The sequence below is a fragment of the Castor canadensis genome, chromosome 11 (assembly GCF_047511655.1).
Source record: "Castor canadensis chromosome 11, mCasCan1.hap1v2, whole genome shotgun sequence".
Classification (NCBI taxonomy): domain Eukaryota; kingdom Metazoa; phylum Chordata; class Mammalia; order Rodentia; family Castoridae; genus Castor; species Castor canadensis.
Window position 1 is genome coordinate 15,678,103 of NC_133396.1, and position 550,547 is coordinate 16,228,649.

General features: G+C 42.5%; 6 protein-coding genes, 1 long non-coding RNA gene, 4 other non-coding genes and 2 pseudogenes across 31 annotated transcripts; 9 read left to right on the forward strand and 4 right to left on the reverse strand.

Moving 5' to 3' along the window:
• The first annotated feature begins 12,237 nt into the window (after positions 1-12,237).
• Trnar-ccg (transfer RNA arginine (anticodon CCG)) lies at positions 12,238-12,310 on the forward strand. Its single transcript has one exon. It is a non-coding gene; the product is annotated as a tRNA-Arg (tRNA).
• An 11,237-nt stretch (positions 12,311-23,547) lies between these two features.
• Positions 23,548-27,942, forward strand: C11H17orf58 (chromosome 11 C17orf58 homolog). 3 transcript variants are annotated; one of them, XM_074045475.1, is made up of 4 exons: positions 23,548-23,682; positions 25,655-26,176; positions 26,264-26,458; positions 27,001-27,942. In XM_074045475.1, the coding sequence occupies exons 1-4, from the start codon at positions 23,607-23,609 to the stop codon at positions 27,189-27,191; spliced, it is 984 nt and encodes a 327-aa protein (XP_073901576.1). In that variant the 5' UTR covers positions 23,548-23,606; the 3' UTR covers positions 27,192-27,942. The 3 variants fall into 3 exon arrangements, with proteins under 3 accessions (XP_073901576.1, XP_073901575.1, XP_073901577.1); XM_074045474.1 differs by having other exon boundaries at positions 26,267-26,458; XM_074045476.1 differs by having other exon boundaries at positions 26,267-26,458; positions 27,005-27,166.
• On the reverse strand, positions 27,466-146,342 carry Bptf (bromodomain PHD finger transcription factor). Of its 17 annotated transcripts, none has more exons than XM_074045459.1 (32): positions 145,715-146,342; positions 122,420-123,242; positions 111,865-112,088; positions 105,069-105,275; positions 104,354-104,542; positions 95,404-95,592; positions 90,988-91,175; positions 88,855-89,210; positions 88,281-88,412; positions 81,719-81,848; positions 81,216-81,354; positions 78,562-78,741; positions 75,023-77,321; positions 70,458-70,582; positions 69,736-69,864; positions 68,876-69,026; positions 68,533-68,575; positions 65,848-66,094; positions 65,331-65,492; positions 64,964-65,115; positions 63,971-64,079; positions 58,289-58,506; positions 57,290-57,512; positions 55,770-56,674; positions 54,492-54,574; positions 54,008-54,233; positions 46,963-47,297; positions 43,841-44,014; positions 42,928-43,120; positions 41,995-42,079; positions 37,399-37,585; positions 27,466-29,168 (listed from the first exon to the last, which is right to left on the reverse strand). In XM_074045459.1, the coding sequence occupies exons 1-32, from the start codon at positions 146,340-146,342 to the stop codon at positions 29,153-29,155; spliced, it is 9,447 nt and encodes a 3,148-aa protein (XP_073901560.1). In that variant the 3' UTR covers positions 27,466-29,152. The 17 variants fall into 17 exon arrangements, with proteins under 17 accessions (XP_073901560.1, XP_073901559.1, XP_073901568.1 ...); XM_074045458.1 differs by lacking the exon at positions 27,466-29,168 and adding an exon at positions 32,083-32,974 and having other exon boundaries at positions 95,404-95,589; XM_074045467.1 differs by lacking the exon at positions 27,466-29,168 and adding an exon at positions 32,083-32,974 and having other exon boundaries at positions 56,193-56,674.
• LOC141414209 (U2 spliceosomal RNA) lies at positions 51,804-51,993 on the forward strand. The gene has a single exon (XR_012439286.1). It is a non-coding gene; the product is annotated as a U2 spliceosomal RNA (small nuclear RNA).
• Positions 146,343-170,306: 23,964 nt separating the features above from the next.
• Positions 170,307-170,713, forward strand: LOC109684225 (cytochrome b-c1 complex subunit 10). Its single transcript, XM_020160497.2, has one exon. The coding sequence runs from the start codon at positions 170,367-170,369 to the stop codon at positions 170,535-170,537; it is 171 nt and encodes a 56-aa protein (XP_020016086.1). The 5' UTR covers positions 170,307-170,366; the 3' UTR covers positions 170,538-170,713.
• A 24,603-nt stretch (positions 170,714-195,316) lies between these two features.
• On the reverse strand, positions 195,317-195,580 carry LOC141413615 (retinal rod rhodopsin-sensitive cGMP 3',5'-cyclic phosphodiesterase subunit delta pseudogene; annotated as a pseudogene).
• A 5,833-nt stretch (positions 195,581-201,413) lies between these two features.
• On the reverse strand, positions 201,414-220,891 carry Nol11 (nucleolar protein 11). 3 transcript variants are annotated; one of them, XM_020186312.2, is made up of 18 exons: positions 220,701-220,890; positions 219,196-219,309; positions 219,017-219,073; positions 218,183-218,331; positions 216,734-216,791; positions 216,215-216,359; positions 213,944-214,132; positions 211,975-212,051; positions 210,783-210,906; positions 210,255-210,343; positions 209,592-209,666; positions 208,721-208,902; positions 208,103-208,228; positions 207,731-207,949; positions 207,269-207,347; positions 206,726-206,818; positions 202,057-202,164; positions 201,414-201,818 (listed from the first exon to the last, which is right to left on the reverse strand). In XM_020186312.2, the coding sequence occupies exons 1-18, from the start codon at positions 220,839-220,841 to the stop codon at positions 201,702-201,704; spliced, it is 2,142 nt and encodes a 713-aa protein (XP_020041901.1). In that variant the 5' UTR covers positions 220,842-220,890; the 3' UTR covers positions 201,414-201,701. The 3 variants fall into 3 exon arrangements, 2 of the variants coding, with proteins under 2 accessions (XP_020041901.1, XP_073901578.1); XM_074045477.1 differs by lacking the exon at positions 207,731-207,949 and having other exon boundaries at positions 207,269-207,374; positions 220,701-220,891; XR_012438498.1 differs by lacking the exons at positions 201,414-201,818; positions 202,057-202,164; positions 206,726-206,818 and having other exon boundaries at positions 207,269-207,374; positions 207,462-207,949; positions 220,701-220,891.
• Positions 216,944-217,054, forward strand: LOC141414335 (U6 spliceosomal RNA). Its single transcript, XR_012439394.1, has one exon. It is a non-coding gene; the product is annotated as a U6 spliceosomal RNA (small nuclear RNA).
• Positions 220,892-221,101: 210 nt separating the features above from the next.
• On the forward strand, positions 221,102-235,971 carry LOC141413698 (uncharacterized). The gene is made up of 4 exons (XR_012438499.1): positions 221,102-221,363; positions 221,754-221,779; positions 222,833-222,926; positions 235,743-235,971. It is a non-coding gene; the product is annotated as an uncharacterized lncRNA (long non-coding RNA).
• On the forward strand, positions 229,995-231,690 carry LOC141414038 (small ribosomal subunit protein eS25 pseudogene; annotated as a pseudogene).
• On the reverse strand, positions 234,463-479,997 carry Pitpnc1 (phosphatidylinositol transfer protein cytoplasmic 1). The gene is made up of 9 exons (XM_074045478.1): positions 478,934-479,997; positions 362,654-362,802; positions 348,091-348,179; positions 347,245-347,252; positions 328,583-328,654; positions 283,431-283,526; positions 256,830-256,985; positions 253,214-253,277; positions 234,463-239,260 (listed from the first exon to the last, which is right to left on the reverse strand). Exons 1-9 carry the CDS (start codon positions 478,979-478,981, stop codon positions 238,944-238,946), a joined length of 999 nt encoding a protein of 332 aa, XP_073901579.1. The 5' UTR covers positions 478,982-479,997; the 3' UTR covers positions 234,463-238,943.
• Positions 479,998-492,982: 12,985 nt separating this feature from the next.
• Psmd12 (proteasome 26S subunit, non-ATPase 12) lies at positions 492,983-516,574 on the forward strand. The gene is made up of 11 exons (XM_020180342.2): positions 492,983-493,187; positions 500,882-500,941; positions 501,023-501,151; positions 504,394-504,501; positions 505,798-505,902; positions 510,084-510,233; positions 510,321-510,455; positions 511,152-511,264; positions 512,048-512,222; positions 514,889-514,966; positions 515,995-516,574. Exons 1-11 carry the CDS (start codon positions 493,080-493,082, stop codon positions 516,202-516,204), a joined length of 1,371 nt encoding a protein of 456 aa, XP_020035931.1. The 5' UTR covers positions 492,983-493,079; the 3' UTR covers positions 516,205-516,574.
• Positions 502,510-502,645, forward strand: LOC141414543 (small nucleolar RNA SNORD94). The gene has a single exon (XR_012439559.1). It is a non-coding gene; the product is annotated as a small nucleolar RNA SNORD94 (small nucleolar RNA).
• Positions 516,575-550,547: the final 33,973 nt, after the last annotated feature.

Genomic DNA, 550,547 nt, shown 5'->3' on the forward strand with positions numbered 1-550,547 from the left:
CAGCTGTCCAGAGCCACCACTGCTTTTTGCAGTATCTTCTCTTCACCTTCAAAAAACTTTATCATTCTTGCTACATTTTTGTGTCATACCTGGATGCTTCTCACTCAGGATGAAAGTACCTAAAATTTTCTGACCAGAGTTTCCAGTGGCAACCCATCTTCCCGTGACAATCTCTTAAACTTGAATCCCTCAGATAGTATCAGGAGTTTTCTTTTGTTTTGAGACAGGGTCTTGCTATATAGTTCAGGGTGGTCTCAAACTCACAATCCTCCTGCCTCAGCCTCCTGAGTATTGGGATCTTCATCTTACCTGGAGCCCGTACATATACCATTTAGTAAGCCAAGAAATTCTTCAATTGTGTGTATGTTTCAGTTAAACCAACTTAACTTTTCTGTCCCAATTGAAAGCATCTAATATAATGTTCTATCATTTGCAACCAAGAGTTCTAACTAACACAGTTAGCTTGTGCTGCCATAAAAAATACCATGAGTTGAATGGTGGTAGCTCACGCCTGTAATTCTAGCTACTCAGGAGACAGAGATCAGGAGGATCATGGTTCAAAGCCAGCCCTGGCAAACTGTTCACAAGATCCTATCTCAAAAAAACTCATCACAGTGCTGGAGTTGCGGCTCAAGTGGTAGAGCTCCTGCTCCCACCAAGTGCAAGGCCCTGAGTTCAAACCCAGAATCACAAAAAAAAAAGCACTGTTGGGGTGGCTAAAGCAGCAAGAGTGCCTGCCTAGCAAGTGTGAGGACCTGAGTTCAAACCCCAGTGCCACCAAAAACAAAACAAAACAAAAAGCCCCACAGACTGTGGTTTAAACAACACAAATTAATTTTCTTCTGGTTCTGGAGACTAGAAGCCTGAGACCAGGTGCCAGAATGGCCAGTGTCTGGTGAGGGCTTTACCCTTGGGTTGCTCTTGTGTGAGGAAAGAGAGAGAGAGAGAGAGAGAGAGCGCACAATTATACCAAATGGAAGGTAAGAGCCGGGTGCTGGTGGCTCACACCTGTAATCCTAGCTACTCAGGAGGCAGAGATCAGAAGGATCAAGGTTCTAGGCCAGCCCTGAAAATAGTTCTTGAGACACTATCTCAATTAAACCCATCACAAAAAAAGGGCTGGAAGAGTGGCTCAATGTGTAGTTTGAACTGGAGTTCAAACTCCAATACTGCCAAAAAAAAAAAAAAAGAGGGTGAAATGTGAATTTTGGTGGACAATTAGCAATTCCTGCCTGAATTAGTCAGCTCTCATCATTGCTATGACGACACACATGAAAGAAGAACTTAAAGGAGGAGAGACTTGGCTCATAGTTTCGGAAATTTCAGTCCATAGTCCTTGATTGTGGGTTTCTGGGCCCTGGCTAGGCAGGACATCACGGCGGCAGAGGAGTTTCTTCAGCTCTGGGAGGACAACTCCTGAAATCTCCACAACCTCCTGTAAGAGAAAAGAGCACCACAGCTGGGGATCAACACACGAGCCTGTGGGGGACACTCATACTCAGCCACAACACTACCATACTAGCTTAAATCAGAAAGGACTTTGTTTGACAGACATTGCACGGTTCACAGAACTGAAAGACGGGGCAACAAGAAGAGAGAAACCCAAGGGTGTCAGCCTCAGCAGCAAGGGGTCCTTTCTCTCTTTGAGCTGCTGCTTTCTCTCAACTGAGTTCCAACTCCTTTCTTTCTTTGTGTATTTCCACTCAAGATTCAAACTTCTAAGGAAGAGGATTTGAGTGGATATTATGGACTAAATGTTTGTGCCCCTCCTCCCATTCGTAAGTTGAAGCCCTAACGACCAGTAAAATGGCATTTAGAGATGGGGCCTTCGGGAAATAATTAGGGTTAGATGAAGTCATAAGGGCTGGGCTCTCACAATGGGATGAGTGCCCTAACAAGTAGAAACACCAGAGAGCTTTTGCAAGCTCCTCCCACCCCTCTCTTGTGCTGAGGATTGAATTCAATAGACAGTGGGTCATCAAAGAAATAAGGGAGGAATCAGAAAATTCCTAGACTCGGATAAAAATGAAAACACAACATACTAGAACTTTTGGGACATAGCAAAGGCACTCCTAAGAGCAAAGCTTATAGCTATGAATGACTGATTACATTAAAAAATCAGAACGACCTCAAATAAAAAACCTAATGATGCACCTCAAACTCTTAGAAAAACAAGAACAAGCCAAACCTAAAAGCAGTATAGGAAATGAATAATAAAGACCAGGACAGAAAGAAAAAAAAAAAAAAAAATGAAGCACAGAATTGGTTCTTTGAAAAAATAAGCAATAGTAACAAAACCTAGAAAAAGATTAACAGAACCTTACCCAACCTAACCAAAAGAAAGAGGGAGAAGCCCAAATTAAAAAAAATTAGATAGCCAGGCTCTGGTGGCTCACACCTGTAATCCTAGCAACTCAGGAGGCAGAGATCAGGAGGATCATGGTTTGAAGCCAGCCCAGGCAAACAGTTCCGTGAGACCCTGTCTTCAAAAAACCTTCACAGAAATAGAGCTGGTGGAGTGGCTCAAAGTGAAGGCCCTGAGCTCAAGCTCCAGTACCGCAAAACAAAACAAAACAAAACAAAAAAACCGCTGACAGGATCATTAGGGAATATTTCAAAACTTATATTTCAATGAACTGGAAAATCTAGAAGAAATGGATAAATTTCTAGGTGTATATAACCTTCCAAAATTGAACCAAAAAGATATAAGCCACTTCAAACAGACCTATAACAAGCAATGAGATTGAAGAGTAGTAAAGAACCTCCCAAAAAAGCAAAGACCAAGACGAGATGGATTCACTACTGAATTCTACTAGACCTTTAAAGAACTAACACTGATGCTGCTCAAATGATTGAAATAGGAAGGAAGAAACATTACCACACCCATTCAATATTATCTCGGCATCAAAACCAGATAAGGACCCAACAGAAAAAGAAAATTATAGACTAATTGCCTCGATGAACATAGATGCAGAAATTCTCAACAAAATATTTGCAAACCAAATTCAACAACATATTAAAAAGATCAATGATCAAGATGATTTCATTGCAGGGATACAGAATGATTCCACATACATGAATCAATAAATATAATACAACACATAAATAGAATAAAGGATAAAAATCACATGATCATCTCAGTAGATACAGAAAAAGACTTTGACAAAATTCAACATCCCTTCGTGACAAAAGCCCTAAGAAACTAGGAGTAGAGTCAACATACCTTAACATGATAAAGACCATATGCAACAAAACTAATGGCTACCCTCATACTAAAACAGCAAAAACTGAAAATGTTTCCTTTAAAGTCAGGGACGAGACAATGGTGTCCACTCTATCCATTCTTACTCAACATAGTGTCTGAATTCTTAGCCAGAGCAATAAAGTAAAAGAAAGAAAGAAAAGGGATACAAATAGAAAGAGAAGAAGTCAATTATCCCTGTTTGCAGATGATATAATACTATACTTAAAAGACCCTAAAGTGCCACGCGCCCAGGCGCTCCTACCTATAATTCTAGCTACTTGGGATTGGGTGGATCATGGTTCAAAGCCAGCCCTGGCAAATAGTTCATGAGACTACAATCACCAAATGATCAGAGTTAAATGGACTGGAGGTGTGGCTCACGTGGTAGGGCACCTGCTTTGCAAGCATAAAGCCCTGAGTTCAAACCCAGTCCCACCCACCCAAACAACAACAAAAAGATTCTACCAAAAAATAAAAATAAAACAAAAAGAACCTCTTAGATTCGATAAACACTTTCAACAAAGTAGCAGGCTACAAATCAACATACAAAAATCAGTAGCTTTTCAATATACCAATTAACAAGCCGAGAAAGAGATCAGGAAAACAATCCCATTCATAATAGTCTCATAAAAAAACCTAGCAATAAACTTAAAAGATAAAAGACTTCTACAATGAAAAGTATAAAAAATTAAAGAAATTGAAGGAGACACTAAGAGATGGAAAGACATCCCATGTTCATGTATAGGCAGAATTAATATTGCGAAATGGCTATACTGCCAAAAGCAATCTATGATTCAATGCAATACCCATTAAAATCCTAATGTAATTCTTCATAGAAATTCATAATGGAAGCATAAAAGATCCTGAGTAACCAAAGCAATCCTGAGCAAAAAGAACAATGCTATAACAATACTTGACTTCAAATTATACTACAGAGCCATAGTAAGAAAAACAGGATGGTACTGGCATGAAAACAGATGCATAGAGCAATGAAATAAAATACCTAGGCATCAACCCACCCAGCTAGAGCCATGTGATTTTTGACAACAGAGTCAAAAGTATACACTGAAGGAAAGACAGTTTCTTCAATGTATGGTAGTGGGAAAACTGGATATCCACATGTAAGGAACTGAAACTAGACCCCCGTCTCTCCCCCTGTGCAGAAATCAAGTCAAACTGGATCAAAGACCTTAACGTAAGACTTGAAACTCTACAGGAAACTGCTACAGGAAAAACACTTGACAATACAAGCATAAGCAACTAGTTTCTTGACAGGACTCCAGTAGCTCAAGAAATAAGAGCAAAAATTGACAAATGGGAGTGCATCAAATTAAAAAGCTTCTGCGCAGCAAAGGAAACAATTGCCAAGAATCAGAAGACAGCCTACAGAATGGAAGAAAATCTTTGCCAGCAACTCATTGGATAAGAAATTAGTATCCAGAATATGGAAAGACCTTTAAAAAAATAAATACCAAAAAGACCAAATAATTCAATTAATAAATGCACAAATGAATTGAACAGACAGTTCTCAAAAGAAGTACAAGTGCTGGTGGGATGGTTCAAGTGGTAGAGCGCCTGCCTAGCAAGCACGAAGCCCTGAGTTCAAGCCCAGGTACCACACCAAGAAAAAGTACAAATGGCTAATAATTACATGAAGAAATGTCTAACATTCTTAGTCATAAAGAAATGTAAATCAAAATGACGTTGAGATTCCATTTCACTCCAGTCATGGCAATCATCAAGAAAACAAACAAGAGCCAGGCGCCAGTGGCTCACCCCTGTAATCCTAGCTATGTGGGAGGCAGAAATCAGGAGGATCTCAGTTTGAGACCAGCCCAGGCAAATAGTCTGAGAGGCCCTATCTCGAAAATACCCAACACAGAAAAGGGCTGTCGAAGTGGCTCAAGTGGTAGAGCACTAATAAGTGTGAGGCACTGAGTTCAAGCTCCAGTACCATAGGAGAAAAACAACAACAAAAACACGCTGCTGAGATGCAGGGGAACAGGAATCCTATATGTTGTGGTGGGAATGTAAATTAGCACAGCCGCTATGGAAATCAGGTTCCTCTGCATAGCCAAAGGAACACAAGTCAGCGTACCACAGAGACACCTGCCCACCCTTGTGTATTGCAGCACTACTCACAACAGCCAAGCGATGGAAACAGCCTAAGTGCCCATCAGCTCATGAATGGGTAAAGAAAATGGGTGTATATACCTGATGGATCAATGCTCAGCCATAAAGAAGAATGAAACCGTCATTTGCAGGAAAATGGCTGGAACTGGAGATCATCGTTTACCAAAATAAGCCAGGCTCAGAAACGACAAATATTGCATGTTTTCTCTCCTATGCAGAATCTAGACTTAAAAAATAAAATGGGGTTGGGGACATGGCTCAAGTGGTAGAGTGCCTGCCTGGCAAGCACAAGGCTCTGAGTTCAAACTCCAGTACTGCCAAAATAATAATAATAATAATGGGAAAAAATGAATGTAAAAGGGGAACTGTTTGGGGGGAGGCAGCAGGAAGGGGAAGGGTGAAAGGAGAGGGTTATAAGGGGGGTAAATATGGTCAAAATACATTATAAACATGTATGGAAGCATCAAAATAAATCCCATTGTATAATTACTACATGCTAATAAAATATTTTTCAAATGTCAAAAATGTTATTTAGGAGTTTTTGGTTCAGAGGCTGAGACGGAAGGAAAGGTGTGTTAGGGGAGTCCCTCACCAGTATTCTGGCACAGGAGGTGGCAGTCCAAGGACTGCATTAGTGCAAAATGGCCTAGTTATCACACACACCCCCACACACCCCTAGAGGAAGCTCTGCGGGCCGAGCAGCAGCAGCAGCAGCAGGGGAAACTGAGGTGGGCTCAGTGAGCATGTGCATGTCGCCATTAAGTTTTTGGTTTTTCAATGATTTTTCTCCCAAGGAACATTTTGCAATATCTAGCGACATTTTTGGATATGACTCCTTGAGAGGAAGGTGCCATTGGCATCCAGTGACCAGAGGCCAACAATGCTGCTTTATATCCTACAGACACCCAGGGCAGCAAGAAGGAATTGCTCAAACTGAGCTTATGAAACCCTGAATTAGCTAATGTGACGAAGGAAAATGACAAGTTCAAATTGAGAATTCTTGCTTCAAGTCACGGAACTAATGAAACGCAGGGCCCTTAAGTGACAGTGCTGGGAGACTTTACTGCTTGTACCTCTATGAAGTATGTTTCTGAAACCACAGTCAGACATGAATTCTGTGACTGGCAAAATGCACGGCCAGTGTTTCCCAACCTGCCAGAGCTGTGAGGTGACAGTCGTGGAATTGCTTCTCCATGTTGGCTTCCTCACCCTCTGAGTAAGGGCTACCATAGTAAGTAAGCAGGGCTAGAGAAAGCCCTGGCTGCTCCTTTCCCCACAAAAAGAGTAACTAGGAGCAAAACTGCATCCTTGGGGAAATGCAGACATTAGCGCCGGGTTTGGAACTCCTCAGTAAGTAAGTACCTTCCTCCTCGTGGGAAACAGCTCTTAAGTCCCTGCTGAACACCAAACAACCATGGAACAGGAGCTGCTCAGAGTGTGTTGGGGGCCATGTGACCCTCCAGCTCTGAGGCTGGGCAGGCACCACCAACACTCCATGGTCGGGCAGAAGCGGGACAGGAGGGACCTGGGCCAAGCAGGCTCAGGAGAGAGAAAAAATTTCCAGGAACAAGTGGTTGACCTTTGCAGTTACTGACTTTTTGTTTTTTTTTCTTAAATACTTTTATCATTTTTATATGTACTCACATGAATTGTTTGGGCCACCTCTTCCCTCCCTGCCAGTTACTGACTTCCTGGCCTTCATGGCCACTTGTGGCATCCAGTGCTGAGGTTACTGGGCAAGACAAAGGTCAGGCAGGAACTCTGCATGATTAGTAGACTGAACATGACTAGTGGATGGGGAGGTGGCCCTGAAGGACAGTAGAATAAACAGTGAAACTCCCTGCTGGGTAGAACCTGGAGCACCACACTTGTTCTGATAACACTTTTTTTTTTAAAGACAGAGAGCCTGAGGTGAGTTCTATGCTAAGTCCCAGACTTGGAAAACCAGTTCGGCTGGCTGGCTGGCAAGAGGGACATTAATTATTTATGTTACCTAGCAGATAGCCACTCTTCTGTTAAAAGGAGTAATTCCTGAGTTTCCTGTGGGAAGCACTCAAACCGGCCCATGCGATTGGGTGAGGTTGACTCCACCGCCCCCTTGTCTGCAGGAGGGACTCTAAATGGCTGTACACCAAGGAGGATAATCCGCCTCTATGGCACAGTGACTGATTCATGCAGAGCCAGTAACTCAATACCGGGATTCTTTTTTTTTTTTTTATTGGTGGGACTAGGGTTTGAACTCAGGACTTCGCACTTGCAAAGCAGGTGCTTTATAGCTTATGCCACTCCTCCAGTCCATTGTGCTCTGGTTATTTAGGAATCGGGGGGTCTTGCAAACTATTTGGCTGGGCTAGCCTTGAAAAAAGATCCTTCCGATCTCAGACGCTCAAGTCACTAGGATTACAGGCATGGGCCACTGACACCTGGGCAGACCTAGGAATTCTTAATTGGATTCAGACACACTCCCTTCACACTTGGAACCATGGGAATGTATTTAGAGCCTGGAGCCACTATAATTCTGCCTGGCTGAGAATGGGAGAACAGTTCAACAGAATAGAATAGAAGCTAGAGAGAAATCAGACTCTGATGTCACTTTTGATCCAGACATACCAGAAGGCAGACCTATATTTGGACTAAGTTTTATAACCTGGTAAATTTCCTCTTTCTTAAGCCAATTTTGGGTTATCTTTTCCGCCTCTTGCTAATGAAAGATGGTCTCAGTATTATATTGGCTCAACTTTTTTGGCTTTACAATAGTGCAAAAATCAAATGCATTAGGTAGGAACTGTATTTTGAAATTTGAATTTTAATCTTTTCCTGTATGTTAGTCAGCTTTCCATTACTGTAATAAATACCTAAGATAATAAACTTATAAGGGAGGAGGGCTTTTTTTTTTGGTGGCATTGGGGTTTGAACTCAGGAAATCATACTTGCCAGGCAGGCAGGTGCTTTTCTACTTGAGCCACTCCACCAGCCCTTTATTATGATGAATTTTTTCAAGATAGGGTCTCGAGAACTATTTGTCCAGGGCTGGCTTTGAACCTTGATCCTCCTGATCTCTGCTTCCAGAGTAGCTAAAATTACAGATGTGAGCCACTGGTCCCTGACCCAGGGAAGGCTTATTTTGACTATGGTTTCAGATCATGGTTGCTTGGATCCATTGCCTTTGGGCCTGTGATGAGGCAGCACCTCACAGCAGGAGCCAGGCTGAGGAAACTTCTCACTTCATAGTGGCCAGCAAATCACGAGAGAAAGGGGCAGGGTCCCACAATCCTCTCTGAGGGCATGCCCCCAGTGGCCTAACTTCTTCCCATTAGACTCTACTTCTTTAAGGTTCTACCAGCTCCAACAGCACCAAAGGCTGGGGCAAGACTTTACTATGTGGAAAGTTGGAAAAGACTGGAAAAGACTTTACTATGTGGATCATGGGGGAAGTTTTAGATCCAAACTACAGCAGCATCTGGGCTTTCACCATGCAGTGGTAGTGAGCTGCAGCTCCCAGTCAGTCACGGGATCACAAAGAACAGCTGATATTCTGTCATGTGTTGTGTTGCCAGTGTTCGAATAGTGTATTTTGTTTTCGTATTCCATCGTGACTTCAAAATGCCAGTCTCTGTGTGTACATGAGATATTCAACACCATATTATAATGTAGGCTTTGTTATTAGATGACTTCATCCAACTGTAAGCTAACGCAAGTGTTCTGATTAGTTGGTTAGTTAGTCAGTTTTTTTGAGACAGGGTCTTGCTACATAGCCCAGGCTGACCTGGAACTTACTATGTAGCCCAGGCTGGCCTTGACTTCATGATCCTCCTCCTTAGCCTCCCAAGTGCTGGGATTCATATGTGCACTACTGCACTCAGCTCCTACATGTTTAAGATAGACTAGGCTGAGCTATGATGTTCTGTAGCTTAGCTTTACTAAATTCATTTTCAACTTATATCTGAAACTTACAATGGGTTTGTCAGGGCATAATTCCATTACTAAGGAGCATCTCTATAGTCAGGCATTTGGAAGAGTAAAATAGGAGGATTGGGGAGGCAGTCTGTATGGACCTCTTGGGATGATTTCATGGGGTGTGGATATCTGAGTCATATGAAATGCATCTAAAGGCCTCCACTGTGGAATAGACTCGTAATATTTAGGTGACCATGATGATCTCCTTTGTGGATGTCCATCATCCTCCTTCCCCAGCCAGTCCAGGACTCGCTTAATGGGGTCATAAAATGGTTGTGGTGGCAGAGACCAAGGCTATAGACAAACGCAGCAACAGGCACTCCCTGCTGATGAGGCTTATCTGGCCATGTCTCCTGCAGGGCGCCCAACCAGCCCTGCTATTGCTATTGACTTCACACCTCGAAGGGAACATTCAATTACCTGGTGGTCAAGACACTAACATTGAACACTGAATCTGGATTGGATCATATTTACTTTCCAATGTGTCATTCTGCTGCCAGCACCACCAGCCATTCACTTTCTGCAAATCTTTTTTTTTTTTTTTTTTTTGGTGGTATTCCTCCAGCCCTATTTTGTGTTGGGTATTTTTGAGATAGGGTCTCTTTGAACTATTTTCTGGGGCTGGCTTCCAACTGCAATCCTCCTCATCTCTGCTTCCTGTAATTCCTGCAAGGATTATAAGTATGAATCACCAGCACCCAGCTCTGCAAATCTCTTGGATTCCCATTCAACATCGGTCCACCTAAGAAACTCACCACAGAGCAAAGCTATGAAATTGCAAATGAAAGCAATGAGCTATCCATGTACACCTATTAGAATAGCTAAACTCCCAAACACCAACACCACCAAGTGCATAAATGCAGTCCGGAGCAACAGCGATTCTCATTCTTGACTAGTGACAATGGATCAGGATCCTTGGTACTTATTCAAATGATGTGAAATATTTTATGTCTACCCCAAAATCTGCACACAAATATTTATAGCAGCTTAATTGCCAACCTTTATAGGCATTTTGAGATGTACTTCAATAGATGCACAGATAAATTGTAGTATATTCATACCAGGGAATACTCAATGATTTAAAAAACCAAACTACCAAGTGACAAAAGGACACAAAGGACACACACTTAAATGCAAGCCAAAGAAGGCAGTATGATAAGGCTACATTCTGAACTACAGTATATATGACATTCTAGAAAAGGTGAAACAATGGAGACAGTAAAAAGATTAATGGCTGCAAGGGATTCTGGGGGAAGGAGGGAGGAATGAATGGGTGAATACAGGACATTTATAAGGCAGTGAAACTATTTTGTATGATACTATAATGATAGCCACATGACATTGCACATTTGTCAAAACCCATGGAATGAGGGCTGAGGGCTGGCGCAAGTGGTACAGAGTGCTAGCCTAACAAGCAGGAGGACCTGACTTCCAATGCCTGTGCTGCAAAAAACAAACAAAACAAAAACCATGAAATGTCCAAAACAATAAACTCTAATGTAGATTATAGACTTTAACTAATGATAATGTGTCAGTGTCAGTTCAATTGTAACAAATGTATCACACTCAAGCAAGCCCTTAAGACATACAGGACACTGGTGGAGGTGAGAGGATATTTGAAACTGCTCAATTTTTCTGTAAACCTAAAACAGCTTAAAAAGAAAGTCTATTCATTAAGATAAATTGTTTTAATGTAAAATCTGAAAGCGTATCAACAAACTTTGCATATTCTGTTACATTAAAACCCACTACTCTATATTCTACTTGGATCTTTCAGACGTGTCAATCAATGAATGTCTTGATTTTTCAGGGAAAGCATTTTCCAGACACCACAAGGTTCATAGGCCACAGGTAACAAAGCAAGTGACTTATCATACACACAAAATTTGAAAGGTATATACAAAAAAACCCCCAATCAAACAAAAAACTTTTCTTGGTCTTTTGGCTAGATCTAGTGAAAGTTATACACAAAAATTTGGCTAACTCCCAGTGGTAGAATTAGTCACTCTGGATATATGTATTTGCAAAGAACAGATGTCACATGTCCAAGAAGAAAAGGAAATGGTGTATTTTTAAAAGCTGCAAATGCACCACCTTCACCTGCAGCAAGCAGACAGACGTTATTCGTGGAACCAGAATGTCTCTAAATTCTAATCCAAGATCTTGCTTTAGGATGAAAAAGTATGATTTCGTATTTAGGGATCCGTTGCACTCATGTTCCCCAAAATCCGGGGGAAAAAGAGGGGGGAACACGGATAGTGGCGAGTGGGGTATTGGGAGAGAAGCAGATTTGGTGGGAAAGCTTGTCACCCTGGAATCTGCCATAATCACAGCGCAAATCAAATTAATGTTTGTCGAGTAAACAGAGAGCAGGGAGGGCGGGGCTGAAGGTATAGGAAATTTAGAGGGGTGAGGGGAAGGGGACGCGGGAGGACCTGCGATCTGCGAGCTGTTGGAACCGTCCGGGGCACTGAGACCGATCCCTTAGTGAACTGTACCGGCAACTTTGAGAAAGACAGGCGCCCGGGCCCGCCCAGGCAAAGTGAATTCGAATTGGAGGGGAGCAATGAGCAGCCCAATGCTGAGAACCTTTCGAGAAGAAGCCAGCGGAAGGAGATCGCACACACGCGAGCGGCCATCAACACACTCAAGCAGCCTCTAGCAGCCGCAGCGCCCCCGGCGCCGACAGCCTAAGCAGCAGCTACGGACCTATGGCGCAGGCGCACTGCAGTTCGGGCTGCAGGCCGAGAGGGCAGCGCCGGACTGCGCATGCGCGCGAGTTACCGCCGCTGGAAGTAGCTTCCAGATCACAGGCTACCCTATACAAGACGGCGGAGCGCGGGGGCGGGGCCACGATGATGCCATCACGTAAGGAGAGGGTGTGAGAACGCGGATCCTGTGGTGACCCAGTGGCCTAATGGATAAGGCATCAGCCTCCGGAGCTGGGGATTGTGGGTTCGAGTCCCATCTGGGTCGCATGGGAATTAGTTTTGTCGGAGAGAAGTGTGATGACAGACAATTGGATTATTTCACATCTCTGCAAGGGATCTCGAGATAGATGTGTTACAAGTTAAAAGTGTTTTAAAACACTGTAAGAGTGCTTACAAATTAATGCCTAGGCAGAAGGGTAATGTACTCTTATAAAAAAAATTGCCCACAGCCTTATCGAGGTATAATAGATAAATTTTTAAAATGTATATATTTCAGGAGAATGTATTCTTCCTTGATTTATTTTTTCCTTCTCTATACTGATTTTTATTTATTTATGTACTTTTTTTACTTATTTATTTGTTTTTGCATTTCTGGGGACCAAATCCAGTGAGTATACTGATTTTTTTTTTTTTTTTTTTGGAAAAAGAAAAAAGCCTTAGGAAGTACAAACTAGCAGATGGACAAGCAGCTCTCTCCTTTTCTACTTGTTCAGCCTGAGCATCCCCACAGGCAGCCACACCTGCAAAACTATCTCCCTGTCACCCCAGGATGTGTGAGCAGACCCACTGTGTGACCTCCAGGTTTCTAGCACTAAGAAGAGTTTATACAAAAAGCAACTGTGCTGTTTGCTATAACCATAAGTATAATAAACATAATTTATGGTTCCTGCTCTCTGAGTGTGATGAGTAACGAGTTGTAATTAGAACAGCGGATTTTGTTGGGATTTGTCTGCATGTATGAGCTACAAATTAGTGAACGAAAAGAAACAGAGTTCTAATTTTTAAGACCAGTTCAACTGACAGGCAGGAAAAGTTTAACTCTTCTTGCAAACTTGTACAAAAGGGATGTCGGGTGAGTTAATGCCTACTCTGAAAACAGCTAGACACTAAAAGCCATGTGTAATTTGGATTTGAGTCTGAAACAGAATAAGGGTCAGTAGAGAAGTGTGAAGTAGAGAAGTGTGAAGTTTAACTAGTGATGTTAATTTCTTGGTCTTGTCAAATGGCCAGGCTAAGGTCAGACATTAAAGCAAGGAAAACTGGGCTACGGATGTAGACAATTCTCTGCATTATCTTTGCTACTTTTCTGGAAGTCTGAAATTATTCCCAAATTAACTAGTGTGTCAAAGCAACAATAACTAAACATCCAATGGAGAATTTTAACTGATCCCCCCACCCTTTAGAAGATTAGGAATGTAATGGTGAATTTTTAAACTGGAAAGCATTAACAAATTAAAAGGCCAGGGGAAAATTTCCAGCCATATTTCTGGCATTTTAGAGTTGGGAGTTGGCGGCCACAGCAGGTCTTTGTATGCAGTAGCTATCCAAAGAAATCTGAACCTCATTGTCTCTCTCCCCACCTGTCACCTGTAGATAGCATCTGGGGCAACAGACAGTGACACTACACTGTGTTCCTGGCCCCCCAAATGCATGCAAGATTGCTCTCGGATGTTGGAATGTGCAGAGATCAAGTACCTACGAATACTCCAGACTCAGACTACTCAGTGGGAAATCCGTATTTTTCTCTTCCCTCCACCTCACCCTCTCCTGGTTTCCTTCCCTCTCCTGTCTCAGAGGAAAAGGGATCCCTTCTCCATTTCCAGGCCCTCTGGCACTTAGTGTCACTGGAAAGATGGAAGGTGTTAATTGTGCCTCTTGCCTGTGTCCTCAGCTCACCCTTCTCCAGGCTTTTTCCCTGTGCGCCAAAGCATTCTGCAGTGTCTCCATTCCTGAAAAGCTCACCCCTCGTCCTGTGGCACCTCTGGTGAGAGTCCTGGGTATCCTCTCCCCCACGGCCAGGGTGCCTAAGGGCCTCTCCACATGGTTAGTGTGTTCTTGTTGTGCTGTTCCCCTTCCCCTGCTGCCTGGCACACTTCTCCCAACTGTGACCTCTTAATTGGCAAATTTAAGAAACACCTTTCAGTCAGTTGTCATTGTGCTTGATCAGCCCTGAAGTCTGAAATTCTTGACCAATTCTTCCTTCTTGAAGTACTCTCCTCCCCCAGGCTCCTTGGTTCTCCAAATAACTCCTTACTAGTCACCTTAACTTGTCCAAATAACTAGTCATCTTAACTAGTTCCCTCTTATTGACAACAATGGAAACTCACACCAGCCCAACCAGGGAAAACTCACTGGAAAGAAATGCGGGAAGGGCACCTACAAAGTAGATAGGGTGGCGGGGCTGAGGGCCAGGTTTGGAAACCAGCCAGAATCAAGGAAACTGGAAGCAGCGACTCTCAGAGCCACATGGTCACCACTGCCACAAGACAGGGCCAAGGGTCACTTACCTCAGAATCAGGGGACAGATTACAATTGGCCCAGCATGGACCAATTGAGTCATGGAGTCACAGAGGATTTGCCCTTCCACCAATTCTCTCTACAAAGAGGGAGCGTTAACTCTTTAAGAGGAAATTTGAGCCCTTCCAAGAGAGACATGGATGCTTGTTCTGTTTTTTTGTTAGTTTGTTTCTTTCTTTTTTTTTTGGTGGGATTGGGGTTTGAACTCAGGGCTTTGTGCTTGCAAAGCAGGCACTCTACTGCTTGAGTCATGCCTCCAGTCCATTTTGCTTTGCTTATTTTAGTGATAAGTGTCTTGTGAACTGTTTGCCTGGGCTGGCCTCAAGTTTCTATCCTCCCAATCTCAGCCTCCCAAGTAGCCAGGATTACAGGTGTGAGCCACCAGCCTGGCTGGATGCTTGCCATGTTAAATGTTTTTTCCTCTGCACAACATTTATACTTTTTGTTTTCAGTTTTCCATATGGTTATTCTATCACCACTGTTGATTTTAGGTGACACAGACTGTGAATCTTTACCAATCCACAGACTCTTACTCTATTTTGGTACATAAAGGGCTCCCTTTGACATTGTTAAGTAGGCAAGAGAGCATCAGACCTTGAAATAAAGTTAATAGCTTTTAACTAAGTAGTTGTACCAGATTTACTATAGCAAAGCTGAGAAGAAAAATGAAATTACTGAGATAAACTGTACAACACTTTAAAATATGGTTTAAAATCCACTTGAGGATTTGAACACACCCTACTACAGTAGACATGAATGGCCTGCTTTATCCTGATAGCTTTGCTTTCTTTGCGTTGGTGGTTCTCACCCAGGCCAGTTTTGCTCCCCAGGGGACATGTAGCCATGTCTGCACACATTTTTATTTGTCTCGACTGTGGGGGGGAGGGTGTGAGAGATGCTGCTGGAATCTAGTGGGCATGGCTTGGAGATGATGACTGACATCCTTTTTTAATTTTTTAACATTTGTGGTTATCAGATTATTGTTGCATTGGGTGTACATTGTGACATTCCCAGAAGCTCTTACAATGCATGGTAGTTGAATTCACCCCCTCCAGATGGCCAACTTCTCATGAAACACAAAATAGTCCTCATAGCAGAGACTGATCCAGTCCAAAATGTCAATAGTGCCCAGGTTAAGAAACTGCCTGCAAATCATGGCAAACGAGGACCACATGACTGTGTTATCAAATGTTTTGGGGTCCTCCTTTTTCCCCCAGCTTTATGATTTCTTGGTTTTCATGCAGGCTCAAGGGTAAAGTGAGGGAGTAAGTCAAAGGTCTTTCTTAATAGACATCAGGACGCCTGGGGAGAGCTGGGTCTAGGCCTGATTCTAGAACCCTAGCACGGACGAGAGGGACAGACTGGTGGTGGTGCGGAGATGAAGGCGTGGGAATATGCTGGAGTTCATTTGACAGCATCTGAACTGGACTGATGGATGATACCGTTAGCATGACGTGACTGTGGACCCAGATATGTGTAGAAAGCCACTTCCCTCCCTGGGGAGATTATTACAATCATCTCCTCAGGAAATGGAAGGGTATGGCAAAACTTATTTATCTGAAGTCGCTGTATACAATTATCCTTTTCATTTTAATTTGGTCAGATAAATATCAAGTATTTATTAGGGTCACGATTTCTGGGCTATGAGTTTAAATACAATTGTTACCCATGTGTAACATACATACAGAAAAGTTACTTGAACTACTGTTTACAAACTGAACATACTTGAGTAACCAGCACTCAGTTCACTGCAGAAGCCTCTCCTGGTCCCCTCTGGTCACTATCTCTCCTCCCAGGGGACCAGAGGCCTTCCTTCCAGCAGAATTCATTAGCCTGATCTGTTTTTGTATTTGATCATTTCGGAATTTTAATTTTATTTATTTATTGGTAGCTTTGGGATTTGAACTTGGGGCCTCGCACTTGCTAGGTAGGTGCTCTACCACTTGAGCCATTCGCCAATCCTTTTTTGTGTTGGGTATTTTCGAGATAGGGTCAGGGCTTGCTTTATCCTGATCGCTGTCCCTGAGCGAGTAGGATTATAGGCCTGAGTCCGGCATTAAAATGACAGTATAGGATGTCATTTTCTCTCCTACTCTTTTTGGAAATTCCATGGAAGCAACAAGGGGGTGAGAGTCAGACCAGGAACATCACCTCCAAGGAAAGTGGGAGACATCTAAAACTTCAACCGAGAGCAGAGCAACCCAAATCGGTAGCCATCCTCAGGGGCCCAGGACTGGAGAGGAGGCTCCTGGCTGCAGAGCTCAGGGCGGCCAACAGAGGGCGCTCCTCCAAGGTGAGGGTCGCACTCTGCAAGGCCAAACAACAGCCCCTTGTTTGTAAGGACAAGGCTGGGGTGTGTGGACAGCGCTTGTCCTCCCAGGGGCGGACCCGTGTTCTGAGTCTCGATTTGCCTCCCTTGCCTGCAGGGCTTCTGCCAAACACTGCCGTTCCTAGACTTAGGGAATGCAAGCATGCATGCGTCCAGGAACTGAGGCCAGTGTGAAGTCACAAATATTTATTGTTTCAAGCTGTTAAATGCAAGTATAATTCATTATGCAATAAGAGGTGACTACTACAGGGTGGAAAGTCTCTAATAAGTAATAAAGCACTAGAAGAAAAATTTGCTTTCCCTGCTAGAGATCTGGAGCTCAGTGGGTCCTAAGTTCCTAATGACCAAGGGAGAAAAGTGGAGACCAGGAACACCGCCATGGCTTTTTTTCCATTGGTAGCATGGCTCCTCACGCTGAATGATAGGCAAAGAAGGGGCAGACAATGGATCTTGGGCCGAATGTCCCCCGCCCCCAATATGTTGAAGTCCTAGCCCTCAAGGTGAAGGTGGGGCCTGTGAGAAGTGATCAAGGTTAGGTAAAATGGAGCCCTCAGGAAGGGATTAGTGTCTCTATAAAAAGAGACACACACCTTGTCATCCCAGCACTTGGGAGGCTGAGGCAGGAGGAGCACTAGTACCAGACCAGCCTGGACTACATACAGAGACCTGGTCTCAGCGGAAAAGGTGTACCAGTAACTATATCACCATTGCAGAATTGGATATGACAACTAAGCAAAAAGAAAAATGTCAGCTATAATCTTATTGCCTAAACGGGGCACTGGTGGTTCATACCTATAATCCTAGCTACTTAGGAGGCAGAGATCAGGGGATCAGGGTTCAAAGCCAGCCCAGGCAAAGAGACCCTATCTGAAAAAATGCCCAAACAAATAAAGGGTTGGCAAGTGACTCCAGTGGTAGAATGCCTACCTAGCAAGTGTGAGGCCCTGAGTTCAGATCCCAGTACTATTAAAAAAAAAAACTATTGTTTGGTGTATCAATTTCCAGACTTTTGCTATACATATATGTACATGTAGCTGTGTTGCATGATTTTTGTTTATAAATGTGGAATGATTACATACATGTATATCTTATTACATGGTTTTTAAATTTTTTAATATATAACAACATCTTTAATTTCAACAAATAAAGGATCCCATGATCATTTTTACTTTCGTTTTTTGAGACAGGATCTCATTATTTAGCCCAGGCTGGCCTTGTACTCCTGATCCTCCTGCCTCAGCATCCCCAGTGCTGGGATTACAGGCATGCACCACCCCACCCAGCTCTGTGATCACTTTTAATAACTGAATTCCTAGATACTGAATTGTTGAGTGGAAGGATGTCATTCCTGTATTTTTGCTATAGATCGCAGAGTTGGCCTCTGGATGTGTTTCACTGAGCAGCAGTCTTGATAGACATGTGACAATACACTGGGAATCATTACTACTTTAATCTTGCGGTTCTAAAAGTTTCTCTTTGCTTTACGTGGCATTTCTTTGAGTGCTGGTGACATTGCACATTTTTCATAGCTTTGCTGTCCATTTGTATTCCTTCTTTTCTAATGGCCTTTTCATATGGTTGGTCTGTATATGTTGAAAATACTTCCTCAGGGCATTTTAATTTTTAACTTTTTTTTTTGGCACAGGGTCTCTCTGTGTAACAACGGTTGGCCTCAAACTTGTGATCGTTTTTCTTTCCTTTCTTCCTTTTTTCTTTTTTTGTGGTGCTGGGGTTTGAACTCAGGGTTTACAACTTGAGCCATTCTGCCAGCCCTTGTTTGTGATTTTTTTTTTTTTTTTTTTGAGATAGGGTCTCACGAATTATTTGCCCAGGCTGGCTTTAAACCTCGATCCTGATCTCTGCCTACTGAGTAGCTAGGATTACAGGCGTGAGCCATCGGCGCCTGGCCTGAGGTGGGGTTTTTTTAAAGAAAAAATTTTCTAATTCCAAATTTTGGACCATTCTATGTAAATATGTGTCTTCGTCCTTCAGCCTCGGTGGGGATTGGTTCCAGGATCCCCTCAGATACCAAAACCTGCTGACACTCAAGTCCTTTATATAAAGTAGTGTGTTATTTGCATATCATCTACACACATTCTCCTGCATAGTTTAAATCAGTTCCTGTCCCTGGCAATACCTTACAATGTAAATTCCATGCAAATAGCTATTCCACTTACTGTACAGTTTAGGAAATGATAAATAACAGAAACAAAAAAGTCTAAGACCAGGTATGGTGGCTCAACCCTAGAATTCTACCTACTCAGGAGGCAGAGATCTGGAGGATCACAGTTTGAGGCCAGCCTGGACAAAAAAATTCATAGGACCCCATTTCAACCAATGGCAGACTGTGGTGACACATGCCAGTCATCCCAGCTTAGATAGGAAGAATAAATTAGAGGATGAAAGTTCAGGCCATCTGGGCCAGAAAGTGAGACCCTACCTCAAAAATAACCAAAGAAAAAAAGGCTCAAGTGGTAGCCTTTTGCCTAGCAAGTGCAAAGCCCTAAGTTCAACTCCCATCACTACTTGTACGGTGCTTTTTTTTTTTTTAGTGTTTTCTGTCAGTGGCTTGTTGAATTCACAGATGCAGAATCACAGAAGCTGTGGGTGTGGATAGAGGCTACATACATGAAGCCTCCCAGCAACCTTTATTTGGCACCGGCTTCCAGTTAGCCATGTTGTCTCCATAGTAGGAGCAGTCTTTAATGTCGCACTTGACATAAGGTATTGAATGTTATTCCCCCAGTAGTGTGTGAGTCACTTAAGTGATGAATTTATGATCAATAGTCCGGACTTCTCCCAGTGCCTGTGGGAGTTAACTTAGGGCTGTCTGCGAAAGTCTGGAGAACTTGGGGACACTCTGGTCCCAATCAGGATGATCCTGGCATAGAACTAGAATGTGATCGTAATTTACCTAATGGAAACCCACGCCACTGTGTTATACTTTCTCTGAGAAATGGTTGTAACTGATAATTGTTGCTTCTCAAACAGTGCCTGGCGCATAGGATGCTGGTACCCACTGGTATGTGTCAGTTACAGCACTAAGCACCCAGAGCCAGCACAGACCCCACTGGCAAAAGGACAGGGTTCATGACAGGAGGACCCTTATTCAGACCAACTGGCTACAAATCTGGCGGTGGGGTGGGAGGGTTCTCTTTTTGTAATTCTCTAGAATGATTTGAAGAACTCAGGACAATGCTATATTTATGCATATTAATGACTGCAGGGTATTTTTTTTGTTTCTTGTTTTTTTTCAGTGCTGGGGACAGTATTCAAAGTCTCGTGCAAGCTAGCTAGACACGCACTCTACCACTGAGCTACAGTGTTGCTGCAAAGATGCCATGAGGACTGACATGTGGAAGAGACACACAGGGCAGGCCTCACTCCAAGCCCCAAAGGCAGAGCTTTGCCACCTCCCTCTGTGGAGGGAGGCAGCCCACCTTCCTAGCACATCCATTGTAACCAGGGTCCTAGGTTGACCTGGGGATTCCAACATGTCAGGTCCGGCCACTTCCTGCAAAGAAAGCAAACAGAAGTGCTGGTGAAAAGACAGGAAAGGAAGAGAGAAAAGTAAGCAATTCAGCTCATGGGGGTACCGATAGGAGCGTCAGGTTTAAGTAGAGGAAGAATTGGGCGGGTGTGAGAGAGGTGCGTGATTAAGCAGTCTTGGTCAAACTCCAGTCTGGTTGATTATTATCTTAGTTCTGCTTCTGCAAGGTGCCCAAAAGTCCTTATTGCTTGAGGGGACAATCTGATTCCCCTTATTGCTCCTGCTTGGGAGGATTTATCAGGGAATGATCCTGGAATCCAGGTGACTGCAGGTTTAGGACAATGACAGGATTTTCAGACACCCCTTGTAGGGGGTCTGGAACCAGACATTGTAAAAACTGACAGTAAGATGCCTCACTTGCTGTTATCTCTTCAGCGTTGGAGGGGGTGAGATGGTGAGGTGTCACACACCACTCAGTGGTTCACATACCTATGTGCAGAGTTAAGTAGGAATCTGCCCCAAGTGCCAAAGACAGATGAAAAATGAAGGTGGATCCATTGAACTTCAAAGGTTTTTTGAAGGATTTTTGTTGTTTGTTTTGGCAGTACTGGGCTTTGAACTAAGGGCCTTGTGCTCACTAGGCAGGCACCCTACAACTTGAGCCATGCCCTCAGCCCCAGAGTCTAGAGTTTTTATTGAGGTTTTCTTAAGTAGGTGCGATGGATGAAATCACTGACCATGTGACTGAACCCAAACTCCAGCACCCTTCTCCACCCTAGAGATGGTTGGGCTGACTCCAAGTCCCAATCCTCGGACCATGCTATGGTGTTCAACCTTGTCCTCATCCTGAAGCTGTCATGGGGACCTCCAAGAGTCACCAAGGAAGCTCGTGAGGAACAAAGACATCTTTATCGCTTGGGAAATTCCAACACATAATACGTGCTCAATAAATATTTGCTAAGCACAAAGATACACTGGAAATACCAGAAATTACCAAGGTTGAGGAAAGCAGTTGGGCCCTTGGATCCTTCCACCTATTATGTGGGTGAAGCCACAGGGCTAGGACAAACCAATGGCATTAAACATTCCGATAAGGGGAGAAGCTCCCCGTGCTCTGGTTTCTGTTACCAAGCACCGTGGTGATCATTTGTCTTCACATGCGGCTTGTTTATAGAAAGAGAAGATAGCCAGGCCGAAACGAGTACGAGAGTCAATTTCTCCTTGTAAATGAGTCAGTTAGCCTGTTGGCTATGCAGTTCAGTCCCTTTGAACTGTGTGCGTCTTTCACCATCGGTGTGGTTTCTGAGCCTGTAAGCCAGACACTGCCTAAGACCCGGCTCTGGCAAGTTCTTCCAGCTGGTGCCACCCGGGGAGCCTCTGGAGCTTCCATATTTTAGGGTGTGTGCTTCAAGGCATTCACACCATTCCTGCCAGCAGAAGAGTTTCGGGAACACCCCACATTGGATCTGGGTGACCTGAATGTAATCTCAAGAAGGTATGTCTGAGGTGTGGCTGTAACCAAGAAAGCTTAAGCCTAATTCATTTTATTCCACTTGGCTTAAAGAAAGAGCATGTGAGCCTGGCGCTGGTGGCTCACTCCTGTAATCCTAGCTACTTAGAAGGCAAAGATCAGAGGGATGGAGGTTCAGAGCCAGCCTACGCAAAAGGTTCAAGAGCCCCTATCTTGGGAAAAAACCCTTCACAAAAAAGGGCTGGTGCACTGGCTCAAGGTGTAGGCCCTGAGTACTCTAAAGACAAAAACAAAAACGAAAAAGTGTAGGGAAGAATGCCTATGTGGCCATCTATAATCTGGGCCCCGGGAGTATGAAGGGAATAAGTGTTTATCTGATTCTGTTCACTTCATAACCCTACCCACTGGTACTATCCAGTACATAACCAATGTTTTTGTGTGCCTAGTCACTCCAAAAGAACTCAAACATGATGGAGTCCTGCCCCTCTCATACCCCATCGTTTTCCCTCTGACTTCCTAGGGTTTGTTGAGAACATGGTCCCCAGAATCTGCTCAGTCCACCAGCACTGCTATTTTCCAACCATAAGATATTAATTAGTTTAGCAGCTAGGTATGGTGGGGCATGACTGTAATCTCAGCCCTCAGGAGGCTGAGGCAAGAGTTCAAGGCCAACCTGGGCTACACAAGGAGACCCTGTTTCAAGAAAAAAAAAATGAGTGCAGCAAGACTTTGTTGTTTCCTTTAGCAACTGTGCCTCTGTTGGCTCACACGGCTTCAGACAAAGCTCCTGCTTTCATTTAGACTGACGCTGTGGACTGAGGTGAAAGTCACAGAGGTTGTGGGCTCAGTGGGGTGAACTTACTCTCCTTGGTGAGTGCTGCTTCTGTTCCATCCAAAGCAAAGGGCCCTTAGGCTCAGAGCCAACCAAAGGTGCTGCTCAAGGAGTCAGACATGAGCATTGAGTGAGCTTGCTTTTCTTAAGAGTAAAAAAGTCCAGGTGCTAAGCCATCCCCAGAGTCAGAAAGGTGTTTCGCTCATCTTTGTCATCTTTGTCCTCTGGTACCTAGCAGGTAAAAGCTACTCAGCATGCACCTGATGAATCCGGCGGACTGAATACCAATTTCAATGGAGAGAGGAGAGAGAAGAGAGGAGGAGGAGGAAAAGGAGAGGAAGGGAGAAGAGGAAGAAAAGGCTGAGGGCTTTCCCCCCTTCTGGTTCATATACAGTGTGGCAGTTTTACCAAACCTAGGAAGCGGTGACTGGTTTTTCCTAGGAATCGCCTCATACGTTCTGGAATGCACTGTCACCCGGTGGCTCTTCCCTTCCCCAAGCCCAAGCTGTATTAAGCACTAATTTTCTGTTTGTTGTCGGCTTCACCCAGAAAAAAGTTCCCATCACTCATTTTCCCCTAGCTTGTCCCTCACCGCCCCCTCCCCCATATTCTCTTCACTTGTCACTCCATCCCAGCCCGCAACCCTCCCAGGTTGAAGTTGAGGAAGCGAGGATGTCCTTGCCCCCGGGTCCCAGGACAGACCCTGGGGGGGCCATGTGCTCGCCCCCCTTAGGAGCGGGAGCGATCCCCGCGGCAGGCTCGGTTTTGTTGCAATGGTCTGTTCCGCCCGCGATGCCCGTTTCCCCAAAGGCTGCCCCTCATTAGCATGAACGGGGGTGTGGGTGTGGAGAAGGGGTGGGGGGAGAGCGCGCGAGCCAAAGCCCTGGCTCGGTTTGAGAGCCCGGGAACCCTGTCCACAAAAATGACAGCTAGAGCCCTATGGCTCCTCTGTCTGATCGTCGGATCATCCCCCGAGGCCCCAGTGGCGGAGAGAAAAGGTGAGGTCGCTCAAGTGCGAGCCCGGCCGGGGGAGAGCCGCGGGGACCCGGCGGGGACATGCGGAGAGGGAGCGATGGAGCGCGGGACGGGTACGGGTCAGCCCTGAAAGCGGGGAGACTCCGCGTCTGCGTGCGCCTCAGCAAGGAGCAAGATGGGTTCCCAAGGTCTGGTGTCTCCTGGATGCCTTTTCGGAAAGGAGCTAGCTCAGCCACTGAAATGATCCCGGGAGAGTCAGGCAGGCTGGAGGAAACTTTGCATGTTAAGTAGTTGCTCCATCCCAGAGGAGGGAACGTGTCAAAAGGGGTCGCAGCGCGCCTTTCGGGAGCCCAGGAGCGCGGGGACCGCCCGGCCCGCGCCCCGATCCCGCGGGTGGGCAGTGCGCCGAGGAGGGCTGGTGGAAGGTGACCCAGGCCAGAAGGGTCCCGACAGCTCGGGGGGCATCTCCCCCGTCTCCCCGCAGCCCTAGCACACCTGAGCCACGATCTGGTCTTGAGCCCCACGCACGCATTTCCCGCGTGAGGTGAAGTTAACGAGGTATCGAAGAAGTCAGGCACTTCTCTGCAGGATCGTGCTTTTGTTTTGCTGGTGTTTGGATGTTCTGTTCGCTTCCCGATCTGTGAAAAATAGCTTCCGCACCTCACAGGGCGATTTGCTTTGGGTTATTTTTCCACATGGACATTGGATGACTTCAGTGGCTTTTAACTCAAATATCGGACAATCTTTCCCATGACAGCAGATGGTGATATCAATGTGGAAGCAGTTGCGAGGTCAACAGTTGACAGCAATTGGATATCCCCCAGAACTTTATTCAGCTGTGTAGGGTACGCCCGCTTGACAGTGAGTCACAATCAATTGCTTTGCAAAAATATGGACTGTGCCCAGCCATTATCGCTGGGAGAAAGCTGATTTTAAAGGCGATTACCAATCTGGCAAGATAAATCGCTTTAAACGACGTGTTGCCAGAGCTGCAAATAGGCAGACCAAGAAATAAAGACCGGCTCGTAGTTCTTGTGCCTGATTGGAGGGCCCTGGAGAGGAAAGGGGAGGTGACATTGTGTAACCGGCATGGAAAGCTGCCCAGCTTCCAAGCTGGCTGAAGATTGTTCACTAACCTGTCTGCAGAGCTGGAGAAAAATCATTAATAATTATTTTTAAAAAATGTGTTTTCATGCCACGCTTAGATTTTTTTTTTCTCCACTAGTGGGGTGGTGGTGGAAGCAATGTGTGCTTTTATACTTAACCACGAGCCTTGGCCTCAGAGTCCAGCTTTAAAAACCCTTTCTAAGCTGCGGTTTACCAGTAAGTGGTGTCCAAGAAGCCAGATAAAAATTCACTCACAAATGTTCAATTCTGCAGAGACCAAGATGACAGTGTAAACACGGATGGGAAAACCAAACAGGTTTCGTTGTCAGGGGCGCTTAAACAATTAGGAGAACCTGTAACACGACACTCTTCCCCCTGGGGCTGGCTTCTTGGTACTTTTCTCGACAAACTGTAAATAGCAAAAAGGCGGAAGTTTATATATACATAGACACATATAGCTCTATGTATTGGAGGAGGGGCAAAAAGGAATTTGCTTTAACCAATGTTATCAGAAATGTTTAGTCCTAGAATAAATACAGGACTGTAATTTGAAAAGCTAGAGATGGGAAAAGGTTCCTGAACAAAATAAAACGCTCCCATTAGGCCTCTGATCCTCCATGCGGGGCGCAAAATTTCCTTAGTTGGCCCCATTCCTAGAGGGTGAGACCCTTACCTCCTCCTTCCTTTGGGGACTGGGAAATGTGTTCCTCCCCCAACCATCGGGGCGCCCCTAGTTTCTTTCCTGCAATCCCAGCTCTCCTGCCCCCCATCTCCCCTCCCCCTTCGCGCGGAGCCCTTTCTTCTTCACCCCCAGGGGCCTTCCCTCCCCTCCAGTCTCGCAGACACGTCCGCTCCTCCCCTCTAACGGCCTCTCCTTTCTTCCCGCAGCCTCCCCACCGCACAGCAGAAAGCCCGACCCCGGCGACGGCGCGAAGACACCCGCGCTCAGGGAGCCGCCGTTCCCCGAGGCCCCGCGCCGGCCGCGCGCAGCGGAAACTACCGCCGCCGCCCCCCGCGCCTGGCCCGACCTCCGGCGCCGGAAGCCCCAGCCGCCCGCTGAGAACCAGGCCGGCTTCCGGGAGGCCGCGCGCGCGCCCGCCGTGCCGCTGGGCCCGCGCCTCGCTCAGGCGGACAACCGCGCGTCGCCGCGCCGCGTGCTCGCGCCGGAGGTCTCCCTACGGCGCGCGCGCGCCCGGTCCGTGCGCTTCCCAGGCGCCCGGCCGTCCGCGCGCGCGCCCCCTGGCCCCGCCCACCCCAACCGGCCGCGCGCCGCCGCGCCGAACCTCGGACTCGAGCCCGCGCCGCCGCCGCCTCAGCCGCCGCCGCCGCCGCTGGGGGACGCCGAGCCCTGCGCGCGCGCCTGCAGCGCGGACCTGGACGAGCGCGAGTCGTACTGCGCGAGCGAGTTCGGTGAGCCTGACCTCATTTTCTTCTTAAGAGTGGCAGCGGGCAGGGAGAGATGAACGTAACGCTTTTCTCCAAAATGTGTTTTGAAAGCAGCAGTGAACGGAATCGTGCGAGATGTGGACGTGCTGGGCGCCGGGATCCGGCTGGTGACTCTGCTGGTGGACCGGGACGGGCTGTACAAGATGAACCGTCTGTACATCACTCCAGACGGGTTTTTCTTCCAAGTCCACATACTAGCCCTGGACTCCTCCAGTTGCAATAAGCCATGCTTAGAATTTAAACCTGGTACGACACTGACCTACACGACCCGTTCTTAGATGTATTTTATACTGCCATTTGTCACTTGGATGCCACAACCTGGCTTCCGTTGGTCACCCCAGCACCTTTGTGGGGGAGTAAAGAATAGAATTTAGGCGACAGGTGTCATTTCGGGCCCCGTGATTTGAGCCCACCCATCAAAAGTGAGATCAGCAGGATTTGGCTCTAGGCAGGCGACAAATGGCAAAACGCGTGCCAGAGGGATTGAATAAGGGATTCTGTCAGAAATGAGGAGAGAAAGCCTTATTTTGGGGGGTAGGGTGTAAGTCCGAAGGCCACTTCTTTCTAGAGATTTGCTGATACACAGGTTAGGACTCTGTTCTGTGATGTTGGCGTTTACAGGCTGGTCAGCTGGCTCTTACGGAAAGGTCCCTCGATTGTCTCCACGTGTTGCTGGTAGGTTGCGTTTCAACGTGAGCAAGATAATGGAGTCAGGCTGAGGCTTTCCTTAAAGGTCTTACATCTCCATCATTCCCTGGCATTCGAATGACTTTGGTTACTTTGTTCAGGCAGCAGGTACATTGTGATGGGCCACCTCTACCACAAGCGACGGCAGCTCCCTGCGGCGCTGCTCCAGGTCCTGAGAGGGCGCCTGCGTCCAGGAGACGGACTGCTCGGGAGAAGCAGCAGCTACGTGAAAAGGTTTAACCGCAGAAGGGACCGGCAGGTGCAAGGTGCAGTTCACAGCCAGTGCGTCTGAAGCACATCCTGGTGGCATTTATGGTTTACAAGAGACTTGCAATTCAGCTGCGGCGCAAAAGGTCTAGATGTGATGGGGTCTTCTACAATTGGGCCTACAGCGACTTTACGAACAAGGTGTATAGTTCCAACACTAATCTTGAAGTTGTCACTTTATGTACAATGGTAAGCGGCTGATTTCAGTAGCAAAGTTACTCAAATGTAATGTGCATAGACGCCTTCACACAGCTTAGGTAGCTGGTCTATCTGTTCAGTTAACAGATCACTGCTTCATGTTAAGTTTTCAAATTATTTTAATACTTTCTTCAGTAAAAATAGTTCACAAAAACATTTTTGAATTTAAATATACAACTTTGAATAGTTTGTATCATTCTTCAAGCCAAATTTATACTTAAACCATCACATTTTCTGTACAAAAAGAGTAGGCACACTAGTCTGCAGACATTTACAGATGAAATGTCGTTTAGATCAAACACTAGGGCCAGAGCCCTGGACAAGTATTAAATGTTTACATTTAGAGTACTAAAGGGCTTAATTCAAGCACAATTATTATTGAAAGCAAGTGTTCCTGATGTACCAAAATGTAATACAGTGTATTTTCATGCCTTTCTGCTCCTAATAACATGTTTTGTGCCAAACTGGCAGCTATTCCAGTGCTAAGTGTAGTCTGATGTATCTGATGTCATTTTTCTATTAAGACCAAGTTATCATGTTTGTGTTTGTAAAGCAGTAAATCTTGCCTTGAAATCAGATCTTGGATGCATCTGTTTTGTTTTGTTTTAGCCTCAGTGAGCCTCAAGTTTTGAGAAAAAGCTTACATTTTAAATGTTTTTCTGTTGGTTTGAAGATCTAGTCACTAGCTAAATACGATAATTTTACACTTGAGTCAACAGACATTACAGTTATTTTTTAAGATCAAGCTCTATTACAGTTAATTTGAAGTACTGTGAATACAGACACAAATAATGCATGAAGATTACAGCTCTGTGAAGATAGAGGAAGTTCACAGAGGGGAGAAAAGCAGACTATTTGGTCTGCAGGTGACATGCTCATGGAGTTCAGTGTGCATTTAGAACATGACGTGGTTCAAGGATGAGTAGGACTGGATGCTGGAGAGTGAACAGGAAAGCAAGGAGCGATACAAAATTGAGAGGTTCTGACTAGTATGTGGTAACACATTACTGGGGACTTGTAGATAATTTTCCAAAAGTGAATCGTCTGAATTTCTTAAAATTATTTTTAGCTGGGTGCCCTGGTGGCTCATGCCTCTAATTCTAGCTACTTGGGAGGCTGAGATCAGGAGGATAGGGTTCAAGGCTAGCCTGGCAGATAGTTCATGAGACTCCCATCTCCAAAATAACCAAAGCAAAATGGGCTGGAGGTGTGGCTCAAGTGGTAAAGTGCCTGCTCTGCAAGCATGAAGCCCTGAGTTCAAACCCAGTCCCACCAAAAAAAACAAAACAAAAAAAATGTAGAAACCAGAATTGCTTGGAAACCAAGTGCACTGGAACATGTTATTTTTTTTAAAGTTACTGGCAACAGAGCATACAGTTAGTGAAGAGCGTCTGAATGACGTTTAATGATAAAATTGACTCAGGCATAAAACAATGCCAGTTGCAAAAATCAAAGCTGATTTTTTAAATGTCAAAAGGCTATGTGGCAATTTGAATAACATGGTGGGAAAAACTAGACAATATGACCAAGTTCACATACTTGGTGGGATGGTCTGATGTTAAAGCCTCAAGAGAAGAGTTACAAATGAATCTGGTTTAAAAGAGTGAAAAAATCACTTTTATGGAAAGCTAAGGGCTAAGGTTTGGCTTAGACAATACTATTTATGAAAAGTAAAACAGAGAAAATGCCAGCACCTGGTGTTCGTGGTACGTGGAAGCCACTCAGTAAGTAAACCTCAGGACACACAGGACAGATTTTCAGAGACTGCCTGAATAAAAATGGAGGCCATCATCCAAGGCCAGATCTGCAAGGCAAGAAAAGGGAGGTTCACTGGGGGTAAGAGAAGTGGAGTGGGGGATGAGGAGGCAGTGAAAGGCAAACTGGTAATTCCAGGTTAGGCAGAAAAGGTCAAGAAGAATCTTCTTTTCAATGTTCAGTCAGGATCTAGGATACAATCTTTAATTTTATGGAAAATCTTAATGAGCAAATTCATTCTAGTTTCTAATCCTTTTGTCCTATTGCTAGGTTTTTCTTAGCACATGGGCTTGTGCTCCAAAGACTAAAGGCTCTTTGTGCCTACGTGCACACATAATAGTCCCTCATCAATAAAATACTCAGTTGCCTTCAAGAGTAATTCAATAGCATCTGTCCTTCAAATTAAGCTGTCACTTTAGAATTCAAGGGGAAAAAAGTACTTGTTTTTCCTTTGGTAGGAAAGGGTCTGTAAGACAAACTTTTTGTGTGTGTGGTATTAGCTTTTAAAAACTTTTTTTTTTAAAAGATGTCACTTGGCACTCTTCATATTTCTCCTAAAATCATTTTTAAGATTGACTAAGCACACATATATGCAAACACTTCTAAAAGACCGACTTGTCACTTACAACGTATAATCTCAACTTCAGGACATACTTGCAAATGCAACAAATAGTTTAAAGCAGGACTTTATCAGTTTTAAAATACAGCTTCTTTCTTTTGGAATTTGGTCCGAACTAGATAAAGTGGTGTGATTGGAGAAATGACTTTTTCAGCATCTCATTCTAAACACCTCCAAGTGCCTCAGACTATTTCAAATGATCAGAAACACTTCTCGGCTTGCTCCTTCCCCCCCAAGTACTTACTGGCTATTCCTCTGCCCATGAGAGACCACCAAGCTCTTGAAATTGCAACTGTGGGGGACAGGCCTCATCATGAGAACAGTAAATGCTGGGACAAGGTGTGGCTCTGTCCAACTCAGTCTGAATGTGTGCATAGATTTTTAAAAAGCCATTAGGCTGGCTAATCTCAGAAACCCAAAGCAACTGGGAGTTGGCCTAACAGAAACGGAAAAACTTTTCTCTGCAGACTGCAGAAGGTAGGTTACAAACAACACATCAGTGTCTCAACACTCCAGCACACTTGAGATATAAAAAGGTAATTGTTTCACTTTATAAAATATCTCCAAAAGTTCACAATTAAAAAAAAAAATCTATGGCAGGACGTTAAATACATATCCTGCAGAATGTGGGTAGGAGAAAAAAAGCCTTATCATTATGAAAATAATTTTCATGAAATGGTTTAAAGGACTGTGAACTTGGAGATGAAGCATTGCAAACGTTGAAAATACTTTGTCAGAGAAATCTGTTGATGCAAATTAAGTATATTTACAGGCTCAAAGACTAGGTAGAAACATTCTAACAGTATCGCTGATTATCCAAAGCCAAACAGCTTAGTAACTTATTGCACAGAAGCTTGTCAACGAATACTCATAGAAAAGCAGCTTTTGAAATAATGGTTTTCAAAAATCACTTCTGAAAGACGAAAGCTCTACAGTTGATAAAACTATAAAATGTCTTTATGTATTTATATGGTGATAGAAACTGCCAAAGTCTTGATACCATTAAACACACATGAAATTATATCTATCTGCCTGGTCTCAGGACTTCCATAAAATTTTATCTTTTTTGTATAATTTGGCAATGCCAACAACTTCATAAAATGTATCAACCAGCCAACCCACAACCAGTGTTTTGTAGAAACTGCACCAAATCCAATGTCAGAAACATTATTTTATTTTTCTAGGATGAAATGTCCTATTACGTACAAAAAGAACTGCTGTTTAGAATTTGCCACAATTTGTTAAAAACATAGCAATCTATTGCCTACAGGTAGGAAAGTTCTTGCTGCAACAAGTTTTAAATGATTAAGCCCATATATATTTATATATATATATATATGAATAAATAGTACAGAAATACTGTGACGTGATGAGATGCAGAATAAATTTATAATTCATTAAAATGTAGAATTCTTGCATCTGCACAGTGCATACAACATGTAACATTTTTTTAAAAACTAAAAGGACAAAATAACTTGTATTTAACTACGTCCCTCTTAAAATTTTAAGCAAAAACTTTGTTTCCATACTGAGCAATTAGTTTCTTTAGTTTGTAAGCATAGGTTTAAGTGACACCTTTATGTACAAAAGGAATGGGTTTCATTAGATTAAAATTAACCCAGAAGAACCTGTACACCTGAGCCTGTAATAAGAAAGAACTGGGAACTGCAGCAACATCTTTCTGTTAAGAAACTAAGGTCTGGGGAAGGTTTTGCATAGCAGGGCAACACTTAACAGAAGGAAACTTTTAATAAACAAAACTGGTAAATTCCAGGACTTGGTAGGCCAAAGCTAGTATGAATTAGTGCAAAGTCTAGGAAAATTTTTGCAAAGCTGCATAATCCAACGCTGGCTGATCTTAGAGAGGCTATTATTACAACACAGTAATACAATGTGTAAGGTTAGAACAGGGAAAGGAAAAACATGCAAACACACCTTCTACTACTGCTTCCATTCTTCCCATACTGCTTAGCTACTGTTCCTTATGTGGAGCGGACAGACAAACCCAACCAACAAACAAAGAACTACAGCGGACAAGGTCATCTGAAACACCCTCCAGACAACATAAGTAGCTGGCTGCAACTGCTAATTTGCCTAGTCAGACGAAGGCGATGTGTGTGGTGTCTATGTTTATCATGGGCTCCATCAAAGGATGCGACAGGATTAGCACCCTGGAGGTTTCCTCTGATGCGGTGACCATGGACTGGGCACTGTAGAGTAAGGACCGCTACTGTCCTGGACAAGCCCAGGTCTGCCTGGGGCCTTCTGCTCTCCTCTCCTTGGCAGCCCTCCCCGCCAACAAAGCTTACAGATCAGCATCAGCGCACATTCAAAGACACCTCCGTGTGGGAGAAAACTTATCTCCATTTATTTCGATTCATATACATCCATAGTTGAATTTTAATACAAAAAGAAAAAATTAGAATCTGACAAATGTTTACAAACAAGATACCTTCAAATAGATTTTGCTCATTTTAGCCTGGTGCAGAGTAAATGACAAACTGTACTGGTGTAGTCAAGGCATTAGTCTGGAGTCCAGGACCACTCAGCCCAACCTTTCTGCAAGCTTAATTGATATCTACCATGGACAATAAACTCATGTTGATTCCCAGTTGTGTGTGTGTGCACATGTGTACATAGCAGCTCCTTTCATAGAAAGAAAAGACATCTAGAGGTCGTCTTGTACTTTACCTACAGGAATCATGATAAGATACAGGATGGATTACAGGTAACCAGGGCTGGATTTTATAAGAAAAAATAATTAGCTGACAAACGAGGGCAGCGATAAAAAAGCGTCTTTTTTGCAACAATAAATAAATACAGTCAGAGTTTTCTGTGAGACTCTAAACCAGCTTCTTCACTGAAGAGCAGACGTGGCATTTCCATGGAGTTACACGTGACCCCATAGTATCTTTTTTTTTCTTGCTTTTTCTTTTTTCAATAAACAAAATTTTCCCGCTTCTGCCACAATAGTAAAACCATTTGATCTTGACAAGATAATGGTGCCGTTGACTTTGCTTTTCCCTTGTCCGTTGGACAAAATTGGCCAAGAATATAATTGGACTCTTATGACCAATAAAAACGAAGTTTAGGTCAAGTCTTGTCAGGATAACCTGACTAAAAACATCTGGCTCCTAATTTAAAATAGTTCAGACAACCAGATCCTTGCGTGTTTCATGTTAAGTTAACACGGGGAGCTCTAAGAAGCTGTAGACTGCAGCTTGTTGTTATGAGACCTACAGAACACAGAGAAGAGGGAACAATTAAGCACCCTTCATTTTTGAGAACAATGACGCTTTATGTGGACGCCAAGGTCTGTCAGTCTGGGGAAGCAGCCATGTTCTTTCACTCATCCTTGGCAAGCAAATATAAGAGAACAATTAAGGAATTTTTTAACTATACTAGTAAAAACTTTTTACTGTACACTAAACATGATAGCTCACTGGAAAAGCCAATGTTTTAAAATATATATATTTGTCTAATAAAAATTACAGTATCTTTTCCCAGTGGGACACCAGAGACACTTACAGAAGCATTACCATAGCAAAAGGTGGGTGTGTTTATTTACATTGATTTGGGAAACAGCAGGGAAAAATTATGTTAAAAGAAGAGAAGCAGTAATATTAAACTCACATTCTTCTATCAAAAGTAGAAAATCTTCCTTCTAGTTTCACAGTTTTATTCACAACGTTTTTTTAGTAAACAAAATTACTGTGCAGTTACCAGGATTGAGTCCAAGTACGCTGTGTTGCAACAGCAGATACATACAGAAGAAGTCCAAGAGTTTACAACTGTTCTGTCCAACATGGCTGCTAGAATCAAATTTTTGCCACTATACATCTTTTTTAACATTAAAAAATTATATTAACTAATCTCAACTTTTCTGAGAGGTTTTGAGTTAGGTAATCACGCAGTACAATAAAACAGAGACCCCAACATCCAGTTCTGATTCCAGTTAAAAATTCATACTAAAGATATCACAATCTGTAAGAAAAGAAAGAACATGGATGGTATAAATGATGAATTATAACAAAGAACAGAAATGAAAATCACGTGCAAACAATACTGGAGAGAATAAATTAAAAATGGGAAAATACGGTCAGGGAATAGGCCTAGTTCCACCCAGGCCACTGGAACTCCAGAAATAAATCAAGTTTCAATGGCTCCTTAAACTGGGGAATAACAGAAATTCCTTAAAACAGCAACAGTAAATTGCCCTTATGTACTTTTTTTTAGTCAGTACTGGGATCTGAATTCAGGGCCTTGCACTAGCTAGGCAGGTGTTCTACCACTTGAGCCACTCCTCCGGCCCTTTTTGCTTTAGTTATTTTCAGGTAGGGTCTCATTTTTTTTTTTGGTCCAGGTCAGCCTGGACAGCAGTCCTCTTATTTATGCTTCCCAGATAGCTGGGATTATAGATGTACATCACACCTGGCTTGTTGGTTGAGATGGGGTTTCACTAACTTCTTGCCTGGGCCAGCCTCCAACAGAGATTCTCCTAATCTCTGCCTCCCGAGTAGCTAAGATAACAAATATGAATCACAGGCTTGGTCCTTTGTGAAACTCTCATCATTGTAATTTATTTAAGCAGAACTGAGTACACTTCTCAATTCAGCTCCTAATTCTTCAATGAAAATAATGTAACTTTAGTACATAAAAAGCTACATAAAAAGTGACAAGGTGCCCTTGGTGGTGACAGGGATGCAGGTCAGCATGTGGAAAGCTCATCTCCACGACCAGAGAGAGAGAGAGAGAGAGAGAGAGAGAGAGAGAGAGAGAGAGAAGTTTCAATGGAGGAGTGGAGAGGAGAGAGGAGGAAGAGGGAGAGATAAAGAAAAAAAAAGAGAGAGAACACAAAGTGGCCCTAGAAACTACACTAAATGAATACACCAGGTATGAGCCAAAAAGCATGGTGGTGGTGGGGTGTAATAAGTTGTGCTCCTCTCCCCAGTCTTCACTCAACCTGAAGTCCAGGCCCCTGGGACCAACCACTCCCACCTTTCAGCATTTTGGGCAGTTCCATTTCTTACACTGCTATTTCTCGTTTTATCAACTTTGTTTAACCCTGCTACAGCAAGTGAAAACCAAGCTCACTTAACTATTTTGCCACTTTTTCACTCTCTGTGTCCAAGTTTTTTTCCTAGTACTTGAAACTATACCTTTCTGTGCTTTGTCTACAGGCTGATTCTAAGAGCTGTAGACCAATGCAGGGCTCACAGGGACCTTTTTCTCTGCAGCACCTAAGCTTTTGCTAGGCAGGCATATGTATCCCTAACATCCTTTGGCTTAACCAGTCTTAGGTTTTCCTGCTTCAAACTAATTATCACACATATTAACCCTTCTCCTTCTGCAGACACCTCTCCATTTGGAGTACTCCATCTGCACTCCATTTGGATGGCTTTCTGCACGGGTCTGCTGTTCAAATGTCACCCTTACTTCAGACAATTCTCGTTGCTTTCTGGCACTTCTTGTTTTCTGGACTCCAGGTCTTGCTTTCTTGATGTGCTTATCTTTGTTAAAGCACAATCTTCCAATGATTTGCCCTTTCCTTCCATGACTAAAAATGTATTTAATTCTGTTTCTACACTTGTTTGGCTGCATACAGATGCCTATGATGAGAATCATTTTTCCTCAAACTTTTGGATTTATTCCTCCTTAACCTGTAGCATTCCACATTGTAGTAGAAAAGACTATCAGTCTAATTCTTGTCATTTTATAGGTTGTCTGGTTTTGTTTTCTGAGACGGTCTCACTATGCAGACCAGGCTATCTGGAACTCATGTTCCTCCTGCCTCAGCCTCCCCAGTGCTGGGATGACAGGCATGCACCACTGTGTCCACTAAGTTGTCTGTTCTGTCTTCTGTAAAAAGGAGGGGTGGGTCTTTGTTCCATCTGTCCACCTAGGCTTATCAGGCTTACCAATTATTCTCCTCTCCTCCCTCCTACAAGAACACAAGCTCCACAGAAGAAAGGGCTTTATTCACTGTTAAATTCCCAGTCTGAGCACAAGGCAGGTTCTCAGTAACTATTGCTGAATGAATGAATTTGCTCTTAGATTTCAAGTACTGTGCCTCTCATTAGCTCAGGACATTTTTCTTACATTAGTCTTTTGCTAATTTCCTCTGCCATGTCTGTACTTTCTAGAATCCTTTTCTCTTGTTTTCCGTTATATTTAGGAATCTCCATGTATGAGCGTTCTCTGGGACTTTACTGGTCAGTATGTCGTCACCATCCTGAAAAGCGCTCTACAAGGATCCTGGGTTGCACCTGCCTGGCTTCATGAGTTGATCCTTCTCCACCTGCTTTCTATATTCCAGAGTCTAAATGTTGGGGATCGATGAAATCAGCTAACTGCTGAGGACATTTCAACATGCTCTTTTTACTACTATGAGTTTTATTCCTTTATTATTATAATTTTTCAGAGGATTCTGTCATACTAAGTTCTTTTTTTTGAGACAGAGTCTCACACTATGTAGTCCAGACTAGCCTCACACTTGCAACCTTCCTGTTTCAGTCTCCTGAAACACCCAGCTTGTCCTTTCCGTTTTAAGTTTGACAGCAAATGAGTTAACAGATAGGGTTTGATGTAAATGGGAAAGCTCTGGAGGTTTGGCAGTTTCTTGGTTCTCTGTCTGCTTTTCTTCCTTTCTTGCTTATAATTTTCAACTCCTTCACTTTAATTTTATGTAAAAGGACTCTAAAATATATTTCTTGGGAACCATCTACAGGAGAAGGAAGACAACACACCCCAAAGATTCTCCTCAAAGGGACATAACTAGGTAGAACATTGATTTTTGGGAGGAGGTGGTAGCCGGGATGGAACCCAGGGCCTGGAGCATACTAGACAAGTGCTCACCACTGAGCCACTGAGTCTTACTCTTGGTATGGAATCCCTCAGCAAACCCAACTAAGGCCTACCCAATCCAAATGTTTTGGGATGATGGAGTCTGTGGATTGGTGGGTGGGGTAGAGTGAGGCATGAGTCTCAAGGCTACAGAGTAGCGGCAATTAGCACGGGAAAGCAAAGCAGGCCTCTACCGGAAGAAGAAAGCCACGGGCTTAGAGGGGGATTAAAGTTCAAAAGCAAGGGCACGAAGGTCACAGTAAATGAATTTCATGCAAAGTTGCTCAAAGAACAAAAGACTGTGGACTTAAGCTTAGCTCTATATACAGCATGCATCTGGATACGTATCCAGAAAAATAGAATACTGGATGGTTTCAAAGATATAGCATACCTAAATCAAAGAGAAAGTGCTTAACGCTCTGCTTTTTGGTTCTTGCCTTAGACATGCCACTATATTTATAGCTCTCTGATCCTCCACAGGATGTCAACTCAAGGAGAGCAAGGGCTCTGACTGCTAGCACAGGTGCCTCAAGGCCCTCAACACAGCACCTTATATTTGGTGGGCATTCAATAAATGCTTTTGAATTAAAAAAAAAAAAAGAATTTTAACCACAATCACAGACAGACCCAGCAACTTCTCACTATTGAGCCTGTCTCAGGTAGTATGTTATAATGCTAGAGTCTTGATCTTTAGAAGAAAAACAGTTTTTATTTGAAGGTTCAAATTTGCCCGAAGTTGCACTGGCTGATTCCTTGGACAAGACATAAAGAGTTTGAGGAGGTGAATTAATTCAGAACACTGAACACATGTGCTTACCTGCTAGCCTTGAATCCTTTCAATTTCTGTACAAAGAATGATTCAAGAACTTCTGCACATTGGTAAAAAGGGGAGTCACTTGGATTGTAGTAACGACAGTTATCAAAAATTTTGGTCATATCTGCCACAAATTCGGTCAGCTTTTCATAATATCGTCTTTGTACTCTTTCTTCCATGGTGGCAAGGTCTTTAAAACATAAAACAGACAAAAAGGTTCTCAAAACTTTAAGGCTTTTTCAGTGTGACTATGGAATCCACATTTACTGCTCAAACAGTACTAGAGCCACGGGGCTCTACCACTGGACACTACTGTGCAACACTAGCAGTTCCGAATTTTGTCTTTATTGCGGTTCTGAAACATGAATCCTGGTTCCTAAGAAGATTCTTTTATTTCTAGTTAACTACACAAAATAGTTTCTCATTCAACTGCTTTGAGGCAGAGAAACCATGGCAATATGGTCTATGCACATCTATAATAAATTTCCACATGCAAACAATCAAGTGTAGTACATGCAGAGAGAGAAGGTGACAATCCAGACGATGAACAAAATCTTAGCACTAGTGGTTTTGATCCTTGTGTTAGACTTTAGTAGTCATTTGTTTTCTTTACTCATTTTTATTGTTACCTTACTTATATTTGTGGCATTCTAACTTACCATCCATGGTAGTAATGATATAAAGTTATCCACTACAAGTAAATGTAAGGGAAAATATTAGCTAATATGAATAAAGTACTCATATGAAATAGCACAGATAACATGCAGAAACAGATGGGTGTAATATAAAATATACAGATGACCGTCACCCCAATTTCCTGACACACAGCTTCTAAAATCCCTGCCATCTCCAGGGTGATGAGTGTGTTTTGAATGCTAATGAGATGCTTTATGGTTGGGGTTCCCTCCATGGTTTCAGGATGGGGTATCCCTTCAAAAACTAAGGCCTAGCTGGTGCTGATAGCTCCTGCCTGTACTCCTAGCTACTCAGGAGGCAGAGATCAGGAGGATCACAGTTCAAAGCCAGCCCTGGGCAAATAGTTTGAAAGACCCTATCTTGAAAACACTCATCACAAAAAAGGGCTGATGGGGTAGCTCAAGGGGGAGGCCCTGAGTTCAAACCTCATACGGAAAAACAAAACAACAACAGAAACAAAGACCAAGACCTGATTACAGGGTTGGAACTTTTAGCTCCACCTCCAGTCTCTGGGGAGGGGGCTGAAGGAGAAGTTGATTATGAATGGCCAGTGATGTAATAAATCATGTCTATGGGCTGAAGCCTCTATAAAAGCTGGAAGGATGGCTTCTAGGAGCTTCCAGGTAGCTGAATGCGCAAAGGTTCCTGGGGATGGTGTGTTCCTCCTCCAGACTCTGTCCTACCCATCTTTTCATCTGTATCCTTTGCAATATCCTTTGTAACAGATCAGTATCCTTAAGTGTTTCTGTGCTCTGTGAGTCGCTGTGCAGGTAAGGAGGTTAAAGGAGGTGTGAGGGGAGCCCTGACTCACAGTCTGAAATACCATATTCCTGAGGTAATCTCTTTTAGTTGGCCAATGTCAGAATTTTTAATTTCTGCTAATTTGGACAATGGGAGTATTTCTTTGTGCACGTCTTCAGTAACTATGCATTTCTTCTGTGTGAGTTTCGTATTCATGGACTTTGCCCATTTTCTCTCATACTGTTGTCTTTTTTATTTAAGGGCTATTTATATAGTAGGGACAATTGAAAGTTTATAGTGATTTGGGTTTTTTTTGGTATATGGTAGTTAGTGGTGGTAACTATTACATCTTACTCCACATCTCTGTGATGCCTGTATTTGTACACCAAACACAAATAAATAACTTATTATTATTTTTATTATTGTTGCAGTACTAGGGTTGGAACTTGGGGCCTGTTTTTTTTTTTTTTGGTGACACTCGGGCTTGAACTCCAGGCTTTGCAGGTGCTTTAATGCTTGAGCTACATCTTCAGTCCATTTTGCTCTGGTTGTTTTGGAGATAGGGGTCTTGTGAAATATTTGCCCAGGATGGCCTTGAACTGTGATCCTTAAAATCTCAGCCTTACAAGTAGCTAGGATTATAGCTGTGAGCCACTGCACCTGGTAGGGCCTCACTCTTGCTAGACAGGCATGCATCCATTTGAGCTATGCCCCCAGTCCTGTAATAAATACTTTAAGAAAATATTTCCCCTTAAAAAAGTGATAACTCCTGGTAGATTTTAAGAGTGCAGAGAAAAGGCTGCAGACATGTATGTGTGCACTGTTAGTAGAAACTGGTTCAGTTTACTGAAATATAATTTGACATTCTTTTTTTGCTTTAATTAAAAAATTAAAAAAAAAAATCTGAGACAGGGTCTGGCTATGTGTAGCTTAGACTGCCTGGAACTTGCTATGTAGCCTAGGCTGGCTTCAAACTCACAATCCTCCTGCCTCAGACTAACAAGTGTTAGAACCACAGCTGCGTGCTATGCCTGCCTTCAAGTGGGTTTACTTTTTTAAGCCTATAAAGGCTATGTGCCTTTTGACTCAGAAATTTTAATTTCAGGATGTTTTTCCAACTAAACAAACAAGTACAAGCCGATGCATTAACAGGAATATTGTTTTGTTTTGTCTGTACAAGCAAAAAACACACACAAACAAAAAACCCATTAATGGTTGTAAATAAATTATTTTATCTAATTAAACACAATGTTGTCTAATGTGTGATTCAATTCCCACAATTACAAAACAAAATAAAACGAACTACAGTATAGGTCTTTAACAATGCTGACATGAAAAGGGTGGTTTACAAAGCATGTTGTAAAACACGGTAATTCAAATATACCTATTTCTGTTTATGAAACAAAAGCTACAGCTGAAGCCAGGTGCCGGTGGCTCACACCTGTAACCCTAGGTACTCAGGAGGCAGAGATCAGGATGATCGAGGTTCAAAGCCAGCCCAGGCCAACAGTTCTAGAGACTCTATTTCGAAAAAAACCTTGACAAAAAGGGCTTATGGAGTGGCTCAAGGTGAAGGCCCCAGGGTCAAACCCCAGTACAGCAAAAAAAAAAAAAGAAAAAAAGCTACAGCTGATCTTGTTGATTCCTTCATAGCTTCAGAAAACTATTTTCCGTTTAGTCTGTATCATTCCTGACATTTCCTAAATGAGCCATACCCCAGCCCGCTGTACTCCTTTAACGTTCAACACCAGGTGCAGAGGTACACTACAGAGTATTTCAGTCAAGAACAGGTTTAAGGCACTGTGAGCACATCCAGTAAGCACGTCACCAAGTGATGGCACACATCTATGCTAGTCACACAATGGCAAAACTGCCAGTGGGGCAATTTTCAAAACGTATTGCAATCATCAAGCAATGCATGATTGTGCTTGATTTTGGAGTTTTTTTTTTTCCTTCAGTACTGGGGTTGGGACTCAGGGCCTCATGCTTGCTAAGCAGGCGCTCTATCACTTGAGCCACTCCACCAGTCTTGTTTTGTGTTGGATGTTTTTGAGATAGGGTCTCACAAACTATTTTCCCTCTTGATCGCTGCCTCCTGAGTAGCTAGGATTACAGGCTTGAGCCACCAATGCCTGGCTTGGAGATTTAAGTTGCCATCAAACATACACCTTTTACATTTAACACTTTGTCGGAACCTGGACACATGGCTCAAATGGTAGTGTGCTGGAGCGTGAGGCCTTGATCCAAACCCCAGTACCAACAAATGCAAAACAAAACAAAATAAACAAATCGAAACGCCCAAAGAAACAAAACAAAACCAAAATACTTTGCTGGCTTTTGGAACACAATTCTTTCATTGGCTGGAGGTAATACGTTGAGAGCTCTGGAAGCTTTTACCTGTGTTTTAATTTTTATAATTTCTTTCAGATGTATTATTTTAAAAATACCAATACTTATAGTAGTTCATCTTAATATGATCAGTTACAGCTGTTATTTACTATGGGTCCAATGAATTTGCTTTCCTTCAGGAAAAGATGAGGAAGAAGAGACAGGGAAGGATGAGAGTTGTTCACTGATGTCATTCATTCTTTTATATAGCTACATACTACTTCACCCATCTATCTGCTGACTTAGCTACTCCTCTATCAATGGCTATCTATTTCATTTCCACTGTCTTTGCAATTATAAACACTGTTGCCATGGTTATGTACTTGTGCCCATGTAAATCCTCAGGAATGAAATGGCTGAGTTCAAGGGCATAGACATTTAAACTCTAACAGGTACCCCCAATTTACCCCCCTAAAATCACTGTATCAATTTAGAATCCTACCACCCTTGTTCAAGATGTACCAATGTTAGCAGCATGCCAGTGGCTCACGCCTGTAATCCTAGCTGTTTGGGAGGCTGAGACTGGAAGGATCACAGTTCAAGACCACCCTGGGGGCAAATAATCCATGAGATACCATTTCCAAAATAACCTCAGCAAAATGGACTGGAGACATGGCTCAAGTGGCAGTGCACCTGCTTTGCAACTGCAAAGCCCTGAGTTCAAACCCCAGTGTCCCCCTCATGGCCCCCTAAAAAACAAATGTATCAATTTTATGAATTCAGAGTGTCTCCAGAGGCTTTTGGATAAACTCCACAGTGAACTCACGTACTTACCCATGGGCTCCTTAATAACACCGTAATAATCTGGAGCATCATTGGGATCTACTGGCTCAAGGAAAGGCCAAGCCATCTTATGCGCCTAGAAGAAAAGGTGAGCTCGTTACTGTCAGGCAGAAACCCTAATTCTATATTGGTTTCTCAGCTGAGTTACCTCACCAATGAACCCTTATGCTCCAAAGGTCAATTTTAAATATGAGATGAACTTTTTTGTACCAGATGATTTCTGTTCTAGTCAAAGGACTTCAGATGAAGGCTGGTCTGAGCCCTGCTGTGGGGGGTGGAGTACTAGCTTAGGATTCACGGAATCTACTCGGATCCTCTACGAAGCCCTGCCAGCTGAGTCCTGTTGGCACTGCATCACTTCTGAGGAGCTGGGGGTGGACAGGTTCCAAGTGTGGAGCAGTTACCACTGCTGGGTAATGAGGTGACAGAGATGTAATGTTAAACAATGTTCAAACACTTACTGAGACACTGATTCTCTTTCCAGTTCTTCCAGGTCTTCAGATTCTGATACAGCAGGAGAAAAGTTTCAACCTAGTGCTCTATGTCTTAAATAGCTTGCTAACATTCCCTAATTGTACAAACCACACCAAGCCTTTTTGCTGAGAGTAATTAGGCTTCCATCAAACTGTTTTCCAATCTATGATCATGATATAAACTTTCTTTAAAAGTAAAATTTAAGTTTAAAAAAGGTGAGTGACTTATTAAATAAGATTGTTAATCTACAACGCTTGAGGTGGCGTGTGGCTATGGTAAGCCTCCCGTCACTGGCACGTGAGGACTGCAGTTTGTCAAGCCTTCACTCCAAGAGCTGGGAGTCAGCAAAGAGCCACCTACTCAAAGATGGCAAGTGCAAACCGGAGAAATGTTTCCAAAGCGATGCAGGTAGTTTCATTTGCAAACACTGTGCTCAGAGAGGCTTCTCACCTGTAAGGAACGCAGCACCCTTTTCAAGCCCTCATAGTCCTTCTCAGTCAGTGGTGTGAGCACCGTCATGGCATCCTCTGTGGACTGGCACTGTGGACAGACGTACTCATCAATGAGCTCTGCCTCACTCTGCAAGATGCCCACGCAGCGCCCGTGGTACCAGTTCTGACACCGATCACAGCCAATATAAAATCTGGAAGATCCGAAATGGAAATGAGTCCAAAAAGGATGAGGTAACATTGATTATCATTTACTTTTAAAAATAATGAGACATGCAACTGAAATACTGCTAAAGTCTGGGATATGAAATAGTTTCAGTATTACGATTGTTTTAATATTCTTGAGGTTGACATTCCAATGTGTTCATTTAGTATTTTTGAAGTTAAGAACAAGAAGTAAAAGTTTTAAGAACACTGTAATACTGGAGAACCAGTTTGAAGAAAAATGTAAGACATTTAATTGATTTTAAAGCTCAAAACAAAGCCAAAAGTATTTCAACTAGACCGTATCAAATGGGAGTTCAAAATCCTACAAGCTAATAACAGAGTCTCAGAGCTTATACCCAAATTAGTGTCTTTCTAACCTACAATACAGCACCATTTCAAACACTGATAAAGTCCAAATAGGTCAGGCTATTTTAACCTCATTCATTTCCACATTACACATTGAAGAATCAAGTCTACCATTAAACCACATGTCCCCCAATGTGTCTCAAGCATTCAGTATGAAGCAACATAAATTTTGAAGGGGAGGTAAGAGGGAAAGAGAGAAAAAAAATTGGAAAGGAAATTGTAATGTAAGTGTATAATATATGCAGAAAGAAATCTTGCTTTTATTTTAAAATAAGTAAGTAACCCGTCAGAGCAATGTGGCTTCCTGAATTATTAAATATGATGCTCTTATCAGAACTCACTGTGACTCATCATAAGGTGTTCTGCAGATACAGTACAATTCCTCACTGCTGCCCTCTTGTGCCCGTTTACAATCATTACAGATGTACACATCCATTTTCTTAGCCTCCTTTTCTGTGATGCCAACACATTCTCCATGATACCAGTTAGTACAAAGATCACAGCCAATATAGAACCTAAAAGTATTCACAATGAAAATGACAATGTAATTGTCATTTTGAGCTGCAGGATACTTAAATCTGTCTTCTCTACTCTGATTCACTTTCTTACATGGTAATTTCTGCAAAGAGTCAGCTAAACATCCTGAATCCAACCATTCTACCAGTGGCAAACCCAGCATCTAACACTGTATTAAGGGTGGAAACATAAAGTCACTCACATTGATTTCAACAAGTATACTGGTATAGTGAAATATGGGTCTTTAAAAGCATACTGGGATTGAAAAGATAAACAACACACTGATGGTAGTGGCTTCCTCTTAATGAATGTGTATAAAACTTAACAGGCACGAAAACCAAAGCCAAAGAATCAAAGACTTACATCTGTCAAACCTATTCCACAGAAGCCATTTCAATAGGAGGGCTATTTCTTAGATAGGTTTGAAAATGTATCTGACAATTTAAATTTGAAAACAAAGCGAAGCGCAAACACCAAATTACACTACAAGGCACATGCAGGCCAGCCAGGTGTAGAGGACAAATGGTCAAAACATGATATGAAGAAGAAAACTAAGAAAAGTACATGTGGTAATCCAATTTCTACTAAGTTTTCTATGCTGATAAGCATTAAAATTTAATTAAAAGTCACCTCTCATAAAAGAGGATGACATGGGCCGGTTTTGCAGTCAATGCGTGTAATAATGGAAGAGTGCTAAGGAGTTCCGAAGAAGCTGCTTCCACCCAAAATGAAGGGTGCACAGTGGGGAGGACAATGGAGGAACAGCTTTCCAAAACCTCTAAAGATTCTACAGTATTCAGTGAAGGGAGGCTATACTACTGTGTAAAGGAGGCAACCTCAAGGTTTTTGTGATTGAGGAGTCCTAATGACAAAATTAAAAGTATCTCTAGAACAAACAGTGTCTGTAAAAGTGCTAACAGGCACTGTGTGGGAACACGACATCATCATAAGGAGAGTTAGTGCAACTCACAGGCCCCTGGACTGGCCTTGTTGCCACCACTAGCACCCTTCGTTCTACCAAGACGTTTCTGGTAAATTCACGTAGAGGAATGCAAGTTCCTTTAAGCTTCAAGCTGACTTGCCTCATGAATGTGAGGGAGTAATACCCGGCTATGTGGTCTATCCATTACCAGACACTTTTTATTTTGATCTATGACTCTCATGTGATGTGCTCTGCCACAGAAGGGGATCTTTTAAGCTGTTTTTGTATGTTGTCTCTTCATGGTGGCGAGTTATGGGTTCTGGAAGTAAGTTCGGAGCCTGAACTTGAATGTTTTCTTGGTCACTCTTTTTAGACTCCCAAACCAGGCTGGTTTGTAAGAGAGACTGCACTGCTATTAAAATATACCAACTCACTCCAACTAGAACAGGGAGTGAATGAGCCTGGGATGCTGAAATGTTAATAATGACAAACTGAAAAATATGAAATGTCCACAAACTAACAACATGTACATGTGTTCCTCATTTTATGCAACTTAGATACTCACAAGTATTGTGTGCAAAATGAATTTCTGTGATTTGAACACTTTAAAAAAATTGATGCCGAAGAAGCCTTATTATTTAAAGAAATTCCAAAAGCAAATCTTTTCACAAAGAAAAATAACTCAGGTTTTATTTCAGGAATCACTGTGTGTATTTTGCTTAAAGTGAGGCACACTGGTACTAGACTTCAGGAAAAATCAGCTCATAGAACTCCACTTTTTACCGTATGTATAATTACCAAGGAGATGAAACAATGGCATTTGCAAACTGATTATAATTTAGACAGCACCACCAGAGCAGTTCAATGTTGCCACTCACACAACATTAAAGAGATCACAATTTTATTTTATGCATTGACTAGGCACTCGTTTATGTAGCTACATTAAGCATTCCTAATTCCAATGATATTTACTTTTTTGAGACAGGGCCTTGATATATAGCTCAGTTTGTCCTCAAAATTCATGATCCCTCTGTATCTGCCTCCCCAGTACTGGGCATACAGGTGTGTGCTACTGTGTCTGGCTCTAAATATTTTTAAAAGCACATCAAATAAATTTTTGATACTGTAAAAAAAATTATTATGGTTAGTTGTGGCTTTGAAAAAGTTGGGATATAAGTAGATGTGGTGGCACACACCTACAATTCCAGTATTTGGGAGGCTAAGGCAGAAGGATCACAAGTTCAAGGTGAGCCTGGGCTACCGTAGTGAGATCCTGTCTCAAAAAAAAAAAAAAAGAAAAAAGCTGGCCTACATTTAATGTTCAGAATAGAGCTGGTTGAATGATGGTAATGACCAAAAACTAAGAGCTACATTTATGGAGTACTGTCTCTAAAATCTTGTTTCTATCACCAAGTACAAGTCACAACTGTCAAAAACAGCTTCCAGCTGCCTGCTTATTTGAGTCTCATACTTGAGGAAGGGTAAAAGGAACACTTTTTGTATTTTTCTGGCTTTTATCCCCAAAAAAGAAAGTGGAAACTTTGACAAAAAAAGTTGCAGTATTCCAGCCCCCAAAAGAAAATTGTTTAAAATAAAATAAACAAACAGAACCACTCAAATTTGATTATATGCAGATGGATTCTAGGTTTTGGAGATCCCAGAAAGGAGGCTGTCTGTTCACCACATGGACAGTAAGATACCTCCTTCTTCAGCCAGTGGTGCTGCTGGATTTGAAGTTCACCCACAGAGAACAGGATGGAGCAAGGAAGCAACAGAAAGCCTGTTTTTGACAGAAAAGAATATGACAAAGACGAACAAGACTGTGACCATGTGAAATAGCGTATTTTACTCTGCTAGTATCAAGGTTAAGAATGTCCGATTCGAGACGAGAGATGAAGCTTCATCACCCTTATGTCCGTTTATTTTCATTGACACTGTTATCAATGCACTCTCTTTCTTCACAACTGTCAATTTAACAGCTAAATTTTAAAGGAAATAAGTCAGAGCTCGAGAAGATCTACTCACTTAGATTCATCATAAGGTGTTTTACAGATACAGTAAAGCTTTGTGTCCTTCTTGGTTTCCTTTGAGGTAGTAGATATCATTTTCTTTTTCTTGGACTTTGAATCTTTTTCCTCTTCCCGCTTCCTCTTCTGGGAAGCACCAGGCAGCGGGGGTGTGGGGAGGCCTGCGGGCTGTGGAGTGGGTGCTGCTGGAGGTGAAGGCGGAGGGGCTGGAGGGGCTGGCGGTGCTGGCGTGGTCACTGCCACCGGGGGAGTGGGTGTTGCTACTGCACTGGCCTGCACCACCTGCGCCATTTCTTTCTCCTTCTTCATTTTCAGATCTCTCTTTAGCTCTTCCTGTTGTCAGTTAAAGACAATGCAAGGCGCGTCATTAGAATTGTGCAAATGTATGACCTGACCAGGGCACATTACATTCCCCACCACCCGAGCAGCTCCACAGTTCAGCCTGATGTGAGAGAGTTTTAGTAATTCCAAACAAGAGTTTTCCTACTCTCCTCAAGCTCAATTAAGATGGTAAGAAATAGGAAATGACTGTACAATAACTAGAATGCTGCTGGGTATCTCCAAAGAAGACTTGACAGGAAGATGAGCAAGGATCTAGAAAGAGCCTGTCCTGTCAGGTGTTGCTCAGGATGGGATTTCAAGTGTCCTCACCTACTTGCTGCTTTCTTTTGGGTTTTCGCAATCTTGTTCTTAAAAGGAGACTGTAAAGAACTGAATGTAAGACTTAATGTGGCCTGACCAGTACAAAACAGAAGGAGATGCAGATGTGCCTTATTAATTACACTCCTATGTGTAGAATTTAAGACTGCAAGGAGAGCTAGACAACAGAACACACTATTTTCTCAATAATACAGCTTTGTCCATAAATTAAAATACTTTTTCATGTGAAATATTTTTTAGACATACCTCTGCTATCTAGTTCTACAGCTAATTCTTGAATAATGATTAGAGCAAACTGTTATCTCACAGAAAAACCACTGTAACTGGCATCTATGAAGAAATGCACAAATACAGAGCTACAATAATTAAAAATACTTAAAATATCCCAAAACATGTTCTTATGTTTATTTGCCTTCCAAAAGATTATAGGCTTTCAAGACAGTAATGTAGATAACTCCTATTCCCTTTGAAGTTTTCTACAGAGGCCCAAGATGATTTTTTTTGCAAGAAAGAAAGGAAAAAAAGAAAACAAAGAAAGAAACAAACAAAGAAGCAAAGAAAGAAAGAGAAAGGTTGAATGAGGGTATGGCTCTAGTGGTAAAGCATCTGTCTAACAAGCACACGGGCCCTGAGATCAAACCCCAGTATTTGTCAAAAATAAATACATACATAAACAGATAAAAAGAAAACTGTCCCATTGAACTTAGAGCTACATTGAGTTGAAATTCTTCTTTTAAAAACTCCTATAATCCAGCACTATAGTGGCAGAGGCAGGAGGATTGAGAGTTTTTAAGGCAAAGTATGGGATACACTGTGAGACCCTGCCTCAAAGAAAAAAAAAAACAAAAGCTAAACATTTGAAGGCATTCTCATTCATTTAATGGAACAGTTGATAAAAGCAGAAAACAAAACACCAATTCTTGCAGAGCAGCTGGGGACTGAGGATATAGCTCAATGGTGGCACGCTCATGGCCATGGGTTCGATTGATAGCACCACAAAACAACCCAAAGTTCAAAAATCTCCAGCTGGTAGAGAATACAAATTATAGCTGGGTACGGTAGTTTACGCCAGTAACCCCCGTACTCAGGAAGCTGAGGCAGGATTGCGAGTCTCAGTCCAGCCTGGGCTACCTAGTGAGACCCTGCCTGAGTGGTGGAAGCAGCTGGTATGCAGCCCACTACTTCCGCTCTGAACCTCTCACTGCTACTGTAGTGTTTCACTTAAATTCTAGAGACAAAAGCTTCCTAGTAGCAAAATGGTAATAGATGCCAGAAGTAATAATTTAAATGAATTCCTGGACTTAGTTTTATAGGTTCTTTCTTTTCCTTTTTTGGCAGTACTGGGGTTTGAATTTAGGACTTTGTGCTTGCTAGACAGGGGTTCTACCACTTGGGCCATGCCTCCAGCCCTTTTTGCTTTTAGTTATTTTTCAGATAGGGTCTTATGCTAACTGTGCCCAGGCTGGCCTCAGACTGTGATCCTCCTTCCTCTGCCTCTTGGGTAACTGTAATTTCAGGCACATACCATTACTGCTAGGCTTGTCTGATAAGATAGGGTCTTCTTAACTTTTTTTTTTTGGCCTGGGCTGGCCTCAAACCATGATCCTCCTTGAGCTGGGGTTACAGGCATAAGCCCCCATGCCCAGCGAGTTTCACAGTTTCGAAAGCACAGGCATCAGACAGAGGTTTATGAAGGATCTGCCTGCAGCTAAGGTTAACCAACTCTGGAAAACAAAGGAAGAACTTGCCCTGCACCCTTTCACTTCTGCACAGTGCCCATCGCCATGCCACAAGTAACAATGGCATACTAGTAACAATGACATTAGTTCCTCAGGAAGCCGAAACACTGTCACAAAATTCTCCCCCATAAACCTCAATGGTACTGGCTGAGTGATCCTATTTTCTCTGTGTAGTGTCCAGATGATCTTGTAAGAAGATAAGCAGTGTGACTAATAGTCCTTGTCTATATGAAAAGGACAGACGGGACATATTCCATGGAAGACAGGAAACCTTTAGCTTCCTCTTCCTAATTCACTGATGTTAAGCCATCATGACATACATCGTGAGGAACAAACAGGTCAACATGGTGTTGTGGACGAATACTTTGATTCCCTCATAACCTTCAAGAATACATCAAAGCTGGGTATGGTGGGGTGTACTTGTAATCCCAGTACTCAAGAGTTGCACAGGAGTGTCTTGAGCTTGAGGACAGCCTGGGCTACACAGCAAGACTGTGTCTAAAAAAAAAAGAGCACACAAATGAAAACAAAATATAAGAACAAACTGAAAAGACTAGTCATGCCTGAGTAAGATGTAAACATTTCTCTGGAGTAGGGACACAAAACTGCATAAAGGCAGAGAGACGAGGAACTGGGAGCCAAACCACAGCACTAACAGTTCTGCACGGTAAAAGGCACTAAAACTGCTCTGTGCCAGCTGGGTGCCAGCCCAGAAGGCTTTCTGTTGGAAGTTGATGTGATGGGGTTGCACTAGGCTTCAAGAGAGGAGGCAAAAGCTCCTTTCATTCAAAATAAACCTGCAAATTCAAATGTCAAAAAATGAACAACATGGAGTGTGAAAGACAACCAACAAATCAATGACTGAACCTGAATTTACTCCTAATGAAATTTACTTGATAGAACAATTTCACAAAAACTTTATATGAAATAGTCAGAGTTAAATGAAGGTATAAATTCTATTAAAAAATGAACACTAAGTCAGGGTTGGTGGCACAAATCTGTAAATCCAGCACTCAGGAGGCTGGAGCAGATGGACAGTGAGTTAGTTCCAGGCCAGCCAGGACAACATAGTAAGACCCTGTCTTAACATGCACTCCCCCCAAAAAAACCAAAACAAAAAAACCAAGAGGGCTGAGCAAGAGGCTAGCAGTAGAGCACTGGCATGCCCAAGGCCTTGGCTTCGATCACCAGTACTGGGAAAAACCAAAAAAGCCCAAGAAATTTGAGAAATTATTTTCTCAAAACCAGAAGCATAAGGGGAAGGCAAAGGGATAAAGAGATGGCGCACAGGATTTTTATAGCAGTGTACCTATTCTGTATGGTATTTTAATAATAACTACGTGACATATATTAACACAAATTAACAAAGAAACTAAGAGTGATGCTTAGTAAACCACGGCTTTGGATAACAGCAATGCATCAATTGTAACAAAAGTGCCAAACTAATGTAAGCTATTAATAATAGGGAAACTGTGGGGTAGGTAGGAAGTATATGGAAATTGCCTTCTGCACAATTTTTCTGTATAAAACTACTCTAAAAAAATAAAACCTTATTTCTGTTAAAAAAAAAAAAAAAAACCAAAGACAGGCAGGAACAATGTAAGAAACGGAGGCTATAAAGAATTAGTCATGTGCTGGTGGAGAGGCTCAAGTGGTAGAGTACCTGCCTAGCAAGTGTGAGGCACTCAGTTCAAACCCCAGTGCTTCCCCCCAAATAAAAAATAAATAAAATAAAAGCTTAAGAATCAGTCATATATATGATCAACATCATTACATTTTATTTTTAAAACAAACCAGTACATATACATATAGATATTCAAAAGTTGTCCCTCACAGAAACATACCTTAGTAATAAATCAATTTTCCTACCTCAGAAGATTACTCTGTATCATGGGTTTAAGAATGGTTAACTTTGGGAGTAGAATTAAAGATTATTTTTATTTTTTGGTCAAGAAAATAGCTTTGAAGGACATTTCAATTTCATGACTAATTTATTTATATCTACAATATAGGATCACTCTGCAGAATGGGGAGCAGGATCAATAACTGCCAAGTATTTGGTTTTATTTTTTTGGCAGCACTAGGGTTTGAACTCAGGGCCTCACTCTTGCTAGGCAGGTGTGCTACCACTTTAACCACTCTACCAGCCCTTTTTTGTGATGGATTTTTTTGAGATAGGGTCTTGTGTACTATTTGCTGAGGCTGGTCTTGAACTGTGAACCTCCTGTTCTCTGCCTCCTGAGCAGCTAAGATTACAGGCATGAGCCACTGGCACCTGGTGAATGAATGAAAGGGAAACATCACACTGTGCAGTATGTGTGCGCGCGCGCACTATTCTGCAACATACATTTTTTTGTTTGAGCATTTATCACTGAAAAATTTCCCCCCAAAATTAAACAACAAACATCAACCCCACACTACTTCATTAAAACGGAAGTCCATTGTTCTTGGCCTTTTGGCCAAGATCAAGTGTAGTATCTGCTCTTACCAGTTTAACATCTGACAGAGCCTCTACATGAGGACAATGTATTACATGACTTTTTGGAGCAGGGAGGTGGAAGAGGAGCTTGCTCCGTCCTTACCACATATCCACCTGGCATTGCAGTACCTCCAGGAACAGTGCACCAATAAAAGTAAAATGGAAGTCCATTTTGTGGAGACTCCACCATGTGTTTAATCCAGTGGTTCTCACTGGGAATGGTGCTGACGCCATCTGGAGAGAGTCTGAGAATGTATGTGGTAGGGCAGGCCATTTCCTAGTCATTTTTAGGTTGTTAAAATGAGGAGGCTCCAGGCACTTGGTACCCTTGGCCGAAGATGCTAAACTTACTACACTACTAAAAACCAGCCTGGCCCAATGTGCTTCTGTTTAGATCACTGATTATCAACCTCTGCTTTGTGGACTTGAGACTGAGCAAATTTTTGTTCTTACCAACATTTTAATGAATGTCCTAGTTCAAATATCTTGCCTAATTGTTTTAGGTGAATTTGTAGAAGTGAAATTATGGACTGAATCATATCCACATTTTAGACATAAACTAACGAACTGTTCTCTAGGAACATATGATATCATCTCTAAAAAATGGTGTTTTCATTTCACTTCATTTCAACAGTCAGGCTAAATATCTTTTTATATATTTCTTGGGAACTAGCCTTTTTAAGTGTGAAAATTGTTTTACTATAGTGTTCATCTTTTTCTTATTGACTTAAGAGTGCTTTGAATTTTAGGAATTCTAATTTTGTCAAAAATATAAAGTCTATTTTCATTTTGTTACCTGTTTTTCAATATTGTCTTTTTTTTCCCCCAGTACTGGGCACTGAACCTCAACAAGCACTCTATCCTTTTCTTTGTATTTTGAGACAGGACCTCCCTAACTTTGCTCAGGCTGGCCTTGAACTCACACGCCCCTCACATCCACCGCCTGAGTAGCTGGGATTATAGGTACCTTCCATGTCCTGCTCAGTATTGTTTATATAGGTTTTTTTTCCTATCTAAATAAGCTTTCCTTTTTATGCCATCAAAACTAATCTTTTTCCTTTGTGGCCCTTTTGATCTTATAATACTTTATATAATAGTAGTGGTTTTCCCATTCCAAGATTACAAAAATGACAGTTCATGTTTTCTATTAGTATTTTTTGTGGTATTCTATTTTTGTATTTAAAATTTTGACCTGAACTGTATCTTAATTTAAGGTGGAAGGAAGTGTTGTGAATTTTTTGTTGCTACTGTAAATTGATTCTTTTAAGCTTTACACTTTGTCAATGATTGCAGTTTCAATATTTATATTGTAGCTGACAACCTTACTGAATTCTTTAATAAGTTTTAATAAAGTTTCTCTTGAGGTATTAAATAATAATCATGCCATACACAGTTAGCAACTTTGTCTTTCTTCTATTTTTTGTCTCTTTTCTTTTTCTTGGTCTAACTAATAACGTTGACTGCTGGCACAGTTGTCTCATTTCTGACTTGAGTAGGAAGATCGCTAGTGTTTCAGTTATATAATGTTGACTGATCAATATTTTCCTAATAATTCTCACCTCCTATAAATGTACAGGACACTTTATGGGATGTTTTAGATAGCTTCCCTTTCAAAAAGCTGTGCATGACAGCTCCTGTGCTGTGAAAGTGTAATAGGAGGGAGAAAAAATAAAAAGCCATGTCAATACACACAAACAGCTGTCTTCTTTAATTTTTTAATATATTACTCAAGAAGGCAGTAGCTTAGTAATGCCTATAGGATGTTACAAGGTAGGAAATACTTTATTTTTCATACTTCCTGATGAAACTTGGTCCCTGGTACTTTTGGCAAGATTATGTCCTAGATAATAAAAGCTATTCCTACAGAGTTAGTTCTAAAACATTTTAAGTGGATTAACCTTTCAGCGTGGTTAGTTTATAGAGTCCAATATGAAAGCATACTTAGACTGTCTTGTTTTAAGACATGCATACTTTTTACTCTAAGTACTTCATACAGACAAATGTAAACTCTTTAATACAGCTGACATTTTAGGCTTAATCAAAAATTCAACACAGAGACCCTGAGGTTCAAAGCCCAGCACCAAAAAAAAAAAAAAAAAGTCAAGGCAAATAATAACAATAGATGCTAAATACCTGGCAGAGGAGGAAAGGAAATACCCTCTTACCTGCACTTCGATTTGCAGGTCTTTGTCTAGGAGTGCCCTCTTTTTCAAGATTTCTGCTTTGAGTTGCTCTTTGTGTTTGAAAAGCAGAGCCGAGAGCTTAGTAGCATTTTGCTTGCTCCGTTTCTGTTCCACACTCTCTTCACGCTTCCGTTTTTTTGCTGCCTGTTTTTCTTCTTTATCTATCTTATCCAAAATGTACTTCATCACCTGGTTACAGACAATCATTCTAGAGAAAAATACACAACCTATGAAATGCTCGGTGTTTCATTCTGAAAGGCTTAAGACATGATTCTTCTATGTTTCCCTATAGGTGACAGGCAAACTTTCTGTGACTACAAAGCCTCAAAGAGTGACTCAAACCTGTTATGAGTGACTATTAGTGCCAGGTTAATAAACTTCAACCAAGATTTAAAAATGTAAATGTAGTCTGTTGCCTGTGCAGGCTACAGAGAAGAGTCTGCTACACGAGCCCTGTGCTCCCTACCTTTGATTGTCTTCTCGCTCAGCTGGAGTCATGGTCTTTTTCTGTTTTAAATGTTCTATTACAGCATTATGCTTCATCACCACCTTTAGGACAAAACAAATCCAAAAGTGCACACTTTATAATGTTTTATACAAGGCAGTACTCGGGTAACAGTAGAAATCAGAGCACACAGCTGTTTTCTGAAGAAACAGTAAGAATTTTATGTCATTAATATAATAAAATCAGCAGCTGCTAGATGGGCCTGGGTGCTTACCACGCACTGACAACTGGGTTAAGCTAAGCATTTGACATTACCTTATTTATTCTTTGTAGTACACTGCACCACAGAGATAATTTCACAAATAAATACTGAGACATACAGAAATTAGCCAACTTGTTTAAAATTAAATAAGCTATACAGCCAGAATTTTCACCTATTATATCCAAGGCCTTTAATACTATGCTCTTTTCTTAAGACGTTAAAGAGTTGCCCCCACCCTGCCTTATACAAAGACTAGGAAGACAGACAGAATTCTTGTAAGAATATTAACTCACATATATGAGCTCAGTTTATAATTATAGTAATTTTGTATGGCAGGAATGAGGATACAGCTCAGGGAGATAAGAGTTTCTTGAGTTGTAACAACTTGAAATCCACACTTTTACCTATGGCCTAGTGCTGAGGTGAGCACACTGAAGAGGGACATTTTCTCCAGTTATGCTATAGGATGTTGCATGTGTGATTTCATTTTAATACAATATTTCTAACTCATCCAAATTGCCTTACTTTACTAAGATGCTATTGCAAAATGTCCCTGCATTATGCTACTTTTTATGTAAGCTATGGAAAAGTATGTATTTAAAACATTCTTAGAAAGGTGTGGCTTAGAAATGCAAATGAACTTAGTCTATCTACAACTTGCTTTGTCTATATGAAAGAGAAGGAATGAAAACTGCAAATAACTTCAAATGAATTGTCATAGGCCTGAAGGGGCTGTAAGACTCAGCTAACACTTCTAGTTTTGTATTAAAGATACTTGAACTCAGAACTCCATTCTTCCCATCTTAGTTTTCCCAAAAGACAGGCAGTTTCTAATAAGCACTGACTCTTGTTAGCTGACAAAGAGTTTCAAACCATCATAGTTGTTCAATGTCTTTGGTCCATCCAGTGCTTCTTCTAAATTTAAACATCAGCAACTTTGTCTCATTTCGGAAACCTAACACAACCAAACACTAAGTCTATTGCACAGCCCAATAATTCGAGCTACTGAACATGCTGCTTTGACTTAATAACTTTACCTGTTTCTGAATGATTTCGCTTTGGTTAGAAGCTTGGAGGGTGTGTTCACGTTTAATTTCTATCTGTTGCTGTTTCTTCTTTTGCTGCTGATCCCTGAGTTGCTGAACCCTGTGCAACTGCTCTTGCACACTGGCTGCCTGCACTGTCACCACATTCTGAATCTGGTGAGTCTGCACAGCACTGCTTTGCTGAATTTGAATGGGTAACTGGAGTTTGATTTGCTGGGGCACACCACCTTGCTGAGCCTGTATCTGAGCCACAACCTGCGACTGGATCTGAGAGAGAACCTGGACTTGTTGTAGCTGAGGCACAGCAATGACTTGGGGCTGTGGCTGAATTTGTAGCTGAGGACGGGATGGGGATGAAACAGTAACTTGATTTAACGTTTGTCCTGATGAAAGAGTTTGAGTTGAAGACTGTACCTGGGGTTGTGACTGTGGCTGGCCTTGGGAAGGTATCTGAAGAGATGTGTGTGGCTGAATTGGAATCGGTTGTGAGGTTGTAGTCTGAATCTGGGACTGCTGTCCAGGAGACACTTGGGATGGAGTTGATGGACGTAATCGAGTCTGTGGTGGACTCTGGACACGAACAGGAGACTGTCCCTGGACAGTACTCTGAGGCTGACATTGTGCTGCAACTTGGGGTTTGGATGACTGTGCTTGGGTGGGCTGTGCTTCAGAAGGGATATGAGATGAAACGGCTGTCTGGGGCTGGGCTTCAGGCTGGGTCTGAACTTCAGGCTGCACTGGGGACTGGGGCTGGGGCTGGGGCTGTGCTGAAGGCTGAGCAGTCTGTGGCTGGGTTTCTGCAGGGCTCACACTTGATGACTGAGTTGGTGGCAGGGTTTTGGCTTGTTGCACCTGTGTCTGAGGTGATAATTTATTCTGTTTTTGTTCACCTGAACCTGTGAAAAGGAGAGACAAACAATATCTATTACTCTAGAACAAAAGAACAGAAGACATAAGCCTTTGAAATAGGTCACTTACACATGCTTGGGTTAGGACTTTTGTACATTGGAGAGCCAAGGTCCTGTTTTCTTACCGCCCTCTACATGCCTCTAACTCTCCAAAGGGCTGGCTTCCAAAGTAAGGTGCAGCCTGTGAAACCAGCAGGTGTTCTGAGCCAGACTATCTCAAGCCTCATTTTCCCTTAGGGTATGGTGGCATTTGGTGACAGGGGACTAATAATAAAGTGGTCTGGACCTGTAGCTCGTAGACTGAGCTGCATGGATTTACCCTTTCTGAAATCAGATCCCTGACACTCCATCAAGGCTTGGCAAGGAGTGAGTGTGAGCACAGTTGTCCATTATTTTACAGCCTTTCCCTACTTTTTTTGTATTTAATGGGGCGTGGTGACAGGGAGTCTGTAAGAATGAGACATAAAAGCACTGAGATGTCAACTGTAAACCTCACTGGCTTGAGGCACAGCCTCCTGAAGGTAAGTATTGTTCTCTGTTCTCTGTTAGCCTAGCAACAAGTGGTAATGACATTCAGCATTTTCAAAGAGTCCAAAGCCCTACCTGCTGTTGCAGTGGAAACAGTGGTGGTGGTGGTGCTGGCGGTCGTGGCTGTTGTTGTCAAGGGGGTAAAAAGGAATCGCTGCACAGTACCATTTGGCATCGCAGCTTGCATGAGCTGCTGTCCTGGGCCAGGGAGGATAGTCACCCCTTGAGGTATCAACTGCAACTGTCCAGTAGTTTGACCTTGTCCTTGAATTACTACTGTCAAACCTTGATTGCCACCCTGTGGAGAAAAAACACACAACATGTAAACAGTGTTCAGAGCACCAATCTGTAAACCATTTTTTATTAAATAATTTATATGTTGTAAAAATTTGTGCACACAATGGATATATATACATAAGTATATATGTAGTATATTTGAATATCTATGGAATGACAACTGAAGACTTTAGATAAGCTAAGATAAAGTTATTTGAATTGCTTATTAGAAAAAGCATGAGCAACTGGAGCTTTAGTTGAAGCTCTCCAAATGGGAAGCCAGGTATCTATCCACAAGTAACATCATTCCCTCAGATCCAAGTTCTCCAAACTATAAAATAAGGGCATTGGCCAGGTGCCGGTGGCTCATGCCTGTAATCCCAGCTACTCAGGAAGCAGAGATCAGGAGGATCGAGGTTCAAAGCCAGTCCAGGCAAAAAGTCTGAGACCCCCCTATCTCAAAAAAAAAAAAAAAAATCACAAAAAGGGCTGGTGGAGTGGGTTCAAGTGGTAGAGCACCTGCTTTGCAAGTGTGATGCCAAGAGTTCAAATCCCAGTGCCACCAAAAAAACCCCCCAAAACAAACAAACAAACGAAAACGATAAAGTTCTCCATCTGAAGACTATAGAGTTGGGATTTATTATATCTTGCCTGTATGAAGATTCTTCTTTGAGTCCACGAAGCAGCCATTTCTTAAAATACGTAACTTTGGAACTTATCAAAATAGGTACATGTGTTTGAACTTACAGCAAGACTAAATCAGATCATGTCTAAAGTTCAAGTGACGTTATTACTTACGTGGCCCTGTGTTAACTGAGTCAGTTGAGCCATGGTAAGCTTCACCTGTCCTTGTTGGGGGCGAGGGGGTTGTGGGGTTGAAGACTGTAGATTTGTCGTGGATGTTCCAGGAGTTAGGCCTTTGTGCCCAGGTGTGGAGGATGCTGTGCTTGGGGCAGAGATGGCAGTGGAAACAGGCTGCCCTCTGATGATCTGAGTCACCACTTGCTGAGGAGCACCTGCACAAATAGCAAAGCATCTGAATGGTCATATGCCCTTAGCAGCACTCCAAACTGAAATAACTCAACACTTCAGACGAACATATTCAGTTTTGCTTTCAGAAAAACTGTAATGGCCACAAGCCCAATTATGCATTCAAATACAGGCCAGAGTCAAAGGACTCGCCTAATGGCAGCTGAGTGAAAACTCAGCTCACTAACAACCAATATCCAGTCCCTACTGTCTGCAGTAGAGTGGAAATACAATATTCTTACTATGTATCTAAAGCCAAAATAAAGAGAATAGGTAAAATGTGCCACTTAGTAGGATGCTTTTTCTTAGAAATTCTTGTGAATTTTAATAAACCATCAAGGATTTCAACTCTCTGGAGCCAGCTGCATTTACAAATAAGCTTGTCTTCCAGCAGTGTGGGAGAAAGCATGGGGCAAGCCCACACAATCCTCAACACTAGGGCCAAGTGGTCCAAACAGGCCTTATGGTAACTTCACCAAGTGTCCACTGAATAGGTGAAGTTTAGCTGAAATGGCTCTGGAGTTTTCTAAAAATTTCTGTTTCGGGTGAACTAGAACAAAAGGGCAGGTGGATTGCCTCCTCCTGCCCCTGGCCAGGAGTAATTATTTGGTAGATAGTTTGACATTTATAGATTTATTTCTATTAATGAATAACATCACATTTCTTAAGTTTTACATTTACTTTTTTTCCTTCTATGAATATGCCTGTATTTCTTTGCTATTTATTTATTTATTCATTTATTTAGGTGGTACTGGGAATTGAACTCAGGGTCTTGTACAATCTAGGCAAGTGCTCTACCACTCAGCTACATCCCCAGCCCTGTTATGCACTTTTAAACAATACATTTTTTCCATCCTGCCTTTCATGTTTTATTTCTAAACCTATTGACGTTTTCTAATGTGTCAAATGGGCTAGTCTTTTGGGGCTGTAATTATTACTTGCATGGTTCTACATTCTTGCACTCTCTCACTATATATATTCACAAGCATGTTCCTGTAGTAAACACAGTGCAACACAGTTTATTCCTTACCCCAAACTACAAGCTAATTCTGCTAGCATAATCTGATTCAAAATGACATCTTCTTTGTCCTGCAGGAAATTCTCATATTTAATTAATTATTATTATTATTTTTCTTGGTGGTACTGGGATTGAACCCAGGGCCTCTTGCCTCCCCTTCCCCCCAACCCCAGTCCTTGCTTTTGTCTTTTAGACAGGGTCTCGGCTAACTTTGCCTAGGCTGGCTTCCGTCTCCACCTCCAAGGAGCAGGCATATATCACTACACCTGCCTCTTAAAGGGCTGTGGATAGTGCTTCATGCCGTAAGTCCAGCTACTCAGGAAGCGTAAGTAGGAGGATCATAGTTCCAGGCTAAAAAAATTTTTTTCTTTTGAGACCCATTCAGTAAAGTAACTAAAGCAAAAAGGCCTGGTGCCTGGCTCAAGTAGTAGAGTATGTTCCCACCAAGCACAAAGTCTAGAGGTTAAACTCCAAAATGAAGGGAAAAAAAAAGTTACATTTTAGGTGATTACCTGGTCCCAACACACTGCTATCATAAACATAGAGAAATAAAAGGACTGGTAGCAATTAATGGTGTATTAGTAATATTACAATAGACATCCAGATAGTCCAACAAAAACTCAAATTCAAGCTTCTAATCTCAGTACTACCAAGGCAGAGGCAAGAGGGGCTTGAGTTGAAATCCAGCCTGTGCTGGCTTTTTGAGACCCTGTCTCAAAAAACCAAGGGCTGGTATGTAGCTGGCTGGTGGAGTGTTTGCCTAGCATGTGCCATACCTTAAACACACTCACCATTCTCTCCCTCTCCCAGCCCTGTCATCCCTGGGCCTGGCCACATCACTGGTAATCTTGCTATCCCTTCAATGTAGCAAACCCATTTCCACCTTAGGCCTTTGCTGCTCCTTCTATGTGAAAGTCATTTCCCCAGATACTAGCATGGCTCATGTGACTATGCAGGTTCCACAGACTGTGATTTAAATTTCACCTTTCACTAAGTCAACATCCCCACAATCATTTCGAAACCTCAACTCTTCAAAATTTATACCCCCCTCCTATTGCTAAAGTATTTGTCATTAACATGTTATATGTAAATTTTACATACTATTATGTATAAGAATACACTCAAATTTTTATGTATATATATTTATTTATTTATTTTTAATCTGGTTATTATCTACTTTTCCCAATACACTGTCAATTTCACGAGGACGGTAATTTTGTCTGATCAGTTCACAACCTGTAGTCAGCTGAGCCTGGAACAGTGTCTGCACATTGGTAGTATTTACTGAATGAATAAATGCACATCTGGATTAGGGAATCAGACAAATCAAGTCTGAATCCCATCCAGCTTAACAGCTTGAGAAATGACTCAACATTCTGGGTTTTAGTTTCTCTATCTATAAAATGGAAACAATTTTTAGTACCTACTTGATATGATTAAAGTATATATGTGAAGAGTATGTACTGGGCACAGAGTAAATGATCAATCTATGAAAGGTATTATTACTGCTATACTATTGAGGACCAATTATTTGAAGACAGACTTTGGCGAAAGGACATTAAATGCGCACAGCACAGGTGGGTGCCGGGACTGACCATTTCACCATACAATCCCATTCTTGCAGGGTGTTTAAGACTTCAGGGGGCTGCAGAGTGGCTCAAGAGCACCTGTCTAGCAAGCATGAGGCCCTGATTTCAAACCCCAGTACTGCCAGAAAAAAAAAAGTTTCAGGGAAGAAAAGTGGCCGTAGCACCCCTCCAGTTCCTGGTGGAAGGTTGGAAGCTCTAGATTCATATGTGCGTATCACACAACAGACTGTAGCCACATAAAGCATTAGGAAGCAAAGGCTCAGTATATCCGCAGTACTATCAGTATTTATAGTTTATTTAGCCATTTACCACATTTTTTTTTTCCCTCCCGCCCTCCCTAACTCTCTCCCTCCCTTCCATCCTACCTTTGTGACACTGAACTTTGAACTCAGGACTTTTCACTTGCTGCTCAGTTTCTAAAAATCTTACTATTTAACATGTATAAATTTTATTTTCTTCTTTGTATTAGTCATCCTTTCTTTTAGTTACCTGTCTAACGGGCAGCTGTTAAGTTTTAAACCAGAATTCTAAATTTTATCAAATGTCTCTGCAGTATTAACTGAAATAATATCATCCTTTCTGTTGTAGGGTAAATACTGCTTAGACACAGAAGGTTTTTTTGTAAAAAACAAAACCAAACATCCCCCTCTCCCCCTCCCCCAACTATGCTGTTTCATATTGGAATTGTGTTCAGGGCTAGGGGATGGCTCAAGAGGTAGAGCACTTGCCTAGCAAGCACGAGGCCTTGAATTCAAACCCCAGTACCACCAAAACCAAAAAGAAACAACAGAACTGTGTTCGATCTTCAAAATAAATAAAAATATTTTATGAATCCTTCCTCCCGTGCACAGGGATTGTGTTTCATAATAAGGTAATTGTTTCCTAACCCTCTTGAAGAATTCTATCCATAAAACCATTAAGTATGGAGTTCCTTTGCATAGTAATACTCTTGACAAATTTCTAAACTTTTTCCTTGGATATGAGTACTAAGACTTTCAATTTTAAGAACAGTATTTAATTATGCTGTCATTCAAATAGAATTGGTTCCTAAGTACAGACAGCAAGAATTCTGGAAGCCTTACCATAAGGATACCTGTGCAGAATTCTTTAATCATTAAAAAAAAAGAAAAGAAAAAAAACTTTCTCATTCCTAATTCTATGAACTGGCACTTTTCTTCCATTCTGTAAGATTAGACTTAGAGCTGCCAGTCTTTATTGATGTCATTTTTGTTTTCTGATTGTTACTACTTGTGCCTTTACTTTCCTTCCTTCTGTTTTAAGACTTCCTTTATGTGTTTTTCTAATTTTGGATTAAAATGTAAGAGAATGTGGGTTTTTGACCAAAAGTTCACTATTGTATTTAAAGTGCCTAGGGTAGGTGCTCAGGTGAGTGTTGAATGGATTGAGTCTGCCTGAGCTCAGCTTTGGCTGCTGTTTCATAATTTGTTTGTAATTACATATATGATGCTTCTATAACTTTAAAGTTACTTAGAACATCTGGTTTTAAAATTCCCAAACAGTTATTATTCCCAAATGGTTATTAGTGTATCTTAATATTAATTTTTAACTTTAATACAAAGACTCAGGTGTATACACATTCTACTTTCTAAAATTTATTAAGGTTCTATCTGGCTTAATGACCATTTCCCCACCAAAGAGACAGAAATATTTAAATGAATATGTGCTCCTGAAGGCAGGAAAGCTGGCACGCAGTGATCTACTGATGGTCTCCTATGCCTCCTGTTATAGTCTCCTCGACTTCCATAGTTCTGATGACACTTTAATGACACCTATCTAATCCACAAGGATTCAAGATTACATCATTGCAGTTTTTATCTTCAAAACCACTATCAAAGGAAATTTGCCATCTTTTTTAAAAAACTTTTTGTAAACACTGAATTCTACTCTGTTCAATATTAGTAGGACTATCCTTGTTCATTCCCCTTTTCTTAGGAATTTATGACATTTGTTTTTCCCCATCTTGCATGTCTTTTTATTTTGTTTTTTTTGGTGGGACTGGGATTTAAATTCTTGTCTTCGCACTTGCAAAGCAGGTGCTCTATCGCTTGAGCCATACCTCCAGTCCATTTTGGTTTAGTTATTTTGTATATAGGGTCTTGAGAACTACTTGCCCAGGCTGACCTCAAACTGTGATCCTCCCAAGCAACTAGGATTATAGGCATAGCCGCTGGCACCCACCTCATCCTATCTTTTATTTTTCGTCTTTTGTAACCTTTCTGATAATTTGACTTTAGGTGTTTCTCATAAATGTACAGGAGTATTATCTGTTTGTTTGGTGTTTTTTTTTTCGGGGGGGGGGTGTGCGGCAGGGGAGGCAGTTCTGGGAATTAAACTCAGGGCTTTGAGCATGCTAGGCAAGAACTCTACCACTGACCTGTGTATCCAGTCATTTAACTTTTAATATGGTGGTTTCAACTTATTCACATTACTTGTAGGAAACGGAGGTCTGGCTTTGTCTTTGCAATTCTGTGTTGTTACCTGCCTTAACGTGTTCCTTAGTGGTTTTGTGGTTTCCTTGATTTTCTGTTTTTTTGTCATACTTTTAGCTCATTATCTTTACTTCAAAGATTTGCACCGATCTATTCTACTTATTAGAGGCTTCTTTTACATATTTGGTAAGTATACTTGAAGCTATATTTCTCTCATTGGCAAAAAACCGAAATATATCAGTGGATACATCCCACAGTGAATTAGAAATATGGTATGCTTTGAAGTACTAATTCAAATTGGTATTGTCTAACATGTAGGGTGCCAAATGCAGAATATTATAGATTTCCTAGACTGATTGTTCAGATGTAAAATCAATACTAGATGGATGAATACCTGGCTGTACCATCACAGGTGTTCGAATAATTGCCTTTCCTAATGTTGACTGTTGGAGTGGTGTTCTAATCACCGTCATACCAGGGCGGATCTGAGGCCCTGTGATTACCTATAAATGACACAAAGGACAATGAATTAAAATGTTTTCAGAATACTAAAGCATGATGGACTTAGAATACAAGATCTTTAAACATTCTATTTTGATTTAAAAATGTCTGCAGAAATGACAGAGGCTCTTGGACATTACATTTTAAATTATATTAAGCATCAGAATAAAGATGGGATTTTGAGACAATATTTAATTGAAGTCACGTAAAATCCCTTGCCATTAAAAAAAAAAAAAAAACCTACAGACTAAAAGGAAGAAACAAAAGATTCAGCAAGGCTCTGTGCTGTAACTACTGCTCACAGGAAAATGCTGGGTCCTATTTTCCTTAAACCCCATACCTGTAACCTAGAGAACGTAATAAAACCAAAGTTTTCTTTCATAGTTGTAAAAGGGAGATTACAGAGCATGTTACATCAGTTTTATGGTAGAGTGAGAATATATTAAAAACTGAAGAACTTTAAACCTTTTCCACAATACTAGGACCAAAGAAATGATGTATCTAACATGTACATGCATCAGGTGGTGTGGATGGTATTTCTCATTCTGTTTCTTAACTAGGCTGCACAGCAAGTTTCCTTGGGTGGTCCAGTGCTGACCACTGATTTATGTAACATTTTTTGTTTTTTTTAATAAAATACTGGAAAGTAATTATTTGTAAACTATACTAAAGTGCTATGAATGAAATGTTAAAAAACTAATACTTCATGTATTAACTTGCTGATCAGAAATACAACAAACATTTTTTTTCCCAATCAGTACTTTGTTACAGATGAAGTAAAAGCAAAGGAAAATTAGCTGGATTAATTTTAGAAAAGGCCATTCTAAATACTTCATCCTGCTGTGCTCAACACTCAGAAAGAAAATGAGAATAGAAATACTCTTACTTGTGATGTGCTGGTGGTTCCTCCAGAGGCTGAGGTATTAGGCCTAATTGTTACTGTTGCTGTCCTGGGCTGGAATGAAGTCAAGGTCTGCTGACTTGTACCCGTACTTGATGGAATGATACCCAGGACTTTCTGCTGTACCTGTACAACGCCTTAAAAAAAAAAAAAAATTCATTAACAACTATCCCTTTAAGGAAAAGCACAGAGTGTTGCTTGGTTTCTGAGGAGAAACTATGTGTGGCAGGGTTTCATAGTGGGCTACACAGAACGTGAGATCCGAGGACTGAAACCGTGAAAAGGAAATGAAAAATAATGGCGACAGTATGATTTGGCAAATGTGAATTAAAACTCTTCACATTTCCCTTACCTCCTTGTGTTGCTGGCACATTTACAGCGACAATCTTGCTGTTTGCAGGAAGTGGCAGTTTGGTTATTACTTTTCCTGCCATAGTGACTGGATTGCCTGTAATTTGGAACGTCTGACCTGTGCTGGCAATGGTTGTAGCAGATGTGGCAGCTGTGCTGGTGGCTAATGGGGTATAAGACATTTAATAAGCTTTACATTTAAAATAACCAGCAACGTAGTGACTTCTAGGAAGGGCACCAATGCATGAAATGTGGCTCACTTTGTATTTTTAATAAAAAACATTGCTCTCTACTCAAAGTGAACTATGTAGATGTTGAAGGTGGAATAAGGCGGGTGGGGCTTTGCGGATGTAGCATCACGAATATGATCTGTAGCAAACCACACAGTACAGCTTGGTGGCTCAACCAGGTGCAGAAGAAAAACAACTTTGTAAAGAAATGTTCATTGCAGCAGATAAAGGAATGAAAACGCTTCTCCCCAAATGAAAACAGTGTTTAATTATATCATGGATATGTACCTGAGTTTGACTGGCCTTGTTTAACCCATGTAGCGAAGGTTTGGTGGAAGTTCTTGTTTTGCTGGAATGTGACTGTAGCTGGAGACCCCACTTTTGTGGTTAGTACCATTTTAGTTCCAGGGGTAACTGAGCCACTTATGGGGGCCACCATAACTTTCTGAGCTGGAGAGAGAGTACTGGTTGTACTGTTTGTTGAGGAAGTAGTAGAAGCTGCAATGACTGTTGGCTTCTGCTGCTCCAGTCGTTTCTAGAAAAGTGAGGGAGAAAATGTGAACCAAAATAGTTCTAAATAAAAACAATTCCTTTCTTCAAGAAATTCAGATGCAATTGTTTTCACCTTAAGAGACGGCACTAAATTTCTAAGATATTTTACTTCTAAAGAAAAACTATGACAATATAAATTTACCTTCGACTTTTACTTCTTGATGTAGTATTTTCATGTCTCTGTATCACATACATTTCATTGTAAGTTGTTCATAACAAAAAAAGACAATAAAGTTTTGTGACCTGTATGGATATCCAAGCTCTCAAAATGAAAATGTAACAGAGGTGGGACAGGGCACCATGCTGCTCAGCAGGGAAGCCTAGAGCACAGAGCAACTGACAGGCCTCCCTTTTACTACAGTACGTCAATATTATTATTATCCAGGTTTCAAACCTGCAATCAAGCAAGTTGAAAAGTAGAAGACAATTTTTCTAGTCTTCTTATAGTGTTTAGTTCAAACATTTTTACAGAAAATACTTTAGACTACTTTATACAGAACGGTATAATGAGATCTTTAAAAATGTAAGGTTAAGTCATACATGGTGGTATACACCTGTAATTCCAGCACTCAGGAGGCAGAACTAGGAGGACCTCAAGTTTGAGACCAGTCTGGGCTACACAAAGAGACCATCCCTGTTTAAAACCCAAACAAAAAACCCACAAAAGGGTTAAAGATAATTTGTATAGCTTTTATTAGAGATTGCTGAAATATTCTAACAGCTCACCAGCTTATCAGCCATGGTCTAAGGAAACAGCATAAGCTTACTCCTATAAAAAGGATAGGTGGGATTTCTTGAAAACCTGGTGACAGATGCCTTCCCCTTGTCATCTTAATTAATGCTTCTGGTCACCCGAATAAAGTTGGTGGCACTGTGACTTTCAAAATGAGGATCCTCTTCTTAGGAGCAAGCTCAGCAGGGCTTTGCAACTAGCTATGGACAGAGTTACTTCTTAGCTGGAGCCTCTGATGGATATTGAGACCAAATTCATGTCACACACCTTCTGGCATTGCAACCATTATCTATGACGTCACATCCAACTTGTTTAGGTCTTTTTTTTATATACACACATCGTAGACCTAAATATAATGTGAGGTACTTCACATTATTTAGCCTGATTCCTCAGAAGAAAAGGAATTCAGTTTGGGGTATGTAGATGGAAGGAAGGAAGGAAGGAAAAAAGGAAGAAAGGAAGGAAGGAAGATGAGGAAACCAAATACCTATTTATTAGTCATTTGTGGGGGATATACTTTCAAAACTGAAGTGCTGGCTATTTGAAAATAAGCATTTTATAGACATTTTAAAATGTAACATGAAAGGTTACATTGAATAGATGTCAAAACACCCCACAAAATGAAAAATAAAACAACTAGCCAGCTGCTATATGAATAGATGCTTGTGATTTGGGATAAGTTTCCCATGACAGATAACATCATATACAGAAGCCCAAAATGCTATTTTCTCAAACTTAAAGATAAAGCTCTACCATAAGCTGAAACACACATAAGAATCTGAAAAAGTTTTATAAAACATAAGATTAAAGTAGGAGTTTGAAATAGTAACTTTGGTTTACCTCAGTAACTTTTGGATAGGTATCTCTATTTATGTTAATAATATTATAAATAAACATAGATGTACTTTATCCATATCCCCAAAGTTTGTATATTTAAGTTGGGTAAAAACTGATACTATCTTCTCAATAGAAATAAGCATCTATCTGGTGCCAGTGGTTCACATCTTTAATCTTAGTTCTCAGGAGGAAGAGGTCAGGAGGATCGCCATTAGAGGCCAATCCAGGCAAAAAGAAAGACCCTATCTCAAAAAATACCCACACAAAAAAGGGCTGTTGGAGTGGCTCAAGGGGTACAGCGCCTGCCTAGCAAGCATGAGGCCCTGAATTCAAACTCCAGTACCTCCAAGAAAAAAAGAACTAAGCATGTTCTCTTTGGCTCTCAAATATTTAGGCACAATACAGAACAGTACATTGTTTTACAGTATGAAAATCCAAGAAACCATCACTAGTAACTTCATGACCATCAATTACAACTAACTTTTAGGGAATTTTAGTATAATTTACTTTTTCATAGACTATGGACATTTTCCAATTATAATTTATATTATAATTCCAGATGGAATTATAAAGATAGCAAACAACACACGTTTTATTTTAATGGCCTCCAAATCTGCCCAATATTTACAAAACTGTACCTTTGTACACTGCACCACAGAGCTATTTTTTAGTCATGAAATAAAGACATAAATAAGGTGCACTAAAAAGCCCCCATGAATATCTGACTGCTATGCTTTCAGGTGCATGAATTTGGGGAAACAGATGTGCACTTGTTGGCAGGTGGGACTCTGGCTGGGCAATCACTGCTCCTCTGGAGCCTCGAAGTCCTCCGCCACCGGTTGTTCACTAACCTTAGCCTGTTGCTCGACGGCTTGTGCCTTTTCTTTCTCCACTCTGCAAGAAAAAAAGAGCACCTTATCAAATACTACACTATCAGACATCTGGCAGCCAATGTAATGAGATCCAACTGACTATCTAAAAAGAAGCATTTAAGATAAAATTAGAAACCAACAAATGGATAACACATTGAAAATTAGAAGCGGGACTTTAACAAACTCTACAGAGAGCACTTAAAATCCAAAGTTGGTGTAAAATTAGCTAGCATGTACTGAATAAACTATTCAAGTGATAATTCTTTAATTCTGAAGTGATAAAATCTTCAAACATCTGACCAGGTGTGAACTGCCTCCTTACCTCTCAGCAAAGGCTCTGATCTCCCAGAGTTCCAGTTCTTCTTCAGCTACCCAGGTTTCAATGATAACAGGGCCAGTTTGCTTGGGTGTTTCTGGTCTCTTTGGCCGAAGTGCACTTGATCGCAGGCCTTTCCTCTGAGGTGTAGGTGTTTCTTTGGAAAACAAATTAGGGTATTTTAAAGCAATATAACTTTTAAAATTAGAGTATTGTGGCATCTCCTTTCCTATCATGAGAAGCAGCGGTTGGCAAACTTTTTTTTTTGTTTTTCATTTTTGGAGACACAGTCCCTGTAAGTAGAGCAGGCTTAACTTTAACTCGTGATCCTCCTCCCTCAACTTCCAGAGTGAGTGCCTGAGATTGCAGGTGCGGACTACTGCACCAGGCAAATCTTTTCTTCCTAAAGGACCAGGTGGTATAAATACTTAAGACATACAGGCTATGTGCTATTTGACTTTGCCTTTGTATCATGATAGGGAGTCAAAGACAATGCAAAATTAAGTCTGGCTGTGTTCCAATCAAAGCTCACTTGAAAAAGTAGGCAGTGGGTCAAGGCTCATGGGATGTGGCTTACTGACCTTGCTATAAAAGGCTCATGGCCTTTACAGGACCTGGAAATACTGCAGGTTGTAGTGAGGAAAAAATTTTTTAAAAGTTGAATAAAGAATTCAGGAATAGGGCTAGCAGTGTGGCTAAAGTGATAGAGCACCTGCCTAGCAAGTACAAGGCCCCGACTTCAAGCCCCAGTACTAAAACTGACCCACCTCCCTGCAAGAAAAAAAAAGAAACAATTATCACCAAATTTCTACTTATGAAATATATAGCTAACAGGTCAATAACAAAAGAATAGAATATTTCCTTACCTTTTGGTGCTTCTGGAACTCCAATGGGGCAAATGATTTTCCTGATGCAGTATTCAGATCGAATGCCATAGGGACCAACATCTCGCCTCTTAATTATTTCTGTTGTTGTGATTTCAGTTTCCGATGTTTCTATGGGGATTTAATTCACATACTATTAATATCATCTGAAATATTTAGAGACTAAAAGGGTACAACAGCTGGTGTTTTAAAAAAGAGACGTATGGAATAGACTTTCAGAAACATTCAATTAATGACTACAGGATCACTGCTTGACTGCAACAATACTGAGTTTCTCAAGTCATCTTGTTTTGTTTTTTTTTAAACCAGGGTCTCACTAAGTTGCTCAAGTTGATCTTAAACCCCTGGGTCCAAGCAATCCTCCTGCTTCAGCTTCCTGAGTAGCTGAGAACAAAATTTCTGAACTGAACAAAAATGCTGTAGGGTATATCTTAGCTCCCGGTGGCAACACTCAGTCAAAATACTCAAAATCCTAGGAACACGCAGCAAGCTCAGGGCTCTGGGAGCCTCAGTTTAAATGACTTGTACTCTACAATACTAAGGCAGTTGAGACTGTCTCATGTACAGTGACTCACCTTCCAATCGGAACCTTCCCTGATCTCCAGGGTTTTATGGCATGTGTCAAGCTTATGCAAAGCTGTATTTTTATAAATAACAGAGATGCTTAATAAAGTGATTTTATCTTTTAAATTCACCTCCCTCACCTGTCCGTGTAGTCCCTCCTCCTGGTGGAGCCTTTGCTGCCATATCATCCCATCTCAAACTGGCCCACAGTAACCGTAACATCAGGCTCACTCCTGCTAAGGACTTTACAGTCTGAAGTCTATACCTGAAAGAACAATCCAAGTAAAACTATAAATAAATAAATAAAATATAATACATATGAATATACACACGTATTCTCTCTCTCCCTTCTTTCCATCTACTAAATTGAAGGATTTTGTTTCTTGTGCTCATTATGACCACAACATTTATAACACAGTTTTGTAAGACTCTGGCATTGTATGTTCCTTCAAAGAACTTTTTGTTCCTAGGCATAATTTGTATCTAACAATTTAGGGCCAATATTAATTTCAAATGCCATATAAATAGACAAAGTGAGCACGTTTCATTGTAAGGCATTCCAACAATTTATGAAGATTTTAATAAATCCAATTCTAAAATATCTACAAGAAAAAGTATGAATGAAAGAAAATAAAAATAATGGCTACTATCTGGGATTAAAGGAGTTTAAGAAAAAAATCATGACTGATTAAATTTTGCTGAAACAAACAAAAGCCCTGAAAATGTATACACTTTCTTAAAATGCAAAACAAAACTAAAACATTGCCAATCTAGGAAGACCTTTCCAAATGGAAGAAAACTTTGTATCCTAATAGTGGTTCTTCAAGACCTGAACTACTGAATGAAGAATACTAGTAACATTTTAACAATATTACTGTAGTTTGGGGCTCCCACAAAGAATAATAGAACATTACTAGAAAAAGGACAATACTACTATATTAGTTATGAATCAGAAGAAAAAAGAAGTCTCGTGTTCCTGGTTTTCCCTTAAGCATTGTGTGTGAAGCTATTAAATATTTTTTCTATTCTTTTAAAAAAAATGGGGTTGGGATGTGGCTCAAGTCATAGGGCACCTGCCTAGCAAGTGCTGAGTCAAACAAAAACAAAACAACTGAAAACCCCAACCTAACACACACACACACACACACACACACACACACACACACACACACCCCTTCAAAATGAATTCACCCAACTGCAATGAACACCATGCCCCAAAACAGAATTCACTGTATCACTGTAGTTCACACTAAAGCAGCCCTACGCTATCAATTCTCTATTAGGATCTTTGGACAATTAAATACCCTGCTGACATTTTCACTCTAAGTAAATGAATAAACTGACTGACTGAAGTTTACGGAAGCCTACAGAATGAACATCATTTCCTCCCTAACAGAGGTAGACAGTGCATTTGTGTTGGGCAAGGAGTGGTACTGGGGATTGAAGACAGCCTGGCAGCCTGGGAAGTACTCTACCACTTGAGGCAGTAAATCTTAAGACAACTTGGCCTTTGAAAGGCAGCACTTCCTACTATTAGTATTAAGACTTTTTAGAAAAGCAAGCAATGTGAGAAAGGCAAAGCTCCAGCTCAAAAGTGGTTGCAGCTTCGTAACTTTCTATCTCTACGTGTGGCACATTATTTTATTATGTTAGCAACCGTGAATCCTCAGACCTGGACAGAGCAATCAAAAATTACCAGGGATGTCCTAAGAGGGAAAACATCTGTCACTTTCAGACCACACTCTAAAATCACCAGGGAGTTCTGATCTCATGGAATAAAGCAAATGATGACTGATGCAGAAAGAAAAAAATATTCTTACTCTTCTCCCATTCACTCTCTACGGTCTAACAATAATTTCAAAGCATTGCTATTTTCAAATAGAAGTAATGCCAGGGAAGAAACACATCAAATAGATCATCAGCCTGCTCATTCACGCATTCAAAAATTAGTTGAGTGCCTTCTATGTGTCAGACTGTGTGAAGTCAGTGAGAACCTGTCTTTGTGTTTGAAGGAGCTAGCTTTAAGAGAGGAAAGTACAGGGAACATCTGATGGCTCAGGGATGGAGGTCAGAGGTTTGCCATAGTCTAAAAGGACAAGCTCTGGGTGTCAGGGTGGCTGACTAAAGGCAAGGGGCACACACACGCTAAGGAGGAAGTGCGCAAGAGAACATACTTCTTAGACCCCACTCAAGTTACAGTATGGAGTATGGAGGTGCTGACATGAGAGAAAAAAAGTAGAAAGCAAAATGTACTGTCCCAGGTTGAAGGCTTGAAGAAGCTTAAAGACTAGCTGCACATCAGGACCTCCACTACTGGGTGCTCCGTCAAGGGAAGTACTTTTCACAGACGTGACCTACAGGTGAGATACGCTTTCCTTTCTCCGCCCCTCCTTGTAGTAGTCAGCAAGTCCCTCAGCTCACTCAAAACATTCACAGGACAGATGGACATTTTACAAATCCTCTGGCAGCACTGTGGAGGATGACAATCAGTTCAAAGTGATGATGAAACGGTCAGGGCCTGGTGAAAAGGGCCCAAGGGAATGGACAGTGTGCAGGGTCGAAGGGCTTCAACTGTGTCTGTGAGACAACTTTTACTGTAGTGCTCAGCCTCAACATTAAATTAAATTAATAAAAATCATACATGCCGCTGGGCAAGCCTATAGGCCCAGCTACTAGGAGGCTGAGACAGGAGGTTCCAGGAGTTGGAGACCAGCCTGGGTAACATACTGACATCCCAAAATTAAAAAAAGAAAAAAAGAATACATGCACCTTTGGTATTCCTAGCTCCTATTCTAAGCAACAAACATATCCGATTCATGTTAGTATAAAAACGTTGGTTTTTATAGCAGTATTTTTTTTAATGTACTCTAAAAGCAAGAATAACTTCCATATTTATCCATGCCTCCATTAGACAGAGGGATTATATTAATCTTAACTTCAGCAATTTAAGATGTTAACATATAATTGACAGCAATTATCTATCAAAAATGTACAGGAGATATTTCCCTCCATTAAAAAATGATATTAACTAAACAGATACAAACTGTGCCACAGTGCATTATCAAAACATTGTAAGACAAGGCTTCCGATACCCAGCTGTGCAGAGAAGGGCCCTGAGCACCACGCCACATGATCAGGACTGGTGACTCATTCTCTCCAGAGTTCAGAGAGCAGTGCTTCGCAGCAGTGCCTACCTTCCACTTCAGAAGAGAAAGGAGTAGTAGGGCCAGCCTCCACAACTGCCAGGTCATTTAAATTAAAATATTTGTACACAGTAACTTTTCCAGTGGGAAAGAAGTTACCTGCAGGACAGTCAAGGATACATTTTGGGACCGCTCTCAAAGAAGAAAGCAGAAAAGTGCAGAGCAATCCTACAAATCCATGAACTGTAATGGAGAGTTCCTTGATTCCCTGCAGGATTCTGCAAATCCTTCATTGCAGGCCCTGCAGAGAAATTGTACTTTTCAGCTGTCTCTATTGAATGTGTAATGGAGTGATGATACTTTATTTCAAATCAAATGATGAGTAATAAAAAATCTTGGTCATACGAAACTATAATTGGCCATATTACTAAATTAATTCCTTTACAGAGAAAACTTATTTACATTCTTTTTTGGTCCTTCCTGATACTAGGTGATAGTAATATAAAAGACATCAAAAAGTGTGACTTTAACTTAAAGAAACTGGAAACAGTAAAAGACACAAAGAAAAGCAGTCTTAAGAAAAATGAGGTCTGCTCAGTAGCTTGTTGAAATAGTTTCAGGAATTTAGCAAAACCTAACTGCAACTAAGATTGAGCCCACTTTCTAGGCATGTTCTCCAAACTACGCTCTCATGTTTACGTTCCATCCTTCTCAATTACATGGGTGAAAAGATAGAAACAAAGACATGAAAAGGGAAAAGCAAGGACAAACATGTGAAATGTAACACGGCAGATCAAGTATTACACTGGGATTTGGGAAAACCAGGTGCTATTCCTAACTTTTCCCTTTGTAGCTGAGGCAAATTACTACCCACCTGTAAAAGAATTTCTAAGATCCCTTCCCAACATAAAACTACACAATTTTACACCTGTCAATACTATATTCCTAATGATTTGTCCCCAAACCTGCAGTGCCCAGAAAATTTTAAATTAGAACTGTTTCTGGGTTTTAAAAAGTTCCCAAGGAATCGTAGCATCTACCTTTATCACATAAGTAACAGAGAACTCCAAAGCACATGATTATCATGCAAATAGATTACACTAGATCTCCCCATGGTGAGCTTCATGAAATTTACAGGCATGCTTCCTTATGTCTCACATTTTTATGTCACCTGAAATAACATACAAACATTCCAGAAAGTTGGTGATAATTCAATTCTGTGCCTATCTTGTTCCCTGAACAAATAGAAATGACAATAACTTGTAAAGTTATACCACAAAAAAGTAGGTTTGACATGTTCCTTCAGTCTTGTCAAAGTTAAAATTGAATTCACTTTAAAGGATTTCCTTACCGTGTAAGTTCTTAAACCATCTTTTCTAAATAAACTTCAGTACCTATCAGCTGACCATGCTGGAAACTTCCTGCATCTTATTTCCTTTACTAACTTTGGCCATTAAATATATGCTTTCCTGTTTTACCTCTATTATCCCATTTTTTCGTGAAATATGAGATAATTCTTTTAAAACTTTCTCCTTCCCCAAAATACATTTCAAAGTACATACCTCCACGTGATACCAAATGTTGGTCTAGGAGAAGGATATGGCCATATATCCAAGGCAGGTTTTGCATTATAATTAAAATAAGGGACTTCTCGAATTCCTCCTTTTCTGGCCAACTTCTTCAAGTCATCGTTGGGCAAGACAAATATGCTTTTCTTGCTGCTCTTGGTAACGAACTTCCTATAGGACGGCAGTGCTGTACCTGAACGAGTCTTCTTCGGTCTTGAAAACTTCATCAGTTTCACTTTGTCTCTCGTGGAATACTCTTTGCTCACAGTCATAGATGTGACCAGTGTGCCTCCTGCAGTGGTCAGAGAGTCTGTCACTGTGGTGGTGACCACGGTTTTGCTCTGCTCCTTGACAGAGATGATGTCCACACTGCTGCCTGTGGAGGGTGTGGAGAGCTTTGTGACTGTTGTAGTGGTGGTCGTGACAGTGGATTTGGCACAATTTTCTGTGGAAGAGACCACAGTGTGCTTATCGCCTTTCGCTACCTTGATCACAGTTTTTGATTCTGTGGCAACCGTGGATGTCATTGTGGTGACTTCTGTGATGACTGTTTTTCTTTTGGACTCCCCATTGATGTTTTCAGCTTTGTTGGTGGTTAGACCATTTTCATCAGTAAAATCATTACTAAGGTTAGAATCCTCTCCAGAAGTAACAGGTGATGGGGTAACTTTCTTAACTTCTGGGGTTTCGATTTCCATATCTTCTACCTGATTAAATGAACTGCTTTCCGGACAAGAGGACAGAGATGTGGTCATCTCTGTACGGTCAGACTCTTTGGTTGAGGGCAGGGTCCTGAGGCCATCTTGGTAATTACCTTCAGCATCTGCAGAACTCAATAAACATGAATTTGTTTCTGAATTGCTTTTTTCACTAAAATCTTCCATGATAACATCACCATTCACAAATGGCTTTACAGCAGATTCTTTAACAGTCAATGACTTAATATTTTCAGGTGTTATTTTATTTATATTATTAACTCTGGGTTCAACATTACCACTTACTGCTACTTTACTTTCAGAGATTTCCTTCAAGCATTCACTTTTCAAATATATTTTAGTTTTATTATCTTTTCCATTTACCTGAAACGTACTTCTCTGTCCTTTCTTTTCAGACTCTCGATTTTCATTGTTCCTTTTGTCATTGACATTTTTCAGGCTTATTTGATCAATACATTTATTGACTGTTTTTTCCTCTAATTTGGGCTGTTGACATGGTTTTTTACCATTTGTTTCAGTTACCCAACCCTGTAGCTGGTCGTCACAGTTTCCAGTGGATTTAGAAATGAGCTCACATTTCATAGGCTCCAAATTTTCAATACCTTGTTCTGGAGTTATGAACTGTTCAGAAATATTTTCATTGCTATTCTGAACCATCATATCTTCTTCACTACTATCCTGAATAGACATAGTATCTGAACTATTTTCCAAAGTGCTATTACATTCAGAATCACATCCTAGTTTTCCATCAAAATCCACTGCTTTTGAGAGAGATGGGACATTTCTGTTGTTGGTACTTTTAGGTACTGACGTAAGTAAAGCATTTTTGGAAGAAATAATGTCATTATCCTCCTGTCTGAGTGGTTTTTTGTTCTTATACATCAAAGGACCAAAATTATCAGTATTGGCTGGTTTAGAGACATCAATGAAAAACTCTCTTCCTTTTGTTTTAGTCTTACCGAGTTCCTGGCCTTTACTGGCAGTTTCAGAGAGACTCGCATCCATGTCATTTTCAACAGAATTTTGTTTCTGATCATTTGTCCCTGGACTCTGAACAGAGACATCATCTACCATTTGATCTTTTGGATAAAGCTTGCTTGTGGCAAAACTAGAATCACTAACTGCAAGTTCTGAGGAATTATTATTTTGTGAGCATTCCTGAAGTGTGTCCTCACATTTATCATTATTTGCACTGGGGTTCTGTTCTTTAAGCAAGTCACTTTGACATTCTTCTTTTGCTTTTGTTGATACTGGTGACTCTGAGAGACTTTTCAAGGAACTTGTAGAAGACTTTCCTGTACCCTTAATTCCACCCTCCAACTTCATTTTTTCAAGGCGCTGTTTTTCTTCCAGTGTAAACTGTTTAATTCTCCTTTCAAGAAGCCCATCTAGTTTGGAAGATTTTGTTTTCTTTTTGTAACTAGTCCTTAGATGAAAACCCTCACTGACATTGACCACATCTACTTGAGAACTTTCCTGACAATTTACATGTGACTCCGTTTTCACACCGTCATCATCTATCTCCATTGGTTCCTCCTTGAAGGATTTATCGTCAGAATCTAACAGCTCTTTTACATCTGTGAAATAGACATTTTTATGAATGCAATTATTCTGAAATGAGAAATTGAGACTATTTTTACTTTTAAAAGTATCTGTTTTTCTTATTTTCACACTAGAACATAAAAAAGTTATATATTTTAAAGTTTCAGAAATATGATTAAAATAAGTCATGGACATAGGGTTAAACTTTATGAAAGGCTAAAAACACATATTTTCCAAATATTTAATTATTGTGATTTTTAGTATGTAAAAATGGAATGCCACAATGAAAAAATTTAGTATGTGAAAGGCTACTGCGTACAATACTGTCTTCACATAAGATTTTGTACAGCCTTTTACAGTTCTAAACAATCTTTAAAGCTGGGTGTGGTAGCTGGGTGTGGTTCTCCACCACCTTGGAGGCAGAAGCAGGAGGATCAAGTGGGAGGATCATGTGTGTGAGGCCATCCTGGGTTACATGGCAAGTTCAAGGCCAGTATGGGTCTACACAGTGAGACCCTGTATCAAAACAAAATGATCTTTAGGTGCATGCATTATTTAGCTTATATGGCTTAAAAAAAACCAAAACTTTTTTTCTTACAAAAGACAATGTAAGTTTCTCAAAAGGTTAAACATGAAGTTACAATATAATCTAAGAATTCTACTCCTAGGTCTATCTCTGAGGGGTGTTAACTTAGATCTTCAAAAAAACCTTATATCTGAATGGTTATATTACTCATAATAGCTAAGAAACAGGAAACAACCCAAATGTCCACTGACCAATGACTGGATGAACAAAATGTGGCCTACCAAGATAATGAAATATTATTTGACAATAATAAGGAGTAAGTACTAACATATGCTACAATATGGATGGGCCTTGAAAATACTGTGCCAGGTGAAAGAAGCCAGCAGCAAAGGACGACATATTGCCTAACTCCATTTAAATGAAGTGTTCAAAACAGGCAAATCCACAGAGACAGACTGGCAGACTGGGCGCATGTGGGCAGGAACTGGGAAGTGACTGCTCGTGAATATAAGGCTTTCCTTTGGGGTGATGAAAATGCTCTAAAACTGACTGTGATAATGGCTGAACACATGAAGTAGTATGAATAAACTACTACATTTCCACCTTGACTAGGGGAACTACCCAACACATGAATCATGTTTCTTAATAAAGCTGCTGCCCAAAGAGACAGTGCAGTACCTTCCTGTGGTGGGAACCCAGTCCAAGGCATTCCTATCACCCCGCTGCCCTCCACACTCGGCTCTCCTTACCTCGGTCCTTCTTCTCAGTCATCTTTGAGATAGCCATTTCACTTTGGTCTGCTCCCTTTGCAGCATCTGAATCTTTTACCTCGCCTTTTTCAGACTCAGACTCTGCTTTTATTTTTTTTGGACTTTGTGGACTTTTTCGTTTATCTGATTCATCCATATTTTCATCTGTAATGTTTTTGGCTAAAAGGAACCACATATGACAATTACATGTATTTCCAATACTAGAAATTTACCTTAATAAATCTAGCTTAGATATATTAGAAACTCAAGTATTTTCCAATAAGTAATTTCATTATCTCTCGTGAAAACTGAGGGCACGCATTTTCCTACAGGCAAGCTTCAAATGCTAATGGAATATCCATTCTCTAAGCTATAAGAATCCTGACACTTCAAACAGACAACTATGCAATGTTCGCTTGGGGTTTTTCCTGCCCGAAAGCTCTTTTAGGGCTGGGGGCGTAGTTAGGCGGTACAATGCTTGCCTTGCATGTGCCAAAGCCCTAGGTATGAACATCCCCAGCACTGCAAAAAAAAAAAAGTTTCTCAAATTGATTTCTCTTCACTCAACACATCTATGCTTCCATCTCAGGATCAGAATAGGTTAGCCATTATGACAGCATGACCAGTAGCCCTGACACTGTCAATTAGTGGTTACTGTTGCAGTCACTGTGATTCCTGCTTTGTAAATAACGTTAAGCTAAGTCCAGGGACCTGGACAATGCACTGCTGCTTTCCCCCCTGCCACTACCTTGGAGGCAAAGTTTGAAAAGACCAAACTGGTACCTGACTTTATATATGTATTTTAAAAGTATCTGAACAATGGAAAATCCTATACTATGGAAAGCAGATTGTAAAATAAATCTGCAAAAGCATAAATAATCTGTATACTGATCAGGAGGATTTTATTGCATAGGTCAAAAATCAGGTGAGACAATTAAACAAAGAGCTCTTTGTAATTCTAAGTGCTATGGGTGAATGGAGCAATGAAATGTTAATAAAAAATCTTATAATGATCTGTTGGAATTTATTATAATGGATATTTAATACAAATATAATTAGATAACAATAAAATTAAGCACTGACTATTGCTATTTCCCAAGTAGAAATATCATTGGCCATCTACTTGTCCAAGATGCTACTAGGCCCTCATAAATTCCATTGAGCCTTATAAAATATGTATTTTTCCTGCTTAAGATAAGGCAATGAAAACTTTCCTATGTTAACAGTTTCAGAAACCTGCCAGTCCAGGTTTCACCAGAACATTCAAAACAAGCTGAGGTAGTTCAGCTAGGTAAATACATGCTATTCCTCATGCACTGCATCTCATACAGGTTTCAGAGGAAACAACACAGGATAGTATGCATTAGCAAATCTTGCTGCATAGCAAACACAGATGCTGCTGAAAATAACATAACAAAAGAGAGACCACCTGGAAGATGGACTAAAGGGCTACAGAAGTCAGGAGAAATGGGTTCTGGTTAGGGTTCTATTATTCCCCCATCTGTGTGAACATTAGTATGTACTTAGTATCTCCGTGAAATAATTACTCATTTAACAGAAGTTTAAAAGTCCCTGGTCTCAGCTGGGAACTGGTGGCTCATACCCATAATCCTAGCTACTCAGGAGGCAGAGATCAGGAGGATCGTGGTTCAAAGCCAGCCTGGGCAAATAGTTTTTGAGACTGTATCTTGAAAAACCTTGTAATAAAAAAGGGCTTGTGGAGTGGCTCAAGGTGTAGATCCTGTATTCAAGCCTCAATATCGCAAAAAAGGAAAAAAAATCCCCGGTCTCTTAGAAGGGCCACCTCTAGAGTTCTGTGATTCTAAATACTACCATTTTTTAATCACTAATAAAAACTGAATAAATAGTTGTTACATGACAGTGTCAAAGAAGCCCGTACCACTTCTTTTCTGGGTTTATTATGTGCAATAATGCAGAAATTACCGAACATGTGACTCCTCAAAAAGTCAACTAGTATAAAATTTAACATTTTGAAAAACAGTAATGCCATTATTAGGTAGCAATGGCTTTCTTTTTTTAAACGAGTTTTTGCTATCATCTTTCATTAACTGAAATCCTAGGTATCAAACGCTTGTAAATAAAGGTATTTTTTAAACTTTAGAGTACAGTTAGTAAGCTACTATAGTTATTTTGGACATATTACTGAAAATTTTAGAAAAATGCTCTTATCTAAAATATGGATGGACTGGAGCATGCCATAATCCCAGCTACCCAGGAGGCAGAGCTCAGAAGAGTCTAGGTTTGAGGCCAGCCTGGGCAAAAAGTGAGAGATCCCAATCTTAACAAAAGAAGCCAGGGATGGTGGTATGTGCCTATGGTAGAGCTATGTGAGAGGCTTAAGTAGGAGAATGATGGTCTCAGCCTGACCCTGGGCAAAATGTAAGATCTTATACAAAAACAACTAAAGCAAAAAAGGGCTGGGGGAGTGGTTCAAGTGGCATAACACCTACCTAGCAAGTGTAAGGCCCTGAGTTCTAAACCTCTGTACCTCAAAAACAATAAAAAAAATTTAATGAAATATAATATATTCAATATACTATGAATTTCTAAGAAAATGACAGAAATCAGAAAGGTTCTGCAGAAAAATCATTATTACTACTATTACTACTAAAAATATTAATTCAGCTACTTACATCCTTCTAATGATTTTCTGTAATTCACATTAGTATTGCCTGGTAATTTAGGAACAAACCTATAAACATGAGTTTTACTAATCCAGCTCCAGCCACCATATCCTGTTACTCTGTACTCCTCTCCTTTTTGTTTCCAAACCTGGTGTAAAAGAAAACACACTAGTTAAACAACATGTTTATAAACAGTAAAGGTCAAGCAAATTAATCAAATTTACCAACTAATCTAATACTAGACATCAAATGTTTATGAAGGAACTTAGTACTTAGATGTGAAATGCAACAACATTTCATAGTGTTATATAACAATCACAACAAGTTGGTCTTGGACCCACCTATAGTCTACTAAAAGAAACCTTGTAAAATTACCACAAAGATGTACCTTATTGCAACTACATTAATTACAAGATCATGTTAAAAGTAAAACCAAATTAAGTATTGAAAACTGCAGAGTAAAAGTGTCAGAAATGGCTAACATGATTTAGAAAGATTATAGGCAAAGTTACCTGATGCTTAACTGGAAATGTGTATTTTACCCACGTGGCTTGCTGCATTGTTTCTTCCTCTTCTTGTTTTTTCTCCTTTTTTTTAACTTTCTCCTTTTCTTCTCTTTCAATTGACGTCATCCTATGTAACCTAAGAATACATGGATAGAAAAACTGAATTACATTTAGCTTAAAAATGAACAAAAAGATAAAAATGCAATACTGAAAATTAGGCACAAAAGCAAAGACTGCTTAGTTGTAACACCACAACCCAGACAATCCCAAATGACAAAAATAAGTAGTTGTAACATTCCATGACAGCTTTACAAAGTGGCAAAATCAACAAATGCTAGCCTTTCTGCATGTCTTCCCCGACAAAATACTTATGTTTTATTCCTGGAGCATTTTGTGCATATGACCAACATTTTATATGTCTTTACATAATCTGTTACACATTTATACAAAGGGTACTGATAATGCACACAATCACAATTTTTAATCAGTGAATAATTGTACTAGACTTTCCACATCAGAATCAAAGATCTCTTCTAAAAATTAAGAAATAGCTGGGCACGGAAACACTCACCTCTGTCCCAGCATTTGTGAAGCTGAAGCAGAAGGATCAGGGGTGTCAGGTCAGGCTGGGCTATGTAGGGAGTCTGTCTGAGAAACAACCAACCAACCAACTCTTGCCCTCCTCTCCTTCCCTGTGACTCTGGGACTCCAGTATATAGTCACCCTCAGGCTGAGAGTTCATATCTATTAAACGCACACACCTAAAACAGCAGTGTTCTCCATATGGCTCCTATAGTTCTAAACTGATGGGAGGAGGCAAAGCAGATGGGTTCTACTGGGAACTTATTTACTTACTTAAATAACATCCTTCAGCAATACTTTTGGTACTAGGGAGAAAATCAAGTTCTGGAGGCTCAACATAGTGGACAACCTGACAGACTCAGCCCCAGAGTAAAAAGTGACTACGCCAGGATGAAGTACTAATTCTCACAGAATTCTGGGCAGCTTTGCACACTTCTGAAAGGCCAGGAACAGAGCACCATATGGAAAATCCTAGTACGGTGACACTCTAGGAGCTCACAGTTTGGGCTCCTGGAATCTGTCCACAGGCAAACATGTCCTTCCTCATCACCAAATACAAAAGATTCACTTTCGCTGAGGCTGTAGTGTCAAAGCTCATCTATGATGTTATCTATCCCTGAGCAAAATTCTACTGTTCTCCTGCCACCAAGACATCCTTCTTGGAGAGGCAACACAGGGGAGCTTCACAGGAGTTCAGTGAGGAGTTCTACTCTGTTTGGTGAGTAGAAATATCCGTTACTGCTGGCAGCCTGGAGGCCCCAGAAAGGAAGCTCAATCAGGCTGGTACCATGCAGCCTCCAGCTAACACTCTATTCTGGTGGTGACAGATTTTCCTAGTCAACTGAAAACCTGGCCAGGAGAATGGCCTGAGTGTCAACTCCACCCCTAACCGTCATGCAGTGCTTAGGCTCTGTTGTGTTTCTTTTCTATTACACTAAGGATCCAACCCATGACACTGCATGTCTTTCATCTGAAAGTAGGGTGTATCCCTCTGAGCTCCTAGTGAGGGGATGGCTCAGACCAAAAGTTCTTGCACTTACATACTGACAGAGCATGAAGGGCACAATTCTGAGGAGCAATGTGGCATCAACTGCAAAGCCCACAAGCTGTCCCACACTGTCAACAGAGCTGAGAGATAACTGAACTTCCAACTGCTAGCCCAACTGAGAAGTAAAAACTGCTACTGTTCTTTAATTACGAGGGAAATAACCTCTTTTTATATCTACTGGCCTTTTATATTTATTTTTCTGCACAATGCCTGCTCAAATCCTTTGTTTGTATTGGACTATTATTCTTTTTCATTTATAAAAGGTCTCTATCAATTAAGGAAATTTTCCATTTGTGGTACAAATATTTTTCCTCAATTGGTCATGTCTTTTGATTTTGATTATAATATTATTTTCCACTCAGAATTTTAAATACATGTATCCACTTTTCTCCTCTAGGAGAAAACCTAGGCATCTAGGTTTTATATCTGTTTAAAAAGAAAGCATTACAATAAAAAATATAAATTAATTAATGCTTTCTTTTGAATTTTTTTTTTTTTGTTTTTAAAGTTGTGTTTTGCTTTTTTTAATCTGCATAAGTCTGAGTGTTTTGCTAAATAACAGATCCAGGTGACATTTTCCCCCAAACATGGCTTTTTCACTTTCTGATGTCTAATGTTCCAAATAAATTCCCACATGTTTAGGTCTATTTCTGGATTCTGTATTTTGTTCATTGTCCTGTTTTTTCTGTTGGACAAATTATTTTCAAAATGCTTCAAAATGTTCTAATGACTATTTTTTCTTTTTTTGAGACAGGATCTCACTATGTAGCCTAGGCTAGCCTCAAATTCCTCGTTTCCCTCTGTCTCCTGAGTACTGGGATTATAGGTGTGTACCATCGCACTGGGCTCTATTACTTATTTTTAATATCCATTTCCTTTTGTAACTATTCTTTCACATCAATTTCCCTAGATAAAATATTACTACCATTTTGGTTGCCTCCCATAGCCCTAGGAGGGCAAGTGCTATTCACAAGGTAGGTATCCTTTAAGTCTTTAGTTAAGTTTTAAAGATTGCTTTATATAGATCCTAAATGCTCCTTGTTAAATTTATTCCTACCTATTTGAAGGTGTTTTTATTTTTTCTTTGTGGGACTGGGGTTTGAACTCAGGGCTTCGCAAGTACAAAGTAGGTACTTCCAGCTCATTTTGCTCAGATTATTTTCGAGACTGGGGGGGGGGGTGTCTTATGAACTATTTGCCTGGGCTGGTCTCAAACCTTGATCCTCTGGATCTCAGCCTCCCAAGAAGCTAGGACTACAGGCGTGAGCCTCTAGCGTCCACTACTTGAAGGCTTTTGCTGTTGTTAGCATCTGTTCATCATAATTGTTAAAAATACATAAAACACAACCAAGTCAAGAAACTGAGCTTTCTCAATAACCAATACATCAGAGAAGCTTGTGTCCCACCTGTGGCAATTATTACTCGAGCTTTTATATAGTTCCCTTGTTTTTCCTTACAGTTTTACTACCTAGGTATGTATCCCGAATAGTAAAACATAGTAAAAAGCACAAAGCACACCTCTAATTTCAGTATTCAGGAGGCTGAGGTAGGAGGATCACAAGCTCAAGGCTAGCCTGGGCTGCACAGCAAGACCCTGTCTAAAAAAGCAAATACAGACAGACAACAACAAAACTACTGTAAGTGCATGAACAAAAGAGTGATATTGTCACTATTAAAGGTTTCCAGGAAAATATAAACTGATCTCTAGATCACAGCCTGGCTGTAGCTTCCAGGGAAGTTTATGACTATTGTTTGGTGACTCAGTGGACAAGGTCATGAGTACGCCAGGAAGATTGAGGGCTCGTCACAACCAGGGCGTCTGTCAGACTGCAGGTAACACAGGGCCACGACAGGCACGTGATTCAGAGTGGAATACTCATGGCCACCCATTTCAGTGCCCCCAATGGTTCAGCAGTGTAACCTAGGAGTGTTTTCACATGGTCCCTGGCCGTCCCACACAGGCTGCCATTTGTTCATTTGCACTGTTGCTTCTGCAGTTTTATTGCTGCTGTAGTCTCTGCGTTCCCCTGCCCTTGTGGGTTTAAAATTTTTAAAAAATCATTTTGGGAGCTGGGGATATGGCTCAGAGGTAGAGTGCTTGCCTAGTACAGGATGGCCCCAAAAAGGAAAAAATCCTTTGCCATAGTTTTGATGGAGAAATCTAGTGTGTTTATTCAATGTGTTACTTAGCAGAGTTCCCTCTGTAGTTCCTTCAAAACCAAAGCAAAAAGGATTGGTGGCTCAAGTGGTAGAGCACCTGCCTAGCAAACTTGAGGCCCTGGGTCCAAATCCCAGTACTGCAAAAGAAACCCAAAACAAAACAAAAACTTTCAAATTGTATCATAGTTCATGTATTTTTAGTGATAGAATTGATGTCATTTTATTGTAGACTTATGAGATTCAGTCTTGTTGACAACTGTTGCTCTGGCTTGTTTTTCACTGCTGTATAGCAGCCTGTAATAAAACTTCCAGGGCCATAAAGGAGATGTCTCCCACTATTTAACACTTGAGACACAACACCAATCTTTTTGTGCTTCAGGAATGTTTTCGGATATCATCTTGTGTTTTGCCCAGATCTGGCTTCACACTGTAGTCCTCCTACCTATGCCTTCTGTGTCTCTGGGAACACACGCATACATCACCATGCCTGGCTTGCTCTGCTGAGATGGAGTCTCACTAACTCTCTCCCCCAAGCCCCAGGCTGACCTCCTGAGTACTGTCTCCCAAGTAGCTGGGATTACTGGAGCGAGCCAGCACACCTGGCCAAAATTACCTCTTTATTACTGGTCTTTTCCATAGAATTTAAAAAATCATTTTGTCAAATTGTATAGAAAATCCTACTGTTTTTAATGCTATTGAAATTAATTTATACATTAACAGTAGAAAAACTGACATTTTCAAGATATACTCATTCTTCTTAAACATGAAGAACATGAGGTATTTTTCTTGTTTATTTATTTATTTATTTTTAGCAACACTGTGGTTTGACTCAGGGTATCATGCTTGCTAGGCAGTCACTCTTACCACTTGAGCCATTCCACCAGCCCTCTTATTTAAAAATATTGTTACTGTTAGATATTTATACTGTTCTTGAAGCTCTGTCATTAATTAGCACAATAAAGAAATTTTATGATCTATGGCCATACCATCCTAAACATGCCCAATCTCATCTGATCTCAGAAGAAATTTTACAAGTAAAACATTAGTTTGAATTTCTAGGTACTTTCTTAGGATCAAGTTTTAAAAGTTCCTAAAGTATTTAGTCACATTCTATGGCCAGAAGTGAAGTTCTATTATCAATTCCTAATTTTCTTGAATTCTGGTCCCTAGTTTTTAAAAAATTTAGTGTTCTATTTTATCTCACATCGACATATAAAAAAATTAGGGTTTTGGTGGTACTGGGATTTGAATTCAGGGCTTCACATTTGCTAGGCAGGCTCAAGTGGAGGCACTTAAGCTATGCCACCAGCAAAAAAATTATTTTGTATGTTTTGTCAGATACCATATTCATGGTAGAATCTTATAAATTTACATGTTGGGAAGACTAGTCATAGCAACAAACCAGGAAAGAAAACAATACCTGGATTAAAAAAAAATCTAAATTCCATCTTTCACAAGAATGTTTAATTTTTTTCTTAATTAATTTTTTTTATAGTACTGAGACTTGAATTCAGAGCCTTCACCTTGAGCCACTCCACCAGCCCTAATTTGTGGGGGTGGTGGGGGTGGAGAAAGGTTTTTTCGAGATAGCATCTCTCGAACTATTTGCCCCAGCTGGCTTCAAAACTTGATCCTTCTGATCTCTGCCTCCTGAGTAGGTAGGATTACAGGCATGAGCCACCAGTGCTGTAAATGTTTAATATTTAAAAACAAATGTACAAAAGGTGTGATTTAGCAATTTTGTTAATTATGGGAATTTTCTTTAGCAACATTTAGTTTAGCTTTATTTCTAGAGACACTGGTCTCTGTCTCTGGAGACATGTGGCTCCTTGGGTCCACAAACACAAGCATCAGGATGGTAGGTGACTAGGAGAATGTTGTGAAGAATGGTTTTGGGCAAGGCTGGAGGCAAAGTTAAGGAGTGACAGAAACACAGAGACCATCTATCTGTATCCCCTTCCCAGTACTTCTGACTCTCTCCTGTCTCCACCTTGATAAAAGAGAGCAAAGACAAGTACAGTGAAGTATGCCACCCATTTACACTCTCTCCTCTCCCATGGTGCAGTTCTGCAGCACCTTAGCTTAATCCTGTTCTTCAGCTGTAGGAAAATTAAGTCCACTCCATGTGAGGAGCCTCTGGTGATAGCAGCAATTATAATCAAAATAAGATGTGAAATAGACATAAATTGGTATTTCTTAAAGACATTTTTATTATGAACTAAAACATGGGAAAAGTAATGCAAACTATACATATGTATCTTAAAATTAATGGGTTATACTATTGATGTGAACTTTGTAGCAGAGCAAGGAACATAAAATAATTCTTACTTCTTTCTTTATATTCTTCAATAAACAAGTGTACATTTGTTTTGCAATAATACTTTTTGGTAGCTTGTCTTCTCTCTTTTTGAGACAGGATCTCATGTTGCCCAGACTGACATGGAGCTCTCAGTCCTCCTGGGTTTGGGGTTCTGGGGATTGAACCCAGGGCCTTGTGTATGCTAGGCAAGTATTCTACCTACCATTGAGGTATAATCCCTAGCCATTGTAATAACTTTTTAAAGACTAACTAATGTTTTGAAAAATATTTTTAATTTATATGCATTTGATCTCTTTTGATTTTCATTACAATTATGTATCATAAATAAGAATGGAGACCAAGAAGAGCAAATGAAGTTCTCACATGCCTCCGGAGCACATTTTACCTTTCATTATTAACCCACTAATATTTCAAAAGAGACCAACAGTCATTGTTCACAAGGCTCAGAATCCACTCACCTGGTATGTCCTAAAGACTCTCGCCATATTGGCAGCATCACAACTGGTTTGACTGCACACTCCAAGATAGCTAAAGCCAATGCAAATTCTCTTGGTTTGCTACACATCTGAACAGCCTTGATCCAATTTGCCCTACATTTCAGAAGAAAAGAAAGAAATCATTTCACTTGGCTGATCTTCCTTTAAGCACAATAGTTATAATTTATGATGACTTTATCTTGTGCATGAGAGAAAGGCTTGTCGGTGGCAGTATAAATATATAGCTACTGCAAGTTTCCAGTTCACAGAATCATAAGTTACAGATTTTACACATTGAATGGAATCCCAGAGATCACTTAGACCCCTCAACAACTTGACTTGTACAATGTTCTGGAAATTTGGCCTCTATCGTATTCTAGGGATCAAGACTTTGGTTCCTAAAAATGATCCAAATGCTAGTGCTGGCTCACAGTAACTCAGAAGTGCATGTATACAGCTCCTTTCTGCTGTCCAAATTAATTCACTGATAGCAATATTTTAATGTGCACAGCTACAATAATCATCCCATCAATAAATTAAACTTAGTTTACTTTACCTATGTGAAGCCCAATTGGGATGAAGGAAGGAAGAAGGGATGTTGCTTTCCAGCTGGGTGATGGTCAGTCTCAGAGTAGATATGGTGAGAACTTTGGAACCGTGGACAGAGCCGTTCCATCTGAACTCTCCTGCTGGAGTCAGGCAGAACTTATGCGCAAGATGCCTTCTCTTATCATGGTCTTCCCGGTGCTGGTGCTTATTCAAAGCAAACGAATTGGTGGAGTACTGATTGTGATAGACTCGATACTTCCCTTCTTGACCCAGCTTAAAATAATTGTTGATATTTCCTTTCATGACCACTTCCTTTTTGGTGCTTAGCCGTGAAATTTCTCCTTGAGAGTTAACTACCAGTACCTGACCAAGAAAATAAAAAGACTTCATTATTAATGTCAAGGATGCAAGATTTACCTGATAACTATCTTTCAATAATTGTAATCAATTGCTCAAAGCAATTTAAAATACATTTTATGACTGAACTGCTGAAGTTTAAGTTAAGTGAAAAGTGAAAGCTAGAGCTGGGTGTGGTGGACACTCCTGTAATCCCAGCTCTTGGGAAGCTAAGACAGGAGGATCACAAGTTTAAGGCCAACCTGGTCTACACAGCAAGACTGGGCCTTAAAAAAAAAAAAAAGTGAAAACTAATTATATACAATTATAATTAAATAAGTAGGTAGGTCTGCAAAGAGAATAAAAGTTCTAGTATTTGTTAAGTATCATATGTTAGAAACTACTGACTACTTTTATTAATCTCAAAGCATTCGCCTATCATAATCAAGTTTATAACATATACTTTAGGGATATAGGAGGGATAACCTTCCTAATATTTCTAAAATTAGCTTTCTTTTTCGCCTTTTATTATTCCAGCTTTAGCACAAGAGCCCGTGGATACTTTAGTGTTTTCAAAAAGCTAATCTCAACTCTTTAGTGGATTATGAAATCAATAGTGGATTTTATTCAACTTAAAATAATGAAATAAACTGGGCTCCAGTGGCTCACACGTGTAATTCTAGCTACTCAGAAGGCAGACATCAGGAGGACCGTGATTCAAAGCCAGCCCAGGCAAACAGTTCATGAGATCCTATCTTGAGAAAACACATCACAAAAAAGGGCTGAAGTAGCTCAAACGGCCAAATGTGTGCCTAGCAAGTATGAGTTCAAACCCTAGTACCATCATAAATAAACAAACAAATAAATAATAAAATATAATAGACTAGACTGTAAGAGAAGATATCAGTGCTTCTGACATAGTAAGGTAAATACTATTTCAGGAAGCTCTTGAATATGTGTAGTGGGTTGCTACAAAAAATTGTGTATTTTACTAAGGGTCACAGTCAAAAAGATGTTTAAAAGCTACTGCTTTAAAGTAACTACTTGATGTCAATTTTTGCTTAACTGCCTGCAAATAATTCTCAAATGTGGGAGACACAGTTTGGTTCCTCTTCTGTCCCCATGGCTAGGTGAGGGGCAGAAATACTGAGTCTTATTATTATTTTTTTTCCTTGGTGGCACTGGGGCTTGAACTCAGGGCCACATACTTGCTAGGCAGGTGCTCTACCGCTTGAGCCACTCCACAAGCCCTTTTTCTGTGATGGGTTTTTTCAAGATAGGGTCCTGCAAACTACTTGCCTAGGCTGGCTTTGAATTATGATCCTCCTCATCTCTAGGATTACTGGTGTGAGCCACCAGTGCTCAGCTAATACTGAGTATTAGCTTCAATCCCAGTGTCCATAATCAGAGCTGAATGCTGTGTGCCAATCTATGCCAGAGCTGCAGGTTCACCTGAAGTGGTCACAGTAAGTAACAGACAGCTCTCTGGTAGAGCTCATGAATAGCCTAACATTGCCATACGTGAAAAAGAAGGCTTTCTCTCTTTAGAATTGTATACGACAAGGACAATCATGTACTATCAGCCACTTACAGTCTTTCTATGCATGGACTAAAATCTGAGTGTGCAAATGCACTCAACATAATATGAGGTTAACACTTTTGCTCTTATTGCCCATTATACGCTTAGAAATGGAGAAAATATAATGCAAAGTAGGTCTATAAATTTCCTGCCCCTATTTTTAAGGCACAATAATTGTAATTATTCATCATGCACAGATTTTTGTTTTAAACAGAAAGAACATACCTCTTTGCCCTCCTTAAATAACTTATTGGCTTCATGGGCTGCAGCTGCCACCTGCTGGCTCTTCAGCTGGCTAAGTTTGCTATCTGGATTCCGCAGTCTGGTGATGATGCGAGTTGAGCCAGATGTTCCTCTTCCAGGTCCAGGAGACTCACTTATTTCCCCGTTAGACTTCTCCAATCTGAAATCACCTATTATCAAAGGAAAGAGTCACAAAGGAATCACTGACATTAAATAACCATAAAAATGTCTTATTTATCCAAAACTTGTATCAAGGATATATCTAAGATTCAGACAGTAAACAGATACGGTCCTTGAATAGACAAAGCAAATGTCATTAATTTTTAACTATTTTGCTTAAAAAAAAAAAAACCCTCAGAATTTTATTGTGAGTCATTTATTGTTCTACAGAAAACACAAACATGATAGGTTATTTTTCAAAACTCATCTAACTAGAAGACAAGAAAGACTGCTTGAAATTTACAGATAACAAAAGTAACTCAAAATGCACACTAAAATGTTGCCTTATGTATTCAATATGGATTCCTGTATATAGTTAATTTTTGAGAAATTTCCACTGAAATTCTGTTTAAGTACTTAACTGTTTTGAGCTTATAAACATTAAGTGCCAATGAATTTTTCTCTAGGAAAGCTAGGTAATTATAAGGTATTAATGGAAAAATCAACTAGTTTTTAGTAATAATGAAGATCTCTCAACATCTACCATAGTAACTTCCTGTTCAAAGTGAGAGAATGAATGGCCCAGAAGGAATTTCCACTTTGCATTTTCTTGAGTGTCACACACTAACCTTACCTCATCACTGTCTAACTTCTATTGGCCAGACAACTGAGCAAGATCTGAGTTTTCTTTTTACTTTAAAGCTTTAAAAAGTTAAAAGATGGTATTGGTAAATACAAGGAAGGAGAAGTCACTACATTACATACAAAGATAGGATTAAGGAAACTGCATTGTAGGGGAAAAAGTTGAAAATTTAGTAAACATTTTTCATTTAATCAGTTCCATAACCCTTCTCTTCTATGGGGAGCTGCTCTCCCTGACATATACATACTTGAGCCAATGATTCCGGCAGGGATGCAAACCTAAGCATCTTGCCCCTTTGGGGTGAACTACAGGACTTAGCTTGGCCAGACACTGCACACCACTACAAGGTTATGGTGACTGACCCAGGAACTGGTTGGGTGGCCCAGCCAGTCAGCATCCTACTCCATTTTTAAAAATCTGGAAATGATGACAGGATCTCTGCCTTTTCTGTTAGTGAGCAGGAAGTGTGTAAAGGGGTGGCTACCTCTATTCCCAAAACATGGAGAAAACAGTCATTTATAGGAAACAATAAGGAGGGGGGAGGAAAGAGGGAGGGAGAAGGGAAAACTGAAGGGAAGACCATGACAACCTCATTCAACTTCCTGGATCCAATAATGCACCTGAGGCTGTCACCAGTCCAACACTTTTGTACTAGCAAAATTCCCTTTTTGTTTTAAACAAGATGGATTTCTGTCAAAACAAGTAAGTCCTAAATGATCCAGGAGAGTATTTTAAGCTTTTTGACTCCAAAGTATGGCACTGACTAACTCAAGGGGGAGTGGGTACTGAGGATCTTGTCATGCCAGGCTGGCAAGCTGGTATCCTAATGTGTGGTAAAGCAGCTGGTCCAACCATTAGCCTTCTCTTGGGTCTCAGATCATGACACTACACAGGCGGAGTTTTAGGCCAAGGTACTGAACTACGGTGGGTAGTTCTTGGGACCATTTATAATATCCTCTAGTAAACACTTTATAGACAGTTTTTGATCTAGGTTGGGATTTCTGGAGAACAGAAAAGGAATGGCAAGTGCTTTTAAAAAGAAGCCCCTCAATGTATGGTTACCAATTAGTACTGTTCAAATTAACCCACTGCCACCTGCTAAGTTTAGTGCAAGTAAGAGGAGAAAATTCACACCCAGGGTAAGACCTGAAGTTCAGAAAAAGAGATCTAGGCTGAGTAGAGGCCCTTACTGAACCTTCTCTGCCCAAGAGCCATAGTCTTCCTATTATAAAGGAGTCAATCACCATGAGGCAGCCCAGTGGTACAGTACAGATCGATCTCCCACAGCTTCTATAGCTTATTATTTAATGATGCCAGAAGGCAGAAGCCTAGAGAGGCTGTATTCACATGAGGGTTAGGGCTACTGGCCTACCAAGTAGACAAGTTGATCTGAAAAGGGACTCTATTACCAGACAAGAACTCCAAACCTGCCAAACTGGGCATATGGCTGTCCAATCCTACAGCAATTCCCAGCAAAAGCAAGCAGGAACTAGGCTGCTGACACAGAATGGCCTCCAGAACGGGAATTTTTTCATGTCTCATCCATGGTTATTCTCCCAGATTTATCAAAGAATACCCTCACTCTCAGGATAAAGTGTGTTACAGGCAGTTAATTCACAATTGGCTCATGAGTTGTAAGATCAAGATAAGTCACATCCAGACCTGTGAAAGTTAATGCACAACACAAAGAAGTCCTAGATTCGGATCTAGACAGAATTATAATTACTGAATGGACTTGTGGGACAGAAGTTTTTGGAAGCTTCCAGTTATGGGTGAGATCTCTGCAGTATGTTAGGTAGGAGCATTTTTGTTCCCATGCATGGGAACAAGTGTGAATAAACACAAGTGTGCCAAGTACCAAAAGGTGGAACTGCAGATCTTTACTGTGCTCTATCTTTGCAGCCTCCCTCATTCTTTGGAAAACCATTCCTACCCCGTTCCAATCATATAATTTTGCTGGAGCCATCAATCATAATACCTTGCCTGCCCTGGCCACGGGAGTGGAAACAATATGATCCAAAATATGCCACTCCAATTCCTTCATCAATGACTTTTGATTTGGAGCAGGAGTAGGTAAGGGCTTTGCCTTTGGGTCACGGACCTTGGAGAGACATGAAAACAAATTGCTGGTGCCATCTTTCCTGTCACTTGGAAAAAGCCTGTCTGTGTTAGGAGAGAATGAAATTAGCACACACATATATGTAGATCCAAAAGGTGAGAGAGAAAGGGAGGAAGACAGAAAGAGTCGGTATACCTAGGAGTCCAGTTACGCCAGACAATGGCTCGGACTTCCCAATTACATAAGCTAATTAAATTTCCTCATCATTTTGCATGCAGGAAGCCCCAAGTTCAAACCCCCAGTACCACCAAAACAAATAAATAATGTTTTTTTTAATTCCTCATCATTTAAGCTAGTTGAAGCTGATTTGGTCCCTTGCAATTGAAAAGTCCTAAGTAAATACAGATCTCCCATCTCAAACCATATATAAAATCACACTCTGGATAGATCAAAAACAAAGTTATAAGTGTTATGGGAAATTGCTGTATAATACATATATATTCTTGGAATGGGGGTGGTCTTAATAAGGACAGAGAAACCCTAAACATAAGGAGTAATAAATTCAACCACATAAAAACACAAAAATTTTGGTATGATCAGACGGCAGAGAATAAAACCAAGTAACTACTATATAAATATGTAAAATCAAAGACTAATAACTATAATACATAAAAAGCATTCCTAAAACTCACTAAGGAAAAATCCCAAAACTCAATAGGAAAAAGCAAGCAAACACGTAAAAAGGCACTCAACACAGTAATAAGCAGGCATGTGTAATTGTTTTCATGAAACACTTTTTAACACTGACAAAAATTTAAGAGGACTGATGGTGTTGAATTTAGATGTGAAAATGAAGACACAGATAAGAATGTGAATTATCAGTATAATTCCCTTTTGATATACAAGTAAGCAGTGCAGGAGCCACCACTATTTTTTAAATGTATCTACCATTTCACTGGCAATTCCATTTACTGTATCCTATATTGTCAGAAATATTTGGACAAGAACATAAGATACATGTTGAGAAAGGCATCACCATTGGTCATAATCAAGTAGCATGCAGCAGTTAAAAAGAATTTTAACTTATTATATGAAGATTCCCTACATGTGTAACTGAGTGGGGAAAAAAAAACAAAACCACAATGCAGAACAATACATGCAGAATGATCCCATTTATGTAAAAAAATAAAATAAAATAAAACAATAATGAAAAAAAACCTTTGAAAACATACATGTATGAGTGAAACCACAGGGAGAAAGATGTAAAATGTTATGTTCAAACTGCAGCTGGTAATTAGATTACACTTGGGAGGAAGGTTATAAAAAGGATCTTCTACTTTTTCCCTCTGTGTGCTTTCATATTATTTTAAACAAAAACAGTGAGTTCAAGAGCTGTGTTAAAAAAAGGAAAAAGGGAAAAAAAAAAAAAGTAAAAAGAAAATCTAAATCTTCCCACCCTACCAAACATATAAAAAAATCGAAAATGTCAAAAAAAAAAAAAAAAAAGCTCTGTTTAATGGATGAAGTGCATTCTTACCTATCTCTTCTTGAACAGAGACAGGTGTATGGGGCTCTCTTTCTCCACTTTCAGGATCATCAGCTGCCTTAGCAGATTCACTCTGGGAAGAATTTAGTTCACTGCTGCTGTTACTGATTTCCAGATTAGGCTGGATGGAGGTAGTGGTAGCACTAGTGTTACTGCTGTCACATGTCTTGTTAGGGTCTTCTAGAAAAATAGAATAGCTGATTTTTAAATTGAAAACCACATAGAAAATTGTCAGCAATGGCATTTAATTGTCTTGGGATTTCATTAGAAAGCTTATCATGCATGAGTAATGAAATAGCCTGTGTGAAGAGAAACTGGTAAGCACCAATTTGTAAGGTTCCCAGTCTATTGACTCAGGCTCTCATCAACTCAGTCCAGTGCAAGACAGACAGAGATGCCCCAGGCCTGAAGGAAAACCAACTGACACAACTACTTCACAGAACTTAGGGGACAGCAGCTACTGCCTCCCTAACAACTAAAAATCTGAAGTTTATATACTTACTTTTCAAAATGCTTCAAGCAGCACTATTAGACAAAGAATTAAATGAAATAATTTTCCTCTACAGTTTTCTGCCTGAGCTCTCTGCCCCCAGGCAATGCATAACTGTGATTAACTTTTCTGGACACTCTTGATAGATCACTAAGTGTTGATAGATCACGAAGGTGGTCCTAAATGAACACCAAAACTAATATTAGTATGTACTAAAGCCTAAGTCTTTCTATGGCAGTTTAGAAATTATTGGTCTCTCTTTGTATTCACACTTGTCACTAGTAAGATACACTTTTTAAATCACCTGAAGTAAAAAGTGGTTGATGTCATGACTATCTCAAATGTGTAATAAGCTCCTAAATTTGTTTTTTGAGATTAAAAACCCAATAGCCTGATAGAGCGTGAAAAGACCTAGAAATAACCATAAAAGAAATGAAAGTTGCCTTTAAAACTTATGGGAGTATGTTCACTTAATTCAAGCTAAGAGAAATGCAAAATACAACTGTATGGAGAAACTACTGCTAAGCTATCAGACTGGCAGAAATTCAAGTCTCACAAAACACTCCAATAAAGACAGGCAGAGGGTTAGGAAATGCTGCCAGGCATTGCTGTTGATATGGAAAATGGTCCAAGGTGGACAAAAGGGAACTGGCTATATCTTGAAAAACTGCACCTGCATTTACTCTTAACCTAACAATCCCATGTTTAGAAATCTATCACAAAAGTCACTAGCAAAAATGCTAAATGACTTACTATGGAGCTGTTCAGGGAGGCGTTATGTACAGTGGAAACAACCAGAAACAAACAAAATGCTCACCAACAGGGCACTGGTTGTATAAAAGATAGTACATGCAATGAGCCACCACGTACAACAGCGAGGAGGAAGGGTAAGCACTCTAGTCACGAAATGACTTCAAAAGTGAAGTGTAGCTGGGCGCAGCTTAAGTGGTAGAGTGCCTGCCTGCCTAGCAGGTGCAAGGCCCAGAGTCCAAGCCCCAGCACTGCCAACGACAACAAGAAAGTTTAAATGTAAAAGGAAAGGTGCAGGCAGTTCTTATACTATGCTAACTTTCATGTCAGAAAGGAAGGGAAATACAAATTTGTAAATACACTTTTTTTTTTTTTTTTTTTTGGTGGTACAGGGTTTGAGCTCAATGCCCCAAGTGTTCTACCACTTGAGCCACGCCTCCAGCCCTTTTTGCTCAGAGCCAGCCTAGGACCTCCATCTTCCAACCTCAGCTGCTGGCTTCGCTGGGATTACAGGCATGAATCACCATGCTCAGCCCCAAATTTTGCCTTTTTTTTATGAAAAGCAAAAACAAAACAACAGTATGGCAGGAGGCCAGCCTAAGCTACACAGCAAGACTGTCTCAAAAACAAAAAACGAGGGCTGGTGGAGTGTCTCAAGTGGTAAAGCGCATACCTAGCAAGCATGAAGCCCTGAGTTCAAAACCCAGTGCCACCAAAATAAAAAAAAAAACAAGCCTAAAAACAACAGGGGGATATACACGAATTATAAAAATGGCTGGCCGTAAAAGAAAACTAGAGAATGAAGAGACAGAAGTGAAAATTCCTTACATATATCCAGCTAGACATAAATTATTAGGCTAACAGAATTAAGGAAGTTTTAACTATTTGCTTAAATACACCATAAAGAACATAACGCCTACCAAAATGTACACTTAAAATACATGAAGCCCAAGCACTATAGCCCTAAGACAAATGTGACAGGTCCTGGTATTTATATTATTTTCACTGCACATGACAGACTCTGTAATGAATAACAATAAGAAAATGTAGTTAACCCCCAAAGCAAACCAAAATTCTATAAAGATCTTCACTTTCAACTTTTGAACACAAGCCAACAAAGCCTATCCTAAAAGGCCAAATGTCTACTTAAAACACAGAACAAAATCCTGAGCAAAAATCTATAAAGTGAAAAAAATTAACTTTTTCACTTGAAGTTTGTAAAAGGGAGATTTTTGAAAAAAGGAAAAATAAGATTAAAAAAAAAAAACCCAACCAGAATGTATTATATAATTAAACTAAAAGCAAACACACAAGAAAAAAAAAAAAAACACTTAACTGTTGTACCTCTAAAAGTCTTCAGCTATCAACGCAACATGGTAACAATGTATGGGAAACTTCACTTTACCATTCAGTATCAAAAGCCACTGAACTTGCCTTCTAAATATCTAAAGCAAAGGACTTTTTAAAGATTTTCTTATCCCAACAAAGTAAGAACAGATTAAGTCAATAGACTTTTAGAGTTCAATTTTATAGATGTGACTTTTAGTATGTTCAAGAATACATTTTCAATCACTTACAAGTACTTATGGGGGCAGATGGAGTGGCTCAAGGGGTAGAGCACCCACCTAACAAGTATAAGACCCTGAGTTCAAAATCCCACTATGTGTTTTTTTGGTTTTTTTTTTAAGGTACTTACAGAAATGAAGACAGTTTTAGCTACTACTGATACTTTTCTAATTCAAGGCACTGAATCTAGAAGCATAATGTAAATAAAACAATTTGTGTGCAGTATACATCTAAGATAAATCCTGAGCAAGCTGGACATGGTGTTGCACTCAGGAGACTGAGGCAGGAAGATTGTGAGTTTGAGGCCAGCGTGGGCTTCATTGGAAGTTCCAGGCCAACCTGTGCTAATAATAATAATATTCATCATCACAATGGATCTGAGTTTGAGATGCTAGAAAGATAGGTACCCCCACCTTTAGAAATGAAAAAAAACCCAAACCATCTGGAACAAAAACTTTCTAATGGAAAATCCAGGATGAAGGTTTAATTCTGAAACTGAGCCCTCTGTGAACTAGAAACAAATTCCACTGAATGCTAAACAGTATACATACTTGCTCCATGGGCACTATCACTGTTCTCATGAACTAAAGAGAAACATCTGGAACTCAGACATGAGATCACAAACGTGAGGACTAGGTATAAAGAGGTTAGCTTTTTAAAATGATGTCTGCAAATCTTTCCCAATATACTGCCCAATTTTTCAGTTTGCTCTTCAATCTGATCCATATAAAATGTTTTAAATCACTGATAACACCCAATATTATGGTTACCATGAAATTGCTATCCATTTTTATGTTCTCCTACAGTTTTTCTAGGCTATAAATTTGTCATTTTTTTCCCTTGCATAATATCTTCTATCAAATTGCACAGAAATGATAGCACTCTCTAATGAGACTTTATTTCATGCTAAATCTGGAAATAAAATATATATGCTTATATATAAACACTAAGGTAAATGTTATTTCTAAATGGACTTAAAATTGTTGTATTATTAAAAAAAAAAAAAAATCTCTGGACCGGCCATATGGCCAAAGCAACAGAGGTAACTACCTAGCAAGCACAAAGCTCTGAGTTCAAATTCCAGCAGTGGAAAAAAAGTTCTGTTATGGATAACAAATCGAATACAAACCAAAAGAATGGTGGTATAGCTTGGAAATATTAAGATGAAGGAGAATTCCCAATGATAAAAACCTTAATTTAACCAAAAATATAAAAATTAGGATGCACTTAATATTAATAATATAATCTCAAACTGCACATAATGCAAAAACTGAAAAAAAAAATAAAAAGAGAAGGGCTGGGATATAGCTGAGTGGTAAAGCACTTGTCTAACAGGTGCAAGGGCCTGGGTTCAATCCCAAGGGAGTTAAGCAAACGAACAAAAAAATCCACCCCAGGAACTTCTGCTGTTAGTCAAGACGGCATACAAGGTTGGGATCTACTCTCCCATTTGTAATGGTCCCAAACTGGAAACCAGGTAAATGATGGTCAGCAAAGAATAAGGAAAAATAGTCATGATACATCTATATAAAGGAGTATCATACTGTGATTAAAAAATATGTTACTATCACAATATATGGGTGGCTCTCACTGATACATTATTGGAGTTAAAAATTTTTTAAAAATCAGACATTAAGCTAGGTGCCAGTGGCTCACACCTGTAATCTTTGCTACCCGGGAGGTAGAGATCAGGAGGATCGCAGTTTGAAGCCAGCATAGGCAAATAGTTCACAGGACCCTATAGCAAAAAAACCCTTCACAAAAAAAGGCTGGTGGCACGGCTCAAGGTGTAGGCCCCGAGCCCCCGAGCCTCACCCCCACAACATCAAAAAAAAAAAAAAAGACATCAAAGAATACATACTGTGTTTTTTGGGGGTAAGAAGGGGTAGTTTGTTTGTTTTCCCTAAGTAAAATCAACTGGCAGTGAAAGAACACAAAATGGTTATCACTTTTGTGTGTGCGGTGGTGATGGGAGGTAGGTGTACTAGTAGTTGACAAGTGGTATGATTTGGTTACCCATATGGTTATGTATGCACTTTGTTCACTAATATTTGTGCATTCTACTTCAATTAAAAAAACAAAAACAAAAACTCTTCAAGTGGGACACTGGTAGCTCACACGTATAATCCTAACTACTTGGGAGGCTAAGATGGAGAGGATCTCAGTTTAAGATCAGTCAGGGCAAATAGTTCTCAAGACCCTATCTCAAAAGTACCCAACACAAAAAAAGGGCTGGTGGAATAGCTCAAGTGGTAGAGCGCCTGCTTAGCAAGCTTGAGGCCCTGAGTTCGAATTCTAATCCCACCAAAATAAGTAAATAAAAATAAAGCTCACCAAAAAACTAAGTTCAATCTGACAGTATTATTTTCTTGATAAGCTTTAATCAATAAATTGAGTGTAGAAAAGAAAACCAAATGAGATGTTTCCTAGCATGGCTGCCACTTTTCTCCTGCCTAGAATAACTCTCCCATTGTAACAACTCATCTCTCGCACGGACTACGCGGGGTCAGTGGTGGTGAGGAGACACTGAAAGGAACAGTGCAGGACTCCTCGGTGTGTGCTGAGCCAATAAAGAGCAGAGAGACTGAAAGGCACTGAAGGCAGAGAGTCCTCTCTGAGAGTCCAACGCCGCCCCTAGGGTCTGTCTGCACCCATTAGAATGCAACGCCCCCAGGGGCTCACGCTGTACTTTTCTCATGGATGTATCCCCATTAGAATATTCTTTTTTTTTTTTAAATAGATGCCTGTGGATTTTTATTTTATTTTATTTTATTTTGGTGCTCTACTGCTTGAGCCATACCTCCAAACTCCCTAGAATATTCTTAAGTCAGAGACTTACTAGTTTATCTACTTTATAAAAACTCCAAATTTCTCTTTAAAAAATGGCAGGAGCAGCCTGGAGGCCTGGCTCAAATGGCAGAGAACCAGGCAGCAAGTACAAAACCCAAGTACAGCCAAAACAAACAAACAAAAACCTGGCAGGAGGGTTAAAGGGTGGTTGAGGCCCTGGGTTTGATAACCAGCACCAAAAAAAAAACAAAAACAAAAACAAAACACTGCTGTGACATCTACCACACAAGCATAGGAATGAATATTCAGAATTCTAGGGGTTTTTTTCAGTCTAGTCATGAAAAGGACTACGACCTGTGAAACGGTCAGGGCTTGGATTTAGTCTAGAGGCAGGATCTTCAGCCATACAGCATTCTCATCCCACTAATGACCTCAAATTCGTTCTGAAGACATCTGCTCACAATTGCTATCTGCTCCCATTACACTTTCCTTAAAATTTCTTATTCATGTTCTTATAAAACTATATTCTTCATGACATATACATGAAAATACTATTTGAATTACAAAGTCTAACACAAGAGTTCGCACAATCAGCTATGTTACTCAACACTGAGTGAATCAGTAAATGTGTTTCACTGACTTTATTATTCTTTTTCCACCATGCTTTCAATCTTCAGAAGAGCTGAGTGTGTATAGCACTAATAAAAATACCCACCATTTATTGGGCAATTAATGTGTCGGGCACAATCCCAAGTGTTTTTCATGTATTATTCATTTGGCATTCATTAAAAATCTAAGTCAGATACTAGAATAATAGTTTCTTCCTTAAACCATTCTAGTAACAAAACATACCTGGGTGTCAGTGGCTCACACCTGTAATCCTAGCTACTCAGGAGGCAGAGATCAGGAGGATCAAAGTTCAAAGCCAGCAGCAGCAAATACTTCATGAGAATCCTATCTTGAAAATACCCAACCCAAAACAGGGCTGGCAGAGTGACACAAGTGGTACAGTGTCTGCCTAGCAAGCCTGACATTTTGAGTTCAAACCCCACAACCATCAAAAAACAACAAGCAAAACAACAAAAAAAGCAAATCTAAGGATAATTATTCCCCCAGTTTGGTTTAGAAACAGGACAGCTCTGGGGGCAGGTAATTCATGCCTATAATCTAAGCTACTGGAGAAGCTGAGATTGGGTAAATAGTTCATGAGATCCTCCATTCTATAACCATAACCAAGGCAAAATGGACTGGAGATGTGACTCAAATAGTAGAGTACCTGCTTTGCAAGGCTGAAGCCATGAGTTCGAACACCAGTCCCACCAATAAATAAAATACAAACAAGACAGCTAAATCATACATAAACCACCAGAAGGTTTGAGATTTACATGAAGGACAAAGAATACTTTAAAAACTATTTGCTAAGACTATAATCATAATTCTAGTAAATGACACTTTTTTTTTTTTTCCTTTGGAGGCAGCACTGGGGTGTAAGTTCAGGGCCTTGTGCGCTTCCTAGGTAAATGCTTTACCCCTGGAGCCATGTCCCCACCCTGTTTTATTTTTCACATAGTGTCCTGAGCTTTTGCCCTGGGCTGGCCTCCTTCCTCTGCCTCCCAAGTAGTTGGTATTACAGACGTGAGTCACTATGTCCAGCCCAACTTTCAAACTCTTAACCCTGAATACATGAAAGTGAGAATAATATAATTGTTTTTCCATTATTCAGGGCCTAGAGATCTAATCATAAAATTTTAGAGTCAAATTACAGAACTCTATGAGTTCCTCTAAAAGACTCTGCAAGACTGTCATTGAAATAATCTTTGACAGGCATTTACTGAATTCCTTTAGTGAATAACAACTTCCTATTTCTGTTTTCTAAATAGCTCTAATTTTAAGAGAATTAATATTTAATCAAAATAATCTTCATTATGGTTTATACTTATATGACTTGAACCCTATATCTCAAAGAACAAATCTAGTAGTAGGAGTGGGTCAAATTGTAGAGGCCTGCCTAGCAAGCATGAGGCTCTGAGATCAAATCCCAGTACTGTCAAAACATTTTTTTTCAAGAACAAGTTTAATCCCTACACCCTCCTCAATTCAGCCCCTGAAACACTTCAGGAGAATTACATTTATTTCCATTTGCCAAGCTTACATTTTTCTCAGCTGAACAAATTTGTTTCTTTATTTGTTTTACCAGGTGACAGTTCTCAGATTTTCCTCTCTTAATGACTACTCTCTCATCAGTATAAAGCAGAGGGACTCTCTGCTGGTAGCTGTGATTCTTCCAGAGTCTGCACGTACAGCCCTACACACAGCCTGATTTTCTACGGCTGTTTTCAGCAACATTGCTGATAAGCACTCAAGTGAAAGCAGCCCACAACAGCAACTGCTGGTTGTCAAAAGCCTTTATGAAGAGGGGGCATGGCTCAGGTGGTAGAGAGCTTACCTAGCAAGCGTGAAACCCTGAGCTCAAACCCCAGCACCACCAAAAAAAAAAAAAAAAAGTTTTAAGTTCTAAAACAGGAACATGGAGGCCTTGAACAATGAAATGACATTAACTCAATGGCAGAAGTGAACCCAGAATGTAGGTCTTCCAAATACTAGTGCTTCCAACACATCAGATTCACATCCCAGCATAAGACATAGCAGTGAAAGTACTAAAAGTCTGAAAATAGGTGGTATTCTTAGACACAGAAAAGTATCTTTAAGAATTGCCTTCAACCATGACTTCGTTTTTTGAGAATTACCAATGTTTATTTTTTAAATTTTACTCCTCTCAAATTTTTGAAATATGTAAGTTCCTATAATAAAATACATTTCATTAAAAAAAAACAAAAAAGCCATAATCACATTCTTACTAAGATATAATTTACTTCAGTTATAATTTTAATTTTAAAAAGGCTAAAGTAACCTTGCGAAAATGTTTTGTGATGATGGACTCTGTCATAACATTATGATCAGACATGTGGAAACTACATAAGCACATGCAAACACAAAATTAACGTGTTAGTATATACAGAGCTGGCGGGGTCAAATCATTCAACACTGAGCCATTAATATGTAAGTAATTAAAAACAAATCTCTGCCACTATGGTGTAGTGACCAAAGATACAAGTAAGTCTATTATAGAAAAGCAGCTTAATGGAGTTTAAAAACATGAGGATTAGGATGCAAGGACATTTACCAAACTTCAAATGTTAGGTGACAATTTAGCGATCAGAGATGGCACCAGAAGCAAGCAGCATGAATGAACACATACTTTAAAGTTCTAGGTGACATTCAGCTTCTACTGCAAAGGGAAGGATTGCCCCCATTACAGAGGCATCGATACACTGCCCTCTGTACCTGACACATCCTGGGGGAGCTCGGATGCCACCTTCTTCTCTGCCATGTTGCTGCTATCATGGGTTTCTGAGAGACAACCCTCGGGGCTCCTCCCTTCACAGGGACTAGTCTCTTCTGAAGAAGCATTTGTTGTGTTGTCGCCAAGATTTGCTGACACAGAGTTACTTTTATCCCCAACTTCTGTTGGCTCTACAGCAAAATGCACAACAAAACTTTAAAGATATTCTTTAAAACTGCTTTTGGACAAATGGCCATATTCAACCAATTATCATTATGACTGATCACCAAAAAAACTGCTTTAACTTGATGGCCATTTTAAAGCAATTAGATTCTTGGATATTTTTGCAATAGGCAATCCAAAAATTAAAAGTATTTAATATATTAAGAATGTCTAATATAAGTATATTAATATAAGTATAAACATATTTTACAGTATATGTAAGTATATATTCTGGTAAAAAAAAATCTCGTAAAGAATGGCAACTTCTTAGGAAGTAAGAGTAGAGATCCAGGTATAGCATTACTACAAATCCATCAATTCATAAAACTCATTACAATGGTTATGAATGTTACAAGGGACAGAGTCTCCTAATCTCTTTAGAAATAGAGAATAGTTGTTTGCAATAGAACTTCATTTTCATTTTGCAAGTAAAACTGGGGACTTCACAAATAACACTGATGAAACATTTCTTTTTAACCCAAGTAATTCTTTTACCCTCGGCTTTTCCCTGCTCAGGACCATCATCTGGTGCTGTGTCCTCACTGTCCTTCTCAAGGGATTGGTCTTCCAACTCCTCTCTGTTTTTTTCAGCATCTTTAGAGTTGTTAGTCTCAATTTCATTCTTCTCTTTTTCTGTTTCTTCTAGGCTTTTATCATCATCAATGTCTCCTTTTTTGGCTCTTAAGGAATCCAAAATTTCTTCTATAATAAAAAACAAAAATTTTATTTATTTATTATTACTATTTTTCTTTTTTGGCAGTATTGGGGCTTGAACTCAGGGCCTCATGCTTGCTAGGCAAAGCTCTACCACTTGAATCACTCCAACAGCCCACAAATTAAAAATTTTTTATTAGCTGGGTGCCAGTGGCCCACGCCTGCAACCCTACTTGATTGGGAAGCTGAAATCTGGAGTCTCTTGGTTCAAGGCCAGTCAGGGCAAATAGTTCTTTGTGTGACCCATCTCCAAAATAACCAGAGCAAAATGGACTGGAGGTGTGACACAAGTAGTAGAGTGCCTTCTTTGCAAGCACGAAACCCTGAGTTCAAACCCCAGTCCCACCAAAAAAAAAAAAAAAAAGTATCTTTTTTTCCACATATAATCAAATATGAAAGTGTTACCAAATGCCACTTAAGAGTTTTAGTGTAAGTTATTAGAGAGAAAACAAATATTTTTAAATTAGAAACATGAAATAATAATCAAGATTATTATTTCTACAAACAGAATTTTGTTTGTAGAACTCAATCAATTTGAGGTGCCTTCATTTTTAGAAAAATGCATGCTAATTACAGGTTCAACTTTGTTTTTTAAAAAAGGGGAAGGAATGAGGATGAGTGTGGTGATCCATGCCTGTATGCCAACACTGGGGAGGCTGAGGCAAGAGGATTAAGTTAGGGGCCAGCCTGGGTTACATAGCACGACCCTGTCTCAACACAACCCCCCATTAAAAAAAAAAAAAAGTAAAATTAGTCTGTCTTTCTGTCTTTTGTAAGTTAGACTTGATGTAGATCATGTCTACATCCTCCCAAAAGTAGCTGGGATTAAGGCATGACACTGTCCCTGGTCTCTAGGTTTTGATTCTTGCTCTGTGCTGCTCAGACTGAGTTTGTGGGAGGTGGAAACAGGACAGTTCCAGTCCAAGGACGCCCTGGGCAAGAAGTTAGCAAGACCCTATCTCAAATAATAAACTGGCCATAGTGGTATATGCCTGTAACTCCAGCTATGTGGGAGGTATAGGTAAGAGAATAGGAGATCTGAGACCTGCCCAGGGCAAAAGCAAGACCCAATCTGAAAAAATAAATAAAAAAGCAAAAAGAGCTGGGGGGTGTGGCTCAAGTGGTAAGAATGCTTGTCTAGCAAGCCCAAAGCTCTGAGTTCAAACTCCAATACAGCCAAAAACATAAAACAAAAACCTAGAGACCTGGGACCCAATGCCAATCTGACTTGTACCTGCTTTATGACCCTGGACAAGTTTCCTAACCTCCCCAGGTCTCTATTTCCTCAAGGATAAAATGAGCAAACCGAGGCCATTTGAAAACAACTGCTGTCTTCCGTTCTGTAACCACTCTTTAAGTCACTCAACCCCTTCAACTTGGGCAGAGTGAGACTTTGGCAAGGTACAAACCACAGGGTTAATCTGTGGATTCTCATATACACATAGAGATTAACTATGTTAACTCTAGTCCTTGGGTTATACTTTTTCCCCCAAACAGGGTCTTGCTATGTTGCCCAAGCTCTCCTCAAATTCAAGATCCTCCTGCCCCAACTTCCTAAGTAGCTAAGGTTATAGGCATACAGCACACACCAGTTTCATTCTCAAACTGTTCAAGCTTTGGCCCAAGAGCTTTTTCAGAGTCCTGTGTCCTTGTCACGTCTCATTCAGCCATCATTCATTCAGCACTTCCTTACATTCTAGCATTACAAGATGCTCCAGGGTATCCGGACCCAGCCCTAGAATCTGCCATCCTTCCAGAGCCTTGGTTCTTTTACTGGCTGGAGGATGTTTAGAAGTCATGATGTGGGTGCTGGTGTGCTTGTGCTACTGGGATGCTGCTGCTTCTAGGCTCTTCAGCTTACATAGCTTGAAAACATACATCTGCATCCTAGCCCATACAAACAGTCACGTATGTCATTTCTATACCATCTGTGTGTAAGGGTAGGTATGTGGGGGTGTGTCCACCCACGTGTGATTGTCAGTATGTTGAGTCTTTGGTTCATTCTAGCATTGCCCCCTTGCTTATTTGTAACTTCTTTCTCTGGCACTGAGAAACTTGGCTCTATTATCTACACTATATCTGCATATTTGTTTAATCCTGGTACAAATGATAAAGTAGCTTTAGAACTGCCAAACTGTAACTTCATAGAGTACAATGTTGATGAGTAAGAAGAAACATTTGTAATGCCATGTGTAGCCATGGTTATTTCTTTTTCAATTTCGATTTCCTTATTTGCATTTCCTTCTTTTAAATGTTCTCTACCTTAATTTTGGCCAGTATTTCTTAAATTGTAGGTACTAGTCTGTTTCCCAGGATTAAAAAACCTTTAAGGGGGCTGATGTGTACAGCACAGTGGTGGAGTGCTTGCCCAGCACTCGACCTGCATGAGACCCTGTTTTCAATTCCCAGCACAAAAGAAAGGGAACAGAAAACGGAGAAGAAAAATTCAACTTCCCCAAACAGTTCAAACCTTGAGTTAAAGAACACCATTTGATATTATTTTGGGTATTACTTGGACTGGTTGGTCCTAAACTATCATAGTCAAGATCTGGTTTCCTGCAGAGTGCCGGTGACTCACACCTGTAATCCTAGCTACTCAGGAGGCAGAGATCAGGAGGGTCAAGGTTTGAAGCCAGCCCAGGCAAATAGTTCGCAAGAAAAAACCCATACGAAAAAAGGGCTGGTGGAGTGGCTCAAGATACAGGCCCAAGTACTGCAAAAAAATTTGGTTTTCCAAAGAAGGCAAATGGGGTACAGCAATAAACTGATGTTTTAATTGGTTATTGCTCTATGTGAATGTTCAATCTGTTGCCCAATACACTCCTTACAAAGCTGTGGAGAGGATAAAGGACTGCTGAAACACCTAGCTGAGCAACTGGTCCACAGCAGGTACTGAAAGAAATATTAAGTTTCCCTTTCTCTTCCCCATAAATTTTTAATTCTTACAAATATCTCCTAATCTATAACAATGAAAATGGGGGTGGGAAGGAAAAAAAGTATGTGTGTATGTGAGTATGCAAAAGTGAGAGAGAGAGAGAGAGACAGAAAGAGAGAGAGAGAGAGACAGAGAGACTGATTGAGAGAAACTGATTGATTTTAGGGATCCAGATCTCAGCATTTCCATCCAAGGTGCAGTTCACCTTATTTAAATGGCCTGCCGGAGGGCAGTTTCACAACACACAAGTTTTGGGTATTTAACTTTCTAGCAGTAGATTGCAACTGAATGCTCAAAGCTCTCTCTACTGTTCTTGATCACTACAAAAAGTTTAGCTAGTTTTTAAAAATACATTACAGCCGGGGGTGCCGGTGGCTCATACCCGTAATCCTAGCAACTCAGGAGGCAGAGATCAGGAGGATTAAGGTTCAAAGCCAGCCCATCCTGAAAAAAACCCATCACAAAAAAGGGCTGGTGGAGTGGATTAAGGTGTAGGCCCTGAGTTCAAGCCCCAATACAACAAAAAAGAAAAAAAAATTACATGTCACATTACACTGAAAATAGAATACACTCCCTGAAGAAAATCTGTAAAATATGAAGAAGAACCAAATTATAATTCTACTATGGTAACTGGTTATCTTGTAATGATAAAAGCTACTCTTCTTACCCAGCTGGTTATTTAGAAAAGAGAATTTAAGTACCTCAATAGTCCAGGTACTGTTTCAATTCTTCAATACATAGTACTCTATCACAATAATCCATATTAACATGATTCAATTCCTCTATATTGAACATTTTAGTTTTTTAAAAATTCTCCCAAATTAGACCATTAAACTTTTGACTATGCACTGTTTGGTTTTGTTCTTTATTTTGTTAGGATGACATTATATATTCCATTTTGTAAACAGATATACCCATTTTAGAAAACAATTCTAATTAAATATGCTTGTTTCTTAGGGACCTGAAAATGGTCTGTATTATCGTACACTAAAAGGTGAGGACACAGGAGATCAAAAAGAGGTTTGCTCCTTTCCATGCCACGATATGTGAAAAAAAAAATTAAAAGGGAAAGCAACCATTCTGAAATTAGTAACACTTTCTATGATCTGATGGGGGAGGGGAGCGATGAGAGAAGAATTACGTTAGTATAATTACTGACCTTCCCGAAGAATTCTGAAGAGACACATTTCTGATGAAAACTAATAGAGAAATACTTCCAACTACTACATATGAGTCACTGTAATCTGTGCTAAGTCTGCCTACTTCTGAAGACAAAGTGAATTTGTGTGCAACAGTACGGATATAGGACAACATGGCTAGCACTCTCCAAAAATGTGTATCAATTGAAGAACACTGATGGACTGTAGGTAAAAATGTTTGCATATAGCTGAGTATATTTATTAAATCTAATCCTATTTTTAAGCAAACAGAGAGTGAGGAGAATTAACAAGACTTTATGCACAGCAGATAATGTAGAGAGAACCTACAGAATCTTAACCTTGTTTTATTTATGTTAAAATTAAAAGACTAACAAAAAAACAGGTCATGATATAGGTTAAGCACCCACATAATTTAGCTATTGGGATAAGAAACATGCTAATAGCATTTGCCTCTGTTAAAAAAAAAGGTGCGATTAGGGTTATGAAAGAAACTCACTTTTCGCTGCATACTCTTTTATACTACTTTATTTATGTATTTATTTTTTTGGTATACTGGGATTTGAACTCAGGGACACCTGCTACCTACACAGGCACTCTACCTTTTCAGTCACTCCTCTATTCCTCTTCTGTGTTGGGTATTTTTTGAAATAGGGTCTCAAAGCTATTTGCCCAGGCTGGCTTCGAGCCCCGATCCTCCTGATCTCTGCCTCCCAAGTAGCTAGGATTATAAAAGTGAACCACTGGCGCCTGGCTCTTTTATACTACACTTTAAATCTTTAAGAAAGATCATATGCATTATTACTTTAAAAAAAAAAACCGGCACAGTAGCTCATACCTATAATCCTAGTTTCTCTAGAGGCAGAGAGTGGGAAGATGGAGGTAGAGACCAGTCCAGATATAAATGTGAGACGCTACTGGAAAAATACCAAAAAAAAAAACAGGGGTTGGAGGCCTGGCTCAAACGGTACCAAGCAGGCCTGATTTCAAATCCCAGAACCCCCTCTCCGAAAGTAAACAAAGGGTTGGAAGTGTAGCTCTGAGTTCAAACCCCAGTGGTGGCAAGGGGAAAAAAAAAAAAAAAAAAAATCAAAAATCAAAGAGTTGAGCAACAAAATAAGTAAGGTAGTAGTGAATTCTAACCTAAAGTATAAAATGAATATGCATGTATCTATCCTAACAGAAATAAATGACAGAATGAAGAGAGAACAGACAGATCTACATGTACATATTGCTCCCTGGAGGAAGGAGAATATAATTCCCTACCCCTATGTGCAGGTGACGTCTAAAGACTTGCTTCTACTAAACATGGTATCAAGGGGTGGAGAGGGTGGTGACTGCAGGTGAGGACCTGAGCAAATACTACTTCAACCAGGCGAGCAAGGTGAGCATCATCAGGTAAGTCATGGTGACAATATGCCCTTGACATGTGATGACAATGGCACTCCACCTAACATAGCCCCACAATAACTATCAGAGCAAATGAGAAAACGCCTATTGAGGACATTCTCCAAAATCATTGACCTGTACCCCTCAACTGCCATGGTCATCGGAAGCAAGGGCAGTCGGAGACACTGGCAGTCTAGATGACTAAATACAATGCGGTATACCTGGAGGAGACCAGGAGGCAAGAAAAGGACAGTGGGTAAAAAGTAAGGCATTCTGAATCAAGCATGAACTTTAGCTAAAGGTAAAATATTGAAGAATACATGGCAATCCTCTGCACTATCTTTGCAACTTTGTTTTTTCCTGGCAGTGCTGGGGATGGAACCTAGGGCTTCACGAATGTTACGCACTTTAAGTACTCCACCATGGAGCTATGCACCTAGCCCACCACAGCTTTCCTATAAATCTAAACTAGTCCAAAATTAGAGGTTTATTTTTTCAAAAAGAAAAGAAAGGCTGGACATTCAAGTGGTAGTGTGCCTGCCTAGCAAGCATGAAGCTGAGTTCAAACCCCAGTGCTACCAAAAAATAAATAAAAAACAAATTCAAAGAGAATATTACTTCTTAAAATTAAATAAGACTGGGGCTCAAAGTACACCTTATGGGTAAAACACGTGCCTAGCATGCATGAGGCTCTGGGTTCAATCTCCAACACTGTAACAAAAAAACGGGGAAGAGGGGTAGAGGAGATTGCCAAAGGTTTAATAAGATACTTAAATTAAAGAAACAAATGGACCAGGCACGGTGGCGCATGGCCACAGTTCCAGCACTTGAGAAATAAAGGCAGAAGGCACGAGTTCAACGCTTACCCTAGGCCACCATAGCAGGACACTGTTTAAAAAAAAAAAGAAAAAGAAAAAGAAAAGAAATGCATGCTGTAGAGAATAAAGACCAAAGCAAGAACTAAGACACTAAAATTTAATTTCTGTTAAGAGTAAACAAAGCTGTCTGGGGAAATGAAATTCGGACAATTAAAGTAAGACACCCGTAACTTGCACACTGTGTAGTGAGTGCGTATCTCAGAAGCGTTGTCCCTCACCGTTAGCAGCCGCCAGAAACGACTTGTTGCTGCCCCGGGCCTTATTGGTCAGGTCCTCCGTGATGGCCATGTGCCGGTGGATTTCTTCGCGCATTTCTTCTAGCACTTTGCAAAGTTCTGCTTCCCAGTAATCTTTGTCTAGACACTCTATTAATTCTGCAAGCTGGACCTTTGTGCTGTAGTACCAGATTTTCTTTTCATTTTCATTTTCTGTGTCTTCTTCTCTGTTGTAAAATGGGGGAGAGGGAATATGTTAGACACAACACTACTTATCTATATGACAATTTCATCTACTCAGTGAAAAGTTAAAATAAAGTCCAATGTACGAGCACACGAGATTCCCTTGAGTCATATTCAAACTCAACTTACTCTTAATTAATTTAAGCACTCTCTAATCATTTTGATTTCCAAGCGCACATATCTTAGGATAAAATAATTTAGGACTAGTAGTGGGATGAGAAGTATACCTAAAACACGACACACAGAAAGATGACTCCAAATTTCCAAGCCATAGGAGAGCACTTGGTGGAGGACAGGTCAGTCACACAGCAATCAGCTTTACATATCACCTATTTAACATCAGATGCATCAGAAAAGAGTTTGCTCTGCTCAGCACACAGGAGGCGGAGCACAGGCTCACATTCCAGTACACCTTACAAGGACTTACACACTTAAAAACACACACACACACACACACACACACACACACACAGTGTAAGTGCTGGTCCTGGAGGAGTTATCTCAATGAGGTGACAGTGTCTCATCTCTCATGTAAGGACCATCTCTAATCAGAGAGGAAGAACAGCTTCCTTTCCTGCCTACAATCTCCTGAGGTTCCAACTACCTTTAAGAGAGCTGAAGATTTCAACAGAAATAGCCACTGACTTAAAAAAAATAAGGCAGATTAGAGCCTAGGTCAAGACTTTAAGAAATACATCACATGGTATTTCCTTTCCCCCTCAACAGGAATTCAGGAGATGTGAGAGGTGCCTGATGAGAGAGTTTCCCCAACGGCAACGGCAAAGTGACAGAGCTGAAAGGACAGGGCTTTTAGGAAGTATCGGAATAGGAGTGTGGCTCAGGGGCCAGAGGTCCTACCAAGCATGTGGCTGGTGGAGTGGGGGGGCCTGGGTTCCATCCCCACCACCATTAAACAGAACAGATCTGCCTTTGAATGGGCTTAGTTCCTGGAGACATGTTGGCATGGACAGAACACAGCTCTCTCAGTTAGTCTCTGAGCCATTTTATTTCCATCACTTGTAAAATGGGGATCTAGTAGTACCTGCCCAGGGCCACTGTTAAGACTTGAAGGAATTGGGATAAAGCATCTATTACAGTGCCTGGGCACACCGTGGGTAATCAGTAAATATCAAATGCTATTATGACCATAAAGGGAATAAAAATTCAGAAGAATTCTAGGACTCAGTCCTTTAGGAATTCTGAAGAAAGAAGGGATATACTAAAGAACAGATCAATAAAAGGATGTAAAAATTACCAAAACCAAAAATATTTACACACAAACTCTTAAAATATTTTTAAATCTACTCTAGATCTTAGTCTCTAATGAGTATGTCTACCGAGTTCCTATGACTTAGTGATGACAGTGGTCTTCCTCCAATTTGCCACAAAGATGTCTTTTCATCCGAAACAATCAAACAAATCATAAAAAGCTCTTAAAACACAATGCCGTATCAAAAATCTAATTAAGTAACAATATCAAATCGGAAAGTACCGTGAGCTCTGGGCCTAAGAGTTACAAGACAGCCTGATTTCTACAATTTTAATCTTGAGGATTTCCCTTGTTGGAAATAGGCTGAGTTTTTAACTGCCTCACTTTTTCTTCATTTAGAATGACAGCCTTACATGTAATGGTATTTCAGTCAACGACGGACCACACAGATGACAACAACCCCCACAAGCACACTGCCAAGTGGCAGTCACAGTCATGTCGTAGTTTATTAAGCACACTCTATGATGCTCACATCAATGACAAACTTGCTTAATGACTCATTTCTTAAAACACACCCCCACCTTTAAGTGGTGTGCAGCTGAATCTACACACTTCAACAGAAGAAGAAAAACATTCTCCATAAAAACGTCTTGGGGGTAGAAAATGCAATTTATAAGATTTCATTATGAAAATGAGATGCTACGGGAACAAATTTAGCTAAATGTACATTCTGTCAATTTGTCAAGCAACTCATGGACTACTGACAGGGTCTCTAACAGATGACAGGTCAGGTCCATGCTGGCACCTGCCCAGTCTCCCATTCACAGCAGAAGCTCACTCCTTCAGGCATGGTCCGCTCTGCACTGAGGTGCTGTTAGTAAGTTTTTCCTCGCAGGGAGATGACTCAAAGCCCTAGTATTTCCACCAATTAGCCCGGCCTCTGCCTGCTAGCAGCACGTGCAACAGATGCAACACCTCCTCCGCACGAATCCTTCAGATCTTTCATGGCATCTGTAATTTCACTCTGCTTTTTCTTTTCAGGCCAAACACTCCAATACTTCAAGCATTTTCACACACATGCTTCCCGGCTTCATACCCCTGAAAAGTGCTGTTTGTCAATGTCGCTCTGAAAATGGGTACTAGCAGCTGTATTCTATTCTGCTCATCAAAGACAACATTCACAATGACTTAACTTTTTCTTCTTGAAGCAGCAATAGGATAAATTCAGGGTAGTAATGCTCTCAAAGAAAAGTTCTTTCTTTGCCCTTACGCTATACTTGGTCTTATTTACACAGTTTATATAATCAAAATGATTTGTCATGATTGTAAAAGTGACAACAGCAGCTTTCCTGCATAAATACACTGTGATTTGTGGATCTGTTTAGCTTTGGGATCACTGTGGGGTTTCCCCGACGCTGTTCCTACAAGGCCACCATCTTCCCTACACTCACTAGGCTGCCCTAAAAAAATGCTCCTCCCACGTGTTCCCCAGGAGCTCACATGGTGACAGATGAGGGCAGGATGGAAAGCAAGTGCTTAGCACAAGTGTAACCATGAGCAAACATGTATGTTCTATGTGTGCATTTACAGTTTGACTTCTACCTAGACTACAGATTAAGTCTGACTAATTTACCAAGCTAGATCATAAGTTTCAAAGTATGTAAATTTCTACTTTGTGTGTGTGTGTGTGTCTGTGTCTGTGTGTGGCAGCACTGGGGTTTGAACTCAGGGCCTACACCTTGAGCCACTCCACCAGCCCTATTTTTGGGATGGGTTTATTCAAGATAGGGTCCCAAAAACTATCTGCCCAGGGCTGGCTCTGAACCAAGATCCTCCTGATCTCTGCTTCCTAAAAGGTTAGGATTACAGGCGTGAGCTGCCAGCGCTTGGCAAATTTTACTTCTTTTGTTTTGTTTTTTGAGTCTCATTATGTAGCCCAAACTAACCTACAACTCCAGATCCCCCTGCTTCGGCTTGCTGAGTGCTGAGACTAAGAGTGTGTCACCACACCTGGCTAAGTTGCATTTCTAAACAAATCCACAGAAATGAAGAATAAGAAACACCATAAGCTGGGGATGTGGCTCAACTGGTAGAGCACCTGCCTAGCAAGTGCAGACCCTCAGTTCAAACCCCAGCACTGCCAAATAAAAGGGGAAAAAAAATCCCTCAATCTTGTTTAAAAAGGACAACAAAAAGAGACCCTGTAATTGGTTGGACCCAAAATTCAGGTCCACCTAAAATCTCAGGTGTGGCCCTATTTTTGCAGCTATAATTATTTACAAGTTTTGAAATGAAATCATGCCTGGTATCCTTGTAAGAGAGGAAACAGACACATAGAAGAGGGAGGCACAGATGGAGACAGAAGCTAGAAGAATACATCTGTCTACAAGCCAAAAAGCTCCAAGAACCACAAAAACGAGGAGCGGTGAACCTCCAAAAAAGAAGCTGGTGACATGTGATTCAGACTTCAGGCCTCCAGGACTTGAGACAGTGAGTTTCTGCTATCTTAAGCCACTCCTCCCCAGGAACCCCACACTTGGGTACCAGGAAGTAGAGAACAGCAGTGTCACATACATACAATGTGGAACTAGAACTGGGTAAAGGGAAGCCACGAGAAGAATGTGGAGAAAAAGCTCAGCCTGCCTGCCGAGGAGGTGGGTATGCTGGAATTCTGCTGCAGGAAGTACCAGAAGGTGGGAAAGGCAGAAAGGATTTTCCTTCCTACAGCCTGCAGGGGAAGCATGTCCCCACTAGCACCTGATTCTGACTTCTAATATGTTTCTGCAGGTCTAAGCCACCTAGTCTGTGGAATCTGTTAGAGTAGCTTAGGAACCTAACACTGCCAGCAATTTGGCAATTATAGGAGCAGAGGTCCAGTAGTAGCCCAGGTGGTGTCAAGAGCACACGTTCTGGAACCAAACCGTTTGGGTTCAACCCTGGTTTCATCCCTTACGATTTGTGTGACCTTGCAGAAGCTATTTAACCTCTCTATGCCTTCTCAGTCTGAAACCTGGGTGGCAGTTCTTGTATGAAAAAGAATTAAAATATGTAAAGTGCTTAAAATGCCAGAATCTAATGGATGCCAGGCGCACAGCTGCTGCCATTATATTCCTAACCTCAGTGACGTATGTGCTCTCTGCCTAAAGCCAAATCATTCTAGGTAGGACAGGTGTTTAAAGTACTTCAGGATATAAGGATGGAGGTTCTTATACCCTAAGAAATGGCATAAATTGGTTGAGACTTGAAGGATAAGAAAGTCAAGGGCCAGCAGCATGCTTTTTATTTATTGTTTTGAGTGGTGGGAAGGAAGAGAATTAAAAGAGCAAAGTTACGAGCTCCTGCTAAACTGTCTGCTAAGAGCAAATGAAAACAATGGAAAGGTTTTTTCAACTTAAGGGAAAAGGAAACCTCATCAAAATTGGTGTTTAAAAATCACCTAGCTACTGGATAGAGAAGAGAATCAGCAGGCGAGGGAAAAGAATGACCTACAGACCAGTTTGGAGATGGTACTGGCTTGTACTATAGAGAGAAACTAGGAGGCATTTAAACTGTATAATCAGTGCCCAGTGGGTGGTACACACCTGCAACCTCAGCATTCAAGAGGCGGAGACAGGAAGATCACAAGTTTGAGGCCAGTCTGGGCTACATAGTGAGACTCTGGAGGGGGGAAGGAGAGGAGAGAAAAGAGCTTTAACAAATATAGGACAAAATATCATTCCCAGGTTTCTAGTATGTGACCCCATATACTGAGACGAGAACACTGGATGAAGAGTAGGTAATGGGGGAAAAGTAAGTTGTTTTAAATGTGTTATCTTTGAAATGCTTGTGATTTGGACATGTCCAGGAGGCTGATGAATGTACAGAACTGGTGAGATGTGGGTAGAAAGCAGTAAAAGTCAAAAAGTATAATTTAGTTCATTTGGAAAAGAAAAAATATAAGCAAGGTGTGGTGGTACACACCTGTAATCCCAGCACTCTTGAGTACTCCAGAGGCAGAGACAGGAAGTCAGGGAATTTAAGACTAGCCTGGGCAACATAGTGGTAGGGAGGGAAGAAGGAAGGAAACAGAAGAAAGATTGGCCTGCTTACAAACCATACTAAAACTGACATCTAAATTGTTTACTGAATGTCTGTCTCACTCCCCAGATAGACTATAAATTCATGTATAAGGACCTTTCTTTGGTTTTATGCATCACTAACCTACACAAATAATGTCTTTTTTTTTTTTCTTTTTTGGTAGTACTGGGGTTTGAACTCAAGGCCTCATGCTAGCTAGGCAGGTGCTCTACCACTTGAGCCACTCCACCAGCCCCCTCAAATAATGGAAAAATTTCTACGAATAACTTAAAAGTGTTTTCTGACAGTCTCTGTTTTTGGCACCTCCCTCTTGAGCTACAGGGCCCTGAGATTCACCACTTGAAGTTTCAGAGCTTCCAGGGAAAGCATACACCAAACCTCTCCATGCTATAACTGCCTGTGTAACTTATCTGGCTTTAAAACTTTCACAAAAGTCCACATAGAACCTACCACAAGGGAACATCGACTCTGAAATTATTTTCAGTAAATGTTATATCTTTCAAATTTACTTAATTATCACTAACTATGCTTTAAATGTCCAATTTGATTTTAAGCAGAAAATACTCAAGTATCATAGCATGAAAAAAGATATCAGTCTGTGGTCATCTTTAAATTCTATGCATTTGATAATGTGCCAAAAATACCAATTTGAGTGACTATGATCAGTGTTGTTAAAGCAAACATTTAAATGTACCGTTTAATTGCCAAACAAAACTTAAATGAAGAATTTTATTGTTCAACATAGGAGAGTATTTGACCTCACCAATAATGAATCAAAAATTCATCCCCAGTGCTTAAATGGTAACTTAAGTTGTCTGAATCCTGTGATTGCAAAAGTGCTCACCTACTTAACTAAGTTCAAAGCAGTTCTTTACTTCCTTAAGTCATTTCAGTTGTTTCATCTGGATGTATCTGCTTCCTAAACGTCCCAGTATCAACACAGAGCAAAACTCAGAACACCACTTAATTTACTTTACATTCTCTAAAAGTGCCTTTATTTCAAAATGTAAACGCTCTGAGAAGTACTCAGTGCGCATATAACAAAAACCACCACCACACTTTCTCCCCCAGATCCCAGGCACAAATTTTAACAGGCTTGCAAGGTGGTCATTTGGAAGCTAGACTGCGGCATATATTCAGGTACTACAAATATTCTTACAAACAGCCCAAAAAATTTCAGATCCCACTTCCTAACAGCCATAGTACCTTGGATAAGTTCAAGGGTGAGTTATTTAATCTGAGTCAGTCTCTTCCATCTATAAAATGTAGGCAATATAACACGGCCATTATTGGGTGGATGTGGAGACGAATTTTTAAAATGCTTAGAGGACACTGTGAGGTGCACAGTGAATGCCCAATAAACATCATTTTGGGCCATTTTCATCACTAAATCATCACCTACCAGTTCTACTTCCAGGTCTCTAAAACTAAGGAAGGCCTAGACCACTGATTGCTGTGTAGTAAGTCTTAAAGATGTCAAGGCTTAGCTATACACTGTGTAGCCAAAAAAGAGCAGTGCAGAGAAAGACGCAGGTGGCTTTTATGACAATCAAAAGGGAGAAGGCACAGGACTGGGAAGAGAAGTTCAGGGATGGGAGAAGAGGAACATGGACTAAATCTCACTTCCTAATCTGTTCACAGCAACTCTAAACATTATGAGCTTCTTTCAGAAGAGCACCTGAGATGGAGTGAACAAGGTCTACAGAGAGAATAAGCACCAAGCTCTCTGACATGCAGCACAACTGAATTTTCATTACAATGACAGCACACAGCATTAAATGTCAACTAAAACTCAGCCAGGTACTGGGCATGGTAGTACATGCCTGTAATCCCAGCTACACTGAAGGTGGAGGTAAGAGGATCCCAGCCTGGGCTACAAAGCAAGACCCTGTCTGAAAAACATAAAGGAAGGGGAGGGAGAGAAGAATAGATCCAAACCAATAGATATATGATATTCTTTTAAATTTTTATATATTGTATTATTTCTTATACCAGTTTATGGATTAAGGTGACAGATCTAATTCTGCTCCCTTCGGAGATTGTCTTAAAACTATGCTAAAGAACACTGGGTATGGTGGCACACATCTATAATACCAACACTTGGAAGGCTGAGGCAGAAGGACTGAGTTCCAGGCTAGCCTGGGCTACAAAGCAAGACACTGTCTCAAAAACAAATGAATGAATGAACCAAAAATAAAAAATAAAAAATAAATCCCCTTGCAGGCAGTGCTGGGATTTGAACTCAGGCCCTTGCACTTACTAGACAGGAGCTCTACCACTTGAGCCATGGTACCAGTCCTCAACTATATATTTTTTTAAAAGAACTATTTTTAAAGACATAAACTCACAAGGATAGGGAAAAGAAGAGAGAACCAAAAAGGTTGAAAGCAGGAAAGCAGATGGACAAGGGATTACCACCAAAGATCAGAGCCAAGAAAGCCCAATCCCAAAGCAAGAGCAGCTGAGAAGCAACTCAATTTCCCAGTCCTGCGAAGACTACAGACGAGGAGGGGAGGACAGGAACCAGACAACTGTCTGTGGCTGTGTAAGGAGCAGATCCCTAGGGCCCCTCTCCCTCCAAGCCACTAAAGGACTAGTTTCCAGAGGAGGTAAAACTAAAGTGCTCTGGGCCAGAAGACACCATACTCAGGTGGGAACTAAGATACTGTTCAGACAACTGATGCTTTAAGTGACAGAGGAAATGCAGTATGCACAACAAACACAGCTCACTTCCACCACTCAGCCACCAGAATATCACCAGGCAGCCCTGCACGCGCCAAGCCGGACACTGGAAAAGGACTTTGGGCCCAGTTCTCCAAGAAAGAGCTAAAAATACAGACAATAGGGATTCCCCAAGAAAACACTATGAAAGTCACCCATGGTGAGACTACAAGTCTTACAGCTCCAATTAGCCACATATTCGCAATGTTAATCAGGAGCAGAAAATAAAGGATTAACAGACATCTGAAGATGGAAGAGAGAGACCAAAACAAACAGGAAGAAGCAATTTAGAAGAAATAGATTATGTAAGGGAAAAAAACCCCTACAATTAATATCCTTAGAAGCCAAGTGTGGTAGTGCACACCTGTAATTCCAGCACTCCGGGGTCTGAGGCAGGACTGACAGTCCCAGGTCAGGCTGGGCTACAAAGCAAGATACTGTCTAAGAAACAAAAACAAGGTTGGGCGTGGTGGCTTATGCCTGTAATCGCAACTACTTTTGGAGGATCGTGGTTAGAGGACAACCTAGGCAAAAAGTTCACAAGACACCCCTCTCCACATCTCAACCAATAAAAAGCTGGGTGAGGTAGCCTGTCATCCCAGCTACTCAGGAAGCTTAAATAGGAGGACTGCAATTCAGGATGGCCCTGGAATAAACGCTAGACCCTATCCCAAAAATAACTAAAACAAAAAGTGCTTGGGGGCGGGGAGGGGGGGGTGGCTATTGTTCACATAGGAGAGCCTCGCCTGCAAAGTGCAAGGCCCTGAGTTCAACACCCAGTATCAACAAAATAAATAAATAAAAATATGCTCAAAAAGGTAAGAGAAAAAATTACATCCGTGATATAGAAACAGTATTCTATTTATTCTATTTATTATCTTTTAAAAAAATGATTCAAAAACCAAACAATTCTAGAAAATAAAGATAAGGTAGCAGAAAACAGTAGCATTGGGAAAACAAGAGAAGAAAACTTAGAAAAACTGAGTGACACACATACAACCCAGTAAGGAAAAAAGACCAAGAAGAAAGCTAGAGGGAAAAAGATGAGAAAATCGGAAGGCCAAAACAGGAAGTCCAGCATTCGATAAAATAATAGCTCAAGACAAATTCGACAGGGAAAAGGAGAGGAAGAAGTCATCAGGAGAGTTCTGAGTCCAAGGTCACAACTTCCAGATTGAGAATGGCCACCAAGTGTTCAATGGATGAAAACAGACCACACAAGTGCCTATCATCATACACCTTTACAACACAGCAGGTGAGAAGATTCCATAAACTTTCAGCTGAGTCCAAACCACTCCTTTGAAATAAATAAAGAACCAGAAGCTGGGCATGGGGCTAGAGGTGTGGCTGAAGTGGTAGAGCACCTGCCTAACAAATACAAAACCTGAATTTAAAGCCCCATACCTCCAAAAGACAAAACAAAACAAATAAACAAACAAAAAACCCACAAGCTGGGCACAGAGTGGTGCATGCCTGTAATCCCGGAAGGTGAAGGCAGGAAGATCACACATTTGAGGCCAGTCAAGTTAGCGAGACCCTATCTCAAACACAAAATAATAAATGGAAGGGTTGGTGCTTAGCACAAATATCAGAGCACTTGCCTAGTATGAGCAAGGTTCTCAGTTCAAGTCTCAATATTGAAAAAGAAGAGTCAAATGGGTTCAGACACTGCACAGCAAGAGTGGTGACTTCCTTCTGCCCTCTATACCCTGCTCTGACATTTATGTCATCCTACCACACATTTGCTGTTTGACTTAATTCTGAGAACTGGAAGAAGGCTTTGAAAACCTGGGACACTGAAGATACAAAGCAGCCACGCCCCCTTCCAGGTTCCTATGGGGTGGCCAATATGGTGTCCACTTCAACCTGGCCTGATGATGCCCAGAAGTGCTTCGTGAAGCCCTGGGGACACTGAGGACAGACTCTGACCTGTGCCACCTCCTCCTGGGAGACTGGCTGTGACAAGTGCTGCAGCAAGTTCTGCTCTTGCTACTCCATTTTACAAACAGATATGGTAAAGCCAAAGGGCAAAACCCCATCACAAACCAAGGAAGGGCTGACTGACACCCAGTGGTGTTCTGCCTGGGAACATCCCCTTTTCTGCATTCTGTGAACTCTCTTCTTTCTTAACGTTTACAAAGGGGGTCAACAGACTTATTCCTGCAGGTTTGAAATTCACTTTACTACAACTCATCATTAGATTAAAAAACTTTATACCACACTGATGATACAGCTCTGTGACATCCACCATGAAGGAAAATGGTTTGGTTTTAAACACATCCAGAATTTATGACCAGGTTTACTTACATTATGAGTCTTCGATTCAAGAACCAGTATTTCCTCCGACTTCTGTCATAGCCAATGGGCTCATGTCGAATATATGGTTTATTCTTTTGGATCTCAGCAACACAGTCAGTCACTCCAGGCACCTTGTGTGCAACACAGACTTCACACTGCCATTCGTCCTCCGGCACCTCCTCTAGAGGTGGCTTCACACATTCCAAATGGTACACAGCTGAACACGTCTCACAACAAAGCAAGTCCCCAAGTTTGTGACAAACCCTGCAGTGGTCATCATACTGGATCACACCCTCAGACATCAGCTCCTCACGGGCGATATTCGTGGTGAGGAACTGATCAACTAGAAACTGCAGCACTTTGATTTTGTTCTCTACTGGTCCATAGGGATAGTCCTCTGCCTCCTGGTAGGGGAGAACGTGGTGGTACTCCTGGTCACTCTCGCAGTACACCCGCAGCACCTCAGGCCACGTCATCCCATCGATGAAATACAGAGTGGAGTTGACACTGTCTTTCAGGTCAGCTGGGCCGAAGGTGGTGTTGGATGTGTCCTCTTCCCGCAGCACAGCCTTTAAGAGCACGACGTGCATCTCCGCCATGAGCGTGCACTGCTCCTGGCTCACCAGGGCGGCACAGAAGTCCTCAAAGCGAAAAGGAGACAATCTTAAAACGGTGCCAAAGTTCCGCAGTACCTCATAGATGGCGATAACGTTCATTATATGCTCATTAGGCACCATTAAATCCTCAGAGGACTTGGGAAAGTCAAGGGGCGGGATGTCTTTTTCTTCTAATATTGGAGAACGAGGCCGATGTACTCTTGGTTTTCGCCTACCTGTAAAGAAAGAGATGATATCATCACAAACACATTACATCACTTACACAAATGTACACTTCTCCAGGTTTTCCTACCATTCTCAAATTAAAATAATACCAAGAACAGGAATTGGGGGTGTAGCTCAATGGCAGAGTGCCTGCCCAGGAAGCTCAAAGCCCTGAGTGCAATTCCCTGCATTATTAAAATAGTAACAATACCAAGAAGCAATGACTAGGCTCTGTTTTTTTAAGCCTATGGAAAACCTAAATTCAAAGTTTTTCCATTGGAAAAAAATTAAAGGTATAATCAGCTCTTTATTTTACATATGTATTTTTTTGGTGGGACTGAGGTTTGAACTCAGGGCCTCACACTTTATAATCAGCTCTTAATTAGAGGGATTTACTGGTTTATAGGTAACTACACTACAAATGACAGCATTATTTTTGAAAGATTTGACAAGAATATAAATAAGAAAAAACATCTACATATAAGATGACTTGGAGGGGGGAAGGTGCAGGAGGCCCACAGCTCTCCCACTGAGTCTGCTGGATGCTCTGGACACAACAGGAAGTTCCTGATGTGTAAACCCATTTTCTTCTGCCAGACGTACTTCCTGAGAAGAGTTACACAGTGAAGCACAGGCTCAAGACAGGGACAGAAGGGATATCAGAGCCGGTTGTCCTAGCAACTCAGGAGGCAGAGATCAGGAGGATCAAGGTACAAAGCCAGCCCATGCAAACAGTTCAAGAGACCCTATCTTGAAAAAACCCTTCACAAAAAAGGGCTGGTGGAGTGGCAAGGTGTAGGCCCTGAGTTCAAGCCTCAGTACTGCCAAAAAAAAAAAAAGGTATTAGGTGGAAGGAAAAAAAAAAGAGAGAGAAAGGTGGAAGGAAGAGATAAGGGGGAGGGGGGATTCCAATACTGAGGGGAAAACAAGTGTCTGGCCTAGGAAACAGACAAAAGACTATTTTTTACTCATCAGTCAAGCAACTTTTGGGCCCTTATTCCCCAGTTTATGAGCTGTGATGCCTAGGCATATATATGTATGTATACACATGAGACCTTAGTTTGTTGCATGTATACATATCGCACTTAATCCTCAAGTCTTTAGAGGTACTATAAGCAGCCCTGCTTTATAAATAAGAAAACTTGGCCACGAAGAGTAGCTCATGCCTGCAATCCTAGCTACTGAGTAGGAAGAGAAAAGAAGGATCACAGTTTGAGGCCAGTCCTGGCCAAAAGTTCAGGAGACCTCCTCATTTCAACTAATGGGTGAATATAGTGCCCTGTGCCTGTCAATTCGACTACACAGGAAGTATAAACAGGAGGAGTGTGGTCCAGGTCAGCTCTCACATAAAGCAAGACTCTATCACAAAGTAACTAAAGGCAAAAAGAGCTGGTGATGTGGTTCAAATGGCAGAACACTTGTGCAGTAAGCCTGGGGCCCCGAGTTCAACCCAGCACTACAATCAATCAATCAATAAATAGTAAATAAATAAATAAATCAGAAAGCTTGCTGAAAGTAACAAGTTATTCCTAACCTGCCATATTCTTATTGCTACTGCAATGTCTGATTTCTACTCTTCAGAAGTAACTTTAATGAGATCAATTCACATTAAACTCACTCTTCAGTACAACAATATGATAATAAAGAAATGCTAAAAACAAACCTTGTAACTAAGTTTCAGTAACTTTGTTAAGTTGCTGGCAACTTCTCACTGGTTCCCCCACACCCTCCTCCCTCCCTCTAGCCTTCCCCCATTATCTGCAAATTCAACTGGCATATGGTACCAGAGGAAAAACACGCTGAAGATAAAAGGTCAAGATCGTTCCACTCTTACAGTCCAACCCCAACATTCATCCACTGGAAAGCAGATTTTCCAAATAAGAGCACCCTCATTCCTTTTTGTGGGAAACGGTCTGCTCTCTAGACGATACACTCATCCACACAAGCTGAGACAAAGCAGGAAAGAAGAGAGAGGAAGACTGAGCCTACAAGAACCCCCGCCAATGAGAGCAAAAGAAAACAGCCAGCACAGGAGGGACAGCTGCTTAGAGAACAAGCGCCTGTACTCCTCCCAGACATCTATGCAGCATGTCTGTCAGAGTCCACACCTCCCAAGTCTGCTGGTTTTAAAGGTAAAGTAAGAAAGCCAGAAGACCTCTGTAACGTAGGTATTTTCTAGCTGGAAACCACGATGTGCGGACAACATGAGTACTTCTCACAGTTCTGATAAATTTTGAGAGAGTTCTAGTTTTTATAAGGCAATCTGGATAAAATCTTGATACATCTTCCTTTGACCCAGCAATTTTGCTCTCTGGAATTTATCCTAAAGATAAACTCACATTTAATGAAGTATAAAACTATTTAATTCAACATAGTTTATAAAAGTTGAAATTGCCAGGAGGACACTGTTGACTTACTTGGGAGGCTGAGATCAGGAGGATCACAGTTCAAGGTCAACCCAGGCAAACAGTTTGTGAGACCCCCCCCATCTCTAAAATAATCAGAGCAAAATGAGCTGATAGAGTGGCTCAAGTGGTAGAGCATCTGCTTTACAAATGTGAGGCCCTGAGTTCAAATCCCAGTCACACACACACATACAAAAAAACCATTTAACTACTGATGCATATTTAGGTTAAAAAGAAAAAAAAAAAGATTTCAACTTTTTTTTTTTTTTAATGGGACTGAGGTTTGAACTCAGGGCTTCACATTTGCCAAGCAGGTACTCTACCACTTGAGCCAAACCAGCAGCCCTTTATTGTGCTGGGTATTTTCAAGATAGGGTCTTGAAAACTTTGGGCTGGCTTTGAACCACGATCCTCTAATCTCTGCCTCCCAGTAGCTAGGATTATAGGTGTGAGTCACCGGCGCCTGGATCCTTAAAATGAATATTGCTGTAGCTGCATAAAGAATCAAATCTAGCAGTTGACAAACAGAAGGTAAAATTCTCATGTGCTAAAACAAAACAATCTTCTGGGGATGGAACTCAGGGCCTTGTGCATGTTACACAAACGCGCTACCATGAAACAACTTTAAGATACATTAACAGAGGAGACAGGCAGCTCTGGAACAATGCACGGAATGATGTCATCTGAGTAAACGGGAGGGGAGGAACGGAAGACGGGGACAGTGATCAAGTATATACATGTCTAAGAGGTCTTAGAAAAACCTTTTAATAGCACTTGCTCCAGGGGACAACTGGAGGACAGGAAGTGAAAAAAAAAAACACCGTTTTTAATCCTTCTATACTTTTAAAAGTATTCCATGCATTTTATTGTAATTTTTTTCAGTGGGACTTGGGTTTGAACTCAGGGCTTTGCATTTGCAAAGCAGATTCTACTGCTTGAACCACATTTCCACTCTTATTATAACATTTTAATAGAAAAAAATGTGCCTGTATCTGTGTACACATACAGTAATACTGATACTCATCAATAAAATGATGCTCTTACTAATAACTACCGATGGTCTTGTTTTAGTACAAATACAAGGTCATTATACCAAATTCAAAGACTCAGGTTTATAGAACTGAACATGGATTACAGTGTGTAAAGAGAGAGCTCATAAAATTAAACCGCTCAATTAAAGCAGCTCCCAACTGTCAATCATTAGTGCTAGCAAGTCATGTAATTCCAACTTTCAAAGAAATGTATTTATATCATTCAAGTATTATACGCATTACCATTTTCAACACTGACCTAATTATACTAATTTTCCTCTAATTTAAAAAAAAAAGAGGGCCGGGGCATAGCTCAACCCATGCAGCACTTGCCTAGCATGGGCAAGGCCCCTGGGTTCAATCTCCAGGTCATGGAAAAAAAGGATTAACCACCACCTCACTAGTTATCAGGAAAAGACAAGGTAAAACCACTCACTGGGGGATGAACAATTTAAAGTAGGAAAAAAACAAAACACTTGGGACAGATGCACAGCATGGGAGCACCAGTCATAAGCTGGCCTCACAACTCGAGGGCAATTCTAATAGCGAGTCAGGTGTTGTCTGCCTGTGACCAAAGTAGAAAATGTATTTCATATCTTAATCCAGTACACATACCCCGAAAACAAAGTTCTACAAAACACTGCTCTTAAACTCTTACTATATGCCTCAGACTAGTATCTGCTCTTCTGTTCTCTTTCTACTTTTAAAATATGCATGCTAGTTGCAACCCACAGTTTAAAAAAACTTCTAGAGAAATTCTCCTTGTGCATGTGCAAAACATCTAGTATTGTTTATAAAGCCAAAGGAAAAAACAAGCAAACTGAAAGCAATCAAAAGGTCCACCAACAAGGAAATGGTCAGAAAATTGTAGAACATTGATTTGGTACAATTTTAAAGAGTAGTCGAGTAATTTAGGGCTGGGTATTTCAACATGAACCAATCTTAAAAACAAAAACAAAGGCAGGGCACTGTGGCTCATGCCTGTAATCCCATCTACTTGGGAGGAGGATGATTGCAGTTCCAGGCCAGCCAGGGCAAAAAGTTAGCAAGACTTCATCCTAATAAGCTGAATGTGGTGGTGCACAACTGTGGTCCCAGCTACATAGTAGATGTAGGTAGGAGGATCACAGGCAAAAAAAAGAGAGAGACCTTATCTAAAATATAACCCAAGGCAAAAGAGACTGGGGGCATGGCTCAAATAACAAAGCACCTGCCTGGCAAGTACAGGTCCCTGAGATCAACCCCCAGTACTGCCAAAACAAAAAACAAACACAAAACCAAAAAAAAAAGGGCATGGTGTCTCACACCTGTAATCCCAGCACTTGGGAGGTGGACAAGGATCATGAATTTGAGGTGTGCCTGGGCTACACAGCAAGACTCTGTGAAGAAAGGAAGGAAGGAAGAATGGGAGGAGGAAGGGAGGGAAAGAAGGAAAGAGGCTGGGGGGGAAGGATGGAAGGAAGGAGGAAGGAAGGGAAGGAGGTAGGAAAAGACAAGGGGGGGAGGGAAGGAGAGAGGGAGGGGAGGAAGAAGAGAAAGAGGAAGGGAAGGACAGAGAGAGAGAAAGAAGGACCCATAGGGAGGGAGGAGGGAAGTAAGGTGGGAGGAAGGAAAGGAAGGATGGAAGGAGAGAGGGAGGAAAGGAAGAAGGAATTAGAAGAAATGTGTTTTCACTTCTCACTGTGTAAATTAACAGAGAGGACTACTGGGAGTAGTGGTCCCCCAACTTTGGAGTACCTCAGGATCACTGGAGGGCTGATTGTGTTTAAACTGGATTGAGGATGGGGGATCTAAGAATTTGCATTTCTAACAATTCCCGAATGATGCTAACTGTGCAGTTCGGGAGCCACACTCTGAGAACCAACTCTCTAGAAAACAAAGATTACTCCCTGAGATCCAGATGAGTAAAAATTAATATCCATTAGCTGAAATTCAAACCTTTCAACTACAAGTGTGATTAGCATGTTTGAGAGAAACAGACTCTCAGGCCCCACCACAGGCATACTAAATTAGGATCTGCATGGCCTCAAAACTTTCAGGTGATTCACACGCGCATTAAAGTTTGAAAAGCTGCCTTGAAACAGTCCTTCCTAAAACTGCTGTGGAAATGCTGCAAAATCATCTGTTACAAGTTCTCTCGAACACAACCCAAACTGACTGAACCCCAGGAGAAGCTAGCAATCTATTTTTACCCTTCTCCCCAGATAATTCCGATCGCAGCCAAGTTTGAAAAGTACTGCGGTAAAGCAATTGGACATTCCCATATGATGCAGAAGGCAGGGCTTTCGTGGAAACTCAAGCAAGGGACGTAAAAGCTTGCCTCAGGAGACATGATTAGTACAAGAACATGTAAAAGGAAGCTGAAGCTTAATCAAAGTCATCAACAAGCCGACCAAAAGAGAAGGAAGGAATGTGTCCTGCAAAAGACAGCCAAGCAGGAATGGGGATGTGCCTCAAGTGGTAGAGCGCTTGCCTAACAATCCTCAGCAAGAAAGGAGAGAGGCAGGCAGGAAGAGAGAGGGAGGGAGTGAGGAGAGGGAAAGAGGGGGAGAAGAGGGACAGAGGGGAGAAGAAAGGGAAGGGGAGTCTTGAATGACAAGGACTCTGGGCCAGCTAACAGGTTATTATCTTAATGGAAAAATGTGCTGCTATGTATAGATACCTGATTTTAAACAACTTGGCAAGCTGTAATCATAGCTACTTGGGAGGCTGAGATCAGGAGGATCATGGTTCAAGGCCAGCCCAGGCTAGTCTGTGAGGACCCCACCCCCACCCCCATCTCCAAAATAACCAGAGCAAAACGGACTGGAGGTGTGGTTCAAGCAGTAGCACTCCTGCTTTGTAATCTTGAAGCTCTGTCCCCTTTAAAAAAAAAAAAAAAAAAAAAAAAACCACAACCTGGCAATTATTGGGGCAAAACTTTTGTTTTGTATTCCCTGACATACTCCAGAGAGGCTCTTCGCAGAACTCTGGCTGAAATGATGGTCAGCAGTCATCGTGAGTTACCAGCTGAGGGGAGTTTCCAACATGCCTGAGTTTTTAAAATCTGTATGTTTAGTTTTTGGGTTTTTTTAATTAAAAAATTGCCTATATGTTTTAAACAGATATTGCCTTAACTTTGCTGAAGTTTTGAGAAATCTGTGACATTTTTCAAGGGCCTTCTCAAATGTCATCCATGGGTCTTGTGCTGGCCTCTGTGGCACTGTGCTCATGCTTTGCTCAGCTCTCCTGTATGGCCTGAACACATTTATATTACAATGCTCATGTGCCCTTGGCTCATTTGTTAACCCCATTAGAGCACAGATCATGACTTTACTATTGTAGCAAACTAAAAATGATTTGTTCAATTGGTGGAGGGTAGAGATCCAGGAGTCAAGGCACGCCAAGACCAGAACCTAGAAGCCACCACTGATTCTTCAGGTTGACACCTACATTTTTATTTTGTTAATTATAAAAGAAATGTTTACAGAATGTTTTCAGACCTCTGAACTTCATAAGACAATTCTAAATACAATACATGTTTCTAGAGGAGCAAAGTGTAGCATGTTCCCGTTTCTAATTGGATTTGAGAGAAAGAGGGACAACTCAGCATTGGTGAGGGGGGTGAGGGAAGTTCATTTCCAGCAGAAGATAATACCAGACCTAAGAAAATCTAACTCTTTAGCCTACCGTTACACATACATAAACCATGATTGACGTTAACAAAAATTACCTGTCATGCACTTAATAGTCATCTTTTATTTGGACTCCCATTCAAATAGAATGTCAGGAATAATATAAAAACATCAGCTAGCTATCAGAGTGCTTTCTAGTTGCTAGCAACTGCAGTACTAGGATTTGAATTCAGGGCTGCTAGACAGGTGCTCACACCCCCAGCCCTTTTCATGCTGGTTACTTTTGAGATAGGGTATCGCTTTATGCCCAGGTTGACCTGGACTACAATCCACCTGTTTGTGTTTCCTCATGCATTAGGAATGGCAGGCATGCACCTCTACACTCAGCCGCTGGTTAAGGGGGCAACTTTTTGCTCCAGCTGAACCACGATCAGCCTCCCAAGTGGCTAGGATTACAGGCATGAGCAGCACTGGGCTCTTTTAAATGCAGTATCACGTTTTACCCTCAGCTAACTCCACCCAGTGGGTACTATTATCACTGCCTTTCAAAGGTGCTTATGGAGGCTAAGTACCTTGTCCAAGGTCCACTAAGTTACAGCTAAAACACAAGCCTGCCTGCCTCCTAAACTCATGTTTTTAACTATCACATTAGCCTTCACCCTACTGATATCAGTGGCAGGGTTGGCAAATATGAAACCTAAACCAAAGTTGCAACAAGAGGTATCACTTCAAGTGCTTACTGCCTCCTGTGGCTAGCAGCCACCACACTGGACAATATACATCATCACAGTTGTACTAGACAGCCTTGATCTAGAGATACATCTAGAGACTACTGCACAGTAACTGGAGTTCAAATAACATGTTGCATTATGAAAATAAGGCTAAGATACATCCAGTACCCTCTCTCTTGTAAAATAGTGGTGAAATACCAAATATACTCTCACTGGATTTCCAATAAAATAAGAGTTTATGTCAAAACTGAGATAAGGATATAAGGATCAAAGTTAAAACACACACAGATGAACTGACTGGAAATAACCTACTCAGGTTCATCAGGCCAAGATGGAATGGAATGCCATTCAGCTTTAAAACACTAAGTGAGGGCTGGTTGCAGGGCAATGGTAGAACACATGCTCAGTATGTACAAAGCCATGGGTTCGATTCCCAGCATCAAAAAAGTGGAACAAAACCCCCAAATCAACAAGATCTATCAACAGGGATAAAAACAATTCACAAGTTTTTAAAAAATCAAGTTAAACAAGTATCAACAGACTATCCACTCAATTTTGAAACCTAAAGCACCTGCACACAAACATACATACTACAAGTATACAGGTAAGGCTGGGATGACACGCACCTACTGAAGGACAATTTTTACATCTGGAAAAGCAAAGAACAAGGGAAAAGAGATAGTAACTAAATCTGTAACATTTTCTTTTCTTTTCTTTTTTCTGTACTGGGGCTTGAACTCAGGGCCTACAGCTTGAGTCACTCCACCAGCCCCTTTTTGGGAAGGGGTGTTTTTTCAAGATAGGGTGTCTTGAAAAAAATAGTCTCTCAAACTATTTGCTTGGGCTGGCTTTGAATCTGGATCCTATTGATCTCCGAGTAGGATCCTCTGCCTCCTGAGTAGCTAGGATTACAGGTGCGAGCCATCAGCGCCCAGCTAACATTTTCTTTATCTTACAAAAAAAGATGGGAAGTCTCTAACTCCCATTTTCTGCATGGGAAGCAGGAAATGTTCCTCCTTTTCTTCTCCCATTTCTCCCCACTTCTAACCTGTCATACTAAATTGCCTTCCTAATAAACTTTATGATTACTTTCACTACAAAAAAGAAAAAAAAAAGATGATGGGTATCTGGAGCAAATATGCCAAAATCTCAACATTTATTAAATTTGGGTGATGGGAAAAGAGTATTATATTATTCTCAAGCTTTTCTAATTTATAATTATTTTAAGACGTTTTCTTAGAGTTGAAAATATAGCTGAAAAATTTACTTTCAGAAAATTACCACCAAATATAATAGTTCATCAACTATCAGCAAATACATTATATTCCATACAATCAAGAAAAAACTTCACTACAATAGAGAAACAAGGCAAAGGGGAATTCTGGCTTTGACAAAAGTTTAACAACTCAATTTCTTTTACTTGTTGAAAAATAAGAATCCCTTTTATTTACTTCTTTAGTTTCTTCCCCAACAAAGTATGGCCCTAGGATAGCTAGGTAAACATTTTAAGTAGTATCAATGAAGTTTAATTCATAAACATCTGATCCCAACACTATGATGATATAAAGATTCATTGTTTTTCACAGTAAGTAAAAAAGAAAGCACAAATCTACTTGTATTAACCCACTTTTTGTTACTGTAACAAAACGCCTGGAGCTGTGTCTTGAGTTCTTAAAACTTTGTATCTTATGTATTTATGAAGGAAAAAAGTTTATGCAGGACTTGGTGGTGGAACACACCTCTAATTCTGACTATTCTGGAAGTAAAGGTAGACTAGCTCAAGAACAGCCAGGCAAAAGTGGGAGACCCTTTCTGGAAAACTAAACTAACAGCAAAAGGACTGGGGGCATGATTAGCAAGCATGAGGAGGCCCTAAGTTCAATACCTAATACAGCCCCAAAAGAAAAAAAAGGTGACATAGCTCAGAGTTTTAGAGCTGAAAGTCCAAGATCAGGCAGTCCCTTAGTGATGTGGCCAGGTGGTGAGGGCCTAAGGACATCACTGCAGATGTACATGTGACAACAGGGAAGCCTATCACAAGACACGAGCCAGAAGCACGCCTCCAATGAGGTCCTAAATCTTAGATTCTACCACCTCTCTCATCGCACAATGGGGACCAAGCTCCAACACATGAATGTTTGGTGGACACACCTAAAGCATATCCAAATCCAAACCATAGCACCCTCATTCGTAACACCCAAAAGAGAAAAGAGGGGAAGTATCTTCAAATACTAGCTGATAAACAGGAACTGACACATTTAGAAAAGTCACCAATTGCAATTACCAATGTAGTAACTGACTCAGCCAAGGACCATTAACTGATGCTACAACTATTGGGAAAAGGTCATAGGCAATAAGATATTTTCAGTATATGATGCTACTTTCTAAGGGAAAAGGGCTGGGAGTATAGCACAGTGGCAGAGCACTTAACCAGCATGCACACTGCCCGGAGTTCTATTCTCAGCACCACCAAACAAACAAGCAAGAAAACAAAAAAACTACTCCAAAGGGGAAAGGTAGCAGGGCGCTGGTGGCTCATACCTGTAATCCTAGCTACTTAGGAGGCAAATAGTTTGTGAGCCCTTATCTTGAAAAATCCTTTCACATACACACAAAAAAAGGCCAATGGAGTGGCTCAATGTGTACGCCCCAAGTTCAAATCCCAGTACTGCAAAAAAAAGGGGGGGCATCTTTAAAAGGAGAAATGTGGCAGTTGCTATGTATACCAAGTTATCAAACTTACCATCATCAGAAATGGGGCAAGGTGCCCACGGGCCCCTGATGAGATGAGCTGAGAACACTGGCTCACTCACAGGGTATCCCTGCTGGAATTATCTACAGTGAACCCATACATGTGGAGAACAATCAGGGAATCCAAACAGTAAGACATTCAGTTAGCCAAACTGGCCTGGATAATTAAAAATGTCATTGTCATAAAGAGACCTCCCAACAAAGTGACAGAATGGCTTGAGATTGAAGGCGCTACAGAGGTGTCAACTAAACACAATCCACAGTTCCTGAGTGAATCCTGGAAGGGAAAATAGCGCAAAAGGCAGCTGGGGGACTCTGACAGGGAGCATCACATAATGTTAAATGTCGCAAAAACGCGGAATGGCTCAGATGAGTGTCATATCGGCAACCTACTATCAAACTGTTCAGTAAAAAGAACACTTGAAATGCAAAAGAGTACGCTCACAAGCAGGGTGAAAATGTTAAAAACCACTGAAGCCAGGAGGACACGCTGGGTGTTTGCTAGCCCAATTGTTCAGCTTTTCTATTTCAGTATTTGAATCTGAGAAGGTAAAAATGAAAAGTTCAGAAAAACTGTTCTAAAACTGCCTGGGGTTTTTTGGTTTGTTTTATTTTGGTAGGACTGGGGTTTGAACTAAGGGTTTGCAGTTGAGTTTAGTGGTACATGCCTATAATACCAGCTCTTGGGAGGCAAAACCAGGACAGAGAGTTCTAGACTAACCTGGACAACATAGTGAAACCCTAATCTAGGAAAGGAAAAAAAGCCTACAATTATAAACATCTGAGTAATCAAAGAAAATCCTTGTGACTTTGGCTTACTTAGGCCAGGGATCAGCAAACTATAGTCAGCCCAACACCTGTTTGTGTTTGGCCCATGGGAACTAAATAGGTAGGAAAATAATCAAAAGAATAACAATATTTAGTGACATGCAAATCAGCTGAACTCCATACTGCCCATAAAGTTTTACTGGAACAGCCATTCTTGCTCACTTACATGCTGTCTACGCTGCCTCTGTACAACAGCAGACTTGTAACAGGGAATGTGAGCCCCAAATAAATACTACCTGGCTCTTACAGAAAAGTCTCTAAACAAACAAGTAATGGGAGTATTACTGGCTCATCTCTTAATGGAACATCCTGCAGCAACAATCCCTCCCCACTCCTAGGCATCTACCTTGCAGAAAGCAGCACCAGCATAAATGACTCTGGCACATTTAGAACTGCACTGTTTGTAAAAGCAAAAAGGGACTGTAGTCTCAACATGCCTAGTTTTTTTTAAGGCAAATAATTAACAGTAGCAAATATAGTTACATATTAATACAGAAAATAAAGGGCACCTCACATCTTTACACTTGATAACCCTGTGACCATGTGAGCTTATAACCCCTGCTCAAAACCATCTCCACTGTTAGGCTTCTTCTGAGACAGAGCAGAATCGCCACGCAAGGTATTCAGACAATCAAGTGCAAGACAGCCAGAGGAAGAGGGCAATGTCTCAAGTTCACCGAGGACCTGTGACCTACGGTCTTTCACCTGGAAAATTCATTCAAAACTCAAATGTGTCTGAAATGACAGGAAAACCACATTTACATAATACTTTGGAAGCAGAACATGGTCATAGTCAAGGACCAGACTAAGTAACTAAGACTTCAAGTATGGGCTGTGTAGAACAGAGAAAACTGAACTGACAGGAGGAGCTAAGATCTTATTAGCTACTTTAAAGGTTGGACTATTGCTTCAAACAAGTCTCACCATAGCTGTGCAAGCATCAGAAAAGAAAAAGGACAAGAGAAATTCCACACCGATTAATATGTGTGCATTTCTAAGATACTTCTTAAGCTTCACAAATAGAATACACTATAAACAGACTCAAAGGAGGCAATGGGGACATACTGAAATCGAACAGGAAGCCATGTTTCTAGTAAATACAGACATCACACCTACTGTCGGTATGAATCACTTGCCAGGCCACCACCCAAGTGTGCGCACTACAGACACATCCATGAGTAGAGAGGAATCCAAACATTACCTATCTTAGCAAATTTCAAGATGTTCTATAGTGGCAACCTTTTAAAAACTTAAATCCCCAAATCATCCCACTAATAAAGGGGCACCTTTTCCTTGAAACAGTTAATTTGGCAGCAACACCTAAGAGGTTTTATATCCAGGCAAACCCAGACAACCTGGGCTACACTCGTACTTCACAATTCAGCTTGCATACTAACTTTTAAATTTTTACAACAAAGGAATTCTCTGAGTTACCAAATCAAATCTCTCAACCAAGTCTGAATTTTAATCTCTCCTACCCTCTTGTTCTGGATTACATGACTTCTAGCTTAAGTTTATACTATGGTAGATTTTTCTAACATTAAGTATTAACTGACTGCCTCTTCCCCTCTACCACAAATAACGACAAATAATGTACAGGCAGAGGGTGACTCCAAGTCTTATTGCAAGAAATACAGTATCATCACTGTGTGGTCGACAGTCTCAACAAGGCAAGACCGCAGCCAGGCTGCAGAGGTGACCCAGGCAGCAAGGACTAGGGGGAAGGCGAAAGCAGAGGAAAAGAAGTGCCAGGTAAATTCTCACTGGCCCAACAGTGGCAGGGCAGCTATCACAAGCACAGCCCCTGTCCAAGACAACTATCTGCAATGATATGAAATGACCCACATGCTGGACACTCGTAGGGTGCGACACAGAGCCACCAGTCATGTGTGCTTACTGAGCACATGCAATGTACCTAGTGCCGCTGAGGAACCGGAGGTTTAATTTTAAGTCATTTTAATTAATCAAATGGCTGGTTACATGGGCTAGTGGCTACCATCCTGAACAGCACAGAGGGAAAGGGTGAAAGGGATCCAGAGGCTTTCTTTGAATACGCTCAACAATTACCCTGAGCTTTCTACTGCATGCTACAAACTGAGCCAGGCACTAAAGAGAGGGACTGGATGAGACCCTCCTTGCCTAAAGTAGTTCAAATGAAGGCGGTGGCAGGTAATTAACAGTCCATCTCACAGTAAGTCTTAAAAAACTGACACAATGAAAAGGTGGCCAAATAATCAAGAGGATAAAACAATCCTTCCTAAAGTTTTAGGAACTTAGTAACAGCCTCAAATACATGAAGACTGATACAACTCCAAGAAGAAACCAGGCACACACGGCTATAATACCAGCCCTCCAGAGGCTGAAGCAGGAGGAGTTAGAGTTTGAAGCCAGCCTGGGCTACATAGTGAGTGAGACCCTGTCTCAAAAAAAAACAAAAGCAAATAAAAAAAACTCCTAGGAGAAACAAACAAATCCTTAACAATAATTGCGGACCTCAATATTCCCCTCTGTGTTAGAATAAGTATACAGAAAATCTTCAACATATAGAGGATCTTAAACTACCAACAAATCTGACCTAATTAATATTTATGGGATATTCCATCCAATAACAGCAGAATATGCCTCTTTTCAAGACATATAGGACATTCACCTAGACTGATAATATTTCAGAATGCAACACAAACCTCTAAGCCAGGTATGGAGGCACATGCCTGTAACTCCAGCACCAGGGAGGCTGAGGAAGAAGAATAGCAAGCTCAAGTTAAACCTGTGTTACACAGTAAGATCCTGTTTAAAAGAAAAAGAAAAACCTCTAGAAATGTTTTACAGGGCCAAGTATGGCAATATACCCCTGTAATCCCAGCTAATAGGAAAGCAGAGATGAGAGGATCATTGTCCAAAGCCAGTCCAGGCAAAAATGAGAAACACTACCTGAAAGCTAACTAAAGCAAAAAGGGCTGGGGGTATAACTCAAGTGGTAGAGCACTTGCCAGCAAGTGTGGGACTCTGAATGCAAGCCCAGTACTGCCCCCCCACCCCCACCTCCACCCCCCTGGCAGAAAAAAAGTTTTACAAAATTAAGGTCATAGGAAGGTCTGTGATGGTGAGCAAGAGCTCTACCAGTGAACCACATCCCCAGCCCTCTTGGAACTGAATGGAATCAAGTTAGGAATCAGCAACAGAGAACACCTAGGGATCCCCAAACACACCCCATAGTCACAAAGACTTTTTAAGACTTTTTTAAGAACACAAATCTGATCAATTGCTCCCCACTTAAAACCTCTCATGGCTGGCCCTCTGGGGTATAGCATATATTTGTCCCAGGGTCTAGACTCCTGCTCCCTTTGCCTGTCACTTTTGCTTTGTGCTTAGCTACACTAAGGACATCCTTTACTTGTTCCCTTTGGAACACGTTTGCTGATACATGATGCCTGCCCTGCTACGCAACAAGCTTCATCAGAGCAGGGGCCAGAGCTGATGCAGGCACTGCTACCTCTAAGAAAGCGCCAAGAACACAGCATGGGCTCAACAGGTAGTTTTTGAATAAATGAACAGATCAATGACAGAGCCAAACAAAATACAAATTCTAACAGAAATTTTGTGTGATGTGTTTGTGTGTGCACGCACAGTACTGGGGTTTGAACTCAGGGCCTACACCTTGAGCCACTCCACCAGTCTTATTTTTTGTGAAGGGATTTTTCAAGATAGGGTCTCATGAACTATTTGCCTGGGCTGGCTTCAAACCACGATCCTCCTGATCTCTGCCTACTCTCTGAGTAGCTGTGAACACATGCCCAGCTCTAACAAAACTTTTAACCCATAAAATGCAGAGATGGTTTTTAAACAATCAGTGCTAATGAAACTGGCTTTCATACACTGCTGACATTAATTTATTACATGTGTAATATATTATGATAATATATGAAAACCATAATGAAACATACCACTGTACACCTAAATAGAATCGGGAGGCATCTGCTTCCTGATTAGCTAGGATTACAGTTGTATACTGCTATACCTGGCATTTTAGAGGGTTTTGTTTTTGTTTTCCTTTTAAACAGGGTCTTGCGGTATGGTTCAAGTTGACATTGAACTTGCAATCCTCCTGCCTCGGCCTCCCTAGTGCTGGGGTTATAGGCGTGTACCTATAACCCCATACCTGGCTTAGAGCTCTCATATGTTGCTGGTGGGAATGCAATGTGATAAAACCATTTGGGCAAAGTTGGGCAATTTCTTACAAAACAATTAAAATACACTTAGCATACACCCAGCATTTCACAGGTCAGACATGAAGCACGTAGTCTGACAGCACTAGGCTTCTCCACAGAAAAACAAAATGCTGGAACACAACAAAGCAAATCCCTCAGGAGAAACTGACTTCTTAAGTTTGGGCCCCAATACCAGCCTGACTATCCGTCAGATCCTGGAGTTGAGTCTACTTCTCAGGCAGCCATTCTTAGGATGCAGCAGAGGCTGTGCTGAGGAAGGGAAACAAGCCAAGAGGAGGATGAGCACGGGAAAGGAGCAAAAGCAGCCCCAGCACCATACGGGGCAGCGACTGCACAGCACCAGTTCAGGCAACAGCAATAATGCCGAGGGCTGACAAAGGGAAATCTACAAGGAAAAAAAAACTTATTACCCGAGAGCTTGAGACATAACAAGCAGTAAGAGCACACGGTAGCCAGTGCCAGTGTCTCACACCTGTAAATCCTAGTTACTTGGAAGTCTTCGAATGGGAGGACTGCAGTTGAGGCCAACCTGGGCAAATAGTTTGAGAGAACCCACCTCCAAAGTAATCAGTGCAAAACAGACTAGAGGTCTGACTCAAGTGGTAGAGCACCTGCTTTGCAAGCACGAAGCCTTCATTTCAAACCCCAGTCCCAACAAAAACTAAAATTTTATAAGTACTGCTTAAAAATACCCAGCAACTTAGAAGATATCCAATAGATGTTAGTTATCACAGTTACTTTTTTTTTTTTTTGGTAGCACTAGGATTTGAACTTTGGGTGCCTTGGGCTTATTAGGCAAGCACAGTACCACTTGAGGCACACCCCTAGCCCTTTTTGCTTTATTTTTCAGATAGGGTCTCATTTTTTGCCTCCAGGAACTTGATCCTCCTACCTATTCCTTCCTTACAGTTGGGATTACAAGTGTGCACTACTGTGACTGGTTTGTTTAAGATGGGATCTCACTAACTTTTTGCCAGTCTGACCTCAAACTGTGATCTTCCTTGATCTCTGCCTCCTCCATAGCTGGGATTACAGATATGTACCACCATGCCTGGCTTGATTCTTCTTGTATGATTTTATATTTTTGTTGTTGTTCTTACCTTCAGTCTTTGAAGTGCACCGTGCATGTTGAAGTTTTTTTGCGTCTCTTTTTTTAGTTAAAAAATATTCTGGCCAGGCATAGTGATACAGACCTGTAATTCTAGCACTTTGAGAAGCTGAGGCAGGAGGATCATGAGTCTGAGGTCAGTCTGGGCTACACAGTGAGACCATGTCTCAAAAACAAATTAAAAAAAAAAAAAACCCTGCCTCCTAAGGTATCTCTCTTTAAAGAACCAAAAGCATGAAAAAAATTAGAATGAGGGTCACTGCTCAACTACTGCTAGATTATGCAGCTGAGATTACAATCTAAGCAAGTGTCAAAAGTGAAGAGCGTTAAGGCAGGCAAGCAAGAGAAATGTGGAGAACCTAGAGGTGAGGGGATCCCAGCCTGGCTGGGGGGGGAAGAGGGGAAAGGCACCTATGCAACCAGATCACCGCTCCCCATCACTAACCTCCAAGCCCTGACACATCCCCCCACCTGCAAGGATCTGCAGTCACAGGGAGGACAGTGGGATCTTGAGAAGTGAGGAAAGGAGGACCTAACAAGAGAAACCCGAGCTTCTGATCTTGACCTCCCCAACTTGCTGCAAGCATCTCAAGTCACAGCCCCATTTCCAAATATCCCTGTGAGCAAGCACCAGGAAAACAACATGCATGGACAGCCTGCAAACCTAGGACTGGCACTCACCGCTCACAGATCGTGAGAACTTCTCATTCCACGTGTAACCTCTCTGGGTACTAAGCAGAGATCCGATTCACTCATTTCCCTCATAATCTTGACTTCCCCAGTGCTACCAAACGCTGTGTTCTTACAGAGGCATATGTAATGCCTTACTCAGAATACACTTATGATGGGTCAAGACCAAAAAACTCCTGCACTGATACTCCATCCAGGGCTACAAAACCCATCCAGATCCTTTCTGCACCCATCTTCCTCCAATCCACCCTACAGAACGGGAGTCAGGCTAAACTTCCTAGCACACCACTGAGGTCATGTCCTACTGTCTCCAGGTCTTCTGAATGACCCCGTTCACCCCAAGTTAAGCAGCTATGAAACAGGTTTGAGGGCTTCACACTACCTCTCGTCTAACTCTCAGTTTGGGGAAGGGGCTATACCAGTGGCTTAACAGGATCTCTGAGAACTAGTGCGGTCCTATTTCCTGCTTATGTATGGTGCTGACCGGGAAACGGAATCCCTTAGGTTTTCCAGGAGCAAAAAATTCAGATCATCGATCTGACCCAATCCTTATTCCACAGATGGGAGGGAAACTGTGACTGCTATAGCCTGCTTCTTGAGGGAACTGCCCACTAGCACACATGGAGCTTTACAGGTTAGTTCCTGTTCAAAGACTCACTTGTGACTTAAGGCCCACACCTTACTATATCAGTGCCCGAGTTGGTGCTGCTCGATCCCTCTCTCCTGCCTCTGTCCTTACAATCCACAAGCTGGTGCAGGAAGCATCTGACCACACACACACACACACACACCAGGAAGCATCTGAACACACACACACACACACACACACACCCCAGTAGATATGAACTTGCTGGTGCAGGAAGCATCTGAACACACACACACACCAGGAAGCATCTGAACACACACACACACACACACACACCAGGAAGCATCTGAACAAACACACACACACACCCCAGTAGATATGAACTTGCTGGTGCAGGAAGCATCTGAAAACACACACACACACACACACACACACCCACCCCCCCCCCAGTAGATATGAACTTGCTGGTGCAGGAAGCATCTGAAAACACACACACACACACACACACACACACACACACACACACACACACACACCCCAGTAGATATGAACTTGCTGGTGCAGGAAGCATCTGAAAACACACACACACACACACACACACACACACACCCAGTAGATATGAACTTGCTGGTGCAGGAAGCATCTGAAAACACACACACACACACACACCCCCCCAGTAGATATGAACTTGCTGGTGCAGGAAGCATCTGAAAACACACACACACACACACACACACACACACACACCCAGTAGATATGAACTTGCTGGTGCAGGAAGCATCTGAAAACACACACACACACACACACACACACACACACGCAGGAAGCATCTGAAAACACACACACACACACACACACACACACACACACACACACACACACACACACACACCAGTAGATATGAACTTGCCTTCCTTTAAATCTCCACTGTACTTTGTTCCTCACTTGTTGCAATCAGAAATTATAGGTAGAATGAAAAGGTATTTGGGTAACAGTGGTGGGAATAAAACTGCCAAACCAGCAAGCAACTGTTTTGGAGGAATCTATGGTTCATGCTCTCTGCCACCGATCCCCACTGGCATAATTAATCCTCAGAAGACATAAGTCATTAAGTCTCCGGGAACAACACCAGAGTTTTTGTTTTCTGAAGTCATTAGAGGTTCCAAATTTCAAACTTCCAGGTACGTATTCTCAGAAGTCTCACAAGTTAAATGCAAGAATCATTCTGCTTCAATTCTAACTTGATTTTTAAAAATCAGATGCTTAATTTCAAAGTGTAGCTGAACTTTAATACTGCCAGGCATGGGAGCACACATACAGCTACCTGGTAGGCAGAGGCAGGAGGACTGCAAATTCAAGGTCTAGGCAACTTAGCAAGAGCCTGTCTCAAAAAAACCATGAATAAAAGCTGGTGGTGTATCTCAGTGCTTGCCCAGCATGTGAGAGGCCCTGGGTTCAATCCCCAGTACTGCAAAAGGGGTGGGGATACATGGCGGAGGACAAATTCTCTATCCTTTTCATTGTATTGGCAAAGTATGTCTATTGGGTGAAATAAAAATAAATTAATAAAATGCTCCTAGCTTAAGCAAACTGATAATTTCAATTTATTAACAAGTTGACATCCCTACAGTACTATGTGTCATGTAAACACTTTAGGTATCCATTTGAAATTTTTCTCCATAAAAGGAAGACAATTTCCAATAAATAAACTTTTAAAAGACCTATTACTTGAGCAATGTCAACCAATGGCTTTGCACCAACAGTTAACACTACCTACAAAGTACTCAACAGATAAACAAATGTACTTCTTATACTAGGAATTTAATGTTAGTACTTAAGTCAACAATCTAAACTACAAAACTAACCAAATTATTCTAAATTACCAATAAAGAAAATTCCTCTTTTAGCAATGACAGTGCACTAGGATTCAGATCTACCAATTCTGTTTGCAATGCTCTAGGGCTACTTTCGCCATCCATACACGCGCACATTTACCTGACAGCCTTCCTCCCAGAAGTACAGACAGTATGAATGATGAAAGTAGTACTCAGCATCGACAACCCAGGCTCGTTCTAGCTAGTATTCTAAAAGTTTAGAACACAAAATGTACCATCTATTTTACCATAATCTTGAGAAATAATGTGTTTCAAAAGGCAAAACCTCAGGGCTAGGGGTGTGGCTCCAGCAGTAGAGCACTTACCAAGCAAGTGCAAGGCCCTGAGTTCAAACCCCAGTACCAACAACAACAAAACGGAACACCTCCAAGTTAACTCCACACCCAACAAAGAAAGGAAAACACCTAGCAAGCAATATGAAGTATCTTATTAGAAACATTCCCCAGTCAAACTGTGTATCAAAATCTAACTAGACCAGCTTCTTGTCTCCTAAATTCCCAATATCTCAGTTATGGCACCCATTGCAGAACTCCCAAATCTTCATCTACTTCCAGTTCTCACCTCTTAGCAATAATTTATCCACCCAGTCTTTCATGAACACCTGCCATGTGCAAGCACAGTGTCAGAAGCCACAGTTAAGATCAACACATATACCTGAGGAGTTCATAAAGTTCACGGAAATATAGGACAAGTAGACACAAGGCAGGCTACAAGTGTCACTGGGAAAAAATGCCACCCAAATATAATAACATACAACTTTTGTTGTTGTTGTTTAAAAAGGAAGCCTAGACACAAATGTAACTTAATTCAGCATAAGCACAACCATCAGTCCTAAATATTATGGATCAGGCCTTCAAGCAGAAATTAAACTTAGCTGAACTGCCCTGCCAAAATACCTGAGTTCTAACTTGAAAAACTTCCTCTAGTGGTGTATGTAATTCAGTCTTCAGGTTTCAATTCCGGCCTTTGGTACAAAGAGGACATGTGATTTCTTAATGTAAACCTATTACTATAAGAGATGCACTAAAACTAAGTTGTGCAGTCCCAGCTGCACACAAGGCATAAGTACGCAACACTGGCTTCTCTCCCTTCCTTCTCCGTTCCTCGCCCAGAAGACACACAACTATTCTCACTGGCAGGCAAGGAGTTACCTTTTTTTCACCTGACGTGCGGACACTCTAAATGGGGGTTTGCATCTGGCTTAATACCCATATTTCTCCCGATAAGAATTTAAGCATTTATTCAAAAAAAATTGAAACATTTAAATTTAACCATTTTTATCCTAGCCTCTGAAAATGACATGACACACATTAATTGCTTTAAGATCCTATTTCCTCAAACTTTACTTTGGAAATGCTCTTAAAATTAGACTCTAATTTGGTTAATCCCAGTGAACAAAAACAAAAAGGCCTGACAGGTTGTGGATACAAGTTATGTTTTTTTTCACAATTTAGGAAACCACAGCTATGTATTTAATACAAAGCAGCAACTGTGTGTGGCTTTTTGTTTTTTAGACCGAACGCATCTCGGCACCAGCCTTGGGAAACTTTTTCTGTGAGAAAACAGGAGAGACGTCACCACGGAGATATTCACTACACATCTCGCGGGGGGGGGGGGGGCTCGTTCCTCCAAAACATAAGGAAAAGAAAGAGTACTGTCATAAACCCGATCTTGCGCCGTGCGTGCCTTCCAAAGTCCATCTCCAGCAATTACGTCTGGACGGTCGGTCACCAACCCATCTTCTGCAACAGGTGCCCCGAAACCGCGGTCCCCGGCGAAGCCCAGGCACCCGATCCAGTAGCACGCACGGCCCTGCCGCTGTGTAGTTTGATTTTGGATTTAACCAAAATGATTTTGAGACGGATGAATTGCCAATTTTTTTTCTTTCTTTTTTTTTTTTTTTTGCTTTTTGCTTTGCTTTTTAATCAGCCATTTGCCAGCAACTGTTGCATGCGCCCATGAGCCCGGGAGGACACAGGCGCACGCCCAGGACCAGACCCGGCTCCCCGCCACCCCGGTTTTCAACCGCACGACTAGGGGTGCGAAGGCAAGCGTGTGTTGCGAGCGTTTGGGTGCCACACTCTCTAAACCCTTAACTCCCTTTTAAGGAACAGCCAGATCATAATAAAAAAGAAATCCACACGAAACCACATTAAAAATGCAAGGGTTTGCCAAACAAGAGGCATCTTTCACCCCAAAAACACCACACCAAAACAAGGGGAGGAAAACGAACACAATGGATGAGTGCCAAAGTTTCCATCCTGCTTGGAGACACTGCACTGCCCCAAATTCTGTTAGACGACGGAGGTCCAAAAAAAAGAGAGAGAGAGAGAGAGAGGGCTTGGGTTGAGAAAGAGAGAGCGAGCGAGCGAATGGCCTGCAAAGTGCAACAATGCAATCTCCATTTTGAACAATGAGCCTCTTTCCTCTTGCAAACCGAGTTTTTTGCCACTGGACGTGCCGTCGCGGGTCCCCTTGGCTTGAGTGGGGGGCGGGGGGAGGCCGGACACACATGGGCTTGGGATGCACAGCACAGGGGAGCGAGCGAGAGAGCGAGCGAGGGGGAGGGGAGGAGGAGTGCGCGGCGGCCCGGCCGGGCCCGGCCGGGTGGGTACCTGGAGTGCTGCTGTAGGTGCTATGGCTCCTGAAGCTGCTTTCCGTGCAGTAGCTGGCGTCGTCGTCGTCGTCTTCCATCTCCTCCGGATAATCGGAGTCATCGTCGTCCTCCTCCATCTCATCTTCCTCGTCGTCCTCGGAATCCTGGGTCTCCTCGGCGTCGCCGTCCTCCTCCTCCTCCTCCGAGACCATGTCCTCCTCCTCCTCCTCCTCCTCCTCGCTCTCGTGGTCATCGTACACCACTTTGTTGACGGCCCTGCGGGCCGGGGTGGTCCGGGCCAGGTGGCCGCCCCCGCCCCCCGTCCTGCCGCCCCCGCCTCCTCGCCCCCCCCGGCCCGGGGCGCTGGTGCTGGGGGGGGCCGGCGGCGGCGGCGGCGGCGGCGGCGGCGGCTTCCTCCGGCTGCTGCTGCCCCCCCTGGGCGAGCTCAGCCGCGTCTTGGGCGCCACCTCAGCCTGGGCGGCGGCCCACCTGCCCCGGCTGCTGCCGCGGTGCCGCGAGCGCAGACCCCCGATGGGTCCGGACGTGGGCGGCGGCGGCGGCGGTGGTGGTGGCGGCGGGGCCGGGGCGCAGCGCTCCGCAGCGGGAGCCGCGGGCTGCTTGGGCGGCCTGCCCCGCCGGCCCCTCATGTCGGAGCCGCGGCGGGCGGGAGGGGGGAGGTGGAGGTGGAGGTGGAGGGCGGGGGGGGGGAGAAGGGAAAGCGGAGGGGGGAGGGGCGCGGGTGATAGTGGGGGGCGCCGGGCCGGGTGGGGTGGCCGGCGGGGCCGGGCGGGAGGGGCCCGGCCGGCGGAAGCGGGTGGAGGGAGAAAGCTCAGTCCGAATTGCTGGGGCCCCACTCCGGATCGCCTTCAGCCGCCATCTTGTTTCCTCCCTCTCGCTCGGTGACTGGGGGAACCGACAGCGGCCGCAGGCCGGGAGCGCGGTCACGTGAGCTGCGCCGCCGACGAGCCTGGGACGGAGCGAGGCAGCGCGGCGGCCGCTAGGGGGCGCGCGGGAGCGCCGCGTCGGGGGCAGGGAGCCGGGGGAGCCGGGGACGCCTGGGGATCCTCGGGGGTCGTCGGGGCTCAGCGAGGACGGATCGCCAGCGTTAGCAGTGCCGGGAGAGGGGCGAGCCACTCGCCGAACGCCCCCAGCCCGAAACCTCGGGGACGAAAGCCCCCGCTAGAGCTCGAACTCGGCGGGACCTCCTCCCCAGTGTCCGCGTCCCCGACTGAGACAGTAGGGCAGGGGAATCCCCAGGTATCATCCTCTTGGGGACACTGATGCAGAAAGAGCTGGAAGAGGGTGTCGCGGAGGAGGGCGACCGAGGTTACTAGGCAGCACCCGAGCAAAATTAGGTGTGAGGGGAGCGAGGAGGCGAGCCCCCAGAAATGCACAACCCCGAAGGCGTGGATCTAGAGTCCTGAAATTGATCCCAATGACAAGTGCTCCGGGACTGTGCCAGGAACCCCACTCGGGGCTGCCGGCCTCGTAAGGGAGGCCTCTGGGACTTGTTGCATGTCGTCCCCGCCCGGGAAACCTCCCATCAACTGCAGAGCGTGGCGACATTCGCGCTTCCCAGACCCTCGCCTTTTCCACAGTCCCGCTAGCAACTCCGCAGGAACGCGCCAGCCCTCCTCTGCCACGGGAAAGAGGGCATCCCGCCGAAACCTGATGATTACCGGGAATCATTGTAATTTCTTGTCCTCAGCCTAGCCCAGCGAGTGAAGCGTGGGGTGATGAATATTATATTCGGGCACACGCACATCCTAGACCCCAAGTCGGGGACTCAGCCCAGAGCGGTCAAGGTCAGCTCTGGGAATGAGAGAATTGTTTTAGGGTTGTTTAATTTGTTTCTTTTTTTGGTGTTTTTGTTTTTTCAGGCAGGGTTTTGATATGTAGCCCAGACCAGGCTGGTCTCGAACTCACGATCCTCCTGCCCCAGCACTAGGTGTGTTGGTATACACCTGTAATCCCAGCACTCCAGAGGCTGAAGTAGGACGATGGTGAATTCAAGGCCAGTACATAGTAAGACCCGGCCTCAAAAAAAAAAAAAAAAAAAAAGAGGGAGAGAGGTTAGTAAACATATTATTTGTTGAAATGTGACAACCAAAAAGTAATTTATACAAAAATAATTAATAGACTGTCCACCAAATGGCTTGTTACATTTTAGTTAGGAGAATTGAACATATATGAAATGGAAATTAGAAGCACTAATTGCTAAATTAATTTAGTCATTCAGTTGATCATCAGCAGTGGCAATCTTACATTATTACAGTAAAAAATAAGCAAGATGAAGCTGGTGGCTCACACCTGTAATCCTAACTACTTGTGAGGCTTAGATCATGAGGATCACCATTCAAGGCCATCCCAGGCAAATAGCTCATGAGACCCCATCTCCAAAATAAGTAGAGCAAAATGGACTGCAGGTGTAGCTCAAGCAGTAGAGAGCCTGCTTTGCAAGTGCAAAGTCCTGAGTTCAAACCTGAGTCCCACCAAAAAAACTGCCAAAAAAGAAAAGAAAAAGTGAGCAAATGAGGACCTTAGCAAGTAAGTGTCCTGTTTTGTTTGAAGGGGCAGCTCTGAGAATGCAGGCCTAAAATGATCAGACTTTCAAGGAACTGTGAAAATGTAGATTTCCTCTGCAATTTTTTTTCTTCTGAGATTTTTAAATGTTGGCAACTAAGGTCTTCTTGGGTTTTTTGTTCTGTTGATTTTGTTTTGGTGGTACTGAGGTTTAAACTCAGGGGCTTCTCACTTGCTAGGCAGGCGCTCTACACTACCTCAATTTTGGTCTTTTGAGACAGTGTCTTGCTATCTGTGAACAGCCCAGATTGACCTCAAACTCCCAATTCTTCCTTAGCCTCCTGAGTGCTGGAATTACAGACATGTGCCATCACACCTGGCTCTTTTTTTTTTTTTTTTTTTTTTGAGTAGGGGGACTGGGGGCTTCTCACAACATTGCCCAGTCTAGTTTCAAACTCCTGGGCTCAAATGATCCTCCCACCTCAGCCTCCTGAGGGCTAGCACTAGAGGCATATTCCCAGTGGGCATATTGCCCAGTGTATGTCACATTTTAAAAAACACTTCAGGTAGCCAGGTGCTGGTGGCTCACAACTGTAATACCAGTTACTCAGGAGGCAGAGGTAGGAGGATCACAGTTGGAAGCCAGCCTGGGCAGATAGTATGAGACCCTATCTCGAAAATAAACAACACAAAACAGGACTGACAGAGTGGCTCCAGTGATAGAGCACCTGCCTAGGAAGCATGAGGCCCTGAGTTCAAACTCCAGTACCTCCAAAAGAAAAGAAAAAAACTTCAGATTGATCAAAATGTATGCTTTACAGCAATAGCCCAGAGCCTACAAGTCTATGATCTGCATCCTACACTTTGTAAAGTACAGTGCTATGTACTGTAGGGAATACAAGATATTAAAAGTGTTCAGCCTTCAAATCTTACAATGTGCTAGTGGAGGAAGTCTATTTACCAAATTTTTAAAAATACAACATGTAGCACAAGAAGAGGTGCTTTTGTATTAGAGCTTTTAGTTGTAAACACCAGAAAAACTGACTCTGGCTCATTTAATCAGAAAAGGAACTCCTGAGAAGGATGGGGACATGTCCAGAATGGCTGGTTCTGAGTCTCAATGGAACCCAAGTGCTTAAGCTGCCTTCCATCAGCCTGAGAAGCTCAGTGTTCCACAGGCTGTGCCACTGTTCCGAGAAGCTAACCACTTCTGGTTGTTGGGGTACACTGGGAGGTTACTGAACGTAGTAAGACGGTCCTTCCACCATAAAGTTGTTTCCTCAGGCAGATGCCACAGTGTGTGGACACGGCATTATTAAGTTAGGGATTCAGTGAACCCATATGGGGTGATGCTGGAAAGAGAATGGCTAGTGGGAAAAGCAGATCTGAGTTCAGTATAAGACTCTTCCCATGAGGTTGCCGACTGTCTCCCTACCATTATAGAGTCCATCAGAATAATTCCTCTTAAAATAGACACGCATCAGTGGCAGTAGCCAGCTCAGCCCAGGATGGGCCCATCGTGGCCTCAGTCCTAGTGGCCACTTGGTGAGGCAAACGTGATAATGACTGCACTATGCAAACCAGACTTTGCTCATGACCTCGGTAGGCAGGCACTGGCTTGACTAGGAGGAGAGATTGACCTCCATCCACAGATGAACTGGTCCACTTGCTAATTAAAGCTTCCTTAGTAAGGAGGGTGTTCATATGGAAAACAAATGCTGTTGCTTTCTTTTGTTCTATTTTTTGTTGTTATCACAGCTCTTGATTCTGGTTAAGAGACTGAGTGGAGGGCATGATTAACATGCATGAGGCCTGGGTTCAATCCCCAACCCATAAATAAACTAATTAAAAAGGCTGGGACAGCCAGGCACTGGTGGCACAGGCCTGTGATCCTAGCTACTTAGGAGGCAGAGATCAGGAGGATCTCACTTCGAAGCCAGCCTAAGCAAATAGTTTTCGAGACCCTATCTTGAAAAATCCCTTCACAAAAAAAAACCTGGTGGAGTTGCTCCAAGGTATAGACTGAGTTCAAACCCCAGAACTGCAAAAAAAAAAAAAAAGTCTGGGGGTGTATGTGTCTAAGCCACAGGGGACACCAGACTTGACATGCCAACAGTCTATACCTCCTTCCCTCCTAATGGGACGAGTTCCTTAAACCTGGGAGGGGATTCACACTGGGTGCAACATGGCAGACAATGAGAAGTCAACGTGATATGATTTGGACTCAGGTGATGTATCACAGATCTATGGTTAAGGCTCAGAGAATCAGAGGCAGGAGCAGGTGTAGAAAGGAAGTGATTAACTCTGTGACCTTAGACAAGTCATTCAACTCTGAGCTCCAGTTTCCTCACAAATCAGTTAAGGGACCCAGGTTAGAATAGTAGTTTCTAACTCTGTTCGTGTTACAGCACCTAATGAAAATTAGAAAGCCTAGGGCAGGAGTCTGAAAAGGAAAAAAATGTGTCAATGCTGATTGGTTACCTTTGATTTTCTCCAACATTGTTCAAAAATTCTCTATCCTAAAAGTTTGGGGGTTTTTTGTTTTGTTTTTTTTGCGGTTCTGGAGTTTGAACTCAGGGCCTTTACCTTGAGCCACTCTACCAGCCCTTTTTTGTGATTTTTTTTTTTCAAGATAGGGTCTTGAGGAACTATTTGCCTGGGCTGGCTTTGAACTGTAATCCTCCTGATCTCTGCCTCCTGAGTAGCTAGGATTGCAGGCATGAGCCACTGGTGCCCAGCTTCCACAGTGATTCTTTAAATCACAAAAAAACTATTTACAATAGCAGGTGATTTAAAAAAAAAATAAACCTTTCAACTATCTTTTACAACCATTCAAATATTTACAACAGTAGAAATTATATTTAGTCCTCTATCTCTTCTTTCATTGACTAACATACTTACATTTCTTATCCAATATGAAAGTGTGCGAAGAGCCAGGTGTGCTGGCTCATGCTTGTAATCCCAGCACTTGGGAGGCTGAAGCAGGAGGATGGTGAGTTTGAAGCCAGCCTGGACTACATGGTAAGACCCTGTTGAGAGAGAGAGAGAAGAAGGAGGAGGAGGAAGAGGAGGAGGAGGAGGGCAAGAAGGGAGAAAGGGAGGAAGGAAGGAAGGAAGGAAGGAAGGAAGGAAGGAAGGAAAAGAGGTCCACTGCTAGCTGCTCTTGAGATATGCTAAATTAAATTTGGCTCATTGATGGAACCCTGAGGTAGAAATGTCCTAGAGATGGCTTCCGATGTGTTCTGAAGCTCTAGAAAGATTGGCCTGAAGGTATCATGTGGGAATTGTTGAGATGAAAATGGCAGCCAGGTGAGCTAATTAAACTATCACAGAAGACAGTGAAGAGAGAGAAATAGCACTGGTGTGGACACTAGGGGAACCTCCTACATTTTGGGAACTGGAAGAAGAGGAAGAGGAAGAGGCTGGGAAGGAGGCAAGTCAATGGTAGAGTGCTTGCTTAGCATGTGCAGGGCTCTGGTTCAGCACCCACCCAAACACAAATAAAAAAACAAAAGAAGATGAAGAATGGTTTCTGTGATGACAGAGAATGACGCTAGCTTTGGGACAATGCATGGACAAATTGGACTTAGGACAGGTTGTGGACACTCCATCTCCAGCTTGCAAACCTCAAACCCTCATGTCCTCCTATCTTTGGTCACTCCCTTTCGTGTATTTTGTGGACTCAGTCACTTCCTCCTCTTGGCTCAAATTATCTGCAGGCTTCCGACATAAGAAGGGGTCTCCTGGACCACCTAGTCCACACAACCAGTCCAGTAGCCACCCACTTTGCTGGCCCTTCCCCAATCAGCATCTCTTCCCCAGCCCTGTGCTCTGATTCTCTATTTCTCAAGCAAAGTTGGGTTCATTTTCTCACTTCCCTGGTACCAGCAGTAAAAGTTCCCTGACCTCAAACTCACCCTGCTTGCTTAGTCCTCTGGGCAGCCCACCAACCCCTGTTTTGGGAGGAATACAGCTTAGCTCGAGCTGAGAACAAACCCCACAGAACAGCTAAAACTTCTGCAGCTCTGGGACTACCCTGCCCAGTGAGGCACGGTGGCCACCAGAACCCAGTTAGAAGGACTTTCCCAGTTTTAACGCTGAAAGTCCTGCATCCCAAACTCTTCAGCCCTAAGCAAGCCAGGGATACCCTACTAGGGAGGTGTCCTTTGTGAGGCATGACCAGACAAGGTTTAGCAGAAGAAGTGATTGTGCCATCATGCACAGCTATTTTGTGAACACTTGGGGGCCTCCCAGGGCCTTTGCAGAGGTCTGTGGGAGCAGGTGGGGGCAATGAAGCAGTGAAATTTGGGTATAAGGTCAATGTGATCACATTTAAACCCACAAGCAGGTGAGGCCCTGGATCTTTGGGGGTATATATAGATAGCCAAGATCACACCAGATACATGTTTTCATCTGGTGCTTTTTGTATCTGGGACACTACCAAACAGTCTCACAATTTAGCAGTTATCTAACGCTTCATCAAGATATTTAGTACGTTTCAGAAATTTCCCTATTACAAATTCACCTTTGTGCTATTAAAAGAAAAGAAAACAAAAAACAACACTACTGGTTAGCAGAGTGGCTCAAGCAGTAAGTGCACCTGCCTAGCAAGCATGAGGCCCTGAGTTCAAACGTCAGTGCCACCAAAAAACAACACAAAACAAACAAAAAACCAAGCTACAGAGCCAGGTGGTGGTGGCTCACTCTTGTAAACCTAGCTGCTTCGGAGACTGAGAACAGAACAGGAGGATCACGGTTTGAGGCCAGCTCAGGCAAATAGTTCCAGAGACCCCTTATCTCCAAAATAATCAGCGCAAAATGGACTAGGAAAAAAAAAAAAAAACCACACTCCATAGTTACAAAGTTGGACGTGATGATTCATGTCTGTAATCCCAGCACTCGGGAGGCTGAAGCAGGAGACTCTCCAGTTCAAGGTCAGCCTAGACTACATAGCCAGACCCTGTCTCAAAAAAACCAAAAGAGTTTAGATGAGATCTTAATAGTCTTTATTTTTGAGTCTAGAATTGGGCCACACTTCTCCCATCAGCCAAGCACAGGACAGTGGTTTTAAAGCAACAGATACGGGCTGAAGAAAGTAGAAACGAAAAAGCAGGTTAGTCATTTTAAAGTTACTTCATTCTAAAGCATGGAAAGGGAGACAGAACAATAAAAAAAATAACTGATTAGTTCACAGTCAGGATGTATGCAGAGGGAACTTTCCCATCACAACCTTTGGAGCTGGGAAATTTAGCTTCTGTCTCTTTAATCCCAGTTTCTCCCAAAGACAAGTAAGCAGTTTAATTTCAGCTAGGTGATGTGGAGATTTAGCTGGAGTGACTGCATTTTGATTTTTAGCCTGGTCTGTTCAAAGGTTTAGTTCAAACCAATGGCCCCCTATACTTTTCATTTAACACCATTAAAAGTTTTGTCCTTTACTTAAGGTTTTTTCAGTAGTAATTTAAAAGTACCACTTACTGTGTGTACTGTATGGCAGAGATCTAGTACAGGTACTGGGTCATTTCATCTCACAATGACACTTTGGGATCAGTCTGATTTTCTCTGGGTGGAAATTGGAGCTCAGAGGTGATGTCATTTTCCCAAGGTCACATAGCTAGTGCATGATGGAGCCAGGATTTGAAATCAGCACCATCATACACCTTTCAGAAGATGTTGCTAAGCCAAGTGTAGTGGTGAATACTTGTAATCCCAGCACTCAGGATGCAGAGGCAGAAGAGTCATGAGTTCAAGGCCAGCCTGGGCTACTTGGTGAAACTGTCTCAAAAAAAAATTTTTTTTAACAAAACAAAATGAAAAAAAAATGTTAATAGTGAATTTTGATTAGCTTATAGTCACATCTCTTGTCTGGCTTTGTTCTACTGAGCCTCCCCAGAACCTTGCATGTGCAGCTTTTTATTTTTGGTTATGTGTGTTGACCAGATGGCTACTCGCACATCTCACCTGCACCTCTCCCACTGTGCTGGCTCTGTTTACACACCTGCCCAATTTCATCTTATTCACGGCCTTCCAGGACGGCCTGCATGGTGCAGGAGCCTCAAGAGAAATTTGTTGCTGAATTCACAAAAGAAGTCAGCGGGCTGAGGGCAGGGAAGGATCACCTCAGACTGAGGAGAGCAACCGTGTGTCAGGTAGGGTGGACAGTCTCGCAGACACTCAAGGAAGGTGGCATCCTCGAGTGTCATAGAGGACTTGAGCCAGGCAAGTCAGCCCTTCTGGACTTGGGAATGGGGACAGCAAGTATACAGGGTGACAGTGTCCTCAAATGCCTTTGTTACTCGCTTCACCAGCTCCACCAGTATTTATTGAGTGCCTGCTGTATGCGGGAAGGCATGCAGTGCTTCTTGGATAAGGTGGTGAGGGTAAACTTCTGTACAGAGTGAGCTCTGAGCTCCAACCTGAACATTTAAGAGGCAGTCTATATGAAAAACTGGGAAAGAGCATTCTAAACAGACTGGTCCAGCATGCTTGGGAAATGATAACGACGTTAAATGTGTTAGGCAACTGGATGATCTCTCTCTCTCTCTCTCTCGTTCTGGGGATCGAACACTGGACCTTGCATATGCTAAGTGGGTGCTCTACCATTGAGCTACATCCCCAGTCCACCTCATAGGGCCGTTATGAGGAAAAAATGAAAAAAGCACACAAAGAGCCTGGCATGGTGCCTGAAACCTAGTGAGCTCTTAATAAATGTTAGTGGTAATAATAATTGTTATGATCTTATCAGTATTTATAATTTTTTTTGTTTTTGGTGGGACTGGGGTTTGAACTCAGGGCTTCACACTTGCAAAGCAGACATTCTGCTGCTTGAACCACACCTCCAGTCCATTTTGCTCTGGTTACTTTGGAGATGAGTCTTTGCAAACTATTTCCCTGGAATGGTCTTGAACCGAGATCCTTCCAATCTCAGCTTCGCAAGTAGCTAGGACTACAGGCATGAGCCACAGGCACCCTGCTATTATTTTATGAATAAAACCCTGAGAATGCATGGAAGGAAACTTGATAGTCCAAGGTAAATACTCTGGAATCAGGTTTGGATTTACTCCCAAGGCTACCACATAATTTGCATAATTTTTTACATTTCTGAGATTTAGGGTTTTTTCAGTTATAAAATAAAGATAAAATAGAACTTATTAAAAAATAGAACTTACTGCTTTTCTCTTCTCCTTCCAGTACCTGGCAGTTCTGGAGCCTTGGATTACAATGCAGACGTGGCCAAGTTCAGGAACCATACCACGCAAAACCAGTTCCGAAAATGGCACAGAAATGTCATCAAGAAACCCCGATCACAAAGATATGAGTCTCTGGGGGGTAGACCCTAAGTTCCTGAGGGAGCACAGCAAGAAGGGCCTGAAGAAGATGGTGGCAAACAAGACCAAGGCCCTGAGAGACCGTGCCGAGGCTATCAGGGCCCCAGAAAGTCCAAAGATCCCAAAGGGTACCAACTGCACACTCGAACAACTCTCATTCATCACCCACCCCACACTTGGGAAGCATATTCCTAGCTACATGGCCAGGGGTCATAGATAAGCAAACAAATAAGTAAAAAGTTGAATGGGGAAAATTATTATAGAGATTTTTTTTTTCCTTTGGAGACAGTGTCTTGCTACGTAGCCCAAGCTGACCTCAAACTAGTGATCCTCCTGCCTCTGCCTCCCAATTGCTGAGACTATAGGCATGTACCACCACATCTGGCCTCTGAGGTCATCCTTAATAAGTACTTTTCTCTTTCAGCAACAAAGTTACTCTCGACTGATATTATCAACTTGTTTCCGGTCTTTATTGTAACATATAATAAAGATATAGATGCATAGATGTCTGTGTCTAAATATCTCTCCGGAGAAACAATACATAATTATTTTGTTTTCTTTCTTTCTTGAGACAGTCTTACTGTGTATCTCAGGCTGGCCTTGAGCATTCAATCTTCCTTCCTCAGTCCCTAGAGAGTTGGGATTACAGGCATGTACACCACCCTTTGCTTGTTTTTCTTTTTCTTTGTTAATCAGTATTGTTCCATTGTTCATTTTCATACATGAGTTCATATGCACCTTCCTTCACCCTTTCCTATGTCCACCCCCTCCAACTGATGCCAACCCCCAGACAGAACCTGTTTCACCTTCCCGTCCTCCATTTTTGAGAAAAGACATTTTTATTTGTTTAAGATAGCCATACAGGGAGTTTCCTGTGACAGTTCCATGGATATATGTATTATAATCCAAATTGCTTCATCCCCTTCATTTTTCTCCTTTCTACCTTAGTCTTCTGATGATGATTTCAACAGATTAAAATATTCTATATTCATTTCTTTTTGTGGTACTGGGGTTTGAACTCAGAGCCTTCACCTTGAGCCACTCCACCAGCTCTTTTTTGTGTTGGGATTTTTTCAAGATAAGGTCTCTCAAACTATTTGCTTCCAACCATGATCCTCTGATCTCTGCCTCCCAAGCATAGCTAGGATTACAGGCGTGAGCCACCAGCACCCAGCTCTATATTCATTCTTGTACAGAAAGCACATCAGCCATATTCACCTTCTTTACTTCCTTCTTTTACCCTCTCTCTCCCAAGAGTGCCCTCCCCTTAGTGTGACCTGTTTTGCTTTCTTGTCCTTTATTGTGTACGTGTCTGTTGTTCAGTGGGATTTTCCCTTGGTATTATGGCTGCACACACACTGTGCTTAAGCCAGTATAACCCCTCCACACTTCCTCACCCTCTCCCCACCTGTGCTGTGAATGGTTTCAGTGTTTCCTTGCATCTGGTTCCTGTGCAGATATGATGCATGTCTATGATTTCTGTCTTTCCTTCCTTTTCCTCCTCTCTCGCTCTCCTCTTAGTCCCACTCTGGGTCATGTTCTGAATATATTTTTATGTATACATAATATTGCTGCATTTGTGTCAGGTCTATATTTCACACATGAGGGAGAACATGTGGCTTCTGGCTAGCTTCACTTAAGATGATGTTCTCCAGTTCCATCCATTTATCTGCAAATGACAAAATTCCAGTCTTCTTCATGACTGAATAAAATTCCATTGTATACAAATACCACATTTTCTTTTTTTTTTTTCATTTTTCTTTTATTATTCATATGTGCATACAAGACTTGGGTCATTTCTCCCCACTGCCCCCACCCCCTCCCTTACCACCCACTCCGCCCCCTCCCTCTCCCCCCCCTCAATACCCAGCAGAGACTATTTTGCCCTTATTTCTAATTTTGTTGTAGAGAGAGTATAAGCAATAATAGGAAGGAACAAGGGGTTTTGCTGGTTGAGATAAGGATAGCTATACAGGGCATTGACTCACATTGATTTCCTGTGCGTGGGTGTTACCTTCTAGGTTAATTCTTTTTGATCTAACCTTTTCTCTAGTTCCTGTTCCCCTTTTCCTATTGGCCTCAGTTGCTTTAAGGTATCTGCTTTAGTTTCTCTGCGTTAAGGGCAACAAATGCTAGCTAGTTTTTTAGGTGTCTTACCTATCCTCACCCCTCCCTTGTGTGCTCTCGCTTTTATCATGTGCTCATAGTCCAATCCCCTTGTTGTGTTTGCCCTTGATCTAATGTCCACATATGAGGGAGAACATACGATTTTTGGTCTTTTGGGCCAGGCTAACCTCACTCAGAATGATGTTCTCCAATTCCATCCATTTACCAGCGAATGATAACATTTCGTTCTTCTTCATGGCTGCATAAAATTCCATTGTGTATAGATACCACATTTTCTTAATCCATTCGTCAGTGCTGGGGCATCTTGGCTGTTTCCATAACTTGGCTATTGTGAATAGTGCTGCAAAAAACGTGGGTGTGCAGGTGCCTCTGGAGTAACAGTCTTTTGGGTATATCCCCAAGAATGGTATTGCTGGATCAAATGGTAGATTGATGTCCAGCTTTTTAAGTAGCCTCCAAATTTTTTTCCAGAGTGGTTGTACTAGTCTACATTCCCACCAACAGTGTAAGAGGGTTCCTTTTTCCCCGCATCCTCGCCAACACCTGTTGGTGGTGTTGCTGATGATGGCTATTCTAACAGGGGTGAGGTGGAATCTTAGCGTGGTTTTAATTTGCATTTCCTTTATTGCTAGAGATGGTGAGCATTTTTTCATGTGTTTTCTGGCCATTTGAATTTCTTCTTTTAAGAAAGTTCTGTTTAGTTCACGTGCCCATTTCTTTATTGGTTCATTAGTTTTGGGAGAATTTAGTTTTTTAAGTTCCCTGTATATTCTGGTTATCAGTCCTTTGTCTGATGTATAGTTGGCAAATATTTTCTCCCACTCTGTGGGTGTTCTCTTCAGTTTAGAGACCATTTCTTTTGATGAGCAGAAGCTTTTTAGTTTTATGAGGTCCCACTTATCTATGCTATCTCTTAGTTGCTGTGCTGCTGGGGTTTCATTGAGAAAGTTCTTACCTATACCTACTAACTCCAGAGTATTTCCTACTCTTTCTTGTATCAACTTAAGAGTTTGGGGTCTGATATTAAGATCCTTGATCCATTTTGAGTTAATATTGGTATAGGGTGATATACATGGATCTAGTTTCAGTTTTTTGCAGACTGCTAACCAGTTTTCCCAGCAGTTTTTGTTGAAGAGGCTGCTATTTCTCCATCGTATATTTTTAGCTCCTTTGTCAAAGATAAGTTGCTTATAGTTGTGTGGCTTCATATCTGGGTCCTCTATTCTGTTCTATTGGTCTTCATGTCTGTTTTTGTGCCAGTACCATGCTGTTTTTATTGTTATTGCTTTGTAATATAGTTTGAAGTTAGGTATTGTGATACCTCCTGCATTGTTCTTTTGACTGAGTATTGCCTTGGCTATTCGTGGCCTCTTGTGTTTCCATATAAATTTAACAGTAGATTTTTCAATCTCTTTAATGAATGTCATTGGAATTTTGATGGGAATTGCATTAAACATGTAGATTACTTTAGGGAGTATCGACATTTTTACTATGTTGATTCTACCAATCCATGAGCATGGGAGATCTCTCCACTTTCTATAGTCTTCCTCAATCTCTTTCTTCAGAAGTGTATAGTTTTCCTTGTAGAGGTCTTTCACATCTTTTGTTAGGTTTACACCTAGGTATTTTATTTTTTTGAGGCTATTGTAAATGGAATTGTTTTGTTTTCATACATTCTTTTTCCGTTTGCTCATTGTTAGTGTATAGAGATGCTAATGATTTTTCTATGTTGATTTTATATCCTGCTACCTTGCTATAGCTATTGATGATGTCTAGAAGCTTCTGAGTAGAGTTTTTTGGGTCTTTAAGGTATAGGATCATGTCATCTGCAAATAGGGATATTTTGACAGTTTCTTTACCTATTTGTATTCCTTTTATTCCTTCTTCTTGCCTAATTGCTCTGGCTAGGAATTCCAGTACTATGTTGAATAGGAGTGGAGAAAGTGGGCATCCTTGTCTGGTTCCTGATTTTAGAGGGAATGGTTTCAGTTTTTCTCCGTTAAGTATAATGCTGGCTATAGGTTTGTCATATATAGCTTTTATAATGTTGAGGAACTTTCCTTCTATTCCTAGTTTTCTTAGAGCTTTTATCATGAAATGATGTTGGATCTTATCAAAGGCTTTTTCTGCATCTGTTGAGATGATCAAGACATTTTCTTGATCCATTTGTTGGCAGTGGGGCATCTTGGCTGTTTCCATAGCCTGGCTATTGTGAATAGTGCTGTAATAAACATGGGTGTGCAGGTGCCTTTATTATAACTTGACTGACATTCCTTCAGGTAGATCCCTAGGAGTGGTATTGCTAGATGATATGGCATTTCTGCTTTTAGTTTTTTTTTTTTCATTTTTCTTTTATTATTCATATGTGCATACAAGGCTTGGTTCATTTCTCCCCCCTGCTTTTAGTTTTTTGAGGAGCCTCCATACTGTTTTCCATGGTGGTTGTACTAATTTACGTTCCCCCCAGCAGTGTGTGAGGGTTCCTTTTCCTCTCATCCTCATTAACATTTGTTGTTGGTGGTGTTCTTAATGATAGCTATTCTAACAGGAGTGAGGTGAAATTGTAAGTGGTTTTGATTTGCATTTTCTTTATGGCCAGGGATGTTGAGCATTTCTTCATGTTTTTTGGCCATTTGGATTTCTTCCTTTGAAAAAGCTCTGCTCAGTTCATTTGCCCACTTCTTCATTGGGTCATTGATTTTGGGGGAGTTTAGTTTTTTGAGCTCCCTATATATTCTGGTGATTAATCCCTTGTCAAATGTACAGCTGGCAGAGATTTTCTTCCACTCTGTGGGTGTGTGCCACACCACCTTTCTTGTTTTTCTTCTTGATTTTTACACTTTAAGTTTCTTTTTTCTTTCATTTACTGGGACTACAGTTCTGTCCTCTTACCCCCATGGATTTTCTACCTCATTTGAACTTGACTTAGATCTCTGTTTAATCAAATCCTCAAGAACCAATTTATTACCATTAAAAATGATGAAGAAAAAGCGTCACTTTTATCATTATTAAAAATCCTCCCCCTTTTTTTTTTTTTGTGTGGTTCTGGGGTTTAAACTCAGGGCCTACACCTGATCTACTCCACCAGCCCTTTTTTATAATTTTTTTTCAAGGTATTTGGATATATCCTACTATTTGCCCAGGCTGGCTTTGCACTGTGATCCTCCTGATCTGTGCCTCCTGAGTAACTAGGATTACAGACATGAGCCACCAGAACCTGGCCAAAAAAAAAAAAAATCCCCTTTTTGTATAACACAATCACAAAGCAAAGAATGTTAGCATTTACCTAACCAGTAAAAGACGACACTTCAGGGTAAAATTTGAAAAACCCTCGGCAGCAGGCTTACCTGTTGATAAAAAATATCACAGCTAAAAGTATCTGTTAGACAATGGTTCTCGAGTTGCTGGGCACCCTTAAGAACCTTGAAAACTATACTGCCCAGAATCTCAAAAAGGAAATCAATTTCTTACCACATTCTGAGCGAGGGTAATGAAATGAATGAATAATAATAACTGAGCCAGAGAGGAAACAATCTGGGAAGAGACGTATGTGGCAAGCTAGCGCTGCTTTGCCTGAAAACGAAATCTTCTGTCTTGTATACTCTATTCACTGTGGTCTTTCTTCCTTCATTCTGGAGCTATCTGAAGCTTCTGGAGACACCTGTCTAGAAGACCTGCCAGCCTTCCGCCACATGGGTGTCATTTTTCTCAGCTCATCAGGACAGTTCTTCCTCTGTGCCTCTGATCCTCCCCATAGTAGGCATCCAATGCAAGAATTTGCAGCCCTGAGGCCCTGTGGTGGAAAAACAAATTTTGTTTAGAGAGGAACATTATACCATTTCTTTCTTTCTTTCGTATTGGGTTTCCATCATACTTGAGCTGCTTCTTTTTGTTTGTTCTATTTTGTTTTGTTTTATTTTTGACACAAGATCTCACAGGCTATCCTTGAACTTGAAATCCTCCTGCCTCAGCAACCCCAGTGCTGACATGCACCACTATGCCTGGCTTGAGCTGCTGTTTTTCCCTGGTAATGGACCAGCTAATGGAAAGTGAAGCAAGTCCAGACTTTCCAAAGCCCCACCTAGCCTTCCTAATGGGTCATTCCCACAGATCAATAGAGGGACAGATATTTTTATTTCCTGAGTGACTAAAACTGCCTTGAGTAATTTCAGCCACTTCAATTTTTAGCTTCTCACCTTCCCAAATGCCACTTTCTCAGCCAGGAAGCTGTAAAACCAACATTTTAGAAGATTCCAAATTTTATTAAACATCTATTTGCATTTCTCAAAAGTGAATGCATGTTAGATTGGTCAGAAAATGAATGACCTTTTTTTAAGGGGAAGGGAAGGTGAGAAATGAAACATGCTACACAGTTGCCAGCTGATGTAGACAGCATATAGAATTTTCTTTTTTCTTAAAATAAGTAAGAGGCTTGTGTGGGGGAGCTCCCTTCTCCTTGCCTGGGCTAGCATATCCTTGAATCAAGACTAGAAGGAATGGATCTGCTTTGCTCTGTGCTGGGAGCACACACACACACACACACACACACACACACACACACACACACACGGAGAAAGAAATCACCCTTCAGACCAGGTATGGTGGCCAAGGTTGACCTAATGTAAAGCAGTTATTACCCGGGACTATGTGTTCGACTGATTCTCCAACTTCTGGCATGTTAGAAAGGACCAGAACGCAGACTTTGAGACATGCCCCAGACTGTCTGCACAGACAGAATCCCTTGGCCAGAGCAGTGACCTAGAAATGAATAAACGGAAACCCTCGGACCACCTGTAGCTCTGCCACCTACCTGAACTCCCATGACGGGGGGCCTGATGTGACTGAGCGGGGAGCTGGCCGTACTGCAGGCCTTGGGGTGATGAAAGTGTTGGTGGCCTTTCCATCCAGCCCAGCTTGCAATCCTTTTACTAAAGATTTAGATTCATCTTTGCCCTAGAAACATCAGAGTGCGTTTTGATCAGGAGAGATTTTGAGCTGCGTCATGGGGGGGTTCTGTGGTAAGGCTGGGTTTGGAATGCTTAGGGTATTTTCTTCCCTCCCTCCCTCCTTCTTGCTCTAGGGTCTTGCTATGTAGCTTATGCTGACCTCAAACGAGAGATCCCCCTGCCTCTGCTTCCCAAAGTACTGGGATTTTATGTGCCACCAAGTCCAGTCTGGAATGTTTATGAAGAAATCAGAGTGTGGGATTTAAAGCCACCTTAGAGGCGTGGCTCAAGCAGTAGAGTACCTGCCTAGCAAGCAGGAGGCTCTGAGTTCAAACCCCAGTACCACCCTCCCCCAAAAAATAAATAAAATTAAACTCGGATCACTGTAGATCTGAGAGGATGGGAATGAAAACAGATTTCAAAATGAGTCTTGGACAGTTTGAGGACATGGCAGTGCTGTTGGGTGTGGGCAGTGTCCCTGCTGTCTTCCAGGGGCTGGCTGGTGAAAGTGTCTGGCCTACCTTTAAGCTGTGTGGCACCCTCTTCCACTGGGTGACATCCTTATTCATTTGCCAGACTGGCCTAACCTGGGCCCAGATCAGCAGCAGAGGTGCCACCTCCAGGCCAATTGCAGAAGTGTAGTTTTGTGAGTCCAATTAATGTTTTAGGCTCTGGTGCTCCTGGCAGTGCATCCTCGACACAGGGCAAAGGGTCTGTGCTCCTGGGCTGGGAAACACCATCCCCCAAGTGTTCTAGAATCAAGAGCTCCTTGGGGATTAAGAATCTGGGCGGAGCCAGGAGTGGTGGTGCATGCCAGTAGTCCAAGCACTTGGGAGGCTGAGGTAGGAGGATTCACGTTCGAGGCCAGTTTAGGCTCCACAGAAAGATGCTATCAACAAAACAAGACAAAAAAGTCATACCTGTAATTCCAGCTACTTGAGAGATGTAGGTAGGAGGATCAAGGTCCAAGGTCAGCCAGGGCAAAAAGCAGGAGATCCTCGGCCAGGCACGGGTGGCTTACGTCTGTAATCCTAGCTACTCAGGAGGCAGAGATCAGAAAGATCGAGGTTCAAAACCAGTATGGGCAAACAGTTCCAGAGATCTGATCTTGAAAAAGCCCATCACAAAAAAGGGCTGGTGGAGTGGCTCAAGGTGAAGGCCCTGAGTTCAAGCCAAAAAAAAAAAAAAGCAGGAGATACTATCTGAAAAATAACTGAATCAAAAAGGGCAGGAGGCATGGCTGAAGTGGTAGAGTGTGGCCCTGAGTTCAAACTCCAGTACTGCCCCAGAAATAAATAGACAAACAAAAGCAAACAAAAAAAGAATGTGGGTAGTCCACCCCCTATATTTTACTTGGTTTATCCCATATGACCTCAGAAGACAGATGTGATTTCTCTTCACATCAATTGTTCAGGGATGAACAACTACTTTTTCTTTCTTTTTCTTTTCTGTTGAGATGAGGTCTCCCTGTGTTGCCCAGGCTGTTCTCAAACTACTGGGCTCAAGCAATGTTCCTGTCTCAGTTTCCCAAGAGCTGGAACTACAGGTGTGCATCCTGTACCCTGCTATAACTCTTTATTTCTAACTTTTTCTTAGCCTCCCCCTAATCAGCTAGCCTCAAAACCAACCCTTCAAAACCAACCCTTCCTGCTGGTCTCAAGAAGTCCTCTGCTGCTAGACATCAGTGTCTCACACCTGTAATCTTAGCTATTTGGGAGGCAGAGATGAGGAGGATCACAGTTCAAGGCCAGCCTGGGAAAATAGTTTGTGAGACCCAGTCTCAAAAATACCCATTACAAAACAGAACTGTCCCGGGCCAGTGATTATCAAGGCGATTCTGATCTGAAAGAAAAAAAAAAAACACAGAACTGGTGGAGTGGCTCAAATGGTAACGCACCTGCCTAGGAAGCATGAGGCCCTGAGTTCAAGCCTCAGTACCGCTAAAAATGATGCAGAGTAATGAGTGAGAGATGAAATTTTAAGCAGGTGGGAAGAAGGTGAGGAAACAGACCCTGTAGATATCTGTGAGGAAGTATACTAAGCAGAGGGAGCTGTCAGGGCAGAGGCAGTGTGGAACTGGGTGAATGATTGGAGAAGTCAGAGGTAAGGATAGGAGTAAGACTAGATCCTGGAGAGCCTCAGTGGCCTTCTTTCTGTCTTATGCTCAGAGTAAGTGGGAGTCATGGGAGGTTTGTGAGCAAGGGAGTGATATGATATGACTTAGGCATTAATGGCACAATTCTGGATGCAGTGTTGAGACCAGTGAAGGAGAGAAAGGGCAGAAACAGACCAGGGAAGAAGCTATTGCTGAAAGATAATGGCCAGAATCCTGGACCCGGGGGCCAGCAGCAGAAGTAGCAAAATGGAGTCCAATTCTGGGTATATCTTGAAGACAGAGGTGACAGGATTTGCAGGCAGATAGATTCAGTGGGTATGTGAGAAAGAGACACGGAGGATAACTCCAAAGTTTTGACTTGAGCAACTGGAAGGAGAGTTGCCATCAGCTGAGGCAAGAAAAGTTAGGAACAGTTAGAGAAGAAGATCAGAGTTCAATTTTGGACTTGATAGGGTTGAGATACCTTTTAGAAAGTTAGGGATGCAGTGGAATATTCAAACCTGGAGTCCAACGGGCATGACCCAGGCAGAAAAATTAAGCTTGGGGCTAAGTGTGCCGATAATATTAAAACCCGAGAAACTGAATGAGATCCCAAATGACTAACTATAGATAGAGAAGAGGGTCATGGACCACACCCTAGCACCCTGCAACCTTCAGTGTTTGGGAGGTGAAAGCAAACCAGCAAAGGAACAGAGTGAGTCTCCAACAGGAGAGGAAGAAAATCAGAAAAGAACAGAATCTGGGAAGACACAGAACGAAAACATCAGGAGGAGAAAGGGGTTGAAACAGGATAGACAGTGGTATAGATGACATGAAAATCATAAAACAATTTAAAAATATTAGAAAAGAAGCCAGAGTCAGGAACTGAGGCTGCAAATCACTAGAGCAGCAAAAAATGGAATCAACCTTTCAAGAATGTACATGCCTACCGGCCAGGCATGGCAGTTCATTTCTGTAATCCCAGCTACTCTTGACATTGGGAGGACCATGGTTCAAGGCCAACCTAGGCAAAAAGTTAGCAAGACTCCATCTTAACCAACAATCCAGGGATGGTGGCATGCATCTGTGATCTCAGCTATGTAGGAGGATCCTGGTCCAAGGCCAGGCCAAGGCAAAAAATTGAGATCCTATCTAAAAAATAACTAAAGCACAAAATGACATGGTTCAAATGGTAGACTGACTGCCTTGCAAGTGTGAGGACCTGAGTTCAAATCCCAGGAAGAAGAAGAAGAAAGAAGGGAAGAAGAAGAGGAGAAGGAGGAGAAGGAAGAAGAAGGCATACGCTTATGTTCCTTCCATCACCCTCCCTTTCTTTAGACGTTAAATAAGATACAATTTCCTTATATGACTAATTTGGCCTGAGAATGGGTGATTCTTTGACCAGAAAGTAATGCCAAGGAAACAGATACCCATATCACAAGATCTATTATATCCATGTTTAGGTGATAGCATCAAAAATAGGAACTTAGCAAAATGATTAAAGGTTACCAGGTGATGTGATCACATAGCTAGGAAAAGTTTCAACCCAATTCCTCAGCCTGGTCTAGAGGGTATAAACACACCTGGGATGAAGACTGCCATTTTGAGCCTCTCAGTTCCCACTCATGAGTGCCAGGGGATGCTCTTTTCTTCATTTCTATTTCTCCCTAAATATTTGTTGGCTTTCTGCCTTGTGAGTTTCCTTTTTGTGTGTGACATGTCTTGAAATTCTTTTTGTTGTGAGTTTTAAGAGCCTGTAGATCCAGTGGGAATTGCAGAGTTGAATAGAAGAACCAGCCTCCCTTTTCCTTTGGGATTCCCCTTTCCCCTTTCCCTTCTTCAGTGGCAGGATCAACTATTTCAAATGCTGATAACAGGTCAAGTCAAATGAAGACTGAGATTCGTCAACTGGATTTAGCAATGTGGATATCATCCAGACAAACACAGTTTCAGAAGACTGGTGGGAGCACGAAGACTCATTACAGGGGAGACAAAGAGGGAAGATAAGCTGAAGACAGGGACATAGACCACTGTCTCAGGAATTTTGCTCTTAAGGGAAGCAGAGAAATGGAGTCAAGAGAGAGATGTCAAGATGAAAAAAATAGTGTGAAAACAATGTGGCTAAAGCAATTACTTTTCTCATTGCTGGGACAAAATGCCTGACATAAACAACTTAAAGGAGGAAGGATTTATTTACTTATTTATTTATTTTGCAGTACTGGGGCTTGAACTCAGGGCCTATACCTTGAGCCACTCTGCCAGACCTTTTTTTTTTTGTGATGGGTTTTGAGATAGAGTCTCATGAACTATTTGCCCAGGCTGGCTTCAAACCGTGATCCTCCTGATCTCTGCCTCCTGAGTGGCTAGGATTACAGGCGTGAGCCACCAGCCCCAGGCTGGAAAGATTTATTTTGGCTCATAGTTTCAGAGGATTCAGTTGCTTGGCCCTGCATTTGAGCAGAACATCAGGGAGGCAGCACCGTGTGGTGGAAGGGCTGTTCACCTCACTGTGGATAGGAAGGAAAGAGAATGGAGTAAAGGAAGAAGCTAGGGCAAGCTGTACCTCCCCAGTGACCTACCTTTCTCCACATAGGCCCTGCATCCTCCAATTCACCACCTCCCAACCATGTCATCATATTATAGCCATCAAGGGACGAATCTATTCATTACCTCAGAGCCCAAACGATCTAATCGTCTCTAGGAACTCCCTCACAGACACACCCAGAAGTGCTTTACTAATCTCCTTGGCACTTCTCAATCAGTCAAGTTGACAATCAAGATTAACTATCACGTAGCCTGCATTATTTTAAGAATTAGGATCCTAGTTACATAGTCAATCCTTCCAACTAGTACTGTCCTATAATGGCTAAATTATTTCCCCTTTGAGAAATATTCGTTTTCTCTGAATGATTCTGTCCAAAGTGAAGTTAGTTCCTAAATGTTCCCTGGTTAATTTTTATTTACTATTACTGATAGGACCTTTTTTCCCTCACTAATGCTCCATCTGTTTTTCTCAAATTTGCATAGATGTGGTTGACTCTTCTGATCTGAAATCTTGCTGAACCCATGGCTGAACTCAAGTAGTTTTTATGTCCAGGATATAAACATATTCAGTGACAATAGTGACATAGTGACTTCTTTGTTCCCAATTCTATTTTTTCTTTTTGTGGTGCTGGGGATTGAACCCAGGACCTTATGCCCAAGTGTTGTCCCACTGAGCTACCTTTCTTGGCTCCCCAGCTCTAATATAGTTTACTTTTCCTTCTCAGAGAGTCATCATGAGCATTCTAATATGCTAAGTACTAAATGAAAGTAAGTTGACTAAATGAAATTAAACAACATTAAACTAAGTCAGGGGATTTTTGGTCTTGCACTTGTAAAAATTTCATTATTTATACTTATTTGAAAATCCAAAGGTTATAGACAAAAATGAAGTGAAAAGTAAAATCTTTTGTCCTTATTATCTGTGTCTCTCCTGAAATGTAAAGGCTTTCTAGGGCTTCCTTCCAGAAAACCAAATAATTATGTATGTGAGGTACATGTGTTCACAAGCTCTTAACCATATATCTTTTTTCCCTGTTCATAGGGTAATGATTCTAAGGCTTCCCTGCTGAATGAGGATTCCAGGTGTGAACTGATTTTGTGGGGTGGGCTTCCTTTCTGGGAGGTAGGGAAAGGAGATGTTTTGGTACATGTAGCAAACCTTGAGCACTAAGACTGGATGTGTTAGTCAACTTTCCAGCACTATAACAAACACCTAAGACAATCAACTTATAAAGAGATAAGGTTGGGCTGGCAGAGTGGCTCGAGTGGTAAGAGCTCCTGCCTAGCAGTCGTGAGACCCTGAGTTCAAACCACAGTGCCACCAAAAAAAATGAGGGTGGGTGAAAGAGAGAGAGAGGGAGAAAGCAAGAGAGAGAAAGAGAGAAATAGAGAGAGAGAGAAGGCAGGTGGGCCTGAAGAACTTCTTGTCCCTTGGGAACAAATGCATCCTACAGGAAAACAGCTTTAGCAGACAAAAATGGCACAAGTCCCAATAACAGAGTGTAGGAGTTGGTGTGTCACTTGGTAAGAGTCTTCTAGAACCCAGCACCCCTGGTCTGAGCTATGTCAGTCCATAGGCTAAATATGAACAAATCTGGAAGAGCCATTCTCAGTACAAATGCTGTAAGACATGGGACCACAAGCAGTGCTGTTCCCTTTCAGTTTGTCCATGTGACACAGTATGTCAGTTAAGTCGGGAGAGTAGCCTTGTTCCCATTTCGATGTGGACATGCCACAGAAGACAACACAGCTTCAGCCCATGGACTTCGCTAGAGAACACCGGGGAACTTTACCCTCCTGTTTATCAAGGTGGGTGGCACCTGTCCGGGATGGTTACTTCTATGATTCAACTTGGCTGGACTACAGTAAAATACCTTGTTACTCAGCCAAACCAAGTCTAGGTGTTATGGTAAAGGTATTCTGTAGGCGTGATTAGCATCCACAATCAATCAAGTTTAAAGGTTATTCTGTACAATCTGGATGGGCCTTATTTCATCAGGTGAAAGGCTCTAAGATCAGATGAAGTTTTCCTGGAGGAAGAACTTTATCTATGAGGGTAGCATCAGTTCTTGTCCAGGAGTTTCCAGCCTGGGATGCCGCCAGGATTTCAGACTTAACCAGCCCTACAGTCCTATAAGCCAGTTCCTCTCAATACATCACTCAGGAAAACTCTCTGGGAAAGTTCAGACCTGTATAGGGGGAAATGACAGTGAGTGCCCAGAAGTGGCAACAGGGGTGTTCAGTGGAAATAGCAGTATCTATGTGATAGTGTCCTAACTGTGGGCATCAGGCCCAATGACAAAATGTGAATTCTTTGCAAAGACTGGTTACTGCTAAAGGCAGCCAGGACAGAAGAAAGAGCACATGCCTCTGGGGAGACATCAGAACTTGGCAGAGAGGTATACACCAGCCTTTGGGAACACCCAGATTTTGAAGTGTACAAACCAAACAATACAGTGCACCTATGTGATCCCTTGTAGAAGGACATTTAACAGGAAAACATGGTGCTTGGGCTCCAACAGGAAACAGATGGCACACTGTTAGAGAATGCAAGGATGGTTTGATAAATGGAGTATTTACTACAGGGGAGAGTCTAGTAGCCCTGGAGGCTGATAACACTTCAACTGTTACTTCCTCTGGGATGGAGGGACATGAGGAGGAAAAGGGTCTCAGAATCCAGAAGCAGAGATTGCTGTGTAGAGAAGCATGTCTGGCTCTTCAGTGGAGGGACAGCCAGACAATGGTGACCTCTTAGACAGGAAGCTGGGAGAATAAGTGACACTGATCTCTTCCCTGGATTCTTCCTTCTTCTACTCTTTCCCTGATCTCTTGCTGGGACTCACCCAAACCAGAAACTGGGGACACAGAGGCTGGGGGTCTGGCCCAGGATCCCACTCCCAGCACAGAGAGAGGGAGAGAAAAGAAGAAGGAGAAGGAGGAGGAGGAGGGAAAGGAGATAGAGAAGAAAGGAAGGAAGGAAGAGGGGAGGGAGAGAGGGAGAGAGGGAGACAGAGAAGGAGAGAGAGAGAAAGAAAGAAAGAAAGAAGAAATTAGGAAAGAAAAAGAGATGCGTGGTGCAGGACAGGGTGACCCTGAGGCTATCTGACGGCGATGCTGAGCAGGTTCCTGGGTCCGCGCTACCGGGAGCTGGTCAAGAACTGGGTCCCCACAGCCAGCATGTGGGGCACTGTGGGTGCTGTGGGGCTGGTGTGGGCCACTGACTGGCGGCTAATCCTGGACTGGGTGCCATACATCAACGGCAAGTTTAAGAAGGAGGATTAACTGGATATCTGTTGGTGCCATCTTCTCCCACCTCGGTGCCTGCTGCATCCAGAACAGCCCAAGCCTTGATGATGGATCCTGAGGAAATCCACAGTGCAGCTGGGGACCCTCATTGCTGAACAGCATTGATGTGTTGGTGTTCTAATGCATGTAGCATTAAATCCCTCTGCAATCTGCCTGGCAAAAAAAAAAAAAAAGGAAAGAAAAAGAAAGGAAGGAAGGATGGAAGGAGAGAGGGAGGGAGGAAAAGAGAGAAACAAAGAAAGAAATTAGGAAAGAAAGAAAAGAGGGAGGAAGAGAGAGAAAGAAAGAGAGGAGGAAGAGAAAGAGAAAAAGAAATTAAGAAAGAAAGAAAGAAAGAAAGAAGGAAGAAAGAAAGGAAGGAAGGAAGAAAGAAGGAAGAAAGAAAGGAAGGAATGAAGAGTTCCTGGAGCCTCGAGGAATAGAGAGTGGAGAACTATACAGTACCCTTTGGAGAGAAATTCTGTCTGGTCCACACAGGTTACATCCAAATATGGAACCTAAGTTCTCTCCTTTGGAGAAGTCAGGGAGTTGTTTTTGGTTTTGTGTTTTTGTGGTGCTGGGGTTGATCCCAGGGCTTCACGAATGTTAGCCAGGTGCTCTATCACTGAGGTACACCCAGTATCTTCCAATTCTGGAAGAGCAATTCAGTGCTTCCTGTACTCATGTTTTCTTTGTCTGGCCATCCTCAAGCAAGGGCAGTAGTGTTCTCTGAGGGAATGAGAACGTGAGGAGATGGTTTCTTTTTTCTTTGGCTGTCTTAGTAACTTAGGGGAAAAACGGCATTTTGTAGGTAGAAGCCAGGAATCTCAAATATGTTATAACACAAAGGATGAGTTCTAAAGAATGAAGGAGTCCCCTGTGCAAAATGCTGATAGCAGCCTGTGCAAAGCCCTGTTCTGTTGCCTGAGTCAAGTGAGGGCTAAGGATGGGCTCAACCAGAGGAGGGTGGCAGAGAGCTCTGGGGCCAGAACTAGGGCATCTGGAAGAAAGCTGGTTATGCTCAAGGGTTCAATCCTTGGGATGCTTATAGCTGCGTAGGCAGCTGAGAGAGGACAGTTTAGGGAGGTGCTGGGTCAGAGATCAGGGCGGGGCCAGGTACACACTGAACTAGCAGGGAAAACATCTATGGGTTTAGTAAACAAGACTTTAGAAGCCCAAAATCAGACTAGCAGATGTGTCAAGGACACCTATAAGCAGGGTGAGCCCATGGTTCCCAGGGGAAGCAGTGCAGAAGCTAGAACTCTATAGTTTTCTCTGCTAAGAAAAAAAAAAAAAAAGTCTGGGTGCTGCTGGCTCACACCTGTCATCTGAGCTACTGGGGAGGCAGAGATCAGGAGGATTACAGTTTGAAGCCAGCCCAGGCAAACAGTTTGTGAAACCCAATCTTGCAAAAAACCCTTCACAAAAAAGGGCTGGTGGAGTGGCTTAAGGTGTGTAGGCCTGAGTTCAAGACCAAGTACTGCAAAAAAAAAAAGGAAAATCCAGGTTAACCAGTGCCATGGTACCATCAAGAATGGGTAGTGTTTGGGCTGGGACAAGGCCCCAACAATTTTCAACTATACTGTCTTTCCTGATGTCCCAGGGGCACGGTGTCCCACTGCCAGATGGATTCAGGTCAGAGGAGTGTGAGAACCTGACAAGACATGCTGTGATGAGGAGGGTCAGGGGTTGGAGCAACCATTACAGTTCAAGAGGCTGCTGCTGTTCTAACTTGCCATCACCTGTGACTGTAACTGGGCAGGATGCAGTGCATGGGTGCCAGCAGCAGGGGGTGCCACTGGCCCATCAACTGGTGGGAGGTTCGCATCACAGAAAAAGATTGGTTTCCTATATGGACTTGGCTCTCCTTACACACAAGGCCCACATCTCTGAATTCATCCAACCATATATAGAAAAATGTTTGAAAAGAATGCATCTGAACTGAACATGTAGACTTTGTTTTGGTGTCATTATTCCCTAAAAAACAGAGTATAATTACATTGTTTTTTTCAGTTCTGGGGAATCATACCCAAGGCAAGTATTCTACAACCTAGAGCCCAGAGGCAGTGTAACGACTATTTATATAGTGTTTATATTGTATCAGGTATTCTAAGTAATCTGGGGGGGGATTAGAGTATATGGGGAGTGAGGCCCTGGGTTTGATTCTCAGAATGGCAAAAAAATGTATCTAGGAGTATGGCTGTGGGTGATATACAAATGCCATACCACTTTATATAAGGGTCTTGAGCATCCATGAATTTTGGCATCCAAAGGAGGCCTGGAACCAATCCCAGGCAGACACTGAGGGATGACTACATTGAGTACAAGAAACCATTGATCATAAGGTGCATCCCAATTTCAGAGATAACTGTGTACAAAAAATGAATGTCTTAGAACCAATGGAACACTCAGTTCTCCACTCCACTCTCTCAGTAACCCTAAGAAACGTAGATAGGTAGTATCTTAATTTTACCAATGGGAAAATAAAGCTCAATGAGATGGGCTGACTTTTCCCAAATGTAAGCTTTTGGTCCCACAGATGTTTTTTTTCTCCCAGATCTTTCTCTGGAGCGGGTGACGTGCCAAATTTGGGAGCAGCAAGTGAGTTGGAAGGGTTGGAAGCTAGCTCGCCCTGAAAGCTATCTGGGAAAGAGTTTAGTTGGGGTGGCTTTGGGGAGAGTAGTGGAGATTATGGGGGGATTGGAGCCTCCAAAGCCATTCATTTTGCTGCTGCCACTCAGTGCCATGAACAGAACAGGCGAGGCTTGTCTGGCTTGCCAGCTATGACCGGTCCTGGATGGGGACTTAATCCTTGCCTTCCCCTCTTGTGATACCTACTCTGTCCTGGTCCATGCCTGTAGGCTAGCCTCATCTTGTCTGACACCATTGGGCCCTTCAGCTTTTTTGGAACCAGGTCTGACACCTCTGAGTATCAGCTGAGGGTCTAAGAGGACTGCTTGTAGGCCAAGCATCCCTGCTAGTACCCTCTGCCTGGGTCACTGACACATGTCTCAAGAACACTGGTTGTCCTCCTCTGAGTAGCCTAACCCTGCTCAGAAGAAAGATGACAGCTCCAGGCTCCTGTCCTGACCCCACAAGTCAGGGAACCAAGCATTTGGAGCTAGAGTTACCTGAGAGAAAATGGAGGTCCGAGGGGGTGGGCCTCTCCACACAGATGTCTGTCCTTCCTGAAACAAAACCACAGGAAGCAGGAAGGCCACTCTCCTGCCTCACCCCTCCTCCCTGGAAGCAGGCCTTAACACCTAGCTGACCTTTCACCTTAAGGAAGTCATAGGCCTACTTACCTTCATCTTTTTCACAGAGGAACAAAATGCAAAGTCAGCAAGAAAAGGTTTGCCACCATCAGAGCAGCTGCATGACAGCCCAAAAAAATGGACAGACTTCCCTGTTTCATTGGACATTCATTTCTGTAGGCTTCTGTGTCACATAAGTTTACATTAAATACATCTGAATGCTTTTCTCTTGTTTGTCTGTCTTTTGTTGTAAGTCTTGGCCATGAACCTTGGGATAAGTGAGGAAAAGGTTTTACTTTTCACCTCTATAATTCTCTTACCCTGAGTATCCCATTGCCAGCTTCTTGTACCTGCATAAGTACTTACCTTCATCGGCAACCCCCAAATAAATAAATAATGAACAAATAAATAATAAATAAATAAAAAGTGGCAACACCTGGAGGTCCTTTCCCTCAGAGAGGAAAAATATGTTCTTAAGAGGAAAGTGATTCCATTTCAGCTGAAAGCCAGGGATTCCTCATGGAATATTCTATGACTCCTTGCAGCCTGAATGTACACACCCTACTTACTTCTTCATAAAGGTTTTTAGTATATACGTTCCCCGAAGGGTTTAAGTGAGTATAAAGGGGAAAAAAAGATAAAAATTAATGCACTATTTATAATGAAGTTTTATACATTCATAAAAATGAGATATTCAGAAATAAGCTGGTAATATGCTTTTTTTGTGTGTGTGATGGTACTGGGGATTGGACTCAGGGCCTTGTATTTGTTAGGCATACGCTCTACCACAGGAGCCACACCTGAAGTCCATTTTGCTCTGGTTATTTTTGAGATGGGGTCTTGCTTTATATCTGGGCTAGGTTGGACTGTGAGCCTCCTGCTTATGCTTCCCACATAGCTGTGATGACAGGCGTGCACCGCCATGTGTGTCATGCTTTTATTGGTTGAGATGGAGTCTCTTGGACTTTTTGTCTGTGCTGGCCTCAAACTGCGATCCTTCCCATCTCCACCTCTCTAGTAGCTAGGATTATAGGCTTGAGCCACCATGCTAGTCCCAGTAATAATCTTTTTTTTTTTTTGTGGGAAGGAACTGGAGTTTGAACTCATGGCTTTGTGCTTGCAAAGCAGGTGCCCTAATGTTTGGGTCACACATTTTTCTCTGGGTATTTTGGAGATGGGGGTGTCACAATCTATTTGCCCTGGTTGACCTCAAACCTTGATCCTCCTGATCTCAGCTTACCAAGCAGCACTTGGCCCCAGTAATACACTTAAAAATGATAAGTAAATCATTCCTAAGACTTGACTTCTAATCAATATTTTTATAGTCCCAAACGATCTCTGCTATGGGCAGGGCTAGTTAGCCATTTCCAGCTAGTTTCACAAGAACTAAAAAATGAGCTAGAAAAACCCTATATTTAGAAAGAATTTTGTATTGTTGAAAATATGTTTAGATGTGTGTCTGAGTTTGGGTATGTATGAATTTCTTCTTTAAATTGTTACAGAAATTAATTTTTAAGAGGGAAAGATTTATTTTAGCTCACAAGTTGGTTTCAGTTTATAGACCTTGACTCCACTGACGAAGGAGAACGTCATGGTGGTGGAAGTGTATGGAAGAGGAAGCTATTCACCTCATGGTGGCCAGGAAGCAGAGAAAGAGGAAGGAACAGGGACCAAGTACAATCTTCAAAGTCACACCCCAGTGACCTACTTCCTCCAACTAGGACTCACCTCCTAAAGTTTTCACCACCTCCTAAAAGAACCCCACCAGCCAGGGACAAAGCATTCAACAGAGGCACCCTATGGAACGTCTGGGGGACATTTCATAGTCAAACCATAGCATTTTGCCCCTGGCTTCCAAGACTCATGACCTCATCTTATAATCCAAAATGCAATTAGTCCATCTCCCAGAGTTCAACACTGTTCAAAAGTCTAAGTTCAAATTCTCCTCTAAGAATCAAGGCAAGTTATTAGCTGTGAGACCCTATAAAATCAGAGAGAAAGTTACATGTACTTCCAAGATACAGTGGCATGGAATAAACATCACCATCCAAAAAGGGAGGAATAGGAAAAAAGCAAAGAAGGATCAGACCAAAGCAAGATGGAAATCCTTCAGGGAAAGCACTAAATCCTGTAGCTTCATGTCCAGCATCTAGACATGCAGTGTTGTGACGTGAGCTCCAATAGCTTTGGGTAGGCCCACCCTACAGCCTTACTGTCTGTGGTCCATATGTCTTTCCTCTCAAGCTGGCTCCACTCATTGCCTGTGACTTTCCTTGACAGACGTTTTATATTCCTGAGACCTCCATTGCAGATCAGGCTTCACCCTCACAGCTTCATACAGCATCCTTTCAGAGGCTGCCTGCAGGGACTCCAGCCCTGTCACACATTGCCTGGCCTCTCAGGCTTTCTTTTGAAATCTGGGTGGAAGCCTCCATGACCCTGTAACTCTTGTATTTTGGGGGAGTGGTGTTGCATTTTGCATGCCTACAAAAGCATCATGTGGATGATACCAAGGTCTGCTTCCAGCTTAAACAATAGCTAGGCTCGCTTGGACCATGGCCACCTTGGCCTCTGAGTGCCTCTGTGACTGAGCATGAGGAAACAAACTCGCTAGGCAACCCTGTGCCAGCAGATGCCCTGGTGGCTCTCTCTTCTCAGGGGAAAGTCTTCAAAATGAGTTTACACATTTATATCCCTGAAGCTGCCATGGCAGGGGTCACTCTGATTCCTGAGATGGCAACATAACATCTTTCCAATTGTCCTTGCACTTGGATTCTTTTCAATGGTGCTGATCTGTTTAACAACCACACCTTCCTTGGTCCCAACTTTAAAGGTGATCCTTTTCTGATCAAACTGTATGTTTTTAAATTCTTCTGCTCTGCCTTTTGCTCCCAATTCTCATTGTAAATCTGGCTAAAAGCAGCCAGCAATAACCATGCCACAGCCTGAATGCTGGGCTGCCCTAACATTTCCTCCATCAAATTAATTAGTGTGTCACCTTTAAATTCAGCTTCATGAAAATTCTCAGGATAGAAACAAAATATAGACTTTTTTTTACAATGTAGCATGAGTGGCCTCTAGTTCCAATTCTAAATTCAGTACTTGTCTGAAGCACAGTCTTTACTGTCTGCATTTCTGTTGGCACTCTGGTCTTCTGAGTTCTCCCCAGAATCACCCATAAAACTGACCTTACAGTATTCTAGGGCTTCTCTCGTGTACAGATCCAAACTCTCCCAAACTCTCCCCACAAACCAATTCTGAGGGCTTAAAAACCACAAGATCAGGTTCGATCACAACAATGACCCTGTTCTCTGATACCAATTTTTTTGTATTAGTCAGACTTTGAGTTGTTGTGACAAAATACCTGCCATAAACAATACTGGGGAGAGGGAGATTTCTTGTACCTCATGGTGTTGGGGGTTTCAGGCCCTATATAGTCCTTGGCTCCACTGATTCTGGGTCTGTGGTCTCACCATCATGGTAGCAGGAGTCGGGGAGGAGGAGGAGGCTATTCACCTCATGACAGACAGGAAACAGCAAACAAATGAATTCCAAACACACAAATGGTAGAGAGACTGGTATAAGGAACACTGGTGTACCCACCCATAGACGTAACAATCATCAAAGTCATGGCCAACCATGTTTCATCTAAACTCCTACATTTTCCTTCCCACATTACTTTGAAGCAAATACTAGAAATTATATGCTTTCTTTCTTTCATATACTTTCTTATGTAAGCATTTTAAAAGATAAAACACGATAATTCCTTATTTTACCACACATCTAATCAGAAATCAATTTTTTTCATCCATGTCATACTCAAGGTTTGCTCTTTTACACTGTGACCCAGATAATATTTTCACATTGTACACAGTGGATATACTTTTTAAGTCCCTTTTAATGTGTAGAAATTTTCCTTTTCTCTCTAGCTACACTCTGGCTATCTTTGAAGGAGAAAATTTAAATTGCATTTTATTTATTTAGTAATATGGAAGACAGAACCCAGGGCCTTGCACATGCTAGGCAAGCACTCTACCATTGAGCCTCCTAAGCTGTATGGAAAAAACACTAAATAAAGCCAGTGTGGTGGTGCATGCCTGTAATCTCAGAAGTCAGAAGGCTGAGGCAGGAGGATTGAGAGTTCAAGGCCTGGGCTACATAGCAAGACCCAAAATAAATAAGTAAATAAACAAAATAAACACTAAGTAGCTCAGAATGTAGTTCAGTGATTGAGCACTTGCCTAGCATATGTGAGGCCTTAGTCTTAAGCCACAGCACCACACACACACAAAAAAAAACATAAAATTAAAATGATTCTGATATAGCGGCTTGCACCTGTAATCCCAGTTACTCAGAAGGCAGAGATCAGGATGATCGTGATTCGAAGCCAGCCTGGGCAAAGAGTTTGGGAGACCCTATCTTGAAAATACCCAACACAAAACAGGGCTGACAGACTGGCTCAAGTGGTAGAGCACCAGATTAGCAAGTGTGAGGCCCTAAGTTCAAACCCCAGTACTGCCAAAAGAAAATTTTGAGATTACATGGTGGTCTTGAAGGTAAAAGAGTACCAATAACTAGGTGTCAGTCATCCATACTGTCCTTGTCCCTTTTGATGTCAAACACTGATTAGTTTCTTCCTTCCTTCTTTCCTTTCTTTCTTTCTTGGTGAGAATGGGGTTTGAACTCAGGGCTTCATACTTGCAAAGCAGGCGCTCTACCACTTGAGCCACACCTCCATCCATTTTTGCTCTGGTTATTTTAGAGATGGAGTCTCGTGAACTATTTGATAGGGTTGACCTTGAACCTCAGTCCTCCCGATCTCAGCCTCCCAAGTAGCGAGGGTTTTAGGTGTGAGCCACCAGCACCTGGCAAAAGTGGTTATTTACAAGAGTGTAATCAACAAAAAGCTAGCATTCCTTCCTCACACTCAGGTACTCTGGTAGGCCTGTTTAAGACAGTTTTGTTGTTGGTGTTTTCTGGTACTGTGGATTGAACGAAGGGGCTTGCACTTGCTAAGCAGGTGCTCTGCTGCTTGAGCCACTCCATCAGCCCTTTTTGCCTTCTTTATTTTTGAGACAGGGTCTCACCTTCTGCCAACGCCAGCCTAGACCACTATTCTCCTCTCTGTGCTTCTCTGAGTAGCTGGGATGACTGGCCAGCCCCACCTTGCCCAGCCACTGGTTCATATGGGGGTCTTGAAACCTTTTTGCCCAGGCTGGCCTTGAACCGAAATCCTCCTGATCAGCTTCCAGAGTAGCTAGGATTATAGGAGTGAGCTACCATGCCTGGCATCAACCAGATGTTAAGTGTCCTAAACTTGGTAGTTAGTTACTTCTGTCAGTAATGACTGCTAAAAAGAAAAGCAGAATAACTGGGTTCATTTCATGTGGAAAGGCAGGGTACTCGGCTCCTGCAAGGGGAAGCACCCAGGACACAGGCAGAGAGTTCTGTGTAGACAAGAGCACAAACATAGGGTCTAATGGCCAGCTGTTCCCTGTGAAAGGCTTCTAGAAACATGAAACTTTAAAGACACCTGGTTGCCATAGCTGCATAGGCAAAGTAAGTGACAGAGACGATCCTCCATCCTTGTTGGCTTGTGAGGGAAAGAACTGGTTAGGGTCTGCTCTATCTCCATTAATGCCTTCATTTCCCATCATCCTTTGCAGGGGTGGGGTGGACAGCGCCTTAACAGAAGGGCTGTGGTCCAGGGAATTCGCCTGCAGTGTGGAAGGGAGAAGACTGTCTTGCCTTCTCTGTCCTCCTGGCCCTCCCTCGCCTGTCCTGGAGTCTTATCGGCGCACATCCAGTTGGGGAAAGCATGGCTTGGGAGAGAAGCAGAGGGCTTACTCGGCTGTCAGAGGTCAACTGGGTGTGGACTCAGGTCAGGACAACAGGGACACTGGCCCTGGGAATGGTGCCAGGCTGGATTATTTTTCTGGCTCTTGTGGGCCTTGATATACATTCCTTTCTCCCGTCTAAGCTGGAAATTCCACTGTACCAATGTCTGTGTGTGAGAGCATGTGTGTGGTATGAGGACCAAGGAGAGAAGCTGGAAGGACACAGGTTTGTGGCTTTTTGGGCTTTGAGATCCCAATCCTGAGCTCTTGGGCCTATAAACCTGGACATCCAGCAGCAAGAAGGGGCCCTCGTGCCCTTTTGGCCTATCCTAGGCCACCACGGGACGGTATAAACAGCACAATCACAATAGCTGGTTTATGACCAGAGCCAGTCTCTTGTCATGCATTATTTCAGGTAATTTGCACCGCAGTTCCCCAGGTAAGTCAGGACTGGAGGGAGGCAAAGAAAAGGAGGTTTAGTGAAGCTAGGCAGTTTCTTCAAATTGAGTGTAGCATGGCCTTAGCATGGTGGCTAATTCACTCTGACTTCAGGAGAGTCATTTGTCTTCTGGGAACCTCAGTTTCCCTATCTGCAAAGTGGAAATAATTTTAATACCTATCTGGAGAAATTAATTCAAAGAAAATATAAATAATACATGGAAAGTCAGTTGATGAACTAAAGCACTATCAGAACCAAAGTAAGAGTGGATGTACACACTCGCACATATAAAACCATCCTGCAGAATTGCAGCTGTCAACAACACAAGGCAGATCCTGGGAACACAGGACAGACTCCCTCCCACCCTCGCCAAGTTCACAATTTGGCAGGAGGTGAACAAGTAAAGAAGTAACAGGATTGTTGCTAGGAAGGAAGCAAAGAGCAGAGCAGAGACAGGATGGTCAGGAGAGGCCTATAAAGGTGGAAACCAAAAGGCCAGTGCTCTGGGAGCCGGAGCCATAGCTCCACTGAAGGCGCGGAGGTGAGCTCTGCGGGTTTGCCTAGAGCTGGTGGGGCAAGGAGGAATGAATGGGGGCGATGATACAGAGCTTCCAGGCTATAGTAAGGAATTTTAATTCTACTTTATGACTGGTAACAAGAAGCCACTAAAACCCACAAAAATTGTGGAAAAGTTTATAAAATATAAAAATTCATCATTTTAAGGTAAATGATCCAGTGATATTTTGTACAATCGCATGTCATACAACCACCATCCTCATCTGGTTTCAGAACATTTTCATCACCCCAAAAAGTAGCCCCAGTCCTTTTTTTAGGCAGTCACTCCCCATTCCTTCCCTGCCTTCTACCACTAACCCCTGACAATAACACACTTTCTGTCCCCAGCTTTGCCTCTTCTGAACTTTTCATACAAATGGGATCATACAATTCATGTACATAGCCTTTTGTGACTGACTTCTTTCATTCAGTGTCAAGTTTTCTAGATTGATCCACACTGTAGCAAGGGTCAATACAGAATCTCTGCCAGGCGCCGGTGCCTCTCACCTGTAATCCTAGCTACTCAGGAGGCAGCGATCAGAGGATCATGGTTAGAAGCCAGTCCAGGCAAATAGATGAAGAAACCCTATATCCAAAAAAAACCCCATCACACAAAAAAAGGGCTGGTGGAGTGGCTCAAGGTGAAGGCCCTGAGTTCAAACACCAGTGTACTGAAAACAAAACAAAACAAAAATCCCCAAACAACAATTTTCTTTTTTTTGCTGTACAATATGTTTTGAGAGAGGTATTACATTGTGGAATGTCTAAGTCAAGCTACTTATTGTGGATTTAGGAACTGAGGGTTGGTAAAAGAATTTACTGAGACGAAGGGCAGGAAAAAGCAAAGATTTATTAGGATGCCATTAAAAGGAGTGAAAATGGTGGGTGGTGAGGAAAAGGAGCAGGGTGCAGAGAGACAGGGTTGAGAGTAGGTTTTTTTCTTTTTTTTAAATTGAAGTTCTGGGGCTTAAACTCAGGGCCTTCACCTTCAGTCACTCCACCAGCCCTATTTTTGTGAAGGGTTTTTCGAGATAGGGTCTCTTGGAACTATTTGCCTGGGCTAGCTTCTAACCATGATCCTCCTGATCTCTGCCTCCTGAGTAGCTAGGATTATAGATGTGAGCCACCAGTGCCAGCCAGGTTTTGTACCTCTGGGCTAGGCTACTTTTGATTGGCTGTCTCCCTTTTTTGTGGACCTTACTGATTGGTTGTCTCTTCTGGGGATCATGGTTTGAATCTTGCAGCACAGAAACAGCTCTGCTATTTTGGCTTTTACTTTTGCTGTCCATGAGGCCCCTGCATTCCAGCTGGTTGGTATTTCTTCATCCACAATGTCTCCTTAAAATGGGGGTCTTCCCACAATTATTTTCCTTTTCATTTCCTTCTTTTTCTATTTATTTTATCTTCCTTCCTTCATTCTTTCCTTCTTCCTTCCTTCGTTCATTCCTTCCTTCCTTCCTTTCTACTTATTTATATAGAGACAAGGTCCTGTTGTAGTCCAGGCTGGCCTAGAACTTGGAATTCTCTTGCCCTGACTCTTGAAGGAATACAGATGTGGACTACTATGCCTGGCCAAAATCAATCTAACTGGCATAGGCATTACTTCATATTGTTACCAGGACAAGCATGGCAAAGCAGGTCCCCAGAGAGAGAGGTCCTCAACTTGGGTACCGGGTTTATGATGTCACAGAAAAGAATTTCAGGACATATTGAGGTAGAGACCACAAAAGTTTGCTAGAAAAGGAGAAGACAGTGTACACTCCAACAGGAGTTTGGGCACATGAAAAAGCCTGCTGAGGGTTTTGACATGAGGGATACTTATAGGAGCTAGAACAGAGCAGCAGGGTTATTTTAAACAGTTCTTTAACTAAGTGTTCCTTTGTCCCAGGTAACTGGTACAACCCAATCATTCTGAGACTGGAAGATTGGGATGGGGGCCCTTGGTGGAGAGGCTGAGAGGCCTTGAGATGAACAGAATGTAAGAGACCTTGAAACCCATGCAAGTTTGGGATTTGAGATAAACAGGTATGGGGGATGGGAAACCTTGAAACTGCTAAAGTCATGTGAACAGTACCTGAACTAGGGCATCTGGGCCTTGATTGGATGTCTGGCTGGTGCAGGATCTCAGGGCCATTTGAAGGAAAAGGAGCATACACAGTGCCCCTGCGATGTTCACGGGCTGGCACAGGCATATGTGTCCTGAATGGACCAATAGCACAGAGACACACCAGCTTCCCTTCAACCAGGAAATAAAACCCTCATAAAAACTCCTAGACACACCCAGCCCCAGTGGCTCATGCTTGTAATCCTAGCAGCTCACGCCTGTAATTCAAGCAACTCAGGAGACAGAGATCAGGAGGATCACGGTTTGAAGCCAGCCTGGGCAAATGGTTATACAAGACCCTATCTAAAAAACCCATCAGAAAAAAGGGCTGGTGGAGTGGCTCAAGGTGAAGGCACTGAGTTCAAGCCCCAGTACCCCCCCAACACAAAAAATAAATAAATAAAACTCCTAGACAAAGAGCCTGGAGGGCTTTCTTCTCTCCTTTCTTTTCCTTCCTGTTTAAATAAGACTCTGTTCATTTGCTCACCCCATTGCCCATGACCTTCATTCCTCTACCTCACAAGACAAAGTTCACAACAACCCCTACAGCCCATCTGAGGCCAGACTGCGATTCCTGATGCTTCAGGCTTCCCACACACAGGGCAGTCCAGAGGCAGTAAGGCTGAGAAGATGGTTAATTTGGGGTCCTCGTACCAGAGACTGACTTGCTCTTCTGAGACGTTGGTGACCGCCCTCCAGATGAAGGGTGGGAGCGGACCAGGTGTGCACGTGCAGTAATCACCTGAAGTGGGAGGGGGGCCTTTTTTATTCTTGTCATTGCTCAGTAAAGGAGCGTGAAGCTTAAGGAAAGGAAACTGCTGTTTGTGCACTTCTCACCCGGGCATACGTTAGTACAGTGTGTATTTCTGAATTCCTGGCTTCTGCTTCCTATGTCATGCTACCCATGTTAACACTGCCTCAATGCACTTACCTTCGTTTGGTGTGGAAGATTCAGAGGGGGCCCACATTTTAAAGGGACACGGCCAGCAGAAAAAATACCAAGGGTGGGTGGAATGCGGAAATGGAACAGATGGAAGGCAGAAGTAAAAGCCAAGCTCCAGAGCTCTTCCTGCATATGTGAAATTCAAACCATGCCAGGGAAGAGATAACCAATTAGCAAGGGCCACAAAAAGGGAGACAGCCAATCAAAAGTAGCCTAACTCAAGGTATAAAACCTATTCTCAAACCTGTCCCCAGGTGCTCTGCTCCTTTGCCTAGAAGCTGCCATTTTCTTTCCTTCTAAAGGCATCCTAATAAAACTTTGCTTTCTTTTACTCGCCCATCTTGATAAATTCTTTTTTCAACTTGCTGCTCTGAATTCCACAATAGTAGAATACTTAAAAATCTATGTTGTTAGAAAATTTTCAAGTGACAATGTATTGTCATTAGCTATAGTCATCATGATACACAATAGATCTTCGAACTTATTCCTGCTGTCCAGCTGAAATTTTGTGTCCTGTAACCAACATCTCCCCATTTATCTTCTTCCTCTCAGCCTCTGGTGACCACCATTCCACTTCCGCTTTTGTGCATTCAACTTTGTTTAGATGGTACGTGTAAGTGAGATCACGGGCACTTGTCTTTCTGTGACTGTTTTATTTCACTTAACATATTGTCTTCCACATTCATCTGTGCTGCTAAAAATGACAGGATTTCCTTCCTTTTTTAAAGGCTAAATGGTGCTCCATTGGGTCTACAGGCCACAAATTTTTATGCATTTCTCTGTTGATGGATACTCAGGTTGATTCCACATCTTGGCTGTTGTGAATATTGCTGTGAGCGGGGCAGTGGTTGTTTAATCTTTCTGTGCACATCTGCTTATAGGGGCTCAGGAGGAAGGAGATGCAAGATGTACCTGAATCTCACAACCAGGAGAACCTTCTCCTTCTTCTAAATGACCCTTTAGTGGGCAAGGGCACCCACTGGAGGGCTCTTAAGTTATATCCAGGGCACTGGAGCTGCCTGATGTCTTATTGTCCAAAGTTTCAGGGAAGGTGAGGGGGCCTGCATTTCCTCATCTTGGGGTCCTGGTTGGTCATGGTGCTTGAACAGCAAACAAAAGGCTTGCCATGAGCCAGGTGCTGAGCTGGGGACTTGGCACTCAGCAGGGTGCAAGAGCAGAAAAACTCCTGCCCCATGGAGCTGAAACGGACAGACAAAACCCAGCTTAGGACAGAAAGTGTAGAGCATGCCAGAGAGTGGACGGTTTTCACATGGGAAAGATCAATGAGGGACAGACACTAGGGAGTACCTTGATGGGAGTAGGAAGTAGGCTGCAATTTTTTTTTTTTTATGGTACTGGGGTTTGAACTCAGGGCCTACACCTTGAACCACTCCACCAGCCCTTTCTTTTGAAGGTTTTTTTCGAGATAGGGTCTCACGAAGTATTTGCCAGGGCTGGCTTCTATCCACGATCCTGATCTCTGCCTCCTGAGTAGCTAGGATTACAGGTGAGAATCACCAGTGCCTGGGTAGGCTGTAATTTCTTGAAGTAACATTGGTGCACGAACCCAAGAAGTTGAGTGAAGAAGGCATCCAGAAAGAAGAATGAGGAATTTAACTCAGGGTCAAGACTGGACAAGAAAGTATGAGCTGGGACTGGGGAAGGAGAGGACACCAGGCTTAGGGTTCAAAGAGAAAACTGCCTCCATTGGTCTTTCGTTTTTAGCAGGATCACTCCAGCTGCCCCATCCAGGCGAACAAGTTAGGAGGCATCTGCAGTGATTCAACAGAGAGGGAATTAGCGCTTGGGCCAGGGCTGTAGCGGAGCTGCCACCAGGACTTAGAACTAAAACAGGAATGCTTTTCAAATCAAACCCACAATGAGATATCCACTCCCACATCCCCCGCCTGCCTGTTAAAATGGCCGTTATTAAAGAAAATCCCCCAAACCAGAAAATGACAAGTGCCAGAAAGAATGTGGAGAAATTGGAACCCTGTCACTGCTGGTAGGAATGTGAAATGATGCCCTGCTGTGCAAACAGCTTGGGACTTGCAGGTCCTCAGAAGGTTAAACATAGCCCAGCACTGGTAGCTCACGCCTGTAATCCTAGCTACTCAGGAGCCAGAGATTAAGAGGATTACAGTTCAAAGCCAGCCCAGGCAAATATTTCATAAGACTCTATCTTGAAAAAACCCATCACTAAAAAAGGCTGGTGGAATAGCTCAAGGTGAAGGCCCTGAGTTCAAGGCCCAGTACCAAAAAAAAAAAAAAAAGTTAGACATAGAATTGCCACCTGGTCCAGTTTCCGGTTTGGACACCCATGTTCATAGCAGCACTGTACTATTCACGACAGTTAGAACATGGACACAGCCTGTGTGCCCATGGACTACCAAGTGACAAAATCATCCTTTCTTTCTTTCTTTCTTTGCAGTACTGGGGTTTGAACTCAGGGTCTCACACTTGCTAGGTAGGCGCTCTGACCGCTTGAGTCACTCCACCAGCTTTTTTGTTTGTTTGTTTGTTTTTACATCAGCCATTTTTTGTGATGAGTTTTTTCTAGATAGGGACTCTTGAACTATTTGCCCAGGTTAGCCTCAAATCGTGATCCTCCTGATCTCTGCCTCCTGAGTAGCTAAGATTACAGGCATGAGCTACTGGCACCCAACTTGTTTTTGCTTTTTTGAAACAGTGTCTCACTGTGCAGCCCAAGCTGGCCTCAGACCTGAGATCCTCCCCTCATCACTTCGTGAGTGCTGGGATTACAGTCGTGCATCGAAATGCCTGGCTTTATTTAAAGAGAAAGAAATCTGACACATGCTACACAACATGCATGAGTCTTGAGATTATGCTAAGTAAAATAAACCAGACAGACAGACAGACACACAACAATTACTGTATGGTTTCACTTACTTGAAGCATACAGAGGGGTCAATTTAAGGCACAGAAGGTAGAATGGTGGTTAGCAGGGAGGAGAAATAGGAAGTTATTTAATGGGTGGTTTTAGTTTCACAAGATGAAAAAGTTCTGGAGATTGGTTGCACAGCAGTGTAAAAATATTTCACACCACCGAGTTGTGCAATTAAAAATGGTTCAGATGGTAAATTTTTCTTTTTTTTTTTTTTGTGGTACTGGAGCTTGAACTCAGGGCCTTCACTTTGAGCTAGCTACTCCACCAGCCTTTTTTGTATTAGGTATTTTCAAGATAGGGTCTTGCAGAACTGTTTGCCCAGGCTGGTTTCAAACCACGATCCTCCTAATCTCTGCCTCCTTAGTAGCTAGGATTACTGAAGTGAGGCACTAGCGCCCAGCTCAGATGTTAAATTTTATGTTATGTCTATTTTGCCTCAATTTCTAAAAAGCAATGCTTTTGTCCATTACAAGATATAGTAGTTCAAAATTATTTGGAGTAGGTTGGGCAGTAAAAAAAAAAATTCCCAAAATACAAAATGATGAAAAGAAGCACTCTTTACCTCACGCCACCCTGGAGGAGATCCATTGTTGCTAATGTTTTGTGTGTCCTCCCAGCAATATTCTAAGTGCAAACATTTCCCCCTGGTGTTGAGTCGTAGCACGCCCGCTCATTTGCACCTGGCTTTTTGTTTTCATCTATGATAGTCTAGAGATTACACACGCTGAGCAGCCTCGCCTTTTTTCAAGCTGCTGGATGAATCCATGGCACCCATGGGCCACATTTATTTACCCAGCTTTCTCTTGGACCCTACTTGCAATATCCTTGCAATTCTGTGAGCACGTGTGCCAACATCAGTAAATTCCTAGTAACACATGGGCCAAAGGGTACCTGAGTTTTAAATTTCCACAGACATTGCCAAATTGGCTGCTAGTGAGGTTGAACCAATTTTTATTTATACCAAAAAATATAACGCATGCCTGATTGCTGATTGCTTTGCACATCTGTTCATAAAATTACAAATCAAGCCAGGTGCCAGTGGCTCATGCCTGTAATCCTAGCTATTTAGGAGGCTGAGATCAGGAGGATCAGAGTTTGAGGCCAGTCTGGGCAAATAGTTTGCAAAACCCCATCTCCAAAAATAACCAGAACAAAATGGATTGGAAGTGTGGCTCAAGCAGTAGAGCACCTGTTTTGCAAACTCGAAGCTCTGAGTTCAAACCCAAGTTCCACCAAAAAAAAAAAAAAATACAAATCAACACAAGACCACTTCTGGGAAGAGACACCTCTGTCTCTCTTCTAGCACTCTGACCATACTTGACTGTGGAGCCTGCTTGCTCAAGCCTGATGGATTTCACTCCTGGCTTTAATTTCTTGGACATAACATTACTTGAGGAAAGTGTTCCATCTGAGAAGAGCAACAATAACCCTCGGCACCCATGTCCCTCCACTCCTTCCACTGGGCTGTGGACCCCTCAATAGGTGGGGACTAAGAACGCCTCATTGCCAGGTGACAAGAAGGGCTCTGACTAAAATTCCGTTCCATCTGGATTCTTGGAGGAGCAGTGTTTTCAAGATGCCCTTCCTTTTGTAGAGTCTGCTGTTCACATTTCTGGAACTTCTCAGGAGTCCAGGCTGGTGCTGCCATACTGAGTCACCTCTTGCTGCCCCCAGGGCAGCATACCCTGCCCCTGGTTCTGTGACTCTGCCCATACCGTCTCCCTTCCTTTGAAAATGTCCTTCCCTCCTATGCCCACAATTCAAGTCCTACCCTACTTGTAAGGCAAAGCTCAAGTGCCACCTCCTCCAAAAAGCCTTTCATGATTCCTGGGAGGGAGGATGCCTCATGGCTCCCACAGGCCTGCCTGCCTGCCTGCCTGCCTTCCCTCCTTCCTTCCTTCTTTTTTCCTTCCTTCCTTCCTTCCCTCCCTCCTTCTCTCCCTCCCCTCCTCCCTCCTTCCCCTTCTTCCACCCTTGCTTTACTTCCTTCCTGTCCTTGCTCCTTCCTTCCTTTCTTCCGCACAATCTCACTCTATAGCCCAGGCTGACCTGAAACTGACTGATAAATACCTTTGGTGTGTGGTGCTAGGAAGGGAACCCCAGAGCCTCGTGCATGCTGGGGAAATCCCCTACCACGGAGCCACACACCTGCCACACACCCTTCCTCATCTTTTTAATCTTCACAGCAATCACAGAAGGCAGATAGCCTCACTTCGAAAAAAGAAAATGCAAGGGTTTGGGGCATGGCTCAAATGGTAGAGCACCTGCCTAGGAAGCATGCATCCCTGAGTTCAAACCCCAGTATTGGCAAAAAAAAAAAAAAAAGAAAGAAATTCAGACAATGCTAGTTGTTTAATTTGCAAGATCCAGTGCAAAATGAAAATATAGACTTCTTGTTCAAAAGCAGATTAAAAATTGCCATTAAATTTAGGAAATGTAGCCAGGTGCCACTGGCTCACACCTGTAATCCTAGCTACTCAGGAGGCAGAGATCAGAAGGATTTCAGGGCAAATAGTTCTCAAGACCCTATCTTGAAAAAATTCATCATCACACAAAGAAGAGCGGTAGAGTTGCTCAAGGTGTAGGCCCTGAGTTCAAACCCTGGTACTGCAAAAAAAAAAAAAAAAATTAGGATATGTATGCCAGTCTTGGCAAAAAGTTCAAGAGACCCCATTGGCTAGGTGCAGTGATACACCTGTCATTCCAGCTATCCCAGAAGGGTGAATACAAGAATTGAGGTCCAGGCAGGCCCAGACATAAAAGCAAAACCCTATCTCAAAAATAATCAAAACAAAACGGCCGACCATGTGGCTCAAGTGGTAGATCATGAACCTACCATTCACAAGGTGAGGTTACTAGGTGTTCAACCCCCAGCACCCTTTCTTTTTTAGTCTTCATCCTGTTGTGGTGTTTTTATTTGGTGCTCAGTGTTGTGTTCTCTGGGACATGGAAAACTTATGGGGCCCTGGCCTTACAGCATGAGAGACCCATAATCCACCAAACTGCCAGCTGCCAGGACCCCCTCCTGTCAACTGCTGAGCCAACACGCCCTGCTGTCTGCAGGCAGGAAAGTCAACACCCCCTTCTCACAGGCCTGACCCCCCAACCCATGATACATGGGGCAGCCCCTGAGTCATGACAACATCTGTACCCAGTTGTGCCTGATAGCACTGGAGCTCTGGCCCTGCCAGTCTGGCTGCCAGACCCTGCCCAATATGGGTGCCGGTACCTGACCCTGACCTTCCCTAGGGCCAGGTCTCTGCTGGAGGTGAACAGTGAGGTGCAATGGAGGTGTTCCTTGGTCAAAGTGCTGTGTGTAGTTGCTAGCCTAGTTTGGAGGGTGGCAGTTGTCATGGAACAAGGACAGTAAGGCTGGGTGGAGCCTGAGGCTCCAGAAGGTTGATGTCAGGGGTTTTGGGTCAGTAAAATAATTTACCAAGACAAGCAGGTAAGAGAAGGACGTTTAATAGGGCACTGATAAGAGAAGCAATAGGCAGCAGAACACAAGGAAGTGTTGCTACTGTGTCGATTTGCTTATTAATGCAAAGCAAAGTCAAAGCCACCTGGAGCAGGAGGGTGGGCCAACTCAAGAAGGAGCACTGCCCTGGGGGTCCCAAACCCTCAAGCATGCACTGGGGTTTGCAAAGATGGGGATGGTCAGTCCTGGAAAATGCTCAGAGAGGGTCACCAGCTCCTCCCACAATTCAGGTGTGTGGGGAGTTGGCCTTGCTTGGATGGTCAGACTAAGGCTATTATTTTCTCTGGGCTCAGGGACCCAAGAGCAAGACCCTGCCACTATGTTACCGTCAGCAATCCAGGAAGTGAGTCCTTGTCAGCATCCAAGCCATGGTTCTCAGCTATCAGGCTTCCCAACTTGCTGCCCCTCCCTACATCAGGTGAGCAGGAGGTCTAGGACCTGTCCTGGGGAGGTGGGATTGTGCATGAACTGAGACCCCATGTCCCCAACATATGCCCCATTGTCCCATTGGGTATGCTGTTATATACCTAATGTCAGTGTGTCAGCCTCTGTTTCTGACAAAAAGTCATGGAACTCATAATGGTTACGTCCATAAGAGCAAATGAAGCTCACGCTGACTGATTCAATGCCACGTGATTGTGAGATGTTTCTGACAAAGGTCCTGCTAAATAATAAAACTATCTTAGACTTTAAGCACTACCCTTTTTTGCAAGCTTCGTTAGTTTGTCTGAGTAAGCCTTTGCTTTCACTGCACACATATTTTTACTGTCATCAGTTGTAACATATATGAGCAGATCCCACTTCAGCTCATTCTGAATTGGTGTTTCCTCAGCTTTGTGAAAAACATCAGCCATAGATATCCCACACTGAGCCATTGGGGCCAAATCTTCAGTCACTTCAGCCTCAGCCATGACTTCTCAAGTACACTGAGCAGTACCAGTGGCATCTGTGTGTGGGCTCATCAACCCTCCCCCCAAAAAAAAGATCATTTGCTGGATGCAGGTGGCTCACACCTGTAATCCCAGCTACTCAGGAGGCAGAGATCAGGAGGATCAAGGATCAAAGCCAACCCAGACAAATAGTTTGTGAGATCCTAGCTCAAAAAAAACCATCACAAAAAAAGGGCTGGTGGAGTGACTCAAGGTGTAGGCCTTGAGTTCAAATCCTAGTACCAAAAAAAAAATTAAAAAAAAAATGTGTTCTCCAAAAGGCTCCTGTGTTGAAGGCTTGGTCCCCAGGTGGCGGGCCATGAAGACTCGTCCTCATTGGTGGGTTGATCTATTGATGGACTCAGAATCTGATGGTGGTGGGAGGTGGGGCCTGGTTGGAGGAAGAAGGTCAAGGGGGGGCATGCCTTGAAACTTTTAGTTACACAGACTCTTTAATAAATATCTATCTCAAGGGCTGGGTGCAATGCCTCATTCCTATAATCCCAGCTACTCAGGAGGTAGAGATCAAGAGGATCAAGGTTGGAGGCCAGTCAAGGCAAAAAGTTAGTGAGAATCCTTAACAAATAAGCCAGGTATGGTGGCACATGCCTGTCATCCCAGCTACTGTGGGAGGTAGAGGCAGAAAGATGATGGTCTGAAGCAGGCCCTGAACAAAAATTTGAGACCCTATCTGAAAAATAACTAAAACCAAAAAAGAGCTGGGGTAGCTCACGTGCCTATGCTAATGGTTCTTTTTTTTTTTTTGGTGGGGGATGGACAACTATACTAGGCCCAGAGGAAAGCATCAATTTGGACAACAGGTGTTTGACCAAAGGGCCTGTGTGGTCCTTGCCGAGGTCCTGGGCCAGGGAGGCTGGTTCAGAAAGAGGTGAGGGATCAAGGAGACAAGGCAGAGGAGCTCTTAGATGAAATACAAATATGGCACAGAGGACGTGCTCAACAAAAGAGAAAGAAAAGAACCTCTCAGAAAATATGTCTCATTGATCAAAAAGAGCCAAACACCGATGCTCTGAAAAGTTCCCTATGACCTTTTCTGCCAATCTACTTTTATTTATCCTTTCCTCTATAAGATTTTTGTTGCTGTGGGGTGGAGGACCTGAGGCCTCACTGAATGTTCGTTTCTTGCTCAGGCGTAGCTCTAGGTGCTCAGGAGATGTCTTTGAACTTTCCCTTCTCTTTGCTGAATGTCTCTGAAAACCAATTTCGGGTCTTGACAAAAATTTGTTTGATGCAGTCAGTGGCTGTTGGGATCTCGTCCTCTGGGGTGTTTCCAAAATCCTTTTTGAAGGTGCTGTAAAGATCTGGGCTACCTGGGCGTGGGGCCCGGCCTTCCAAAGCCATGCACAGGGCTACCACCAGGACTGGGAGCAACAGGAACAGTCTCATGGTGGCTGGAGGGGCACCCTGATCTATGAGTCAGTTGGGCCAAACAGATTAATCTACTTTATAAAGGAAAACTAAAGCACAATTAAGGAGAGAGACAGAGACAGAGAGAGAGATTTTGAAGCAAAGGTCACCACAAAATTTACCTGTCACAGAGACCTGAAAATTGATCCCTTGAACACTTTCAGAGCCATACTATCCTACTGCAAATGTGACCAAGCACTGACAAAGGAAATACAGAAGACCAAAAGACACTTCCATCTGTTCAAGACCACCAGTGGAAACTTGAAAGCTTGGCTAATACTGAGCACATACACACATACCTAGGCTAAAGCTTTATTTGTAAGTTAGGCACAGAAAGAGATCGACAACAAGTAGGAGTAAAATAGAACAATTTTGACAGATACTGCAATAAGAATTTACTTCAGGGCTGAGGGTGTGGCTCTAGTGGTAGAGCACTTGCCTAGCAAGTACAAGGTCCTGAGCTCAATCCCAGTACCACACACAAATTGTTTAAAAGTATGAATTGTTTATTTCTGAACATTTCCATGTACTATTTTGGTTTGCAGTTAACTTCAGGTAACTGAAAGTCTGGAACCAAACTGCAGATGGAGGTGGGAGAGGGAGTGCTTCTGCATCTGTACCCTTTTGTCTAACTTTCCATTGAACTGCTCTATTTGCATGTCTCTGTGAAAGAAGCAAGGTATAGTTGATCAAAGTGAAAACTTACGCCACAGCTAACTGAAGACTTCAGCTTCCTGATTTTCCTATGGGAATCATACATGAAACTGCTGAGAATGGTGCAAGTTTCATTTTGCAGTTTTACTCTGTGGCCTGTTATATGCTGCTGCTCTATCTAGCAATGAAATGGGAATGGCACGTGTGGTTGGTGCAAATAAACCCAAGAGCACTTTTCTTCAGAGGTATTGCACGCCACGTCCATTTTAACACAAAATCAAACAGTTGTACACTAGCCATACCTTACCTGCTGCTAATCAAATACACCAGAAGTAGATGCTATTCGTCCTGGGACGTGAGTATATTGGAATGACATATAATAAATTCGGCACGGAGAGCCCAACACTTACAAATTCATCAAAATTGAAAAGGAGCCTAGGACAGGAGGATCACTGGAGTCCATGAGTTTGTGACAAGCATGGATAACACTGAAAGCTTGTGTGAAACAAGAAACAAGAAAGAGGGGAAAGGGGGATAAAGGAGAATGATGGAGGGACTGAATTCAACTACGCTATAAGAACTTTTGTAAAGGTTACAATACAACAAATAATTAAAAAACAACAATAAATAAAAAATTAAAAAACTAAAAAGGAAAAAGTAGTCAAGGATAATTATTCCCAAATGAAATTAAATTTTAGACAAGAATTTCATTTTATTGATTAACAAGGATTATACCCATTTAGGAATTATCACCGTCTTTCACACAGGCCTCCCCCTGCTAGTGTTTGTGTCTCTGGGAAAGTAAATTAGTCAGTGCCTTGCAGGAGGGGAATGGTTCACCCCACCAAGCCACACATGAATTTTGACAATGTTCACCTCTCACAAAAATCCTCTCCTTCCTCAGGAGGGTTTTTATGGTTTCCTGCTCAAGAAATTGTCTGTGACCCCTAACCTGTTTGGCACAGAAACAACAAAAAGCTTTTCCTTGCCAACTCAAACCGTTGTTTTGTCCTTATACCTCTCTAGACTTTGGAACACGGCCTATATTTTTTAGATGAAACTGTCCATTGCAACCTTGATTCCATGCTTTATCTGGTCACCACCCAGGGTATTACTTGATGAAACTGTCTGCTATGTCTTATCACTTCCTGCTAATTTGTAAACCCATCTCACAAACAGAATCTATTAAATATTCTTAATACATATGTAGCAGTATGTAGATGGACCTACTTATTCTATTTGTTATCACAAGGTGTTTCTGTAAACCACATCCCAAGGAAGGGTTCCTCTGAAGCAGGTGTTCCATGGAAACTAAACAATAGCAAGGGGTTAACTTCTCAGACTGAATACCAAACTATGGATAACACCACCAACATAACCTAAGCGTAGCAGTGGTTAAGAGACAGCAGTGTCGGGTTGAGAATACTAACTCCAGAGCTAAACAGCCTGGGTTCAAGCCATGACACTGATTAGCTATGCGAACTTGGAATCTTATCTTACTATTTTTCTGTGCCTTAATTTCCTCAAGTCTTTTTTTCATGTTAAAGACTGTAGGGATATTTTAATTCATGTTTTAATTATATTTTGTAATAATATTGCAGTCTATTTCACAAGTTAAATGTATGAGAATGTATGAAATAGAAATGGTAGCTGGTCGCCAGTGGCTCACGCCTGTAATCCTAGCTACTCAGGAGACAGAGATCAGGAGAATTGTAGTTCAAAGCTAGCTCTGGGCAAATAGTTCCCAAGACTCTGTCTCAAAAAAACCCATCACAGAAAAAAAACGGCTGGTGGAGTGGCTCAAGGTGTAGGCCTAGAGTTCAAGCTCAGTACCACACACACAAAGAAGAAATGGTAGGAAAAAGCTAAACATGGGACATGGATCAGGAGCATGACTATTTCCGATTTGACCAGGGCCAAAGGAAGCCTGCAGGACCCAAGGAAGATGGGGCAGGTGACAGTTGCAGTATTGGCTTGAGGTATGGGCTGGTTCCTGTGTGTGTACCAGGAAGGAGCCGAGGCACATCCCCTGCCCTGGTCTCAGGTCGGGAGTTTAGACTGGTCAGTGGAAGATGGCACCTTAGGAGAATAAAACCATCTGCTTGCCTACATGGAGCTGGTCTCCAGTGGCCACAGCAGGTTCTGGAACCGAGTGGTGTCAAAAATCAAATGTGTGGAAGAACAAAGTAAACAGTCCCCGCCCCCCCCTCCACCTCTAAACCCTTCAAGCACTCACAAGTTCTTCTCTCAAACATAGAAAAGCTGCATTCTGGATGTGCTTACAAGAAGATCTCTGTTAAAAAGCTGTCTCTGTGAGGACATTCCCCATTAGGACGCTGGCTGGCATCATCTGGGACCCATGTGCTGCCTCTATTGGGCACGGCCGGGTATTTGTAGAGTTAGGGATCACAAAGACAAACTCGAAACTCATTCTTCTAGACATTGTCCCTTGAAGTAAACTTTTTGTTACAGTTGGAATTTTTCCACTTGCTCTGCTAAAGAAAAACTCATGGTGGATGCCACCACAGCTCTTCCACACTGGCCAGCGGAGCCTCGCAGATGGTACTCAGGACACAATTGCAGCCTGGCCTGGAGATCCCAGGGAGCAGCAGCAATGGCCAGACCCGGACCAGCCTCTCCCTCCCCTCAGCTCCTGCTGCTGATCCCTTCTCCCTCAATAGTGTCTTATTTTAAGGATGCTAAGTAGAGTCAACAGTATTAAATCAATTAATATTTGTACAGTATTTAGGCATGCCTTAAATAATCTAATTTATATTAGTTTATATTATATTATAATCATAAACAGCTAGTATACAAATGCACCAGAGCACCTGTTTTGCAAGCTAAAATATAGTAAGGGGAACATATGGGGGCTTGGTGGCACATGTCTACAAGCCCAGCACTTGGGAGACTGAGGGAGGACTGTGCTACATAGTCAGTTTGAGGACAGCTTGGGCTACATAATGAGATCCTATCTTCAGAAAAAGAGGGTTGGTGGAGTGCCTCAAGTGGTAGAGTGGCTGTCTAGCAAGAATGAGGTCCTGAGATCAAGCCCCAGTACCACCCAATACAAAAAACCATCCAATATGAAAAAGCACGATTCTAGTTACAGCAGTGTTCAGTAATTATCTTAATATGGAGCCTAAGATGAGTAAAATAATCTCAACAGACATTTACTTATAATCTCTTTAACAAGGGCTTACTGCTTTAGATAAAAAGACTCGGGGATAATTTAAAGTGATAACTAGCTTCTTCAAGAAGTTGCACAGAATTCTGAATTGTTGTTGTTGTTGTTGTTGTTGTTTGAACTCAAGATCCTCCTCTCTAAGTCTCCTGCGTTCTGGAATCGCAGGCGTGCATCGCCACCAAGTTCTGAATGCTTTCTTTGATGAAGAAATTTGTTCTTAGCAAATAGAAATATTCTAAATATTCCACCAAGTTAAGTTACACTTTCAGTAAATGTGTGCAGTCACATTTCAGCTTTGCTAGTACAAAGCTGTGGGAACTGGGTAAAACACTCAATGTTATGGCTTAGATCTTTTTTTTTCGGTACTGGGGTTTGATCTCAGGGGTTACACCTTGAGCCACCACCAGCCCTTTCTTATGATTTTTTTTGAGATAGGGTCTCGTGAACTATTTGCTGGCTTTGAACTGCAATCCTCCTGAATAGCTAGGATTACAGGCGTGAGCCACTGGCAACTGGCTATGGTTTAGATCTTAAAGGTCTCCCAAAAGCTCAAGTGTGGAAGGCTTGGTCCCCAGTTGATGGTACTGCTGTGAGGTGGTGGAAACTTCAGGAGATGGGCCACTGGGAGCATGCCCTTGAGGGGGATATTGGGACTAGGGCCCCTTGTCTCTTTTGGTTCCATCACATGCTCCCTGCCATGATGTGTGGCCTTGCCACAGGCCCAAAGCAATGGGGCCAAGGAAGCATGGCCTGAAACCTCTGAAAATATCAGAGGAAATGACTTGTTAGTCCTCCTTTTCAGTTATTTTGTCACAGAGTATTAACTAACACACTTAACATTTCAGAACAAATGATTGCCCAGGCCTTTCCAGTTTTAATTTTCTAAGTTTGAAACTTGGTTTTAAGAATCTAAATACAGCTCCAGTATGGGATGCACACCTATAATCTCAGCACTTGGAAGGCCGAGGCAGCAGAATCACGAGTTCGAGGGCAGCCTAAGCTTACATAAGGAGACAGTCTCAAAAAACAAAATGAAAAACACAGATTACTTATGAAGTACAATAGGAAAAGGTACCCTTAGCGTGGAGCAATTTGGTAAATAAACCCTACTCTAACTAAGTATGTGATTTTATATCACAAAGAATGGGACCATTCACATCACCTGCATTCAGATGCTGTCCTTCTTTAGTATTCTTGTCAAAAATGTCTAATGTGAACCTAATCATGTGGTGACAACTAGAAAAGTCCAAATTGAGGGCCATTCGGCCAAGTAACAGACCTACTAGGACAATTGCAGAACTATGAGTAAGGGCAGTAATCATTCTAGAGATAGTACTTAAGTAATTTTCTGAATTTGGTCATTGCATTGTAATCGTGTACAAGAATGTCCTTGTTTTGGAGGACTAAGTTGAAGTGTCTGGTGTCGGCAAATAACACTCAAGTGGTACATGAATAAAAGAAACTATAGCGGGAATGAGAAAGCAAACAAGGAAAAACATTACCAATAGGTAAGTTTGGGTAAAGGAATATAGGGGTTTTTTTGTCCTTGCAACTTTGTATTAAGCTGTTAAAGAGCTGGACCAGAGTCCATCTCTGCTTTATACTTCTACATATACAATCCAGAATGAACTTCATTAGAGTTACAGTCCGCATTTACAAGAAGGTGGCTAAGGAGACAAAAAGGAAATAAACACCTCATCTTGAGCAATAACTAGTGATAAACCATTAACCCACATTTCCTTCAGAAAACAGGCTGACTGCAAGAAATTATTTCCTAGATGGAGAAGTTCAGTTTGAAGATCTTATTATATAGACATAGTATATTTAAAATCAGAAAACAAATCTGAGATATAATTTGGTGTGATAAAATTAAGTTCAGCTGGGCGCCAGTGGCTCACTCCTGGAATCTTAGCTACTTGGGAAGCTGAAAATGGGAGGATTGTGGTTCTCAGCCATCTCCAAAATAACCAGAGCAAAATGGACTGGAGGTGTGGCTCAAGTGGTAGAGAGCCTACCTTGCAAGTATGAAGCCCTGAGTTCAAACTTGAGTTCCACAAAAAAAAAAAAAAAAAAAAAAAAAAAAACTACCACAATGAAACCCATTGTTTTGTACAATTCATATCAGCTAATAGAAGACACAGAAATCTGACAAAGCAAAATTTAAAACACATCAAAAAATAAGTCTAGAGGTAGATACACTGTCTATCTGTGAGCATGGATTTCCTTTCCAGAAAAAGCAATTCCTACGAACTCTTGGAATCATTACTCCACAGTTGGACAGAGATGATCTGGTATCAAATACCACTTGGTGCATACCGTGTATACCAGTGCTTCTGTGCTCAGTGTGGGAAAGATAAAGATGCAGTTCTTGCCTTGAAGAACTAGCCTTACCAGCCAGTCTCTGTGTGTCCTCATACAATCCTTATTTAAGGTTGAGATTCAGTAACTTAGATTGCAGGCCTAGAAATAATGAGCAACTAGTATTGAGGCAGTTAAAAATTTCAACTCAATCAAAATGGTGCTCATTCTGCAAGTCACAGTACAGTTCATGTTCTTGTCTATGGTAGTTACTCTACCCAATTCCTAAAAGCAGTGTACAAATCTGAAGTTTTAGTAATTTTGCTTCTGTAATATTTATTAACCAAATTGTTAAACTTTACCATAAGGCCTGATACAGAAGCTCTGGCCAAACAGTCAAAAGTTCCAGAGCACAGGGCATCACCCTCACTCTTCCTCAAAGGTCTCTCCTGGCTTTTTTTTCTGAAACAGGGTCTTGTTTTGAAGCCCCGGCTGGTCTTGAACTTCCAATCTTCTTGTTTGTGTCCTGAGTGCGTTGATTGTTAACAAGTTAATTGTCATTGCAGAAACCATCTGCAAGTTCAATTAAATCAGACATCATGAAGAACAAAATGTCAATCTGAAAGAATTTATAGATCAATGAAATTTCTCTCTTAATTATGGGTTGTTATAAGCTAAGAAAAAAATTTAAGAAGTACTAAGGATCCTGAATCCCAACCCTCATAAAATGGACTTCTGAATGAGAGGATCCACTCCTCCAAAGCTCAAAATTCTACGACGAAAAGTTTGGAACCACAACTTGGTAATGGTTGGATGTCTGTACCTACTTTTTTTGCAGTACTAGGGTTTAAACTTGGGGCTTCATGCATACTAGGGCAGACGCTCTACCACTTGAGCCACATCCCCAGTTAGTTATTTTTCAGTTGAGCCTCACATTTTTTTCCCTTGGCTGAACTGCAATTCTCCCACCTACGCCTCCTATATCCATCTTTTTTTTTGTGGTACTGGGTTCTCAGGGACTATACCTAGAGCCACTCCACCAGCCTTTTTTTTTTTTGAAAGGTTTTCTTGAGATAGGGTCTCTCGAACAATCTGCCTAATCTCTGCCTCCTGAGTAGCTAGGATTACAGGCGTGCACCACCAGCGCACAGCCATCTTATTTGTTGCGATAGGGGTCTCACTAACTTTTTTGCCCAGGCTGGGCTACAACTGTGATCCTCATGATCTCTTCCTCCCAAGTAGCTGGTATTATAGATATAAGCCACCACACCCAGCACTAGCAAATAATTCTTAAACTGTACAGCAAAAAAAAAAAAAAAGGTAGAAGTGGTAACTCATGAGAGGCAGAGATTGGGAAGAGGTCGAGGCCAGCACAGGCAAAAAGTTTTTGAGATCCCCTTCTCAACCAATGTCTAGGTGCAGTGGCGCACAGTGTCATCCTAGCTATTTGGGGAAGCACAATAGGACTGCTGTTCAGGATGGTCCAGGTATAAAGCAAGACCATATCTCAAAATCAATCAGCACAAAAAGGACTGGTGGAGCAAGTGGCTTAAGTGACAGAAGGTCAAGCAAGTACAAGGCCCAGTACCATCCAAAACCAAAAAAATAAAAACAAAAAAAGGAATTATAAGCAGGTATATATTGTGTCTCTCTCTTCTTTGTGTCAGGATCATACTATGTAGCACAGATTGGCTTTGAACTCTTAATCCTTGTGCCTCAACCTCCTGAATAGCTGAGATTACAGGTATGAGCTACCAAGCCCAGCAACTTTGGTATTTTTCTTTCAAGTCTGCAGTAAGAATGACAAAGGAAGACTGGATACAGTTGCTCTTATCTATAATCTCAGCTACTCACAGATGAAGATCAGGATTGCAGTTGAAAGACACTCCTGATAGTTAGCGAGACTCCATCTCAACCAATACATGCTGGCCAGTTTGGTGTGCCTGTCAAACTAGCTATTTGGTAAGTGTAAACAGAAGGATCAAGTTCAAGTTGGTCTGGCCGATGTTAGTGAGACCCCATCTCAATCAGTAAGCTGGCTGTGGTGGTGTGTGCTGTGACCCAAGCTACTTGGGAGACTGTAAGTATAAAGGTCCAAGGCTGGCCCTGAACAAAAAGATGTGAGACATTATCAGAAAAATAGCTGAAACAAAAAAGGGCAGGAGGTATGGCTGAAATGGCAGAGCACCTGCTCAGCAAGTGAGGCCCTGAGTTCAAATTCCCTAGCACCACATACATACCAAAAAACCCAGAGAAGGACCCGCTAGCTGTGACGGTCATGGCTGAAATTGATACTGAGCGTTTAACTTAAAATGAAGTCTTTCCCTAACACAAGTTAAACCAAGGAATCAGGAGTCTGTAAATCTGCACTCTAGAGTCACATCTGAATTTTTCGTGTCCTGATGTTTGTCCAAACACTTCAAACTAGTAAGTCTATGGTCAATCAACTGGTAAAACTATTTTCAGAAGAGGCTATTTTTACCATTTAGCAGTACATTTTTCTAACCCAATTGATCTTTTTTTTTTCTCGGACTGGGGTCTGAACTCAGGGTTTACACTTTGAGTCACTCTACCAGCCATTTTTTGTGATGGGTTTTTTCTGAAATAGAGTCTCTTGAACTATTTGCTCTGGCTGCCTTCGAACCGCAATCCTCCTCATCTCTGCCTCCTGAACACCTAAGTCACCAATGCCTGGCTTCCCAAATAATGCACAGCTTCAATGGTGGATTTTTACTTTTTATTTTTTGGTGGTACTGGGTTGAACTCAGGGCTTTGCATTTGCTAGGCAAGCACTCTATCACTTAAGCTACTCCTTCAGCCCTATTTTTTTTTTTTTTTAAAGAAAAACTTCAAAACACGTAAGAAATTACATTTTTATCAGTACACAAATAAGTTTACTTAAAATCAGCTCAGTCACATATTTTAAAAAGTTTCACAAGCTCTCTCCAGCAATGTCCACAACCTAGACTAGGTTCATGTGATCCTGCAGCCCCACCAGGTGCATCAGTACTCCGTGCTCCAGGTACTCAGTGACACCGTCCTCTTGGCAGGGAGAGACCGTCAAAACAAAACTTAACTTCCCGGATGAACAGGAAGATTCACATAAAAAGAGCTTCATAAAATATCACTGAAGAAAAACTGGTAGCATCAGAAGAGTTCCAGCACTTCAATTGAATATAAGCCTCTACTGTTCTTTTCTTGATTTAATTTCTGTAGCTCTCGAAAACTTACTTCAATCTTGTTGAGCTCAGAATAAACACATATCTAAAGAAAAAAAGTTTCAGAGTAACTTTTCCCATAATTTCTACACATAATGAATCTTCTATAATCACTTATGATTTTTCCATGAAATTTCTTGGGGTGTTGGGAATGAACCCAAGGCACCATGCAGATTAAGCACATGCTCCATGACTGAGCACATGTACAACCGAATTGCAAGAATAAACTGTAATTTACATGATAACTTGGGTACAAATACAATCAGTATATATTAATCACAAACCTGGGATTTCACAAACTTGTAAAGATTTATCAGTAGCCTTTTTGCTTCTGGTATCATTAAGACAACAGTAAAATTAGCATCGAGAAGTAGGCATATCCAATCCATAATCTAAAGATAAACAGAAAAAGATTATAAATTTAATTTTAGATTAATTCATGTATAAAGTCCATAATGATCTCAAACAGTTACAAAAATGTTAATTTTTTCCCCCTCATGGGACTGGAGTTTGAACTCAAGTCTTCGTACTTGCAAAGCAGTTGCTCTACTGCTTGAGTATACCTCCAGTCCAAGAAAAGTAAGTTTTATAGAAGTCTGAACATTTTAGTTTAGAGATGGAGGAATTTCTAAGACATTTATAAAAGGATTCTTTTCCACTTGTTTAATAAGCATAACCATATCTTTTTCATAGGATTAATCAGTACAGAGAGATATTTAAAGTCAAAGGAGTTAATACTGTTTTTTAAATTAAAAATTTTGCTTTGATAATTTCCTGCAGTTATAAGAAAAGAACCCACTTACCCTCTATTCTGAAAGATACATTATATCCCAAGGATACGGTTTGTGTACCATAGATTTGTGGAGGGAGAACTGATTCCTAGGAAACTCCCTGCACCAAAATAAATCCTGTATCTATCAAAGAATTAAGACACAAAGGGAACCCATGAACATGATGGAGAAAAACAGGATGACTGTTTTGTTAATCTCAGAGGGGAAGGGCTTTAAGCATGACATAAACCACAAAGGAAAAGCTTCATACATTTTAATAAAATAAAAATGAAAAGCCAAACACTGGTGGTTCATGTCTGTAATCCTAGCTACCCAGGAGTCCTAGCTACCCAGGAGTCTGAGATCAGGAAGATCGAGGTTCGAAACCAGCCTCAGGCTAGTTTTGTGAAACCCTATCTTGAAAAAGCTCATCACAAAAAAAGGCTGGTGGAATGGCTCAAGGTGTAGGCCCTGAGTTCAAACTCCAGTACTGCAAAAACAAACGTATTTATGTCAAATATTCTACTGAAAAGCATAAAAAGATAAATGACAGGAAAAAAAAAGGGGGGGGGGGCTAGGCATGGTGGCTCAATCTATAATCCCAGGTATTTGGGAAGTAGAGAATGGAGGATTAAGATTAAAGGTCAGCCCTGGCAAAAAGTTCAAGAAACCACATCTCAACCAATAAAAGCTGGACAGGGTGGCATGCATCTGTCATCCCACCTACTCAAGAAGCATAAAGAGGTGGATCACAATCCAGGCCACCCCAGGTATAAACATGAGATCCTATTAGAAAAATAACTAAAACAAAAAGGGTTGGGGTATGGCTCAGGTGGTAGAGCACCTGTCTGAAAGCTCAAGGCCCTGAGCTCAAATAAAAAGTCAGGAAAAAGAGTCAGAAAAGTCATTTTTGCAATAGAAAAATGGAATGAGACTTGGTGTCTGGCAAAATGAAATGTAAATAGGCAAGAAAATATGGTGCATTATCTTTCCCATTATCAAAGAAATACAAAGTAAACTACAGTAATGTTTGCTACCTGGTTAACTGGAGAAGAGTAAAAAGTTTGACAATACCAGGTCAAACTGGAATTTGAAAGGAATGTGAAAAATAAGACCTCAAACTTTGTGGTAGTAGTGGCAGTTGATACAACTTTGGAAAGGTAATGTGGCATTGTAAAAACTAAAAATGCATACTGCACCCTTTCATCCAGTAATTTCACTTGTGGGAATGTACCTGACAGCTGTTCCTGTAAATATACATGGATATCTGAATAAAAGATGCCACTGAAGGTTTGTTTACAATAGCAAAAAGCTGTGAACTTAAGTGTCTAAGTCCAGAGGTGTGCGGGGACAGGTCAAGATGTCTTCTACAACATGGTGCTTAAAGAAATGAACTGCAAAGAACAATGCTGGAGGCATCACGATACCTAACTTCAAACTATATTACAAAGCAATAGCAATAAAAACAGCATGGTACTGGCACAAAAACAGACATGAAGACCAGTGGAACAGAACAGAGGACCCAGATATGAAGCCACACAACTATAACCAACTTGTCTTTGACAAAGGAGCTAAAAATATACGATGGAGAAATAGCAGCCTCTTCAACAAAAACTGCTGGGAAAACTGGTTAGCAGTCTGCAAAAAACTGAAACTAGATCCATGTATATCACCCTATACCAATATTAACTCAAAATGGATCAAGGACCTTAATATCAGACCACAAACTCTAAAGTTTATACAGGAAAGAGTAGGAAATACTCTGGAGTTAGTAGGTATAGGCAAGAACTTTCTCAATGAAACCCCAGCAGCACAGCAACTAAGAGATAGCATAGATAAATGGGACCTCATAAAGCTAAAAAGCTTCGGTTCATCAAAAGAAATGGTCTCTAAACTGAAGAGAATACCCACAGAGTGGGAGAAAATATTTTCCAGCTACACATCAGACAAAGGACTGATAACCAGAATATATAGGGAATTTAAAAAACTAAATTCTCTCAAAACTAATGAACCAATAAAGAAATGGGCAAGTGATCTAAACAGAACTTTCTCAAAAGAAGAAATTCAAATGGCCAGAAAACACAGGAAAAAATGCTCACCATCTCTAGCAATAAAGGAAATGCAAATTAAAACCACATTAAGATTCCACCTCACCCCTGTTAGAATAGCCATCATTAGCAACACCACCAACAACAGGTGTTGGCGAGGATGCGGGGGAAAAAGGAACCCTCTTACACTATTGGTGGGAATGTAAACTAGTACAACCACTCTGGAAAAAAATTTGGAGGCTACTTAAAGAGTTAAACATTGATCTACCATTTGATCCAGCAATACTACTCTTGGGGATATACCCAAAAGACTGTGACACAGGTTACTCCAGAGGCACCTGCACACCCACGTTTTTTGCAGCACTATTCACAATAGCCAAGTTATGGAAACAGCCAAGATGCCCCAGCACTGACGAATGGATTAAGAAAATGTGGTATCTATAGACAATGGAACTTTATGCAGCCATGAAGAAGAATGAAATGTTATCATTCGCTGGTAAATGGATGGAATTGGAGAACATCATTCTGAGTGAGGTTAGCCTGGCCCAAAAGACCAAAAATCGTATGTTCTCCCTCATATGTGGACATTAGATCAAGGGCAAACACAACAAGGGGATTGGACTATAAGCACATGATAAAAGCGAGAGCACACAAGGGAGGGGTGAGGATAGGTAAGACACCTAAAAAATTAGCTAGCATTTGTTGCCCTCAACGCAGAGAAACTAAAGCAGATACCTTAAAAGCAACTGAGGCCAACAGGAAAAGGGGACCAGGAACTAGAGAAAAGGTGGGATCAAAAAGAATTAACCTAGAAGGTAACATACACGCACAGGAAATTAATGTGAGTCAACTCCCTGTATAGCTATCCTTATCTCAACCAGCAAAAACACTTGTTCCTTCCTATTATTGCTTATACTCTCTTCAACAAAATTAGAGATAAGGGCAAAATAGTTTCTGCTGGGTATTGAGGGGGTGGGGAGGAGAGGGAGGGGGCGGAGTGGGTGGTAAGGGAGGGTGTGGGGGCAGGGGGAAGAAATGACCCAAGTCTTGTATGAACATATGAATAATAAAACAATAAAATAAAATAAAATAAAATAACAGGCAAAAAAATAAACAAGGAAAAAAAAAAAAAAAAAAAAAGATGTGAACTGCAGGGAGCAGGTGGTAGCAGTGGACCCAAAAAAAAGAATCACACTATGATCTTATTTGTGTCAGAAAGACAAAGGCTACATTTGAATTTAGAAATATTCTTCCTAAACACAAAAGAGTATTTTAATATTGGTTATCTCTAAGACGGACCAGAAGAGCAGTGATACAAACTTTATTTATTTTTAGGATACTTTTGGTATTGCTGAAACTTTCAACTATGAATTAGTTTATTTAAAAAATGAAAAAGTCAAATTACATGTTTGAATCAATTAGGATAACATATTCCTAAACCACAATAAATTAATTTATAATATATTTCCTATTTCTCAAATAAAAAAAAATTTATTTTGGCTTTTTGAGACAGGGTCTTGCTATGTAGCCCAGGTTGGCCTTAAACTCACGATCCTCCTCTGCCTCGGCCTCCTAAATGCTGGGATTAAAGAAGTGAACCACCACACCCAGCTTCATTCTCTTATTCTTAAGAGATTATTAAACTGAGTGCTGATGGCTCACACCTGTAATCCTAGCTACTTGGGAGACTGAGATCGGGAGGATTGTTGTCTGAGGTCACCTCAGGCAAATCATTTGTGAGACTCCCCCCGACTCCAAAATAACCAGAACAAAATGGACTAGAGGTGTGGCTCAAAGAGGAACAGCACCTGCTTTGCAAGCATAAAGCCCGAAATTCAAAATCCCACCCCACCAAAAATTATATATATATATATATTACGGGAGACAACCTATTAGCAGCCCCTCTTGTCCTCTCCTAATAAGGCTAAGAATCAGGAATTTAAATTCTGCAATAGAGAATTACGAATTCTGTCTAAATTGAGAGACTCTCTCTGCCCCAACTCCAGGGTATGTGCATGACAAGGCTTCCACAACGTCTTCTCCTCATCTTGGAAGAGGCAAGGAGAAGTCAGTTACGAATCTGAGACGCTGACACTGCGTATGACCTTGTTGCACAGAGTGACAAGGTAGCTGACCTGACTCAGGGTTGGAGGACGTATTCCAGGAAGAGTCATGGCAGCATTCCCGCTACACTTCAGATATAAGAAATACAAGTACTGGAGAAACAGCTGGAAGGCAAAACAAAGAACAATTTATCATTTTGGAAGAAAGATTTTTCTCTACATGTAAATCTAGTAGAGATACTGGAAAGAATCTTAAGAGGCTGTTCAATTTAATCATGTATCAAACAAATATGCCAGATGTCAGGGGTCACAGGAATGAATAACATCACTGAGGAGCTCATCGAGTTTGGCAGGGGTGGGCAATAAGCTTATTCTGTCAGCAAAAATCAATAGGGAGAGACAACTCTTCTCTCAGCAATTCTTTTTAGTATCTACTTATGTATAACTTGACCTGGCCTTCAGACTTGGCATAAGGAACATGTTTTTTGGTCTGTGACCCAAAAATCATTCCACTCTCCTTAGCAGTGTTTATTCACAGCTGGTAGATGCTCTAACAGTTAGGAGATACATCTTAAGCCAGGAATAAAATTCTCCAGAAGTTGCAGGAACACTTACAGTGATATGCTTTGCGGGGATGTCCTTCAAGTGTGGCAGAAGGAACGCCTCACTGTATGCTGAATGAAGAATCGCATTTCTACTTGAGACTAAAGGAGAAATCTTACTGCAATACACAAAGACAATTCCCTTGCTAAATTACATAATAGCATTACTTATCTAGAAGAAATCTATCAGCAAACACTCTCCTAACCTTAGCAATCATCTGGAATACTTCACCAGTATAAGTAATACTACTTTTTAGAAGTGGTAGAGCTTCTACTTCAGTATGTCTTCTCCATTAAGAAAACAGGTTTAAGAAAATCACTGTAACATGGCATTGGGTATCATGCATTTTCAAGTAGAGACTGAAAGATATTTGAAAAAGAAAACCCTTAATTTATCTAAGTACTCCTTCGTTACTGGTGGCATGACTGCAGCCCTTGGAAAGATGGGGCAGGGACGCTACATTTCAAAGGATACAACAGAGCTGCTCTCTTGGGTGTCACAGGGCATGAGGTGGTCTTCGTTGCATCCTGAGGCTTTTCCTGATTACAGTTACTGCAGTTACTGTCTTTGGGATTAAAGCCATTTTGAAGAATTTCAGTTTTCTCTTCCATTTTCTCATCTTGTACAGTATCACTACAATCAAAAACTGACTCCATATTGATATTAATTTCTTGAAGACTGTCATCACCAATGCTATGATGTTAATTGAAAGCAAGAGGTTAATTCTTATCACTATTTGAACTATTGGAAGAAAATTCATTTTCTAAGCATTCAAAATGTTAGAATTCAAATAATGTAAGAGATTTAAAATGTAGTGAAAGAAAGTGGCCAAGAGTTCTAACTTACCTCAAGAAAATTTTTAAGCAAGAGCAGGTAACCAACTCAGGAATGTCAGGGAATTGCTGCAGACAGAGCTGTAACATCTGTACATCTGTTCGTTCTAAGGCAATCTCCATTAAGCCAGGGCACAAGCTAAGACAAAAACCAAACAATTTAGAATTTTCTTTTTCTTTCTTTTCCTTTTGTTTTGAGACAGGACCTTGCTATATATCTCAGGCTAGCCTAGAACTCACAACCCTCATGCCTCAGCCTCCTGAGGGCTAGGATACAGGCATACACCTTTATACCTTGCACAGAATCATTTTTACTCATTTATTTATTTTTGGTGGGACTGGAGTTTGAACTCAAAGCTTAATGCTTACAAAGCAGGCACTATATACTTGAGCCACACCTCCAGCCCATTTTACTCTGGTTATTTTGGAGATGGGATGTCTTGAAGTATTCGCCCCAGCTGGCCTCAAACTTCAATCCTCCAGATTTCAGTCTCCCAAGTGGGTAGGATTACAGGCCTAAGCCACTGTTGCCTGGCTTTCAGAATCATTTTTATGTTAAGAAAAATCTAAACTGCAAAAATCGAGATGGAAAGAGTTATACATAAAATGTTTGGTGTACATAAGCATCTACCTGTAGGAAAGCACATGCGTTTGGATGAGCTGCATCAGGCAGTTCCGGGGATAAAATGATGGTTCTGCTTTACATCTTTCCAGAAGTCCTGTTACTATGTCCCCAATTATTGTATGAAAGTCAGGGGTCCACTTAGCCAGAAATTTACGTAGTTCTACTTCAATGTGTTTCTCTGAATCTTTCTGAAAGGGCAAAAGTGAAGAATTCAATATAGCATATTTATAAATGTCACTCTGAACTTACAATCTCCCAGAACATTTTCTCAAATCATTAACAATAATCACGCATACCTGTGAAATGAATTGACACTGATTTGCCACACACACAAAAAAGTGCCAAAAGGGGGAAAAAAAATCCAAGGGTTTTGAAAACCAAATCTTTTTTCTTTTGGGTGGTATTGGGATTTGAACTCAAGGCCTCATGCTTGCCCAGGTTGGCTTCAAACCCGTGATCCTCCTGATCTCTCCTTCCTGAGTAGCTAGGATTATATGCATGAGCCACCAGAACCTGGCTCAGAAACCCAAACCTTTAGAAGGCTATAAAGACAGTCAGTGCAAAGTTCAACAGTTCAATGAGATACTGATGAGGCCAAGGCAAGAACAGCCATCTCACAAGATGAACAAGATAATAAGCTGCAAACAGGAGTTATAAACCAATTCTGACAAGCTAAAACTACAATACAGATGTAAAAATGGTCATTAAGAAAACTAGAGGGATTGGGGATTTAGCTCAGTGGAAGAGCACTTGCCTGGCAAGTGCAAGGCCCTGAGTTCGGTCCCCAGCACTAAAAAGAAAAATAGAAAGAAAAGTAGATGGCATTCCTTTTAACCATTTGAAATGATTCTTTATATTTCCAGTAATTTTGATTTACCTTGATGGTTGATAAAAGCTGTTCAGTTGCTGGACCTTCTGGCTGTAAACTTGTTTCAATTTTTTTCCTCCTTAACTGGAATTAAGTAAACTGATTAGGATCTCCAAACAATACAAAAGACCCATTAAGCATTTAGAAGAACAGGAAACTCTCCAAAGAGACTAATATACTAGTTGCAATTAAATACTTTTAAAAATAAATTTTGTCATAGGGAAAAGTAGTTTTATGTTAAATTTTAAGTATCTTAAAAATTTTGAGAGATTTCTGTTTGCTTTTGAAACAGGGTCTCACTACATAACACAGGCTGGCCTTGAACTTTCAATCCTCCAGCCCCTGCCTCCTGGTGCTGGAATTACAGGCATGTATCACCACACCCAGCTAAGGCTTTTTTTTTAAACACAAAAATAAAATCTCTATACTCAGGAAGATATTACTGCTAATTACAAATTGGACCTTCATACCATACACATCAATAAAAATTAACTAATAGACTACACATGCCAATTGTGGAGCAAGGTGTGAGGTTACTTGGGTTCAAGCCTCAAGTGATCTGTCATTAAGAGCAAAGTGTAAGAGTTGTATAGATGTGAATCATTAAAATAATTCAATCTTTTTCTGTTTTCAGCATTTTCCCAACATTTCTCTTTCAAGTACTAAACTTACAACTCTACTTGAATGCTCTGAGTTGTAGGATCTAAGTCCACATCCTTGAGATGTTTCCCAGTTCACAAAATGGGGCATGGTGGGAGTGTCTAAGAAAACACAAAATATACAATTAAAAAATAAATAAACTGCTCGTGGAGAATTCAAGAGAGGCTTTGAAGTCCATGTTATTCCACTGAGACCTAGCAACAGACAGGGCCAATGGTAAATGGGGGTGTGTGTGTGTGGGGGGGTGGGGTGTGTGTGTGTGGTAAATGGGGTGTGTGTGTGTGTGTGTGTGTGTGTGTGTGTGTGTGTAGAAGCAATACTGTCTGAAGAACACTGGCCTTGAAAGCTGGCTCCTCAGGGTGTGGCAGCACCTGCAATGTGGGCCATTCCCAAGGAAGGTGCCTAAGTCAAGGAAGTTTCAATAAACAGCAGCACATTTCAAAATTAATTAGAGGCTCTGTAAATAGGAGGCTGTATGAATCTAGACATGAAGCTGGGAGCTAGTAAAATGAATTAACAAAACAGTGCCTAAGTTTCTACCTTGATCTTGACTGTGCTTGAGTTTTCCTAGGGCACCTGCTAATGATGACACTTCACACTTGTATGGAATCACAGTTAGAAATTTTCCATGGAGCATAAACAAATTTTCCCCATAATACCAGAGCTGCCAAAAAAAAAAAAAAAAAAAAAAAGTCAACAAAATATTTCTCTTCTATGATCTGATTCAATAAAGCCTTACAACTTATTGCATAAGCTACGCATAACAATAAGCAAAGCAAATTAAAGCAACTTTCCGAGAGAATATCTTATGTACAACTTATTAACTGGGGTAGAGTCAAGCCTGGATGAAACATACTTTAAAGGATTTTTTGATTGGTTTGTTTGTTTTTTTGAGATGGGGTTTCACTACATAGCCCAGACTGTTCTGGAACTGTGTACATGGCCCAGGCTGGCTTTGAACTCAAAATTCCCTTGCCTCCGTAGTACTCGGGTTAAAGGCGTGCAACGCATCTGGATCCTAATGTTGTATCTTACAATTCCAGTAATTAGGCTGCAAAAATAACACAGGTACATGAACAAAAAGCTTAAGGGAACGAAGAAATAAAAAAACAAGTTTGTTTGTTGAATACCAGTGGGTCATGATCTAATCTTAGCTATTTGGAACGCTGAGATCAGGTGATCAAGGTTCAAGGTCAGCCAGGGCAAATGGTTTGCAAGAACCTATCTCCAAAATAACCAGAGCTGGTATGGAAGCACAATCCTCTGGATCTCAGTCTCCCACATAGCTACGATTACAGTTTGAGTAATTTAGTCTTTTGAAGGTGCTCAACATACAGAAACTATTAAAATGATAACCTAACTAAATATAATCTTTTAGGTAAAATAATTTTTAATAATATTCTCTCTTTCCTCAGAATATTTACCAGGTAAAACAATAAATAACTAAGGGCAATTTTATTTATTTATTTTTTGGTGACACTGTGGTTTGAACTCAGGGCCTCACGCTTGCTAGGCAGACACTTTTACCACTTGAGGCATTCCACCAGTCCAAACAATAAATAAATTTGGCCTTGTGTAGTGGTGCACATATGTAATCCCAGCATTCTGGAAGCTAAGGTAGGAAAGATTTTGAGTTCAAGCCAGTCTGGGCTTCATAGCCCTGTCTCAAAAAACCAAACCAAAACCAAAACCAAAACCAAATTTGGAAAAGTCCTTAAGTGGAAGAACTTACTTGACCACTGGTCCCATGTGATAACTCTTTTGAAGTCTGCAGTGTTTGAAATTTTGTGTTCCATATGGAGAGACATTCTATAAAATTAGACAAACACAGAAATGTCTTAATTGTAAATACGTGGTATCTTGGGGTAGGGGAAGGAGTCAGACGTACATACAGAAGTTCTGCTTTGTTAAGTATAAAAATGAGCAATGAACAGTGATGGGCAGAGGAACTCAAAGGAAGGCGAGCACACAGCAAGAAGTGGTCTGGAAAGTGAGACCTGAGGGGGAGATGCTAACAGCTGGATATGGATTTGCAATTAAAAAAAAAAGACAGCTATCCTGCACCAAGCAATATGAAGAGTAAATGCAATTCCTACCAAAATGCTACCAGGCTGGGGGTGCAGCTCAGCAGTCCAGTGCTTATCTGCCCTGTGTTCCATCGCCAGCACTGTCATCAAGAGTAACAGTGGGATGACTGTGATAAATTACATTATATGTACGTATGGGAAGTATCATGATGAGACCCCTCACTATGCACAACTTAATACATGCCAGTGAAAAAATCCCAATGGCCTTTTGGGCAGAAATGGGAACGTCATTTTAAAATTCATATAGATTTCCAAGGGGTTCAAACAGCCAAAACAATGCCGAGAAACAGTGAGTAGGGTGTGGGGGCTCATGTCTATAATCCCAGCACTTGGGAGGCTGAAGTAGGAGGACTGTGTGTTTCAGGCCAGCCAGGTCTACATAGCAAGACCCTGTCTCAAAAGAAACAGTTGAAGGATTCAACACTTCCTGATTTTTCTTTCCTTTTTGTGGTACTGGAGATTCAACAGAGGGCCTCTCCTTGCTAGACAAGTGCTGTACCACTTGAACCTTTTTGTTTTTGAGACTGGGGTCTTGCTGCTTCTGTCTGGTCTGGTCTCAAATTCTCAAATCCTACTGGCTATGCTTTTCTTGGTATTACCAAGGTGTCTACCATGCCAGGTCTTCTTTTGACAAGGGGTTGGCTAAGTAACCCAGGCTAGCCTCCAAAGTGCTGGGATTAGGACTGGAGATGTGGCTCAAATGGTACAGTGCCTGCTTTGCAAGTGCAAATTCCAGTCCATCAAACCAAAACACAAACAACCAAATGCTACAGATTGCTGGCATTTGCCACCATGTCTGGCTTCACACTTCCTGATTTTAAGATTCACTATAAAGTTACAGTAATCAAAACAGTATGTGGTACTGGCCCAATGGAACAGAACAGAATCATCTTTAGCCAAATGGCTTTTCAACAAAGGTGCCAGGACCATTCAAATGTTTCAGGGACAACTGAATAACCTCATACAAAGGAGTGAAGTTGGACTCTTTAGTTCATATCACATACAGAAATCAACTCAAGATGTATCAAGAAGGAGGGTGCTGGTGGCTCACACCTGTAATCCTAGCTACTCAGGAGGCAGAGAGCAGAAGGATTGAGGTTCAAAGCCAGGCCGGACAAACAGCTTGCGAGACCCTATCTCAAAAAAAAAAAAAAAAAAAACCATCACAAAAAAGGGCTGGTGGAGTGGCTTAAAGTGTAGGCCTGAGTTCAAGTCCCAGCACCATTAAAAAAAAAAAAAAAAAGATCAACAATCTATATGATGAAAGAACTAAATTCATAAAACTTGTAGAAGAAAACAAAGAGGTAAATTTTCATGACTTTGGATTTGGCCGTGGATTTGGCCATGAATTCCTAGATATGAAACCAAAGTCACAAGCAACAAAGAAAATAAAAAGATAAAACTGGCTTCATCAAAATTAAAACATGAGATAGCAAAGGATATTAGAAAAAAATACTTGGACATCTTATGTCTGATAGGGCTAATATCCATAATATAGAAAGACCTCTCACACATCAACAACAAAAAGACAAACAACCCAGTTAAAAAACAGACAAAGGAGGGCTGAATAAAATTTGAAGGACAGGTGCCATGGACTCTGAATTGGACTGTTACCCTTAGAAGCTGGAAGTGGAGGTCCCAGGACTGCTACGTGGTCTTGATCCAGGATGGCAAGTGCAACACCATTCCGAGCATTACCAGACACAACAGTCTTGAGCAACAGGGAACTAACTACCTTATGATCCTTTTCTGTGTCATTCAAATATATTGGGATTAAGGTTTCATATATACATCCATCGGAACCTGTTAGAAAAAAAGATTTGCTATTTAATAATGGGTAAAAGACAGTTCTGTATCTGTTATAGTTAAATGTATGTGGCTGCTTATCAGTTTTTACCAATCTGATAAATAATCCAATTGAAAAAAAACAACAATCACATCACTCTATACTTTCTCTTAACAAATATACTATAGGAGTGTGTGTGTGATAGCTGATCAAATAACATTATATCTATGTATGAAAATGTCACAATTCAACCCATTATTTTGTACAATTAATATACACTAATAAAAGTTTTTTAAGGTGATTTTTCTAACATGCCCTCTGGTCTCAAGTTTGGTCAGAGGGATATCAAGGTCACCAAGAAAAAGTATTTTCAAGTCTGACCGAGAACTCTAACATTAGGGGAAAAACAAATAAGCAAATAAAAAAACAAAAAATTTTTTAAATATTACAATCTTTTTTTTTTTCTTTCCCTGGTGGGACTGGGGTTTCAACTCAGGGCTTCTTTGGGCTTACAAAGCTGGTGATTGCAAAGCAGGTACTCTACTGCTTGAGCCACACATCCAGCCCATTTTACTCTGGTTATAAATGTCACAATAAGCAAGGCAAGTCAAGAAAAGGTAAAAGGATATATTCTTCTATTTTATCTTATTTATTTTTTGTGGGGTTAACTCAGGGCCTCACGCTTGCTAGGCAGGTGCTCTACCACTTGAGCCACTCCACTAGCACCAGATATATCCTTTAATAGAATTTATTTTTTTGGTGCTGGGGAGCAAACCCAAGGCTTGATCCCTGGTCGTCACTTAATCACCCTGAAAGCTGCAAGAAATTGCTTTTTCTTGTAGGTCAACTGGGTTTCAGCAATGTAGGTGGTCAGCTGTGCCACAAAGAGATCTTCAGTGTTTATTAGCCTAAACTATCAAGTGAATCCCGACAACCATAGTCTCTTTCTTTTTTTTTGTTTTTGAGACAGGATCTCACTACATATCCCAGGCTGGCCTAGAACCCGAGATCCTCCTGTCTCAGCCTCCTGACTGCTAGGATTACAGTAGTGTGTCACCACACCTTGCTAAGATAGCCTTTTTCTTTATAGCTTATTGCAGATGTGCATATTGAAAAACTTCATACAGATTTTAAATCGTTATAATGTTTCCTAAACAATACTTGTTTTCTCCTCGCTGACACTTTCAAAACAACTTCAAAAGAAGCAATAAAGGGCTGGAGGAAAGAGTATCACAAAGGCTTTTTCAGATTTTGCCCTTGGGGCATAGATCATCACACAGAGGCAGATTCCTAAGCATTAAAAAATCTGTAAGGATTAGAGCTGTAGCTCAGTGGTAGAGTGCTTGTTTAGTATGCACAAGGCCCTGGGTTTGACTCCAGCACTGCAAGAAAGCAAAATAAAACAGACAAAAAAAAAAAAAAAAAAAATCTGTAAAATCAAACAATCTATAGAAAGCCAGCTAGCATAGGACAAAGCTATTCTGTCAGTTTCTTTTTGTTCACCTATGTCTGTCATTGTTCAAAGAAGGGCACACCGAAATCTAATGGTTGGAAAAAGGAATAGAGGGACCATACAATGCCAAGCACAGATTTTTTTCTTTTAGTGCAGGGACTAAACCCAGTGCCTCGCACATGTTAGGCAAGAGCTCTAACTATGAACTACATCCCCAGCCCATGACTTTTTGAGATGGGGTCTCAATATGCAGTCCTCCTACCCCTGCCTCCCAAATATTGGGATTACAGACATGTGCCATCATACCTGGCCCAGATATCATATAGTCCACTAATTACACTATCAAACAGCCTGGACCTTGTCTTTAGGGTAAAAGGTGATTTTTCTTGATATTTATTGGTTATGGTAAATTTAAGACATAAAAGTTATAGAAACAATGCTTGAAAACTATGTTCTACCTGAAATACTTCACTAATCTAATATATGAGCAGATACAGCCAAGTGCAAAAAATAAAGGCATAAATGCTTGTAAGGAAGACTGAAAAGGGAAGGGCTGAGAGAAAACCGCAAAAGGTCTAAGATTCAAAACTACATCCAATTCTATAATATCCTATTTACAATCACAGGATGGTTAAAGAAAACTTACTTAATGACATCAAAGAGATGAAATTTCGATCCACATGTGCAGAAAAGTTTGGTGTAACAGATTTTTCTTCTTGTCCAAGTAAAAGTATATATTTGGTTAAGTTATGTGATTTGCACATTTGTACATAAGCAAAATAATTTCCATGCTGCAATAAAAGGGGAATTTTATTTTATAAATATTCACATTTCAACCAACTAAATTAAAATGCTAAAACTATCTAGCAAGCACAGGCCCTGAGTTCAAATCCCAGTACCACCAAAAACGAAACAAATGCTAAAACGAGAAGTAGTTGTTCCATTCTAATTACTACAGTAAGTTCTTAAAACCTCTTGTCCAATTAAACTTAAACTGTTACGAAAATATTTGTTCAATTTAGGCACAGAAATAATTATAACTAGACGTTTTACTGTTTAAAAAAGATAAAGAAAATAAATATTAAAATTCCATTTTAGTTGTGAAAATAATACTGGTGACTTTAAAATTTCACAAAGTAGGCTAGAAGTTGAAGATGTCACTTACTTTTTCAGTAATAAAAATTAAAACAGGATGCCTATATGCTAGGAAAAACTTTGTCCACCTTAAAAAGAAAAAGAAAAATTACAAAATGCAAAAAATCAGTTAAGATGAACACCCTATCTATCAAAACTTAAGAAAACATCTATTTTTATTTTGGAGCCAGAAACACATCAGAGAACACCTAATTAAGTGTTTCAAAATATATACTGCACTGTGCTCATTTTGGCAGCACATACACTAAAATCGAAACAACAGAGAAGAATAGCATGGCCCCTGTGCAAGGATGACTTTCAAATTCATGAAGCAAGGAGTCAGCTGGCATTTCTGTGTCCAATGCATCTCTGGATTAACGACAGGTTGTTGAACTTCTCAGACGATAACATGAACCATGTAGTGCCAAGAGGAAGGTGACAGTATTGAAGTGCTTCCCAAACTTAAGCTGCCCCCTCCCCCCTTTTCTTTAGAACTACTTTTGGGACTAGTGACCTGAGGAAAACATTCAGATCTCATCACCTTCTTCCCGCACCAGAGGGAACTAAAGAGGGATACTGAAGGACTCCTAACCAAGGCAGCATAGCCTTGGTCTGTAGCAAAGTGGCAATCAGAACCCTGAGATTTTCCCCAAACTGCTGCTCACATCTTAGAGAGGCATGCATCAGGTCAGTGTAAGACAAAATTGGTTGCTGTCCACTACATTGTTTATACTGAGTACAGTCTTTGCTTTGACTTTAAGAGATAGTCTTCCCCAGGGAAAAGGCTGAATTGGTAAGTCAGGGCAGTATGACAGAACCAAAAAAGAGTTTGGTCTTTTGGGATTATCCATTTCATCTTGAAATAGCTGACTACCTAGTTCCCTGTCATTTGAACTGGACTGTGATTATGGTTTTCTCAATCATCTATCAGCTTACTGAGTTATACCACTAGCTCTAGGTTACTTTTATTAAGTTTATAAACAAAGTTACTTTTTTTTTTTTTTTTTGGAGGGGATTGGGGTTTGAACTCAAGGCTTCATGCTTGCAAAGCAGACATTCTACCACCTGAACCACATCTCCAGTCCATTTTTGCTATGATTACTTTAGAGATGGGGTCTTGCAAACTATTTGCCTATCTGGCTTCAAATCCCAGTCTTCCCAATCTCAGCCTCACAAATAGCTAGCATTACAGGCATAAGCCATAAGAGCCTGGTCCAAAACTACTTTTGAACAAGGCAAAGTAGTTATAAAAAAAAAAAAAAAAAAGTGCATTTAAAAAAAATTTGTTATTTTTTTGAGACAGGAGGGTTTTGCCATGTAGCTCAAAGTATCCTAGAACACATTACATAGACCAAGCTGGCCTTGAACTCAGTGTTCCTTGCTCTGCCTCCTGACTAACAGATTATAGACATGCCTTGCTTTGGCCTGCACAGTGCATTTTCATTTGGGTAAAAATTCCCGTTCAAGTATTGGAACTTACTTAATCACTTCTCCATCAGAGATAACAGTTTCAATTGTCTGCTGCGGCTCTGCAAGCAAGGCCTCTAACCCACGCACAGCACCTTCCTTGAACAGCACCAATGGTTCTGTCCCTTGTATTGAGTGTATCTTATACACTTCAGCTGACAACTGGAAAAAATTAAAGTTATCTTAATTTTTATTTCAAAAACAATTTATGTGTAATATTTACGAACTTTTTTTTTTTTGTTGATTTTGGTTTGAACACAGAGCCTTACACTTGTTAGGCAGGTGCTCTATCACTTGAGCCATACACCAGCCCTTTCTGCTTTGGTTATTTTTAAGATAGAGTCTCATTTTATGTCCAGGCTGGTCTAGACCATGACCTCCCATTTATGCCTCCCACATAGCTGGGATAATAGGCATATGCCACCACACCCAGCTTTTTTTTTTTTTGCCTAAGATGGGGTGGCATTAACTTTTTGCCTGGGCTGGCCTTAGACAGTGATCCTCCCAATCAATGCCTTGTAGGGACTGGTTTACCTACGCTAAGTTAAGAGCACAGGAATTTCACTTGTTTTCATGAGACATAACCCTCCAAACATCAAACTCATGGAAGTAAGTAGAGTCGTTCACAATTTAAATCATCTGATGAGTAGCAGTCTACATTTTCTAACTTATTAACACATGCATTGAGCTATGTTACCAAGATATATTGTAAGACGACTAGAATGAAAAACTGCAACTTTAGGCTCCTTTTCCCAGAGGCATTAAGATAAACAACATATACTACATTATGAATGATTTCATTTCATCAATAAGCTAACTAAATACGTTAGGAAATTAAAAGACTTACTGTAGCTTTAAATACTTTATCCAGGTTTACATCTTCATTATTCCATATTCGCAAAACCTTAAATCAAAGCACACAAGTTAAAAAGAACTCTATTCTTTATATGTAATAAACACAAATAGTTAATATATCAACGTCTGACTGGGTTGTACATATTGAGATATGCAAGTTTTAAAACTCACCTTATTATCGTGTACAACAATGTACTCTCCAGTTTGAAAGTTGCATACAGCTGGACATGTTATAATTTGACCTTGTTTCACTGACCAGCTCCCCAATGGTTTCTGATCAGAAACCTAATAAAAGTAAGATGAACACAATATTCAAGAAGTCAGTTTTAGACATTAAAAGCAATTAGATTTACAATAAAAAAGGAAACCAAATCACAATACTTACACAAATTCCTAAAATAAAAAAAAAGCAATCATAAACAAATACTGGAGATTCCATTCACTTGAAGTACCTCATGTCAAACAGAAGAATGGTGGTTGCCAGGGGCTGGTTAGAACATAGTTACTTTTTTTTTTTTAAAGGTTTTCTGAGATAGGGTCCATCTTGGACCAGCTTGGAACATGCTGTGTACCCCAGGCTGACCTCAAATTGGAGATTCTCCTGCCTCAGCCTTCTAAGTGGAGAATTACTATGTAATAGGTACAGCATTTCAGTGTTAAGATGAAAATGAGCTCTAGAGGAGATGGCTGCACACCATTTCCCTACATGTATACTTGAAAATAGTAAAAATAGGAATTTTTATGTCTTTAACCACAATTAAAAAAATTCAAACTTTAAGTTTCTAAAATGAAAAAGTAGGTAAATTAAGAACATTTTGTTCTTAAGAAATGGATGCCACTGTGCATCTAGAACAGAGGCATGGAGAGAGGACAGCAGGGAGAGCTGAGATCACATCTATTCAGCCACTCTACTCCCGTGCAGTATCTGCAAATCTACTGCATGCCGAGCTGAAGACGGAGAGCCAGCAGAAAAGTCTAAACAAACACTCCAAGAAACTCTTGGCCATCTGTCCCCCAAACTTCCAGCTACATTTTTAATGACATGGAAAGCTATGTTCAACATCCCAGATCAAAACAATTGCTTTCTACACGACCACCCAAAACAAGGTTAAGTGTGCTGAGCCAGGAATGAGGCTGAAAACAGGGCAGGGCTGGGGATTTCCTGGGATTCGACTCTAGGATTCTGAGTGTGAACCAGAGAAGCCCACGACAAGTCACTCGAACTCAAGATTCTTACCAGCCACCAACAAATCTCCGCCTCTTCACCGCAAAATGAAAAAAAAAAAATGCCCCAAAGAAGAGAGATAAGGAGTACAGACACGGGGCTTACCCATGTTCCCAACCTGTCAATGTCATCCTTTGCTGCCAATCACCCTCCGCTCCACCCTTCTGTGAACAGGAGGGCGAAAGAGCCCCTAGGAGGGGACCTTAGCAAGGCCATCTCTGGGACATGCGAAAACACAGGTTCCCTTTCCTTTTCTAGGCTGTGCCGCCTGCAACTCGGAAAAATGCCTCTCCAGGAGACCAACGCAGCCAGATTCCAGACCTCGTTCGGCGTTCCCAACAAGTGAAGACGGGTCTTTGTTAGGGCTGCTCCCCAGATTTCTTTCCCAAGACATGAAAAACCCGTGCCTGCGGCTCCTCGCTCACACAGCCGGCGCGCCTATCGCCCTCACCTTATAGAGGACGACGGTCCTGCCGCTGTCCGTTACTAGAAACTGGTCTGTTTTGTCGCTCTGCTCCACACCTAGGAGTCCGTCAGGCCCGGCACCCAGGACGACGGTAGACAACGTGAATTCTTCCACCAAGGCTGCCATCTTGGGTAAACCTATGGATACCCACGCAGCCCTCCCGGCAGGCCTCGCGCTTTCTCTCGCGAGAACTTTAGAGCCGGGGGCCGGCACGCGCCAAAGGAAAAATCGGCTCGCGCAGGCTGCGACCCCTGGCGGACCGAAGCAGAGCGCGGAGCCGATCGAGGCTGAATGGGTGGAGCCTGGCTGGACTTTACGTCTAAACCCCGCCCCCTCCAAAAGCAAGTCTTCCCCTAAAGTCCCGGATGTTCCTCTGGCGAGGGGAAGTTTGCCTGGTTCTTCCGAGTTCGCTGCAGGCAGTTTATGGGAACAGAAACACGAGTTTAGAAAGTGGCCGGATATAAATAAACTACATTTAAAAGCTATTCTAAGTCTGGGCGCCGGTGTGGGCAAGAACAGCACTTGAGTATTCATCACTGGTTAGAGTCTTCAAAGGCAGCGGTACATTTTACCGTGTGCTGTGGATGTTCTGTTTGAAATGACCACGTGTATACGGTTCGGCTGCCCAGCTCTGAAGACAGTGGGAAGGTACTGCCTCTCGCATTCAATTCCCAGAATCAAATCATGTGATAAATACACGATGAGCGAGTGTAATTTTTTTTGGTGGTTCTGGGGTTTTAACTCAGGTCTTTACTGCTTGATCTACACCCCTAGTTCAAGCAACTCTTCACTGTATCACGGGTATTAAAGGAAGTCTGCTCATATTCAAAAGGGAAGATGCTGTCCATATGGATTTGTCATAGAAGGTTGATGAATGGGGATGGGTGCCAGTGCGTGAGTAGGGAAAGGCGTATTTCTAGACGGACTTTCTGCAAAAACTGGCTGGGAGATAAATGAATGCCATCAAATTTCATATGTTATGAAAATTGTGGTGGATCTTAAACAAGACCTAACATACTTTTATGCTTTTTTTTTTAGTCTCAGAATATCAAAACACGTCAAAAGTAAGTGTTCAGACCACAGTAAAGTATTGAATAATATTATCAGAATTCAGATGTCGCTGAAGATGGCTTCTCCATAGCAAAAATTGATGAGAGGAGAAGCTAAGTTCTTTTACTATTCTTTGGGGCACATCTTTCAACCTAATGTTAGTACTCTTCCAATGACCCCCAAACCCAGTGGCTGTATTGGAATTTTTATATTGGTCCCATCTCTCTCTCTCTCTCTCTCTCTCTCTCTCTCTCTCTCTCTATGTGTGTGTGTGGGGGGGGGGGGGTTGTGGTACTTGGGTTTGAACCCAAGGCTTTGTGCTTGCCAGGCAGGTGCTCTACTGCTTGAGTAATACCTCCAGCTCTATAGTGGTGAAATATTAGTAACATATAGTATACAATTTTAATAATTTTTTGAAACAGTGTTCAGGCTGGCCTAGAGCTCCCAGTCCTCCTGCCTCAGCTTCTTGAATGCTAGAATTTTAATGTGCACCGCCATGCCCAGTTATTTTAACCTTTTTTTTTTTTTTTTTTGCGGTACTGAGGCTTGAACTCAGGGCCTACATTTTGAGCCACTCTACCAGCCTTTTTTTTTTTTTATGTGAAGGGTTTTTTGGAGATTGGGTCTCTCGAACTATTTGCCTGGGTTGGCTTCGAACCACGATCCTCCTGATCTCTGCCTCCTGAGTCAGTAGGATTACAGGCGTGAGCCACTGGCGCCAGCCTAACCATTCCTAAGTGTGCAGTTCTATGGCATTAAGTATGTTTACATCATTTCTACAACTATCATCCCTTTCCAGAACATTTTTACCTTCCCAAACTGAACACATTAAACAATTACTTCCATTCTCTCTCCCCACCCCTGGAAACCACCATTCTGCTTTCTGTCTATGAATTTGAATCCTCTAAATACTTCATATAAGTAGAATCATTTAATATATGTTATTTTGTGACTGTCTTCTTTAATTTACTATGTCTTCAAGTTTCATCCACATTGTAGCAAATGTCAGAATTTCCTTCCTTCTTTTTTTGAAGTTTAACAGTTTACAAATTTCCTCCCTTTTAAAGATGAGATGATATTCCATGGTGTAGAGGATATACTACATTTTGCTTATCCATTCACCATCGGTGGCTACCTCTACCATGAGCATGGGATGTACAGGTATGTCCTTGAGAGCATTCTTTCAATTATTTTGTCTATCTTACTAGAAGTGGAATGACTAAGTCATTCAGAATTCCGTGGTAATTCTGTTTATATTTTCCAGGGCCCTCCATCCTGTTCTGTATAGCAGCTGTACCATTTTAAATTCCTACCAGCAGTGTATGGGGTTCTACCATCCCCACATTCTTGCTAACAGTTGCTATTTTCTTTTTCTATTATTTGTTTTTTTAATCACAGACATCTTAATGAATGTGTGTTTGGAATTTGAGGTCAAGCAAGCCCTTGTGAATTAACTGTGACAGGAGAGGTATGTGGGCGTGACAGAGGTTAGGCAGGGAGTCAAGAAGCTTGATGGTTGAGAACAATGCCGAGAATGTTGAAAACACCCACATCCTGGTCCATTAACATCAAGAGAACAACCTGTGATACACAGCTGCATCCTGTTAGCAGGGAGTGGAAAGTTGGCAGCCATGGTGCCTGATAGGTGATCCTTGGGCTAGTTAACATATCATTAGCATTGTGGTTAGACAAAATCATCACCTACCCATGTGCTATGACAATTCCAGTCCAATCATCCAGGGTAAAAAATTGCTTCACCTAACGGAGATGTTAATGGGACATAACCCCATTTCCAGAAAAACCCGCCTCCTCCCAAGAAATAATGACCCCTAATTCTACAGCTACCAATAAAAACTCAAAATTTAGGACCCCTGCGCATTTGTCATTCTCAAGCCTGCTGCTCTCCCGTCTCAAGAGTGTACTTTTAGACTGGGGTGTGCCTCAAGTGGTAGAGTGCCTGCCTAGCATGCAAGGTCCTAAGTTCAAACCCTAGTACCTCAAAAAAACTTTTTTTTTCAACCAGCTGGGCATGGTAAATTAAACCTATAGTTCTAGCTACTCAGGAGGTAGAGATCTGGAGGATTGTGGCTCAAGGCCAGCCCAGGCAAAAAGTTTGTGAGACCCTGTGTCAACTAAGGGCTGGGCTCAGTGGTGCATGTCTGTCATCCTGGCTACACCGGGAAGCACAAATAGGAGGATGAGGCCCAGGCTGGCCAGGCATAAAGAAAGATCTTACCTCAAAATAACCAATGCAAAAGGGTGGGGGCATGGCTCAAGTGGTAGAGCGCCTGCCTAGCAAGCATGAGGCCCTGGAATGAGTTTTAGCAGGAGGAGAATGAGGACTGAGGACTACAGCAGACTGTGGCACCATGAACCAATTTACCCTATGGGGTGTGACAAGCAGGGCAGGGAGGGAGCAGGCCAACAGCCTCTTGGTGGAATTGCTGCCTGAGAGAAAGGCCAAACAAAAACAACCCAGAAATAAAAGGAATGGCAACTTATGTTTATATACCTTTCCAACTGACAGTGTTTTCATGTAAAAAAATTATTTTTTTCTGGAATGAAATTAGATTCAGTTACAGTAAAATTAAATTTGTTATCTCTAAAAAAATAACTTCTTCCCTGAAGAACATCTAATTGTAACTATCAATGTTATTATAAATATTTACACACCTTAATAGTCCCCAGGTTATGAAAGAGCTAGGTCCCAAAAGGTAGTTTGAGAGTTGATTTTTGAATGCGGGCTGTGGGTAGCAGGGCGGTGCAGGAAAGCTGGTTTTCCCCTGGACCGATGAACCTGCCCAGTGCAGCTAGAGGAGATTAATGTGCCTGCTTCATTAGCATTGGAAACCACAGTGGCCATGGTTCAACAGGAAAACATTCTTAGAGTTCCAACTTGGGATGTCAGAAAAACATCTTTGCCTGCTAGAAAGTTAAAGAAGTGGAAGCTCCCAATGAAACCAGAGTTTTGGACCCAAGGCCCAAACTCCTGAGATTCCATATACCAGGTCCAGCCACCTGCCCCTAAATGCCAAATAAAGAGGCATGAGGCAGAGAAAGGAGTTTATTACATGGCTCAGGACATGCCATGGGAAGAGGCAGAGTAAGCACTCAGGTCATCTTCAGCCATCTTTAAGGTACAGACTTGAGCTATAGGTTTAAGTAGACAAAAGAACTGGGGGTAGGGAACAAAGGTGTGCATAGTTAAACAGTTCAGTCACAGGTGTGTTCTGGTTGACCATTATCTCAGTCCAAGTGTTCCCAGACCGGTTAGGAAGAAGATATTATCACTGTCATCACTTGAGGGAGCAGTATGATTCCCATGAGATGATTACTCCTGCTGCAGGGTGCAGCCTCATCATTATAGGTAATTGTCCTCATTTGGAGGGGTGGTCTGTCCTGCATATTCCACTGTTCCTGATGGGAAGTTTTAGTCCCTTGTCATAAAGATGTTGTCAGTTCTGTACTTTCTGGAATCCCAGGTGATTGTGAAATGACTGTAAAGAGAATGGCTCAGAGCAAAGACAGATACAAAATGGACACAAAGATGCCAAGCTTTTCCTGTTTTTAGTTAGTTTGTGGACTCAAGTAAGGAGTCAGTGCTTTTCAGAAAAAGCAACTTGAACTTGAGTGTCTCTTACACGCACCGACATCTCAGAGGATGCCTGCCACAGGGAAGAAAGCTTTTGGGGTGGAGTTTACAGTCTGTGTTAGAGACCCAGGGGAGGGCATTGTGGTGGCTGGGACCAGGGTTAAGGAGCCAGAATGTGTACAGGTCATTAGTAACCCAGATGTGTGCGTTGGAGACCACTTATCAGAGGAAGGGCAAGAAATAGAAACAGAAGAGAAGAATGCCATGTATACCATGTGAAATCTTAGAGGAGAAAATTTTAAAAATCAAAGGTGAGGATTTAAAAAATGCAGTTATTGTTTTGGTGCAAATTAGATTCACAAATCAGGAGACAAGAGCTCAGTTAGAAACCATAAATGTCCGTCAAGGGAAGAAGCGGCTGGTTTTTAGAGGAAGAGGAGACTATGGGATCAGGTGGAAAACATCTGTTTTGAACAATTTTCTTTTGCTACTCTCTTTTCTTTTCCTTTGGTGGTGTTGCAGTCCAAACTCAGGACCTTGTGCTTGCTAAGCAGGTGCTCTACCACTTGAGCCACCCCACCAGCCCTATTCTGATCACTTCAATTGACTCTGTTGCTGTATGTTATTTTGAACAGATTTCATTTGGTGCTCTTGCTTTGCTCATACGTGACTCTTTGGGGACTATTGCACAGGAAAGAGTTTATCAGTAAGCAACAAGTTTTTTTAAAAAGCAAGTTGGCAGAAGTCCTTGGGTGGACGTTGTCCAAATCTATACTCTTGGAAGCACATTTTCACCAGTCAGCACTTTTGATCTGAAAGTTAAAGATGGAGGGATTTGTGTCTGGGAGGTCCAGTGTGATCTCTGAGGCTCACAGAGATATTTGCTTCCACTTGGCCAAACCATAGCCATCTTCCTTTCGATTTTCCCAGAGGTCCCTCCGTGGTCCTAGTGCTCCCTCTGGTAAGAAAGGGTTTTCCACCAGGAGACAGATGAATTCTACCTTTTTAAAAAACCCCTTGTCTTGAACAGGACTTCGTCCTCCTTCCCACAAGGGAGAAGTTAGCTAGGTCCTGAACCTGGGCAAGAATCCCTACCATGGGATTGGGATATTGCCCAAGGCAGACTTAGGGTAGAGGCAATGAAACTACGTCAATGTCCCTCAAAGACCACTCAGACACTTGGGTCAATGCAACAACATTTATTCACACTTCAAATGTACACCTACAAGTTCCAAGAGGGAGTCACAGCACACAGTCTGTCACCTCACAGCAGGTAAGGCTTGTGCTCCACAAGGGAGCCCTACCAAGCCTGGTGCTCCACAGGGGAGCCCCACCAAGCTGTCAAGTTCGTTTGGGCTGCCAGGAGCTTGCTCCGTTCGGAGGGAGAGGTACTGCACTGCAAGACCTCTCTTATCCAGGAGAGAGTTCCTCTGGCAAGGAGAGGTGCATGCAGGAGAGAGTTCCTTGATGCTAGCATACCTGCTGGGTCCTCAGCAGGTGCTCTTTCTAGATGTCTTTTTCCTCCAGGGTGTTCCCCTCTTATGTCATTTAGTTCTCTGCTGATTGGTTACACACTTGGGTGTAACCTAGGTGGGGGTCCATGGCAGGCTGCTCTAGATGTCATCATGTCTTAGCATGAGTGTTACCATATTGGACGCCATATTGGGCGTTTCTTGGCTTCATGCCTTATTAGTCCCATCCATATAGACGGTGTCCTGGAGTTGGTCGCAGCTGTTTATCTATAGTCCAGAGGTCTGAGCTCACTGATTCTAAACTGCAATGCACCCAAAGTTCAGACAAACTTTGCAGCTTGTTAAGTGAGACTTTATGCTCTCTACAACCTTTTTGCTTGGTTTTCATCTTTGACATCAAGAAAAGTACTGGGGTGGGGAAAGAGAGAATCTCACCAAAAACACTTAAGATAATTGATTTGTATTTGGTTTCAGATTTGGAGAGGCTAGTTTTAAGGATATGTGTGTTCCTCCATGCATACAGAATCACAGAAGAGTTTTAGCTGAGGCAGTGAATTGCTTCGCAAATCCAATTAACAAAATGTTGGCCTTTCTTGTTAAATTTCTGTGTATTAATCAGATCTATCCCCAAAGTCATTCATCAAGTGGGTAGGGTGTCTTTATCTTGCTAAAAAGCCTTTCATTCAGATGCAAATTAGACTTAGTATATAAGAAAAAAAGAGAAGCTTTTGACATTTTTATATTCTGACAACAGAAGTTCAGATTGTTCAAAGGAATCTGAATATCACAATATTGTTCCAATAGGTGATCAAAAATTAGCCAGTTTTTTTTTTTTTTTCGGTACTGGGGTTTGAACTCAGGGCCTTCACCTTGAACCACTCCATCAGCCCTTTTTTGTGAAGGGTTTCTAAGAGATAGGGTTTCTCAGACTATTTGTCCTGGCTGGCTTCGAACCTCGATTCTCCTGATCTCTGCCTCCTAAATAGCTAGGATTACCGGCATGAGCCACCAGTGCCCAGCAGCCAGTTTTTGTTTGTTTGTTTGTTTGTTGTTTTGTTTTTGAAGTACTGGGATTTTGAACTTGAGGCTTATGGGCTTGCTAGTCAGCCACTCTACCACTTGAGCCACACATCCAGCCTTAGTTATTTTGAAGTTAGCGTTTCATTTGTGTGCAGTGTGCATCCCACTGTGGCTTACATGACAGGTACACACCTCCATGCCCAGTTTTTTTCTATTGAGATGGGGTGTCATGAATTTTTTTTTTTTTTTTTTTTGCCTGGGTAGGCCTGGTATCTTGATCCTCCCAATCTCAGCCTCCAGTACAACTTGGAATAACAGGCTTGTATCATGGTGCCTGGCTATTGGTTGAAATGGGTCTTGTGAACTTTTTGCCTGGGCTGGCTTCAAACCTCTATCCTCCTGATCTCAGCCTCCTGACTAGCTAGGATTACAGGTGTGAGCCACCGGTGCCTGGCTCAGTTTTTTTTTTGTTTTTTTTTTTAATGATTCAAGCACCTTCATTGAATTCTATTTACAAAATAAACATAATTATTTTTATAATTTGCATACATGAAAGTGAAGCAGATTTTGCAGGTCTGATTTCATCTCTGGTCCTGTTTTTTTTTTTTTTGGTGGCATGGGATTTGAACTCAGGGCCTCATGCTTGCTAGGCAGGCATTCTACCACTTGAGCCACTCTGCCAGCCTGACTTCATCTCTCTGTCTTTTCAAGCAGAGACAGACTTCTCATTATTTCTTTAAGCACCACTCTTTCTTGCTTATTGGAATATTAGTTCTAGAATTTAAAAAAGGACTCAGAACTTCTATTTTTTTCTTTCTTTTTTTTTTTTTGGTGAGACTGGAGTTTGAACCCAGGGCTTTGCATTTGCAAAGCAGGTGCTCTACTGCTTGCCCAGGCTGGCCTCAAACCTTGATCCTCCCCATCTCAGTCTCTCAAGTAGCTAGGATTACAAGTGTGAGTCATTGGCGCCCAGCTAAAAATTCTATTTCTTATGTGTTTTTCAGCAAACTTGTTTCTAGATAGAACATTTTAATGAAATTCCCAACTGTTGCAGTTCAGATCTTGAATGTTCCCCCAAAGCTCCATGTATTGAAAACTTAGTCTCCAGTCTGTGCTGCTCTAGTGAGGTGGTGCAACCCTTAAGCATCACTAGGTGTGTGGGTATGGGATTATAGGTGTACTGCACCAACCCTGCTAGTGATGCATACCTGTGATCCCAGCACTTGGGAAACTGGGGCAGGATTGCAAGTTGGAGGCCAGCCTGGGCTACCTGGTAAAACCCTGTCTCAGAACAAGGTGAGGCCTAGTTGGGAGAAGTTAGGTCATTGGGTTATGCCCTTAAAGGGGATACTGGGAGCCCAGCTCTCTCTTGTTTCTCTCTCTTTGCTTCCTAGCTGCCATGAAGTAAACAGTCCTCCTCTACTATGTACTTCCACCATGATATACAGGGCCACCACAGACCCAAAGTGACAGGGCCAAGTGACTAAAACCTCTGAAACTGTGAGCCCAAACCTTTTCTCTTCCTTTTTTTTTTTTTTTGGTGGCATCCAGGTTTGAACTCAGGGCCTCACACTTGAGTCTCTCCACCAGCCCTACCTTTCCTTCTTGTAAGTTGATTATCTCAGATATTTTGTCACAGTAATAGAAAACTCACTAACACATTAATGTTTTTAGTTAGCTCCTACTGTTAAAAGGAGCAGAGATCCATTCAAAATAAACTCCAAATGAAAGGAGCCTCCTGTACCCGGAGAACATCATTCTCTCTGCCTTGCAGGCTACCTGCCCTCTACTTAGACCTTCCATTTTAGTTGTTGTGTACTCTCGCTCTTTTTCCCATGATTCCTTAGCAACAGCTTATGTCACCCACTGTCAATCTTACTTGCACATAGTCACCATATGGACTCTGTGTACGCTACCTGCTATCCTGGTTAGTGTTGCTACACGTGGAGAAATGAAGGCTCAGAGGTTCGAAGTGACTTGTGCAATATTATAGAGCATTAGAAAATGTCCACTTTCTAGTAATTAGAAAATATTTTCTTATTAATGTAGCATCCAGAAGGGAATATCTATGTTTATTTGCTTTTTACCCTATCAAGTAAGTTTTTAAAATATTTGCTATCTACTATAACATGCAAAATCATAAAGGAATGCTTGAGTAAATTGTGGATTTTCAACCTTATGGCGTAATACTCTATAGCTGTGAGAATGATAACCATGCCATGTACAAATGCTTTGTAAAACAACTCAAAATACTTGAAGCATTTTGTAGAAGGTTAAGTGTCCACAATTTCCAAGCTGGGTGCCGTCGGCTTATGCCTGTAGTCCTAACTACTTGGAAAGTAGAGATCAGGAGGATTTGCCAGCTTGGGCAAATAGTTTTCAAGACTCCATTTCCAAAATAACCAGAGCAAAATGGACTAGAGGCATGGCTCAAGTGGTAGAGCACCTGCTTTGCAAGTGCAAAGCCCTGAGCTCAAACCCCAATCCCACTGGGAAGAAAAAAAGAACAAAGTCTAAAGTATTTAATGATCATTGTGACTGTCACATCCTTGGATTTGTAGCACAGATTATTTTATAAATGCAAAGAAATAGTATAACTCTAAAATGATGGGAAAATTCAAACTTGTAGAACTCTTTCTAAATTTCCAAGTTATATTCCAAGAAGAGACAGACAAAATACACTTTGGCTTTAAGTGCATTCTGCATATCGGTAGCAGAGGGCCATCTCTGGAATGCTCTGGTGGAATCCCGTGTGTGCCTAAGGACACAGCGACACAAAGGCTGCTAGCAGGCAGTAAAGGGCCAGCATCTTGCATGGAGAATCCTTGGGAGCAGAATTATTTTGGAATAAGATTTAAAAATCACAAAAGCCCAGATTTGGCTGCCCTCTTTCCCTTAGTGGCCAAATGCCCTTGGTTAAACTAAAGGGAGTCCAGAGTCTTAGGGATCCTGTAGTGGTCATGCTGCGACCTGAGCATGGCAATGCAACCCAAGAATGACAAGAAGAAGGACACGGGAAAGTCAGCCAAGAAAGATGAAGATCCAATGAATAAATCTGGGGACCCAGCCAAAAAGAAGTAGTTCAAAGGCAAAGTTTGAGACAAACTCAATAACTTAGTCTTGTCTGCCAGAGACTATGACAAACTCTGCAAGGAAGTCCCCAAGTGTAAGCTTATAACATAGCTATGTTCCCTGCAAGATGGAAGACTTGAGGTTCCTGGGTCAGGGAAATTCTTCCAGAGCTTGGTTTCAAATGTGCAGAACGAGTAATTTACACCAGGAATGCCAAGGATGGAGATGCCCTGCTTCTGGGGAAGATGCACGAGCAGGGCCAGCCAACTTGACATTTGCAAACGTAAATCTTCATCAAGTTAGCCACTAGCAGCTAACTGTTCCTGGACCCAGCCGGCCGACAGACAGGGCATGCAGTCACCATCTTGGAGGTCCAATCTGTCTACCTATCTCATTCTGGCTGATCCGGTGGCCTGGAGGTGACAGACACACACGAAACAAACAGATGTGGCTGGCAAATCACAAGAGATGACACCCGAGAGACACAGGGGGTTCCAGAGACTGTGTGTGATCCTAATTGTGCTAAAACGGGAAGCCTGTTGTGCTCAGGGAAGGGCACATGGTCAAGACCATGGGTACTGGAGTCCTCTGCAGAGTCAAGTCACTTCTAGTTGACCTTGGGCCTGACTTCTCTGCACTTTTGGCCTGAGCTATATAAAATGCAATGGTGGCCCTACCTGGCACTTTGGTACAGGTAATCAGAATTTACAGTTAAAGAATATTATCCTTTAAATTCCAGCGTCATTCAGCCAGTACTGTTGTTGAGTGGTTTTAGGAAGTTCTGAGACCATATCTGATTTCTTTGGCTTCCATTAGCAAAATTCCTTTTTAAATAATTGAGCTGGGTACCGGTGCCTCACACCTGTAACCCTAGCTACTTGGGAGGCTGAGATTGGGAGGATTGAAGTTTGAGGTCATCTTAGGCAAATAGTTCTCGAGACCCTACCTCCAAAATAACCAGACCAAAATGGACTGAAAGTGTGACTCAAGCAGTAGAGTGCCTGCTTGGTAAGTAGGAAGCCCAGATTTCAAAGCCCCGAGTTCAAGTCCCTCCTCTGTGTCCCAGGCTGGCTGGAAGTCACTGTGTATCCCAGGCTGGCCTTGAATTTGTGATCCTCCTGTCTCAACCTGCCAAGTCTGGGATTATAAGTGTGAGCCACCATGCCCAACTTAGCTCAATTCTTCAGTGCTGGGAACACAGCAAGAACATGAAGGCAAAGTACCAGCCTGTTCCCAACTTTGCCAGGAGCAGAGAAGTAGTAAAGTCTTTGGATTTGAATGGAATATCCTATTAGGTTGTACACCATGGAAAAGGGAGGCTTTATACGAGCACAGAATGTCAGATGGCCAATACATTAAGCAAAGGAAGTCGATCTACAGACTTGAAAACAGGGTTTGCCTAGATCCACAAAAGTTAAACACACACACAGGTTGATGGCTGTTGCAAAGCTATCAGAGCTTCACGTTTTGGCAGCTCACACCTGTAATCCTAGCTACTTGGGAGGCTGAGATTGGGAGGATAATGGTTTGAAGCCAGCCTGGGCAAATAGTTTTCAAGATTCCATCTCCAAAATAAGCAGAGCAAAATGGACTGGAGGTGTGATTCAAGTGGTAGAGCACCTGCAAGTGCAAAGTCCTGAGTTCAAACTCCAGTCTTTCCAAAAAAAAAAAAAAAAAAAGCTTAACATTTGACAATGAAATTTTCATATGCAGATATTCCAGAAGGAAATATTTGGAGAAGAGATATATGATGTATCCTGAATATGAGGTCAAGATGCAGTAGGGATGTCAGAAAGCAAAACCCCCAATGGAATGTTAGAAAGGAAATTTTAGAAAACATCTAGGTGTCACACTCAAATGAGAAAATGCCTTCATTAAAAGCTGTACTAGAGGGCTGGTGGAGTGGCTCAAATGGTAGAGCACCTGTCTAGCAAGTGTGAGGTCCTGAGTTCAAACCCCAGTTCTGCCAAAAAAACCACAACAAAACACAACAAGAACAAAAGAACAAAAGCTGTACTAAGAGAGCTGGTCACGGTAGCCCATGCCTGTAATCCCAGCTGTTCGGCGGGTGGGATAGGATGATCTTTTTTTGATCTGAGGCCAATTGGGGCAAAAGCAGGAGGTCCTACCTAAAAAACTAAAGCAAAAAGGGCTGGACATGTGACTCAAATGGTATTGCCCTGTCTAGCAAGTGTGAGGCCCTGAGTTCAAACCCCAGTACTGGAAAAAAAAAAAAAAGAGCTATACCAGGTAATTGGGGCATTAAAGGATCTGTATGTTTAACGTTAAGTACCCAACTATGTAACAACCTCACATAGTTCAGTGCAGGAATAAGCACCCAGCCTGGCTGCATCCAGGATCGAAGTCTGAAAGTCAACAAGCAATGATGTGTGGGAAGTTTCTGTGTTTTGAACACAGAACGAAGGGCAGGGCTGGAGTGGAAGTGGGGAAGTTGGAGCTGTCCAAACAAATGTGTTTGAGTTTGTTGGTCTGATGTTACACAATTTTAGGGAATTTTCAGCACAGAGAGCTGACTGATGGCACACTGCTACAGAAAGCTGTGTGCCTGGTCCCGGGGAAGCAGGTGTTGCCATTCCTTTCAGGACTAAATAGGAGAACATGGGGGGAGGGGTGTGTTGCTGTCAGCTCCACAGAGACTAATGGTGAGGGGTGATCAAGCACTTCTGTTCTCACTACCCATCCCCAGAGGGGCCTTTGTAAACCACAGGAGCTGCTGCAGATGGAGAAATCACACCTGAATGATTTCAGCTCACCTTAAAAAGTGATCCAACCAGGACTGGCATGACGACTCAAGCCTGTAATCCTAGTTACTCATAAGGCCAAGATCAGGAGCATCACAGTTTCAGGACAGCCCAGGCAAAAAGTTCATGAGACCCCCATTTCAACCAATGGCTGGCTCAGTGGTGTGCACCTGTCACCCCTGCTATGCTGGGAAGCACCAATAGCAGGCTCATGATCCAGACCAGCACAGGCATAAAGTGAGATCTTATGCCAAAAATAACCAAAGCAAAAGGGGCTGGAGGGTGTGGCTCAAGTGGTAGAGCACCTGCCTAGTAAGTCTGAAGCCCTGAGTTCAAACCCAATACCACCATCACCAGAAAAAAAAAAAAAAAAAGATCCAACCTCTGTGGAGAGAATCTGGTGTCCCACTGGGGTGGCATTCTTGAGATTTCTTTGGGGTATGTGGCCTTGAATTCTACATAGGGAAATCAAGTGTGTGCCAGGTGGGTGGATGAGCCCATGTCAGTGTGCTGTGGGGTTACATATCTATCCATCATGGGTGTTTTTTGACTGGGTAGTTAGGACACCCAGATTTTTCTTACCAAGGGTCCTGGCTCAAGGGCACCATATGCCTAGTAGTGTGTGAGGCATCCTTGCACACGAGACACTAGAAACGGCTCTCAGCAGCAGCAGTTGGCTTGGTCCTTCTTCCACCGTATCTTCTTTCCCATCAACCCCCAAGTTAATGATGGCAATATTCCCTTGAGATTTGTTGAGAAAGAGAGAGAGGAAGCTACACTTGGAAAGAAGATTGTTTTGTACTTTATTTACAACAGAATGTAAGAAAAGTAAGTTATTAACAATAATAAATAAGGGGCAACAACGACGACACGGTACAGCCATAAAATGACATAGAGGATGGCACGTGTGAGGATCAACTTCTGTTTGCTCTGCCTGTCGTCTGTAACACTGTGTGTTCCAACACTTGGTCCTTCAGCGGTGGCAGTGGTGTTTTTACTAATTTAATCAATCAAGGTCCCAGTTGGAAATGTAAACACTAAAATCACACTTGAAGCTACACATAAGTGGCATAGGGACAATGTCAATTCAAAGAACCTCTTCTTTTCTTGGTGATACAAAGAAACTGAAAGAGAGACTTGCAATTCAACAGGCAAGATTTTGACTTGAAAGCAAAAACATCCTTAAAGCATTTGCTAACTTCACAACAACATAGCGATTAATAATGGCATCAGAAAAGCTCTCAACATTCACATTCTTATTGCGCTAACTCCTACAAAGCTCAAACACTTATATTTCAAATGAAAACAGATTATTTTGAAGGTAGAGCACAGAAGAACCCAATGTGTTTTGCCTCAGTATGCCAACACTGTGCTACTGTGTAACACTTTAGTTCCAGCAAGAATGGATATTTTAAAATATTTTACTTATAATTGAGTTGGAGTCACTGGACAGTGTTTTTTTTATTTTTAAGAACTATGGCTCAGATGGCAGATTGTCACCTTGCCTTAGTAGTCAGATGATCAGAAAAGTACTAAAACCATTTGTTTCCTCTCTACTGGATTATCTGGTTATGAATTTTATGTAGAGTCAACTGCACTCTGGCCCTTCTCAATTTCTATTGGCCTAAGGCAGCCAGCAACCTATTATCTTGTATCTGAGCCACGAAGAGATACTAAAGAGAGTAGAAATCTAAAATACATGTTAAGTACATTCGTCTTGAAACTTCCACTAATAAGTGATTTATCAAGACATGTCAGGATTTATTCTCTTAGTTCACTGTTTACCACAGTGCCTTGAAAGAAAACCCACAAAATTACTCAGAAGTGATGGGTGAGTATTGTCGGGTTTTTAGGTGTCCACAACTGTGCTACTTACTTCCACAACTAAAAACATGGCTAGAACCTAAAAACAAATTGAAACCATTTTTCCCACACATAGATGCAAAACCAAGTTAGTTCACCAATGAACTTGTGTTGATTCAGTTTTAATGGTGGTAACCAAACACATCACAACCTCTTTTTTATTGTGCTCCTTTTCCTTTGCTTTATCTTACCACAGCTGAAAATGAAATGATCTTCTGACAAAGCTGACGTATTAAAAACACAGAGACCTCCTTATCCCAGGAAAGCACAACCAGAGGAAGAATACTGTGCTACGGCAGAACAAACAAACAAACAAAAACACAGGGACAGTTCATATTTGAAATCACCCAAAGTAACGAAACTTAGCCATTTTTGACATTTTGATGGTGTCTACTAACATCAGAGATAAAGAAGGGGTGAACGTGTGTGTTACTCTATGGATTATTTATTTCAAATTGGCTACGAGAGACTTAAAACTGGTGGTGTGTGACTCTCTACACTATGTTTATATATATTTACAGGAATAATACAATTTTGGTGAACAAAGTTGAAGGTTCCACATGGCAGACAGAGGCACTGAGTTAAGAATTCTATTTTTCCTCAAACATGCTTAGCAAACTCAAGTTTCTGCTTTTTTTTCCTTTTAAATTTCCATATCATGCAGCCATTTAATTTCCATCCTTATAAGAATGGTTAATGTTGTATATGCATTCATCACAGGCTTGTACCCCACAAATAAATTCGTGTGCGGGGGAAGTGAAATGATGCTTGGAAACCAAGATTCATAAAATACTGAAGTCGTTTATGCCTTGTGATGACAGGAGTAATATTCAAAGCAGCTGAAGGACCATCTGCACCTCCCCCTTTGATAATGCACACAAGACACGTCTAGACAGAAAAAGTGATGAGCGCACTTTAAGAGAACCCACATTTGTTGGTTAAGAATCACACAATATGTGTAGTTCTGCTATTGATGTCTATAGTATTATACTGGCTAGAAAAGAAATAAAACTTACACAAAAGGAAGTTGGAAATTAGCTTTCTAAAGCATGTCAGATCATTGACCTTGACGGCAGAAGCTATTTTATAAAAGGGAAAATATCAATGGTATTAATGGCAAAACCAGATGTGTTAACAACCTGCACAAAATAAGTTTGTCCTGTGTGAAAAGAATGAGCCCACCCCACCCCAATTTCAGTTTGCAAATGGTAGGCAAACACAAATACTATCTCTGTGTCTTCTGTAAGTAGAATTTTGTTTTCTGAAGCCAAACATTCTCATAAAGTACTACTGAGCAGAGAGGGAGCCACTGAGAAGTCCAAGGGGTTCGATAAAAAATTACATTTTCCCACAAGCAAAATTCATGCTTCCATACCATGCAAAGGTGTCTTACTACGATACTATCATTCTTAAGGAAAAGATACATTGCTGATCTAAGCTATTTGCAACTGGTTTCCTTTGAGTACTGGGTGTATTTTTCTTTAAAAAGCTAAATGTCCAGCTATACATAAAGAAATGATCTAGACACTCTGAACGCTGTGGTGCTGGGCTCATGGGGCCAGCGCCTGCACTTTGGCCAGTGCCTGCACCTTGGGAGAGTGTATGAACCTGAAAGAGACTACACAGAGTGCTGGGCACTGAGAGAGGGCAGCAGGCAGGGTCCCTGGCTGAGAGTTGGCGGGGAAGGAGAGTATGCTCCTTGGTCTGTTTCCTTTGGAATCTGAGTTTTGGGAAGGTCCCTTTCCTGAGGTTGAAGATTATGATCAGGAAGGCTAGCTGGGGCATAGGCTTTGGAGCTGCCCAGTGACCTTGTTCTCTTCTTCCTCTCTTGGAAGGCAAATGTCATTGCTGAGATTGTTTGCCCTTCCTTCTGTGTAAAGGCAGTGAGGTGCAAGGGTGACAGTTTTCCCTCTTTAGACTGGAGGAGAATCCTGTTTTCACCACTTTGGATGAACGATTTTTGTCTCCTGTCAACCTTGATTCAAATCCTGCATTCCTGCTACTTGCAGAAATGAAAGACAGAGAGACATTTATCATTGCTCTTCTCTTTACAAATAGGACTCAGCAATTCTGCTCATTCTTTTCTCCCACCTTGCAGTGTCCAGATATTTGGATTTTTTCTTTTTTTTTTTTTTGCAGTGCTGGGGATTGAACCCAGGGCCGTGTACATGCTAAGCAAGTGCTCTATCACTGAGCTATATCACCAGGCCAGTATGTGTGTATATATGTGTGTGTGTGTGTATTTGTGTGTGTGTGTGTGTGGTGGTACTGCAGATTGAACTTGGGGACTTGTGCTTGCTAGGCAGGCACTCTACCACTTGAGCTATGCCATTTGGATTTCAAGGAAGAAGTCAGGTCTGGTGGTAGACAACTCATGTCAGGCAAGTCTAGATGTTGCTAAGAGTCAAACCAGGAGGGGAATGGGAGAGAATTGTCTTTTGTCACAGTTCACATTCTGATAGCAGTAAAACCCAGTGAGCTTACTTTACCCTGAACTACTTTGAATGGGCAGATAGTCAATGAATTCTACCCAGTTAACTGCAAATTTTGATAATCTTAATGGATGTTGGAAGAGGACAAGTCAAAGTTTGTTGGTACCTGTACAGAAAAAGATGTTTGCTTCACCTGGGCCTCTCAGTTTCTAAACTAAACCATTCCAAAATATATCAGAATATATTTTAAGAATTTTAAGAATTGTGTGGCCACATCCACACAATTCTTAAAGATTTCTGAGGCCATAAGGGCAAAAAAGGGGAAAGTTATTAAAAGACAGAAACAAGTGGAATCTTTATTAAATTCTGTGAAAGATATAAAGAAGTTATCATTAATTGCACTTGGAGCCTCTATAGGTTGATAATTAAAATTTTCAAAAATTTTAAGAGTTAATTAGGCCCCAAATCCTGAGTCAGACTAAGCAAAATAGGAATCTCAGTAACTGTTGGTATTCAAGTATTGGTGGTCAGCAGTTCAAAATTTAAGAATTACCTATGTGATGCCTGAGAGCAATTTTGAGAATTTCAGGTTTGATGGAAGGAAACTGACTTTCCCACACCTGGCAACAAAGCAGTGTGAGGGTTTCATATATCTACTCTTGAAGTCCATGTCAACCTCAAGTTCCCAATAGCAAGGCTTCCTCCCTGCTAACAGCTGTGGCTATCAAGGATTCTTTTTGGTTTTTGCAAGTCTTACACCTCACATCTACTATGACGTGGGGCTTACTTAGGGAGTCATATTATTTGCAAAATTACTTAACCACATGCACACCTGGAGATCAAAGGAACAGGTTTGAGTGACAAAGCAGTCTTTTCCACTATCAGAAGATTCTTTTTTTAAAAAAAACTAACAACCAGCCAACCCCAAATGAAAACATAGAACCCCATGGGCTATTCATACGCAGTTACTCTGATTTGGGCCTGCATGGCTTATCTGAAGAGTGCATGCCGGGTAAATTCAGGGTGGTTTTTTTCTCGGGGTCTGGAAGTGTGAGAGTTTCTGGAGCTGACTTTTTCCGGGGCCGATCTTTGGGAACGGACAGAAATTCTGGGGCGTCTGTGGACAGAGGGGTGGACGGAGCGCTGGACGGGGCACTGCGCACCGAAGAAGGCAGCAGGGAAATGCCCGAGATAGAGATTGCGGGTGGGAAAACGCCGATTTTCTTGTTGGTGGCTTCCTGAGTGGCTCGTTCGAATTCTCGGACTTCATCCATTGTCATGTCTTCAAAGAGAAAAACAGAAAGAAACAGGAGCAGTTATTGGTGAGATGCAAATGAAGTCAGTACTCCACCCACTTTTTGAAGGAACCCTGGGGACCCCGTCATTAATGGGGCTTCTGATGACCAACAACCCAGGTTATCATCATAATACTAAACCCTCATTTTTTTCTTTTTTCTTTTTTTGCTGAGGTACATCCATGAAAAAAAATTCCTTTTTGAATATCCACCCAGGATTTTCCAAAGCACTGGCCCATAAATATTTTAAGGACTATGAATAGGGACTAAGCAGGAGACTATAGAACAAGATTAGGGAAATGTGTATGTGTGATGCTCTGGGGGAGTGGTGGTGTGAGTGTTTTGGGGAGCTACTATGAGACCTGGTCCTCTCTTCCATAAAGAAAAGGTAATTAACACAAACCAATAACACATGCTATTGTCAACTTTGAACCACAAAAGAACCAGTGTCCCTTATAGGGTAAATTCAGGTAAATCATCAGAATTTCCCAACACCCTATCTTCTTACTCAGTAGAATACCTTCCACACTCTGCAGGGACAAAAAGATGTTGTTACTGGCTTTCTGACTCTATGCATCCTGAGACTGTTTAGATGGTATGTAATAACACTTTAAAAAATCAGACAGCAACAACAAATAAGCCCTGATAATTATCCCCAAACCAAGAAAATAAAATCATTTCTCAAGACAACTTAAAAGAATAGTAAATGGCATCATTAATGATTGAGCATTTTTTTAAGAGGTAAAAAGCATTATTTGAAATTCAACAAATAAGTTGACAATGTCCCATTTAACAGGCATTGTCAAGTAATGGAGATTTTCTAAATACCTAAAATGTTCTTAAATGAGAAAGTAAAAGCAACATTAAAAACTTGTTAATCTTTCCCTAACATATTTAATGCATTCTACATACTTACTACCTTTGAGTCCTAACATAGTGAAAGTCTATCACTGTATAACAGCCCAGTGACTTTCTTCTCAAGGCCTCTTTGCTCTTTATAGCTTGCTATTTTTTCTCTCGGAAGTACTACCATCATTTTTTATTATTATTAGTTACTGTTAGCCTGGCTATTCCTGCTATCCCTTGTCATTTTTATTTACTGGAAACCGATTCTTAAAATAAAAAATACGCATTGAGTGAGGACTTTGACTTTGAGTGAAGTGTGAAATTTGCTGTCTAGGGCTTTTGTGCCTCTCTTTTTGCTTCCCAAGACCTGTTTTTCATTCTTTCTTGTCTGCTGCCATGTTCTTAGTAGTTGAAACTTCCTTAGGTGTTTATTTAATTTTTTGATGCTGGGGATCAAACCCAGGGCCTCATGTATGCTAGGCAAGCACTCTATCACTGAGCTACACCCCCACTTCAATCATTAGGTTTTGTAACATCTGAACATACAAGAAAACATTTTTCACGGAATGAAATCCTTAAGAGGATTTCCTTGTGAATACTTATTACATTTTCCTGAAAGGGTAAGATTTTACAAAGGAAAGAAAGAATCACACCTGTGTTAAAATTCAGAATGTATCAAGAAAAATTATACCTACAAACTTATCACTTATTAAGACTATTAAATTAAGAAATGAGATTAAGTTTTTTTAAAAAACTTTTCAATTTTTGAATTAAAGTTGAAATTCTCAAAAATACTTTAGTGAATTAGGCTACAAGGTGTGTTTTCGTTGTAATGAATGGATAGCAGCATCTTTGAAAAGTTACTTTCTTAAGTGGCTGAATACATTGCTGTACTCTGTGCATCCAGCAGGGGGCAGAAGTCATCCAAAGCACAGAGCTTTGATTTTCCACTGCCTCCCAGAGTCTCTTAGAAGTTCCCTTCCTTAAGGGTTTTGAAACCTCTGAATTGAAAATGAGACAGTGATTTCCTTATTGCTGTGTCCATGGATGTTAATTTTGCATACTTTCAATCTAATTTATCTGTTTAGGTGGATGATTAAAATCTTTTAGCACCCATGCTGTTATATTTGTGATGCACAGCAGAGTCTTGACTTTAACTGTTTTTCACTATGAAAGAAAAGACAGACTATGGAAAAACAAATGATCCCAATTGCACAGAATTCCAGTGAATAAAGGAAATGTCAAAAGCATTCAAAATGACCACTTGGTATAACTTCACAGGGGGAGACATATCTTATGTGCAAGTCATGGGAACAACCATGATTTGCAGCCTGAGAATGCATCCATCAGACTTTCTGGAGGTGGGGGGGCGTTACAGCTTACCACCTTTTCCACAGTAAATGAATTTATAGTAATAATGATAATAATAATAGTCAAAACAAAAGTGAACCATGCAAAGAGCCTTAAGCTCCAAGCTCTAAGAACTTGGAATGAGAAAAGCCCTGTGCTTAGAGCCCAGTTGACATCCTGTCTCCCCCTTCCCCACGGGCTTCTTTGTCTGGTCACAGTGAGCAGCTTTCAAAGTGGTTGATGGGGACTTGGGTCTAACATTCCTAAAAGAAAAGGAAATTGAAAATGATGGAAATTAAAGAACATGCCTAGCTTTAGAGCAGGGAGGGAGAAGCGAATGTCTTATCTGTATTCGAATCCATGCACACACAAGAAACCCTTCAGGTGCGTATCACCCACATGGTTTTCTGCATGCCACGTGGGGAAGGAAAAGTCAGGGCCATTGCAGCCTCAAAGGCAGTCACATGCATCCCACAGCAGTGCACATTCAAAGACATGCACTAAAAACTTAACTGAAAACTTCCAAAGTGCTTCCCAGAAGACTTCACAATTCTAAAGCATCCATTTACAACAGGTACCTCTCTGTTTTCTATAACTACAATCTTTTTTTTTTTTTAATCATGCAAAATCTTAGGCAAGTTTTAACTGGATTCTTGCTTTTCAAAACAAAACAAAACAAAAAAAAACCCCATAGAATGCATTATTCCAGGGCCTGGGTTCACAAACATGACAACTCAAGCTGGAACCTGAAGAGATCACAGCTGTGGCTGAAGACCCATATAAATGATTTGGGGATAACAGCTTCCTTTGTCTACTGTATCTCCTCTTCATTAGCATGAATGATTGAGAGGGAGCTGTATTTCAGAGGCTGGCAACACCAGCCAGTCATCTCTCAATGTCCCACGTGCAGCTATATAACCTTGGGTCAGTGAGGCTGGATCCACTCACTATGCACCCCCATTCTGAGTGCATCACGCCATTCACTCTCAGCCGGGGTCTGCTGCACACAGAGATTACCCTAAATGAAAAGGAACTGATTGGGTAAAACAGCTCTAAAGAGCCTAAGAAAGCATTTCAAAGCACAGGAAAGAAACCTAAAATAGTAGATGAGCCAGAAACCCTCCCTGAATGAGTGAGTGAGTGTTACCCAGATTTTGAAAAGTCACTGACATCTTGTTCTACATATGACATTCGTTTTTACTCCTGTTCTCTTTTATGGTGGTTCAGGCCATTTTTATGAAATGTTTTCACTCTCTACGTTCGAAGCTTTATGACTGAAATGACCCCCAAATCAAGCAGCTTTGAAGAATCCAAATGTCTGGAAGAAAGAGGGAACATTGCCCACTCTAGACTCAGTGTCTTCACCGAGCGCCTGTGGGCGACGACACGTTTCTTATGGAAGGCTGGATCTCAGAAATCACTTTGGGTGTTTGTTTCGAACAGTGTGGGCAACATGTTTTAAAAATTCTACATACACTTGTTTGGGCATGGCTCTCTATGGCATCCACACTGGAGGAATTCTGACTGCAAACTTTTATGTTGGTTTGTTCATGCATGTTTTTCTCGTATTCCCGAACATCATCCATTGTCATATCTGAAAGAGGTCAAGACGTTGGCAACTTCTGTTATTAAATGCAAACTTTTAATGGGGAGTTTTTTTTTTTTAGGGAAAGATGGTAGCTTAGCAGTAGCCAAAGAGGTTTTTAAAAAAGCAGAAAACGGACTAACTTTATGAAGAATAAATCATAAAGTTAGAGAAACCAGCCAAGAGGGAGTGAGGGCAAGGAAGCTGAGTCAAAATAGACTTAGAGAAGAGTGGTGATTATTCAGGGCTGACTCGAGGAGTGAACTTGATGGTAGAAGGTATTATAGCGTGTGGGCAGTGCGTAGCCTGGGATCTCCTAAGGCTTTGTTAGAAGATCCCATTGGGGACAGAGGATCGGGTTCATTTGGTTTGACACTTACCTTTGCATACCTTTCCCAAAGAGATTTAGAGAGTCTCTGAGTGAGTGCATTCACACCAGAAAGGACACTTTCATTGCTATTATAGGAGTCAGGACACAGAAGGCAGAACCACAGCGTTCACTGGTACAAGTGAGATGGGTTGCAATTCTCACACAGGCATGTATTTTTGCACAGAATACCTGGTGTCAGAGAGTGAACGTCTACACTGAACTAACATCAAGTCTAGCCTAACAGCTTGAAGATGGCTGGCACTACTTCCACCCACATGGATCTATAAATAAATTGGCACATGACATGATTTTTGGCCTGAGCCTACAATTTTTCAGTATTTCAACATAACGATCTCTTAATCCAATGGTTCTCAACAGAAGGCAGTTTGGTGATAATTTTTGGTTAATACAACTGCTGAAGGGGTTCTAACTGGCATCTGTCTAGTGAGTAGAGAGGCCAGGGATATTGTGGAACATTCCTCAGTGCACAGGACCCCAGCCTCCTAACAGAGAATTTTCTGACACAAAATGTCAGTAGTGTTGGGGTTGACAAATCCTGTCTTATTTCAACTGACAAAAAGAAAAGGAAACAAGGTAGCTGGGTGTGGTAGTACACACCTGTAATTTGCAGCATTTAGGAGGCTGAGGCAGGAGGATTGAGAGTTCAAGGTCAACCTGGACTATATAGCAATTAAACAAAAACAAAACATCCCCCCACACACCAAAAAAAATCACATAAACAAGGAACTCATCCGTTTTCAGTATGGGAAATGCATAAAGTTGACAGTGATATATAGTTCCTTAGTTTTCCTCTTCACCCCCCCACCTCACGCCTTAATTATTTTTTGGCATTTTACCAGCATTTGTCCCAGATGGGCATTCCTCTGTTGCTGTCTTGGTGGAATTTGACTTCATGCCTCTTTCCAAGGAAGGCATGTTGAACAAAGCTTAATCTACCACCGGATCACTAATTGGCTTGGTGAGGACTGGCATTCCCAGCTGGAATTTCTCCTTAAGCATTTTCCTAATCATCTGACTAGTGTTTTTTTACAACAGTCCAAGTGTCATGTAACATTCTGTTCACTTCCAAAGGGCAGACATTACAGAGCTTATGATTTCATTTGGTATGGTCTGGGCCCAAGATGGAGTGTGGCTCGAAATCCAGACCTGGGCTCTTCTACTTAGCTGACCATCTCCCTCCTGCCTTGAAATTATCAATCAGAACTGTGGTCCAGCAATGTATGTATCACCAGTGCTAAGTGGCAACCTGGCCAAGCAAGGAACATGCTTTTCTTTTAGAAAACAGGTAAAGGAGAAGCAATGAAAGAATGCTGCTTTGATTAGAACAAATGCACCATAGTTAATAACACATTCTGCAATGCAATCACGTTCATTTCAGTGGCTGATTATTGCAATTTCTTAAGCACAAACACACCTGGGATGAATACTAAGAGGTCACTTTTAACTAAAAGTTTCAAATCTGAAGAAGTTTCTTTACATATACATCATTAGATACTTAATTTGGAAGACAAAGGCAAAGGAGTTGTAGTTTTTTGCTTGAGTGAATCCTGGCAGAAGCCATTCTTTATTTTTAATTAACTCAATAGTGTGACTATGGGCTTTCCAAGATAGGTCAATTCTATGGATGTGAAAAAAAAGATTTAGCAACAAAGACGATCCTTACTGCCTGGTTCATAACAGTAAAAAAATTAAAAACAACTGTAAAGCAATCATTAAACTGAAGTAGAAGAATATTTACTACTATAGAAAGATATCATTGATACAGTATGTCTGATCAAAATTTTAAACACAAATCGCACATATAATACTATATCGTTTCAGTCGTCTACATTTTAAAACACCAAAAGCCTACATTTCAAAATGTTAACAAAGTCTTTTGTGGAGTTAAACATTTATTCTTATGGATCACTGGAAGACGGATACCATCATTTTGGAATTGGTAAGATACACTCTTGTAGAATTTCTGGTCATTCTAGGAACTTTTTTTTTGTCTGTGTGGTACTGGGTTTTGAACTCAGAACCTTATGCTTGCTAGGCTGGTGGTCTACCACTTAAGCTATGTCCCTAGCAGTTTTTGCTTTGGTTATTTTTCAGGTAGGGTCTCATATTTTTTGCCTGATTGGCCTGGACAACGATCCTCTTACTTATGCCTCCTGTATAGCTGGATCACAGGCTTGCACCACCATACTAGGCTTTTGTTGTTGTTGTTGTTGTTGAGATGAGGTCTTGCTAATTTTTGCTAGGGGCTGTCCTTGAACCACCATCCTCCTGATCTCCACTTCCAAGTACCTGAGATATCTAATGTGAGCCACTGCACCTGGCTGGTGTTTTTCCTTTTTTTTTTTTTTTAATGAAGAGTTAAAATTTCAGGGCTGGGGGTATAGCTTAGTAGTAAGCATCTGCCCAGAATTCAGGAGGCCCTGGGTTTGCTTCCCAGAATCCCACAGAAAACAAAAAGAAACAAAATTTCAGAGAATCCCATCTAAAAGAATTTTTTTTCCCAAATTAGACCACATAAAAATGAACTTTATATATTATTTGGCAGTACTGGGATTTGAACTAAGGGCCTCATGCTTGTTAGGTAGGCGCTCTACCACTTGAGCCACTCTGCCAGCCCCAAGAATGAACATTTTTAGCAGAGTAGTTTCTCTAGCAGATAATGATAATTTGGGCTTTGCTGATGTGGATGGGAAATATATTTGTCTAAATCCTGAAATATCCCCACATACCATAAATACACATAGAAATACTGCAAACATTTTCAATATTCTTAGTAATTTATGGAAGTCCTAACATAGTGGAAATGTCCCTTCAGGTCACCTGGTAAAATGCATTATGTCTTGCATTTGTAATATATATCACCTCAGAATCTATATATGAATCAATGTTTAGAAAATTCAATTATACATGCTCAATGACAGATCATACTCTCAGACGATTCATCTTCATTACTGATTGATTTTCAGTGATCATAGTGACTTCCAACAATTTAGGTTCAGTCCTTTACTTGCAGCAAACAAATGGTTCTATATATCAGACGCACTCTGAATGGAAGGAATTCTGTGTCAGTTATTTGGTAAACAGTTGCCTCTTACAGATTTTAAAAGGTCATGACTTATTTCTCTTAAGTAAGGTTTCTTAAATCAAGGCTTCTTTAGCAAGTAACAGTGGAGCTAACTGCCTGATTGGAGAGTGCGGGATCCAGCACAGTGCATCTTCTGATGAGGGAAGTGCATCCTAAGATCTTTGCGACGTTGCTCTTGGGGGTACACTGCTTTAGTGGGCACTGGGAACTTTCCTTAGAGTATAAATGTTCTCCTTACTGTACTTCAACAAGGCAAAATTCCCTCTCCTGCTCTCTCTCTCTCTCTTATCTGCAGCACTGGGATTTGAACTCAGGGTCTCATGCTTATTATAGGCAGGTGCTCTACCACTTGAGCCACTCCTCCAGTTCTATTTTGTGTTGGATATTTCTGAGATAGAGTCTTGGAAACTATTTGCCAAGGGCTGGCTTTGAACCCTGATCCTCCTGATCTCTGCCTCCTGAGTAGCTAGGATAACAGGTGTAAGCCACCGGTGCCCAGTTCCTTGCTCTCTTGCTTTCTCTCCTTCTCTTTCTTGCCCTCCTTCAGGTGAAGAGAGAACAGATCCCAGTTTTGTACCTCAGGACACGAAAGCCACATTGCAAAGAACCTGAGTGGGACCCTCTCCTTGGCCAGGTGACAGGGCCAAGGTCAGAATCCCCTCCTTTGCCACCAGCCCAGCCTTGGCAAAGGCATGCTGGTCCAGGGGACTTGTGAATTCAGGCATCTTTGGTTTCCTAGGTTAGCAACTAAAGACTCCCATTAAAAAGGAAAACAGATGTCAACTATGACCTCCATTGCTTCAACCGTTCCTATCCTTTTAAAGATAAAATACAGTTTCTAATTATCGTTCATTACTTCAGTTACTCAAAGTAAGACATGAGTTAGTTACGTTCGATAAAAATAACTCAAACAGTACTGGATTATCGACAGAAAAGTGCTTAATACCTTTTTTACCTCTTCCACCAATCTTACTGCTTCTCCTGGAGATAACCTGGGGAGACTGAGGTAGGTGCTGGTAGATATTTATTCTAGAAAGTCACATATATGTCAACACACATACAGTCTTATTAATTAGTTAATTATATAGAATCATAAAATAGTTATTACACTATATGTGCAAGTAGTTTTGGCTTATTTCTCTACTAACGGAAAATGTATGTATTTCCATATTGGTATGTAAAGAACTAACTTATTCTTCTAAACTGCTGCACACAATATTCACAGTATGGGTGCATCATAATTTCCTTGACCGTAGCCCTGTGAGTGGACTTTTTTTTTTTGTAGTACTGGTGTTGGAACTTAGGGCCTCATGCTTGGTAAGTTAGCAGGTCTACTACCACTGACGTACTCTGCCAGCCCGCAAATGGATGTTTTAAACTGAACTAGTTTTTAAGTTTTATAAACACCACCACACAGAATAGATTTGCACATATATTCATGAGAACATGTGTTTTTATTTATTTATTTATTTTTGGTGAGACTGGGGTTTGAATTCAGGGTTTCAGGCTTGCAAAGCAGGCACTCTACAGCTTGAGCCACATCTCCAGTCCATTTTGCTCTGGCTATTTTGGAGATGGGACCTCTCGAACTATTTGCCCAGGCTGGCCTCTAACCATGACCCTCTCCATATCAGCCTCTAGAAGCTAGAATTATAGGCATGAACCACCAGCACCTAGCTGTACATGTCTTATGTCTTGAGAATAAGCTTCTAGAAGTGGAGTAGTTGGGTCATGGGTTATTTGAACCTAGAATTTTTATAGTATACTTTGTACTTCAGCATTTTATACCCAAACTGGATATTAGTCTCAAATTTTGCTATTATCAGAGAGGCAAATGTAATATCTTCTTGTTCTCCTTATATTTCTTATAACTGATAATGAGTTTTTGGTCATTTACATTTCTTCTATGATTTACCTATTCATATTCTTTACCTCTTTGTATTGTATTAGATTTCTGATTTATATGACTTCTTTATATAGTATAGATATTAATCCCCTTTTGGCTACATAGGACTACAAACATTTTTCCTAGTCTTTTAACATTGTTTATGATGGTATCTTCCTTTCAATCATTCTTTTTCTTCATTTTATTATTGTGTGTGTGTCTGTGGTACCGGGGCTTGAACCCAGGGACTCATGCATGCTTTATCACTGAGCTTCACCTTCAGCCCAATCATTTTATTTATTTGCTTATTTTTTTTTTTTGCAATACTGGGGTTTGAATTCAGAGGCTTGTCCTTGCAAGGCAGGTGCTTGAGCTATACCTCCAGCCCCTCAGCAAAGATCAATATTTGAAAGGCCTTCAGGATACAAATCAGTTGAACTTGCAGATACTATGAAGACCCTAGAACAAATTTGCAAGCATGGATTTTCCTGTACAGTGGCAGTAGCTAAGATTTAAAAAAATAAAAGAGAAGTTCATACTGTAATTCAATGACCTGTCCAGTGATGAATTGGATACTTCTTCTTCTTTGAAGTTTGGCAAGGATGTATTTTAGTAAAACAGGATGGAGCAGAGAGAAATAGGAAAGAGAAGGAGAAACATCTCCTGTTTCACACTCCAGAGATGGGCGTGAAGAACTCTCAAAATGGTGGCTTTTGTTTTGTGATGTTTATCTGAGGATACTTTCTTCTACAAACATTACCTTGCCATTTCTAGGCTCCTCAACCAAAATAATGGTCATTTCTTCTGATTGTAGGTCAAAATTGAAGTCTTGAACAGGTCATTGGGTCAAGGAGGATCCAGCAATCATGAACAAGATTGGATACTCCTTGAGCTCCAGCAAAATGGCAGCTCTCCCTTGGAAAGCATTACTTTTCAACCCTTTAAAATGATTATAACTCAATACATGCTTGATACAAAAGGCTTAGGGTGCCTCCACACTTTCTGTACTGAAAGCAGCCAATCCTTGAGGCTTGGTGTACCCTGTCCATGTAATTCAGACCACTAGATCTAGAACAAAGATCTAGAACTGTCATCTACAGCTGGAGTCTTTTTTCTCTAGTTCTTAATTGGTGTTGGAGTATAGGGTTCACAGTCTCCTTTGAAAATTGGAAAGCCGGGAGTGCTCTCCCTGGAAAATGAAGATGCACACGCATGTAAAATGTTAAACAAGAGCCAGGGCACTCAAGTTCATATTTCAGGAAACCTGAAAAGCTAGCATGGTGAACTAATGCAGTTAACACTAGGTCCTAGCAGGCTTATTTCTCACCCAAGCTCACTTCACTCATTGTTAGGCCTGCTCCAGGGACTCCAGCTGATTTCTCAGTCACTTTCATGAGACAGTTCATCTATACCAGCCAGAACTCACCCTCCCTCACACTTCTGGGGGAATGTCAAAGACATTCGTGAGGTTCTTCTCAGACACAGGCTCCCTCTGGCAATCTTCAGTGCTCCTCTCTGAAAATACTGTCAGATTTGAGAAGCCAAACCAGGCTTTTGTGAAGCTGGGCTGGCTATTTTTATCCACTTCCCCTCTCACCCCATCTCCTGAAATGCATTGTTGTTGCTTCTCTGATTAGTGTTCTAGTCATGCAGAGAGACCCAAGGCTCCTGGATAAAGACCAATCAGGGCTTTGAGAGACAGACTGAACTCCTTAACATGGAATCGGTTATACTTTACAGTGAGCATGAGCAGAATAAAATCTGCCTAGGGAAATAGTTTCGTGACAGGCAAATGCTGGAACTTGGGGAGAGATGCAAAATTAATCTTTGGGTGGGAAAAAAATCACCATTCTCGGCAATGTCTCTTTTCTTGACTCATAATTAAGTACTGAAGGTGGTGATTCTAATTAGAGAAAAAGCAGATAGGGCTGCCATGGATGGTGCAGAAGGGTGTCCAGCATGGGCACTGTACAGACACATAGCTGTGGTGGTGAATGGAACTAAAATTTAGCTCCAAGCCCATTGTACCTGCTGAGTCTGCCCAGAAGGGACATACCTTCTTCTAACTCATCTGTTTAAAGAGAAGCTTTTTCCTAACTCTAACCAGGGATCAGTGTTTAGCAGCTGGTCCTGAAGATATCTGTGACCCTCTTGTCTTACCTATTTGGACTGAATGATTTAAACTGGCTTTGTAATCCAATCTGGTTTAATAACCCATTCTGTGAGCCAATAATTCCAAATCATCTGGAGGGCTTCTGAAACTCTGGGGAAGACAAGATGGCTGGGGAAGCTAGACCCTCCAAATCTTCTGAGTCAGTGGGTTTGGGTGGAGGTTTGAAAGTGCGCATTTGTAACAAATCCCCCTCTAAGCCCAGGGACCTCCCTCTGAGAACCAGTGCTGTAAGTTGTACCTGAGGGCTTCTTTTCTTTGGACCTTGTTCATGTTTACTAACAAGAGCCTCAATGAGCCTGTAGAAACCAGAGAAAAATAAGAAACTCCAAATACCCACAACTTAAGGGTTATCCTGGTGTGCACTTGGCCATGGTAACAGACACCCATCTACCTTAAAGATCCACAGTTCCCAGCATGACCTTGAATAGGTGGCCCTGTTCATCAGGTAATGAAGGAGCCACTGTGTTCTTGGGTTGCAGCTCCGCTGAGCTGAGGCCTGCAGTCTTTACATGAACTGGATGTGTGGTTCTCAGACCCCTGGTTGAGTAAAAGGCTGCTTGTTTTGGATGGGGCTATGACTGTGGGTTTAGAGGGTAGAGGCCCACTGGAGGGGTGGGGAGTACAGGGCTCCAGTGATCTACAGCCACTAGAACCTGCACTCTCTTCTCCCCACCTCACTCGGATACAGAAAGGTCTTTTTGATCATAGACTCCTTGACTTGTTAAGTGCCCTCCCCCTCCCATCCTAGTAAATAGGTAGATGCTTTTCTTAAAGTTCTCTGGACTGGAAAGCTTGAATTTCCTTTGATCTATTATTCTAGTTTTGGGCTCCTGTAATAGTCTGAGAATTCAGATTGAACCCAGGGCTTTGGGCATATTAGGTAAGTCCCTCTCTCTCTCTTAATTAAGTGCCCTTAAGTCTTTTCCTTTTCCCGGGCCTGGCTGAGATAGAAAAAAAAAAAAAAAATGGCCCCCATCCTCCACACAGGCCATTCACTTGCTGGATACCCACTCATATTTTTTTTTGTTTTATTCCTATATCCTGTCTCTAATCAAGCCCTCTTTTCTGATCAGCAGGCTCACAGTGTTTTGTCCTCTTGATCAGAGAGCTCAGCTACTTTTGTCATGTTTCCTTTTCTGGAAAGTCCTCAATGGCATTTTGAGCTAGAGAGAAATTTATCCAAGTTTCTTGGTCTTTAAAGTGGCATATTTTTGGCCCTTCAGATGTCTGTCCTCTTGCCAAACTTCTAATCAGTTCAAGCCTATTTTTCTTTGAATATCCCTTGGATATTCCCTTGAAGTTAATAACAAGGAAACCGTGAGCTCTGAGAAGTACAAGTCAGGAGAGGCTAGAAGTTCTTCACCTTTTTGGGGGTCCCTACTCCCTTTGAGAATCTGAGAAAAGCTCCCCAGGAAAAAAATACCTACAAAGATTTGTTTCTCAATCAGAGGAAGTAATCACAGGAGACTTTCCATCCACCTGCCTCACCAAACACAAGTCACCAGGCAGGTCTCTGGGAGACCTTATGGCCACTTGCTATATGACAGATAGCATTCTAGGGATGTGATAAGAGCGTATAAATGATGATCTGAGTTTGGAGAAACACAGGAAGATGTATTTACTCTTCAGAAGGTGCAGATCTGAGAAAATTGAAAACAAAACAAAACAAGCCCATAGCTCATAGAACTATGCCTTCTAAATGGGACTCAGGAGCAGCTAACAACATTAATAACCATCACTGTCTTCACCAGTTTTTTCCATTGTATTCTTTTACAGTGCCTTCTGCTTAGCAAAGAGAGGGATGGGTAGAACAATGATGGAAAAGACCGAAGTACAATCTAGGTTACACTCAGAACAAATTTAATGTGACTTAGGAAAAGGTCAAGAAGGAGGGAATTTCATTAAACAAGTGACCTGAAAATCAGATCTAACCTAAGTCACCCGTTGGGCGTGTTCCTTTTTATTTATAGCCAAGGACACAAGTCATCTGGATTCTGGGAATGCAGAGGACTCATGTGGACAAAACCATAGTGCTGGGGACCTGGGGAGAATAGCCCATCCATCATGGGTGAAACAAACCTTGTTTTTACTTGGTAAAGTGCAGAACTTGGTTAACTCTTCTCATGTCATGAAAAAAAAAAAAAAAGCCAAAACGACAATTTCAATTAGGATTAGTGAGGCACCCATGTTTCCATTCACCCTTGAATTCTTTCAGAACCTAGATGTATTTGGTGAATGATTGTTTCAAGTGTTCTCTGCATCAAAGGGCTGCTTTTGCTTGACATGAGGCTTCAGACAACTTTGATCTTGAACTGGAGTTTGAGATAAATTAGGATGGGTTTGAAATCCATCCAGCAGAGAATGGTGGGGTCCTGCATATCAACTATGCAGGTATCAAACATACTGAGGTCCGACTTAGTCAATAGCTCTGTGGTTATTTTAGACCAAGCTTCTATAATTACATCCTTATTATGCTCGGTGGACAGTGCTATTTCCAATAGAGGAAGAAATAGCCTGCCTTTGTTGTTGCCCTTGTAGGTAGTGGTTGAAGCCAGATGGGCTGAAAGCCCAAGCCAAACATGTTAGGAAATTGTTCTGTAAGTTATTTCAGGGAAATTGACTTACCATACCACTCATCAACCCATGCAAAAGCCTGTCTATGTCCAATCAGCAGAATGTCTCGGACCACCTAAAAAGTAAAAGAAGGAGGTTGGAATAACACCATGTTTGGTCAACACTGTTCAGAAAATACTCTGTATCCAGTTCTGAGAATCTTGGTGATGCTGGATTTCTCAATCCCTCCGTTCACATGTGATGACAACTTTGAGCTGAAATACAGAGGTACTGCGCTTGCTCAGCCCCAGCCCTTCCCATAGCATGCATACATTTGCCATAAAAAAACTGCTTTGAGTGCTGGCAGAGTGGCTCAAGTGGTAGAGTGCCTGCCTAGCAATCGGGAGGACCTGAGTTCAAACCTCAGTACCACCAAAAAATAAAATAAAATAAATAGCTTCATTTTATTTGAGTTGGGTGGGGTTGTGTACTAATGATAACTACTTCACGGTCACACAATAATTCAAATGAATCTCTAGGCTATTCAACTGGAGGTTTTTCTTTTTAATTATCTTTAACTAGGACAGTGTCTACTTTTCGTTTGTGGGGTGTATGTCTCTCACTGGTGCCATAATTATGACCAGGAGGTCAAAAATGTTGGCAATCAAAAACTCCTTTCTTTGAGGTGTGGTTCAAGTGCTAGAGCCCCTGCCTCACAAATGCAAAGCCCTGGGTTCAAACTCCAGTACTGCCAAAAAAAAAAAAAAAAAAAAAAAAAAAGTTTAGCACCAAGAACCCTCTTTTTGGGTAGCAAGTTACTTGTAAGCAAAGAACACTTAACATTCTCTCCTCTCTGATGAAATATCATAAATATTATTCCATTTTTAAAAAGTAAATCAAGGTGTGGTACACAAAATAAGTAAATACCCTTCTAAGGCTCGATGCTCATGTAATAGAAGGAAAAAAACAGTTTAGTCAATTATTATCGAAAGAGAGAAAAATAAGAGACTCAAACTAGAATAGAACCTAATAGGAATGAGAAGCTTAACCAGAGACAGAAGGAATGAAATTGTTTCCTATGGGCATACAAAATGGCAATAAAAGGCTTAGAAAAATGCTATGACTGTTTGCATGTGTGTGTGTGTTTAATTCTGCTCACGTGCTTTTATTTCATGGTATTCCTTTCCCTCTGCATAAATATGCCTTTTTTATGTTTCTTGGATACTTATGGTCTCCCTCCAACATTCCTTTCTTCCTGGCAAACAAATCCAGTGATTGTCAAAAACCTCTCAAGGAAGGTTCAAGCATGTTTTGATAAATGAAGGATTTTAATTCGGTGGGTTTGCAGAAACAAGGGAAGCATTTATAATGAAGTGTTTATTCCTCCAGGCCTCTGGATAGCTAGGGAGGCTTTTCTGCTTGGAAGTAGGAAACATGGAATGAATATACGAAATACCGTGCAGCCACGCACACTTGAGTGCTGAGTGTGTCAAATTCATGGAAATCAAAAGGCATCAGTAAATGTACCCTATTTCACTAAGCACAACACAGCTGCTGGCTGGAAACAAGATTCACTAATGTGCTAATGGCTCACTTTCCAACATTCCCCCCTTCACTGTGAATAGATTCTTAAAAAACAAAGGTGTTCAGAGAAAGGCATCCTTGGCACACCAAACCCATGCAAATGTACCCCCACAGGCTCATTAGCAGCATCCGTGCCAGAGCAGGTGTGTTTGGGGGCGTCAGTAACACTTCTTTTCACTTGGAAATGGGCAGAGAAACCTGGCACTGGAGCACCCTTCTTACAGGTATCTTAAAGAAATGGATTCTCCAAACTACACAATGAGCCCGAGGCAATCTAAACATGCTTTGTGTGAGGAAGTCAAATTCGCTATGTAATGACCCTTAAGAGGAGGTGACACTGAGTTAGAGAGAGAAAGACAGATTGTTGTAGGAAGTCAAGAAAGACACAGACACACAGCCTTAGACACAGAGCTGAGGCAGCAAAATATTTACTCTGGTAGCTGTGGTCATCTTCCTGCTTAATAACTAGGACTCTGGAGGAAAATCAGAGTTCTCAGAACCCAATCCCTTATGTACCTCGCTCCATTCCCGATCCTGGATGGTAGGATGGGGTCTGGAGCCTGGTGGTTAATCGAACACTCCCCTTTGCAAGAAGATTTGCTCCAGAGTCTGCTATGCCTACAAGCCTAGGCTGCAAGGAATTGAAAGATTGGTATTCCATTCCTTAGACCTAAATTCAAGAATTAAACTTTCCAGCTGGGTGCAGTGGCACAAACTGGTAATCCCAGCTACTTGAGAGTTTGAGGCAGGAGAATTTCAAGTTCAAGGCCAGCTTGGGCAATATAGCAAGATCCCCATCTCAACAACAAAAACCAAAAATATCCTTCTATTGTCAACTGGTACCCAGTGGGTAGCCAAATCCAGCTAAGTCATGAAAAGCTCAATGCATTGAGGAAAAATGTCAGTGTCCCCAAAAGAATTGTAGAAAGTGACTATCAGGTTTTTTTTTTTTTCTAGGGTGCAACTAGGGTTTGAACTCAGGGCTCCATGCTTGCAAAGTAGGCACTCTACCACTTAAGCCATACTTCCAGTCCATTTTGCTGTGGTTATTTTGTTTGTTTGTTTTTAGGGGCACTTGGGTTTGAACTCAGGGCCTCATGCTTGCCAGGCAGGTGTTCTTACTGCTTGAACTACTCCACCAGCCCTTTTTTGTGTGCTTTAGTTATTTTGGAGATGGGGGTCTTGCAAACTATTTGCCTGGGCTGGTCTCGAACCTCGATTCTCCCTATCTCAACCTCCCAAGTAGCTAGGATTACAGGCGTGAGCCACCAGCACCCGTTTTTAAGTGTTTTTTACTTTTGTTGGTACTGGGATTTGAACTCAGGGCCTTGCACTTGTTAAGCAAGTGCTCTGCCACTTGAGCCACATTTACAGCTGTTCTTTATCCGTTTTTAAAAGGAAAAACAGATAGCCAACCTTCTGGAATGAGGAGACAAGTTGGGGAGTATTTAATTTTATGAATATGAGAGCAACATTCAACACTGCATTTCCCATTATTTTAGAGTCATGTGGGAAAGAATCATGTTAGAAACCCCGAGGGAACTGAAGTTGTCAAAAAGCAGGTCCCTGCCTCAAAATGAGTGCGCCTTTGAAATCTACATTTTGTGGCTGTTAGTAATCCTGTAACAATTATGAAGTGAGCAGAAGTGCTGAGGTGTGCTGTCCAACGGGACGACAAGGAGTTCTTGTTCTGTCTCTTGAGGCATCGTCTACTTTTGCTGCCTACGTCTGCAAGATCTTCTGAGCGAGAATTAGCCCCAGGAGCTGTGCACACAGATAAGCTGCCTGGCCTCTTCCCAAGAGCCTCTGCCTGCAAGTACATTAGCCAGATGCCAAGGTGAGAGGTACATTCTGAAAGCCCTGCTTCCCAGATATACTCACCCGATAGAGATGGAGGTCATGGAATGAGAGGTGGGGTGCAAAACATCTGTATCTTGTAGCAGGAGAAAATGAAGCCCACAGAGAAAATGCATCTTCACCCCCAAAAGTGTTTTCTAGATAGTTACCTGTTACTGGCTCCCACTGTTTGGACATCATGTACTCTAACTTGCCAATAAAGGCAGTGACCTTGTCCGAGGCTCAGGAACCGCTTTTGATCACTTACCTTGTGCACAAATTGTTCCACTCTGGTCTGAAGCCCCCACACCTCAAACTTCACGGTCACCAGCTTGTAGGAGCACATGATGGGTTGATGACTATCTCTCCAGCCTTCCCTCAACTGTCCCCGACCTGTCTTCTCAGACTTGAAGTGTTTAGGATCCTAGGAAAAATATGTCAGAGAACTTGATGTATTAAAAATTTAACCATCTGTATGAGATTCCAGAATAGGCAAATCCAGAGATAGAAAGGAGATTATTGTTGGCCAGGGGCTGGGGACAGGAAAAGATGTGGGGTGACCACGAAAGGGTCAGCATTGATGAAAATGTGTTGGAAATAGTGTCAGTGATTCTCTGGTAGAGCACTTGCCCTGGGTTTGATCCCCAATATTGAAAAAAAAAGGTGAATTCTATACATTTCAGCTTTAGAAAGGGAGGATTATAACATAATTAATTGGCAAAAGGTAGCTTACCTGTGATTATGCCAAAATAGGATTTAGCTGGAGGCATGGCTCAAGTGTTAGAGCACCTGCCTTGCAAGCACAAAGCCCTGAGTTCAAACCCCAGTCCCACTAAGAAAAACCATGATGATTTAAAACTAGAGTTATTACATTGCATTGTATTCTTTCCTTGATCTTAGGGGTCAATAAGCTTTATGAAAAACAAAACAAAAACAAAAAACAAGAGTCCAATCTAAAAGTGGTTCCACACTTTTGGATAATTGCTCAGCATATACCTACAAACATGCCTGCTTTTTAATTTTTTTTGGTGGCATTGGGGTTTGAACTCAGGGCTTCATGCTTGCAAGGCAGCCCTCAGGCTACAGCAGGCCTCACACAAATAAACACTGGTTTCTTCTGTCAGATCTGGCTGACCTGAGGTTCCTTCTGGCCATGTGGAGGCCTCAGGCTGCCCGTGACTTTCCTCCCAGATCCACTCCTCACAGGACCTCTGTGCTGTGAGCACTCCCACCACTGCAGTTGCCCCCAGGGCCAGTTCTCACCCTAGGCCAACACCAATCCTTCATGAAAGGTGAGGCAGAGGCCTTGTTCTCTCTGCCTCTTTTCAGTCCCTCTGTCTGACTGTCACCCCAAATGATAGCCTGACCCTGTCACTCTCCTCCTTAGAGTCCATCCACAGATAAAATTAAGACACCTGGCATGAATCCAAGATCCTTTGTGTTACTGTTTGTCTGTCCAGCATCTTCTCTGGATCACCATCCTAATGCCACGCTGTACCCTCAGCCTTAGGAAATTCCTGGTAGCCCCATTCTCCAAAGCCCGGGAATTCCTGGGTCTCCTGGGTTAGTCCCTTCTCCTTTTTCCCAGCCAGCCCCCACTCTGCCAGTCTCCCCTTTACTTTCTTTCAGACTGAACTGAAGCATCCCCTCTCCCAGGACTCTGGCTGCTGTAGTTGAATGAGGGCTCCTCCTTTGTCCTGAACCTGGCAGGTGGGGGGATTCTGTAATCATATGTCTGCTTATTACCTCCACTAGACTGTGGCCCCTTGAGCACAATGGGTCCCATTGCCACCATCCTGGCACATCACAGATGTTCAATAAATGCCTGAACCCTGTTTGAACTTGTCATGCACACATGACTGAGGTATCAGAATCTTAGCCAAAACACTTAAGTGAAAGACTAGTTAAAATACTATACACACAAGAATAAGTATTGACAGACATGGAAAAATTACAGCTCTACATTGCTGATGGGAATGTAAAATGGTGTAACCACTTTGGAAAACTTTTCAGTACATCCTCAAAAGGTTAAACATAGACTTTCCAACATTTAACCCATTCTTAGATATCTACCTGAGAGAACTGAAAACTATGTACTTATAAAAAACTTGTCCACAAACGTTTGCAGACATTTAATGTCCATCAGCTGATGTCTTTCAAATGGTGAGTGGATACACAGAGTGTGGCACATCCATGAGTGGAAAGTCATTCAGTCACAAAAAGAAATAAAATACTGATCATGTGGCAGTGAAGATGAATTTGAAGAAACCTGACATCAATTAAATGAAGGCATTCACTAAAGCTCATACCGTGTCATTCCATTCATGGGAAATGTCCAGAATGGGTAAGTCTATGGAGAAAGAAAGTAGTTTGGTGGTTGCCCAAGGAGGGAGAAGGAATTGGTATGGAAATGACTGCAAATGTTTCCTTTTGGGGTGATTAAAGTGTGCTACCTCAGTAGCATTTTGGGGGTATACTGGCTCTGTTCCTATGTAAAGTTATAAAGGTCATTATCCCAAGCACATGGTTGCTGAGTGTGCTCAGCAGGCCTTGTATGGGCCAGGAGCTATTTCATGCTCTATTTATGATGGTAATAAATAAGGAAGTGGGAGAAACTTCTGGAGGTGCTGGATATGCGTGCAGGTAACATCATGGTGATTGCTTCATGGGTCATGCACCCATATCTCCAAACTTATCAAGCTGCAGACACTGATTATGTATACCCTATGCATGCAAAGACATTACAAAGCATGTTGAATTCATGAAAAAAATAATAAACACCAATAAATCAAGAGATGTATCACTAGATGGATGTTGGTGGAAACTCTATCAAGATGGCCGCCACCGGTTCCTCCCCTCACTGCATTAGCCTGCTGTCCCTCTCAAGAGGTGGAATCTATTCCTTCTCCCCTTCAACCTAGACTGGGCTATGACTTGTTTTGACCAATAAGATGTGGCAGAAGAGACACTGGGCCAGTTTAAACAGGAACTGTTTCACTCCAGTGTGAAAAGACTAGCCTGGTTACCCCAGACCACCATGCTATGAGGAAGCCCAAGAAGCCACGTGGTGAGGCACGTGGGGGAGCCTCGGTCAGGTCTAAGGTGCCCCAGCATCCCAGCTGAGCCACGTGAGGGCAAAAGCCACCTCACGCAGTTCACTCTCAGTGAGCTCCAGGAGGAGCAGGGGACCCGCCCCATGAAGTTTAGTCAAGCTTGTGAGCAGTCACGCACTGCTGTTCTTTTAAGCCCTAAATTCTGGGGTGGGTTGTTCCTCAGCCAGAGCTGACAGAACAGAAGCGTGAAGTGGACCACCAAAGATGAGGAGAACGAACCATGACTTTGTGCTTTCACAAACAAACTAAGAATTCCTGAACTTTGAGGCCACATGTCTGAAAGTTATACACAAGGTAATTTATACCTGCCGAGTAGTCCCTGTGAGTTAACTATAGCAGCTAGAATTGAACAGGGAAAACTGGTTTCTTTCACAATTTACCTTTCTTACAATGGAGGCCAATGCTACATATTATTAACTGCATGTGGACAGCCACACTAAGTCTTCCACTCTGTGGTCACTACGGATGGGCAAACCCTCTCGACCCTGAGTGGAGGTCGTCCTATTTGGGTTAGTACCTGTGTAAACAGATTATGGTTACAGAGCCAGCAAGGAGTGGAAAGCAAGAGGCCAAAGCTCCCAGCAACCCAGAGTTGCAGGAGACAAAGAACCCAGTGAGCAGAACAAGGAGGGCTGGCACCAGAGGGAGGAAATGAAATAAAACCAAGGCCATGGCCAGAGCTGCCTTCATAGGCCTCAGGTCCTGCACCGCGGGGCTGAACAAGGGCCTGTAGATGGGGGCACCTGAACCAGCTGCCCCTGCTCCTGCCTTCCTTGGTTTACTGCTATTGCTTGTTTCTTCAGCTCACAACCCTCTGAATTTGCAAGCTATTTATTCCATAATCATCTGGTATATTCTAGGACCACACTACACAAGAAGAAAACAGGACTGCATCATTAAAAGTGGAACCCAGGTAGAGGGCGTATCCAAAGCAATCTCAAACTACGGGCCTCACAGCAAAATTCAGTTCAGAATAAGACTAAAAAGTCCTGCTCACACAGCAGAACCTCTAGGGATGCTTAAATGAATGTGTGGGTCTTGATTGCACTACAAAATTATAAAATTATATTACCCTACTGCAAAATAAAGTTGTGGGAAAAGGCTAGATGGGAATGACAAGTACACTGTGTTTTCAAGATTTCAGAATAAAAATTTTTTTAAGCTGAAAGTGGTAATTTGGTTTCATGTCCTCAATTTTATAGATAAGGACATGGAAGCCTGAGAGGAAGGAAATACTTCACCTCCAAATCATAGGTACTTGGTGACAGGCAGCCTCTCCAAATTCTAGCCTAATGTTCTTTCCAGGACATTCACATATTAAATAGCAAAAGAGTGTCTTTGTTATAGCTAGATGCCAAAGAACCAATTAACAATTGGGCTTTTTATGGCAACAGTGTGTTGATTTTTTGCAAGATTGGTGTCATATCTACAGCTGTTGGTTTCATCTAGTAAGTCAAACTTGGCCTGTAATTAGAGATTCACTTTTAAAGTGAAGGGAAGAAGGAGAAAGGGGTATACCAGGGAATGCCTTTCATCACAAGTTCAGATCAGAAATGATCATTCCAGTGTTTGAATGGAAATGAGCTAAAAAAAAAAGATGGTGTCACCAAACCACCAGGTCTATCTGAAAAAGTCTGGTCACTGCCCACTTCTCTGTTCTCATCCCGTTCCCAGCACCTCAAAATACTGGTTCTTCTTAGAGTCATTCCTTCTACTCCCATCTTCTCACTAGGGTTTCTAAACATACGTATCTACATGGTTCCAGTTTTGGTGGTGGGACTGAGGTTTGAACTCAGGGTTTCATGTTTGCAAAGCAGGCACTCTACTACTGCTGGAGCCACACCTTCAGTCCATTACACTATGGTTATTTTTGAAGAAGGGGGTCTCATGAACTATTTGCCCTGCTGGCTTTGAACCTCAATCCTCCTGATCTCAGCCTCCCATGTAGCTAGGATTACAGGCACAAACCACAGCACCAGCCCCATATCGTTCTTCATAAAAGAACAGGATTTTCTTACATTTTAGCCTTTCATTTTCAGGTTTCCTTATTTAATTTAATTAATTAATATATTTATTTATTTATTTTTGTAGTGCTGAGGATCAAACCCAGGCCCTCATGCATACTCGGTAAGCACTCCACCTACTGAGCTACACCCTTACCCCAGCAGATTTCCTTATTTTACTTATTTATTTATTTATTTGGTGGCATTGGGGTTTGAACTTAGGGCCTCATGCTTCCTAAGCAGGTGCTGTTACTGCTTGAGCCACTCCATCAGACCTTTTTTGTATTGGGTATTTTCAGGATAGGGTCTCATGAACTGTTTATCTATGCCGGCTTTGAACTGTGATCCTCCTGATCTCTGCCTCCCAAGTAGCTAGGATTATAGGTGTGAGGCACCAGAGCCTGGCTAGCTTTCCTTTTTTTTTTTTTAATGAGGTTTAAGGGCTGGTGGAGAGGCCCAAGTGGTAGAGCACCTGTCCAGCAAGTGTGAAGCCCTGAGTTCAAGTCCCAACCAGTAATGCCAAAAAAATAAATAAATGAAAAGCTAAAATGAGGTTTATAAGCCTTAACCTTTACTTCCAATGTTGCAGATTTCCATGGGCCTTTCTACACATTGGTTTCAGCCTAATATAAAAGTCACAAAGCCTGACTACAGTGTGGCCAAAAGATTATACATCTCAAGACTCCTGAAGCCCAACCCAGTACAACCAAATCTGCAAGGATGTTGTCTGCAGTGAGCTGAATGCTGATCCCTGAAAGACAGTTGCAAAGTCCTCACCTGAGATATTATTGGGAACGAAGGATTTTGCAGCTGTAATTAAGCTAAGGATCTGAAGATGGATTCATCCTGGATTAAATGGATAGGCCCTAAGTCCAATGACAAGTGTCCTTGTAAGAGACAGAGGAGGAAATACAAAGAGAAGGTCACTTGAGGACAGAGGCAGAGACGGGAGTTCTGCAGCCATGAACCCAGGAACTCTGGGAGCCACCAGAAACTGGAAGAGGAAAGGAAGATTGGCCCCTAGTCTCACCTTGATTTTGCACTTCTGGGCTCCAGAACTGCCAGGAACTGAACAGGAAGCAGAGGTAGAGCAATGTCAAACCCCAGAGCTCAGCTCTACCTGGGCATGGGCAGGGATCTGGACACCCAGCTCTTCCAAAGCTCCCAAGGTGCAACGCTGCTATTAGGCACCACTGTTAGCTCTAGATGAGGCACCTGAAGCTCAGACATGGTCAGCAACTTGTCCTCAATCCCTCCCTCCCCCTAGCCCCATGCTCCCAGCCCGCTATGGTCTGAATGTTTGTGTCCCCCTGCATGTGATGTTAATGGAGGTGGGCCTTTGGGAGGGATTAGAGCCCTTGTAAAGGAAACTCTGCAGAGCCCCAAACCCTTCCATCACATGACAACACAGCAAGAAGTCGACATCTGTGAACCAGACACCAAATCAGCCAGAGCCCTGAGCTTGAATTTCTCAGCCTCCAGAACTATGAGAAATAAACATTTGTTGTTGATAAACAACAGTTTATGGGATGAAGACGAAACCCCTATCCCATGAGGATGGACACTTGTCCGAAACACTGTCCGTCTGTCAGGTCAGATTCAGTGTCCACCAAGGAATGGTGTTAACAACTCCCTTGTGGGGTCATTGGGAGGCTTAGATTAGAAGAAGTAGACAAAGTCCCCAGCCCAGCATGGCCCCCAGATGGTGTGTGACGATGGGAAATATCCCAGTGACACACACGTGAAACAAAGCAAAGCTGTAACATAGCTCACTCATCTTATTAAGCTCCACAGAACGATGCCAGGATTATCACCTGTTATTGCTAATATTGGAGTCGAATGTACAGAAAAAACATGGCTAGCTTAAACACAAACGTGACCACCCACATCATGCAGGTTTCCTTGTGAGAGTGAAAGGCTCGGGGGCCATTTGCATTTTCTGGAAGCTGTCACCTGTCAGTGTCCGTAAGTATAATGGCTGAAGGAATTCGAAGAGAAGGGTTCTTGTTAGTGGGACCCATGGTTGGGTCCTGCACCAAGACCATGTGATAGTCTGCAGTGCTCCAAAATCATTTATATCCCTCTTTCTCTTAGGTTTCTGAGACCGGAGCACCCTGTTCCAGGTTGACAAAAGCAGAGAGCAAGGAAGATTGCCCTTACTGTGTGCTGTTCACTGAAGGGACCTCCCCCAGGAGCCTCAGAAACCACCCAAGTATGAATCTTCCATGGCATGGTGAACTCCTTGGGTAGCCTCTTCTCAACGCAGAATGGGTTAGCCTCTAAGTGAGACAAGCAGCTGGGCATGGTGGCATCCATCTGTAATCCTGGCACTGGGGAGGCTGAGGCAGGAGGAATGAAAGTTTGAGGTCGGCCTGGGCTACATAGTAAGAAACTGTCTCAAAACACAATAATAAGAACAACAACAAACAAAACCCCAACAGTCAGAGAGGCCTTTGAGCATCTGTTTCTTTCTTTTTTTTTTTTTTTCCTTTTTGGCAGTACTAGGGTTTGAACTCAGGGCCTTGTGCTTGCCTAGCAAGCACACTACAGGGTTTGAACATTTTAAAGGTGACTTATAAGCTTTCTTTTGAAGGTCTGAGAGGCATACTCAGACATGTGCTAGCCTGTCCTTTCAGTAACCTTCCAAGCTGGGGTCGGGGGAGTTCTTCTCCCTAGTGAGAAACTGGAGGTATTTGCTTCCTAGCACTGCTGTAATAGTGTCACAGGCTGGGGAGCTCAGATAACAGAGATTTATTGTCTCAATTCTGGAGGTTACAAATCCAAGTTTAAAGTGTCATAAGCGGACATTGCATTTTTCCCAGCTTCTGGTGGTTTGCTAGCAATCTCTGGTGATCGTTAGCTTATAGAAATGTCCCTCTGGGATGATCACATGGCATTTTTATTGTGTGTCCTCCCTCTGTACAGGTCTGTCTGTGTCTAAGTTTTTTCCTTTCTGTACTGACACCTGCCATATGGGATGACAGCCTACCCTAATGACCTCACTTTAACCTGATTACTTCTGTCAAGATCCTATCCCAACCCTATTGTCCCAGTTCACACTCAGGTCCTGGGGGAAGCACTTCAACCCATTTTTGGGGCCTGACACAATTAAACAATTAACATGGGGCAGAGATGCTCATAAAGCAAATCTTCCAGATATCTGGTAACTTTCACTCATTCAGTCCTGGAGTGTCCTGAACGCCACTGGGAGACAGAGAAGCCTCTGAAAACAAGGCTCTTACCTAGAGAGACCAACCCTGCTTCTCTCTAGCCCAGCAGCCTGCTGGCTGGGACCATGGGGAGCTGGGAGTTCTCCATTATTCACAGTGAGGCCTCTGGCTCTGCTACTCCCTGGGCTTGGCAAATGGCTGGTCGGATCCTTGCTGTTGAAATCCTTCTGTATGGAGGGGGCTGAGCTGGTAGAGCCAGAACTGTTTCCCCAGGGCCAGGTGGACTCAGCTGGCCATCTCTTCTCTTTGGGACATCTTTTTTAGAGGGCTTTCTCTCCACGGGGGCAGCCCTACTGGCAGGTTTTACCTCTTCCGCTAGGACACAACAGTCAAAGGTGATACCGAGGGCTGTTCATTAGTGCAGAACATGTGAGACTGTGTCTGGTGTGGGTTCCGATCCATCTCACACTTAGAGGTGCGTAGAGAAGCCCACGGGGACCTTGGTCCAGCTGGAGCAGAGTCTGCATCTTAGAGGCAATATTCAACTGACTTTCCTGAGCTGGGAAGTCTCTGTGATTAATTATACTTGCAATTTGAACCACAAAGGACAATAACCAACAGGGGCCTGCTCTGTTAATTGAAATTAGAAGTTTTGGATAAATGTTAAATGAAAGAAGGCTAAGCAGGAACTCCAGGCAGCAATAGCTATGTTACGTAACTATAATGATCAATAATAAGACAATACTAACCATCTGCTTCACATGGTAACATCTTTGTCCTGCATTCTGGGACTTTTTCTGGAGATTTCAAAGGTAATACAGATCTTATTCTCATTCCCCTCCAACAAATGACCATTCCACCAGATAAAGTTTAGCCCTGAATTTAGCAGAAGGTATCTTTGAACTTGAATCCTAGGAGGGATACACATAAACGCAAAGAGCTTTCAAAGAAGCTGCTCCCCAAAGACCACATAGTAAGCGTCTCACTCATAAGAGCTGTTCAGAATAAGGAGCTCTGGGGGACAGGAAGTAGTTCACTACTTGTGTAGGACTGGGGTAGAAGTGAGGATAAGGGCACGCAGGCAGGGGATAGCAAAAGTGTATGGGATTTCTTTTTAAGGTGATGCAAATGTTTTAAATGTGAACACAAGTGATGGTTATACGTATCCGTTGATATGTACACTCAAATGGGTGACTTGTATGGTTTGTGATCTACAGCTCAATAAAGCTCTTAAAAAACAAAACTAAACATAAAAGCTTTCAGAGTGTACTTGAGAACTAACCTAGACTTTACTTAAAAGGTCAACTGTAACACATCAGCTTAAAGAAAAAAAGCCTAAATGCAAATATGGCCAGAAGAGCCCATTCTTGCTTCGTTAGCAGTTAATACCTAAAGTGCTATTTTTAAAGCCTTTGCTCTCAGCACCAAAATGTACCCCAAACACAGTGATGGGTGCTGTTCCTCTGCAAAGTGACCTCTAAGGTACATCTGACATGTAGAAAAACAGAGAAAAAGGTGATCATGGTAGGCAGAGTGTTTCATGTGTGTTTTGCTGTCTTCTCAGTAAAAATTTAGGACCAGAAACACTCGAAACTTACTATTCTATGAAGAGGGAGTATGAAAATGGGGAATTTGGGCTCATATTGCAAAAGAAATTAAGAATCTGCAAGTTCTAGCCACTGTTGATGTTTTCTAGGGGCTGGGAAAACTACAGCAAAAGGGAACCCCAAGAGAGGTGGTCAAAGAAAGTCAAAGATGGAAGGAGGGAAAAGAACCATATGAATTAATGTTTAAGGGCTTGCTGCAGACAGAGCCTGTGCCCAGTTCCTTAGACATGTTCTTTGATTTAGTCCATGTGGTGTAAGGACAGAGTTTCTGAAGTCCTTGGCATTTTCTGAGGTTGCAGTGTCTTTGCACTTCAAAAGGATCCTCTTCCATCATACCTGAGTTTATTCTAATGAGGTGACTAGTGGTGGCGCCCCTGCATAGCATCAGGATGGAGCTGGTCATCAGAACAACCAAGTGATTAAAGGGTAAGAACTTTCAGTTCCACCCACTGACCTCTGGGGAGAACATACTGGCTTCCCAGGAGGTCAGGTGTGTTAGTTTTTCATTATGTGACAAAATACCTGAGATAAACAACTTACAAGGAGGAAAGGTTTATTTTGGGTCATGGCTTCAGAGGTTTCAGCCCATGGTCACTTGGCCCTGTTGCTTTGAGCCTTTGGCTGCACTGTACATCATGGTGGGTGCACATGACAGAAGAGGCCTGTTCACTTCATGGTGGTCAGGTTCCAATAGGCCCTTCGTGCCCCAGTGACCTAACTTCTTCTCACTAGGCCCCACCTCTTAGAGGTTTCGTTATCTTCCATTAGTGCCAAGCTGTGGGCTAAGCCTTTAACACCTGGGTCTTTGTGTGGCATTCCAGATCAAAACTGTGGAAGTGGAGCACCCACAGAGGGCTTGGCAGTTGCATAAGCTCCCTCTACCTGCAGGACCTCGTCCTAGGAACCTCTTCTGTTTGGTTATTCCAGCTTAGTATCCTTTATCATAAACCAGTAAATGTAAGTAAAGCGTTTTCCTGAGTTCTATAATCCTTACTAGCAAATTATTGAACCTGAAGGAGTTGTGGGAAGCCCTGATTTATACTTGGTCAGTCAGAGTGTGGGCAGTTTTGTGGGGGAGGTCTGAGCTCTTTCATTTCTGGGATCTGATGATAATCCCAGGTAGAAGGTGTCAGAATTGAGGAACTTGAGAATTGGCTGGTGTCAGAGGAATACCCCAGAAAGTCCTTATAACGAACCTATCATGTGGTATGCTATTGTTCTCATCATGAATAATGCCCAGGGGATTCTCTCCCATATTACTCCTGACTCACTTTCCCTTGGCTCCATCTCAGCTCTAGTCATGGACTCTTTCTACAAGTCCCCTCTTTTGGAAATTTCCAGATGGGCAGCAGGCACCAATTTCTATGTTCCCCTGCAAACTTCCAGAGACAATTATCAATCTTATTTAGTCTTCTAGGATGGTGGTGCCAAGGGAGAGCCTTCATGTTCCTGGTTCAGAGAACAGTCAGATGTTGTGCAGATGGTCCCCAATTTCTACAGTCGACTGTCTTAGAAGACTCCTGTTGCATGGCTTTAGGGTTAGGCAAGGGACATATGGGCAGTGACTGTGAGAGCTCCGCTCCTCCATCTCCATATATAGCCAGTATACGGAGAGCCAGATGGCCAGAACAGTGGTGAGAGGCCCATCTCCTCACCTGGCCCCGGCGATCAGCAGCTGTCTGAAGAATGTAGGGCCAGCATTCCTGTTTAGTCCCAACTGTGGGCCTGTGTCCCTTCAAGTGTAACAAGAGGTATCTCCTTCATATCCTGTCACATAACACTAACAGATACCAAGGTCACCTCCAATCAAAGTCAACAAGGTTATTCAAGAGCACACTGGAAAGGACCCCACCTTAGAATATGTGACAGTGAGAGGCAGGAACCCTATTCTTCTATGGCCACTGAGCCAAGCCCCTCCCATTAAGGAAGCCTGATAGGACCCAGCTGGGCTTGCAGCCTTTGAACTGGACTGCCCTTTGAATTGTCCCTAACCCACTCTGATTTTAGCAGTATTCATTGGTCACAGGCTATCAAGAGGCATCAGTAGCTTCAATCCATACTAACAATATACAATTTGGCTCATAGACAGTGTGAATTTATTAAATCGAAAGCTGATAGTAGACTCACAAATACTTTTTACAAGTTGCAACAGGGATATGCACTGGATTAACTGTCCTTAACTGTAGCCCTCATGTACGGTGTATTTTAGGAAAGTTGGACCTCTGACTTGTTGATCTGGCATAGAGATGTTCAAAAAGCCAACAAATCTGTAATTTGAAGACAATAAAGAATTTCCATTCTTACAACTGGATAGATTGTAAACTTATTTCAGCTTTAGAACTCATCTTGCTATTCCGAATGTGACACTACTTGGAATCCCAGTACAGAAGGCAGGTATAAATGATAAATATGGATCCTTGGGCTGTTTCAGCCTTCATTGTTTGACATGGTATTTCACATTCCTGGGAGCACCTCTGTGGGGTTTTAGGTTTGGAGAAAGCACAACTGAAGAGGAACTGAAAGACTTTGGAATGAGACACCCCTGGATTTGAATTCTGTCACCATCAACTGTTGTGTGAACCAAGTTAAGTTATTTAGCTCCAAAACTAGTGTGGGGATGACAAAATGAGAAAAGGAATATTTCCCAACCTGGGGTCTGTGAATTTATTCTTTGGGGGTTATGACTATTTTTTCCTTTCTATAATGGGTTTCTGTATTATTTAGTTGTCCGATAGCTGGTTTTTGTGTTTTTCCACATGCAAGCATGTTTTGGCTAGTCCACTTATTTTCTGGAGGTAATTTTCCCCAAAGGATGGGGAGTGGCCTTCCATTAGATCAGGTAACCAAGGGGTAGGAAAGGCCAATCTTTCCCCAAGACCCTGAAGTTGTAAGGCCAGTGAGGCTTGAGATTAGAGAGATACATGTAGGGGAATGATCTCTTAAAGTGATTTTCAAAGATAACAGCTGTTCATACCTCCAGCTTTACCTGAAGGATTGAGCTTGATGTGGGGGGAAACACCATGTTTGGGGTTGCACTTGTTGGAGTTTGAATCCAGCTTTCCTGGAACTTCCAGCAAGTTACTTAGACTGAGTCTCAGTTTCCTTACTTATAAAATGGAGACAATATCTATTTTTTTAAGATTGTTAGGATTAAATGAAACAACAAATAAAACAACTTCACATTAGCATTTCGTTTTCTGAAAAGTTAGCTCCTGGCCCTCTAATGCTAGGTTTAGCAAGCCTGTGAGAAATCTGTTGCAAATTCTAAGGCCTAAGTTAATGAGCTGGAAATTGTGTGCCTTTCTCTGAGCCCTTTAACAGTGAAAGATGAAGACAAGCACCTTAATAACATCTATTCTTCCCTGGGTATTTTTGGAGCTGAAGCTGAACAATTGCACTTGGAGTCTGAATAAACAGAAGAAGTACAGGAGACAATCACTGGGTCAGGTCGTATTACTCAAGGGGAAAAACACCACTTCCAACATCACAGTCTTAGCTGCTGACGGAAGACATAAGCTCACACGAGAGCAAGTCTGAAGCTACCCAGCTCTGAGGCAGCCTGGGAGAAAAACTGCACATGTATGTGATGCATATGAGTATGTATACGATGTATACGAATAAGCATATGTACATGATAGTTAGCACTAGCAAGGAGGATGCTGGTCCTGACCCCACGATGGTATCAGATTCCCAAAAGCAGGGAATGAAATTAAATGACACTGATTTTCCTCCTCTAGTAGAGGAATAGGCAGCCTTTAGGCTTATACTGTTATGTCCCCCTCTCAAATTAAGTCTCAATAAAATGGCTAAATCTTGAACACAGGGGGCTGGTGGAGTGGCTCATGTGGCAGTTTGCCTGCTTACCCTGAGTTCAAACCACAGTACTACCAAGAAACAAAATGCCTTGAACACGGTAAATGGAGCTCTTTTAGTCAAAGCTCCCATACCTGGAACAGCTAGTAGATGTGACAAGATTCTACTCCCTTGGCCCTGGGGGTTGGTCATCTCCAACCAGTAGCTCCTCCGCAATGTGCCAATCAAAACTGACCATTTGCCACAGGTCATGCCTGAAAAAAGTTGGGAAGTTTTGCTCTGAGGCCATTTCCCCAAATGGGGTACACTGGCTAGGTCCCATCCTATATCCTAGTGAGTCTAGTGTGGATGGTCTAAGGTGGGGCTCTGGTATTGCCTTTTTTTTTTAACCCTTAAAGCTCTCTAGATAAGTCTGACCTTACTTGGAATCTCTGTGCTAAGGGTCAAGAAGTTCTGGTGTTTCAATTTAACAAGACTAAAAACAGCAAAGGCTGGTGCCTTGCCTGTTTTCTTGAAGGTACAGAGGAAGGTTCCTCCACTAGATAGAATCAAAGAGCATGGTCGCATTTGTTCACCTTTGCCTGAGAGCCTCAGGCCCTTGGCTCCTGCTTCCTTCTTTCAAAGTCTTAAATGTTATATTTTTTTCTTAAGTATACCTGGTAAGAAGGTGCACAATAGAGGAACTTTATGGTTATGCTGTGTTTCAAATGCCCCCTCCAATCTCATATTGACATTTAGTTGCCATTGCAAGAGTATTAAGAGATTAAGGGACCATTAAGAGGTAATTAAGCTGGGCATGATGGTACACGTCTGAAATCCCAGTACTCCAGAGGCGGAAGTAGGAGGATCACAGTCTGAGACCGGCGGGGCAAAGTTAGTGAAAGACCCTGTCTGAAAAACAAACCAAAACAAAAAGGGCTGGGGGCATATTCAAGTGGTAAACACTTGAGTTTAAATCCCAGTTCTGCCAAAAAAAAAAAAAAAAAGATAATTAATGTCATTACCATCGGAGTATGTTAGTGATGGCAAGAGTGGGTCTTGTTGTAAATTCAGCCTTCTCTTGCCCACCTCCTTCTGTTTTGCATGGGTTCCCTTGCTCTTCTGCCATGTTGTGATGCAGCACAAAGCCGTCACCAATGCCAGTCCCATGCTCTTGGACTTCCTAGCCTTCAGAATCATGAGCAAAATAAACTTCTGTTGTCTCTAAATTACCCAGTCTGTGGTATTCTGTTATAGCAGCAGAAAACGGGCTAAGACAGGTACCATCCTGGGACTCCATGGCACAGACTGCCCAAACTTGGCACAACAGTGAATGAAACTTCTAAGGTTCCTTAGAGGTGAGGGATCCGATAGATACCATTCGGAATTCAGGTTAAACACTTACAGGAATAATAGCATATTTTTAGTTTCTGAAGGCTCTTGCTGGAGCCTGAAAGGGATTTTGAGATCCTAAGAATGGGAGATGCCAGAATCCTACTTCTGCCCCTCTTTCCTAGTCATGTTGACAAGTGAAAAGCAACACACAAACAAACCAACTTCCAGAGACCCCCCCCCTCAGGACAGCCACCTTCCAAAGGCTCCTGGCTGCTACTGAGCCACAGGCCTGGCAACCCATCTGCAGATCTCAGTGGCAGAGTCAAAGCAATGCCAGGGACTGGGCACTTTGCATGACTTGTCTTGCCTTGGATGTCATGTTATCTCATTTCTCCATCCATCCACCCACTCTTCTGTGGTACTGGGGTTTGAACTCAGGGCCTCGTACCTGCTAGGCGAGTGCTCTCCCACTTGAGCCATGGCCTAGGCCCTTCACTCTTTAGAAGGGAAGACAGGGTTCAAGATACAGAATCGATGATGAAGTGCAATGGCTGTGATCATCTGGAAGCCAGAGCCCCTCATCATGTTCGGGTGAGTCATTTAGACATAGAGTGTGAGTCGGAACCCGATCCAGGGATTCTGGAAGTTATATTTTGCACAGCTCCCTCTAAAACAAGCCCAGTTGTTTCTCTGTCCTATGGGTGTTTTGCACGGATGAATTCCTCCTTCTCTGGTCTGTTCCTTTTGAAGCAGAGAGCCACTTCCCTAAAGGCTCTTTCTCAGCTATATTTTTGGGGAGGTGGATGCTGGGGATTGAACCCAGGGCCTTGTGTATACTAAGCACACAATCTGAGCTGTACCCTCCTGCCCAAGGGGCTCATTCTATTGATGCGGTGACCCAATGCCACAATCAACAATTTCATTCTTGGCAGAGACTTAGTGTCTGGTTTTGATTTGGCATTTAGAGATTCATTTGCCTTGATTTTGTTTGACTTACTTGGTCTGGTATTTTGCTACCAAATTCAATTGGTAAGATTTGCAACTGCTGTTCTCGGCACCGAGCTGGCGGGGCAGGATGGGGTCGGGGGGAACCTCATTCATACAAATTATGAAGCAGTTTTATTTTTCCTTTTAGGGAAAAACACCTTAAAATTCTTTCTCTAGGATGGAATTGGGCATGACCATTTTCCTGGTTTTCCCAATAAAAACCGGCTTTGCTCAGAACTCCATGGGAGCGCCTTGTTATTAGGATAAGACAGGAGTCGTGGTTTTGAAGCCCAGCACTAGGCATGATACTTCAGCAAGACCTGGCATTCCCACTTCCTTGGATTTGGAAGGAAGGAGGCTTGATAGAGAATACCTATCTGTTCCTTGAAGTGAGCTGCCAGTTATTCTAGAAATGATGCAGCCAGGGTGGCTGGAGACTGGATTTCCATTTAATCTCCCTTTATTTCCAAATCTTAGTACTCAAGAACAAAATATTGTTGTCAGGATGGATGACAACAAGTTGTTCATGAAAGAGAAAGGTGAAAGATGGAGAGGAATGGGTTAATGGCCTTGGAGGGCTCTAAATATTTTGGCATCTGGGAGCCTGCTCTCACCATCCCAGTAAAGCCAGTCTTTCTGAGAGGTCACAAATGGGAGTCCCCTTGCAGCTGTTGATGACCCCTGCTTTGAAAGACCTCTGTTACCTGCAGAATAAAGTCCAGATTCCTTGGCATGACATTCAAGGTTTTCTCTTCTGCCTCAGTGGAACAGTTACTCCCTGATTCCCTACTCTTATCCCATTTCCTACTGTCTATTCAATGTCACTCATTGTCAATCTTTAGTTTGTTCCCATGTAAGTATGAGTCAGGGGGTAACCTGGCTATTTAGCTAGGAGGATTTCACCCCATTGACGTAAAAATTTCACTTTTAGAATCTACTCTTCAGAAACATTAGAACAACACCCAAAAGATATCTAGGACTGCTGCTTGCTATTATCAGAAGAAGTGTCTACCACATGGAGAATGGTAGAAAGATGACACATTACAGAGCTACTTCACACCTGCTTGAAGTGTGAGTGCCACAGGAAGACACGCTCATATCGTTAGTGAGATAATGCTGTTGGAGGGGTGTGTGCAGTGTCAGCTGGTTTTTATAAAATAATGCTATCTCTGTATTATGTTTAGATATTAAGCCCCACAAACACCAACTCTAACAACAGCTCTCTCTGTGACGAGGGATCCTATTTGTGCTATCCCACTTTTTTTGGGGGGGCTGCTAGAATGGAACCTGGGGCTTTACAAATGCTAAACACATGCTTTACAAGTGAGCTACACCCCAGCCCGACACTTGTTCTTTTGATGTCCTTGGTTTTGTGTTATGATGGAATTATTTTAATAAGGATCATGTCTTAATTTGTGAGCAAATAATAAAGATAAATCTTTTTTTCCCAAAGGTCCAGCTCAGATTCCACCTTCCCTCTAAAGCCTGCCCCTATGGCTCCTGTTTATATGGCAGACTCTGCCTTTGAATCTTTTGGGGGTGACCATGGGCTTGAGATTCAGGGGAGCATTTCTCACACTGAACTGTCATTTGGCCTTTTGTGTTTTATACTTTATTCTCTCAATCAGACTGTGAGCCTCTTACAAGATGAACAAGTGTCTTACTTTTCCTTTTATCCCTGTATTCTCCACTCAATGCCTTGCACCAAGTCCTCAAAAAGATCTGTTTGGAATGGCAGACACCTCTAGCCCCCTTGGCCAGGCTGACCAGATTCCCACACGTGAATACAGGTAGCCACGCAAACATCTCCTAAGCCTCTTGCTGGGTCTGAGACCTATTCCTTTTCAATGCTGTGACCTTGGAGAGATGTACAGAATGTCACCCAACATGGAAAGGAATGGTGGAAGGGGAGAAAGAAAAAGCAAGCCAGTTTCCCAAGAGGTTGTCCAGGCTCTTTCTGCACACACAAGAGGGTGTCACAGGTCCTGTGCTGGGCTCCACTGTGACCTTCAGAGAAGGAACCACTGAGAAAATGATATTTGCATTGCTGAGGAAGCAGGTGAGAGAACCAGCCCTGAAAAATATTCTCCCTGTGGTTGTCCCTAGGACCAACTGCTCAGGCATGGTCAACAAGCACTTCCTTCTTGAGTTCTTTTCTTTTCAGGTTGGTTCACACTATGTAGCCCATGTTAGCCTCAAACTCAAGATCCTCCCACCCCAGCCTCCTGAGTGCTGGGATTATAGGCATGCACCATCATGCCTAGCTTCCCTCTTCTTTTTTTTCTTTTTTTTTGGTGCAGTGATGTTGGATTGAACCCAGAGCCTTGAGTGTGTTAGGCAAGTGCTCTACCACTCAGCCACATCTTCGAGCTCTTTCCCCCTTGGTTTCTAACAGCATCATCTAGATCCTGCAAATGGGACAGCTCAAGAATTTCCTATGCAGCAATTGATGTGGACCCTCCCTGGGATGAGAGGCTTCCTACCCTGGTTTTTAAGACTCTCACCCAGGAGGGCCACTTTGACCATGGAACCTTCTTCTCTATAACCACACCAAGATGTAGTGAGTCCTGTTATTACCCAGGAGGCACCCAGACCCCAGTAAGTTGGAACCCATCACAAAACAGCTGCGTTCCTCTCAGAAAGAAACAGATGGACTGAGGGGAAGAAGAAAAAATGGTAATAACAACACAACAACAAACTGAACTTAACCATGCACCCAAGCAAGAGGCAGCTGTGTTAAATCTAGCCATTTGGAGATAATTGAAAATCTTTAGCACCTTACATTGACAAGATGCAGGCCCAAATGAAAATATTTTTAATTTGAGGGAGCCGAGTGGTTTGGAGGAAGCACTTTTGTGTTGAAGGGTACAGCTAAGGACGACAATATTTACTCACTGGGTCTCTCTGTTCCCTTTCTGGGCGCCCACTGTACTTAGCAAATAGCACTTAATCTCTCACCCTTGACAGTTATTGGAAAAGTTAGATGCGTCTCTCTTTGTTCTGTTCTCTCTCCCTTAAGAGCGAATTCAGGTAACATTTAGATTGGTAAAACCAGTAAGCTGGTTTCCAAAGTTTTCTTGGACCAGGGAAACTGTAATCCAAGGACCTGAAGACTGAGTTTTAAAAGTGTCACCTCAGTCACCCAAGACAAGGGGAAAATCTAAATCAAACTGCTTTTGAAAATCCCCTCTGATACCCAAAAGACTGTGACACAGGTTACTCCAGAGGCACCTGCACACCCATGTTTATTGCAGCACTATTCACAATAGCCAAGTTATGGAAACAGCCGAGATGCCCCACCACTGACGAATGGATTAAGAAAATGTGGTATCTATACACAATGGAATTTTATGCAGCTATGAAGAAGAACAAAATGTTATCATTCGCTGGTAAATGGATGGAACTGGAGAACATTATTCTGAGTAAGGTTAGCCTGGCCCAAAAGACCAAAAATCGTACGTTCTCCCTCATATGTGGACATTAGATCAAGGGCAAACACAAGGGGATTGGACTTTGAGCACATGATAAAAGCGAGAGCACACAAGGGAGGGGTGAGGATAGGTAAGACACCTAAAAAACTAGCTAGCATTTGTTGCCCTTAACGCAGAGAAACTAAAGCAGATACCTTAAAGCAACTGAGGCCATAGGAAAAGGGGACCAGGAACTAGAGAAAAGGTGAGATCAAAAAGAATTAACCTAGAAGGTAACACCCACGCACAGGAAATCAATGTGAGTCAATGCCCTGTATAGCTATCCTTATCTCAACCAGCAAAAACCCTTGTTCTTTCCTATTATTGCTTATACTCTCTCTACAACAAAATTAGAAATAAGGGCAAAATAGTTTCTGCTGGGTATTGAGGGGGTGAGGGGGGAGAGGGAGGGGGCAAAGTGAGTGGTAAGGGAGAGGGTGGGGGCAGGGGGGAGAAATGACCCAAGCCTTGTATGCACATATGAATAATAAAACAATAATAATAAAAAAAAAGAAAATCCCTTCTGCACTGTCACATATTCAGTTAGGTCAGTTTGGGGCCCATAATTCTAAGACAGCCTTGTGTCACTCTTTCTTCTTCACTGCTACTCAAGTTTAAAATCTTATAAATTTCCATACTAAATTACCTCACCCTATCACTAGTAAGATGGAGACTCCTTTACATCCTCTAAAATGATGGGGAGAGAGATTTCCTTTATGTGTAATAAGGAGATCAAGTTTAAAAGGCAGCAGAGAGCTTCTCTTCATCTCCTCAGTACCTTAGCACAGAGCCTAGCACAAAATAAGCACTTAATAAATGCTAACTAGGGACATTCACTGGAGTCTTGCTACTGGGAGGTTTTACTAAGCTTCCTTTCCTTGGGTTGCTCTATCTCGGGGTGTCCTGATCTTGGCACAATTGACACTGGGGCTGGGCAATTATGTTGTAGGGTCTGTCCTGGGCATGTAGCATGTTTAGTGGCACTCCTGACCTCTATCCATTAGATGCCATACCCCAGTTGTGACAATCAAAGGTATCTCCAGACATTGCCAGATGTCCCCAGCAGGCCAAACTATCCCTCTCGGAGAACCATTGCTTTGTATTTACATAGATCAATGAAGAGTTTAAAAGGCACAGAAACATAGAACTGGGGATGTAACAGTTCATAGTATGTGCAAGGCTCTGGCTTTGATCCCCAGAACCAGAAGAAGGAGAAGGAAGAAGGAGAAAGAGAAGGAGAAAGAAGGAAAAGAAAAAAAAAAGAAATACAATTGAGCTAGATATGGTGGCACATGTCATAATCCCAGCACTTGGGAGGCAGAGTCAAAAGGATTTCTACATAAGCATGACCCTGTCTGGAAGGAAGGAAGGAGAAGAAAAGGGAAGAAAAAGAAAGAAAGGAAGGAAGGAAGCAGGCCAGGTATGGTGGTGCATTCTTATAATCCCTAGCATTCAGGTGGCTAAAGCAGCACGATGAGGAATTTGAGACCAATATAGCAAGGCCTTGTCTCCAAAAACCAACCAACCAACCAACCAATCAACCAAACAAACAGAAAGCCAAAGCACACACACAGGAAAGTCCTCTACTTCTCCACTTTTCCCACTAGAGAATTATATTTCCTTTTTCTTTTCCTACCTTTGTACTGGAGGCATGTCTGAAGCTATGTGTTCCTCCACATGCCCAGCTGTGTCTCTGGGACAGAGCTTCAAGGGACAGCACAGAGGAGACCAGTAAGGCACCATTTTCTCTGGTCATGTCCCATGTTACCACGGAAGCCAAGGTCTATGAAAGCCTAGTGGACGGGGGGGAGCAGGTGTACCAGACTTGACCACGAGCTAATACCAATGGCCTCCAAGGGAGATCTCTCTGAGCTTGACTTTGAGACTGTCCAGATTGGACTGTTTTGCAGGCTGGCTGTTGGGATTTGCCCTTACACCACAAAGCTGCCAACTCAGCCATCCGGGAACAGTCTCTCTGCCTGTGCCCTCTGCAGACATGCTACGACTTATCGACTTACCGTGCAGAGCTCCTCGTTCCTCCTCTAGTATCTTCACCTTGAAATCTTGGCAGAGCATCAGAGTCACGATGGAAATCTTGGCATAAGCCAGAAGTCACACATTAGCCTCATCACACTCACAACCTGCCTGGCACCCGGCTTTCCTCTCTGCTGTTGGGCATGCTGACGTATGCTGTCTGTGTAACCTGGTGCAGGCCTTTCTGACTTTCTTGAGTCTTGGTGTCTGCGCTGACTAATGGAGGTTCTCTCCACTTGAGAAACTGCTCCCTGCAGGAGTCTCCAGTTGATAGAGCAATAAAACTTGAGGCTAAGAGGTTCTTGGGAGCTGAAACTCAAGCCTTTGATTTGGATAATAGCAACACTGAGAAAATGTGAATAAGGAGTGTTCTGTTCTGGGGCTATCAGCTGATCCTGAGTCCCCAAAGTGTCCTTATGAATCCCTAGTTAGTGGTGGCACAAATGTTGTCAGGCAGAGGGCAGCCAGTAGAAAATTTCCAGCTCTGGTCACCTTAATGAGAGAGATACGTGGAGGTTTCCGGGGAGAAACGGGAAAAGAAAAGACAGGCTTCAAGCCCCTCCTTTACCCTGAGTGGCATCATGTGTGACAGTAGCTGGGTGGGGAGGTATGCCCCAGATAACCCTGGTCTGGATTCATTAGCATCAAACATCTCGGGCTCTGCGCACGAGCACAGGAAGTGTGATCCTGTATAGGATGCTGACATGGCCAACTGACAAGGATGGATTGAAAGAAAAAAACCCATAAGGCAGTCAGCCTCGGATTTAAAAAAAAGAACTCTGATTCACAACTGTTAGCTTAATGGCAACAAATTCATTTTCTTTGATAGAATACTCGCTTTGAAATTGTCACTGCTGGAAGAAAAAACAAAGCTCCTGGTGCATCACTCATTCATTCAACAATCGTTGAAGGAACATCTGCTTAGTGCTGGGGCTGTGGTAGCTCCTGAGTGTGTGGGAATAAAGAACAAGTGGCTCTCGTCTGCATGAAGCACAGGCGATGCTGTGAGCTGGCACGAGCTAGAGTGATCTAACATGATCTAGCGTGAGTTAGCGCTGCTGAATATGTTCTAACGTGATCTACAATGAGCAAGCACGATGTACCACGAACTGGCATGAGCCAGTGTGATCTAACACCATCTACCATGATGCAACACAAGCTACCATGATCTAGAAGCCACAGACCAGAGAGTGGCTTGGGGAAACTTGCTCAGAAAGCTCACGAGGGGACCTGGTGTTTGGGCTGAATTCTAAAGCAGGCCTGGTGAGGGGTTTTAACCAGAGTGACAAGGTCAGGTTTCATTTTAGAAGGGCACTCTTGTGGGAGGGAGAAGGGTGTTAATTATTTACAGTGTGCTGAGTAGAAACGCACTGTGCCATCTGAATTGTAGCTTTTTTTATTTTCAGTCTCTGGCATATTCACAGTAGATACACAACCAAAACAGCCTAGGAAACTCATCCTTCTCCCGGATGGTGAGTTCCGATGACAGCCTGGGATTCGGGGGGTCCAATGATGGTGGGCTGGAATCACAAGGGAGCCCATACACATTCTTTTTACTGCAGGCTCCACAGTATGCCTACAGCCCTCTGCGGTTGAATTGACAGGTTTATGGAGGAAGAATTCTTCCTGGGACATGGGCCAGCAGGTCCTCTGGAGCAGGACTTGACAAGGAGTGTGCAGGGCTGAGCCTTCCGGGACCCTTTTCTTCCACATCTATTAAGTTACCCTTAGATTCCAGGACAGTCAGAGGTGCCTCTTTGTGTGAGAGCTGGACCCAGAACTCCACTCAGCTCCAACAACCTCTTCCTCCAGAGCAGGGCTCCCTAGCCTAGCACCACTGACATTTGGGGGAGACAATTCTTATAAAGGGGTGTCCTTTGCTTTATGTGATGTTTAGCAGTATCCCCAGCCTCTACTCACTAAATGCCAGCAGCTATGCTGTGGGGCAATTGTCTTTGTGGGGAGAATTGCCCCCAGTGAGAGCTGTTCTAGAAGACGGTTTTCCATTCTGTGTGCGTCATTCTATTTCCATTCACCTTCCATCCATCTTCCTGGATCTCTTGCAGCATCCAGAACAACCGACTCCTCTCCTTCCTCTTGCAACTTGCACTCCCTGACACACCCTCTTTGTCTTCCTCCTAACTCCTCTAGACTCCTGGTGCCTCTCATCCTCTTCCTGGTCTCCCTTAGGCTTGGACCCATTACACTCTAGGCTTTCTCCCTCTCATCCATTCCCGGGATTCTAAATGTCTTCTTGCCAACTTTCTCTCCAGGCCACACCTCTCACCTGAGCCCCAGACCCATTTCTCTTTGTTCTGGATGTTCACTGGCATCTAGATGTTCCAAGTTCACTCACCTCACCTTCCTCTAAAATCTATTCCTCTTCTTACCTTCCCATTTCAGGAATGGCACTTCCATCTATCTGTTGCCCACACCAGAATCCTTAGGGTCAACTGACTCCTCCTTCTTTCTCACCCCCATATGCAGTCCATGACCAATCCTTGTCACTTCTATCTTCAAAATATATCTCAAGCCGGGTTGTGATCATGCACACCTGCAATCCCAGCACTCAGGAGGCAGAGGTGGGAAGATTGGGGATTCAAGTCCAGCCTAGGCTACATAGTGAGACCCTGTCTCAAAAAAAAAAAAAAAAAAAAATCAAAATAATCTGTGGTCAGTCTCCCAGTTCAAGCCACCATGTGACCTAAGCAACCAATGATTCAAATAACTCCAATGACCTTGGAAGTCCCCTGATTTCCACTCCTCCCTTCTCTAGTGCACTGGTCATCTGAAATAATCTTTGAAAAGCATAAATCAGACCATAGGGTGCCAATTTCAACCCCTTCAAAGAGATTCTATTGTACTTGAATAAAATCTAAATGTCTTAACATAACCCCTTCCTCCTTTGCAACCTCCCTTTGTCTTATTTTTGGGCTATGCTGCACCATATTGGCCTTCTTTCATACATGTAACCATGGGGCTCCTGCACATTGTGCTCTCTGCTTACAATGCTGTCCCCCAACTCTTTTACCCTGCAGGGCTCAGCATCAGTGTCATTTCTTCCAGAACATTCCACAGAGAGTACCCCATACTCTTCATTTCACTTTCCCTACTATAGTCTACTCTTCTGTGCTTCCTGCTTGTGCTTGAGACTTTAAACTCTGTATGTATCTATGAAATCATTTCTCTACTGTTTGGTTCTCCTGCTACATTGGAAGTGTCATGGGGGAAGGGACCCTGAGTATCTCTTTTGCTCATTGGCTTATCTCTTGTCTTAACCTCCTATGTCATACTTGGTGAGTATTCAGTAAACATTTATTGGACAAGTGACTATTCACCTCTCATTTCCTTGGTCAGATTGCTTCCAGGGAAAAATACTTTATGATCCAGGGAAAGAGGTGTGAATGTGTCCATGAATGACTCTTTGAAGCATCTGTGAGAGAGCTCCACAAATGTCTGTAAATGAAAAGAAGCTTCTAGAAGTGGTTCTTGGGAGTAGAAAGCACAGGGAAATGAGCCAGGTACTTGATGACCCTAAAGGAGACTTGTTGACTTCATTAATATTCCCTACTTCCCCAAGCATTGTATGCACATATGAATAATAAAAAAAATAATAAAATAAATGTACTGATCTAAAAATTCAAACTTAAAAAAAAATAAAATAAAATGAATACAATGAAAAAAATTAAAAAAATAAAAGTGTTGATTGAGTCAATGGTCCAAGGAAGTGAAAAAAAAAAAATTCCCTACTTGTCCCAAGACTTTCCGCTGAATTAAGAAGGCACTCTCTAAGGACCACACAGAACCGCACCAATGCATTCTGGGCAGAAGAGCTGAAATTAGTTCAGTTTTTTGGCATCACTACCTTCTTGGAAGACCAGAGCTGCCAGAGAGACGTCTGTCCGGTAGGAGAGTAGTCCCCTGCACCAACAGACATAGAAAAGATGGGACAACGACTTCCCCAATGCTTTGACTATTATCAAAGCCCCAGTAAGTCTTGTGGGCTTGGTAGGAAACCACAGAAGTGTCGTTCGTTGCAGAGGGAGACAAGGGGAGGGCAGATGAGCCCTGTTTTATCCTTCCCATTGGCACCGTTACTCAAAGAGAGTTTATCCAAAAGTGCACAGGTGTGGTTGGCTGCAGAGTGTACTATAAGTTGATGGTGACAATATGCTCGGTGTGACAGAGTCACTCTAGCCCTCTAAGGGACAGCAACTAAAGATCCCAAGCCTGCAATTAAGCAGCTATACATCTGCTCAAGACCAGGTAAGACTTTTCTATCTAAATGAATTTCAAAATGTGGAGGCAGAAGATCTGAATCCCAGGGCAGCCCAGTTTGTGTGTGACCTGTGGAATTCACTTTTAATAGGCTTATTTATTACATTTTCAATCAGCCTTAATAAATCTGAGAAGAGAGTTTCAAGGTCTATGTGGACGGCTCAAGGACAAGCCTAGGGCCCTGGTTCCAAACATATTGCGATTGGCTGTGTGATGCTAAACAACAAAAATAGTCCTGCATCTGTTGTCATTACCAGGCTGGGACAGTATTTACAAGCAGGTCACTCAAGTTCCATCAGTGGCCATTAATAAAATACTAACAGAATATAAATGGTGACTTGTACTACAAGAAAATAAAAAGGGAGCAGGAAATCAAAGGGCAGATTCTGGTAGGGGAGAAACCAGAGGGCAAGCTATTCTTTGAAATGTATTCTCAGCCAAGAAGAACAAAGAAGCCCTCCTGGAGGAGCCTGCTATTTTTGAGAGAATGGTTCTCGGTCAACACGAGCTATCAAAGTTTTAAGGATTTATCGAGGGCTTTCTTTATGTTAAACTCCAAAGATACAAATAAAATATAGTTCAGGAGAGAGTTGCAGTGGTGCATGACTGTAATCTCAGCACTCAGAGGCTGAGGCAGGAGGAGCGTGAGTTGAGGCTAGCCTGGGCTATACAGTAAGACCCTATCTCAAAAAAAATCAAAACCAAAACCAAATCAAAGCAAAAAATATATATCGAGTCTATGCCCTCACAGAGCATGCAGCTGGGGAGACAGGGAACGGTTTTTTCAGAGAGGCCAGTGTGTTGGATGTTAAATATTGATTTAACACACGCTGATGGCAGAGTTGGACAGATGGAAAGCTAAATGGAAACAGAATAGCAACCAGGGCCAGCGATGGGCCCTGAGAAACAGGTCTCAATTTTGAGACCTTATTAAAGAACCCAGCAAGATATGACACCAACACAAAGACAGATGAAAGACTCCCAGGTTAGGAGACACTTAACATAGATATATGTATATATCTATGTTAATGCTGAATGAACAAATGAATCTCTTCCACGTGCCATCCATCTACTGCTTACCTCGGATTCTTTGTAGTAGCGTTCTGGAATTTCATCACAAGCAATATCAATAAAGCAAACTTCTCTCTCCAGGTCTTTGGCTTCATTGTCAAAAATCTGAAAGGGCAGAGACATATATCAAAGGTTAGTGATGCCAAGGAAATCCTCCAAGGTGCTGGTGGGTCAGTATAACCATGCCCAAGGCAGAATAACACCCCACAGCGTGCCTCACGTGGCTTGGCACCCCTGGCGAGAGCTTTCACCTGCCACAGTATGTGCAGGAATCATGAAAGGCTTTTATTCATCGCTTAGGTTTTGTCACATCAGAGGCAGGTATGGCATCCATCACCACGTGGTGAGGGGTAGAAGAAAAAGCGGACTGTTTTTAGAAGTTCAAGAATGAGGAAATAAATCTCTTCCAGAAACCTCTTCCAAAACTGAAGTCTGCCAATGTTTGGCAGTTATCTGAACAGGGTGGGGGCAGGGGGTGAAGAGACGGCCAAAGGTTGGGTGAGATTTCAGATAAAACCCAGTGATACAGCCCAAGATTTAGAGAAGAAAAATGTGTGCACGTTTTCATTAAAAATTATTACATATACTTAATTTCACAAATAATGCACGCTCAACGCAGAAAACACAGATGAACAAAAAGATAAACCGTGGCCCCATTGCCCAGGGGTAAACATGTATTTTTCTTGATCACTTAATGGTACAATTTCCTTGGTACATGTAACAACATATAGCTTGGTAAGATACCGAGATGGCTTCCTGCCAGTCTTCCTGCCACTGGTCCAGAATGTCCATTAATTGCCCCTCAAAAATGCTAAAAAAAAAACCCCCAAAACCCCACAATATATACATATAAACTTTGGCAGACTAAGATCCTCTAGTGTTTCTCCTTGCCACTTTTTTTTTGGTCCAAAGGATGAGCAATGTGGTGAAGGACAGTAACTAGTCCAAGTTTGGAAAATGACTTTACCCTCGGAGGAAGTCTTAGCAGCATCCCCACCTCACTGCGGAGCTAGTTCCTGCAGGGACTCATCAGCTAACAATAATTACATCAGACTCTTCAGAAAGGAATGGAATATTTTGGAAGGACAGAATGGCTGACGCCTGAGAACACTGCCTTGACTCAAATTTGATGCTTATTAATACCATGACCTCCTACAAGACAGCACCTGAGGACTCTACCTGCTATACTCTCTTTTTCACTTGCATCTCAAGGTGACAATGTTAGTCCTTTCCAAATGCTTTCTGAGTAACATTCGTGCTGATAGTTATCCTCCAAGTCTGCTGTCTGCTCTGTGGTCTATTTTCTTCTAACTGCTTGGAGGCCAGATTGACTCCCCAGTCTGGCCTGAGATGGCCACTGTAGTTTCCTGAAAGGCAGAGACAGGCTGGTTCTTAGATCAGCCCTGATTCCTTCTGCCTCTTAAAGTCAAGTGCTTTGGAACCCTCCTAACGTGTTTAGGTGGGACAGATGAAGTGACTAGAAATGAAAGAGACAGTAGACAAACAAGTTCAAGTTTGAGTGGAGAAATAAGTTGTGAAATGAAATACTGAGTTTCAGACTGTGTGAGTCACAGGCATTCTCTCTCTCTCTTTGCCTCTTTCTTTCTCCCCCCCTTCCCTCCCTCCCTCTTTCCTTCCTTCCTCTATTTCTCTCTTTCAAGTGTAAGCCAAGAGAAGAAAGGCACTTGTTTCATTAAGAAGACAAATAGAACACCCCAGAGGGGAACGAGCTTCTAGAGAGTAAAGTTAAAAAGAGTTGGCACTTATTGGTAGAATCTATTGGATTCAAAGAAAGGGAAATAAGCAGACATTGAGAGGACTACTGACAGGTCATGAGCTTTACTTGATGTAATTCAAACTTTCTGAGCACTGTTGTGTCAGGTATGTTATTGCCTCTCAGCTCTAATTCTACCCTTCAGTCCCTGGTGTGATAAGGGACTGGACCCTGTAAGCATTTCTCCTCTGGAGTGAGCACTATGTAAGCCTTGTCAGTAGAGGGCACCAAAGGGACACCATAGGAGGAAGGGGCTGCTCTGCTAGGTGTGGATCTTGGAGGCTGGAGAGTCTGTGGTGGGGACATTAAGTGATGCTCTGTCCCACTGTGTGCCTAGAGGACAGATTTGCTTATGCCCTTACAGCCATGGCCCAGACCCAGGAACAACGCCATAGTGGCCCTCCTGATGTAGGGACCATGCCCTTCAGGCCTTGCACGTGCCAGTGCACAACTGTCCACCAACCTCATCTTTTTTGTGCCCCAGAAGGCTTTCTGCTGCTCAGTGACTTTCTGACTGCTCAGTGACTGGACCAGCTTTGGTTCAGGCAAACTGGCGAACTTCTCCACCATCCTGTGGGCTACAACCACACCTTGTGCAGTGACATGGGAACCCTAGCCATGGAAAGCAAAACTTTCCAAGTTCATCCTTCATTGGATTCTCTCTCAGCTTTCTGGAACCCTTTGGGGTTTCTTTCTCTCTCAATAGTTGCTTCTATCAAAGATTAATAAGTCCTTATTACTTTCTTCTGTTCAAATTATTGTGTGATTTCTGTCTCCTGCTTGGGCCCGGACTGACAAATTCATTGCATGTACGTGTTGCCACAGACTTTGAGGATTACAGAGACAGTGAGGCCTGAGTTCCTGCCCTTAAAAAGTCACCATCTAGTTGAAGAGACAGACTAGGAGGCTTTTACCAAAAATACAAGACAGAATAAAGTAAATACTACAAAAGAACAAAAAGAACAGGCTGTAAATCTAGGAGAAGAGCCATTAATGTTGACTCAACATTATGAGGATTATAATATTAGTCCCTGTTTTCTTTTCTGTGTGTATCTGTGTGTAGGGTGAGGGTGCTGGGGATCGAACCCAGGACTTTGACAGGCTAGGCAAGAGCTCTACCACTGAGCGCCCCTTATTCTCAGTTTTCAGATAAGAAAACCCAGGCTTAAATGAGTAAAGAGCTTTGCTTAAGGTCAGTCAGTCAGTAAAGAAGCGTAGAATGGAGGTCAAACCTGCAGGCTGCACAACCAGGCTCCGCTGTGATAAAAGGCTGCCTCTTAGTAGCCAGCTGAGAAGATGAATATCCGCCGTAAAATGCTTCCTGCTTCTTTCTAGAAAGATGGTTCTCCTCCTGCTACTTAGAAAATGGGTGTTCTGGCAGACATCACAGGGCATGTTGTAAGCCTTGGGTTCTTTTGTTCTTTTGGTGAACAGCTGAGTCCTTCTATTTAGATAGGACCTCTGGTCTCCTTCATTAACATGATGCTTAACTTGTGCCCAAGTCCATGAAATACCAAGCACCAGAGAGTCTGCATGACTTCAACTTCAGAGTAAACATTGTGTGGGGGGGAGGGGTTCCCTTCCACCTGAACAAAGGCACAGATGATCACTTGGAGGACCTCGACATTCTTTTCAGGCATGAGATGACAAATAGTCTACATTTCCAATAAAGAAAATATCTCCTAGTGATTGATTTGCAATTTTAGGAGATGCCCTGCAGTGGTGCTCGGAGCACCATTCAACACTTGACAATGGTTACTGAAGAGTTGAAGGCATTAGCTTCGACTTTCCAAAGAGGAGTTTGCTTCCTCCTGGCCTTAGTTTCCTTTCCTACATCTGAGCGCCATTTCCTTGATTGAAAGCACTCTAATTTCCCACAATTCCCAAGAGAGCTCAACATAGAGTGGAAACTCCTTGTATGGGCTGATGGGTCCTATAGTAGGAATGGGAGCCGAGTTGAATCCAGTTATCTTCTCTGTCTGTGTAAGCTGTGGCAGATCTCTGCATCTTTTGGGAGGGCCTTCATGTCAGTGTCCACACAATAAAAAGCTTAGTCTGGGTGGATGGGCATCAGGGAGCCTGTGAAAGATCTTAGGATGGATGCACAATTCGGGCAGGTGAGTTTTTCTGACTATCCACAGAGATCTGTGGCCCTAACAAGGATGAAGATTAAGTAACCTGGATGACCACTAAAACTCCTTTCAGTGAAGTCTGTGATGTGAAGAGTGATCTTGGGAGATGTTAGGCTCCACATCTAGCTCCTTGGCTTGTTCCTTCAGCCTGCATAGCAAGTCAACTTGGGTGGTGGACAGAGGGACTGTGGTGGAGTAACTGAAGGGCACAGCAAGATAAGACATGCTCAGGTGAGTGCAAGATCCAGAATGACGCCAACACTGTTACAAACAGACAGCTTAGCTGGGATGACACTGGACAAGAGTGATCATTTGAGGTCCCCCAGAAGATGCAGCAGCAACTGCCAGAGTTCTGGTCCAATAGCAGCTCTGTGAGGTGCAGGGAAGGATCAGATGAGGTTGTGTTAGGACGATATGCATCCTGCTGACACATCAAACCAAGGCTTCGGGACTGCACCTGACACTGGAGAGACGTGCACCTTCATGGGTTTCTTTGCTTTGGGAGCAGAATTTGTCTTCTTCTGACATGGGGACATGGGTTTGGGAGTTAACTGAGGTACTTTCCCTATGTCACCAGTAGGAATGTTCTCATCTTTGACGATTTGTCATAGACACTATATTAATCTGTTTCCCTTGCTATAATGAAATACCTAAGGCAGGCTAATTTTATAAAGAAAAGAGGTTCACTCAGGTCACATTTCTGGAGGGCATGGAGCCAGCATCAACTTAGTTTAGGTGATGACTTTACGGTGGATGGCAGGATTGCACGTGAGAGGGAGAAATAACATTGCCAAACAGGAAGTCAGAGAAAGAGAGAGGAGAGAGAGAGACATTGGGGTCCCACAGTCCCTTCTGGGGTAAAGTCCCAAGTAACCTAAAGACCTCCCATTTGGCCCCATCTCTTCATGTTCCACTCTCTCAACTGACACCTTGGAGGCCAGGTTTCGAACACATGATCCTTTGAGGGAAACCATACTGAAACCATGGCAGTGTGCAGGGGCAAACATGTTTATCCTCCCCCTCTCCTATCTACCCACAGATCATCTGCGCTGGATTTTGGTGCCAATCTGGTTGACTGCCCTGACCTCCACCCTGATTAGGGAATAAAAGCCCAAGAAGACAAATTCCTTTTTAAGAAGACTGGGCAATACTAAATGAGAAGGCGAATCTCCTGGAAAAAAAAATACAATCTTACAGATTCCAAAATAAAAAGGGAGAAAATATCCCTTTTTTTGGTAAAGCATTTTAGCAGTAAGTATCATGTGCCTTAAATTTTTTCATATATTTTGACCTAGTAAGTTTATGTCTTGAAAACTTATCTTAAGGACTGACTTTTCAATAAAGGTATGGCTTTATACACAAAAATTTTCATTGCAACATTACTGTAATGGCAAGGGGGGAGGAAGATAAGGGAAAAAAAGCTTAAACATCCCACGGCGGTTGATTGACCACATAAATTAGGATAAATCACTTGATGAGCTATTACACGTGCATAACACTCTAGAATTCTCCTTGGACAGGGGCGTCTTTCTAGACTTTGTGATCTTTTCTGTTTAATGTCTAGATTTTGTGAGTTTTCTTGTTAAATTCCATCTACTTGGGATGGTTCATATAAAACCACAATCCACAATCCTGAGAATCATGGAATTCACAGTCCCATTCTCTATAAGGGCAACTTTCACAGTTTCAGATTCAGCTTAAAGGCTCAGGGTATAGCTCAGTGGTACTTGCCTCGCATACTCAAACCTTGGGTTCAATTCCCAGCTCTGCAGGGGCAAAACAAATCTAAGCTTAGATGAGAACTCTGTACTTTCACACAATTTCTCTATAAACATAAAAGTGCTCTAAAAATAAAGTCTATTATTTATTTATTATTTATTTTTACAAAACTGAGATGTGTGTTGGGGGTAGGTTCAAGCCTGTGATTGTGTGGAGTTTTAATCCTGCCATATGTTTACACTACTGGAAGATGCAGGGTGGACAGGGCTGATTGGTAGAGATTTTCAGGAAAATCTACCAGTCATCTCATTTCATGCTTTGGATACGATTAAAAAGACAAAGAGGCCTGGCTAACACCGTTCTCCTGTCCTGTAAGTTTGACATCTGGGAAGCAATTAATTAAGACATACCAAGAAATCAGGGTCTGCAAGAAGGAACACTGGGAGCAGAATTATTGTTTTAGCAATGATTTCATTCTGACACTTTGGATTTGCAAAGCAGCCACTGGTATGCTGGAGGGAAGGGGGTGCCATCCATGGCTACCACTTTAGGCCCATGGGGCTAGAATTGGCACAGTGCCAGTTGGGAAGAGCTTGGAAAGCACTTATCGCCATGGGAAAAAATTATCAATGATGAAACCACCATCTCATCACCCTATCTCTATGGCATTCTCACCGAGAACATTTTCCAGGCTACAACCCCAATGGTGGTAGCTTCCTAGGTATGTACACGCTAGGATCCCACCCAGGAACACTTTACCTTGTCATGGGCATTCAGCCAGGATGGAAAGAATGGTCTTTCCTGACCTCTTCAAGCCCATTCTTTTCTCTATTTCCCAGCACAGAGTTGGGTACTTTATTTGTTCTGAAGATAGAATTACTTAAGGAAAGTGCTCTGAAGAGAGAGGCTGGGTGCACAGCAATTAATGAATTGGTAACTAGTAAGCACCTACTATGTGTTCTACACTGTGCTTCTTACGTGTGTAAGATAAGGTCCACTCTCTAGGGGGCACAGGTTTTGTAGAGACTAAATTTAATACAAGATTTAACCACACAGGATCATACAGCATGTCTATGTCTCATGGAAGTACAGTTGTCCTTTAATATCCCAAGAACTGGGCTCAGAATCCCCTTTATTTATTTATTTATTTATTTTTCCCATGAATTTCTTTTTTTTCTTTTTTTCTTTTTCTTTTTTTTAATTTTATTTTATTATTCATAGTGCATACAAGGCTTGGGTCATATCTCCCCCCTGCCCCCATCCCCTCCCTTACCACCCACTCCACCCCTCCCTCTCCCCCCACCCCCTCAATACCCAGCAGAAACTATTTTGCCCTTATCTCTAATTTTGTTGAAGAGAGAGTATAAGCAATAATAGGAAGGACGAAGTGTTTTTGCTGGTTGAGATAAGGATAGCTATACAGGGAGTTGACTCGCATTGATTTCCTGAGGGAGTTGACTCACATTGATTTCCTGTGCGTGTGTTACTTTCTAGGTTAATTCTTTTTGATCTAACCTTTTCTCTAGTTCCTGGTCCCCTTCTCCTATTGGCCTCAGTCACTTTAAAGTTTCTGCATTAGTTCCTTTGCATCAGAATCCCCTTTAAATCCATAAATATTTAAGTCCCTAATATAAAATGGCATATTACTTGCATGTAATTTACGTAATCCTCCTGTGTACTTTAAATCGCCTTTACATTACTCATAATACCAAGTACAATATAAATGCTACATAAATAGTTGTTATATTGTATCGTTAGGGAATAATGCCAAGAAAAAAGTGTACATGTTTGGTACAGATGTGATTTTTTTGGTGGGGGGATTGGGGCTTGAAATCAAAGCTTTCTACTTGCAGCAGCAGCAGCAGATGCTCTACCACTTAAGCCATACCTCCAGTCCATTTTGCTTTGGTTATTTTTAGGAGATGGGGGTCTCTAGAACTATTTGCCCAGGCTGGCCTTGAACCATGATCCCCCCAATCAATCTCAGTCTCCCAAGAAGCTAGGATTACAGGCATGAGCCACCAGTGGCGCCTGTTTTTTCTGGATATCTTTGATCTGCAGTTGGTTGCAGAGGAAGATGAAGAACTCGCAGGCAGAGGGCAGAATGGTCTAAAAGGAGTACTTCAGACAAAAGTATTCTAGTCCTAATTCAGCAAGAAGGGGAATCAAAACAGATTCACAGTGGCCTGGGCCCAGTATTCTTTTTTGAGCCAGGAGGAGTGATTCAGGAGACTTGCTATTTAGTAACAAGAGGAAGTAAGAGTCCTATCCCAATGTGAGCTGCACAGTGTGACCCAGGGATGCTAGATCAGGGCTCTATTTACGACTCCTGAGGCTTCCATCTGCAGAGTCCAGAAAATTGACTGCTGGTGCCAGGAAATCTGGGGGAAGAAATGGTCCCAGACCAACTCTTGAACTGACCTTGGTCTTGGAGTGGAATTAGAGCCCCATCTGGCAATGCAGTGGGAGATGAATTTCTTTTATTTATCCTCGTCAAAATTTCCACTCGCCACAGGCTTTAGGGGTATTGGGCCGGGCGGGATTGACTCAGACGCTGGGTAAACGACAATGCTTTTCGGGAGAGCGCTCCCAGTGGACAGCATCATCAGGCCGCTGGTGCAGAAGGAAAACGGGTTCCCAACACCAGAGGGAGTGGCAAAGTGAGGGGAAGGCTGAGGAACCCCGCCTCAGGGCAGTGCCAGGCCAAGCATTGGGCTGAAAGGGCAGGGCACTGCTGGAGCCTGGTGACACATTTGTCTTCTGTTTGCCCTACACTGCTCCATCCTTCACTGACAACTTATTCCAGTGTATTGGGCTTGAAGTGGGTTTTTGTTGTTCGTTTGTTTTCAATTGTTTACTCTTTTTTTATTTTTATTTTTGCAGTGTTGGGGATGGAACCCAGAGTCTCCTGTACACCCAGCAAGCACTCTACCACTGGGTCTCCCCCAGCCCCAACTGTAAAAATATTTTTAATTGACACTGAACTCTACATCTTTATGGGACACAGGGTGATATTTCAATACAAATATATAGTATTAAATGATTTGATTGGATTAATTGGCATATCTATTGTCTCAAAAACCTCTCATTTCTTTGTGTTGGGAACATTCAGAATCTAATCTGCTAGCTATTTTGAAATAGCCTCATCGTTGTCAGCCTTAGTTACCCTAACGAACTACAGGACTTGAGAAAAAGTTATTCCTCTTGGTGTTTGCTTTTTGTTTTGTTTTTTGGTCCTGAGGTTTGATCTGGTGCTAGACACACTGGGTACCACTGAGCTTGGGGCTGCATTTGAAGGGCTCTAAATAGACCTTGCCAGCAGGGACTTCAAGGGAGTCCTCTCTTTGGTCCTAGGTTACCTTCTAGGATATTCTAGTTATGGAAGGAAGGAGGAAGGGGATGTGAGAACCGGGAGAAAAGCCCAGGAGCATGAGCTGGCCAGGTGAAGACATCCCTGATGGGTGAGAGAACAGTGCATCTGTGACCCACAGGTGGATTCTGTATGAACCCACAAGCCTAGTGCAATTAGATACCACCGGGGAGGGGCGGTTGAGCTTGTAGAGGAAGGCTGGTCCCAGGTGGGGAGAGATGACATGGCTGCTGGAGTCAAGAGGCTGCCTCAGCATTGCCTGTGACTATTCTGCATGTCCTCCTAAGGTCTCTGGACAGTAGCCGAGGAGGGTAGGGTGGCCAGGGATCCCAAGAGGGATGTGAGCCCCGCCTGAGCAATTGGCAGTAGAGTGAAGGTACCAATGGTGGCGGGGCTGGGGTGGGGAGCGGATCCTTAGGAGGCCAAGAAGCAGGAGTGGAAAAGAACTCTTGCACCTTGAGTCACCTAGAGGGGCAGATTAAAAAAATTGGGGGTACAGGGTGAGAGTAGGAGTCCAGCTTTGGTGTTCTATCTGGTTTTTGTTGCAGAGGCTTTCTTTTGTCCAATGGATATTTTTGGCTCCTTAATGAGGGACTGTTAGGGGGAGGGAACCATCAGGCAAGGGTGATGGGGGGTGAATATGATTGAAGTACATATGTCTGAAAACAGCATAGTGAAACCCACTAAAAACTGTAAAAAAAAAATGGGAGAAGAGAAGGGGGATAAGAAAGAGTAATAGAGGGGCGAAACTGATCAAAGTCATTATATCATTATATACATGAATGCAAATAGCAGTGAAACTCCTTTGTGAAATTAATAGATGCTAATAAAAAATACTAGTAATAAAAAAGTTGTGGTATTCAGAGTACAAGAAAGGAGGCTTGCCTGAAGTTTTGTGTGTGTGTGTGTGTGTGTGTGTGTGCACGTGTAACTGGGGTTGAACTCAGGGTCTTGTTAGGCACCTTACTAGGCAGGTGCTCTGCCACTTGAGCCACACCCCAGTCTTTTTTGCTGTAGTTATTTTGGGGATAGGGTCCAGCATTTTTGCCCTGGCCAGCCTGGATCATCATCCTCCTATTCATGCCTCTTTGACAACTGAGATGACAGGCACATGCCACCATGCCCAGGTTTTTAGTGGTTGAGATGGGGTCTACAGAATACTTCGCCTGTGCTGGCCTCAAACTGCAGTCCTACCAATCTCCATCCCCCAAGTAGCTGGGATTATAGGCATGAGCCATTGTACCTGGCCTGTGGCTTACCTGATTTTTATACTAGCCACTGAACAATGGTTTTCTATAGTTAAACTAATTAAGCTCACAATAGAATTCCCTGCCAAAAATGCTTGCAGAAATCTTTGGGGGAGACTGGGCACTGTGGCATTCTCAGGGTTTTGTTCATTTGGTTTTTGAGACAGGGTCTTCCATGTAGCCCAGGCTGACCTTTTGATCTCCTGTCCCAGTCTCCTGAGTGCTGGGATTATTGATGTGTGCCACCACACCTGGCTTAGTCTCAGTTTGTGCACTTAGAAACAAGCAGTGAAGTCTTGAATTGTTTAGCCTGGACCCTTCCTGAAACCACACAGAAGGCACACCCTCCAGAGTTGTTTTCATTTTTCCCCTTTTAAAAAAAGTTTCTCAGGAACTAGATGTTTTTAACTTGAAAAACACATTCAAGTACAAGGAAGATGTTAGCAAACACCTTAAAGGTTATGCATAATTTTAACACTCCAATTCTTTGAGTATGGGACAGATAAAAATTTTTAAAAAATCAACTTTAGCCAGGCACTGGTGACTCATGCCTATAATCCTAACTACTCAGGAGACAGAGATCAGGAGGATTGAAGTTTGAAGCCAGCCTGGACAAATAGTTCATGAGACCCTATCTTGAAAAAACCCATCACAAAAAAGGGGTGGTGGAGTGGCTCAAGATGTAGGCCCTGAATTTAAGCCCCAGTACCGCAAAAAAAAAAAAAAAATCAATTTTACACTAAATCTAGCACACTCCTGTCATTCACAAATACAAATAACAATGTGTATTTTATTTTAGATTCTCTCACTAGAAGCAATCTTTTTTTTTCATTGATTTTTTGGTGGGAGGGGAAGGAGACAGATGAATTTCAACACCTGTATGGGTGCTTGTAACCGCCACTCTATTTAAGACGCAGAACCATTCCATCACCCTAAGAAACCGGTTTACTGTGCACCCTTCTCCCATCCCAGTTCCTGGCAACCACACAGCTGTTCTTTACCTCTGTGATTTTGTTTTTTCAAGAGTTTCAAACAGGAGCTGAGGATGTGGCTCAGGATAGAGCATCTGACCAGCATGCGTGAGATCCTGGGTTCAATTCCCAGTGCTGAAGAAAGCAAGGGACAGCATCACATGGAAAACTTAACCTTGTGACACCGGAACTGTCACTTAGTGCAACTGCTTTGAGAGCCACCTGTTTGCACATCTTCAATTCATTCCTTCTTGGTGCTAAGTGGGATCCCACCGTGTGGGTGCATGACAGCTTGTCTCTGAGCCTCTGAATGGAGCTGCTAAGAGCATTCATGGACAGGTTTTTCTGGGGACAGAAGTTTTCATTTCTCTACGGTCAACACTCAGGAGTGAAACTTTGAATCTTATAGTGTGTGTTGATTCTTCCTTTTTTGAACATGACTATTGATACATACTAAAATAGCATATTTTAATTATTCAAGTGAATGCAAAGCTGCCTCTCTTGTCTTTTTTTGCAGTGCTGGGGTTTGAACTCAGGGCCTTGAGCTAGTTCTCTACCACTTGAGCCTGACCCCCAGCTTGATTCTTCCTTTCTTTTTATTCTTTTTGTTGTTGTTGTTGGGACCGGTTTTTGAACTCTGGGCTTCACTTTTTTTTTTTTTTTGGTAGTACTGGGCCTACAAAACTCAGGGCCTTTACCTTAAGCCACTCCACCAGCCCTATTTTTGTGAAGGGTTTTTTTCAAGATAGGGTCTCAGGAACTATTTGCCCGGGCTGGCTTCGAACCATGATCCTCCTGATCTCTGCTTTCTGTATAGCTAGGATTACAGGCATAAGCCACCAGCATCCGGCTTGGCCTTCACTCTTGCAAAGCAAGCACTCTACTGCTTGAGCCACACGTCCAGTCCCTGATTCTTCCTTAAATGCCGGGGTAGCTGTACTCCTGTGGTAAGAGTACACGTCCAACAGTCACCTCGAGAGTGGCCTTATGCAGAAGCAGAATCTTTGCAGTTAAGGATCTTGGAACAAAATCCCAGATTGAGTCTCTAAACCTGAGGACAGATGTCCATCTAAGAAGGGGAGGCTGGTGCAGTGGCTCAAATGGTAGAGTGCCTGCAACCCTGAGTTCAAACCTAAGCACCACCAAAAAAAAAGAAGGGGAGAGACACAACAAAGACACAGGATAGTTGGCACAGGGAGAGTTTGTATAACCACAGAGGCAGAGGCCAGACTGATGCAGCCACAAGCCAAGGAACTGTTGGGTGTTTGGAGGGAGTGTGGCCCTGTGGACAACAGAGTTCACTGCTGGCTTTCAGAACTGGGAGGGCTACATTTCTATTGTTTTCTGCCTTCCAACTGGTATGATTTCTTATTGCAGCCTAGGAAACTCACTCAACCCCCCTTCACAAGGACCCCTTTCCTCTTTCTCCAAGAGAGAGCACTCCTGGGTCTGGAGCCAGAAAGGCTGGCCTTCCTGGAGGCCTAACTGTCCTGAGCGTTCTCCAATGAGGATAAGGAGACATTTTGTTCTCTGTTGCTAAATGTGTTCAGGCAGAGGAAAGAGTTGAAAAACATCAAAAAGAGCACATGACAGGTGACATTCAGACAGTGGTAGACATGAGTCTGTTCCCCTTCTCCCCCTACCCCAAAGGTCACAGAAAATTCAAAACAATGACAGAAACCTGGCAACACTTCCGCCAGACAGAAGGACAAGAATAACTTAGGGCAGGGCTCACTGGTGAGGTTCAAAATAAAAAGCTGTCATCAATGCACCTGGGCAGAATGAGGACGATAAGATAAAAGCAGCAAAGGATGACTGGGAAAGCAGGAAGGCGGAGACTCATGGGTAAAAGAGGCTAAAACTGCAGCTAGGGGCCGCAGTGGGATTCCTTTGAGGAAGGGGACACTTCTATTCCAGGGTTTGTGTCTAAAAAAAAAGCTCCAGCAAACCGGAAGGAGGGCTGAGAAGGATGTCATCCCATGACCCGAAGTCCCACACAGGGCACAATGGTGAGCCCAGGCTCATTTGGGTGAGATTAAAGGTGAGAAAGAAGGTCCAAGACACTGTAATCAAAGTGACATAGTGACTGATAAGAAAAAGATGCTGTTTGGAAAAACAACGTTCTAATCAGGTCCTCTAGGTCATGGCAACTAATTACGAGGACAGAGAACTACATTAAAGCAATACAGCAGGGTCATAAATGCTGTAACTCGATTCATTGACTGAAAAGACTTTTAAAGTCACAAAGAAAACTGCCTTCCTGGGCATCTGTAAGAAGGCTCCTTGCCGAATGCTGAGCTCGGGCTGGGTTCAGTGCAGAGTGGCCTCGGGCCAAATTCTCTCTCTGGGCTGGCTGCCGATTAGACCAACATTTCACCTGTGCAGGTGTGGAGACTAGCACCACAGCTGGTGGATGTTTTTCCCACAGTGGGATCAATCATGCCCCCCAAAAATAAGTCTCAGAGGCTGAGCTACAAATAGGTCCATTTTCTCCCCATTCTCTCTTATTTCAATTTACAGGGTGGTCTCTGAGTGTGAGAATGGCTGGTGTTCTCTAAGGCTGACAAATTGATATTGAATCTGAAAGTGCTCTCAGGCCTGTGGCCTCTAACAGCTTTCGTGTTTGGTGTCTGTTTCCTCGAGGTGACTTTGATCCACTCATCCCCTGAACTTTTTTTTGGAGCCTCTGCACAAAAAGGCAGAGTTCCTGATCCAGAAAAAATATGGGTGTGTGCTCTTCCACTAACTCAGCCTTGGGGGAAGAGAAGAAAATATAAGATAGATGGCTTGCTGAGGCCACCCTGGGGAGAAGAGAGGGATGAGGCCAGCAGCCTGGCTTACTAGAGGCCACAGTTTCCTTCTCTTGTTTATCAAATAAGCATCCTGAGGTACTTTAGGCTCCATGCCTCCTTCTAGCTTGTTCCTGGCAAGCATCTCTGGGCAAAATGAGGCAGTGGGCACCAGCCCCAAAACATTTAAGAATGGTGGGATTGTATCTACAGTCAGAAAAACAAAACCAAGAGACAAACAGTTACATTTTCCCGGTAGGTTGAGTTTGATCTGGTTTTCCCTTCTATGTGGATGTGAACTACGCAAGGCTGAGCTCCACAGCCTTTTCTCGACCCCCAGCACCTAGAAGACTCCAGAAGAAGTGCCCCAGGCATGGGGAAGACAGACTTGAGCCAGCACCCAGGTGCTGGAGGTTCCAAGGCTGATGTTTCAGGCTCCTGCCTGGGCCCATATGTGTTTCCCCAGAGGGGAGGAACCCATCTCCTCATGCCTTCCCCAGTAGATCAGCTGTCAAACCAGCTCTTGTGAGTTAACTCTAGGCTGTGTCATGTCATCTTTTTCCTTTTTCCTTCCTGATACACTAGGCCAGTTTCTTAGAGATCATGATGCTTCTTTATTATGGAAAATACAGGGCTAAAGATATAGCTTAGTGACAGAGCACTTGCCTACCATGCACGAGGCCCTGGGTTCCACTGGAGTTGAGATCACTCAGGCTGGGTGACCTGGGCTCCCATGGAAGACAACTGGACTTCACTTTTGTCATCTGTAAAGTGAGAGCAGGATGGGCTCCTCCCCGACAGGCAGTAGTGATAATTCTATGACAAAGCAGTAAAGCCCATTTTATCTTGATCTGACCGTGGTAAGTGCCCTGTCAGTACCGGGCATCAATGTGAGAGGGAAAAATCACACACAAGTTCCACACTTCTTTCTTTCTTTCTTTCTTTCTTTTTTAAAATGCGATGCTAGAGATTGAACCGAGGATCTCACACTTGGTAGGCAAATGCTTTGCCACTGAGCTACATCTCAAACCCTTTTTATTTTACTATTTGGCGGTATTGGGGTTTGAACTCAGGGCCTCATGCTTGCTAGGCAGGCTCTCTACTGCTTAAGCCATTTTATTTTACTTTTGAGACAAGATCTCACTAAGTTACCCAGGCTGGCTTCAAATTTGTGCTTCTCCTGCCTCAGCCTCCCAAATAGCTGGGATGATAGATGTACACCACCACATCCAGCTCCCAGCACTCATTTTTTAAGGTCTGAATTAATATAATAATATAAATGAACCAATCTTTCCACTGTTAAGATCTTCCCTTTTTCTCTTTCCTTTTATCTCTCCCTGCTATGTTATTTATAATACTGTAGTTGAACACCTGTAATAAAATATTAATCTTTGATTGCTAATGATCTAATAAATCTTTTGGATATCTCAGACACTTTTCCTGAAATCTAGACTCACTGATGTTAAATGACTACACCAATCTCTGGTTTGATTCAAAATTAACATATTCAGAGATACATTCATCATCCCTTCCCCCTGCCCCTATGACTAAAGTTTACGCCGGCTTCTCCTTATGACCCTTTAATCATCCTAGGTAGAAATCAGGGTGTTATCCTATGCTCTTATTTCTTTCTCATTCTCCCATCTGTGAAGGGAACTAAAATCCTGCTGCCTCTATATCTCACCAATCTCTCTCCCTCTCTCTCTCTGTTTTAGCGAGACTGGGGTTTGAATTCAGGGCTTCATGTGTGTAAAGCAGGCGCTCTACCACTTGAGCCACACCTCCAGTCCATTTTGCTCTGGTTATTTTGGAGATGGGGGGTCTCGAGAACTACTTGCTGGATGGATGTGGAAGATGAGATAAACTTAACAGGTAACAGCAAAAGACTTTCCTTTTAGCCAGGTGTGGTGATTCATGCTTATAATCCAAGCACTCAGGAGACTGAGGCAGGAGAATCATGAGTTTGAGGCCAGCCTGGGCTACATAGTAAGACCCTGTCTTAACTCCCCACTCCATTCCAAATAAAAAGTCTTTAATTGCCAAATTCTGCAAATGTGGACAACAGGCATCCCAAGGGGTGGACTACTGAAGTGCTGTTAAGTGCCCCAGGACTACAAGTGTGTGTGACCTTGGGGTCATTGGAACATGATATATAGTTGACTGTCACTCAGTGGTGCCCTTCAGATGTTCTTTTAGTATCTGTTTGGTAACTAGAACCATAATACTGTTTTTGGTTATTCATTTTTTGGGGGGACAGTACTGGGGTTTGAACTCAGGGCTTCACCTTTCCTAGGCAGGTATTCTACTGCTTGTACCACATTGTTTTGTATTTTTTTGTGGTTGTTGAGCTGAACTGTTAAATTCAGAGCCTTGAGATTTACCATTAGCATTCATTTGCTGGGAGTTGATTCATTTCATTGTCTGCCAGCCGATGACATCTTGTGAGCCAACAAGTAGCAGCAGATGCCAAAGTTTAGAAAAAAAAATTGTGAGAGAAAAATGAAGTAAGATTCAGAGCCCATCCACTAAATCCCATTCAAGCTCAATCACTAAATTAATTTATTTCTGAACATTAGGAGAAAAAAAGTACACCTCAAATTGAACTTTAGGGGCTGAATCTCTTGAATCAGAGATCTGTTTGAGAATCATTCCCCAACATCAAGGACCACACAGAGCCTCAAGGACAACTTAAGTTTCTTGCCCTGAACACACCCTTCCAGCATGTTCGGTGTTATTATGTGCACAGGACAGGAAGGAGATCTTGCTCTCTTAAATCCAGGGTCTAGAGTGGGTCCTGAGATTCTAACAGGCTCCCAACACTGATGCTGAAGATTCTAGAAACATTGGCTATTCCAGGAATAGAAGGTTGAGGCTGAGAACATGGAGTAGGGACAGTACAGAGGAAAGTGGGAGCCAAATGAAAGGGCCCTGGGTCCTGGGTTCTGGAATTCCATCCTGGCAATGGAAGTAACTGTGAAGTGGTCAGATGTGGGGTCTGAATGGATCCCTCTCCCCTAGGTAGATGTGCAGGAGATGGGCTTAGTGAGACATTGTCCTAACAAGACATGGGGGGGGGGGTCGTAATTATGGCAGCTGGAATGGGGAAGTAGGATGGGTGTACTAGGTCAGAGGTCAAATTGTCCAAATGATACAGCCAAGTTAGGTACAAAAGGCAAGCTGGGAGCTGGGGAACTTGGCCTATCTTCACTAATCCAATCAGGCCCACATGTGCTGTTCTGTTTTAAGATGGGTTCTAGCTGTGTTGCTCAGGTTGGTCTAGAACCCATGGACCCAGCTGATCGTCCTATCTCAGTCTCTCTGAGTGCTTGAAGGCTTCATCAGCACTTGGCAGGAGTTAGAGGACAGGTAAGGAGTCCACACCTGCCCCTGCTTCGTGAGTCTTCCTGCTGTCCCTCAGGTGACTTAGCAGCACAGGTAACCATCCATCCTAATCAGGGCTTAAATGGCAGCCTGAACCATTTTGTATGCACAAAAAACTGAAGGAGGCCAAAGACTTCTCAAAGTCCACAGAATAAAACAAAGGGAAGTACCTGGGTTGAGGAAGGACATTTGGAAAGTATGCAGAGACCCAGTATCAGTCCTATAGAGTTCCTACTGAAGACGAACAGGATGAATTTTATCATGAGAACTTGGTGAGGAAAACTGAGAGTGAGGGACAGTCACGAAAGTACAGGTGTCTTCATATCCATGGCATGAGAGACAAAGAAAAGGTTCCAGATTAAAGGAGACTCAAGAAATAACAATTTAGCCAGTAATCACACCTGTAATCCCAGCTACTTGGGAGGCTGAGATTGGAGGATCATGTGGTTTAAGGCCAGTCGGAGCAAATAGTTGGAGACCCCATCTCCAAAATAATCAGAGCAAAACGGACCAAAGGTTTCTGCAACAAAACCCCTGCTTTGCCTCAGGTGCCCTGAGTTCGAACACCAGTCCCACAAGGAAAGAAGGAAGAAAGGATGGAAGGAAGGAAGGAAGGAAGGAAGGACAATAAACGGCAGCAATCAAGTGAAATAAACAGAGCAAAATATTAACAACTGGGGAATCTGTCATGGCGGTACTATTCTTGCAAATTTCCTGGGAGGTTTGAAATTTTTGGAAAGGGAGGAGTTTAAGAGTTTCCCCAAGATACACCTTGTGCTGGTTTTCAGAAAGTGGGACCACTGGGCAGGTCACAGGGTCTGAGAGCTGCTTTCTAACAGCGCAAGTGCTCAGGGCGTGGATGAGTGGGCACCATAGCCACGAATGAGGGACAGGGAGCGGGATTTCAGGGTGACAGTTCCAATGCTCGCATGGAAAATCTCAGAAGGCCACACCCCAAAGGCAGTGGGCTGTCAGGACAGCGCTGTCTGGCACAGGTGGTTCTGGGTGCTGGAATGATGTCCCCCAATAGAGAGCAGGTAGCCCAAGTTCATAACCACTGTGGAGATGCATGATGCAAGAAGGTAGCAAGCCGGAGTTCTGCTCAATTGATGTTTCCTTCACCTAAGTGGAAAACAGGTCTTGCTGGTTGCTATTTTCCCTGTGCTGCACAGGGGCCAGTCAAGGTCAGGCTGGACGGGTTATTGCACAGACCATTCTAAGGTCAAGCCACTGCCAAGTTTTCAGAGAGGCAGCGGACTATTTCCATGCTTATCTGAATACCCACCTAGAACAATCGATGAGGGTTGCTAAACAAGAATTCTTTTGCACCTTGTCTCCTTCTTCCCTCCCCCTTTTTCTCTTCCTTATTATTTTTTAATGAAAAGCTGGGGAAAAAAAAATCACCTCTTCTGGTCCTGAGCCTAAAATCTTTCTTGTGATGCTAATCTCTCCTCACTGGCTCCTAGCCATCGCTCTTGGCTCTGTGCCAGTTTAATATCGTGGATGCTGATAGCAGGTTGTGGCAGGGTTTCCATTATGAAAGCTTGGCTTTAAAAATGTTTCTGAGATGGAGGCAGGGGGGCCCCACCCCACGCCTAGTCTTACAGGGGCTAGGGGTCTCCAGCCTGCATTTTCAAGCCTCTCCTACTTAGCTGAATTGAAATGTGGTCCTTATGAGGTCTTTGAAATAAACTGGTAACCAGTGTCATGCTTCATTCTCTAAACATTGCACCATCTATCAGAGGCCATTTGAATTTGGTTGGGTTGAAAAAGGCTTTGAGGGCTGGGATGTAGCTCAGTGGTAGAGAACTTGCCTCGTAGGTGCCAGGACCTGGGTTCAATCCCCAGTACAACAACAAATAAAAATAAAAAAGGTCACTTGTTTTACCAAGATAAATGCCACAATGGCTATTCATTCAAGAAAGGGACGCTTTTCTCTAAGGCTTGATAAAGAAAAATCTCTCTTTCTTTCTCTCTCTCTCTCTTTTTACTATCTTTATTTCTTTTAACCCTATTTTTCAAGATTTACACAAGACTTGTTTATATACTAAAAACTTTTTAAACCCAACTACTGAATAATTACTTCATTTATCGTCTACTGTCCATTGTTCCATTAATGTAGCAAGCAAGTTTAGGACAGAACACTTCCATCTCTGAGGATTTCCCCTGAGGTCCACTCTGGCCATAGGATCTGCTTCTGGGCAGATAGGGTTAAGTGTGAAAATGACACACAGTCAAAAGACCAGAGACCTCAGTTTTGTCAGTTATTGGGAAATTCATTAAAAAATCTCTCAACAGCAGTGGCACTGACCATTCCACATACGTGCTGCTGTGTATGGTGACTGGGTCTATACATGGTACTGTGTTAGGTGTTACTCTTTGGGCTGGTATCTACCAGGAGCCCTGTGGCTGCCGTCAGCATTCGCTGGTTTTCGTGATGCCGTGCAGGTGCCTGGCTCTGTTTGGCTCCACAGGAGTTTAGAACCTGGTTTTAAGAGCTGTCTATCTGCCTGTGAGTTATTATCTTATTGTCCATTCTGATTCCAGGAATAGCCCACAACCAGGGGGTTACAGGACTGCCTCTGCTTCCAGCTGACCTAACTGAGAGGATGGACAGAAGTACATGAGCCACTGACACAATTCCCCCTCGACAAAAATCTCCATCAACAAAAGGCAGGGAGGTTTTCAGGATGAAGATGCAAACCCAGGGAAATTCACAATATACCCGGTGAGGCCTCTGCAGAGTCAGGAACAATATCTGTTCCCAGGCCAGAGAGCGGCTGCCAGTTGGCAGACAGCCTGTATCCAGGGTCTTGGCCAGATTCTGGAAAAACCATGAGCAGCTCAGGACAAAGTCATTTGCAAGGCTGTCTTTCTCCACGTGGGGGGAGATGTGCTGACTGCTTTTGGCTGAGGGTATTTTGAGATGTCCTTTGGCACTTGGGCTCGGCTGAGGGAGGCACGTGGGGACCAAGAGGTAGGAAAAATAAATTGGGCTCTAAGAACATAGTTCTCTCTTGACTTTGATCTTGCCCAGGAGACCTTAGCTTTGTTTTATTTTTAACTTCTTTCCTTTGTCTTTGGGGCTCTGGGGCTAGTCTCTCTTTCTTCATGGATGCTCTGTCTCCTAAATTCTGCTCATTTCCATGACAAACATCCCCTCTGTCCTATGGCAGCAGCATCCTGCTGATAGCACACCAGCCTCATTTCTGTCTTAGTCTGTGTCATTGCTATAATGAAATACCCATAGCCGAGAAAACTTATAAAGAAAGGAGGTTTGTTATGGTTCATGGTTCTGGAGGTACAAAGTTAATGGCCCACACATTGTGCCGGCCTCTTCTGGCAGAGTCCTGAGGTGGTGCAGGAGAGGGGGTGCGTGTGCTTGTGTGTGTGTGTGTGTGTGTGTGTGTGTGTGTTTGTGTGTGCATGTGTGTGGTGTATTCTGGTCTTTCTCCTGCTTATAAAGCCACCAGGACTCCATCTGGATCACCTCTCAAAGGCCCTCCTCTGCACACCGTGGTTGGATCGTTTCCACCCTTGGAGGGGGTGCGATTAAATTCAACACCTGATCTTTTGGGAACACATGGAAACCATACCCCACCTAATCGAGGGGAGCTTGGCTCGAGCCAAGCTTTAGAAGACCTAGCCTGCCTTCCACTCACGTTTGAAGACAGGCAAAAATCAAAGACGTGGTTGGAAAGCCATTTTCCTGAGTATTCTAGTTGATAAATACCCACTCTGAAGCACAAAACCACTGAGAAAGTTCCTGCTAAGAAACAGTTACTGAAAACCCAAGCAGAGATATATTACCACTTATAATTCCTTTCAGGAACACTTGCTGCACTGCAAAATTTGGAAGAAGACCAAAAAAATTGTTTTTCCTTTTCCTTTTTCCTTCCTTTCCCTTACCTGTCTTTCCTTTCCTTTCCCCTTCCTTCCTTCCTTCCTTTCTTCCTCCCTCCCTTCCTGCCTTCCTTCCTTCCTTTTTACCTCCCTCCCTCCCTCCATCTCTCCTTCCCTCCCTCCCTCTCTCCCTCCCTTCCTTTCCTTTCATCCTTGGCAGGGTCTCACTGTGTAGTCCAGGCTGGCCTCAAACATTCAATCCTCCTGTCTTAGCCTCTTGCCTTTCAAGTACTGGGATTACAGGCATGTACCACCATGCCTAGCTTAAAATATTTGACACTGCTTCTGTACAAGAGGAGGGACTTATTTCCCTTTCCTCATGATGAAAATTTAAACTTTCAACAAGGCTTTAAAAACTCAAGCAACATATTCCATTCACAGTCCTTTAATTGCATTTTAAGAGCCAAATGTTGCATGTTATTACGTGGGAGCTTGTGCTCCAAGACTAGACTGACCTAGAATTGAGCCCCAGATCTGACACTTGCTACCTCTGGCCTTGTGCAGAACACAGGCTCTCACTAAGCCTCCTGTCAAGCAGGCGTATTACCAGCTGCAAAGGATTAATGCAATTGTAACTACAGACAGGCTGCAGGAAGTAGGACTCACGCTCAGTAAACATTCCTGCCAGAGTCCTGTCCACATTCCTGTCAACATTATTACCAGCCATTATCCACACGGCTGCCACCATCATGACTTTCCACTTGTGAAGAACCTACGTCTTCCTTGGGGCTGCTGGGTTCCCTTCTTCCTTTTTACACTTTCTCTCATTAGAGGCAGAGGTGAGACTGCTGGCTCCATCTGTACTTTGCAAAAGGGCCATTAGGTGGGGCCCCACCATCATCACCCAAGTCAGCAGCGGCTGTGACTTTGGACTTTGAAACCTGTAGAAAAGGTGTGAGAAGAGAACTGGATTCTGTGATTCCTGCTCAGCTTGATCAAATGAAGCCACCAGCTGTGCTGTGGTGTACAAGGCTGCCCAGAGCCTGCACTGGGCCCCGTGGAATAATCCGGCAAACACCACAGCCCTCCCAACCCTCCAAGGGTGGACATGCGTGTGCAGTAAACTGGGTCTCTCTCTGGTGGCTAAACCTGTAATCCTAGCTACTCAGGAGGCAGAGATCAGGAAGATCACACTTTGAAGCCAGCCCAGGCAAATAGTTTGAGAGACCCTATCTCGAAAATACCTAACACACACAAAAAAAGGGCTGGTGGAATGGCTCAAGGTGAAGGTCCTGAGTTCAAACCCCAGTACCACAAAAAAAAGAAAAGAAAAAGCCAGCCAGGCAAATAGTTCTGCAAGACCCTATCTCGAAAAAAACCCTTTACAAAAAAGGACAGATAGAGTGGCTCAAGAGGTAAGAACACCTGCCTAGCAAGTGTGAGGCTCTGAGTTCAAACTCCAGTGCCACCTAAATAAAATAAATAAGTAAAAGAGGCATACTTTTCCCTTGGAATCTGCAGAACAGGCATCATACTTGGGATCATTAATCCATTTCTAGAAAATTATAACAAAGGAGCACATTAAAATTCCTAGAGCATGGTGGTCACTGGTAGAGGACTGGCACTTTTCTTGGGGCCTCCTCATCCTAGGCTCCTGCTTTTCTAGCCACATGGCCTCACCAGTGATCACTGTTGTTCACAAACCACCCTACCCCTGGCCCCTCATGAGCCCCCTGCACCACACTCAGGATTCTAGTACACTCCAATTTATGTCCTTGTGGCTCAGTGTCCATTGGTCAGTCCATCATTGCTACAGGCCAGCCACCTGTGTTCCATTCCACTATAGTTAGCCACAATCCAGTGTGTCTTCAGTCTCCTGTAATTATTCTACTTCTGCAATTTGGGAGCCATGGACTTTTTCCTGCAAGTCCAGCCTCAATCTCTCTCTTACTACCTCAGCTTTGCCCTCACCTCACTGGACTGCCCAGTCCCCAGAGACCCTGCTAGACTCTAGGGCTCATTTTGACCTCTACTTACTCAGGTTTTCCATCCACTGCTGAACCCACCCTGCAAATAGATCCTGAACAAAATGGAACGGTTTCCTGTGCTCTACAAGCAGGACTCTGGGCAGCTGGGAAAATGATACAGCTCCATAGGCTGGTGGCACCAGCCTGATCAGACTTGCTGAGCAATGCTGTGATCTTCTCACCCATTTCTCACAAAGGTCACCTTTCACCTCATCACCCTCCTGTCTTCTTCCTTCCCAAGTTTCTGGAAACTAGAGGCCCTTGGGCACAAGCCCCTCCAGCTCCTCTTTACCTGCCCTGTCCCCTGGCTTTCCCTCCTACCTTGAGTTCATAAAGTCCTAAAATTCACTCTCTGGCTTCCAGAGCAGGCGCCCCTTCTAACTGCAAACTCTCAGTGGCCTGCAGGTTCCTTCCTGTCAGTATTTCAGTCAAGAGTTAATGTCAACGGATAGTCCCACATTGTTTCTTGTGTTCCCAGCTTCCCCCGGGGTTCACTTTAAAAATATGACCCTTCCTTGACTTCTTGCATCTATTGTTGCCATACGAGAAGTCCACAACGTAATGACTTTAATGTCCCCACCCAAATTCATGTCGAAATTTAATTCCTATTGTGAAGTCTTAAGAGGGTGGAATTTAATCTGACTACAGTATTTGGAGGTGAAACCTCTGGGAGGTAAATAGGGTTAATCGAGGGCTTAAGGGTGGGGCTCTAATCCAATGGGACTATAACAACTATAAATGGCTTTATAAGAAACCAGGAAAGCCCTGGCCATGGTGGCTCACGCCTGTAATCCTAGCTACTTAGGAGGCAGAGATCAAGAGGATCACGGTTTGAAGCCAGCCCCAGGCAAAATAGTTCGTGAGACCCTATCTCAAAAAAAACCATCACACACACAAAAAAACCCAGTTGGTCAAGGGGCTTAAACTGTAAGAGCACCTGCCTAGAAAACGTAAGGCCCTGAGTTCAAACCCCAGTACTTCCAAAAAAAAAAAAAGAAACTGAGCAGGACCCAAGCTAGGTTGTTCTATCTTGCCATGTGATCCCAGGCACAGTTTTTGGGACACTGTAGACTCCCACCAGGGAGACCACCTCACCAGATGATGTCACTCCACCTCACATTTCCTAGCCATCAGAACTGTGAGCTGAATAAACCTTTATTCTTCATAAATTACTTGGTCTGTAGTATTCAGTTACAGCCTCAGAAAACAAAGCAAGATAGACTATTAAGGCTTTTCTTTTGTGTATGAGCTATCTTTCCTTTTGAATAGCTTTTAAGAGCTTTTAAAAAAATCTTTGCTACTCTGCGGTTTCATTACCATGTGCCTAACTATGGGTTTATTTTTGTTTATCTTTTTAGTGTTTAGACAGGGACTATATGGTAGTCAGGCTGGGAGGGGTCAAACCCCATCACTTAGCTGGTTGGTCTTGAGCAAGACACATTCTCTCTTTTCCAGTTGACTCCCTACAGAGTCTCTTACCCTAGTTATTAGGGCATTAATGAGTAACACATGAGAAGCATGAACACGGCGCTCAATCGGTGCTAACCATTATTACCAAAGCACACTTTGACCTCCACTTCTCTCCAATTCTAGAAAATCCTTAGCTTTTATGTTTTAGATATTAATAGCTTTCTCACTACCTGCTTCACTGTGTTCTTTTGCTCCTATGAACTAACTGTACAGTAACCTCCCATTCTTTCTTAGGGCCGGGAATGTAGCTTAGTTGTAGAGCACGTGCTAAGTATCTGTGAGAACCTGGATTCAATCCAAAAACACAAAAACAAAAACACAGAACAAACACAATAACCGCCTCTCTATTTCTGTGCTAGGAAATGGGTTGCATTCTTAAACACCACCTTTCAACTCACTACTGATGTCTACTCTAGGTTTTATTTTACCATTTTAAACAACTCAGTTCCCAACTTTCTAATAGATTATTTTAGTTTTTTAATTTTTTTTTATGGTGTTTGGGATTGAACCCAGGACCCTGTGCATGTTAGGCAAGTGCTCTACCACTGAATTACGTAAGTAGCAAAGGTTTTTTGTTTTTTTGTACAGAACTAGGGTTTGAAACTCAGGGCCTACACCCTGACCCACTCTACCAGCCCGTTTTTGTGTTGGGATTTTTGAGATAGGGTCTCTTGAACTATTTGCCCAGGCTGGCCTCAAACTGCAGTTCTGATCTCTGCCTCCTGAGTAGCTAGGATTATAGGCATGAGCCACCGGGTGACTGACTAGCCTTTAGTTTTTTTGTTTGTTTGTTTTGTTTTTTAAGACAGAGTCTCACTATAGCCCAGGCTCAATGGAACTCATGACCTGCCTGCCTGCCTTCACCTCCTGAGTGTTGAGATTCCATGTCTGCACCACTACACCTGACTGATGGTTTTTTGTTTTTTTGTTTCAAATCTTCAATTTTAGTTTCTTTTTTGCTTCTTACTTTCACATTCTTTTAAAATAGACATTTATGTCCCCTTTTTTGGGCAGCTGAAACATTCTACTTTAACCAGATCCATTAGAAAATGTTTTCCATTTGCAGCAAATGTATGTTGGCTATCTTTATTAACATTAGGTTGGCAGAAATTTTTAAATTTTCTTTTTTGGTTGCTGCTCTCTGTCTTTCTCGACCTCCCCCACTCCTCAAGCCAAGCTTTGCGTTTTACAGTTGCCTTCTAATAGCTAAGCCTTGACTTTAAGTCATGGCTCAGGCAGCAGCCACAGGGGCTGCTTTCAGCCTCCTTCCCCTAGTTGTCCCCCAACCTCCTTTAGGTCCCCCATTTTCATGGAGGACATTTAGTCCCATCGCCATATTTAGTCCACATCAACACCTCCAGAGTCAGGGTGTATTCACTCCATGTCTCCTTGTCCTTCCAGGTTTCTGATCAGAGAGTCTGGCTACATACATCAGTCTGGCTTTCTCTTTTGGTATTTTCTCTGCCATTGCTATGTGTCTAAAACAGAGGAGATGCACCAGAACACAAACTTGTTCTCTGCCAATAGGGGAAGTCTTACAAGGGTTTCTTTTTTTCTTTCTTCAGACTCCTCTGACTCAATTCTTTCCCTTCCTTCCACAGTCAAGCCTCTCAGAATTCCTCTTTGGTCCACTGCAAGCTGGCTTCTGCCCCTACCATTTTACTCAATGTCACTAAGGTCACCAATGACCTTCTTACTGGTCTATCCCACAGGAACTTTCAGATTCTGTGTTCATTGTCTCTGCTTCAGTTGTCATTGGTGACAGTGTCTTCCTTGGTGCTGTCACTTTTCTGGGCCTATAACCCCCAACACCCTGATTGTCCTACTGCCTCTCAGAGTGCTCCTTCTCATCTGTCTTCATGGATGTCCTTCCATTTTCCTCCCACTAAATATCTGTCTTCCCGCAAGTTCTATCCGTGACCTTCTTTTCTCCTTACCACTCATAGGTCCTTTGGGAAATGTTCTCCATTCCAATGGCTTCAAAACCACTATTACTTTATGACTTCCAAATCTGTATCTGTAGGTCTAGGCTTTGGATTTATATATCCAATTTCCTTCTGGTTATTTTCACTCAATTTTCTGTGAGCACTTTGAATTCAACTGGATAAAAACTGAACTCCTCAACCTGTCTTATTTTTGTCCATGTTGCTATAACCAAACACCCCGACCAGGGTAGCTTACGTACAAAAGAAATTTATTTCTTATATGTGTGGGGGCTGGAAAGTCCATGCTCAAGGCAGATGTGGTGGCTGATGGAGGCGCGATTCTTGGCTCATAGATGGCACCTTCTTGCTGTGTTCTGTACAGTTGAAGGTTTACGGGTCTTTCTGGGGTCTCTTTTATAAGGACATTAATTTTCTCATGAGGTTTCCTCCTGTAAGACCTAATCACCTCCCAAAGGCCCCACTGCCACTTTGGACAGGGTGCTGTGGGGGATTTCAACTGGAATCTGGAGGAGCACAAACATTCAGACCACAGTATCTCCTAAGCCACTTAAAAAAATTTCTTGCCATATCTGGTGGCACTGCTACTTATCCATGACAAAATTGATTCCACAGTCAGTTGCCCCCTCCCATTCCCAAACCCAACTAGGAACCAACATCTCTCCCTCTTCCTAAGTCAAACTCTCCATTTCTACTGTTGCTGCTCTATCTTGGCTGTTTTGCTGTCATCTGATGCACTACCAAAGTGCCCTGTGTTCTCATCTGGCCTCTCCTGGCAGCCAGTCCTTCCAGGCGCATCCCCTCTTCCTAGGTTTCCTACTGTACCTCTGCATTAGGATTCTGTTAATGACAACACTTGCCTCCCTATCAGTCTGACAATTCTTGGGGCCAAACAGATGCTCAACCAATGTTTTTTTGTACAGTGAATTAATACTCCATTGAGATAATCCTCTACTTCTCACACTAAATAAAGGACTTCTTCTCAAATTCTCACTGGGAAGTTACAACAAGGGACTGAAGACGAAGATTGATATTTACTAAAACTCTATGACCTGTCAGGAACTATCAACAGTTTATATCAATTATTTGATTCAAAAACATCTTTATCATTTAAAAAACTGACCCAAGGGAGTAGAGAAACTCAAAGGGGAAGAGTTTTCAAATCATAAGAATTTACTAGAACTCTAGGGAATAAAAACACCCAAGGGAACAGTCATCAAAGCAAGCCTTTACATTCTTGTCAGTTTAGAATAAACCGATGGGCGAAACACTAGGAAATGTAGGGCTGGTGATAAAGGGCCTGACTTCACCTCTCCAGGCAGGGGCGGGCTGCCCTTTACACACTGTAGGTTTTCTCAAGTTCATTAGCCAACTTTGCAGCAAGAGAAAACTGTTAACAGTTTGACCAAGAAAACACTTCTTGACATTGTCCAATGTAACTAAACACCTGTTATCTGTAGGGACACTGACTTGGTGCAAGATAAAATATTTTGTTGAACACTGTTATTTGCACAAGTGCATACAGTTTGTAACCATTGTACATTCTGTTCTTTAACACCTCGGTGTCAATTTACAAAAGCGGGTACCACAAGCCACAGTCTTCAAGGCAGTTAGGGAACAAGTTTCACGAGACACATACTTCTCAAAACTCCATATCCAGGACTGGGGGCGTGGCTCAAGTGGTAGACAGCCTACTAAGTAAGCACAAGGCCCTGAGTTCAAACCCCAGCACTGGCAACAACAACAAAAATCTGCATCTAGAGGAGTCACTGATTCATTTTTTAAATCCTAAATTATCTGAATGATTTTTTTTCCAATATGAAAATTTTAGCCAAAGCAGACGCCTTCCCCCCCGACCACCGCCCTCCTTCATGTGTATAACTGGTATACCATCTATTCCAAGAAACCCCAAGGCTTCTAAGCAAATTTAGTTGGGTGCTGAAAACAAGGCTTCTCTCATAGGTCAAAAAACCAACTTTTCAGTGTCCTTCACTCCTGAGGTCTTTCCTTACTGTGTTTCATATTTCATTTCAATATTTCACTCTAGTTTTGACATGCCACCCAAGGTGAAGTTGAGGTAGTAACAAACTACCTCAACTGCAGAGGCAGATTTTTGATCCTAGGTAGAAATGATAATAAAACATTTTCAGCACCAAACGATCAATTATTTGTTGTCACCCATGAGTATCTATTCTGTGATGTCATCTAGCTGATACTGTTCACCATCTACTATTTCTAATAATCTGATCAGCATCACTAAAGATAATAAAAATTGCTCTGCATAAAAATCTGCACATTTGAAAGGTATTTATGATCATCTCTCTAAAGGGCTGGAACCAAGATGAAACATTGTCAGATGCAGCTCTATGAAGTTCATACTTAATAAACGTATGTACCAAATGGCAGTAAGGTCAGATGGAATATAAATAGGTCTTCAGTAGGTATTAGTGGGGTAAATATGATTTAACAGTTTAATAGTGTTCAGACAGCATTGCTCTCAGTCTCAGAAGATCAAGTAGAGAATTTGGTGACAACAGCTGACACATTGCCTGGCTAATACTCAGAGCGTGTGTGTAAGGAGAGGAGCAGATGGAAGCAATGCTCAGTGCAGCAAAAGAAAAAATGCTTTGGAACCACGTCCACTAGAAATCATTAACTTCTTTTCCATAAGCTTAGTGTCCATCTTTCCCTTGTTCCACAGTTTGTTTGTTTTTTAAGAGACTAAAATGCCAGCCAAGAGTTTGTCCTTGTTTATCAACTAGGTGGCATCCAGGGGTTTTATAAAAGAGGCTGGATGGCTCAGAACCTACCTATGGAGGGTGAGTCACCTGTTCTCTTTGTAGAGCTCTGACAAGTTGTGCGCATTACTAGGAAGCCTATGAAAGCCCTGGAACCAGTTAACAAACACCCTTCCGGTCCAGAATGAGCAAATAGCTTATTACTCAATGACTTTCCTTTGGCAGAATCCAGTTCAGTGTTCACGGCTTCTATGTTAACACCACTGAGTGCTTAAATGCACCCATGAAGGACATCTCAGCATCCTGTGAAGGAGGAGGCACCATGTGGAAATAATGCACTGTGATACCACGAAAAAGGAAAAACGTGCAGTCACTCCTAACTGTAAGATGCCATCAACTGTAATCATAAATTTCATTTTTAGAGTGGCTGAAACATGACTGTATCAGAACAGTGAAATACGGACATGCCAACAGTTGTGAACATGCTGACTACCAGTATGTACCAAGCCCTGTTCAGAGTCCTCTTCATGATGCACACATTTTGTACCTGGAAGTACCCTGTGAGTAGGTACTTCTACCACTACTGCCATCTATCTGCTACATGATACACATGTGACAGACAAGGAATTTGCCTGCTAAGTGCAGATCTGGTAATAAAAGCCCACTGGTCTAAGTCCTATACCCGCACTTTCATACATTCACCATCCTGCTTCTTTTCTGTTAATGACCATGAGCAACAGGACAGGTGGCTCTTGGGGCAGAGCTGTGCCAAGCGGCATGGGCACAGGGTGTGATGCTTGGGTGACCACTCTTCCACCTTGGAAAAGTGGACTCAAGAGCCCCAGGAACATGTGACTTATCCACTCATGTCTAGGACAGTTCAGGATGGTGGGGAAAGGGGCCTTCAGGAAATGTGAGAACTTAGTGTCTTCCCTCCAAAGAACCCCCAGACTAATTTCTCCACTTGTAGATTTGTACAACTCTGAAGCCGTTCCCACGAAGCCTAATTGAAGTAAAAGAAAAGAGCCACCACTTGTGGAGCCTTCGACTTGCATCATCTCCCCCAGTCCTCCCAGATATCCTCAGCAGTGGGAATCATTTCCCTTCACAGCTGGGAATTCAGAGTGATGACGTTCCCTTGGCCTTGGGCAGCAGAGCCCTGCTTTGAGCCCTGTTCAATCCAAGGCTGGCGAGCTCACTAAACCTAGCACATTGAACTACTAAACAGGCCTGGCCAGCTGCTTGCTTTTGGTAAATTCTTACTGTCCCCCATCCAAAATGCTCCAAGGTGGTTGACCATCCTCTGGCATGAGCAATCTATCCACAGAAGTACCGACTGGGCTCCGCAAACAACCATGAAGCTCTAGGTAAATAAACAGGACAGGAAGGCTCTGCTTTATTTTCTCTAAAGTGAAGTGCAGTGTTTTCCCACAGCAATTAGGTCTCTTAGGAAGAAAAAAAAAAAAAAAAAAGCCAAACACTTGGGGAACAACTGCAAAGCTGGTGACTGGGGTTGAGAATGGATCCTAGAAGAACAAGAGGGGTTAGCGTTTTATAAACAGAAGGGTGGGATGGATGCTCTCTTTTTCAAAACTCTAAAGATAAACACCTAGAGGAACACCAAGGACCAAAAAAAAAAAAAAAAAAAAAAAGAATACCAAGAACCATATAAAAAGCAACCATACCTACCACTTGGAATGCACATAGTAAACATTCTGCCATATTTCATTCTAATTCTGACCCTTTTTGAATGAAAGAAAGAAAGAATGGAGAAGGGATGGAGGGAGGAAGGGAGGAAGGAAGGAAGGAAGGAAAAAATTCCACATTGAGTTGCAGTTCCAAAATTTGTTGCGAATATGGTCTATATTTTTATATAAACTTCATGTCTTATGATATCCTTCCTTCCTTCTTTTTTGGTGGGAATGGAGTTTGAATTCAGGGCTTCATGCTTACAAAGCACGTGCTCTACTATTTGAGCCACACCTGCAGTCCATTTTGCTCTGGTTATTTTGTTGATGGGATCTTGCACACTATTTGCTGGGATGGCCTCAAACCTCAACCCTCCTGATCTCAGCCTCCCAAGTAGCTAGGATTACAGGCATGAGCCATGGGTGCCTGGCTTGTCATATATTCTTAATTGATTTTAATGGTCTCCATAGTTAAGCCTGTGAGCTCCTGTGACAGTCTATTATTGCCTGTGGAATGAGGATCTATTATTTTATTTTCTCATATGAAATGTCAACTGATTCAATGTCGTTTACTAGACATCTGTCACCTTCCCTGCTTATTTGACAAACCTAGTTTATTATCTATCAGATTGCCATTATCAGTGGAGTACTTAAGTCACTCTCTTTCATATGGCTTTGTTATCTGGATATGATAAATAACTCATCTTTTGTTCTTGTTCAAAATTTGTCCTGGTTACTTTTAGACTTTTATTTTTTGCAGTGCTGGGGATTGAATCCAGGGGATTGTACGTGCTGGGCAAATGCTCTAACACTGAGCTACATCCTCATCCCTTGGTTTTTTTTGAGACAGGGTTTTGCTATGTAACCCAAGTTGGTCTGGAATTTGCTATGTAGCCCAGGTTGGCCTCCCTAGTGCTGGGATTAAAGGCATGTACCACCACATTCAGCTTATTTTGGACTTCAATTCTTCCATTTGATTTTATAATCAATTTGTGACAATCCTGCTGAGATTTTGATTAGAACTATACATAATTTGCAGATCTGTTTAGGGAATTGTTTACTTCTTTATATTTAGTTTTCTTACCCATGGACATGGAGTATTTAATACTTATTCATCTTTGTTACACCCTTTAATAATTTTAGAAAAGATAGGGATTTGTTCTTGGATAACTTAAAATTATGTTCCTTTTGATAACAGGACTAATATGATGGATCCTATTAATAGTTACATGTTGATCAATAAATACATGTAAATACAGTAAATACATGTTGATCAATATCCAGCAACCCCGCTGAACTCAATAGTTTTAATTCTGTGGTATTTTACCTATCTAGAAGAAGTTGTAAATTCTTTTAGTTTTTCAATTTAGATACGCTGTCTACAAATAACAAAGTTTTTATGTTTGGTTACATTCCTTCTGCTATCCTTTTGTTTGGATTTTATTTCAAGAAGTCATTGAGGTTTTAAATTTTGATTTCAAACTTACCAACAAACTACAAGAATAGTCAAAAAATTCCCCAGTTCCCTCTCTCCAGGGCTCTCCAAATGTTACCATTGGTTCTTTTTGCTTTGGCATTCACATTTGAGAGTCTACTGCAAGTATCACCCCTAAAAGTTTCGGGGTGAATTTCCTCAGAACAAAGACATCCTCTTACATTACCAGAGTACAATGATCAAAGAAGGAAGTTAAACTCTGACATGATACTCTTACCCCATCCCAATCCACATTCAAGTTTACCTCATTAGTTCAGGTTGCTTATTTGATAGAATTCCACAGTTTGAGTCTGTGTGAAGTCTAATGATGACTTAAGTTGTGCATTTGGGGACAGGAATACCACAGGAGTGATGCTGTGTCCTGGTTGATATCCAGCCCTCCCTGAGACTGACTGATAATGCTGTAGCCACCAGGTTTCTCTATGGTGAAATTACTTAACCTTACCTTTCCATTAATATATACTGTTTTTTTGCAGGCTGGGAACTCACTATGTAGCCCAGGCTGGCCTTGAACTCCCAGTGAATCTTCCTACTTCAGACTCCCTGAGTGCTGGGAATATAGGTAGATACCACCACGCCTGACTTCTATCAATAAATAATTTGCAGAGAGAACCTTTGAGACCATGTAAATATCCTCTTCCTCATCACAGTTTGCGTATACTAGTGACAGCATCCCGTGATATTTACTCACAAATTAATTATAGTGACAGCCGCAAATGATGCTTTTTCTTCCACAAGTCCTTCTGCACTGGCTTATTTGCTCAAACATACATTGCACAGGAAACAGTTCCAGTGTTGTTAGCCCATACTATGTAAGAAACAAACTTATGATTTAGAATTCAATATCAGTTTACTATTCTTACTGTCTTTATTTAATTATTTATTTTGGGAGTACTGGGGTTTAAATTAAGGACCTTGTGCTTGCAAGGCAGGTGCTCTACTGCCCTCTTATAGTCTTCTTTCTGTATTTATTTATTTATTTATTTATTTATTTATTTTGTGGTACTGGGGCTTGAACTCATGGCCTTCACCTTGAGCACTCCACCAGCTCCTTTTTTGTGAAGGGTTTTTCTAGATAGGGTCTCATGGAACTATTTGCCCCAGCTGGCTTCGAACTGTGATCCTCCTGATCTCTGCATCTTGACACACTAGGATTACAGGTGTGAGCCACCAGTGCCAGGCCCTCTTTTAGTCTTTAGACTGAGAATATATGGTCAAAGTACTTCATAATTAACAATTACCTGGGTAGGGGTAGGTTTCTTTTCCCTGCCCCCTCAATGTGGTTATTCATTTAAAATACGGTTAGGGTCACTTGTTTCGGTTTATATTCCTTTTTAGAGTGCCTCTCTGCTTCCTCACAACCTTATTTGGTTGTATTATTTTTGAATGTGGAAGACAGTAACATGATTTCAAAAGTTGGACTGTTTAAAAAGGCATACCCCAGAACTAGTGCTTCTCTCTCCATCTTTCCATCCTGTTACCACCCTCCTGCTATATATAGCCATTCTCATTAGTCTCTAGTTTGTCCTTCCCAGGTTTTCTTTTATAAGTCAAGCAGATAATGGATGCTTTCTTATTTCCTTTCTTACACAAAGGAAGAAAACCATAGATGGTTTCACAAATTGGTGTACTATGGCAAGGACCAACTTATCTTCTCTGTATCATTCAGTTTTAGCACATGTGCCATCAAAGTACACACCTTTTCTTTTCTTATTGCATTGTCTACTTTCTCTCTAAAATACTGGACAATAGTGGGGTCATAGCAGGCATTCTTGTCTTTTGTTCCTGACTTGGTTTAATGACTTATGCTTCAACACTCTGAGCATCGATCACATGCCAGGTGTTCTGGATGAAGCCTTACACAAGAAAGACTTGGTCTTAGAGCTTTTATACATACAGTAACAGTTAAATGAGCGATTAGAATACAGCATAAGTACTGTGGTTAGGGAGGCACAAATACGATGTTATATAAATATGCAGAAGCTCAGCAGGGATGTACACACTTGAAAGTCGAGTCTCAATCATCTCCATGGACCTTTTCAAAACTTCAGGACACAACTCAGAGTATAAAATTACTTAGAATCAAGGGTTTTGCAATTCAAGAAAAAACAAAAACCTTCTGTTAGCTGGGGCATGGGGATCATGCCTACCATCCCAGCACTTGCAAGGTTAAGACAGGAGGATTGGGAGTTTGAGGCTAGCCTGTGTTACATAGCAGGTTCCAGGTCAGCCTGGGCTACATATTAAGATCCTGTCTCAAAACAACAAAAAAACCCTCCAAAACAAAATATAAAAAAAAGTACTCCTCTTTATAAACACCTTTTGGGTAAATAAATTCAACCAGAACACAATCATAAAACCAGCTACGATCAGACTATAACTCTTTTTCTGTTTCAGAAATGAAATCAGGACATCACAAAAAAGAGAGATGGCATAAAACTTCTGCTTTCCAGAACTAAAAAAGAAAAAAATGAAAGTCATTGTGTGACCCTGAGTGCATTACTTGAGGTGTTATTGCAACAAGTGAATAGTTCTTCAATATTTATAAGAATTTTTTAAGAAGAAAAAACACACATATAAATAAAAAAGTTTGGGCTGCAACATGAGAGTGAGAGGATGCTGCATAACCATTCCTTCCTAAACATGCCACCAGGCATCTCCTAGGACAAGGACATTCTCCTACCTGGCCACTATGTAATGATCACAGGCAAGAGATTTAATATTGGCTCAACACTGTGTCACACAGTTATCTAACATGGGGTCCACTTCAAATATCCCCAACTGTCCCAGTAACATCTTTTCTTGCTCCTCACACCCACCCCCACTCCCCACTCCCCACTCTTGGATCTAATCAAGGACCAGGTGTGAGATTTAGCCCTCAAATTCTCCAGTCTCTTTCAGTGTGAGCTAGTTCCTAGGTTTTTGTTTGGTTTTGAACTTTTATGACCTATTTTATTTATTTGGTGAAAATGAGGTTTGAACTCAGGGCTTCATATTTGCAAAGCAGGCGCTCTACTGCTTGAGCCACACTTTCAGTCCATTTTGCTCTGGTTAGTTTGGAGATGGAGTATCATGAATATTTTCCTGGGCTGGCCTCAAATCTCGATCCTCCTGATCCCAGCCTCCCATGTAGCTAGGATTATAGGCGTGAGCCACTGGTACCTGGCTGACAAATTTATTTTTAAAAAGTTTGGCCAGCTGTTTTGTATAGTTCTCTTAACTTGTATTTGTCTGATTTTTTTCCTTATGATTGAGTTCAGGTTAAACATTTTGGAAAGGGTGGGCCACAAGTAAGGTGGCATCCTTCTTGGTATGTCACAAGGGGAGGCATATTATGTTTGTTTGCTCAATTATTTGTGTTGCAAAATTGGCCCCTTGTGATCTCCATTAGATTTCTGTTTATTATTAACACACAGTCTCTGGAATGACTCTGAAATGGTATGAATGTCTTCTTCCCAGTACTTGGAAATAGCACCAATGTCCTGTCTCCCAATACTTGTTTCACTCAGTGGTCTCAGTTCCCATTGATGACTCAGTTATTACTACAGGAGCTGTAAAGTGGTCACCCAGACCTTGATACTTGGTATTCCTTTTCTAGCTTTGACCTCCTGTTTCCCAATCGTGATTCAGCATCCTCTCTGATTACACTGCTTTTGACCAGTTTGGTTAACTTCCTTACCCTTGGTACTAATACATTAGAGGAGGCATTCTTTTTGGAGTAGCATGGGTGAACCAGGCTCAGACAGAAAGCAAACTCTACTATAAGCTCTATCTGTAGTAATAATGATTATTAGCAATAATTCTAGCTTCTTTGACTGTGGACATAAGCTGCAATGTGGTTATACCTCTGAGAATCAGAAAGCCAACCCTCGTGCTGGATAGGATTCCTTTTGCCCATGTTTTAACAACCAGCTCTCAGACCACAAATTGTCCCACAAATAGCAATGGCCACATCTTAAGGAATCGGACACAATCTGCTTTGCCGTTGTCCTCAAAATGACACCATTAGACACAGATAGAGTAAGTACATCGACTTTCTACTTTACAGACCAAAGTGGATAATAACCCTTCCAAACTGCAAATGGGGGTGTTTTGTACAGCCTTCCTTTTCACCATGCACTGACTTATTAAATAAAATTGCAGATTTTGTAGGTGGCTGGTTATAATAATCTAAGGTTAAAAACAGAACCATAAAAGTCGAAGACATCAGAGATCTTGTCTAAAAATAAAGCAAATGCTTTTTTTCTTTCTATAATCCTCAATTAGAAGCCATTTAAGGAAAAGATAATCAGCTCCAGGGACCTGTAAATATGGATTCCACAGTTCTCTGTGGCACTCCTGCTTTACAAATTAATTTTAGTACATTTCGAAATGTGTTAATAACCATGCTATTTTACCATGCTGCCCTCTAGATGTTGCAAGTACTAATAATGAAACAAACTTCATGATAACTTTCGTAAGAACAAATCCTCAATAAATACAGCTCTCCTAAATATGATGAAATTTCCCTTTCATCAGATGGTAACTTCCAGGGTTAGCTACTTGGGACCAGGAGGAGAACATTTCTGGTCATCTCTCCAAAGCAATGCAAGATGAGCCCAGGCTCATCGTCTAATTTCTTAAAACTGAGAACAGCTCAGTGATCAAAAATGAGTCTTCTCTAAGAGGTGGAGATAATAATCAGAAAGCCATCGGGGCACCCTTCACAAGACCCAGGTACTCTCCATACTGGTGCTTCTGGAACTGCCCATCTTCTGTCACTCTTGTCCCTGGATAATCTCACCCATTTCTACCTCTGAATTATGACTCACACCTCTCGGAACTCCAGGTTCATATATTCAACTTCCTACCTGTCATTTCCTCTTCATTGTCACACTGGAACCTCAAACATCATGTCTAAGGTGGCACTCTTGATTTGCCTCTCAGAACCTGCTTCTCCACTGCTCCCAGGAGGGCAATGGAGTCACCTCCCACCCAGGGTCAATAGACAAAGCCAGGAATCCTGATGCCATTCTTTTTATTTATATTTATTTATTTATTTATTTTTATTATTCATATGTGCATACAAGGCTTGGGTCATTTCTCCCCCCGCCCCCACCCCCTCCCTTACCACCCACTCCGCCCCCTCCCTCTCCCCCCCACCCCCTCGATACCTGGCAGAAACTATTTTGCCCTTATCTCTAATTTTGTTGAAGAGAGAGTATAAGCAATAATAGGAAGGAACAAGGGTTTTTGCTGGTTGAGATAAGGATAGCTATACAGGGAGTTGATTCACATTGATTTCCTGTGTGTGCGTGTTACCTTCTAGATTAATTCTTTTTGATCTAACCTTTTCTCTATTTCCTGGTCCCCTTCTCCTATTGGCCTCAGTTGCTTTTAAGGTATCTGCTTTAGTTTCTCTGTGTTAAGGGCAACAAATGCTAGCTAATTTTTTAGGTGTCTTACTTATCCTCACCCCTCCCTTGTGTGCTCTCGCTTTTACCATGTGCTCAAAGTCCAATCCCCTTGTTGTGTTTGCCCTTGCTCTAATGTCAGCATATGAGGGAGAACATACGATTTTTGGTCTTTTGGGCCAGGCTAACCTCACTCAGAATGATGCTCTCCAATTCCCTGATGCCATTCTTACTTTCCCCTCCTCATGTCCACATCAATTCCAACAGAAAGTTAGTCTGTTGCCAATATATACCCATCCCTCCCATCTTCATCCACTGCCATCTTTCCAGACCAATCCATCTTCTTGGTCTTGGAGTCCAGTACCCTGCCAACTGGACTCCTGGCTTTCATTCTTGCTATTCTAGTATTTATTCTCCAAAGAATGAACAGAAAAACACCTAAAAACATAAATCACTTAATGCAACACGGAATCCTAACCTGGATTCTGGAATTGAAGACAAAAGGACATCTGTGGGAAGACCTGTGAAAGCTGCAAGAAGTGTATGGCTTTGACAAAGGTATCAGGGTTAGGGAAGATTGACATCTTAAATACTACAGGCAGTTGGGCTAGAGGATATATAGAAACTATGCACGCACTAACTTTGCAACTTTCGTGCAAAATAAGATTACTCCAAAATAAAAAGGTTACTTAAAAACTCCACAAACAATACCATGTGATTCTTTTGTTGAAAATTCTTGAATAATTTCCTTCTGCACTACAATGCCAACTCTTTGCCAGGGTCCCATAGGTCTCACACCATCTGGCTTCACTACTTTTCCATTCTTATCTGCTCGTGCTACCAGTGCTCTGGCCGTTGGTTCTCTGTCAGTTCCTGGAACATGGTAGTCTGGGGCCAGGGCTCGTGCCCTTTACTGCCTCTCTATTACTCTGCCGAGGCGCCATAGCAAATACCACAGACTGGGTGGCTTCAAAACAGGATTTAATTGTCTAATAGCTCTGGAGGCCAAAAATCCAGGAGCAAAGTGCTGGCAGGGTTGGTTTCTTCTGAGGCCTCTCTCTAGGCTTGCAGACAGGCTGGATTAAGGCCCACCCTAATGGTCTTGTTTTAAATTAATCACCCCTTTAAAGGCCCTGTCTCCAACTAAACTCAGTCACATTCCTAGGGTTTCAACATGTGAGTGGGTAGGGGATGCAGTTCACCTCTTAACTTCCTGTTTCCCTGGAAAACCCTCCAGATAGTGGGCTCTCTCCTATACTCAGGTCTCACATGGACTTTTCATGTTTTCTCAGGGGCTTTCTTGACTACATGGCTTCTAGCTGATTCTTCCTGTCCTGTTTATTGTCTTCTTGGCCCTAATTATAGCTGCGATTCCTTTATTTGTTTGTTTTCTACTCTGCTTTCCCCATTCCATGAGCAATGGAGAATTGGTCTGTCTGTCTATGTGTCTTATGGCTGTATCAATGCCTCTTCTAATGCCTGGCACAAAGTAGGTGCTCCAAACCTGTTTACCAACCAATGGTTTATTGACAGCTCAGACAAAATAAGTCTCATTAGGAAAAATGTCATTAACACAGTTAACCTAAGGTGCCATGGCCACCACCAGTGGCAATGTCTAATATTTGGAGAGCAACTTAATACTTCCATGTATAATAACCTCTAGGAGCCCTCCACACACTAAGGCAAGCATTACTTGTTCTACTATCTTAATAAAGAAATCAAGATTCCAATTGGTTAATGAATTACTTAAGGTTGTAGTTGGAACTTCTACACTGTACTGATCTTTTTGTCTCACAAAGAACAAATTTGTGTTCTTTCATTCTGACACAGATGAACTAGAAACTAAATAAATTCCAAATACTTTCTTTTAGTCAACCTCCAGGGAGAGAGAGCTCTGTGAAAGACAGAGCTAAGTTTCCAGGAACTGGAAAAGAACTAGACGTTCTTTCCATCTTATCAGAGAACTGTCCATGCTGAGAAATAATGTCTTTGTCAATATGTGCCTAACAAGTATATATATGTGTATATATACTTGTATATATGTGTATATATGTCACACACACAAATATATATATATATACATATAGATACATATATACACATATATATACATATATATATGTATATATATATATTCAGTGCCTTAGGGCCACTGGATAGAGTGGTAGGTACAACCAAACAGGCTTTTTGGAAACTTTAATTTTAAGAGTACGAAGAAGTGAAGACATTGAGAGAGCCTGGTTTTGAGAGTTTGTGTCTTAAATCTGTTAGTTCTCAGCCTTATTATCCCTTAGACTCACCTGGGGAGCTTTAAATATCCCAGTACCTGGACATGACGGAAGATAAATGAAATCAGTATCCCTGGGGGGTGAGATGGTGGCATCCATGATTGCTAAGCTTCTCCTGTGACTTTAATTCTCAGTCATAACTCAACCACTGGTCTAGCTTTTCAGTGGGTTGGAATGGCCTCTCCTATGTCCTGCCACAGAGCACATATGAGGTTTAGCCAGAGGGTGGACCATAGCACTGTGCCCACTCCCATTTGGAGAATTCAGCCTTCTGGAAGGGAGTGTTACATTCTTCATTTGTGTTAGCTGCTTTTCCATCAGTCTGCACTGAGGCCAATTAAACCAAAATCCCAGGGGATGGGGACTCAGGCATGCGCGCTTGTTAAAAGTTCTCAGGTGAGGACAGTGTGCAGCCAAGGCTGAGAGCTGCAGTTGTAAATGGTGCTGCTTTGTTTGGAAAAGGAAGTGAGGCTCAGACTGCCCACATTAACCTCATGGGAACACCAGTCACCGGGCAGCAGATGTCACAGGAGTGGCCTCTCCTTCAGCTGAACCAGGCGGCACTAAGCACTGATGCTCTTAGATTCAGATTTAAGATCTTGGATAAACATCCCACCCTTGCCTTGGCAGGGCGCCATCCTCCCCAGCACTAATTAGGGCCTAAATAATTCTTATCTGTACATGCATAAAATAAATGAGCCTCAATTTAAGACAACTCCCCCATTGTGTCCTGGCTAATATAATCCCAGTTTGCAACTTTTCACGATCATAAACTTACTACTTTTATTTTTAACAGGGAGAAGGTATTTGAATGCAGTCATCCTGACACTATTTTTTTTCACTAGATTTTGGATCATGTAAAAAATTACTTATATGATAACTGATAATAGGATAACAACATGTGCTCTCTTCAACCACTAATCAATGTGATTATCACTAGCACCCTTCAATTTAATTGCTGCTTCTTATTATCATCCGTTTCATTAAATTTTTGGCAGTTCGGGGAGGGAAGGATGGAAGCTGAAGATAAGGCTACACACCCAGAACTTGCAGCAATGAGCCAGTTTATTAACTAGCTTGGCAATGCAGTGAGACAAGGGAATTATTCACCACTGTGCTGCCTTCTAAATAAACTCTACCTCCCACCAAAAACTCCATGCTCAACTCTGGACAGAAAAAGAGCATGCCAGCATGTGCCATGGGCTCCAGGTTCTGGTTTTGAAACCCTGGCTGGCCAAAGCTATCTTTTCATAATTAAAGTACTCCTTCGTACTGTGCATGTTCTGAGTTTGAAGCATTAGCAAGCAGGAATGAAACCTGAGCTCCCCTTTTCTGCCTCCCTGGGACCAACCTTGAACCAGCTGGATTATGGGCTGCTTCTGCTGAGTATGTGAATTAGAGGAGGGTGACCTGGCATTTAGCTAATCAAGCCAGGGGCCAGGCTCTTGGGTGCGATGGCCTCAGGGACAAGACTGCGCCTAGGAAGCAGAGTTGGGCAGAGGCTAGGGTGGTGACTCAAGTACACAGGCATGTCGGGCCTCTTCAGTGCAATAATGCAGCAGGACATGGACTTGGCAAGGTGAGTGACCTGACAGAGAGATAAGGAGCAACCCCACAGGCAGTGTCAGGGTCAATGTGCTGGCAGGAAGGAGGCAGCCCAGGTACCATAGCTGGCATTTCTCCTGGAGTTGGTGCCCCGAGTTCACAAGGTTGGCACGTGAGTGCCCAGGGGTTAGTGCCTCTCTCGCAGGTTGGCCTAAGGGTTGGGGACCTGGCCCTTGGCATGGGCAGGGAATGCTAACTTGGCATGGACACAGATCCTGGCTCTAAGGTGGACAATTTATATTTTCAAAAGATTTAAAATTTTTAATTGTACTTTTAATATACAATTACATAATAATTGTATATATTTCTGCAGTAAAGTAGTATTTCAGTACATGTATACAGTATGGACTAATCAGATCAGGATAACTGGCATATCCTTTACCCCAAATATCTATCATCTCTTGGGGTTGGGAACATTGTATTTTGAATTCCTAGAAGGGGAATAAAAAGCCTAAATTCCTATGAGAGTCAAGAAAAGAACTTAGCACCTTCTCCCAAAAAAAGGAGACATGGTAATAAATGAATTATGGGAACCAGAGGAAGTCCTATCAACCTATAAGGATCACAGATGAAGAATAAACTTATGAATGAGACAGAGGCACAGAGAAAAAGAGAGAAAACAAAGGAAAATTGCCACCTCCCCCCCCCCACCATATTTTCTGACTGTGCCAGGAAAAGCGATTCAGGCACCCAATCTTGGTTTTTTTGTGGTAATGGGGTTTGATCTCAGGGCCTTACGATTACTAGGCAGGCGCTATGCCACTTGAGCGACTCCACCAGCCAGCATCCGATCTTCACTGTCCTTTTCCTGAGAGTCCACCACTATGGAAAATGGCCAAGGCCACGTCAACATCCAGTGACCAGTGGTTATTCAAAGAAGTACACTGAAGCATGGAAGGCAGTTTATACCATTAAAAATCATATAACTTGTTAAAAATAACATACTGCGTGACTCAATTTTGGAGGAATTGGCTAAAAAATACATCATTAATAACCTGCACTGTGAACCAAAATGCTCACAGCACTCATCTCTGAATCATGGGGTTACTACTGGGTTTGCTTTTCTTTTTTTATGCTTTCTTTTCATTTCTCAAGTGTGAATATGTATTAATTTTCTAATCAGAAAAAAGTTGTCATTTTACATGGATTCAAGTATAAACACCAGATGACACTGTTACAGACATTGTGGATTTTATGCAGTCAGCCAGAAAAGTGCCTTTGAGTTCAGGGTGCAGACGGGGTTGGTCCAACATATCTCCCCCTTTGCGTCACCACCTTCAGCGGATGCTAACTATGGGGCTTCTGAACCCAGTGGGATTGGTGGCATTCTTCTCTCTGGAAAGTTCCGGGGGAAAAGGCATGAGGCTGGGACAACTGATACGGAGATAATCAAGTGGACAAATTCAGAGATCTGAATTTGTTCTGACCTGAGTCTTTCTAAACCAGAAGGCCAGAAAAACTTTTTTTTCTAGAAAGGGCCAGGTAGTGAACATTTCAGACCACAGGACAAGTGATCTCTGTCACAACTACTCACCTCTGCCGCCTGAATAATACACAATGGATGGGTGTGGCTGTGTTCCAATAAAACTTTATTTACAAAGAAAGCACTTTGCCAGCCCCTGAAGAACTCCAGCTTTCCTAACATGGTTCAGTAAGCTAGTGACCAGGTACAAGCTGGGTCAGTCCCTGCTAACAGATGATCATTGTAGAAGGCTGCTCCTCAGCGGCTCCCATTTTAAGGGTTAGCCAGGGGTGACTTTTCATGCCAAGGAAGGTACTGTATTGTGCACATGTTTTTGGTCATTTTATATGTTGGTCTTTGTCCCCCCACATAGACTATCAGTGGCTGAAGTTTGAGGAATGAGCCTACATTTTTAATACCATTCATGTAACTCAAACAGTGATATGTAGACAGAAGGTGCTGGATACTCCCTTCCTGAATACTGAATGAAAGAATGGATGAATGAATGTGTGTCTGCTTTAACCAAGCTGGTGTGACGTATATAGTTTTTGAATGTCACCTCTTGGAATCCACTCAAGTTCTATCCAGGCAGACTTCACCTTGAATGAGCATCCTGTGTCCCTAGGACAGGGAAGAATGACCTAAACAAAGCAGCAGCAGACTAAGACATCAGATCACAGTAAAGCGTTTCAGCCTGGGCCTCTCCATTTGTCCCTTCCAGCCTAGTCAAGTGCACAAATTACAAGCTAGCATGATGTCTATCCCACATATCCACCCATACCTTCTAGATGTTTCTAGAAGATGTCAACACAGAGAACCACACAGTAGGCCTGGCCAAAGCTGTCCTTTCTATGGGGTTGCCTGATTCTCCTTAGTGACTATTTTCAAGTCAATGGTTTTTATGAGTCCTCAGTTCTTACTTACTCAGGTGTTACCTCAGGTGGTATATTCCCACATTCTGTCTGGCATTCAGTCAAGGCACCAAAGCAGTCACCTTGTCAGAAAACTTTCTCTCTCCCCCTTTTTTGCCCATTTTGGTACAGTCCCAATCTTTATCACTTTCACAAATGCAAAACATGTCAACAAGACAGAAATTGACAGGTGAATAAATCCCTTCAGCTTTTACACACAGGCTCTTCTCACAGGTCCCATAGTCTCATCATAGGTGAGTCCTTTGGTTAAGTCAAAATGCTCACTCCTAAGAGAAAGGAATTTAGAATCTTGTCACCTTATTATCCCAGCTAAACAAATTTTGGGTAAAATCCTGGTGAAAGGATGAATTTTAAGCAATACTAATACACAAAGTTCCTGGCTACATACAATTTATAAGAGTCAGAATACCTCATGAGGTAGATATTTTGCAGGGTCACCAATTTTCAGGTGGGAAGTACATGTGGATGTGTACATACGTGAATATAAGCATAGTCCAGATAATAATTACAGTGTGCACACATACATCTGATTTTATTCTGCTCTCTAAGTAAATATTAAGTCATTGAAAAGATGTGTGTTTAATCCAATAGCCAGAAGCCAGATCCTAGGGTTCTGAGTTTCCCAACAGTCTCTGCACCTCCAGTGACAATCACTCCAGGTTGCAGAAGCCCATGGAAAGTTCATACAAATGAGAAGAAAGAAAAGCCAGCAACAAGATATTCCAAGCAAAGTCCCACAGAAATAACACTCAAGAGGTCAAAGCCCAGGACACCTCTGAGGTCCCGGGCACAGACCCTGTTGCTGGGCCTGGCGCCACCGAGGACTGTAAGAGATGTTGTGTGACTCTCAGAGCCCAAGGGGCAAGTGCAGCTCAGAATGAGGGGGCTACTCACGCGGTCATTGCTTCCTTTGTTGTCCTCATACTTGGTTTCTATATGGATGGAGAATTTCGGCAGAAAGGAGCACTAAGAGAAAAAGCAAACTTTGATTAACACATGGTTCCTCTCTCCACACACTCACTGTGGCCTCTGGCTGCTCTCTTGATCTTTGGTTGGGAACACTGCTCTAGAGCAGAATGGTTCAGCTACTCAATCAATAGCCGAATTTAAGCTGGGTGCTGGTGGCTCACACCTGTAATCCTAGCTACTCAGGAGGCAGAGATCAGGAAGATTGAGGTTCGAAGCCAGCCCAGGCAAATAGTTCATGAGACCCCCATTTCAAAAAATACCATTACAAGAAAGAGCTCATGGAGTGGCCCAAGGTGTAGGCCCTGAGTTCAAACTCCAGTACCATAAAAAAAAAATACCAAATTTAAATAAGAAAAGCTCCCTTTGAGAGCATGGACACAATTTCTTCCAGAAAGTCAGGCCAGAGACAGAACCCAGCAATGGAAGGCAAGGGACCCAAGATGACATTTCCAAAAGGCTTTCGAAAAGCAAACCCTTGAAACAGAGGTCAACTCCAGGTACGGAGAACTTATCCTTGGGGGAGCGACTGCCACTGTTGGATACCTGGAACCCCCACAATTATTATCTAAGTGACATCATAAGAGTGAAATAAAACAAAGTGCAAAAAACATAGTGATGAGGGGGTAGGGGGCAGCTCAGAGTTGGAGTGTGCACATAGTGTGCACAAGGCCCTGGGTTTGGTCCCTGGAACCGAAATGTAGATGTGGTGCTGAGCACTGAGTACTCATTCAATAAAACAGCACTGATCACTTTTCAGCTGCACGAGAGACAGGAACCTGAATTGCAACATCACCCTAGAGCCCTGCTCCCACTGAGCCCCATCTGTGTATCCAGGAGATCTGAAGGTAAGGCAGTTTGAGAAGGGGATTATGATGGATGTCAGAATAACCACCCTCCTGCTGGCACCGAACTGGGCATTAGCATTCTCAGCCACCAGAGATGGGATTGAAGGCTAATGGGTAAAATAACTGAGGAGCTCCACTGGGAGCCGCAGGAGTTGGGGAGGTGAGACCTGACGTGATCTGACCACAGTTCCCAGAGGTTGGGTCTTTTATGTATTTACACAACACTCAGAGCTTATGCTGTCCAGCACCCCTGCTAAGCTCCAGAGCTTATCCAGGCACCTCTGGATGCTTTCAAATTCTCATTCACTCATTTGCAAAATCCTAAGAGCTAAATATTATCATCATCCTGCTTTCAAGATGTGGAAAGGAAGCACAAAAAGGTTTGCTAAGTGGTTTACCATCACATAGCTGGTGCATCAGAGTCAGTACTGAAAGCTAGGAGGCCTGGTCCCAGTGTCCATGCAAACTCCTACTCTAGTGAGTCTCAAAGTGGGGTGTCTGGTCCTGCAGCAGTTGAATCACCCTAGAACTTGTTAGAATTGCAAATTCTCAGGCCCCAGCTCAATCTGACTGATCAGAAACTCTGGAGATGGTATCCAGCAGTGTAAGTTTCAGAAGCCCTCCAGGGCTCAAGTTGGAAGATCATCTCACCACACCATGCAGGGGAAAAAAACTTAGGGCGTGCATTACCCAAATGCAAAGTCCATAAACACTGCCTTCACCTCACTGACTGCACCCCCACTGTGACCACACACCCCTAAGGTGCGGCAGAGACCTGCAGGTCACCTGTAGAAGGCAGAGACCTTGGACAGGCCATGGGTAATTTTCCTGTCATCACAGTCCTGTGTGCATTTGGTCTCCACCTGTCCTGACCCCAGTGAAACAAGCAACCTGAACCTGACTAAGGAAACACGGAAACAATCAATCCCAGTAAATTGCCTTCCTGGAGGACTAGGTCCTGTGATGATTCATTATCACCTTCTCCTGCCTGCTCCCCAACTTCTCACTCGAACTGCTGTCCTCCCACCCACTTCCAGGGAGTTCCAAGGAAGGGCTGCATGCTGTGAACCAAGACCCTAGAGAAACCTCCCCACCCCCAGCAGAGCTTTGACTGATTTATGCACAAGGGAAGGTGCCCTTGCCTAAAGACCTTCTTAAAAATGACAAGCCTTTAGGGAAATCGATTTTGTACTTTTTAACCTGTAATTCATCTGAGAGTCAATCCAATGAGTGGCAAGAGAAGACTGCAAAGCAGGGTGCCAGTGGATCTGGGGGTGCCGAGTAGAAAGCCCTAAGGAGGTTTTTATTGGTTGAACCTCTAAACCACTTAACTAGGTCAAGCAGATGAATTTTAGCATTTGGGTATTAAACCCAGATATGAAATGCAAAAAGACCATGCAAATTAGCAGATGTTGTTATTTTTGAGTTGAGGACTTGGGTTATTTTCATATCAGATTGGCAACTGTGCGGCAAGGTGGCAGGACTGGGTCCTGACAGGACCACTGCAGGCTGGTCCGGGATTTCTCCTTGGGCAGATGGTTTGGGACTGGTAAACCCCTTGGGATAGCTGATGGCTGGTTCTTGGAGCCCTGGGGGATTCGTGTATCTCAAGCTACAGTCAGAAGTCTCTGTGGCTCTAGGCATTTCCAGAGGTGTCCTTAAATTCTTTCTAGTGAGATGTGCATCTTAGATACACTTCTGTCTGCTCCAGGCATGTTGGAGCCTCTAAAAATCCAGCCCACGAATCCTAGCAAACCCTAGCTGTTAGGCAGGGTCCTTTATTACTCCCTGGTTGTACCGCATGCACTGAGTTGTCCTGAACCCCTTCTCTCCGGCAGGGTGCCTAGCTTCACCTTTCTGCTCTTACAGGTGATCACCTTGATTCACAGTCTGATGAGAACACAGACTGTGACAGAAATACCTACACCTCTCTTTCCTCCACTTCAAATATACTTATTTCTTTAGGTGTCTTGTTTTTTGTGAATCAGAGAAAGATATTCCAATGCAAAAAGAATACAACGACAAGACCTGACATTATAGTCAGTGACTTGGGCTCAAATCCTAAATGTATTGATTTAGCCAAATTCTTTTATGGTTTGTAGCCTCAGTTTCTCCATTTGTAGAATGGAAACAATCCCCTTTATTCACATATGGAGATCAGTGAGATCATAAAAGTAACTCCCAGCGCAGTGCCTGGCACACAGTAGGTGCACAGTAAAAAAAATAAAAATTGGGGAGGCTTTTCTTTAGAACTGCCTCTTCTCCCTGCCTCCTCCCCTCAGCCTAAAAACATAAGAACTGCATATTCTTTTTTCTTTTTCTTTTTTTTGAGGTATTGGGGTTTGAACTCAGGGCCTTCACCTTGAGCCATCCACCAGCCCTTTTTTGTGATGGTTTTTTCAAGACGGGGTCTCGTGGAACTATTTGCCCGGGATGGCTTCAAACTGAGATCCTCCTGATCTCTGCCTCCTGAGTAACTAGGATTACAGGTGTGAGCCACTGGCACCTAGCTAAGAAGTGTCATATTCTTAAAAAAAACAAATAAGCGGGCATTTCTCAAGTGGTAGAGTGCCTCCCTAGCATGCTAGATGCCCTAAGTTCAAATCCCAGTACTGCAAAAAAAGAAGAAACAAATAAACACAAAGTTCCTTGATTGTTCCTTCCTCCATCTGTAACCAGTGCCATTTCCCTTGGTCTTTCCACTCAGACCTCAGAGAGTCCTCAGTGCTTGCCTTTTTGCCTCACACTTCTTCTCACCCAGCACAGTGTAATCTGAGGGTGACTGATTCTCAAGGCATTTCCAAACCAGCAACACCTTTCCCTTCATGCCCTGGAGACCTCACTCACTATATAATATGGCTGAGCAACTCCTCTGTTCCCAACAGCAGTTTCTTCTGGGCCTCTCTTTCCTCCCACACCCCTTGGATGTAAGTCATCCCACTGCCTTCTTACTCTAAACCCCCACCTCTGGTCATCTCACCCACGTGACTTTTCTACCACCATGTTTTGTGGATACCTCCCAAATTGACAGCTTTAATTCTAACATCTCAGTTTGCAGCTGTCCCTGTAGGTACATTAAATTTAAAAGTTCATAATGAACTTGAATGTTCTCCCACCAAATACATATAGTGTTTTAACACGTTACCACAAACTTGGTGGCTTAAAACACTAGACATAAATTATTTCTTTCACAGTTCAGGAGGCTGGAAGTCTGAAATCAATGTGTGGCCATGGCTACATTCTCCCTCCCTTCCCAAAGGCTCTATGGAAGAAGACTTTCTTGCCTCTTTCAGCTTCTGGTGGCACCAGGCATTCTTTGGCTTTTGGGTACATTGTTCCAATGTTACCTCCATCTTTAACACCTCCTTCTTTCCTCTGTGCCTTCTTCTCTCCCTTTTTGTTTCCTTTTCTGTCTTTCGTTCTTTTTTTGTGAGCATAGACCGTTTATTAAGGGAAAGAATGAAAGCTCCCTCGGGAAGGAGGGGTCCTGAGTGGGTTGCCCTCTCTCTTTCTTTTTTGGACACAAGGTCTCACTATGTAGCCCAGACTGATCTTGAACTCACAATCCTTCTGCCTCAGCCTCCAGAGTGCTGGGATTACAAGTGCTGCAGGCTACCACATGGTTCTTCTCTTCTTATAAGGACCCTGGTCAGGGGATTTAGGCCCATCTGGGATGTAGATCCACTCCTTACTTGCACCAATACCTCCAGCTACCAGGTCTCCTAGCCTGAGATTGCCTTCTGAAACCTTCCCCCAAGACCATGTCAAGGCCAGGTGTGGTGGTGCAAGTCTGTTATCCCAGTTACAATGGAGGCCATAGCTAGGAGCATGGTCTGGGGAAAAATGTGACATTCTACCTAAAAAATAACTGAAGTGTTGAGGTTAAGTACCTGTCTAACAAACACAAGGACCTGAGTTCAAACCCAAGTACCGCCAAAACCCAAATCAAAACAGAAACCAAAACCCATGTGAAACAACACTTCTGGATGATTACACTGCCCTTCCCCGCCCCCACATGAGCAGCGGCCTCCTTTTGTCTACCACACTCCCCTCTCCTTCGCTTCAGTACTCCCGGCTGTCTGTGTGTCTGGCTCCCCAACCAACGCTCATTGGAAAATGAACAAAACTCCAACAGGAGGGTCCTCCCCTACACTCATGTCTGTACGTCCCAGTCATCCCTGTGAGTCAATGTTGAAGTGACTTCTTTAAGCTTGCTCAAATACTGCTTTCTATGATGAATCAATTTGCTTCAGCTAGGAATATGCCATCAACCCAGTAATTCTCAAATACTCGGGGAAAAGGGAGACCCTCACCTTCCAACCCTGGACTTTCTCATAATATTGGCTACATCCTAAAGACTCAGACACATCTCCCTGAGGGGTGTTCCATTCACTAGAGACCTGTCAGGAGTGTGGGAGTGGGAACGCTTGAAGCTGCTCAGAGAGACAGAGATCAGGAAGGGCCAGACATTGCCTAACACTGGAAGCTATCGAAGGAAACTGGAGGGCTCGGGTATGGCACAGTAATTTGCGGATACAGAATACCGAAAGTGCCATTTGGTCCGTAACATGGAAGAAAGACGCAAGTACCCATGTTGGTCAGAGGTCTGAGATGGCCTCTAGAGCTGCAGGCCCTGGTGTCATGTCCTGTGTGTCCTCTCCTTCTGGGTGGACAGACCCTAGGCATGTGAGAGGATGAAATCTAGGATGACTCCCTGGAGTCTTTGACTGATGGCACTGTGACAAGATAGTCACTCCTAAGATTCTGTCACAGAATCTAAGAAGTTGAGATTGTTTTGTTAGCTTTGAAACTTTGAGAGGGCCAGGTAGCTAGGACTGGAGGAAGGCCTCTGGTCACTGAGGGGATGGCTGAAAAGAAAGTGGGGACTCAAGCCTACAACCATAAGGAAGTGAATGCTGCTGACACGCAGGACCCTGAGGCCTGGGTGAGGTCGGAGCCTTGGCTGACACCCCAGTTTCAATCTGGCCAACGACTCAGCAAACCTGGGCCTTAACTCTTCACCCACAGAGACAGCAAGATAATAAATTGTGTTGTTTTCAGTTGCTAAGTTTGTGGGAAATTTGTTACGTGGCAGTAGAAAACTAAACATTTTCCTTCCAAATCAGCCATCTGGCCTGAATTTGCATAAACATCATTCACTTTGAGGTTTGAAGACTTTCAGAGGAACTTGTACTCCTTCTGACTTAGTCACTCCACCTGGAATATTACAGGCCTGGTCCACAGCCATTGACAATTGCCCAGCGAGGTAATTTACAAGTAATCAATGCCAGTGAACTTGTCATTAGCTGGTGCTCGCATGCAGAGGTATGCACCTGGCTCTCAAAGGGAGTATGATGGTTCAGTGACTTTAGTTGAAGCCCCAACTTTTTTTCTTACAAAGTGTGTGACTGGACAAATTTCCTCTGCCCTTTGAGCTTCAGTGACCTCATCTATCCAGAGACAATCCCAACCTTGTAGCTGTGTGGTAAGGATTGGGCCAATGCATGTCCAAGGCCAGGTAATGTCTGTAGAAGAGGTTCGGGGGAAACGCCGGCCTACTCCATGCGCCCTCTCCATGAAATGCCCATAAACAAAACAGATGAGCAAACAGGAAGTAGGTCCTCCACTCTGAATGTGCGGAGGTGCACTGGAGGTGGTGGGCTTGCTGGACACCTAACCGGTCCTCTCCATGCATGGATCGGAGCCAAGGCCTAGAGACTGGGCTCTGCCTGCCTCACTCTGACCCCTGGCCTGTTCTGCTGCTGCAGATGTGATACTGTGTCTTGCAGGCTCCATCCTTCGTAACTCCTTCCTCTGGACAGGTGCCCTCTCCCCTTGCCTTGTCTCCTAGCTTTCTCTCCATCCCATGCTGACTACAAGCAGGGAAACAAGAAGTCCACTAGGACTCTATGAACTTTCTTTCCTACATCTACAGGCTATGTGCCCTCTGATTCACTCGGCCAAGTTACAAAAATGGAGGTTCAGAGTAGTTAAGAAATAGTGTCAAAAAATAGAAGTCGGGAGCCCCAGGGGCCAGGGAGGATGACTCTGCTTACAGAGGGTTAGGGCCGTGGCTCTAGAGCTCTCATCCCTGGGGCATCCTAGGAAGTCATTTCGGCTCCTCCCACCTTTCCTTCCTCTCCTGGACCAGCTCCAGATCTCAAATCCTCTTCCTCATGAAAAAAATCTTTCCGTCTCTTTCTTCTTGACGAGATGTACAGCTTAGAAGGGAGAATAAAGGAGAGGAAGAATCATTAAGAAAAAAAATCCTGCGGGCACAGTGGCTCATGCTTGTAATCCTAGCTACTCAGGACGCAGAGGATCAGGAGGGACACAGAGATCTGGAGGATCGCGGTTCGAAGCCAGCCAAGGCAAATAGGCCGCAAAACCCTATCTCGAAAAAACCCTTCACAAAAAAAGGGCTAGTGGAGTGGCTCAAGGTGTAGGCCCTGAGTTCAAGCCCTAGTACTGAAAAAAAAAAAATTCCCTTAATTACTTCCAGGGTTTATTTTGCCTTGGACCCTCTAAAGAAACCAGGGAAACAGGGCAGAAGCTCTCCTGTGCCTCCTCTTTGATTTTCTCGCTTAGATCCTCCCAAGCTGTTTTATTTCATATAAATAGATGAAGTCCATCAACCATAATCTCCTTTGTTCACCCCTCTCCCCCACGTACCTATATACATACCTATCTTTTATCATTAATATCTAAGTCAGTGTTCAAAGGGGTTTCACAATGTATTTCTGCTGTGAGTACTTTGGTTCAGCAGAAACCTCCCACCCTCTATTTTCCAACAGCTTTCAATACATAAATTTGCATCCTCTACCTTCACAGGTATTGTTTTATAATATGGTTGATGCTCTGTCATTGTCTTTTCCTTTCCCTCCTTCCCATAGAGTAGTTCCATTACTACAAACATGTTCTATGTATCAGTTTGTATATGATCATGTTTGTTTTTGTGAACCTGTTTTTCTTATACATACTGTCAGAAATTTGGGGACGTACACACTATTTGTTCCTGTCACATAAGCAATACTTGGCATTTTTCTGTTAGTACCTCAATTTTTTTTTTTTTGTAGTACTGAGGTTTGAACTCAGGGCTTCTCACTTGCTGGGCAGCTGCTCACTGCCTGCCCAAGTTGTGCCTCCAGCACCTTTTTCTCTGGTCATTTTTGAGATAGGGTTTTGCTTTTTGTTCAGGCCTACTTGAGGCTTCCCTGTCAGAGCTGCTATGACAGGCATAGGACACCATGCCCAACTTTTCAGAAGAATCTTACTAGTGTTGCTGACACCTGCTCTCCACCATGACTGGCTCTCTTTATATCTAGTATCGAAGTGCATTTGTTCTTTTTTTGTGTGTTTTTGCATTATTGGGGATTGAACTCAGGGCCTTGCAAGCGTGCTACAGCTTGAGCCACACCTCCAGCCCATATCAGTGCATCTTTAATTGGCCTTCCAAACCCAAAAGAGTCCACTGGGATAAACCGCTCATTGGAAACGGATCATTGGGTACTGTAAAATCTCCAGTACCCACAACTGAACGAGCAGAGAGGGGATGGTTCTTTGTTGAGCATTAAATTCATCTACGTAAAGCTTTTGGAAGTGATGAGGGGATCAGTAGTCGGGAAGAAGAGTGCCAGGAAAGATGAGGCCTTTGCAAGAAGAATTTCCAGACACAGACTCTCCCAGGTATAATGTCAGGAAATCAAAGCATTGTGTACCAAATGCAAGGTACAGTCACATTCCCAATTCACTACAGATACGCCTCGGAAAAAATGAAGAGCTATTTTTGGTCCTGTGATTGATTAGCGTTGCTATGGCAATAAGAAACACTTATGAGAACAAAACTAAATGTAAGCAAACCAAAGTCTTAAAGAGAAAGGGTCCAACACATTGGAGAAAGTGGAGTCCATTTCTAGGCGGTTTGCTGGAAACCCTGTTTGCTGACTCCTTATCTGCACAGGGAGCAGGGATGGTGGCTGTTGAGAGTGAGGGTGGTGGGGACAAGTCTGAGGCTCTGCAGAGTCCTGACCTTCAGAAGCTAGCAGTGGCCAAACTTCTCAGAGAAAGGGTAGTATTCACTTTGAAGGCTGTCATTTCTGTCATCCAAGGATCTAACACTCCCACAGTACCAGCCTATTGAAAAACTGTGAGCTGTACCAACTTCCAACGTAAAATAAAAACCATACTCTTTAGAACAGTGTATTTCTAAAACCTACGTCATGCAACCTCATCTGCCAGACTGTTGAAAAACAGATCAGGCCTCTCTCCTGTAGATTTCCTGTCAGTGAGTTGGTCAAGTCCCAGTGCCAACCTCCAAATTCAGGAGTTGAGTGTGCCTTTTGAAAAAAACCAAAACAAAAAAGCAAGCAAGCAAATAAACAAACAAAAACCTACTCTATTCAGGGCCTGGTGGGGGGTAGGCCAGTGGTAGAACACCGCATGTAGCAAGTGTGAGGTCCTTGGTATGAACCCTAGCTCCACCAAAAAATGAACAAATAAATGAGTGAAGAAATAAATGAAGGCCTCAAGGCTGGGTGTGGTGGCATACACCTAGAATTCCAGCAGTCAGGAAACTGAGGCAGGAGAACCCAGAGTTCAAGGCCAGCAGGGGTTAGGTGTGCTCGTGTACACTTGTGGTTTCAACTACTCTGGAGGCAGAGTGGGAGGATCAAAGCCCAAGACCTGCCAGAGCGCGGTTAGCTTGAAACCCTATCTGAAAAACAACAAAAAAAACCCTCAAAGCAAAAGGACTGGAGGGAGTGGCTCAAAGGATGGAGCGCTTGCCTAGCAAGCATGAAACCCTGAGTTCAATCCCTAGAACTACAAAAGGCTAGCCTGGGCTACATAGTGAGACCCTGTTCCAAAAAAGCAAAAGAAAGAAAGAAAAGAGACCTTAGCCCAAACACTCAATGCCTTCCTAGTCACCAGCCCAAATCCTCTCAAATCTGAGAGCAGCGCCTCACAAGGAGGTTTAGAATCAAGAAAGTAGGAGAATCAAGAAGCTAGCTTGGGGTTTATAAGCTTTTAAAAGATCATTTCCTTTTAACTTCTATCTGGAACTCAACGCCATATTGTCCCGACAGCATGCCACCCATGTTCCCTGCTATCCATGAACATGAAACTCCACATGAACTTGACCTTCTCTCTAATGGAGTCCCTGGCAATGGCATGGATTCCCTGTTACTATATTCTATTTTGTCATATTAAATGTCCTCCAGACAGGGAATTTCAAGTTGAGATGAAATCATGAACACAATTGGATTTGTAAATGTCCCCCGCCTTTTACCAACAGGACACTCACAATATTCCACAGGACTGGTAAGACCAGAGTTGAGGGCTTCCTAGACACTGGGGCCGGAGGCACGAGAAGGTAAATGAGAAAAGCCTGTGCTGCTTGTAAGATAGGAAACTGTGGGTGGTGAGTGTGTGTAAAGACAGTTGGCATCTACTTCTATTTTGTTTTGTTTTGTTTTTGCTTTCTTGGTATCTAGGTTTTAGACTACTTTCCACTTTCTTTATCTTTATCAGGAAATTCTTACCCTTCCATGTAGATAGAAATTTTGCCCATACTTAGATGGCAAAATCTAAACTTCTCTTTTGTGCAAGGAAGATCTTTAATATACATGTCAATGTCCACCTGCTCTGCTAGAAGCTCAGACTCTTGAGTCCACCTGCAGGCAATAAAGCAAAGGCAATAAGGGGAAACATCTGGGGTCCCTTTGGTGCTCTGGATTCTGAGGGCCATGTGTGACCATCCATACATGGTGGTCAGAGTGAAAGGGTAGTTGGGGGAAAAATTGCAAGAAGATTGTTCCAGAAAAGTGAGAAGAGGAACCAAAGTGGAGAAAAAGTAAGAGTTTTAAAGAAGAGAGAGAGAGAGGGAGAGAGAGAGAGAGAGAGAGAGAGACAAGGACGCACATAAATGAGAGAGATGAGGATGAATCAGAGTGGCTTCCCAAATATATACTGTAGGAAGAGAAAGGTGGCCAGGAAGAAGGCTGGGATCTGAAGAAGAGGAGGGTGAGAGGAAGCGAGGGTGTGGTAGGCAGAGCATGGAGACACAGCCGGAACACAGCTGCTTGTACTCCAGCCCACAGCAATGAAATGCACAGTGGCCTCTCACAGCCACATGACACCGTGGCTTCTGTTCATTCATTAGTTCAGTCATTGATGGAGCTGAGTAACAGCAACTCATGGAGAAGCAAGGTCAGGAGGGAGACGCAGCCCAACACATGAATGAGAAAGTGTGTCTGAATGGAGGATGGTCTGCTACTGGCACTAACAGGAAATCAAGCAAGGAAAAGAAATTCAGGCTGGTGTGATCGGAGCTGGACTTGTCAGGGCAGAAAGAAGCAGAGGATGCTGGTGAATGCTGAGGACTGTGTGCAATCCAGGGGAGGCAAAAATGTAAAGAAACAGGCTGACGGCAGCTGGTGAAACTGATTGCATGTAAATGACAGAGGTGGGCATGACATCAGAGTGACTTCCCAGTACAGGCAAGCACAGAGTGTGATAGGAGACTTTCAGATGGCAGCCTTTCTCAGTCAAGAGCTGTAAGAATCACCCTTCTTACCCAACCGGGAAAATTCCTCATTAAAAATAAATACTCCTTATTTAAAATCTTCCATAGTATCAATGTTACAATTCTGAAGTAAACAATTACATTCTTGTAGCAACACTTGTCTGGGTGTAAAGATACATACTATTAAGCAGGTATCAAGATAAGTACTAACTCAGGAATTACCAAGGCTAAAAGACAAGGGAGGCAGGCTGGGGGTGTGGCTCAAGTGCTTAAGTGGTAGAGTGCCTGCCTAGCAAGTGTGAGGTCCTGAGTTCATAAACCAAGGACCAACCAAAAAAAAAAAAGAAAAGAAAAAGAAAGCAAAGGGGCGAGTTTGCATTCACCTTAATAACTGAAACATACTCTTTTAGCATACCAACGGTCACATACATTTTACTTTTACAGAAAGAAATCTACCCCACAAAATCCTTCTAGTTGTATTATTCTGGTCTCACCAAGTTGAATTGAACATAATTCCATAGGTAAATTGTAAAATAAAAAATTAAAGTTTTCAGTACTGCAAGTGGAAAATAGTCAAATAAGAAAAGAAGAGGTGGAGGTGTGGCTCAAGCAGTAAAGCACCTGCCTAGAAAGCAGGAGGCCCTGAGTTCAAACCCCAATACCACAAAAAAAAATCTGATAATCGTCCCAGGTAAAGTCATCTTGAGTGATGTTATAGATGCACATGATTTCACATCGTTAACATTATGGAGAGGAGACCCTGAGGAGCAAAGTTAGCTGCTGCTCCAAGGCTCCCGCTCCATGGACGCTACTGATGGCCCAGCTGAGATGTGGATCCCAACTCTAGATCCACCCAGGGGCTGTGGCTCAGCTGGGAACAAGCTGTCCTGTGGGCTCACTCATGCAATCGTTCACTGTCCTCGGGGCGGTGTTATTGGGAGGTGGTAGGACCAACAAGAGATGGGCCCTAGTGGGAGGTGTGGTGCCCTGGAAGGGGATAGTGGAGCCTGGGTCTTTTCCTCTCTCCTTTGCCTCTTGGCTATGACGTGAGTGGTTCTGCTCAGCCCGTGTACTCTTGCCACGACATGCTGCCTCACCACTGGCCCAAAACAAACAAGGCCAATCGTCATGATCTGAAACCTCCACAACTGTGAGCCAAAATAAACCTTTTTCTCTATAAATTAATTACTTCAGGTATTTTGTCATAGTGATGGAAAGCTGACTCACACAGAAATACATGTAAATACACAAACCCACTGTATCTCAATGTACTGCTGCCTCTGCTGTGTGTGGTTTAACAGAATTGAATTTGATTGAAAAAGGTACTTAGAGGTTCCATTCCCCCCCACACACACCAAATTTTCATTACTGTTGGGAAGTCTTCAGAAAACTTTGGTATTTGGGTAACACTAATCTTCAGCTCACTGAAATCAAAAAGAAAATAACATTTACTGGAACAGAAGGAATCCAGGGGCATAATTAGTGAGCACACAATAGCTCTGACTCTAAGAGAAGCTTCTGGAACTCCCCTAAGTTTTAGATTAGTCTTGCAAAATCCCAAGTCCCATGGAAAAATAAATGTGGGATGCGTGGCATACCACAGCTCCCTCTGGAGACCCACAATGTACATTATGATAACAAAGGCTCTGAAATGTCCTGTAACAGTGAAACATGTTCATCCTTCCCCTCCTTCATTAGCTGTGCACCCTCTAAAATGGCAGCTATAAATGACTCTAGATTGCTCTCATCAATGGTTCTCAGAACCCTGAAGATTTCTGAGCTGGGTCACTGGCTCCACTTACAACATGAGTCTCACGCCATAACTGGTGTGTCTTGTGTCTTCTCCATGAGGGTCTTCAGGCCTGTTGCTGTTCGGCTCACCGGCACCCTCAACTTGTTATTTGGCTTGGTCCCTAACATGTCCCTGCTTACATAGTCCTGAAGGCCTGCTTCTTTGCCCACCAAAATTATGTACCACATTGGATATTCAGAATCAGTTGTGATACAGAGATAAAAGTCACTCCTTAATCAGCTGAGCTGTGTCTACCTGACCCCAAAGAAGGGACACCTGGAGTCTTCATTCTCTTAGCGTATGCAGTAGTTGTGAGATGGCTAGACATTCTCTCCAAATAAGACCAGACCTTGAACTCTGGTGTAACAAACATATCCTTCCCAGGATTATGTCTGGTTTCTGAGGTATGTAACTCAGTAGTTTATTCTGCCCTTTGGCTGGAACTCAATGGAAGGCGGGGAGAGAAGGCTTGAGCAGGTGGAGAGGGCGGCTGAGGGATGGAGGCCATTAGTCTGCATCAGAGCACACATCCACTCCACAGATTACTGGGATGGCTGTTAAGGTCCAGACTGTGAAGGAAATTCCTATCCAAGACAGTCAGCTGCTTCCAGAAAAATAGCTCAATCTTCCTGGTGCTACTGCTGGGAAGGATGACTCAAGTTCACCTTGGGTGACTGACGACACATTCTCAGCTGTGAACATCTTTCTCTCCTCCCAGGGCTGGTGAAAGTTGGCCCTGAACAATTCCACCTCTCCTGACAGCTCAATACAGTTTGAGGTTTTCATTAAAAAGTCATTTCATTCTCCTGGTCTGTTACAACCTTCTTTTTCTCCCTCTTTCATCTAAATAATTAAAATGCTGGGTGACAGCAGACTGTTCCTCATGGCCTTTTCTCCTTGGGGCAATCATGGATTCTTATTACAGGATGCTAGGTCTCTGTCACTATAACCTGAGTCTTCAAATCCCCACAAAAGGGAAGAAAATTCCTTCTCCTTCTTTCTAACTGAGGCTGAACTGATGTCATGGACTCATGTCCATCTTCAAACACAGACTTTTTAAATTTTTAGCTTTAGAAAAAGCTCCAAATCAACTACTTTGGAACACAGCCAGTCTCCTTGGGTAGTTTCCTTTGCAACTTTACAAACTTCAGAAGAACCTGCCTGTTTTGAGGAAGCAGTTAAACAGTCTGTCCTCTGGAAAATTGTCTTGTGTGTTCTTGGTTTACTGTATAATTAAGATTTTTCCCATAATTGAGTTAAAGCTATTTTTCCACTTCCTGGGCAAATGGCATTTCCACATAATTCCAAACACACACACAGTCTCTCGCAGTGATGAAAAAGCTTTTATGTCTTGATAACTGGGAGAATGTCAAGGTCCAGACAAGCCTAAATAGAAAGTTCTCTTGCCTGGGTTTTGTCTCAGATGAGGGGAGGATGAGGTCTAAGTAACAGGCTGGACAGTCAGAGGCAGACCCAGGGGGTCCCAGGTCGAGACTCGCCATTGCTCTCAGCTGATGCTGTCTAAGCAGAGATGCTGGGCCAGAGTCTTTCAGCCCTAGTGGCTGCTTAAGGAAGGGAGGGTGTGCTGATTCTAGCTGGGAGTTTGGCCTTGGGGATGTTTTGGTTTTGGGTATAGAACAGGGACTACAGAGCTTGAGAAAGACATCAAAAAGAGGCATTTAGGATTAAGAGACTGGGGGATAAAGAGCTCAATTAGAAGTATTTAAAACAGGAAGGAATATGGAGGCAACTGAAAACATCTGTCCTAAATCCCAGAAGCGGACCTGTAGTTAGAGCAAGGGGTGGGCAGAGAGCGTGGGAACATAGCTGAGACCGTGTTGGAGGTGGCAGCTTCAAAGTGTGCACTGCAGGACTGGAGTCCCAGCACCTGCAGCTAGAGAAAAACCCAGATCCTTTACTGGGGAGATGGAGAGAAAGGCTGTCCTGTATTTGGGATGGAAAAAGAAAGAAAAATCTAACTAGTCAGGACCAGCTCAGACTTCCCTATGGAGAACGGGTATGGCATTCAAACTTCCAGGTGTCCTGGAGACCAGGACTAAGCCATAGCATCTGCCCACTGGACTGAATTGTCCCCACCCCCCTTCATATGTCACAGTCCTATTCCCTAGTGTGACAGTGTCTGGGCATGGTACCTTTAGGAGGTACTTAGGTTTACAGAAGGTCATGAGGGTGGAGTCCTCACCATGAAAACTTTCCTTGCCATGAGAAGCTTCCATGAGAAGCTGATCATTTGTAAACCAAGAAGAGAACCCTCATCAGGAATCAAATCAGCTGACACCTTGATCTTTGACTTGCGGCCTCCAGAACTGTGAGAAATAACTATTTGTTGTTTAAGCCCTCTCCACGCCCCCCCCACCCCCAGTCTGTGGTATTTTGTTACAGTGGCTTAAGCTGACTAAGGTAGAGAAAGTGTCTGCAAGGGGAGTTCCACTGTCCCTCAGGACTGCTTGCCTCAATGCCGCCTTCTCCAGGAAGTCTTCCTTTACTTCTCCCAGACATGGCTGTTCTCTCCTTCCTACAGCACTCTATCTGTCCTTCAACCATATCATGTAAATAATTTTTTTTAGTGGTACTGGGGTTTGAACTCAGAGCCTCACACTCGCTAGGCAGGTGCTCTACCACGTGGACTATACACCCAGCCTTCACGTATATATAGCATAGATCTCACTTGAAATACTGACTGTTATGTATTTATTTATTTATTGATCCTGTTTAATTTCCCCTGACTCTGCCCCCTCAATCCATTTCACTTCCTGAGCCGGTCTAACTGAGGCAGAGGTACCCTCCAGTGGTTCCCACAAGCATCTGACTGGCCTTCAAGTTACTGTGTGTCAGCTTAAGGACAGGTTTCCAGGTTACACACTCCCTGTCTCCTCCCTTCCCTTGGTCTGTCAGTGTGCCCCTGTGCTCAAAACTTCCTTATTGTCCTTGACTCCCTAAGACCAGTTCTGCCTCACTGTCACCTCTTTCCCCCTCTCCCTCCCAGTGCTGGGGACTGAACTCAGGGCCTTGCACCTGCCAGGGTTGTCAGGAAAAATACAAGGCAACAGTCTTCTAGTATAACTACATCCTATGCACTATCTGACTTATACTCAACGTTATTTAACCCTTCATCTGAAAATTCAAATTTAATGGGACATTCTGCACTTTTACTGAACTAAAGCTGACAACCTTGCCTCCCCAGTATCATGTGAATGCCCATCTCTTGCCTGTCTCCTGCACTCGGGACTGTGGGACCTGCCCCTGAAATATTTCCCATGTACCACGCACTAGGCTAAGATTTCACATTACCTTCTTCAGATAGTGATTACATTTTCCCCACTTACAAATGAGAAAATGAGGGCTTAAAGAGAGTTCATTTGCATAACTCCATTAATGTAATGAGTCTAAGAAACAGAGTTCAACCAGTTCAAAGTTCTTTTATTTGTGTGTGTGCTCGGATTTGAACTCAGGACTTTGGGCGTGTTAGGTAGGCACTCTACAACTTGAGCCAAGCCTCCAACCCTTTTTGCTTTAGTTATTTTTGAGATATTTTTGCTGGGCCAATTCTCCTATTTTACCCTTTCCACTGTTTCTCCTATTTTACCCTTTCCACTGTTGCTGGGATGACAGGCGCATGTCAACACACCCAGCCACTGGTTGAGATGGGGGATCTTACAAACTTTTTGATGGGGCCGGCCTTGAACCATGATCCCCCTGATCTCTGGCTAGTGAATAGCTAGGATTACAAGCATAAGCCACAGCACCTGGTTCAAAATCCACCTCTTGATGATCAAGCAGTGGCTAGAGCAGTGAAATGGGAGAGGATGCTGCTGGTGGGGAGCATGTAGGTTGCCTGCTATCCACAGACCATGTGTTGACAATGTCCCATGCAACAGATTTGGGGTTGGCAAACTGGCCTGGGGGCCAATTGTGGTCAGCTGCCTGGGTGGATATGACCACGCCAATTGGTTTTACATATTGTCCATGGCTGTTCTGGCAATGACAGAAACTGTAGGACACATAAAGGCAAAAATATTCACAATATGACCCTCTACAGAAAATGTTTTCCCTGCATCAGATTATTGAATCCTTCTGCTCCTAGTACTAGGAAGGAGGGACTTCTCCCAATTTAGAAAAAGAGGTAAACAGGGGCGAAAAAGGTAAACTTTGTGTTCTACAGCAGTGGTCTCTGACTTCTAAAACTTAAAATTTGGGCTGGAGATGTAGCTCAGTGGTAGAGATCTTGCCTAGCATGCAAGATCCTCCACGCTGTAAGAAAATAAAACCTGAAATTTCTATCTTGCCATAGAATTGCTGTTGTTGTTGTTTATTTTTTTTTCCCAATGGGACATTTGGCTAAAACTGCTATATAAATTCCTATCATTTTATAGAAGAGAAGATATTTAATACACAAATATAAGGGGATATAATATATAATTGCCAACAGTCCTTGAGGTGAAATAAACTTAATTTTATGAAAACCTTGGAATGATATTCCTATTTTTTTCATTCCCAAAGGACAGGTGAGATCACAGTCATGGGCCAGAATGAGTCCAAGAACAGCAACTGGGGACCCCTTGCTGACAAACTCCAGCTATAAATGGCAGAGCCAGAGGACATATATAGGTCTCTCTGATCCCAAAGCCCACATTAGCTGTACCTATGTGTGTATGTCTGTCTACCTGGCTATCATTCTTGCATTCATTCTGCCATTCCATGACTATCTCCTGCGTATGTACTCTGTGGCAGGTGCTATACTCACACAAAGGATGTGATCAGTCATTTCCCCTCATTTCTCTCTTTCTTTTGACTGTTTTGATTGAAATAAAAACCCCAACTCTTTATCACAGCCCAGTTAATCGTTTTCTTATTATGATACTCGACCTGTGTGCCACAGGGGGAAATGATCCAAATGAAAATAACACAATAATAATATTATAGAGTCTGTCTCTTAGGACAGGAAGAAATTATTTTATTTTATCAAGGCACAGAGGCCATCCACTCCAGTGCCCTAAGCATAATTGTCTGCACGTGGCTTTCCAGTTTTGAGGCTCTCCAACACACAAGCCCCGCCTTCTACCAATAAATACCATCTCTCTTTAATAACATTAGCTAGAAACCGTTCTTCTGTTACAGTGAACTATCACCAATGAAGTCGTCAAGCGATTTTAAAAATTACAAGTAGGAGTTAATTATGTAAAGTGACTATCGAGGTACATTGAATTATCATTAATATTCTTGAACAAATGAAAACATTCAAATTATTACATCATATATAACTATGTAATAGCCTACACTGAAATATTTCTGATTCAGAATTATTCTTCTTTTAAGAAATTATTACGTGGGTAAGACAAGTACAAAGAATATTCTAATTATTCCATCAATCACAAACAGATTATTTAAAAAATTAAATGAAACTTACTGTATATTCTGATTCCAGATGTTCAGTTGGAGAAGAGGGGAAAGAAAAAAAGAATGACGATTTAGTGTCCACTCACGCATAACATAAAACCACACAACTAACAAACCTGATGAGTTACTATTACTAAAAATGTGGTAAAGAAACCTTCCAAAAATTAGATTTTCAGAAATACTAAATGTCTCCATGTTAGCTCTGAAACTCTTTCACGTGACATGTCTGTGGTTGGCCAGATAAGGACAATAAAACAAGTCAATTAGCCTATAGGTTTATGGCTAATTAAAAACCCAAGTTTTGGCACTGTAAGAGCAGAATTAAAGACTAATAATTCCAGTAGGCATTTCATTAACCACAAAGGAAATCTTTTAAGTGGAAGAGCAGCTTTTATCAGCCATCTGAAGAGCTTGTTATGAGTTGAAGTGGGATCCTTCAGTGTTTTTGAGGGTAGGAACCAAACCTAAATTTTAAGGTCACGGTTTCTAGCACTGTGATTCAGTACAGAGAGTTTAATATCACTGCATTAGTGGGAAAGTAATCTAAAGCCTTTCACATTCTCCAAGAGAAAAGGAAGTTGCTGGGGACACAGGGCTGGGGGTGGGGGCAGGGATTCTCGGCAGAAACTTTTATACAAATTATAATCATTTAGAGGAGTAGGGAGGCTGGAGAACAAACATCTTGTTTGTAGACAAATCACAGGGGAAATAAGGATGATAAAGCCTCCAGAAATACCACTAAAAAAGATCTTTATCGTCCTTCCCCATAAGAGCCCACAGGGCCCTGCGTGTGTCATCGGTGCTAATTTCTGCCACTGCTACAGCAAGTGGCATACTGGCTGTACTGAAGACTCACCTGTAATTGTGTAGGGATAATAGTTCCAAGCCTTTTCAGTCACATAAAAGATTTTGGGGACAACAGCTCTAGCCCAACTAGGCAGTTTGCTAAAAGGAAAGAAAAAAAGAAGAAAAAGCAATTAGAGACTGTTCATCTTTTTTTGGGTTAAATTGCTAGAGAGAAAAGAGGAATTCTGAGGCATTTTCTCTCACATCCATCCCTTCTCCTCCTCCCTGGTCTTTACCATATTAATCATTTCCTGAGTTCTCAAAATGCATAAAGACAGAAGGCTGGTTTGGAGGAAGGAGGCTCCTAGGGCCTGTCTTCATTGATTGGATCTTCAAGGACATGAAAATTTGAGGCCTGGGAGGGGCCATATTTAGAAAGTTCAGCAAACTTAGTCTTTGTCTCCTAGGAGTAGTATAAGGAAATGGAAAAAAGGGATGTCTTGACCCAAGTAGGGTATAGACAGAGGCAAATATTAGAGACAGGGTTCAGCCTAACAACCCAGGCTTACGAGTAAGTGGTCCTTGAAAACAGACAAGAGCCATGGAGACTCTTGGAGATGTGAGCAGGAACAACGCATAGCTCCTTGATGACTAAAGTGAGTTGGCTTGCTTCCCTCAAAATGGTTTGCCCATGTCTTAACCTCTAGTACCTGTGGATATGGTTTTGTTTGAAAATAAGGCCTTTGGAGATGTAAAGATCTCAAGATGAAACCATTCTGGATTTAGGATGGAGCATTATCTCCAGTGACTGGCATCCTCACAAGAGAAAAGAGAAGGGAATTTGGAACTCAGACACATGGAGGAGAAGGTCACATGAAGATGGTGGCAGAAATTGATATGACACAGTAACAAGCCAAGAAGTGCCAAAGACTGTGGAAGACAGACCAGAAGCTAGGAGAGGGGCACAGAAAAGATTCCCTCCTGGAGCCTCTAAAAGGATCCAACACCTTGATTTTGGACTTATGACCTCCACAACTGTGAGAGGATAAATTTGGGTTGTTTTAAGTTACCTGGCTTGCAGCCATTTTTTTGTGTCAGCCTTAGGAAACTAATCCAATGACAGCGCCATTCCTGTGGAGCAAAGCCCTGGACAACCATTTGTGGAGAACAAAACAGGTCCCCAGGTCTTTTGTAAACCAAATATCAATTAAGTTTTGTTTTCCTTCAGAGATGAACCCTACAGCACAGTGCAGGCCCAAAGAATTCCTTAAATATCACTCATAATATTACAAATTATTCATTAAAATTTATCTGCGTGATTTTATTTCCCCCAACACTATAACCAGGGTTTTTGTTTTGTTTTTTTTCCAGAGGCCACCATTTCTTTGCTACTGTGGTACCTACAGCTGGGTTTGGGACACTCATGTCTGGTAGGGAGATGGTGTGGATTCTGGGCTCCTTCGGGCTGCATGTTCACGGTGAAGAACAGCAGCAGCAGATCTGAATTTCAAGCTGAAATTACAAAGAAAGGGAAGACCTGGAGCTAACAGAGTTCCAAATCCCAAACCCCTCTTGGATGTGGAATACAAATGACAGGCAAGGCCAGTAGAATATGGTGTTTCTTCTCAAATTGTCTCTCTTATTCCTGAGGGGACCCAGCCCCAGCTTTTGAAAAGACAGGATGTACTGTCAATACCAGACCTGGCCTAACCCAAAGCTCTGGGGTGTTTATTAGGGTCAGAACAAATGGTGATCAAAGCTCCCCCCAAGCTTGGGTGAGTGCCAATCGAAGGCTGCTGCTCTCAGGTGGGCTTTGAGGAGAAAGGAGAAACTGAGAAGTGTTAAAATTCTCATAAGACTTCTGACTGCTGCTCTAAGGCTGATGTCCTCCCCCACAATCATCTCCGCCATAGCAGTGCATTTGCCTTACAGTGACACTTCTCAAAGGACGGCTGCTCCCCGACAGGGCTTTCTGTAGCTTTTGCAGATGACTGAGTCCATCAGCCCCTGACGTCAAGTGGGAAAATCCCAGTGGCTTGTTTGCAGGAGATGGTCACGAGCCAAACATCCCCTGGGGTCCTCCCTGTTTGTGCTCACACCCCACAGCATGTGCCAATGGACAGTTAAGGGACAGGTGGATTTTAGCCACTGGCAAGTATTTTTGGGTAATTTTAATGGATTGAGGCAGCATTGGAGACCACTTCCCAAATTAAGCAAGGCATTATTCAACCTAGACAAAGTGCTCACATCTCTCTACAGCCTCGGGACATACTCTCCACTGTCCTCTTGTGAGGACACTGCACACATGCCTCCTCAAATCCACCAGGATTCTCTTGTGTAACACTTGGGGACCCCATCCTCTCATCTCTCCATGATTCATTGCCTATAGCCTTTTTTTTTCTCTCCTTTCATTTTATCCTTTGTACATTTACTTAACCTGTGTATACGTTGTTTGTGCCACCTCCCCCACAACCCTTCCACCCCCCCAACCCCCAGCTTCTAGGCAGAACCTATTCCACACTCTTCTTTTCTGATTTTGTTGAAGAGAAAACTTAAAAGATAATAAGAAAGACAGCGTTTTTGCTAGTTTGAGATAAAGATGGCTATACAGAGAGATTCCCAGCATTGCTTCCATGCACTTGTGTACTGCAACACACACTAGTTTATCTCTACCAGACCTCTTCACTATTTCCTGGTCCCCTACCATAGTGGCCTCCCCTATAGCCTTTTAAAAGCCTCCTGGACAGAACCACACTCCTAAGTAACAATCACTTTCTGGAAGAAAGATGAAAAAGCAAACCACTGGAAAGTTTCCATTCAGGGTGAGACTTCTCCTATTTATAAATGATCAGGGCTCCAGAATCTTTATTTTTGCTGTTTCATCTACCAGCTCCCGCAGGATAGGAGCACTCTAATCAGTTACCTTTCCTCAATGAGATGCTCTAAAAAACAATCACTTAGCCAAGATGGCTGCTACAATTTTCTGTGACTTCTTGTTTCAGTCTGGGAAAGAGACCTTTTTGGTGTAAGTAATTTACTGGACCAAGTGAAGGAGATATTTATAAGTGCCACGATACATTTGCATGGTTTGGATGTTTAAATGGCCCCCAAAGGCTCAAGTATCAAAGGCGCTGTCCCTCGGGTGGTGTTACTGGGAGGTGGTAGGGCCTTTTGGAGATGACAGGAAGTCAGGTCATTTGGGACTAGCCTTTCAAAGTGGACTGGGGGACCCTGGTCCTCTCCTCTTCCTCTTTTGGCCATGAGGTGAGCAGTTTGTTCTGCAGAGTGTGATCCCCACCCATGCCGCTTGGCACCTCCACCAGATGTCTAAAAGCAATGGGTCCTCCCCACCAAAGACTGCAATTTCTAACACCGTGAGCCCACGTAAACCTTTTTCTCTACCCAAGTTTGTTATCACAAGGGTTTTGTTATAGTAATGGAAAGCTGACTAACAAAATGCTATTTAAGTATTTTTAAGCCCACTAACAGACCTTCTTTCAGCCCCCAATTTCTTCAGAACACATCATTATTTGAATCATTTTTGTCTGAGGGTAAAAATTATTTTTCCCTACAGCCATGATTTATTAGAACCTGCAAAAGAAAATGGAATTAGTCCCCAGTGTTTCTGTCACTTGCTTGATGTATACTGTCACGCAGCCCACAATTCTAAGAAAAAGTCTGTCACTCAAACGCACTACCAGGTGTTAAATAAGACTTCTCTTCCTGAAAGAAGAGTTTAATCAAGTCCTCAGGTTACTCATGGGCTAGGATCAACCCTGGATGGATCACAAAGATCCAGCTTGCCAAGGTTCACACCTTAAGATGCTTCAATGCCAAAGCTTCTGGAATCTGAAAACAACATGTGGGTGACACCACACCTGTGTCACACTCACCCACATGCCTGTGTCAACATCTCTCAAAGAAGACCTCAAAGTCTTCGGTTTCTTTTTTCTTTTTTTGTGGTACTGGGAGTTGAACTCAGGCCCTGTGTTTGATAGGCAAGTGCTCTAATGCTTGAGCCACTGCCAGTCCTTTTCACTCTGTTTATTTTGAGATAAGGTCTCACTTTACGCCCAGGCCAGCCTGGACTGCGATCCAACATGCTTCTCCATGTTGCTGAGATGACAGGTATGAAAGCACCACACCCAGCCACTGGTTGAGGTAGGGTCTTGTGAACTTTTTGCGCAGGCTAGCCTCGAATCAAGATCCTCCCGATCTATGCCTCCTGAGTAGCTAGGATTACAGTCATGGAGCCATGTGTCTGGCCTTGGTTTCTTACATACCAGTGACCTGGTCAGGTGGCCAACTTGTCCTGGCTTACCTGGGACTTTCCTGGATTTAGTACTGCAATTCCCATGTGTCAGCATATCAGTTCCAGGCAAACTCGGCAATTGGTGATCCTAGAGTCATGGTTCTCAATAGAGGGTGATTTTGTCTACAAGAAGACATCTGGCAATACCTAATACATTTTTGATTGTCTCCACTGGGATGGGTTCAGAGATTGCCACTGGAGTCTAGAGGGTAGAGGCTGGGGATGCTGCTCACAGCTTCACATGACAAACAATTATCTAGCCCTCAAAAGTCAGCAGGAACAACACTGAGAAAGCTTCCACATCTTCACTTATCTCATGACATCCCAGTGTCACAGTGCCTGGTGAGGTGTGGGACAGGTGTGCACTGACCTGACTTCAGGTTAAAGGTGTTTCCCGCTTCCCAGAGCCTCTGGGACTGACACCTAAGAAGTCTTCATGAGAAGTTTCTGGTACTCTACAATCCAGGTTATCTCAAAAGTTCCCCACTCATTTGGGATTTCTTCCAGGTCATCTGAACACCATTAGGCCAAATGTGGCCTAAATGGAGTCTAATATCATTTTCTCAACTGGTCAGCATTGTGAGCATCTTAACTAGAAATCTGGAACTTAAACATTGCTGGCAGAAAAGCCAGTCCAGGACTTTGTCTTAAACAGTGACCTAAACCCTGGTACTTTCTGTCCTGTGATTATGCTCAAATGACAGGAACTCGTTTTTAAATAGAACCCGCTACCCTCATATCCTCATCTCCCTCTGGTCCAGGAAGAGTCTGACCTTTTGTTTCCTCTTTGTGGGGAAATCTGGAGTGTGGCAAGTGTTTGATAATAACCAGTGGCTCCTATCCAGCAGCACGTACAGTGATTTGAGATAGTCAAAGTTTTTCTCCATTTGTTCTGATTCACTTGCTCTTCTAAATGGCTGTCTGGTTGGTCTTACAGTTGTTCTCTTAATAGGACTGTTTATATGGTAATACAGAAATGAGCAGAGGGCTGGAGGCATGGCTTAAGTGGTATGCAAGGGCCTGAGTTCAAATCCTAGTACTACCCAGAGATGAGCAGTTTCCAGATTAGAGTTATCACCTGTGGGAGGTGAAGCTGCCATGGCTTTCACCTACAGGAACTGTACAGAATCTGAGTCCTTGAACTTGGACACAGACCCCAGCACTCTCCCCACTTAAAGAAACTTTGTATGGAGTTTGGGGAAAGAGGCTTGCCTGCTGCAGGCTTGGGGAAAACTCTGCCTGGACAGCATTAGGGAAGCATGGCCAGCAGCCTGGGAAGCTCCCAGGATGCCAGTCACTGTTTCAGCATCATCTTTCCAGGGTGAGGCAGAGCCAAGGTGGAGAACTGCTGGCTGGGTGCCCACTAACATCCCAAGAAGGCCTAAACATTACCTCTCTATGATTTCCCATGGGAGTAGTGGAGGGAGCAGAAGGGAGAGGGCCTTGCAGCAGGAGAGCTTCTGGAATGGTCCTCGGTATTGAGATGGGGACAGAATAGAAGAGCATGGACTGACAGGGAGGAGACGGGGGAGGCCTCACATGCCCTAGTATTTTTCCATAACACTGTCACCTTCTGATGTACATATATTATCTAATGCACCTATAGATAACTCCCTATATGTAATATTAATTATATAACATATGCAAATATACAAAATATATTATAGGATAATCAAAACATACAGAATATATATTAGATATACATTCTAAAATATGTAATGTTCTTATCTATTATAGTGACAGTGCCCTCTGTCACTATCATGTAAGTCCTACCAAGGCAGGGACTTTTGTTACTATTCTGTCCCCAGCATCTAGAACAGTACTCAATAAATATTTTTTGAATGAATAAAGACTGTATACCCAGAAGTCAGTAATGACTGTGAAGGATCTCTGGAGATAAGCCATTAAATCAAAATCTATGACTCCAACACCGTCTCCATCTCTGCTGCCTGAGCAGCAGACTCTCCCCAAGCCACATGAACTCTGGGCACTGAGCGTGCTTTGGGGAAGATCTGGGAAATGGCACTGATTCCTAGCAGATCAGAGAGGGCTGGGAGAACAAGGAGAGGAAATAGGAAAGAGAGACCCAAGCCATGGCAACAAAGTTCTATCCATGTACTGGAAGGGAAAGGGAGCAGCTGGTAGCTTTGCATGCCCTGTTAAAAAGGGATCAGAGCTTCCAGAAGCTGTATCCTCTCCTACCAAAGCCACCAGAGGCCAGGAAAGATTGCAGCGGAAGGTGAGGACCACATAGTAGGAAGAATGCTGTTCCCTCCTGGCAAACGGATGCAAGCATTAGGCAGAATCACCGTTAGAAGCTGGCAATCCTCCCTGACTGGCAGCTGCCAGCACAGCCTAATTAATCCAGCAGCCGTGATGGTGAAGAACATGACACTTCATGACTGAAAAACAAGCCTAAAAATAGGCTCCATCTTTTCTCCATTGCCCTGCCACCCTCCATCCCATTCCCTCCCCTAACAGGCTTCAGTGGGAAGGGACTGGAGAGATGCAAGGGATGGAGCAAAAATAAAAGTCAACAAAAGAAAACTCCACGTTCATAGTTTCTGGGTGGCAGCTTTATTTAGAATCATGATTCCAGGGTCTGATTAGCATCCTTTCCTCGGATGGCAGTTGAAACTAGGAGTTTTGAAGACAAGCCAAGAGATACCACTAACTTGGTAAGCTGAACTGAACCAAAGGCCCAAGGACAACCACCAGATGTCCTACAGTAACAGTGCCCATGTGAATGGACTACCACACAAATACCAATATACCAAATGTGTTAAATGTGCTGTGAAACCAACAATGTATCAGACGCTGCAGGAAGGGCTGGAGGACGGAGCAACCTTGCAGTCTCTGGGAAATGAGTAAGTTTTATTAAGTACTAAAACATGAATGGCATTTCAAAGGGACACTATACCCAATGAAAAATTGGCAAAGGATTTGAATAGACATTCCTCCAAAGATATACAAATGGACAATGCATGTGTGCAGATGCTGACCGCCATTAGAGAAATGCAAAGCAAAAGCGCAAGAAGCTACCACTTCATACCCACTGGGATGGCTGTGCTCAAAAAGACACCATAGCAAGCATGGGCAATGATGTGGAGGGACTGGAACCCTCACCCCTTGCTGGGGGAAATGGTGCTGCCACTTTAGAAAATAGCCAATTTGGAAGTTCCTCTCCCTACCCACTGGTAGTCAGGGCTGGGTCTGGGAACCCAGTGGGAGGCTTATGCTTGGGATTTGGGAACAAATGATAAAAAGAAAAAAAGGGGCAGTTGGGGTCTACTCATAGCAACTGTGGCAATGATGACTAGAGACACCAGGAGCAGGTAGTGGTGGCAGAAGGAAGCTGTGAAATTACGCTGTCATTGGGTTCCTGGCCCTCTGGAGCTGCCTTGATTTCTGCCCTTATGCTATCCTTTCATGCTATGCCCTTTCTGCCTAAGACAGACTCTCTTTTACTGGGAACTAGGAACTTGACTAATAGACCCTCCCACTGCCTTTTGGGCCCATCTCACACTCATTCCCTGTGGATAATTTATGCATCAGCCAAAGTGAACTGCTCATTGAGAGATGGATGCCTGGCCTTTGCTTGGTGATAATAATTATGGTTGACTCTTAACTCCTTTTTGAGCAATTTGCTTCTGTCTACATTAACTGGAGAGTAGGCCCTGATTACACAGGCTTTGACTATTTTCAGTGCCTCTAATAGTTACTTTGGGTAATAAATTTAAAAAGACAGTTTCTGAATGGGATTTGACATAAGAAGATATTCCATTTACTTTGCCCGCTCACGAATTCAGGTTTGCAAGATATTATATGTAATAGTGTAAATTATTACACTGGGAACATCTTAGTTACTGCAAGTCTGTCTCTGAGGACAAACTCTCCTGTGGACACTCACAGATGGAGAGACGGACTCACAAATGCTGGAACTGACCAGCCTCGGACCTTACCTTGATCAGAAAATAAGGTTCATGCCTTACTTATTAAGGGGATCCCTCTGAAATCAGTATAATTTGTTCTGTAAGTTTCAATACATCCTGTAGTGAATTATGAACAGGAAGCAGCCTGGCCAACATGGCAGTCCTATGACTCTTGCATTCAGGACATATGTCAACTTGAAGTGACCCTAGGTTATGACTATAACATAATGGGTTTGGTTTTCTTTTGAATTATGGGACTTCATTTTAATAATTCACAGTTTCTTCTTTCTCTTTTGCTAAGTCATACTCTCTCTGATGCTAGGATAAGTGCCTATACTCTTCTGAATAACCCAAAAAGCTTTTAAAATGATAAAATGATGCTCTTAGTTTACATTTGTCTAAAGGAAACTGAAAGTACTTCATTGTCCTGTGCTTCTTTGCTTAGTTGTGTATGTTGAAGCAGAGACAGGATGTCTACTGCATACTTTGGGTGTAGCAAATTAGAGTTCTAAAGGTTCTTCAAGGTTGTCCAGGTGAATCGACCATTGGATGTGTTTAAACACCTGTCTGGTATGTGAATCGGCTGGAAGACACCCTGCTAGCCAGGGTCCCAACCATACCCAAGTACCCTCTTAAAAGCATAATCCACTAGAGACTGCGCTCTCACACTTTCTTGTGTGCTTGGAAATTTCTCCATAAACTGTGCTTAAATCTTTCTCCTATCCATTGGTCTTGGTCCTCTTGGTGTTAGAGCTCACATAGGTCCAATTCTTCTCCATCTAACAGCATCATGGTACACTTGATGATGTCTGTAGACTTTCCAGGTTAAATATCCTTGGTTTCTCAGTCATTTTTCAAGACACTTGACTTTCTAGTCCTTTCAACTCATAATTGTGTCTACATCCATTCTAAAGCGTGCCATTTAATGACAGACAAAAATCCTCCAGGTATGTTCTGACTAGTGGAAAATTAAGCAAGATGATCACATGTGCAGTTCTAGAGTTTTACTTGACTTCTACTCTCCAAAAGTAAGATGATGGCTTATCCATGTGGTGATATTTTTACGACATTTGTAGTTATCCATAACAATACATATAAGCATTGTACTGCTCTGTAGATCTAAAACATTTCTATAAAAGGCATCCTAATATATACATACATACACACATTTTTATGTTTTACAGTTTGCCTACTGTACCTTATGATACTTGTCAAAGTATATCTGGTTCATTAAGTCGACCCACAATGGAATTTTCCATTATGTGAATACACTATAATCTGTTCTCATTTGAAGATGGCTGGATTCTTTTCATTTGTTTTCCAGTGCATACAGTATAAGCTTTAACTTCCTGGTTCTTGTCTCTCATGCACAGTGCAACAATATCTCTAAGGTCTAGAAATAGACTTGGTGAATGGAAGGAATACAGTTTCAGCTTTCTTCTTTTTTGGCAATTGTTCTCTAAAGAGGTGATCTCAGTTTACATCTCTCATCAGAATGGAAGCAAGTTGTTTGCTCACTAGATAACTCCTAGTACTATCAGATTTTGAGTTTTACCAATCTGATGTGTGTGAGCGGAGATGCTACATTTTTTTCAGTTTTCTCACCTTCTGATAGGGTAAGCATTTTCATGTACATATTGATCTCTTCTCTGAATTGTGTTTTCAATCCCTTTCCCATATTACAGCTGGGTTATTTTGTCTTTTTTAAAATTCAAATTAAAGGAGACGGGGGAGATAAAGGAGAATGATGGAGGGGGTGAATTCAAGAATGATATATTTGATATATTGTAAGAACTTTTGTAAATGCTACAATGTACCTCCAGCACAACAATAAAAAAAGAAGTTGAAGCTTTATTATAATAAACATCCATATAGTCTTTAAAAAGATAAGAAATAATTGAAAAAACTAAAATTAAAATTTTTAAAATTATTTGTAAGAGTTTTATGCTTGTTTAATTTAAATACCACTCTTAGGTCTATGTGAACATTGCAAATGTTTTCTTCCAGGTAGGGACAGTTTTTTTAATTTTCATGTCTTTTGCTATACAAAAGTTTACTTTTTATTTTACATGTGTATATTTTTGCTAAGAACAGTCTCTTAATTTTAAGATATCAATATTGTCGGTCCATTTCTTTACGTCTTACTAGTCCTATCCCAGGATATTCAAGGATATTTACTTGAAATTTCTTCTAATTTTTTCACATTTAGATATTTAATTAATCTGTAATTTATTTTTGTGTATGATATGAAATAGGGGTCAAGTTGTTTTTCTAATTGAAAATCCAATTGTCACAGCATTACATATGAAGTAGCTCATCTTTTCCTTGACAATTTTTTATGACCAAATGCTATTACTGGCTTGGATCTATTTGGGGGCTATTTCGTTCCATGTGTTCATTTAATTTTGCACTGCCTTAATCACTATAACTATAGTAAAATAGCTTTATTCTGGTAGGGCAAGTCCCTCCTACTTGTTTAACTTCTCAAAATTGTTCATATGAATTTTACAGGTATCTTCTCCAGTTCTATTTTTAAAAAACCCAAACACCATTAGCATTTTAATTAGACTTGCATTAAATTTATAGATTAACTTGAGAATTGAAGCCAATTTTAATATACCATTTTCAATCCATGAATATGGTATATCTCACCACTTGTCTTGGGCTTTTAAAGTGTCCTCCACAAATGATTCTGCATATCTTGTAGAGTCATTGCCAAGTAACTTTAAGTTTCTTTTTCTATTGTAAATGGAACTTTTAAAAATTATATTTTTTCAATTATACTGCCTGACATTTAATAATGATGTTGGCTTTTGTGTATGAATTTATACCCAGCAATCTTGTTGAATTCTTTTTGGGGGAAGAATCCCATCAGCTTTGAACTCAGGACCTCATGCTTGCTAGGCAGGTGCTCTTGTTGAATTCATATATTGATATTAACAGCTATCTAGAATGTCTGAAGTTTCTACTAGTCGATCCTATTTGCAACAGATAATTGTGTTTCTTTCCTCTTTATCACGTGTGTGTGTGTGTGTGTGTGTGTGTGTGTGCATGCAAGCATATGTGTGGTGCTGGGGCATCAGACCCAGGTCCTTATGCATGCTAGGCAAACACTCTGCCACTGAGCTACATTCCACTCTCCCTTTCTTTGTTTACTGCACTGATTAGGATCTTTACACATGTTAGACAGAAATGGAAACAACAAGGATCCTTATTTTGTTCCTAACTTTACTGTGGACAAGTACACAGAAAGATTTATTTAATGTTGATTTAATGAATTTCAAGAATAAATCCAATTGGTCATGACTTCTTATTCTCTGAGGTATTTGATTTGCAAATGTTAAAATTTTCACATTCATGTACTTAGCTGAAATTTATCTAATACTTTCCTTTTTTTTTCTTGTGGGTGCTGGGGATCAAACCCAGGGCCTTGTAAATGTTAGGCAAGTGCTCTATCTTGATCTACATCACCAACCCCCTTTTATAACAGAATTGCTTAATTCTGTTATCAAGATTCATATGGTTGTCACTATTAGTGTCTTCCAGCAGTCACACTCCATTTCCTCTCCTTCCTTCTTCCTTTTCTCTCTTCTTAAAGGACATTTTATCATAAAAAAAAAAAAAAACAAAAAAAAAAACACACCACTGCCACCAACAAAAACACTGACATGAAATCATTTAAGCAACTGAGTCTCTCTAACTGTTAAAAGAATGTTTTCTGGTCTTGACATTGAATGAGAGAGAAATAATGTTGTAAGAATTCCAGGGCTTCTTTCCCTTTCTTAGAAGCAGATCATGCCCCTCTTGAACAGGAAAGAGCCCTTCAAACATCTTTCTCTTTCTACCAGGGAGGAAAATCTATGTTGCGTTGGTCAGAAACAGGTCACATGGTTATCCCTGGCTGCATGGGTAAGTAGGAAAGGCAGTATTTCACATTTCAGTTTATTTTGCCATCAAAATTTGTTTCAGGGCTGGTGGAGTGGCTCAAGCAGTAGAGCACCTGCCTAACAAGCATGAAGATCTGAGTTCAAACACCAGAGCCAAAAAAAAAAAATCTGTATTTTCCATTTACCGTATTTTTTTTTAATGAAATGGTGCTGGGGATTCAACTCAGGGCCTTGTACATGTGAGGTAGACACTATATTACTGAACTACATCCTCCTCCAGTCAGCTTCTATTTTTATCCCTCTGCCTTCTTTGGATGGGTCCTGTTTTCTCTTGGAAGTTATTTATTGTTTTACTCTTCTTTCAGAGGTTGCCTTTACATCTTGAATATGCAAACTTGCCTTTTCCAAGTCTACAGCAATCAACATCTCTCTCTAATTCCTAAGTAATATTAGCACTTTAGAGCATTTTTCAAACTACAAAAATGTATTTTACAAATACATCCAAAGTTAGGCATTACTAGTGTTTTAAAAACACTCCATGCTCATTCAGATTTGCCCAGAGGTTACTTCTAGACACTCCTCTCTTTCCTGGCTCAGTTTCCTCTCTTAAAGTACACTCTTTAGTTGTTCTTTCCACGAGAGTCTCTTGGCCCTGATTGTCAAAACACATTTTTTTATGACTGATTCTCATTTTCAACTCCCGATTTGTGTGGACTTGAGGCTATTTTTCCTCAGGAGCATAACACCCCTCTAGAGGTCAAGGCCACACTGGGTTCTGAACTCCCCTGGCTTCCTTAGCACTCGCAGGTCTGCTTCCTGCTGTGGTCTCCTCTCGCTCTAGCCCTTGAAGATCTCCTTTTCTTTGTTTTGAGCTTAGCTTTATGTTATATTTCACCCTGAGTTTGTCATAGGAAGTGGGGGAGGGTCACCATTAATCTTTTTAGTTACTAATACTGGAAGCCCACATATTTTATTTATAACAAATTTCCCTCTTACTAATGTTTATGACTCTCCTTTAAAATAAATATTGTATATTTTGATAGAGAAAACAGACATGACAGGGACAGCTGGACATTTCTCACTCTGTTTCAGCAAAAGGTATAAAGTTTCTAACATTTTTCTTGATTTTGGTGTGTAGGGAAGCATTCCCCAGGCAATAATTTAAGAGAATGTAATCAGATGCCAAGATCTGGAATTTTCCACAGTTTCTATTTTTCTGCACCTCCCTCACTTCTCCTTGCTCTTCAGAGGTGATTCCTGAGGGGAAACCTGCTGGACGTTTGCCTCACAGCCTCCATGCTAAGAATGTCAAGGCAGCACACTGAGAAAATGGTCTCTGTATGGAAGCCATCCCCAGGCCAGATCAGGGGCTTAGAGACTCCTGCAGATCAACAGTTGGCTGGAGGCTGACCTGGTTCCGAATCCTGAAAATTCAGTTTCTAATAGATGAATGGGATCGATCTCATTTGCATGTCATCATTTCCAGGTACTGCATCCCTGGGCAGATGAAAACTCACTGGTTTTATGAGGCCAAGGCCTTCACTGCCAGGATATTGAGCCAGAAGACTTCCATCCACCAAAGGATCCAAAGTCTCTGACATGGACGAGATGGCCTAGTTCAGCATGCTGCAGAGTGAAGCTAGTGACAAAGGTGGAACCAAATATGCTCCTCTCAGAAATGGCTGGCCATGTCCAAGGCATAGAGGATAGATGAGCATTCACAGGTATCAGTGAATAAACTGGGGACACTATCCAGCTAGTAGGTTGGAAACCCTTCTGAATAATCAAGTGGGTCAATTGGAGGGGTCACAGGTGGGAGTACAGACAGTTAATTTCTATGGAGTCTATTTCACATGTCATCTCACCACAGATAGCTGAGCAGAACAGAGATGAACAGAAGAAGATGGGCTGGTTGGGGGTGCAGGGTAGGGAGAAAATCAGACAAGTCCCCATTGTCAATTGTGTCATTAGCAATAAGAAAAAGAGAGATCAAAGAATATATTTTGTAAAACGACAAAGATAGCCTTGCTCAGTGCTGGTTTCCTAAAGGAAAGCATGGAAGCCACCTTAGCCATTGACTATCACTCTGGTCACAAGTTTCTATTCATTTCATCATTTCCCTTGGTGGACACCTGAGTGGTCACTTACAATAAATGGAAATTCTACTAAGTCAAGACTCAAAGACACACCACCACCTCCAGCCCTTCCCCGCCATTAGTGGGCACAGTCATCTCCCTACAGCTGAACCAGGAGCAAAACAAAGTCATTCAACTAAGACTGGATGTCATCTTATGTCATGGAAGGGGCAGGGGAAGGTGTGGCCTGAGCTCTCCTAATGAAGATGCAACAGATGTCTATTTTGCAGCATGGAGGAGGGGTCCTGGATCTAATGACTTTCCAAAGACCTTTTTTTCCCCTAGGCACCCACGGCCTTACCTGAAATGGTGCTATGGAGTCAGGTGGGAGGGGTTCTAGGGTGCATATCCAGCTGCCACAACTTACCTGTTAAGATACACCCGCTTCTCGGTGAACTGCCCATTGCCATGGTGAGGGTCCTCAAAGGGCTCATTCTGGACGACCTCCACCCCTTCTCCCCGGTCGCTCTGCTCATGGCTGTGCTTGCTGATCATGTACAGCTGTCCGATTTTGTACTACAAAGCACACAGAGACAGAGAGGAGAGGTCAGCCCCAGGTTGCCTCTGACCACCCCCTCCGACCACCGTGCACGGAGCCACTAATCACATTAGCACCTTCTGCCGAAAATGGAAAACAGTCCCTGAACCTAATGCAACTGTCCTTGGGAGTGAGAAGAACTAGCTGTGAGCAGACTGCACAAACAGCTTTGTCCCGTGAGCATTCTGGACACCTCGGCAAATGCTTCCTAGCGCTCTGGCAGTCTTTAACGTTCCATGGACCACCAGCCCATAGGCAGCAGCAGAGAAGGGGTGGATGGGAGTTTGCTTTCCATGCTGGCCCTATGAAGTTTAATGAAGCTACTATTTGTTTGGCCAAAGTTGTGTTATTTCTTTCCCTCCTTTCTACCTTATTAGTGGTATTGCTAGGTCCAGAAGATTAGGTGTCACCTGCCTCTTGTGTCCTCCTTTTCAAAGTGTTCAACTCCCCCAGAGGCCTCCTCCCCTTGAATAGCAGTTCTCACAGGTGGCTAAGACATCAGAATGACCTGGAAGCTGTATATATATACAGGAAGTAATGGGGATTGAACTCAGGGCTCTGCACTTGCTCATCCACAACCCCAGCCCATCTGGAAGGTTTTAAAAGCTCCAAATGTCCAGGCCCCACCATGAGTGGAGCCAAGGCTAAGAACTTGAGTTCCAGAGCTAGTGGAGTGGCTCAAGTGGTAAGATCACTTGCCTAGTAAGTGTGAGTCCTGAGTTCAAACTCCAGTGCCACCAAAAAAAAAAAAAAAAAAAAAAAAGAACCTGAGTTCAAGAAGCCTAAGCCACACTGAGGACCAATGCACTGTCAGTGTGGAATATCCCAGCTAGAGTCTCAAAAGTCACCAGCCTTACCCGAAAATGACAAGACAGAGCCAATACAACAGGGACATGTTTGTCCTGTCTTCACTTTTGATCTGTTCCACTCTCCTTCCTGCTTCTCTGAAAACCGTGGGAGCAGTAGGTATTTCTTTCCCCAGTGGACTTTCAAAGTGGCAAGATTAATTTGATGGGGACAAGCAAGTGGCGTGGGGAGGGGGGAGGAGGGGGGACAGAGGGAAGAAATAAGAGGGACTAAAACAACTTTCACAAGAGGGAGGAGTCTGTTCCAGGTGAGAAGTCAGGGCTATGTGATCCTGCTGTGGTCATCCCTGAAGATTCCATGTGTACTAACAGACAAGATGCCACTACCACTAAGGCCCAGGGGGAGCGGCGCAGGGCAGGGCCTTAGTCTGCAGCAAGCTATTGAGTGCTTTCCAAAGGGGCCCTGGCCAGCAGGGATGCAGGTTCCCTGTCTGTGCGAAATATATTTTCACTTCAGGGGGCAGGAGAAATGTCCAGGTGAGTGGCAGAGTCAGAGGACATGCGTCCGTCCGAAGGTCCCTCTCTCATGCTGAGGCAGGTGCAGAGCGGGGCATGTGAAGAAGCTCTGACAGGATCTAGTCTGTGGCCAGCCCCAGGGACCAGGCACAGTAACCATGGCAACTGGAGCAGGCTACTGCTGGTTGGGTCTTCTCAAAGGGCTGTGCTTCCGACCTAGGCCACGCCCCCACAGGCCACGCCCCCACGGTGGTCTGTTTAAAATGCTATTAACGTGAGTGTTTGTGCACTCCAGGGGAGGAGCAAGTGCTGAGGATAAGCGCAGAGAGAGAAGAGAAGCAGCTCGAAAACAGAAATCCATTTTAAAAATGAATTCTAGGCTCTGAAGCTAGCCCTGGTTTCCCCTTAGTCCAATACTGCTTTCAAATTTGCTCACAAACACTTACAAGAAGAACGACAGAAAGAACAAGTCTACAGGCCTGGCAGAGTGGCTCAAGTGATACAGCCCTGCCTACCAGCACGAGGCCCTGAGTTCAAACCCCAGTAATGTCAAAAAAAAAAAAAAACTAATTAAAAAAAAAAAAAAAAAACCCAAACAAGAACAAGTTCACAGATGGGAGACTTGTAAGCTACATCTGTGAGGCCAATGGCCCACCTTACACAAGCAGAGCAGGGTGTCCAGATGCTCAGCAGGTAGACCTCTCACGGGCAGGTGCTTTACACTTGGTGTTCAAAAACTAAATGATTATAGGCAGTGGAATATTATTCAGTCACAAAAAGGAATGAAGTACTAATAGTGAAATTGCTTAATGTGTGTTATGGGCCCAAAAGTGTGTCCCCCCCCCCCAAAGTCCATATGGTAGAGTTCTGCTGCCTAGTACCTTAGAATATGACCTTATTTGAAAACAGGGCCTTTACAGAGGTAATCAACTGAAAATGAAGTCATTAGGATGGGCCCTAGTCCAATATGACTAGTGTCCTTACAAAAAAAAGAGAGAGAGAGAGAAATCTGGACATAAGTCACAGACAGGCATAGAGCAAGATGTGAAGAGAAGATGAGTCAAAAACTGAGGCCTGGTGGGGCACCAGTGGCTCACGCCTGTAATCCTAGCTATTCAGGAGGCAGAGATCAGGAGGATCACAGTTCGAAGCCAGCTCTGGCAAATAGTTTGAGAGACCCTATCCTGAAAATACCCTTCACCAAAAAAGGGCTGGTGGAGTGGCTCATGGTATAGACCCTGAGTTCAAACCCCATCACCACAAAAAAAAAAAAAAAAAAAAAGCACCAACAACCACAATAAAAACCCAATCCTGCCGACACCTTTCAGATTTCTGGCCTCCAAGATGCAGAGACAACAGATTTCTGTGATTCCCTAGAAAACCAGTACGAGAGATACAAGGTTTCTTTTGGGAGCCATGAAAGTGTTTTGGAGACAAGTGGCAGTTGCATAGCACTGGAAGCCACTGAAATATTCCTTTAAAATGGTTAATTTGAGACTGAGGGCATAGCTCTGTGCTTGCCTTAATGCACAAGACCTGGGCTTGATCCCCAGTACTGCAAAAAAATAAAAAGGTTAATTTTACAGTATGTGAGTTTCGCTTCAATGTTTTTAAAAAGTGCTAGCTGTGTCAGAAGTAGGCACCCCAACCCCAGCTCCTGTCAGGGGCATCTGCAGGGCTTTGCAGAAGAGCTAAGTCTACCAATAGACTGTCCTCAGGGGCACCAGCCACTCACATATGAAAGATGTAAGGGACCAAGGTCGATGACTGACACAGAAAAGCCATTAGCCAGACGCGAGTCAGCCTGGCTGGGCTTAGCTCAAGTGCTTCCTGCTTGGTGGAGATGAAACAGGCAAGGCAGGGGCGTGTGATTCACCGGCAGCTGTGGAGGACCCGGCTGCGTGGCCTCATTGATCATTCCAGCGGCTCCTGCATGAGCCAGCTCACCAAGACAGCGTCAGTCTGGGGGTGGCCTGTAGATGCAGGGGTGGTGGGACACTCAAGCCCAGACACGGAGATGATCAAGGGCTCTGTGATTGTCCCTTCCTTCCCTCCCAAGAAAATTAAGGCTGCTTAGTTGATTGTGGCCACTAGAACTGGCCATTGAGAAGCAGCTTGTTGGGTTGTCTGTAAATCACATTTGTGACTTGCAGACACAGCAGCAGTTTCAGCTGGGGGAGGAGGAAGGACAGATAGTCCTAGAACCACACATTTCCAATTTGCCAGAGACACTCCTAAATGTGCCTCTTCGACGTAAGATGGGGGTCTTACTCAAACACACACTCAGTGCTGAACCCCCAAGCATCAGCACTCGCTCAGGACTGAACGGTGCCAAGCTGGAGTGCTCCATTCTTAGGAGGCATATTTCTTTTCCTTTCCTATTAATTTCTTGCAAAGTTCCATTCCTAATTTAGCAAAAATACCATATCCTTGATCACCAACTCTAAATGAAAACTACAAACTCCAAAGACTCAGAAGAGCTCAGAAGACCTCAAGCCCCAAGAATTGACGCTAGAAGTGACGACAATGATGTTGATGTCAAAATGGTTTTATCGACTACCCATTAGCTTGAGGCACCATTTAGGTGCTTTCCAGTCATTTCTAATACAATGAGTCAGTCAGGGAGGTGTCAACAGATGAGGAAACTGAGTCACAAAGAGAACAAAGACTTTCTGTAGCGTCTAGATGGCAGAGCTAGGATCAGAATGCCACAGAGTCTGTACTTTTTCTACTCCACCCAGTTTTAGCCCTTGTATCTTTCATAGGCAATTCACTTTAACAAATGTGGGCCTCAATATGATTTTTTAAAAAAAAATGTGTGGTGGTGGTGGCAGATGGTCATGCCTCTGACCTTTGCTATTTAAGAAACTGAGTAACAAAAGTCTGACTGAAAGATCAAAGTTGCTTTAGCTGTGCTCATATATGACATGGTGGAGCAATTATACTCCAACTTTGAAAAATCTATTGTTACAATTCCAGAGTTTGGGCAATCAGTATTACAGGCAATTATGATTAGAGACAGCTCCACACTACAAGCTGAGCCTCCCTGTCAGCTATCAGCAGAACCGCTACCCCCAAATAAGTATCTCTGTAGTCAAAAACCATCATGGGCTCCCAGATCCTCCCCACTCATGCACAAGGCTGTATGTTTGAAAGCACTGCAGAATCTGAGGCAAGGCTGAGTTCCTGCAGGGGCTGGGTGCTGTTCTCAGTTCATCTTTTATAAACTAGGACTGAGCATCATTAAGTTACTTACACAGTCCAAACTTGAGCCTGGATTTTTAAAACAAGGAGACTCCAAGCTCCAAATTCTAACTATGATAAGAGATTATTAACTGGGTGCCAGCAATACCTCCACCCTCATCCTTGTCAAGAGCACTGGACCCAAGTCCCAAGCTCAACAGAATTCCACATAGGAGTATTGTCACTGACTCCTTCTCCATCAGCGAAGCCCACATCGTCCACCCTAAAAACCAAGGGCGTATCATCTTCCTTTCAACCAATCCCTGGGTCCTGTCCTCCTGTCCCCTTTCTCTTCCTCCATTAGCCTCAAGCCCATTTCCATACGTCATGATGGCAAAAACGGGAACCCCTGCTTTGCATTAAACATGACCAACACCCCGATAATCCGGCTTGGGATCTCGAGGCCCCACGTGACCAATCAGAATTTGTATCTACTTTGGCCTGACGGTAGCATCCAAATGGATGCCACAAAACCTCACGAGCTGAGAAGCAGCGTGTCTAGCTGACCTAATGTGAAATTATGTATTTTTCCATCTGTGAAGCGTGCTTCGATTCCTGCTGCTCCCTCCCTGACTGTGTGGAGGGTGACACAATTTCACATTCTTGGGAAGTCCCCATATTATTTACATGACCCTTAGTGGTTTCAGTGAAACCTTTCTTCCAGCCTTCTCCACTCTCAGCACACGGGCTCAAAGCTTCGAGGTGTGCAAGGAACCCCAAGTGTCTGAAAGGTATACCCACAGGATTCAGGCCCGTGCGGCTTCATGCCAAGTGGTGTCGAAATTGCAATTACACACAAGGAAGGAGATGCAATGAGTGTAGACTTTCACGAGCTCGCCTGTCTCAGAAAGCTAGAAGGTAGAGCAGTTTTCTGAAAGCCCACAGCACCGCTAAGGTACTGGGTCAAATGTTCTGCTCTAGCAATTAATTGGCCAACTATGGACTGGTGCCCTTTTTTTTTTTTTAAATAAAGTTTTATTGGAACACAGCCAATGGCTGCTGTCATGCTATAGCAGCAGAAGTGAGTGGTCTTTACAGAGACTTATGGCTCCCAGTGCTGGAGCTCTTTACAGGAAGTCTACTCGGCACTGGGTCCAACCTGGGTCAGCCTCAGCTTTGCACCTGGTAGCTATCTCATATGGGATTTACTTGCTCTGTGTGGCTACTGAACATTTGATTGTGGTTTGTACAATGGAGGGACTTCATTTTTGAGCTAATGCTTGAGTCAATCATTAGAAAACCTCTACACATGTTTCAAACACCTTGGGTATGGGAATGTACTTTTTCAACTGGAAATTGCATGCAATCTAAATACAGATCAAGTCTCTCCACTGAAAATTTAGCATGTGACTTGAGATGGCTATAAGTGTAAAATGCACACCAGCTTTGAATATTAGCAATTTTTTAAAGGCAAAGAAAACAGCTCTTTAATAATTTTTACACTGTTTACTATGGAAATGGTGATATTTTGCATATACTAGTCTAATTAAAATATATATTTTTGGGGTAGGACTGGAGTTTTGAACTCAGGGCTTTGTGCTTACAAAGCAGGTGCTCTACTGCTTGAGCCACACCTCCAGTTAGTTTTGCTCTGGTTATTTTGGGGATGGGGTCTTGTGAACTATTTGTCTAGTCTGGCCTTAAACCTTGATTCTCCTGATCTCACCCTCCTAAGTACCTAGGATTACAGGCATGAGCCACTGGCACCTGACCAGAATTTATATTAAAATTAATTTCATCTGCTCTTTTGATGTTTTTAAAAATGTGGCTACAGGAAATTTTAAAATTCCCTATGTAGCACTTATTGGCAACTTACATATTTCCATTGGCCAGTGTTGGTCCTAATCTAGACCAATCAGGATTCAAAACAAGGGTCATTCTGCCACACCAAGATTTCACCAGGCCTCTGGAGGCTGGCTGGTCAGGTGTCAGAGGCAGGCTGACAGTTTCCATGTGTTTCCAAGTGAGCAAGGTGGGGTGCTGGTACTTAGGGAGGTTCTGGAGAAGCCCTCCCTTCTGAGAACCAGCTATTATCTGGACCTCCAGAGAGGTGATAATTGCTCACAGTGTGCTATGGTGGAGAGCACTCAGGTTATAGAGATGAAAAACATGGAGCCAGTGTCCCGATTCTGCCTTTGACTTAGCTCTGTGACCTTAGACAACTTATTTGTCTGAGCCACATTTTCTTATCATTAAAATGGGACCAATAAAAGTGCTTCACAGGAAATGGTGAGAATCGAGTGGGAAAAAATTCACAAATTCAAATGCTTCATAAATTATCGACCTGTACATAAGCTGTCTTAGCTATTGCTCCTTCTCTTGGGCACCATGTCTCACCTGGACCTGCAGATCTGTTTCATTCACATCCCTCTTATGTGACAGTCCTATGAAATGTAAGAGATAAGACTTTTTTTTTTTTGAGACCATCTCATTATATAGCCCAGACTGGCCTCGAAATCACAATCTTCCTGCCTTGACCTCCAGAGTGCTGAGATTACAGATGTGTGCCACCACACCTGGCCCTGCCATACACTTGTACAATGTAGAACCAAAGAAAACCTGAGCCAGTAGTGAGCACCTGTAATCGTAGCTACTCAGCAGAGTGAGGTAGGAGGAGCTGGTGTTCAAGGCCAGCCTAGGCTCCATAGCAAGATTCCATCTCAAAAAAACAAAAGCAAAAACCCTGACCATCTGCCCAAGACTATCGTGGACAAACCAAACACTTACCAGAAGTATCAGAAAAAGCCTGGAACTTTTCGTGATATGAACCACCTATCTTCATGGAGGCAGAAAGCTGAATGGTGGCTGTCAGGGACAAGGCGGTGAGCAATGGAAACTTCATGTTTGATGGGTACAGAGTTTTGGTCTGAATGAACAAAAACAAGCTCTGGAGATGGACGGTGGTGGGGGTCACACAACAACGTGACTGTATTCATGTCACTGTTTATACTAAAAATGATTAACAGTACATTTTGTGTTCTGTATTTTTAATCACAATTTTTTTATCACATTCTTTTTTAAAAGCCTGGGAACATATTATTTGTCAGTGAGCATGGCTCATACTTCAAGGTGGCCATATGAGAGTAACTATTTTTTACTTATGAAAAGAATTTTTGGTTTTTTGGCAGTTCCAGGGTTTGAACTCAGGGCCTCACACTTGCTGTGCAGGCACTCAACCACTTCAGTTATACCCCCCAACCTGAAAATAAAAGTCTTAAAGGACGGGAATCTTTATATCTGATAGATCTTTGGTTTGGAAGCTCATCTGAAGGCGTTGAGCCCAGGGGCAAGAAAATAGAAAACGACTTGCTCCAGAAACCTGTAATGTGGAACACCCTGATTCCTGCCACACCAGGGGACCACTCACTGTGCCCCACACCGAGAGGTCATTAATAAGAACATTCTGGAGGATTCCTGTTGCCCACGCTCCCAGCAACACACCACTGTCAGAGAGTCGCAGACAATGACCCTGGCAGAAGGAAAAAGTGATTAACTGAACCCAAATGCTCTCTGATCCCATGAACCTCAACACCGTGTCAATGAGGACATGCTGCCCTCATATTTCACAGTCTTTCCCTGTGGCTGCTCCATGACAGACCAGCTCCAGTTCCCTTTCCCTTTGGGAGGTGGAGTGTATTTTTACCATCGAGGGCTGGGCTGACTTGGGGTCTGCCCCCAGAAAGGACATGACTCTCTAACTCCTCAGTCTTCCAAGCTCTGGGAATCAATGCGCAGACTTCTCTATGCAGATAGGAAAGTTAAAAAAAAAAAGTGTAACATCCTCGGGTGTGTCGTCAGATGTCACTCTCCCAGGTCAATAAGCCGCAAAAACCAATATCCGATCCCAAGAAGAAGATACAAACCTGCAGCTCATTTCAGGCTATCAGTACACCACTGCACATTTATCTTTTCTCCTGGACTTTTATAAGCAGCCCTCTAAGGTGGCTTGTTTACGTAATACCTGTGTCGTTATGCCACGGTGCAGGAATGAAAAGGTGATTAAAAAAAAAAAAGATTTAAAAGGGAGCTGGTTATTAACACTTGATTCAAAAAAAAAATCTCCCTTTTGTGACAAACTCATACAAAGAACACTGTACAGCACTGCTTAATGCTTAGTTGGAGTGAACTAAGTTACTCTATGTCTTAGGATATAGACACAGAGCGACTGACTTCAAGCACGGGGTTCAGGATACACTGTGGGCTGGGCCACACGCGACACCATCCCTGTGGCTGCTCAGCCATCCAGGAGAAAGACTGACTCCATCCCGCACGGGAGAGTTCGATGGTCTTGGTGGGATACAAGAAAGGGTGCACATTCATCCTCGCCCTCCAGTGCACTAGAGAGGTGGTACTGGAGCCCCAAGGACTGACTGGACTCACCAATGGAAAAACTAAAACGATGTCCTGCAGCACTTCCAGGCTGCTCTACAACGTCAGCTCATGGGACTGGTGGAGTGACAAGAGGTAGAATGCTGCCTAGCAGGTGTGAGGCCCTGAGTTCAAACCCCAGCGCTGCCAAAATAATAACAACAACAATAATAATAACATCAGCTAAGACAGGAGGCGTGTCATCCCTTTGTCTTTATAAGTGAGAAGCTGAACAAAATGGCCATTATTGGGAGCCCTGGAGATCCATTAAGAGAGCAGAGATAGAACATTCTAGAACTCAAAACCACTAAAGGAGTTGGTCTTGGGCAGACGGTGGGATTTCTCCATCCATTGGTTGTGAGAAACTTCTGGTTTTGAAGAGTCCTGTGCCTCTTGGATCATTCATTCAACAAGCACATCCTGTGTGCCAGGCCCTGTAAACACTGGAGGCAGAGCTGGGAACCACACGCAGACCTGGTGTCTGGCGAAGAAGCGGGTTTTCCTTCTGAAGCCATAAGGCCACCAGCTGCAGGAACTTGAGGTATTCCTCAGAGCTCTCGAATGGGTTGCCAGCCCATGGGAAGGTGATCACAATTCAAGGAGGTGGAAAGGCCTGGTGACAGGTCTGACCTTTAGCAAGCAAAGGAAGCTCTTGTGTTCTCTATGGAACTCAAGTCACAGTCAGTCCCAAGGCCGGAAGGGGGAAAATCAAGATAGAGCTTTTCCAGGACACACAAGGTGCACTGTTACTCCTCTGTGTCAATGTTCATTTCAGTGCCCCGGAGTCATAAGCAAATCGTTCCCTGGAAGCCAGGTCCTTCCAGAATGAGAGAAAATGACCCACAGCATGGAGGGAAGCTGGGCTACTGGTTGCAAGCAGAAGTACACGGTCAGGAAGACAGCAATAGCTGAGACTTGCTAAGAACAGAAGGGTAAACTGAGTGCAGAGAGAAACCCTCATTGCTTCACGTGCAATTGGACCCAGACAGTCCTGAATGTTTAGAAAGAGTAAATGAAGCCACTTCTTGACTAGGACAACCAGCGCTCTGAGGGATCTACAGGTCGTGGTCAGACCCCCTGTGCCTGTTTAAGTGCTAGGCGGCAGGGCAGTGGTTTGGGGGTTCAAAGAACTCTGTTGCCATGCTGGAGAGAATATACTAAGTCACATCTACCATCTAAGGTTGGAAAGTTCCAGCAGCTTTCCCGCTCCCTCCTTGGAGGAGAGGCTCCAGGTCCCACAGGCGTGATGCTCAGAGCCAGAAAGGGTGTGTGGTGGCAGCAGAGAGCCCTGTTCGTTCAGGAATGGCAGCCTAAGAGTGTTTCTTCCTTATTACAAAAGACATCAAAAGGCAGAGAACTGATTGAGAAAAACAAATGACTATCAGTTAATGAAGACGGGCAAAACAGTCATGTGGACAGAGTTCCAGAAATCACTACATTTAAAAATCCATCACCTATGGCCCTGTCCTTATCCACATCAGCAGGGAGCAGTCCCTCTCTATTATGTCCTGTTCATATCCTCCCAAGGGAGGACACACACGGGTCCCCTAGGCAACGCCATGGTGAAACGTAATTTACCATGGTTTCAAATAGTTGGGAGAAAAAAGGCTATAGCAGACAAAATGACCAACGGGAAGTACTGTTCTTCCCAGATTCTTTTTCTGCTTCTTTTTCCTTTCTTTTTTTAGTGTGGTAAAACATACATAATATAAAACTTACACTTTAACTTTTTCTTGGTGTTAATGGCATTTTTTGAACTCAGAGCCTCACACAAGCTACACATGTACTTTGCCACTGAGCTACATCCCCAATCATTTTAACTACTTTTAAGTGTCAGTAAGCCCACTCACAATATACCACCATCCAGCTCCAGCACTATCACAGTACCATGATCAGAAACCCTGCTCCCTACTTCTCCTCCCACTCCCTGGGGCAAAATCTATTCTATTTCCTGTCTCTGTGAATTGGTCTATTCTAGATACCTTTTATCTGTGGGATCATAAGACACTTGTCCTTTGGGGTCTGGCTTATTTCACCATGTAGCATATTGCTTGCAAATTTCATAATGTTTTTTATTGTTCGTCTGTATTGTGGCATGCATGAGAACTTTGTTCTTTTCTCAGGCTGAGTAATATTCCATTGTATGGACATACCACACTTGGTTAGCCGGGTATCTGCTGATAGACATTTGGGCTGCTTCTACCTTTTGGCTACTGCAAATGATGCTCTGTGAACCTTCATGTCCAATATCTGTTTGAGTCCCTACTTTCAATATTTACAGTATAGACCTAGGTGTGGAATGGCTGCCTTGTGCAACCCTGTGCTTAAACTTTTCAGAAACCACCAAATTATTTTCCACAGGGACAGGCCATTTTATAGTCCCATCAGCAACGCACAAGGGTTCTAAGCAATTTCTGCACATCCTCTCCAATGCTTATTTCTGTTTTTTGGATAACAGCCATTTCTATTTTTTGGATAACAGCCATCCTAATGGGCGAGAAGTAAGCACAGGATGTTTTAAGAGAGCTGTAGGTTCTTCCTGAATCCCTTCTTCTTATAAAGACCATTTGAGTTGGTGCTTGGGTGACCAACCCTTCTCTCCAATGGGCACCAAGATAAACTTGGGAGAGATTCATTCTATTATTTATTTAAGCCAGAAGGGTTCATCAACAGACTCCGGGTGAAACACTGCTCAGCTGGGATGGTTATTTCTCAGGGGTTGGTGTGCATCCCCTGGAAATGCTCTGGTTGCAAGCATAAGAAGAATTCAATTCAAGAAGTTAGGGCTCGGGGTTTGGCTTAAGTTGTAAAGTGCCTGCTTTGCAAGCATGAGGTCCTGAGTTCAAAACCCCACACCACCACCACCAAAAAAAATTCTGGTTCAATGCAGGAAGCCTCTTTAAGGTTGAAAAGGCCCAAACACATTTGCAAACAGTTAGGTCCCTCTTTGTAAGGGAAGGCAGCTATGAATTATTTCCTTGGGGAGCCAGGGGTGGAAGTGGGCATGGCCTGAAAGGCACTTTTATTTATCATACAGAGGTTGTTTCAGGATTATTTTGATAGCCCAGCCAGCAATAGAGTAATTTATAGAATTACAGTGTAGAAAGCAGCAGAACTAATCTATGAATTGCATGTATATAACTTATACTCAAAGAGTTGGGTGAGGAAAAAGCCACTTTTTTTTTTTTTAGAAGGCGTTTTATTTTTATCTTTTTGCAGTGCTGGGGATGGAGCCCAGGGCCTCATGCACACTAGGTGAGCTCTATCCCTGATCTATACCCCAGCCCCCAAAAGCATTCTTGATTGTTTCAATTTTTCATATGGTTTAAGTCACTCTTTATTCTACTTCAGGTGACAGCTGCTCTTGGAAATGATTTTCGACTACGTAAATGTTGCTCGTGGTTTTTTTTTTTTTTTTAAGTACACAATCAGTGGTTTTTAGTAGACTCACAAGGTTGTGCAACCATCATCACCATCAAATTCCAGGACATTTCATCCCCCACATGAAGCCCCATATTCATGAATTGTCACTGCCCATTCCCCCCACCCCGGGCAGCCACACATCTACTCTCTGATCCTATGGATGTGCTTATTCTGGACATTTCTTATAAATGAATCATACAATAAGTGGCCCTTTTGTGACTTCTTTCCCTGTTGTTGCAAAAATCCATGCTTCCTTTTTATTACTGACTAATATTCCAGTATATGAACATACCACATTTCATTTATCCACCTCCAGCTGATGGACACGGGGTGTTTGCACCTTTTGGCTTATGGATCTTGCTGCTGTGATGTGAGCATTTATGGGTGAGTCTCTGTAGGGATGTGTGTTTTCATTCCTCTTGGGAATGGAACTGCTGGGTCACTCTACATTTAACCTGCTGAGGAACTGTTAGACTTTTTTCCATAGCAACTACGTTATTTTACATCCCCACCTGCAACGTCTCATGCTTCCCTTGGATTGTTTTAAGTTATCTATACAAACACGAAAGCCGAACAAGTGGCTTGAAAAGCCAAGGGTAAACTGGAACAGGGGTGGCCTTGGTCACCACATTACAGCTTACACTGCGCCATACGTCCATTGAACAAATATTCCTGGCACCTCTCCAGCACAGGGCATCTTTTCATCACTCTGATGGGACAGAGAGCTACACCTCACACGACAGGCAGTTAGCGCGGGACGGCACGTTGAGAGGTTAGGATCAGAGCAAGCATGGGGTACCATTGTGGGGCAGGGGTATCACACAGCCAATGGGGTTTGCTCTGTGTGCCAAGAAGAAAGGGGGAGGTCACAGCCTGCAAGCCATGCTTGGAAATCTACTTGCTCACAGCTGAACTCCCTCTCACTTCCCCAGGATCCCTGCCGAGGTATGCCAGAAGTCATTATAAAAACTGCCACACAGAGTGCCAGCTTCTCCGGGCTCAGCGTGTTCTAAAATGTTCATACTGTACTTATTTCATCCTCACAATAACTCCTTGAGGAGGTAGTAGTTTTATCCTTTTGGCAAGGGAAGAAATTGATGCACAGAGAGGTTGAGAAATCTGTCCACGGTCACACAGCCATTAAGTAATAGACCTGGGATTTGGCACCAGGAAGTCTAGCTTCAGGATTCACTTAGGACTATGTGCCTGCCATCCAGCTAAAAGGCCATTTGTAAGGCTGAGCGACAATATCCTGGTGATTTTCCTCCCTCCTGAACGATGCGACAGTTTTAGGATGATGCTAGGACGAGATTTTTAATGAGGTAGGAGGTCACAGAGTTATGGGGAGCAAAAGAGAAGAAATCACAGGGGAAGTCACTGGTGGGGAGGCGTGGCTGAACAAAATTAGAGTCCGTGAGCCTGAGTTCCTGGTCCTGGAAACTCTTCCTCCCACACAAATTCCAACACACAGCCATTACAATGCAGCCCATCCACCCATGCCGGCCCTTGAGATTTCTAATAAAAATTTAAATGAATGAGTCCACCGCATTTCCACTCGCCAAATGTGTGGGTGGGAGAGAGTCGTACAGCTGACAGCTGATGGGACAATTTAGTCTCTGCCTTCAGAATGTGATTTGAAACCCCAGCCTGAGATGACACCCAGGCCAGGAGCTGAAGATAGGCCACCTGATGTGTAGGAAAGGCTCAGGGTGTCACTTGTCTTTACCTTTCTCCCAAGTTCACCTGAGAAGGGCTGCTGTTCTGAGCCCAGCCCCCACTCCTATCAGTGGGAAAAGAAACTCCTAGTGGCTTTTTGGGATGAAGGATCATTGAGGCACTAAAGTGGCACCCGCGCTGCTTTTGCTGGCTCTAGCAGAAGTGCAGAATCTAAGCCCGCGTGGGCATTCCTGACACTACCCCTTTAGCATGGGGACAGAGGATGAGAAGGCTCTGGCATGAAGCGTCCATCCTCCCCCTGGCAACCTTCTCTTCAGAAAGCCTTCCTCCCATCCCAGAGGGGGACCATCCCAGAACCACTGACAGCCCCTAGAGGAGCAAGGCCTTTCTTGCTTTCTGCTTCTGGCAGATGGGATTTGCATACTGACATATTCTAGATCTAGTCACCCAGGTAACAGGGCTCCAGTTAGCAACAGTGGGATGAAGGTCAGCCGTGTGCCTTCTAAAATTAGAAAGCAGATAAATCTGATTTTTAACCGTTCAAGGTAGGACGCCCAGCCACACGACAGATTTGGTTCTTTTTTTTTTTTGGCAGTACTGGGGATTGAACTCAGGGCCTCACACTTGCTAAGCAGGCACTCAAGCACTTGAGCCATTCCACCAGCCCCAGATTTGGTTCTTAAAATGAGTTTGCAGCTGGGAGGCTCAGCACTAGTTAATGAAGACAAGTTAGGGTGTTTCAGCCTGATCAGAACACGGACTTTGACATGTTGAAATTGTCACTCTGTGGCCTTTCCCGTTCTGTAAATAATCCCACTGTGGCCCCACACTTTGTTAGGAGAGTCACCTTCAGCCCAGGTCTCTCTTGACTTTCATAAGCAGGCAGTCACTAGGATTTGCTACTTCTATGCCAAGCAGTTTAGGGCACACCACGATTGACTTCCTCAGCTCTGCTCTGGTCCCTTCTCCTCTCAATCTCTCTGTCAGGGTTTCAAATGATCACTTCCAGCTTCATCCTCGACTATCCATTTCTTTCATAGTGGTACTGAGGTTTGAACTCAGGACCCTGTCCTTGCTAGGCATGCACTTTACCACTTGAGCCACACTCCCAGTATTTTTCTGGATAGGGTTTTACATTTTTATCTAGGACCAGCCTGAGATGATATCCTCCTACCTACAACTGCCAAGTAGCTGGAATTACAGGCAACAACAGCACATCCTGCTAGTTTGTTGAGATAGGGATCTAATTTTTTTTTTTTGCCTCAAATGGCAATCTCCACCTCCAGAGTAGCTCAAATTATAGGTGTGTGATATCACACCCAGCCAGACTATCCATTTCTTAAAAGGCCCATGTCCCCCAAAAGGTTTAGCGCTACCACCAACTTTAGAAATCGTACCTAGGGACTGGCAGAGTGGCTCAAGTGGTAGAGCTCCTGCCTAGCAAGTATGAGGCCCTGAGTTCAAACCACAGTGTTGACAAAAAAGAAAGAAAGAAAAAAAGAAATTGCATGTACACCAGCCTTTCCCATAATGACTGTAAGGGATGATACAGTTCCTGGAATACTACATAACGGAGAGGAAGGGGCCTTATGGCAAAAGAATGTGGGAAATGTGAGGTCAACCGGAGCTAGGCAGGGCCGGATTACAGGCCTTCTCAGAGCCTTTGCTGTACTGGTGTGCACTGCGAATCACTAACTCATGGCATCACGAAGCCCTTTCTTAGCAGACTTCTTGCTGTCCCCTTAGTGACCCCTCAGAACAAATTATGGACAAGGTGACCTTTACTTCTTATGCACTGCTTTGTGCTAGTTTTAATGATTATTGGAAATTTTACCACTGCACTTACTACAGTATGTGGAGCTTGTTTTTTGTCACTGGAGAGTGGTCCCACCTTGATTTTATTTTTATCTTCCCATCCCCAGTGCCAAGGCCACCAAAGCTTAGATACTCAGGACATGTAGTGACTGGTGAATTAATGAATGAGTTTATCTCCCCAGAGGGATAACAAAGGCCTTCAGGATAGGAGCAACCTTTAATGTGTGTTCTCATAGTGCCTAGAAAACAGCTTTGTTTTGTTTCACTTTCTTTAGTTTTTTGGGTTTTTTGTTTGTTTTGGCAGTACTGGGGTTTGAACTCAGGCCCTCACACTTCCTAGGCAGATGCTCTACCACTTGATACACTCCACCAGCCCTGTTTTGTGTTGGGTATTTTCAAGATAGGGTTTCATGAACGATTTGCTCCAGCTGGCTTCGAACTTCAATCCTCCTGGTCTCTGTCTCTTGAGTAGCTAGGATTACAGGTGTGAGCTACTGGTGCCCTGATACTGTTTGTGTGTTTGAGGCAGGGTGTTACTATGTAGCCCAGGCAGGCCTTAAACTCTATCTTCCTGCCTCAGCTTTCCCAGTGCTGGGATTACACACATGTACCATCATGCCTACCAAAAACGGCTTTTCTTTTAGCAAAAGAGTCGATAGCATTCTAAAAAGTTGAATGCATTAGAAAGTATTTATTGGGCCCCACTGATGTCCTGTGGATACCAAAGATACGGGAATGGTTAAGAGGCAGTCCTGCCGTGGAGGACCTCAGATTTTAGAAAGGGAAACAGACCTATGAACGACAGTAACAAGAAAATAATCCAGTGCAAATGTTTCAAAAGGAGACTCAGGGTGCCTGAGACACAGGGTAGAGCCCTCACCTCCCTGGGCTGGAGGAAGCCAGCTCAGTTCTGTCCTGTTGAGATTTGACAATGGGATCTCACACCATCCTGAATACCTCAGTCTCCAAATGTCCAAATCAGACCATGTCTTCAAAAGATGGGGGGCATGAGGCCATCCTAGGTAATAGGGTTTTAGCCACAAACCCCAATGTGGAGTGGACCAGGTGACTCCTCTGGGACTGGGGGTGGCACAGGGAGCACTGGCCTGGGCCTGGGGGCCAGATCAGCAGCATGCCTCCTGTCTCCAAGTCCACAGCCAACTCTGGGTCCTCTTCCTCTCGCTAAGAGTGACAGTGGGGCAGCCACGAAAAGAAGACACCAGGGAAAAGACTGGAAGCATTTTTCTTCTCTCTAAGAACCCACATGGTTCTTCCTAGGCAGGACAGCTCCTCAGAACTCAGCTGACCCTCACTTTTTCTGAGTCTAAGAAACAGCACGTCAGTGAAGACAGATGATGCCCCAGACACAACCCAAGAAATGTGTGCCATGCAAAAAAACACTGCTGCTCTTTTAGGGTTGGAGTCAGGCAGGGATAGAATATTTCTCCACCCAAGTTACACAGCACAGAGCTTTTAAAAGCCAACCCTGAGGCCTCACTCCATGTTAACTTAGTCCTGTCTCTGTGGGTAAGACTCAGGCATCGGTGGGATTTTTAGGTTCCCAGGTGAAGGTCAAGCATCCCTGGGATGAAGGGGGTAGAGAGGGCTCTGGAGCTCCCCCTAGGGACAGATGGCCAGGACTGATTTAGACGATAGGAGTCAAATCGCCATGGTCTGAGGGGGGTTGGCAGGTCTGGACAAGGAATGGATCCAATAGTTACAAAAAACAGACTTTCTTCACCAACAAACACCTGGAAATATTCTTTACTTATACAAAGAAATGTGATCCCTTTATTTATTTATTTTATTTTTGGGTGGTGCTGGGGATTGATGCCTTGTACACACTAGGCAAGTGCTCTACCGCTGAGCTATATCCCCAGCACCGCCTCCCAATTTTTCTTAGTTTCCCACTTTAAGCAGAGACAGGGGTACAAGGAAGTATTCCTCCATCAAAAGCAAACAGAGCAAGACAATAATGAATTACAAATGGCGCCCAGATGCACAGGAAACAGAACAGGAAGGGAAGAAACAAAGCCTGGCAGAGCCCTGTCCAGAGAGGGCAACGACAACTCAGTTCTACAGGACACAGCCCACTACCTGTTACTCCAGAAAAGCTGGAGATCTAGATTCTTATGTTTAATGCCCAGCTTCTAAATATGGGCTCAAATTTAACAACATAAAACACAATACTCTGTGTAAACATAAGAAATCTGTGAGCTGCATTAGCCATGCAGTTTATAGGGGCTGCTGCCATGTAAGTGGGTTACAGTGAAGGGTGAACAGAGGTATACAATCAGAGTAATAAAGTGTTACACTCAGACAAGCCACCTCTTTAATGCATGCACCCTGAGCAATCATGAAATGGAGAAGTTATACAAATGCAGCAGCCAGGTACAGGGGTGCATGCCTCTAATTCCAGCTACACAGGAGGTAGAGGTATGTGAACAGTGGTCTAAGATCCCATATGAAATAAAATAAACCAAAAAGGGCTGGGGAGTGACTCAAGTGATAAAACCTAGGCAAGCATGAGGCCCTGGGTTCAAACTCCAATCCTTCTGAGAGAGAGAGAGAGAGAGAGAGAGAGAAAAGAAGAAGAAGAAGAAGGAGGAGGAGGAGAAGGAGGAGGAAGAGGAAGAAGAAGGAAGAAGGAGGAGGAGGAGAAGGAGAGGAAGGAAGGAAGGAAGGAAGGAAAGAAGGAAGGAAGGAAGAAGGAAGGAAGGGAGAGAAACAGAGAAGAGGAGAGAAAGGGAGAAGAAAGGAAGAAAGAGAAAAGAAGGAAGGGAGAAGGAGGGAGAGAGGAAGGAAGGCTGTTGGAGTGGCTTGAGTGGTAAAGTGCCTGCCTAGTGAGAGTGAGGCCCTGAGTTCAAAACCCCAGCACGGCAGAAAAAAAAAATGGAAAGAAAGAAAGGGAGCCAGCATTGGTGAGGCAAAGGAAACAGACTCTTGTTCACAATTTTGTGGGGATCAAAATTGTTCAATGCTTTAGGAAGCTGGTTTGGCAATGTCTACTCAGATGTAAGACATTTATCCATTTGGCCTAGCTACTCTCCCTAGGAATGTGCCCTACAGAAACCCTTTTGCAACTGAGCAGATTTACCTGCAGTCACCAAAAGCTGGAAAAGTTCCCAATTGTCCATCAGTGGGACCATTTAGATAAATCATGGTACATCAAATAATGAAATACAATACGGCCACTAAATTATGAGCTAGAGGTCTCAATTTGCCAAAATGGAAAGGTGCCCTGGATGTGTACCAAGGGAGAAAAAAAGAAAGCTGCAAAACAGTAGGTAGGAGCCTTGTGAAAATGCACGCACTTGTATGCACATTTGAATAGGAAAAGAAAAATTTTTAAAAAGGAAAGGAAAGGAACTTAAACCAAAAACACTGTATTAAATCTTCACCTTCTCTTGCTTGTCTTTTCCTTAGCACTTTCTTTTCATATCACAATATACTGAAAGTGTTGCAGTTGGTAAAAGTCAGGTACAAATATGACTTATGTGCTTTGCCGTAACACAGTGACCTTTCAGTATCACTAATTAATATCTCAAATCCCTGGCACACATGGTTTTATCTCCCAAGCATGATGATTTAGGAAGGAGGGGGAGAAAAGGAACAGGGCATTGGGCATTGAAGGTAAGGACCACATTACAGTGATGACTCGCTGTTCTTTCTTTCTTTCTCTTTCTTTCATGGTACTGGGATTTGAACTCAGGGCCTCATTCTTGCTAGGTAGGTACTCTACCACTTGAACCACATCCCAGCCCAGTATTGACTGAAAAATACAAATTTTAATTAAAACATATGGTGCTGAAAAAGTATTGATAACATTCTTATTTCTACACATTGTTGAAGGAGATATCAAAAAGCATAACTGGGGAAGGAAAGACACAAGTATTGCTCCAAGTGCTAAGGGCTTTGACCTTCATAATCAGCAAAGGCAAAGGTGGAGAACACTCTCACAATACCTAAAGGCGATTACAAGAAGAATTAAAAATAAGCTGTGTCAGACCCCAAACTCTTAAGTTGATACAAGAAAGAGTAGGAAATACTCTGGAGTTAGTAGGTATAGGTAAGAACTTTCTCAATGAAACCCCAGCAGCACAGCAACTAAGAGATAGCATAGATAAATGGGACCTCATAAAACTAAAAAGCTTCTGTTCATCAAAAGAAATGGTTTCTAAACTGAAGAGAACACCCACAGAGTGGGAGAAAATATTTGCCAACTATACATCAGACAAAGGACTGATGACCAGAATATACAGGGAACTTAAAAAACTAAATTCTCCCAAAACTAATGAACCAATAAAGAAATGGGCACGTGAACTAAACAGAACTTTCTCAAAAGAAGAAATTCAAATGGCCAGAAAACACAGGAAAAAATGCTCACCATCTCTAGCAATAAAGGAAATGCGAATTAAAACCACACTAAGATTCCACCTCACCCCTGTTAGAATAGCCATCATCAGCAACACCACCAACAACAGGTGTTGGCGCGGATGCGGGGAAAAAGGAACCCTCTTACACTGTTGGTGGGAATGTAGACTAGTACAATCACTCTGGAAAAAAATTTGGAGGCTACTTAAAAAGCTGGACATCCATCTACCATTTGATCCAGCAATACCACTCTTGGGGATATACCCAAAAGACTGTTACTCCAGAGGCACCTGCACACCCATGTTTATTGTGGCACTATTCACAATAGCCAAGTTATGGAAACAGCCAAGATGCCCCAGCACTGATGAATGGATTAAGAAAATGTGGTATCTATACACAATGGAATTTTATGCAGCCATGAAGAAGAACGAAATGTTATCATTCGCTGGTAAATGGATGGAATTGGAGAACATCATTCTGAGTGAGGTTAGCCTGGCTCAAAAAACCAAAAATCGTATGTTCTCCCTCATATGTGGACATTAGATCAAGGGCAAACACAACAAGGGGATTGGACTATGAGCACATGATAAAAGCGAGAGCACACAAGGGAGGGGTGAGGATAGGTAAGACACCTAAAAAACTAGCTAGCATTTGTTGCCCTTAACACAGAGAAACTAAAGCAGATACCTTAAAGCAACTGAGGCCAATAGGAAAAGGGGAACAGGTACTAGAGAAAAGGTTAGATCAAAAAGAATTAACCTAGAAGGTAACACCCACGCACAGGAAATCAATGTGAGTCAATGCCCTGTATAGCTATCCTTATCTCAACCAGCAAAAACCCTTGTTCCTTGCTATTATTGCTTATACTCTCTCTACAACAAAATTAGAAATAAGGGCAAAATAGTTTCTGCTGGGTATTGAGGGGGTGGGGAGGAGAGGGAGGGGGCGGAGTGGGTGGTAAGGGAGGGGGTGGGGGCAGGGGGGAGAAATGAACCAAGCCTTGTATGCACATATGAATAATAAAAGAAAAAAAAATAATAAGCTGTGAATTTTCAGAACACTAGAGAAGATATAGCACATAGAACAAACTAGGAATTAAAGCAAAAGTACAGTACAAACAATAGAAAAAAGTAAAATAAGCTGGCAGAAATAAGATCAAACTGTAAGTTATAATAATAGATACAAATAAGTTATACTTTAAAGGAAATAGCTTTCATATTGGGCTGAAAATATAAACTTACTGACATTTTGCTTGCAAAAGACAGAACTAAAACAACATGAGATAGGAACTGTCACAATAAAAGAAAGATCAAACTTAGCAGACAAGAATAAACAAAAAGAAGTGGTATTAATTCACGGTAACAGGCTACTCTTCCTTTCAAGTGCTCATGAAACACTTATAAAAATAGACCAAAATAAAAACCTAAGCACATTGCAAGAGGAATTATATAATTGTCATCTCCCTTCCTCCATAAAAATAAAATAAAATAAAATAAAAAAACGTCTAGAAACATCAAAGTGTAAATCGAAACCCAACACTGGGAAATTTAAAAGAATTTTCCTATATAAACTTTTGGTCACAGTAGAAATAAAGACTACAGACACAAACAATTAAAATGTAGAAATAATGACAAAAGAATATTACATATTGAATCTCAGAACCTATAAGCAAAGCTATGATCTGAAAAAAAGAAATGGATGGGAATCAGTTACCCAACTCTTAGACTCAAAGAAACTCTAAAGCTGAATCCTGATGGCATTTAAATATTAGAGAGAGCGAGCTTGAGATCAAGAGAGAGAGGGAGAAAGAACTCTCCAAAACTAGTCTTCAAGACTAGCAATTGCTGAGGTAAGCATGATGGTACAAAACTGTAATCCCAGCATTCTGGAGGCTCAGGCAGGAAGATCCTGAGTTCACGGCCAGCCTGGGCTAAATAGCCAGACCCCATCTCAATCAAACAAAACAAAGCAAAACAAAAGAAAACAAAGTCTAGCTATCTCTGGGCTATGGCATTTCTATTTCTTTTGAATTTTCTAAATAGTCTTCATGAACATGTAGTACTTTTAGAATCAAGATAAGATTAAACAAAGCACAACACAGCAGAATTTACAGTCATAAGAGGTTAGAAAAACAAAACACAGTACCATCTTGGCAAAAGGAGAGCAGCAATTAAAAAATTTCCCTTTGTTTTGTCTTGCAGGCCTGGCCTGGTGGTGGTTATGACAAGCCTGCTGTCATCAGGTTCCAGCACAGTCCTGCCCTCTGAGTGAAAACACAGAGCCATCACTGTCTCTCTTTTTAGGGAAAATCAAGCTTCCAAACAGGTGGCAACTGTGGATAGCTACTGTGGTACTGCTGCTATGTCTTAAGCTGAACGTTAACCTTGTATAACAGCATTCACAGTGCAGATCTGATAGAGAAGATTTAAGGCTGAAGAGAATTTCCGTCTTTTGTTGTTCTATGCTGTTTTGGTTTTGTCACTGAAAATATAAAAACAGATAGGTGACAATATAGATAGAACCTCAAAATATCGAAAGTGATTCTATACTCCAATTCCAATTCACATTAAAAGAAAAAGCACAGAGAATGCCAAAAAAAGAATTGTCATACAGGGATCAGGGATGTGTCTAGCATGGGGAGGCCTTGGATTCTATTCTCAGCACAGGAGGGAAAAGAACACACTAGACTAGAAAATAGTTACTTAATTCAAAAGGAACAAAAAAAGACAGGAGACATAGAAAACAAAAAACGTAAAGAGACAGACATAAATCCAACTGTAGAATAATAAAATTAACTCTAATAAAATTAAATTCAATTAATGGGTTGATTCACAACCAATTAAAAGTGGAGATTATCATTCAGTTAAAAAAACAAAACAGGGGCTTATGGAGGGGCTCAGCCAGATAGTGGTGGCTCACGCCTGGAATCCTCGCTACTGGAGGCAGAAATCAGGAGAATCACGGTTTGAAGCCAGCCTGGGCAAATAGTTCATGAGACCCTATCTCAAAAAAACCTATCACAAAAAAAGGACTTGTGGAGTGGCTTGAGGTGTAGGCCCTGAGTTCAAGCCCCAGTACCACAAACAAACATAAGGGCAGAGTGCCTGCCTAGCATGTGTAAGATCCTGAGTTCAAACCCCAGTGCCACCAAAAAATACAAGATCCAACTATAGGCTGTCTACAGGAGACTATTTAGATTCAAAGTTACAAATAGGCTGGAATTAAAAGGATGGGAAAAATATCAGGTAAACATTAATCATAGAAAAGCGGAAGTGGCTACACTAATGTCAGAGAAGGCAGACTTTAAAAGCAAAAAACCTTATCAACGCTAAAGAGCAACACTGCATAATGATCGAAGCATCACTACTTTGGGAAGACACAATTATAAACATGTACGCACCTTACAGAGCACTGAAATACATATGGCAAAAATGCACAGAATTAGTGGGAAAAATGCGATCCAACTATAATAGTGGGAGACTCCGTTACTCCACTTTCAATAATGGATAGGAGGAAGCAGGAAAAGACTGGAATATTACAAACCAATTGAGCCGAGCAAACGTACAGAACATGCGACTCAACCCAGCGGTACATAAACCCTCCTGTCTACTTGGAGGTCTCCAGAATAGACAACGTGCCAGAACATAACACAACCTCAGTACATTTAAAAGGACTGAATTCATATAAAACAGGTTCTTCAGGCAGGGGATGTGGCTCAAGTGATAGAGCATCTGCCCAGCAAGCTCAAGGACCTGAGATCAAGCCCCACAAAACAACAACAGAAATATGTTCTTCAAAAACAATGGAATGAATTTAGGAAATGAACTTGGGAAATTCACTAGTATGTGGATATTAAATAGCACACACTTAACCAACATATCAAAGAAGGAAGCAAAAAGAGAAAGTAGAAAATATGTGGAGATGAATAAAAATGAAGACAAACCAAAATTTACGAGATGCAGCTAAAATAACGTTTTCCTCAAGAGAAATAAATAGCTGTAAATGCAGAGTTTAAAAGAGAAGCTAGGCATGGTGGTTCATGCCTATAATCCCAGCAATCGAGAGGCACAGACAGGAAGATCCCATGTTTGGGGCCAGATTGGGCTACACAGTGAGACTCTGTCTCAATCCTCCCCACCCAGAAAAAGTAAATAAAATTCCCAAAGCAATAACCTGAAGACATTGAAACAGAACCAAACCCAAAGTAAGCTGGGAAAAAGAAAGTTAATAAAGAGTAGAGTGAAAAATTAATGAAGTAGAATAGAAATTCGGGAAGACTAAAAGTTAGTTCTTTGAAAAGATAAACAAAATTGACAAAACTTTAGCAAGGCTAAAGCAAAATAAAAGGGGGGGAGAGAAAGATAGAGAAAGAGAAGATTTATTATAAGCATTGCTTTGTTAAGATATTTCCCTGGCCTTCCTTTGCCCTGGGGAGGAAGGTTCTAGAAAGGTTCTAGCAGAAGGCTGGACGGGTTTCAGTAGCTTGCTGGTGTGACTATTATTCCTGGCATAGCAAAGTCATCTTTGCCTCTGTGCCTTTTTAGTGGCTTTGGATAAGACATGTTTTTGCCCCTACCTGAGAAAAAAGGAAGACCAGGGTAGCTTGTCTGCTGTTTTGTTGATACAGTGTTGTCAGGTTTTGTTTGCTCAAGACTTGGAGACAGAAAGGAAACAATGAAAAAAACGTGAATGCTTAATAGTGTGGTTAAGTGGACCAATTCCTCTGGGATAGGATGTTGCACGGATTCCAGGAAGGCTGGAGAAAATGCCACCGTCACAGAGAAGGTATCCAGAGAGCAAGGGAGCGACGAGACAATGTGGCCCATTTTTTCCTTTGATGCAGAACCTGGCCACTTGGACACGATGGCCAGCGCCGGGAGGCCAGAAGACCCTTACATTTGCTACACTTGGCAAGCTTGCTCATGAGATGAAGCACTCCCATGTGACATTTCTCTTGTCCCCACCACTTGTCACCCTGTTCTGCAGGAGGGAGCTGAAGGATCATCATCTTGGGGCCTCTGGGTCCCAAAAATACACCCTATAGTTCTGTTCCTCCATAACTCACCCCCACTAGCTTCTCTCCATCCTACAGTGTTGGGGCCTAAGCTTCCATCATGTCCCTATGGACCCTAGAAGGGCTTCCAAAGCATAGTGGCTGAGTCCACTGTTGTCTCTCCCTCTTCATCCCACCTGCTCACTGTCAACCTGATTGGGTGCTCCCTGACTCAAATCCCTTCCGAGCAAAGCCAGCCTTCAGCAGGGAAGTCCTGTGTGATTGGGCACCAGCCTTCTCCTCCAGTTCCCAAATGTGCCCTTCTCTCCCTTAGGGTTTTGTGTTTCAGACCCTCTCACCTATTCCCTTCTACCTCGGGGCCCTCACACTTCTGGATCTCTCAGTCCCCTTCCCTTTGCCTCATCAGCCTCCTTACCTCGCTCAAACTTCCCAGACACCTTCCCTGAGCACTAGGATTAGCCCAAGTCTCCCTGTCAGATCCTTTCACTGGCTCCTTGTATTTCCCTTCATGAGAAAAGGTCAAGGTGAGGCTAGGAGTGACAAATGCCACGACATCACAGCAGATATCACTTAGTGCAGTCCGGGATCTTCTTCTACCCAGTGTTCCAGGCAGTCACTATCGATTAACTGATGGCACTTAAGGCTTTAATGCCTTTCTGCTTTTGTACTTGGGCCAACCTATTCCTTAAATCTTCCATAGCCTAAATATTCCCAGTCTCCTAAAGTAGCTTGCACTGTTACTCTCAAAAACTGCTTTCAAACATGGAAACTGAATTTTTGCATTACAATTTAAATCCATTTCCTGGAAATGACTGTGCTAAACTAAAAATCCAGAGAGCTGAGAGAACAGCCTAGTCACCTAAAAAAAAAAAGTACAAGTAACTCCTAAGTTGTTCTTTATGAATTTATGAAAGCAGAGAAGAGCACTAAGGAACAATTCATGAGCTCATGGTGCGTCTAGGGTAACAGACGGTGGACAACCTCTTCCACGCTTTCACCTTTGCACTTTGCTGTTAGTCCATGTGACGCTTCCAGGTGCGGGATGCAGTGAGCCTTCTAATGCTTCGACGACAACATCGATGTTCAATGCTTCCCCAAAAATTTATAAGATGCCAGACGCTTTTCCCACAATAACACATCTCATCTTCACTAGTAACTCTAGGTAAGTGCAATCGCAATCAGACCCTCATTATACAGATGAGAGAACCAGGCTGCAACAAAGACCAAAAGGAAGACAATTTTGGCTATGCAAGGATTCAGAAGGCTTACTTCCCCTATACCTCTTTCATTCATTCATTCATCTATATATATATATTTGGTGGTACTGCCGTTCAATCTTAGAGCCTCACACTTGCTACGCAGGCACTCTACCACTTGAGCCACACCCCCAACCCTTCTTCCTTTAGTTTTTTTTTCAGAGAGGGTCTCACTGGCCTTGGACTGAGATCCATCTACCTCTGCCTCCTGAGTAGCTGGGATTACAAGAAGGAATATTCATTCAAAGAGCTGCCCAGTAAAGGCCTAGAACAAAACAGACAAAGAGAGAAATTCCATAAAATGTTGGAGTCAGGTCAGTGAGACAGAGGACAGTGGCTGGTAGACTGGAACAAAATGGTGACAGCTCTGAGACATAAGAGGAAGTCAGGTGACCAAGAGCAAGCTTATAACACTGATGAAGAAAGTACATTATAGGTATTTTTGTCTATGTGAAAAGAAAGATAAGTAGGAATTCTAGGAAAACCTACAGCTATCATTGATAGTACACAAGAAAAGAAAATTCATATGAGCCTTGAGGCATGAAATACTGCTCTTTGGGTGGTCTGTGCACAGTGACCTTGACCCTACAGAGAAGGCAATATAACTGAGCCCTTATACCTGCAGTGAATGCTTACCCAGCAATTACATAAATGTGGTTTACTGATATTGACCCGTTAGAAATAACCTACAGACATTAGAATTGGATAATGGAATGTCATTGTTAAGGGTCTTTCTAAAATTGAGATATAATTCACTGGCCGTAAAATTCACTCTTTTATAACTTAAGACTCGGTGGTTTTTAGTATTGGTCACAAGGTTGTACAACTACCATTATCTAACATCAGACCATTTCATCACTCCAAAAAGAAAATCAGCACTCCTAAACACTTCATCCCCATTTTCCCACTACTCTAGCAAACACTGACAGACTTTCTGTGTCTATGAGTTTCCCTGTTCTGGACCTTTCACCTAATAAAATCATACAGTACATGGTCTGTCCTGCCCGGCCTCTTTGACTCGGTATGACGTAAATATATGTCATGCTTTCACTGCCAAATAACATCCATTGGAGGGCTCTACCATATTTGTTTATCCAGAGTCTTGTAAAAAGTAAAGAAGGGAGAAAAATAGAAGGAAGCATAAGGCCCTTATATTTTACTTAGACTGGAAAGAGAATGTTGCCTAAAATTAATTTAAAAAACAAACAAACAAGAAATAGAGGCAGAGATGCATTACCTAGAGTAACAGAGATAGCCAAGAGAAGACTGAAAAATAATTGTTTAAAGTTATTACCCACTAGGAGAGGCTGGAGAACTGAGCAAAGTGCAAGTAAATTAATCCTCCGTAGCTCTCTTACACACCAGGCGAGTAAAGGGACAGGTATGAAGTCGATGAGTGAGAACAGCACATAAGCACTTATTTCAAGGCACCGAGGGGCCCCACAGGGGACACAGAGAGTGCGGCTGCTCTGCAGAAGGGAGGAGGAGCCAGCTGTCCCCAAATTCCGCCCATGCGCTTTATTTCACGTGCTTCTTCCTGTGAGCACGTATTTCTTAGATGAAAATAAAGGACTATTTACTACTCCCCACCTCCAACTTAAAATATACAACACTTAACTCAAAATGCATTTAAAGACTAAACGTAAGATCTGAAACTGTGACATTCCAAGAGGATGACACAGGGGAACTGCTTGTGACACCAGAGCGGGCACTGATTTGTTGGATTTTTTAAGGACAGTGATTTGTTGGATTTTGTTCCTCAATCAACAAAAGCAAAAGAGACAAATGAGACTACCTCAAACTTAAAAAATTCCTGTGAGGCAAAAGAATCAGCCTTCAGAGAGAAAGACAACCTAGGATATAGTAGAACTATTTCTAAACCATGTATCAGATAAAATATGTAAAGAACCCTCACAACTCAATAGCATAAAAAAAAATCCAATTGAAAATGGGTGAAGGAATGGAACAGACATTTCTTCAAAGAAGACATACAAATGGACACCAAGCATATAAAAAAAATGCTCAACAGCACTGTCACCAGGGAAATGCAAATCAAAACCCCAATGAGCGATCACTCACTCATTAGGATGGGCACTATCAATAAAACAGAAAAGAACAAGTTTGGCCAGGATGTGGGAAGACTGAAATGCACCACGGTGGGGTGGAAAACAGAGTGACAGAGCCTCACAGAGTTACAACAGAACAAACACAAGGTCCAACACTTCCACTGCTGGCAATGTTAATGTAGCAAAAAGAACTGAAAACAAGATCTCAGAGATGTCTGCACACACTTGTTCACAGCAGCATCTTCCCCATATCTCACACATGGAGGCAACCTGCGTGTCCACAAATGGAGACACTCATAAGAACATACGGGATGCCCGCGCAAGGGAATGTGATCCGGGCTTTGGGAAGGAAGGAAATCCTGTCACATGCTGTCACGCGGATAAATCTTGAGAACCCTGTACTCAGTGCTAGCAGAAGGAAATCACACAGAACAAATTCAGCATCATCAAGGGAAGTGCAAATTATATCAACCCTGAGATTTTTAGACAACAAATTAGTGAAAATTCAAGAGGGAGGCAAAAAGAAGGAGCTGTGGAGGAACAGGTCTGCTCTGGGCAGCAATGGCTCTGGAGAGGCAGCAGGCAGTGTCATCACTACTGAGAATTGCTTATTTTGGACAAGAATTCCCCTGAATCCAACCTGGGAAAAGATTCACACAAATACACACAGACATGAAGAAACAAACAGATGAGTTTATGGAAACAGAGATTTATTTGGAACAGCAAAAAAAGAAAAAGAAAAAAAGAAACTTTCAGAGATGCCCATCCTTAAGGGAATAGCTAAAATTTCACTGTCCCTTTAATAAGCCACTGCTAAAAAGAATGCGCTTGATACTAGTGCACCTGAACGAGAGATTGCCATTGTAAACTGTGTTTTTTGTTGGCTTTTGTTTTGTTTTAGAGACACTGTCCCACTGCGTTGCCTGGGCTGAGGCGACCCTCCTGTCTCACTCAGCCTCTGCAGGAGCTGGGACTGTGGGCTAGAAGAGTCTTGGACTCATGTTTGCAAATGCAGAGTCTGGAAGGAAAATAAGTAGCATCTCTTTTCTGTGGTGAGCTCTGTAGAGAGGGCAGAACTGGGAAGGCGGTGACGACATATTAGCTAAATGTATTCAGAGTATTTATGCATTATATCTGAGTTTTAAAAATCTCCTTGTCTATGTTTGAAATTATCAATTTCAATCCCTTCCTTCTTTCCTTCTTTCCTCCCTCCCTCCTTCCTTCCTCTCTCCTTCCTTCCTCCTTTGCAATACTGAGAAGGGAACCCAGGGCCTCACTCATTCTGGACAGAGCTTCCCCACTGAGCCCCACCCCTGCCCACCCTCAATCTTCTCACCTTTTCCAAACAGAACTAACTCTCTAACCTGGTGTAATCACACTAACACCAGGATCTGGTGGTTGAAATCTTGCATCTGGGGTTGAAATCTTGAGGCACTGTGACAGAGAGAACCCATTCTTTCCAGAACTAACTGCACCCCAGCCTTCAGGAGGGCTGTGCCAGCGTGGAACAGCAAGTTTTCACTTCTCAGACGAGTGGATTCCTCAGCAATCATGGGGAGACTGGGAGTCGGGATGGGGGTGACACGCGTCACCAAGGCAAGCAATAACCTTCATGACTCAACTCAAAGATAGCCAGGCAGGGGACTTAAAGAACTGCATATTTGGTCATGTAGCTGGAGGCCTAAAAATATTCCTCATAGAATTTACATGGGGGAATTATGGCACCAAGGAATTTATAGTTAAAGTAAACAGCAGGAGGAAGCGAGAGGAAAGTGATAGGAAGGGCATAGCGCCTTCACAAACGTGCTTGTCACAGGGGCGATGTTTTGAAAGTTGGTTTCTCCCTACCACCAACTCCCTGTCCTCCCCACCATCTTTTCCTCCAAGGACAAGTGCCACAGGCGGCACCCTTCCAAAAATGCTCTCTGTAATTCCAGCAACATTTGCTTCTCAGCATTCAATTCCCAACAACACCAAAACTTCATTCATATTTTAGAATTTCCAAAATTGTAAGCATAGGAGTAGAAGATAACCAAATAAAAGATAACCAAATAAAATGTCCCACATTCAAAGACGTTCCTAAGAACTTTGGGAGGGGCAGTGTTGAACCCAGGTCCTTGAGCTCTTTTATTGGGTTTTTTTGGTTTTTTTGAGACAGGGTCTTGTTAACTTTGCCTGGGCTGATCTTGAACTCTTAATCCTCCTGCCTCTGCAGGAGGGATTACAGAGTGAACCACAGTGCCCCACTTCTAACTACCTTTTAAGTCTAAGGCTTGAGCTTGATTCTCCTCTCCTTTAGCCAGGGGGAGGTACCTCAATGCATTGTGGGTGACATGGCATCCTTGTCCCTCATGCTTTCATCAGTGCCTTTCCCTTCTGTGGTACTAACTTAGGCACTACGGTCTCTCATGGTGAATACCTGTTCACCTTGGCACGACTGTAACTGTGGCAGGGATTGCCCAGGCCATCTTGCTCTGCCTCCTCTCTGCAGTACTTTTTGTTTAAGCAAACATGCAAAAATCCCTCTCTATTAACCATCACCCTGAGCTCAACACCATAGAGTTAGTTAAATGTTCACTTCCCTCAAGGTTTCTTATATGTGACACCTGTAGGTGGTCAGCCAGGCTGTGCTGGGTAACAATGACCCTGAGATCTCTGCTGTGGTTTGGATGTGGTTTGTTCCCAAGAGTTCTTGTGTTGGGGGCTTGGACCTCAGTGTGCTGATGGGGGAGGTAGGCTTTTAAGGGTGGTCCTTAGGGAGGACTATTAGTCACTTGGAGTGAGAGTTCTGGAGAGTGAGTTGCCACAAAAGCCAGAGCCTGACTCCAGGCTCTCTCTGGCTCCCTGTCTACCCCCAACATGTGCTCCCACCATTGTCATACACCATGATGTGACACAGCTGAGCGGGCCCTCACCAGAGCAAAGCTAATGCAGGCACCATGAACTTGAACCCCCAAATTGTGAGCTAACTAAACCTATTTTCTTTACAAAGTTAGCTGCCTTGGGTATGACCAAAGTACCACAGCTCAACGCAGCCAAGTTTGCTTCTTGCTTATACAAGTCTACTGGGGCACTCTGATCCTTGCAGACATTCAGGGACCCAGACTAACAGAGCAATAAGTACTGCTGGTCATCACCAGCAAGAAAAACCACCAGGGATTTAGTCCTGGTTTTAGTCATTAATAAAAATTACATCACAATATGTGTTGCAGCCAGGCACGGTGATTCCATAACCTCAGCTACTTGGGAGGTGGACATAGGAGGATCCCGGTTGGAGGCCAGCCTGGGCAAAAAAGTTAGTGAGACCCTATCTCAAAGAACAAGCTGGGTGTGGTAGTCCACATCTATCTATAATCCTAGCTATTCGGAAGACATGGGTAGAAGAATAGCAGTGTGAGGCCAGCCAGAGCAAAAAGCAAGAGACCCTATCTAAAAAGTATCTCAAGCAAAAAGAGCTGGGGGTGTGGCTCAAGTGGTAGAGTGCCTGCCTAACAAGTGTTAAGACCCTGAGATAAGTCCCAGGACTGCCCCCCTCAAAAAAAAAAAACGAGAATATTTATAACAAGAGGTTACACATGTTTAGTGGGAAAACCAGCTGAGACATGTGCCATAAGATCTAATTTTAGTATCATACCATATATATACATACATATGGACAGGGGACTGTTGTCTGCTTTATTTATGCTATGTCCCCAGGGACTGGCACATAGGAGGCATTCGGTTGAGTATTTGTTGACTGCAGAAATAAAATGTTTGCACAGGAAGAAAGGGTTGTATGTGCAACTGAATATGCAAATATATCCAGCAAAGTTTGACTGCAGATATCAGGGTGGTGAGTACTTTCTGTTGAACCTGTATTTTTCCCATTCTGTTGGGGATCAAACCCAGGGCCTTGTACATGCTAGGCAAGCACTCTAGCACTGAGATGTACCTCCAGCCCAATGTACTGCTTTTGAATTAGGAAAACAAGGTATATCTTTCACAGTGATGGCTAGGTTTCTACTGCCACATGCCTCATTTCAGGTCTGGAAAACCGTCCTCTGAGGTGTGGTTACTTTCCTCTGCATTCTAGTACTTCGAGTTCAAAGACATGCTTCCCCAAATCCATAGAGAGTTTGGGAAATCAGGTCGGGCCTCTCTGGACAGGTGGACTTGGATTTTAATTTAGCCCTTTCCACAGCACCAGCACGGTTTCCAGCACAGATCAGAGCAGGATATTCAAAAATGCTGTGCGTGGTTTGAGTGAATCCTAAGTTAGAGAGCTTAAAACCTGTGAGCTGGAAGGGAAAATGAAAACTGGAGCTCTAAAAGATGCAAATTTATTTCTGAGTCTCAGGACAGAGGCTCCAACAGCTGTGCAATTCATCTTTTCAGTGAGGGGCTAGAAATGCTTAACATTCACAGCAGCCCACTCTCTGCTTCCCAGAAATCAGTGTGCTCAGCCGAAAAGCCTTGCAATGGCTCTTGTGAGACAAGGAGCCCAGCAGCAACCCCATCTGTGGGGGATACATTCCAAGACTCCCCTCCCCAGAGATGTCCAAAACTGCACTACTGCCAGATCCTATGTATAATACCTATGATAAAATTATAATTTACACACAGCAAGAGAGTAATAATAACTAATAATAAAAGAGAGCAATGATAATGATCTACTATAATAAAAGTTATTTAAAACTTATGAATCATTTACTTTTGGAATTTTCCACTTCTTAGTTTCAGTTTGCACATGTCTGTAGGTCATGGAAACTGTGGCTAAGGAGGGACGATTGTGTATGGCAATGAAAATGATCAAACACACACCAGTAAGGACACATCCCACAAAGATGTGAGTAAAAGAATGCCAGGCGCCAGTGACTCACGCCTGTGATCCTAGCTACTCAGGAGGCAGAGATCAGGAGGATTGCAGTTCGAAGCCAGCCCGGGAAACTAGTTCGTGAGACTATCACAGAAAATTGGGCTGGTGGAGTAGTGGCTCAAGGTGAAGGCCCTGAGTTCAAGCCCCAGTACTGCAAAAAAAAAAAAAAAAAAAGAAGCAGCCTAACACACAAGACTCAATACTGTGAGGTTAGAGGCTTAAGACCTGTGGATGGGGCTCTGAGTCGGGACAGTGGTGACCCTGGGGTATAAAACAGAGCTGGGGCTTGAGGTGGGGTTCCAGGTTATTGTTGGCCTTGTTTTTTGACCTGGGTGTGATTATTGGATCATTTTCCATATCAAATACCAAATTGTCACAAATGTGGTAGATGAACACAATATTCTTTTATAGTGCTGGAGGTAAGATGTCAGAAATCCAGGTGTCAACAGGGCCACCCTCCCTCCAAACGTTCTAGGGGACAATCCAGAGAGAACCACCTCTCCCAGGTAGCCCTTGTGGCTACCTCACTCCCCTCTCTGCCATTTTCTTGAGATGGGCTCATCCTCTGTGTGTCAGTCTGGTTTTCTCCTCTTCGGTCTCTCTGTCAACTCGTCATTAGACAGGATTCACAAGTAATCCAGGGTGGTCTTTTCTTGACCCCTGACTGAATTATGCCTGCAAAGACCTCCTTCTGAATAAGATAACATTCATGGGCTCTGGCGGGGGGGAACCTCTTATTGAGATGGGGGTGGGGAGGTCACTGTTCAACCTGCTACTGTGAGTTGTGTGTGAAAATGACCTGGCGATGGGTGCACACACTTTCCTGATTGTATGTTATACATCAGTAAGGAGGTTTTTTTAAGGTCAGCTTACAGCTTCTTAGAAATCTGCTTGTTAGTCACAGTGAGGTATCTTTCACACATCTAACAAAAAAAGACCATGATTCCTGGCATTTCATTGGCACAACTCCAGCTCACAACATTCCACCCTATTTCTGATCTTACTAGAAACCTCTCTACAACTTGACATGTATTTTGGAGGTGGGGGAGGAATTGCAGGGCTAGGGATGAAACCCATAACCCTGCAAGTGCTCTATCACCAAGCCACATCCCTGTATTGTTTTTATTATCTGATTTTCCCCCACTAATCTAAGAGGTGAAATTCTTTAACAAATTTGGAGCTGGAGACATCAGAGTAACTGGGTTCTGCACTGTGCCAGCTCAGAGAACGAGGCTGTAATTTTTGACAGATGTTAGTGAACTTGGGGATTCCTGGTATGCAGACTTAGTGCCTCCAACCCCAGATGGCAGGGGAGGCGGCCTGTGCTCTGCACGCAGATGACCCACAAAACATTTCTTAATGAATCGTCCGCCATGACTCATGCTGGCTCCCACATCTGGCAGATCTGTGTTACATCACGGTCCTCGGTGTCCTGTGCGTTCTTGGGAATGTGCGGCCCAGAGTCAAGTGCACCAGCTGCAGGGGCCTGGCTACGTTCACACGCCTCTCTGCGTCATCCTGATGGCCACACGCTATGGGGCTGGCCCCAGCTCCCAGTTCCACTGGCTGAGCTGGCGTAGAGGTCACCTCCCTCTCACTTTCCCAGGGCTCACAAATTACCAGGGAAGTGAAATTTTGTGCCCAGGGCAAGACCGGTTTCTATGCACCATAATTTGAATGCATTAGCTGTGTTAGTAGGAGAGGTGGGGCAGCCTGAGCCAGTCACATTCCTGGAATGGGGTTCCAGGAGGAGAGGAGTGTATTTAGAAGAATCCCAGGAATAGCTCATGGCCTGAGGTGGAAGATGGCACAGAGGACACACTTGTCATAGACAAAGGCTCCTATTCCACTTGAGCGAGTGTCTGCTGTGTTGATGCTGTCACTAAAATGTCCCCACCACTCCAACACAGTCTCCCTGCAAGGTACCACATTCCTACTTTCTATTAGCTATGGATCTTTCCGGATCTTCATTTCATATCCTTTTATTTACTAATCAGAACTGCCCAGAAGGCTGCTTCTGTGGTGCTAGAAACTTCCAGAAGCACCGTGTGAGAGGCTCATACACACCAGCTCATTATTACTAGAACCCAACAACGCTCACACCACATGCTGTCTCTGCAAGCTCCCTTCCTACTCCTTCCACTCCACCTGCTCATTCAGAGTCACGGCCTATTATGGTCCAAGGGACATTTTTAAAATATCAGCAATTTCATTCTTTTAGCTGGCTTGCTGATCCATATTCTAATTTTTAAGGATGAGTTAAAAAGAGAGAGAGAGATTCTGATAAGCAAAACAATTCATCATCCTTGGTTAGATAAATAATGACATACACAAAACCATGACCCCAGTGTCGTCCTTCTTGGTTCCAAATTACAACATGCAGACTTGTTAATTTAAAAAAATAAATGAAGGAAATAAAAATAAAAGCAAACAACCAAAATCAAGTAGTAGAGCACTTACCTAGCAAGCATAACACCGAGTTCAAACCCCAGTCCCATCAAAAACAAAAGTACATTAAAAAAAAAGAAAAGCTTGTTTCCAAGAAATAACCAAGGGCTGGGGATGTAGCTCAGTGGTAGAGCACTCGCCTAGCATGCATGGGGCCCTGGGTGCAATCCACAGCAAAGAGAAGGAAGAAGAAAAGAAAAACGATGGGGAGGGAGGGGACAAAGGGGAAGAGGGAGAAGAAAGAAACAAACAAACAAAAAGAAGACAGGAAGACGAGATGGAGAAAATATTGTGCCTCAGTCATTTACCTGTGTGCTATGGAACCTGGTAGATGTACTAGGCTCACCTGTAGGTTTTCAGAAGTCCCCACCCCTAGGCTAGGTCTCAAACCAATTAAATCAGAATTTTGAGAGCTGGAGACTGGCCTCAGTCAGCAGCCATGTGACTCCCGTGTGCTGCTCACATGACACATGATTGATTCCCATAGCTCAGGTGACAACAGATGCGTGGTCAACACCACAACCATAGTGTCCAAAAGAAGAAAAAGGAAGAGATGGAAAAGGAGAAGGGAGGAGTCACCTACAGAACATCAGCTTGGATTTACTCTGCCATCTTCTCTGTGCCTTGGAGTGGCAATCAGACTATGGTCAAGATGAGAAGCTCTACCCCAGCTTGGACAAGGCCACCCTTCCCCTACCAAACCTGTGACAACAGAGGTTTATGGGCTACAACTGGAAAGAAAAAGAGAAGGGACAAGTAATGTGGTCCCATACACTTAGGGAAGTCCCAAGTTCTTGGGAAACTCTTCTTTCTTTAAAAAAGGAGTCCCCTACCATCCCATCCAGCAATACCCTAAAAATATACACCCCAAAGAAGTGAAAGCAGGGTCACAGACAGATGCGTTCACAAAAGGCAAGAGGAAGTCATCCAAGTATCCATCCGTGGATGAATGGACAAACAAAAGGTGGGACAGACATCATGGAATAGTACTCAGTCTTAAAAAAGAAAGATAATTCCAACACATGCCACCTCATGCGTGAACCTTGACATCATTGTGCTAAGTGAAACAAGGGAGAGTAAAAGAACAAATCCTGCATGCTTCTGCTTGTATGAGGACCTAGAGTAGTCAAATTCAGGGGCAGAGAAAGTGGTGGTGGCCAGGGCTGGGGGGACAGGGATTAGCAGTTATTATTTAGTGGGTATAGAGTTTCAATTTGGGAAGAGTTCTGTGGATGGATTGTGGTGATGCAAAAACAAACAAAAAAATGGTGCAAGCACACTTCTTGCCAGTGAACTCTATACTTAAGAATGGTTCAGATGATAAATTTTGTTGCCGTGTATTTTACCTTAGTTTCAAAAATTAAGCAAAAACAAGGGTTGAGGGACCCCAACATGTTGCTCTCACTTAGCTTCCCTCGGGTGTTGGTAAATATTACTGAGGACAACATCTCCAAAGTAGATGTGTCACCTGTGAAATCGGGAGCCCAGTGGAAACACCTGGCAGGGCTGGCTGACTGGAGGAAGCTTGGAGAGCCTGCACCCTCCCCACCCGCCAGGGGCACACTGAGGGCACTGGCAGGCCTCAGCGCTCACATTACATAACCACCAGACCGCCAGCTTCCAGACATGCCAGGTGAATTCTGACGTGCTCCAGGCCTAGCACAAGCCAGCTGAGGACTATTCCCAAATGCAGAAATGCTACTTATTTGTTAGCTGTGCAATGTCTGGTTCTCTCTTTGATGGGTTGACTCAAACGTATTTTTAAAGACGGACTTGTCTTTCATCTTATCCTTTTTGCATAGTATTCTAGGTGCAAAGAAAAACTTCAGCAAGGAGAAAATGTAGCACGCAAAGGCTCTTTTCAAGAAAATGCTTTTTCCAATGCTAACGCCCCAGAGCCAGAGAAGAAAAAAAAAAATCGCAGCTTCTGGCTGATCAGTGGTCTTGACCTTGTCCTCAGTCAGTAGTCCATGATGGTCCTATACAGAGGAACAGTCGGGGAGATGCTGCCTGTGGGAAGGCACTTAGGTTGATCCCCAAGTCCTTGTTTCAGACATCTCAGTAAACTTGTCCAGCACCTCCACCCTCAGACCGGTGGCCCCAGGGCAGTGCTCCCACTTGGCCTAAAAAGTCTATTCTGATGATTCACTCTGAAGTCCAGAGTTTGGCAGCTAGAGAAATGGAAACTTCCCCCTTTCTAGAGTTTGCAAATTAACAGTTCCGCCAGAAGTGGAGCATGCCTGGAGTTGGATGAAAGACTTCTCACTTGGGCTTCTGCTAAACTCAGATGGACCTGGAGAAAAACTCACTGATTTCACTGGCATTATTTAGCAAAACAATGTCTCTCTAAATCTGAGTAATAACCAAAAAGGTGAATGATGCTTGTCCATGGTGTAGGGGGGTACCTAACTTAAATGATGTGAGTGTGTGTGTGTGTGTGTGTGTGTGTGTGTGTGTGTGTATGTGTGGCTTACACCTATAATCCTAGCTACTCAGGAGGCAGAGATGGTGAGGATCTCGGTTGGAGGCCTGCCAGGGCAAAAAGTTTTTTGAAACTCCATCTCAACCAATTGCTGGGTATGGTGGCTCATGTCTGTTATCCCAGACACTTGGGAGGTGTAAATAGAAGGATTGAAGTCCACATTGGCAGAGCATAAAACCAAGACCCTCTACAAAAACTATCTAAAGAAAAAGGGCTGGAGGAGCTGCAGCTCAAGCAGCAGTGCATCTGTATAGCACCCTCAAGGCCCTGAGTTCAAATCCCATTACCATCAAGAAAAAGAATTCTAACCATTACTCATACCTATGCTGTAGGTTTTCTTTTTCATTAGCTACCTAAGAATAAATTTGGCAATACTCTTTAGTACGGAATATGCCAACGCTGGGGCTCCAGAGGCGACCTGTAGGGACAGAGGGAAAGAAATATCCTGGATGCACAAGGTCCTGTGTTCCATCCCCAGCACAGCAAAAAACGAGGAAGAGGAAGAAGGAGGAGAAGGAGGAAGAGGGAGAGGGAGGGAGAAAGAGAGGAGGCGGAGGGGGAGGGGGAGGAGGAAGAGGAAGAGAAAGTTGCTACCACCCCTGCTTTATGATTTCCCCAAAGCTCTTGGGAGTTCCTGGGACTCTAGAACCATGGGGCAGACCACAAAATGTATGGCCAGCAGTATCCCATCAGGACATGACATCACTGCACAATGTCACCTCACATGTGAACAAACATGTGAACAAAGAAAGCTTAGCAAAGCTCCACGCAGCCCTGCCACAGGGGAGGGGAGGAGTATTCTCCCGTTACTCATAGAAGGTATGGTAGATATCCCACGGCATTTATCAGCCCATTCCTTCCCTCGCCCATAAGACAGAATTCAGCTCAAAACACATCATCTATCTATCTATCTATCATCTATCTATCTATCTATACATACTGAGTGCTCATTATATACATATAGTCCAAAGACTGAGGTGATGTACTATATCCAAGCACTGCCAAGACTCTGAGAACATTTTTTGGCACATTAAGAAAGTGGCCATAAATTATGTAAAGGGAGAATTTTCTTAGTATATTTCAGAAAAGAATACAATAAAAAAGCCACTAGCAACCGAATTTAGTGCTTAACAACCCCTCACATGGTAAAGTGTCAATTTAACGAGTGGCGACTTTGAATATTTTATTTAATACATCTCGGCAGCATCGCCAAAAGAATCATTTTAATATTGCTTTTAAATTCAATTAGAGTGGTTACATTTTTATGGCACAGTAACATTTGTAGGGCCATGCTTTACCACACAGTCCCTTCATCCGCACTGAAGACTCATCTGATACATTTAAGTCCCCCCAAGAAACCGTCGTTCAGTTCCTGGCTCACACGGTGTGATTGCTTTGTTTTTTTTCTCCTTTGCTGACCTAAGAAGTCATTTTTTTCCTCTTGACATCTTAAGAGTCATCTTTAATAATGTCTCTGTCCCTCAAATCCAGACTATCTTGGCAGGTCAGTTCTTCCAGGCACACAGTTCAAGCTCACAGCCTGGCGAATACACTATTACAAATCCCACAAATCCACACACTTCCCACTGTGCTCATGACAGATGCTCCAGGTAGAGTGACCAGCAGGGTACGGACACGTACAGATACATAATGAAACCGTGTAGCCAAGTGGTCAGGAGCAAGGACCCTGTCACTACACTGCCCAGGTTCAAATCCTGACTCCGTTGCTCTTCACCAGGTAAATGGCCTGGCCTCTCTGAGCTCTGTTTCCCTATCTGTAAGATGGTGAGTGCAGGTGGAACCCCCTTTTAGCACAACGTCTAAGACTCAAATGAAACCCCAGTATTTAACGGCAGTATCTGAAGGTTTCATTAAACTGTAATCTTCTTCCCCCTATTTCCACAGATTCTCCCTTACTTCTTAAATTACTGGACCAATACTTTCGCAGGTCCAAGCTAATTGGTAAAATAAGAGCCAGCGTGTTCTAAATTAAGACGCCACTGCCTTAAATATTTTCCAGAACAAGGTCAGATGTAAATTAACAACGACAGTAGTCCTCAGGGAATTAGACCAGCTTATGTGGTGACTGAACTAAGGATGAGTGATTTGATGTCAAGACAGGACGGTCTCAATTTAGAACAACAAAACATTTCAACAGAGGCTTGTTTTGAATCTGGGGGCGGGGCTGGCTCTACCTGACCCCAGCGTCACAGAAATCTAATTAGATAAAGTTAGGAGCAGGAGTTGTCAGCGACTCTCTGAGCTGAGTTATGCCCATCACGCAGGCAAGAGAATGGAATAAAGAAATGACAGTGCCAGTCATGTCACAAAACTTCCTGCTATTCGGAGACAAACAGCCACATTTTGAAATTTAAGGTCTATATGCGTTCCGAATGGAAAAACCCCAGTCTAAGTGACCAAGTGCCCACAGGATTTAAAGGATACCGACTCAGGCTGTTGGTCCCTCAATGGGAACTTCCCATTCTGCTCCCACGTGGGTGGGTGCATGACGGATGGATAGATTTATAGTTTTTTCAATCAATAAACCTACGGGTCATAAAACTTTTTCTAAAAAAACAAAAAAGTGATAATTAAACCAGAGTCATGTGCCCATGGCGGCAAGTCATCTTAATGTTTATGCTAAAAGCATAAGAAACTTATTTTAAAAGACAGTATTGGGCTGGGGGTAGAATGCTCGTCTGGCAAGTGCAAGGCCCTGAGTTCAAACCCCAGTACAGAAAGGAAACAAAAAAAAGACAGCTCTTTGATCCCTTTTTGTCGTTATTTTGTTTTGTTTGAGACAGGCTCTCCCTAGGTAGCCTACTGTCCTTGAACTCACAATCCTCCTGCCTCTGCCTCCCAAATGCTGAGATTATAGGCGTGAACCACATGCCTGGCCTCTTTAACCATTTTCAAATGAGAAGGAAATACTTCATTTTTGTTGTCCATGTGCGATTTCAACTTCTCAGCATTCTGAGGAGCAGTCAGAAAAAAAATTACTCATCTAGAGAGGCTTATTATTTATCTAGAGAGGTTTTGACCATGAAACTTTTTTCAAAATAGGCTGCAAATCCAATTTCTGCCCCAAATGGGCTTATTATGAATCAAGAAATGTCTATCATCATCCCTGCTGACGTTCTGAAAGCAAAAAAAGAAGCTTTGCTGTGAAAGGAGACTCTAACTGAGGTTCCCTTCAATGGTGAGGTGTGAGCTACAAAACCACCACACCCATCATAGAAAGGGAGGCTGGGCACCACTTACTCACATCTGTAATCCTAGCTACTCAGGAGGCAGACATCAGCAGGATCCAGGTTCGAAGCCAGCCCGGGGCAAAAGGGTCACAAGACCCTATGTTGAAAAACCCATCACAAAAAAGGGTTTGTGGAGTGGCTCAAGATGTAGGCCCTGAGTTCAAGCCCCAGTACTTCAAAAAAAAAAAAAAAAAAGAGAGTCCTGGTGCGGCATGGGTGGGGTAGAACAGAGACCTGAGAGGATCATGGTTCTTCATTTAGCCACAGATGAGGCTGAGACCCCAGCAAGTGACCTGACCTTTTCATGCCTCAGTTCCTCATCTGCAACCACGGGCCACTAGATCATTGCAATTTTTAGGTTCAAGTCTTTACTTCTAGAATAAGCACAATTCGCAAAACAGCCACCTTCAAATCCGACTCTCATTTGCAGTATGGGGCTCCTGGAACCTGATTTTCACTGAACAGAAAAACCACCAAAGCACCAAGTGGTCCTTACTATTCCTCTTCAAAAACTGTTTGTCACCTCATGGAATAGCAAGGAAACACCAAATCAGATGCATGTGGCATCGGTTGTGTTTTAAGGGACCACATTTGAGGTAGGTTAAAGAGCCCACAATCCACCATTTGTCTTTGGGAAGCTTTGTACATAAAGTCAGAGTATATTTTGATTTTATTATGCTTGAACTCTACAGAGTTGAAAATCTGGTCCAAAGTAAAAAACACACAAAATTTGGTCCTAATATAAAGAACATAATGGATGATTAAGAATTTACCAACAATAGTGGTTCATGCCTATAATCCTAGCTGCTTGGGAGACTGAGATCGGGAGGATCCAGCGAGGTTTGAGTCCAGCCTGGGCAGATGGTTCATGAAACCCCCATCTCCAAAATAATCAGAGCAAATGGACTGGAGGTGTGGCTCAAGTGGCTAAGTGCCTGCTTTGTAAGTGTGAAGGCCTGAATTCAAACCACAGTCTCACAGAAAGGAAAAAAAGCTACCAAAAATAGAAAAATTTCTACCAAAGAGAAGGAAAAAAAAGTCTATCTAGCATGCTTTAGTTTGTTTTCCAAATAAGTCTAGAAATGCCCAACCAGAGATAACCATATTCAAAAACTTTAAAGGCATATATATAAAATTTTATTTTAAAGCTGGTTTTTACAGTATGAAATCTAGAGCTTCCTTTACATTGTAACTCCTCTCAGATATTTTATGTTAACGATCACTTATTTAACAAAGACTTACAATAAATGACAGATAACCAAAGGTCAATTACAGATTAAGTTATTTTTAGGTCCATAGGCAAATATGACGCCGTTCCTCTATGGTGTAACAGGAGGTCGTGCCACCTCAAAGTGTCACAAAATCTGAACAGTTTTACTTCTTCTAAAAGTACAAGTAATCCTGGTAGCTTAATGAAGCAAAACTGCAAGCTGTTCAGTTTACCTAAGCCTTATTCTGTGACCCTAGCTGACTTTCTCCTCTGTACTTCTCTGAATGTTTTTCTGGGCCTTTGATATACTACTTTGAATTCTTTTTCTGTTGGAGGCACTGGAGTTTGAACTCAGGGCCTCATGCTTGCTGGTCAGGCACTCTACCACTTGAGCCACTCTGCCAGCCCTGATTTTGTGATAGCATAACCCCCCCACCCGCCTGCCCACCGCCCCCCACTCCCAAATACGAGCGCTTGGGGCTGGCTTTGATCTGCGAGCCTCCTGATCTCTGCCTCCTGAGTAGCTGGGATCACAGGCCTGAGCCTACTTTGAGTTCTTACTGGTCCAGTTTCTGAGTCAGACTTTCACCCCCTTGACAAGGCAGTGTCCAAATTGGGCGGGGGGAGGGGGGGGTTGTTGGTTGGTTTTTGCTTTTTTCATTGGCAGCACTGAGGTTTGAACTCAGGGCCTCACAGTTGTTAGGCAAGTGCTCTCGAGTCACACCCCAGTCCTTTCAGCTTTAATTATTCTTCAGGTAGGGCTTCATGCTTTTGCCCAGGGCTGGTCTTACAACAAAATCCTCCTACCTGCAGCCTCCTGTGTAGCTGGGATGAAAAGTGTATGCCACTAGACCTGGCTTATTGGTTGAACTTTTGCCTGGGCTGGCCTCAAACCACAGTCCTCCTGATCTTCAACTCCTGTACAGTGGGATTAGAGAAGTGACCCACCACACCTGGCTTTATTTTTTATATTATTTCTCATTATACAGGTGATAAGTCTAGCAGAGACTGAAGGCTGTCCAGCAATGTTCATTTCTCCTTCTTCCAGAGCACAGCACTAGAGCTAGTCACATGGATGCCATAAAGGTTTTGTCCCCAGCCTGCCTTGTAACTGACAGTGGGGTACAGCTGTGGTACTGGGCCCCTGCTTGGGGATGAGAGTGGGAGTGACTTGGGACCAGGGCCATGAGACAGCAAATATGCCTGACACCCCCCTCTTTCCTCGTGACAGCCTTGGCCATGTAGCCCAGCAGTGGTCATTTAGAAGGTGACAAGTTCACGGGGAACGGAGAAGCCACAGGCTAGAAGGAACCAGATGGAAAAATCCACCTACCTCAAACATGAGAGAAATTCTTTTCTTTAAGCCCCAACACTGTTTTAGTAGCTTGACCTGAGATATTGAGAAAATACATAAGGCAAAAGAAATGTCACCTTGGACCCTCTTACCCCTAACTAGCCACTATTAATGTTTTGGAGTAGTTCCTTCTAGACTTTTCTCCCTGCCTACATAAAAACCACTGATTTATGGCCTCTCTAATACCATTTTCTATTTTAATACGTTGCTATTTTCCAAATAAAAAATACATATATATATCATTTTAATGGCTATATATACCTCATTGCTGGGATCTATTAGAATTTATCTAACTAATCTTTTATTGTTGGACTCTGTTTTCCTTTTTATTTTTTTCTTTTTATTAGAATATGTTCATTGTACAGGGGGATTCATTGTGCCAATTCCCAATAGCCTTACACTGTACATTGGTTAGATTGTCCCCACCATCTCTCCCCACAACCGTCTCCCCACCCCACTTAAAGCAACAGCAAGAGGTTTTATCATTCTATTTCATGTGTATATGTGAAGCCCATCGACCATATTCCCTCACCTTCATCTCCATTCACCCTCCCCCTTCCCATAAGTACCCCCTGCTGTACCTATTTTCCACTCCTGTCTTTCATTTTTAATTCCAAAATCAGTGTTCAAATTATAAACTACAGAGAATATTGCCATCCATAAACTTTTAGATGTCTGACAAACTGTTTTGTTTTGTTAATTCTAGGTCTCTATTTTCTTTTGGAGGGGTTCTCTATCCTTTGTGTTTGTTTTGGGGGTTGTTTTGTTTTCTTTTGATTTTTTTTGTTTGTTTGTTTTGTTTTGAGACCAGTTCTCACTTTGCAACCCAAGGCTGGCCTTGAACTCGTGCTCTTCCTGCCTTCCTCTCTCAAGTGCTGGGATTACTGCTGTGTACCACCACATCCAGTTCCTCTATTCCTAACATAGCTACATACAAAAAGATGTCTCCTTCTCCTCCACACCTGCAGCAAGTCAGTAGGTCTGAGATCTGCAAGGCCACATCCTTTAGTTGTATTTCTGGATGAATTCCCACGTGTGTTCATCATCCACAGGAGACAACCCGGGGCCCAGATAAGGCCCCTCATTTGTCAGTGAGAGGATGAATGTGGGACCCCACCCCCACCCCACAGTGGTGGGAACTCCATGTCTACAATGCAGTCCAGATTTTTAACATGCACAAAAGGGGAGAGTGTAGTAGCCTTGTTGCCCGCTGACAAACCCTGTTCTACTTCTGTGTTGCCAATTACTTGTTCAACAAACCTGTTACTTTTTTGGAAATAATAAATAATTCAGGGAAAGTCATTTTGAATCCTCAGACATCTGTTGCTTGCATGACTCTGAATTATTCATCAGCGAGCATAAACAGTATTAATTAAAGAAAAAGTACTGAGGCAAACCATTGAGCTAGGAATGAAATGGCAGAGAAAAATGCCTTCACTCGAGGCCCACTTCACCCATCATTGACAAATATCTCAAAGAACCTGCAGGTCCTTGGAATCGCAAAAAGTGGTACACTTAGAAATCTGGAGGCAGGATGGAATGACGAGCATTATTTATTTGATGTTTCCAAATTTACTTTTTACCTTCCTCCCTTCAGAAAAAAAAAATCATAATCTTTGACTTGGTCTCTTTCAGTATTCTATTTGGTTGCCCTTGGCTTACAGGAGTGTTACGGTATTCAGAGAGAAAGAGAGTCTTCTAATTAAGATTCAAAAAAATCACAGGCATGAGTATCAGAAATCAAATCATGGCGCACTCATTTAGAAACTGAGACTTGGATACATTCGTGGAAGACCAACAAGGATGGCTCAATTAGTCTAGCTAATGATATATTTCCATGACAACTTTGGCACTTCCTTTCAACAGAGCATGTTCTTGTGATGAAGAGGAAAACCTTAAAACCTGGATGCCTGGTCCACAGGGATGGTCACTGGCCAGGTATTTTTGTTCTTTCCCTTGGCCTATCTGTTGCCTCAATCTTGCATCCCATGCTATGCTGCAGAAGAGGGTTGTTGACTACAGGGAGTGTGGGTGGAACTGTGAACAGAAGGAAATGTATTAAGGAGTTTACAAAGCACTGTGGGTAAACAAACTTCTCCAAGGTGGGGCCAGGCAGGTCTCACTTGCAGAGGAAAGGGTGATTTGATGGAAGGCGAGATTGGAGGTTGTTAAAATGGGGTTCTCAGAGGAACCTGTTTCTCGGTGAGGCTCTGGGGGTGGGGGGACAGCTCAGTATCACTTGATACAAAGGTTGCCTGGCCTGCTCCCTCCATGCCAAGGTACCAGCTGCTCAGGTTGCTGTGGGCAACAGAGGAGAAACACTGGGATGGACAGGGGCGGGAGGCAATGAAAACAGGCCAGAGGAGGAAGGAATAATAATTTTTTGAAAAGACTGAAGCCCGGTTTGGGGTCCTTTCAAACCTCGAATTCAAAGGAATGACAGGCACTGGCGCAGACTTCGGACCAATGGTGACTAATGAATGGCTTCTGTGCATATAATTAGTGCTCTGGTTTCTTCAGGTCAGATCCACAGAGACCTCCCAACATTTCCAGAAAAAAAAAGGGGAGGGTGGGGGTAGGGGGAGGAACCACAGAAACCCCTTTTCAGTGACATCCTTTCAAGAGATTTCGCCAGCAGGGACAAGCCTGCCTTGTTTCTCAAGGTTTTTGTCCTTTTTCTTTTGGGGAACAGGGGGAGTCTGGAAGCAGGACAGGAGATGGTGGAGGGGCATTTGGAACCCACTCTGCCCCTCTCCTCAAGACCCTCCATCAGTGGCCCTGTTATTGAGAACAGCAGAGAAGGAATGGAATCGCAGTCGGGGTTCTCAGTTTCCCAAAGAGTTAGCACAGAGAACACTGTGTCTCATTTAGGTACTGTCCAAAATGAAGCACAGATCTAGAAAATCCAACTGGCTCTGTATAGCACTGGGTGTCAAGAAATTCTCTAAAAGGGTCTCTCGGGAAGATAAGAGATGAGCTTTGCTAAGGAAGGGTGTCTGCCAGCTAAGAGGCTCTACCACCAAAATCAAGTTCAATCATAGTAAAGCCTAAGTATAGCTCCCAACACTTCCCAGGTACCCACATAGCTTTAATTTCACTCAAATATTCAAAACCAAGCATTTCCTGAATGCCTTGTATTTAAAAAAGAGAAGTCATCATCTCCAATTTGCAGTACAAGCAGGTTGTGAGCAAGAGGTGGAGCGAGAGAAAGTTTCAGAACTAAGGTTGCACCTTTCCTCACCGATGTGCCATCTCTAACCAGGACAAGCCTGGAGGCAGCCCACAGTCCTGGCTTGGTGACTACACAATGACACACCTAGAGTTGAGGGCTGTGAAACACTCAACTGCTTGTGGTGAGGGAGACTGTGGGGAGCAGGGCTGCCCCCAGATCCTCCCCTGGCTTTAGCCACAGGGGGACTTGCAGGGCAGTGGAGACCTGAGGCCCTGGATGGAGGTCGCTCAGGCCTTGACTGCCATTTAAACGGTAATAATTAACCAAATCAGAGTCTCCAACAAAGATGGCAGCTCTGGGAGTCTGGCCTGTGAGGCAATACCTCGTGTCTCCAAGCTTCGCTGCACACACTCATGAGCTGAAATCTCATTATGATGCAGACTCCCATTCAGAAGTGGGGCCCAAGATTGCACTTCTGACTGGCTTCCAGGTGAGGCATGCCGCTCCATACAGTGATCCCAGCTTAGAGATGCCAGCTTCTTACGTGCAGCTGGGGTGGGGGACCCACTGGGCTGAACTAATTCCACTTCCATATATCAACCTGATATATGACCTGAGAAATTCAGCCTCTGGGAATCACACTTTTGCCATCAGAACCATGGACACATGGGCCTACGTACATGGGTGTAGAAGCAAATGTATTTGAAAGTACTTTGAAAGAAGATAGAATATAATAGTTATTTTGTGTGCTGTTGTCTCAGTTTCTTTGATTAGTGTGAAGACTTAATTATGTCCTGCAATAATCAAATTACATGCTAAGTCTATGGAAGATACTGCTTTGTTTTGCTTTTTTAGATTAGAGAACTCTGCATTGCTTTGTAAATACTCCAATGCCCAATTCCTTAGCTGACAACTGACTCCTAAATAGATTTTAGGTCCCAGTGGAATCCCAGCCAGTACTTTGAAAAATCCTCCTAAAATTATTTCAACTTTGAATTCCTTATCTGACGTACAAAACAAACCCGCATTCCCTCCCCTTCACTCTTCCCTAACCTGCCAATCCTAGGCTCCCTGGTGGAAAGAAGGGTCTCTGGTGCCGGCTTTCAACCTTGTGTGCAATCACCAAGGCTCCTTCACGGCCAAGGGCATCAGTTCTGCCAGCCACCAACAGATGGCATCAGTGGCTGTGCAAGGTCGTTCTGGCCTCAGTCTTGGCCTTGCTGAGCCTCTGTCACCTTCGCTGGGTTTAAAATGGCAATGTCTTGCAAAAACTTATTTAAGGTGAAAAACCTTAGGCCAAAACGCAAGCATCTTTGGAGAATAAAATGAGTTGTAAAAAGAGTACAGTCTCCACCGTCCCCCAGTTTTACCAGCAACCAATGCACACCAAGTTGGTAGGCGTCGTGTTGGATTTAGACCAACTGGGTTTTCAGAAACCAACCTGTGAGAAGAGCTTCTGTGTCCCCAACTGTCATAACAACCCATTCGTTTCTCATGGCCCACACAGAAACCACAGAGAAAGCAAAACACCCGCCACCACCATGAAACCAGGCTACAAACACAGAAAGCCCTTCTAGAACCATTTCAGACCCTCTGCAGGACAGAACTCCGTGTCCTCATGATTCGGCTGGCTTGTGGGATGAGAGGGGCACCAGCGATCCCAACAAAACAAGGCTGGCCTTCACCCACAGCTGCACCCTGGAGCTGCTTAGCTGTGTGTGCAGGAAATAATAGGTGAAGGCCATGGTCTTAGCTTCTTAAAGGTAGTGGCCAGGGACCTCAGGACTGCCAGGACTGTGTGTATTATTTTAGGTCAGTGGTTCTCAGCTTGGGGTAATTTTTGCTAGTTGATGCTGCCTGGAGACATTTTGGTGGGCCCTGTTGGGGGAGCGGGAGAGGATACTTCTTACATCTGTTTAGGAGAGAGAGACCAGGCTGCTGTTAAACACCCTCCAATTCACAAGACTCCCCTCCCAACCCCCCACACAGAATGAATTACTCAATCCAAATGTCAATAGTGCTGAGGGTGACAAACACCACTCCAGGGGCCAGGAATTTTGGTCAATAACATTAAAATTCCAAAACCCAATTTCCCATTGTTGTCACAGAGAACATCTTGACTGAGAAGACAAAAGCTAATGAATTAATGGTAGCTCCTTCAAGTTCTCCCTCCTGACATGGCAGGGGGCCCTCCCAGGTTCTCTCCCTGCCTGCTTCTCAGGACAGAGTGCCCCTGTTTTTTGCCAAGGCCTCTCCTTCTGGATCTCATTCCTTCTCAGGAACTTCACTTCCTCCACCATTGACTCTTCTCCCCACATGATTCAGAAAGGCTGTTCTCCTTTTTTAAAAACATCTCTCATCCAGAGGATAAAATAAATATCCACGAGTCCATACTGATGTAAAAGATCAGCTAAATGAGCAAAGAAGGGAAGGAATCCATGCAAAGAACATAGGAGGCAGGAGAGACATAGAATCACCAGTAGAATATCACAGAAATGATCCACTGAGGGATGGTAAATCAGTGAGTGAATTTTAAGAAGTAAATAGGGTACTTGCATAGGCTCAAAATGCCTCTCCGAAAATATGCATTAATTACTGGGATGGCTTTAGCTATGTCTACACATTTTTTGATAGTCTTCTGTCTAGGAGGAAAGGTCTATCTTCCCCTTGTATGTAGGCTAGATTTAGTGACTCATTTGTAATGAACAGAGTTTAAAAGGGGAAATTTGTGACTCCACAGTGGATAATTCTGGCAGACAACACCTTAACCAAGAGATCAAGGGAGGTGGGTGTGGTGGCCCACGCTTGTAATCCCTACTACTCCAGAGGCAGAGATAAGAGGATAATAGTTTAAGGATGGTTTAAGCAAAAAGTTATCAAGGCTGTCTCAAAAACAAGCTGGGTGTGGTGGTTCCCGCCATTAATCCCAGCTACTTGGGAGGTGGTAGTAGGAGGATCCTGGTCAGAGGCTAATCTCAGGAAAAAAAAAATTTTTTTTAACTGAAAGCAAAAGGACTGGGATGTGGCTCTAGTGGTAGAGCTCTTGCCTAGCAAGTGCAAAGCCCTGAGTTCAATACCCAGTACCACCAGAGAGAGAGAGAGAGAGAGAGAGAGAGAGAATCAGGTTAGCTACACCAAGCTGGGCATGGTGGTACATGCTTGTATCCCAGGAGGCTGAGGCAGGAGGATAGTAGGCTCAAAGCCAGCCTGGGCTCTATAGCAGGTTCCAGGCCAGATTGGGCTGCATAGCAAGAACTAGTCTCAAAAGGTCAGCTTCAGCAGAGATGTCAGGTCGATGTCACCCCCCCCATTCCTCCCCCAACAGGATGTGATAAGAGGGGTTTTCACCTGTGGTATTTTTTTCTCACAAATTCAAACTCCAGTCTAATGGTCAGAAAACATCAGACAAACCCAAATGGAGGGACATTCTACAACATACATGATGACTTCAAAAGTGTCTAAGTCATGAAAAGCAAGGAAAGACAAATAAATCATCACCATTTGCAGATTTGGGTAAATGCAATGAGACACACGAGTTAGATTCCGGATCAGAAAAGAGACATTAGTGGAAACCCTAAGGGAATGTGAATGACGCTTACTAATGTTAACTTCCTGGCTTGGATGTATGTATCAGAATTATGTGTGGCATTCACATCAGGGAAAGCTGGATGAAGGGTTTATGGGAGCTCTCTGTATTGTCTTTACAACTTTTCTGTAAATGTAAAATTATTTTGGAATTAAAAAGCTTAAAAGAAAAAAATCTTTCAAATTCTACTATTTGTGTACACAAAGACATGTACGTATGTGAATGTTCATAGCAACTTTGCTGATAATTATTCCAAATCAGATAACCCAAATGAATAAACAGATTGTGGCATATCCATTCAGAGAAATACTACTGAGCAAGAAAAAGAACAAACTATTAATACATGCAACAATATGGATGAATTTCCAAGACATCAGCAGAGCAAAAGATGCGTTATCCCACCCCCAAGGAACTCCAGGACAGGCAAAATGTAAAAGCAGACCAGAGGTTTCTTGGAGCAGGGAGTAGGGAGAGACAACTGAGGGCAAAAAGGTCACAAGTAGTAACTTTTTAGAGTGATGAATTATACCAAATTTTGATGACAGGGGTGGTTATGTAACTATTTACATTCATTAGAACTCACCAAGTTGTACACTTAAAACCAGAATGGATTCTATCTCAATGAGGTCATTGCTTTGTTCTGAGTCTCTCTGAAGTTTTTGTTTGTTTGTTTGTTTGTTTGGTGATATTGGGGTTTGAACTTAGGCCATGAGCTTGCTAGGTAGGCACTCTACCACTTGAGCCACAATCCCAGCCCTCTTTGCCTTAATTATTTTTCAAATAAGGTCTCAAGTTTTTATTCTCTTTTTTACACCTCCCATGCAGCCGGAGTGACAGATGCATTCCACCACACTGGCTTATCGATAGAGATGGGGCCTCACTAACTTTTTGCCTAGAGCGATTATACCATCTCTGCATCCCAGGTACCTGGGATTACAGATGTGAGCCATCATACCCAGTTCTTTTTATCTTTTTAGCACCTGAATTTCCTCCTTCCTCTTAGTAGCTTTGTTCTATTTTATTTTCTGATTCTTCCTCTACTCCCCTAAACATGGGTGCAGAAGGAAACCAGGGCCAAAGGGAGCAATTTGGTAATTCCATGGAGGAACCCTGAGTCCAGGCTAAAGCTGACTCTTGGAGCTGAGTCACCCAGAGAGCTGGGCTAGCCAGCAGGGTCTGGCTGCCCAGGATGGGCCCACCCCTGATCTGAACTCTCATGGGTATGGCAGCTGCTGCCACCAGAGGCTGAGGAGGCTGCCAGCATGTGCCAGGACCCCAGCCAGGCTTGGGATGTGGAGGAGGTGGTAACAGGACCAGAGCTTCTCACTCATCAGCAGCCAGGCAGATCCTGGATCAGTGCAGAGCCTGGTGTAGCAGGCTGGCTGGGGGAGGGGGAGGGGTTCAGGTTCACATTTCTAACAAGCATCATGTGATGATAATGGCTGGAGGCTGATGGACTCCACTGGGAGTCCAGAGTGGGAAGGCTGGCAGGGACCCCAGCCGTGACTATGGTTGGACAGGGAGCTCTCACAGGGACAGAGAGCAACTGAGCATCCTGGGGCTATTGCAAGGACTTGGACGATGGTACCAATGGATGAACAAAGGACTAGCAATGCTCTTACCAATTATTACGTAAGGGGAGCAATAACAGAGGTGACTCCACTTTAAATGAGAGAGGCACTTTATAAGCAGACATCTAAAGAGCCGTGTAAAACAACAGGCTTCTCAGAGAACAAACCCCTTACCAAAATGACAAGACGCAGCTGCACAATGTGGGCCCCAAGGCCAGGACGAGCTGGGCGCACTTCACACTTCTGAGGACAGGATGAACTAACAAGACCCTCCTGGAATGTCCAGCTTGACAAGGATGGGGTGGAGGGGCAGCAGCCAGATGGTGGGGTTCAGTAAGAAGTTAGGCAGTCAATTACAGATGTAACTTCAAAGTAGAATAGGGGGTACCTAAGTCAGGCAGAGCCCTAAATTACCCCTTAGACTTTAGACTTTAGACTTTCTTTGGCTTAGTTGTTTCACTAAGTCCCACCCGTCAGGGTGCTTTGCTATCCTTTTGATAAACTTTGTGCTTGCTTTACTCTTAACTCCTGGCCCGGCATCTTCAATCATAGACTACCCAGGACACTAACTCAGGATCAACAATCCAGAATCACTTACAGCCCTTACTGCCTGCAGGTGACAGGTGGGAGACTGGTCCAAACAACTCCCAGCTTCCAGACTCTTGCCTCCTTTCTGTCTCCTTCACAAAGAAGCCACTTGTTCGTTCCTGTGGTTTCACCATCCCTGCCCTGAGTGGCTCCCAAGGCTGAGAGTATGCCGCTGACCCAGCATGTGTAACAGCTGGTTGATGTCTCCAGCTATGGAACCTGAAACTGTCCTTCTCCAAAGCAAACCTGCCTCTGGACTCTCCTCTCAGCTGGGGGCTGTGCTGCCAGTACCTGCAACTTACACTCCTCCCTCCATATCACTTGACCCTTGACAACCCAGACCCGGTGACAGCCCCCTCGTGTTGCTCTCTCTGGTTTCCTTTATGATTACCCCAACTGCAATTAATCACAGACAGGACAAGTTGTCACTGTCTATCTCCCTCACAGAAAGGTAAACAGACAGGAGCCCTCACTGCCCAGCGATCTGCTCCAACACGGAGCCCAGATTGCCTGGCACACCACCCAAGACATGCAATGATAGAGAAATCCAGCCCTTTTCTGACACACATCTCTCTAAACATACATGTTTAGGACCACATCTTAAGATGTCTACAACGCCCTTGTTTCCCAAGTTCTAATCATTGTCTTAGGGACAGCTTCTAGAAGACCAGGTTGGCCTCTTGGGGAATTTTATTCTTAGATCCTGGAGCTATTTTGATACAATATCCAAACGGGCGACATGCACCTGGTTGTGGCTGGCAGGTGGCTTTGCTTTTTAGATTCAAAGCTTGTTGTTTACCATAACTTGTAAAATAAATCTGCTTAGAGCACAAGCAAAGCAAAACACATTAGATTCCTAAAGGGACAGGTTAGTATGGCAAGAAAGCAAGGCCTGGTTGCAAAATTTTGAATTTTGTAACAGTCACTCGATCACCAACCAAGCAAGCCCACTTCAAAAGCCTGTGAGAATATCCATTAAGCTAAGACCCCAATCACCCAGGGCTGAATAAAGATGTTAAAGGTACAAATGGAACCTCTCTCAGTCCACACGGCCCTCCCCAAATTGTATATCTGGAAAAAAATTTGAATTTAGAAAAACATCTCCTAGGTGGCTCAGAGACCTTTTCAGCTAAAATGGAACAAAAGCAGACTCAGGAAGGAAGGAAGTGGACCTTACCAAAGAAGGGCCGCTTATTACTTTGCAAAAAGTAGAAGGGACATACTTTTATAAAACCCAGATTGGTTGCTGGATTGTTTGGGGCAGAAAATCAGTATTCACTGCCGAGGTCTATTAGCCTTTTTTTTGGTTCTGGAAGAAAGTAGTTGAAACACAGACCAAGCCAGGCACTGGTGGCTCATGACTGTAATACTAGCTACTCAGGAGGCAGAAACCAGGAGAATTGTGGTTCGAAGTCACCCTAGTCAAATAGTTCAAGAGACCCCCATCTTGAAAATATCTGACACCAAAAGGGCTGGCTGAGTGGCTCAAGTGGTAAAGCACCTGCCTAACAAGCATTCGGTCCAGAGTTCAAATCTCAGTACCAACAAAAAAAAAAAAAAAAGAAAGAAAAACAGACTGAGATTAAAGCCTTCATCATCTCCCCACCCCCCACACCTGCCACCCAGCACCAAGGCCAGCATGTCTCCAGAGACCCCAGTGGGTCCAGCCCAAATCAGAGGTGCAGAAGACACAGGCACTTAACCCTTCCTGTGTCCAGGAGTAGAGGTTTTCAAGGGAGTGGACAATGGCAGTGACAAGAAGGGAAACCTGAAGAGGGTTACTCGCAGGACTGGTGAGTGGTGTGAAACAGGATCAGCTAGAAAAAGTCAAGGCCAGGCCCTGTTTTCCTTGCTGTCATGGGTGGCACCTTGTCTAGATCCCTTTACCAGGCACTGGCCTCTATGAGTGTCAACTGCTGCTGGGGTCTGTCTGCCAGTGGGACTCCATGGTCCACAACCAACCAGTGGCTGATTGGGAACAGGGTACAAAAGGCTGCCCTCAGGGCGAGGGATGTAACTCAGTGACTGAGCACTTACCTAGCATACACAAGGCATGATCCTCAGCACTGAAAGAAAAAAAATCTGCCCTCATCTGAGTGGGGAAACTGGCTCTGCAGTGCAAGTCATGCTCTGAGTCCCCCAAGAACAGCTGAAGTTCAACTTGTCCCACTCTGCCACCCTCCCACCACAACCCCACCCATAATCTCCATGAGAAACCTTTGACTTCTAGGCAATCTGACCCAGGACACTTAAACTTCCGTGCAGTCTTGCAGCATTTGGTGGATCCCAGGAAGAAAATTTCCAGTTCAAGGTCTCCAACGCTCCCTTAGGCAGAGAGGACTTAGGCTCCAGCCCTAAACACCAGAGGTGATGCTCATTCCCCCTGTTCTGTCTCATACAGAAGGGCATCCAAAGAAGGGGCTGATTTTGCCAGTTCCTGGACACCCTGGACCCAAGGTGGGAGCGACATTGATGAGTCAAGTCTTTCGGTACACTTATAAGGCAAGAATTATGTCAGACACTGTCTTCACCCATGTCCTTATGGCATTTCACAGACACTGCCACCACAGGGCACATTCTTTTCCAAGCACTGTCCATATTCGTCCTCCGTGGGTGGGAGTGTGGCTCAGTAGTGGAGTGTTTGCCTGGTGTGCATGAGGCCTAGCACAGAAACCACAGCTTCACAGCAGACAGACCCAGAACGCAAAGCGCACCTCTGTAGCTAAATAGCAGTAACTTGCTACTCATAAGTGCTTGGTTTGGGAACAAAGTACCTGAAAACCCAGAGAGTCACAAAATAATGGTCCAAAATAGCCTAAGAACTTTATTAAACTCATAACACTGTGCTTCTTTTGTGCAATTTTAAATTAGCTTTTAAAATGAGCTTTCATAAATCTTCACTGAATCCATTGTGTGTCTGATGTTGAATTTAGGACAGTGTTCAGAGATTTTTATGGGGCCCTTTCTTACGGCTCCAGTTCCAATTTACCATTCTTCCTCTCCTGACTTCCTTTTGGAGTTCACCAGCCTAGGAGTCCTTGAGGACTGAAAAAAAACCAATGAATTAATCAAAGGAAAAATGTTCTGTTTTCCCCATTTAGAAATTCATTGAAATATAGATGAAGTCCACCACGAACAGCAGGACATTCCGAGAAAGCCATCAACCTAAATGCCTTTATGAATAACTATTATGTTAAAACTCACAGGCTCTTAACACCTCAGCTACGTGAATAGTCAAGCCACCGAGGGGCTCTGGGAAGCCAATGAACACCATGCAGATCCGTACATTTTCCTCTGCTCATACGATCATATAAAATATCTTCTTGTTCTCACCAGCAAAGCCACACTCAGGCAGCTTCTCCAAGATGAGTGATGATTCTTGACCCTGAGTTAAGGACTTTCTGGAAACTGAATTTGCTTCCTCAGATTGCCAATGTACCAAGTGAAATGTGGAATGATGACAGCATAAAGGCAACACCCTGGTTCATTCGTAAGCACTGGTAATTTGGGTGCAAGGAAACCTGATTCAATGTTCCCACCAATGCATAGTATAAAAATACAGCCCAGGAATTCAATTAGAAGTTAGTCAGGATTTCAAGTAGGTAGTAAAAATTAAAAAAAAAGAAACTGACCAAAATCAAGCTTTCATTCCCCCCAATCAGAAGTACAAAGAAAGAAATACTATCAGTACATATCCATCTTCAGTGTTATTTGCTAGGAAGAAGTATTTGTAGGTCTGAATTACTACTGCTTATATTTTTAAAAAATATAAGTGCTAAATATAATCAATACATTATCATATATGCACATAATACATAAACACAACCTGTGCAACTGCCTATAACTATTTAGTGATCGAACTGGTCTTTTTTTTTTTTGATTTATCATCTGGGCATGGTGGTACATACTTGTAATCCCAGCTAAAGCAGAAAGATCCCAAGTTCAAGACCAGCCTGGGCAACACAGGGAGAGCCTGTCAAAAAAAAAAAAAAAAAGGGTGGGGGTGGCTATCAGAATGGCTAAAGTGATAGAGTGCCTGCATAGCAAGTGTGAGGCCCTGAGTTCAAAACTCAGTACCACCAAAGAAGAAAAAGAAAAACATTTTTTTTTAACCAATTCATGTAAATAATTTCTCTGGCTCCATCTCATTTGCATGAAAGCTGTCTTTTTTTTGTAGCACAAAACGTACTTGGAAAGCATCTGCTATGTGGTGCTCTTGCCTAGATCACTGTACCTGAAGCACACACTGGAGAAGAGAAAAGGAGTGCTAAGTCCACTCCTCCCATAATAAACACAACTCCCTTCCTTGTTCAAAGACCATGAAGCAATGAAGAGAGCCACCCACAACAGTTTTCCTTAAATTCAACAGGTCTGTTGTGTGCACTGTGGCCCAGGAGACAGAGAAAAGGAACAGAGGCCTTGAGGAAACAGTGGTGCACAGGAAAGGGAGAGACCTAGGCTGCAGTGTTGGCCAGGGAGCTGACCAGTTCTGTTCTCCTGCAAAGTTGGAACACTGACTGAGGCTGTGCCTCAGAGGGTAGCACACCTGCCTAGCAAGTCCAAAGACCTGAGTTCAATCCCCAGTCTCCCCCGCCAAAAAAAAGGTTACAGCACTGGATTAACATATGTAAGGTCCATGCCAGTTCAAGATTCTAAGGGTTGTAAGACAGTCTCTACTAAGACTTCCAAGGCTGCACCATGGTTGCTGGAAAAATTTTGCTTTTTCATTCTCCACACAATGGAGTGGGTTTAGAGAAAAACAGGAAAGACACATCCTCTGTGATAAGTGTGTGATCCCCTTAAGTGAAAGGAGACGCCTGGTTTCCCAGAGGGCTCCCAGTACCTTTCATTTAGCACAGATCAGAACTACTCAGGCACAGTGCCCTCCCATGCTGCTCTATTGGGGCCTATTACCTATTTGACTCAAGAAGGAAGATTCTAGAAGCAGTTTCTAAACCTACAGAATATGTCTCATTTCTCATTTGGGAAATTTGAGGCACCAGTGGAATTTGCTCTTTTCATTCGTACATTCGAAGGCAGAGGGCAACAAGAGCGCTGAACCTGAGAACATGAACAGAAGACGACCTCCCCAGCCCAGCCACCCAGCCGGGGAGTGCCCCAGAGTGCTCAGGGAAGGGGGAAGACTGCCGCCTTACACCGCTTGGTCACCTCTAATGTGCAGTGGCAATTCAGAGGATGACAGAGAAGGTATGGGAAAATCTATAAGTGCTCCCTCTGACAGACAATGCTGGGTGGAGACTACCTGCCACAGGTAATAAATCACTTCATTTACGTTTATCTTCTTGGCACAGCGCAGCGGATTAGACCCATACATCACTTCAACCTCTCTTTTCTGCCCTGTGCACAAAGGACAAATTGAGAAGAATGGTGGTAGAACTAGGAGGAAGAAGGAAGAAAAAGCAGAAACACTCTGTTACCAGGCTGGCGATGCAGAAGACATAAGAATGATAAAGCAATTATTATTTCTTTTGTTTCTAAACTGTCATTTGTAAAATCTTACAGTGCTGTCTGAATTTACCAGTGAAGTCAACATGGATTGGGAGATAAAGGAAGCTTTGTTTCCACACCCCTCAGGACATGCGACATATCCACAGTCACAACAAGATCTCCCACGCTGAGTGAGCTGATGGCTTTCACTAATGACAGTGCTTAGCAAGGGCACCCTGAGGACCTTGAACCCCAGAATGGAATGTGGTAAGTGGGACTTGTGGTTCAACAACAGGCAGCCGACTAAGGATGGGAGGGGGACCTCCCAGCAGAACACTGGATAGAGTGTAGCCTGAAGAAAGAAAGGGGAAACAGAGTGAATGCTTGTGAACTGGTTCTGAGACTATTGAGAAAATTTACAAATAAACATTTTAAAATCCAACTGGACAAAGGAGGTAAAACTGAGACAAAGAAGGTGAAACTGAGAACCTCCCTAAGCCAGAGAGTTGGAGTGAAGAGTTGAAACTAAGAGAGTCTGGCTCCTCAAAGGATTGCTTCCTCAGGGGGCTCCCTCTCAGGTTAGAGCAAAGAAACTTATCCCTGAGACAGAGGACAATTTTGTGTCCCTGGGTTCAAAATGAAAAAAACTCTCCGCTGAGAAATGGATGTCCCAAATCTGAGCAGGGTGATCCATGAAACTCCAAACTAAGAAATTAGCAGAAACATTGGCTCCAATAACCCCCACCAAAGATCAGTTTAGAAGAAAATTAAACGTTATAGTGCACCAAAAACAACAAACAGCAAACAGAACCATGTTCTTAGTGCTCCAGGGAACTTGGGGTAATAAAAATACAATTTAGAAAAAAGAATACAAACAATGTTTAAAATTATTAAAGACACGGGGGCATGGCTCAAGTGGAAGAGTGCTTGCCTAGCAAGCAAGAAGCCCTGAGATAAACCCCAGTACCACCAATGAAAAAAATAAACTAAAACATTAAAGACAGAAAAGGAAGTACTAAACCACTGGGAGAAAAATACCCTATGAAAAAGTAACAGTCAGATGTGAAAATATGCCAAATAGTACTTCTAGAAATAAATACTGAAATTGATATTACAAAGTCAATACATAGGTTAAATAGTATGTTAGACACAAACAAAGAAAGAATTAAGTAAACTGGAAAGCAAATCTGAGGAAATTACCCAAAGGGCATCAGACAGATAAAAGGAATGAAAGATAGAAATGAAATAAACAATAGAACTAGATAAAAAGAGATGAAAGAGTAGTTAAGGGCATGAAAGTATAGTGAGAAGATTCATGCACACTTAGTATAAGAATAAGATGATGAAAACAGTTATCGCATTAGTTTGGGTCCTCCAAGAAGCAGATACTGAGAGAGGGTGTGAGAGGAAACAACCATGAAGGAGAAAGAGGAGGAAGCAGGAGTAGGCAGGGAGAGCCTTCAGACCATGATGGAAGCAAGAGAAGTAAGGATCGTAGTATTGGAAGAACTCAAAGTGAAATGCAGTCATAGCTGGGGGCTGGGGATGTAGCTCAGTGATAGAGCACTTGCCTACCATGGCCAAGGCTCTGGGTTCCATTCCACCACAGAAAGAAGGAAGGAAGGGAGGGAAGGTGAGAGGATGAGATGGATAGAGGGAGGGAGGGAGGGAAGGAGAGAGGAAGGGAGGAAGGAAGGAAGGAAGAAAGAAAGAAAGGAAGGAAGGAAGAATTTGACCACATCAATGGGGAATCCTTGAACCACAGTCATTTATTTTAGGAGCCCTACATCCTGGACCAGCACTGAAGCCCTGGTGTGCTGAGCCATCAGCCCAGGGGACGCGTATCTGGAGAGTGAGCCCTGAGATGTGGTATTGAGCCTGTCAGTCAACCCTGCTTCCCACAGCAGGAGATCTGAGCAGCAAGTTTTAGGAAGGAGAAGCAATATTTTTAAAAATAATACTTAAGGACTTTTCAGAATTGTGAGTCACTAATCCTCCATGGAAAGAATGTTGAGTTCTGAGCAGAATAAGTAAAAATAAACCATACATGCAATAGTGAGTCTGCAGAATATCAAAGACAAAGAGAAACCCTTGAAGAACAGCCAGAGGGAGGAGAAAGATTACCACAGGGAACAGGCAGACAGAAGACTCCTCAGGAGCAAAAGAGAGTGCAAAAGAAAGAAAGATGTTTTTAAACATGGGCCAAGAGTGTCTAACATTCACAAGTTCTTACTAAAAACTCACTAAAAGGTATATCTCTAGCTGGGCACAATGGTTCACGTCTGTAATCTCAGCTACTCAGGAGACAGAAATGGGGGGCGGATCATGGTTTCAAGTCAGCCTGGGCAAAAAGTGCAGGAGACCCAATCTCAACAGAAAAAGCTGGGTGTGGTGCACACCTGTCATCCCAGGTACTTCAGGAAGTATAAATAGGAAGATTGTGGTCCAGGCTGTCCTGGGCAAGAAGTGAGACCCCATCTCCAAAATGACCAGAACAAAAAGGGCTCTATAAAGGTGTGGTTCAAGTGGCAGAGAGGCTAGCAAGCTCAAAACCCTGAGTTCAATCCAAAAGCCCTGATTTCAATTCCCTAGTATCACCAAAAATATGTTAGTTAATTAATTAATTAATTAATAAGGGCTGGGGGGGTGGCTCAAGTGGTAGAATACCTGCCTGACAAATGCAAGGTCCTGAGTTCAAACCCCATGGTACCGCAAAAAAAAAAAAAAAGTATTCTAGAAAGTGAAATTTGTACACAGAAGACTAATTAAAAGCAATGATGAACTGCACCCTGGTGGCCCACACCTAGCTACTCAGAAGACAGAGATCAGGAGGATCATGGTTCAAAGCCAGCCCAGGCAAATAGTTTGTGAGACCTGATCTCAAAAAAACCCAACACAAAAAAAGGGCTGGTAGAGTGGCTCAAGGTATAGGCCCTGAGTTCAAGCCCTAGTACCTCAAAAAATAAACAAATAAAATCAATGATGAGCAAAAGACACTGGGGAAGCAAATATATACAATTTGGGTTGCACAAAATAACAAAAATAACAGTGAATAAGGTACAAAAAAATACCCAAAAGGAGGATAAATTCAAATATTAAGGAAAAGAAACTGAGGGCAGAATGTGACCTTTCATTTCTACTTAAGTATATACATTGAACATTTAAGGGAAACAAAGCCAGCAGAGGGAAAAAGGGAAGAAATGATAAAAGTCAATTCAAAGGCCAGGCGCTCGTGGCTCATGCCTGTAATCCTAGCTACTCAGGAGGATCACAGTTCAAAGCCAACCCAGGCAAATAGTTCGAGAGACCCTATCTCAAAAAAAAAAAAAAATCATAAAAAACGGGCTCAAGGTTATGCCCTGAGTTCAAAACTTAATACTGCAAGAAGAAAAAGTTAATTCATAGGAGAAAGGAAATGATACATACGAAAACATGAAATAAGGTAACTGTTGAAATACCAATAATTGCTATGAATGTGAACAACACAATAGCTAGTTAAAATAGACTATTAGTAGACTGATTAAAAAAACCCTTAGACTCGGGATTTCTTTTTCTCTAATTAAGCTATATGCAATTTACAAGATGCACTAAACTCTAACAGAAAAGTTAAAAGTAGATGCACTTGAGAGCTATACCAGACAGATGCCAACAGGAGGGGGAGACCAGAGTGGTGACATTGACACCATCAGAACACACACAACAGAAAGCAGCCTTGAGCTTGCCGCTTACTGGTTCTGACTAGTTAAACTAGTGACTTCACCATTCTGAGCCACTTTCCTCATAGGTAAAATGAGGAGGCAATTATAGACTTGTTTTCAGATCTATATTGTGTTTTTCTTAAAATAACAAAAGCAGATACAGCAAAACGTTAGCACCTGTTGAGTCTTTCTGGTGGGCACATAGCATAGTGTGACCTTCATTATTGGTAGAATATTTTTATATATTTAAATTGTTTTGAAAAATGAAAATGTTTTAATTTGTTAAATTCACAAATCCAATAGACAAATAAAACTCTGAGACCACAGTAAATGACAGCATGCTCACAGGCCACATGGGACAGGATACAACTTTCTTAGAAGATAATTTTGCAAGATATCTCAAAGCTTTAAAAATGTAGGTATCAGGCTGGTGGAGTGTCTCAAGTGGTAGAGCGCCTGCCTAGCAAGTGCAAGGCCCTTGAGTTCAAACCCCAGTACTGCTAAAACAAACAAACAAAAAAATGTAGGTATGCTTTTTTGTTTTAGTCCCAGTACTGGGACTGAACACGAGCCTCACATGCTAGGCAAGTGCTCTACCGGTGTACTATATCCCCAGCCCAAAAATGTAGACATCATTTAACCCAGTGATTCAATTCCGTAATTCATCCCAAGGAATTAATCAGAGATGTGTACAAACAAGTGTGTACTAATTTTATAGCTGATTTAAGTCTAATGGTGATGCAAAATACTTCCATGCTGTTGGAAATTACTTAAGTACATTTTAGTGCATTTGTACAACAGAATAAGATGTAGTCATCACAACTCAAGTTCCAGAAAAACATTAAGGACAGTATCATACGCTAATAAGTGAAAAAGATACCAAGCAATATACAGCGGGAGGCCAAGTTCAGCCTGCCATCTATTTTTGTACTATTCATGACTTATACATGGTTTTCCATCCTTTTTTGAAAAAAGAAAATCAAAAGAAGAATAAAACTTACAATCTGACATTCTAAGCCTTTGTGTTTAATCTTTCCAACAATCCTGTGAGGTAGGTAAGATTGCTCGTACAGATGAGGAAAGAGAAGCTTCTCGACAAGTGATGAAGAAAATCAAAGCCATCACAGTGAATGTGACTCTGAGTTAGAATTCAAACCCAAGTTGTCACCCCAGAGCTTGCAGTCATCCGGCTTCCCCAGGTGAAAATCTCTCCAGTATCCTGATCAGGCAAATCCTGATAGCACATTCTGGTGAATTCTCAGGAGAGAGGCACCACCTTATCCCAGAGAGGCCCAGAGAATAAGACCACGTTCCTGCCATCACGATGGGAAACACTAACTTCAAACTTCCAATTAAGCACAATGTTATCCTTCCCAAAAGAATTCCATTCTTCTCCTTAGTAGACTAAAAATAGTACCCAATTATGATTACGTTCTGAAATTCATCAATAAAAACATGGAAATTTGCTTATCTCATTAGGTAGACACTCCCACGATATCCTTAAAAGCTGTTTCTTGGCCACAAAGCCTAAAATAGCCACTGTCTGGCCTTTACAGAAAAGGTTTGCAGAGGTGCTGCACTCCTTTGCCTCGCCATCCCCATTTTCTCCCCTTTTAATGGCATCCTAACAAATCTTTGCTTTCTCCTAAAAAAATAAAAAGGTCTGCAGACCTCCTGCTCTAAGTGACACACAGAAAGAGGACACGGGAGCAGCCAGCAGTCACGGTATTGATAGAAATCCCCACACCTGAAATCCCAGAGTAACCAGCCAAATGGCTCACTCCCAAGTGACTCCAGAAGCGCAAGCTCACTGAACTTTCTTCCTCCTGTTCTTTCTTTAATCCATTTACCTCTCACCACGGGGTGAGGAATGCAAACAAACAAACAAAAAATTCATCAAGTTTATCAGTTCTGTGGCAACAAACTTTGCTCAGGGGAAATGGTTTGACCTTTACATCATCTCTGGAGTTCATTGTCAGTGTTTTCTGTTACCTATAATACCTAAGAACAGGCCATTTATACTAAGTGCCAGTTTGTTCATTCATTCAACAAACCCTAAGTACTTAGCATGCACCCTGAGTGATAGCACAGTGCTATATCAGTTGGCTAGTTAGACCAGCTCACAGACTATCAGAAGACTTTCATATATATGTGTTTCAAAGCACAACACATTGTACAATTGAAAGCAGTCTTAAGAGAATACAGGAAATTCAAGTTAAAACCACACTGCGATACTACCACACACCCATTAGAACAGCTATACCCCAAAGGACAGACAATACCAAGTACTGGCAAGGAAGTAGAAAAGTCCAAAGCCTCACACGTTGCTGGTACAATGTGAAATGCAACAGCTGCTTTGCCAAATGGTCAGGCAATTTCATTAAAAGTTAAACAGAGAGCAATTCTGCTCCGAAGTTTCTATTCAAAAGGAAAGGAAAGGAAATATGCATCTACACCAAGACTGGTATTCAAATGATTGAAAAGTCCTATTCACAATACCCCAAACTGGAAGCAACCCGAATATCCATCCATTTGTATCCATTGATACAAATGAACTACTACTCAACAATAAAAAAGAACCAACTACTGATATACCCAACAACATGCATGAACTAATGATACCATGCAGAATGAAAGAAGACAGCTCAGATGACCACAAAGTGAAATTACTAAGGAAAAGCAAAACTTACAGAGACACAAAGCAGACCACTGGTTTCCTGGGGTTGGAGTGAGAGCAAGGACTAACTACAATTAGGCATGAGGGAACATTAAGGGCCGATTTATATCTCCATAAAGCTGTTTAAAACAAAAATACAAGTGCAGCCTGGTGCTGGTGGCTTATGCCTGTAATTCTATTTCTTAGAAGGCTGAGATTAGGCAGATCCAGGTTCAAGGACAGTTCAGGCAAATACTTTGAAAGACCACCATCTGCAAAAAAAAACAGAGCAAAATGGACTAGAGGTGTGGCTCAAACGGTAGAGTGCCTGCTTTGCAAATGTCAGCTTTGCAAATGTGAAGCCTTGAGTTCAAATCCCAGTATCACCAAAACAAAGCTACAAGAGCAAACGGACCTGAGAAAACAGGAGGACCTTGCAAAGAAGTCAGCAATTCAACTCATGAAGGATGGAAACCATCAAAGAATCTTATCGAGATAAGATTGAGTTTTAGAATGGTAATTCTTGGGGTGGAGGTGATAAAGAAGAATGGTGGAGAGGATGAATTCAAGTAATGCCATATTTGATATATTATTGTAAGAACTTCTATAAATGCTACAATGTAACCCCACCCAGCACAACAATAAAAAGAAAAAGAAGAAGATATAGATATAAGAGAAAAGGCAAGAGGCTGTGTCCAGGTTCCAGATAAGAGATAGAAATGAAAACAGCTGTAGACAAATAGGCTAGAGGTCAAATCTAAGAGATATCTGGAAGACAGAATCAAGTAGAGCAATTATCTGCAATTCCAGTTATCCACAGTCTGAAAACATTAAATGAAAACCTTTAGAAATAAGCAATTGAGAAGATGTAAACCTCATGCCATTCTGAGTAGCATGCTGAACTCTTGCCGTGTCCTGCTCCATCTCTCTGGGCACATGAATCATCCCTTTCTTTGTTAGGGTTTCTACCCTGTACACACAACCCACCTGTTAGTCATTTCAGAACCCTCTTGCTTATCAGACTGACTGTCTCAGCATCACAGTGCTGGTATTTAAGTACCCCCTGTTTTTTTTACTTAATAATGACCCCAAAGTGCATGAAGAGTGATGCTGCCAATTTTATTACAATGTATTGCTATAATTCTTCTACATTATTATGTTAATCCTTTACTGTGCCTAATTTATAAATTAAACTTCATCACAAATGTGTGCTCAGCAAAAACATAGTATACAGAGAGAGAGAATTTGGTACTACCCATGGTTTCAGAGATTTCTGAATGTCTTGGGATGGACTTCCCTCAGATAAGGGGAGATAACTGTATTTATTTATAACAGGTGGCAGAGAGAGAAGGATACAGCTTCTATTTTCTTCTGGTCTTTGCGACTATGAAAAAAGTGGTGTCCCTAAAAGTCATTGGAGCCACGCAGGAGAAGTAGGTTTGGGGGAAGGAGGTAACCATACATTGTGCTTTAGGCTGATTTTGAGGGACTATGAGTCCTCATGATACAAATACCCTGTGCATAGTCACAAAATCAGAAAAAGGCAAGGAAGGGTCAAAGTTATGAGCTGGGGAATCATTAGCAAAACAGACGGTCACTGAAACTACAAAATCAAATTCAAATTCTTATGGACTCACATTTAAGGCAAGAAGTTAGGGTTCAAGATGACAGAGGCAAAGAAGTCTGTCGTCTTTGCCATTAAGCAAACACCTCTTCCTCCATTGTGCTCTGTCAGTTCTTCAAAGCAGACCGCCAGCAGATGTTAGGAAGAGAGAGATTACAAAACAAACTTGCCGCTGATGATGATCTAAACAAACACACAGATTGGAGCAGATAACAACAGAGACCGTGTAGACCATATATATTTGGCTTCCAGAAACCAAGATTTAGCTGCCTAATATTGTCAGTAGTCTGCTCTTTCCAGGTGATGGTGGCTGGATCCAATTCCACATACTATCTTCAGCTTATCTGCAAAATTCCAATTGCAAGTAGATTCTATCACCCACCTGGTCACTGATCCACAGTACAAACACACAGCCTACTGTTTGGACTTTCCGGATGCCCCCAAGGTGTCTGATACTGAGAGAGTCTGATCCAAATGTGTCAATGAGTACAATATTACAGCGAGTATTAAGAAACACAGACAAAAGAGCAGCAGGCTGAATGCCAGGAGTTCTAGATCCTATACTCTTTGCTTTCACCAAAGATAAGTTAATGACCTTCTCCCGTCTCTCTGTATGTACAAGTGGGAATACCGTGCACAGAAAGGATTTGGAGACTGAAGAACTGTACCCGAGATGAGAATATCACTTGAAAGTCGGCCATATCACACATGCTTCTGTATGTTGTGGGGTGAAATAAGTCGACAGAGTTGTGTGCTGTTGGTTAAAGGAAGAGGAGTCCTTAATGGCAAATTTTGAGACTAGTTGACAAGAAGCAGTAGCTAGGTGTGAAGGAATCACAGTGTAACCTGCTTTTCTTGCATTTATAACCCTTCGGTCTGCTTGTGCTTGGCTGGGCATGGTGGTGTACACCAATATGTGTATCTATAGTCCCAAGTACTTGGGAAATTGAGGCAGGAGGATCTCTGGGATTCAGGAGTTCAAGGCCAGCTTAGGAAACATAGCAAGACCCCATTATTTAAAATTTTAAAAAAGTCTGCTCACACCTTCTGATAAGAGCACCTGGAACCTAAAATATGAGCAAAAGCCACAACCTCTGCCCACCTGCAGTGATGACTGTGCTTCCTTCTCTACTAGTGAGCTGCCACTGTTCCCTCTGCTTTTAGCTGGGTGGCCACACCACCCCCCAAGCCAGGGGGGTGCTTGTCAGTCTGCCCCTCCAGAAACCAGAGGCAAAGCATCCTGAAAGCAGGGATGAGGTCATCCAACCCTGAAGTCTTCATACTTGGCAAACAAAGGGCTCGAAACATGACTCCAGAACAGACACCAGTAGGAAGCTAGGAAGATGAAAGACTTATTTTTTCTTGTTGCTGCTTTTGTAGACTGGGATTTGAACTCAGGGCCTACGCATTGTGCCACTGCAAACGCCCTTTTGTGTGAAGGGTTTTTTTCGAGATAGGGTCTCATGAACTATTTGCCTGGGGTGGCTTTGAACTGTGATCTTTCTGATCTCTGCCTCCTGAGTAGCTAGGATTACAGGCATGAGCCATTGGCACCCAGCCTGAGGAAAGACTTTTAAATGGTGCTTTTATTTGTCTGTTTGTTTATTTATTTCAGTGCTAGGGAAAGAGCCTAGGGCCTTGCACTTGGCAGACAAGAGCTCTACCCACTGAACTAAATTCTCAGCCCCTTTAAAAAAACAGTTTCCAGCACCAAAAAAAATAAAATAGCCAGGCTCCAGTGGCTCACCCTTGTAATCCTAGCTATTCAGGAGGCAGAAATCAGGAAGATTGCGGCTGGTTCGAAGCCAGCCCAGACAAATAGTTGGTGAGACCCTATCCTGAAAATAACCCATCACAGAAAATGGCTGGTGGAGTGGCTCAAGGTGTAGGCCTGAGTTCAAACCCCAGTACCGCAAAAAAATTAAATTTAATTTAAAAATAAATAAATAAATAATTTCAAGTCTTCTGTACATCTATCAACAGTTGAATGGACAAGCAAAATGTAGTGTATAAACGCAATGGAATATTATTCAACCTTAAAAAGAAATGGCATTCATCCAATGGATGGACCCTGGAAGCATTATGCTAAGTGACACAAGACGCAAAGGACACACGTGTGATTCCATGTACATGAGGCACTTAAGTAGGAAATTCATAGGGACAGAAAGTAGATTGGAGGTGACCAGAAGATGAAGAGAGGGGACACTGGGGAGTGACTGTTTGATGAGTACACAGGTTCTGTCTAGGATGGTGAACAGGTCCTGGAAATGGATATGATGGTGAATGAACTTACCCTCGCACTTAAAATGGTTAAAAAGGTAAATTTTTATGCCAAGTAAACATTACTATAATTTTTTCTTTTTAAGTTTGCAGGCTGGGAATGTAGTTCAGTGGTTGAGCACTGCCTGGAATGCATAAGGCCTGAGTTCAATCCTCAGCACTGAGAGAGAGAGAGAGAGAGAGAGAGAGAGAGAGAGAGAGAGAGAGAGAGAACCCTTCTTGTGTCTCTTTGGTCTGAGAAAAAGGGGCATAATGTTTGCCCTTGGGTCCCTTTCAGGGGGCTATTTCTTCATAAGTTGAGTTCTTAAGTATCTAATTTTTTGTTTGTTTGGTTGTATTTGGTACTGGGACTTGTGATCACAAGGCAAGTGCTCTACCACTTGAGCCACTCCACCAGCCCTTTACTGTGTTGGATATTTTCAAGATAGGGTCATGTAAAGCATTTGCCCAGGCTGGCCTCAAACCATGATCCTACTGATCTCTGTGTCCTGAGTAGCTAGGATTACAGGTATCAGCCACTAGCTCCCAGCTACAAGTTCTTAAGTATCTCATTGACAGCAAATGGAAGGAAATATTTTGCATTCCCAGCTCATTGTTCTAAAGTCACAAGTCCCTAATTTTAAAAATATCACAAGAATCAAGAAACGGATTCTAAATTTACTTCTAAGTCATGAAAGTAAACATGAAGTGTAATTTTAATTGTGAGTGTTCCTTTATGTCACTTGTTATTTTAATTGTTGATAATCACTAGCTACTATACAAATCTCATCACCAAAAAGGTAACCAGTTAAGTAAAATATCCAAAACCTGAGGTAACAGAGGAAAAAGGAGCTTTGTTTGTTTGTTTTGCAGTGCTGGGCATTGAACCCAGATCCTTGCACACACTAAGAGCTGGTCTACCAGAGTTACACCTCCAACCCACAAGGTTGTTTTTAACATGTTCATTTTCGCATCAGCTCTGATACATGCACAAAGGATTAATGGATTAGCTTTCCTGTTTGACCATTCTGGCAGCTAGTTGTACATAACTACCTTATTGTTTCTTTTTTCCACCTCCAAACCAGACAAGTGATTGAGTTGCAATTCTCAAGCTGTCCACATTACCACGTTGAAGTTTTCATGCAAACTAACCTCCCAGAAGTCTGGTCAAGGTAAAGACAGGAAGATTTTTTTTTTCTCTGCCATCTGTCAAGCAAATGTAGGGGTGTGGTTATTACTTTTTAAACTTCTTTTTCATTTAAAGACAAATGTTATGCACGTTGTCAGCTCCACAAGCTAACGGTCTCTAAAGCTTCAAAGGACATTCCAGTATCATCAAAGCAATTTTCTGGGTCACTTTCAAACTTCTAAACACCAAGAAGACTTTCCAAGCTAGAGCACATTTCAAATTAGACCACGAGAGAAAACACAAGACAAGGGACTCTGTCATGTCAACATTGGCTATGTTGTCCTCTAGGAAGTCAGCCCAAATTAAGTAAGCACGGCCAAATGTTTTTGGCTGCTGGGGTGCCAAAGCACAGGTGACGGGGAGGAAAAGCAAAGAGATAAACTGTTAGGACCTTACTAAGGAGCAGAGCAAGAAATGCTTTGAAGCCCATGCACTGACCTCTGCAGCTTAGTAAACGGTGCAGATCTTTAAGTTCTTTCTCTTTCTCAGAACAGTTCCTAAATAAGCATGCTATGCTGGGAGCAGGCAGGAGATTTTATTCAACAGTCACAGGACATCGAAGGGGAGGTCATACTCTAAGGTATCTTCTGGGTGCAGGTCTAGGGTCTAGTGGCAAGAACTAGGTCAGAAGGGGGCGTGGTATGCAAGCTGACATCATGATTTCCAGGAATCAGGGTGTCTCCTCTTCCCTCATGTGGGCATGACTGGATCTGTCATGGCGCCAGTGAATGTGTTTTTATCATTATAATGAGATTAGAATGAGCTTAAGGCATTCAAACCAGACAACCAGACAGAGACAGAGTTCACCTTGGTGGCAATAAGCAGTGGTCCGCAATTGGAAGCATGTGATGATCGACTATGTCTTTAACTTTTGTGACCACATGGCACCTGCAACCAACCAGAGGTGATAGGACAACAGGCTACTAGGAAGTTTAGGGTTTAGGCTAATGACACAAATACTGCCTAGTGTGATTTTGACTAAAGATGGTGACAAAGGGCTTTGAACCAGAAGTTAATAACCTAAAGGATGGACTAGAAGAAAAGTCAGGACAAAATGGCCCAAAGGTTCTAGAAAGGCCAAGAGGAGGGGAAAAATAGAGGTGACATGAGTGAGGGTGGAGATCAGAGTAATGCATGAAGCACCTTCAAGGGCAAGTTCGTGAATGAAGACCACACCAGTTAGCTTCCCAGGCTGCCGCTGCATCCAGGGGAGGGCAGCAGGAAACCTGCCCAGTTCTCTTTTAGTGTGCATGTGAGTGTGTGTGAAGGGGGTGCTGGACATCAAACCCATGGCCTTGTCCACCCTAGGCAAGTACTCTGCCACTGAGCTACATCCAGAGCCCTTCTTATTTTTCTAATTTTCTTGTTTTAGAGACTGTCCAGTTTTAAGAGCTGGTTCTATATGCTGAAACCATCTTACTCGGGGTAGAAGATCCACAGACATCCACATACTCAGTGACACATGCAGACAAAGAACAAATGAAACACTCAGATTAAGCCCACAAAATCATTTTAAGTATGCCCTGACAGAAAAGGAATGTGTTAGCTGAGATTTCAGTAAAGAAAATCTCAGAAACAAGAACCTTCAAGCAGAGGGGTCGTCTCTTTGTGGTTTCAAAGACAAGTAAGCAGGCTATACAGCAAATACTGTTTTAAAAATATAGATCAAAAACTTTTTTAAAAGATATAGACTCAAAGAACACTTAAAGGCTATTGTACTGGAGTCTTGGAGTGTGGGGGTTCGAGACTGGCACAGGTGATCAACTCCCTTCAGCCACACTAGTCTCTCAACTTGCCCTTCTGCTCTTAATCAGAAACAAAATTATTTCCTTCCCTCTTTCTAACGGCCCTATTTCAGTGAGACATCCTGGCACTTACTTTCAATTTCCATCCCATTTCTTTGGACACAGAAGAATTTTTTTTTCCCCTCTCCAGGCAGAAAAGTTTCCAGTAAAAGGGTTAGTTGTACCCTAGTTTTGGGAAATGCTGAAGAGGCAGGAACTAAAGCAACAAGGAGAAAAGTACCACTTGTGGCCTCAGGAAAAAAAAGAACAGAAAAAAAAAAAAAAAAAGTCAGCCAAACAAAGATACCTGCAGTCTGGTTGGAACTTCTGGAGCAATTTAAGCCTTATTTATATCCAAATGCCTGAACAATGCCCTCTCTTTATGCACTGTCGCGAAGACCTCTTGCATCAGAAGGCACCTTCGAATAAAATTGCAGCTAATTCTCTCAGCAGCAGAAATTCACTCCCACGAATAACAAGGCTCAGATCTGTTATTCTTAATAAGGATTAAACCCAGCGGGATAAAACGTACAGTTGCCAGGTCACCTCAGTGTAGGGCTGAGCATGGAAACCTTGAGTTCTCTTTGCTCCCCCACTAAAGCCCAGTAGCTGGTACAGGAACTGGTTTCTATAAATGCACCTGTCACACTCTCTCCTTGTTCAAGGATAAACTAATAAGCAAAGTGCTTGGCAGAGACGGGGCTGGAGGACATAAGTAGTCTTACTGTCCTAAGCCACGCATCACAATTGTGAACACAGCCCTTTATTTACTCACTGTTACACAAACCTCAAATGTTCTCCAGCCTCATTCCTCACCCCAAAAAACTGCTTCTCTGTTACATTCCAGGCCTCAGTTTACCTTCCCATTTGCTCTCCCATCCTGCCATCACATGTCACACATGAGCTACAGGCACCTAGTTATAAACCTTCTCTGTCAAAAGCCATTTTCGTCTGGAATGACTCGCTTCCCCACTCTCCCAGCTCCGTGTGATCGCTTCTTTACACGAGGCTTGTGTTGAGTTTGAGTTTGCAATCAATGTTAAAATTCTTGCTGAAATTAACTGCAGTTGAACTGATCGGCTGCCTGGGATTTGCTTCAGAATAAAATAAATCCAGGGATGAAAGTAGAAGAGGGCAGGCTTGCAAGTAACAAAAGTGCCCATGAACTGATTGCTGTAAGTGGGGTGATCATCCTACTTTTACTTATGCTTGAATAGTAGAAAATCTGAAATTAAGTCAGGCGCCAATAGCTCACACCTGCAATCCTAGCTACTGGGAGGCAGAGATCAGGAGGATCACAGTTTAAAGTCAGTTTTGGGCAAATAGTTCTTGAGAACTTTTCTCAAAAATACTCAACACAAAAAAGGGCTAGTGGTGGAGTGGCTCAAATGGTACAGTGCCTGATTAGCAAGCATGAGGCTCTGAATTCAAATCCCAGTACCACTTTTTAAAAAATCTGAAATGAAGATGGGCGCCAGTGGCTCACGCCTGTAATCCTAACTACCCAGGAGGCAGAGATCAGGAGGATAGAGGTTCAAAGCCAACCCAGCCAAATAGTTAGCGAGACCCTATCTCGAAAAAAAATCTTCAAAAAATAAATGTTGACAGTATGGCTCAAGGTGAAGGCCCTGAGTTCAAACCCCAGTGCCGCAAAAAAAAAAAAAAAATTTTTGAAATTAATTACTGTGTCATAAAGTCAGCTCAAAACAGGACCACAATTTGAACTGAGGACCTCCTAACTTTAAGACCAGTGTCCTGAGCTGGGGATGCAGCTTGGTGGTAGAGCACTTGACTATCATGTGCAAAGCACAGGTTTAATCCCAGGCACAGGGGTGGAGGGGTGTGGAAGCTGGGGCACAGGACACAGCACCCTCTCTGCTACAGGTTATTTGTAGCTGCTGCAATTGTTTTCTCACTGTATCAAATTGTATTCATTTATTCATTTGACAAAAGCTTTGGTTGCTGTCATGGAGCTGTCAGTGGAACTGGGGACACAGGTAAACAGATAAATCACAGCCCAATAGTGAGTGCAAGCACCAAGATATGAACTGAGTGAAAACACAAAGGTTCCTGTGGGAAAACCAAGCAATTAAGCCGGCTTGGAGGAGCCCAGCCAGGAGGGATAGTTCAGGTGGAATTCAAAAGCCAGGCAGGGCTATTTGGGGGGAAGGCGAATGGGGACAGGGCCACAATTCAAGTAGAAGTGACAGCATGAGCCAAAGAACCATCCTGAAGAGGTTTAGTGAGGGAAGAGAGAAAGGTAACAGGGCCAGGCGGGGCAGATGCCCTGCGAGTTGAAGGCCACGACAAGCGGGCTGGATTTCAGCCCTTGGGCAATCAGGAGCCAAGAAGAAAGAGCCATGATCAGGACTGGTCTCTGAGGAAGAGGACTGACAGCTGTGTCATGGCAACCTGGGAGTGGCTTTTGTAATAAACCAGCCAGGACTAGAATGAGAGATGAGGGTGCTTGCCTCAGGAGCAAAATTTAAATGGACCCAAAGCCCTCACCCATCCTGACTCTTAATACTTTTGTGCAGTATTTTTAAGAAACCAAAATAAGGGACTGGCAGAGTGGCTCAAGTGTTAGAACACTGAGTTTAAACCTCAGTACTACTGGGGTTTAAAAAAAAAAATTCCACCATTTACAATTAAAAAAAAAAAAATCAAAGTAAGTACCAAAAAATCTGCTACGAAAAAGAATCCCAATTATAAGGACATGTTGCTATTCGTTTTACAACCTGCCTTTTTATTAGCATGAATTAATTATGCAAAGGGTTTCGTTGTGATAGTTCCATATCTGCGTATACTGTACTTTGTTCAAGTTCACCTCTCTATTCCTCTTTGCGCTTTATTAACCCCTCTTCCCCCGAACTTTAACAGGGTTTTTTGTGTGTTTGTGGGGTTTTTTTTTGTTGTTGTTTTTGGCAGCACTGGGGTTTGAACTCAGAGCCTCCCGCTTGCTAGGCAAGCTCTCTGCCGCTTGAGCCACTCCACCAGTCCTAACAGTTTTTAGTGGGTTTCATGATACTATTTCTATACATACATATAATGTACTTCATTCATATTCCCCCCAGCACCCTCTCCTTTCCTATTTCCCCTCCCCCGATACAAACCTTTTTTGTGCTTCAGGTCTGGGGAATGCCAGACCTGAAGACTCCCCCATTTCACCCCAGTCAGTGGGTTATGAGGAGTGACAGTGACATGGAACAGAGTGGACATGAGACTTTTTTTTTTTTTTTTTTGTAGAGCTTTATTAACTTTTGCCATTTGGCTCACCACATGGGAGGCTATGCTGAAAAAACAGAGCGAGGTGCATGTTTTTCTTTAACCTCCAGCCCCAGTATTACCCAGGAGGATGGTGCGATGGATAGGTGGACAGGTCGGGTGGAGCAGGTTGGGAAGATCTCCACCCTGAGATCCAACCACACTTCCAAGGCAGAAATGAGAGAAACACAACCCAGGCGAGAAGCGCCAGCTCAGCTCAGGATAGCAGAATCTACTGTACTCAACTAAATCACAAAGATATTGGGACAAAGCCCTACTCTCCTTCCTGCCAACTATGGAATTAGTTAACAATAAGTTCCTGTTAACTAATTAAGTGTTACAGCAGAGTTCAAATCCAAACCACACACTGGACTGGGGCAGCAGCACACAGCCTCCGTCCATATTGGAACAACCATTAGTGATGCCTAAGGCTCCCAAAGTCTGATAAGTTATTCTGGCAACACTCTTCTGTCATTTCCGTCATCTCATTTCCCATTCTTAGGACCCTCCTGCAGGGAGGGTTCAGCTTTCTGGTCTCTACAGCAAGGACTGGGTCAGAGGAGGACACAATTATTGCTTCATCAGCCTGGTTCAACTTAAGAGAACACATGAGGATTGCTGAAGCCATTATTAACTGGATCCCCAGTTCCTCACCATCAGGGCCACTGCTTCTGTGCTAGTGATGCAAACATAGCTGCGTCTGGGGGCGGGGGGGGGGCGGGGGACAGGGATTGACAAGGTGAAGTGTCATCCCAGTGAATCAGCAGGTGTGGGAGACGCCTTAGCCACTCCCAATGACTAGGGAGGCCTTAACAAATAAAAACCTATAAGGCCTGACATCTAGACATCTTGAGAAGCTAAGTTCCTGGAGAAGGAAGTACAGAGATGGTAGCTTGCAGCCGAGGCCAGGCACAGGCAAAGAGCAATGACTAAACAGGAAATCGGTTGCTTAGTGGAACGGATGTGATATTCAAAGTGCAGGCAGAAGAGCTATACTTAGATGGGCTCTACAAAGTTTAAAATAAGGCCTGTTAACCCTGCCAAGTGTGTGGTATGCTTAGAGATACCTGCTGTATCTCTTGGTGAGTTTAATTCACTGTGAGTAACTATGAATTGTTTAAGACCATTGTTTATTGGATGTCACTATGCACTCAGCACTTCATAGCTTTTCAAATCACCCAAAAGCCATGCAAGGGAAAACATTTTCTCCATTTTGCAAAAGGAAGTTCAGAGAGGTTCAGTCATTTGCGTAAGGTCACAAAACAGGTTAAAATGGAGTTTGAATTCCAACCCAGACCAAGTTCAGGCTTAGAGGAACTAAGCCTTTTTTTTTCTTTTTTAAGGTTTCAATGATCTTACTTTTGATTACTCAAGGTCAAGACTGGCAATGGAGGGAAACAAGTGAAGCTGAGTGCACCACTGCAGGGTTAGATCCTGTCTTTAACATTTTCATATTGTGTTCATCGGGAGTACTCTGCATTATATTTTTCAAAAGATTGTATTATCCTGACTGTTGGGGTGTCTGGTGCTCTCTTCAGTGTTTTGCTGAAGGGCCGGGTCTTGCTAGCCTTACCTTGTCCACGCTCAAGGCCACAAACCACCTGTGATGTAAGTGAAGCCATCAGGCAGGTCTCATTTCAGACTTTCCATTTCCCTCCTACCTGCCTCCAAGTTTCACATCCAAAATTACTGCCTGCTGGGAAAGAAGGCCAAGTCATGTTGTTTTTAACTTGTTTGCTTCTTCTTTTTTTTTTTTCTTTATTCCTCTTTTTTCACTCATCACTGGCTGTGTTACATACAAACAAGATATTCAGCAAAAGATAATACATTGAAAACAAGATGCAAAAATAAATCCACATAATCCATGAATACCCAAGCACCCAAGGATCCACACACTTATAAAATAAATGTCCTGAGCCAGGTGTGGTGGTGCCAGCACTCGGTGGCTGAGACAGGAGGATCACAAGTTTGAGGCCAGCCTGGTTGGACTACATAGGGAGACCTTGCTTCAAAAATAAAATAAAATAGGACTGGAGGTGTGGTTCAAGTGATAGAGCGCCTGCTTTACAAGCATGAAGCCCTGATGAGTTCAAACTCCAGGTCCACCAAAAAATAAACAAATAAAATAAAAATAAATGCCCCCTCATAAAAAGAAAAATGATAAGAATATGAGGTGACCAGATAGTTAATCAGCTTGGTTTAATTGTTCCACAATGTGAGCTGGGAGTGTAGCTCGGCAGGACGTTGTCTACAGGAGACCTTGGGTTAGATCCCTAGTACCACAAAATAAGTAAGTAAATAAATAAATAAAACAATTTTTAAAAATCATCCCAGGGGCCAGTCAGAGTGGTGAACACCATGTGGGAGGCTGAGGAAGGACTGGAAATCAAAACCAGCCTGGGGATGGGTACAGGTGACTCAAACCTGTAATCCTAGCTAATTGGGAGGCTGAGATCGGGAGGTTCCAAGGATCGAGGCCAGCCTGGGCAAATAGTTCATGAGACCCCATCTCCAAAATAATCAGAGCAAAAGGGACTGGAGGCGTGGCTCAAGCCATAGAGCACTTGCTTTGCAAATGTAAAGCCCTGAGTTCAAACTCCAGTCCCACCAAGTAAATAAATATAAAAAGCCAGCTTGGGCCACATGGCAAGACCCTGTCTAAGTAAATAAATAACATAAAAATGATCCTGCCACATATGCATACATTGAAATATCACTTTTTATCTGTCAATAAATGAATGAAATGTCCAAGAATAACGCCATCCCCCCGCCCAAGATGGAGACAAGTTTATGACTATGAAAAATTACCTTCCATAATTACCATACCTTCAAATGCGTGCTACACAGAATCGTCTCAGAGCCCCACTGACCGCAGAAAAGTAGATAAACACCAGGAGTAAGACTGACGACGGTCACTGGCAGCTGAAGGGACGAACATCGCCCTTTTCTTTCTACAGGTCTGTTTCTGCCTTGTGGTACTGTGAACGCCATGCCAACAGCAAACACAGCTGCTTGCAATCCTATTCTGCAGTTCTTTTATTAACTAAATATAGTGTTGATCTTAAAAAAAAAAAATCAACAATGGGAGATTCATCGGTTACACAGGGGAAAAACCATAACAGAAAATTATACCTTTTGTGTATCAGTTAAAAAATAAATTTTAAGGTTTTAATTGGGTGTGGTGGTGCACATCTATAATCCCAACATTTGGGCAGCTGAGTCAGGAGGACGATGAGTTCAAGGCCAGCCTGAGCTACCTAGCAAAAAAGGAAAAGAAAAGTGGAGGAAAAAAAAAAAAAAAACTACAGAAAAAGAAAACCATTGTGGACGTTTCACAGTGAAACTCCTTTCTGTAATTAATATATGGTAAGAAAAAAAGTCCATATTCCTTAAGTGCGTGGATATTTAACCACTTAATAGTTTCATAATTATTTTATGGATGAACATTCTAAGCCTTTTTTTTTTAATACTGCAAGTTTCCTCCAATAAAATATGATAAAATAAAAACAAAATTTAGGACTTGGCCAAGAGGCTCAAGTGGTAGAGCACCCTGCCTAGCAGGTACAAGGCCCTGAGTTCAAATCCCAGTACCATCAAAAAAAAAAAAATCACTCTACCTACTCTGTGTCCAGACCCAAGACACAGGGCCAGGTTTTGTGGGAGAGACCAAAGCCCAGTAGGGCGCTACCATTTGGACCTGAGTTTTGCAGAGAATCCCATTAGTTTAATTAGAATGCGTTGCTTGATCACAGTCCCTGAAACCTTTCCACAGGGCTGGCCAGAAGAAATCTATAGACACACAGTGGGTGAGCCCTGGCAGGATTGCAATAAAATTCAATTTTTGTGGCCTGGAGTCTCTCCTCCCTTTTTAGCATTTTCACTCTGAACAAAAAAGAACAATACAGGTCCCCAGCCCTTTTTTTGACTATAGTTATTTTTCACACAGGGTCTCATCTTTTTTTGCCTGGGGCCAGCCTTGGACCTCTATCTGCCTTCCAGGTATCTGGAATTATAGACAGGCATCACCATGCACAGCTTGTTGGTTGAAATGGGGTCTTGCTATCTTTTTGCTGGGGCTAGTCTCAAGCCTGACTGGTCCTAATCACTGTCTCCCAAGTATCTGGGGTTATAGACATGTACCACTGCACCCAGCCTCCAGTTGATTTTTTTCTTCTTAGTAGTATTTATCATTACCTGAAACTATATTAGTTATGTCTGTCTTCACTCTCTTACAGCTGTGTCCACCAGTACAGTGCCAGTCCCATGGAGACAGGGACGAGTCTGTCTCACCAGTGGCTGCATCCCTGCATCCCCCATCTGGAAGCAGGCCTTAGTAAGTGCTTGTTGAGCACATTGATGAAATCAGTGTGGCAGGTGGTGTGCTACCCTGGGATCACAAACAAGTCTAGGGCAGGGCCTCACCCTGGAGGGCTCCACAGTTTGGTGAGAGATAACGTGTAAAAAGCAGCAGCACTTCTGGGGTCAGACACCATTCGGTAGCATCGTAGGAACTGTTATAATTTCCATTTTATATATGGAGAAACTGAGGTCGCATAGTTTGTCCAAAGGGAACCAGGGTCAAACCAGTCAGCCTGACTCTGGATGCTGAGCTCTGGGTTTCTAACCCACAGCCTGCATTCCTTAAAAAGTTCCCAGCACCAGGCAGAGGGGTGCAATGAGGGTTGTGTGTAACAAGCCTGTGGGAGCTGGTAGAGGAAACTCTGTCTGTGGGGGTGGGGTGGAGGGTGCATGGCAAGAGCGTCCTTCTGCGGCTGCCTGGGAACCAGGCTGAAGTGGTAGTCAGTATGTGCAAATGGCCGGGCTTTCCCAGAGAGGCATGCGCAGACCACATGCAATGGGATGCACAGTGTTTTCTAGAAATGCACCAGGGGCCCAGGGAGGGATAATAGAGCACTGGGACTCCCTAGCCACAGGGTCAGCTTTAAGTCCCACCCTGCAAGTCTTTCTCCCTTGTAATCCAGGTGCTCTGAGCCCAGCCTAGCTGAGCTCCACCTCCCCAGAAAGCCAAGCCATTTGCAGTCCCCTTGGCCCTGATGACCCACTCTCATCCAGCCTGGACCTCTATCTGTGCCAGCACCAGACTCTTCATGGTTGGGTGACTCTCCTGCCTGAGACTGGGTGCTCCCCCTGGCCCTTGGAGACACCTGCCTGTGCACAGGCAGGGTTTATACACAGCCACCAACCTCTCCCCTGCCTCCTGCAGCTAAGACTTTTGACATCTCCGCTCCCCACCTGGAGCTCTGTGTCCTTTTTAGTTCTGGCTTCCCTTGATCTGATTCAGCTAAGTCCCTTTCTGACTCTGACAGCAAGGAGGAGAGAAGGAAAGTGGAAGAAACTGAAGAGGAACGACATTTAGAACAGAAGGAAATGGCGCCTTTGCCAACAAGTATGTACCAGGCTGGCCGCCACGATTCACTTAGTTCTCTGCCCGAAGGTGGCTTTGTCAAAGGCCTTTCCCATTCTCTCCCCATGCCTGCTGCCTGGCCCTTTGTACTGCTTTAATTCTAGCTGCCATTATTATTTTTGTCTCTTTCGTGTGCTTTTATGCCATTGTCAGGGTCCCCACCCCCAGAATATGGTCACCGTGAGGGCAGGGAGTTTGTCTGAGTCACTGCTGTGTATCTGTGTCCAGACGAATATCTGGCACCCACTATTCACTCAATAAATAATGCAAGTAGAATGAGTTCAGAGCCTCCCCCACACACCTGAAATCTCCACAATGGAGCCTGTTGTACAGAAGCTGACATTTACAGAGCTCTCTCAAGAAATCAAGATGGGGAGGTTGTTTGGGTTGGTTTTTTTAGGATTATGGGAAATAATGTTCTTAAAGCCTGTAATGAAGTTGCTAGAACATGGTGAGCCCACAAAAACGTCCGCTATTATTATAGAAAACTTACGGTGTTCACAGGAACGCCCTGCTGTTTCCTGAGGGCTACAGATAGCTGTGTTTTCCTGGCAGATTAATCCGCTGGGGACAAACGAGGTGCAATGGGTGTGCTGAGCGCGTATCGGTTGACTGAGCCAAGGAGAAGGGACGTTAAATAAAGGCACTACTGAGATGGACAGTCCACTATCCACAAAGTCATGACTTTAGCACAAAGGAAGAAAAGTTTTCAGAGTGATTCATCCCGCAGCTTTTCAGAATGACTGTATCTTCCTTGGAGACGCAGAATGTGTGAAGATGGGCAAGCCATGCATTTACATTCCTTATGAGTCAAAGAGAAGATGTGGAAAGTGTGTGTTTGTCTTTGAAGCTACAGAAAACCATTTGTTTTAGGGGCTGGGCAGTGGAGCTCTGTGGAAGAGGCCCTGGGTTCAATCCCCCCCCCTTCCACGTTTTACGAATTACTGTGTAGCTAAACAGAAGCACATGAGATCTATTTTAAGCATATCCTTTTCTCATCCTCAATATTCTGCTTAATGTCCAAGTTTTGTTTTTTGTTTTTTGTTTTTTTTTTTCATGTCTCTAGCCAAAACCACAGCTTAGAAACTGCAAACTCACTGCGCTATCAAGGAAGGTTTTCTAGCTGTACCCTAAAGCCAGACTGCCAAACAAGCTGGGTCCCTGACATGAATACTGGCAGACAGAGGCTGATGGGGCACTGAAAGTTGGGGGGAAGTGAGGTAAGACTAGGCAGGAAGCAACAGAAATCATTAAAGAGATTCATCATGAAATAGAGACACGCAATAAACTTTTTCCACTCCAAAGTTCTGCATCACTAAGCAGCTGAGATAGTTAACAATCCAGAAAAACAATACCACTGATACATCTCTATGCCTCCAACAGTCTTTAACCTTCTATAAACCTTATCTCGGGGCATGGTAGCACTTGGGAAGTTGAGGCGGAAGGATCAGCCTGGGCTAGTAGCAAGATTCAGTCTCAGAAAAAAATAAAGCCAGGAACCAGTACCTCACATCTGTAATCCTAGCTAATCAGGAGGATTGCTGTAGGAATCCAGCTGGGACCAATAGTTCATGAGACCCTATCTCAAAAAATCCAAAGCAAAAAAGGGATGGTGGAGTGGCTCAAGGTGTAGACCCTGAGTTCACGCCCCAGTGCCGCAATAAATAAGTTAAATAAATAAATAAATAAAATTTTAAAAGGAGGTAAATAAACCTATCTCTGTGTCTCTGAAAGCTTTGTCTTTTCCAGATGAGTAAAATGGAGTTAACAAAAGTTAAGTGATTTGCCCCAACTAGCTGGAATCCGGGAACTGGAGGTGAACTGGGTCACTTCACTTCCAGTCTCCTTTTGTTATGCTGATGATAAACGAGTCCTAAGTGACAGTGCACAGGTTTAATGCCTGTACTAGCATGACTGGTTTCAAGATGTACACCGTTTAAATCCTGCAATTTTCCTCCCTAATGTTTCATGTTAAATACCCTTCCGTATAAGGAAAGACATGGTACATGAAAATTTGCCCAAATCATAAAGTTCACAGAAATAAAATGGTAATGTGACAAATCAATAAAGAATAATGGTGGGAAGAAAATAACCTTCTATCACAACATAAAAAGTAATGATCACACATCAATCCCCAATTTCTAAAAAACTTTACTAACCCCTAAGATACAAGACTGGCAACCTTTGCACTAAAATCAGTATTTTTCAATTTACTCATCAGTGGCTCATGAAATCATTTTACTTGGTCACGCCCTGAATCCTCTTCTTTCTTTCGTCTCTCCCCCATTTCAAAAAAACAGAACTTAAAAAATAGGAAGCGGGCTGGAGGTGTAGCTCAGCGTAGAGTGCTATCCCAGCATGCAAAAATCCCTAGATTCCATCCCCAGCACTGAAATAATAATAAAATAAAATAAATCAACAAAGAGGTAAAAACAAGTAGCAAGAAGCCTAAATAATGTTTCATGAAACTCTTGTTTTAATTTTACAGACACATAAATGCATGTTGGTAGTGGGTCAGGATTTAAAATATACTACTGCAGGTTACCATCAAAACAACTTTGAAAGCTTTTGTATCATTTCTCTTAGAGTAATTCATATTGATTAATGAAACTTAAAAACACAGACATACTATAAAGAAGAAAGTTTAAAAATCATCTATCGTCCATCATCGGGGCGACCAGTATTTGTATGAATGTCGTAGCGGGTATGTTCCTGTGTTATACAGATACCTGCCACACTTTACACTCCTAAATCCTTGAATGTAGCATGATTTAAACAGAAAATGGATAGTCAATGATGGATGCCACAAATGGAGGGATAACGGCCCAAACCAAGATGAACACTTAGGCATCCGCGGAGCCACTGAGAGGTACAATCAATCATGTCCCTCCAACCACCTTGCACACACCCAGGAAAGAGTCCATCTTCCATCTTCAAGGTAAGCATTTCGTTCTACCATTAACATTTTCAACAAAGACTCAAATCAAATCAGATTATATATTTGCTTGGAATTTTGCTTCCAAGTGTTAAAATATGGTTTATTTTTAGAGTGGGAGTGATGGAATTTGTGTTAACAGGCCCTGGTGACAATAATCAGTTCACAGCGAAGCTCAAAGTACAGCCAAAGTTCACGTGTAATGAAGGATAACTTTGAAAAGACAACAAGTCCAACTCACAGCCCCTTGTGAGGCGTTGGAGGCAGTTGTAACAGTGAGAAAGTGCGAGTTCCACAATGCCCAGCGTCTGACGGTCAGCATGGACTCATCCCAGACACTCAGCCTCTTCCATGGAGTCCCCATCAGGATTAGGAGATTGCTCCTGAGCCCTTAAGTACTCATGGGGACTTCACAGTATGGGGACTTCTGTTTGCTACAAAGGAGACAGGCATGTCCACCTGGTGCTTGGGACTCACTGGCATGTGAAAAGAAACTTCACCCTGAATAGGAATTCAATCATCATCAATGTATTTGTTTCATCTCAAACATGGCACCCTTAGCAAGCATTTAGGAAGAATGCAACTGTCAGGAAATGAATGTGCAATATATATATATATATATATATGTATATATATGTGCAATGTATATATATATATATATATATATATATATATATATATACAAATGAAATAAGTTTTAGGAAAACGGTGTGACACGTATGGAAGCTTCTTTTCTCCAAATATATATAATATATTCAAATACACTCCTTACTGCAAAGAATGATTTGCATACTCAAAAGGGTGTCAAAGTTTAGGATGGTTTGTGCATGGTGTCAGCAAATAAGAGACTGTAGGCTGGTGGCCTGTTTGTTCAATTCAATTTTATTGAAACCTAGTCAGGATCATTCATTCACCTTATGCAATTATAACAGAGACTTAAAATCAGCAGAGCCAAATGTATTTCCTCTCTGGCACTTCAAGATCAAGTTTGCAGGCCCTAGGCTCTGGGTAAGAAAGAAAGAAAAGAAAAGTTGCTGACTTTCAGCCTATTGCAAGATTTCTGATAAGGCAATGTACCTCCTTAGCCAGTGGCATCCCTTGAATAAGCTGTGACCATTGTCATCACATTGTGTCTGTGCCATGAACTGGTGATTTCCTAGAGAGCTCACTTTTTTCCAAGGGATATATGAAGAGTTGTAAGATGTAATAGTCATGCTCATAGGTTTAGGATTGGTGTTAAACCAATTTCAGAGAAGCAGGACTTTCAGGCTTTCCTTTTGCAAGGAAACCTATGCAAAAGCTCTTCTATGAAATGGTTTCAAACGTTTCTGTCCTCAATCCAAATAAAGATGAAAATGTCCCAGAAGGAGCACAGCACCTGCCCATATGTGGGACCCAGCTCATGTATTCCTAGCTGGAGGACAGAAATTGGGGTCTCACTTCTGAAAGAGCCACAGAAACTCTCTTTTCTTCAGCAATTTTCTCCTGTGTACCCTTTGCCCTTGAACCATTGGGTGGAAACCCACAAAGACACACCTGAGTACACACACACCCTCCTTCAAACACAGGTAAGCCTGTAAGTTGGAAATACTAGTAATCAGATTTCACCACGTCTCTATATGAAGCCCAGTCCTTACCTTTAGTAAAGAAAGCCATGCCTGCTGGGTGAGGTCAAGAGGTACTCCAGGCAAATCTCACATCCCCAGATGAAACAATTGCTTCTGTCCTGAACCACTGTCATCATCCCTAAACAACACCACTATATAAGCAGTATTTGCATTGTGTTGGGTGCTGTAAATTGTCTGGAGATAGTTTACAGTGTATCGGAGGCTGTGCATAACTTCCATATAAATACTCCACTGTTTCTGTAAGGGACTGGCGCATTCTTGGATTTTGGTAACCTCAGGAGTCCTGGAACCAATCTACCTCAGATGCCAATCACAACTTTATTTCCATACCACATCATGATCCTTACAGGCATAAGAAAAATCAGAGCAATGACCTTATGCAATTTATATTGACTCATTTGAAAGCCAACCCCAAATCTCAATACCATCCCAACAATATCTCTATTAAATAAGATCCTTTGTTTTGCTGGGGGCTTAGAAAAAATCAATCTGCCACAAAAAAGCTTCCGAGCAAGTTGATGCCGACAGGCTGACTCACACTCACAGCGAACACTCCACCATGAAGAATCAATGGACTTTGTTCAACATATCAAAACAGTTAGCAGTTGAGCAGTAAAACAATTAAAACATGGCTCTTCCTTACCCAATTCTTTCTCATATTAAAAAAAAATTCAAACTCAATCCATCTCCAAATCCCTGCTTCGGCCCCCTCCACCATCCCCCAACACTATGCATTTAATTAGACAATGTCAAAGTATATGACCATTCCACTTGCTGGGACAGGCCTGGGGTGTGCTGTGTGGTTTTTCTCTCTGCCTTTCCTCTGATTCTTTGTTAGTATATGTTGGCACATCATGTCTTCAGATGACTTGATTTAAGCCTTCTTGGTGACAGTCATAATTTAGTCATACTTCCTGCAAGCTACACCAGCTCACCTTGTCTGAGTTTTAAGCGTTCACAGATTCTTGGCTTATCTCTCACACTGTGAATCTGAACTTTAACTTGAGGTCATTTCCTGTTGGCCTCACATATCACCTACTTGTAGAATTGCTTCTCAATATTATTTCTAGAAGGTCTCTAATTGCCTTAGCCTTGTTAGACTGTGAACCAAGAAGATTCTAGTGGCTCACTCACCACTGTATTCCCAGAACTTGATAAATATTTATAAGATAATGGATGCTGCATTTCAAGGAGGTAAAGACACTAAGGCAGAGCTAGAGGTGTGGCTCAAGTGGTAGAGTGCCTGCCTCACAAGTATGAGGCCCTGAGTTCAAACCCCAGCGCCACCAAAAAAAGAAAAAGAAAAAAGAAACCAAGGCATAGGAAAATGAACACCACCCTAACACAACCAAAGAGTGGGGCTTCATATTAAAGATGACTTAAGAATGGCCACAGTCTGAGTGGGGGTCCCCATCTAGAGAAGCAACCTGGCTTTCACCCAATACCACATAGCAAAAAAAGGATTTGGAACAACAAAAACAGGTTTCAAAAGTTACCATTCTCTGTTGCCAATGCATCCCGTATGTGGCTATACGTGTGGATGAGTTCACCAGGAGGTGACAAATGAACAGCTCTTGCCCCTTGCCAAGTTCTCCCCAGCCCCATCAAGAAGAAAGCCTTCTCTCGGTCTACCTGGAAGGGAGGAGGGCAAACAGGGGTGTGCAGATGTCTGCTGAAGTGTTATTCTCCCTTCTGGTTCAAGAGGCAAAGCAGTTGGCTAGTAGCTAGTGCAAGGCTCTCTCAAATCCCAGGAGAGAGAAAGGGAGAGAGAGAGACCCAGTGCATTCTAATTAGCACCATGGATAATGCCTTACTTATGGCTGGTGAAGCCCTTGGCAGCTTCATAATGAACTAGGCACCCTCGTGAGGCATTTCTAATTTTCCTTCCATTACATATAGACTGTGTAAGTAGAGGGATATTGATTTGATCAGAGGAAAGGCTGCAAAATAAGTCTGAGTGCCAAAACACTAAGTGCTTCTATGATAAGAAAATATATTTAAAAAGTCAAGAAATAAAAGCACAAGAAGAAAACTGATGGCACATTTCTATGGACCCCCAGAATTTGGCCATGTGTTGAGATTTCTTTTGCTTCTGGCTGTATTCAGGGGCCTGGTGACAGGCTATGACTTAGTAATACCTAAGAATCTTCCACTGAAGGTTTTCAAATCATATTTAATACAAAGCATGTCATAAAAAAGCCTTGCTAGCCATTGAGTGATAAAATATATTCCCTTCCACGGAATGCCTTTTTTCAGCTCCAGTATGAAAAGCCTTACTATTTCTGCTACCTCTAGGGGATCAAAGACAGACTAATGTCAGGCCCATGGAGCACAAAGCAAAAGGAGGACATGATTTGTCTCTGGTAACTTTGCACCTCACGGATAACCATGTGTGGATGGTTCTAGAACAAAACTTTTTGTTTCCATGTTTCATCCTGCAGGAATTCCGGAAAAAGAGGGTCTTGCCTTTCTCAGAATTTTCCTGATATAGTATTTAAGGTTAAAACTAGAAAGTGGGTCAAGTAGGTATGAAAGACTGGCTGGCTTGCTCATGGAGAACACAACACTTGAGGTGGAGGCTCAAGGGGGAGCCACACGGCTGGCACAGTGCCTTGAGAGGACGGTTGCCAGAACTTAATCTGTCTTTGTAGGAAATGTGCTTTCTCTGTGCTGCACCCCAGGAACGGGAACCTTCTAGACACTGTCAGTGAGATGACAGAGTCTAAAGCCATCAAGAAAGCGTCATATGCCATCACATATGCCTGTTTCACCCCACTACTCCCTGCTCCTGCCCATTTTCCCCCCTTCTGTAAAAGCTTTTAATTACAGTGAAGAGCCACAGTCGTTTCTGAGTACCACTGAATTCCCAGTCAGATGCAAATCTGCACCAACTGGTAGCTGTCCTCTGTCTCTTACCAGGTAAACTTGCATAAAAGTAGCTAGTTACTTTGTAAATGCCAAACTAAGCAGCAGAGTTCTCACGGGCTGGAGGGCCTATGAACAGAACCAAGACATTCCCGGTGTCATTGCTCTGGTCAAGGGTACTCATCACAGTCAATAACTTTATTAAGCAAAGTTCCTAAAATAACACCTTCCTTGGTTGCTGCCAAATTTTTCCTGTGTTGCCTTTTTGCCCCTCCAGCAACACAGTTCCTCGAACATGTAGCAATCTGCCTCTCTACCCAAAGAACAAAGTATGCAGTTCTCCTGTGACAGGGACTTTTTGCATGGTACGGTGAAATTTCATTTTACTGCATTCTAATTTTTAGGTCGCTTACTCACTAAGCAAAGTTAGAATATTTTGCTGAAATATAAAATTGTCTTTCTTCCATGACAGACAGACAAACACTGTCCTAAGCAGGCTAACTGAACAAGTTTGAAATTTAGTCTTGGGTAAAAATAAGGACTGAGGCTTTTATGTAGGTAACAAAGCATGACCTTAATCTAATGCCTAACCAGCTCCTGATAATAAGGTCTCGAGCCTGGGATCACTAAGACCCAAGTCATCTTGGCTGAGAAGATTTATGGTGCGTACTCTCCAGGAAAGGATACCCCTGGATGCTGCTAGGAGCAGGCAGAGCGCCTGTGTCAGGGCTTTCACTGTGAAGGTATGCAGTCAGTGGGAATAGATGATGGGAAAGTAACCTGAAAAGCGTGCCAACATGACACTGGGAACATAGCTCACTTGTGCACAAGGCCTTGCATTCCATCATAACAATAAATAAATAAACAGAGAGCCAGAGAGAACCAGGTCTTAAATACTATACAACAATGGGCTTTAGGAGACCAGGAAGACTGACAAGCATGAGATACATGTACGTCAAATGAATGCTGCTTCTACTTTCCTTGTTCTTGCTGACTTCACATTGGGCTCAAGAGCCAGAAGGGTACTGGATGTTTTGACGATTTCCTTTTAAGGGCATAAGTCATTGACAGAAGTGGTTCCTGAATGGAGATGTAGGCCTCAAGATGAGAAAAAGACCATAGTGCTGCAAAAATGGGACATACACACACAGGACCACATCTTGCATCCGGGAACCAGGAGAGAGGGCAAGGCAGAGGAATCCAGGCAGAAACACACTAAATGTGCCCCACTTCCCAGGACAACTTGTTTTCCCTAGATTTATGCGGACTTAGATAAAAATACAGGATCTTCATCTAATCTTACAGTAAGGGAAATTATGCAAAACAACGTCCTTCTTCCTCTTCTTATAAAGACACTAAAGTCATCAAAGGATTCCACCCTCATGACCTCATCTAATCCGAATTCCCTCCCAAAGGCCTCACCTTCAAACGCTGCAACATATGAATTTGGGGATTAAGTGTCCAACACAACTTTTGGGGGACACATTGAAACCACAGCACATGCAATGGTGGAGAGGAATATATATTTATGTCCAAAAAAAAGGACAAAGCCTTATTTGGAAAGCTGAGTCTTTCAAAGCCAGTATCTGCTTCATAAGACTCCAGTCACAGCCACACAACACATGGCACACTATTTCCCATATCAATCCATGTGAAACACTGATGCTGTCATGCCTTCAATTTTGCAATTATTCTTCAACATACAAGCTATAAAGAATGAAGACTGGATGAGCTGAGCATGGTGGCTTCTGCACATAAATCCTAGCTACATGGTAGATGGAGATCGGGAGGATCGGGGTTTGAGGTCAGACTTGGCAAAAAGTTCAGGAGACCCCATCTCAATCAATAAAAAGCTGAGCATGGTGGTACACAACTGTCATCCCAGCTATACAGGAAGCATAAATAGGAAGATCGAGGTCTAGGCTGGCCAGGGCATAAAAGTGAGATCCCATTTGAAAAATAACTACCACAAATAAAAGGGTGGGGGGAGGGCTGGGAGCAGTGCTAGCCCATTGCCACAAGAAAATAAAAAGTCACAGCTCATTATTTTTAAGCATATACTAAGTACTAAATATATTCAAACTTGTTTTTCAGGTAAGCATGATTTTTTAATCAATGTTTTTTTTGCACATTTATTGTGTCTAAGATGAGACCAAAGTTCCTTGAGAATTCTCCTAAAAAAAGCAGAACTGCATGCTGTTCAAGAAATGTCATAAAAGCTTCAGACAGGATAAAGTTAGGATGAGTTTCTGGGTTTGAAAAGATGTGACTTGTTAGATCTCATTTATTAAGGTCATGGTGGAGCCATTACAAAACCATGTCCGTAATTGTAAGAGCCAACACTTCATTAGCTCTGAGTTTTTTGAGAGAACCAAAGCAATAAAATGCAGAGATATTAAAAGTTAACTGCATAGTACATTTGGGGAACTGTAATTAGTTTGATTTGGCCAGCGCACAAGATACAGGGAAAGGCAGAGCATGACGCTGGGCACAGTCAGCCCAGACCGACTTCAAATGCCCCACAAAGGGACTTGGATTCCTGCGCTGACCCGAAGGATTTGGTGCTTTCATTAGGAAACTCACAGTGTAATCGGAGTAACACCCAGAGAGCTCCGTAAGAATGCAATGAAGAAAACCTTCCTGGGGAAGTGACTTCTTGGCTGGGCCCTGAAGGGTCCCACCCACTTGCCTTCCAGGGCCTTTCTTGACCTCCAGATGGCTATCCTTGGTGACCTTGGTATGACCCAGGCTTATTGGGTTGTCCCTTCTATCACAAGCAGTGTCCATCTCCTTCAAGGTTATGAGCACTCCCCCACCCAACCTGTCATCTGTCAAGCCTTCCATGGAGGTGAGATGGGGCGTGTTTCTTATCACTGGGGGAACGACTGTCTCAGCATAACCGCTGTCTACTGATATGTGGGTACCAAGAAAGGGATCACCCCTCTTCCCACACACTAATTCTGCAATGTTAGACTATACTACATTTGCTTCAGGCCCTACAGAACATGTTGATTTCATTGACACCCAGGCTCCTCTATAGTAGCCTCCCCTTTATCTAAAACCCCTGTGAACGCCTGAAACTACAGATAGGACTGAGCCTTATATGTGCCTTCCTCTGATAAACTGTTTTGTTTTGTTTTTTCTTTGAGACAGAGTCTCACTGTGTAGTGCAGGCTGGCCTGGAACTCATGACTCTCCTGCCTCTACCTCCCAAATGCTGGGATTACAAGAGACATGCACCACCACTCTGGACTAACATTCACCTCTTCACTTAAAGGAAGTACTTTGTGCTTCTCTTCTCATATCTGAATTGCTAGCATCATCACTTCTTGTATTTTGAGACCATTATTAAGTAAAATAAGGGTTACCTGAGCATAAGCACTGCAATACCTTTACAGTCAATCTAATAACCCAGAAGGTCACTAAGTGACCAACAAGCAGGTAGTGTACACAGCATGGATACACGGGACAGAGGGATTCACATTCCAAGAGGGACAGAAGGGGACGGTGTTAGACTTCATCACTCTACTCTGAACAGTAGCACTTTAAAACTTATGAACTGTTTACCTCTGGAATTTTCCATTTGGTCACAAATAACCTAAACCTCAGAAAGCAAAACCGTGGGTAGAGAACACTCCTATACAGTGAGCAAAAACCTCCATCACTTCAACCAGCCAAAGATCTGTTTAAGCCACACACTAATATAAACCATAAGAAGTCAAGTGCAGAGTCAGTTCTCTAGCTATTAGCCTTTTGCTTGTTTAACACAATTTTTACTAATCGAGTATCAGAAGCCTAAAAGGCAAATTTCACATGCAAGTACCATTTCTTCCATTTTAGTGATGACTTTTTTCACAGAGGAACAAAACAAACAATGCATACAACTAAGTTTTCCCAAATGTCATTTTCAGACATTGCTAACAGCAGCATAAATAATGCAATCACTTTGGAAAACAAGTTCACACTCTCCTTTGGCATATCCCCTCGAGAGCCACTCTCACACACAAGGACTAAGAGGCAAGTTCAAGTGAGCACATGGCAACAGGGTTCGTGATAGCAACCCCCGGGGACAACCCAGTGTGCACAGAACAAAGAGCACATAAACACATGATTGCAGATGCATATAAAGGATGCTACATAACCAAAAATAATGGAGAATCAGTGGTTGTGTACATCAATCTGTGGATGGAAATGTTAAGTGAAAAAGGACAAGCTTCTGATAATATAGTACTGGGGAAAGTAGCCTTTTTAACAGATGGTGCTGGTTATGAATGCATATCCATCTGCAAAAGAATGGATTTTGAGCTAGGTGGTACACACCTGTAGTCCCAGCACTTGGGAGGCTGAAGCAGGAGGATCTTAAGTTCAAAGCCAGCCTGGGCTACATAGTGTGACTCTGTCTCCAAAAACAAAAAAAAGAAGAAAAAGAAAAATGGATTTGGACCCTGACCCCATGCCATACACAAAAATTAACTCAAGGGGGCTGGCAGAGTGGCTCAGGTGGGAGAGCGCCTGCCTAGCAAGCATGAGGCCCTGAGTTCAAACCTCAGTATCACCAAAAAAAAAAGAAAGAGAGAGAGAGAGGCCTTTGCTGGGGAAAAGCAGTCCCAATCTCAGCTTAGTTGTACCCCAGAAATTTCTTCCAGTGGCTCACGCCTGTAGTCCTAGCTACTCAGGAGGCAGAGATCAAAAGGATAGCAGTTCAAAGCCAGCCTGGGCAAATAGTTCTCGAGACCCTATCTAGAAAAAAACCCATCACAAAAAAGGGGCTGGCAGGCTGGAGGCATAGCTCAAGTGGTAGAGTGCCTGACACAAAAAAGGGCTGGTGGAGTGGCTCAAAGTGTAGGCTCTGAGTTCAAGCCCCAGTACCACAAAAAAACCAAAAAGTGACTCAATAGAGCTAAGGCATACATGTAATAGCTAAAACTATAAAACTTGTACAAGAAAACATAAGTATAAATCTTTGTGACCTTGAACTATGAAATGGTTTCTTAAATGCTAAACCAAAACCACAAGGAACCAAAACAAAAAAGATGGATTTTATTTAATGGACTTCATCAAAATTTTAAACTTTTGTGTTTCAAAGGTCACTACAAGCCGGGTGCTGGTGACTCATGCCTGTAATACTAGCTACTAGGGAGGCAGAGATCAGGAGGATCTCAGTTCAAGGCCAGCCCGAGCAAATAGTTCACAAGACTCCATCTCCAATATAACCAAAGCAAAATGGACTGGAGGTATGGCTCAAGCAGTAGAATGCCTCCTTTGCAAGTGTGAGGCCCTGAGTTCAAACCCCAACCCAACCAAAAAAAAAAAAAAAAAAACAGCTGAGCACTGGTGGCTCAAGCCTGTAATCCTAGCTGCTCATGAGGCAGAAATCAGGAGGTCCCAGCTTCAAAGCCAGCTCCAGGCAAATAGTTCCCAAGACCCTATCTGAAAAACAACACCCAACACAAAAAAGGGCTAATGGAGTATCTCAAGGTGTAGGCCCTGAGTTCAAACATCGGTACCACAAAAAAAAAAAAAAAAAACTCTTACAACTCAACAATAAAAAACATGTAACCCAGTTAAAAAACTGACAAAGAAACTGAACAGGAATGTCCTCAAAGAAGATTACGAATTACCACTAGAATCAAGAAAAGACACTCAGCATTAATAGTCACTAGGGAATGCAAATCAAAATACTTCACTTCTTCGAAGATGGTCAGAATAAAATAAGACAAAAAAAAAGTGTTGGTAAATTGGAGTCCTCATACACCATGAGTGGGAACATAGAGTTTAGAAGTTCTTCATCAATTTAAACCTGGCATTTTCACATGACCAAGCAATTCCAACCCAGGTGTGTATCCAGAAGAACTGAAAACAAATGTTTAACAAAAACTTGTAAATGAGTTTTCACAGTACCACTGCTTGTAATAATCGAAAAGTGGAAATGGCCCCAAGGTCTATCCACGGGTAAGTGAAGAAACAAAATAGCATATGTCAATGCAATGAAGTACTATTCGGCCATAAAAAAGGAATGGTGCTACATCACAGACCTTGATTATATTATGCTAAGCAAAAGAAGCCAAACACAAAAAGCCACATATTTAGAGGTAAGCTCCTATATTAATGCACCTTCCAAGTGTCCTTTCTTTGGCTACAGCTAAAGTCTTTTTAGGGTAAGAAGCTAAACATACCTCCGAGTATTCCAGCTGGCCATCTTTCCTTCTTGAACTCTAACCATAAACGGAGCATGCTCAGTGTTTTTGAACATGAATATGTAGAGCTGCCCTGGTACAGTCCCCAAGGTTCCATTATGATGCTAGGAAGGCATCTTTGCCTACTTTGGACATAACTCCTGTGCTCGCCTTACCTCCTGCAGATAATAAACCTTCCTCCACCTTCTCTTTCTTGTGTTGGCCGTGCTTGTTTTGGCTTTGCACTTACCAAGATGCAAACCCCTTGCATTGGGTTGTAATTCTCCTCACAGGCCATGTGCAGAATAGGCACAGCCATGGAGCTGGAAAGAGAGATTAGTGCTGGCCAGGGGCTGGCGGAGTAGAAAAGGAGAATGACTGCCAGTGGGGATGGGGTTTCTTTTGGAGATGATGCAAATATTCTAGATTAACTCATGGGGATGGTTGCACAACCTGGGAATATACAAACCCCACTTGACTGTAAACTGACTTCATGAGTGAATTTTGTAGTAGGGGACTTCAATGTCAATGAAAAGAGTTCATAGAAAACAACAGGAAGCAATGATGGCCTGTGTCCTGAGGGTTTGCTATGGGGAGGGGCAGAGGATAGTAAGGAAATTTATACCATTCCACCTATTAAGATGGGCAACAGGTGTATGGCTATGTTGTTTTCTATCTACTCACTATTCATTTGGGGGAGGGACAGCACTGGGATTTGAACTTAGGGCCTCATGCTTGCTAGGCAGGGGCTCTTACCATTTGAGCCATACCCCCAGCCCCACTATTCAATTTTAAGAAACCAAAATTTTTAAAAAGAACAATGTTTTTCCCGTCTTTTTAGGGACACAACCAACACAAAATTAAATCTGAATTTTTATGACCATAAGCTCAGCAGTCAATATCAACTAAGCAACCACTGTACGCAAAAAAGCCACTGTGGGAAGTTTAAAAACAGAGGCACTGCGGTGGCTCAGTGGTAAAGGGCTTGCCTTAGTGGGTGTGAGTCCTGGGTTCCAGTTCCAGCACAGGAAAATAAAAACAAACACAGCAATGACCAATCACAATCCTCGCCAGAGCCCTTATCTACAAGTTGTCACCAGTTCCAGAAGACCATAGGCCAGTTCCTCCTAGGATCATCCGAGCAAAGCTTTCATTTGTCATTCCCAGCATGACCTATTACTGTGTGCAACCCATTGTGTATAATTAAACAATTATTAGATACGTTTTACTTTGAACTTCAAAAATCCAGGCTGCAAATTGGTTTCATGTCCCTTTCACAACTCTGCTTACATATGGGAGATTACAGTACACTTAGCCAATTGTAAAGGACTCATTTACCAGGCCTCATTTTTTCACTTGAAGGCATGTTTTGGTTTGGTTTTAGTGGCACTGGAGTTTGACCTTAAGGGCTAAAGCTTTTGAGGCAGGTGCTCTAACCTCTTGAGCCACTCTGCCAGCCCTGAAGTCATGGATTTTCAAAGTCCTGATTTAGCTACTATCTTTAGATTATCACACAGTCTCATCTAGCTCTACTACATTTCAGTTTCTGAATATTCATATAATGACATCTTGAAGTGCCTTTTTGCAAGATAATGGTCTAGATAGACACGGACCTTTCTAAAACAACCAAGGTTTCCCTCAAGTTGAAAAACAGCTTGAAGGTTCCCAGGGCATGGGCTACTCAGGAGGCAGAGGTCAGGAGGATCACAGTTCAAAGCCAGCCCAGGAAAATAGTTCACGAGACCCTATCTCAAAAAACCCTATCACAGAAAAGAGCTGGTGGAGTGGCTCAAGGAGTAGGCCCTTAGTTCAAATCCCAGTACCACCAAAAAAAAAAGTTTGAAGGTATCTAAAATTGTATTGATGTTTCCAGTTACACCAACGTGTGGTAAGGACAGATCATTTTAACTTGGACCATCCCCTGGTTTTTTGTTAGTTTGTTTTGTTTTGTTTATTTTTTATTGGGTTAGTTTGGTTTGTTTGAGACAAGGTCTTACTTTGTAACCCAGGCTAGCCTCCAGTTCCTCTTGTCTCAGCCTCTCAAGTACTGGATTACAGATAAATCTCACCTAGATCAGCTTCAATATTCTTTTTTTTTTCTTGTGGTGCTGGGGGTCCAACCCAGAGCCTTGCACATGTTAGGCAATTGCTCTACCACTGAGCTACATCTCCAGCCCAATATTCTTCCTAATTTGCATAATTTCTGGGATGTATGCTCCAGAAATGGGTCATTTTAGGAAATATTCCAGGAACATATATCCATTTTAGGTTACGGAGTATACTGAACTTCGTTAACTTCATCACAAATTCACACTGACCTCTCTCCAGCAGTGGAATAACGGTGTTGGAGAAAGCAGGTAGAATCCATAAACAAAGACCCCTGCACTTGAACCCAGCTCTGCCATCGACTATCCAGGTGACTTTTGCAAAGCCTTTGCACATCAATTTCCACACCTGTGAATTGAAGCTGACAGGCCCTGCCTCGAAGGGAAAGTCAAGGAAGAGATGACACCATTAGCACGTTGGGGCTGGCTCTAGAAAGAGCCTCAGTGTTGGCCCTCTGTGTTTTCCCTTACTTGGAAAGCAAAGCCTTGCTAAGTGAATGTCTGCATAGACAAATACATCATTTTAATTAAATGTTTATACACTTAGAAATAAATTGGCTTCATCTCTTGCTAAATTTCCTCCTCTGCATGCTAAATCATAATCTTAAACTGTTTCACAAAATATCTAATAAGAACTTCATCTCAAAAATTAAAACTAACAAGGAAGTAGGGAATAATCCACTCTTAAGCTTATTAATGTAATTGAAGGTTTCATACTGGTTTCTATAACAAAGGCAAGCAGTAATGACCTGTAGTTTATAACTGAGACATTTTTGAAAAGTCCATGGCTTGGAGAAAGACAGAAAGGCGTGCTTATCACACAGCTAAGAGGAGGGGCCACCAAGTTAAGAGGAGGGGCTAACAAAGCAAGTAACAGAAGCAAGAATCAAAACCAATTGGTCACGCAGGTGCCGATGGCTCACGCCTGTAATCTTAGCCACTGTAAATAGTTTAAGAGACCCTATCTTGAAAAAAACCCATCACAAAAAAAGGACTGGTAGAGTGACTCAAGTGATAAGAGCTCCTGCCTAGCAAGTGTGAGACCCTGAGTTCAAACCCCAGTACCTCAAAAAAAAAAAAATTGGTCACACAGAGCAAGACCCTGGCTCAATAAATAAATGAATGCAATTGGTGAAACTTGAAATCAGTGATACTTCCTCGTCACGTTTAGGTGACAGTTGTTGTCACGGTGCTTATTTTTCTTGAGTTCTTTTAGTTTTATTTTTTGGTGGGACCGGGGTTTGAACTCAGGGCTTTACATTTGCAAAGCAGGTGCTCTACCACTTGAGCCACACCTCCAGTCCATTTTGCTCTGGTTATTTTGGAGATGGGGTTCTCTAGAACAATTTGCTGGGGCTGGTTTCAAACTTCAAACCTCCCGATCCCGATCCCACAGCCTCCCAAGCAGCTAGGATTGTAACTGGGTCTCAGCTTGGTTTTTGTTGCTATTTATTGTTCTTGGAAGTATTTTTTTCTTGTTGTTTTGTTGTTCTTGGGTTTTTTCTGTTTGTTTTTTAAAGACAGAGTCTCACTATGTAGCCCAGGCTGGCCTTGAACTCCTGATCCTCCTGCCTCATTCTCCCAAACTGCTGGAATTATTGGCATGTACCACGGTGCCCAGCACTGAGGACTTCCTTTTTGCAGTGGATCTCAAACACACAGGACGGAAATCCTCGGGGAGGACCAAGGGTATGTGCTCACCTTGCCAAGAGCAGTCAGCAATTTGATGCACTGTGACAATGACAATGCAGTGCCAAAAGAAAAGCACAGTTGCTGAAGTCACAGTTTCAAGGATGTTGACATGGATCCTCCAGTACCTACTCTTGAGCAGGGCTCAGCAAACATTGGCCTATAGGCCAAAGCCAGTCCGTCACCTGTTTTGGTGCAGCCCTCAAACCACAAATGGATTTTGCTTTTTTGAATGGTTGAAAAAAAATCAAAAGAATATAATATTTTGAGATGTGAAAGTCATATGAAATTCTGATTTCAGCATCAGTAAATGAAGTGTTATGGGAACACAGCCAAGCTCCTTCCCTACTGTCAACACCTGCTCGTGTTACACTGTCACAGTCGACTGGTTGACACAGAGACTTTATGGCTCTTTACAGAAAAAGACCCCTGCTTAGAGCATGTGTTCAATATTTTTTTTAAGGGCAATAGTAAAAAAAAAGAATCAGGGCTGGAGGAGTGGCCCAAGTAGTGGAGCATCTGCCTAGCAAGTGTGAGGCCATGAGTTCAAGCCCCAGCACTTGAACAAAAAAAAACAAAAAAAAAGTATCATATTGACAGCTAAAAGCATAATGAATAATTTCTACTACTACATTAGAAAGGACTGAACCTCCAGGGGAATCAATTTTTATATAGTATATATTTTATACGTGCATTTTACTGTATTTATATGCTTCTGTAGGAAATAAATACACATCCATTAAAAGAGGCATGTTAAAAGAAGATCTTCCATTTAAAGACTCCATCACTATACCAAGAATCATGTTAGGAAAAGGAGGGTTATTTTTAGGAGGAGGGCTCCAATTACACAGAACAACGAAAGGACATCCACAGCTAAGTAAACGAGCTGAGATCTTTCCTTGTGTTACTACAGGAAATTGGTCTGGCGTTGCTTGAAGGAGGAAAAAGTCTATAAATAAAACAGAAAGTGGGAAAGAATGTGCCCCCCCCACCCAAAAAAGAAAAAAAAGCTAAACTCAAAAATACAGCAAAGGGCACAGTTGTGTGAGCCCCTCGCCCTGGACGCCTTCACAAAAGACGTTTGCAAATGACTTCCCAAGGCACAGCCACCTGTTAAGCTGTTATTTTGGCTCATCTATTTTCAATGGCAACCATGACACCGGAGCAAGAGACAAGCCACCATGGCAACATAAACATCCCAGTGCTGGAGGATAAAATTTAAAGACGTAATTTATAGCTCTGCAGGGCTTGGGTTTATTACTACGTGACACGGCGTTCCCAATGAGCAAGTGCAGGTTCTGTGGACACCTCAGGTTTTCCCGCGAGCCAACATGTGAGTCTTTGGGAGGCGATGCTCCCAAAATAAAGGTATTTAAAAAGGCAAAAGATTTATATGAGCTGACGATAAACTAGAGTCTTAAATAAAGGTATTTGAGAGAGGCAGGAAAGTAACATTCCATACACAGCACAGCATCGTCCCGTGTCTACCACGTCCTCACAATTGAGCATCGCCCCTGACATTCACTCCACAGGTTCTGTAGGTCGTGTCACCAGCCCCTCATACGTGTAAGAGAGGGGCATTTAATTATTTACAACACTGGGGATTGAACTCAGGGCTTTGCACTTGCTAGGCAAATGCTCTACCACTTTAGCCACACCCCAGTTCTCCCTTACTTCCTCTCCCTCTCTCCCTTCCTTCTTCCTTCCTTCCTCCCCTTTCCTTTTTTCTTTCCTTCCTTCCTCCCTTCTTCCCTCCCCTCCTTCCTTCCTTCCTTCCTTCCTAACTATATCGTCCTTCCTTCTTCCTTCCTTCCTTCCTTCCTTCCTTCCTTCCTTCCTTCCTTCCTTCCTTCTTTCCTTCCTTCCTTCCTTCCTTCTTTCCTTCCTTCCTTCCTTCCTTCCTTCCTTCTTTCCTTCCTTCCTTCCTTCCTTCCTTCCTTCCTTCTTTCCTTCCTTCCTTCCTTCCTTCCTTCCTTCCTTCCTTCCTTCCTTCTTTCCTTCCTTCCTTCCTTCCTTCCTTCCTTCTTTCCTTCCTTCCTTCCTTCCTTCCTTCCTCCCTCCCTCCCTCTATGCAGCCCAGGCTGGCCTCAAACTCATAATCCTGCCTCAGCCTCCCGAGTTGCTGGGATTACAGGTGTGTGCCACCATACCCAGCAGTGACTTCTACCTTCATTTGAAGTAGGAAAGTGACAAGATGGGCCCATATCTATATTTTGAATGGCATCAGTGACTCAATTAGTGACCTACACCTTTTCAGCAATAGTGGAAATGCTTGATAGTTTTAATTCAGGAGAACTACTATATTGTCACTTAACAAAAAGGTGTGTTGTTCAGAACACTTAATAAAGCAGGAAAATGTACCAATGCATTTCAGACAAACAGGGTTGGCACTGACATGTGTTCTCCACTAAAGTAGAGGACACAATATTTGATTAGAGATAATGCTTTATTCCTGAACAAGATAGAAGCAGACATTAATTGGACTCTTTTTTTGAGGAAGGAAGTACAGTTAAAGTGTTACCTTATTTTCTTAGAATTTTATAAATGTTTAACTTCGGAGAAAAAGTAATTTAAGTCAGTATGGTGGCTTATTAACACATTAACTTTGTAACATTTTCATCCTTGTCAATTTTTAGTGATATAACCTCCAGAGTAGCCGGGACTGCAGGTTTCCTTCCTTCCTTCCTTTTCTTAAACGTGTTTCTTCTTTCTTCCTTCTCCTTCTTCTCCTCCTCCTCCTCCTCCTCCTTCTCCTTCTTCCTCCTCCTCCTCCTCCTCCTCCTCCTTCTTCTTCTCTCTCTCTCTCTCCCCCCCCTTTCCTCTCTCTCTTTCTCTCTCTCTCTCTCCTTCTCTTTCTTTTTTTGAGATAGGATCTTGACAAATTCTCCAGGTTTGTGATTCTCCTGCCTCAGCCTCTTGAGTAGCTTGGATTACAGGTGTGCAGTAGTATGTCGGCTTCTTTTTCTTTTCTTCTTTATTTTTTTTTTTATGGTGCTGAGAATTGAACCCAGGGCCTGGCTCATACTAAGCAGGCACTCTACCACTGAGCTACATCTCCATCCCCTGGATATGTCTGCGGAAATGTGTAAATTTAGTGTGGTTAGCCATGTCCTAAATCAGGACATGTGACTGATTTGCCTTAGTCTAAAATGATAATATGGCTGAGGTCTCATAGCATCCTTCTAAAGGAGCCTAGCCTTCTGAAATGCTCTGTGATGGCCAAGAGTAGATTTCTCAATACTTTAAAGATGCAGTGAAAATAGACTGTCCCTTTGCTTAATGAGACAGGTTTAAAGATACAAAATGTGGCTGTTTAATACTCCCTCACCCAAGTGCTAAGATTTTGGTAACTTGAAGTTCATTTAGTCTTCTGGGTACAAGTTGTACCTTGTAAGCTGGAGATTGAACCCTGGTCTATTGAAGGCTATGATGAATGCTTATTTTTTGATAGGATGTTTACATCCCTACCATAAAGAGGCATCACATCCACACGCAAACTCTTTAGATTCAAGAATCAATGGTTCACGTCTTTTGGATTATGGTTGATGGGAGCTTGTACACAGCTTGTACACAGCTAAGTGTAATTACGGTTTTGGGCAGGATGACTTGTACTACAGATAGAGATGTATTAAGACATGTTTTCTTGCCGAGATCGATCTGAAAAAGAGCTTGATAGGTTCCCCCCTTAAATAATAATTAGACTATTAGTTTTCCAAATGGAATAATCTCCTTAAGTCTTTTCAAGAGAAACGCTTCTGAAAGGGTCAAGTGTATTTAAAATTAGCCATTATTTACGGAGGTGCTTAGCCTCTTGCCCACGCTCCTCCTGGAGTTGCTTCTCTCTTTTTTTTTTTTTTTTTTTTAAATACTGGTTATGTCTGTAAAGAGGAGGTTCAGTATTGGTTCTGAAATCAAAGCAGCCTCCAAGAATCTTCATCGTAGATCCATCAAATTTTCATCTACAAACTGGTTTCCTCAGGGTTGTCCTGGCCTCCGATCTCTGCTGGAGACCAGGCGGAGGCAGGAGCCCAGGAAGAGCAAAGTAAAAGACCTGGAGGGGAAAGCGGTAGCCAGGGCTGACAACTGTGGCTCCCACGTGGGAGCCCAGGCCCACGTGACTGTCTGCCCTTGGCGTCTCTGAGAATCCCAGGCCTGGGCGGGACTTGTCCACCCCCGACGCAGACAAGAAGCCATGCCAGTCACCCCCAAGACACACGTGTGGGTACAGCTCATTGCTAAGCAGGATGATCAACTTTCTTTCTGCTTTTGTGGGATTTTTCTGGATTACAAGTTAGCCACACCTTACAACGTTGACTTTGCCAGTTATGGTAACTGCCGCCCTCCCACTGAGAGCAGCATCCCTGAACAGAGAGCTATTACCACTTGCAAGTGGGATGCTGTTTTCCTTTCTCTCTCCTTTTTTTTCTTGCAATACTGAGATTTGAACTCAGGGCCTACACCTTGAGCCACTCACCAGCCCTTTTTTGTAATGGGTTTTTTTCAAGATAGTGTCTCGCAAACCATTTTCTCGGGCTGGCTTTGAACCTCAATCCTCCTGATCTCTGCCTCCTGAGTAGCTAGGATTATAGAGGTGAGCCACTGGAGGCCGGCTACTTTTTTTTTTTTTTTTTTTAATTAAACACCTCTGAGTTTTATCTTCCTGAGCCAAAGTACCTGGAAGATATAGTAGGAAGAAAGGGAAGGAGGGAGGGAGAGAGGGAGGGAGGGAAGGAAGGAGGGAAGGAAGGAAGGAAGGAAGGAAGGAAGGAAGGAAGGAAGGAAGGAAGGAAGGAAGGAAGGAAGGAGAGAAAATATAGTTAGATTCCATTAATTTAGCCAGGCCTGGTGGCTCTTTCTTAGATGGGTTTGGTGGTACACAGCTGTAATCCCAGCTACTCAGGAGGTGGAGGCAGGAGGATCACAATTTCAAGGCCACCCTGGGCAACGTAATTGAAACTCTATCTCAAAAACAAAATTCAAACAAAAGGGCTGAGGGCATGGCTCCAATGTACAACACTTACTTGCCTAGCACTCAAGAGGCCTAGCTTACACCCCAGTACCACTAAGTAAATAAATAAATAAATAAATAGGGCTTGCAGAGTGGCTCAAGTGGTAGAGCACCTGCCTATCAAGCATGAGGCCAAATTTAAACCCCAGTACTGTTAAAAATAGATAGAGAGATAGATGGACATAGAGATAGATAGATAGACCTTTTTTCTTTTTACGTTGGTTATCTCAGGTATTTTGTTACAGTGATACAAAGCTGACCAACACAATGGCAATGATGGCTGCCCACCAAAATGAATGTACTTAGTTCCACTAAAATGTACACTTTATCAATAATGAAAAAAAAATGAAGAGGGCTGGAATTGTGGCTCAAGTGGTAGAGCAGGTACCTAGCAAGCGGGTTCAAATCCCAGTACCTCAAAAAAAAAAAAAAAAAAAACAAGAATAACAAGGAGAAAAGCTTCCTTAGATTTGTCAGGGGAGATTCTGAAATGCTTGGCTTTCTGTTCAGCACTACTGAAACATGAGGTGAACCATTGGAAGCAAACCAGAATTAATTGGAAACAAACAACCTGGTCACTTTTTAATTGATTCTTACTGATTTTTTAAAATTGCCAAACACATACAACATAAAATTTGTCATCTTAACTATTGCTAACATTCTTTCCTATGGTCAATGTATTTTGAGGATAATTTTGAAACTTTAGAAAAAACAAGTTTCTTAGCACTGTTTTCAAAATAGTAATTTTCTATTTTATTTGTGAAGTATGTACTCTCCCACTGAGCTACTGAGCCTCAAAATGATAATCTTATAACTTAACGACTTATTCTAGGGCTGGCGAAGTGGCTCAAGTGGCAAAGCATTTACCTAGCAAATGTGCAGTCCTGAATTCAAATCCCACACCATCAAAAAAAAAAAGTGATTTATTCTAGAGGCTGAAGCACTACAGTGCTAATTTGCCTGTGTGGTTTGTAAACTCTCTCAGGAGGCAGTGTTGATGCAGGCAGGCCAGAGACTAGAGGGTCATCATGTCACATCTTCCAGTTTGCTTACCTCCACGTGAAGAGTTTTAAATCTTCAACTAAACATATCAAAGGCACAGTGTCGCTTGTCTGTTCCTACCTTTCTTTTTCAGACACTAATTTTGAATAACCTATGGGCCCTGAACTAACATCTCTGCAGATGGTGCCTGTGAAAGCCAAAGGTGGTTACTGCCATTAAAAGGAATAATTTCCAAGAGTGTAGGGGTGGTTCTCTTTTTAGAGCACAAACTACAAAAGTTCTTTTCAAAAAAGGAACATGATTCATGTATTAAAGTTAAAAGAGGTTTAATACTTAGGGAAAACTGAACTTTTAATGTGAGATTTCAAACTTATGGACAGCTCTTTTCTCTTACTGGAACACAAGCACAACCTTTCCCCGATTGTTTCCTTTAATAATCTTAAACAAGTTATTTAATCTCGAAGAAATTGGAGATTGTGATAGAAGTAGATAACCTCAAACCTTCCTTCTATCTTAGGACTCTCCCCGGGTAGAACCAGGTAGCTATGTATGCAGCCTGTTGAACTTAAGTCTAAGGCTCCTCTACCACTGAGGAGCCATGACTTGCATCTGTGAAATGGGTATGGTGTTACCTAACTCACAGGACAGCTATGAAGACTAGGGGAGCTGGGCACCGGTGGCTCACACCTGTAATCCCAGCTACTCAAGAGGCAGAGATCAGGAGGATCTTGGTTCACAGCCAGCCCCATGCAAATAGTTCTGTGCAGACAGTTTTCTGTATACTTAGAAATCAAATTTTAAGCCGATGCCAGAGGCTCATGCCTGTAATCCTAGCTACTCAGGAGGCAGAGATCAGGAGAATCTCGGTTCAAAGCCAGGCTGGGTACTGGTGGCATGGCTCAAGTGATAGAGTGCCTGCCTAGATAGTGTGAGGCCCTGAGTTCAAACCCCAGGACTGCAAAAAAAATAAATAAATAAAAATAATTAAGCAAATCCAGGCTGGGCAAATAGTTCTCAAGACCCTACCTCAAAAAAATCCATCACAAAAAGATTAAAATGGGCTGGCAGAATGGCTCAAGTGGTAGAGCGCCTGTCTAGCAAGTGTGAGGCTCTGAGTTCAAACCCCAGTGCCACCCAAAAAGAAAAAAGAAAGAAATCAAATTCTAACACCGAAAAATGGAACTTTTCATGGGATGCCTTACCAAGGCATATGGAGCTGCCATAAGGGCAAAACTACTGCAAAGCCACACTCTTCCACGACCCATCCCATGACATCACTATCTAGCTCCTCAACGTGTAGTCCCAAGAGCCAAGGCAAAGAACTTGCGCCATTTATGTAAGATAAAAAGGAGAGGGAGCAGATAAGCAAAGCGAGAGGAGCAGGTCTTAGCTTTCTAGGCACTGTTCAGTCCTACATTAAGACTTTTCAGGAAGTTCGGGTGTAAGACACATTGTGTCTGTAAACTGACTATACAAGTTGTAAACAGCTTTATCAGAGACAAGAGATAAGTGAAACTTTGCCATTTTAGGAATAAATAGCCAGGCATGGTAGCACATACCTGTAATCCCAGCACTTGGCAGGCTGACATAAAAGGATTGTGAGTTTGAGGTCAGCCTGGGCTACATAACAAGACTCTGTCTCAAAAAACCAAAAACATAAAAGAAACAGTGAATGCACTTGCCTAGTACATGGGAAGCCCTGGGTTTGTTCCTAAGCACCGCAGAAATCAAGAGGATCATGGTTCAAAGCCATCCCCGGACAAATATTAAAAGAAAAAAAAAATCACACACAAAAAAAGGGCTAATGGTGTGACTCAAGTGGTAGAACACCTGCCTAGCAAGCATGAGGCCCTGAGTTCAAACCACAGTACTGACAAAAAAGGAGTAAATAAATAAACACTGGTACAGTAATTAAAACTAGAAAATACTCTAGTGATGCCACAGAATAAAAGCTGGTGCATACCTGTAATCCCAGCACTCAGAAGGCTGTGGTAAAATCATGAGTAAAAAGTTCTGCCTGGGCTACAGAGCAAAATCCTGTCTCAAAAAAACAAAACAAAACAAGCTGGGCACCAGTGGCTCACGCCTGTAATCCTAGCTACTCAGGAGGCAGACATCAGGACAGTCTCGGCTCAAAGCCAGCCCTGGAAGATAGTTGAAGCAACCCTATCTTGGAAAAAAAACAGCGCAAAAAAAGAGCTGGTGGAGTGGCGTAAGCAGTAGAGTACCTGCCTTACAAGTGTGGGGCCCTGAGTTCAAATTCTAGTGCTAAAAAAAAAATTGAAGATTTGCATCCCAGTTGACAATGATTTCTTTTTCATTGGTGGGATTGGGATTGGTACTCAGGGCTTCTCACCTATGATACAGATGCTCTTCTGCTTGAGCCATATCTCCTGTCCATTTTACTCTGGTTATTTTGGAGAAGGGGTCTCTCAAGGTGGCTTCAAACCAAGATCCTCCCTATCTCAGCCTCCCAAGTAGCTAGGATTACAGGCATAACCACCAGTGCCCAGCAATAATGATTTATCATTCCTCAGCTGGTAGGTGTTCCCCCTCCCTGGCTGAGGTACGGGGGACGGAACTCAGGGCCTCACGTTTGCTAGGCAAGTGCTCTACCAGTTGAACCATGCCCTAGTCTATAAATTTGCTTTTAAATAAACACAGGGTGGAAAAAATATAGACTCAGAAATACCTGGATCTGGCCTTAGTACAGCTAATGTGGTCAGAACAGAATCCTGTATCTGTGTGTGCACACGTGTACATGTGCTCACCCATGCGTGTGTAAATGACATGGGGCAGGGGAGCAATCTTTGGAGATTAACTGCTTAGATTAAGTGCTTAAAAATGTTATTATAAGATGTCTGTCATCAAATTACATTTGTTTGGCCACTCTTTCTTCTCAGGCTGATTCGGTCTGGGAAAGAAACAACACCCTAAAGATAGTCAGATAGAATGCTAAGAGGATTAAGGGATGATGATTTTTCTTTGCTTGGGAACAATAAGAGTTCGAGAAGGTTATGCTTCATCTAACCTTAAAAGGAGCAAAGAAAAAGAAGGAAGGGAGGGGAGGAGGGAAGGAGCTGGGTGGGGTGGGGAGAGGTCATTAGATAAATTTGATCAGGAACTTTCGTTGGCTACGTGGTTGGATGTGAGTCGACTTCCCCTAACGTCCAAAGAGGAATTGAAGAGCAGGCTCCTTTTAGAAAGTGCTGGGATGAAAGCATGAGTCACTTGAATCCGTGATGTCAAAATCTTGGTGCACTCTGCCTTTAGTATTTCTAAGTCAACAAACAGCTTACATGATGTGACCCAGGCAACCAGCCAGGAAGTGGTGGGTGACCCCAGACTCCATTATCTGCCATCTGTAAAGCCAGTGGCCAAGACAGTATGTCCTCTGTGGTGGGGCTCCCCTCTCCGGAGCTGCTATCCTGGGGGCTGTGCCCAGCCTAACCGAGTGGGATTCCACCATCCTAGACAGAGGTGACTGAGACACGGTTTAAATAGTCAATTAGCCACCTTGAGAATAAAGTCCAGGTCTTGAAGTCTTAAGGATATCTGCAGACGTCAATACCGCAATGGACTGGCCTCCCTTGGGACCCCATCTCCCCCTGCCTGTGTGTTCTAGGATAAGCCCTAGAATTCCCCGACCTGATACACATGCAAAGCAGAGACTGGAGCCATAGGCACCATAACCATTCCTGATGGCCGCTGGCCTCCGTCCCTCTGTCCCCTGGGGATGGGGGACTCCAGAGGACTATGAGCTCCATGAAGTTCTCACAGTGCCCTGCAGCTCTGCACTTGACCTCAGGACAAGTTCTGACCTAAATCATAGTCATTCTGATTCGAATGTGGTAGATACCTTTTCTCACACCGCCACCACAGAAGAGGACAAGTTCTTTTGGACAGCTGTCTAAGCCCAGGACAACCAGAGCTACCTCCTTGAGGACAGAGATCATAACATTTTAATTTACTCAGTATTCCAACTCAGAAAAGCCAGGTGTAGTGGTGCATATCTGTGATTCCAGCATTCAGGAGACAGAGGCAGGAGGATCATGAGTTCAAGGACAGCTTGGACTATACAGCAAGACTTTATCTCAGAAAATCAGTAATAATAACAATAATAATTCCAACTCAGCACTTTCTGTCAGTGGTTATCTCTGAACATAAGGGTTTATGCTGCAGAAACAAATCTATAAGCACGTCTTTTTAATTTCTTAAAAAAGCTATGAGATATATTTTACATACATACAGTTCAATGGTTTTTGATATATAGATAGAGAGAGAGATACAACCATGGCCACAATCTTTTTTTTTTTTTTTTTTTGTCTTTTCTTTTTTGGTGCTGGGGATTGAACCCAGGGCCTTGTGTATGCTAGGCAAGCGCTCTATCGCTGAGCTACATCCTAGCCCCACAATCTATTTTAAAATGGCAATGAACGTCTCCAGTGTCCTTTGGCCTGTAAGTTCCAGAAGGGGAGGCATTGTGTCTACCTGTTTGCTGCTCCATCCAGGCACCCAGCAGGAAGGAGGTAAGAGAGTGTGACATTGAGCAATTTCAGGATGATCACGGGCCAACGTGGAACTTCCACATCCCTAAGCTTTCTAGATTCAAGAAATAACTACTGCTCTCCTCCAGTGGGAACTTTCAATTCAGCTAGGTAAGCACCATGTGCCCCCACCCCCTACCCCATAAGACTGGTGAGCATAAGATGGTCTTGTCCTCATCAGAAAGAATCTAGAAGTCAGAGATAACAAATCAAGGAGATTCAAAGTTGCAGCAAAAGTTCACCTGTTGTCCTTGAAAGAATAAACTGCCATATTGTAGAGAGGACCATATAGTAGGAAATGGCAGGTGGCTTGCATGTTAGGCAAGTGCTCTACCAGTAAGCTACACCCCCAATCCTGAAAAGATGATCGTGAGGTGATTTTCCACTCACAAACTCACAAGCTTGCTCTAAGCTTTCAAGCTTTAGCACGTGGCAGTGACAAGGGCTGGGAGGGTGAGAAGGCAGACAGGTGGTTGGTCACAGACTCATCACATCACTTTATTTCCATTGGGTTCCGTGTACACAGCGCCCCCTGGAGGTGTGCATCGCTGAAGCCCTGTTTGTGCCCTGTTAGCTCTAGGAGCTAATCGGTAATTGATGGCTGGCCAGCAACTCTGTGAACTTGGAAGATGACCCTAAGCTCCAGAAAGGAGGCAACTGAGATGACATCCTGTTTTCAGCCTCATGAGAATTCAGCCATGGCATACCCAGATTTCTGACTTACAGAAACTGGGAGATGAAAAATGGGTGTTGTTTTAAGCCACTGGGTTTCTGATAATTTGTTCCATAACAATAGAAAGTTAATATAATATACTCCTCCGGGAGGCAGAAAGGACCTTCAACCTCTTACGGGCATCACTGAGGAATTTTTAAAGGAGCATGTGTTTAAAAGAATTTCTCATTGGTAAAATTTCAGGCAGTATAACACTTAAGTAAAAAGAATGTAAACAGTGTCACAAAGACACTGAAGGTCAGCGTTCCTGAAAGGTCTCTGGTTTTCTCAGCTCCTTCCATCTATTCAGCAAGTACGTATTTTGTGCCAGACCCTAGATTTAAGCTTAAGAATTGCAGTGTCACGGCCCTCGAGCACTGCAAAGTGGCCAGTGCAAATTAAGATGTGCCATGAGTGGAAAATTCACAGCAGATTGCAAAGACTTGGTATGAAAAAAAAATAAAAGAGCCCATCGATGTTTTCTTAGGTAGGTTTATGTTATAAAGATAATAATGGAGCTGAAGGGCAAATAAGAAAATAAATGAGCACAAGTTAAGATAATTGCTAGGAAGGAAGGAAGCAGGTGTAGAAATGTACACAGACCTACTTTAGATAGGGAATGCTATTTTGTTTTATTTTATTTTGTTTTGTTTTATTTGCAGTGCTGGGGATCGAACCCCAAGCCTCGAGCATGTTAGGCAAGCACTCTACCAATAAACTACAACCCCCGCCCAGGAAAGACAATTGTGAGCTTGTTGCCCTAAGATTTCAAGCTTTAGCACGTGGCAGTGACAAGGGCTGGGACGGTGAGAAGGCAGACAGGTGGTTGGTCACAGACTCATCACATCACTCCATTTCCATTGGGTTCCATGCACACAGCACCCCCTGGAGGTGTGCATCGCTGAAGCCCTGTTTGTAGGAACTATACTTTCTGTTAGTTGAAGTTTGTATAGTACAAAAGGAAAGTTTCCACGATAATTCTCAAACAACTTTACATCTTCTAGATACGATCGGTTTTGTGTTTCATAATATTCTTACTATCCCTGGGCTTTATCTAATTTACAACCTACCAAAAACAAAAAATTCCCATTTGGGAACCCCACAAAATGCCTGGCTTCCAGGATGAGATAAGGAGGGTAAGCAGTACACAGTCTATAATCTGAAATTTGTCTTTTCCTCTCCCAATGAGCTGAATTTGCCAATGATGCATACAACCTTCCTGACTTCTTGCTATAAATCAGCTGAATCCTAGAATTCAGTGTTTTCCTCTGAAAAGGAACAGAAGTACTACCTGGTTTTCAAAAAAGTTTGCAGAGTTGCTGGAGCCATCAGACCTCTAAGCAGAAGCAGGAAACAGGCCAAAGCCCATACAAGCCAGCCAGGGGACCTGCGCCCTCTCAAATGACTAAAGTAATGAACCTGAGTGTGCTTTTCCAGCAACTACAACTTCTGAAAACATGTGCTTACATTATTATATATATAAAAAAAAAAAAATCAGCAGGAATGGTAGAGCACTTGCCTGGCCTGCACAAGGCCCTGGGTTCCATCCCTAGCACCACAAAGAAAAAAAATCTTTAACTAAATTTGTACTGAGTTCAAGGCCAGACTGGAGACCCTGTCTCAAAACAAAACAAAACACAGCAGGCACCCATGGCTCCTCTCTATAATACTAGAAATCAGGAGAATCAAGGTTCAAAGCCAGCTCTGGGCAAAAAGTTTTGAGACCCTACCTCAAAAAAACCATCACAAAAAAAGGACTGGCAGAGTGTCTCAGTGGTAAGGGTGCCTGTCTAGCAAGTGTGAGGCTCTGAGTTCAAACCCCAGTACCACAAAAAAAAAAAATCCTTAGGACTGAAGCTCAGGGGCTAGGGCTCTTACCTAGTATGTACAAGGTCCCGCATTCCATCCCCAGCACCTAAATAGCAAATCAATAATAAGTAACTAGGACTTACTTGCTGTCTTTGTAATCAAAACCAAGAGTTAATTAGCACCACTTGTACCTGGAGTTTTGTGAAGGGTAGCCTGCTTTTTTTCAGGACCCAGAATCTGTTTCATGTAACAGGCATTCGCAGTCAAGCCACAAGGCAATGCTGCATCCTTTGTGCACAAGTTCAACTTCCCCAGCTGGCTGGCAGCAGGAGGGTGTCTGTTCCAGTGTGTCCCATTAGTGGCGAAAGGCTTGTATTCTCCATTAACCCCCTCCTCTCCCTCAGAAAACTGAGCTTTGCAAGACAGCTGGGCCACATCAGGATCATTGTCCCCGGACTGTGAAACACGCCAAGGAAGCCACATGGATGGCCTAGAAATCAAACTCAAACTCAGGACCTTGGCCTTGGTCCCTGTCAACTAGGCCAATGGTCAGACAATTTAAAAAAAAAAAAGTACTCATTCTGGAAAAAGAAAACGTTTTCCAAAGTAGATTTATGAGGAGTCTTTACCCTTCATATTCAAATGTACAAGAAACAAAGTCAATGCCATTATCAAACTGAAAAATCTCTTTCCTTTAAGAGTTTCACCCTGATACATCTACAGATGCATTTCAGAACATTATTTAAACCAGGAACAAGCAGCGCTTTTGAGCTTGCTGGCATCTCCGTACATGTCATTCCAGAGGTGGCACCCTAGTCCCAAATCTGTTCTCAGAAACATACCTACGAGAGCTCTCCAGGGACCCAGAGGAGTCCACATAAAGTGCACTGACTCTGCTAGCACAAAGAACGAAATAATATTCTCTATGAAAAAAATGTTTTTCTTTTCTTCTTTCCTCATTTCTTAAAGCCAAGGGGAGTGTTTCTATTTTTCTTCATTGTGTACCAAATCCCTAAAGACTTCAAATAAATCTCTAAAAGCACACACATTAATGTTAACGCAGTCAGAAGATAAACTGTTGAACAGTCAAAAAAAAGCAATGAAAAGTAAAGGATTCTTGCCTTAGATACTAATAGGATGTGCTTAGGTCTTGGGAGGCAATTTTTCTTGTTTTTGGTAGCCCAGGTTGGCCTTGAACTCATGATCCTCCTGCCTCAACCTTCCAAGTGCTGGGATTACAGACCTTGTCATGACTTTTTTTTTCTTTTTTCACAACTGCTTACTAGGCAAGCACTCCGCCACTGAACTACACCCCCCAGCTTATCTTGCTAATAAGTACCTGGATTGGGGGGAGGGGTGATCATCACAGAGTTCCAAGGACCCCTGAGGGTGGTGAGCAGAATGCTGGGACCAGCATTATCCCCAAGGAATTGCTGGAGGTGGGAGGCCTTTAATTCTAGGCCACCTCTCATTATGCCACATACCCCAAAACATACCAGTGGGGCATGACATACAAAAGCAGCTTCAGATGAGTCCCCTGGCCACCCTTCCAGTGAGTTCCAACATGGGCCACCCTAGATGTCCCCTAGGTAGACAAAAGGTCAGTCCCCAAGTCACCTAGGGACTGGCAGCATACATGTCATATGCATAGGAGTTAAGGATAATATTTTCTTCCAATAAGGAATCCCAGAGGAGGGAAAAATTGTGGGCCACTGGCATCCAGTAAAACAACTTCTTACCAGAAATCAGAAGACCTGGGTTCCAGCCTGGACCCTGCCCTTACCTATGACATGGACAACTAACTGAGCCTTCTACAGGCCTAGGGTTTGTAACACGAAATCCAACATCGATCCTCCTGAACTCTGCCTACTGAGTAGCTAGAATTATAGGCGTGAGCTACCAGTGCCTGGCTTACAGCTACACTTTTAAATTTTTATTTATTTATTTACTTACTTACTTACTTATTTGCAGTGCTAGGGATCAAACTCAGGGACTTCATGCATGGTAAGCACGGACTATGCCCCCAGCCCCCAAATTAACATTCAAACACAGGCACAAATCACCACCACCCTGACCTAGACCCTACCTCAGCTTTATTATGTTTCTGAAGGAGCTGTTCTTTTTCCCTGGAACTAGGCAACATTTTATGTATTAAAATAAGGCTGAAGGGGGCATGGCTCAAGTGGTAACATGTTTGCCTAGCAAGTGTAAGACCCTGAGTTCAAATCCCAGTATGACAAAATAAAGAACTAAATAAAAATAAGTAAACAAGATAAAATAATGCTAGAGAAATAGCAGAAGCCAATACTACCTGCAACAATTCAAAGGTCCCAATTTCTTACTTAGTTGCTATTGCTAACTTTATCTGTTTTCAAGAAATCATTTTCCTTTCCCTGGATTAAATGCTAGTGACAGGCAAAGAGCAGAGTCAGGAAAAACAAATAATGGGTTTCCCCACTTGGCTGTTAACTAGTTGTGTGGCCTCAAGCACGTTACTTACCCTTCTGAATCTCGATGTACTCATCAGCAAAATGTGGATAATAACCCACTAGTTCCTATAACGGCTAAACTCCAGCGGGGCGGGGGCTAAAATGGGGAAAGGGGGTAAGGCTGGGGACAAAGAACTCACAGGACCATTTTAAACGCAGGCATGTGCTTCATTTGCAGACACTCAAGAGGCTGCTACTAATTAACTGTGGTGATTATACAGAAACAAGTTCCAAAAGTTCCATGGAGGTTGGATCAGTCCAAAGTGAATCAAGAGTGGAAGCAAAAGTTGAGCTTCCAAAGCCTACCTAAATTGACTGTAACTGCCTTCTGAGGCACTCAAGTTGCTTGCCGGTTTCCAGGGTCACGGTCAGTGGGGCATAGTACAAAGAGGCACGGCAGAGGCTGTGGGGTACACTACTAGTTTAGACTAAGGTAGGGTCTCACACCCCAGAGACTGGGCCTGCTTTCCTCATCCATCATCTGATTTGGCTAATCCAAATTCTTTTGGATTGAAGCCCCCAGATATAAATTACCCCTTTGCTTCTCTGACACAGCACAAAACACTTCAGAATATGACCTCACAGAAACTGATTCATTCTTAGTTTAGTCTAAATGAATTACACATTAAATAATTTATAATTATAGGTATAATAAGGTGGAGGTTGATTTTGTAGGCCAATTAAGAAAGGGCCTCCACCTATACCACTCAAATGTGATTACTTCACTGGGTACTTACGGGTTTAAAAAGAAAAAAAAAAGTGGGGAACTGTTCTGCTTGAGTGTTTTTAAAAAGCCCATGAAAAGAACCAACCAGGATAAAAAGATGTTAGAGACAAAAGAGAATATTCTAGAACTGGTTCTTTTCTTGACTGTCACTTGCATCTTTTGTGTAGTTCATGCAGCTTCAACATTGCTAAATAATATGCAGGAATATAAACTGCTGCATCAACAGCAGTCCTAAGAGGCGATGGGGTGGGAGCGTGCACACCTCCACCTGGACTGGTCCAGCCCAGCTGCGTCTGAGTTGAGAAGATCCGGTTACCCACTCCCATTCATTTGCTTTCATCCTTCTCCACACAGCTGTGTGCTGATTCTCTATTGACAAGGTTGTGTGCACAGCCAAACTCTGCGAACCCATGGCTTCCACTCTTAAAGACCATACTCAAACCAGGCACCGGTGGCTCAAGCCTGTAATCCAAACTACTGGAAGGCTGAGATCCGGAGGATTACGTTTCAAGGCCAGCCCTGGCCAATAGCTCGCCAGACCCCCATCTGCATAATAACCAAAGCAAAATGAACTGGAGAAGTGGCTCAAGTGGTAGAACGCCTGCTTTGCACATGCGAAGCCCTGAGTTCAAACTCCAGTCCCACCAAAACAAAACAAAACAAAAAGGACCCTACTGAAATGCTACCTTGGCTTCAGATGCCATCAAACTCCAAAGCTTGCAGATCGTGCTGGTGAGAGCTAAATTCTCTTCCTTGCAGCCAGCGTGCGGGTGATGCGTTTTGTAAACTCCAAGCTACTTTGATCTTGCCTTGGATTGTACTAGGATCTTGCCTAAACACTTGTTCCAGATGGCAAAGGAAGTCAGCGCCGTGTAAGCACAGTCACGGTTGAGGCTATGCAAAAGCACACCACCCCTTTCACCAACTAGCGAGTCAGTCACATGTCTGATAGATGAAACGCACAGTTTTTAAATACAAATACCGTATGGATGGCTGGTTTCATTTTTTGCCACACCAGTAAGTTTCAAATTGCCTTGATTGGCTTCGCGCTCCCTAGCTGTCCTTGGACAGACGCTAAGCAGTTGTGAAATCGCCAAAAAGATGGAGAGGAAGAAGGGAAACCCGGGCCAGAATAACCCTCTCTGAGTCACCATTTCCTGAATGACGGAGCTCGCTGCTTCGGGGTATCCGAGGAATGGAATCAGACCTGAGCGCGAAGGCAGAGCCTCCGCCCGGAGTCCCGGGTCTCTGCGTACGGGACCCGGACCCGGGCCCCGGCGGGGCACTGCGTGCTGGAGCGCCCTCCTGTGGCCGCGCCGCAGCCCCCGCGCTCGGGGCTGGCCAGAAGACCATGCTCCCCGGGACAGAAAGTTACCAAACCACGCGATGTGCTTAAAAGCACGAGCCAGGTCCCGGAACCTGGACGCGCGGGCGTGGCGGGAGCCGTGCCCAGAGCAGCGATGACAACGAATGTCGCGGCCCAGACAGACCCCCTAGGGCTCCGAGGTGCCCCCTCGCGGGGCTCGGGCCTCCAGATCCCAACCGCAGTGGGCTTCTCTCCGCATGCCGACCTTCCAGCCGAGAGCGGGAAGGAGAGGCAGGGCCCACGACCAGGACAGGGTACCCCGCACACCTAGTTACAGAGTGCGCTTGAGCTCTTGGGTTTGCTCTATACATTTTCTTAATTTGAGGGAGGGGGCGCACCAGCTCTTTGGCGCATAGTGATCTCCAGCTATCTGATTCTGGAGGTCCCCAAAGAGCCCACCTGGAGTCACCGCCCCACCCAACACCGCCCTCCCCCGCTAGGGTGACAAGTGGAAACCGCAAACGCCCTGCCTCCCTACCCCTCCAGCCTTCTGGTTTGAGGGGTAAGGTTCCACCAGGGTTTCATAGCCGCCCGCAGTGGACCCGCCGGCCGGGAGGTGGGGGCTGGGGACTCGGCGCCCCGGGGTGGGGGGCCACGAGCGGGCGAGGCCCGGCTGGCGCAGCGCCTACCTCGTCCACGGTGAGCGGCATGCAGATCCGGTACTCCTTCAGCAGCATGGTCCTGCCGGCAGCGGATTCCCGGGACGGGAAGCGGGGGCGCCCCCCCAAGACCAACAAGGCTGCCGCCCAGGCGCAGGGCAGGGCGCTCGGAGCCAGCGGGCGAAGCAGCCCCCGCTGTGCGCTCAGCTCCTGGCTTCCTCCGGTCCGCCCGAGAGCATGTCAAGGTTTGGGTTCGGGTGTTCGTGGCTCTCCCCTCGCCTCCTTCCTCGCCGAGGTCGGTCCTCCCGGAGAGCGGTGTTGCAAAGTCAGGGAGAGAGAGGGAGGGAAGACCCGCTGGAGACGGCTCTGATCGGCAGCCCGCGGCGGTAGGCGCGGCCGCCAGATCAGGACATGCCCGGCAGCGGGCGAGAGAAGAAAAAAAAAAAAGAGAGAGAGAGAGAGAGAGATTTCCACAAATGAAAACAAATGCACAAAAGTCACCCGCTCGAACGCTTCTGAAAGCAGTGCTGAACCGGGCGATCCCCCTTCTCCGGCCGGTCTGCCCAGTACTAATGTCACCAGGAACACATTGCAGCCGGAGCCACCGGAGATGCTGACTTTCCAGACAAAGGCTGGATCGGCTCCTCTCCCCAGGCGGTAAACAAGATTTCCTGCTCTTTTTTAGGGCTAGTCCCCGAGTCGCTCCAGGACTCGATTGGAAGAGAAAAGGGAAGCAACCGCCGCCACCGCCGCCGCCGCTCTCCTCTGCCCAGCTAGGGCCCCGGGTGCCTCCAACCTCGGCTGACGACTGCAAGGGCCAGACGAGAGCAAGCTGGCGCCTTGTGCGCGCGTCCCCTCCCCCGAGTCCCCGGGCTCCCCGAGCGCCGTGCGTGCCCGCGAGTTTGCAGCTACCTCGCCCGGGCTGGAGAGTCCGCGCCGAGCTGCAGTGTGCCTGGGGCCGGGAGGTGGGTGCGGGAGGAGCGAGCGCGACGAGGCTGACATCAGCAGCGGCCGCGGCGGGGAGGGTAGCCCCATCCGGCCAATGGGGAAATGGCAAAGAATGTGGAGGATTTAAACAAAACAGCATGTCTCTCCCTGGCCGCTGCCAGAAAGCAGGGCTGCCCCAAGCCCAGGCCGGTCAGCATCGGGGAGGATCCAAAAGAGGGGGCTGTTCTCGACCTCTCTACCCTTTGAGTCTGTTTCAAAGGTGCTCTGCCCAGCTACTCTGGGAAGCTTCTGGCTCCAAGGTGCACGAGTGTCCCTTGAATTTTGGAAAGTCTTTTTACAAATGCCCAAACGTTTTCACTTTGGTGGATGTTGATGACACGATGGGATTTAAGAGCCTGGTTTGCTAACGGGTTTCAGAGACTGAAAACCGAGAAGTGCAGCCAAGTGAATGAAAATGAAGTACAAACAGAAGGACATACAACAAGAAAGAGCATGTACCCAATGTCGCCTGTTACCTTTCTGGGCCTGGCTCTGTCATCTGACTCGAAGGCTTCCCACAGCAGAAAGAATAGGTTTTCGTGTCAGCACTCTGAAGTTCAGAAAGTCACAGTGAAATGTCAATGAAATGCCTGGAGTGTTGGTATTTCATCCATATTAAACAAATCCCTCATTTTAACCACAAGAAGCACATTCCTCAGTTACTCAGGAAGCAGCAAGGAACTGCTGAAGTCTGTTTTTCATTTGTCTGGTATTTTTCGAGCTTGTTTTTCTGAAAAGTTGCTGGATGAAAAATGCATCAGTTGCCTCTATGAGAGAAACCTGTAAGCATTGTCTTTTCTCCAAAACATATTTTATGCTATGGAACCCTGCAGGCTGCTGCTAGAGCTTGCATCCAGCAATACAATGGCCTTGATCTTATAGTATTTTAAATTGTGATTAATAAGTCACTAACCAATGTAAGGATGATGGGCTTGTGGCTAAGGTCATCCAGATGGCTGGAGTGGATTCAGAGCTGTGTGAACGTAATACAAAGCCTGTTAGGAAAATGACACCCTCTATCCAGCTTATATTTTATCTAGAAAACTACTTTCTAGATAAATGCTTCTCAGAATTGGCTCAGAAATATTCACAGCGACTAATTAAAGCTAAACCAAATTCCTCGAGGTGGAAAATCTAAATCTGACACTGTAGTGTTGAATAATAACACATTGAAAGACTGTGATACGAAAAAAACTCAAGCTGTTTTCTTCTCTTTTTTTTTCTACTTCTTGAAAACAAGTGGAGTGGCTTCGCTCTGGGCACCTGATCAAGTTCACAGAGGCATCAGGTACACCTGTGCATAGGACATCTGGGCTCTATTCCTGGTTTCCTCTGCCTTTCCTGACATTGATTCTGGATTTAAGTATCCTACTAATGAAGTAAAGGAATCACTTCTCGGAATTTGTTCCTCCCTTTCCAGGAGGAATTGATTCCAGATCCCCTAGAGTACCCAAATCCAGGCATGCGTAACTCCCTTTATAAAATGGCATAATATTTGCATATAACCTACACACATACTCCCAAGTAGCTAAAATTATCTCTACATTACTTGTAGTATCTAATACAGGGCACATGCTGTGTGGATAGTTATTATACTGTATTGTTTAGGGAATAAAGACAACAGGAAGCATCTGTAATGTTGAGTACAGATGCAATTTTTTATGACCCTTTCCATCTGCACTGGATTGGACCCACAGATAGGGAACCCACGGATGCTGCTGTGATTTTATATGCATCTTCTCCCACTCCCCAGGTTATAAGGTGATTTCTTCATTGCATTCTCCCTGCCTTTTCACTCAGTCTGTCCTCATGCCTGGTCACACTGATCTTGTGCACCTTCAAAACCATCCAGTGATTCTCTGTGGTCTACTTGGCAGAAGGGTGAAGGTTCTGAATGTGCCTGTTACCCTTCCCTATCCCTGTTCCAGAATGAGAAACAAAACTGTGGCTGGAGGTGGCCTTGACCCTTCTGCTCACCCCATGCCTTCTCAGAGAATCCCTCTCCCCATCCCATCCCCCACCAAACCACTTGCAAGCCAGGCATTGACAATCTGGAAATTGATTCTGATGGAAATGTGCTGGATGAGTTAGACAGGCAGGGGTCATTATATTATTATGATACTTCAAGAAACAGATGGGGAGGGTCTGAACAAGGCAGGGAATGAGGAAAGAGGGTGAAACCGAAAGATCTTGGCAGGAATTGGGGACAGTATTCACTATCATGGGCTAGGGGAGGGGAAGTAGGGAAAGTTTATTCACTCATAACTCATTCACTCTAGGGGAGGAGTGCCATCTACTGGTCATGAGCCATTGCTTAAAAAATGGTCTTAAGTCTTCAGTCAAGTGTATGATAAGGGAAATTGTATCTTTGTTTCTCTTCTGCCAATGAAGTCGCAGCATCTACTTAAAAAGAGCCTTGACAGAGTTGCTATTATCATTATGGTTAGTAAGAATGGTTCATTAACAATGAGCAATGTGTGATTAGTGATCATGTGTTAAAAAAAAAAGTGGGGAACAAAGAACAAAGAGTAAAATTACCACAGAGGAATAATACCCCCAAAAGAAAATAAACATAGGCTGCACGTGTCTGTGACAGCAATATCCTAGGATAAGTGACAGCCTCGGAAAGCAGGGCTTCTCAGAATGTGGGGTGGGATAGAGAGAAGTGCACAGGAAAATCAAAATCACAAACTTTTTATTGGAGGGAGAGGGGAAACTGGAGCTCAACCCAGGGCCTTGCATATGCCAAGCAAGCTCTGTACCACTGGCTACATCCCCACCTAAGTGTAGCCCAGGCTGCCCTAGAACTTGAAATCCACCTGCCTCATCCTCTTCAGCTTGTTACCTACCTGCCTGGCCTGTGCCACCACCACCAGGGTCAGCAGTGAGGTTTTTTTAACCCATTGTCTTCCTGTCTGCATTCTGATGAGGCCCTCCCCCATTAAAACCTCTCATAGTTTGTGTGGAAAAAAAAAAATTAAAAACTGTAAGAAGGTCTTGACCCTTGTCTATAAATGGACACTTGAAGAAGAGTAAAGCCAGTCTTTGTCACTATTCATTCCTAGAACATCTGTGGTACTTTCAAAGCAAAATTCTTCCTACTACCCGTATGTCTAAGATCTATAGGTTCCTCAGGACACACTGCAAGTCCCGCCTCTCACCCAGAGTCATTCTAGAAAACTCTACTTTTCTAGAGAACTTAGAACACTTAACTGAACTATTCATTTAGTTCTTATTTGCAAACATAGCCTGCATATGCTGTCATATACCTAATGTATATGTTTCATCTGCTGACACCACGGTCAGCCTTCTGGGAGGACAGACCTCTTACCTATGGCACCTGGACACAGTAGTATGGCATGAGGGTGTTCTGCCAGTATATGGAGATACTCAGGAAACACCTACTGGAAGTGTGCATGCGTTAGCATAGGGTTCTCAGCCTCAGCACTGCTGACCTGTTGGGACAGATAACTCATGTTATGGGGACCACTGGGGGACATTTAGTAAGTAGCATTTCTAGCCTTACATATTAAACCTAATGACCCCCAAAGTTTGGCAAGGTTTGGGTGGGGGTAATGAGTGATTAGGATAGCATTCATGAATCATATCTCAATGTCTAGATTCTCCAAGAAGCTTTTGGAGAGACTGACTTTTAGCTTTCAAAAAAAGGACTTAAAAGCTGGCAGAGTGGCTCAAGTGGTAGAGTACCTATCTAGCAAGGCTGGGGCTCTGAGTTCAAACCCCAGTACCACCAAAAAAAAGGACTAAGGATGGTCTGGGAAAGAAAAATAAAGAGGGCTAATGAGCTGGAGGCTTATTTAATTATTTAATTGGTGTTCTCCAATTCATATGTATTTTATATTTTGAGTTACAATCAATATTGCATTATTGCTTTTGTTGCTTGAATTGTTCTACCTTTGGTCATTGGTAGCTCTTTTGGGTTGTTTTCTATGTCCTTTTGGCCTATACACTGTCATTTACATAACTGAGGTGTTTTACCTGCTGACACCATGGTCAGCCTTCTGGGAGGACCTCCCTCAAGGGGCAGTTTTTGTTTTTTTGGTGGTATTAAGGATTGAACTAGGGGCCTCACGCTTGCTTGCTAGGCAGGTGCTCTTACCACTTGAGCCACCCCACCAGCCCTTTGTTTGTGATGGGCTTTTTCGAGAGAAGGTCTTGAGAACTACTTGCCAGGACTGGCTTTGAATCATAATCCTCCTGATCTCTGCCTCCTGAGTAGCTAGGATTACAGGAGTGAGCTACCAGCACCCAGCTCAATTTTTGTTTTTATGGTTGTTTGTCTTGTGGTGTGGAGATTGAACCCAGGGCTTGCAAATGCTAGACAAGTGTTCTAGCATTTGAGCCTCGCCCTGGCTATTTTGTTTGTATCTTGTTTCTGGTACAGGATCTTGCTAACTTTGCCCAGGCTGGTCTTGATCCTGCCTCTACCTCCAGAATAGCTGGGATTACAGGTGTACACCACCATGTCTGGTGTGCACACACAACATGTTTTTTTGTTTTGTTTTTTGTGGTGCTGGGGTTTGAATTCAAGGCCTACACCTTGAGTCACTCCACCAGCCCTTTTTTGTGATGGGTTTTTTTGAGATAGGGTTTTGAAAACTATTTGCCCAGGACTGGCTTGAAACCATGATCCTCCAGATTTCTGCCTCCTACGTAGCTAGGATTACAGGCTTGAGCCACCACCGCCCAGCTACAACGTGTATTTAAATCCTTGTATATCTGTTCTCATTTGGTTTCTAAGCAAATGTTAAATCCTTTCTTTTTATTTTAGCTATTTTTTACTTTCTGGCAGTATTGGGGTTTGAACTCAGGATCTCACCCTTTTCAGGCAGGCGCTCTACCACTTGAGCCACTCCACCAGTCCTCTTTGTGTGTTGGGTATTTTCGAGATAGGGTCTCGGTAACTATTTGCCTGGGCTGGCTTTGAACCTCATCCTCCTGAGTACGAAATCCTTTCTTAATGAAACTACAAAAACCAAGTCCCAAGGTAATTGTTATGTGGCGACCCATTTGTCAGGCCTCTGATAAATATACAGAATGTCTTTGATGTGGAATCCCTTGTAACTGTGTAGTAAAAGCTCATAAAATAGAAATGAATTGACAATGATGTGGTACAAATTGCTTCACACAGAAAAAACTTGGAAGTTCTGCACCTAAAGGTGTAATTGTTCGGGTTTTTTGTTTTGTGGTTTTGGTTTTTCTTTAGAGACAGGGTCTCAAATGTAGCCCAGGCTGGCCTGGAATTTCCAATCCTCCTGCCTGGAATTACATTGTGTGCCACTGTGTCCAGGTCTTAGTTTTTTAAAAATAAATAAGCTAGCCAGCCCTGGGCAAATAGTTCGTGAGATCCTCTCTTGAAAAAACCCTGAAATTCTAGCTACTCAGAGAGCAAAAATTAGGAAGATTGAGATTCTAAGCAAGCCAGAGCAAATAGCTTGAGAGACCCTATCTTGAAAATACCCATCACACTTCAACAAAATTAGTGATAAGGGCAGAACAGGTTCTGCCTGGAAGTGAGGGGGATTGGTGGGAGAGGGAGGAGGAGGGGGCAGGGTGGAGAAATGGCCCAAACAATGTATGCACATGTGAATAAATGAATAAAAAATTAAAAAAAAAAAAAGGGCTGGTGGAGTGGCTCAGGTGTAGACCCTGAGTTCAAACCCTAGTACAGCCAAAAAAATAAATAAATAAGCTTATCGGACATGGTTAATCCTAGCTACTGTAATTCTAGCCACTTGGGGGAGGAGATTGAGAGGATCAAGCAAGGTTCAGTTCAAGGCCAGTCTGGACAGAGTTCATGACCCCTCATCTCAATCAACAGCTTAGCATAGTGGTACACACCTGTCATCCCAGCTAAATGGAAGCATAAATAGGAGGACTGTGCTCTATGGACAGCCAGCCTAGGCATAAAGCCAGAGCCTATCTCAAAAATAACCAAGGCAACAAAGGCTGGTGGAGTGGCTTAAGTGGTAAAGTACCTGCCTAGCAAGTGCAAGGCCCTAAGTTCAAACCCCAGTACTTCCAATACATAAATAAATAAGCTAATAATAAATGAATCAAAGTTTTACTTTTTATTGAATTACCTGGGTTTTTTTTTCAGAAACTGGCAAAAAAAAAAATGGCATTCTGAGATGAATTAAAGGCCTAATTTTCTCACTAAGTCTTAGTTATCTGCAGAATGATCTGAAAGAAATTACAGGGTTAAGACCATTCTACTGTTGTTATTGGTTCCTCATTTCAAGCATATGGTACCCCAAAGTCTAGCTTTGTGACATTCTCTCGGGAGGAAAACCCCAATCCCAGAGCTGGGAGGGGGTCAAAGTTCAGAGTGGCAGAGTGCATGCTCAGAATGTGTGAGACTCTGAGTTCAATCCCCAGCACCCCCCAAAAAAAGACACAGAAAAGAAAAGCTCAGTACCCTGTTCATACTACAAGACCACATGTACACTTCTACCACTAGACAGAACTTTTCGTGATGAGAGAAGACATTGACTTTGATCTTGAGTGTCCTTTAAGAGGAAGTATCCATGTAACCTTAACTAATAGTTCCTTAATGGTAAGGTATATTTGAACTGGTATCATCAGTTGATGTCTGCACGGTCTGAAAATAGTATTTCTTAGCTGTGTACCACAAGAGAGATGTCATGTAATTTCACTATTTGTGGAACACTGTAAATGTTGCCAGAGAGAAAATGAGAAAATTATGTTTGTTATTAAAAGTATGGACTGGACCCGGGTGCTGGTGGCTCATGCCTGTAATTGTAGCTGCTCAGGAGGCAGAGATCAGGAGGATTGTAGTTTGAGTCAGCCTAGGCAAATAGTTCATGAGATCCTATCTCAAAAAAACCCATCACAAAAAAGGGCTGGTGGAATGGCTCAAGGTGAAGGCCCTGAGTTCAAACCCCATTACTGAAAAAAAAAAGAGAGAGAGAGTATGGAATGGGGGCAGGAGGTGAAGCTCAGTGGTAGTGTGCTTGCCTAGCAATGCACAAGGCATTCAAACATCAGCACTGAAAAAATTTATATCATTTATATCACTGATAAAATTTATATCAAAATGCCAGTTTAAAAAAATTTAGGTAATTGTGGTAGACTGAATAATAGTCTCTGATGATACCAGGTCCTGATCCCTGGGCCCTGAAGACATTGTTTTATGTGGAAAAAAAAAAAAAAAAGACCTTTGCAGACGTAATCAAATTAAGAATTCTGAGACAAAGTGATTATCCTACATTATCCACGTGGAACCTAAAAATAATCACATGTCTGCAAAAGAGAGCTAGAGGGAGATCTGAGCCCCACAGCAGGGGAAAAAGGAATGTGACCAGGAAGGCAGAGATCAGAGGGATGCAACCACAAGCCAAGGAATGCCAGCAACCAACTAGCAGCTGGGACAGGCAAGGAATTGATTGGCCCCTGGAACCTCTAGAGGGAACAAGGTCCTGTCACACACTGATTTCACTCAGTGATACTGATTTCAGACTTCAAGACTTCAGACTGTGAAAGAACATGTTTCTGTTGTTTTAAGTCACTGATTTGTTACAGCAGCAAGAGGAAATGACTATAATGATTTACATTGACTTTACTCACCTATTATAAGATGCTTCTCAACTTATGATGGGATTGTGTCTCCTAATAAGGCCACCCTAAGTTGTAAATATCTTCAAAAATGCACTTAATAAGCCAGACATGATGGTGCACACCTGTAATCCCAGCAATTGGGAGACAGAGGCAGGAGGATGGCAAGTTTGAGGGCAGCCTGGGCTACCTAGACAGACCCTGTCTAAAAAGAAAAAATGCATTTAACACACATAACTTACTGAACATCATAGGGGAGCCATACAGCCCCCTATAGAGGCTCAGTGGTTCAGCCTCATGATCTCACTTATTGCTAGGAAAGATCAAAATCAAAATTTGAAGTATGAGTCTTACTGAATGGAAATTGCTTTCATACCATCACAGAGTTTAAAAAATCATAAATTGAACACTTGTTAATCTGGGACCCTTTATAACTCATTTAGCACCAAAAGATTCACTTACAAGATTTTTGAAAAAGATAAAAAAAATTCCTCTACCAAATGATTCACAACAGGCTTTAAAATAGCAATTCCCCTAATTGCCTTCAAAATAGGCAATTTACAAAAACAAATACCTTATGTACAACATTTCAGAAACATTTCTGTAAGGCTTTAGATAGCATCAACACAGTGATGAGTCTCAACTTCAAATCTCTAGCCAAAATGACTTCCCTTATTGTGAAATGTGTACATGTCTGCTTACCTTCTTGACAATGTCCCTTGGATATCCAATGGACACCTCAAACAGCTCCCATGGAGCTGCTTCTCTTCCCTCCTGCCTGACTTCTCCCTAATCTGCTGCTTCATGGTAAATTGCACTTCCATCCCACCAGACACTCAGGTTAAAACTCTTGCAGACATGTTTAACCTTTCCTCTCTCACATCCTCCTGCAAATCCTATCTTGGCTCGATCTTCATTATATGGGGAACCCAGCTGCTTCTCAACACCTCAGTGCCCCCACCCAAGTCCATATCACCATCATTTTCCTCCTGGATTACTGCAATAACCTCCCAACTCCCAGTTTCTGCCTCAATTTAGTCACCACATGACATCCACCAAAGTACTCCATCTCTGAGCCCCAAACTGGTTCTTTTAACATGTAAGTCCTCATGCCACACCTTTGCCATGAACCCTCACTGGCTTCCCATCTGACTCCTCAGAAGGGCCAATTCTGTGAACTTCACGTCCTGCATTTCCTGCTCTCACTCATTCTGCCCTCTGGAGATCTGAGTAATCCAATCTCCTTATTCATCCATCCATCTGATGGTACTGATCTCAGAATTCTTGCACCTGCTGCAGCCTTTCCTGGCATCTTCAGCCCCAGATACTTGCACGACATGCTCCCTGACTTACTTCAGGTCTTGATTTACTAGTGACACCTGCCTTGACCATCTCCCAAATGCTTATCACTTCCCCTCCCTGGCACATATTCACAGGTTTATTTTCTGATTTTGCCAATTAGAATGTTCACTTCACAAAGGCAGTAGCTTTGGTGTGATGTGTGCACAGTCAATAAAGTAAATATGCCAGAAATGCTAAATATGAAAAAAATACCACCGGGTGGAGTGGATCATGCCTATAATCCTAGCTATTTGGGAATCTGAGATTGGGAGCATTGCTGTTCCAGGCCAGCCTGAGCAAATAGTTTATAAGACCCCATCTCCAAAATGACTAGAGTAAAATAGACTGGAGGTATGGCTACTTTGCAAGTGTAAAGCCCTGAGTTCATACCCCAGTCCCACCAAAAAAAGAAAAGAAAAAAGATAGTAAATATTAGTTATTAACATATGGGCACATAATTTTTAATAATGAATATCATAATACCATTTCCACTGTTTTCTCTGAATGAACTCTTTTTTTTTTTATCAGCATTTCTTCCTCTTCTTTTTTTTTTTTTCAGTAATGGGGTTTGAACTCAGGGCCTACACCTTGAGTCACTCCATCAGCCCTTTTTTGTGATGGAATTTTTTGAGATAGTGTCTTGAGAACTATTTGCCCATACTGGCTTTGAACTGCAATCCTCCTAATCTCTGCCTCCTGAGTAGCTATGATTACAGGCATGAGCTGCGGGTGCCCGGCCTCTCTCATCATTGTGCCAATTTTTTTTCTTCTGAAACTACAAAGCTTCAATTTTTTTTTTTTCAGCACTGGGGTTTGAACTCTGGGCCTCACACTAGGCAGGTGCTCTTACCACTTGAGCCATTCCACCAGTCCTTTTTGGCAATGGGATTTTTTGAGATAGGGTTTCACAAACTGTTTGCCCAGGCTGGCTTCAAACCACGATCCTCCTGGTTTCTACCTCCAGAGCAGCTAGGATTATAGGCATAACAACTGGTCCCTTGGTAGCACAAAGCTACAAAATTAATCTCAGATTCACTCAAATAAAGAATTCACAGGACTGGGTGCCTGTGGCTCATGCCTGTAATCCTAGCTACTCAGGAAGCAGAAATCAGGAGAATCTCGGTTCGAAGCCAGCCCAGGCAAATAGTTTGTGACCCTATCTCAAAAAAACCCTTCACGAAAATGGCTGGTGGAGTGGCTAGAGATGTAAGCCCTGAGTTCAAGCCCCCGGACTGAAAAAAAAAAAAATTCACAGACCTGGGCTGTAGCTCAGTGGTAGAGCACTTGCCTAGCGTGCACAAAGCTTGGGTTCAATGCCAGTACCACCAAAAAAAAAAAAAAATCACAAAGCATCTGTCTATAATACAGTATTCTCACCTATTTTTTCTGGCCACTGCTCAGACTTCTAATAAGTTGCTTCTTTAACTTATTGTTTCCTTAGATTCCAATTTCCTTTTTTTTTTTTTTTTTTTTTTTTGCAGTACTGGAGTTTGAACCCAGGGCCTACACCTCGAGGCACTCCATCAGCTCTTTTTTGTCAAGGGTTTTTAGAGATAGTGTCTCTCGAACTGTTTGCCCAGGCTGGCTTTGAATCTTGATCCTCCTGATCTCTGCTTCCTCAATAGCTAAGATTACAGGAGACAGCCACCAGTGCCTGGCTAATTCACTTCATTTTAAATCTCTAAATCTAGTGAGAGAAGGCTTGAGTTTGGTTTGGGAATCAATTAGTTTCCCCCAGCTCCTATTTGCCTTTTTCTAAGACCTACCTCTCACTCTTATTTATTTATTTTTTTGGTAGGACTGGTGGAACTCAGAACTCAGGACTTCCGCTTACAAAGCAGGTGATCTACCACTGGAGTCATACTTCCAGTCAATTTTGCTTTAGGTATTTTTGGAGATGGCGGGTGTGTGGGGGGGAGAGTCTTATGAACAATAGTTGCCCGGGCTGGCCTTGAACCACGATCCTCCTAAGAAGGCACACTGAAGCGAGAAAAGAAAGGGACCACACTCCTTCTCAAAGTCAGCACACCAAATTTAAACCTCCAGATTCATTTGTCTATTCTAGTCAAACCAATTTCAAACAGAATAGAGAGGGAGCATTTTAACCTGGTGCATCTCAACCACACAGGCCCCAGGGTGTGTTTTAGAAATGTGTAGGGGAACTTGGGGCTGTCACAATCATTGGGGGGAAAAGGGAGGTGCCAGCATGTAACTGAGATGCTGAATAGCTTACACAATAAAATATTGTTCCACATTCTATCAGACTTTGCAGTGTCCTGTCAGACACCTACTGATGTGTCTGAAGTCTAGATTCTAATTTGTTTTTACATATGCTAAGCTATTTTTTGCAGTTTTAATATGAACTGAAATTTCCAAGACTTTTATATGAAAAACAATGGAAATTATATTTTTATATTTGCTATATTCAGAACTTTACCAAAAAGTTGTTCAGGAGCAGGATGTGTTGTGCATGTGACCTTAGCAGTCAGAATGCTGAGGCAGGAGGATCACTAGTTTGAGGACACCCTGAGCTACTTAGCGAGATCCTGTCTCAACAAAAAAAAAAGTTGTTCAGCTTCTGGAAAAGTCATTTTGCTAACAGTAAGCCTTATGGTGGTTGAGGCAGCAAGAGAACACACCTATCACAGTTGCAGCTTTTGCCCACACACACTGGAGACTGAATCTTATGCCTGCAGGCATTCTACCACTGAGCTACATTTCCAGGCCCTTTGTGTTTTCTACTATAGACTTTTTCTTAGCATGTGTGTGTATTTTTTTGCACTCCTGGAGATTGCACATGCTAAGCAGATGTTCTACCACTGAGCTATACACCTCAGCATTATATATTATGTACATTATACATTATATGCATGTTGGGGGATATATATGTATACGTATTTATACACATATATTTATATATACATATATGTGTGTGTTTATGTGTTTGTGTGTATGTGTGTGTGTATACTTGCAGTGCTGGGGAGATCAAACCCAGGGTCTGCTCTTTTAAAATTTTTTTCTTCCTTTGTATCACACTTACAATAATGTCTTGTTGTGTTTAAAGATGGGCTATAAATTCATCGCAGGACAGTTCAGAAAGGTCTATTTGGGAGGCAAAAATAGTAGGATCACAGTTCAAAACCAGTCCAGGCAAAAGTCATGGAGATCCTATCTCAAAAGCAAGCGTGGTGTGGTAGCACCTACAATTAGGGAAGCGGAGGTAGAAGGATCACTGCAAAAGCAGAGACCCTATCTGAAAACCAAACTGAAGGCAAAAGGACTGAGGTCATGGCTCACGGTCCTGAGTTCAGATCCAGTATCAACAAAAAAGTCTATTCAGGACATATAAAAGGAAATTGGCGCTAATTAAATACAGAACCATTAATATACTAAATCACATTTGCGCTCCAAGCAACTGTTCACCATATAACCACACCGTATACAACCTTATTTCCATTCATAGATCCTGAGGTTTCGTTTGGTTTTGTTTTTAGGATCCTAAGCTATGTCACAGGGACTCAGAGAGTACAGATGATACTAAATAAACTTGTACAGTTCTTAATTTAAGAACTGAAATTGTCTCACATATGTGATCTCGTTTGCTACTCACAAGGTCCTATAGGAATAACAAATCCTAAATGTCTTCTTCATGATTCTTCTTACTGATTCAGTGGATTAGAGTAAAAACGAAAACAAGAAACACTCCGCTTATGTTTCTGAGCTACGACCGTATCTTCTCTTATGAGCACTCAGAAATCCCACAGATTAAGCCACCAAGATTCTCAACCAGAAAAAAAAAACCTTAGAACTTTTTCCTTTAGGGTCCTCATGTTCAGACGAGAAAACCAAGATCCAAGAAAAGTGACCAAGATCCAAGAAAAGTGAAGTGACTTGTCCACGATTCTGAGAACCCATTTGTCGAAGCAGAGGTGTAAGAAGGCATAGGCTGTCCTCTTCTATTACACTCGCTACTGTCACCACAAATTTTACAAGATAAGTCTGCGGCTACCAGACAAAACCGGACGTGGGCTGCAGAGGCAAGCAGCGAGTCCCGCCCTCCGCGCCCGACGCCCCGCCTCCAGAGCTGTCCGCAGCAATGCCTGACTGGTGGTGCGTGCCGGGGGCTTCGCGGGGTCCTTCGCCCGGGCTTCCAGCGCACTGCCTGAGTTGACTGCGCGTGCGGCTTCCGGTGTGGGTGACGAGTGGTGGCCGAAGCACAGAAGGGACAGCAGGGGACGCTTAGGCAAGCACCATGGCGGACGGCGGCTCGGAGCGGGCCGATGGGCGTATCGTCAAGATGGAGGTGGACTATAGCGCCACGGTGGACCAGCGCCTGCCCGAGTGCGAGAAGCTGGCCAAGGTAAGGGGAGGCCGGCAGGCTGTTGGCGGGAGCCAGGGGCTGAGTCACGGCGTGGAGCCTGCTTAGGCCTCAGGGGGCCTGCGGGCTGGAGCGCGCACCCCCTTGTTGTCTGTCCAGCTCGGGCTGTGCCTGCGTGACCGGGAGACCCCTGATCTGCCCGCCCGAAAGATTGCCAAAGACTCCCGAGACAGATGGTCACTTCTTCCCCATTTGACTTTCTGCCTTTTTGGGGATTCTGTCTAGGTCACTTTTAGTTTAGTAAATTTCCAGAGGTTCAGGCCGCTTCGACATTCAGGCGAGACCAGAGTTTGTTTCTATCGATTTGGGTCTTTAAATCGTTTATGAATCATGGCAGCGGGCCGAGAGAAGGAGCAGGAAAGTGACAAAGATGATGAACCCAGGATCCCTGTCCTGAAGGGGATCGCATACTTGACGAATTAGTCCAAGTCATGCTTAGTGGCGTGGTGAAAAGTGTCACTGCAACACCGAGAAGCAAAGTGACGTTTGTTTTGGCCTTTAGTAAAAAGTAGGATGATTGGGATAGAGCAGGTTATAAGGACAGTAGAGGAGGAAACGAAAGTGCAGAACAGCTTGATGAGGGAGGTTATGTACCGTGAAATTGCATTTGTTTTTCTGTAACTTATTTTTGCGGTACTGGAGATCAAACCCAGGGCCTTGTGCATGCTACATAAGCGCTCTACCACCGAGCTATATCCCCGACCCCCTCACCACAGAATAGAAGCTTAACTTGGTCCAAATGTTGTGACATCCTGTGTCAGACAGCTGTGTATTAGACTACTTTGTGTATCATTGTTTTTTATCTGCACGGTTACAGTTTATTACAGAGGAAGGATGCAAGTTAAAATCACCCAAGGGAAGAAGTACATAGGCCACAATTCAGAGAAGGTTTCAAATGCTTAGCCCCTGGGGTCCACTCTGGAATCAGGACACTACTCTTCCAGTATCATTTTGGGATATCTGCGTATCATTTTACACATACAGAAACCAAGGCTCGGAGTAATTTGCCCAGGGTTATAGTTAGTAATCTCTAGAATCTGGGATTCAAAACTAGATTTGCTTCATTAGGGTATGGGTTATTGGTTGCTGAGTCAGCACTCCTCCTGTTGCTAAGGCTTACTCCCAGGCCTCCTCCAATGCCTTGATCAGTTTAGCCACAAAGGTATTATTGTTTACTTGGGATGCATTCTCTACAAGAGTTGTTTTTGCTCATTAAGAATCTTACTACACAGGTACATTACAGCATAAGAAATTTATAGGCAAAAGGAGTGTCAAGCAGTGCCTCATATTTAGTTCTTAGAAGGAAACCTTTTTAACGAGTTTTTGTTTTTTCAAAAACATCTTAATGGGCTTTACAAAAACAAGAATGGAGAAAGAGAATGAAGTTATACCTGTATTTCTTAGGTTCAGTATACTTGCTGGGGGGAGGGGAGCTGTAAATTCATCTCTGAGCTTTTTGGCAGTTGGGGTAAAGAAACATCAGTTACATAGGATAGAAAAACTCAAATGCCTGTAAGTGTAAGGCACATGACAAATGCCAGCAGCTATTGACTGCTTTGTACAGTGCTGGGCACTCTGCTAAGTGCTTATATGTACCAACTCATTCGATCCTCACTTCAGTCTTGTTCAATAGGTATTGCTATTATTTTACAGACAAGAAAATCAAGCTAGGAAATTAAGTCATATGGCCCAAGATAAATAGCTAATAAAGTAGTAGAGCCAGGATGCAAACCCCAGCAAAGTGAGTCTAGAGCTTGTTCTCTTACCCAAATATGTTGTTCCATCTAGAAAGAATGTGCACTTGCCCAAGGAGAGGAGAAACTCTCCTCCTGTAGTTGATCTTTGCCATCTGGAGATGAAGATGGATCTTTGTCATCTGGCTAATTTAAGAGGGAAATCAGAAATAGGGATTTTTGTATGAAATACCTTAATATTTAGAAACTAGATACTAATCTGTTTTAAAATACTATTTGGGCCAATATGGTACTGATAAATCAAACAAACCTGCAGGCTAAAGTCAGCCACTAAACCTCCTCTTTGGAATCAAAAGGATACTGTCCATAAAGAAGAAACAAATTATTGCTTTAGCGAAGTACAACTATTCCTAGAACTGAGACGTGGGAGAGAAAAAAAAATCTTCCTTTTACCAGTTCTGGTAGCAGCCTGCTGCGTGCAAGAACTAGCCAGTGCTAGATGTTTCAGGAAGTGTGAAGATTTTAGACAAAGCTCTTGCCCTTGAATAGCTTTTAACCTGTAAGGAAAAAAACAAAGACCCTCACTGCTGCAGTTGTTTTAGTGATCATATGTGTGGCTTTTATTTAGGATACTGTTATGTTCCACACAGTTGAAGACTTGCAAACTCAAATGCCAGATGCCTTTTTGAGTGTCAGATGAGTAATGGAAGTGTTCAAAACAAAAGATGTTTGTGCCTATTAGACTAGGTAAAGTTAGAGACATTTGGATTCTGATTTTTTTAAAGCTAGTGTGCTAGCCACACAAAACAAGTTATATGTGTGGGTTGTATTTTGTTGTTGTTGTGTTTTGTTTTGTTTTCATGGAGTGAGAGGAGAGGCTAACAGAAAGGAGGTTATTCTCCCCACCCCATCCCCCTCTTGAAGCACACATCCATGATTTTCTGCTTCAGATTGGATGGTTGTCTCATGGTTATCATGGTTAATTTTTTTTTAAATATTTTTCTCTCTTTCGCATTTTATTCATTACTTTTTAACCATTCCGTAGAATGTTAAAAAAAAAAAAAGTTTTTTTTGTAGTAGTGAGGATCTAACAAGTGGTAGAATGCCTCAAGCATTCTACCACTGAGCTACATCCTCAGCCCCTTAACATTACACGCACTGCCATTTTATAGTCCTGTTTTCGTCATTAGTATTTAATTTGACATTCAAAGGGGTATCTCAATGTATGCCCACTGTGGGTGTGCTTTACTTTGGGCTGTTTAATCCGTAAAAGGTTTTTTGTTTTTGTTTTTGTTTTTTTAAAGATAGAGTCTTGTGAATATTTGCCCAGGTTGGCTTCCAACCTCCATTGTCCTAATCTCTGCCTCCTAGTAGCTAGGATTACAGGTATGAGCCACCGGTGCACCACTAGCATACATTGTTCTGTTTTTATTTTGAGCCCATCAATAAGACTATTAAGAAACTTTTGTTATTTTTACTTGGGAGAAGATTTAAGGGTCAGGCAACTTAAATGGTTTATCCTAGGTAGCTCAAACTCAAGTCTTATAGAGTAGGAATGGTATGCTTTTTGTTGAATCTCACTTCTTCTTTAAGGGATCATTCGTTCTGCACTAAATTTCTTTTAAACTTTTTTTTAATGTGAAAGGGATTTTAAGGTAAAAATTATGGGTATAAAGACTTAATAAGAATGTGTCAGGTGAGAAAACCAAGCAGAAGCCTTAAAAAGGAAAACTGAAATCTAGACTGAGTAATAAAATTGCCAAATTTTGGCCTACTGTTAATTCTGTCTATATCCTAACACCTGCCTAGTAAATAACAATAGCTGGTATTTAATGCTGTGTTGCTGTGGTAACTATGGTAATGATGTACATACTATGATACAGGCATGTCTTTATAGCTGTTGATTTACTCCTTACACCAGTCTAATGGGGTGGGTATTTCTCTGAAGAGAAAAAGTGAGGGTCATAGGGGTGTAGGTTTTTTGCTCAAGGTAATCTGGTGGTAGAGTTGGGATTTAGACCAAGCAGTCTAGCTACAGAGATACGTAGCTACAGAGATACGTTTTTAGCCATTCCATGCTAATGCTTTTGTGATTACATGTGAGGACCCTGCATAGAGTTGATAATAAAATTGAGACTGGTTCTTTTTTGTTTGTTTTTGTTTTTGCAATGCTGGGGCTTGAACTTGGGGCCTTCACCTTGAGCCATTCCTCTAGTCCTTTTTTGTGAAGGGTTTTTTCGAGATAGGGTCTCATGAACTACTTGCCGGTGCTGGCTTCAAACCACAATCTTCCTGATCGCTGCCTCCTGAGACACTAGGATTCCGGGCGTGAGCCACCGGCACCTGGCCTGATACTAGTTCTCAGTGGCAGTTATCTCTTCACTTTGTATTGAGTAGTTAACAATCTAAAGAGGCTCTTTTTTCTGAATTATAAAGATAAGATATTTAGCAGTTTAGTATTTATAGGGTTTTCTTCTCTCTTTTTTGATTATGATATATTGGAATGTGGTTATTTGAGGACTACTTACGTTCTTGAGTTGAATACCATATCCTTTGTTTCTTCTTTACCTTAATGTCTTTCCATTTCTTTCGTCACCTACAGCTTCGTAAAGTTAATAGTATCAATAAAGAGGATGAGGAATGTAAAACTGTTTACTTATCATTAGCAACTTGAACAAAAAAATCCTTATAAGAAATAAGTCATTTAGAAATACTGGGTTGGCTTTAAATTTCAACTGCTTATGGTAGGGATAATTGATTCCAGGGCTTCCTGTTTGTTAGGCACTCTACCATTTGAGCCACTCAGTCAGTTCTTTTTGCACTGGTTATTTTTGACATGGGGTCTTGCTTTATGCCAGGCTGGGCTGGTCTGTTAATCTTCTTATTTGTGCTTCCTGCATAGCTGGAATTACAGGCACTTGCCACTGTACCCAGCCATTAGTTGAGATTGTGATGTTAATGGCTTGATATGCAGTGCCCCAGATGTGGGGCATTGTGATTTCTTCCCATGCAGGGTGCAGTTCTTTAGTGCCCTTGCTTCTGAATTAGAATACCAAAAATTAACCTACACTCTGTTGATCGAATGAGGTGTCACAGTAATTGCAAACATGACGGGAGACAACTCAGTGAGCATAGTGTCTTTCATTTTAACTTTTTGCACTTTATTTCTAGACGTTAACCATTTTGCTGAAGAGATTACTTTGATGAACGCAAAAGGCATGACTTAGTGCTGGCGTGCTGTGGCGAGCAGTGCCGTGGAGTGGAGGGAGCTTAGGGCCAGGAGGGAAGAGTCCTAGGATCTGGTTCTGCTGATTTTTGTGGCTCAATAAGTGAGCAAGTCAATTAAACTGGTTGGTCTTCAATCTTTTGGTGGCATGGGGGTTTGCACTCAGGGCCTCATGCCTGCTAGGCACGTGCTTTTACCACTTGAGCTTCTTTGCCAGCCCCTCTTTTGTGATAGTTTTTTTCGAGTTAGGGTCTCTCAAACTATATGCCTCAGGGTTGATTTCATACCTTGATCCTCCTAATCTCTGCCTCCTGAGAGCTAGGATTACAGGCATGAGCCACTGGCACCTGCTGATTCTCAGTCTTTTTGATGTCTAAACTAAAGTGATAGAATTAAAGAATCTCTAGCAGTCTTCCTAGTTCCAAGATTTTTTGATCTTTTATGATTTATTAGCCTTCAACTTGTAGAATTTGTAGGTTTGTTCATTGTTCTTTTCCTCTTGTGAACATTTAGCCAGTATTGTATCCATGAGCCTGTACAGCTTTCAGAACCGGTGGTCCCCTTTGCATAGGAAACCTTGTTAAAATATCTTAGTGTTCATGTTTCAGATTTAATTAATTCTGTACTGCATAAAAAATATAAAGCTTGACAGGGAATGTAGTCAGCAGTGGAGTATGTGCTTAGTATGCACCAGGCCCTGCATTCATTGCACCTCCCCAAAAAAAGAAAATACATAGTTTTATAAGTTATCCTGGGGAAGTGTAGAGCAGTATTTTGTGCAGGGAATGCTTTTTTTTTTTTAAACTCAGGGCCTCATGCTTGCTAGGCAGGTGCACTGCCTCCTGAGCTACACCACCAACCCAAGGCAGCAATACTTTGTTTTGTTTATGTTTTTTGGTGGTACTGGGGTTTGAACTCAGGACTTCACATTCTCAAGACAAGTGCTGTACCAGTTGAGACACACCACTGCCCACGCAGTATTTTCAAAGGTAGAAACATCATCTCTGCCCTTAATTCAAAGGGTGTTTAGTTTCTTTCGTCAGTTTAAAAAAAAAAAAAAGTACTTACATGTTGTCCATGGATATAATTACATTTTTTTCATTGTTAGAAGAGCTGTTTTTAAACAAAGTTCTCCTCATCACTTCCAATTGATTATCAGAGTTGCATATATGATAGCTATATCAGTATCTTAATAAATGTAGGGTTTTTGCTGTGGGATTTTTAATCAAAATGTGTGGCTCCTGGTAGTATAACCTTCTTTAGTCCTGGTATATTATCATTTAGGTTTATATTATTTAAATTTTATTATTCTATATCTTTTTTTGTGATGTTAGAAATCCTTTCATCTTTTACATCCTCTCTTTTTGGGGGTTTTTTTTTGGGGGGGTTGTTTTGTTTTGTTTGCGATACTGGGGTTTGAACTCAGGGCCTACACCTTGAGCCACTCCACCAGCCCCCTTTTTTTTATGTGATGGGTTTTTTTCGAGATGGAGTCTCATGAACTATTTGCTGGGCTAGCTTCGAATTGCGATCCTCCTGATCTCTGCCTCTTGAGTAGCTAGGATTATAGGCATGAGCCACCGGTGCCCAGCCTCCTCTTCTGTTTTTTGAGGCAAATCTCACTATGTGGCCCAGACTGGCCTTGAACTTGTGATCCTTCTGCCTCCATTCCCAGGGAAAGTGTTGGGATTATAGACATGAGCTGCTCCTGTTTCTTAGTGTATGTCCCAGGGAGAATGTTTTGTTTTTGCATATGATAGAAGTGTGGAGAGATTATTATCAGTTAACAAAAGGGGTATGTTCAGGTTGGATTAGTGTCTTCTTGAGCATGACTTTCAGGATAGCATTGAGGGTCTTCTAGGGTGGTTTTCAAAGCGTTTATTGTCCCATTTTTACTCCTCAAAGTCAAGTTACATGTGGCTATCATTTAGTGCCTGTGCAGAACAAGGTAAACAAGTATCACTACTCTGAGTCGATAGATTAGAATATAAAACAAAGACGTGTGTGTGTGTGTGTGTGTGTGTGTGTGTGTGTGTTTTCTGAGTGAGAGATCATTGTTGTTATATGTTCAGTTTTTCTTAAACTTTTTTATATGTTAAAAAAAGCTTGTGAGCTGGGCACTGGTGGCTCACACCTGTAATCCTAGTTACTCAGGAGGCAGAAAGCAGGAGGATCTTGGTTTGACGCCAGCCCAGGCAAATAGTTTGTGAGACTATCTCGATAAAACCCATCACAAAAAAGGGCTGGAGGAGTGGCTCAAAGTGGAAACCCTGAGTTCCAGCACCACAAAAAAAAAAAAAAAAAAAAAAAGAAGAAGAAGAAGAAAGCTTGTGAGACCCAGAACTACTGACTTAAGGAATCCACTGAAGAAGCAAGTACTGTCATGAGATGGAGACAAATGAGTAGTTATGGATGGATGGGGATGGGGCCAGGTACAGTGGCTCACAGATGTAATCCCAGTTACTTGGGAGGCAAAGATTGGGAGGATGGTAGTTTGAGGCCAGCCCAGACCAAAAACAAGTGAGACCCTATCAAAAAAAAACCTAAAACATAAAAGACTGAGGGCATGGTTCAAGTGATAAGACCCTGAGTGCAAACCCCAATGCCACAAAAAAAGAAAAGCAGTTATAGATGATATTTGCTCTGCAGTGACTTGTTGGTTTTTCCTTTATGTGTGAGAAACATCTCAGTTTAGGTCAATTATTTGGTTTGTTGGTGACGTTGTTTTCATTGTTCATTTTTATCTCTTGTTTTAGGAAGGAAGACTTCAAGAAGTCATTGAAACCCTTCTGTCTTTAGAAAAACAGACCCGTACTGTGAGTAGATTGCAGTAAAAATTGCTGTGAATTTCATTTGGCATTGTTCCATTTACTCTCACTGTCTGTTCATTCTTGTAGGCCTCTGATATGGTGTCGACATCCCGGATCTTAGTTGCAGTGGTAAAGATGTGCTATGAGGCTAAAGAATGGGATTTGCTGAATGAAAATATTATGCTTTTGTCAAAAAGGCGGAGTCAGTTAAAACAAGTGAGTTCATAATTGCTCAGAAAACATACTTGCATTTAAATAAGGACTTAGAAAACTAGTGTGTGCATGTGTGAAAATTCATTAAATCAACGTCACGAGCTTTTAGGGAGCTTTCATTTCTGTTTTGTTTCTCTTTACGTATTTGCGTATTGTTACAAGGTCAGTGCAGCTTTGTCTAGTTCCCTCTTGCTCTTTATTTCATTTTGATTATCTTAAATTCTTATGTTATAATCTATCAAGTTGATACCTGATTTAATTAAATTATCTCTTGTTAATCACTTTAACTTACTTGAGACCATTTTGAGACAGATTATTCTCACTACCCTTTTTCTTCTTCTTTTTTTTTTTTTTGTTTGTTTGTTTGTTTGTTGCAGTACTGGGGCTTGAACTCAGGGTCTACACCTTGATAGGGTCTCTCAAACTGTTTGCCCAGGCTGGCTTGGAACCACAATCCTCCTGATCTGTGCCTCCTGAGTAACTAGGATTGCAGGTGTGAGCCACTGGTGCCTGGCTCTCACTGCTTATTTTCTTTTAAGGATTACATAAGTATAGCAGCATTCAGGAGGGTGAGGCCGGAGGACTGCAAGTTTGAGGCCAAACTGGGCTATATAATTTGAAGAACAGCCTGGTAGATAGCAAGACCTTATCACCAAAAACAAAACAACAACAACAAAAAATCCTATAAATTCTCTTTTAGTGTTTTTGTGAAGCTGGATTGTTTTTTTTTAAACTGCTTACTTACTCTTTTGTTTAAGATATATTTAAGTGATTCTCTCCAGAAGCACTCTTATTTTTTTTGTACAGTTATAGCTCATGTTTAAAATGTTGTCTGAGTAGCTTCTGGATTGTTTTTGTTTTGCTTTAAATAATAAAAATAACAATATTGGAAAGGGAATAGTAGTGGAACCAAAAATAGTTATGGCGGGTTCTGTCCAAAGCCCTTATTTTATTAATTATACTGCTCTAGGGGAGCATAGTATTTATTAAAAATCAAAGATTTTATTTTTAGCTATTTAAGAGCTAAGGATGTAGCTAAGTGGTGGAGTGCTTACCTACCATAGGTGAAGCCCTGGATTCCATCTTAAGCCCCACCCCCAAAAAATGTGTTATTAAGAATTGCATAGCTGGGTTGGGAGTGTTGCTCAGAGGTAGAGTGGGTAGAAGCCCTGGATATAGTCTCCAGCCCCCCCAAAGAAGAGTGAAGAATAAAGTAAAGGGCTGGGGCATGGCTCAAGTGGTAGAGCGCTTGCCTAGGAAGTACAAGGCTGAGTTTAATCACCAGCCCCACCAAACAAATTATACCCACACGTTGACAATCCATAGCAAGCGAACAGATTAGAAAAAGTATTAAGCAGTGGCAGGTGTGATGATTGGCGCAGGGGTACAGACCTCAGCTAAGTCATGGGAGCTGAATGTATGTGTTTCACATCTGTCCTGCATGTAGCAGGTTGATGGCGAACACTTACATGAGACTGTTGCCTCAATCTGAGTCTGTTCTTTAAAATAAAAAAAAGTGGAAGGAAGAGGAGAAAGTGTTTGGTGGGGTGTACCAGGGAAGACTTTTTGGAGGAAGAATGGGTCATTCTCCCTTCTGGCTAGGGACACCAGAACTGGAACTAGGCTGCTTTTTTCCTTGTAACATTCATTGTCTTTATAGCTGTGGAAAGTGCTTAGGGACTCTAGATGGCTCTGTCCTTTTCCTATAATTATTTTTTACCTAAACTTTTTCTTTTTTGCTTAAAGAGTAAACTTTTCTACGTTGCTTCAGTTTAAGGGTTTATAACTCAGTATCACCTGAGGCCAGGGGTCTTTCCAATGCTAACTTCCCTAAAGACTTACCTACGTTTTTTTCAGAGCACAGAAGTATAGTCACTTCAAATTAGAATGTATTGATATTGATATTATTGCTTTGTTTTGTTTCTAGCTCTTCTTTTCTTTCCTTTTTTTCAATGCTGGAGGCAGAACCTAGGGCATTGCACATACTGGGCAAGTGCTCTACCACTGAGCTACACCCCCAGCCCTGTAAATGTTTTTTGTACAGCTTTTAGAATGACCAAGTTGGGTGCTCTTCTAGAAATCGTTACTGTATTTCATTTTAGAGGGCTTGTACAGTTTGTAAGATTCTAGGTCTCCCAGAGCACAGCACTTGTTAAAAGAGCTATACTTTATAGTGAAGCTTCAGCTTTAGCTGAGTGCAGTAGTATGTTCCTGTAGACCCAGCTACTTAGAGGCTGAGGTAGGAGGACCAATTAGCTTAGAAATTTGAGGCCAGCTTGGGGTAATATGGTAAAACAGATAAAAAAAAAAACCTTACCTTTCTGAGCAGTGATTTTTTTCAGATAAAGTTAACCTCAGCTACTTGGATGTGAAATGTTTTTTATGGATGTCTATCCAAGGTGTGCTATTTATTTTTCTGCTACCTTAAATTATATTTAATGTAATTTAAAATTTTCTTGAGTCAGAGTCCCTAATTATTATTCTCAGTGGTTATGATATGCTATTTAAAATCTAGATTAGGAATTGGCAAATGGTGGGTGGCAGACCAATCCCACCTGTCACCTATTTTTACAAATTTATTAGAGCACAGTTACATCCATTTATTTATGTATTGTTTCTGACAGCTTTCAAGTTACAAAGGCAAAGTTGCATATTTACCACAGAGACAGTGTGGTCCACAAAGTCCAAAGTAGTTACTTGGTAAATATTTGTAAAAATTTACAGGAAATGATTGTCCTGGCCTAGGTGACAGAACGTTGAACTGGAGGATTTGTGGTCCAGTCTCCTTATATTACCTGGGAGGTCATTAAGAGCAAGAGACTCTGACTTCAGTGATGACTGTGGCTCTTCCTTACCAAGAATATGGAGCAATTTTACTTTCTGCCTCTTGTCCTCCAGCACAGTATCTCTTGGTCATGGCTTCAGCTGCTCTAGAATCGTGCTTTACTCTTCGCTTTTCCCCCACTTTAGTCTGCTGCCATTTCTTCCATGCTTTTCTGCTTGGCTGCATCTTTGCTTCAGAGATTTTCCTAACCCTTTTTGATTTGTTACTAGATATTTGATTTGTTACTGGACTTCTCAGCTATCAGGGAGATTTTGATGTGCTTTGATGTTCTTCTAGGGTTATTTCAGTATCTCGAGTTACTTGGGAAGACCAATTTGACGATAGCCCTTCTATCAGTAGAATACATTACTTTTCTGAATGAGGAATAAATTTCACTTGTGAATGGTTTTTAATATTTTAGGCTGTTGCAAAAATGGTTCAACAGTGCTGTACTTACGTTGAGGAGATCACAGACCTTCCAGTCAAACTTCGATTAATTGATACTCTACGAATGGTTACAGAAGGAAAGGTGAGTTTTCTGTTGGTATAGTACTCTCTTATCTACGTTCAGAGATGCTATGGATTTTGACATTTCGTGTAAGTATTTTTTAAAGCAACACAAAATGCCATCACCAATTCAACCATTATTAAGCTTGTCCATTCCTTTGTAGTATCTTCCCATATGTAAATAAACATTTAGATAGTGTTCTTGGCATAACCAAATTTTTCTAGAATTAGTGATCTAAACCCAAATTTTATGTGGCTTTTTTGTTTTGTGTGTGTGTTTGAGATAGTCTTAATGCAGCCAAGGCTAGCCTCACACTTGTGATCCTCCTGCCTTGACCTCCTGAATAGCTGGGTTGTGGCTTTTTTAGGAATAAACAAAAATTCTGTAGGGCCAAGGAATGGGGAAAAGAAAATATGAAGGAAATTATAAACAAAAATACCTAAATAAGAAACACATGGTATATTTAGGAAACTGCAGGTAGTTTGGTATTATTAGAAATTAAGAGTTTTTGGAGGGGTAGGGAAGGCGTTGCTGCATAGCACGAACATTCATTTCTTACACGCTTTAGGTTATAGTTACATTTTTAATGTTTGCTTTGTTGGAAGTTATAAATCTATTAACATTACTTACAGCTAAAAAAATGCTAGCAACTTTAATACTTAGTAAGAACAGATTTTTTCAGTTTTTTTGAGACATTCTAACTATGGGGACTGTGTTGACCTGGAACTTGCTATGTAGCAAGCTTCATACCCTTCAAGCCCTTCATCTCCCTGCTTCAACCTCCCGAGTCTTGGGATTGCAGGCATGCACCATCACAGCTGGCTCCACGTGGGGGTGTAGCTCAGTGGTAGAGCATAGGTTTAGCATGTATGAGAACTTGAATTCAATACCCACTGCCAAAAAAAAGGATGAATCAGATTTATATTGTTGGTTGAATTGTAGATATTGAACTGCACGTCCTCTTTGTAAAGTGTGGTATTTTTCATATAATCATTTATTTAAAAGCCACTTTTCACTTCTGTGTCATGTATTTCTGTAGAGTTCATGGTCCTGTTTTTCGTTAAACACAGTAATTTCATATTTAGGTTTTCAAAGTAAAGCTGAAAAATATGGATAATGTTTCATAAAGATATTGTTAAAATGATGACTGTATTCATGAAGGTAAAACATCTCGGCTTTATATGTGGAGGATAAAGTGCACAAGAGCAGCACACTAATGGCTCTTACGCATAGTTTGAATAATAGTTCAGTTCTACCCTTTAAAGTTTAGCACATTTCCATAGGAATTTTGATAATATAAGTTTCTCTTGTTTGTAGATTTATGTTGAGATTGAGCGTGCTCGACTGACTAAAACATTAGCAACCATAAAAGAGCAAAATGGCGAGGTGAAGGAGGCAGCCTCCATTCTACAGGAGTTACAGGTAAGAAGCTGACAATTCGAGCTGGACTTGCAGTGTTTTCTTGTGAAGTAGGTTATTCAGTTGTGTAATCACAGGCCAACTAAGTTTAACTCCTATTTTGAAGAAAAATTAGGATCAACAGGTTCGCCTTAATTTTTGTGCCATTACTTGAACATTCTAATTTTTTCTAGAATTTAAATGAAATAGGTAATTCATATACTACTTATGCCTTAGAAATCTGTTTTTAATCATTGGTTTCTTTTGGGGGGAGGGTGTAGTTTGTGCTTCCAAACCATATATTGTACTGCTCGAACCACTCTGAAGCCCTTTTTTGTGAGATAGGGTCTTGAGAATTACTTGCCCAAGGCTGGCTTTTTTTTTCCCCTTAGTACTGATGTTTGAACTCAGGGTCTATATCTTGAGCCACTCTACCAACCCTTTTGTGATGGCTTTTCTTCAAAATAGGGTCTCTCAAACTGTTTGCCCGGGCTGGCTTCAAACTGTGATATTCTTGATCTTTGCCTCCTGAGTAGCTAGGGATTACAGGCATGAGCCACCGGTGCCCAGCCTTTTTGACAGGACTGGGGTTTGAACTCAGGGCCTTACACTTGCTAGGCAGGTACTCTTACTGCTTGAGGCATTCTGCCAGCCCTTTTTTGTGATAGGGTCTTGCAAACTATTTGCCCAGGACTGGTTTTGTGATCCTCCTGATCTCTGCCTCCTCAGTAGCTAGGATTACAGGAAAAATAGAGAATATGAAAGCTGTTGCATGAGTCCTGTTGGAGATACATTTTCAGCAATTTGTATTGCCATATTTACTCAACATTCTGCTCTGCAGGAGAACATACCCTCTCTGTCTCTTAGAGGGCTCTTTTATCTTTCAAAAGCCAAGGTTTTCTCGTTGCCCTTAAGACTGGGCTACTTGGCAGCTTATGATTAACAGTCAGGTGTGTCCAGGCCACGCCCTGAATGTGGTGTCTACACAGTCCACACTTCCCAGCCATAGTTGTTTGGTTAAAATTTATTAAGAGTAATGTAACCACTTATTAAATGATTATATCATTCCAAATACTGCTAACTGCTTTTCTGACATCATCTAAATTAATGTTTAAATCAGTCTTAGGCAGTGGACAGTGTGATCCTATTCTCAAAGTTGGCATCCAAAGAAAGATTGTAACTAGTTCTAGGTCAAACCCAAAGCCCAGACTTCCCACCATCATGCTGAGTAATGCTTAATTGAAAAATTTGGGGCTATTTTATCAGAGTCAACTTCACACTCAGCACTGGTCCATGTGGGAAGAGAGAAGATGCCCACTTTATTTTATTAATAAACTTTAAGTTTTAGAGCTTTAGGTCCACGACAAAATTGAGCAGAAAGTAGAGAAAGTTCCTGTATATCTACTGTCCCCACACATGCACAGACGCTCTGACTATTGACCCTCACCCAAGTCCATATTTAACATTAGACTTCACTCTTGGTGGTGTACTTCTACGGGTTTTGACAAACTTATAATGCTATGTACCATCCACCATTGTAGTGTCATACAACATAGGTCATTGCCCTAAAAATCTGTGCTCTTCCTATTCATCCTTCCCTCCCCTAAATCTTGCCAACCACAGATCTTTTTTACTGTTGTCATAGTTTTGCCTTTAAGTTCTGTCTTTCAACCAGGAGGATCTCATATATTTCATGATTCAACATCCCCTTTAAAATAATTTCCTCTCCTCCCCCCCCAAAAAAAATCTCAGTCTTTGTAGGTTTATTAGTTTATGGGATGGATGTACTGGGGACAGAGGAGCCTGTTTAATGATACCATAGTCAGCCAAATTTTGACTCTAGGAAGCTACAGGGTGACTAACCTGATATTTTCAACAAGTAAATGACAAGAAAAAAGAGAGACATAAGAAATGAAACTACTTAATTGCAAAGTAAAAATTACAAAGATGAGCTGGGCCCGGTGTTTCACTCCTGTAATCCTAGCTACTCAGGAGGCTGAGATCAGGAGGATCAAGGCCAGCCCAGGCAAATTTGAAGACCCTATCTCGAAAATACCCAACACAAAACAGGGCTGGCAAAGTGACTTAAGTGGTAGAGCAACTGCCAGCAAGTGTGAGGTCATGAGTTCAAACCCCAGTACCACCATAAAAATAAATAAAAATAATTTTTAAAAAAAATGGGAGGGAAGTAGAGGAGAATGGTGGAGAGGGTGAATGCAAATTTGATATATCACAAGAACCTTTGTAAATGCTACATTGTACCCCTACCCAGCACAACAATAAAATAAAATTACAAAGAAGGTGGCAAAAAAAATTCCAGACCAAAAAATAATAACAATTATAATAGTCTTCATTCTGCTTTGTAACTATGTCATCCTGGATTTTATAGATTCACCTATAACATGTATACCAAATGTGTGAAAAACATTTTTCAGAGCATTTAATGTAATTTATTTTGTACATTGTCATATCAGCCTTGTAACCTCATCTGACAGATCAGTGCTGCTTTTATGTAATCGTTTCAATTATTACATAAGTTGAAAGATTGTAAGTTCCTTTTTCATATTTAAAACAAAAATTTCTTCATTAATCACTAAGGAAATACAGATTAGAACCATAGTGAGATATCACTATATTATAATGGCTACAATAAGTTAAAAAATAGAATACTAAGGGGTTGGGGATTTAGCTCAGTGGAAGAGCGCTTGCCTGGCAAGTGTAAGGCCCTGAGTTCGGTCCCCAGCACCGAAAAAAAAAAAAAAAAAAAAAAAAAGGAAAAAATAGAAAAATAGAATACTAAGTGCTGGTGAGGATGCAGAGCAGCTGGGACTCCGATGCTTTGCTAATGAGAATGCAGATGGTGCAGTCACTGTGGAGAAGAGATAGACATACACTGAGCATGTGACCCAGCAATCCCATTCCTGTTTACCTATGGGAAAAGAGGGCTTTTTTTTTTTTTTTTTTTTTTTGATGGTGGTGGTGGTGGTGGTACTGAGGTTTGAATTCCTGGCTGTACATATGTATATAAGCACTCTAGCCCTTAAGCCACACCTCCAAGCCTTTTTTGCTTTATTTTTAGGTAGGGTCTCACTTTTTTTTTCCCCTTGGTGGTACTGGCATTCAAACTCAGGGCTTCATACTTGCTAGGCAGGTGCACTACTGCTTGAGCCTGCCTCCAGCCCTTATGGTTTTTTTGGTTTGGTTTGCTTTGGTTTTTGGCCTGCGGCTGGTGTGAGGCCTCCCTATGCCTCCCACCTATCTGAGATTACAGGTGTGCCTCACCATGCCTGAACCAGAGAAGTGAAACTTAAATGTTCACACAAAACCTATTCACTTATGTTCAAAGTAACTTTATTAGTGATGACCAGTAGGTGAAATCTACCCAGATGTCCTTCTGTAGGTGAAAGGGTAAGCCCTGGTATGTACATCCAGTGGAGTACTCAGCAACACAAAGGAATTAACTGTTGATTTACGTATCTTTTGGGTTTGTTTGTTTGTTTGTTTTTTGCGGTACTAGGGCTTGAACTCAGGGCGTACACCTTGAGCTACTCCACCAAGCCCTTTTTGTGTTAGGTATTTTCAAGATAGGGTCTTGCGGAACTTTTTGCCTGGGCTGGCTTCGATCCGCAATCCTCCTGATTTCTGCCTCCTGAGTAGCTAGGGTTACAGGTGTGAGCCACTGGCACCCCGCTAATCTAAATGTTTTAATTCAAGACAGTATGTGGAGGGAATGAAGACAGTCTTGAAAGGCTATTTGCTACATTTGATATTCTTGAAAAGAATCTGTACTGATGGAGACTAGATCACTGGTTTTCAGGGCTTACAGGTGAGGGAAGTGGGTAACTACAAAAGGGTACCAGGACAGAGTTTGGGGGATAATAGTATCTTCATTGTGATGATGGTTACACAAACCAGTGCATTTAGGAGCTCCAGTGGCACAACCAGCAAATATGCTGTCTTATAAAATTCGTAGAACTTTATACCAAAAGGGACAAAGATCTCTTTTAATGTATAATAATTGTTTAAATTGTAATTTCCTGATGGTAACTCACTTTTCATATAATCATCAACACTTTATACGTATGTATGAAGACTTTTTCCACGTATATATTTGACAAGGGTGGATATGTTAATTTTCTATTTAATTTTGTTGTGGTTGATAAAAATGACTATTATAAACTTATTTGGAGCATTAACTGTGCTAGGTTGAGACCTATGGATCAATGGAAAAGAAGGAGCGAGTGGAGTTTATTTTGGAGCAGATGAGGCTCTGCTTAGCTGTGAAGGATTATATCCGGACACAAATCATCAGCAAAAAAATTAACACCAAATTTTTTCAGGAAGAAAATACAGAGGTGAGCATATCTCTAACTATATACTTGCTTTAAAAGCATTTGATTAAAACCCAGAAACTTCAATTTATTTTGTCAACTCTTTTTCAGAAATTAAAGTTAAAATACTATAATTTAATGATTCAGCTGGATCAGCATGAGGGATCTTATTTGTCCATTTGTAAGCACTATAGAGCAATATATGATACTCCCTGTATACAGGCGGAAAGTGAGAAGTGGCAACAGGTAAGAAGATGTTCTCATAGTTGATACTGATCCTTGTCATGAAGAGCTTGCATCTTCACTTGCTGTCATCTCATGGTAACTGCAGCAGTGCGTGCACTGTGTGTGGCTGCTTTCTGCTCGCTATGTCCTTACTGTGTCAGGCCAGCTGGGCAGCCATTTAAGTTGGGTTTTACTTTTGAAGAAATGTGGGCTTACTGCCTAACAGGTACAGCAAAGGCTACAGCTAAGACTCAGCATCACTTTGGAAAGTTCTTTTACCAAAGAGTTTGTTGACGCTGGGCATGGTGGCATACTTGCCAGGCGGGCAAAGGAGGATGGCAAGTTTGGGCCCAGCCTGGGCTACATAGAGAGATCATTTCTCAAAAAAAAAAAAAAGTCTTCATTTATATTCAATATTTTTACTGTTAACTTTTTAGCAAGAACTTTTCCTTTATTCATTTATCAAAAATGAATGTTTTTAAAAATGTCAGCTGAGATAGTTCAAATTAGCAAATATTTACTGTAGTATTTTTATGAAAACTAAATATTACAGAAGGACATGAAAAGGGCATCCTGGGAAGATATTTCTCCCTGTAAGACTTTAAGTACAAAATTTAAAGTTAATGTATATAACCATGCCACAAGTTTTCAGTTCTTGCCAAAGTCCCATTATGTATCTAATTGCATATAAACTGTTGTTTTGCACAACGTTTTTAGGCTCTGAAAAGCGTTGTTCTCTATGTTATCCTGGCTCCTTTTGACAATGAGCAGTCAGATTTGGTTCACCGGATAAGTAGTGACAAGAAGTTAGAAGAAATTCCTAAATACAAGTAAGTGCTTTAAAATGGACATGCTTCATCATAAGCGTGGTGGGCTTTTATTTCTTGAAAGCTGTTTTCTTTTATCTGTTTGATTAATATGTTTACATTTGTCCCATTCATTGGGAGAGAACAGAGTATTAAAGAGTGGGGTACTCTGTTCAGAAGAACTATGGGGAAAAAGTAAAATAAGTACTAATCAAATTTGTCTTATTCCACTAAAATACAAGTCCATAAAAACAGTCTGTTGAGATTTTGCTGTTATACAGACTGAGAATTCCTTATCTGAAATGCTTGGCAAAAATGTCTCTGATTTTGGATTTTTTCATATTTTAGAATATTTGGAAATATATAATGTGATATTGTGGGGATGGAACCCAAGTCTAAACACAGAATTCATTTATGTTTCCTATGTACTTCATACACATAGCCTAAAGGTAATTCTATGTAATATTTTTAGTAATTTTATATATGAAGATTGCTTGTGTACATTGAACCTCCGTCAGCTAGAGATGTCAGTATGTCACCACCATTTCTGGCTGTGAATTCCTATGCTCCAGTAATCAGTCCTTTCACACTCACACATAAGTTTGGCATCTTAAACTTCCCACAGTCTACAAATACATGAAGTCAGGTGTTAGAATTTTCCATTTGTGTCATCACACCTGTCATACAAAAAGTTACAGATTTTGATGCATTTAGGTTTTGGGGTTTTGGATTAAGGATGCTAAATCTTGAGTTAGGTGATGCTTAAGTTTTACAGATTTGGGATAGTAAGTTGTATATAATTTGCAGGGATCTTTTAAAGCTTTTTACCACAATGGAGTTGATGCGTTGGTCCACGCTTGTTGAGGACTATGGGATGGAATTAAGGAAAGGTTCCCTGGAGAGTCCTGCAACTGATGTTTTTGGTTCTACAGAAGAAGGTGAAAAAAGGTGGAAAGACTTGAAGAACAGAGTTGTTGAACACGTAAGAATTTGGCATGCTGGAGATGCCAGTTTTTATTTTAACCTTTAGCTAGTGAATTGATTTTTCTGAATCATCTTAGAATTAAACCTTGACAAGGTCAGGCACAGAGGATCACAGTTCAAGACCAGCCCAGTCAAAAAAAAAAATTAGCCAGACACATCTCAAAGAACAAGCCAGGGGTGTGGCTCAAGAGGCTCTGAGTTCAAATCTCAGTGCCACAAAAATTCTTTTGTTTGTTTTGGTGGGACTGGGGTTTGTGTTTGCAGAGCAGGCTGTATACCAGCCACATTGCCAGTCTATTTTGCTCTGGTTATTTTGGAGATGGGGCTCTCAAGAACTATTTGCCCAGGCTGGCCTCAAACCTTGATGCTCCCAATCTCAGCCTCCCAAGTAGCTAGGATTACAGATGTTAACCACCAGCACCTGGCTAATAATTATCATTAAGCTTTGGCAAATTGTAGCATAACCTTTGTTTTTGTTTGATTTGTTTGTTTTTGTTTTTGAAATGGAATCTCACTATGTTGCCTAGGCTGGCTTTGAACTCACAATCCTCCTGCCTCAGAGGAGCTGGGATTATAGGCATATGCCACCACGAATTTTATTTTTAAAGGTTTGATAATCAAATGCTTCTTTTGGATGTTAATGTTTTTAATTCTTCACTTTAGAATTTCATCTTTACTTAATTTGGGTTGTGCTGGGGATTGAACCCAGGGGCTGGTGCATGCTAGGCAAGCATTCTACCTCTGAGCTATACCCCAGCCCTTCACTTCAGAATTTTCATCCTCTAATGTTCAAATGTTCACTTTCCCAAAGCAAATCAGAATTTATCTCATCCTGCTTATCCTTTTTTCCCTGTTTGCAGCAAAGATAACTATATTTGAGCGTGTTTCACTTGGGAGGGCCTCTCAAGAATCCAGAATGTTACAGCATAGAGACCAAAAAGCATTTCCTGAGAATTGGAAAAGGGGGTATTTTCACTCTGATAGTTACTTACTCATCTTAGAAATGGGTAACATGTCTTCAACTTGAACTTTGGTCTTAGTGTCACTGTAGACTTATGAATTATGTCAATACTGCTTTATTCACATAAGAAACATTTACTGTGAGCCTTCTTATGTGACATACTGTACAAAGCGCTGCGGCCCATGGGCGAATAAGACATGGTCCCTGTTTTCAAGAAGCTTGAAAATCATTGGGAATGATCTGTTTATAAATAAAAAGTACTGAGGTCTTATGGTCCAAATATATAGAGAGTAGAGTAAGGCATAAATAGAGAGTTGATTGGTTCTACCTGGATAAAGGTTCAGACTAGATAGGGCAGAATTGCTAAGCAAGGTAAGTTTTGTTTTGTTTTGTTTTTTGTGGTACTAGGGCTTGAACTCAAGGCCTTCACCTTGAGCTACTCCACCAGCCCTATTTTTGTGAAAAGTTTTTCAAGATAGGGTCTCTCGAACTATTTGCCCAAGACTGGCTTTGAACTGAGATCCTCCTGATCTCTGCCTTCTGAGTAGCTAGGATTACAGGCATGACCACTGGAGCCCAGCCGAGGTAAGATTCTTAAGAGGAGGCTCAGATGTCAGGCAGATGGGATGGTCTGAACAAAGGCAAGACATATCGACACAAACCATCAAGGGACCTAGAGAACTCTAAAAACGTTGGAGGTGGAGAAAGGGTCTGGATCATAGATGAGTCCTGTACACCTCAGTGGTGAAAAGTTGACAGCAGAATGCCCAGGCGTGTATTTTACTCAGGCACTCTGGGTATGAAGATCATTTAGAAAGATGCAAGACTGGAAATGAGAAGGTAAGTTCAGTGACAGGCTCTATACTCTTGAATTAAGGCAGGGGCCAGGGATTGCAAAGGGGTGCGTGAAATAGGATATTCCCCCCTCTTTGGAGACAGGATCTCAGAATGTCACCTAGGCTAACCTTGAACCTACTAGCTTCTTCAATGCTGGGTGTATGCCACCACACTCAGCCTGATCTTTTGTTTGTTGCCTGGGCCTCACTGTGTCTTTAACTTCTGGGCTAAAGCAGTCTTCCCACCTCAGCCACTCAAGTGACTGGGACCACAGGTATGCACCATCATGCCCAGCTTGATCATTTTTTGTTTTAGCTTTAAAACATTTGTGTCATAATTAGGAAAGCTTGGCTGGGCTCTGGTGGCTCACACCTATAATCCTATAATCCTAGCTCAGACAAATAGTTCACAAGACCCTATCACAAAAAAGAGCTGGTGGAGTGGTTCAGGGTGTAGGTCCTGAGTTCAAACACCAGTACCACAAGAAAAAAAAAGAAAGAAAGAAAAGCTTAACTTTAGATTATTGAATTTAGCAAAAATATTTTAGTATAGTTATCATTTTTAATCACTAATTTTAGTTATAATCCATAAGTATATGTTATGGATTATTAAGCTTGAAGAGTTGTATAAAGTACCCAATTTACAAATAATTCCAAAAACCAAAATATCTCTGTTCAGTTTGCTTTTGAAGTTTAGAACCAGCTTCCTTCCAGTGGTAGACTATAGAAAAATAAAAGCTTTGACATAAAAAAATACAAATAAAAGTTTTGACGTTTTCGGTAAATTTATCTGGATATGAAAACAAATAGACTTTCAACCTTTCTGACAGTTGTCACATGTGTCCCCTGCCTCTGTCCTTTCCCCAGAATATTAGAATAATGGCCAAGTACTATACTCGGATAACAATGAAAAGGATGGCTCAACTTCTGGATCTGTCTGTTGATGTAAGTAGTAAACATCACTGTCCAGATTATCTGTGACCAGAGTATCAGTCACCTTGTAAAAACTGAGTGAGAAAAGCATGTTCATTTTATTATTTATTTATGTGTCTATTTATGTATTTTATATTTATATATTTTATTTTTTGTATTTATTGTTGTATTTATTTATTGACTGCTCAGTTCTCATTTATGGATGAAAGCACTAAATTCCTTACAAGTGAAGTGTCTTAGCCAGACACAGTTGCTCAAGCCTGTGGTCCCAACTGCTTGAGAGGTGGAGCTGGGGAAGATTGCAATTCAAGGGCAGCCCAGGCAAAAATAGGATCACAGTCCAGGCAGGCCCACTTGTAAAATAAGAACCTATTTCAAAAACAAACAAAAAAGGGCTAGCAAAGTGGCTCAAGTGGTAGAGCACTTGCCTACCAAGCTCAAAGGCCTGAGTTCAACACCCCGGTACCACCAAAAAAAAAAAAAAAAGTGTCTTATTCATAACTATATGACTGCCAGGTATCAGAGAATATATTCTTACCCAAGGATCTATACCATGGTGCCTTTTTTTTTTTAATGGTACTGGGGTTTGAACTCTGGGTTTCACCCGTGCTAGGCAGGCACCCTACCACTTGAGACTTGAACCACTCTGCCAGCCCTGCTTTGTGTCGGGTTTCTTCAAGGTACACTCATGCAAACTATTTACCTGGGCTGGCTTTGAACCGCAATCCTCCTGATCTCTGCCTACCAAGTAGCTAGTTACAGGTGTGAGCCACTGGTGCCCAGATACCATGGTGTCTTTTAAGGGGATACTAGAAAAGATAGTAGGCAGAGATCAGGAGAATCTCAGTTTACCAGCCAGGGCAAATAGTTCAGGAGACCCTATCTCGAAAAAACCATCACAAAAAAGGGCTGGTTGAGTGGCTCAAGGTGTAGGCCCTGTCCTGAAAAAAAAAAAAAAAATTTTTTTTTAGAAAATTCTCCTTAAGTTTTGTTTATAATCTATAATTATCCTGTCTTAACCCAATTTGTCTTTCTTGCAGGAGTCAGAGGCTTTTCTCTCGAATCTAGTTGTTAACAAAACCATCTTTGCTAAAGTAGACAGGTTGGCAGGAATTATCAACTTCCAGAGACCCAAGGATCCAAATAATTTATTAAATGACTGGTCTCAGAAACTGAACTCACTGATGTCTCTGGTGAACAAAACTACACACCTCATAGCCAAGGAGGAGATGATACATAATCTACAATAAGGGTCTTAATGCTTTTAGGAAAGAGGAACTTGGAAGTCATTAAAAAAGGACTGTTATCATCATCAAAAAAGGACTGTTATCATGGTGTATATGTTGGGTTTTTTCCTATTCTCTGCTCTTTTGTCTAAAATTTTTAAATAATGAATGTATTGAGACTCCCTTTGACTTTTCAGTTCTCCAATTTCATTGTGAATTCCATGTTTACAATTGGTGCAAAAATACCACACATTTTATTGTGTGAATGCATAAAAAATTGTGTCACAACTTACCCAAGAAAGTTTTTCTATCATTTAAAAACTTCCTAGCTATTATTTGTTTTCATTCAACTAACAGCTGTGTAATAATAAAAGCAGTCTACGTGCTTACTTTCTATAGTTTCCTCTGCTTCTAAACATTTTGTGGGCTAGTGATTTACAAGCATTTTTAAAATAAAATAAATTGTAAAAAAAAGAAAGAAAAAATAATACAATAAATTTTGCTGTGAAGCTCTCAATGACTTAGAATTAAAAGGTAGCATAGAACATGCAAGAACTTGGGATAGAGTCGTGGTTGTTTTGGTGTTGTGTTAGCAAGTCTCGACATGGAGTGTGTACGGAGTCATCTGTACACAGGAATGGGGGTAAAGACTCATCCTCTCTGTAAAGGAGTCGTGACTCACTTTTTTTTTTTTTTTTTGTCAGTACTAGAGGTTGAACTCAGGGTAGGCAGGCACTCTACCATGTGAGCCACTCTGCCAGCCCTTTTCGCATTATTTATTTTTGAGGTAGGGTCTCACTTTGTGCCCGGGCCTGGACCACAGTCCTTCACTTTGTGCTTCCCCAATAGCTGGGTTCACGGGTATGTACCTTGTTGTCCAGCCATTGGTTGACATGGAATCTTACAAGCTTTTTGCCTGGGTTGGCCTGGAACCATGATAAGCCAGATCTCTCTGTCTCTTAAGTAGCTAGAATTTTCAGGCGTGAGCTATCTTGCCTGACCTTTCTGGGTGTTTTGTTTTGTTTTTTCTGAGAGAGGGTCTTGCTATGTAGCCTAGGCTGGCCTTGAATTCACTATCCTTGCTTCAGCTTCCCAAGTGCTGAGATTACAGGCATGCCCCACTACACCTATCATAAGGCTTCTTTGTGTCTTTTATTTATTGGTCTAATTGTATCGTTAATATTCCAGATTCTCTCTCTCTAGAAACTTTGGTTCCATTACAGTGACGCTGAATAATCTCGTTTGGTTTTTTTAGTGCTTAAAAATGACAAGAAGAAATACTTAAGACCACCCTCATAGAAAAGGGTATAGACAACTCTTTTTCACAGAACTAAAAGTTTTTCCGTCAAATGAAACATCTGAGACGAATTAGTATGTGCATATTTTGGAAGTTTTTATTTCAAAGAAGATAGAAAAATGAAACAATGTTAGAAAGTTATTTAAATATTTAAATGAAGAAAATGTGGGGTCTTTTTTTTTTTCCCAAATTTCAAATGAAAAGAAAAGGGAACTAAGCATTCTAGAATTTCTCATGATTTCCCATTTACTGGTCATTACTTGTCCTATTTCAGGATCCCAGGATTTGGGACAATTGTGGGTCCTGCAATGCTTATGTTCTGAATCATTGTGAATAATGGCACAATGCTGGAGTAATTCACTCTATTCTCTGGAATTGTAATGCATTAACATCTGCTAGTACTTACCTTTAAAAGACTTCCCAAAGTGTAGCAAGTTGAGAAACAGAAGTTCACACAAGCAGTAAGAATATGGTTTTAATTTTGAATGAAAAGGATGGAGAAATTCTCCAGGCACCAGTGGCTCACGTTTGCAAGCCTAGCTACTCAGGAGGCAGAGATGAGGAAGATCACGGTCCAAAGCCAGCCCAGGAAAATAGTTCCACAAGACCTTACCTCAAAAAGCCCTTCATAAAAATAGGGTTTGTGGAGTGGCTCAAGCTGAAGGCCCTGAGTTCAAGCCCCAGTACCTTTAAAAAACAATCATTTTGCATTGTTACTTCGTAAGCAAAGTTGTAGGTAATTTGAAGCTACATCTTTCTAAGCACTCATTACCTTTGGGCAAATACGTTACTGGGGGATCTCAGGTACTCCTCCTCAGTGATTTTTTTTTCTGTTATTTATATGTGCATACAATGTTTGGGTCATTTCTCCCCCCTTTCCCCCACCCCGTCTTCCCCTCCCCTGCTCCTCCTTCTCCCCTCCACCCCCTCGCTACCTAGCAGAAACTAATTTGCCCTTATCTCTAGTTTTGTTGAGAGAGTATAAGCAATAATAGGAAGGACCAAGGGTTTTTGCTAGTTAAGATAAGGATAGCTATACAGAGAGTTGACTCGCATTAATTTCCTGTGCGTGTGTGTTACCTTCTAGGTTAATTCTTCTTGATCTAACCTTTTCTCTAGTTCCTGGTCCCTTCTATTGGCCTCAGTCGCTTTAAAATATCTGCTTTAGTTTCTCTGCGTTGAGGGCAACAAATGGTATCTAGTTTTTTGGGTGTCTTACCTATCCTCACCCCTCCCTTGTGTGCTCTCGCTTGATCATGTGATCAAAGTCCAATCCCCTTGTTTGTTTACCCTTGATCTAATGTCTGCATATGAGGGAGAACATACGATTTTTGGTCTTTTGGGTGGTCTCTTCAGTTTAGAGACCATTTCTTCTGTTGAGCAGAAGCTTTTTAGTTTTATGAAGTCCCATTTATCTATGCTATCTCTTAGTTGCTGAGCTGCTGGGGTTCCATTGAGAAAGTCCTTGCCTATTCCTATTAGTTCCAAAGTATTTCCTATTCTTTCCTGTACCAGCTTTAGAGTTTGGGGTCTGATATTAAGATCCTTGATTCATTTTGAGATAATATTGTTATAGGGTGATAAACATGGATCTAGTTTCAGTTTTTTGCAGACTGCTAACCAGTTTTCCCAGCAGTTTTTGTTGAAGGGGCTGTCTTTTCTCCATCATTTAATTTTAGCACCTTTGTCAAAGATAAGTTGATTATAGTTGTGTGGATTCATATCCAGATCCTCTATTCTGTTCCACTTGGTCTTCATGTCTTTTTGTGCCATTACCATGCTGTTTTTATTGCTATTGCTTTGTAATATAGTTTGAAGTTGGGTATTGTGATACCTCCAGCGTTGTTCTTTTTACTGAGTATTGCCTTGGCTATTCGTGGCCTCTTGTGTTTCCAAATAAATTTAACGGTTGATTTTTCAATCTCTTTGATGAATGTCATTGGGATTTTGATGGGAATTGCATTAAACATGTAGATTGCTTTTGGGAGTGTAGACATTTTTACTATGTTGATTCTACCAATCCATGAGCGTGAGAGATCTCTCCACTTTCTATGGTCTTCCTCAATCTCTTTCTTCAGAAGTTTATAGTTTTCCTTATAGAGGTCATTCACATCCTTTGTTAAGGTTACACCTAGGTATTTGATTTTTTTTTTTTTTGAGGCTATTGTAAATGGAATTGTTTTCATATATTCTTTCTCAGTTTGTTCATTATTAGTGTATAGGAATGCTAATGATTTTTCTATGTTGATTTTATATCCTGCTACCTTGCTATAGCTATTGATGGTGTCTAGGAGCTTTTGAGTAGAGTTTTTTGGGTCTTTAAGGTATAGGATCATATCATCTGCAAATAGGGATATTTTGACAGTTTCGTTACCTATTTGTATTCCTTTTATTCCTTCTTCTTGCCTAATTGCTCTGGCTAGGAATTCCAGTACTATGTTGAATAGGAGTGGAGATAGTGGGCATCCTTGTCCCATTCCTGATTTTAGAGGGAATGGTTTCAGTTTTTCACTGTTAAGTATAATGCTGGCTGTAGGTTTGTCATAGCTTTTATGATGTTGAGGTATTTTCCTTCTGTTCCTAGTTTTCTTAGAGCTTTTATCATGAAATGGTGTTGGATCTTATCAAAGGCTTTTTCTGCATCTATTAGATGATCAAGTGGTTTTTATCTTTGCTTCTGTTAATGTGGTGTATTATATTTACTGATTTTCATATGTTGAACCATCTCTGCATTCCTGCGATGAAGCCTACTTGGTCATGGTGACTGATCTTTTTGATGTGTTGTTGAATTTGGTTTGCCATTATTTTATTGAGGATTTTTGCATCAATGTTCATTAAGGAGATTGGCCTATAATTCTCCTTTTTGGAGGTGTCTTTGCCTGGTTTTAGGATAAGTGTAATACTGGCTTCATAAAATGTGTTAGGCAGTTTTCCTTCCCTTTCTATTTCATGGAACAGTTTAAGGAGGGTGGGTATCAGTTCTTCTTTAAAGGTCTGATAGAATTCAGCAGAGAATCCATCAGGTCCTGGACTTTTCTTTCTGGGGAGACTCTTGATTGCTGCTTCAATTTCATTTTGTGTTATAGATCTATTCAGGTGATTAATGTCCTCTTGGTTCAGTTTTGGATGATCATAAGTATCTAGAAATCTGTCCATTCCTTCAAGATTTTCAAATTTATTTGAATATAGGTTCTCAAAGTAGTCTCTGATGATTTCCTGGACTTCCATGGTGTTGGTTGTTATCTTCCCTTTTGCATTCCTGACTTTACTGATTTGGCTTTTTTCTCTACTCATTTTAGTCAGGTTTGCCAGGGGTCTATCGATCTTGTTTATTTTTTCAAAGAACCAACTTTTTGTTTCATTAATTCTTTGTATGGTTTTTTTGGTTTCTGTTTCATTGATTTCAGCTCTTATTTTTATTATTTCTCTCCTATTTGTTTTGGGATTCGCTTGTTCTTGTTTTTTTAGGAGTTTGAGATGTAGCATTAGGTCATTGATTTGAGATCTTTCATTCTTTTTAATATATGCACTCATAGCTATAAACTTTCCTCTCAGGACTGCCTTTGCTGTGTCCCATAGGTTCCAGTAGGTTGTGTTTTCATTTTCATTGACTCCCAGGAACCTTTTAATTTCCTCTTTTATTTCACCAGTGACCCATTGTTCATTAAGCAATGAGTTATTCAGTTTCCAGCTGTTTGCATATTTTTTGTCTTTACTTTTATTGTTGAGTTCTACTTTTACTGCATTGTGATCAGATAGAATGCATGGTATAATTTCTATTTTCTTATATTTGCTGAGGCTTGCTTTGTGCCCTAGGATGTGATCTATTTTGGAGAAGGTTCCATGGGCTGCTGAGAAGAATATATATTGTGTAGAAGTTGGATGAAATGTTCTGTAGACATCAACTAGGTCCATTTGATCTATGGTGTGTTTTAGATCTAGGATTTCTTTATTGATTTTTTGTTTAGGTGACCTGTCTATTGAGGATAGTGGGGTTTTAAAGTCTCCCACGACCACTGTGTTGGAGTTAATGTATGCTTTTAGGTCCTTCAGAGTATGTTTGATGTAATTGGGTGTGTTGACATTGGGTGCATATAGGTTGATAACTGTTATTTCCTTTTGGTCTATTTCCCCTTTTATTAGTATGGAATGTCCTTCTTTATCTCATTTGATCAATGTAGGTTTGAAGTCTACTTTGTCAGAGATGAGTATTGCTACTCCTGCCTGTTTTCAGGGACCATTGGCTTGGTAAATCTTTCAGCCTTTCATCCCAAGCCTGTGCTTCTTTCTATCAATGAGATGGGTCTCATGTAAGCAACAAATTGTTGGATCTTCCTTTTTAATCCAGTTTGTCAAGCGGTGCCTTTTGATGGGGGAATTAAGTCTGTTAACATTAAGTGTTAATACTGATAGATATGTGGTGATTCCTGTCATTTAGTTGTCTTAGTTGTTTGAGGGTTTGATTGTGTGTAGCTAAATCGATGTTACTCTCTACTTTCTTGCCTTTTCTTCTCCTGTCGTTTGGTACTGCCTGCCCTTTCATGGTTATGTTGGGTTTCGCTTTCTGTGTGCAGAATCCCTTGAAGAATCTTTTGTAGTGGTGGCTTTGTGGTCATATATTGTTTTAGTTTCTGCTTATCTTGGAAGACTTTTATTCCATCTATTCTGAATGATAGTTTTGCTGGGTAGACTATCCTAGGATTGAAGTTATTTTCATTCAGGGCCCGGAAGACCTCACCCCAAGCTCTTCTTGCTTTTAATGTTTCTGTTGAGAAGTCTGCTGTGATTTTGATGGGTTTACCTTTGTATGTTATTTGTTTTTTCTCTCTTACAGCCTTCAATATTCTTTCCCTAGTCTCTGTATTTGTTTTAATGATAATATGTCGTGGGGTAGTTCTAGTTTGGTCAAGTCTGTTTGGTGTTCTGGAGACTTCCTGTACCTGTATGGGCATAGTTTTCTCTAGATTTGGGAATTTTTCTGTTATTATTTTGTTGAATATATTACACATTCTTTTTGCTTGCACCTCTTCTTCAATGCCCATGATTCTCAGGCTTGGTCTTTTGATGGAATCAGTAAGTTCTTGCATTTTCTTTTCACAGGTCTTGAGTTGTTTAACTAATAGTTCTTTGGTTTTTCCTTTAATTATCATTTCATCTTCGAGTTCTGAGATTCTGTCTTCTGCTTGTTCTAGTCTGCTGAATTGGCCTTCCGTTTTGTTTTCCATATCCTGAATCACCTCCTCTTTTAATATTGTCTGTTTTCTTCCTGAATTCATTTATCTCTTTATTTATCATGTTCTTTGTTTCACTTTGGTGTTTATACAGTGCTTCTATAGTCTCTTTTATTTGTTCTTGTGCTTTCTCAAATTCTCTATTTTTGTTGTCTTGGAATTTCTTGAGCGTCTCCTGTACATTTTGATTGACCATACCCAGTATCATCTCTATAAAGTTCTCATTGATTACTTGCAGGATTTCTTCTTTCAGGGATTCTTGTGGGCTTCATTGGGTTCTTTGGCATAGTTTATCTTCGTTTTGTTGGAGTCTGGATCTGGGTATCTGTTTTCTTCATTTCCCTCTGGTTCCTATACTAATTTATTATTGGGGGAAAAATGGTCTCCCTCTTTTTTCCGTCTTCCCATCATTGCCCTTGCTATTGTTACTGTCCCTGTACTGTGTGTAATTCAGTATTGTCCAGCTTGCAATAATAACAATGGTGATATCTAGAGTGGAAGGGTGAGAGTAGAGGGAAAGCAAAGAAGGAGGTAAAGAAAAACAAAAAAACAAACACACGCACACACAAACCAGAGCCAAAGAAATAAATAGGGAGAGATAGTGTACTAATCAACGGTAAGCTAAACAGGCATTAGAGAGACAGAAAGGATTAAAAAGAAAAGTCTCCAAGTTCAAATGCAATAAAATTTCAGTCTTAATAATTTTGGTGTTTGTCCTTCAGCCTCCAGTCCTGGTGTTGGTGCCTGCGAAGTAGTTCTGTAGTTGTCTTATCAAAGGGGAAAAAACAAAAAACAGACAAACAAAAAAATCCCAATGTCAAATGAAGTACAGTTTCTGTTAGTCCTTCAGCATCCAGTCCTAGTTCTGTCTTTATCTCATCAAAGGAAGAGAGAAAAAATGTGGAGACAGCTTTGTGAATGTCTATCTGAGGCTGTAGCTCACCTGCCACCTACTGTCAGCCTTCTGCTATTGGCAGGCTTTACTTATGCAGATCTCAGGAATGAGCTTTACACTCACCTAGCCCTCCAGGCTTTGTTTATTTAGAGTTCTGGATGCATGCCCCTTTTGTTTTCTCCAGTATACAGCCCTACTTGCAATTACAGTCTTTTTTTTTATTTGGAGTTTGCATGGGGTGGTGCCCATCCCTCACTCTCTGGTGGAGGGTGTCACACTTTAGCCACTGTTAGAAGCCTTCCCCTCTCCAAGGTTGCTGGGCGGGTGTCACCGCTCCTGCCTTCTCCAGCCAGCTTGTTTATTTACAGTTTGAGTGGGGAGTGCCCTCCCCACTCTTTGGAGCTCAGGGCGCCCTGCCCTCTTTGCTATGTGTCTTTGTTTTTTTTTTCCAGCTGCTTGTTTATTATTCAGTTTGTTTGTTTTTTTTTTTTCTCTTTTTTCCCTGGGTGGGGATCAGTCTGTCCAGGGGGCTATGGTGGTTTGTTCCAGGGTTGTCTGTAGGAGTACTGCATGCTGCTTAGTTCGCCTGGTGTTCTGCTTCTCCCAAGCAGGATAGGAACTGATGTCTGGCAGCCTGGGAGCCACGTGGAGTGGGGATGCTATGTGTGGGCTGGGGGTGTGGAGGTGTCAGAGTTTTGCCTCTTCTTGATGGTTTTTCCTGCAAGGCATATCTCCAGGGTCTCTCCAAGATTTTACTTTAGGAAGCACGCTTTCTGCTTTCTCCCTCTCCTCAGTGATTAACACACCTCTCACACTCAGCTCTTTGTGGGTTATGATTTGGTGCTATTAATTACTATCCTGGTGACCAATCTCAATAATTGACTTCATTAATAAACTGTTCATCATATCTTAATTTTTCCTGTCAAATGCTAATCAAGCAAACTTGTTTACCAATTTTGTGTGTGTATGTGTGGTACTGGGGATTGAACTCAGGGCCTCATGCACAAGAGGCAAACCAATTTCTTAGCGTCATAAAAATAGTCTATTAGCAGAAGGTAGTCGAAATTTGAGATGTTCAGAACCCAACTTAATCCTGTGTTACATTTTGGACCTAAAGTTGACATTCATAGAGCTGGAAGTGCAGCAGTGATAGAGCTTTTGCTAGGCTGGGTGAGGCCCTTAGTTCAAACCCAAGCCCTGTAAAGTTGGCATTCCTGAAGGGACAGAACTACTTTGTTTCACATAGGAAGAAGATTAAACCCGGCATGATGGTGCAAGCCTGTAATTTCAGCTGTTCTGGAAGCAGGCAGAGGACAGGAGAATCATGAGTTTGAGGCCAGCCCAGGCATTGGTGGGGACACCCTATATCAAAAAAATACAAAAGGAGCAGGGCAGGTGGCTCAAGTGGGAGAACACTGGAAGCACGAGGTCCTGGGTTCAATCCCCTGGGAAGCACAAAAAGATTGTCCTTGCTTTATTATCACTTTCACTAGTTACTAACTGGCAGGTAGGTGGTCAGCCATTATATTTTTTAACCAATCACCTTGTATTACCATATAATTTGTTTTTATTTTGGAGTCCCATGGCTGTTTGTGTAATTATCTTCAATTCCTATATGCTTATTATTGAATCATTGAAAAACTCATCTTTAAAATTCATATAGTTCCATTCTAAGTGTTAGATGTGTGGCAAAAGTACCTGTTTTATAGCAGGCATAAGGCCCTGGGTTTGATACTCAGCACTGCAAGAAAAAATTACATATTTTATGACTTTTTAAAATTTTACTTTTGGCAGTAGTACAGTTTGAACTTAGGGCCTCAAGGCTTGGTAGGCAGGTGCTGTGCCCCTTGAGCCACTCCACAAGCCCAAAAAGTACGTATTTTAAATTGCTGTCATCTTTTCGATGTAACAGCAATAAAAATACTCAAGCCAGGCACTGTTGGCTCGTGCCTGTAATCCTAGCTATTCAGGAGGATCGAAGTTAGAAGTCAACCCAGGCAAAGAGTTCATGAGACCCTATCTTGAAAAAATACCCAACACAAAAAAAGTCTGGTGGAGTGGCTCAGGTGGTAGAGTGCCTGACTAGCAAGTGTGAGGCCCTGAGTTCAAAACCCCAGAACTGCCCCCCCAAAAAAAAAAAACTGGAAAGAAAACCTTGAGATTAAACTCATACTTTAAAAGGTCACTTCCTTTCAGTTCTCTTACTGTTTAAAACAAAAAGCCATAGATACTTTTCACTTTTATCTTCCTAATACAGTCTCTCTACACCTTTGTTTTTGTTTTGAACTTAGGGCTTTGTGCTTGTTAGGAAGACACCACTTAAGCCACACCCCCAGCCTATAGTTTTAAAATTTTTATTACCATAAGTTGTACAAACAATTTTCATTGTGATATTTATACTCATGCATACTATGTAGTTCTACCAAATGAACTATCTATATTACTCTTTCTTAAATCCTCTCCCTCCCTTCCCCCTCCTTTTCTTTTTTTTTTTTTTTGCAGTACTGGAGCTTGAACTCCAGGCCTTCACGCTGAGCTTCTCCACCAGCCCTATTCAGCCCTATTTTTGTGAAGGGTCTCACAAACTATTTGCCCTGGTTGGCTTCAAACCTAAATCCTCCTGATCTCTGCCTCCTGAGTAGCTGGATTACAGATGTGAGCCACTGGCGCCTGGCATCCTTTTTAACCTTTTGTAGTGGGTTTCGCTGTTCTATTTTCGTACATATTTATAGTGTAACTTCAATTGCTACACACAAAAAAAGGGCTGGTGGAGTGGCTCACAGTGTAGGCCCTGAGTTCAAGCCCCAGTACTGCAAAAACTAAATACAATAATAATTTTTTTAAATCCTCACCTTTAACTTTTTGAATTAAAAAAAGCAATCCATTAAGACAAATTAAGTACTACATGAAATTAAAGTTTCCCATCCCTTGCCCTCAACCTAAAACCTCTTCCAGAGACAAACACCTTTAACAGGTTCTTGAAAGTCTCTTTTTTAAGAAATGAGAAGTCTGTGTTGTGCAGGTTGGCCCCAAACTCCTAGGCTCAAAAGATCCTCCCGTCTGCTCCTGTGTATCTGGGACTGTAGGTGTGTGCCACCGTGTGCAGATCGCTCTTGAATATCTTTCTAGAAAAAGTTCAGGTATATCAGCAGCAGATTCTTGTTGCTCACCTAGCATTCCCTCTCCTCTCACAGGTAATGTGACCCCATCCTTCACCTCTTGTTTGATTTCAATGTGATCCTGCATTGGTCCAGTCACGGAAAAGAAGGGTCATTTAATAACTGCTTCCCCATTGATAGAATGGGTGTTTCCAGGTGTCCTGGTTCTTAAATTTATGACTACTTTGTTGCTACTACTATTTCAACAGGTTTACTGAGGTATGATTAAAATGCTGAGTTCTTGGACTGTAAAATCTGGTGTTGACAACTGTATATCTGCTGCCACTGCTCGGGATGACAGGTGTGTGAAGGACTCCAAGAAATTGCAGTGTCACCAACACAGACCTCTCCTACAAGCCTTCCTCACTGGGTCTAGTCTTCCTTCTCTTCTGTCTGCAGTGCCCTGCAATCTGCCTTTCATCTCTGTCATTCATGTGCTATACCTCCTTCAAGGAGACCAATGTCCTCCACCATATCACATCCGACAGTCAGGTGTCGCGTTCCCATCTTATTTGTCTCTTGGCAACATCTGGCTCAGCTAGCCACTGCCTTACTGAAACACTTTCTTCTCTGTGCCAGAATGCCACCATACCCTGCTTCAGTGGCCACTCCACCACCAGTGCTGCTGGCCTACCAGCCTCTAGCTATTGAAGGATGCCTGGGTCTCTCCCCAGCTCCTACTCCTTGCCTGCCATGTTCTCTCCCTGATCTCATCCAGCTGTGTGGTTTCAGATCCATCTTAGGCTGATGACTTCCAAGTCACCATCTTCTACCCTTGCCTTTCTCTGTCTCTCTTTTAAGGGCCTTCACCTTGAGCCACTCCACCAGCCCTATTTTTGACAAGGTTTGTTGAGATAGGGTCTCAAGGAACTGTTTGCCCAGGATGGCTTTAAACCACTATCCTCTGATCTCTGCCTCCTGAGTAGCTAGGATTACAGGCGTGAGCCACCGGTGCTCAGCTCCAACACAGAACTCTTGACCACCCCATCAGTTTGCTCCTTCTTGGTTCTCCACGTTTTAGGAAATGATACTACATTCACATAGTGACTTCTCTGAACCTCTTGTGCCCTCCAGATGCAGCCAAAGTGATTGGGGGAAGGGAGGGGGGTGGGTAAAACTTAAGTTCAATTGCTCCTCATCATTGCTAATAAATCTTCCAACAGCATCCCTTTCAAGGAGAATAAAGTCCAAATTTCCAGCCAGGAATTGTGGTACACACCTGTAATCCCCACTACTCAGGCAGCTGATGCAGAAGGATTACAAGTTTGAGGCCAGACAGCTTGGGAAACTTAGTGAGAGCCCATCTTGTAAAGTAAGAGCAGGCTAGTGGTGTAGCTCAGTGGTAGAGCACTTGCCTAGTGCGCACAAGACCCTGGGTTTGACCCCCAGCACTACAAAAATACAAACAAATAAAAATAAACATCCAAACATCCAGATTGCCCCTTGGCCTACCAGGCTGTTCCCTAATGCTGACCTCCCTAACTTTCCTTGTCTATCTCTCCTCCTCTACTTTTTTTTTTGGGGGGGTTACTGGGGTTTGAACTCAAGGCCTACAACTTGAACCACTCTACCAGCCCTTTTTTGTGAGGGTTTTTTCAAGGTAGGGTCTCACGAACTATTTACCCAGGATGGCTTTGAACCATGATCCTCCTGATCTCTGCCTCCTGAGTCGCTAGGATTACAGGCATGAGCCACTGGCGCCTGGCAACATTTACTGTTTTTCAACAAAGTTTTCTGTTTGTTATTTGTAAGAAACTCAGTTTTAGACCTCATCCCTGGAGAGGCCACCAGGGGGCAACAGCTCCTGATCATTGCTGCTCTGGACCACAGGAAGCAGTTGCTATCACCTTGCTGAGGTGGCTGGTAGCCCAGGTGACCAGCGTGTTGCCAGCCACCCAGGGTCTTGGGGCAGGTCCCATGGACTGCAGCTCAGGAGAAGTAACCTGGAGAGTAGGACTGGGGAAGGATCCAGTAGGACAACAGGAGGACCAGGGGAGATAGAAGGAGGTTCATTTGCTCCTGCAAGGGTGAGTTCACCTACAAGGTTAGGGAACATCCCCTTGTCCTCCTCCAAACAAGGAATCAAGAGGGCTTGACCACCCATGGACAGGAAGCAGCTTTTCCTCCACTTCGACTGCCCACCCACTGGGAGAGGGGCACTGTGACACTTCTGTCCATGGGTCTCTGTGTGTGTGTGTGTGTGTGTGTGTGTTTTCCTAAGGAATCCAGAGGCCACTGGGCCTGCCAAGGACTATTAAAATGCCACAGGCTGGGTGGTATTTCTCATAGTTCTGGAGGCTGGAAGTCCAAGAACAAGGTGGCACAGCACTGGATGCTCTGAGGCCTCTTTCTCTGCCAGTAGACCCTACCCTCTTGCTGTCTGTTCTCTCTTATAAAGACAGGAGTCTTCCTGGACCCCATAAAAATAGGGATTTTGACCTCAACAACTTCATGTTAACGTACCACACGAAAGACCTCTCCAAACGCTAGTACAGTCTCAGATTTGGGGGCTCAGGCTTTAACACATGAACTTTGACAGGATGAAATTCAGCCCCTGACAGACTGACTCACTGGGCTCAGTTCTGTTCACTGTCAATGGCAGCTAAAACACCAGAGACTTCACATCTGCCACAGGATGACAGAGGCAAGGAGGGGAGGTAAGGATTGAGAGCCTCATGAGGATCGAGGTGCTATCTCCAGGTGGCATGTTGGAAGGCCAGGGTCACTTTAAGGTGACTGTGGTGTGAGGAGGGGTGGTATGAGTTCTTCCAAGTTACTTGCTGTCTGTGGGCAGAGCTGGGGTTGCACTGTGGGTAGAAGCACAAGAGAAAGCCACCTGCAGTGGCTGGCTGGCCTATTGAGAGGGGACCTCATTGCCCTGTTCTATCGGGACAGAGCTGCATTGTACCTCAAGGGATAAACAGAGGGCAAAACATACTGCTACTGAGGGTCCAGTTAAGGCAAAGGGGGCTTATTAGAACAGGGACCTTTGTACTGCCAGGGAGTACTTTACAGGACAGTGGGGGGACCCTGGAACCATCCTTTACACATAAACCCCCTCTTGTCTTCTGTCCTTTGCTCTGACTTCTGAAACTCCATGTCAAGGGACTATGGTGGTCAAGCAGCCTCCACCATCTTGGTCAGAAGGTGCCACCTCCTCCCAGCTGTACACCCTGGAGGTTGTAGGTGACAGCTGGAGTGAGTACAAACCTTCTAGATCTCCTCACCTGCCACTTCCTATCTTTTCCCTGTGTTCTCAATCCTTAGTCCATCTCCTAAGGCAATGGGGGCCAGCCTCATCCAGCCTCCCCGAGTCCACTGTGAGATTCCAAGACAGCAACTCCAAAGCATCCAGGAAGAAGTCATGGTTTTGTTCCTCTGAGGTTCTAGGATACAGTTTCACTGTGTCAATCATGTGAAGAAACTTAATTATTTGGGAACTTGGGAGCTACAGAAATCTAATGATATTTAAAAAGAAAAAGGGCCAATAAATAGATTCCTGTGGAATCCAGAGATGACTGCACCGCCCCGACTCCTCTTTCTTGGGATGAGCTCAGTTTTTCCTTCCAAGGAACATGCCAAATGTTTCCGAAGGACAAACCCTGTGTATGTCATTATCCACAGCACTGCTAGTGTTAGCAACGTGGTCCCAACATGGCTGAGGAGGCAGGAGGGGTGGCTTAAGGAAGAACAGAGCAAAATGGAGTCAGCAAAACAACCAGGCCCCCAGGAACTTGGGCCCTACTCTCAGAGGATCACTTGAGAAACCTGTGTAGGAAGCATTCTGTGAATCAGGTGAGGGAGGCTGGGCAGGCAGCAGTGGCAACAAGCTCCTTTTGCTCTGGGACCTTGAACTACATTTTCTTGGGGAAAATAACATCTGCTACTGTGTTTCTTGCTAACTAGGCCAATAATCAGTGAAACCGGAGAAGCTTTGAGGAAACTCTGAGGCAGAAAGACAAGGGGTGGACCCTTGCTCTGGCCTTCCAGACGTCTGCAGCCAGCGTGTTGCAACTGCCGAATGTTTCTGAAGAACGTTCTCCATCCGTTTTTCCATGGCCCAACCCTTCCCCACTCCCCCTGTACTGAGGGGCTGAAGGGCTGGTGCAGATTAGGGGGATGGCCATTGTTACAAAATGTGTTTATCCTGATCAAGTAGCACATCCTGTTGGAAAATGTAAAACACAGAAAGACACAAAAATGATATAAAAAAATGATCTGTGATCCAACCACCCAGAAAACATGGCTGATAATATTGTAATGCATTTTCTTCTTGTCTTATTTTTCAATGCATACTTTAAGGAAAAAAGGGGGTGGAGGAGCCTGGGGCATAGTTTGAGTGATAGAGCGCTTGCCTAGCAAGCATAAAGGCCCAAGGTTCAATCCCCAGTATTGAAAAGAAAGGAAGGAAGGAAAGAAGGAAGGAAGGGACGGAGGGATGGAGGGAGGGAGAAAGGAAGAAAGGAAGAAAGGAAGGAAGGAGGAAGAGCCCAGCGCCGGTGGCTCACGCCTGTAATCCTAGCTACGAAGGAGGCAGAGATCAGGATTGCTGTTTGAAGTCAGCCAAGGGGAAATCGTTTTCAAGACCCTGTCTCAAAAAAATCCAGCACAAAAAACGGCTGGTGGAGTGGCTGAAGGTGTGGGCCCTGAGTTCAAGCCCCAGTACCGCAAAAAATAAGGAAAAAAATGGAAGACTGATGGGTGTCGCTCAGTGGCAGAGGGCATACTTAGGATATGTGAGGCCCTAGGTTCAATCCCTAGCATCCAAAAAATAAACAAAAAATCTAAAGAAAGAATTTTTTTGACATGGGTCTAGTTAGATAGACTTAAACACACACGCGCACACACACATCCTGGCTTTCCCATTCAGCATCATGAGCTGGTTGTTTTTCCCGCAGGTGGTGTTCCTTCAGCAGCATTTGGACCCAGGGAAACTTGTGGGGGGGGGGCGTCTTCCTCCACCCGGAGACGGTGCAGGGTGCACACAGCCTGGGCCTGAGCAGAGCCCTGGACCTGCCCAGCCTGGTGCTCCCTTCCAGGCTCATTGAGAGCTCCAGCAAGTTCCCTCCCACGGGCCTTTCACACAGCTTCGACGTCAACAGCACTTTTGTCTGCTCCACTTGGGAAGAGGGCTGGACAGTCTGTTTTTTGTGTACTTGATGGATCCAGCCCAAGTTTGATGTGTCCATGTACTTGCTCAGTTTCCCTGGATGGCCTTGCTCCGAGAACAGCTCAGAAGCCAAGGAAACCAAAATTTCTACCTCTGCAGCCAAAATGGCCAGGCTGTTTCCTGATATTGAGCTTGTGTGTGAGCGTGAGTGTGTGTGAAGTGAGACTTGGCCTGCCAGTCTATTTGACGGTAAGAAACAGCTGAGCACACAGCACTGCACTGCTGTGCTCCTGCTTTCCCGCAGACCCATGCTCTGTCTGTCTGTCTGTCCTCCCTTGGCTGACTTAGTCGTAAAGACTCAGTTGTGGAGTGACTTTACGTATGAATTCAGTCATCAGCTGCACCAAGGCTTTGGTGATGATGTAAGTGTAGTGCCTTCATGGCTGTCTGGTCTCTACAGCTGACAGCTGTTTCACAGGTAATGTCGCTTACTGGTTTGAGTGTCCCATAAGTTTGGTCCACCGGGTGGCACTATTGGGAGGTAATGAACCATCAGGGGATGGAGGGTAATGGGAGGCCCTCAGGTAATTGGGGTCCCTCTGGCTGCCAGTTTCAGATGTGACCTCTTGCTCCCTCACAAGCACCTACTATGTTTTACCACCATCAGCTGCTGTCACGAGAGGCCAAATCAAAGCCCCTTCTCCAACCGTGACCTTAGACTTTTTTTTTTTTAAGTGTAAAGAGGTCGAGTTATGGAGCTAGAAAAGTGCGAAGTGAGAGAGTATAGCCCCAGAGTTGGGGGTGGGGGTCCCAAGAGAGCTTGCCCCAGGGTGATCCTAGACTTTGAATCTCCAAAACTGGGGGCTAAACAAACCTCCTTTTCTTCATAAGTAGCCTCTGTTAGGTATTTGATTATAGTAACAACAAGCTGACTAATACACTGGTAATGATTAGTACCAAAGTTTACAATTGACTCGCTATTTTAGAATTGTTACAAAATATATGTAACATAAAAATTATCATCTTGACAATTTTTACTTTGGCGGGGAGGGAAAATAGGGTCTTGCTGCGTAGCTCAGGATGGCCTTGAACTCACAATTCTCCTGCCTTAGCCTCCTGAGTGCTGATATTACAGGTGTGGGCCCCCATACCAATTAAAGTTTGTTTTTTCTTTTTTGTAGTACTGGAGTTTGAACTCAGGGCCTACACCTTGAGCCACTCCACCACCCCTTTTTTTTTTTTTTTAATGATGGATTTTTTTCAAGATAGGGTCTCATGAACTATTTGCCCAGGCTGGCTTCAAACCACGATGCTCCTGATCGCTGCCTCCTGAGTCGCTGGGATTACAGGCGTGAGCCACCAGCTCCCGGCCCCTTCACATTCTTATACAACCATCACCACTATCTGTCTTCAGAACGTTTTTTGGCAGTACTAGGGCTTGAACTCAGGGCCTCCCGCTTGCTAGGCAGGTGCTCTGCCACTTGAGCCACTTTGCCAGGCCAAATGTTCAACATGCCTAATTTTATTTTACCTTACTTCATTTTGTTCAGAATTTTTCTCATCTTCCCAAACTGAAATTCTGTCCCCACTAAACAATTCCTCATCCTCCTTCCTTCCAGACCCTGTAGGCCCAAGGTCCCAGAACAACCATTCTACTTTCTAATAATTTATTTTCAATACAAATTCGAAGATATTCTGGGCTATTGTTATCATGACTCATTTATTTATTGAACAGACATTTAAGTGCCCACACTCATGAACAGAACAAGCACCTGCCTGTGTGAAACTTATGTTCACATGGTAACCAAATTTATAATCCAGTGCAGTATGACAATTAGTGCTATGTAAAGAGACAGTTACCTCGGGTGGTCCCAAATGGTTTCACCGACAAAGTGAAATTTAGGGTAGAGACTAATGAAGTGAGGGAATCGCCAGAGAAAGGGACAGCATCCCAGCTCTGACCTGAGTGTATCAAGTAGTCCTTTTGCTTCAGGTAGCGGAATAACCAACCAAAAATGGTTTAGACCAGCAATTCTCAATGTGTGATCTGGGGAACCCATAGGAATCTCCTACACCTTTTTTAAGGCACTCATAAGGTTAAAGTGTTTTCAAAATAATCCCAAAATTTCTTTCGTGAGAAATATTCTTTCGTGAGAATAAACTGGGATCCTCTGGTGGTTATATGAGATATGATATCACAAAGATTTTTTTTTTTTTTGGTGGCACTGGGATTTGAATTCAAGGTCCTCATACTTGCCAGGCAGGCATTTTTACCACTTGAGCCACTTCACCGGCCCTATCTTTGTTATAGGTTTTTTGAGATTGGAGCTCGTGAACTACTTGCCTGGGCTGGCTTTGAACCCTGATCCTCCTGATCTCTGCCTCCTGAGTAGCTAGGATTACAGGTGTGAGCCAAGGGTGTCTGGTTATGATATCACAAAGATTGAATGCAGAAGTATAATTCAGATGCTACAGACATTTGCAAAAATGTAAAATGATAGCCAGGTGCCGTGAAACACCTGCTGTCCCTGCACTCAGGAGCCTGACACGTGAGGATTGTGTGTCCGAGGCCAGTCTGGGCTACTGGTGAGACCCTGTCTCAAAACACTGAGGCAGGTCTGGGGGATGGGCAGGTGGTAAAATGACTATTCTTGCTCATTTTTTTTTCTGTTGGAAAATACAACAATTTTACGCAAAACATGTTATTTACATATCCGTGTAACTAGCACACATAAACCAAAGCTCTTTGGGGCCCTCAGTACCGTTTTGGCGCTTAAAGGGATCCTTAAGCTCATCCAAACATTTGAGAGCCGCTGGCTTAGCCATCAGGACATGGATCAGTTCACCCAATGTAAGGTTCAAAGGCAGAGAGGGGCTTCCTGGGTCCAGGAAGTGACCAGTCATAACACTGAGGACCGAGGTGCATTCCGGCCTTCCCTTGGGCCATATTCAGCTTGTCAACAGCATCTCTTCTCATGGTCAAAGGCAGTTGAGCCGTTCCAGGCACCACAGATATGCACATATGTAGCCAAGAGAGGCACTAAGAGAAAATCGCTCCCAAAAGCTCCCTGAGGGTGCCATTGGCAGGGACATCCCCTGTGGCCAGCTGTAAGGAGGCATTTTCAGCCTTCAGGGACCGAGGCGAAGCAGGCTCCTGTGTAGGAATGGTATTAGTTCCCTGTGTGGAGAAGGTTGAGCTGGTTTGCGCTGGCTTAGGACATTGCTGTCTGTGTCCCGGGTGGTGAACTCGGGTCCTAAGTACCATAGTTTAGACAAAGTCCAGCCAACAATAAGAATGAGGTCCAGTTATTTTCCTGGATGAAAACACAGTACAAATTTCTGATCCGTTATCTAAAATTCCTTAAAACTCGAACTCAGCAATTAAGCATGGATTTTGTTTTGTTTTGTTTTGTTTGGAGGCAAAAGGGACTGAACCCAGCGTCTCCAACGTGAGCTCTTCCACTTGAACCACACCTCTGTCCTTTTGTTTGTTCTCATTTTTTTCTTTTTCTTTTTCTTTTTTTTGTGGTGGTACTGGGGTTTGAACTCAGGTCTCTGTGGCTGTTAGGCAAGTGCTCTACCACTTAAGCCACACATCCACCTTTTGTTTTTGAGATAGGGTTTTGCTAACTTTGTCCTCCTCAAACTCCAGATTGTCATGCCTCCGCCTGCCAGCTAGTTGGGATTACAGGCTATCATACATCGTTAGTATTTGAGACTTTGTAATGTATTTTCATTTCCTCAACAAACCTTTAATTCAAAAATTATCTGACAGTCTTTTATGGAGGGCACATCCTATGGGCTAAGTGAAGTTTGAATTAATTAATTCATTCATTTTTGGTGTGAGGAGGATCAAACCCAGGACCTTGAACATGGTAAGCACTCTCTGTACCTCTGAGCTACACTCCCAGTCTCAAAATTTTTAATTAATTGATTATTATTATTATTATTATTTTTTTTTTTTTGCAGTACTGGGGTTTGAACTCAGGGCCTCACACTACCTAGGCAGGCACTCTACCACTTGAGCCATGCCACCAGTACTTTTTTTGCTTTTTTTTTTGGCAATACTGGGGCTTTATGCCCTGTTTTGTGTTGGATAGTTTCAAGATATGGTATTGAGAGCGATTTGCCTGGGCTGGCTTTGAACCGCCATACTCCTGATCTCTGGCCCAAAAATTAGCATTTAAAAATATAGTTTCAAGGTTGGCGCCAGTGGCTCACATCTGTAATCCTTGCTACTCAGGAGGCAGAGATCAGAAGGGTCAAGGTTCACAGCACAGGCAAATAGTTCTGGGGATCCTATGTCAAAAAAACCCACCACAAAGAAGGGCTGGTGGAGTGGCTCAAGGTGTAGGCCCTGAGTTCAAATCCCAGTACCACAAAAAAATTAAATTAAAAAAACAAAAAACAGCTTGAGTCTTTGTTCTTAAGGTCTGGTGTCATATCAAACTTTGATTAAATAAATATATTATGCTTTTCTCCTACAAATCTGTCTTTTATCATAGGAGTGACAACTTGTCTTCTGCTATAGGAGTGATGGCTGTGACCCTTGGCTGTGTCCATCTGGTGGGTGAGGAAATGACCATACACTTGCTGCCTCTGAATTGTTACTTTGTTGTTTTTTTATTTAAAAAACTTTTTTTATTAATTTATTCACATGTGCATACATCATTTGGGTCAACTTTGTTGTTTCATAATGCTGTTTTTTTTGTTTTGTTTTGTTTGTTGTGGTACTAGGGTACCACTCCACCAGCCCTTTTTTGTGAAGGGTTTTTTTGAGATAGTTCTCTCAAACTATTTGCCCAGGCTGGTCTCAAACCGAGATCCTCCTGCTCTCTGCCTCCTGGTGTCTAGGATTATAGACGTGAGCCGCCGGCACCAGCTTTAATGCTGTTTTGTAAGATTTACTATGTAGGTCATATGATGCTTACTTGATTTTTAAAAATTAGCAAACCTTGCTTCTTTGGCCTCTCCCAGCTTGGATGGGGGCCACTGGGATAGGAGTAATCAGCACAGTTGTAATGAGGGAGGTGAACTCAACTTCCATTCCGGCCCAACTTGAAAGGCACCAGTCCCCCTTTGGGGGCATAGTGGTGGTGTCCTAGCCCAATACTGGGAGAAACTTCTAGCACTTTGGGCCTTCCAGTGATCAGAATGAGTTGAAAAAGGGGAGAGAAAAATGTGCCTGCATTTGTTTTGGGAAGAAGATTAATCAAGGCAAAGTACATTTGATTTTAAATATACAAGGCCAAAAAACATACTGTAGCTCAAAGTGGAACTCCCCCTACCCTGAGATGACTCCTCATCTTTGAAACCAGAGCTCGTTAGTCTCATCTCCCTGGGAGAGCCAGAAAGTACAGGCCATCTGCAGAAGCTGCCCTAATCGGCAGAGAAAAGCCATCAACACTCCTTTGACATTAGAGGCTTGTGAAATTTGCAAGACACAGTGAGAGATGATGGGAACTGAGGCTTGAGCATTGCTGTGGGGGAAGGGCTGAGAAGGGGAGGAGGCTTAAGGGCCTGGGGCTGCCCAAAGGAGGGAAAGGAGCCATTTGCAAGAAAAGGACTTCTTTCCTTGCATGCCCCAGGATACTCTTAGATACTTCCTAAATGATCAAGAGAGGAAAACGAATCACATTCAGACTCTAATGGAGTTAGGTTTTACCTGTAGCACAGCAGGGTATTTGTGGTTTGGGGTTGGAGGTAAATTAATATCCTGGATACAATCTCATATCCTTTGGCAAACTTTGCAATAATTTGTTTTAGTATGAAACCCAGGAAGCCTTGGAAAGTCAAGTTCAAAGACAGGATTTGAGGACTGTTGGAGGGGCTCAAGTAGTAAGAGCACCTGCGTAGCAAGCGTAAGGTCCTGAGTTCAAACCCCAGTACCACCACTTAAAAAAAATTAAAAAAAAAAAAAAAAAGATGGGATTTGAAAGGTTGGGTTGATGGTCCTAACTCAGCAAGAAGATGAGGCTTGGGGAATGCGCTCAGAAAAGTCTGCAGAGGCAAGAACTTGAATGGAGTAGAGAAGATGGAAGCCGTGGGCTTGCCAACCTAGAGGACCATGGGTACGAGGACCTGTCATTGCCCTTGGAAAGCCATAGTGGCCATTAGAGAGAACTGAATGAATGGGTCTTCGAGAGAGAGAGGGAGGGCAATGTCTACTTGCATTCGTGACCCCTGACCCTGCAGGCTGGCCTGATGCAGTTCTTTGTGGAGGAATACTGTGACTGGGCAGGTTGCTTGGCTGAGTGCTCACCTATGGGTGTTCCTCCAGCCAGTGACCCACGAAGAGGGGGCCACTGAGGCCTGACAAGGGTCTTGGACAAAAGTGCTAGCTACCCATTGCTTCCTCTGGGTAAATATTTTTGCTAGTCTTTCTTTAAAACCAAACACATAATTGGGTACTACTTAGTGTATAAGCATTTCTTTCTTTCTTTTTTTTTTTCTTCAGTACTGGGGTTTGAACTCAGGGCCTTCACCTTGAACCACTCCACCAGCCCTTTTTGTGATGGATATTTTCAAGATAGGGTCTTGCGAACTATTTTCCCGGGCTGGCTTTGAATCACGATCCTCCTGATCACTGCCTCCTAGGTAGCTAGGATTACAGGCGTGAACCATCATGCCTGGATCCTTTATTTTTTAATTTATTTTTATGGTACTGGTAGCATCTGTTTCTTAATTGGTCCAAAGGTACACTGAGTAAGAAAGGGAGGGTGGCTGGCAGCCATCTTCCTTTGCCTCCATCATTTCTAACTACATCGCACCTCACTAAAGGCCTTTCACTCAAACATTTTGTAATACTCTGTTTTCCTGAAATGAAACTCACATGAAAAATTACCTATCTAGCCAGGTGCCTGTCATCCCAAGCTACAGCAGGAATCTGAGATCGGAAGACCAGGTTCCATGTTAGTTCTGGCAAAAATAGTTCATGAGACCCCATCCCAACAGGAAGAAGTTGGGTGTCATGGTGCACACCTGTCATCCAGTGACAGTGAGAAGTATAAAACAGAAGGATCATGATCCTGGCTGTCCTGGGCAAAAAGCAAAACTCTATCTCCAAAATAACCACAGCGACAAGGGCTGGAGGCGTGGCTTACATCACACAGGGCCTGTGTTGCAGGCATAAAGCCCTGAGTTCTAGCCCCAGTGCCACCAAAAAAAAATTACCTATCTAGATCATAATTTGAATAATCTGAACAAAACCCCACAATACAGTGCCCTCGTAGAATGGAGAAATAAATGGAGAGTAGTTTATAACAAAATAAATAAAAAATTTCAAGATGTAAATGATTGGGCATGACTACATGAGAAGAGGCAAGGAAGTGACTAGGTGCTAGTACCATGATCTAGAAAGAATCTCCCCGACCAGGATTCTCTAAGGCAAATTGGTGCAGCTGGGTGATGTCAGTGCCTTAAGCCGTGGTCCCCTTTCCAGAAGAGTCCTTAATTGAGGGGATAATGCTGTATAAAACATAGCATAGCCAGGCACTGGTGGCTCACACCTGTAATCCTAGCTACTCAGGAGGCAGAGATCATGAGGATGGTGGTTTGAAACCAGCCTGGGCAAATAGTTTGTGAGACCCTATCTCAAAAAAAAACCAAAACCAAAAAAAACCCATCACCTAAAAGGGCTGGTAGAGTGGCTCAAGGTGTAGGCCCTGAGTTCAAACTCCAGGACTGCAAAAATAAATAAATAAAATAAAAACCAGATAGATGGATAGATAAATAAATAAAAGGTGAAGTCTTGATCCCCACCTATCACTAATATGTCTAAGGAACTTATGCCCAGACAGGGGCTAGGTTATAGGAAGAGACCCTAGCAGCCTTGAGGAAGACCACACTTTGAGGAAAGAATTGACCAGGTGGGCTGCCGCATAGTCTGTGCACTCAACTTGTATAGGTCTTACCTGACATTGTGACAAACATGAACACACCCTGCTCTTTGTTGTTGTTGGGAAGTCCTAAAGTCCTGGGTCCTACCACTGAGCTACATCCCCAGAGCAGCAAACAGAGAGTCCTAAACAGGTCCGTTATTCTAAGTTATAGCACCACGGATGCAGGCAGAATGGGCCTGGGTTTTTTGTTTTCCTATCACTCAACTCTCTGTGGCAAAGAAAAGAAAAAGCAGTGTAACACCACTAATGGCCAATCATCATGGTAGATTGTTCACACAAGCATCACCAATGCATGCTACAATTTCTCTGTGAAAGTTGAAGAATTAAAAGATTCATACATTCTCAAAAGTAGCTCCCCACAAAGTGCTCATTAATTTTACAAAGAGAAAACAGTAACTGCGGTGGGGAAAGCTGGCAGCCACATCGTGACCAGTAATGGAAGTTAACATCACCAGCTACAGGACAAATTGGCACGGGAAGCCTCCTGCCACGATCCACTGAGAATGGCATTGCATTCCTCCTGGCCTGTTCCTGCCCGATTGCACAAACCAAATCTAATCATGAGAAAAGCATTAGGTGTTCCCAAAGGGAGAGACAGTCTACAAAATAACCAGCTCCTCAAAAATGTCAAGGGTGTGGACAGCAGGAACAGAGAGAGAAACATTTCCAGACTGGAGAAGACAAAAAAAAATAATAAATAAAAAACCACCAGGCCCTGGGGGATGTACAGCTCCATGGTGGAGCCATTGCCTAGCATGCACAGACTCTGGTTTTGATCCCAGCACTGCAGAAAACAAAATAAAAACAACAGAATGCAATGCATGATTTGGAGCTTTCTTGTATCATAAAGGACATTATTGGAACAACTGGCCATCTGAAAAAGCATGTAGAGGGGAGTAAATTGTATTATATGAGAGTCAGTTCCTGTTTTTTTGTTTTTTTGGTACTGGGGTTTGAACTCAGGGACTACACCTTGAGCCACTCCACCAACCTTTTTCTGATGGGTGTTTTCCAAATAGGGTCTCCCAAACTGTTTTGGGCTGACTTCAAACCTTGATCCTCCTGATCTTTGCCTCTTGAGTGGCTTGGATTACAGGCATGACCACCAGCGCGCAGCCATTTCCTAGTTTTAATTATCTTCCTATGGTCATGCTGCTACAGAAGTCCTTGTTCTAGGGATGTATGCTTAGCGTGTAGGGATATGGGGAGTGTGTCTGTGACATACCCTAAGTGTTTCAAAATATATGTAGAGAGGAGTGATGAAACCTATGTGGTGAAATATTAAAAGTTTGGGGCACGTGGGTGAAGGTCCTGTGGGAACTTCCTATGCTAGTCTTACAACTTCTTTGTAAGTTGCAAATTATGAAGAAAAAGTTACAAAATATAGTATTCTCTGTCTGTGAACACTAAAGCTATCATGGGATGTGGCACAGAGGGAGCGTGGAACTGCAGAATGGATTTTTTCCTGTGCTGAGGACTAAATGCAAGCCCTTGCACATGCTAACATGTGCTCTACCACTGAGCTGCACCCTCTCTGCACTCGAAAGGCTTTTGAATCATTAAAACCCTACCCTGTATCTGTCTGTGCGCCCGGGCATGCTGCCGAATGACTTTTGCATGGGTTGGGTAAGTTTTATTTATACATGATATGACTTTACAAACTCCATATGTTGCCTACATACATTTCAAAAATAATAGTGGCTTCTATGTGATAGAAATTTGGAATGGAGTTTGGATCATTCCAGGCCTGCTAAGGAGGCTCCCTAGCCATGGGAGACCCCAGAGTCTCCAGCTTGACTGCTGTAGTGTGCTTATGCAGGCCCGTGAAGAAGCTGACTGCTGATGTTCAAGACAGCACATTCACATTCCAGCCAAAAGAAACGGAAGCCAGTGCCCATAACCCATTTTACAGACATTGTCAGCAGGCTTTTTTTGTTATTGTTGGTTTTTGTGGGTGGTTTTTGTTTGTGTGTTTTGGCGGTTCTGGGGTTTGAATTTAGGGCCTCGTGCCTGCTAGGCAGGTGCTCTACAGATTGAGCCACACCCCAGGCTCTTTTTGCTCTGTTTATTCTGGAGATAGGGTCCTGCTTTTTGCCCAGGCCTGGACTGAGGTCCTCCTATTTCATGCTTCCCAATGCAGCTAGCTGGGATGACAGGCATGTGCCCCCTCCCCCATCTTTTTTTTTTTTTTAATTTTTATTGTTTTATTATTCATATGTGCGTACAATGCTTAGGTCATTTCTCTCCCCCGCCCCCACCTCCTCCCTTACCACCCACTCCACCCCCTTTTTTCTGATGACATGGGGTCTCACAAACTTTTTTTTCCCCAGGCTGGCCTGGAACTGTGATCCTCTCCATCTTTCCCTCTTATGTAGCTGAGATGATTTTCTCTTTTTTTTTGAGAAAGGGTCTTGCTGACTATCCCAGGCTGGCCTTGAACTTGTGATTCTTCTATCTCAGGCCTCCACAGCGCTGGGATGACAGCATGGTCTAGCCACAGAACAGTTTTTGTTACAATTCTTTGTTCAAGTTCTTGCTGCCAGTGAGCCTGTGAATTGCAGCCTAATTCCATCTGAAAATCAGGGAGGAAGAGAATAGATGTCAAGGGTGCAAGAAATCCATGTTCCAATGAAAGTCAGAAGCACTCAACTGGAAATTTCTTGTAATTATGACTGAAGTGACAACATTAAGACCACCTGAAAATGACAAGGATATTAGTTTTGGGAGTGGATGGCTCAGGAGATGAACGTAGAGACAGGCGATGTTTCCAAAGAGAAGAAAATGGGAACTGTAAAGAGGCTCTGGAAAGTAGGAATGGAAGACAGATAAGTGCTCAGAGGAAGAGCTGTGGTTTACCAAGTACTTGAGACTAGCTGAAGCTGGTGTCCTTGCTCAAGTGGTAGAGTACCTGCCTAGCAAGCACAAGACCCTAAGTTCAAACCCTAGTTTTAAAAACAGACTAGCTGAATAGGGGGAAAGGGAAGAGAAGGCAAAAAGTAGGCAACAAGGAAGAAAGAAAGAGTGGTCAAGTGGAGGATAGACCAGAAATAGTAGGAGGGTCAAGTTAAACACTGCTCTGGCCTGTTGGATTCTGGCTCTGGTTCCTGGGGTTGTGGCCTTTTCCTTGTCTCTAAGGAGAGTTCTAGTAAGGACAGCTTTATTTGGTGTTAAAGAACAACAAAACAAAACAAAACAAAAACATCATTCACTTCCATTGGTCATTTGTAGTGTTGGAAACTCTCCTGACTTCAAATAAAGTCTTTATATAACTCAATCAGGTAAGTGAACGTGTTTCAAGGGCCAGAAAAAAATTAGGCTACATTTAGCTAAATCCAACTGTGTGCAAGAAGGAATTTTAATAACTACGACTAAATCAGCCTCTGGTTGTCTTCCGGGACACTAGGGCTGAATATTGTGGGAAGGTCCTCTGAGGAGGACTGGTGACCACTTGCAAGTTGGTCACAAGGCTTTTGAGTCAACAGTTATTTGTTTATTTATTTTAATTGCTTTTAGGTTCCTTGAAAACCTACCTTGCATCCAATAAACACTTGACTCTTTTCTTGTGAGGAAATTCATAAGGATAGTCACCTTCTGGTCAAGCCTATGGGCAAAAAGATATGCTTAGGTAAAATATATACTCGAAGATTCTGATGTTTGTTCACAAAGCACTTCATTGGTACTAAAAAAAAAAAATTCTATGATTTGCAGAGCTCTTGCAGAGCTGGAGGGGCTCCCATTCTTTGGGTCTAAACATTTCTACAAAGGCTGCAGAGATTGGAACTTGCTTTGTTTATAGAAATCTGCTCCACTCCACTCATGAGTTTCACGATTATAGACTCTTGCCTGTGCCAATAATTCAAAATCTGAAGCTGGTAGGTTTTTGAAAGTTTTGGAAAATATTTTACAAATCTGGATGTGAATCCCTCTGAACAGTTTCAACTAAGACAGGGTGCTATGGTCAAGAGCCTCAGTAATTCCCAGAAGTGCTGCTTCTGAGCCTCCTACTGCCCTTTAGGGTGAGATGGAGGAGAGGAGGAGACATGAACCCAGTCAGTAAAACTGCCATGAGAATGTTCCCGTATCTCTGCGTCTAGACCTAGGCACTGCAATCAACAAACTGCTTGGCCTATTAAAAATACACTGAAGGCAACATATTTTTGTTTCGCAACGTATGACAAGGCAGTGTGCCAAGCACTGGTTGTGAATGTGGAATCCATAAAAAAAAAAAAAAAAAAATCTGCACTTTGTCACTCTTTGTCAGACTGGATTAACCCTCTAGTCTCAAACATAACACCAAGGAGTCACTCAAGTCATTTGAACTTGGAACACTCTTTGACTTTTTGTAAAGATGAGGAATCTGTTTTCAGGGTGTTCTTTTATGCTTGCAACTGGCCTGTAGGGAGAAAGTGCAAGAAGCTTCATTGGGCTCTGGTGGCTCACGCCTGTAATCCTGGCTACTCAGGCAGAGATCAGGAGGATTGTGGTTTGATGTCAGCCCAGGCAAATAGTTCAAGAGACCCTATCTCAAAATGCCCATCACAAAAAAGGGTTGGTGGAATGGCTCAAGTGGTAGAATGTCTACTTAGCAAGCATGAGGCCCAGAGTTCAAAACCCAGTATTGAAAAAAAAAAAAAAAAAAGGCAGGGTTTTGCTTTTAGACTGGCCAGGAATTTGAGAGCCTCTTGCTTCCCTGGCTGCATGGCTGCATTTTTCCATTTTAATGCTGATATCCCCCAGAAGAAATCTTCATTCTATTCACACAAGACAAAAAGTGGCAATCAAGATTTTTTTTTTTATGATACTGGGATTTGAACTCAAGGCCTCATGCTTACAAGGCAGATACTCTACCATTTGAGTCACTCTGCCAGACTTTATATTGGGTATTTTCAAGCTAGGGTCTTGTGGGGCTGGCTTCGAACCATGATCCTTCTGATCTCTGTCACCTGAGTAGTTAGGATTACAGGTGTTTGGCTGCTAATAGGATTTTTAATTTTTTTAGTTTAAATTCAGGACCTTGCACTTGCTATGCAGGTGCTCTACCACTTGAGTCATGCCCTCAGTCTTTTCTGCTTTACTTATTTCTCAGGTAGAGTCTTAAGTTTTTGCCCGGGTCTGGTCTGAGATCCTTCTATTGACTTCCTGCACATGCTCAGCTTTTCACTGATGGAGATAGGGTTTCTTGACCTTTTTTGCCTTGGCTGCCCTCAAACCACTATCCTCCTGATTTTTGCCTCCCAAGTAGCTGGGATTATAGACATGAGCCACCACACTGAATCTTTGAAGCAGTAAGAGTAGACCATATTTCAGGCTTACTCTATCTGAGTCATAGTTTAAGAATCTGCAGTCCCTCAACAGTCATGGGGAGGCTTTTTTATTCTATTTTACAGGTGAAGAAGCTGCCACAGACAGTACCCAGCGAACTTGCTTTGGGGCTTGCAGGTTGCATTATCAGCACCATATCGTTTGTGCTTCTGTCCGTGGGGTTGCACGGAGTACTGGCACCCAGCTTGTGTGTATTTTTTTTTTTTTTTTTGGCAGTACTGGGGTCTGAACTCAGGGCCTATAACCTTGAGCCACTCCACCAGCCCTTTTCCTGAGGGGTTTTTTGAGGTGGCGTGAGCCACTGGTACCTGGCTAATATCTAATATCTTGTAATTCTGTGCCACCTGTGGGTGTTTAACCAGAAATGCAAATTAAATAAAGTGAAAACCTCAATTCCTCACTTGCCTATATTAAACAGTCCATACCATAGAACTCTCCATTTCCCTTGGTCTGTACTGCTCTTGAGCTTCATTTTGTTTTCTTTCACATTTAGAGCTATGATCCATGTGGAGTTAACTTTTGTTTAAGGTGTTGGGTGGAGCTTAGATTTCATTTATTTCCACGTGGATATCTACTTGCCCCTTTCCTACTTGGCAGTCCTCTTATGTCAATCAAGGACCCAAACAGGAAGTGTTCACTTCTGTGCCATTCTCTTTTCTTATAATTGCACCCACACCACCTTGTCTCAGCCTCTGTGGCCTTATAATGAGTTTTGATATCTGGTACAGCAAGTCCTCTTAACCATAGTTTCTCCAAGAATATCTTGACAATTCTTTTTTTTTTTTAATAAATTTATTTTATTTTTTTTTGCAGCACTGGGGTTTGAACTCAGGGCCTACACCTTGAGCCACTCCACTAGTCCTTTTTTGTGAAGGGTTTTTTGAGATAGGGTCTCACGAACTATTTGCCCAGGCTGGCTTTGAGCCATGATCCTTCTGATCTCTGCCTCCTGAGTAGCTAGGATTACAGGCGTGAGTCACTGGCGCCCGGCTTTCATTAACTTTCAGTTTAAAATATTCTCTAATGCCTGCTGTGACTTTTTAAGATCATTTAGGTCCACATATATAGTTTCTGAGCATGTAGGTATTTTCTATTTACCTTTTTTTTTTAGTTCTTATTTTCTGGCTTAATTGCATCATTGTCTGAGAATGTACTCTGTATGATTTAGATCATTTGAAATTTGTTGGAACTTGCTATATTGCCTAGCATTTCATAAACATTCCTGTGCACTTGAAAAGAATGTGTGATGTGCAGTTGTGGGTTCACCCTTCTATATGCGTCCAGTGGGTTCAAGTTTTCCTATGCAGTTGTTCAGATCTATTTCTTCCTAATTCTGCATCTGCTTGTTGTAATGGTTACTGATAAACATAGCTCCCACGGGACCTGCAGATTTACTTGTAACTCCTTGCACTCCTATGTGTCTCTCTGCTGGATAGATTTGAGGCTCTGTGTACTTGGCACAAATTTAGAATTGTTACACTTGTTGGTGAATTGAGCGCGTTCTCTGTCTCTACACTGTGTCCCTCTTTGTGGACTGGAGATTGAACCCAGGGCCATAGGCATGTTCCGCAAGCACTCTACCATATACCCCCCTGGATTCCCTCTAGTTCTAGTAATCTTTTGGCCTTCAACCCTTTTCTTTTTTCTTTGTTTTTAGTGCTGGGGGTAGAACCTTAGGCTTCATGGATGCTAGGCAAGCATTCTAGCCCTGAGTCACACACCCAGCCTCTAAAATCTTTCCTTTGGTTAGTTTTTGCATGGGATGTTTTTTAAGAAATGTTTTTAGTTGTGGTAAAATACATATTACATAAACTTTATCATCTCTAGCATTTTTAAGTATATAGGTCAGATAAGGAACATTCACATTGCTTGGCAATGTGAATGATCTTCAGAACTCTTTTTCATCCTACAAAACTCAAACTCTATACCCATTAAACCATCCCTGCTTCCCTCCTTCCCCCAGCCCTGGCTGTCTGTCTGTATGCATTTGATTAACCTAGGAATTTCATGTAAGTGGAATCATATGGTATTTGTCCTTTTGTGTCTGGTTTGTTTCACCAGCATAATGTCCTTGAGGGTCATCCATGTGGTGGCATGTATCAGAATTTCCTTCCTTTTCTTGGTGGGTCTGGGGTTTGAACTCAGGGCTTCTCCCTTTCAAAGCAGGTGTCTACTGTTTCCACCACACCTCCAATCCATTTTGCTCTGGTTATTTTGTTTGTTGTTTTGCTCTGGTTATTTTGGAGAGGGGGTCTTATGAACTATTTGCCCAGGCTTGCCTTGAACCAAGATCTTCCTGATTACAGCTTTTTAAGGTGCCTTTTTAAGGTTGCTAATATTCCACTGTGTGGATCAATCACACTTTATCACTCTGGTTGCTTCCATCTTTGAGCTATTATGAATTAATGCTGCTGTGAACATGTGCACACATGTATCGGTTTGAAAGTACTTGTCATCTACCCAGAAGTGAGCTGCAAGATCATACAGTAATTGTTTGAAGTTCTGAGGAGCTGCCATCCTGCTTCCACAGGGTTATTTTGGAATTTTTCAGATTTTGGGTGTGAGGTGCTATCTCAGGAAGGTTTTCTTCTGTATTTGTGTAACCACCAGTGATGTTGAGTATCTTTTTGTGCTCACTGATTGCCTGTTTATCGTCTTTGAAGAAACCTATTCAAGTACTTTGCCCATTTTAAGACCAGGTTCAGGTTGGGTTTTTCTTTTTTGGTGGAATGGGGTTTGAACTCAGGGACTCACACCTTCTGGGTAGGTGCTCTAACTTGAGCCACTCCGGGTCTTTTTTTTTTTTTGGTCATTGGTTTTGAGTTGTAGTTCTTTATATGATTTGCTATTTTCTCCCTTTCTGTAGGTTGCCTTTCGCTGTTTGCATGGTTTGTCTTTGTGTATTACTTTCACTTTTTTCTTAATGTTTTAAATTTCTTTCTTTTTTTGTGGTATTGAGGTTTGAACTCAGGGCTTACACCTTGAGCCACACCACCAGCCCTTTTTGGTGTTGGGTTTTTTTGAGATAGGATCTCTGAACTATCTATCTATTTGCCCAGGGCTGGATTTGAACAGAGATCCTCTTGATCTCTGAGTAGCTAGGATTACAGGTGTGACCGACTGGCACCTGGCTTTCTACTTCCTTTTTGGCTTTTTGAATGACTTTTTCTTCAATGTCTGCCCTTGGTTAGGTGGACATTCTTGCCTCTTCTAGGGATTATTCCACATAGCACAACATGCATCTTTACCGTTATCCATGTCTGATATTCATTGGTACTTGAACCTTATCTCTGGATAACGGAAGCACCTGGAACACTTTAACCTCACTCACTCATATTCTCCCTTACCAAATATTTTAATTCTAGATTTTTTATTGTTCAAGGCATTTTTCTTTTCATTTGTTTTCTGTTGAGCCAGTATCTTGCTATGATTTGAACTCTTAAGCAATCCTCCTGCCTCAACCTCCAAGTAGCTGAGATGTCAGAAGAGCACCATCATGACTGGCTCTTCTTTCTTTGGTTTGATGGGACTTTGATTTGAACTCAGGGCTTTGCATTTGCAAAGCAGGTGCTCTATACCTCCAGTCCATTTTGTTTTGGTTAGCTTGGAGATGGGGTCTTGTGAACTATTTGTCCTGGCTGGCTTGAGCAGCCATGCTCTCGATCTCAGCCTTCTAAGTAGCTAGGATTACAGACATAAGCCACTGGTGTCTGGCTCAATGAATTTTTGTTTTTTGGCAGTGCTGGGGTTTGAACTCAGGACCTTGTGCTTGCCAGGCAGACGCTTTGCCATCTGAGCCACATCTCAGCCCTTCAACTGACTGCTGTTTTGTAGAAAAATTATCTTTCTTATTTGAAGAGACATTGAAGGCATTTTGGCTGCTTGGAAGATTCCTCTCCTTTTGTCTTGTTTTAATAATTTTGCTTTATCAGCCTAGACTGGATTTTCTAATTGACTCTCATAAGGTTGTGGTTGATGTCTTCATTAGTATTTAAAAAGTTCTCCGTTATTCCCTTTTCCTCTGTGACTCCCATTGCTTATGTAAGACTTCTCAACCATCTTTATGCCACTAACCGTCCCCCTTGTATTTTCCATCTTTTTCTCTCTATACTTTCTTCTGGATTTTTTTTCAATATGGAATTTGAACTCAGGGCCTCATACCAGTGCTCTATCTGAGCCACACCCCCAACTCCTTTTTGCATTAGCTATTTTTTTCAGGTAGGGTCTTGCTCCAGTTTTTGCCTGAGACTAGCCTCCTTCCCAGTAGGTATGATCATACCCATGTGCCACCCTACCCCGTATATCGATTGAGATTAGGGTCTCAGTAACTTTCTGCCTGTACTGTGATCTATCCTGATCTTTGCCTCCTGAGTAGCTGGGATTACAGATGTGAGCCACAATGTCTGGATATTTGCTCTTGATATAACTTCCCACTCACCAATTTCCTCATTAATCTGCTGTTAAATCTACTCTATAATTTCATTCTTTGTTTTTTTTTTATTAGGTTCAACTATTTTTTATTTAACTCAATTGCATAGTGAATATAAAGTAAGACACTAGACAATTCAATTGTTTAACATTTTCATTTATTAATCTCAACATATAGCTCAGAAATTTAACATATACTTTTATAATAGTTACTGAAAATGCACAAAAAGTAAAACTTTTTGTAATAAAAACAGAAAAACTTAACAGATCAACAAACTAAGTGAATATGTATGTTTTTGTTACTTAATGCATGTTAGAATCAGAATTTGTAAAATCATCAGGCAAAAGAAGGAAATATCCCTGGGTCCCTTACTAGCTCAGACAGTAGATGGTTGATCTGCATCTTAAAGCATTTTTCAGCTTAAGAAGTTCCACTTGGTTCTTTTCAAATGACATTTTTGTTCTTTGAAATTTCCAATCTTGCATTTCACCTCCTTGGACATTGTAAGTATCATTATTTGATAGTCTCTCTGATAATTCCAACATCTGAAACCCTTATGGTACCTGTTTCTACCTGTTTGTTATCTTATCCTCATATGCCTGTTGTTTTTGTGTTGGATCTTACACTTGTGACCTTGTTCAGAGGAACAACCTGAGGCCTACAATGAGGTTATCTTCCTCCATAGGAATAAACAAATTACTTTATTATGTGGGAAGGTGATGAAAGGCTGAAAAGTAAAGCAAGGAAAGAAATATGGTGTATGTGTTGGAATATTGTAATTTTAAATAGACTGGTGGGAATAGACTCACCAGAGTGGGCAAAGACTTGAAGCCATGGAGAGCCTCAAAAAAGGGACTGTACGGCTGGAGCAGAACAAGGGGAAAGAAGTGGGAGATGAGGTCAGAGAGATAAGAGGAGCACCTTAGTTTCTCTGCAGAATGAGATGAGTGGACAGCAGAGGGCTGTGTGCAGAGGTGTGACAGACTTGATTTGCATGTTATCAAGATCAGTATGGCAGCTAGAA

Coding starts and splice junctions, on each gene's coding strand:
- Nol11 (XM_020186312.2), bottom strand. CDS start 220,841: ATGGCAGCCTTGGTGGAAGAATTCACGTTGTCTACCGTCGTCCTGGGT. Junction 216,360..216,733: donor TAATTTTTATTACTGAAAAA/GTAAGTGACATC, acceptor CTTTTATTGCAG/CATGGAAATTATTTTGCTTA. Junction 212,052..213,943: donor TCCACTTCCAGCTTCTAAGG/GTAACAGTCCAA, acceptor CTAATTTTATAG/AATGTCTCTCCATATGGAAC.
- LOC109684225 (XM_020160497.2), top strand. CDS start 170,367: ATGCTGAGCAGGTTCCTGGGTCCGCGCTACCGGGAGCTGGTCAAGAAC.
- Pitpnc1 (XM_074045478.1), bottom strand. CDS start 478,981: ATGCTGCTGAAGGAGTACCGGATCTGCATGCCGCTCACCGTGGACGAG. Junction 253,278..256,829: donor TGGAACAATTTGTGCACAAG/GTAAGTGATCAA, acceptor TTTACTTTTTAG/GTGGTCCGAGACATTCTGCT. Junction 239,261..253,213: donor ATGGGTTGATGAGTGGTATG/GTAAGTCAATTT, acceptor TTCTCTTTGAAG/ACATGACAATGGATGAAGTC.
- C11H17orf58 (XM_074045475.1), top strand. CDS start 23,607: ATGACAGCTAGAGCCCTATGGCTCCTCTGTCTGATCGTCGGATCATCC. Junction 23,683..25,654: donor CCCAGTGGCGGAGAGAAAAG/GTGAGGTCGCTC, acceptor TTCTTCCCGCAG/CCTCCCCACCGCACAGCAGA. Junction 26,459..27,000: donor ATGCTTAGAATTTAAACCTG/GTACGACACTGA, acceptor TACTTTGTTCAG/GCAGCAGGTACATTGTGATG.
- Psmd12 (XM_020180342.2), top strand. CDS start 493,080: ATGGCGGACGGCGGCTCGGAGCGGGCCGATGGGCGTATCGTCAAGATG. Junction 504,502..505,797: donor GAATGGTTACAGAAGGAAAG/GTGAGTTTTCTG, acceptor TCTTGTTTGTAG/ATTTATGTTGAGATTGAGCG. Junction 512,223..514,888: donor AGAACAGAGTTGTTGAACAC/GTAAGAATTTGG, acceptor TCCTTTCCCCAG/AATATTAGAATAATGGCCAA.
- Bptf (XM_074045457.1), bottom strand. CDS start 146,342: ATGAGGGGCCGGCGGGGCAGGCCGCCCAAGCAGCCCGCGGCTCCCGCT. Junction 70,583..75,022: donor ACATTTGGTATCACGTGGAG/GTATGTACTTTG, acceptor TTGTTCTTTCAG/GTATAGACTTCAGACTGTAA. Junction 37,586..41,994: donor TGTTATTAAGGAGCCCATGG/GTAAGTACGTGA, acceptor TATGTTTTAAAG/ACCTTGCCACCATGGAAGAA.